Source organism: Balaenoptera musculus, chromosome X (assembly GCF_009873245.2).
Source record: "Balaenoptera musculus isolate JJ_BM4_2016_0621 chromosome X, mBalMus1.pri.v3, whole genome shotgun sequence".
Classification (NCBI taxonomy): domain Eukaryota; kingdom Metazoa; phylum Chordata; class Mammalia; order Artiodactyla; family Balaenopteridae; genus Balaenoptera; species Balaenoptera musculus.
Genome location: NC_045806.1, coordinates 58364022 through 58940737, shown reverse-complemented (window position 1 = coordinate 58940737; position 576716 = coordinate 58364022). Strand labels below are relative to the sequence as shown.

Genomic DNA, 576716 nt, shown 5'->3' with positions numbered 1-576716 from the left:
TTGTAAATACCGTACCTACCAAAGGATTTAACACGGGAAAAATTAAGGTAACCTTGGGAAATTCTAAACAGTCACTTTTCACTTCTGGGATGTAGGTCGTCAGGAGAAATTAAGGCCACTGTGCAAGTCATATACCAGATGCACAGATGGCACTGTATTTGTTGTGGACTCTGTTGATGTTGAAAGGATGGAAGAAGCCAAAACTGAACTTCATAAAATAACTAGGATATCAGAAAATCAAGGAGTCCCTGTGCTTATAGTTGCTAACAAACAAGACCTGAGGAACTCATTGTCTCTCTCAGAAATTGAGAAATTGTTAGCAATGAGTGAACTGAGCTCATCAACTCCCTGGCATTTGCAGCCCACCTGTGCAATCATAGGTGATGGACTGAAGGAAGGACTTGAGAAACTACATGATATGATAATTAAAAGAAGAAAAATGTTGCAGCAGCAGAAAAAGAAAAGATGAATGGTGATAACCTTTTAGGTCTGTGTGGAGTAGGTTTTCTGTGGTCTGATTTTGACAAATGGAAGAGTGTCTGCAGCCTGGTTTGCCTGCCTGCCCTCCTGGATGCTGTTAAAGCTTTGTTTTGTTGAACAATCAGATGTCCAACTCTGTTGCCTTGTGGAAGATGAGTAAATGCAGTGCTTCTTAAAATGGCCTCTTCTCCCTACCCCACAAATCTTTTGGTACTACCATTTTGGAAGCCAAGCAAAGATAGAAAATTGACCAGAAAACAGCTGTAGAAATTTGACCTGAAGTTAGTGAAATAAAACTTTGAAGAGTGTCTGCTAAAAAAAAAAAAAAAAAAAAAATTGGCAATGCACAGAAATCTCTTGCATTCCTATACACTAATGATGAAAAATCTGAAAGAGAAATTAAGGAAACACTCCCATATACCATTGCAACAAAGAGAATAAAATACCTAGGAATAAACCTACCTAAGGAGACAAAAGACCTGTATGCAGAAAACTAAGACACTGATGAAAGAAATTAAAGATGATACAAACAGATCAAGAGATATACCATATTCTTGGATTGGAAGAATCAACGTTGTGAAAATGACTATACTACACAAAGCAATCTATAGATTTAATGCAATCCCTATCAAACTACCACTGGCATTTTTCACAGAACTAGAACAAAAAATTTCACAATTTGTATGGAAACACAAAAGACCCCGAATAGCAAAAGCAATCTTGAGAAAGAAAAATGGAGCTGGAAGAATCAGGCTCCCTGACTTCAGACTATACTACAAAGCTACAGTAATCAAGACAGTATAGTACTGGCACAAAAACAGAAATATAGATCAATGGAACAGGATAGAAAGCCCAGAGATAAACCCACGCACATATGGTCACCTTATTTTTGATAAAGGAGGCCAGAGTATACAATGGAGAAAAGACAGCCTCTTCAATAAGTGGTGCTGGGAAAACTGGACCACTACATGTAGAAGAATGAAATTAGACCACTCCCTAACACCATACACAAAAATAAACTGAAAATGGGTTAAAGACCTAAATGTAAGGCCAGAAACTATAAAACTCTTAGAGGAAAACATAGGCAGAACACTCTATGACATAAATCACAGCAAGATCCTTTTTGACCCACCTCCTAGAGCAATGGAAATAAAAACAAAAATAAACAAATGGGACCTAATGAAACTTAAAACCTTTTGCACAGCAAAGGAAACCATAAACAAGAGGAAAAGACGACCCTCAGAATGGGATAAAATATTTGCAGATGAAGCAACTGACAAAGGATTAATCTCCAAAATTTATAAGCAGCTCATGCAGCTCAATATCAAAAAAACAAACAACCCAATCCAAAAATGGGCAGAAGACCTAAATAGACATTTCTCCAAAGAAGATATACAGATAGCCAACAAACACATGAAAGAATGCTCAACATCACTAATCATTAGAGAAATGCAAATCAAAACTACAGTGAGGTCTCACCTCACACCAATCATAATGGCCATCATCAAAAAATCTGTAAACAATAAATGCTGGAGAGGGTGTGGAGAAAAGGGAAACTTCTTGCACTGTTGGTGGAAATGTAAATTGATACAGCCACTGTGGAGAACAGTATGGAGGTTCCTTAAAAAACTAAAACTAGAACTACCATACGACCCAGCAATCCCACTACTGGGCATATACCCTGAGAAAACCATAATTCAAAAATAGTCATGTACCACAATGTTCACTGAAGCTCTTTTTACAATAGCCAGGACATGGAAACAACCTAAGTGTCCATCAACAGATGAATGGATAAAGAAGATGTGGCACATATATACAATGGAATATTACTCAGCCATAAAAGAAACGAAATTGAGTTATTTGTAGTGAGGTGGATGGACCTAGAGTCTGTCATACAGAGTGAAGTAAGTCAAAAAGAGAAAAACAAATACCATATGCTAGCACATATATATGGAATCTAAAAAAAAATGGTTCTGAAGAACCTAGGGGCAGGACAGGAATGAAGATACAGATGTAGAGAATGGACTTGAGGACATGGGGAGGGGGAAGGGTAAGCTGGGACGAAGTGAGAGAGTGGCATGGACTTATATATACTACCAAATGTAAAATAGGTAACTAGTGGGAAGCAGCTGCATAGCACAGGGAGATCAGCTCAGTGCTTTGTGACCACCTAGAGGGGTGGGATAGGGAGGGTGGGAGGGAGATACAAGAGGGAGGAGATATGGGGAAATATGTATATGTATAGCTGATTCTCTTTGTTGTAAAGCAGAAACTAACACACCATTGTAAAGCAATTATACTCCAATAAAGATGTTAAAAAAAATTGGCAAAGGATTTAAATAGACATTTCTCCAGAGAAAATTTACAAATGGCCAATGAGCACATGAAAAGATGCTCAACGCCATTAGTTATTAGGGAACTGCAAATAAAAACCTCAATGAGAAACCACTTTATACCTACTGGGATAACTATAATTTTTAAAATGAAAATAGCAGGTACTACTGGGGATGTGGAGGAATTGGAACTCTTGTAAATTGCCACTGGGAATGTAAAATGGCACAGCCACTGTGGATAATAGTTTGGTGGTTTCTCAAAAAGTTCAGTATAGAATTACCATATGACCCAGCAGTTACACTCCAAGTTATATACCCAAAAGAACTGAAAACAGGGACTTAAACAGATACTTGTATTCAGTGTTTACTGTAGCATTATTCACAATAGGCAAAAGGTGAAATAACTCAAATGTCCATCAGTAGGTGAATGGATAAACAAAATGTGGTATATCCACACAATGAAATACTATTTGGCCATAAAAAGAAATGATGTTCTGATATAAGCTACGACATGGATGAACCTTGAAAGCATTATGCCAAGTGAAATAATCCAGACACAAAAGGACAAATATTATATAGTTCCACTTACACAAAATATCTACAATAGGCAAATTCATATAGACAGAAAGTAGGTTAGAAGTTACCAGTAATTGGGGGAAGGGGGAATGGGGAGTTATTGCTTAATGGGTACAGAATTTCTATTTGGGGTGATAGAAAAGTTTTGGAAATAGATAGTGGTGATGATTGTACAGTATTGTGAATGTACTTAATACACTGAATATTATACTTAAAATGGTTGCAATGGCATATTTTATGTTTTATATACTTTATCACAATGATATTAAAATTTTAAACATAAAGATAGACCATATCATGGATCACAAAAGAAATCTCAGCAAATTTAAAAGAAGGAAATCAAACAGGATATATTTTCTGACCAAAACAGAATCAAACAAATTAATAAAAGATAGTAGGATAATCTCCAAGTATTTAGATACTTAAAGAACACACTTCTGAATAATCCATTTGTCAAAAAACAAATTTCATGGAGAATCAAAAATTACATTAAAATGATTTAAAATGAAAATACAACATATCAAAATTTGTGGGACACAGCTAAATCAGTGCTGAGAGGGGAATTTACAGCACCAAATCTTTAAAAAAAAAGGATAATCTCAAATCAATAATTTAAGCTGCCACCTTAACATACTAAGAAGAGCAAATTAAATGAAACTGAAAACAATAATAATATAGAAAATGAAACAGAAAGGTGGTTCTCTGAAAACGTCAGTAAAATTGACTAATCTTTAGCAGGACTGACAAATTTAAAAACGGAGAAGACATAAATTGCCAAAATCAAGAGTGAAGTGGGGTATCACCACAAACCCTACAGACATCAAAAGGGTAATAACAGAATACATCTAACAACTCTACACACATAAACTTGACAAGTTAAATAAAATGAACTGCTACCTCAAAAACCACATACTACTGCAACTCGCCAAATATGAAATTATTTGAATAACCTATAACTATTAAGGAAATTGAATTTGTATTTGAAAACTCCCAAAAAAGAACTCTCCAGGCCTAGATGGTTTCACTGGAGGATTCTACCAAATGTTTAAAGAAGAATTCAAACCAAATCTATACAATCTTTCCAGAAAATAGAAGAGGAAGAAACACTTCACAACTCATTTCATTAAACCAGTGTTATCCTGATACCAAAACCAGACAAAGACAGTACAAAAAAAGGAAAACTACAGACCAGTATCTCTGCTCTGTGCATTCCATAGCTGAAAGACATAGCAAGCAGCATCTGAGGAGCATACAAAACAAATAGGAAAAAATAAAACTGTCCCTATTTGCAAATGACATTATTGTCTACAATACAATCCCAAGGAATCTACAAAAACCTCCTAGAACTAATAAATGTTTTCAACAAGGTCTCAGGATACAAGATTGACATACAAAAATCAATTGTATTTCTATGTACTATCCATGAGCACATGGAAACCAAAATTTAAAATACAATGCAATTTATAATCAGCTTTTAAAAAATGAAATACTTAGGTGTAAATCTAACAAAATATATACCAGACTTGTATGTTAAAACTGAAAAACCCTGATGAAAGAAATCAAAGATCTAAGTTCATGCAGAGACATACCGTGTTCATGGATTAGAAGACTCCACATAGTAAAGACGTCAATTCTTTCCAGATTTATGTACAAGTTTAAAATAATTCCTATCAAAATTCCAGTATGTTTTTTGAAAATATAGGCAAGATTATTATAAAATTTATATGGAAAAACAAAGGAACTAGAATAGCTAAAACAATTTTATGAAAGAAGGATGAAGTGGGAGGAATCACTTTACCAATTTTAAGACTTAATATATAGGTACAGTAATCAAGACTGTGTGGTATTGGCAAAGGAATAAACACATCAAAGAACAGAATAGAGATCCCAGAAACAGACCCGCACAAATACAGCCAACTGATTTTTGACTAAGGTCCAAAAGCAATTCAATGGAGGAAAGACAGCCTTTTCAATAAATAGTGCTGGAGCAGTTGAACTTCCATCAGCAAATTGGTAAATTTAGTTTAAGAAAAAGTAGAAATCTATTTTACTGTTTTTGCAGCTTCTCTGTAGATTTGAAAATTTTCAAAATAAAAAAATTGGGGAAGAGACATATAAAATATAGTGCAATTATATTAATTTACAGTGGAAGATATACCTGTTGGGTAACCACAATAGTCTTATCTACTCCAAGGGCATTTCTTTCCCAGGATCAAGGGAGCTAGGAAACTGAATTAGTAAATCAGAAGGTTACTTGATGAGCATGGAATCAGAGTGAAGGAAGTGACTGTTTCATAATTGAGTCTTCATCCTTAGGGACCACAATATGTGTGTCTGTCATATACGTGGTCTACCCAGCTCCCTCTGCTCTCCAGCCACTGCACAAATGTACACACTTCCCTCTCCCATCCCTTCCTGTCCCTCTGCATAGTGAGGAGTGGGGGGTGCTGGACAAACAGTAACATATCTTCACTCTCTAATCCCTCTTTTTCAAATAACTCGTACACCACCTTTCTGTAGCACATTATTCTTCAGACAGTTTACAGTAAAACTGATTAGATTGCAGCTTTCTTCGAGTACATTCCAGTCTTGCAGATATGCCCTGATCACCTTGATTACACTTGGATATTTCCCAAGTCTCCATCAGCAACACATCTACAACCATGTCTTTGTGTTATTTCACTCTCAGAATCATTCTGAGCCTATCTCCGAATTCCTGGGTCACCTTACTGCAGCCTAGACTCTGACTACACTTATTTCTTTAGTTTGATTTATTTTGCCAAGGTCCCATCATAGACAGATTTTTTTTCAAGGTGTTGACAATATTACTGCTTCTTTTGGTGTCTTTGCTACTGCTCTACAAATGTATTTTTACAAACAGTATGAGCTAAAGAAGGTATAATAGATGAAATGATAAAATTCGATTATATATATCTATGAAAGTGCTTTGAAAGTTAAAAGCACTGAACAAGTGTAAGAGATGATTATTGCTATAATTTAATAGGTAAAGCCACTGGCTGCTTCAGGCCAGACCTCATAGGATACTCCAGCCGGTCTGCTCTGTAGTTTTTCCACCTCACATTTCTCTCCCGTTTTCAGTCACGTGATGAGTAAGTCTCTGGGGAGTGAATCATGCTGCCAAAGCCACAGAGACTGATTTATAAAGCAGACCTCAAGGTGGTCATTTATAATGAGCAGTATATTAGGCAAGACAAGACTTTCATCAACAGCATAAAGGCCCTCCTGGCTGGTGGGTCGTCCCAGTCAAGAAACCAGTTATACACCATAAAGCTGCTCAGCAAACACCTAATTAGAACAAAAGGAATTGGATAGTCTCCAGAGTTTTGTTCTTCTTTTAATCAAGCCTAGGTACCTGAGAAATTGCCCTTCTCCATACTAGGAATAGTTCTGTCTACAGAAGCAAAGACGCCATTGTCCAAAAATAGACAGTCCTCTCCATGGTCGTTCCTGGAGATGCACTGACAGATTTTCTCTTGTTCACCCATCTCACTTTGCCAGTCATCTAAGTACCTGTCTTTACAACATTACCTCGAGACAATCCTGTTACAATTTCTGACATTACAGTTTACCTTAACATTAGTAACATTTTAGGGTGGTCATTTCTTGACACCTTAATATCTCCGTTTCCCAATATACAACGGGTTACCATGGCAGGCAGGCCCCATTGTTTACCACTTCAAAATGTGCTCATCCAACAGTGCCACAAAGAAACTTATGCTTCACTTCTTAAACTTTTTCATCTTTTTCCCCATCTGCCAAATAGCCAAAGTGCACTCTAGTGCCTTTAGGATATTACCAAAAGCTAGTCTGCTGCTTTAGTGCAAAAGTGTGGGTGCTACCTGAAGGCAAAAAGGAATACCTGCAGGTCTGTACCCAGCACCAACTGTTTGGGAACCAGAAATCTAGTCTGCTAAAGTTCAAAGGGAATGGAGAAACCTGAAGCTTAGAAAAGGTAAATGATTCAGTAAAATAGTATATATGAAATTCCTAGCACAGGCCCTCAATAATAGTTAGGAAAAAGAAATGAGCAAATTGTCCAAGGTCTCCCAAATAGTGAGTGGTAGGGCCAAAACTCCTCACGTAGTTGTTTCCCCACTAACACAGTGCCTCAAAAGTCATCTTGAAAAATATTTTGCTTTCCATCCTACTTTTCAGAAGTATTTTGTGGGGAAGAGCAGAGAGAAGCATCTGCCTGTATTTCATTGTAGACTGGAACTTGTTGACCTCAGCGTCAGAGTAACTTTCTCTGAAGCCTTCCCTGCGCCCCTTCTTCTGAGCCCCAGCGCCCTTTGATTAAATTCTGCCTTTTATCATCACTTGCACTTCCTTCTCTCCTATTTCTGGCCTCCTGAATATAAACTCTTGAAGTGTCCACTCACTCATCTTTATACGCCTCACAGTGAGGCCCAGTGTAGAGTCTGGCACATAGTAAGTACTCAACAAATTTCTGGTAATTTGAATTGAGTTCCATTAGCTGCAGCTTCTGTGATTCTCCATGATTTTTTGCCTGAGCCCCCTGTCTCCTGTCTCGATTCCTTTTAATAGTTTATACTACGAGCTGGGTGAAACTAGTTATGCTATCCTCAAGATTCCATGGAACTCTTTTCAAAATCTTTTCCTCCATTTTTCTTCACAACTCCATTTTGGTGAACTCTGCTTCCATCACCCCTTTCATTCATTCATTCGCTCATTCACTCACTCACAAATGCACAGTGAAGTAGACAGAGGGGCCCTACCTTTTAGAACTTGTAATCTCCTGGGAGATCAGCAGTAAACAAATAATAAAATAATTACAGATTGTGATAAGTGCTAAGGAAATAAACAGACGATACCGAGATCAGGACTGACCTCTCTGAGGGGATCAAATCTAGGTCTGAAGTACCAAAGCCATGAAGAACCCAGCCAGACAAAGCTGCATTCCAGGGAACAGCATGTGAAAAGGTAGGAAAGAGCTGGATATGCTCAAGAAAAAGCAGAAAGGTTGTGCGACTGGGGTGTATTGAGTGAGGTGTGGGGGGTGGGATGAGGTCAGAGAGGCAGGCAGGAGCCACGTTATGTAGGAGACTTGTAGGCTGAGGTAAGGAGTGTAATCTGACTCTAACTGTAGTGGGGGTCAAAGAGTTTTTAAGCAGAGGAGTAACATAAGCGAATTGACATTTTTAGAAGATGGTGCTGACTGTTGTGTGGAGGCCACATAGTGTGGGGACAAGAGAGGGTGCAGAGACCACTGTCCAGGCTAATACACTGGTCCAGCTGAGGACTGCTGGGGCCTGGACTAGGGTGGTGGCAGTGAAGATGGTATGATTCAAGAGATATTTTTGAAGTAGAATTGAAGGATTCTGGATTTGCTGATAATTTGAATGGGGGACCTCTTTGTTTTACTGTTTAGGAAGGTAAGGCACAGGAAGACTAAGTTGATAGGGAATAATTTTTGTGCTGTAACTGAACCCTGATTTCGTGTTCTTTCTCTGCACTACTCTGCTTTTCATAATCTTCAGCAATTCTCACTACCTTTGTGTCTTCTCCCAAATGCAATCATTCACCAAATCCAGCCCCCTCCTTTTCTGTGCCCCCTGAATCTCCTGCCTGCACTTGCCATGCCCATTCTGCTCTGGGTTATAGTGACTGCCTTCTGGCTGGCTTTGCTGCCTCCTTCCAGCCTTGCAGTGCAGGTCATTTTTCATGGCTTCACTTCAACCGTGTCTCTAATAACTCTCCAGCAACTCCCTACTCATTCAAATGAAAATCCAGACTTTGGGCAGTGGCTTCACAGCACTTCCCCAGCTAGGTCCACCCAACCCTTCCTGTTTGCTCTCGTCTCCCATTATAACCCAGCCCACATCTTCAATTTTAGCCTTTTTGTGGCTACCCCTCCCAGCTCTGAGCTATTAGGCCAGCTGCTTTGTGTATGAAATTCCCCTCTTTTGCTCTTTCTTCTTGACTAGCAAGTCATAGATTTTTCCTGAATCATTTCAGTCATTCATTCTTTATTTCACCAAATAATAATTGAGTACCTCCTTTGGGCCGGACACTACTAGCTACTAGGCATGAAAAAATCAGTAGAGATGGTACCTGCCCTCAAGGAGCTTGCAGTCTGTTGGGGGAGGCAGATCTGTAATGAAATAATCACGATGTGTTGTATTAAGTGGCCCAGGGGCTATAGATACAGAATGCTGGAGCTACACACAAGAAGTAGCAACAAACCCTACTGAGGGAAACAAGAAAGGCTTCACAGAGAAGGTGGCATTTGAACTGAGTAGAAAGGTATACAAGTATTTTTGCAGGTGAAGAGAGAGAGTAAGGGCATTCCTGGAAGAAAGAATCCGTTGTTATTTGATAATCATAATAGCTAGCAGGTACTGCTTTTTCAGGTATATGTATACTTGTGATAGGGCGGAATATGCTGGGATTATAGTGAGAGGTTCAGTATGGCTGGAGTATGGGACACATAGAAAGGCATATTGGAAAATGAGAATAGGAGAGATTGGGACAAGATTCTACAAGCAGTAGGAGCCAGGAGAGATCTTTTTTTTTTTTAATTTACTTTTTGGCTGTGTTGGGTCTTCATTGCTGCGTGCAGGCTTTCTCTAGTTGCAGCGAGTGGGGGCTACTCTTTGCTGTGATGCACAGACTTCTCATTGTGGTGGCTCCTCTTGTTTCAGAGCACAGGCTCTAGGCACGCGGGCTTCAGTAGTTGTGGCTCACGGGCTCTAGAGCACAGGCTCAGTAGTTGTGGCACACGGGCTTAGTTGCTCTGCAGCATGTGGGATCTTCCCAGACCAGGGCTCGAACCCATGTCCCCTGCATTGGCAGGCAGATTCTTAACCACTGCACCACCAGGGAAGTCCCCAGGAGAGATATTTAAAAGAGGGAGTGTCATGATCAGTTTTGGAACTGTGGCAGCTACAGTTGGTACACAGGTTATAGAACCATGGAGGTGATTACAGAGGTCCCGTGAGAGATGAAGGCTTCAACCAAGGTGAAGGCAGAGGGAACAGAGAAGAGGACATATCTACACTAAGACTGACAGGGTTGGGAGTCTGATTGGACATAGTGGAGTGGGAAAAAGCAGAATCAGGAGATGACTCCAAGATTTCTAACAGGATACCATTAAGTGGGATAGAGAACAGAAGAGGAGGAAAGGGTTTAAGACAGAAGATCAGGAGTTTATTTCGAGCAATTTGAGTTTGAGTCACCAATCAACATACGAGTAGAAAAGTCCAGGAAGCAAATGGGTACAAAAGTTTGGTGCTCAGAAGAAAGCTCGCCACTCACAGCATCTAAAAATTCATCCATTCTCTAAGCGCTATATCTCTTCCTATGTATTCTGAGTGTTATGCTAATTGTACACTTGTCTACCCTAAAAATCAGGGGTCCTCCTCAGTATGAAGCTTATGTCCTTGCAGTAGCCTACAAGACCCAGCATGATCTGCCCTCTATCACCTCTCTGACCTCATTTCCTACTGCTCTGTCCTCCACCACACTGTCCTACTTGCTGTTCTTAGAAGGTATCAGGCACAAGGCACACTCCCACTTCAATATTTTGCACTGGATGTTTCCTCTGCTTAGAATGCTTTACTGTGGATGTTAACATGACTAACTCCTTCAAGTCTTTGCTCAGTTGCAACTTTTTCAATGAGACTTACCCTGACCACCATATTTAATACTATAGCTGCCCATCCCCCCTCCCTGACCACTCACACTTTTTTTTCACCAATAGCACTAATCATCTGCTAACATACAGTGTAATTTACTTATGTATTATGTTTATTGTTTATCAACTCTGTCTCTCCTCTAGAATGTAAACTTCTTGAGGGCAGAGATTTTTTTCTTTTATTCACTAATATATGTCAAGCACCTAAAACAGTGCTTGGAGCATGATAAACACTCAGTATATATTTATATTTGTTGAATAAATGAATGAGAGTATAGGTTCCTGCATCAGTCTCCCTTCTAAAATTTCTGTTTGCATGGGCCTTGTACCCTCAGGGCCAAATAGAAATATAGGAAGGGGAAATGAGTAGATATAAGAATAACAATGCCATTTGGCAGCCACACATTTCTGGTATATTAAAATAAAGCCTTTCTTAACTGGCCCCTTTCATAGTTTGTATGACTTATTGCTACTGTAGCAAATTACCACGAACTTAGTGGCTTAAAACAGCACAAATTTATTCTCATACAGTTCTGGAGGTTAAAAGTCTAAAATGGGTCACAGGACTACATTCCTTCTGGAGGTTCTAGGGCAGAATCTGTTTTGTTGCCTTTTCCAGCTTCTAGAGGTCTCCTGCATGCCATGGAGGTTCCTTCCTCCATCTTCAAAGTACATCACTCCAACCTCTGCTTCTGTCACCACATCACCTCTCTGTCTGTGTATTTCCTGCTTTCCTATTTCCCTTATGAAGATCCTTGTAATTACATTGAGTTCACCCATATAATCCAGGATAATCTCCCCATCTCAAGATCGTTAATCATGTCTGCAAAGTCCTTTTTGCCATGTAAGTTAGCATATTCACAGATTCTGGGTATTAGGACTTGGACATCTTCAGGGAGCAAGCATACAGACTAAGACACAGATTGACAAGGGTTTGTTCAAAGGTGTAACCTAGTTCTGAAGACACCACACACCCTGGAGACATGTGTAGATTCAAATGTTCTAGAGCAACACTACCCAATAAAACTTTCACAATGATGGAAATGTTCTATATCTGCACTGACCAATACGGTACCCACTAGCCACATGTGGTTACTGAGCACTTGAAATGTGGCTAGTGAGACGGAGGAACTACATTTTTCATTTTATTTTATTTTATTTTATTTTCACTAATTTACATTTAATAGCCACATGTGGCTAAGTGGTTACAGTATTGGACAACAGAGGCCTGCAGCTGGGGGGAAGGGACAGACAGTAAGGAAAATTTTTTGTCTAAGTTTTAACTTTGAGTAGAATTTAAAAAAAAAATACCTCCCTGAGATTTTATGACACCTGGTTTGGAGATTGAATATATATTATGTGAATGGCACAAAAAACCACAGGCCACGATTTTTAATTTAAAGTGGACCTAGGTTTGTGATGCCTCAAACACCAGGGAAAATCAAATTGAAAGCTTTCATGGGAGAATGCACTGTTACTCTCGGGCCACATGGAAATCCCACAGAGAGTTCTAACAAACTCCTTCACAATCAAAAGTCACAATTTACACAAGAAAACCAACTTCCAGGAGGAAGCAGTCAACAGGGGGGAAAAAAAAGGTAAAACATAACTAGACCCGCAGAGATTTTAGATATTTACATTATCATATACAGGATATTAAATAGATATGTTAAATACATTTAAGGAAATAAAAAAGTACAGAGCAAAGAGCAAGAGACTATCAAAAATGACCTGCTACCACATAGCACAGGGAGATCAGCTCGGTGCTTTGTGACCACCTAGAGGGGTGGGATAGGGAGGGTGGGAGGGAGGGAGACACAAGAGGGAAGAGATATGGGGATATATGTATATGTATAACTGATTCACTTTGTTATAAAGCAAAAACTAACACACCATTGTAAAGCAATTATACTATAATCCAATAAAGATTTTTTAAAAAATTGACCTGCTAGGTTTGAAAAAGAACTAAATAGAATACCTAGAAATGAAAAATATAATAATTGTTATTAAAAACCGTGATGAAGTTTTATGCATCAGTTGAAGAGAAATTAGGAAACTGGAAAATACATCTGAAAAAATCACACAAAATTCAGAAAAGAGGTACAAAGAGATGGAAAATATGAGTGCTTAAGAGATATGGAGGATAAAGCAAAAAGGCCCAATATTAATCTCTTTAGAATTCTACAAAGGAATAATAGAAAAGGGGGAGAACCATTCAGATAAATCATAGCTGGAAATTTTCCAGAATTTTGAAAAACAAAAATCTGCAGGTTCCGGAAAACTAAGAAATTCCAGGCAAGATAAATAAAAAGAAATTAATATCTACATGCATCACAGTCAACTGCAGAACACCAGAGACAAAGATAAGATCTTAAAACAAGCTAGAAGTAAAAGACTGATCACATACAAAAGAACAACAATTAGACCAATAGGTGACTTCTCAACAGCAACATTGGAAGCCATATTAGAATATAATGTTGAAAGTGCTTAGAGAAAATAATTTTCATCTTAAAATTATATATACTGTGGGGCTTCCCTGGTGGCGCAGTGGTTGAGAGTCTGCCTGCCAGTGCAGGGGACGCGGGTTCGGGCCCTGGTCTGGAAGGATCCCACATGCCGCAGAGCAGCTGGGCCCGTGAGCCACAACTACTGAGCCTGCGCATCTGGAGCCTGTGCTCTGCAACAAGAGAGGCCACGATAGTGAGAGGCCCGTGCACTGTGATGAAGAGTGGCCCCCACTTGCCACAACTAGAGAAAGCCCTCACACAGAAATGAAGACCCAACATAGCCAAAAATAAATAAATTAATTAAAAAAAAGAAAAAAAGAAAAAAAATTATATATACTGTGGCCCACTCACTGAGCCGCCACTGAGGACTCAGCAGCCTCCCCCTCGAGCCCCCTCGCTTCCCGACGCTCTGTCCCCCCCACCCGCCTTCTCCAGCCACCACCTTCTGCAGGCCACTTCCACCGAGGAAAAGGAATCGTATCGTATGTCCGCTATCCAGAACCTCCACTCTTTTGACCCCTTTGCTGATGCAAGTAAGGGTGATGATCTGCTTCCTGCTGGCACTGAGGATTATATCCATATAAGAATTCAACAGAGAAACGGCAGGAAGACCCTTACTACTGTCCAAGGGATCACTGATGATTACGATAAAAAGAAACTAGCGAAGGCGTTTAAGAAGAAATTTGCCTGCAATGGTACTGTACTTGAGCATCCAGAATATGGAGAAGTAATTCAGCTACAGGGTGACCAGTGCTAGAACATATGCCAGTTCCTCGTAGAGATTGGACTGGCTAAGGACGATCAGCTGAAGGTTCATGGGTTTTAAATGCTTCTGGCTCACTGAAGCTTAAGTGAGGATTTCCTTGCAATGAGCAGAATTTTCCTTCTGTCCCTTGTCACAAGTTTAAAAACCTCACAGCTTGTATAATGTAACCATTTGGGGTCTGCTTTTAACTTGGACTAGTGTAACTCCTTCATGCAATAAGCTGAAAAGAGCCAAAAAAAAATTATATATACTGTGAAACTGTCTTCAGAGAATAAAGGCAACATAAAGGTATTTTAATATAAAAAAATTTTAAAGCGTTTACCACCAACATTTGTCACTGAATAAGGAAAATTATCCAAAAAAGAAGTTCCAAGATGTACAAAAGAACTTTAAGTAGAAAACAAAAGTTAAACATGTGGGTAATATTAATAATTTATAATTTGTGGGATTAAAAGAAGACAAAAAACACAGAATTTAAAGGCTTCACAATAGCAACTCATGTTGTTGAGGATTAGAGTCAAGACATTCTAGGGGTCCCTTTGAGAAGAGGGTACATATGTTAATTAATTCTAGGTTTTATTGAATTAAGTAAGCATGTTAGAATTTCAAAGATAGCCACTAAAAGAAGAGAAAAAGAATGAATATCTTCCAAAGTAATAGAAGCGGAAAAGTGGAACAAGAAAAAATCAATTGATTCAAAAGAGGAAAAAACACAGCAAAACTGGAACGCATGGAATAAAATAAGACAATATAAATAAATCCAAATATATAGTTTTTTTCTTAAAATACAGTTTTAGAAATTTAAAAACAGTTTTAAATAACTCTTTGGGTCAAAGAAGAAATCTTAATGGAAATTAGAAAATATTTAGAAATGAGCTTGTATGTTGCACCTAAAGTGGTGGTTACAGGGCTGTTTATAGCCTTAGGAGAGTATATTAAAAAGGAAGAGGGAGTTCCCTGGTGGCCAGGCTTTCACTGCCATGGCCGAGGTTCGATCCCTGGTCGGGGAACTGAGATCCCACAAGATGTTCAGTGTGGCCAAAAAAAAGGAAGAAAGGCTGAAAGTTAATGAGCTAAGCATTCAACTTAAGAAGTTAGATAATAAACAATAGAATAAATCCAAAGAAAGCAGAAGGAAGGAAATAATAGACACAAAAGCAAAAATTATTAAAATATAAAACAAAGATAAGTAGAGAAGATCACCAAAGCCAAGAATAGCAAGAGTCTATGGCATTTGAGCCATGACTCACTCCCTTATCACAACTCCCCCCACCCCACCTCTGCTTTGCAGAATCTCTACCCCAAAGTCACTACTCTGGGCAGTTGCAGCCAAGAGGATGCAGGTTCCTTCCTGCTGCAGTACCCAGTCTGGGGTTATGATTTCACCAAGGGAAGGGCAGGCTGCTGGAATTTTTCATCTCTCCCAGCTCCATGTTGCAGAAGCTCAAGTCCAAGCAGACATGGTCAAGAAAACCAGATCTCTTTTCCTCCACCCAGCTCCCACTCTAACCTGGGCAAAACTTTTTGGCCAACCCAATATAAACCCTGAACTGTGATAGTAGCCTCCAAACCACAGAGATATCCAATGATAAAGGTTAAAAATCTAACTGATTTGGGAGGCTTAAGCACAACCTTGACAATAAATGGCTTGTGCCAACCCAGGAGTAACCCCTAGGTAGTCAAGCAAAGAAATTTAAAACAAGGGGAAAAAATCAGAGCAGGGACATCAAGCTTTACACTATAGGGAGGATAAACTTTATAATGTTCATTCAAGTTATCAAACAAATAACCAAGAAATTAAAAGCCACCAGCCTGGGGTGGGGTGGGGAATCAGTATCCCATAGTTCCTACCATATATTGTCTACAATGTCCAGATTTCAACAAAAAAATTATGAGAAAAGTAATTTTTTCCTGCCCCTCCTCCAAAAAACAGGAAAATATGACCCATACACAGAAGAAAAAAATAAGAAAAGAAAAGCAATAAAAATACTCTCTTTAAAGAGGCTCAAGTGGAGGATGTAGCAGACAGAGATTTCAAAACAATTGTTATAAGTATGCTCAAAGAACTAAAGGTAGCTATGCTTAAAAGAAGTAAAGGAATGTGTGATGGCAATGTCTCAATAAATATAAATTATCAATAAAGAAATGGAAATTAGGGATTCCCTGGTGGCACAGTGGTTAAGAATCTGCCTGCCAATGCAGGGGACATGGGTTCGAGCCCTGGTCCAGGAAGATCCCACATGCCGCGGAACAACTAAGTCCATGCACCACAACTACTGACCCTGAGCTCTAGAACCCACAAGCCACAACTACTGAAGCCTGTGCACCTAGAGCCTGTGCTCCACAACAAGAAAAGCCACCACAATGAGAAGCCCATGCACCACAACGAAGAGTGGCCCCTGCTCACCGCAGCTAGAGAAAGCCTGCACACAGTAACAAAGACCCAATGCAGCCAAAAATAAAATAAGTAAATTTATTAAAAAAAAAAAAAAGAAAGAAAGAAATGGAAATTATAAAAAAGAACCAAATGTATATTCTGGAGTTGAAAAGTATAGTAACAAATGAAAACATTGCTAGAGGGGGCTCTACAGTAGATTTGAGTTGGCAGAAGAAAGAATCAGTCCACTTGAGGATATAACAATAGATATTATGCAATCTGAAGAACAGAGAGAAAAACTGAAGATGAACAGAGCCTCAGCGAAATGTGGGATATAAATAAGTGCATCAATATATGCATAATCGGAGTACTAAAAAGAGAGGAAAGCATTAAAAGGACAGAAAAAGATATTCAAAAAAATTGCTGAAAACTTTTCAAATTTCTTATTTTCTCCTTTTTTTTTTCCCTTTTTTTTGGCCACACTGCCTGCACGGCTCACAGGATCTTAGTTCCCTGGCCAAGGATCAAACCTGGGCCCCAGCAGTGAAACCACAGAGTCCTAAACACTGGACCACAAGGGAATTCCAAAATTTCTCAAATTTGATAAAAATAAAACTTTACACACCCAAGAAACTCAATTAATTCTAAGTAAACCCAAAGAGATCATACCCAGTATCATCACAGTAAAATGTTGAAAAACAAAAAGAAAATCTTGAAAGCAGGAAGAGAAAAAAAACACATCACATACAGGGGAACCCCCATAAGATTAACAGCTGACTTCCCATCAGAAGCAATGGAGTCAAGAAGGATGATATAGTCAAACTACTGACAGTTTAAAAAAAAAAAACACCAAGAATCACGTATCTAGCAAAAATGAAGGTGAATTAAAGACATTCCCAGGTGAAAAAAAAACCCCAGAGAATTCATTGCTAGGATACCTTTCTTAAAAGGACTACTAAGTGAGGTTCTTCAGGCTGGAAACACGTGATGTCAGACAGTAATTTGAATGCACATGAAAAACAAGGAATGCTTGTGAAGGTAATTATGTGGGTAATTAGAAAAGACAGTATAATTGCATATTTCTTCCCCTTTCCCCTCTTGACTGATTTAAAAATCAATTACATAAAACAATATGAATATGAATGTATTGTTGGGGCTATAATATATAGAAACATAACATTTGACAATAACAACACAAAGGAAGGGAATGGGAAGAAAGCTGTATTGAAATAAGGAAATGACAATAATGGTAATTCCAATCCACAGAAAGAAATGGAAAGAACCAGAAGAGTAAGAATGTTAGTGAACACTAGAAATATATATTTACTCTCTTCTCTCAGTCTTTATTTATTTATTTATTTGTTTATTTATTTATTGTATTTTGGCTGCACTGTGCAGCATGAGGGATGGTTCCCTGACCAGGGATCAAATCTGGGCCTCCGCAGTGTAAGGGCCAAATCCTAACCACTAGGCCATCAGGGAACTCCTCTCAGCCTTTTTAAAAGACATAAAATTATATAAAGTAATAATTACAGCCATATATTGTTGGATTTATTACATATATAAATATATATGTATGTATGACAATAATATCAAAAAGGGGGAGGCAATGAAGCTCTATAAAATGTCTATATTTCACTAGAACTAAGTCAGTATAAATCTGAAGTAGATTCTAATAAGATGTGTATTATAAGCCCTAGAAAAACCACAATGAAAATAACTCAAAAATAAATAATTTTAAAAATCATGAAAGGAATTAACATGTTACATGAGAAAATATCCACCTAATACTAAGGAAGATAACAAATAAACAAAGACATGTGACATATAGAAAACAAAAACCAAAATGGCAATGTAAAGCCAAGCATATAAATAATAACAATAAATGTGACTGAATTAAACAATCCAATTGAAAGAAAGATATTATCAGACTGGATTTTAAAAAAAGACAAGGTCCAACAATATGCTGTCTACAGAAGGCACTCTTTTCATCCAAAGGCACAAATAGGTTGAAAGTAAAAGGATCAAAAATGATATTCCATGCAAACAACAACCCTAAAAAGCTGGAGTGGCTAAACTAATATCAAAATATAGACTTTATAGGGAATTCCCTGGCTGTCCAGTGGTTAGGACTCCATGCTTCCACTGCAGGGGGCATGGGTTCAATCCTGGTCAAGGAACTAAGATTCCGCATGCCACACGACGTGGCCAAAAAAAAAAAGGAAAAAAATATATAGACTTTATAACAAAAAAAAATTACTAGAGATGAATAAGGACATTTCATAATGATGGAAGGGTCAATCCATCAGGAAGATACAATTATAAATGTATATGTACCTAACAACAGAGCCCCAAAATACATGAAACAATAATTGACAGGCTGGACAGAATGGAAGCGAGAAATAGACAAACAATAATAGTTTGAGAATTCAATGCCCACTTTCCATAATGGATAGAACAACTAGGCAGAGGATCAAGGGAATAGAAGACGTAACCTAAACTAGACCTGACATAGATCTATGAAACACTCCACTGGAAAACAACAGGATAAACATTCTTCTCAAATGCACATGGAACAGTCTCCAGAATAGACCATAGGCTAGGCCATAGAGCATAGAAGGAGTGAAATCATACAAAGTATGTTTTCTGACCACAATGAGATGAAAGTAGAAATCAATAACAGGGAAATTTGGGAAATTCACAAATATGTGGAAATTAAAAAGCACACTCATAAAATGACCAGTGGATCATAGAAAAAAACACAAGGGAGGGACTTCCCTGGTGGCACAGTGGTTGAGAATCCATGTGCCAATGCAGGGGACACAGGTTCAATCCCTGGTCCAGGAAGATCCCACATGCTGCAGAGCAACTAAGCCTGTGCACCACAACTACTGAGCCTGCACTTTAGAGCCCGTGAGCCACAACTACTGAACCCACACACCACAACTACTGAAGCCCATGTGCCTAGAGCCTGTGCTCTGCAGCAAGAGAAGCCACCGCAGTGAGAAGCCCACGCACCGCATCAAAGAGTAGCCCCTGCTCGCCACAACTAGAGGAAGCCCACGCACAGCAACGAAGACCCAGTGCAGCCAAAAAAAAAAATTGTATATTAAAAAAAAAACACAAAGGAAAATAGAAAATAATTTGCGATGAAGGAAAATGAAGAAACAACATAGCAAAATGTATGAGATGTAGCTAAAGCAGTGCTCAGAGGGAAATTTGTGGCTATGAACACCTATGTTAAAAAGAAAGATTTCAACTCAATACCCAACCTTTCATCTTATGAAATCTGAGAAAGAAGAGCTAACTAAATCCAAAGCAAGGATAAGGAAGGAAATAACAAAGATTAGAGAGGGAATAAATGAAAAAGAAAAAATAGAAAATCAATGAAACCAAAACTTGTTCTTTGAAAATGTCAACAAACATTTAGCTAAAAGAGCTAAAATGACTAAGAAAAAAGAGGCAAGACTCAAATAACTAAAATCAGAAATGAAAGTGGAAGCATTACTACCAATTTTACAGAAATAAAAAGGATTATACTACAACTCAATAGCAAAAAAATAAAATCCAATTTAAAAATGAGCAGAGGATCTGAACAGATATTTTTTCAAAGAAGACATACAGATGGCCAACAGATACATGAAAAGTTGCCCAACATCACTAATCATCAGGGAAATGCAAATCAAAACCACAATGAGATATCACCTCACACCTGTTAGAATGGCTATTACCAAAAAAGACAAATGTTGGAGAAGATGTAGAGAAAAGGGAACATTTGTACACTGTTGGTTGAATTGTAAATTGGTGCAGCCATTATGGAAAGCCATTATGGAGATTCCTCAAGAAATTAAAAATAGAGCTACCATATGATCCAACAATTCCACTTCTGGGTATTTACCAAAAAAAAAAAAAGAAAACACTAATTCAGAAAGATATATACACCCCCATGTTCACTGCAGCATTTTTTACAATAGCCAAGATATAGAAACAACCCAAGTGTTCATCAGTGGATGAAGATGTGGTATATACAGTCATCCCTCAGTCTCCTTAGGGGATTGGTTCCAGGACACCCCACAGGTACAAAATTCCACGAATGCTCAAATCCCTTATATAAAAAGGCATAATATTTGCATATAACCTACGCACATCCTCCTGTATACTTTAAATCATTTTTAGATTACTTGTAATACCTAATACAGTGTCAATGCTATGTAAATAGTTGCCAGCATGCAGCAAATTCAAGTTTTGCTTTTTGGAACTTTATGGAATAAAAATATTTCTAATATTTTTGATCCATGATTGGTTGAATCTGTGGATGTGGAACCCAGTGATACAGAGGGCTGACTGTGTATACAATGGAGTACTATTCCACCATAAAGAGCAGGAAATCTTGCCATTTGTGACACCTTGGACGGGCCTGGAGGGCATTGTGCTAAGTGAAATAAGTCAGAGAAAGACAAATATCACATGATCTCATATGTGGAATCTAAAAAAACAAAAACAAACAAACAAAAAATAACCAAGCTCATAGATACAGAGAACAAATTGCTGCTTGCCAGAGGAGGGGGCTGGGGGATTGGCATAGATGAAATGGGTGAGGAGAGTGAAAAGGTACAAATTTCCAGTTATAAAATAAGTCATGAGGATGTAAAGTATAGCATGGTGACTATAATTAATAACACTGTATTGCATATTTGAAAGTTGCTAAGAAAGTAGGTCTTAAAAGTCCTCACTGCAGGAAAAAAAATTTTGTAACTATGTTAAAAAAGGGTTATAAGAGGAATACTATGAATAATTTTATGCCAGCAAATTATATAATGTAGATGAAATAGGAAAATTCCTAGAAAGGCACAAACTGCCAAAACTTAAGATTCAAGAAGAAATAGAAAATCTGCATAGACCTGTATCAATTAAACAGATTGGATTAGTAATCAAAAACTTCCCACCAAAGAGAGGTCCAGGACCAGATGGCTTCACTGGTAAGTTCTACCAAATGTTTAAAGAAGAATCAAAAGCAATCCTTCCAAACTCTTCCAAAAAATAGAAAATAAGGGAACATTTCCTAACAATTTTGTGAGGTCATAATTACTTCAGATTTCAAAACTTTTTACAAAGTGAAACTAATCAAAACAGTGTGGTATTGACATAAGGGTAGAGGTATAGATCAATGGAATAGAATTGAGAGTCCAGAAATAAACCTTCATATTTATGGTCAATTGATTTTTGGCAAGGGTGCCAAGACAATTCAGTGGGGGAAAGAATAGTCTTTTCAGAAATGGTTGTCTACATGCAAAAGAATGAAGTTGGGCCTCTACCTAACAATATGTATAAAAATTAACTTAAAACACATCAAAGACCTAAATTTAGTGCTGAAACTATAAAACTCATAGAAAACGTTGGTGTAAATCTTCATGACCTTGTATTAGGCAATGGTTCCTTAGGTACAACACCAAGAACATAAGCAACAAAAGGAAAAAAATAGATAAATTGGACTTCATCAAAATTAAATACATACATTGGAATTCATTGAAATTCCTTTCTGCTACAAGCGATATCTTCAAGTAAGTGGAAAGACAGCTCATAGAAGTAGAGAAAATATTTGCAAATCATATATCTGATATGGGACTTATATCTAGAATATATAAAGAACTCTTACAACTCAATAATAAAAGACAAATAACTCAATTTAAAAATAGGCAGAGGATCTGAATAAACATTTCTCCAAAGAAGATATACAAATAACCAACAAGGACGTGAAAAGATGTCCAACAATATTAGTCGTCATGGAAATGTAAATCAAAAACACAATGAGATAACAATTTCCCACTCACTAGGATGGCTAGAGTCAAAATGACAGATAACAATAAGTGGTGGCAAGATGTGGAGAAATGGAACCCTCACACACTACCTACTAGTGGGAATGTAAAATGGTACAGCTGTTTTGGAAAACAGGCTGGTAGTTCTTCAAAAGCTAAAACATAGAGTTACATTATGACTCAGCAATTCCACTCCTGTACACCCAATGAAAACATATGTCCACACAAAAACTTGTACACAAATGTTCATAGCATTGTTCATATTGGCCCAAAAAGTAGAGACAACCCAGATGTCCATCAACTGATCAATATATAAATAAAATGTTGTATATTCATACAATGGAATATTATTTGGCAATAAAGAGGAATGAAGTACCTGAAGACCACAAATTCTATGATTCCATTCATATGAAATGTCAAGAATAGGCAAATGTATAGAGACTAAAAGTAGATTAGTGGTTGCCTAGGGCAACATGAGGTGAGGGGATGGAGAATGACTGCTAATGAGTACTGGTTTCTTTTAGGGGGAACAAAAATATTATAAAAGTAGATTGTAGTGATGGTCACACCACTCATGAATATACTAAAATATATTGAATTATATACTATGAATAGTTAAATTGTATGGTATGTAGATTACATCTCAATAAAGCTGTTTCTTAAAGAGATAATGGTGGTTTGAACTAGTGTGGTATCAGTGTAGATCGTGTGAAGTGATAAGAATCTGTATATATTTTGAAGGTAGAGGAGGATTTTCTGACATATTGTGAGTGCTGTGAGAGAAAGCAAGGGCTCAAAGATTTTGCTCTGAGCAACTGGAATGAGGGAGTGAGCAACTGAGAGAGAGACTGTGGGAAGCTCAGTTTCGGGTAATAAGAGTTCAGTTTGGACATGTTGAGTTGGAGATGTCAAGCAGGAGGAAGGAATATATATATTCCTTCCTTACACACACACACACACACACACACACACACACACACACACACGTGAATGATAGCTCCAGAGAGCGAGTTGAACTAGCATTGCAAAATAGGGTGTTAGTAAGCATATGGATAGAATTTAAAACCATGAGAATGGATGTGATCACCAAGGGAGTATGGATAGCTAGAGAAGAGAAGAGGTCTAAGGACTGGCCCCTGGAACAGTCCAACATTAAAATGTTGGGGAAATGAGGAAGAACCAGCAAAGAACACTGAGAGGGAATAACCAGTGAGGTAAGAGGAAAATCAAAAGTGTGTGCTGTCCTGGAAGCCAAGGGAAGAAGTGTTTTGAGAAGGAGGGAGTGACCAACTATGTCATACGCTGCTGAGAAATCAAGTGAGATGAGGACTGAGATGTGACCATTGGACTTAGTAACTGTGTAGTCATGGGTGACCTTGCCAGGAACAATTTTGATGTAGCTAAGTGAAAAAGTCTGATTGGAATACATTTAAGAGAGAATATAAGGAGATAAGTCATTTCTATAAACCAACAACAAGAATCAAAAATGCAATTTTTAAAAAGATACTGTAGCAATAAAAATATAAGGTATCTATGTAGAAAATCTAACAAAAGATGTGTCAGAGATCCTCTATGGAGGAAATTATATAACTTTATTGAAATAGAGAGCCATGTTCTGTACAGGTAGGGCTACTCAATATTGTAAAGATATCCTTTTCCCTGAATCAATCATAGTCAGTATAATTCCAATCAAAATCCCAGTAGGGTTTTTCATGGAATGTGACAAGTTGGTTCTACAATTTATATGGGAGTGCAAAGAAAAGCCAAGGCATTCTTGAAGAACAAGGTAGAAAAACTTACTCTATCAGATATTAAGATTTATCATACAGCTATAGTACTTAAGAGAGTAATACTGGCACAGAGGTTTGACAAATAGGCCAATGGAACAGAATAAAAAACTCAAAAATAGACTTATACCTGTTTGAAAATTTGATGTATGACAGGTAGCATTGCAGATCAGTGGGGGAAATGATTAATTCTATAATAACTAGTGTTGGGAAAATTGGTTAGCCATAAAGAAATAATAAAATTAGATTCCCATCTCACATCAAACACAAAAATCAATTCTGGGTATACTAAATACTTTAAACTTTTAGAAGAAAATATAATTCAGAGGTTCTCAACTGGTAGTACCTCCACCCAGGGAACATTTGAAAATGTATGGGAGTGTTTGGGATTGTTATAATGACAGGAATAGTGCTAAAGGCATTTGGTACCCAGGGTCCAGGGATGCTAAAGTGTCCGGTAATATAAGAGCCAGCCCCACATAAAGAATAAGTGCCCTGCCCCAAATGCCAGTAAACTCTTGGTTACAAAGAAACATTATGATAGGAGAATTTCTCTGTGATATTGGGATAAGGGAGAATTTCTTTACAGAAATACAAAAAGCACCAACCATAAAGGGAGAAAGTAATAAAGTCAATGACATTAAAATGAAGTGCCTCTTTTCACCAAAAAACCCCAGAAAGTGAAAAGACAAGGCACAAAGTGGAACACCATATTTAGCGCTCATATAACTGACAATGTATTAGTATTTGAAATATACAAATTTCATATACCAATACATAAGAAATAAAATCTGGAAGAAAAATGAGCAAAAGATATAGACAAGCCTTTCACAGAAGAGGATATCTGAATGCCAAGAGACATGAAAAGGTGCTCAACCTCATTAGTAATCAGGGAAATGCAAAATAAAACCACAAGGAATTAACACAACATTGTAAGTCAACTATACTTCAATAAAAAAAAAAAAACAAGGAATGACCAAAAAAGAACAACATCACGAAATTCCATTTTAATCCACCAGATTGCAAAAAATGATGTAAGTTAAATAATCCTGAGTGTTAGTGAGGATGTGGAGCAGTTAGTGAGGATGTGGAACACTTACACTTCTGGTGGGAGTGTGTATTGAAAGACTGATTCGGGAAACGATTTGGCATTATCTAACAAATCTGAACATGTGTGTACTTTACAACTGACTGATTCCACTCCTAGAAACAGACCTTAGAGAAACTTGGGCAAGTGTACTGTAAAGAAAGTTTATAGCAATGTTTAGAATAGGAAAAAAAAAAAACAAAACTAGAAACAACAGATGTTCATCAACAGTAGCGTGTCTCTCTTGTAGTAGACTTAACAGTGAAATACTAGGCAGCAATGAAAAGGAATAAAACACCACTGCAGATAACCATGGGAGAGGTTCTCAGGCACGATGCTGAGTAAAAAGAAATTGCAAAAAAATTTAGCATGATACCAATATTTACAGTTTGAAACCAAGCAAAACTAAAGAGTTTGTTGCTTAAGGATACCCGTATATGTAGGAAGATGATGAAGAAATGCAAGGGAGTGACTTAAGTTCGTGATCGTGGGTACCTCTGGGAGAAAGGCAGGGTGGTGGGCTGCAGAGGAACCTGCAGGGAGCCGCAGTGGCGCTGGTAATGTTCTGTTAAGGCAGATGGTGGGCTCACAGGTGTTGATTCTATTATTATGCTTCATGACATATATTAAGTATATTTCAGGTAGAAATTACATACAAATATGATTTACATATATTAAGCATTTTGTGTATATATCAATTGCATCATTTCTTTAAATGAAGAATGGAGAAGGAGGGGATTCTCCCGCTCCTTCTGAAACTTTCAGGCTACAAGCTGCAGAAGAGAAAAAAACTCTTTTAAGCAGTTGCCTCTGTTCACAGCAGCAGTGTTGCCTTTGGGGGCACAGAGCTCCCTGGTCTCCTCGTCCTGCGGGCCTTGGAGCCAAAGGTAGGCTGCAAATGGTAGGATGGCCCTTTCCCAGCTGGGTCAGGAGTACAGGAATAAGCACTCCCTCTCTCATGATCAAGGCTGTGCTCAGTCACCGGGCCTGCCAACATTGTCATGGGATAGCAATTGAAACAGCCAGGAGGAAAACACACAGACTTTGCCAAGGCAGATACATTTGGGGGTCTCTGAAGGTGGGGGTAGGAGAGCGGACAGGAAACATGGAGCCAGTAGAGAGAGGTCAGGCTGCTTTCAATGGCTCGTGTGACCCTGGGCAATTCACTTCCCTTCTCCAGGCTCCAATTCCTCCCCAGTCTTCTTTGGGGTTTAACTGGAACATACTTTATAAAGTTGCTTCCAGCCCGAACACCCAAGGATTCCAATTCTAAGGCCACTTGAGGGGAAAACATTTGCACATTTACACTCCTAGTCTCCAGATTAGTGAATAATTAAGCTCCTCTCTATTGATCAGAGCTGCTGACAGTAGTGCTGAGTTGGCTCTCTGGTAGTGTGGAAAAACAAACCCACGTGCAGCTACAAATGGCCATTCTGAAGCAAGAAACCCCCATTTACACAATTAGCCTTGAGAATATAAATAGAAGTAGAAGCAAAACTGTCCCCAAGCCTGTGCAAGCCTGTCCTCCCTCCTCCAGACTGCCTTTGACAACAGAGGTTTCTGTCTCTTCGTTCACAGCCTTCCTTTGGCGTTCTTCCCCACATGCATGTTTTGAGGGGGAAAAAAACTCCCGTCTTTGTCAAGTTTTCCCCACTTAACCTCCCTTACCTCTACATTTTTCCTCGTTTTAAACCAACCACCATCTCTACCAGAAGAGACTTGTATGAGTAAAATGAGCTTTGTCATTTGGGGGTTGGACTAAGGGTTAAATTAAAGAGACAGCTGTCTATACAACTGGCTAGAATGAGGGGAGGGCTCAGCTGCATTTGTGCCAGCTGCCTCTTACTTTTATTCCTTCCTGCTGTTTGTCTCCCTTCCACCCCTCTGGCCAGGGCTGCTGAGCAGCAAGCCTCCCCGAGCTACTGGGAAGTTTCAAGTAGTGAGCTGGGGCTAAGGGGACCTAACGTCCTCCTGTCATAACTTCCCGTAGACAAAAGATGTTTAGGTCTCAAACTTGGAACTGGAAAGGAAATTGAAAATGTACAAGCCACTTTTCCATCCCTTGTAGATAATCACCTTCCCCTCCTTCAAAATCTTCTAGGCTTGTTTAAAGCCATCTTTTGCTCTTAGCGCTTTTTTCTTTCCCTTGCACTGTAGTTTTTTTGTTTTGTTTTTCTTAGCAGCACTTTTGAGGAACTGCTTTTCTAAAGGAAAGAGAGACTATGTGTTACTCTGGGTGAGTCACTGTTCTTTAGTCAATGCTGGTGAGAATCTCAAAGATTAACAAAGATTGCCAAGGGTGGCTGCAGTCCAGTACCCAAACGCTCACATAATTTGCCCCCCTTTCCATTTTAGGGTGAAAATAATCATGGACAAGAGGGGGAGGGGACTTATGTGAATAAATAAGATACTGTTTTACAGCCAAGGCAACATTTCAGATTCTCAGCTGGCAGAAGAATTCTTGAGGCTGATCTGTAGTGAAAGCATGAGCAAACTGCTAAATGGAATGCAAAGAGAACCCTGGGCTTAATCTCCGTTCCAGTCAGTCTACAGAGGAGTCTCAGAGCAGTACTATTCCTGGAAGGCGAAGTGCTTACCCACACACTGCCCCACCCCCAGCGTGAGAAATCCAGGGCCTCCAGGACTGTGCCAGCACCCTGGCTCTTATTTCTGCAGTCCAGTTGCTTTGGTGAAATAGGAGTGTACACTGCCTCTCCATGAAAGGACCACTCTGAAAGCGATTTATAAACTGTAAAGTACCAGGGGACGTCAGGTGGCCCTGTCACTCACCCATTCTGTTGTATACTGCACTCCTTCAGTTGTCTTTTCTCATTATTGGACAAAAACCACAGAATTTTGTGGTGAGAGGTCAGGCCCTGCATATAATCAATCATGCACAAGTCCCAAGGCACAGAAGCATAAATCGGCCTTAATTCTGGATTTCCCAGTCTACACATGGAGAGCATTTGCCAGCCAGCAACCTCACAAAGATGTCATAGAATGGTCAAGGAATGACCCTAAGAAAGCTTTTGGTGGGGAGATAGCTCTAAAGCTTCTTGAAGGAAAAACTCTCAATTTCAAAATGCTGTTATTACTCCTGCATTGAAGTAAAAGCCCTGGTGTTCATATAGCCTTTGATTCCAATGTCAAATATCTGATGACTCCTCACGACTTTGCTGTGAGGTGGAGAGAAGGCAGTCGTGCCGTGGTCGCTGTCTTCAGTGGGAGGCTCTGCCCACAGTGACCAGATGGTAAGATCAAAGAGCCAAGGCCCATCCACTTCATGGACTGGTGACTCCTTGGACTGTATTAAAGGACTTCCATCTCTGGCTAGAACCTCACCCAGACTCTATATTTAGTAAACAAATGAACTTGAAATTTGTAATAAAATTAAATAAAAAAACAAGAACTTCATCATTCCATTCACCCATCTGCCCATTGTTTATTTTGAGTGTGTACGTAACAGCACTTTCCAGAACAGAGTAATCCCTACGTAGAGACAAAGATGGCTCTAAAGCAGGGCAGTGGTGGTGGGGGGGGAGGAACGTTGCATTCCTTCCCTCCCCATCCTCCTTTTCCCAGAGCCCATCCAGCTGACAGGTGCCAGAAGGGAAGAAATGTTAGCAAATGTTAGTTTCCAGCCCCAAAGAAGCTGTCACAAAAAGGAGACAGAACAAGGCAGCCTATAAAATCCTTCAACTGAGGGATGTAGCGAGACCTATCTAATTACACAAGATTAGAAACGGTTTAACTTGTTGAGAATGTGCTACATGTGAAATGAAATAAAATGACACCTCTGGCACCCTGTAATGATACTGTGTTGGGAGGAAAGCACAAAGGGTTTGTTCACGCTATATCAGTAACACCAGTTTTTCTCATCCAACATTTTCGACACATCTGGTTTTAATATGGTGGTCTAAGTGAAGTAAGTTAACTTTTCACCCACTGTTCTGGCCCTCCTTTTCTTTCTTCACTGTACACTTCCATTTGTGTTGGCATTGTCCATCTCTCACCCATCCCTCCCCAAGCTAACAGACGTGGAAGAGGATTATGCTGAGAAACTTGGCTTATCTCTGGGCTTTTGATTATTTTACTGTTCAAACAGTGCTAACAATGATTTGAAAGCAAGACTGGTCTTTGTTCCAGCTAAATACAACAGAGTTTAGCTTTGGCCTTCTACTTAATATGTTCAACTACCAATGCTGAATAAGAACTCCCTAAGTAATCGATGAGTCACAAAACCTCCTGATTTTCAAAAATTAGGGAAAGGTGATCTCAATTTTTTTTTTTTTTTTTTTTGGCCATGCCACGTGGCATGCAGTATCTTAGTTCCCTGGCCAGGGATGGAACCCATGCGCCCTAACCACTGGACTGCCAGGGAAATCCCCTCAGTTGCTCTCAACTAGAATGCTCAGAAAATGTGGAGTTGGCCTAACTGATTTCTAGGTAACACAGGAGTGATTGACCATTTTGTGTCTGTATTGACCAAAAAATATATATATATAGTATTGATATTTGGTGATTATATACTAAATGTCTACAAGATAGGTGTATTTCCAATGAAAGTAGAATTTGCAAACTATAAAGTGAGTTTTCTTCTACACAACCATCATCAGAAACAGAAAAAGGGTTTTATTCCCCAACAACCAGAGAAAAATTAGTTGGATTTTGCAAATGGCTATGATTAAAAGCCAAAGTTTAGACTTTTTTAGTACTTTGATACAAAAAAGGTTAATAATGTTGACTCGGTTTTTGTAGTTTTTTACCTTCTTTAGATTTGTGCCTCACAGGACTTTGTAAACAGCAAAATTTGTAACTCTAAGCTGACAGGGATTGTCTACTGTGATTATAAGGTACAATTTAAGCTGTGTGAGATCTCGACTTTTTAAGGACCTTTTCCTGTGTTCTGAATTTTCTCTGGACTGCAGATTGTAGTTAGAAGGAGAGGGGCATGAATGATCTACAGGTCTTCTAAAAGGTGCAAAATCTTTCAGGTGGCTTCTGATGAATTTTTCCTCTGTCTGAAAGCAATCCAGCAGGGAACTTCTGTAGCAAATGCCTTAACCCCAAGAAGTAACTAATAATGGACCATTTCATGCCCTCTGGCAAGCCAGTGGGGGTGATGTTTTGGGGCATGTGTGCCATTCAGTGACTGGAACATCACAAGGATGTCTGTCTGTGAAGGGCTTGTGCCTGCTGTGTGGCGCCATAAAGGGGCTAGCAAGAATTGCTGTCTATAGCCTTGACCTAAGAGAAGCACCATTTGTACTACATTCAATGTCAGCAAACCTTCATTAAGCACATACTATGTGCAAAGCCTTGTTAGGTTTCTGTAACACTCTCTGTAATGTGTTACTAGATTTATTTTCCAAAGTGGTCAGGGAATTTCATCAACCATTTACTGACTACTATATGCAGGCATTGTGCTGGGGATACCAAGATGAATCAGAGGTGTTCCCTGACTTATGGAGCTCAGAGTACAGTGTGAGAAAGAAAAAATTACAATGGAGTATGAGAGTAGAAGTTCTATGCAAAGAGCTTTATGAGTGTAGAGAAAGGAATGATTCTCTCAGGAGGGCATCAGAAGGGCTCACAAAGGAGATGATATTTCAGCTGATATCCTGAAGGATGGGTAGGATTTCACCAGGCAGACAGGAGAGGAGGAAAGAGAATTCCAAGCAGAGGGAACAGCATGTGCAAAAGCTCGTTAAAGCACGTTAGACAGTTCTTTTTATCATCACTTGAGAGGGCAAATGTAAGTTGTACTAATGTTGAGCTTGGATTTTTTTCTCATGATTACATCGCCATTTTTAAATACAGGACATGATATTTTAAGGTAATGACAAGAAAAGACCTGATAGATTTGAAAGTTCTCCTTATTAAGCTGTGATGCTTATGTAGTATCTTGCACATAGCAGGCCCTCAATAAATGCTTACTGAATGATAAGTCCCATATCTCTTTCCATTTATAAATTACTACTCTATCAAGGATCAGCTTACAGAGCAAAACTTCTGCCTGTGACTTAGGAATGGATGTTCATAGTTCTGCTCTCTGTCATCTCAGCCTCTTCTACCCTTGAGAAGTATGTCTCTGCCACTGAACCTTAATTGTGTTGGTGAGCGGTAGGGAAAACTGCCCTTGCTTTGAAACCTCAGTAACACAGATTTCTACTTGGAGGGCCTCTATCTAATTGAAATCCCCCCAAAATGCCTTTTGAATGGGACAGTGCTCGTGTTGATGACATAGGGGATTGCTATCCTAGGAACAGTAGTGATAATAGCTAATATGGACAGGTACACCTCACATTTTAAATTTTATAATAGAACCTAAACATGGTTGATCAAACACTTTATATGGCAGTAATAAAGATGTGACTTGTCTGCACTGAACAGCCTTGACAGCGTAACGTGGTACTGTCTATTCTTTTTTGCTTAAGAAAGAGAAGATAAATTTTTATTATTTTTATAAATTATGCAATAATCTTTAGGATAGTAATAAATTTTTGCCTTGAAAATCACCAGGGAATAGATGACAGAGAATGTAGTTAGACATAAACCATTTGCAAATTATATGCAAGTACACTTGTAACCCTTTTATTGGGTGTCTGGATCCAGCCTTTGGGAGAATTCCCACCAGGGAATCTTGTTTCATTGTGAATCTAAAATGTATCAGAAAAATACTTCTTCAGTTCCAAGCCTTAGCAGCCATGTGACTGGCTCTTTCAGGCCTAATCTCTATAGCTACACCTTTCTAGAAGCCACAATACCAGGCCACAGAATGTACTCTCTTTCAGCCCCTCCATTGCACTAGGTAAATACTTTCCACAAATAGTCACTGAGTGCTTCCTAGAGCCAGGCACAGTGCTGGGTTCTAAGAATACAGAAGTAAATAAGACAACCACACCCCTGTCCCCATGGCACCCTAAGCCTAGTGAAATGGCTCATATTCTCTTTTGGGTCATAGTCCTTTTGAAAATCTGATTCCAACTGGCCTTACTACATTACTTAAATATTAAGGTGGCAGCTTCCTGTTTTCCCAAAGAAAAGCAAGAACTTTTGTCCCTGATGAATGGAGTCATGAAATCCAGTGTAGGAGGTTATTCTTTCTAGACGTTAACCTTTATCCTCTTTTGGAGCCTGTAGTATGGTAGAAAGAATGTGGGCTTTTGAGCCAGTTTGGGATTCTGATCCTCTAACTAGCAGTGGGACCTGGCTAATTTACTCAGTCTCTCAGAAGCTCAGTTTTCTCATACGCACTATGCAATGTGATTGTGAAGACTGAAGGAGTCCATGTGTATGAAGCACCTCACACAAGGTTGGTGCTCCAATCCATGTTAGTAAGTGAGAAAACTAGATTTTGAACCCAAGTTTTTCTGACTCAGAAACCTAGTCTCTCCGCTTCCTTACAAAGGGTCTGAAAATACTGGCTTATATTTAAGTCTCACCAAAACTCCATAAGGGAATGAAGAAACACCACAGCTGAAGAAGCAAATGGATAGACAGGGAGAAATATGCTAATTTGTTTAGAGACACTTAGGACATCTGTGACAAAGCTGACACTAATTCCAGAGTCTCAGTGTCCTTTTCTAGCTATGAATACTCAGCGTCTCTCCTTGTGCAGTTGTATCCTTCTATAAGGATCTTTTGACTACCACCATGTGCCCAACTTGGTTGTAGGTGCCTCTGGTGATTTAAAAGACATGATCTATGACTTGTAGGAAGTTATAGCCTAGTGGGGAGGCAGAAGCTATACCCGACAAACAATTAGAGAAAAATTGCTTAAGAAGGCATATAAATAAGGACCAGTACTATAGCCAAAATTAAGTGTATCAGTCAGCTTGGACTGCCATAACAAAATACCATAGACTGGGTAGCTTAAACAACAGAAATTTATTTTCTCACAGTCTAGAGGCTAGAAGTCCAAGATCAAGATGCCAGCATGGTAGGTTTCTGATGAGGGCTCTCTTCCTGGTTCATAGATGGCTGCCTTCTCTCTGTGTCCTCACGTGGAAGGGAGAGAGAGTAAGCTCGTTGGTGTCTCTTCTTATAAGGGCACTAATCCCATCAGGAGGGCTCCCCCTTCATGACCTCATATAAACCTAATTATCTGCCAAAGACTCCATCTCAGAGTACAGTCACACAAGGGGATTAGGACTTCAACATATGAATTTGGGAGGGACACGGTTCAGTCTATAGCACTAAGTAAGGGTCATAACCATGAGGGCATGACTTCTCTTTGTTTAATTAAAATTTTTACTAACACTACTAACATTTTAAAATGTTAATGCATAGTGTAGTCATTAAGGCTTCTTTTTAAACAAGGTGTATCCTAGTCACTGTAGTGTCGCTGCTATGGTTTGTACCCATATCAACTTCTGCCTGTACTATTGCAATAGTCTCATTCACTCATTCATTCATTCAACAAGTAGCATGCTTACTCTGTGCTACACACTCAGGAATCCAGTGCTTAGGAAGCTTGGCGTGAATCCTGCCTTTAGATGCTTACATTTCAGCCAGGGGGACAACATTTAAAACTCACTTACCAAATTAATTATTTAAATCCAACTGAGATGAGTGCTACCAAGTAGAAGTAGAGGAAGTTGAGAGCATATGACATGAAAAGGTTCTCTAATCTTGGGAAGCATCAGATTCGCTGCAATGAGATTAAAGCTGAGCTCCGAAGACCAAGTAGAGGCAACAAGGCAAGATCTTGGAAGAAGAGCTTTCCTGGCAGAGGAAACACCCTGTGTGAAGGCCCTAGGAGAGAATAGAGCAGTGCTTCTTTGAAGAACTGAATGAGAGACAGTAAGGCCAGAGCTGGGAAGTCCAGGGAGAGTAGCTGAAGTTGGAGAGATAGTCATGGAACTGGTTATTATAGGACCTTGTAGGCCATGGCAAAGACTTAAGACTTCAGAGCACCAAGTAATGGGCAGCTGTTGAAGTGTCTTAAGCAAGGGAAAACCAAGATGTGCACGTGTATGTATTAGTCTGCTCTGGCTGCTATAACAAAATCCCACAGACTGGGTACCTTAAACAATAGAAATTTATTTTCTCACAGTTCTGGAGGCTAGTTGTCCCAGATCAAAGCCCAGCAGGGTCAGTTCCTGGAAAGAACTTTCTTCCTGGCTTGCGGACAGCCACTTTCTTGCTGTGTCCACACATGGCCTTTCCTCACTACATGCACAAAGAGGGGAAAGGAACAGGGAGAGGGAGAAGGAAAGAGAGGAAAAGAGAGGGGGAATAGGGGAGGGAGAGAGAATGGGATCGAGCTCTGATGTCTCTTCTTATAAGGGCACTAATCCTATGGGATCAGGGCCTTACCCCTATAACCTTAATTATTTCCTTATTCTACATATTGTCACATTGAAGGGTAAGGATTCAAAACATGTTGAATTTAGCCTGTAGCAGTGTGTTATGTGTGTGTGTTTCATATCAGTTATTTTTTTTGAATTTTTGAATTTTATTTTCTTTATTTTTTTTATACAGCAGGTTCTTATTAGTTATCTATTTTATACATATTAGTGTATATATGTCAATCCTAATCTCCCAATTCATCCCACCACCACCACCACCCCCCTGCCACTTTCCCCCCTTGGTGACCACACGTTTGTTCTCTACGTCTGTGTCTCTATTTCTGCCCTGCAAACCGGTACATCTGTACTATTTTTCTAGGTTCCATATATATGCGTTAACATACGATATTTGTTTTTCTCTTTCTGACTTACTTCACTCTGTATGACAGTCTCTAGATCCATCCACGTCTCTACAAATGACCCGATTTCATTCCTTTTTATGGCTGAGTAATATTCCATTGTATATATGTACGACATCTTCTTTATCTATTCATCTGTCGATGAGCATTTAGGTTGCATCCATGACCTGGCTATTGTAAATAGTGCCACAGTGAACATTGGGGTGCATGTGTCTTTTTGAATTATGGTTTTCTCTGGGTATATGCCCAGTAGTGGGATTGCTGGGTCATATGGTAATTCTATTTTTAGTTTTTTAAGGAACCTACATACTGTTCCCTATAGTGGCTGTATCAATTTACATTCCCATCAACAGTGCAGGAGGGTTCCCTTTTCTCCACACCCTCTCCAGCATTTGTTGTTTGTAGATTTTCAGATGATTCCCATTCTAACTGGTGGGAGGTGATACCTCATTGTAGTTTTGATTTGCATTTCTCTAAGAATTAGTGACGTTGAGCAGCTTTTCATGTGCTTCTTGGCCGTCTGTATATCTTCTTTGGAGAAATGTCTATTTAGGTCTTCTGCCCATTTTTTGATTGGGGTGTTTGTTTCTTTAATATTGAACTGCATGAGCTGTTTATATATTTTGGAGATTAATCCTTTGTCCATTGATTCATTTGCAAATATTTTCTCCCATTCTGAGGGTTGTCCTTTCATCTTGTTTGTAGTTTCCTTTGCTTTGCAAAAGCTTTCAAGTTTCATTAGGCCCCATTTGTTTATTTTTGCTTTTATTTCAATTACTCTAGGAGGTGGATCAAGAAAGATCTTGCTGTGATTTACGTCAGAGTGTTCTTCCTATGTTTTCCTCTAAGAGTTTTATAGTGTCCAGTCTTACATTTAGCTCTCTAATCCATTTTGAGTTTATTTTTGTGTATGGTGTTAGGGAGTGTTCTAATTTCATTCTTTTACATGTAGCTGTCCAGTTTTCCCAGCACCACTTATTGAAGAGACTGTCTTTTCTCCATTTTATATCCTTGCCTCCTTTGTTATAGATTAGTTGACCATAGGTGTGGGTTTATCTCTGGGATTTCCATCCTGTTCCGCTGATCTATATTTCTGTTTTTGTGCCAGTACCATATTGTCTTGATTACTGTAGCTTTGTAGTATAGTCTGAAGTCAGGGAGTCTGATTCCTCCAGCTCCGTTTTTTTCCCTCAAGACTGCTTTGGCTATTTGGGGCCTTTTGTGTCTCCATACAAATTTTAAGATTTTTTTGTTCTAGTTCTGTAAAAAAATGCCACTGGTAATTTGATAGGGATTGCATTGAATCTGTAGATTGCTTTGGGTAGTATAGTCATTTTCACAATATCCATTCTTCCAATCCAAGAACATGGTATATCTCTCCATCTGTTGGTATCATCTTTAATTTCTTTCATCAGTGTCTTATAGTTTTCTGCATACAGGTCTTTTATCTCCCTAGGTAGGTTTATTCCTAGGTATTTTATTCTTTTTGTTGCAATGGTAAATGGGAGTGTTTCCTTAATTTCTCGTTCAGATTTTTCATCATTAGCGTATAGGAATGCCAGAGATTTCTGTGCATTAATTTTGTATCCTGCAACTTTACCAAATTCATTGATTAGCTCTAGTAGTTTTCTGGTGGCATCTTTAGGATTCTCTATGTATAGTATCATGTCATCTGCAAAGAGTGACAGTTTTACTTCTTCTTTTCCAATTTGTATTCCTTTTATTTCTTTTTCTTCTCTGATTGCCGTGGCTAGGACTTCCAAAACTATGTTGAATAATATTGGTGAGAGTGGACATCCTTGTCTTGTTCCTGATCTTAGAGGAAATGCTTTCAGTTTTTCTCCATTGAGAATGATGTTTCCTATGGGTTTGTCGTATATGGCCTTTATTATGTTGAGGTAGGTTCCCTCTGTGCCCACTTTCGGGAGAGTTTTTCTCATAAATGGGTGTTGAATTTTGTCAAAAGCTTTTTCTACATCTATTGAGATGATCATATGGTTTTTATTCTTCAGTTTGTTAATATGGTGTATCACATTGATTGATTTGCGTATATTGAAGAATCCTTGCTCCCTGGGATAAATCCCACTTGATCATGGTGTATGATCCTTTCAGTGTGCTGTTGAATTCTGTTTGCTAGTGTTTTGTTGAGGATTTTTGCATCTATATTCATCAGTGACATTGGTCTGTAATTTTCTTTTTTTGTAGTATCTTTGTCTGGTTTTGGTATCAGGGTAGTTGTGGCCTCATAGAATGAGTTTGGGAGTGTTCCTTCCTCTGAAATTTTTTGGAAGAGTTTGAGAAGGATGGGTGTTAGCTCTTCTCTAAATATTTGATAGAATTCACCTGTGAAGCCATCTGGTCCTGAACTTTTGTTTGTTGGAAGATTTTTACTCGCAGTTCCAATTTCATTACTTGTGATTGGTCTGTTCTTATTTTCTATTTCTTCCTGGTTCAGTCTTGGAAGGTTATACCTTTCTAAGACTCTGTCCATTTCTTCCAGGTTGTCTATTTTATTGGCATAGAGTTGCTTGTAGTAGTCTCTTATGATGCTTTGTATTTCTGTGGTGTCCATTGTAACTTCTCCTTTTTCATTTCTAATTTTATTGATTTGAGTCCTCTCCCTCTTTTTCTTGATGAGTCTGGCTAAAGATTTATCAATTTTGTTTATCTTCTCAAAGAACCAGCTTTTAGTTTTATTGATCTTTGCTATTGTTTTTTTCATTTCTTCTTCATAATTTCTTTCCTTCTACTAACTTTGGGTTTTGTTTGTTCTCTTTCTCTAGTTCCCTTAGGTGTAAAGTTAGATTGTTTATTTGAGATTTTTCTTGTTTCTTGAGGTAGGCTTGTATTGCTATAAACTTCCCTCTTAGAACTGCTTTTGCTGCATCCCATTGGTTTTGGATCGTCATGTTTTTGTTGTAATTTGTCTCTAGGTTTTTTTTTTTATTTCCTCTTTGATTTCTTCAGTGATCTCTTGGTTATTTAGTAAGGTATTGTTTAGCTTCCATGTGTTTGTGTTTTTTACATTTTTTTCCCTGTAATTGATTTCTAATCTCATAGCGTTGTGGTCAGAAAAGATGATTGATATGATTTCAGTTTTCTTAAATTTACCAAGGCTTGATTTGTGACCCAAGATGTGATGTATCCTGGAGAATGTTCCATGTGCACTTGAGAAGAAAGTGTAATCTGCTGTTTTTGGATGGAATGCCCTATAAATATCAATTAAATCTATCTGGTCTATTGTGTCATTTAAAACTTATGTTTCCTTATTAATTTTCTGTTTGGATGATCTGTCCATTGGTCTCAGTGAGGTGTTAAAGTCCCCCAATATTATTGTGTTGCTGTTGATTTCCTCTTTTATAGCTGTTAGCAGTTGCCTTATGTATTGAAGTGCTCCTATGTTGGGTGCATATATATTTATAATTGTTATATCTTCTTCTTGGATTGATCCCTTGATCATTATGTAGTGTCCTTCCTAGTCTCTTGTAACATTCTTTATTTTAAAGTCTATTTTATCTGATATGAGTAGTGCTACTCTGGCTTTCTTTTGATTTCCATTTGCATGGAATATCTTTTTCCATCCCCTCAGTTTTCCTTTCAGTCTGTATGCATCCCTAGGACTGAAGCGGGCCTGTTGTAGACAGCATATATATGGGTCTTGTTTTTGTATCCATTCAGCGAGCCTGTGTCTTTTGGTTGGAGCATTAAATCCATTCACGTTTAAGGTAATTATCGATATGTATGTTCCTATTACCATTTTCTTAATTGTTATGGGTTTGTTTTTGTAGGTCCTTTTCTTCTCTTGTGTTTCCCACTTAGAGAAGTTCCTGGCATTTGTTGTAGAGCTGGTTTGGTCGTACTGAATTCTCTTAGCTTTTGCTTGTCTGTAAAGCTTTTGATTTCTCCATTGAATCTGAATGAGATCCTTGCCGGGTAGAGTAATCTTGGTTGTAAGTTCTTCCCTTTCATCACTTTAAATATATCATGCCACTCCCTTCTGGCTTGTAGAGTTAGTTTCTGCTGAGAAATCAGCTGTTAACCTTATGGGAGATCTTTTGTATATTATTTGTCGTTTTCCCCTCGTTGCTTTCAATAATTTTTCTTTGTCTTTAATTTTTGTCAATTTGATTACTATGTGTCTCGGCATGTTTCTCCTTGGGTCTAGCCTGCCTGGGACTCTCTGCCCTTTCTGGACTTGGGTGGCTATTTCCCTTCCCATGTTAGGGAAGTTTTCGGCTATAATCTCTTCAAATATTTTCTCGGGTCCTTTCTCTCTCTCTTCTGCTTCTGGGACCCCTATAATGCGAATGTTGTTGCATTTAATGTTGTCCCAGAGGTCTCTTAGGCTGTCTTCATTTCTTTTCATTCTTTTTTCTTTATTCTGTTCCACAGCAGTGAATTCCACCCGTCTGTCTTCCAGGTCACTTATCCGTTCTTCTGCCTCAGTTATTCTGCTATTGAGTCCTTCTAGTGTAGTTTTCATTTCAGTTACTGTATTGGTCATTTCTCTTTGTTCTTTTATTCTTCTAGGTGTTTGTTCTTTAATTCTTCTAGGTCTTTGTGAGACATTTCTTGCATCTTCTCAATCTTTGCCTCCATTCTTTTTCCGAGGTCCTGGATCATCTTCACTATCACTATTCTGAATTCTTTTTCTGGAAGGTTGCCTATCTCCACTTCATTTAGTTGTTTTTCTGGGGTTTTATCTTGTTCCTTCATCTGGTACAAAGTCCTCTGCCTTTTCCTTTTGTCTATCTTTCTGTGAATGTGATTTTCCTTCCAGAGGCTGCAGAAGTGTAGTTCTTCTTGCTTCTGCTGTCTGCCCTCTGGTGGATGAGGCTATCTAAGAGCCTTGTGCAAGCTTCCTGATGGGAGGGACTGGTGGTGGGTAGAGCTCACTGTTGCTCTGGTGGGCAGAGCTCAGTAAAACTTTAATCTGCTTGTCTACTGATGGGTGGGGCTGGATTCCCTCCCTGTTGGTTGTTTGTCCTGAGGTGACCCAACACTGGAGCCTACCTGGCTCTTTGGTGGGGCTAATGGCGGATTCTGGGAGGGCTTGCACCAAGGAGTACTTCCCAGAACTTCTGCTGCCAGTGTCCTTGTCCCCATGGTGAACCACAGCCACCTCCCGCCTCTGCAGGAGACCCTCCAACACTAGCAGGTAGGTCTGGTTCAGTCTCCTATGGGGTCACTGCTCCTTCCCCTGGGTCCCGATGCTCACTCTACTTTGTGTGTGTCCTCCAAGAGTGGAGTCTCTGTTTCCCCCAGTCCTGTCAAAGTCCTGCAATCAAATCCCACTAGCCTTCAAAGTCTGATTCTCTAGGAATTCCTCCTCCCATTGCCGGACCCCCAGGTTGGGAAGCCTGATGTGGGGCTCAGAACCTTCACTCCAGTGGGTGGACTTCTGTGGTATAAGTGTTATCCAGTCTGTGAGTCACCCACCCAGCAGTTACGGGATTTGATTTTACTGTGAGTGCGCGCCTCCTACCATCTCATTGTGGCTTCTCCTTTGTCTTTGGATGTGGGGTATCTTTTTTGGTGAGTTCCAGTGTCTTCCTGTCGATGACTGTTCAACTGTTAGTTGTGATTCTGGTGCTCTCGCAAGAGGGAGTGAGTGCACGTCCTTCTACTCCACCATCTTGAACCAATCTCCCATATCAGTTATCTTTGAGCAATGCAACATTAATTATGTTATACCCCTGTTTCAAATACACACACACACACACACACACACACCCTCACCCTCCCAGAGCTTACAGGTCCAAAATTCCCCTTAGTAGAGTACACAGGATCCTTCTAGATTGGACCCTAATCTACTTTTCCCACTGCCCTGAACCATGGTTCCAGCCATGCCTTTGACCGAGATATTCCTATACCAGGAATGTCCCTCCTCCCACGTGACTGCCTGATAAAATCCTACTCTTCCTTCAAGCTCCAGCTCCCATGTCATTTGTCTGTGAAGTCCTCCCAGGCCACCCCTCCCCTCCATAGTCAATCACTTCTTTCTCTGGGATCCTATAGCACCTGACACATACTAACAGTCCCTGACTTACGATGGTTCAACTTACAATTTTTCAACTTTATGATGGTGTGAAGGTGATACACAATCAGTAGAAACCATACTTCAAATTTTGAATTTTGATCTTTTCCCAGGCTAGCAACATGCGGTGCAATAGTCTCTTGTGATGCTGGTCAGTGGCAGCGAGCCACAGCTCCCAGTCAGCCATGCGATCACAAGAGTAAACAACTGACGCACTTATAACCATTCTGTACCCATACACCCATTCTGTTTTTCAGTACAGTATTCAATAATTTACATGAGATATTTAACACTTTATTATAAAATATACTTTGTGTTAGATGATTTTGCCCAACTGTAGGTTAATGGAAGTGTTCTGAGCATGGTTAAGGTAGGCAAGGCTAAGCTATGTTCAGTAGGTGTATTAAATGCATTTTCGACTTAAGGTATTTTCAACTTACAATGGATTTATCAGGACGTAACCCCATTGTAAGTTGAGGAAGATCTGTAGTTATCTGAGACCTTATCATATTGCATTGTAATTCATTTACTCAGCTGTTTCCCCCAACTAAACTAAATACAAGGGCAAAAACTGTATCTTTTTCAAAAAGACATCAAAAACTGTGATGCTTCTCTCCATCCGCAATTCCTACCACAGTGCCTGGAAACAAGTAGGTACTCATATATAATGATGGTAATAATAATAGCAAACACTCATAGGGTGATTACTACGTGCTTGGCACTGTTCTAAGTGCTTTAGATGCATTCACACATCTGTAGTGTCAACAATTCTATTATAGCCCCATTTCACAGGTGGCTTGCCCAAGTTGGCAGAATGAATAAGTGGCAGATCCAGGATTCAGACCCAGGCAGGCTGGCTCTGGAGTCTAAGCTCTTCCCCACTGCACTGCACAGCCTCCCAGTGTTTTGGGTTGTTCACTGCTGCTCTTCAGACTCTCTTTCCAACAGGGCAGTCTTCATCTCCTCCCACTCCACTGTTTCCCTATCTGTTATTTAGTTGGAGCCTGGGAGCTGCTTCCCCTTACACCAGGAAGTAAGGGGATTTCTCTACTAAAACCAGAGGCTACAGCAGGAAGAGAGCTAGAGAAACACCCCCCCACCCCCTCCATCCTTCCCCTTTTTCCTACTACCCAACTGCTCAAGCACCAGATGGCTGCTTTCTTCTGCCGTAGGAAGAAACCAAAGGGTTTTCCTCTTTCCTCCCAGTCTCATTTTTCTACCCTACTTAGCTGCCATCTCCTCCCTGCCCAACATTTTGTAGTCTAGAAACTAGGCTTAGGTAACTCCTGTGGACTCTAGTTCACACACAGGCTCAAATTGAGTGTGTGCCCTGTAATGACCCCAACTGGCCTATCTCATTTTGCTCTGCCCAATATTTTGGTTATTTTAGTTTTGGTTTTGATTCCCCCGTGAGAAAGAGGTCCCTGCCTTTCTACTCTGAGCTAGTGCTAGAGTGGAGCCTTCACCACCACCCCCCAGACTGAGATAGCACATACAAACAGAAGGTGGCAGGCAAGGTAACAACGGCACAGTTGTGTTTATTCCCCCACTTTGCATTCCTTCAGCATTTAGGAACTTGATTTTGTGCTTTTTTTTTAGATTTTGAGAATTCTTAAAAGGGTAAAGGTGATAATAGGGTAAAAGCATGGTTCCTGGAGCCAGATATACCCACCACTTACTGTGTGACCTGAGGAAGTTATTTAATCTCTCTGTGCCTCAATTTCCTCATCTGTAAAATGGAGCTAATATAGTACCTACTTCATAGGGTGTTTGTAAGGATATCATAAACCAACCCATGTGAAACACTTAGAACTAAACCTGGTACATAGTAAGGGCTCAGTAAACATTAGCTAATATTATTTTTAAATACAGTATGGTAGCAGAGAAGAATATAACAAATGCACATATTCCCACCATTCAGAAATGAAATTGGTTAAGATTTTATCTTAGCTGTATGTCTTTTCTTAAAAATAATTACAGATAAGTTGAATATTCTGTGACCCTCATCCCAGTCCTATTCTACTTCCAACTCCCCAAAGACATCTATCATCATGAATTTGATGTGTATCTTTCCAGTCCATTTTCACAGTAATTAGAAATAAGATATGGTATCAGGGGAAGGGAGGGGTTGGTGAGTGGTATGTTTGGGTTTTTTTACACAAAAGGTACCATAACGTGCATATCATTTTGCAACCTGCTTTTTTCATTCAATGTTTTTTTGAGATCTATTCACATAGATCTAGTTCAGTCCATTTAACTGCTCTATAGTATCTCGTTGTATGGCTCTTCTGTTTTATTTATCCATTCACATCTGAATGGACATTTTGGATCAGTCCTGATTTCTTGCCACTGAATTCAGCCAATTGCAGTGACCATTCTTATACTTGTCTCCTTGGGCACATGGGCAAGTTTCTGGAGAGCACGGAACTGCAAATGGAATTGCTGGGTCATAGGATCTATCTATCTTCAATTTTTCTAGACACTGCAGACTCGCAGAGGCAATAGGATACAGTGAGTAAGAGCATGACCTGGGGTCCAATGGACCTAGGCTCAAATCCCAGCTCTATTACTTCCTAAGCTGTGTGACTCTGAATAGTTCTTTGTGCCTCGGTTTCCCTATTTGTAAAATGAGGAGAATAGTACATACCTCATAAGGTTGTTGTGTGCATTAAATTTAAGGTGCTTTAGTGACTAAAACATGGCAAGCTATTATTCTTTTTTACTATTTTTTATCACATATTTTCCCCTCAAATATAAGAATAGACCTTTTATAAAGTACAGATATGGGGCTTCCCTAGTGGCACAGTGGTTAAGAATCTGCCTGCCAATGCAGGGGACATGGGTTCGAGCCCTGGCCCGGGAAGATCCCACATGCTGTGGAGTAACTAAGCCCATGCGCCACAACTACTGAGCCTGCACTCTAGAGCTCGCGTGCCACAACTACTGAGCCCACGTGCCACAACTACTGAAGCCCACATGCCTAGAGCCCGTGCTCCACAACAAGAGAAGCCACTGCAATGAGAAGCCCGCGCACTGCAATGAAGAGTAGTCCTCTTATGCCGCAACCAGAGAAAGCCCGCACACAACAATGAAGACCCAACGCAGCCAAAAATAAAAATAAAAATAAATAAATAAAATTTTTAAAAAATAATAAAAAATAAAAAGTACAGATAGGTGAATAGAAAAAAAAATACTAGAGGACATTCATTAAAATAACTGGCATTAGAAATGTATGATTTTTTTTCCTGTGTGCTTTTTTATGTCTTCCAAGTTTTCTACAAATGAAAAGTAGTACCTTTGAGATTAGAAAACAAAATCACAGTAAATGCAATTTTTAATGAAAAAGAATATAAAGGAATTGAGATTTTTTTAAAAAAGAAGAAGGGACTTCCCTGGTGGTCCAGTGGTTAAGACTCCACGCTGCCAATGTAGGGGGCCCAGGTTTGATACCTGGTCAGGGAACTAGATCCCGCATACTGGCAACTAAAAAGATCCCACATCCTGCAACTAAAGATGCTGCATGCTGCAATGAAGATTCCTGCATGCCACAGCTAAAACCCGGCACAGCCAAATAAATAAATGTTTTTTTAATTTAAAAAAATTTTTTAAAAAGAAGAATTTCTCTTCTGGCGAGCAGGGCACTGCAAGAATAGTGAAGGAGTTCTCAAGGAGTAGCTTTGTAAAAATTTAGAAACAATCTAAATGCTTATCAATAGAGGCTTGGTCATTGTGAAATGAACTCCAAGATAATATGGTTAAATAAAAAGGACACATTCAGGCCAATGTATAAAGTATGCTACCATACTGTGTCAAAATTATATTTTTATGCTGACATATCAGTCTACTGTGTCAAAATTATATTTTTATGCTGACATATTCAGTCTATCTCTTGAAAGAGTCACAAAAACGCTGGTAAGGTAACTGGGTATCTAGGGCATGGCAAAGACTTATTCTTTTACTAAATACCCTTTCCTACCTTTGGAATTTTATACCGTATGCATCTATTACTTACTCAGATTTTTTTAAATAAAAAATTTTAAGTAACTTATGCTAGAATTTAATGGGCTTTTCACAATTGTCAATATGTCCTCAACTGCCTTTAATCTAGCTTCCAAAGTTAGGGGAAGAGGCTAGATCAGGGCCCTGACTTGCCTAGGCATCTGGCTTGAGAGCATGTACTCATAACAGCTATGCTGCCGCCCCACCCCCAATGCAAAAATGATTCCGTTATCCAGGCACCAAAGGATGGAAAGTGGTTCTTGGAGAGTATAACAGCCTGAGTAGAGGAGTGGGTGCCTGTGTGTGTCTCTCTATGTGCAACTACAAACAGCTATGTGAAAAATGTAGGGTGGAGAATGGTAGAAGATGTAGCTAGAGGCCAGGCTATGAAGCCAGTGTTTTATGAGTCATGCTAAGGAGCTTAGACCCTCCTATCATAGATGTGGTGTCACTAAAGGGTTTTCAGTAAGGGAATAGTAACAAGATCCAATTTTTGAGAGTTTACATGGGCTGCTGTACAAAGGATGACTTTGAGAGATAGGAAGAACAGCTGAGAAGCTAAAAGATGATGAAGGCCTGAATTAAAAGTGTGAGCTAACGGTGCTTTGTGACCACCTAGAGGGGTGGGATAGGGAGGGTGGGAGGGAGATGCAAGAGGGAGGAGATATGGGGATATATGTGTATGTATAGCTGATTCACTTTGTTATAAAGCAGAAACTAACACACCATTGTAAAGCAGTTATACTCCAATAAAGATGTTAAAAAAAAAAGTGTGAGCTAGGATTTGAACCCTGGCCTGCCTGGCTCCAAAGATCAACTGTTATTTCTCCATGTGACACACTGCCTGAAGAAATGAACAATTGAGTTCCTTTGTACCAGCTTTCCCCACACTAACACCAGAAGTATTACCAGCAGGTATATGTCTTCATTTACCTTGAAACAACAAGGAAAAGGCCACCTCTTAAGAAATTCTGTAGATTCAGAAATTTAAAAGCAATTCCTTTTAAAGGAGGAAACCTTGAAATACATGCTGTCACCTTTCTGGTTTGGCTATTTTCATTAAGTACTCTTGCTAACAACATCTTGGGGAAACAGGAAGTTTGCATCCTTCCTCGTTCTTTAAATATTTTGCTTTACTATTAGTATAAATTGCCCAGTATAATTTATACTTCAGATATTGAAACTTCTAAAGAAGGGTATCATCTGTGAATTCCCAATTTCCAAAAAAATTGGAATATGAATAACACTAACATTGCAATTAACATATTTTAATCTTTGATGATTCAAAAGGCAATTCATGAATCCAGGGTGTGTCACGGTCAGTGTTAAGAACATCATTATCGGGAATTCCCTGGCAGTCCAGCAGTTAGGACTCCGAGCTCTCACTGACGAGGGCCCAGGTTTGATCCCTGGTCAGGGAACTAAAATCCCACAAGCCGCATGGCGTGGCCAAAAAGTAAATAAATAAAAATAACATTATTATCATGAGCTCCTAATAGAAAGGGCAGGGTTTACTCATGCTCTATCTATCCTCAGTGCCTAGTACATAGCAGACTTTCAGTGGATGAATGGATGGACAGGTGGTTGGATGGATGAATGGTAGAGAACTGTGGCAGTAGAGTAGATAGACTCTTCTGATACTATAGCTTTCCTAGTGCCATCTTGCATGTCTTGCTTTTGCTTATTTCTCCTATAAGTAGAATACAGAATAGCAAGGCTAAGAAGATTGGTCTATAGGAGCTTGGGGGGCAGAAGAGGGAAGAAATCATTTAATGAGCCTTAAATTTGTTAAAAAACAGCTTTATCAAGGTATAGTTCTCATACCACAAAATTCACCCATTTAAAGTGTGAAACTCAGTGGTATTTAGTATATTCACAAAGTTGTGCAATCATTGCCACTATCTAATTCCAGAACATTTTTGTCCCCCCTAAAAGAAATCCCATACCCACTAGCAGTGAGTCTGCATTGCTCTCCTCACAACCCTAGCAACAATTAATCTACTTTCTGTCTCTATAGATTTGCCTATTCTGGACATTTCATATGAATGGAATTCTACAATATGTGGTCTTTTATCACTGGCTTCTTTCACTTAGCATAGTTTTCAAGGGTCATCACATTGCAGCATGTATCAGTACTTCCTTTCTTGTTTTTTTTTTTTTTTTTTTTTTTTTTTTTTTTTTTTTTACCATATAGGAGCTTTCTGAGCCAGTAATTTGTGGTTTAGGTTATCACAGCATTTCCTACATTTTGGACAACTAAAGGAATTCATCTGAAACTGAAGAGAAGCCAGCATGAATACAAGCCAGAATGAATGAGATTACGGCCATCCTCATCTTTGGCAGTGGCACAATTATGTTGAGCCAAAGATCTGTCTTAACAGGATGGCAGGCCAAAGTTATGTGTTGTGACCTCCCGTTGGCACTGGTCTAGTCTGGGAAGGGCTCATGGGTGCTGGTATAACGGGATGAGGCAAGTGCCTCATAGCTTGTGTTCCTGGCTTGGGCAGAGCTTGGGTGCAATTCCTCATCTTCAGACATCTGAGAAAAGTATGTCGGGGATCTCCTGGTTCCATTTGTTCTGTTTGCCAGTGGGCAGAGTACACTGCACTGTGCAGACAGGTTAGACAGTTTATTGTAGGCTGATGAAAGCAGATTAAAAAACCATCAGCTTGGTGGGAAACTAGCTCAGAATCCAATCCAAATGTCACATGAAATATTTACACAGCCAGGAGATAAACCAAGGGAAACAGTGTGCCCTTTGTGTGTGCCTCTGAGTGTGCAGGCACACACAGAGCTGCTGACCATTTGTCAACTTCCAAGATTTATTCTGCTGCTTCTGGCAAGGGACAGCCTAATGATTTAATAGTTTGTCAACACCTACACAGAGAAACAAGGACTGGCACTTCCTCTTTTCTTATTTTCTTTGCTTTAAATGGGAATTCCTATTCTAAGTCACTGGAACCTGGAAATCAGACTGTCAGGTTTCTCTTGAGTTGAGTGCACAGTTCCTGAATCTGAGCATGATGAATGTTATAACTTTCCTGTTGTACAAACACAGGGTTGCTACCCTTTCAGAAGAACCCATTGAGTTCATGTCCTAAAGCCTGAGTGTTTGCTTCAGACCGTTGCCGTGAGCCAATTTCAAATGGAGTGAAACTGTTTTGTTTCTGTCCCATGAACCTCTTGAGTTGAATGCCTGCTTGAGCAATCCAGTGCCTAGTTGCCACATTTACATTTGAGACGGAGAAGTTATTTAGAGGATTTAGTGTGGAAGGCTGGATTTCTTGTATTATTCTCCAGGCATCCTTTGGCAGTTGTAAGTTCCCTGAAAGCAGGAACCATATCCTCTTCAGCTCAGCAAATCCCACAGTGCCAAGTATAGCGTCTGACACACAGTCACCTTACGTGACTGATTTTCAGACAATTCAACCATGATCTATTGAATAGAATGACAAATGAACCAGAGAGTTACATTTTCTATTAGAATAATACCTTGGGTACACTGGGTTTTTAATCCCAAAGAAAGGTAGTATAGTGAATTAGAACTTTACTTCTCAAACTTCAGTATGCATGTGAATTACCTAGGTCTTGTTAAATGCAAATTCTGATTCAGTAAGTCCAGGGTGGAGCCTGAGATTGTGCCTTTCTTGCAAGCTCCCAGGTGATACAATGCTGCCTATCCAGGGGCCACACTTTGAGTAGCAAGGATCTAGAGCTATGTTGTCCAATATGGTAACCACTAGCACCTGGAACATGGCTAGTACAAATTGAGATGTGCTGTAAGTGTAAAATGCACATCAGGTTTCAAAGACTTAGTAAGAAAAAATGTAAAATATCTCACTAATAATTTTATATTGACTATATATTGAAGTAATATTTTGAATATATTGAGTTAAATAAAATATGTTCCTAAAATTAGTTTCACCTGTTTCTTTTTACTTTTTTAATGTGGCTACTCAAAAATTTTTAAATTACATATATTATGTATGTGGCTCACATTATATTTCTACTAACCAGCACTAGTCTAGAGCAGGGATCAGAAAACTTTCAGTAAAGGGCCAGATGGTAAATATTTTAGGCCTTTTAAGCCCTATGTTCTCTCTGTCCCACTATTCAACTCTACTGTTGTAAGCACAAAAGCAGCCATAGAGAATACATAAATGAATGAGCATGGTTGAGTTCCAATAAAACTTTATTTACTAAAACAGGTAGAGGTAGTAGCCTTGGAAACTGACTGCCCACAATCATGGTGAAAACCATCAGCCTAGCAGCCACCAGAGGGGGCTGAAAAGTGTTGGAGCTCCTTCAAAGCCTCATTCCCAGAGAATTATTATTTGACCTGTCTGGTGGTTCCCTGGAAGACCCCACTTGCAAGACTCTGTTTATTAGACCCGACTCAAGGGCTCATTCAGTGTGCAAAACTTTTTCTCTGGGGCATTTGTCAAAAACAATTAGAGGCAAATGATTGACTTCACAGCTGCCTGAGGCAGTGGATAACAGGTGGGGCAAACAGTAGGCTAACCAAAACACTCAAAAGGAAAAGCTAGGGAATGAGATGTCTATAGGGTCTTTGAAAAGCTTCAACATATTCCTGGGAATCTAGAGGGGCACATGCATGCACAGGGCTGTGTGCATGCCCAGAGCTATGTGCATGCTCAGAAGAGACCTGAGAAAGGCCTAAGCTCTCACCTCTGGCTGACCTTCAAGCTGTGCACAAGTGAAATGTAAAGAGTTATCAACTGCCTGGCTGAATGTTAATGATGTGCCCCCACCATGCACACAGAACCCCTTGGCAAAGACTGGGAGGCTTACTAGTTCTAGGCATTTAAGGACATCCCTGTCCAACCATTAGCTGATCACTAAGCTAACCAAGTAGAGGGAATTCCCTGGCGGTCCAGTGGTTAAGACTCTGCACTTCCACTGGAAGGGGCACAGGTTGGATCCCTGGTCAGGGAACTAAGATCCTGCATGCCACACAGCGTGGCAAAAAAAAAAAAAAAAGCTAACCAAGTAGAGACTACAGTGGCCACACTCGACAAGAATACAGACTTTACAAAATTATTTCAGAAAAGTCACTAAACAAACACTACCAGCATTAACAATAAACCCTGGGGAGGGAGAGAATCTGATTTCCAGAGATAACTCATTATATATTTTTTTTTAATTTTATTTTATATTGAGTAGAGTTGATTAGCAGTGTTGTGTTAGTTTCAGATGTACAGCAAAGTGATTCAGTTATACATATACATGTATCTATTCTTTTTCAAATTATTTTCCTATCATTATATAATTTTAAATGTCCACTTTTCAACAAAAATTATAAGACATGTAAAGAAATGAGAAAGTATGGTCAATATACTGGAAAACATTAGTCAATATAAACTGTCCCTGAGGACATCTAGACATTGGACTTACTCAACAAGGACTTAAAATCAGCTATTTTAAATATGCACAAGGAATTAAAGAAAATTATGAGAACAGTTTCTCACCAAATAAAGAATATCAATAAAGAGGCAAAATTTATAAAATAAAATAAAATAGCAAACACAAATTCTGGAGTCTAAAAGTAAAATAATTGAAATGAAAAATTCACTAGAGGAGCTCAACTGCAAATTTGAGTAGGCAGAAAAAAGAAGTAAATTTGAAAATGGTCAATTGATATCATCCAGTCTAAGGAGCAGAAAGTAAAAACAATGAAGAAAAATGAACAGAACTTCAGAGACCTATGTGACAATATCACACAGGTATACCACCTGTGTGTACCAACATACATATAATGGGAGTCCCAGAAGGAGAGAAGAGAGAGAAAGGAACAAAAAGAGTATTTGAAGAAATAATGGCCCAAAACTTACCAAATTTGATGAAAGACATTGATCTACACATCCAAGAAGCTCAACAAACTCAAAGTAGGATAAAACAAAAAGATCCACAGTGCGACACATCATAGACTGCCAAAAGACAAAGACAAAGAGAGAACTTGAAGGCAGCAAGAGAAAACTCATCACATACAAGGAATCCTCAATAATATTAACTGACTTTTGATCAGAAACCAGAAACCAGATATTCAAAGTGCTGAAAGAAAACAAAGTCAACCAAGAATTCTAAAACTGGCAAAACAATTCATCAGAAATGAAGGGGAGGGACTTCCCTGGTGGTGCAGTGGTTAAGAATCTGCCTGCCAATGCAGGGGACACAGGTTCAATCCCTGGTCTGGGAAGATCCCACATACCATGGAGCAACTAAGCCTGTGTGCCACAACTACTGAGCCTGCGCTCTAGAGCCCGCGAGCCACAACTACCAAGCCCACGTGCCACAACTACTGAAGCCTGCGTGCCTAGAGCCCATGCTCCACAACAAGAGAAGCCACCGCAGTGAGAAGCACACACACTGCAACAAAGAGTAACCCCCACTCACTGCAGCTAGAGAAAGCCTGTGCGCAGCAGCGAAGACACAATGCAGCCAAAAATAAATAAATAAAATAAATAAATTGGTTTTTAAAAAATGAAGGGGAAATTGAGACAGTCACAGATAAACACTGACAGAATTTAATGCTATAAGAAATACTAAAGATGGGGCTTCCCTGGTGGCGCAGTGGTTGAGAATCTGCCTGCCGGTGCAGGGGACACGGGTTTGAGCCCTGGTCTGGGGAGATCCCACATGCCGCGGAGCAACTGGGCCCGTGAGCCACAACTACTGAGCCTGCGCATCTGGAGCTTGTGCTCCGCAACAAGAGAGGCCGCAATGGTGAGAGGCCCACGCACCGCGATGAGGAGTGGCCCCCGCTTGCCGCAGCTGGAGAAAGCCCTCTCACGGAAACGAAGACCCAACACAGCCATAAATAAATTAATTAATTAATTAAAAAAAAAGAAATACTAAAGGGAATGCTTAAGGCTGAAATGAAAGGACACTGGACAATAATTTGAATCTATAAAAAGAAATAAAGACCACCAGTAAGAGTCACTACATAGGTACATATAAAAGTACAAGCGTATTTTTCTTTGTAACTTTTTTTCTCCTACATGATTTAAAACACACCTGCATAAAGTAATAATTATAAATCTTCGTTGGTAAGTGTGCTATATATAAAGATGTAATTTGTATGACAATAAAAGCATAAAGGAGGGGTGCAGGAATGGAGCTATATATCAATAATAGCAATGTATTTGCATAATGTTGAAGTTAAGTTGGTATTAATCCAAACTAGATTGTTAAAAGTTAAGATGTTAATTGTAATCTCCAGGTCAACCACTAAGGAAAAAAATACATGCATATATACACACATATATATTTATATGTAATACATTTAAATATATTTAAAGTAACAAGGGAATTTAAATGGTACACTAGAAGTTATCTATTTAGTTTTTAAAAGGTGGTAATGGAGAAATAGAAGAACAAAAATGTATAAGATGTAGAAAGCAAATAGCAATGTGGCATATGTAAACCATACTTCATCAGTAATTACATTAAATGTTAATCAATTAAACACTCCCATTGTCAGAAATTTGCAAAATAAATTAACAAAACATACTCCAACTATATGTTGTCCATAAAGAGAAATACTTTAAATTCAAAGTCACACATAGGTTGAAAAGTAAAAAGATGGCAAAAGATATATCATGCACACAGTAACCAAAAGAGAGCTGGGTGGCCATACTAATATTAAACAAAATAGACTATAAAACAAAAATTATTACTAGAGACAATGAAGGACATTTATGATGATAAAAGTGTCAGGCATCAGGAAAATATAACAATTATAAATATATATGCACCTAGCAACAGAGCCTCAAAGTACGTGAAATAAAAACTACAGAATTGAAGGGAGAAATAAACAATTCAACAGTAATAGTTGGAGACGTCAATAGCCCACTTCAATAATGGGTGAAACAACTAGACAGAAGATCAACAAGGAAATCAAAGACTTGAACAACACTATAAACCAGCTAGACCTGACAGACATCTGTAGAACATGCCTCCCAACAACAGTAGAATGCACATTAAGTGCACATAGAACATTTTCCAGAATAGAATATATGTTATACCATAAAACAAGTCTCAATAAATTTAAAAGGATTGAAATCATACAAGTACTTTGGAATGAAATTAGATGGAAAGGAATGAAATTAGAAATCAATAAAAGAAGGAAAATTGGGACGTTCACAAATACGTGGAAATTAAATAACCCACTCCTAAATGACCAAAAGGTTAAAGAAGATATCACAAAGAATGTTAGAAAAGACTTTGAGATGGATGAAAGCCAAATCAAAACATGCCAAAGCTTATTACATGTAGTGAAAGCAGTGCTTAGAGGGAAATTTGTAGCTTGCAAATGCCTATATTTAAAAAGAAGAAAGATCACAAATCAATAACCTAATGTTCCACCTTAAGAAACTAGAAAAGAAGAGCAAACTAAGCCCAAAACAATCAGAAGAAAAGAAACAATAAAAATTAGAGGAAAATAAGTGAAAAAGAGAATAGGAAAGCAATAGAGAAAAATCAATGAAACCAAAAGCTGATTCTTTTTTCTTTTTTTTTTTTTTAATAGATAGGAAAGATCATGGATCAGAATGGCCTCAGACTTCTTTTTTTTTTTTTAATGTATTTATTTATTTATTTTTGGCTGCTTTGGGTCTTCGTTGCGGTGCGCGGGCTTCTCATTGCGGTGGCTTCTCGTGTTGCTGAGCACGGACTCTAGGCGTGTGGGCTTCAGTAGCTTTGGCACGTGGGCTCAGTAGTTGTGGCTCATGGGCTTAGTTGCTCCATGGCACGTGGGATCTTCCCGGGCCAGGGATCGAACCCGTATCCCCTGGATTGGCAGGCGGATTCTTAACCACTGTGCCACCAGGAAAGCCCCAAAAGCTGATTCTTTGAAAAGATCGACAAGATTGACAAATGTTTAGGTAGACTGACCAAGCGGGAAAAAAAAAGGAGAAAAGATTCAAATTACTAAAAGCAGAAATGAGAGTGGGAACATTTCTACCAACCTTACAGAAATAAAAAGGAGCATAAGAGAGTACTATGAACAACTATATGTCAACAAATTGCATAACCTAGATGTAATGGACATATTCCTAGAAAGACACACACTACAAAAACTAACTCAAGAAAAAATAGAAAATCTGACTAGACCTATGACAAGTAAAAGAGATTTAATTAATAATTTTTTTAATCCCACAAAGGAAACCCCAGGCACATATGGGGTTTTACTGGTTAATTCTACCAAACATTTAAAGACTTAACACTAATCCTTTCGTTTTAAAAAATGGAAGAGGAGGTAACACTTCCCAATGCATTCTATGAGTCAATATTACCCTGATACCAAAACTAGCCAAAACATCACAAGAAAAGAAAACGACAGACCAGCATCTCTTATGAATATGGGCACAAGAAGTCCTCAACAAAATACTAGCAAACCAAATCCAGCAACACATAAAAAGAACCATACACCATGACCAAATAGGATTTATCTCATGAATGCAAAGTTGTTGTAACATCTGAAAATCAATTAATGAAATAAACCATATCAATAAAATAAAAACAAAAACATGATCATCTCAATAGACACAGAAAAATTATTTGACAAAATTCTATACCCTTTCATAGTAAATAACACTCAACAAATTAGGAACAGAAGGGAACTTCAACTTGATAAAGGGGGGGGGGTCTATGAAAACTACATCTAATATCATACTTAATGGTAAAAGACTGAAAGCTTTTCTCCTAAGATCAGGAACAAGACAAGGATGTCCACTCTTGCCACTTCTATCCAACATTGTGCTGGAAGCTCTAGCCAGGGCAACTGGAGAAAAAGAAATAAAAGGCATGCAGATAAGAAAAAAAAAAGTAAAGCTGCCACTATTTTCAGATGACATGATTTTGTATATAGAACTCCTAAGGTATCCATACAAAAATATTATTAGACTTAAAAAATGAGTTCACATGGTCAAAATCCAGAACACTGACAACATCAAATGCTGGCAAGGAATGGAGCAACAGGAATTCTCATTCATTGCTGGTGGGAATGCAAAATGGTACAGCCACTTTGGAAGACAGTTTGGTGGTTTCTTACAAAATTAAACATACTCTTACCACAGGATCCAGCAATTGCACTCCTTGGTATTTACCCAAAGGAGTCAAAAACTTACGTCAACATTAAAACCTGCACACGGATGTTGAGAGTAGCTTTACTCATTATTGCCAAAACTTGGAAGCAACCAAGATGTCCTTAAGTAGGTGAACAGATAAACAAACTGTGGTACATCCAGACAATGGAATATTATTCAGCACTAAAACAAAATGAGCTGTCAAACCATGAAAAACTTGGAGGAACCTTAAACACATATTACTAAGTGAAAGAAGGAGTCTGAAAAGGCTACATACCATATGATTCTAACTATATGACATTCTGGAAAAGGAAAATCTATGAAGACAATAAAAAGATCAGGGATCGAGGATGGATAGAGAGATGAATAGGTAGAGCATAGAGGATATTTAGGTCATTGAAAATACTCTGTGTGATACTATAATGATATGTCATTATATATTTGTCCAAACCTATGGAATGTCCATAGGGTAAGCTATGGACATTGGGTGATAGTAATGTGTCAGTGTAGGTTCATCAATTGTAACAAATGTACCACTCTAGTGGGGAATGACATTAATGAGGGAAGCTATGCATGTGTGAAAACAGGGGATATATGGGAAATCTCTGTATCTTCTCAATTTTGCCATGAGCCTAAAACTGCTCTAAAAAAATAAGTCTTTTCAAAAAATGAGTTCAGCAAGTTTGCTGGATACAAGATCAATATACAACAATCAACTGTATTTTAATACATTAGCAATGAGCAATCCAAAAATGTAATTAAGAAAAAAATCCTATTACAATAGCATCAAAAAGAGTGAAATGCGTATAAATAAATTTAAAAGAAGGAGTGCAAGAGTTGTACACTGAAAACTACTGGAAATTGTTGCGAGAAAGTAAAGACCTATATGTATGGAAATACATCTTGTGTTTATGGATTGGAAGATTTACTATTCTTAAAATGGCAATGCTCCCAACATTGATTTACCAATTCAACATAATTCCTATCAAAATCCCAGCTAGTTTTTCTTTTTTTTAAAGAAACTGACAAACTGATCCTAATATTCATATGGAAGTGCAAGGGACCCAGAATATCCAAAACAATCTTGAAAAAGAACCAAGTTGGAGAACTCACACTTCCTGATTTAAAATTTTACTATAGAGCTACAATAGTCAAGACAGTAGTACTGGCATACAGAGACCTATATAGATCAATGGACTAGAAATGAAAGTCCAGAAATACACCTATATATCTGTGGCCAATTGATTTTTGACATGAATGTCAATACTACTGAATGGGAAAAGAATGATCTTTTCAACAAATGCTACTAGGACAACTGGATATCCACATGTGAAAGATCATGAAGTTGGGCCCTTTTCTCACACCATATACAAAAATGAACTCAAAATGGATCAAAGACCTAAATGTAAGGGCTAAAACTATAATACCCTTAGAAGAAGAATACTTGTACACATAATTTCATAACAACATTATTCATAATAGCCAAAAAAGTAGAAACAACCCAAATGTTCATCAGCTGATGACTGGATAAACAAAATCTGGTATATATATACAAGGGAATATTATTCAGCCATAAAAAGGAATAAAGTACTGATACCTGCTACAACATGGATGAACCTTGAAAACATGCTAAGTGAAAAAAGCCAGATACTAAAGACTACATAGTATATGATTCTACTTATGTTAACTATCCAGAATAGGCAAATCCATAGAGACGGAAAGGAAATTAGTGGTTGCTAGGGGGCTGAAGGGTGGGGAAATTAATACTTAATGGGTATTGGGTTTTCTCTGGAGTGATGAAAATGTTCTGGAATAGACAGTGGTGATGGTTGCACAACCTTGTAAATGTACTACTTGTGAATATCTGAATTGTGTACTCTAAAAGGGTGAATTATATCCTCAAGGGAAAAAAATAGACAGAGGGACAAATTTGATCCATGGGCCATAGTTTGTCAATTCCTGGTCTAGAGCAGTGATTTTTAGAGTCACACAGACTAGAGATAGAATCCTAATTTTCAACTTATGAGCTCTGTGACCTAGAACAAGTTACTTAACAGCTTTAACCCTCACTTATCTTTATATAATGGTGATATGTACAGTAACTCTGAGGCACAGATAGTATAGATAACCTGCCCCAAATCACACGGCTAGGAAGTGATAGAGACAAAGTTAAAACCCAGGTGATCTGGTCCAGAGTCCATGCAATAAATGTTGAGTGTGAACATGATTATAATCATCATCGAGGGCTTCCCTGGTGGTGCAGTGGTTGGGAATCCACCTGCAAATGCAGGGGACATGGGTTTGAGCCCTGGTCGGGAGGATCCTACATGCCACGGAGCTACTAAGCCTGCGAGCCACAACTACTGAGCCCACGAGCCACAACTACTGAAGCCCGCATGTGCCTAGAGCTGGTGCTCCGCAACAAGAGAAGCCACCATAATGAGAAGCCCGCGCACTGCAACAAAGAGTAGCCCCTGCTCGCTGCAACTAGAGAAAGCCTGTGCACAGCAACGAAGACCCAACGCAGCCAAAAATAAAATAAATAAATAAAAATAAATAAATTTTAAAAAGTATAGGGGCTTCCCTGGTGGCACAGTGGTTGAGAGTCTGCCTGCCAATGCAGGGGACACGGGTTCGAGCCCTGGTCTGGGAGGATCCCACATGCCGCGGAGCGGCTAGGCCCGTGAGCCACAGTTACTGAGCCTGCGCGTTTGGAGACTGTGCTCCGCAACAAGAGAGGCCGTGATAGTGAAGGGCCCGCGCACCGCGATGAAGAGTGGCCCCCACTTGCCGCAACTAGTGGAAGCCCTCGCACAGAAACGAAGACCCAACACAACCATAAATTAATTAATTAATTAATTAAAAAATATACATATATATAGTTATAAAAAAATCATCATTGAGTTTAATACATATCCAAGTATACTGATCCCATTTCTCCCTTTGGTATCTGAGCACACATTAGCACCTCTGCTTCCCTAGCATTTGATTTAGGGTGAGGATGCTTCCCAAGTCTCCGATGTTCTGCTAGGGAGCATATTCATTCTTTCATCCGTCCATTCATTCGTGTATTCATTAAGCATGCATAGTATCCCTACTGTGTTCTAGGCCCTGTGCCATATAAATATAAAAAGACGGCATGGACATATATACACTATCAAACGTAAAATAGATAGCTAGTGGGAAGCAGCCACATAGCACAGGGAGATCAGCTCGGTGCTTTGTGACCACCTAGAGGGGTGGGATAGGGAGGGTGGGAGGGAGGGAGACGCAAGAGGGAAGAGATATGGGAACATATGTATATGTATAACTGATTCACTTTGTTATAAAGCAGAAACTAACACACCACTGTAAAGCAATTATACTCCAATGAAGATGTTAAAAAAAAAAAAAAAGACGGATTCTCTGTCCTCAAGGAGCACAAAGTCTAGTCGGGAAGAGAATCATAATCCAGATAGTAAGGGCTGTAGCAGAGATTCATTAAAGGATGCTGTGGAAGTGGAGAAGACCAAGGGAAGAGTGTGGAGGTCGGAGGAAGGAAGGACCTGTGAGAGCTTCCTGGAGGAAGTGCTACCTAGAGAGGAATGTGGGGTAATCAGGAGTAGGAGGGGACAATTAAGTCAAGAATGAGGTTAAAGTGTATACACAGGCCGAGAGGCCCAGGAGCCCTTGGCAAAACCCCCAGGCACAGGGTCCAACATGACCAAAAGCCAGGCTGCAGGGGGGACCTGGAAAAGCTCATAAGGGCCTAAGCGCCATGCAAGTTTGGCCTTGAGCAACTACTCAGCATTCCCTCTCCACCTTACCCGACATTATTTTCTTTGCCACACGTATCACCATCTGACATACATCCTTGCTGTTTATTTACTGTGCCTCTTCCCACTGGGATGTGAGCTCCCTGAGGACTGGGACTTGGTTTTGTTCACGTTTGTTCTCTGCTCCATCTCCTTTGCCTACCACAGGCACATGTTTGTATTGCCTGGCTATTGTAGGCACGCAATAAATATTCTCAAGGGAATGAGTGAAATAAAATGAAGAAACTCATGTCCTGGGGGCTCTAGGTAAGACAGAGAGCATTACGATACAGACTCAACATCTAGGAGCTTACAGACTAGAGGGGACCTAACAGGTGGTGGACATGAGCCCCTATTACACTCTGTCTCCTCTCTTCCTACACTTCCTGCCTTCTCTCCCAGAACTTTCAGACTGTCCCCTGACCATTCAAATTTCCTCTTCCCTCACACACATTTCTCCAACCCAGCCAGGACTTTGCACTCCCTGACGGTGGCCCATGCTCCAAACTACCCACCCTCCTGGCTCTGCCCATCCCAAATCCCAGTCCTGAGATCTGTCTGCATCTACTAGGTGTTGTTAGCAAGATCAAACTAATTTTCACTAATGTATGAATCACTGTCAGAGCAGTCTAGGGTATATGACTTTTTTAACTTTTTGTTATGGAAGCTTTCAAATATATACACAGCAGAGACAAGAGTATGATGAACCCGCATGTACCCATCACCCAGCTTCAACAATTATCAACGTTCTACCCTTCTTATTTCTTCTATTCCTCATTTTTTCTTGAAGTATTTGAAAGAAAATCCCAGGGACATACCATTCCACAGTTGCTGGACTATAAATATTTCAGTAAGTTTCTCCAACAGATAAGGACCTTTTCTTAAATAACCACAATACCATGATCAAAGCTGACAAATTAATAATTCCTTAATACCATCTAATACCAGTCACTGTTAAGTTTTACTCAGTTGTCTCAAAAATACCTTTCTGCATGTACTTGTTCAAACCAGGATCCAAACATGGTTTACACATTAGGCATATACTATTTAGGCTTAAGGCCACTTGGTAGAATTTCAGACCTCATGGGAAATCACCTCAAAGCACCTCTGAACATTCCAGATTCTCTAACCCTAGGAACTTCAGTGTGGCCTCTCCCTGGCTGGAGAAAGGAGCTAGCCATCCAAACCTCTCATCAGATCTTTTTTCTGTTTCCCAATAAGGGATGGAGGGATTGTTGCCTCAGGGTGGGATGGGAAGGGGAGAACCAGAGAAATGCCTTGCAACTAGATTTCTGCTCTGCCTCCTATCCAGAGCCCCCAGTCCCCACCCCCATCCTGGCAGACCTCAGAAATATTTGGTTCAGCCGTGTAAAAGTAATCGTAATTGCAGTCATTCCTGAGAGCTGCTTACCATTATGCCTAATTACAGTACAGCACAATAATCATTATGTTTATCATTAAAGATGTGTCAGATTGACTTTGCCATCAGTTTTATTTGATTTCAATACAAAACTGCTTCAGTATACACAGCCTTCAGAGCTTATTGCTCCTGGTCCCTATCAGGGAGCAGGGGACCAGCTGTTGGCAAGCCAGCAGCTGAGCATCCCTTCCCGTCCTGTCCTGTCCCTCCCATCCCATCGCATCCCATCCTGTCCCGTCCAGTCCCATCCACTTCCGTGTGCTCTGACTGCTGCAGCTTAGGCCGGAGGTGCCCGCCCGCCTGCCCTTCCTCTCTTCCTCTCCACGGGCTGCACATCTGGGCTCGAGGCAGAATGATTCACTTACAAACAGAAATATCGAAAACAACAGAACTCTGCAGGCTCTGCCAGCATCAACTGCTGCTTCCCCCGTCCACAGGGATCTCAGTCAGGCTTCTTATTGACTCAATCCATGCAACATCTTCATTATTCTGCCCACTGGGGGGAATGGAGAATGTGAGACGAGCCAATGTGTCCAAAGTCATCGAGTTCATCATTAGCAGAACCAGAAGGAGAACCGGAGGCTGTAGCTGCCGAGCCGGAGCTTCTGTGGGAGCCGAGGCTGGGTCAGGCTCTGTCCATTAGGCCTTCCTCTCTGGTAATAGATGCATTTTCAATTTTCAGATGTACGAGATGATGCTGTCTGTGCTGCTGGGCAACTTCTTGAGAAGCAGGCACCTGAGAGTTGAGTGGGGGGGGAGGGCAGCACTTTTCCAGCTCACGTTTGCAAGTTGTGGGAACCAAGCTAATAGCCAGGACCAGACCTTGCCTCATCGGTACATTGTCAGGCTGCCTCTGCCGGCAGATTTCTTGCTGCTTGCCAGCACCGAGGCAGTCACTAATCAGGTAAACCAGTGTGGAAGAAGCATATCTACCATATCAAATCATTGCCTAATGAGCCTTCCCTTTGGGTCCTCTGCAGACCTGATAAATGTGGCCGGCTCACGTATGCTCAAATGCTCATTCATTCAGCTGGCCTTGAGTGAGGCCCATCTTTGTCCCTGCTCTGTGCTAGGTAAAGCTACCATCTGGTTCTTGCTTCTGAGAGCTATGCTCCTGGCTGAATGGGGAAGAAGGGTGTGTAAACAAATGTGTCAGAGTGGGCCTTAGGGCTGTAAAAGACCTTGTGACGGCACAGACGAGGGAGCAAGGATCTCGCTTTTGGGGAGTCGGCAAAGACTTCAAAGAGGTTACATTGGAGCTGGGTCTTGAAAGATGAGTAAGAAGGGAGGGCCGGGCATTCTCTGCACAAGGAATGGTGAGTGGAAAGGCAGGGAGGTGTGACAGAGCATGAAGAAACCCAGGATCCTTTTGCAGATGTAAGCTATATAACTTTCCATTACGGTATCTCAAGGGCTTAATAATTTAAAGTTAGACTTCCGGGTAAACTATCACTCCAGTTTACTGATTTTCCATGGCCTTTGCTTCCCCACCCCACCACCACCCCCGCCTCTGCTTCTGTGCCAGCTTTTGGCCTTTCTGCAGTCCCTCTGCACTTAGCTCAAAAGCTGGTGCTGAAATATGCCATTTCAATTTGTTCATTCTAAATTTTGCACCAATCACATTGGCCCACTGAATGGCTTAGCTATATGTTCTAGGTTTCTCGGAGCAGCAAAAGGAGGCCGTTTTTCCCTAGAGTCAATCCCAAGGAAGCAGAGCCTGCCTGCCATGGGGAGGGATGGCACAAAATCTCTGGAGACACCTGGACTCCATGTGCTAGGCCTCTGCTGCCCCATGTCTATTCTCAACCAAATGGCCTGTTTGCTTAGCTGCTGACTGCTGTCTTCATTAGAAGGACATTAAAACACTTGGTTTGAACATAGCAAGGTAATGAATAGTTCTTGTGTGGACTCTTAAGTAAACTATTAGGGGACTTGCCCCGGTACACCTTTACTAATCTGCTGATGAGCATTAGCCACTCCTAGAACATTGAAAGGGCCCACGAGTTAGAGTTTTTGTAATGAAAGTGACCCCCCGCCGCCATTTCTGTAGCCTCTAGAGCTTTTCACAACACTTCTTCCACTGATCCTCATAAACAACCCTTTAAAGTTGGGAGGGTGGAGATCTGTGTCCCTATTTTACCAACCAGGAGATTGAACCTTGTGGGGTTAAATGATTCCAAGTGGTTCCAATGTTATTGGAATCGTCATGATCACGGTGCTGGGAGCTTTCCTACTACCAGGAGCTACCTGCTGCTGAGCCATCCTCCCCCCATGGTGGGGGGAGGCAGGGGGGGGGAATGTGGGCAGAGGCAGCGCCCCCACATTTACAGGACAGCTAGCTGCCATCATGCATGCAGTCTACACGCTCCCTGCACCGTTCGCTGCACACTCACCTTAAGAAGGACCTCCAGATGTTTGCCGTGTTAGCCCCAAGCTAGTACAGTAAAGACCGATAAAGAGCAGCCTCAGGAAGCAAATACCCCTCCAAGATGTAAGTCATTTACTCCCTTTTTACCAGCAGGATCAGGTTCAACCTGCATAAATCTATTTCGGCGTATTTTAATTGCTTGTAAACTGTTTCCTGGATATGCCACCGACCATGAATAATTAGAATCATTTCAATCACTGGGTTTTTGAAAGTGAACGGGAGAGCAGACAAGAAGGGGCTGCTCAGAAGGGAGAGTCATCAGTTAAAGTCTGAGTGGGAGCATTGTCTCCTCCGTCTCTTGTTTTTTTCATGATGTGACTAGAGCCGCCTGTTTTTCAGCTACTCTGGCTGCCCTTCATTTTTTTAGGTATCTCTCATGTTAAGTAATGCTAGCTGCTGACAATGACCAGACCCAAGTGGCCAGTGTCAGAGTCATTCATTCACTCAGCCAAGATGGATGGAGCACCTACCATATGCCAGGCCCGGACGAAATCTCAAGGATAAGGAAAAGAATAATGCCCAGTTCCCAACCTTGAGAAGAACATGGCCTGGTGGGGGAGATGGGCACATAGACAAACAATTACACTATGGTGTGATAAGTGCTAGAATAGAGACGTCAACAGCAAGCTGTGGGAACGCAGAGGAGGAACTTACTCCATCAGGGGGAGTTGGGGCCAGTGCAGCCGAGAAGCAACATTTAGCAGGGGCGCAAGGGAAGCAGAAGAGTTGACCAGATAAAGAGGAGTAGGAGAGACACTCCAGTGCAGTGTTGCTACAGTGTAGAGGCCAGAGCCTGGCCCATGGTGTGAGATAAGACTGGAGGAGTCAGTTGCGCCAGACTGAAGGCCTTTGTATGTCCTGCTTGGGAGTTTGGACTGGGTCCTACAGTACGTGGGGAGACAACCACGGTTTTTAAGCAGGGGGAATGACATGATCAGATCTGAATTTCGGACGGAAAACTCAGGGAGGGAGGGGAGACAGGGAAATCGGTTAGAGGCTGACTCAGAGAGCACAGCTTTGCTTTATCTTCCCTCTGGACTCCAGGAGCTCTTGCCTGCACGTCTATTACGGCACTTACCGCAGAGCGTTAGAACTGCTTGTTTGCACAGCTGCCTCCCCATCCAGTCCTTGGGGGCAGGGGCTGAGTCTCAGTCATCTCTTCGCACCCAGAGCCTGGTACACGGGAGTCCTTGGGAGACATTGGTATCAAGCGAATGAGGGAACAAATGAATCAATAGGATCTAAGCAAGTTCAACTCTGATTTGCTCCCAAGTAACCACTGTGATGGATATATCAAAGAGAAATCCTACTCTGATAGAATATCAAGCCCATCCATGACTTTTCCCTGCCTCTGCCAAGCCCATCAACCTATCATTGTCCATCACAAAGGAAGGATGTGCTATTCATTGAAGACAAGAAAGTTGCTTACAGAGCTGTGCTGGTGCTACTTATGACCCTGTACTCTGTTCTTTCTCATAAATTAATTTTTGATGACTTGTTTAGAATTTATCTTCATTGTCTTCATTCTGCTCCTTCTGCCTTTCTTACCTTCTCTCCCTTCCTATTTAAATCTCATTCATCCTTCTAGGCCAGTTCAGTTGCTTCCCATCATGCATCACCCAGCCCCACACTCAGAATTCCCACTTGAGTTCCCATAGCTCCAGAGAAATGACTCACCTGTAATGTTCGTCTCATCATAGTTCTTCCTGCACCTCTCTGCCTTCTCTACTAGACTGCAAGCTCCTCAAGGCCAGGGATTGTCTGCTTCATCATTGTCTCTCTAGCATCTCCCCACCCTGCATCCTGCCTCAGAAGACAACCAGTGAGTGTTTTCAAATAATACCCCAAGCATATTGCGTGCTGTCTGGCTGTCCCCTTAGAGATAATGCCAGTCTTGGGAGTACCCTATGCCTCTTTCTATCTTCTTGCACCCAGTGAGATATGTTTTTCTTCATCTGACAAATGGCAAGAAGAAAAATCATTGTTCATCAAACAATGGGAATATCTCCCAGAGACAGAGATCCCCTAACCTCTATCCCCTAATCCCATATCATTTGGGGTATTTTGAAAGCACAAAATCCAGTGCCTCTAAACAAAACATAAGCACACTGATCCATTCAGGGTCATAAATCCAAATCTTTTCTGAGTAGCTTATTGTATGATGGGTCTCACCTACGGTGCTGAGTCAACAAAAAGAGAAGATGAACATTCTCTTTGAAGGACGTATACTGAATTAGCTCAACTTAGAACACAGTAAGCATCAAGTACCAAGAATTCAAGTTTTCCAGGTAGAAATGTCCAGCGGACAATTATAAATTCAAGTCAGAGGCCAGGGATAAACACTGAACCCAGAAATTTAGGATCTCTGCATGGAAGTGATTTAAACCACAGCAGAGAGTGTAAACTCTTGCAGAGAGAGAGAAAAGAGCTGAGAGGACAACCTGAGGGCACCTACATTTAAGAGATAGGTAAAGGAAAATGATCCAGGGAAGGAGACTGACAAGGAACAGAGAGAGGAGTGGTGATGAGAGAGAAGACAGTGCCAAAGATGAGGCAGTAGTTGATGACAGGTGCTGCAGAGAGATCAAATAGGGTGAGCGATCACTGAAAAGAAGACATTAGATTGGGTAAGTAGGGGGTCACTCTTGGTCTCCTAAGGCAGGAATAGCAAATATAGGGCACGTATGACTACATCCCTCCAGCCCCCACCCTGCCTACCATGTATTCCCATGAATTACTTGGCAAACTGATTTGGGCACATTTTCCTGCTGAACCTAGACACAGTCTCAGAATCCTTCTCAACATAGTACCCCCAAGCAGCTACTACCAATCAATCAGAGTTGCCAACAAGCTAAAATCTCTTTGCCATCCTTCTAGAAAACAGTTCAGTGGAGGTGTGGGGGAAGAATTCAGACAGCAGCGTGTTGAAGTGTCTGAGAAATGAAGAGGTCAAGGTGCTGAAGAATAAAGAGATCTTAAGAAGTTTAGCAGTGAAGGAACAGAGAGGGCAGTTGCTTGAAGTAGTGTAAGGATCAGGCCAAGGCAGCACTTACAATCCTCTAGTAGAATCCATTTCTTTTTTTTTTTTTTTTTTTAAGGCCGCACCCCGCGGCATGCAGGACCTTAGCTCCCCGACCAGGGATCGAACCTGCGCCCCCTGCAGTGGAAGCGCGGAATCTTAACCGCTGGACCCCAGGGAAGTCCCAGAATCCATTTTCTTAAGGTCATCTTAGTACTTGTCCAGCAGCAAGCCAGGTAAAGCAATATCCCTGTACTCTTCCTTCTTCTATCCCCACCCTTGGCTAAAGGAAAAATTGATGTAAAAAAGCTTTGTGTGTAGGCTTGTTTCCAAAATATTCATTTGATCAACAGAGACATATGGTATAACCAGAGTTGGCCCTGAACATATTTATGAAGGAGGAATTCTCTCTAATAGTGGAAATTTGAGGATCAGCCGTAATGTGGGGAAGATATTAGTCTTGGCCAGGGCCCTTCCCCCAAACCCCTTGAAACCACACCCTGAAGGAAAGCCTTGGCCTGCAGGGAGTCCCCCTAGTGAAGTGGCAGCCACCCTGCCCTTGTGTTCTCTGCCACCTCCTCTGTGCCTCCTTCCCTTCCTTGCCAATTTACCCCATACACACGTTTTTATCTCCTCTCCTTTCTATCACCTCTGTCCCCCTGCCTCTTTCCTGCCACTTCCAAGTTCTCATTCCCTCCTCCTCTCTTCCATTTTTCTTTCTCTTTTTTTTTTTTTTTTTTTTTTGCTATTTGCTTTTTATTTTTTTTGGCTGTGCGGCATGTGGGATCTTAGTTCCCTGACCAGGGATCGAACCCACATCCCCTGCATTGGAAGCGTGGAGTCCACTGGACCACCAGAGAAGTCCTCTTCCATTTTTCCTAGTCTCATTCATTTGGATCCTTCTCTTCTTGTTCTCTCTACCCTCTTTCTGGCTTCAGAGTTTTGGAATACAGGGTAAGCTCTTCACAAGTTCGCCCTCATTCACTCTGAATGGACATTAGTAAAGAAATCCAGTTTTGCTACTGTCCATTATATGTAGAACTCCTGTTTCTTTGTACAGTTGATAAAGCACAATAAATAATAATAATAATATCTATCATTTAATAATAACATTTACTGAGCACTTACTATGCTCCAGGCACTGCTCTGTGTGCTTTACATGAATTAACTTACTGTCACAACAACTCTACAAGTACCTTCTGTTATTATCCCCATTTTACAAAGAAAACCAGGGCACAGAACAGTTAAGTAACTTGCCTAAGGTCACACAGCTAGTACATGGTGGAGCAAGGATTTAGGGCTCATCCCCTATGACTCCAGAAATCTCATTCTTTAACCACTATGCTTTTCCTTCGTGGTGTAATGGAAAGCCCACTGGACTGAAAGTCCTAAGCCATGGGTTCAAGTTCACATCTGTTACTTTAGCACTGTGATCTTCTACAAGTCACCTCACTTGTCCAGTGCCCCACACGTGTGAGGACAGTTTACTGTACTCTAGCCAGTACCACACAGTTAAGCTTAGATTTATTCCTCTGCCCTTCCTGTAATTATCTTTCTCATTGGGATTTTCATCTCCCCAAGAGCAGTCACCAGACCTTATTCTTTTTTTGTACTCAGCTTCCCCTCAAGGACCTAGAATAATGTTCAGCACCTAATAGAACATGTGCATGTACACACACACACACACACACACACACACACACACACACTACTGTGGGTTAACTAACATAGGAACCTTACTGAATACACAATACACTAAAGGGCTATATATGTGTGTGTGTTCATGAAGCCTCTAAGTACTTTAGCTAATGAGATAAGACTAGTTAATACTGGCCATATTCTTCGTTTAAATATATTCGGTGCTCAAATAAGCTAACAGTTCCCAGGTTTACCTGATTATTTTGCTTAATAAAATTTTTTATACCAATAGTTAAAATACCATTAAAACTTTTGGATAATGAAACTATTTCCATGCCTTATTCATTCATTCACTTATTCATTCAAACAGTTCTTGGCACTGGTGTATGAGCCTCACCATGAAGCACTTCTTAAGTAGGGACCCTGTTCAAGTTGTGAGATGAGCTCCACAGGTGGGATACAGACGCAGTCTAGATGGGGTGCTGGGTTTCCAACCTCGTGTCCACTCCACATGTAACATCTTGTCTCCAATAGCCCACATCTCCCTGACCTCTTGGTCATGCTCTGGACAATCCTAATTCCCCGTTCCCCTGCCTACAAGCAATCGCCTTTGATGTGCTGCTTCCTGCCAGTTCAGTCCAACGACTAACGGGATTATTATTTTTGTTTGTTTGTGTTGTAAAGCCATGGCAATAAAACTTACTCCCAATAATACCACTGCAATTTTGTGTCCTTAAAATGTACCATAAATGATATATATAGTAACTGAATTTCCTGTAAATAGAAATGTTTTTCTGGGGAAAAGAGGGCTTTTTTGTTTCCATCATGGTTGGGCCCAGGTTCTTTGATGGAGTAATTGGTGACATAAGAAAGGTTGAGAAGCATCTTACAAGACCATGTTATGGTTCAAAGTGCTGATGCTCTGTCACTCTTGTTGTGATGAGTTCTGTTCCCAGGGTGAGTCAAGACAAGAAATGCTCTTCCTGGCCAGGGCCCACATCACAATCACCAGAACGACCTCCCTAGCTGATAACAAGAGCAAAGCCTCAGTGGTCTGTAAGAGGGATTGGCATCAACCTTGGGCTTACCCTGATAGGATCAAGTCTAACTTCTAGGAAAAGGTAAACCTTGAGTTAGCAATAAAAATTTTGAGAGCTTTTTGGAGTATTATAAAAAGGGGGCTGGCTTTTTATACTGACTAGGAGGGAGGTATGTTAGTTTAGCCGCAGGAGTCTATTGCCAGTGTGGCAAGTGTATTCCTTTAGGCATCTTTCTCATGCTGAATGTCATCCCTAAGGCTCTAAGAGATTTTACTTTACCATTCTGTTTCTTCTTCTCTGGTTGCTCTTTTTCTGCCTAGTCACTGGCTCCTTTTATCCCCCTACTACATTAGTCCTCAGCCATGACCTCACTTCCACAAACCATCATCACATCTCCAGCTGCCTGCTAGACGTAGTGACCCACATATCCTACTGTCATCTCAAACCCACGAAACCCAAGCCCATCCCCTTCCCTGAGCCAGACTAGCTCTTCCTGCTACTTTAGCTCAGCTCTGTCAGTGGCATTGATTCTCCTACTTACCCCGACTCAAAACCTAGGAGTCAACTTTGACCTCCCCTGCTCTCTTTCCTCCACAGCCAACCACTTACCAAAGTCCTCGGAAGTCTACCTTCACAATGTCTCTTTCCCATCCTCTCCATCCCCACAATAATCACTCTTGTTCAAGCCCTTGCTATCTCCCCCTTGAACTATGGCAGTGGCCTCCACACTGGTCACCCAGCCTTTGTATACTGCTCCCAGGTGTCCTAAGGCACAGCTCTAGTCCTGATATGCCTGTCACATCAAGTCCTGTCTCCTCAACCTGGAGTTCAAGGCTTCCCTTGCTCTCCTTCTAGAACTTTAGCCAACTTCCCAGACTTGTCCTGCCTCCACTAACTACCCTCCAACCCCACCCCATCCCTGCCTATTTGCAATCGCCCATCCTTCAAGACCCTGATTCTCCCTACTGGATGTGCATGTCTTCAGAATTTCATTCCTTCAACAAACATGAATTGAGTACCTATTATTTTCCAAGTGCTATGCTAAGAGCTGTAGGTAATAGAAATATGAATACAACAGTATTCTTCCCTTGTGGCACTCTGGCTAAGGAGCTAGAAAGACAGATATAAACAACTCGAAATCCCTATCAGGCTGCCTCTGACTCCCATCCTGTGGGCTCTTCCCCTCAGCCTATAAATATACTTTTAAGACCCTCCCATCTTAAAATACCACCCTACTCCAGTCCCACCCCTGTACCAAACTCTTAAAAAAAGGAGAGTGTATGTGTGTATTCTTACCGTCATTCTTTTTTTTTTTAATTTTTATTTATTTATATATTTTTGGCCGCACCACATGGCATGAGAGATCCTAGTCCCCTCACCAGGGATCGAACCCACACCCACTGCATTAGAAGGGTGGAGTCTTAACCACTAGACCACCAGGGAAGTCCCCATCATTCTTACCTCCACTTCTTCCCATCAACTCTTCAGCCCCCTCCAGTCAGGCCTTGTCCACACCCTCCACTGACTTTGCTGCAGCAAAGATCTTCCCATGGACAAATCAGAAGACCACCCTCCTTTTATTTCACCTCTCTGCAACATCTCAAATCGTCACCAGAACTGTTTCCTCTCCCTCTGTCCACCTCTGAAGTGTTGGCTGTTCCCCATGATTCTTTCCTCGCCTCTCTTCTCTTCTCTTACTCTGTAGGAAGCCTCCCATGCCGGCCAAGGCAATTCCTTGGCAATTCTCATCCAATTCCTTTATGTCATTGATAACTCCCAAATCTATAACAAATATTCTGTATCTTAGGGCCAACCTCTCGCCTGAATTACAGGCCACTGTATCATCACGATTCTGACCCTAAACACGCTCCCCGTTGAACCCCCCTCACACATCTACACCCCACCACAAACCCTTGTCCTCTGCTTGTATTCCTCACCCTGTCACTGTACCTCCTACACAGTGGCAAATCCTTGACTCTCTCTTCTTCCTTACTTCCCACGTCCAACTCATTGTTTAGTCCTATTGATGCTATCTTTTAAGTTTTTCACTCTCTGTTCCTCCCACAACTGTTCTGGCTCAGGCCCTGTTACCACTCAACATGGCTCTAGCACCAACCTTGTCACTGGCCTTCCTATTTGCATTCCTTCCCTCAAATTCCATTCCATTCTCTACACTGTAGCCATTGAATCTTATCAAGTGCCCAGCTGGCCTGTTCATCCCCTCATTTCCAAGCTCCCCCAAGTTTCCATTCACTTATGCCACAAATAGTTACTTGCCACCTCCTAGGGACAAGCACTGTTTTGGGAACTGGCACTGACAGTGGGGAGCAAAAGAGTGTTCTGCCTTCGTGGACCTTCTAGTCTGGGATCAGGCCAAATGCCTTAGTGTGGGGAACATGCATCGCCTACCGTGAAACTCATCCTGCCTCCCCAGACTCGTGTCCTGATCCTCCTTATGCCCTACCCTCGAGCAACATCAAATTGTGCTAAATATGCTGTTCCATTCCACAGTCCCTGCTCTTGCCCAGGCTCTCTTGGGAATGCCTCCCTCCCACCCACCAGGCCCCCTTTGCAGACCCTGCCCTACACAGTCACTTCCTCTGGGGTAGTTTAGAGGCTCCTATGGGTAGTGCTGATCTCCAGAATGACCTGGGTTCAAATCTCACACCACACGTGCTAGCTGTTTGACCTCTGTCAAGTTATCTGACTATTCTGTGCTTCAGATTCTCATCTTAAAATGGAAGTAATTCTAGAACCTCCATATGAGTTGGTTGTGAGAATTGTCAGTCCATAAAAAGTGTGCAGACACTTTAAGTGCCTGACACATAAGAAGCCTTTAATCAATATTAACTGTTAACTGTTATTGACATAGAAAACAAACTTATGGTCACCAAAGGGGGAAGAGGGGGATAAATTAGGAGTTTGGAATTAACATATACACACTACTGTATATAAAATAGATAACCAACAAGGACCTACTGTATAGCACAGGGAACTATACTCAATATCTTGTAATAATCTATAAGGGAAAAGAATCTGAAAAAGAATATATATATACATATATACGTATAACTGAATCAGTTTGCTGTACATCAGAAACTAACACAACATTGTAAATCAACTATACTTCAATTTTTAAAAAGAGAAAAAACATTAACTGTCATTACTTGTGACTTTAGTATTATTGTTATACCTCTCATCATACTGTTCTCATCATACTGACCCCTCCTACTAAGCATATCTTACAATCTTTGCACCCCAGTGACTAACCTAATCAGGTTAGGTACTTAATAAAGTATCTATTAAGTACCTACTGACACCTAGTCAGTAGGTACTTAATAAATGTTGAAGGAAGGATTAAAGGATTGGCTGTGCCGGCTTTGTGGTTCGGTTTCCTGTGACCACATAGGATTAGGAAGGAATAACAACAACCTTAAGGCTTCTTCTGAATATCTTCTTGACCAAATATCTAAGCATATGCTGTTTGCATTGCATGAGCAAGAGCTGGAGGGGAGTGAGCAAGAAAGGCACATTGAGCTGGCCTGAACCGAGCAAGACTGAGCTATTTTCCTTTCTTTATTCATTGACTCTTGGGTCGAGAAGGGACCAGCTCCCCTCAAGTACTATTCCCTTCCACTCCCATGCTTCAGCCCCACCTCATCCTTTCCATTTGCCCCATTCCTGCTACCATGTTCCCCTCAAACACGCATAAAAGGAAACCCAGAAAGCAAAAGGAGCGCTGAGGAAAAAGGGGAAGGGGTGGAGAAGGGTTAGCACCTCCCTCCTTCCTTTGCTGAGATCAAAGCCAGCGTTTGCACTTGCCAGCCGGCTGGGCTCTTTCATACCCTGCTCCACCTGTCTGGGAATGGCATTGCCGCTTGCCTGTTTCCTTTCCTCTTCAACACTGGAGGGCAATTTCAGGGTGGGGCTTTGAGCTATATCTAGTGCTGGCCAAATCCCTCCATCCCAACATCTTTGTCTTATTGATCAGATTTCCTTTCCACCTCGCCAGTAAGTAACAAGTGGCAGAGCGCAGGGCAGGAAACTATGAGAGAAGTCAGTTTCTCCACCGGCTCTAGGCGGAGCTCATGGTTTAAACAAGCGGGAAGCCACTGGGGCTGCTGGGCTTTGTCTGGCAGGAGGAACAGGCTCTCCTTTCTGCATCGTGGGGGGCCCCCAGTGCTTGGCCCAACATCCCCCAGGGTCTGGGTGAGGCACTGGTTAGGCAATAGCTTCTTGCCTCAGAAGAAGGGAATTCACATGTACTGACATCCTACCCTGTGCTGGGCCCTGTGGTCGGCCCTTTAATGTATATTATCTCTGTGATTCCTAACAACCCAGCCAGGTCAGGACTTATCATTCCTCTGGTAGCAATGACTGAAAGAGATTAAGAAGCTCGCCTGAGGCACACAGCTCAATCCGGGTATGAAAATCCAGCTCTGCCTAACTCCAAGGCCGGGGCTCTTCCCGCCTCATCATGCTGCCTCAAGAGCCGAGAAAACTGTTCATGCCATAAATTGGCTCTTTGCATTATTCCACAGAATTAACTGAACGGCCAGCTAAACCTTTTGTGAATTAATGTAATTCAACATAATTTTAATGTAAAGGTTGAAGGAAATTCAACTCTACAGGCTCCGCAAAGAGAATGCGACAGAAGTTTCTGCCTTTGCAGAGTTCATGGTCCCGTAGAAAGGAGTTAACGAGTGCAGAACTAAAAGCATAATATAACACAGAAACAGAAATACCACGAGAGAGCCAGAGAGGGGAAGAGGGCACCGCACCACCTTTGCCTTAGATACAGCCTCTGCCTTCCCGGTGCCTGTCACTTCCCTCAGCTCCAAGCAGAGCCTCCCAAGGCTAGGACCAGTCAGCTGCCATGTGGAACTGGATCACAAAACAGGGACTCTCTTAAATCATCTGGGTCCCCTAGCCTAAGAATAGTGCGAATAAGCAGGACCTGAGAATAATATTTGATTGGCAAAGGTGGGGAGATGTTTAGGAACCCACGCTTACCTGCAGCCAGCCTGCTTCAGCAAAGAATGGGTTATTTATGGGTTAGTTAAAGCCAGGTGCTCATGCAGCCAGGACAGGAGCCTTGATCCCAGTCAAGCTGAGCTCTCACGTGGCAGTCAGTTCTGGCCCCAGCTGACCGTCTTGCAACCATGTGCTCTTGGCCCAAGAGGGGACTAAAGCCAGAGAACGCGGCTGAGCGTGCGGCAGGCCCTCACAATGAGGACACGTTGTTCCAGACGCTCAGCCCGAAACAGATAGCTCACAACATGCCTTGCTGACAGAGGATCAGCAGTGTTATCTTCGTAGATGGAGGCAGAACATTCCCTCCTCCTAGACCTCAGCGAGGCCCCTGACTCTGATTTTTATAGCACTTTGATGCTAGGGGTTTGGGTCCCCCAGAGTGGCTTCTTCGTTGCAGCTGCCTTTCTTCTATTGCTCTCCCTAAACCCGTCTTTCCATACCCGTGAAATGAGTGTACTACTTGACACCTTCTGGAGGAGGAGAGGCCATCCAAGGAGAGAGGGCCACACCTGTTTGAAGCCTTCTCTTCCAGAGCCAAGCCCACGAGGTTCTCGGGCTTGGACTGAGGGGCCCTCCTTGGCTAAAAATACAAACCTCTCAGGTTTCTTTGATCAGAATGGGGGAGTTAGTTTCTGGATGTGTCCCCCAGGTAACCCCTCTTGTCCATTCCATATATGGATGTGGTAAAGATGATCTCTACTCAAGGCCCCTTCTATCTCCAGAATTCGGGGCTTCAGGCATCAGAAAGTAATAACCCCAGCAGGAAGGAACTAGACCCCTCTTTCCTTTTTAGTTCAGTCCAAAAAAAAAAAAAAGCATTATAAGCATTGGCACAGTCTTGGTCATTTTTCTTTTAATTAGATGTGTGGAATCTTCTGTCATGGATGTGCAAAAGCCATCTCCCCATCAAATTATTCCCATAGATTCCACAAAGACGCTGTTAGAATCCCTAGAGATTGTTCCACAACCTCTCCCATGGTGCCAGATGTATATCCAGACTCTTAACAAGGATAATTTGGTGGCAATGGCAATCACCCTGGATTATTTTTTTAGAGGCTCTTTGGATGACATCAAATTCATGACACATACCAAGATCCCTTTTGCTCATGCCCTCTGTACCATTTTTTTCCATGGAATTTGAATTTCCCTGGCTTACTTACCACCTAACAATATCACTATTGAAAGCACATAATGTTAAGGACCATATGCTCTCTCTCCAGAGAGCGTGCACAAATACTATTTCTGTTAAAAACTAAACAGAAATAGTAGCTTTGCATATTTCCCATTCAAAGGCTTATCCCAATTGAATGATTCCCTTTGTCATGGGGTGTTTTTCCCCAAGCGGGCCCTAATAGAGAAGCTGAATCAGATATTGTGACTTACCAAAGGTCACAAGGAATCATCTAGTGAACTAGAAATAGAATCCAAAAACCTTTATTTTGATTCCCTGAATTTAAAAACAAATAAACTCTACTACGGAGAAAGAAAAACTAGAGAAACCAGGCTCATTTGGCATTCCCAGGTCAGGGAATTCAAGGCAACCAAAACTAACAGGCAGCTGCCTTGGTCTGTGAGGACCAAGGAGGTGACTAAGGCACAGGTGCTGCCTGCCTTCAGGAAGTTGATAATCCAGTGCAGGGAGATGAGGTCGCTGTTGAAAAATCTCTACACACTGTAGAACGTGCTTGGGAACACCCAGAGGACCCCAGAGGAGGGTTTGTCCATCTTCACAGCCCCCGCAGCAGCTGGCACAGTGACCTGTATGTGACATGCCGGCAAGCACTGTCGATTTGTTGAACAGGGGCCATAAGAGATGTACCAACAGAACACTCTGGGGGTTGGTGGAGAATGAGGGACAGCTTTGTGAAGGAGGTGACATTTGAGCTGTGCCTAGAAGGATGGGGAGGTTTTTCACAGGCAGCAGGGGTTGGGGGAGGGCCTTTGCAGACCCCAGGAAAGAGCAATGGCAAAGATCCTCGGGGGTGGGGGCGGGGGGGGAACCAAGCCCGGTCTCATTTGGGAGAACCCGGAGCAGGCCAGTGTGGCTAGAGAACAGGGGGATAGAGTGGCTGGAGAGAAAAGTTGAGACGTGAGCAGAGAGGACCTTGAACACCAAGCCAAAGAATTTCACAGTGGACTGTCACGGGAGGTTTGAAAATGGGGAACGGTTTCCTGCTGCATCCTCCTGCCCTGCCCACCTGGGCCTCCCTTACCTTGTCAGTAGCGGTGGATTTCTCTTGATTGTTCTGTTTGTATGTGGTTTGGTTTGGAGGTTTTCTGTGGTTTAGTTTGTTTTTTGGCCTTTCCCTTTTCGTTACAGTTTTTCACAGCATATGGTCCTGATTATGTGCTGGAAATCACGCCAAGCTGCCGGCCAGACCGCAATGAGCCCCACCGAGTCCAGCAAATCCTCAACTACATCAAAGGTGAGCGCCACCCCTCGAGTCCTGCCCTCCTCATTCCACCCAGCTTGTGGTGACCCATCAGTGGGGGCTTCCCCCAATACCATTTGTCATTTGGTGGCTAATCTTTACACCGACTTGGAAGGGAAACCTCTTCTTGGCCTGAGAGCTTGTAGTTGGAATTCCGCACTGGTCACTCTGGCTGGGATTGTCATTTGGCCAGCTAATGTCACCTTCAGGGGAACAAAAGGTTCAACTTTAGGCACCTCCAGTGGAAAGCCAGTTCTAAAGTGTGACCTGGAACTCTCCCTTTGAAAAGGGCAACAGTAAAATCCTCTCTAAGATGAGGGAAAATCAAGTCAATTCAGACTTGGGGTTGGGAGTAGGGGTGAAGGGTGCTCACAAACATTCTGTTCCAATGTGTTTCCTTGGTCCAGTAGAGCCTCGAGTGACTGTGAGCCCACAATGAGTAGTCAGGGATTCTGAATCCCTGGGAGTGGGTTCCCCAGTCTCACTTAGAGCACTGGAGACGGGGCTGCTGCCCTATCCTTCCCTTCCCTAAGGCTGGCCTCCAATTACTGTGGCCTCTGGACAGAGGGAAAATGGCAGTCATCAGGTTATCGCCCTCTTGATCACATTGTCCACTAGCTGTTTGGGGACACTATTGGTAGAGCCCCCCTCCCAACCCCAGCTGCTGCTCCTCAACTCAACTCACTTCATCTACCATTTTTTAAAAGTTGTTTTGGCACCCACATTCCTGTTTAATTGAATGTGTGTACGTGTGCATATTTTTTTGGATCCTAATTATTTGCAAAGTTAAGAGGCCAAAGGTATCACATTGCCTATCCTGGAGAGTGAAATTCCCATGTTTATTCATCTAACAACCAAGATAGCACCAGTTCTCCTAACTTTGACTCCCTCATTGGAATAGAATCTAGCATGAAAGGGAGGCCTATTCTGGTTCAGAGTTAGTCTGAGGGAACACGTTGTATCCTGGGGGTCTTTGCCGAGGGTGATATTAAGGCCCCGTCCTCTAGTACAGCCAAGTCTGTGACAACAGCTGAGTCCATACGCAGGGACTCCACATCCCAGGCTCCTTTGACCAGAGAAAAGTTTCTAAGCTCAAGAGTCATAGACTTGGGCTTCCCTGGTGGCGCAGTGGTTGAGAGTCTGCCTGCCAATGCAGGGGACACGGGTTCGAGCCCTGGTCTGGGAAGATCCCACATGCCGCAGAGCAGCTGGGCCCGTGAGCCACAGTTACTGAGCCTGCGCGTCTGGAGCCTATGGTCCGCAACAAGTGAGGCCACGATAGTGAGAGGCCCGCGCACCGCGATGAAGAGTGGCCCCCACTTGCCGCAACTAGAGGAAGCCCTCGCACAGAAACGAAGACCCAACACAGCCATAAATAAATAAATTAAATTAATTTAAAAAAAAAAGAGTCATAGACTCATAAGGTTGTGCTCATAGCAGTGCTTATTGCCCCTCTCAGGTGTCCCACATCCCTCAGCCTTTCCCTGACCCTGTAGTTTCAAGCCACCTCCCTCTGGCCTCACAATGGCTACCAGCCTCAGAAGTCCTCACTTCCTAACCAAACCCTCCTCCCTCCTCCAACCTTTTTAAGGACTTTAAAATCCTTCTTTTCCTGGCCCTTCTTCAGCCCTTCTCACTGCGCTGCAGCCCCGATTAACACTCGTGCTCCCACCCTAGTTTCCTACTGCTCTTCTCAGATCCTGGACCAACTTCTCTTACCCCTTTTCCTTCTACCTTGCCATTTTCCCCTCATCCAGTCTCTAAATCCTGGTAAAGCACAGACAAAGCAATAGAAACAGAGAAACTAAACAAGGCTCTGCAGCTACTTGCTCACACCTAGGTATGTGCAGATATCTGTATGCCCTCATGCTTTCCTGCACACATACCCAGGCACTTATCTCCAGAGACTGGTGACACCTTGCTACTGAGGAAATGGAAATGACAAGTGAGAGAAGATGTAAGGAAGGTAATTCAAAGGGAAGAGAACTAGGAAAGGTAAGAAACCCAAAAGAGGAATAAATTTTGAAAAGACTTGAGATAAAAGATTAGTTTGAGGGTTGGTTAAAAAATAGTAATAATAATAATAGAAAATCTTAGAGGATATGTAAGTTACATGGAAGTCAAGATTTTTTAAAAGATCCTAATAGGTTAAAGCAATATTCTGGCTGCAACACCATGAAATTAAACTGGGAGAAAATATATGGACTAGGAATTGGGTCCTCAAAAGCAACTGGACACACACAAGATGGGAAACATGGCTTTGCAGCATTTTGTCTGCAAGAGAGTTAGGGAGTTTCGTCAGTGTGAGTCACCAGGGCAAGGTAGCCTCCAGAGATGCTAATGCAGTATCGACCTCACTTTAAAAGAACTGGAGACAAATAGGAGCATATGCTCCAGGAGGTCAGTTAGGATGGGGAGAGGACTGGAGCCCAGGCTCCAAGAGGTCTGGTTGGAGGAGCTGGGCTTTTGGAGAAAAGAAGACCGAGGGGGATGTGGTCCTATATCTCTGAGAGGCTGTCACAGAGCAGAGGGCATAGACAGAGTCTATGTGGTCACAGGGCACAGATCTAGGATCCATGTGTAGGTATTATTAAAAGGCAGATTTTCATTCAAGAGAAAGAAGAATTTTCTAACGATTAGAGCTGTCCAAAGTGGAACAGACTGCCCAGGAAGGAATGAGGTCTCTATTGCTGGAGACATACAAATAGAGACAAGACAGTCACTTGACTGTCATATCGTAGACAGACTCCTGCATTTGGAGGAGGTGATTATACTAGGTTATTGTCAAGGTTCCTTCCAATCCTAAGATTCTAGGATGCTGTACATTAAAATGAGAAGATAGAAAAACAATAAAAAGAAGATGATGAGAGTGCAGGGGTTGGTAGATGAGTCACAGTTGGGGGGGGGGCGCGGGGGAGGTAATGCTGTGTATAGGAAAGAATTGATGAGGAGAAGAAAAGAAACTAGGTGGCTGAGAGTGGGTGGGGAGCCAGGACAGCAAGTAGAATGGCTATAGAATACTAGGAATCTTCAGATTTTTCCATTTAGCCATCCCTTTCATATTGACAAAGTCTTGTGTTCTAGCCATGCAAATGAGCAGAGCACATAAGTCCAGAACCTAAAAGAAATTCAGTTGAACCTAGAAGAAATGAGGCTAGAAAGAAGTCCAAATGTTGCTAAAAATGGCCAGGCTAACCTGCTATACTGAGACCGTGCCCCTCCAGCCTGGTGACGCATGCTGCCATCAGATAGTGTGTTGCCATGACAATGGTCAGTGTGGAAAGGCTGCTGAATTTTCTGCATTCTGAAAGATTTTCCTGAACCTGCCTACAAGACTATCATTTGTTCTTGCATATAAAGCCCCTGTGAGGCTGGCCATTTCTCTCAGTGCCTCCCTCCCCCCACTCATTCCCACCCCCCATTAAAAACAAAGGTAGTGGGGCAGAGGCAAGGATTATTTGGGGGAGGTGGATGGCAATGAGGGAGTGGATAGATTAAGCTCCACTCTATGGGAAGGAGTTTCACCAGCATATCTGGTTGAATTTGTTTAACCTTTGAGCTTGGGTTTTCTCTCTTTCTCACATCCCTTAGAAGAACAAAAGGTGGGATTTTTAACCTATTGGAGATGAAACCTGAGGAAGTTCATTGTATAGAGATGCATTCCATATGCCACAGGATGACTGGAGGCACAGGCAGATTTGGACCTCACCTTATCCCATCTTTACTGCCCATTAGACTTTCTAAGAGAGAAAAATGACAAAAATACAACTATGGAGAGTCCATTCAAGCTGTTAGCTTTATACAGAGAAAAGCTATGTGTTGCTCCCACAAATCGTTCTTCTCGTGCCAATGAATCTTGAAGATATGTGTCATTGTTCACAAGGAAGTGTGGGTTACAGAGTGGATCGCTCAGCCTAGCTCATGACCACTACTGTAAAATCACCCTCGCACCATCTTCATGTGCTCAAACTTGTTTGTCTTTCCTCTCTGGTTGACGTACTCCAGAGGAGTTGGCTCACAGTGAACCTTCCAGAGTTGGAACAGTGCTGATGTGATCAATCCCCAGAGGCAGCTAGCTCCCTGAGCCTGCCTAGCTCTGCATGGGGAAACAGGGGTAGAGGTTTTCTAATCCCTGGTACTGATGACATTTGAATCAAGTAAAAGTCCCTAGGGGGCCAAAAGCTTCATGTTGCAGCCCAGGCCCGACCTGGTGGGGGAGGGGGAGGGGGAGGTGAGTTGTGTATATGTGAGTATGTGTTGCAGTTGTAACTGGAGGTTTCTACACTTGCTCTGTGTTCCCAGATTCTACCCCAAGTTTGCCTAAGTTAGAAAAGTAAACAAATGGGACCAGGAGGAAAGGAGCAGGAGGAGAGGAGGAGGTGGGGGGAGGACACAAGAGGAAAGAGCAGACCTTGTGCCCATCTGCCCTTTCTGACCCTTAATGAAGGAGGCTTAGTATGGCAGCCTCTATGGTTCAGGGTTGGGGAGATGGGCCAGCAAACTGATATGGGTGTGGGGAGAGACACCACAGGAGAAACAATAAGAATAATAGCTACTATTTATCTTACAGATGAGGAATTCAGAGAGTCTCAGAGAGCATAAATGACTTGGCCAAGGTCATCTTTATTCAGTCATTCAGCAAGGAATTACTAAGCACCTACTCTGTGCCACACACTGTGCTAATAGGTAGTGGAGCAGACATTTGAACCCGGGTCTGTCTGAATTGAGACTTTGGAGTCAGGCTGTTTGGCCTTTCCAGTGCCCCTCCTCTCTTTGCAGTGTTGCCCTATCAAGCCTACTCATCATCTGCTTTTTCCAGTCGCCCCTGGTAAACCCCTCCCACCTTGTACTACACACCCGGCTCCTTCCTTGTGGCTGATCCAAAGCACCTGAAATCTGATGTCTCTCTGGAAATGGGAGGAAATCAGCCATGGACAACATTTGAAATTCTGGTCCCTGACCTAGGTCTTTTAGCCATGCCCCCCTCACCCCACCATACTGTAATTGAAACTTCCACTCCATTTTGAGATGAGTAGAGAAGTAAAAGAGAAGAACAGAAGGTGGAAGACGCCAACCCACGTGACTCCTGCTGCCTGAAGTGTGCTGTGGTCACCAGGCCCAGTCTATTTACAGTTCCACAGCCCCAAGCGCAGACCCTTTGCACATCTACCGGTAATATTCTTGGGAGAACCACTGTGCTGAATGTAAGCAGCACCTCCTCTAGCAGCCTGAAGTCTGGGATTGACATTCTTCTAGGGACTAGCAATTGGGTCATCAGGTCTGGGCATATCCAAGGCCTGCTGGAGCCCCCAGCTTGAAGCAGTGCTCCTGCCCTGTGGGACTCTACACCATGGAAACTCGGCTTACTTCCACACCTTCTCTTGCTTCCTGAGAAGCCATGAGAGTAAATTGAAACTCAGGGTTGGTCCCAAGACAGACTGACCATTTGCTTTAGGGCTTCTTGGAAGGACTTTGGAGCAGGATTGTGGGGGCTACTCTGAGCCAATTTGCATGACTTCAGGTGAGGATCTCTGTGATGTCCATCCCTTATCTCCCTTTGCCATCCCCTATCCTTTCTTTATCCCTCTTCAGCCCACTGTGGTCTCTTCCAGGAGCCTCGCTTGCTTCACTAAAGTGTGTAAGAATTGGAAAGGTTGGTTATTGTTGTTGTTACTGTCATTGTTAAACAAAAAAGTTGTAAATATATCATGCTGAAAATTTTAGAAATTCTAAAATGAAAATGAAGGCTGCTCCCCAAAGTTCTAGTAACTTTGACGGTGGCTTTTAACAAATGATGAAAACCCTTGGCAGGTTACTTTTGATGACTTGAAATACCTACCTAAATCCACGAGGTGGGAACTCCCATTATTGAAAGCCTACTGTGCATCACCATGCTGGATTCTTTACATACTTGATCTCATTTCATCCTCACTATTACCTCATGAGGTAGGAAACTGGTGCCCGCAGAGCTAATGTAACATGCCCACAGTCACGTAACAGGTAAGTGGTGAGATCAGGATTTGAATCTAGGCCTGGTGCCCCTCCTCTTCTTGGCACTATTGCTCTGTCAAGTCTACTCATCATCCCTGTCTGCTCTTTCCAATCGCCCCTAGTAAACCCTTCCCACCTTGCAATGTCTCCCAAACTGAGGTTCTGAATGAGGTCGATTTTAAGAAGTATCATTGTGTCTCCACTTTAAAGCCCAGCTAAATCAATCAATCAATATTTTTTGGAACTTCCCATGTGCTTGGTGTCATGGGAGATATAAGAGAAGTTTAAGACATGAACCCTGCTTCTAAAAAACAGCTGAGAAGTCTAGGTGAGGAGACAAAACTAACCCCCTTAGACAGATCAGGACACAATAAGGGCTGATGCAAGGTAGAAGAAGAGAAGGAAGACTTTAAGGAGAGTGCTTTCAGAAGGCTGGGGTGTTTTGAATAAATAGAATAGGGAAGTGCTCATAAGCAACGGAAACTTGGATAGGTGGGAGCCAGGGGCAGATGGCAGGTTTCCTTGAATTTCAGGCTGAATTGTCCATATCAGATACAGTAAAGTGGGAGCCATTCTAGGTTCTGGAATTAGGACATGACATGATGCAGTGGTGTTTGGATGGATCATGGTGGTATTCCAAGGGTGAGCCTGCAAAGACCTGGACCAGAACAGTGGTGGTAGGCTACTCCCTATCCTATTCCTCCCGAATGGCTGAGAGCTGTTAGGAAGAGAGTATCAACAGCACTTGGAGGTATGTCATTTATAGGGGATCAAGGAGAAAGGAAGGAGTAAAGATGACTCTGAGGTTTCCAGCCTGGATACCAACTGGGATGGGGAGCCATTGGGGGTGGGGGATAGTTTTACAAAAACATATACTTGATGTGTTCTCTTTCAATACATTGAGTTTGAGGTATGATACAATATCAGTATAACTACATGGAAGAATTTGTTGCAACCAATTAAAAAGAAATTTTTAAAGATAATTTGATGACAAGAGAATAATGCTCATGGTAACAATCTTAAGTGAAAAAAAAAGATATGAAATGATTTAATACCATATAGTCTCAATTTTGTAAATATACATAATGTGTGTGTGAGTGTGTGGATATGCATAGAAAAACACTAGAAGGAAATATACCAAAAGTGCTAACAGTAGTTATCTTCTTTTTTAAAATTTATTTATTTAATTTATTTATTTTTGGCTGCGTTGGGTCTTCCTTGCTGCGTGCGTGCTTTCTCCAGTTGCGGTGAGCGGGGGCTACTCTTCGTTGCGGTGCGTGGGCTTCTCATTGCGGTGGCTTCTCTTGTTGTGGAGCACGGGCTCTAGGCACGCGGGCTTCAGTAGTTGGGGCACGAGGACTCAGTAGTTGTGGCTTTTGGGCTCTAGAGCGCAGGCTCAGTAGTTGTGGCTCACGGGCTTCATTGCTCCGCGGCATGTGGGAACTTCCCAGGCCAGGGCTTGAACCCTTGTCCCCTGCACTGGGAGGCGGATTCTTAACCACTGTGCCACCAGGGAAGCCCTATCAGTAGTTATCTTTGATGGTAGGATTGAAATTATGGGTAATTTTTACTTGTTCTGTATTCTTTTTCTGTATTTTTCAAAATTTCTCCCATGAACATGTATTGCTTTTATAGTCAGAAAAAAAGAAATACATGTTGGAGCTTTTTAAGACAATAATCTTTTATCAGACCTTATGTCCCAGTTTTTGGCTTACAAAATCTGGTCTCTGTACCTGCACACAGCTGGAAAAATAAGGGACTGGAGATGGACTATTTTACATGTTTGAGGTACTGATTCCTTTCTTAGGTACCTCTAGTAATTCTAGGGTGCTTCCATTTGTCTTGAAAAGCATGTCATGATGTAAAGCCTCTTCAATCTAGTAGAAGGGCTGAAAATCCAGATAGCTCCTAGGACCACCTCCCTTTCCAAAACTGTCATTCACTCCAAGGCAACTGTCTCAGTCTTTTTTCTGGGTTTTCTCTTCTGTGCCATTGATCTATGTACCTATTCCTGTCCTGATTACTGTAGTAGCTATATAATAAATCAGGTAGAGTGATTCCCCTTTCTTTTTCAAAGTTGTTTTAGCTATACTAGTTTCTTTGCCTTTCCATATAACCTTTAGAATAACCTTGTCTATATCTTTTTTAAAAAAAAAAAAAAACCTTGTTGTGATTTTGTTAGGAATTGTGTTTAACCTGTATATCAATTTAGAGAGAATTCCAATCCATGAACATGGTATGTCTCTCTGTTTATTTAGATCTTCTTTGATTTCCTTCATTAGCATTTTGTCATTTCCAGCATACACATCCTTAACAGGTTTTATACCTAAGTTTTTCTTTTATTGATTTATTATGTTTTTCATTTTGGTTTCCATGTGTTCATTGCTAGTATATAGAAATACAATTTTTATATATTGTTCTTGTATCCTGTGACCTTCCTGAACTCATTTATTATTTCTGGCTGTTTTCTTATAGACTCCTTAAGATTCTCTACATAGATCACCATCTGCAAATAGAGACAGTTTTATTTCTAGCTGTCTGATCTATATGCTTTTTGTTTCCTTTTCTTGCCTTATTACACTGGATTAGACTTCCAGTATTATGTTGAGTAAGAGTGGTGAGGACAGACATCCTTGCCTTGTTCCAGAACTTAGAGGGAAAACATTGTCTTTTACCATTAAGTATGATGTTAGCTATAGGTTTTGTAGATTTTCCTTAAAAGTTGAGGCAGTACCCTGCTATATTCCTAGTTTTCTGAGAATTTATGTCATGAATGGATGCTGAATTTTATTTAATGCTGTTTCTGCATCAGTTGACACTAATACCAGTATATATGTAATTTTTCTTTTTAGCCTTTTAATATGGTAGGTTACATTGATTGATTTTCAAATACTGAACCAGCTTTGTATACCTGGGATAAACCCCACTTGTTCATGGTGTAAAAAAAAAAATATATATATATATATATATATACATATATTTGCTAATTCTAGGAACTGTTTGCTAATTCTAAGAATTAATTGCTAAGAATTCTATTTGCTAATATTTTGTTGAGGACCTTACATCTATATTCATAAGGGATATTAGTCTGTAGTTTTCTTTTTTGTGACACCATCATTTGCTTTCAGTATCAGGGTAATACTAGCCCTATAAAAATGAGTTCAGAAGTGTTACCTCCTCTTCTGTTTTCTGCAAGAGAGAGTATAGAATTGATGTTAATTCTCCTTTTTAGTAGAATTCTCCAATGAGACCATCTGGACCTGAAGGTTTTTTTTCAGGAGGTTTTTTTTTTATTTCTACTTTGATACCACTGTGGTCAGAAAACATGTTCTGTATAATTTCAAATATTTTAAATTTGTTGAGACTTGTTTTATGACCCAGTATATGGTCTATCTTGGCATAGACCATATGCCTTGGTATGTTCTGTGAGTGCTTGAAAAGAATGTAATATATTCTGCTGCTGTTTGGTGGATTATTTGATCAATGTCACTTAGATCCTGTTGGTTGGTAGCATTGTTGAGTTATTCTATATCCTTGCTCATTTTCTGTCTAGTTATTCTATTATCAATTGCTAAGAGAGTGATGTTGAATTCTCCAATTCTAATTGTGGATCTATCTATTTTTCCTTATAGCTGTATCAGGTTTTGCTTCAGGTACTCTAAAGCTCTGTTGTTTGGCGCATGCACATTTAGGATTGCTGTATCTTCTTGGTAGATTGACCCTTTTACCACTATGTAATGTCCTTCTTTGTCCATGGTAATTTTTTTGTTGTTCTGAGGTCTACTTTATCTAATATCAATATAGCCACTCCTCCTTTGTTTACTAATGTTTCATGGCATATATTATTCTATCCTTTCACTCTCAACCTACTTATATTTGAAGTGAGTTTCTTGTAGACAGCATATAGTTGGATCATTTTTTTAGCCACTCTGCCAATCTTTGTCTTTTAATTGGTATATTTAGATCATTTATATTCAATGCAATTTTGATATTATGGATTAAATCTGCCATTTTATTTTGTGTTTTCTCTTTGTTCCCTCTGTTCTTTGTTTCTCTGTTTTCTTTACCTTTACTGTTGGTGACTTATACCTTTGTTCTAATTCCATTTTGATTTATCTGCAGTAATTTTGACTGTATATGTTTGTATAGGCTTTTGACCGGTTGTTCTGGGTATATATTATACATATGCAGCATATCACAGTCTACTGGTGTTGCCATTTTACCAGTTTGAGTGAAGTGTAGAAACCTTACCTACTTTTAAGTCCCTTTCCCCTCCCCCATTTGTAATCTAATTGTGTTATTATATAATCTAATGATATTTCCTCTATATATACTCAGAACTACATCAGAGAACGTTATAATTTTTCCTTCAATCATCAAACATAATTTAGAAAACTCAAGAGGAGAAGAAAAATCTATGATATTTACCCATATTTTTACCCTTTGCATTGTTCCTTCTTCCTTCCTTCAAGATTTCTTTTTTTTTTAATTTTATGTGTTTATTTATTGATTTTTGGCTGCGTTGGGTCTTCGTTGCTGTGCGCGGGCTTTCTCTAGTTGTGGCGAGTGGGGGCTACTCTTCATTGCGGTAAGCGGGCTTCTCATTATGGTGGCTTCTCTTGTTGCAGAGCACGGGCTCTAGGCTCGTGGGCTTCAGTAGTTGTGGCTCACAGGCTCAGTAGTTGTGGCTCGCAGGCTCTAGAGCACAGGCTCAGTAGTTGCGGCACACGCGTTTAGTTGCTCCGCAGCATGTGGGATCTTCCCGGAGCAGGGATCGAACCCGTGTCCCCTGCATTGGCAGGCAGCTTCTTAACCACTGCGCCACCTGGGAAGTCCCAATATTTCTTCTTTCATCATTTCCTTTCCATGCCAAAAACTTCCTTTAGCTAGTCATTTAGGGTGGGTCTAGTAGCAACAAATTCTCTTAGTTTGCCTTCCTCTGAGAATATTTTCATTTCCCCTTCATTCCTGAAGGACATTTTCACTGGATGTAGAATTCTGGGTTGACATTTATTTTCTTTCAGCACCTGAAAAATGCTGAACCACCTCCTTCTGGCCTCCATGGTTTTTGATGAGAAAACCACTGTCATTTGAATTATGTTTCCCTTATAGGTAAGCCTTTGTTTTTGTTTTTCAGCTTTCCAGATTTTCTCTTTTTCTTTAGTTTTCAGGGATTTGATTATGATAGATCTTGGTTTGGATCTCTGAGTTTAGGCAGTTTGGAATTTAGTTAGCTTCTTTAATCTGTAGGGTTTTATCTTTTGCCAAATTTGGGAAATCTTTAGCCATTATTTCTTCAAATACTTTTGCAGTCCCACCTTCTTTCTCCTCTTCCTCTGGGACCTTGGTGACATGACTGTTAGATCTTTTATCATAGTCCCATGTGACCCCTGAGGTTCTGCTCATTTTTTTGACTATTTTTTGTCTTTTGTTCAAATTAGGTAATTTCTATTGTTCTGTATATTCCAGTTTACTGATTCTTCCTCTGCCCTCTCTGTTCTGCTGTTGAGCCCATCTGTTGAGTTTTTTTTTATTTCACTTATTGAATTTTTCAGTTCTAAAATCTCCATTTAGTTTTTCTTTATTTCTTCTATTTCCTTGCTGAGACATTTTTTTTCATTTGTTTCAAACATGTTTATAATTGCCTGTTGAAGTATTTTTATGATGCCTCCTTTAAACTACTTGTCGGATATTTCCAACATTGCTGTCATTCTATGTTGGCCTCTCTTGTTTGCCTTTTTCTCATTCAAGTTAAGAGTTTTCGTTTGTTGGTATGAGTGATTTTCTATTATATCCTGGACACTTTAGATATTTTTGTAAAATCCTGCACCTTATTTAAATCTTTTTTCAGCAGGCTTCCTCTGACACCATGCTGGCAGGGAAGGGAAGCACCACCCCATTACCTCCAGGTGGGGGTAAAAGTCTAGGTTCCCCACTCAGCTGTCATTGACAGTCTGGGGGGAGGAGGGGCACTTCATTACTACTGGGCAGGGGTGGAAATTCAGGCTCCCCACTCGACCTCAAGGTACCACCCTGGCCAGGAATGGCAGTGGCACCTTGTTACTGCTCCCCATGTGGCCTCCACTGACACAGTGGTGGGTGGGCCTCCTTGCCATTGAGCAGGGATGAAAGTCCTGGTTTTTCGCTCTTCCTTTTCTGACACCACCCTCGTGGGGTGAAAGGGGAGCCTGGTTACCACTAGGCTGATTTTTTATTTTTATGTTTCATTCATTCAACAAACATGTAATTGGTATTAATATGTGCTAGGCACTATTCTACATGATAGAGATGTAAAGAGGACAGGTGAAGGCCTTGCCCATCATGGAGCTTATGTTCTAATGGGGAAGATAGACAGTGAGCAAATAAATAAATACTTAGTGGTTGGTTACTGATAAATTTGGAAAGAGTGCTATTTTAGATAGGATAGCCAGTAAAGGCCTCCCTGAGGAGGTGACATTTGGGAATAGAGTTTAATGCAATAAGGGGAGGAGTTTTGCAAAAATTGGGATGAAGAACATTCTAGATGAAGGGGAGAGCAGGATCAAAGCTTCTTAAGCAGGAATGAATTTGGTGTATTTCATGTATGTATGTTTTAACGTGTATTAAAAAGAAATATCAATATAACTACCACATCAAACACTTTGATTTCACAGACACCTTGCTTAGGATGAATTTAAGTTTTTTTCTTTTTAAGAGTGTAAGAGAGGTTTCCACATAAGTGATATGTGAACATGGTGAAATTCTTAACAGTACTGAAGTTTAGGAAACAAACCTATCCCTGAAGTAGATAAAATTATTAGCCCCATTTAACATAGGAAAGGACTTAGGGAGGTTGATTAGCTTGTACAAGGTCGCACAGCAAGTAAGGGAGGGAGCTGGGATTCCACATGGGAAACTGAAGATCATACCCAAAGTTCAGAAGAAGAAATACAAAATTTTCTTTCTGCCAGGTAGAGCTGATGGTTGTTGTATGCAACAAACCAAAAACTTTTGAAGAATAGTTGGAGGCCTCTAATGTGTTTAATTAAGCTTTTTTTTTTCCTGTTTGTCCAAAGTTCATGCCTAAGGCAATTATATCACTTTAGTCCTCTCCAGCCTTTAGCTCTAAAATAATCGAGGGGCAAAAGGGGTGTTGGAACTTATTAGAGAAAATAAGGTAAACCACTCAGTGTTCTGGAATGACTAACTGTTGACAATTGTCTCCATCTACCCGGAGGCACTTTAACCAACTGAGATTCAGGTGCTGTCTTTAGCACTGCCGCCAAATCCAGCAGTGCTGAGGGGCGGTTTACGCCAGAGTAAGCAGGCCCAACCTCCCTGGCCTTGCTGCCAAGGGACAGCCTTTGCAAGATTCTCACCACAAAATTCCAGAGGAAACTCTACAGACATCCCATCCCATGGACTGCTCTGCTGTACCTGGACAGGGACATCCCCAAGCTACAGTCAGGTCACCAAAGAGCTCTCAGTGTTTGAGAAAAGGAAAGCATCTTTATAGGCTCCTGGTTTACCCACATCCTTCTCCCTCTTTGAAACTCCAAGCATATTTTGGAGGGAGATTTCATAAAGATTTCTAAATTGAGTTAGAATTTCAAGTCTATTGTGACATGCAAATTAGTCCTGCTTGCCCGTTGGCAGCAATGCAGCTGAAGTGCCTAGAGACGGGCCATAAAATGAAAACATCAAAGTGATTAAATGTGCCCAAAGAGCATAATTGAGTGCATGAATAAGAGAAAATAAAACAAATTGATTTTCTCCAGTGCCAGAAAAACAGAATAATTGAGAACAAAATAATAGACTTTGAAGTAATCAAAGTGAGGAATGCACCATAGTGACATAGAAACAGCCAGTTGTGGGAGAGATTTATTATGTTTCTGTTATCATTTTTACAACTTTAATTTCATTAGCTAATAAATACAAATCAATTGGAAAATCAGTCAACCAGAGAGGAGGCGGTCCCCAGCCAAGATTTTTATTCACATCTCTAAAACAGGCTGAGGCAGTGATCCTTTATTTTCATAAGTGCACATATCCCCCATGAGCTGGAAAACAAGTTCTGGGAGGCCTCTCTGCTTTGGAGGTGATAATGTTCTGCTCTGCCTGTCACTTTCCACATATAGGTTTACCGATTCAACTTTCCAAAGGATCGCTTTTATACCCCGCCAAGGTTTCCAACAGACAGAATTGCATGAGTACAGCATCTTGATTTACCAAGATGACATTTTCATGGCACTAACCGGCACCTATGGTCTTGCACTGGGTCATTCTGAATTCACATAGTGGTGGCGGTAGTGGCAGCTACGGCAGCCACAGCACCTGCCACTCTCGCAATACTGCTAAGCATCTGTGGGTCACTGCTTCTATCATCATGTTCCACCCCCACTCCGCGCGCACCACCACCACCGTCACCACACACACACACACACACACACACACACACACACACAAGTGACACTGAAATTTAACCAAGAAGGCCAAGCAAGAGTATGCCACCCCTTTGGTGTCCTGCCCGGCAGCCACAATGCTGGGGAGGAGCAGGGGAAGGAAGCCAGGCTGGGAGACTTCTTATGCTGGCAGTAGCAATAGAGCGTTGGGGACACCAAGCTATGCTGAGACCAGGTGCTTGAATATCACAGAGCCAACATGAGACCACTGCAGAACTATTTTTATGGCTCCTCCAAGGAAGGAATCCCTCCACCCCACTCCTTGGCTGTTCACGGGCGGGCTCAGTGGCCCTTCACTGCAGGATCCACAATGATGGCTGATACAGTGGTGTTTTTTCCTTTCACGGGACCTTGAGCTACCGTGGCAGCCGTTGGCACTTCCAGATGTTCATGACACACCCTACCTTCGGGGCTCCACAGTTAGAGGCTATGCCTTTGGCTCCAGTAAAGGTCTTCGGGACCATAGGGACTGTAAGCCAGGGTGTGCAGAAGAAGTTGGCAGTGCTGGGACTGGCACTACTTGCTAGCTCCATCAGCATGGCATGGTTCATAGATTGTGCCTGCCAGGCAAATTTGTCCTGGAGAATTTCTCTTCCAGGAAGCACCTAGAAGCTGAAAGGAATCTCTCTGACCTTCTGGTGGCATCCAAGGCCCAATCAGGATGTACTTTGAGGGGAACAAGGAATGTTAGCACTTTGCTCTTTTGTGTAAGAGAGCGAGAGTTTGTCTCCAGTGCAGGCCTAAAATCCCAGCTTCTATTTCCCACTGGTGTTTGGGTGGAGGAAAATGGAGCAAATGGCTTTCACAACTCTAAATCATTATACAGATGTAAGGCTGTATTATTCTTCCTGCTGCTGCTATTCCCATTATCCTGGATTTCCCGGCCCAGAATTTTTGTCTGAAAAAGAAATGTGGAGAAAGCTCATGGACCAAAGAACCTGGAGCTGTGACTCCAAAGCGGCTGGGAGGCATCGCCCAGACCGGCAGATAGACCGCTCGAGGCTGAGCTCCACAAGCTGGCTGGCTGCAGGCACGCAGCACACTCCTGTGATGTCACCTCTCCAGTTACTTGTGCCTATCCTTCCACATGGAGCCAGCAGATTTAGGCACAGGAGGGGAGAAAAAATGAATCATAGTCTATTTTAGAAATCGCTTCGATTCCGTTGGAGACTGCAGTAGTCCCTTGCAAGTTAAGACCAGAGCACCCGAAACATCAGGCTAACATCCTTTAAGTGCTGATATCCTATAAATGCCAGAAGCCTGGGGGATTAATTCACAGCCTCAGGTTCTAATTCAGGTCAGAGGCAGGAAAGTGGTAATTGGTGGTTATACTTAATTGTCATTGAAAGGCTTTCTGATAACAGGGGGGGATCTATATTCCAAGACAAACAATATAGTTGACAATTAAGAGCTAAAAACTAAAATCAGCGATCCATTTCAGCACATGCCCAAGGCTTCATAGAAATCCTTTGTTCTGCCATTGTTCCCAGGTAAAGAGTGAGACCCTCAAGCCCGGTGTGATGGGGCAGCAGCTGGGGAACTTGCTCTAGCCTTAGATCACACTAGATGGGCCTCCTCCCCATCTTAAAATTGTTCAGAGGCTCCCCATGGCCTCTAGGATAAGACCATGGTCTTCTAGGCCCTTGATAATCTGGCCTCTGACCATCTCTGCAGCTTCATTGCACACCTCCCACCCCTGTCCCTGACCCTCATCCTGTGCTCTGGCCACAAAAACTTTGCAGGTGCCTTTATACATCCTGCTCTGTTCCTGCTGCCTGGAACATTCTCTCTCCCTTTGCCCTTCAAGATGCCACCTCCTCCGTGAAGCCTTCCATGCCCTCTCTTTGTATGCCCTCAGCACTCTGTACAGACTGGTATTATATGGGCTTGTTGCTATGGACTATGATGTGTTTGTCTCCATATATGCCTTCCTTGCTAGACTGAGCGCTCCTTGAGGGCAAGAATTGTGTCTTGTTCTCCTCTGTGGCCCCAGCACCCAGCATAGGGCCTAGCCCACTGTAGACATGGGGAGGGGGTGCCACATCCAAGATTCGCAGATACTAAAGGCTCGTGGCAGCAAAGCAGCCCAAGCACCAGCTGTCCAAAAGTGATCACTTCGATAATTTTTCCCAAAATGTGCCTCATATACCTCTGCGTGAGAGACAATTTGAGGTGACACAAAGACATTTTTCATTTAATAGTCATATTTATTTTAATGTATGTTTTAAAATCTACTAAGCACAACATTATTATTGTTATCGTTATTATTATCATTACTTAGGATAAATGAGGCCAAAATAAGTATTAAAATGTTTAAAGTAAGTTGATATAAAGAAAAAGAGTTACTATTAATACAGATGTTAAGTCAATATGACAACAACATTCCTGAAAGGGGTACTCCTATAATGAAAGTTGGAACACTTTTCAGCAGTTCTAAATTCACATCTCTGTTCCTCTGTGGTGCCACTCAGCCCCCAAGGGTTCTGGGGTCGCCCCCAACATTCCTCCAAACTGCTATGATGCTGACGGTCTTCAGAACTTATTTGCCACTTAGCCTGGTGGCGTTGAGGCTCTTTTTGTAAGCATATGTCAGCTCACCTCAACCATGTTTCTAAGGGCTTTAAGAGCAATGGCCAAGCTTTAAGGATCTGTGGCCTGAATGGGATAGTGCTTTATCAGCTGCCCTGTAGCTCTAGAGATGTTCATTCCTTCAGTGAATATTGATTGATCAATTCCTGAGCGCTGTTGAGGGGGCTAACTGTAGTGATGAGCAAGACAGACACGTCCCTGCCCGCACGGAGATTGTGAGGGGAGACAGACAAGTTAGCAAATAAGCACGCAGGATATGTTCGGTGTGCTAAGGATACTGAAGAAAATAGAGCAGGATGATGTGACAGAAAATGAGTGACTGGGGGTGGCCACTTAGACTGGGTAGTCATCAGGCCCCTCAGAGGTGACTTTTGGATTGAGACCTGAGTGATGAGAAGAGTCAGGAATGACAATATCCAGAAACAGAGCATGCCAGGTGGAAGGAACACGTGCAAAGAAGGGGGAGCCCTAAGAGGGAAAAATGATTCGTGTGTTCCAGCAACATAAAGAAGCCCCGTGTGGCCAGGACAGAGTGAGCAAAGAGGGTGGTGGCAGACAGGAGACCAGAGACAGGGTCAGACCCTGCAGAGCTTGGTGGCTAAGTAGTTCGGATTTTATTCTAGGTATGATTGGAAGCCATAGAGGGTTTTGAGCATATGAGTAACGTGGTCTGACCTAAGTTTTAACAAAATACTCAGGCTGCTACATAGAGAAAAAGTTGTAGGCAACAAGGATGAAAGCTAGGAGACCAATGTTGAGGCTATTAGAGTTGTCCATGCAAGGGGTGACAGTGGCTTGGAGTAAAGTTATAGCAGTGAAGGTTGAAGGGAAGTGGGTGGATTTGGAAAATATTGTGGAGGTAGATTTGACAGGACTTGCTAATGGATTGATAGGGAGGTTGTAAATGAAAGAGCAAATAAGAATGACCCCAGTCAATGTCATGAAGAAAGAAAACAAACAAAAGGGAACTGTTCTATATCTGTACTGTCCAATATGGTCACCACTGGCAACATGTGACCATTTAAATTTAAGTTATTAAAATTAAATTTAAAATTCAGTTCCTCACTTGCACTAGTCACATTTCAGGTACTCAATAGCCACAGGTAACTAGTGGCTACCATATTGGGCAGCATAGATATAGAACATTTCTATCATTCCAGAAAGTTCTATTGGACAATGCCACTCTACATTAAAAAGACTAAAGATTACAAGAATAAAAAGACAAGCCACAGACTGGGAGAAATTCTTGCAAAACACATATCCAGTAAAGGACTGTTAGCCAAAATATACAAAGAACTCTTAAAACTCAACAATAAGAAAACAACCCAATCAAAAAAATGGGCCAATGATCTTAACACACACCTCACCAAAGAAGCTGTACAGGTGGCAATTAAGTGTTTGAAAATATGCTCACTATCATTCACTAAGGAATTGCAAATTAAAACAATGAGTTCCACTACATACCTATGAAGAGCTAAAACCAAAACACTGACACCACCAAATGTTGACAAGGATGTTGGAGCAACAGGAACTCTCATTCATTGCTGTTGGGAATGCAAAATAGTACGGCCACTTTGGAAGACAGTTTGGCAGTTTCTTCCAAAACTAAACATAGTTTTAACATACAGTCCAGCAATTATGCTCCTTGCTATTTATTCAAATAAGATGAAAACTCATGTCCACACAAAAACCTGCACATGAATGTTTATAGCAGCTTTATTCATAATTGACAAAACTTGGAAGCAACCAAGATGTCCTTCAGTAGGTGAATGGATAAACAAACTATGGTACATCCAGACAATGGAATATTTTTCACTGCTAAAAAGAAATGAGCTATTAAGTGACAAGATGTAGAAGAACGTTAAATGTGTATTGCTAAGTGAAGGAAGCCAGTCTGAAAAGGCTACATGCTGTATGATTTTAACCATATGACATTCTGGAAAAGGCAAAACTATAGAGACAGTAAAAAGATCAGTGGCTGCCAAGACTTTGGGGAAAGGGAGGGAGGGATGAATAGGTGAAGAACAGGATTTTTAGGGCAGTGAAACTATTCCTTATGATACTGTAGTGGTGGATATGTAACATTATACACTTTTCAAAACTCATAGACCTGTATAACACCAAGAGTGAACCCTAATGTAAACTATGGACTGTACTTAATAATAATGTATAAATATTCATTCATCAGCTGTAACAAATGTACATACTAATGAAAGATGTTAATGATAGGGGAAATTGCCTCCGAGGAGAGGAGGGGGACAGGGGGGTATGAGAGCTCTCTGTACTTTCTGCTCAGTTTTTCTGTAAACCTAAAACTGCTCCAAAAATAAAGTCTATTAATTAGCAACAGGGACTTCCCTGGTGATCCAGTGGGTAAGACTGTGGGCTCCCAATGCAGGGGGCCCAGGTTTGATCCCTGGTCAGGGAACTAGATCCCACATGCATGCCGCAACTAAAGAGTTCACATGCTGCAACTAAGAGTTCACGTGCTGCAACTAAGAGTCCACGTGCCGCAACTAAAAGATCCCTCATGCCGCAACTAAGACCCGGTGCAGCCAAAATAAATAAATAAATTTAAGAAAAAAAAATAGCAACAACAACAAAAAAAAAAGACTAGAGGGAATTCCCTGGTGGTGTAGTGGTTAAGAATCCACCTGCCAATGCAGGGGACACAGGTTCGAGCCCTGGCCCGGGAAGATCCCACATGCCGCGGAGCAACTAAGCCCGTGTGCCACAGCTACTGAGCCTGCGCTCTAGAGCCCGCGAGCCACAACTACTGAAGCCCGCGTGCCTAGAGCCCGTGCTCTGCAACAAGAGAAGCCACCGCAATGAGAAGCCCGCGCACCACAACGAAGAGTAGCCCCTGCTCGCCGCAACTAGAGAAAGCCCATGCACAGCAACGAAGACCCAGTGCAGCCAAAAATAAATAAATAAATGTATTAAAAAAAAAAAAAAGACTAGAGTGCTCACCAGCACCTAGTACTGGCAAAGAATAGACTCTCCATAAGTGTTGATTGAATAAGTGGATGAATAAATGAGTCAGTCAGTCAATGAATCAATAGAACCCAAGCCTCCTGAGTCCCAATCCAGTACTCCTTCTTATACATCAGAGATAGGGTGATGATATAATTTATTGTCGAAACCAAGATACTTGAGAATGAAATGGGGTGCCATGGGTGTAAAGCAGAGCTGTCCCAGAGATTACAAACTGGGAGCCCGTGACCACATCTTGCTTCCAAAATTGTTTTGTTTAGCTTCACATATTGACGTGCCACATGATACTCTTTAAAAATTTAAAGTAGTTGTCTACAATGAGGTATCACCTCCCACCGGTCAGAATGGCCATCATCAAAAAATCTACAAACAATAAATGCTGGAGAGGGTGTGGAGAAAAGGGAACCCTCTTGCACTGTTGGTGGGAATGTAAATTGATACAGCCACTATGGAGAACAGTATGGAGGTTCCTTAAAAGACTAAAAACTAGAAATACTATACGACCCAGCAATCCCACTTCTGGGCATATACCCTGAGAAAACCATAATTCAAAAAGAGACATGTACCACAATGTTCATTGCAGCACTATTTATAATAGCCAGGACATGGAAGCAACCTAAGTGTCCGTTGACAGATGAATGGATAAAGAAGATGCGGCACATATATACAATGGAATATTACTCAGCCATAACAAGAAATGAAATGGAGTTATTTGTAGTGAGGTGGGTGGACCTAAGTCTGTCATACAGAGTGAAGTAAGTCAGAAAGAGAAAAACAATTACCGTATGCTAACACATATATATGGAATCTAAAAAAAAAAAATGGTGCTGAAGAACCTAGGGGCAGAACAGGGATAAAGACACGGACGTAGAGAATGGACTTGAGGACACGGGGGAGGGGGAAGGGTAAGCTGGGACGAAGTGAGAGAGTGGCATGGACTTATATACACTACCAAATGTAAAATAGATAACTAGTGGGAAGCAGCCGCATAGCACAGGGAGATCAGCTCGGTGCTTTGTGACCACCTAGAGGGATGGGATAGGGAGGGTGGGAGGGAGACGCAAGAGGGGGAATATGGGGATATATGTATAGGCATAGATGATTCACTTTGTTATACAGCAGAAACACCATTGTAAAGCAATTATACTCCAATAAAGATGTTAAAAAAAATTTTAAGTAGTTGTCCACATTTCACACTGTGAAAACTTTGCATAAAAATGTGAATTTCTGACTTCTCTTGGAAAATGGAAAGATCTGGTCACACTGGGCCCACATTCCTGCACACTAGTGAATGGCTGGAGCTGAGTAGCAGCTGCCCCCTTTGTGAGCAGGTACCTTCCTGTTTGCCACAGATCCCACCTTTCCCTGTTGTACCTCCTACTCTAGGCTAAGTGTGAGTTTCCATTTCTCATCTCACTGACACCACTTTGGTTTTGTTTTCTTTTGTAATAGAGTTAAGAAAAAAGGAAATGATTTCTTATACTCATTATGCAAAGTAGGAAAAAGAAAAAAGGGTCCAGAGTGCTCCGTATGTCTTGCCCCCAGTCTGTTCTACTGACATCTAGTACATTCTTGGCCTCTGTAGGCATTTGAGTTTGCCCCCTCTGGTCTGTACTCTGTGTCTCCCCAGGCCCCAGACCATGCTAGCTTTTAGAATTTTCTCAGGCTGCCACCCACTGCTGGAAAAGCTAGATGTGAAGGGAGAACAATGGGCATTATTTAAGCTTACATTTTCATTGTTACCCAAACTCAGTATTGCTCATCATCAACTTCTGGTGGAAATTATTTCTGTTGTTTTTCTTAATTGCCTCCAAATGTAACTGGAGAGTGAGACAGAAGAGCAGAGAACACAGCACCCACCTTTCCTTTCTGTGAACATGTGTTGTTGGGACACTCGGACCCAGGATTTTTTTCATCCGTGCAATCATTCATTCATCAAGCTCTGGCTGTACTTACAGATGGAAGGACCCTCACTTCAGCACCAGGATCCCCTGTAGGTTCTCCATAGAAGAGGCAACAACACAAAGGCCCACATGGAGATGGGAAAGTATGGATGGGGCCCATGTAAGCTAAGGTGTTAAACTTCATTCATAGGTGGTCGGGAGCTGCTAAAGTTATTTCAGAGCAGAGGAGGCATGTGGTCACCGCTAGAATTGTGCAGGGGACAGCTCCAGAGGTGCGAGCACCAGTTCAGAGGCTGTTGCAGTAACCTGAGTGATGAGAACTGTTAATAAGGTGGAGACAGGGGAACAGAAAGGAGAGGACAGATTTGGGAGACATCTTGAGGTTAGGCTTGGCAACTCATAAGATGTGGAGGGAGTTTGAACTAAGAGATGAAGAATCAAAGATTATCCAGAGATTGTGAGCTTAAGGGTTGAAAACACCCAAACCATGATCCAAAAAATTAACTTTTGCTTTGCAAGAGTTAGAAGAATGAAAAGACAGGGAATTCCCTGGTGGTCCAGTGGTTAGGACTCTGTGCTTTCACTGCCAAGGGCCCGGGTTCAATCCCTGGTCAGGGAACTAAGATCCTGCAAACCACACGGTTTGCAGCCAAAAAAAAAAGAAGAATGAAAAGACAAGTTATATACTGAGATAGAATATTTGCAAATCATATATGCAACAGCAGATTTGTATCTAGAATATATAAAGAACTCTCCAAACTCAACTGTAAAAAAAAGTCCAATTAACAAACGACATGAAGAGGATATACAGACAGCAAATAAGTGCATGAAAGGACATTCAACATTATTGACCATTAGGAACATGCAAATTGAGACCACAATAAGAGATCCTTACACACCTATCAGAATGGCTAAAATAAAACCTAGTGACACCACTAAATGCTGACAAGAATGCTGAGAAACTAGATCCTTCATACATTGCTGGTGGGAATGTAAAATGGTATGGCCACTCTGGAAAACAGTTTGGCAGTTCCTTATAAAATTAAACATGCAACTACCATAGGACCCAGCAATTGCACTCTTGGGCATTTATCCCAGAGAAATGAAAACTGTGTTTACACAAAAACTTGTACGTGAATGTTCATAGCAGCTTTTTGTGTAATAGCCAAAAACTGGAAACAGCCCAGATGTCCTTCAGCGGGTGAGTGGTTAAACAAACTGTGCCATGTCCATACCATGGAACAATACTCAGCAACAAAAAGGAAGGAACGTAATGCACCCAATAACCTGGATGGATCTTTAAGGGCAGTGTGCTGAGTGAGAGAAAAAACCCATCTCAAAATGTTATATACTGTATGACTCCATTTAGATAACATTCTTGAAATGACAAAATTATGGACCTCGGGACCAGATTAATGGTTGTCAGGCTTACAAATAGGGGGTGGAGGGGAGTTAACAAGGTAGCATTGAGATCTTTGTGGTGATGGAATAGTTCTGTATCTTCTTGTGGTGGGGGTTACACGAACCTATACATGTGGTAAAATTTCATAGAATATACTCTTACACACAAACACTCATACACACACACACACACAAATGAGTGCATATAAAACTGGTGAAACCTAAATATGGTCTGTGAATTATACCAGTGTCAATTTCCTGGTTTTGATATTAAATAATAATTATGTAAGATGTTGCCACTTGGAGAAACTTGGTGAAGGGTACCAAAAAAGGAATGAACTATTGATACACTGAAAAATTTGCATGAACCTAAAAATTTGCATGAAACTCAAAGGCATTATGCTGCTTGAAAGAAGCCAGTCTTAAAAGGTCACATACTGTTTGATTCCATTTATATGACATTCTGGAAAAGACAACACTTACAGTGATGGAGAATAGGTCAGTGGTTGCCAGGTGGTAAGAGGGGGAGGGGAGGATGTGACTGCAAAAAGTTAGCACAGGGGATTTTGGTGGCTAATGAGACCAATCTGTTTCATGAACCTTTACGTGTGTTAAAAATCACAGAACTGCACATACCAGAAACAGTCAATTTCACTGTATGTCAATTTAAAATTAAAAATTAAACCAGATAGGCAAGTGGGTGCTGATTTGTTTTTCTTTCCTTCCTTTCTTCCATTCATCCATTTATTCATCCATTTATTGAGCACCTACTATGTGTGAGACACTGGGCTAGACTTTGGAGATCAACCAAAAGTAAGGCAGCCCATGTCCCTGCCCTCATGGAACATCCTTCCTGTTTTAGAGGAGAAGTGGTCAGTAGGGTTTGGAGCCCAGTATTTCTGCTTGGGGAAGTGGGACAAGGAGAAGACTGTGGAGGGACCAAGGGAGCAAACTCTTCATTCCTAGAGCCCAGTCCTGTAGGATTTCAAGTGATTGCGTTTCCCTCTAAGATTCTTAGACCTGAAGGCAGGGGGAAATCCCCAATTCGCATTTCACAGGTACTCACGAGAGAAAATGAAAATGCTAGGAGGGTTGTGCCTTGCTAAGCGGGGGGGGGGGGGGGGGGGGGGGGGGGGCGGGTGGAGAAAGGTTGGGGGCAAGGTAAGATCTGGTGCAGTTAGTGAGATGCGAACTCTGAAAAGTGTTGGAATATGTGTGTGTGTGTGTGTGTGTGTCTTAAAACAATCAGGGCTGGGTTCAGCTGAGTGGTTCTTCTGCTAGTTTTGGCTGGGTTCGCCCAGCACTGCAGTCAGCCAGCTGTCAAAGGCCTCACTCACATGTCTGGTGGGTGGCTGGTGGTTGCTGGCGTAACTGGACCAGATATCTCTCACCATCCAGCAGCCTAGCCTGAGCTTGTTCATATGTTGGGGGTCTCAGGGTTCCCAAGGGCAGCAAAAGAACTAGCCCCAAAATGAAAGCGCCCTTTTTTAGCAGCTTTATTGAGGTATAATTCACATATGTTACCTGAATTTCATTTTTGTTTTCTCTCCTGTTTGTAGGGAATCTGAAGCATGTGGTCTAGTTGACAAAAAGAGATCAGGTTTCCAGAGCTGAGGAGCAGTGCCTGTAATGAAGACAGCGTGTTTATGCGAGCAGTGTGTGGAATTTGTGACTGCAGGGGAAATTTGGAAGAATTTTACTTCCTGAAAATTTCCAAGGGGCACCAAGTGGCAGCTGGCCTCCTGGGTTGAGGCAGGCAGGCACCCCAGAGGCCTCAACTAGACCTAGGGGAAGACGAAGATTTCCAACACTTAAAGTGTTTATTTTTTAAAAACACACAGATGCCGTTTTTAATCTTTGAAAATTATTTTTAAGCAAGTTGGGGAGGGGGTATTTTTATTTTCTTAAAGGAGACAGATCAGAAGCTGGAGGAAAGCATGGAGATGATTTGGTTGACAGTTCGTGGGGCAGGGGGGAGCTGACAGGCAGGGTTTGGGTCTCAGGACCATCCAGGTGGAGCCTCGGGGGGAGGGGGCTGGTCAGCAGACTGGGAGGTGGGGAGAAATCCAGCCGTGTTGTTTTCAGGATTGCGGATCTATTTTGTTTTTTAATAAAATCTTTGAAAACCTACCTCTCTGTCCCATTGTCCTCATTGTAAAGTACCACTGACAGCACACACAGTTCTGAACATTTCCTCTCACTGAAGTATCAAGAATAACCCTGCTGCTTCCCTGTTCTGCTCTGGCCCAGCCTGGGAGGCTGACTCTGAGTACTGGATCCTGCTGAGGAACTAGCGTGTCTCCACTAAGTCCTGGGGACAGTAAGCCAAGCTCTGACCTGTGCTGGGGCCTGTCCAGGGCTCACGGGAATACAGGTGCTGCAACCATGGAGAGGGTCTTGCTGGCACCCCATGGAGGAGCAGGTGGCATGTCAGAGACAAGAGGGACATCTTGATGAATAGAAGCTACTTCCCTTCAAGGGTAGGCAATCAGCACACTTGATGAAAATGGGATACAGTTGTGATGCACTGGTGTTACTATAACCTCAAAGGCGAAGGAAAGATGGCAAAATGCAGATGGGGGGGCGGTGGGTCACGAGAGAGATGAGGAAGCAGAAGGGGCGGCCAAACGTCACAATTTTGGAATTTGATTCGCCAAGTATTTACGCAGCTCCTACAGCTACTGGGACTTGGATGGGAGACAAGGACACGGCCCCATCCTGGCCATCTAGGAACTCCCAGACAAGGCAAAGTAGGAGGGAAAGAACCAGATTCCAACATGCTTCGTGCTCTGTAGCCAACATGAATCCCGAGCTGTGGGAGCACTGGGGAGATAGCAATTCGCCCGGCGGGGGCGGCATCCCAGAGCGTTTCAAAGGGGATGATATTTGAGCTGGGCCTTGTAGGGTGAGTTGTATTTCTCCCGGCTACTGAGGGGGGAAGGGCATTCGGCAGAAGAGAGTGGAAAAAGCCTTGAACGTGTCCTGGGCTGGGAATAGCCAAGCTTTTATTAAACAGCATCGGGGCGCCTGGTCGGCTAGGAATACCAGTCACTTCAAATGCCCACTATCCTAATTATACACTCTCGGCTTAAGGACACTTTTACTTATGCCAAAATGAAGGGGGATTTTAAAAAATAGAAGACGGAGGAGGCGCTGAATGGGGCAGGTGGGGTGTGGGGAGGCCAAGGAAGGCAAATGAGAACTCTGAATTCCCAGCCTGCAAGGGACCACCCGCCAAGATTTGTGGTCTCAAAGGCTTGCTGAGTCCGGTATCCCAATCCTTTCTAAGGGACCCACCCCCCAAAATCATCACCCGAATTCCTGTGAAGGACTCAGCCCTAAGACGCAACCACCTGGTAAAGTGGTGAAGGCTACTGCTCCATTTTCCTTTCCCACATGGACAGCCAGGGCCGCCTTCTCACCAGCACCGGCCCTCATGGCTGAGCCCCAGAGTGAGCTGTTGAACCGAGGCCAGGCGTGTTCCTGAGAGACGGCATCCCCTCAGTGGCCTTCAGGATTCCTTTTCATTTGATTCTTGTTGAAAAACATTAGGCTAAAAAAAAAAAAAAAATCCCATAGATGGAAGTAGGAATCATTTTCCATTTTTTGCAATTAAAATTGAAATACCAAACAAAGGTAGTATTCCCAAAACAAGCAAGAGAGATTAAGAGTTGCTCTGCTCGGTCTAAACTCATCCAATTGTACACCTTAAATATGTGCAGCTTTTGGTCTATCAATTACACCCTCAGTAAAGCTGTAAAAAAAAAAAAAAAGAAAGAAAAGAAATACACCAAGATACTAACTGAGGTGGGCTTCTGTGGAGGAAGAAGGTATAAAGATGGTTTAATTTTGGTTCTTTCTACTTTTCAATATTTTCCCAATTTTCTCTAGTAAGCAGGGTCTAGTTTTGTAATTGGAAAAATAAATACATAAACTTTTTATTAAAAGAATTGATCTGCAGATAAAGTTACAGATCAAAGTAAATTCAATACACCCACTGAGGAAGAGTTTGTGCTCAGGCCCTGGGGCTGTTCTAATAACCACCCAGGAGGTTCTGAGCTGGCAAGGAAGACCGATCCGGCTGGAGGGTTCCTGATTTACAATTCACTCAGCTGGAGAGGGTCTTTTTAGATAAGGTGGCTTGAGGGCGGGGCAACTTTGTACCCAGTGTGAGCCTGCCTTCCCTTCAGGAAACAGCCGCCTTTGTGCCCACAAGGACCAGCCATCATAACCATAATAATAATGCAAAGCAAGCATTGGAATATGCCCCATTTTACAAATCGCTTTTATTTACAGTATGTCACTATCCACCCCGCTGGGTGGGTATTATCGTCTCTACTTTATAGCTTAGCAAACTGAGGCCACAAACTGTGAAGTAACTTGCCCAGTTGTCAGTGGCAGAGCCAGGAAGCCAACCCACCTGGAACTACAAGTTCCCTTACTTTTCCCCCTGCCCACACCGCGTGCCGCTAAAATATTTTTAAACTGTGACTTTGGAGTAAACAACTTTCTTTTTGCTTCCAAAGTCCAAGCTGGACCAAGCCTCATGCTGCTCTCCGGCCCTCCCCACACGACGACAACAGTATGTAGTTGTGTGCTTTTCAGCAAGTTACTCGACCTTCCTGGGTCTGTTACCTTATCCCCGTAAAGTGGGGCACATACCTAAAAAGAAACGAAATTGAGTTATTTGTAGTGAGGTAGATGGACCTAGAGTCTGTCACACAGAGTGAAGTAAGTCAGAAGGAGGAAAACAAAAACCGTATGCTAACACACATGTATGGAATCTAAAAAAGAAAAAAAATGGTTCTGACTGGAAACTAGGAGCAGGACAGGAATAAAGATGCAGACGTAGAGAATGGACTTGAGGACACGGGGAGGGGGAAGGGTAAGCTGGGACGAAGTGAGAGAGTGGCATGGACTTATATACACTACCAAATGTAAAATAGCCAGTGAGGAGCAGCTGCATAGCACAGGGAGATCAGCTCGGTGCTCTGTGACCACCTAGAGGGGTGGGATAGGGAGGGTGGGAGGGAGACGCAAGAGCGAAGAAATATGGGGACATACGTATATGTATAACTGATTCACTTTATTATAAAGCAGAAACTAACACACCATTTTAAAGCAATTACACTCCAATAAAGATGTTTTAAAAAAACAAAACAAAAAAAAAACAAAAAGAATGTATATATTGGACATGCCTATATTTGCATAAAACACCTTTGGAAAGATACACAAGAAACTGGGACACCTCAGTTCCCTCCGAGCAGGGGAACCAGGTGGCAGGTGGCAGGGGAGCACGGAAGACTTGCACTGTGTTCCTTTTTGTACCTTTTGAGTTTGTGACTGTATTACCTGATCAAAAAAAGTAAATAAATATATTTTTTGAAAGCCAATGGAAAAATCCCAAGCCAGTTTCCCTTTGGGGAGGTGGATCTGCCTCGGTGGCCTTCAGTGTGAGTTGTCACAGAAAGAGGGGTATATTTCCAATTCTGTATTTAAAAGACTCTTTCTAAGGCAGAAAAACTTCTTTATAAGAAAATCAACTATTGTCATTCAACAAAAAAGGAAGAAGGAGGAAGAGGAGGAAGAAAAGCAAGCAGCCATCAGGCCGAGCAGGTTTTGACATCTCTAAGCCCCTGCACGGCAAGCTCCAGCAGCTCCTCCTCCCCTGCCTTTGCCAAGGACGAGTCTCCAAACCTGCTCAGTGCTGGGCCCCAAGCTGACCAGCAGCACTGATGCACTTCGGCCTCAGACTGCCTGGGTCTGACTCCCCTCCCCTCATAGCTATTATCAGATTCTCAACACTCAAAGGGGTTTTCATGATTCCCCCAAAGGATGAGAGCTACAAATGTAGAGGTAAAGACAGACATATATAGAGCCTTCGAGGATGGGGGCCTTCTAAGACCCTCACCTTTTAGGGTCTCTGCACAGGCTAGTACTTCCACCTGGAATGCTCAGATCTTCCCCAGACTGGCTCCTTCTAGCCATGCCATCTAAAGTAGCCACCTTGGGCTTCCCTGGTGGCGCAGTGGTTGGGAATCCGCCTGCCAATGCAGGGGACACGGGTTCGAGCCCTGGTCTGGGAAGATCCCACATGCCGCGGAGCAACTAAGTCCGTGCGCCACAACTACTAAGCCTGCGCTCTAGAGCCCGCGAGCCACAACTACTGAGCCCGTGAGCCACAGCTACTGAGCCCGCGTGCCGCAACTACTGAAGCCTGCGCGCCTAGAGCCCATGCTTCGCAACAGAGAGAAGCCACCGCAATGAGAAGCCCGCACATCACAACGAAGAGTAGCCCTCGCTTGTCGCAACTAGAGAAAAGCCCGTGCGCAGCAACAAAGACCCAACACAGCCAAAAATAAACAAAATAAAAATAATAAAAAAAATAAAAAATAAAAAAAATAAAGTAGCCACCTTGCTCTCTTTATTCCAAAACACCATTTATTTTTATACCATTCATCATTATCTTATTCATTTTTATTCCTACACACATACACACACACACAACCCCTAGGAGGGTGGGAATTTGGGCAGTTTCATTGTTGTACCCCAGTGCCTGGCATGGTACCTGGCACCTGTAATTCTCCATACATACCTATGGAATGGTGGAACTACACACTCAGACAAAGCAACGCCTCACGTTCTGGGTATTATGGGACACAGAAGTGGGACAGGCAATCTAGACTGGGGGCAGACATTCCTGGCAAAGGCACATGAAATTTAGGGAAGTGACAAGCAGTTTGGTGTTGCTGGAACACAGACTATTAGACAGTATTCAAGCAAACCAGCTATAAAAAGATATTTTTCAGACAATAGGACAAATTTGGACAGGGACTAGGTGATGTTAAGAAATTACTGATAATTTTGTTAAGTATGATAACAGCATGGTAGTTATATATTTATCTAAGTCCTCAGTTGTTAAAGATACAAAGTGAAGTATTTACAGGTGAAATAATATATCTGGGGTTTATTTTAAACTACTCCAGAGGGGGAAAGTGTATGGGGGAAGTGGCAGTGGGTGGTGGGTGGAGACAACTGAAACAAAATTTGAAAAATGTTGATCATTGTTGAAGCTGGTTTGACGGACAAATGGAGGTTGAATGTACTATTCTCTCTACTTTTGTGTGCTTTTAAATGTCCATAAGAAAAAGCTGTGATATATATTAGTGAATTACAGGAAGAACAACAGCAGGGGCCAGATCACAAAGGGCTTCCTGTGCCAGGTAGAGGAGGCTAGACTTGATCCTGCAGGTAAGGAGCCATCAAAGACTTTTTAGCCAAAGAGTGGCTTGATCAGATTTGCATTTTAAAAACATTGCTGTAGCCGCTGGGACAACAGAAATGAGCCTGCTGAGGCCCAGCTCCAAAGTGGCTGAGAAGCCTCTGCTTACTCCTGATGGAATGAGTCCTAGTGCCTTCCTCTCTCAGCCTGCCCACAGTGCCTTTCTTACTTGGTGAGAGGGGGGGATGGGGGGAGTGTAATGGAAAGACTTTTTTTTTTTTTTTTTGCAACAGATGCTTGAAGTAAAAACATTCAAACGATAAGATAATGGTTCCCGCATAACCCCATACCTCAGCAATCACCACAGTTAGCAGTTTGGTGTTTATATCTCCAGACTTTTTTCATTTATTTCATAAATTTTTACTGAGCACCTACTATGTACCATGCAGCATGCCAGGCACTGGGGTTATATCTGTGGACAAAACAGACAACAATCCCTGACCCCAGGGAGCTGGCATTATGCATACATGACCATTTGACTTTTTTTTTTTACATGAATGAAATCATCCTTTCTGGTAACCTGATTTTTCTCACTTTGTTATATGCCATGGACAGCTTTCCATATCAGTCCACAAAGAACTACCATATTATCTTTTATGACATATTTCAGACATACCAAAAAATCTGGATACCATAAAGTGGTCACATTATATGGATGCTCCAAAATTTGTTTAACTTGTCCCCTAATGCTGAACATTCAGAATGCTCTCATTTTTCCTTACAGATAAAAACACTGCACAACAAAAAAACTACTAGAGCTAATAAACAAATTCAGCAAAGTTGCAGGGTACAAGGTAAACAAGCAAAAATCAGTGTGTTTCTATATCCATGAACAACCTGAAAAGGAAATTAAGAAAATTCTATTTACAATAGCATCCAAAAGAATAAAATAGTTAGAAATAAACCTAGCCAAAGAGGTGAAAGACTTGTATATCGAAAACTACAAAATGTTACTGAAAGAAAATGACACAAGTAAATGAAAGACATATGTGCTCATATTGGAAGACTTAATTTTGCTACAGTGTCGCTACTACCTAGAGTTATCCACAGATTCAATGTAATCCCAATGACTTTTTTGCAGAAATAGAAAAATCCATCCTGAAATTTATATGGAATCTCAAGCGACGACAAATAGCCAAAACAATCTTGAAAAAGAAGAACAAAGTTGGGGCGTCCCTGGTGGCACAGTGGTTAAGAATCCGTCTGCCAATGCAGGGGACACGGGTTCGAGCCCTGGTCCGGGAAGATCCCACATGCCGCAGAGCAACTAAGCCCATGCGCCACAACTACCGAGCCCGCGTACCACAACTACTGAAGCCCTCGCGCCTAGAGCCCGTGTTCCACAACAAGAGAAGCCACCATCGCAGTGGTTGGGAATCTGCCTGCCAATGCAGGGCACATGGGTTCGAGACCTGGTCTGGGAAGATCCCACATGCCACAGAGCAGCTAGGCCCGTGAGCCACAACTGCTGAGCCTGCGCGTCTGGAGCCTGTGCTCCGCAACAGGGGAGGCCACGATAGTGAGAGGCCCGCGCACCGCGATGAAGAGTGGCCCCCGCTCACCGCAACTAGAGAAAGCCCTCGCACAGAAACGAAGACCCAACACAGCCAAAATAAATAAATAAATAAATAGTGTTCCCTTTAAAAAAAAAAAAAGAGTAAACAAACATTTAAAAAAAAAAAAAAAGAGAAGCCACCGCAATGAGAAGCCAGTGCACCACAACGAAGAGTAGCCCCCGCTTACCACAACTAGAGAAAGCCCACGCACAGCAGCAAACACCCAACGCAGCCAAAGATAAAAATAAATAAATTAATTAATTAATAAAAAAAAGAACAGGACTCATTGTTCCTGATTTGAAAGCTTACTACAAAGCTACAGTAATCAAAACAGTACGTTAATGGCACAAGTATAGACATACAGACCAATGGAACAGAATTGAGAGTAGAGAAATAAACCCACACATTTATGGCCAACTGATTTTGGACAAAGGTGCCAAATCTATTCAATGGGAAAAGAATAGTCTCTTCAACAAAGGGTACTGCAAAAAATAAAAAAAATTAAAAAATAAACCACAAAGTTAGATCTCTACCTCACACCATAAATAAAGATCAACTCCAAGTGGATCATAGGGGACTTCCCTGGTCGTGCAGTGGTTGGGAATCCGCCTGCCAATTCAGGGGACACGGGTTCGATCCCTGGTCCGGGAGGATCCCACATGCCACGGAGCAACTAAGCCCGTGCACCACAACTACTTAGCCTGTGCTCTAGAGCCCGCGAGCCACAACTGCTGAAGCCTGTACGCCTGGAGCCCGTGCTCTGCAACAAGAGAGGCCACCGCAGTGAGAAGTCCGCACACCACAATGAAGAGTAGCCCCCGCTCGCAGCAACTAGAGAAAACCCACGAGCAGTGACGAAGACCCAACACAGCCATAAAAAAATAAATAAATTTATTTTTTTAAAAAGAGTGGATCATAGACCTAAATGTAAGAGCTAAAACCATGAAACTCTTCGAAGAAAACATAGGGGTAAGTCTTCATGACCTTGGGTTTGGCAATGGATTCTTAGCTATGACACCAAATGCAGAAGCAGCAAGAGGAAAAATAGATAAATTGGACTTCCTCGAAATTAAATACTTTTGCTGCCGCAAAGGACATTATCAAGAAAGTGAGAAGACAACCCACAGAATGGGTTAAGATATTTGCAAATCATATATCTGATAAAGATCTAGTATCCAGAATGTATAAAAAACTCAGCAGCAAAAAGACACACAACCCAGTTTAAAAATGGGCAAATAACTTGTTTAACCATTTCTCCAAAGAAGACACAAAAATGGACAATGAGCAGATGAAAAGATGTTCAACATCATTAATCATTAGGGAAATGCAAATCGAAACCACAATGAGTTGCCAGTTTATTCCTATTTGGATGGTTATAATAAAAATAAAACAGAAAATAAAAAGAGTCTATGAAGATATGGAGAAATTGGAACCCTCATATATTGCTATGGGAATGCAAAATGGTGCAGCCACTGTGGAAAACTGTTTGGCAGTCCCTCAACAAGTTAAACATAGAATTACCATATGACCCACCAATTCTAGTCCTAGGTATATGCCCCAAAAGAATTGAAAATGGATGTTCAAATACTTGTACACGAATATTCATAGCAGCACTCTTCATAATAGCCAAAAGGTGGAAACGACTAAAGTGTCCATCAATGGATGAATGAAGGAAAAAATTGTGGCATATGCATACAGTGGAATATTATTCAGCTGTAAAAAAGGAATGAAGCACAGATACATGTTACGGTACTCGAAAACATCATGCTAAGTGAAAGAAGCCAGACACCAAAAGTTGCATAGTGTTATGATTCCATTTATATGAAACATCCAGAATAAGCAAAAGCATAAAGACAGAAAGCAGACTGGTTGTTGTCTGGGCAGAGGGGGAAATGGGGAGTAACTGTTTAATGGGCATGGATTTTACTTTGAGGTAATAAAAGTGTTTTGAAACTAGGCAGAGGTGGTGATTGCACAACATTGTGAATATACCAAATGCCATTGATTTATTGACTTTAAAATGGCTAATTTTATGTTATGTGAATTTTGCCTCAAAGAAAAATTATTGCAATGAAGATCGTCTCACTTACACCCTTGCACATTTGTTGTATTATTTCCTTATGATATCTTTGTTGAAATGGAACTGCTGGATCAAAGGGCGTGGACATTAAAAACAAACAAACAAAAGAGATGATGGATTTTGATCCCCAGAAGTGTTCATTGTTTGAATTTTGGTTGCTGTGATTTTATTGGTGAGATTGGACAAGTTTTTATATGCTTAGCAGTAAGTTAGTAACTATCTGTCTCTTCCATTACACTCAAGACCTTTCCCACCTGTTCATGTCAGCACTCCTGACTGGCACATAGTAGGACTTTAGTCGTAGTGGTGAGGAGCTGAAGGGAAAGCAGTGACTGTCAGCTCTTCCTGGTTCCCCCAGGGGCCAAGGCTAGCTCTCGACGTCCAGTGCAGTTCTAACACACATTCCCCCAGAAGTCACCTAAACGCTGTTGGGATTCACACTGTGAGTGGCATGGAGGGCATGGGTTTGTATTAGTTGGAAATGGAGATAAAGATAGAATAAGGGTGAGAATGAGGGTTAAACTGGGAGGTGGGAATAATGTTTACACGTGTCTGTGAATGGAGACAAACAGAAGAGAAACCACGAAATCACAGCTATATACTGGGGGCGGGGGGTGGGTGTGGTGGTGGAGAGGGACAACTTCTCCAGTCTTCCCTGGCTGGCTTCTCTGCCAGGCTTGTGGATGCTGCCCTGAAGCTTTCCTGCCAGACTGGACTTCCTCCTCTGAAGGCACCTGTCATCTCCAGGGCGTGGTCCTGGGTTACCATCCTAGAAGGCGGGAGAGAGAGAGGGGCAAATGCCATCCTTCCAACCCTATCCACTCTGTCCCTGAGTTACTGGGCTCTCCTCTACCAGCCTTCATCTGATTTTCACTCATATTTTTTTCTCCTTTGAGGAGTATTCTGCAGAATCTGTTTCATATTCCACTCCTGAGCCCACTTGGCTAATCTCTGCCCCATCTCACTTCTGACTCTCCTGCAACTTCTCTCTCCCACACCCAGAAGCCGGACTCTCCGGCTCAGCCATTCCTTCATTCAACAGATATTTATTGATAGCCTGCTATGTGCCAGGCAGTATACTAGTCATCAGAGATACAGAAGTGAACAAAACACAAAAATCCCTACCCTTGTGGAATGTGCATTGTAGCTGGACAGACAGAACAAATATAATATGGCAAGTGGTGATGAGTCCTATGGAGAAAAATAAAGCAAGGTAAGAGTTGAGAGTGACAGGATTACTGTTTTAGATAGGGTGCCCAGGGAAGGCCCATTTGAAGAGGTGACATTGAGCCAAGACCTGGATGCAGTGAGGTGACAAACCATGTGGCTCCCCTGTAAAGTGTTCCAGGCAGAGGGAACAGCAAATGCAAAGTGCCTGAGACAGGAACCACCTTGTCACATGTGAAAAACATCAAGGCTGGTGTTCTGGAAGCGAAGGGAATCGGGGTGGGGGAGGAAAGAGTGCAGAGAAGTAGGAGGGCCCAGGTCCTACAGGCGCTGTAAGGACCTCGACGTTTGCCCTGGGGGAGACGGAGCGCTGTTGGAGGCTCCTGAGTAGAGAAGGACAGGATCCCTCTGGCTGCTGCGTGGAGAACAGACTGGAGGGCATGGGGGAGCAAAGAGACCAGTCAGGAAGCTGCAGCAGTGATCTAGGTAAGAGATGACAGTGGCTATATATGTATAACTGAATCACTTTGCTGTACACTTGAAATTAACACAGCACTGTAAATTAACTATACTTCAATTTTTTTTAATTAAAAAAGAGAGGCAGAGAGAGAGATGACAGTGGCTTGGACCAGAGTGGTGGCTGTGGAAGTGGTGAGAAGTGGTTTGGCTCCTGGATGTACTTTAAAGAGACAGCTGACAATCTGCTTATCAGTTGAACATAGGGTGAGAGAGAAAGACAAGGTTTGGGGCCTGAGAAACTGAGTGAACAGAGGTGCCATTTACTGAGCTTGGGAAGCTGGTGTGGGTGGGGGGTGGGACGGGCGAGGGGGGATCAAGTGCCTTATTGGCCTGAGTTCAGGAGAAAGGACTGGGATCTCTCCCGGAAGCTTAGGGCTCAGCTCGATTGCTTGCTGGTGGGGGTGGAGGGTGGATGGTGAAAGTGGAGGCAATGCACATGGTTTACTGAGTAAAACTGTACCAGGCTCCACGTATGATCTGCCCACGCCACCTTCAGTGAGCACATCAAGGCTGAATTTCTTAACGTGGCATCCTTACCGACCCCATCCTGTGCTGCTCTCCTAGTTCCCATTAATGCCTTTGCACATGCTGTCCCCAACACCTGGTGAAGGCTGGCCCTCTGCTCAGATGTCATCTCTTCTTATCTCCCGCTTGATTTGATCTGTCTGCTTTTCTATCTCCCCCACTGTATTGGGAACTCCTTGAGGGCCAAATTGGCACCATGGTCCCCTCTGAGGCCTTGGTGACCAAAACAGGGACGAGCAGGGGCTCAGCTCATGTCTGTGGCCCGAAGGAACAGCTATGTAGGAATAACAGTCAGCCCTGAGCCCACCCCAATGGGTCGGGAGGCTCGACTTCCCACACAGGCATATGTGACAATGAGGAAAACAGGGCCAAGGAGGTGAAGTCAAGCTTGGAACTGGACTTGGATTGGAAGTCTGACTCCATCCCCCAAGCAGCAGGGAACAGGGGTCAGAGAAGAGTAATTACTCACATGTGTACAGCACTTGAGAGTTTATAGCCACAGACATTATCTCATTCAACCCTGGCACAGCCTCATGAGGTAGGTATTCTTATTTTTCCCACTTTACATGGAAGGAAACTGAGGCCCAACGAGCTAAAGTCACTTGCCCAAGGTCACACAGCTAGGAAGTGGCAGCCTCAGTTCTTGAACAAAGGTCAATCTGATGGCAGAGCCCCGGGCTCTGGACCTAAGACTAGGTCAGGCCTTGAGCTGGCTGGGAAGGGGACCAGTCGGGTCTGGACAGCCGTTTCCCCCTCCCTACCTGTCCCTCCTTTGTACCAAGCTGGTGGCAGTATGAATTGGCATTTACCCATCCCCTCAGACCAGGCGAGGCCAGGGCCAGGCAGCCTGGGATTCAAATGCAGCAGGGATCATCCAGAGTCGAGACTCCAAAGGTATCACTTGGTAGAAGTTTGAAGAAAATGCAAAGAGGCTATGGGAACCTTCCTTCCTCTTCCCAAGGAAGGCTTTAGGGGTGAGCCCCATCAGGCTGGCTGAGAGTCTGTCCCAGCCCAAAGCCCCTTCTTTCTGGTTGGGCGCGGGGCCCAGAGAGTTCTTGGCTGGCAGCAGCTGGGCCCTTGCACCTGTGGGTCTGGCTCCCCTGCTTCACAAACACACGCCCCCACCAAGCTCGGTGCTGCTTCCAGATGGCCGGTCACTTATGCCTTCACCCCACTTTGGGCCTTTCTCTTTCCCATTTGATTTCTTTTCCTTGCCTTGTTTTCTTCCCAGGCATTCACCCTCTTGCTCTTTTGCTCTCTCCTTCTCTCTCCGCTGAATACATTTCTTTCTGCTCAGTCTGTCTGCCTCTTTTCCTCTGACTCTAACCAAGTAGCGATGCAGTGCTAGCTTCCTCCTCTGTAACAGTGTGAGGTTCAGATGAGGTCATCTTTCCAGGCCCCACTGGCTCTGACATTCAGTTTTGAGGAATGGCAAGAACCTTGGGGTGGGGGGTAGCTAGAGAGCAAAAAAGGGAGATAGAAGCAGGCAGAACTGGGTTCAAATCCCAGCATCCTCATTTGCTAGCTGTGTGACCTCAGCAAGGTTGCCTCACCTCTCTGAGCCTCCTTCTGTAAAATGGGATTGATAATAATAGCGACGACCTCAGTGGGGTAGAAGGGGCTGTGAATTGACCCTGCTCACGGGTGGGAAAGTCCTTTAGGAACTATAAGGGGCAGGTCCCAGCAGACATTACGTTACTTAGAAGGCAGTGAGGCCCACTGGTCGCTAGCAGAGGCTCTGGGGCCTGGTTTGAATCCTCAGCCCAAAAACTAACAGGGTGTAGGACATAGGCAAGCTGCCTAACATCTCTGTGCCTCAGTTTTCCTATCAGAAAAATAGAGATGAGGTAACAATAGTAGTCGCCCAGCACCTCAGGTTGTTGTGGGGATTCGAGGAGAGAATAAATATGGAACACTAAGAACAGTGAGGGTCTGTCGCCTAGTAAGTGCCCAAGAAACGTTACCATTGATGTTTCTCATCAGAGCTGGGAGGGGTAAAACTCTCCTGAGGTGGCAATCTTAGGGGTGCTATGCCACTGCAGGAACATCAGCCATGCGCTCATCCAGGCTCATCTCTTTGCAGGGCCTCCGAATATGTTTGTTCAGATCATACGCCACACAGGGACCCCTGAAATTCAGCTTGTGTTCCTCCTGCAAAGCCGCGTGCCCTGGGGTGAGGGTTATGTAAATCCCAGAGGGAGCAGCACCTGTTTCTAATTGGTCCTCCCAGAGGAGGTGACTTTTTGTGATTGGCACAAGGAGCCTGGATGTGCTGGCTGAGGGCATTGTCTCAGTGTGGAGCCAGCAGAGGGACCTTGGGTCACTGGGCCTGTGGTCCTCTCCTCGTGGCTGGCAGCAGAGTCTGCACCCTGACCCCCTGAGCTACCTTAGGTCCTCCATCTGTCTCCAGCTCTGACTGCTGATCCCCAAAAGGATAAGCATCTGTGGCTGTGGGGCTCCAGGGAAATCTTTCCAGTCCCCCAGGTTGTACATGTGAGATGCACCCTAACCACATTCACACAGCCATGTTTGTCTGAGCCAACCCCAGAGGCAATCAGGGCAACTGATCCAAGCTGGGAGACTTCTCCATGCCAGCAGGGCTCTGACTAGAGGAAAAGTGGGGCCCGTGATGGATCATGAGTGGAAGTCTGAGCTCTCAGATGCGATTGGATGTTGGGAGGCTGGGAGGGCAGGACCTCAGAGCCCAAGAGAGACAAGGGCAGGGTAGTACTCCCAGCATAGACATGAGATTGGGGGCCAAGGGGCTGCCACATCACTTCAGGGCTCAGGTGAGGCAAGCAGTTTCAGCCTGATGCTGCAGGAATCAAGGCCAGACTAAAATGGCCTCACCTTCTGAAGGATGAAGTCAGCTGTGCTGACCTAAAAGTGGCGGGTGGCAGAAAAGAGAGAGTATACAAGACCCCAAAGACTTGTGTTCTAGAAGCTGAAGTGAAACGAGGGAAGGCCTGGTATGTTGAGGCCCAGCCAAAATGTATTTAGCAAAGTAAGATGAGGCCCCTGTCACTCCGTGGCATGGGGAAATTTACGGACTGAGATCCCTTCACAGCGCCCTTTAGGGATTTGAAGCATGTAGCACGACTGTGCTGGGCTCCAGGCGCTGCGGCGAGCAGAGGAAAGGAGAGCTGCAGTGAAGCACCGGTGTCCTGCGCCTGAGGAGAAAGCCCCTCTCTGTGCTTGCGGAGAGACGCAGGGGAACGTTCCCCCCAGTTTGGCCCAAAGTCATCCTGCCGATTGCTCTTTCTGACACAACCTCACACTTTCTTTCCAGTCCTATATTCCTGGCTGTGTGCAAGCTATTTCCACTTGGATGTTCTGCCAACAGCTTAAACTAAACATGCTTAAAGCAGAGTTTCTCTTCCCCCACGAAAACCTCACACCTTCCCAAGGCCTCCAGCTTCACTGCTGTCACCCAAACAGCCCAGGGCCTGGCTGGCCCAGCTGTGTCTCTTTCTCCCCGACACCAGCACCTTTCTCCCTCCCTGCCTTTGAACCTTGTGCTTTTCCCTAGATAATATTTTTCAGAGTCGTCTTTGCCGTCCTCGGGCTGCAGCCCTCTCCCACCCCGCACCTCGTCCCTGGAGACTCCTGCCGCAGACCCTAACTGGGCTCCCCGCTCAAGGGTCTCTCCCTCAAACTGGGCCACGAATACCCTCTGCCCCACACACATTGACCACCAACTGCAGTGGGAAAGGCCGAGCATCCGTTCTAGAAGCAAGAAGAGCATCGACACCGATAACAGAGGAGCAGGGAGCCTAGAGGGAGAGTTTGGCCTTAGGGGTGCGTCCCACCCTGTTGTGCATCCCAGCTCCGCTGCTTACTAGCTTTGCAATCTTGGGCCTGTTATTTCACATCTCTGGGCTCTGTGCCTTTGTCTCTAAAATGGGGTGATAGTGCTGACTTCCTAGGCCTCTTGTGAAGTTAAATGCCGGGAGGGAGCACAGAGAAGGGGCATATACTGGAACGACATCCCCAAAGCCTGAAGTGGGCGGAGCCATGAAGGATGTGAGAGGCTGGGTGGCCGAAGCTGTTTGCATATATTTGAGGTTTTCCCATTATGTAGAAATAACAGGAAATCAAGTACGGAATCAATTCGACTGGCCCCAGTTGTTGGCCCTTTCCAAACTTCCCCCACCCCCCTGTGTAAACAAGAAACCAAGGCTGCAATCGCTGAAGCTGACTGGAGTGCCCAAGGATGCCCTGTTATCTCCCTGCTCTCTTCTCAGTTTTCTGTTTCTCAAGGCCCTTTCCCCAGGGCTAATCTTGTTCCCTGTTCCCCTCGATCCTCCTCCTTTTTTTTTTTTTTTTTTTTTTTTTTTAACACAGGAGCAGAAGCGAATGCCGGTCCAAGCCCGCTGGCCTGGGGCAGAGGAATGCGACCGCTCCCTCGGCGCGGGGCAGCCAGGCCCAGGCGCTCACTCAGGCTGGCAGCGGCAGGCGAGGCGCTGGGGAGGCTCCGGCACCTTGCTCCGAGGGGCTGGAAAGCGCTACAGACGTTAGCTCATCACTCCCTGGCAGAGGCCAACCGGTCTGCTATTCTCACTAGCATCTTCCAGATGGGGAAATGGAGGCACAACCGCACTCGGTGTGGTTGCAGACTTGCAGGATCCCAAGGGGGCTTCTGGGCAGGGTCTCCAGATGAAATAAGGGGAGAAAGGCCACCCCGACTTCCCAAATGGACTTGTAGTCCTTGAGATCCTACAGGAGAAGGAAGAATACAGGAAAGAACTGTGATCCAGACTGCAGTATCTGGAGGGGGCACGAAGGAAGGATAGGAGGGGGTGGCTAGGACTCACCATCTCCTGAGCCCCTCACACATGAAGGGGTCCCCAAACAGCTGCAGCTTCACTCACTAGCCCATTAGGAATGACTCACCACTCTTACTGCATGTACGGTGTTTGCCCCACCCATTACCTCTGGAGTAAGAGACAGCAGGGATAAAGTCTGCATGACCAGACACCAAAGGGTTAACTATGATGCCGGTGGGTTATGATGTTTCCCTCCTGGTGCTTTTCTGTTATTTCCAATTTCTGTGCAGGGAACAATTATGACATTTATCGCCAGACAAAATGTTAATTTTTTAAAATTGTTATAAAGAAGCAGCAACTGGGATGTGGTGCCCCAAGTCAAGCCCACTGTCTCACTTCCCAGCTGTGTGACGGGTGGGGCAAGTGACTTCACCTCTTCAAACCTCCGGTTTTCTACAAAATGGAGATAATCAACCCCACAGGGTTGGCATAAGATTGTAAGATAATGGGTGTGAAAATGCTTTTTAAAAAGTATTTATGGAACTTTTCAAACATAATCACAAGTAAACATTATAATGAAGGCCCATGTACCCCTCTTCAACAATTATCATCTTATTTTTTTCTATATCCCCATCCACTTTTCTCCCATCCCCACTGGAATATTTTAAAGCAAATCCCAGACATGCCCTTTTTTCCCATAAATACTTCAGTATTGAATTCTTTTTTACATTTTTCATAATTAAAAGATAATACATGATAGCTGTAAAAAATTTGGAAAACGAAGAAATCGTGTATAAAAGAAAAGAGTACAGCTGAAACTAACACAACATTGTAAATCAACTATACTCCAATAAAATTTTTTTTAAAAAGAGAGAAAACAAAAATCACCCATAACCCCACCACCCAGAGACAACCACATTTTGGAGTAGTCTATTATTTATTCTATGCACACCCACATATATATATACATTTTTAACAAAAGTGGGATCCTACTGTATATGCCATTTGTAAGTATTCATTTTATTTTAATTATAAAAGTAATAAAATCATATTAAAGAAAAATCATAATCCTTTACCACTTAATATAAAAACTTAATATTTTAATATATTTCCTTCCCATTTTTTTTCAATTTACAGCCATACTTTTAACACCAGTGGGATTGTACTGATTATGCACTTTTCAAATTATGAACCTGTTTTAATTGTAAGAAAATAATATAATCTTATAGCAGAAAAATAAAGGAAAAGAAAAATATCATGCATAATCCCACCACTCAATTATAATCATTGTTAACATTTTGGTGTTTTGTTTGTTTGTTTGTTTCTAGGTTTTGTTTTTTTTTCTTAAGATACTTTTTTTTTGGGGGGGGGCACACCCCACGGCATGTGGGATCTTAGTTCCCCAACCAGGGATCAAACCTGTGCCCCCTGCATTGGAAGCGCAGAGTCTTAACCACTGGACCACCAGGGAAGTCCCTATTTTGGTGTATATTCTTTCAATATTTTTTCTATGCACAAATAATTTTAACAATAGTAGAAGCATACTGTTTATGCAGTCCATTAACTATAAACTTATAGTTAATTATAAGAATAATATAATCATGTTGCATAACATAGAGAAAAGAGAAAAAAAAAATACCTCACGATCCTACCACCCACCTGACAGTGTTGTTGTTTTCCTGACCATTGCTTCATTACCCATATTCATACATGGTTGGAAACAGTGAGTACTTAATTTTCTGTTCTTTGTGCCCTTTGCAACTTGGCATCATATTTATGCAACTTTGTACCCTGTGTCTTTTTTTTAGTTAATATTTTGTTGTGAACATTTTCCCATGAATAAAAGAGTTTTTGAAATCAGGATTTAAAAACATTTTTTTTTAGTATCAAGGTACCAAGGGACGCTCCTTCACCATGGACATTTAAATTGCTTTCCATTTTTCACTATTACAAACAATTCTGCTCCAAACATTCTTAAACAAAGACCTGTGCTTTTATGGGAGTTCCCTGGTGGCCTAGTGGTTAGGATTCCAGCCTTTCACTGCTGTGGTCCGGGGTTTGATCCCTGGTCGGGGTTTGAACTGAGATCCTGCAAGCCACGTGGCAATGTGTGCTTTTTAACTTTTCTACACACTTATTATATATGTTTCTAGAGACCACTCTGTATGCGTACAGGCTGTCCTGTAAAAAGTCATGGTCTTTTATTGCTCCCTAATTTACTCCCGTCATAAGGCTCAGACAGCCCTTGGCTCTGGAAGGTGGGATTTTGAGAACAAACCTGCATTTTCCTCTTTCTCCCCTTCCTGAGTTTATAGACCTGCTTCATCCTCTCACAGCCTGGTTTTTAAATTAGTCAGTCAGCAAGTATTATTGAACCTGAAGTGTGTAAGCTGAGGCAGGACTAGGAGGCAAAAGGAAAAGAATCAGAAGGCACAGCATTTGTGGACCACTTACTACACAGCAGGCATCAACCCAAGCTTTTCCTTTGATCCCTGCAACAAACCCACGGAGTTGCTCCCATTATAATCCCCATTTAACAGATGGGAAAACTGAGGCCTAAAGAATGAAGCCATTTGGCTTAAGATCACAGAGCTAGTAAATGGCAGAGTAGGGATTTAAACCCAGGAGGACTGACCCTTGAACCTGTACTCTTGGCCACAGTTTAGATGCCCCCTTACCCTCCCAGGCAGCAAGGTGCAGGGGTGAGGGTGAGGACTCTACAGTCAGCCTAACCTGGATTCAAACACCGGACCTCCTGGCTGTGTGAACTTGGGCAAATCTCTGGGACTCCTTTTCACCTTTGGTAAACCCTACCTCACAGGGCGTGGGAATTAAATGAGATGATGGATGGGAACATGCCAGGTCCAATGCTGGAGCACAGAAGGTTCTTGCTGGGTTATCATCCCTGTCCTCTCCTTGGTTTGCGAGCTCGCAGTCTAGTTGCCAAGTTAGAGATAAGAGTTCAGCGGAGAGCTCTGAGCTCGGCTGGAACCGACTGGGAAGTCAGTGATCCAGGGCATATTTGCAGAGAAATGCAAATGTCTCCTTTGCTCTCTCCCTGCCTCTGAGACTAACCTCCCCTTCCATCTGCCCCCCCAAAGGAAAAGAGTGGCTTTTGTGCTCTAAAGCTGAGTGCTCGTAGCCCCTCTCTTTCCTGCTCCCAAGGAGGTGGACAGTGGAGATGACAGGAAGTTACCGGTGGGGACACCCTTTCTGGCATGTAGGCAAAGAGAAATGTGGCGGAGGGCGCTCCTTTTTCTGCCCTTCAATGGTCCGGATGGGGGAGGGGGCTGGCTGTTGAGCAACTGCTCCGGAGACACTCCAGAAGCCGAGATGAACATATGCCTCTTTCTAACAATTGGCCTGGGAGCCATCCAATAGATGGAGGGCGGATCCGCCACCTCCCGGATCCGGAGCCTTCCGCAGAGACGCTGTCGCGGTTTCCAGACCCTCTCCCGAGCGGGGGCTGAGGGGGAGGGTAGGTCGGAGGTCCAAATTAGCAAAACACAATTCGAAAGCCCGGGGTCGCTCACGTCAGGCAAACACCAAGATGGCTTGAGGGTGTATTTCACAAGCAAGCTTCGTAGGGTTTTAGGGTCCCGACAGATCCCTCCTTTTATCAGAAGGAAACTGGGCACGACCTACGATCTTTGTGCAAAGTGAGAAAGTGCAAGGATGGTGTGTAGGATGTGATTGTTACTGGGGTTTGTGTTGAGGCAGGGTGAGGGGAAGGAAGGGAGACAGGCAAGGTAGCTTTGGGGGCTGGGCAATGGGTTTACCTGGCGTCCAGAGCACTGGCCCCAGCTTCCTCCAGGCGTCAAGGAAGGGCCTTGATCTGTCCCTCTGTTTGCTCCCCATCTTTACGTCAGTAAGCCGGTCAGTCCATCAACAAACAGAACTTTGTTCAAAGAGCAAATGCAGGGCACTTTGGGGTACTAAAGAAAAAAGAATAAGAAAGAAAGAAAAGAAGAGAAAAAGTGGGAAAGAAAGAAGAAAAGGAAAAGACCTTTAGGTCTTCAAATCCAATTAAGAAGACAGAACACATACACAGTGAAAATGACTTCATGACTTTCCCTCCCCCGCTTTTTTCTTAACATCAGGACTTTTAAAAAAGAGCATGTTTTATAAACACTGTAAACTGAGTAGTTATTGCTGAAAGGGGCCAAAAAAAGAGAGTTTGGTAGAAAGGTAGTCCTGGTGGCCTTCCTGTAAGAGGCGAGATGGGAGCTTGTTGGCCAGGAGGAGCATGACTGAAATGAAGGAGAAGACCCGGGCCTCTTTTCCGAAGAGATTTGTAAGATAACATCCTAACCCGAGGAAGATGTGTTCCTAATGCAAAATATTATTCTTATTACCTGGGAATGATTATATAATGATAATAAAATAACCTGGCATACTGGGAACGCAGGAGGAGTCCCCGCGAGCCCCGGGGCAAGTTCTTCATACCCTGCTGCCTGTTCTTGGCCTTTCGGCTGTGCCTCATGAGCTGCACCTGGCCCCACTGTCCGTGACATATCTCCCCGTCGCAACCCGCCAGCCTCTTTCAGCCCTGGATAACCACAAGAGAGAATCCCTCGAACCCAATCCCAGCTCAGGTCTTCGAGGGAAGCCACCGCTGCGGGACGGTTAGGCCCTCCAAGAAGCTCTTCCTGGAATCTGGCGACTTTAAGGGGAAAGGGACCCCCAGCCTCGGCCCTTCAACCAGGGAGGTGGTGCAGCCCAAAGGGAGCAGACAGACTCCGAGAAAGCCCTGTAGAAAACCCAAATCGTGCCCCCTGGGCCCCGTCCCTTGTTCTTCCTCCTCCCCTAGGTCATTTCCTGAGCCCATAGCTCTCCCCCCAACCCCCTGAAGCCCGCTCTGACCACCCTCTAGATTTAGGTCAGAAAACAGATACTAACAGCTCTCCCTCGCCTCAGCGAAATTACTAAGTGGAATTTATTGGGCAAGTCCATGCAGGGCGGTGGGGAGAGACTGTGCCCGGGGCCCGGGCCCCCGCCCGCTTTAGAAGCGCAGGCGTCGGCCGGGGGCTCGGGGCTCGGGGCGACCACGGCCTGGGCCCGCCAGCCGCACCCCGGGAGCCGTGGCCGGTCCCCGGCGCCGCCGGACCCGCGGAGCCGCTCGGACTCCGTTCCCCAGCCGGCCCTTCGCTTTCACACGATCCGCGGTGACTGCACCAGCTCGAGCGCCTTTAAAGGGCCACACACGCCAGCCGCCGCTATAAAATGTTCCCAGCGGCACAGCTGCAGAAGGGGCACCGCTGAGCTGCCGAGAAGAGGCTCGCTCCGCCCGGCTGCCCGCCCACAGCCCGCCGGAGAAGGGTCGTTCCTGGCGAGGAGGAAGAGGGCTGAGGAAGGCGCAGCACCCGCTCTGGCCCTCGGTGAGTATCCAGTTCAGATTTTGCCACCAACTCGCCCACGAGCCAGGACATGTGCTAATAATGCCCTAAGCCGGTTATAAAGACGTGGAAATTGGTGGGGGGGGGAGAGAAAAAGGGGGAAAAGGGTCTGTCCTTCCTGGGATTCCTAGCCGAGGCCAGCCTGCTCCCGTGTGCGTGTGCGTCAGGGCTCTCCGGGCGGCAATGGGGGCTTGAGACCCGGTTCCCCCGCGCCGGGAAGGGAGCGCGGTGGCCGCTACCGCCACCGCCACCGCCACCGCCCCGGAGTCAGGCGCCGAAGCTGCGGGCGGGCGGGCGGGCACGGGCGCGGGCCGGGGCTGCTTGGCGCGGCACGGTGAGGTGCGGCGGCGGCGCGGCGCGGTGGTGCGGGCTTTTCCCAGGCGCCCCGGGGTCGGGTGGCACTGAGCGCGACCGGCTCGCGGCGGCGGTGGCGGCGTGCGTGCCAGGGGCTGGGGGCTCCGCCGCTGTGCCCGCGGCTCACCGGGCTCCGCGCTTCCCTCTCTCCAGGGCAGGCGGCTTCGCGGAGGTAAGCCGGGCCGCCCGGTAGGGCGGTGGGCTGGGCGGCGGGGCCGGGGACTCCAGCGGAGCGGGCGCAGGGAGCGGGCGGGGGCCAGGCGGGCCGGGGGTCTTTGGGGGACTTGTTTTCTGTTTGAAAGCTGCTCTGCTGGGGGGCGGAGGGGCCGTCGGCCGCCCGCCCGCCAGCCAGCGAACCGGTTCGCTCGCCAGCGCGCCCGCCTGCCGGCCAGCCGGGCCGAGCGCCCGCTTCTCCTGGGGAGACAGCAGCACCTTTTCTCCCCGTGCCCGCGCTTTCTCCAGCTTGGCTTCCACCGACTTTGCTAATCGCCCGGACCGCATCTGGACGCTCCGGCTCTGGGGCTGCACAAAGCTCAGGTTTCCTTCGGGGGCTGAAGGCGAGAGGGGCTTTTCGGGCCGAGTTCAGAGGAATTGAGGGATGGAAGTTAGAGAATTCGGGCAACTTGCCTCTACTGCCTGGTCGACCTCTGCTCTCCCCCACACTCACGCCCCCCCCCACGCACACCCACGCACACACCCCTCTGCCTATAAACGCCGGCGGCAGGGCCGGGCCGCGCACGGAGTCCCTGCCTCGCCAAGCGCCGGACTTGGAGGCAGACAGACCTGGCTGCGAATCCCGGCTCCGCCACTTTCTAGCGCTGTGACCTTGGGCAAGTTACCGAACCTCTCCGAGCCTCTCACTCTTCTCGTAGCGGAGTGATAGCACTGACCACAGGCGACTTGGCTAGGGGGTAGGCTCAGCCCGCGGCCGCGTCGGGTGCTCTGCGGGCGCTCAGTAAGTGTTGATGAGGCGCGGGAGTGGCCGCAGCCGGTGCCGGAGTGCGCCCCCGCGCGCGGCAGCACCGCGGGGCCCCAAACTCGCCGCGGAGGCCGAGACCCCGGGCCCCTCCCCGCCTGTCTATCCTGTCTCCACGATCGGTTCCTGATACGGCACTCGCGGGATCGGACGCTCGGGGCCCTGGCGGCCTGGGTGCTCGCGCTCCACCGTGCAGGGATGCTCCCGGCCGCCCCCAGCTCCGGCGGCTCCACCTGGGATGTGGCGAGGAGGGCGGCCGAGCTGTCCGCAAACAACGGGCCTTTAGTTTTCAGGTGGCGAAACTGACTGGTCTGGTTAGAGCGCATCCAAGCCAAGCCGCAGTACTGTTTGGATTTTTAAATTTCTCCTGAGTGAGAAAATAGCAATCGAGATGGAGCCATCCGGTTGGTGCCATTTTAACTTTTGGTCCCCCAACAGGTCAAAGACGCGGCCTCCCTACCTGCCTCTCCCTTCTCTCTTCTTCCTCTCCCTTTCCCACCCTCATCTAGGCGGGAGGGGGCTGCCGGCCCACGGGACGGTCTGTGAAGGAGGGCGGGCGGCGGGACCGGGAACTGGTGGCCCGGGCCCGCGAGGCACCGGCAGGCGAGGAGGCACTTGTTGCTCTGGGTTGCCCAGCCGTCTCTCGCAGCTGTTTCGCAGTGGTCGGCTTGAGGCTTGGAGAGAGAGCTGGGACGTTTCCGCGCTGCCAAGTTTTGCCTTTGAATGGGCTGGGTGGCAGAGGGGAGACAGAAAATCGGGGAAGCAGGGGCAAGGATTCCGATCGAGATGCGGTTGCCTCTTCAGACGGATACAACAACACTTACTGAGCGCCTATGGAGCACAGACCCAGGCCGGGGGTCGGGGCTGGTGGAGGGGGAGGCGGCGATGGGAGGCGACAGATCTGAATGGAAACAGGGTCCTGCCTAGGGGAGCTCACAGCCTGAAGGGGGAGACGTGGTAAAATGGTCTTCCCCAGGAACTGGTATCAGAACAGAGATACTTTTTTCTCTTGCGCTCTCTCTCTCTTTTTTTCCTTTTTCTTTTTTTCCTCCTCTTTCTGTTTCTTTTTGTTGTTGCTGCTGCTGTTATTATTATTTTTTTTTCTTATGTACATTCGGGTACTTGGTAGCATAAAGAAAAAAGAAAGGCTGGATAGGAACAGGAAAAGATGGACATCCACCCCCCCCCCGACATTTTTCTTAGGACATGAAAATTGCTTGATACTGAAGGTGCTGGGCTCTTGAAGACGACATGGATTAGATTCCTTGTCTTGTAATCACTGGCTTGAAATATTCTCTGGTTGCCTCAGAGAAGAAACAGGGCTTCAATCAAGCAGTGGTGGCGGACCCAGCAACCGATTGTTTTCTCGTGTTTTCTCCCCCCCCCTTCCTTTTTCTATTTTTCTTGCCTCCCTCCCCTACAAGTAAGCGGTGCAGAGATGATAAAGAGGGGTAGTAAGTGCCCACTTTCTAGAAGGGTCTGAGCAGATTCTTAATGACCACTGGGGGGAGGGAGGTGTCACAGAATTCTAGCCTTGTTGGAAAGATTAGAGACTTTTGAAGATGCTGAAGATTCTTTGGGCCAAGAGGTATTTATAAATATGAAATTCTACATCTCTAATTCATCATGAAGGCTAGAATATATGGGGCTTTTTAAAAAAAGCTTCTGGGAAAATAACTTTAGAGTTTTCAGAGATTGTTTATTATTATTATTTTCTGGTTTGGGGAGATTCTTTTCCCTTCATCCCCTTATCTTATCCCTTTGGCATTTGACCTAGGGGATCATTTCTTCAGGAGCCATTTGAATCATTCTAGGTATGATGATTTGGCCAGCGGTCAGATGAGGCATGTGGGCACAGGAGTGCTGGCTCCTGCTCCCAGAGCCACTGCCACCTGATGGGAAAGCTGTTGAACCTCTGTACCTCAGTTTCCCTCTGGGAAGAATTATGCCCACCTGTCACTACAGATGAGTGTGTCTGGGCTCAGAGCAGGTGTCCTGGGAAAACCAAGTGCTGCCAGGTCTGTCTTGGAGGGGGCTTGCAGTGTGGAGGAAATTGAGACATCCCTAGCTGCTCTCTGGCTACTGCAGAGCCCCCAGACTACCCTGATCAGCCCAGCTTCTCTCACACAAAACCATGGCTGAGGCAGGACTTTGGAGCCCCATGACATTTGCTTTGGGGACCTCTTCCTTCTCTGGGTGGCAGCCCCCAGCTTTCTAGGTCTTCCTTGCCCTGACTCCTTCCTACTTTCTCCCAGTTCTGGTGGAGGCCTAAGCGCCTCCAATCTGAATGCCAGTGGCCCTTTGAGACAGTGTGCTACTTACTCAGGGACGTTGCTGTCCTGAGAATCGGGAAGAGTGCACCCCTCTTGGGGCTCTGACATCACTGGCATGAGGAAACAGTCACATGTGTCCCCTCTTGGTGATGTGGGTAGCTGGCTGTCTGGGCAGCACCTTGCCAGATCTAGCACCTTTCCTGCCTCAGGCAAAAGTTCCAACTGGATCTCCTCCCTCTGCTCAGGTGGACTCTGGTCTTGGGTCTAACCCGTCACCATCCTTGCCTTGTAGCTGTGTGGAGTGGCCCAGCTTTGGGCTTTGCTAGTACCTGCTTGGTCAATAAAGCCTTTGCCCTTATTACCTCTTCTCCCTCACATACAGCACAACAGCTCCAGCTGGCAGCATCACCTCCCACCAATTTATCCAACTTCTGCCAAAGCTCTGAAATGCCAACTATGTCGAGGCCCGCACTTGATGTCAAGGGTGGCACCTCACCTATGAAGGAGGTAACTTTTGCCATTTTACAGACGGAGACACTGGAGCCGGAAAGAACGGGGCCGGGGCCGGGGCCGTGTGGTAGGCCCTCCTGGCTGGGGTATCTGGTGTCCTTTAGCAGACTGGAGACAGCAGGGCTTTCTTGGGAGAGAATGAAAATAGCTTCTACCTAAACATGGTCACTTCGAACCCACTAGGGGTATTGAAAGATGGCAGAGAAGGGAGCAGAGAAGCAGAATTGGAAAAGACCGCTCCATTGTCTCAATGGATTAAAGTGAGGCTGAGAAGAGGGACAAGGAGATCCCATTTGTAGAATGGAGAGCTGGAGGCAGAGTCGGGGGACGGAGATGAAAGCAGTGAACTCATTTAGGATGGCGGGCGCCCAGCATGAGGACTTAGGCCTAAGCACAGTGCTCGGAGCCACGGTGGCAGAAGGATACTTGAGCCTGACTCGAGCTAGGAAAGGAGCCTACCTTTCCAGGGGGCCTTCTTGCTACTTCCCCACCACTAGCCCCTGAGGAAGCACTTTTGGGGCCTGATGAATGGTGAGGAACAAAGCCTGGAGCAGGGGTACCATGCTCTGCCTTTCTCTGTCTTCCAGGATGCCAACCCAGAGATGAGCTCTCTGGCCTACTCTAACCTGGCGGTGAAAGATCGCAAAGCAGTGGCCATCCTGCACTACCCCGGGGTAACCTCGAATGGAACCAAGGCCAATGGGGCTCCCGCTAGTTCCTCGGGATCTCCATCTCCAATAAGCTCTCCTACTGCCGCCCCTCCCACTAAACCCCCACCCTTCAACCTGCACCCCGCCCCTCACCTACTGGCCAGTATGCAGCTGCAGAAACTTAATAGCCAGTATCATGGGATGGCCGCCGCCACTCCAGGCCAACCTGGGGAGGCAGGGCCCCTGCCAAACTGGGGCTTCGGGGCTCAGGCGGGAGGGGCGGGGTCACTCTCTCCTTCTGCTGGTGCCCAGAGCCCTGCCATCATCGATTCAGACCCGGTGGATGAGGAGGTGCTGATGTCACTGGTGGTGGAACTGGGACTGGACCGAGCCAATGAGCTGCCGGAGCTGTGGCTGGGGCAGAATGAGTTTGACTTCACTGCAGACTTTCCATCTGGCTGCTGATGCCAACTGTTCCTAAAGATGGAGGAATAAAGCCACCAATTCTGTTGTAAATAAAAATAAAAGTGACTTACAAGAGATGGGCCAACTGGAGGTGCTCTTCATTGAGGTCTAATGGGGTGTGGCATGGTCTGACATTCTTTTAGCAATCCTGAGACCCATGGTGGGGTTGCTGGTGGATAGCTGGGAGGGAGCTGGGCTGGATGGGAGGAATGGGGAAGACCGAGGTGGGGCCGGGGGTGGGGAGGGGAGGCTCCTCACTGAATTCCTGCTGCCACTGCCATCACCACTGCCATTATATCTCCAGGAGTCCAAGTACCTAGCCTCACTGCCCTAAGACCCCAGGAACACTGTCCTATTCGAGGTTGATGACAGGGGCTGGTTGGGAGCATTCTTGGAAGAAAGACTGATCCAGACCCTTCTACAGCATCCTGGCCACTTGTGCATCCAAGTCTAAAGGGTTGCCCTAGCCACGTGGCACACACTTCACCAACTCTAAAAGGCACCCCCACCCCATCTCTGGCCCCAATCCAGATGATGCAGTAAGGCCACTCCTTGCCTTTTTGCCCTTGGGCAATTAGTATGACCCAAGAAGGATCCTATGACCTGGGAGCTCAGATTTCTCTGGAAAATTGCAAAAGCTACAGACTGTTAAACTGAGATTTTAGGTGCCTTCAAGTCCTTCAGACAGTTGCTCAAGCCCCACCTCCATGCCTGGGACATGTGTCCCCTAACTCTGGCCCACACTGTATGGGGACAGCCCACTTCTCTGGGCTGGCCTCCATTTTAGAGACACAGATCAGAGCTGGGCTCGACAAGGTCAACATTTGGGGATATATCTGTTGCCCTTAGATTAACCGCTGAGGAGGCAGTTGCTTTAGAAGCATGCCAAGTGACAGGACGGTAGCATTGAACTGGATCCCAGCCTTGAGGTGGAAGGGGGCAGGTGGGGGCATGGGGCTGGTGTGGAATCCAGCCCTGTCCTCATATTGACACAACCGAAGAGCCTAGAGACTCCTCTACCCACATTTCAGACTCCCAGAGACATTCTTCCTTGGACACTGAAAACTAATCAGCTTTTCAGGACTAGCATGGGGCCTGTCCCCTAGAAAGTGCTTTCGAAGGAGCCCACCAAAAGAGGCAAGGCATTGGATTGAGCATTCCCTGAGCATCTGCTCTGGGCCAGGCACTCTGCTAAGTATCAGGAGCGTAAATTAAAGTTTGTACCTTTGAGGGGGTCCCCCATCTAGAAGGAGAAAGGCATCAACAAATTACAATAAAACAGTATTTCCTATAACACAGGGGGAAGGTCCTATTCGATCCCAGAAAAGGAAACAGCTCCATCTGCCTGGGAAGTCTGGGGAAAGCTTCCTCGTATTGAACTGGTTCATTTGTTTGTTTTTATATCTCACAAGTAATAAATACATGACCCAATCTTTTTGTGAAAAGTAGAAACTCTACAGATAAAGCGAAAGTACCCTTTGACCAGCTCTCTCCCTCAATCCTGATCGCCTCTTGCCCTCCACCGAGGTAGCAACCGTTTATCTGTTTGTGGTGCATCCTCGCTGGCCTTGCTCTGTGCCTTTACACAAAGACTTATCTATCCACAGAAACAATTGGGTTTAAAAACAAGACCAGAGTCAGCCAAGGAAAGAATGAGTGAGGGGTAAAGCTGTTATGTAAGTGCATGTTCATGAAAGGGGCTGTACTAGCTACAAAACTGGAGTTTAGCAAGCAGGGTCGTAGGGCCGGGACGGGGTGTGAGAGGAGGGGACTAGAAAGAAGTTTGCAAGAGGCTGGGCTCAAAGGGCCTTCTAGGCCAAGCTGGGAGCGCGCCTTTATCCTTGGTACCACCATCCCTGTGGCTTGTGGAGCCTCTCTGGAAATTTGTAGGAAAGCAAAGAATTAACCAACTTTGATTTTTAGAATGATCCTGCTGAAGGTGGATGGTTAGATTCGTCTAAGGCTGTGAACAGGGAGACATGGGGTCCTAAGGGATCTGGGGAGGCAGGGTGAGGGTGTAGGGTGGTAATCGTTTATTACTGGAGAAGGGGCATGATGTGGGGGGAGGGTGGACATCCCAGAGTACAGCTGGGGGAAGGCAGGGAAGCCTCCGCCCCTACCCCACCATTTCATGTTCAGTCCTCTCACATCAAGACCAGGCACGTTCATTAGGTCTCCAGGAAATTCCTGAGCCAACTCCAAGCCTCACCCTGGGCCAGGTCCTAGGGGCTAGGAAACAAGGTTCCCAGATACACACAGGTAAGGAATGTTGCCTACCCACAAGGAGCTTGTAGCCTGGGAGCAGGTGAGGATGTGTAAGCAAGAGTGCCTCCTAGAAGCCAGGAGCTGTGCTGCTCCCTGGGGACAAATGTGGGGGACCCTGTTCCTGTTCTCAAGGAACTCACAGTCCAGTGGCAGAGACAGCCATGGTCTCGAAGGATACATTGTATTTCCATAAGGCAGCAATTGTGGTAGGGGACTGAGGGGAGGGCATGGCCTTCAGGCACAGGGAACAGCTGGAGCACAAATTAAAAGATAAATCAGGACATGGTGTAAACCAGCACCAACCGTTAGGAAGCACATGGCTTTTTCAAGGAAGGGCAGAAAGTCCAGCAGCTTGACTTCCTTGAAGGGCAGAAGGCTGATAGAAGGTAAGCTGGAATCAGATCTTGCAGTTGCTTCTACTTTATTCCACAAGGGGAGTATCATTCCACAAACATGGACTGAGCACCTACTATATACCAGGCACACACAAAGCATCTGGGCATAGGCAACGAGCACATTGCCCCTGCTCTCATGAAGCTTGAACTTTAGCAAGGAGATCGACAACAGTCAAATAATCATGCAGATCATTAAAACCATAAATCATGAGAAGTGACAGGAAGAAAAGGTATAGGTGCTATGGAAGAGTGCAATGGGGGATTTAATTTCTTTTTAAAAAAATTTTATTGAAATATAGTTGATTTACAATGTGTTAATTTCAGTTGTGCAGCAAAGTGATTCAGTTACATATATGTGTGTGTGTGTGTGTGTGTGTGTGTGTGTGTGTGTGTAACTTTTTCAGATTCTTTTCCCCTTTAGGTTATTACAAGATACTGAGTATAGTTCCCTGTGCTATACAGTAGGTCCTTGTTGGTTACCCATTTTATACATAGTACTGTGTATATGTTAATCCCAAACTCCTAATTTATCCCTCCCACCCCTTTCCCCTTTGTTAACCTTAAGTTTGTTTTCTATGTCTGTGGGTCTGTTTCTGTTTTGTATATACATTCATTTGTATCATATTTTTTTAGAATCTACATATAAGCGATATCATATATTTGTCTTTCCTTGTCTGACTTACTTCACTTAGTATAATAATCTCTAGATCCATCCATGTTGCTGCAAATGGGGGACTTAATTTCAACTGCAGTATCCAAGAGGGCTTCTGAAGGTTTTGAATAAAGGAGTGTTGTGGTCAGAGCTTGCATGAGGAAAATGAATCAGGCTACAGTGTGCATGAAAGATTGGAATTATGGTGATGCTAGAAAGCTGTTAACAATGGTCCAGGCAAAAAATAACAAAGACAGGAAATTAGTCTATGATGAAAAAGTAGCATTTCAATGGGGAGTTGTTGTTCAATGACTATAGAGCTTCACTTTTGATTTTTTTTTTTGGCTGTGTTGGGTCTTCGTTGCTGCGCAAGGGCTTTCTCTAGTTGTGGCGAGCGGGGGCTACTCTTCATTGCGGCGCATGGGCTTCTCATTGCAGTGGCTTCTCTCGTTGAGGAGCACGGGCTCTAGGCGTACGGGCCCAGTAGTTGTGGCGCACGGCTCAGTTGCTCCGTGCCATGTGGGACCTTCCCGGGCCAGGGCTCAAACCCGTGTCCCACTGCACCATCAGGGAAGTCCCTAGAGGTTCACTTTTGTAAGATAAAAAAGTTCTAGAACTCTGTTGCACCACAATGTGATAACACTACTGAACTACACACTTAACAATGGTTAAGATGGGAATTCCCTGGCGGGGTCCAGTGGTTAAGACTTGGCACTTTCATTGCCGTAGGCCCGGGTTTGATCCCCGGTCGGGGAACTAAGATCCTGCAAGCTGCGCAGTGCAGCCAAAAAAAAAAAAAAAAAAAAGGTTAAGATGGTCAATCCTTTATGTGTTGTTTTACAATTTTCAAGTTAGCATTTCAAAGTAGAGAGGAAATGAGGAACTATTCAATAAATGCTTTGGGACAACTGGATACACTAGCTCATACTTGACACCAAAATTATTTCCAGATGGACCAAAGATTTAAAAATAAAAAATGAGGGACTTCCCTGGTGGTCCAGTGGCTAAGACTCCACGCTCCCAATGCAGGGGGGCCCGGGCTCGATCCCTGGTCAGGGAACTAGATCCCACATGCCGCAGTTAAGAGTTTACATGCCAGCCACTAAAGACCTTGCATGCCACAACTAAAGATTCCGGTTGCTGCAACTAAAAGATCCTGCATGCCGCAACTAAAAAAATGATCTTGCATGCCACAAGGAAGACCCCACACACGGCAATGAAGATCCTGCGTGCTGCAACTAAGACCCGGCATGGCCAAATAAATAAATAAATATTTTTTAAAAAAAATGAAACCATAAAAGTACTAGAAGAAAATATGAGGGGATTTAAAAAGAAAATCTTGATATGAGAAGACCTTTCCAAGAATGACACAAAACCCTACATCGAAAAAAAAAGTTTATGGCAAAAAAAAAAAAAAAAAAAAACAAAAAAAAAATAAAATCAAAAGATAAGCGATAGGCTTGAGTAAATATCTACAACTCATAATGAATATGAAAACAACTCTTACAAATCAAGACATCAAAGACCTTCAACCCAATATAAAAATTAGCAAATAATATCAAAATGAAATACAGAAAAAGAAATTAAAATGACTTTAAAACTTACCAAAAGATGCTCAAATTCACTCATACTAAAAGAAATGTATTTTAAAACTACACTAGGGCACTTCTGGTTCCAGAGCAAGATGATGTAGACTCACTTTTCTCTGTTCCTCTTCTTCAAATAGAACTGTACATGCTAGAAATTATTCAACAGACAATGACAAAAAGGCTCTGAAAGCAGGAAAGCAGGCTAGGAACTTCAGGACTTGAGGAATGACAACATGGTGCGTTTCCTCGGTTGTTTTTTCAATCTTCCACATACTGGGTGCCAAAGAGGCCTGCAATGGCAAACCACCAACAGCAACCCCCCCCTACAAAAACACACACACACACAGGAATTGGGAAAGGAAAAGCCCAACAGAGACCTAGTTGGGGGACCTAAGCTCTGCTCCACAACCAGAGCTCCAGGCGGTGGTCTGATCTGCTTGCAGCAGCAAAGCTTTGGACTGTCTCAGTCCCCACTCCAGAACTGGGAAACCAGCAGGAAGTCTGATTTGCCTTCAGTGGTAGCAGTAGCCCTGTATCTTCCTACCCTCCACTGAATCAGTGGCATAAGGAGACGCAGGTACAGTGGCTTCAGCAACTTCCTCTTCCCTCAGAAGATCACCCAGCAAAAACAAGCAGCTCAGGGAAGTGCCTTCTACCACTGCAGACAGCACCAGCAAGGATGGAGCAGGAGCCCCACAGACAACAGAAGAATGAAGCAGACAAAAATAGCATTGCAAGGGCTTGGAAAACTAAACTGTCACTTGAACTACAACCCACAGAAGTAGACTAAAACATACATACTAAACCTAAACAGGGTAACTGCCTACTAAAATAGAAGATTGAAATGGGATCAAGAGTCTCCTAACATAACCAAAATGTTCAGGATACAATAGAAAATCACTCGTCATAGCAAAAGCCAGGAAAACCACAATTTGAATGAGAAAAGACAATCAACTGACACCAGTACCAAGATGAATCAGATGTTGGCATTACCTGACAAGGGTTTTAAAGCAGGCATCATAAAAACTCCCTGGATAGACTCAATAATGGAGTGGAAGTAACAGATGATAGAATCAGTGACCTTGAAGACAGATCAATAGAACTTTGTCAATCTGAACCCACTAAAACAGCAGTAAGCTATGATAAGTTATGTGTGTTTATGATACTACCTAGAGCAAGTACTAAGAAAACTATACAAAGCACTATACATATTCAGAATCATTATAAGTAAATCCAAATAGAACTCTAAAATATGTTCAAGTAACTCACAGGAATGCAAGCAAAAATAAACAAAAGATATTGTAAGTCAACTACAATTTAATAAATAAATTACTTGAATAAACAAAAGAATGAGACACTTAAAACAAAACGTCTGACTTAAGCCCTGACATACCAATAATCACTTAAGTGTAAGTAGACTAAATATACCAATTAAGAGGAAGAGAAAAGTAGAGTGGAAAACCACACAACCCCACAACCCAACTATATGCTGTCTAGAAGAAACATAGCAACATATGTAGGTTGAAAGTTAAAGGATGAAAAACAAGATATATCATGCAAACATTAATTTTTTTTTGGCTGCATGGCTTGTGGGATCTTAGTTCCCCACCCAGGGATTGAACCAGGGCCCTCGGCAGTGAGAACATGAAGTCCTAACCACTGGACTGCCAGGGAATTCCCAACATTAATTTTTTAAAAAGCAGAAGTGGCTATATTAATATCATATAAAGTAGACTTCAGGGCAAAGAAAATTACTAGGGACAAAAAGAGACACTACATTATGTTAAATGGATCAATCCACCAAGAAGACATAGCAATCCTAAATGTGTATGCACTGACAACAAAGCTTCAAAATACATGAAGCAAAAACTGAGAGCTCTGCAATGCAAGAGACAGATCTGCAACTAGAGTTGCAGAGTTTAACACACTCTCTCACAACTGATAGAACAACTAGGCAAATTCAGCAAAGATATAGAAGAACTTGACAACACCATCGACCAAGAGAATCTAATTGACATTTATAGAACACCACCCAACAGCAGAAGAATACATATTCTTTTCAAGTACTCATAGAACATTGACCAAGATAGGCCATATCCTGGGTCATAAAACAAATCTTAATAAATGTGAAAGAATCAAAATCATACAGAGTATGTTCTCCAGCTATAATGGAATCAATCTAGAAATCAATAACAAAGATAACAGAAAATCTCCAAACACATGGAAACTAAACAACGTACTTCTAAATAATCTATGGGTCAAAAAGGAAGTCTCAAAGGAAAATTTTAAAAGACATATTGAGCTGAATGAAAATGAGAATATGACATATCAAAATTTGTGGAGGGACTTCCCTGGTGGTGCAGCGGTTAAGAATCCACCTGCCAATGCCAGGGACATGGGTTCGAGCCCTGGTCCGGGAAGATCCCACATGCCGCGGAGCAACTGAGCCTGTGCGCCGCAACTACTGAGCCTGCGTGCCACAACTACTGAAGCCCGTGCACCTAGAGCCCATGCTCCACAACAAGAGAAGCCACCACAATGAGAAGCCCACGTACCACAACAAAGAGTAGCCCCCGCTTGCCGCAACTAGAGAAAGCCTGTGTGCAGCAATGAAGACCCAACACAGCCAAAAATAAATAAATAAATTTATATAAAAAAATAAAAATTTGTGGAGTGTAGCTAAAGCCAAGAGGGAAATTTATAACACTAAATGCTTGCATTAGAAAAAGAGGGAAGGTTTCAAACCAATAGTCTAAATTCTTACCTCAAGAACCAAGAAAAAGTAGAGCAAAATAAACCCAAACCAAGCAAAACAAGGAAATAATAAAGATAAGAGAAGAAATCAATGAAATTGAAAATGGAAAAACAATGGAGAAAATCAATGAAACAAAAAGCTAGTTCTTCAGAAAAAAAATCAATAAAATTGACAAACCTCTAGCAAGACTGACACAAATAAAAAGAGAGAAAACATAAATTACCAATATCAGGAATGAAACAGGGGCTATCACTACTGATTCTGAAGCTATTAAAGGGATAATAAGGGAATACTATGAACAAATTCATGCTCATGAATTCAATGTAGAAGAAAAGGACTAATTCCTCAAAACCCAAAGCTACCAAAACTTGACCAAGATTAAATAGAAAATCTTAATAGTCCTATAACCACTAAAGAGATTGCATTTGATTAATTAAAGAGCTCCTGGAAAAGAAATCTCTAGACCCAGATTTTTTTCACTGGACAACTTTTTGAAATATTCAAAGAAGAATTAACACCAATTTTACACAATGTCTTCCAAAAAATAAGAGGAGGAAATGCCTCCCAAGTACTACCATGATCCCAAAACCAGACAAGGACAACACACACAAGAAGAAAACTGCAGACCAATGTCTCTCCTGAACTTAGATGCAAAATTTCTAAACAAAAATTTAACAAATCCAATCCAATAATATATAAAAAATATAATACACCATTAACAAGTGAGACTTACTCCAGGTAAGCAAGGTTGGTTCATCATTCAAAACTCAATCATTGTAATTTACCATATCAGCAGACTAAAGAAGAAAAAACATATGACCATATCAGTTAATGCAGAAAAAGCATTTGACAAAATCCAACGCCAAATCATGATTTAAAAAGAGAAGGGCTTCCCTGGTGGTGCAGTGGTTGAGAATCTGCCTGCTAATGCAGGGGACACGGGTTCGAGCCCTGGTCTGGGAAGATCCCACATGCCACGGAGCAACTAGGCCCGTGAGCCACAACTACTGAGCCTGCGCGTCTGGAGCCTGTGCTCCGCAACAAGAGAGGCCACGATAGTAAGAGGCCCGCGCACCGCGATGAAGAGTGGCCCCCGGGCTTCCCTGGTGGCGCAGTGGTTGAGAATCTGCCTGCTAATGCAGGGGACACGGGTTCGAGCCCTGGTCTGGGAAGATCCCACATGCCACGGAGCGGCTGGGCCCGTGAGCCACAACTACTGAGCCTGCGCATCTGGAGCCTGTGCCCCGCAACGGGAGGGGCCGCGATAGTGAAAGGCCCGCGCACCGCGATGAAGAGCGGTCCCCGCACCGCGATGAAGAGTGGCCCCCACTTGCCGCAACTAGAGAAAGCCCTCGCACGAACCGAAGACCCAGCACAACCAAAAATAAATAAATAAATAAAAATAAAAGTAGCTAAAAGGAGGAGGAAATTATTTAAATATAGGCTTTGAGAAAAAAAAAGAATACAGAGGTTCTTCCCTATTAAAAAAAAAAAAAAAAAAAAAAAGAGTGGCCCCCGCTTGCCACAACTAGAGAAAGCCCTCCCACAGAAACGAAGACCCAACACAACCATAAATAAATAAATAAATAAATAAATAGAATACCATGGCCAAAAATTAGTAAAAATAAAAAAAAAACAAAAAGAGAAAATTACCTCTCAGTACACTAGGAATAGAGTGGAATTTTGTCAACCTCATAAAGAGCATCTCAAAAAAACAAAAACAAAAACAAAAACCCTACAGCTAGCATTATACTTAACGGAGAAAAACTAAATGCTTTCTCTCTAAGATCAGGAACAAGACAAGGATATACATTCATCGTTCTTATTCAACATAACACTGGAAGTAAGGCAAGTGCAGTTAAGCAAGAAAAAGAAATAAAAAGTATACAGATAGAAAGAAGAAAAGAAAGAAAAGAGAAAGGAAGAAAGAAAGAAAGAAAAAATTCCCCTATTTGCAAATGGCATGATTGGCTATGTAGAAAATCCCAAGCAATCTACAAAAACACTCCTAGAAAGAATAAGTGATTTCAGCAAGCTCAAAAGATACAATATCAACACAAAAAAAAGGCAATTGCATTTTTATATACTAGTGATGAACACATGGAAACTGAAATTTAGGGCGTGACAGTACCATTTACAATTACTAAATATATATCTACTATGTATGAAACCTGGTCAGGATCTGTATGCTGAAAATTACAATATATTGGTGAAAGAAATCAAAGAAGACTTAAATAGGTTTACAAATTTCATGCAATTTCTATCAAAATCTCAGCAAGTTTTTTTTTTGTAGACGTAATCATACTTATTCCAAAATTTATAAAGGCAAAGGAACTAGAGTGGCTAAAACAATTTTGTTAAAGAAGAATAAAGTGGGGAATTCCCTGGCAGTCCAGTGGTTGGGACTCTACCCTTTCACTGCCGAGGGCCCGGGTTCTATCCCTGGTTGGGGAGCTAGGATCCCACAAGCCGTGCGGTGTGGCCAAAAGAATAATAGCAATAATAATAATAATTAAAGAAGAATAAAGTGGGAAGAATCACTTTAATCAATGTTAAGGCTTACTATATAGCTACAGTAATTAAGACAGTGTGATACTGGTGGAAAGAGAGACACATAGAAAGATCAATAGAACAGAATAGAGAACCCAGAAATAGACTCACACAAATATAACCAAATGATTTTTGACAAAGGTGCAAAAGCAGTTGAAAGGAGGAGGGATAGCCTTTTCAAAGAATGCTGCTGGAGCAATTGGATATCATATACAAAAATTAACTCAAGTTGGTAACTGATTAGATTGAAAAACAAACTGCACAATTTTAGGGAAAAAAACATAGAAGATAATCCTCAAAACCTAAGGTTAGGTGAAGAATTCTTACTTGACACCAAAAGCACAATCCATAAAAGGAAAAACTGATAATTTCAACCTTGCCCAAAGTAAAAACTTTTGCTCTGTGAAACCTATGTGAAGAGGATGAAAAGACAAGCTATAGACTGGGAGAAAATACCTCTAAACCACTTTTGACAAATGACTAGCATCTAGACTACATAAAGCACTCTTAAAATTAGCATATGTAAAGAATCCCCCAAATTTGACAATAAAAAAACAAACAATCCAATTAGAAAATGGGCAAAAGACTTGCACAGATATTTCACTGAAGAGGATATACAGATGGCAAATAAGCACACGAAAAGATGTTCAGTATCAGCCATTAAGGAAATGTAAATTAAAACTACAGAAATATAGATCAATGGAACAGCATAGAAAGCCCAGAGGTAAATCCACACACATATGGTCACTTTATCTTTTTTTTTTTTTTACATTTTTTAAAGATTTATTTATTGATTGATTGATTGATTACTATGTTGGGTCTTCGTTTCTGTGCTAGGGCTTTCTCTAGTTGCGGCAAGCGGGGGCCACTCTTCATCGCGGTGCGCGGGCCTCTCACTATTGTGGCCTCTCTTGTTGCGGAGCACAGGCTCCAGACGCGCAGGCTCAGTAGTTGTGGCTCATGGGCCTAGTTGCTCCACGGCATGTGGGATCTTCCCAGACCAGGGCTCGAACCCGTGTCCCCTGCATTAGCAGGCAGATTCTCAACCACTGCGCCACCAGGGAAGCCCTGGTCACTTTATCTTTGATAAAGGAGGCAAGAATATGCAATGGAGAAAAGACAGCCTCTTCAATAAGTGGTGCTGGGAAAACTGGACAGCTACATGTAAAAGAATGAAATTAGAACACTTCCAAACACCATACACAAAAATAAACTCAAAATGGATTAAAGACCTAAATGTAAGGCCAGAAAGTATAAAACTCTTAGAGGAAAACACAGGCAGAACACTCTATGACATAAATCACAACAAGATCCTTTTTGACCCACCTCCTAGAATAAGGGAAATAAAAACAAAAATAAACAAATGGGACCTAATGAAACATAAAAGCTTTTGCACAGCAAAGGAAACCATAAACAAGACGAAAAAACGACCCTCAGAATGGGAGAGGATATTTGCAAATGAATCAACGGGCAAAGGATTAATCTCCAAAATATACAAGCAGCTCATGTAGCTCAATATCAAAAAACCAGGGCTTCCCTGGTGGTGCAGTGGTTGGGAGTCCGCCTGCCAATGCAGGGGACGCGGGTTCGACCCCTGGTCTGGGGGGATCCCACATGCCGCGGAGCAGCTGGGCCCGTGAGCCACAACTACTGAGCCTGTGCGTCTGGAGCCTGTGCTCCGCAACGGGAGAGGCCGTGATAGTGAGAGGCCCGCGCACCGCGATGAAGAGTGGCCCCCACTTGCTGCAACTGGAGAAAAAAGCCCTCACATGGAAACGAAGACCCAACACAGCCATAAATAAATTAAATTAAAAAAAAAAAAAAAAAAAAAACCAAACAACCCAATCCAGAAATGGGCAGAAGACCTAAACAGACATTTCTCCAAAGAAGATATACAGATTGCCAACAAACACAACAAAACAAAAACAAACAAAACAAACAAGGATGCTCAACATCACTAATCATTAGAGAAATACAAATCAAAACTACAATGAGGTATCACCTTACACTGGTCAGAATGGCCATCATCAAAAAATCTACAAACAATAAATGCTGGAGAGGGTGTGGACAAAAGGGAACCCTCTTGCACTGCTGGTCTGAATGTAAATTGATACAGCCACTATGGAGAACAGTATGGAGGTTCCTTAAAAAACTAAAAATAGAACTACCATATGACCCAGCAATCCCACTACTGGGCATATACCCTGAAAAAACTGTAATTCAAAAAGAGACATGCACCACAATACTCATTGCAACACTATTTACAATAGCCAGGACATGGAAGCAACCTAAGTGTCCATCGACAGATGAATGGATAAAGAAGATGTGGCACATATATACAATGGAATATTACTCAGCCGTTAAAAGAAATGAAATTGAGTTACTTGTAGTGAGGTGGATGGACCTAGAGTCTGTCATACAGAGTGAAGTAGGTCAGAAAGAGAAAAACAAATACCGTATGCTAACACACATATGTGGAATCTAAAAAAGAAAAATAATGGTTCTCACGAACCTAGGAGCAGGACAGGAATAAAGACGTAGACGTAGAGAATGGACTTGAGGATATGGGGAGGGGGAAGGGTAAACTGGGACGAAGTGAGAGAGTGGCATTGACATATATATACACTACCAAATGTAAAATAGATAGCCAGTGGGAAGCAGCCGCATAGCACAGGGAGATCAGCTTGGTGCTTTGTGACCACCTAGAGGGGTGGGATAGGGAGAGTGGGAGGGAGACACAAGCGGGAGGGGATATGGGGATATATGTATACGTATAGCTGACTCACTTTGTTATACAGCAGAAACTAACACACCATTATAAAGCAGTTATACTCCAATAAAGATGTTTAAAAAAAAACTACAATGAGATATTACTACTCACCTGTCAGAATGGTTAAAATAAAAATTAGTGGGCTTCCCTGGTGGCGCAGTGCTTAAGAGTCCACCTGCCAATGCAGGGGACACGGGTTCGAGCCCTGGTCCGGGAAGATCCCACATGCCGCAGAGCAGCTAAGCCTGTGCGCCACAACTACTGAAGGCCATGCACCTAGAGCTGGTGCTCTGCAACAAGAGAAGCCACAGCAGTGAGAAGCCCGCGCACCGCAATGAAGAGTAGCCCCCGCTCACCACAACTAGAGAAAGCCCGCGCACAGCAACAAAGACCCAACACAGCCAAAAATAAAATAAATAAAATAAATAAATTTATTAAAAAAATAAAAATTAGTGACAATCCCAGATGCTGAAAAGGATGCAGAGAAACTGGATCACTCACACATTGTTGGTGGGAATGTTAACTGGTACAACCACTGTAACATAGAATATGGCAGTTTTGTTTTGTTTTTTAATTTATTTATTTATTTTTGGCTGCGTTGGGTCTTCGTTGCTGTGCATGGGCTTTCTCTAGTTGCAGTGAGTGGGGGCTACTCTTCGTTGCAGTGCACGGGCTTCTCATTGTGATGGCTTTTCTTGTTGAGGAGCACAGGCTCTAGGCGCCCAGGCTTCAGTAGTTGTGGCACGTGGGCTCAGTAGTTGTGGCTTGCAGGCTCTAGAGCACAGGCTCAGTAGTTGTGGCGCACGGGCTTAGTTATCGGACCAGGGCTCGAACTCGTGTCCCCTGCATTGGCAGGCGGATTCTTAACCACTGCGCCAACAGTAAAGTCCCGAATATGGCCGTTTTAATCAAAGTAAACATGCACTTACCATACAACGCAGCAATTGCAGTCTTGGACATTTGTCTCAGAGATATGAAAACTTATGTCCACACAAAAACCTGTACACAAATGTTTGTAGCAGCTTTATTCCTAAAAGCCCCAAACTGGCAACCACTCAGATATGCTTCCCTGGGTTAAACAAACAGTGGTACATCCATACCATGGAACACTATTCAGCAATAAAAGGGAATGAGCAACTTGGATGAACATCAAGGAAATTATGCTGAATGAAATACAGCCAATCTCTAAAGGATACATACTGCATGATTCCATGTATATAACATCTATGAAATAACATAATTATAGAAATGGAAATGGAAAACAGATTCCGGGAGGCTAAACAAGAGCACAAACACTGGAATTAGACTGGCTTCTAAATCCAGCTCCACCGTGAGCTAGTGGAAGTTTGGGTGAGTTACTTAATCTCTTTGAGTCTTGATTTCCACGTTCATAAAATGGTTTGGGTTTTTTTGTTGTTGTTGTTAGGCCCAAACACTTAATAAGTATTTGTTTCCTAAAAAAATTAGTAGCTGTTTTGTTAAATACACACAAAAAAGTCATATATAAACTTTTTTTTGGCCGTGCAGCGCGGCGTGCAGGATCTTGGTTCCCTGACCAAGGATGAACCCAGGTCCCCTGCAATGGAAACGTAGAAGCTTAATCACTGGACTGCCAGGGAAGTCCCCATAAAATTGTTTTCATTCATTTACCCAGTCAGTCAGTCAACAAATGCTTAGTTCCAGGTGTTGAGGAAAGCAGTGAACAAGACAGACAAAACTCTTTGCCCTCATAGAGGTGACACTAGTGGAGAGAGAGAGGCAATAAACAAACATACTAATTAATACATATCAGCAGAGAGGGTACTATCAGGAAAACTAAAGCAAAGTGAGGTGGAGAGAAAGCATATGGAGTGCTTAGCAGAATGCTAGAACATATTAAATATTCAATAAATATTAGTTGTCACACACTGTTATTAAGAATCAGTAAAAATGCTATTTTTAAAGTTTTACATGTTAGTAAGGGTGAAGGGAAATGAATACTCTCATACACTGCTGATGGGCATGCAATTCATACAGCCTCTTTGGAGGCCAATTTGGCAGGTCTTTAAAAATACCCATGCCCTATGACCCAGCAAACTGAACTCTGGAACCAAACTATCTGAGTTCAAATCCTGGCCCTGTTATTGACCAGCTGTGTGACCTTTGGTAAATTGTTTAACCTCTCTGTGCCTTGGTTTCCTAATCTGTAAAACAAGGATAAAAACATGGGCTTGTTGTGAGGATTAACTGAATTCATATATGTAAAGCATTTAGAAGAGAACTTAGCATATAGTAAGTGTTATATATGTATTTGTTGCATAAATTCCCCTTCTCGATATCTACCTAGGGAAACACACATGTGCGCCAAAAGCAGGTTCAGGGATGCTCATCTACAGCATTGTTTGTAGCAGTAGAAAAAAATGAAAACTACCTAAATATTCATCAATAAGGCGATGGTGAAACAAAGGAACGTATAGTGGTACTATGGAATCCTATGAAACAGCTTAAAAAAATGAAGTAAATCGCTATGTTCTAACATGGAAGGATCTGTGACAAGTGTTTTTATGTACCAAAAAGCTAAATTCAGAATGATACATATAGGATGATCCTATCTAAACTAAACATACAATACTGCATATATATATGCACCTATACATATACTTATACAGAAATTTATCTCCATACATAGAAAACAACCTGGAAGGATACACTTCAAATTGATGTCATTAGAGCTGTTACCTGGTGGGGAGTGTTGGAGGAAGCCTGATTGGATATAAAAGTAGTCAAAAATGATTTTATATTTTACAAGGAGAATATATTCATCTGTGACTTCTGTGATGTTTTACGTAAGGTGGATAGCTGGTGGGAAGCAGCCGCATAGCACAGGGAGATCAGCTCGGTGCTTTGTGACCACCTGGAGGGGTGGGATAGGGAGGGTGGGAGGGAGGGAGATGCAAAAGGGAAGACATATGGGGACGTATGTATATGTATAACTGATTCACTTTGTTATAAGGCAGAAACTAACACGCCATTGTGGGGCAATTATACTCCAATAAAGATGTTAAAAAAAAAAAGAAAGAACTGTTTTAAAGTTTAATGAAGAAGTAACCAAAAATAACCAAAGGGAATTATCTTTTCAACAAATAGTTCTGGAACAACTGGATATCCATAAGTATAAAATGAACCTCTATCCATATCTTGTTTCATATTAAAAAGTTAACACAAAATGGATCATAGACCTAAATATAAAAACTAAAACTATTAAATTTCTAGAAGAACTCATAATCTGTATGACCTAAGGTTAGACAAATATTTCTTAGATACAATACCAAAAGCACAGTCCATAAAAGAAAAAAAAATGATAAATTGGACTTCATCATAATTAAATACTTCTGCTTTTCAAAAGGCATTGTTAAAATACAAAAGACAAACCACAGATGTGGAAAAAAATTTTCAAATCACATATCATATCTGATAAAAGATTTACATCCAGAATATATAAAGAACCCTTAAATAATAAGAAAAAACAGCCCAATTTTTTTAAATGGGCAAATCATTGGAACAGATAGTTCACCAAAGAAGATATATGGATGGCAAAAAAGCACATGAAAAGATATTGAGCATCATTAGCTTTCAGGGAAATGCAGAATAAAGCCATAATGATATATAAATACACACCTATTAGAATGGCCCAAATTAAAAGGGCTGACCTTCACAGGCAACAAAAGAAAGAATATATATATTACACTTCATCAAAATTAAAAACATTTGTGCATCAAAGAACTCCAGACAGTGAAAAACAACCCACAGAATGGGAGAAAATATTTGCAAATCATATATCTGATAAGGAATTAGTATCCAGAATGTTTAAAGAACTCCTACAACTCAACAATTTTAAAAAACAGACAACCCAATTCAGAAATAGGCAAAGGACTTGAATAGATATTTCTCCAAGAAGATATACAAATGGCTAATAAGCACATGAAAAGATGCTCAACATCACTAATCATTACGGAAATGCAAATCAAAATCACAATGAGGTATAATTTCTCATCCATTAAGGTGGCTATTATTTTTTTTAATGGAAAATAACAAGTGTTGGTGAAGACGTGGAGAAATCTGGAACTCTTGTGCATTGCTGATGGGAGTGTAAATGCCATTATGGAAAACAATTTGGCAGTTCCTCAAAAACTTAAACATAGAATTACCATATGATCCAGCAATTCTGCTTCTAGGTATAGATCCAAAAGAAATGAGAGAAGCAACTCAGATACTTGTACACCAATGTTCATTGCAGCAGTATTCATAATATCTAAAAGGTGGAAACAACCTGTGTCCATCAACAGAGAATGGACAAACTGCAGTGCATACAAGCAATGGAATATTATTCAGACTTAAAAAGCAGTGAAATTCTGAAACACGCTACAATACGGATGAACCTTGAAAACTTTATGCTAAGTGAAATAAGCCAGATACAAAAGGACAAATATTGTATGATTCCACTTATATAAGATACTTAGAATAGGCAGATTCACATAGAGAAAGTAGAATAGAGGTTACAAGGAGTTTAGGAGAAGGGGGGATAGGGGAACTACTGCTTAAGGGGTACAGAGTTTCTGTTTGGAAAGATGAAAAGGTTCTGAAAATGAATAATGGTGATGATTCACAACATGGTGAATGTATTTTTTTTAAAAATAAACAGTTACATAAAATAGAAAATGTCTTGTAAAATAGATACATATAGTAACAAGGACCTACTGTACAGCATAGGGAACTCTACTCAGTATTCTGTAATAACCTATATGGAAAAAGAATCTGAAAAAGAATGGATATATGTATATGTATAACTGAATCACTGTCCCGTACACCTGAAACTAACACAACATTGTAAATTAACTATACTCCAATATAAAATAAAAATTAAATTACAAAATAATTTTTATATTCTTATTTTTTTAAACATCTTTATTGGAGTATAATTGCTTTACAATGGCGTGTTACTTTCTGCTTTATAAGAAAGTGAATCAGTTATACATATACATATGTCCCCATATCTCTTCCCTCTTACATCTCCCTCCCTCCCACCCTCCCTATCCCACCCCTCTAAGTGGTCACAAAGCCCCGAGCTGGGGCTTCCCTGGTGGCACAGTGGTTGAGAATCTGCCTGCCACTGCAGGGAACACGGGTTCGGGCCCTGGTCTGGGAGGATCCCACATGCCGCGGAGCAACTGGGCCCGTGAGCCACAACTACTGAGCCTAACGTGCGTCTGGAGCCTGTGCTCTGCAACAAGAGAGTCCGCGATAGTGAGAGGCCCACGCACCGCGATGAAGAGTCGCCCCCGCTTGCCGCAACTAGAGAAAGCCCTCGCACAGAAACGAAGACCCAACACAGCCAAAAATAAATAAATAAATTAATTAATTAAAATAAAAAATACCCTAGGTAGTAAGTACTTAGTCCTCTGTGTATTAAAAAAAAAAAAACTATTCAAGTATAGTTGATTTACAATGTTGTGTTAGTTTCTTGTGTACAGTAAAGTGATTCAGTTATATATGCATATATATATATATATATTCCTTTTCATATTCTTTTCCATTATATGTTATTACAAGATTTTGAATATATTTCCCTGTGCTATACAATAGGACCTTGTCGTATATCTATTTTATATATAGTAGTTTGTATCTGCTAATCCCAAACTCCTAATTTATCCCTCCTCCCACTTTTCCCCTTTGGTAACCATAAGTTTCTTTTTTATGTCTCTGAGTCTGTTTCTGTTTCAGAAATAAGTTCATTTGTATCATATTTTATATTCCACATATAAGTGATATGATATGATAGTTGACTTTCTCTGTCTGACTTACCTCACTTAGTATGATAATCTCTATCTAGGTCCATCCATGTTGCTGCAAATGCTATTATTTCATACTTTTTTTTATAGGTGAGTAATATTACATTGTGTATATGTACCACATCTTCTTTATCCATTCATCTGTTGGTGGACATTTAGGTTGCTTCCATGTCTTGGCTATTGTAAACAGTGCTGCTATGAACATTGGGGTGCATGTATCTTTTCGATGTGAATGTACTTAATACCACTTAAATGTACATTTTATTTTTGTCTGTTTGTTTTTATGTTTTCGCCGCACCGAGCAGCATGCGGGATCTTAGTTCCCTGACCAGAGATCAAATCCATGCCCTGCAGTGGAAGCATGGAGTCTTAACCACTAGACCACCAGGGAAGTCCCCTAAAAGTACATTTTAAAATGGTCAAGGTGGTAAATCTTATGTATAGTTTACCCCAATAAAAAAAATAAGTTAAAGACTGATCTTAACATATGTTGGTGAGGATATGGAGCAACTGAAACACTGTTAATGGGAATGTAAAATAATACAACCTCTTTGGAAAACAGTTTGGCAATTTTTTCAAAAAGTTAAACATACATCTACCATATGACCTAGCCATTCCACCTGTAGGTATTCACCAAGAGAAATAAAAGCATTTGTTCATAAAAAGACTTGTATAGAAATGTTCATAGCAGCTTTATCTGTAATTGCCCAAAACTGGAAACAACCCAAATGTCTATCCAAAGGTGAATGGATAAATTAATTGTGGTATACATACATATATCCGTGTGTATATGTATATATACATACATGTGCTATATGATATATACAATGAGGTACTATTCAGCAATAAAAAGAATAAACTACTGATACATGCAACAACATGGATGAATTTCAAAATAATTATGCTGAGTGAAAGATGCTAGACAAAAAAAAATAGAGTACAGACTGGAAGATTTCCATTTATGCAAAATTCTAGAAAATGCAAATTAATCAATAGTGACAGAAAGCAGATCAACAGTTGCCTGGGAGTGCAGGGGGAGGAGCTGGAGTGAGGGGTTACAGTGAGACATGAGGAAACTTGGGGCTGATGGAATTTCACTATCTTAGTTGTGATGATGGTTGCATCGGGTGTATATGCACATCAAAATTTGTCAAACTGTATACTTTAAATATGTGCCATTTATTGTATGTCAATTATTCCTGAATAAAGCTGTTGAAAAAAAAAAATAAGTTTCAGAAGGAAGTAGCCAGACTGGTCAGGAGGGAATTGGAGCACTAATTCATTGACTGAGTCACTATGTTCTATGCATTTGATACATCATCTCTGATTCTTACAACAAACTGAGAGGTAAGTATGGTTATCCCTATTTTCCAGATAAGGCATCTGTGGTTCAGAGAGATGAAGCCATTTGCTCAAGGGCACACAGAGATAGATTTAAACTGTGCTCTTTCCATTCTGCCTCACTGTCTCCCAGCAATGTGAGAAAGTGAGGAGAAGGCTGTGCTGGTTCATCGATTGCTGACAATAAGTTGATCAGGGAATCTGAGGCATGAAAGGTTACTCTTTAAGATGGAGAGTGAGGGGCTTGGACTGCTCCACTCTTGGTGTGACTTATGAACATGAACCACTCATACACATAACTTCCCTCTGGCAATCTGGGACAGGATGCTGGGGATGTACATCTCAGTTCCCTACTCACCATGCGCTACATGATTTCATTTATGAAATGCTAAAGCAGTTCTTACAAAACAACAGAGAAAACAAAGATCATTCAATATATTGCAGTGAGAAAATTGATTAGGCATTTGGGGAAAAAATAGATTTTTTTCAGTTTATCTTTTATTCTATTTATCTTTATCAACCTCAAGTTGATAAAGAATTAAATACATGTTATTAAATAGAATTGAGTATTTAGCAGATCTTTGAACTGAAGGTAACCTTCTAAGCTTTGAAATGACGAGAAGAAATTACAAGAGAAAAGATCAACAGATCCGGCTATATAAAATTTTGAAACTTTGTACATAGAAAAATATAACCAAAAGGAAAGTAACTAATTGGTAAAAATATCTGCCTCAAATATGACAAAAGATGAACTTCTGCGAACTATAAAGCACTCATATGCAAATTGATCAGAAAAACACATCCCTCAGGGACTTCCCTGGTGGTCCAGTAGTTAAGACTCCGCGCTCCCAATGCAGGGGGCCTGGGTTCCATCCCACATGCCGCAACTAAGACACAGTGCGGCCAAATAAATACATAAATATTTTTAAAAAACACATCCCCCAAAGATTAATGGGCAGAGATACTTCACACAAGGGGAAATGGAACGAGTAAACAAGCGTATGGCAAAATGTTTAACCTCACTAGTGATTTTTTGAAGTGCAAATTCAAACAATTACGTTAGTAAAAGTTAAAAATAAGTGATTACCAGGCTGACACGAGTATAGTAAAATTGCAAGGATGCTCCGAGGAAGGTTGTTGGCAATACACATACACCACTATCAAAGTGTTCAGACTCTTAACACAGTGCTCCCTTTCCAACAGCTACTGCCAACCACTCCCATGGACTAAGCACGGATGTACCAGTTCTCCCAAATGGGAGTCTCCAGCCCAGACCATATACCTGAGCTCAGATTTGTGTCTATAAAACATCTCCAGCTGGTGCCCCCTCCCCCTCAGCCCCACATCACACACCAAGCATGCCTCCTCCTAGTTCCCAGTGAATGTACCACTGAGTCACCAAGCCAGAAACCTGGGAATCATCCTAATTACCTCTTTGTCCCTCACCCCTGCACATACGTCATTTCCCAGTCAGATCCTGCCAATACTTCATCTGCAATGTCTTTTGAATCTCCCCCCTCCTCCTCCGCCCCACAATCACAGACCTGGGTCCCACCCTTCTGTTTCTTGCTTGTGTTGTTGAAACAGCCCTGGCCCATCTCCTCCAAGCCACTCACACTTCCTTCAAACCATTCTACAAGGAGCAGTCGGAGTTATCTTTCTAAAGCACAAAGCTGATCCCGTACTCTTTAAAATCTTTCAGCGGCTCCCCATTGTCTACCTACAGGTTAAAGTCCAAATTCTTAAGATTTAACAGCCCTTCGTGTTCCAAACTGCCTCGCCACCATCTTTCCTCTGAAGATCTTCTCCTGGCTTTTCGTCCCCTCCTCCCAGCCTGCCTCTCCCATTGTAATGTGAATTCCTTGAGAGCAGGAACTAGATTTTAATCATCTCTATTTCCCTGGCTCATAATACAGAGCTTGACACAGAGTAGGCACTCAGTAAACGTTGGGTGAAGGAATGGTTTTATTCTAAGGTAATCATTCCACTGAAGGAAAAAGCCGTATAAAGGAAACTGTTCTCTGTAGCAACATTCATAATAAAGAAAGGGTACAAAAAACTAAATGTTCAACAATAAAGAACTTTTATTAATTATGGGATATCCATTTAATGGAATATGATGCAGCTGTTAAAATACTCATTATGAAGATTATGTAGCAACTCAGAAAGTTTTTATAATATAATAAAAGCAGAATACAAAATAGTCTGTACGCTAGGCCTAAAATTATGTAAAAGTATGCATGCACACAAACCGATCAGAATGAGAACAGGAACAGGAACAAATGAATACAGATGATGTGTTTAGGGTGTTTGGGGAGGTACTGTTTTGTGATTTTCTTAGCTCTTTCCCAATTCCCTTTATTGTTGTTAGAATGTCATTTGTCCATAAATACAAATTGACAGAGGAAAAAATATACTGAAAATGCTTTGATTCCGTCAAGTCCTTTGACAAGCTGTGGTACAAAAACAAACCAACCACTGACCTGGGAGGCAAGAGACCAGCCTCCCTACCCCATCCCCCACTCCCAACTAGCTGCGTGATCTTAAGTAAGATCTGCAGCTCTAACCAGCCATTTTTCCTATCCTCTCAAGCTGGAAGTCCCATGGTCTTTCCTCACTCCCAAGTGAACCCCCATCATAGCTGTTGGTTGCACCACCATCTTCCCAATGCCCTCAGACTGAATACCTCAAAATGCACCTTCTATTGTCTCATCATCTTCTCTCTCTCTAATCCCCACCTCCAATCAATTGCCCCTTCTTGCTAATAATGATCTATAGTATGCTTTACTATGGACCTAGTTTTAGACAAAGAGGAGTCCCTGCCCTCTTAGTGAATACTGCCTGATTGAAAAGAGCCAACCATTTTTTTTTCTCTCTTGCTCCTCTGCAGACTGCTGGGGGATGAAGTGGAGGGCAGAGACAGAGACATGTAAAATGGAACCTCCTCGGTTAGGAGCTTGACCCATGGTGGGAGGAGGTCAGGCAGAGGCTGGATGCTCTCAGGGATAGTACAGTGAGACTCGGCACAATGAGGGGGATGTTGACTCAGTTTGTTCATTCAACAAGTATTTACCAAGTGCTGGACATAGCGCTAAGCTCTCTGTTAGGTGGCAAATGTGAATTAGGGCAGGCTCTTTCATGGAGATACTCACAGTCTAGTGGAGGACAGATGAGGAAACTAGTCATTACAACCCAATCTGCTACTGTGTTGTCATCGAGTTTGAACCGAGGGCTCTGGGACAGAAGAATGTGGGATTAACCCTGCCTGAGGGGACCCGGGGCTCACAGAGCCAGAGGGACCTGAGCTGTATGCATCTCCAAGGCTGACAAGTGGGATTAGGTGCCCAGGAAGGGGGTTGGGCTATTCATGGCAGTTCCAAGCTGAGGGATCATCAGGTCCACAGGCAGGAGGCTTGAAAGAGGCGGCTTTGTCAGAGCAGTAATACCTTGGAGTGGCTTAAGCTTTGAGGTTTGGGATAGGGTAAGGGAGCAATGGGTGTCTGGGTGCAGGAGGCCGGAAGTGACGGGCAGAGGGACCTGAGGGGCTAGGCAGGAGGCCCAAGGGCAGTTTCAAAGTAGGGAAATCACATGATCGGATCTAAATTTTAGTTAGATAACTGGATGGTCTCTAATGTTCCCTCTCGTCCCTGAGACTTTATGGTAAGTGCTAAATGCGTTGTACAGAAATCGAGGGGCAGAGTTCAAGCAGAGATCCTACCCTCTCACGCCTTACCCTCCACCCCCTCGGTAATCTGCAGAGAAGGGAGAGAAAAAAATATTAATTCTTCCCAATTTACAGTATGGGCAGGTTGACTGGCTTGAAGGAACTTGGAAGAAGAAGCAGACAAAATATGTTTAAGAAATAATATTAGATATTCATTTCAATGTATTCTTTTTTTAATTTTATTTATTTATTTGAATTATAGTAGATTTACAAAATTGTGTTAGTTTCGGGAGTACAGCAAAGTGATTCAGATATATATATACGCATATATATGTATATGTGTATATATATATATTCCTTTTCAGATTCTTTTCCATTACAGTTTGTTACAAGATATTGAACTTAGCTCCCTGTGCTATACAGTAGGACCTTACTCATGTCAATGTATTCTATTGATTATATGATCATGTATATGTGGGACTTAAAGTAGCCTCACTTTGCCCTCTCCTCAAAGACAGGGAGCTTGTCTAGCTCATCTTTGTTTGTCCAGCACCTCACACAGAATCAGGCGCCCCAGAGGCGCTCGGTAAACACTGGAGGGGGGAGGGCGGAAAGGGGGGGAGGAACTCGCCCTTGGGAGACACCTCTTTTTCAGCAGCGGTTCCGAAGCCCCGGACCTCTGACCTCCCACCAGCAGGTGGCAAGATAGCGTCCCCGTGCGCCGCGAAAGGGCGGAGCTGGGCGGAGCATCCAAAGCCCCGGCGCGCGCAACCATGCACCCTTTTTTCTCTGCGCTCCGGAAATAGGTGGGCCTCTTTCCGTGCCTAGCACAGCCATGGTAAGGAAGCTTCCTTGCGAGCTCTTGGGACCCATCAGCCTCCATCCCCCAAGGGCTGGGGCTACCCGGGGCTGCGGGGCTCCCGCAGGGGGTGATCGGGTGGAGGCAAAGGGAGAGCGGCTGGTGGGGTGAGCCCAGGCGGGCTCAAGGGCTAGGGCGAACACCAGCTGTCGGCGGTGCGCTGTTGGGGGATGATCGGTTCGGCTGGCGGGAAGGCCTGGGTCTCCCGGCCGGGCACACCCGGTCACCGCATCATGCGGCCCTGGGAGGAGCGTCTTGCTTCCCAGGCCGGAGCCCCGGGTGGGCCCAGAGGACAGACATCGGGCCCGGGGCGGGTGGAGAAACTGTTTTTCCGTCGTGTTTTTGGCACGGCCTGACTTTACGTAGTGTGGCCAGTAAGCCTCTGTATACGACATTAAAAAGGTTTCCGCATTTTAAGGTGAAAAGTGATCTCACATTTAGAGTTTGAGTAAGCCACTGTTTGCACGTGGTTGTGCTGAGGTCAGATTAAATCTCGCATCTAACACTTTAAAACCTGACATATTTCGAGAAATTTTCTTGTTTGATAAGTAGAAGCACAGATTCTGGTCCGTTTCTGTTGCTGGCTGGCTGTGTGCCAGGAGGTCCAACCCCTGTCTATCACCAGCATAATGTCCTAGTAAAAACAGCCTCTAGAAGCATACGCACTTTTAAGTGGTAGTGTATAAACATATAAATAATTAGTAAACAAGAAACAGTGTTGTGAAAGACAGTTAACATTCTCTGTACAAGGAAAAGGGTGGTTGCGGTTTGTGAAACCTATAGTGTTTTGCTGTATACTATGTAGCATTTGCTTCTCTGCCTTTAATCACGGCCCTGTGCTTTTTACATTGTACACATTTTGCTGAAGAGGAAACAGATGCTGTTCTTTAGAGAATAGTTGTAGCTGTGTAAACTGTTCTTGAAAAGACCTGAAACTGTTTAACAGTATTAAAATCGAAAACTCCTTCAGGCTCGTGGTCCCAAGAAGCACCTGAAGCGTGTAGCAGCTCCAAAGCATTGGATGCTGGATAAACTGACTGGTGTGTTTGTAAGTATCATTTTATTGTAAGCATGTTTTTTATGTTGTAAGTATCTTAAGGGATGTGTTTTCTCTTTTACAGTTTTATCGAGATATGATTGATGTATTTAAGGGACACACTTTATACTGCTCCTTTATGTGTCAGGTATCCCTGATTACTGTATCCTGAGTTACTCTCTTAAGGGCCCTGTGCTATCTGGCTGTGCCCCACCTCTTACCTAATAATTCTGTGCCTCATTTCTTCCACATACCACATGGATGCAGGACCTCAAATGTTCTTAACAGGCCTGGTCCTCTGAAAGGAAAATGCTGTAAAATTTTAAAGGTCTGGAATAGTTTTGCACACTTTGAATACCCCTTGTTTACCCCCAATGGGGGGGGGCGGGTGACAGTCTGGTGAATCTCAGGATTTGAGAGGTAGTTTGAGTGAATCCCACCAATAGTTTAAGATAACTTTTAAAATCATTTTACAGGCTCCTCGTCCATCTACCGGTCCCCACAAGCTGAGGGAATGCCTCCCTCTAATTATTTTCCTAAGGAACAGACTTAAATATGCCCTAACAGGAGATGAAGTAAAGAAGATCTGCATGCAACGTTTCATTAAGATTGATAGCAAGGTCCGCACTGATATAACTTACCCTGCTGGTTTTATGGGTGAGTGGTTAGTGGGGGGCACTTGGTGGTGCTCCTTGATTTTTTTTTATCTCCCTCTCTAAAGTGGTGGGCTTTTTCAGTCTCTCAGAAATAAAGCATGACTTTCCCTCTCAAGAGTTTTACTTCCATATTGTAGGGCTGCAAATCATAAATTATTTCTCAAAACCAAATTTCAATTCACTTAAGATTTTACGGGTCATAAAAACAGGATTTTGAAACATTAAAGATTAGCTAGCTGTCATTGATCTTAGGAATCCTTGTTAATATTAGAAATGGGAAGCATACGGGGTTTTTTTCCCGTATAGTGTGGTTATTGTTCAGCATGGGGGTACTGGGGGTCACTATAGTAACCTTAGTTATTACCATTTGATATCAGATGTCATCAGCATTGACAAGACTGGAGAGAATTTTCGTCTGATCTATGACACCAAGGGTCGCTTTGCTGTTCATCGTATTACACCTGAGGAGGCCAAGGTGAGTGTTGCAAGCAGGCTGGGCCTTCGTTTAGTAAAAGTACTTGATTGTAACTTACAGCCTGAATTAAGTACATGGGCTGATCCACTGTGGTGAGGTAGGTAGATTAGAATTACTCATAATCTTATACCTGGAAACAGCCAGTCAAGTTAACATCCTCAACAGAGTGCTTTTCATGGCAGAAATGAATTCTAGCTGAGCAGTGACTTCTGGTTGCCTTTTTTTGCGGCAAGGAGTGATTCCTAGGAACGTTTGAGTATCTGAAGTATGGGTCCTTTAAGGATAAAGGGCCAGAAAACCAATATCTAGTTCAATCCTACTGGCCCTTTGTCTAGCTTTACTCTGGGGAGGGGAAAGGTATTAGTGGAGGGGACCGGTAACCCTTGGGGCACTAGTTTGAGATAACTCAAAAAAGGTTACAGCCATTGATTATTTAATCCAGTTTGTTGTGATGGTTTTATGCAAAAGTTCATGGCTTCTTGAATTATTGGCTGTAAGTGAAGGTTAATTCAATTGGATGATTCAGCTCCTAATTTCCTTAGCTACCTTGTTACCAGCAGGCTGGAGGGCACATCCATTGGCATCAAGGTGATTTGATTTACTTAAAGGATGTCTTGGGGAGTGAAATGCTTTGTGAAATTGTTGATTAGATGAACTGGTAATACAATTGCAGTTTGTGAGACAAAACTCAATTGTGATGTAGAGGGAGCCATTAAGAGGCACTTGTTAGCTGTCTGGGTGAGTTGGAGGGAAGAATTCAGCCGCCCCTTGAGACTTAAACGACCTGGGAAAGGGGAGGTGATTTGCATTGGAGCGGGGAGGAAATGGTGGTGATCATCCCTCCACCTGGGAGTTTGAGGTTGTGAGGCCTTCAGTGCTTTGAACTTTTAACCTTGGGGGTGATGCAGTACTACAGAGGAAATACATAATAAGAAATAGGAAGGCTAGCCTAGAAGGGGGCAGTGTGCAAGATGAATTTATGGGGGCGTGGGAAGAAAAGTCAGGGACCCCATTATTCAGCTGCAGCTCAGGAAACAGGCTGTTCTGTGTGGGGGCTGGTACCTTCAGCTGCTGGTTGCACCTTTAAGCTGGTGATCTTGAACAAACTGTTTCTTGTACTCTGGAGCATAGTGCATGTGAGCTAGACTAATGTGGCTAACCCTTGTGTGTTTCAGTATAAGTTATGCAAAGTGAGAAAGATCTTTGTGGGGACAAAAGGAATCCCTCATCTGGTGACCCATGATGCTCGCACCATCCGCTACCCTGATCCCCTCATCAAGGTGAATGACACCATTCAGATTGATTTGGAGACTGGCAAGATTACTGATTTCATCAAATTTGACACTGGTAAGCAGGCTCTGCTACATAGGCATTCTCTTTAAAGGCCAGGCATAAGAGCTGTTCTTTACTTTTATTTTTAAGTTAATTTAATCAAGCCCTATGACTTGCACAGGGCCTGGGTACAGGGTTTTGTTTGGCGTTTTGGGGGCTCGAGGTGATTCTGATGTGCGCCTAGTTAGCAACCAAAGCTAGATGTCTTTTGTTGATGTAGTAACAGATTGGGAAGGAGGTAACTCTTAGTTTTAAGAAATGTTCAGAGAATCTGTAAAGCCTTATGGTGTCTCATTTCGGCATGGCTTTGTGGTGGCAATGAGGGTTAGAGAGAGGAATATGTTGTGAATTGCGGGGAGGGAAGTCAGCTAAGAATGTTTTCAATGGGGAGGTGTGAGAAGCTGTGAACGGGTAACTGCTCCAATGCCCAGGTGTATGGTATTTTTACCTCAGGGATCCAAGTGCTTAGAATATTCTGTGTGGCAGAGGTGAGGTCTTGTATAACACGTTCTCAGGCCTGCTCCAGATCTCAAAAGCCTCTTCATCCATGGAAATGGCTTGAGGGCTGGGCAGGGAAGTCTAACAAAAAAGCGAACAAACTTAATTGAGATAACAGCCCTTTGTAATGCTGTCATCATCCCCCAAATCTGTTTGCAACAGTAGCAGAGAATTGTGCCTTGGAGGAACAGCAGTAGTCCAGGCAAGACATGGTAAGGACCTAGTGAGGTGGGTGCAGTGGAGTTTATTACATTTATTAGCTGTGCAGGAAGGATAGGGCAAATCTTAAAAGAGGGCCCTGAGAGTTCTAGCTTGGGTAACAGATCCATAGAAGTGAATTCAACTGGGGAAAAAAAATTAACTTTGTTGCAGACCTGTCTAACTTTGTTGCAAACCTGTCTCTGTCATTCACTACACAGGGCAGGGTTCCTTGCTCTGAGCAGATTGTCTGTTCCTTCCTGCCTAGGTAACCTGTGCATGGTGACTGGAGGTGCTAACCTGGGAAGAATTGGTGTGATCACTAACCGGGAGAGACATCCTGGTTCTTTTGATGTAGTTCATGTGAAAGATGCCAACGGCAATAGCTTTGCCACCCGGCTCTCCAACATTTTCGTTATTGGCAAAGTAAGTCTGGGTCTCTCTGTCTTCTCTCTAGTCCAGAGAAACCTGTACAATGCAGGTACTGCTGGGATTGCAGTGCCTGGCTCCTGCTGGCTCTGCTGAACCTAGTGTAGAGCCTCCTCTGGGATAGGGCTCACAACAGGGCTGAGGCAGATCTGTGTGTTTTCAGTGTCAGAGAATCAGCAGCGGACCAGTTCACACCTGGGTTGGTGGAAAGTGCCAGTAATGGGATGAATATACCTTATAGTTAGGTTCTTTAATTTGTGCCTGTGTTGAGGCGGGGTGGGGGTGCTTTTTGAAACTAATGCTTGGCCTTGGGCACTATTTCAGTACTTCTGAGACTAATTATGAAGGGTATTGTAGTTTGCATCTACAGATACGGGCAACAAGTTTAAAGTGGTTATTTCTGATAAACCAGCATCAAAGTGTCTTAAGACTGCCTGACTGTTGCTGAGTGTTTTCACAGACAGGCTTCTCTGTTCCTCTAGATGAGAAGACAAATGTAGCATGTGCCATCCTGTTGATGGTGTGTAGCAGGTTTTGATTCTCCTTGTTTTCTCCTCCAGGGCAACAAACCATGGATCTCTCTTCCTCGTGGAAAGGGTATCCGCCTTACCATTGCTGAGGAGAGAGACAAGAGACTGGCAGCCAAACAGAGCAGTGGATAAAATGATCTCTAAGTGACGTGACTGGGAGAGTCTTTTTACTTACGGATAATACTACATAATGAAAAGCCTCTTTAGTGTTTGTTGTGGTTTGTGTTTGTTTGTTTGCTTTGATTTACATTTTCCTTTCTACTTTATAACATGAAAAGTAGATTGAATTTTCAGGCAGGCTTGGGCATTCTGGGATGTGAATCTGTGTCTCCTATAGGCTGGACCTGGGTGGTGGTGGAAGAACACATCAAACTTGGCAAAGAAGGAGCAGCAAGTAACCAAAGAATGGAGAGAGCCAGGGAAGCCCATAAGGCCAAGCTCCCTTACTTGGCTGGGACCTCATTTACGCTGTTCTCTTAGCCTTTTTTTTAAGAAATGATTGCCCTCTTTGGTCTTCATTGCACTACCCATACACAAGCCTGGCTCATCTGTTTTTCCCATGTCTGTGTCCAGCTTTGGATACAGGTCATTATAAAGTTATGGGCTCTTGATGTTGTGAAGCAGTGCACTTGCTTGGACTTAGTCCTCTATCATTCTCCAGCTGCCACAGCATTCAGTCCTCAGGACTGCAAAAACATGTTTGCTTGCCAGTCTCAAGAAGAGGTGCCCCTGCTGCAAGGGGCCAGCTGTTTAGATCTGTTCCTCATTTTAAGCCCTGGGTCTGTTACAAGAGTGTCAATTACCCTGCAGTGTGATAACAACCAGCTCTCCTTCCTGTTACCCTACAATGTGCATCTTCCTGCTGAGAACCAAAACCACCTTGGCTGCCTATAGCAGGGCTTTTCAATCTTCATACTATTGGGCCAGATAACTTGTGGGTGGCTGTCCTGTGTATTGTGGGATGTTGAGCAGCATCTCTGGCTTCTACCCGCCAGATGTTAACATGCCCTTCTGTTCTTCCCTGTTGTGATAACCAGAAACTGACTTGAGCCGTAGCCAGATCCCCCATGGGAGCAAAATTGCCCTGTGTTAAGAACCACTGCCCTCTAGATCTCACCATCACCTTCATTTAACATCTTATTGCAGACCACTTAATCTCCCTTGCCCCTCATGGCAGGATTTGGAGTCAAAAACAGTTGTTTTGGACGTCTTCCTCCATCTGAGGCATGATGAACCTGTGAAATCATTGCATATTTAACTGGGCATGTCTAATGATCATCTCTGGTGCCCAGGCCTGTGGTCCAGTAGATGAGGAAGCCTGCTGAGGAGCTGTGGCTTGGGACAGCGTCTCCACTCCTGGCTGCGTCCTGGGCTTGGAGTCAAGCAGTAGAATACTGACTGGTCTTGCCAAAGAACTGAGCAACATACAAACTAGTCAGCGAAAGTAGGAGGCACGCCCAGGTGTCTCCCAAGCCCAGGTTTGACCCCACAGGGCATCTCTGCCTTCCATATTGCGGACTAAAGCACAATTGGCTGGGGCCACAGGACTGCTGCTTAAGCAGAAGAAAGGGAATTTCTGCAGAACTGGGTCCAGCCAAATCCAGTGGGAGACGGGTGTGGAAGTGGGCTTGCCAGACAAGTTATTTCAGCCTAATTCTCTTGCCAGGAGTGGAGCTTATCCAGAAAGGTAGTTACGATGAGGGGCCAGATCAGAAGTAATCTTTATGGTGCCCCTTGAGAAACAGGCAGGGAAGACTGAAAGGCTAGAGGGCAGGGGTCTCTTGAGTGCTGGTGGATTCTCTTGTACTTTCTTTCTAGGTTTGTCCTGAGTCTCAGCAGACGATGGAAATGATTTGAATTTTAGCTAAGGAACCAAAGCAAATATGGGGGATGAAAGGCCTCCAAGTTGGTTCTTTCCACAAGTGCAGTGGTTTCCTAGATGCTGACTGGCCAGCCATCTTTTCCAAATGCGGAATTGGTGTTATTTGGCTGCATTCTATTCACATCACCAGAATTTTTAAACATTTTAAGTTTATTTTGGTTATTTGTTAAACTAGCACGGGGATTTTTTTTTTTAAGCAACTAGTCCCAATGTGGGGAAGATTTCCATCCTCATACCAAGTTGTATCGGTGGACTTAGCGAAAGCAGCCTGTATCATTAGAATGAGCTACAGTTTCCAAATATATGGCTTGAATCTTTGTAGGCTTAAGAAGGCTTCCAATTTGATTCATAAAATCTTAGAGCTGGAGGGAATCTTAGAGATCATCTCAGCAGAAAGGCAGACAAATGGTCCCAAGATAAAACTGACTGAAGCAAGCAGAACTTTATTGGGTTTGGTTTACTTCCCTTGTGCCTTTAGCAGACTGGGCCTCATGCTCCACTCAGGGCAGCACAGCACAGATTTGAATGAGAACGAGAATACAAACAGCTAGGACTTGTGTAGAACCTTATAGTTCTACAAGAGCCCTCTTGATTCTTTGAGATCCAAATCCTGTGTTGTTTCTAAACCAGATGTTAAAGAAGGGCCATAGCCACCCCTCTGCCCCCTGACCCATGCCAATCAGCTCTATACAAAGTCTTTCCCATTTCACGGCAAATGCCGTCTTACCAGTTACTCAAGTCAAACATTTTGGACTTGTCCTTGATTCTACTCCTTTTCTTATGTTCCACACATAATTTTATTAGAAAATTCTGTTGGTTCTACCTGCAAAGTATATCCAGAGTCCACATTGGGTGATATTTAGGAATTATTGGTCATTTTTTACATGATAATCATAAAGAGTCCTTATCTTTCCGTGACACATAATGAAAGGTTTGCAGAAGAAATGACAAGCAATCTGGAATTTGCTTTAAAATAATCTAGTGGGTGAGGAATATCAATGAAACAGGATTGACCATGTACTGATAATGTTGAAGCTGGGTTATGAGTACATGGGGTTCATTACACCAGTCACAACACTTCTGTATGTTTCTTTTTGGCTGCATTGGATCTTCATTGCTGTGCATGGGCTTTCTCTGGTTGCAGAAAGCAGGATCTACTCTTCATTGTGGAGCACAGGCTTCTCATTGCGGTGGCTTCTCTTGTTGCGGAGCACGGGCTTCAGTAGTTGCAGCACATGGGCTCAGTAGTTCTGGAGCACGGGCTTCAGTAGTTGCAGCACGTGGGCTCAGTAGCTGTGGGGCACGGGCTTAGTTGCTCCACAGCATGTGGGATCTTCCCGGACCAGGGATTTATCTTTGGCTGTGTTGGGTCTTCGTTGCTGCGTGCAGGCTTTCTCTAGTTGCGGTGAGTGGGGGCTACTCTTCGTTGCGGTGCGCAGGCTTCTCATTGCGGTGGCTTCTCTTGTTGCAGAGCATGGGCTCTAGGCACACGGGCTTCAGTAGTTGTGGCTCACAGGCTCAGTAGTTGCAGCGCACACATTTAGTTGCTCCGCAGCATGTGGGATCTTCCCGGACCAGGGCTCAAACCCGTTTCCCCTGCATTGGCAGGCAGATTCTTAACCACTGCACCAACAGGGCAGTCCCCTCTGTATATGTTTGACATTTTTCACAATAAACTTATAAAGGGACAAAAAAATGGTAAGGTGTCTGCCCTCCCCCGGCCCCCAAACAATATCAGACCACTTCTCATCACCTGCATTGCTACTACCCTGGTCTGAGCCACCAACAACTCTGGCCTACATTATAGATTATAACATTAACCCCTGACTGGCTTCCTGGCTTCCATCCTTACCCCCTACAGTCTCAACCCAGCAGCCAGAGGAACCCTGTTTAAAGTGTGTAAGTTAGGTCACTCCTCTGCTCAGAGGCCCCAGTGGCTCCCATCTCACTCAGACTAAAATCCACCGTCATCACAAGGCCCCATGAGGCCCCCTACAATCTGGCCTCTGACTTCATCTCCTACTACTCTCCCCCTGGATCAATCTGTGCCAGCCACACTGGCCTCCTGCTGTTTATTTTTTGTTTGTTTCGTTTTTGTCTTGTTTTTTTTAGTGTTTTGTTTCTCCTGCTGTTTCTTGAACAAGAGAGGTACTCTCCTGTCTTAGCACCTTGCATGGACTCTATACAGCTAGTTTATATTATGAACTTTCAAATATATAGGAAAAGCCAAAAGAGTAGTACAGTGATCACCTGTATAGACACTAGCTAGATTCAATAATAGTTAACGTTTTGTCATATTTGCTTTATTTCTCTGTGTAGACATGTACACACACACACACACACACACCTATTTTTTGAACCCTTTGAAAGTCAGTTGAAGACATCATGACCTTGAGTTCCTGGTGCCAAGAAATGTCAAGTGCTGGCTCTCGGGGGCTCCACTCAAGGTGTTAATTTCCACGTTACCTTGGGTAACTGGACACCCAAGAGAGATGCTGTCTTTTCAGGGAGGACTTATCCATCCTAAATCAGGGAAATCCACTCATCTGCCCCAGGTTGTTGGGCCTGGAAAATTCCCCAAACCCAAAGATCAATCCTAAAGGCCAAAGAGAGAATGAAAAATGAAAAGGTTTGATTTGCTCAGGCAGGAGTTTGTGGGCCAATTTTTTTTCTCTACCATTTTGACTTCTGAGGATGTGGTACTGTTTGGACAATAAATAATAATAATAAAGAATGTTCCCAAGAGACAACAAATAGCCTTTATTAATAATAGTAATAATAACAACAACAACAGAAAGAAGAAACTTCTCAAGAGCCAACAGCTTTTCAGTTTATTCCAGGGACTTTCGTAGGGATATGCTCATGTATTTTTCTTAGCTTTTCTAGCAATGGTGAACGTGTATAATTAGTGGTGTGCTGGTACATCTTAAACATCTAGCTCTCTGGAAAAAATGTGTGTGTGTGTGTGTGTGTGTGCGTGCGTATCTACATAGGTTTATTGTACATTTTACTGGTATAAAGGATGTATAGGGCTTCCCTGGTGGCGCAGTGGTTAAGAATCCGTCTGCCAATACAGGGGACACAGGTTCGAGCCCTGGTCCGGGAAGATCCCACATGCCACAGAGCAACTAAGCCCGTGTGCCACAACTACCGAGCCTGCGCTCTAGAGCCCGCGAGCCACAACTACTAAGCCCGCATGCCACAACTACTGAAGCCCGCATGCATAGAGCCCATGCTCCGCAACAAGAGAAGCCACCGCAATGAGAAGCCCACACACCGCAATGAAGAGTAGCCCCTGCTCACCACAACTAGAGAAATGCCGCGCGCAGCAACGAAGACCCAACACAGCCAAAAATAAATTTTAAAAAATAAATAAATAAAAGGATGTATAACACAATTTGCAAATAATAAATTAGGCAAGACTCTTTACTGTGAATTCCATATAGCCAGTTGATTCTCACAGAATGTTTTCATTGATTTTTGCCAAACTCTTGTATCCATATCAACCTATCATCATGGTAGCAATTGACAAAGAAATGTAGTTCTGACAAGTGTTGGTATTTTTGTTTGCATTAACAAATAAGACAAAAGTGAAACAACCAAGACATATGTTAGAACTTCACTCATTTGTCAATGACATGAACAACTTATTTGCTGAATCAGATAATACTTTTCAAATACTGAGAGAATGTTTCCGTATTTTTTTTGTACAATTTACAATGTAATGGCTACAAGACACAACACATTTCTAAGTTTTATCAGCATTTTAACATTTTTCTCCATCAGTTCCTTAACTCTAGACAATCAACAAAACAGTAATCAAGTCCTGATTTGTAGTGTTTACCAATTTCCAAGGCCAATTTCAAGCTACCACCATGAACAGGCAGCTGGGAAGAAGTTAGCAGTAGCACACCATTATATAGCATTCCTACCGTGAGGATACAGCAGGCGCAAATAACCTCAAGATTATAGATAATAGTAAAATGTAGTAAAATAATTAGGAAGTGATGGGTTTTTAGTAGTTATTTATTACCTCTGTATTGAATATAAGTTACTTAATTGTAAGTTTATATATTAACATTTAGAATTTTTTCTAATTGATTATTTTTTTATTGGAGTATAATTGCTTTACAATGTTGTGTTAGTTTCTGCTGTACAATGAAGTGAATCAGCTATATGTATACATATATCCCCTCCCTCTTGGACCTCCCTACACTGCCCCCATCCCACCCATCTAGGTCATCACAGAGCACCGAGCTGAGATCCCTGTGCTACACAGCAGGTTCCCACTAGCTACCTATTTTACACATGGTAGTGTATACTTCTGTCACACCTAATCTCCCGATTCAGCCCACGCTCCCCTTCACCCCCTGTGCCCATATGTCCGTTTTCTATGTCTGTGTCTCTATTCCTGCCCTGCAAATAGGTTCATCTGTACCATTTTTCTAGATTCCACATATATGCGTTAATATGCAATATTCTTCTCTTTCTGACTTCATTCTGTATGACAGACTCTAGGTCCATCCATCCACATCTCTACAGATGACCCAATTTCCTTCCTTTTTATGGCTGAGTAATATTCCATTATATATATGTACCACATCTTCTTTATCCATTCATCAGTTGATGGGCATTTACGTTGCTTCCATGTCCTGGCTATTGTAAATAGTGCTGCAATGAACATTTTGGTACATGACTCTTTTTGAATTATGGTTTTCTCAGGGTATATGTCCAATAGTGGGGTTGCTGGGTCATATGGTAGTTCTATTTTTAGTTTTTTAAGGAACCTCCATACTGTTCTCCATAGTGGCTGTATCAATTTACATTCAGACCAGCAGTGCAAGAGGGTTCCCTTTTCTCCACACCCTCTCCAGCATTTATTGTATGTAGATTTTTTGAATTGTGTCACTTCCTCTTCAAAGCTTCTTGTTCAAACACTGCCTGTAGAATCAGGTCCAAATGCCTAGGCTACCCTTGCAAGCCCTCCCCAGTGTGGTCCTAAGCTATTTTCTCAATAGGGGAAAACACACTAGCTCCCGATTCCCAGGTTTCTATTCCCTGCAACTTCTTTCTTGGAGTCAGACCCACATAGTCACCTGCCACCCAGAGTCTCCTCTTGGACGTCTCCTCAGCATGTCCCAAGTAGAATGCATCCTTTTCCTCTCCCTCCCGCCCCCACAGTGCTGCTATTCCTATAGTCAATGATTTTCTTTTTGGCCCTCAAATTTACCCTGTTCTTGTCTCTCTTCATATTATTTGGACACTTTTTTCTTCCAGGAACATTTTGTTTTTCGCTCCATTCTCCTGCATGCCCCTCCCCTATCTGTTTTTTCTGGCGGACTCTCACCCATCCTTCCAGTCTCAGCTGAGATGTTGCTTCCTCTGGAAAACCTCTGGGAAGAGTAGGGGCCCACAGCCCACCATTTCCCTGTTCTTCTCATCATGGAATTTACCACACTGTATTATAATTGTCTATTCAATTGTCTGTCTTTTCCAGGAGACTGCGAGGTCCTAAAGGCTAATCTTGCTCACCACTGTATCCCCAGTATCTAGCCCAGTAACTGGCACATTGTGAGTGCTGAATGAATGAGAGGTATATCTTGCAGTTCCCCTACAAGCCCTTCCCTCCATCTGTCTTGTATCCTTACTGCACACCTTGTACTTTTACATTTAAAAAAAAAAGCCACAGTTTTTGCTTGTGCTTAAGGGGACAAGGTCAGAAAATGTCACTTTCTCAAATCGGAACTAATACAATCAACAATGAATAGATGAGATCAGCCATCTGCAAAATAATCCACTTTAAGGGTTGGTTTGTAAATGTGGTACCAATGAGACAAGGGTGCTTCTCAGGTCTCTATGGTGACCAGCATGTTGCCACAGGCTGGGAATGTGCCAAATATAAAGAAAGCAATAATGTCAATCAATTGTAACCTGATTGCTGGAGATAATGCTGTATAAGCAGGAGGGCCCTTGTCTACAGGAGGTCTTGAAAAGAGTTGAGCCAAAGAGTGACCCATTTTCTGTGTTTGATCGTCATCAAGTGCTACATGCAGTACTTTGCAGTTTACAAAGCACCTCTGTGTGTTACCTCAGTGAATCTCCATGATGACCCTGCCAAGTGGGCCTTATTCATCATTTTACAGATGACAAAAATAAAGTTCAGGGAGGTGAGTCAACTTGCCCTAAATCACTCCCTACCACTAACATCCACACCTTTACTAAGCCCACAGGGAGTGAGAGGTTTATGAACCCAAAGACAGAAATACCTCTAGGGCAGAGATAGAAAGTTCTTGCCGTGACCAGGTGGTCAACCCACCCACTTGGGTTCAGTCTGATTCTGTGCTCAGTTAACAGCTGTTGGCTTTGAAGAGGTTTGACTCAGGGCCTTGGGAGGTGGGTAGGAGTGGTGTGGGGGAGGATTGCTGCCAGGCCAGTCTTTTGTTCATTCAGCAAACATTTACTGGACAACTACTATGTGCACAACAGTGCTAAGAGATTGGAATATAGTGGTGAATGAGACACAGAACTCCTCCCCAAACTGACGGCCTAATTCCAGGAGCCTGACAAGTAAATGTTTATAAATATGGTGTGATGGACGCTTTGAGAAGGGAAACACAGGGCGCTCTGGGGACCCATAGAAAAGCCATCTACAGTGGTCTGGGGGAGGGTCTAGGAAGGCTTCCCAGGGGAATCGATGCCTGAGCTGACAACGGAAGGGACTTAGCAATAGAAAAAGGGGCTGGAGGAACCAGAGGATGGGAAGAACTTTCCAGGGTTAGATAATCAACAAGGACCTACTGTATACCACAGGGAACTAAACTCGATGTTACGTAATAACGTATAATGGAAAAGATTCTGAAAAAGAATATATATATATATATATTTATATATATAACTGAATCGCTATGCTGTACACCTGAAACTTACACAATATTGTAAATCAACTATACTTCAACACAATTAAAAAAAAAAAACTTTCCAGGGAGAGAGTGAAAAAGCTGGGGGGGCGGGGGGTGGCGAGAGTTTGTGGCAATGAAAAGAAGGGAAAAGATGTTGTGGGGGGGGGGGTTGTGAGATGTGAGCCTGGAGAGAGAATCATAAAATCCAAAGTAATATAATAATAACCTCATAATAATAATGTCTAATACAATATAAGAAGATCCACGATGTTATTAATCGTAATTATTAATCATTAGTTGATTCAATCAATAATAGTTTATATGACTGATACTGCTAAGTTTATAATCATAAGATCTCACTTGCAGTGAATGACTAAAGCACATCTTCTCAGGGCACGGAGCTCAGTGCGTTCCACACACTACCTTCTGTCAGTCTCACAACAAGTCTACCAGGTAGGTGCTGCTATTGTCCTACTTTACAAATGAGAAAACTGCAGGTCAGAGAGTTTAAGAAGTGTACTGAAAGTCACATTCGCTATTAGGTGGCTGGTCTGACATCAGGATCGAGGTTTAATATCGACTCCAGAAGGCATAAATTATGAATTTGGGATTAACATATACACACTACTATATATAAAATAGATAAACAACAAGGATCTACTGTATCGCACAGAGAACTATATCCGATATATTTTTTTAATTTTATTTATTTATTTATTTTTGGCTGCGTTGGGTCTTCATTTCTGTGCGAGGGCTTCCTCTAGTTGTGGCAAGCGGGGGCCACTCTTCATCGCGGCCGATATTTTATAATAACCTATAAGGGAAAAGAATCTGAAAAAGAATATATAATTATATGTGTATATATATATATATATGCATATATATATACATATATATATATATCACTGTACTGTCTACCTGAAACTAACACAACATTGTAAATCAACTGTACTTCAATTAAAAACATGTATATAGACTCCAGAACCTATCCTGGAAAATGGCTTGCTTAATAGCACAGTGCCTCATCACACGTGTATAGGAATTTGGACTTAATCTTTCAATTAATTACTTAATTAATTAATTTATTTATTTATTTATTATTTTTGGCTGCATCGGGTCTTCGTTGCTGTGCGCGGGCTTTCTCTATTTGCAGCGAGCGGGGGCTACTCTTCTTGAGGTGCAGTGGCTTCTCATTGTGGTGGCTTCTTTTGTTGCGGAGCATGGGTTCTAGGCGCGCGGGTTTCAGTAATTGTGACACGTGGGCTTAGTAGTTGTGGCTTACAAGCTCTAGAGCGCAGGCTCAGTAGTTGTGGCACACGGGCTTAGTTGCTCCGCGGCATGTGGGATCTTCCCGGACCAGGGCTCAAATCCGTGTCCCCTGCGTTGGCAGGCGGATTCTTAACCACTGTGCCACCAGGGAAATCCTGGACTTAATCTTAAGAGAAAGTCATAGAAGAGTTTTGGGCAGAGAAGAGACACCCAGACTTTGTTTTCAAAAGCTCACCCTGGCTGCGGGGTGGAAGATGGACTGGAAGGGAGGTAATAGAGGCAGAGAGGGCAGGGGAAGGCTTTGCTTTCTACTCCCTCTCTCAAATGGTGATGGCTTGGACTGGGGAGGTGGTGGTAGGGATGGAGAGAAGGCAGTGGATTCATGAAATATGTAGGAGGTAACATTGACAGGCCCTGGTGCCTGATGGGATGTGGGGAGTGAGGGCAAGGAAAACTTTGAGGATGCCTCCTGGGGCTCTGGCTTAAGCAAATGGATAAATGGAGGAGCCATTCCTCGAGAAGAGGAGCACGAGAGGAGGAAGAGGTTTCAGGGAAGAAGACACCCATGCAGTTCACACTGCAGGGAGAGCACCAAGTGATCCAAGAGGCAGCTGGAGAGATGGTTCTGGAGCCCAGAGAAGAGGTGTGGATCAGGCATCAGGAAAAAGAAGGCATCAGCCATGGAGGGATGAGGTCTCCCAGGTGCACACAGTGAGCAAGGCAAGGGCAGATGTACCCAACCCGTTTGTAGAAGAACCAAGGGTAAAGGGGCTGCAGGGAACAGCGAAGAGTTGGCTTGCTTCTCTGGGAGGAGACAGCGGGCAGACCTGAGGTAGATTAGAGACTTCAACTTCTTGAACTGAAAGGACCTTTGGAAGGTATTTAGTTCAAACCTCTCTCTCAATTATAGATGCCTCCACAAAGAGGGACACTGGGCAGCCCCATTGCCAATTTGAGCACTCATGTATTTTGTAGCAAGGATGAGGGCTGGGGGGCTGGGTCTTCAGCTATGGGGAGGGCTACTGAGAGCCAATCCCACTCCCTCAACCCATCCCAGTCTGCCTTGGGATACAAGGCTCTCACCTGTGTGACAAGGGTTTGATCCAACTGTTTGAAGAGACAGTATAGCATAGTGGTTTAGCATATGGCCTTTTTTAAAAAAATAGCTCAGTCTCTCTCTTTTTTGTTTTTTAAATTAATTAATTAATTTATTTATTTTTGGCTGCGTTGGGTCTTCGTTGCTGCGTGCAGTCTTTTTCTAGTTGTGGCGAGCAGGGGCTACTCTTCATTGCGGTGCGCGGGCTTCTCATTGCGGTGGCTTCTCTTGTTGCAGAACACGGGCTCTAGGTGCGCAGGCTTCAGTAGTTGTGGCACGCGGGCTCAGTAGTTGTGGCTTGCAGGCTCTAGAGCACAGGCTCAGTAGTTGTGGCACACGGGCTTAGTTGCTCCACGGCATGTGGGATCTTCCTGGACAAGAGCTCGAACCCATGTCACCTGCACTGGCAGGCGGATTCTTAACCACTGTGCCACCAGGGAAGTCCCAGTCTCTCTTTTTTAAAATTTATTTTTATTATATTTTAAATCTTTAATTGAAGTATAGTTGATTTACAGTGTTGTGTTAGTTTCTGGTGTACAGCAAAGTGATTCAGTTATACATATATACATATTTTTTCATATTCTTTTCCATTATGGTTTATTACAGGATATTGAATATAATTCCCTGTGCTATACAGTAGGACCTTGTTTTTAAGCATATGGCCTTTACAGCAAGACTGCCTGCGTTCAAAACCTCCACCAACATTCACTAGCTGTGTGACGTTGGGCAAGTCAATTTACCCCCTAACGCGATTCTCAGCCTTCCCATCTGTAAAAAGGGATAATAATTGTACCAACCTCATAGCGTTTGTTGTGAGGATAAAATGAACTAGAACAGGGACTTCCTTGGTGGCACAGTGGTTAAGAATCTGCCTGCCAATGCAGGGGACATTGGTTCGAGCCCTGGTCCAGGAAGATCTCACATGCCATGGAGCAACTAAGCCCATGAGCCACAACTACTGAGCCCGTGCGCCACAACTACTGAGCCTGCGCACCACAGCTACTGAAGCCCATGTGCCTATGGCCCGTGCTCCACAACAAGAGAAGCCACCGCAATGAGAAGCCTGCGCACCACAACAAAGAGTAGCGCCCACTCACCACAACTAGAGAAAGCCCATGCGCAGCAACGAAGACCCAACACAACCAAAAATAAATAAATAAATAAATTTATTTTTAAAAAAATGAACTAGAACATTCCCTGGCAGGTAGTAAACTCTATTGAATGTTAGCTGATCCTGGCCAACAAGAATGTATCTGACCCATTACAGTTTCCAAATCCAAATTCTCCAGGGCCCAATTGCTCAATAAAAATGCTTAGGGCAGGACTTCCCTGGTGGTGCAGTGGTTAAGAATCCGCCTGCCAATGCAAGGGACACGGGTTCGAACCCTGGTCCAGGAAGATCCCACATGCCACGGAGCAACTAAGCCCGTGCGCCACAACTACTGAGCCTGCGCTCTAGAGCCTGCAAGCCACAATTACTGAAGCCCGCGTGCCTAGATCCCATGCTCTGCAACAAGAGAAGCCACCGCAATGAGAAGCCCACGCACCGCAGTGAAGAGGGTAGCCCCCCGCTCTTCGCAACTAGAGAAAGCCGGTGCGCGGCAACGAAGACCCAACGCAGCCAAAAATAAATTAATTTTTTAAAGTGTTTAAAAAAATGCTTAGGGCATTCGTATAGCAGGAACAACAACAAAAGTGTTTAAGGAAAGAATATGATAGCTGATATTTCAAGAGACTCCATCAAAGGAGTCATCACAGGAAAAAACCGAACTTGGTTGGACTTTCCCTTTTTACATTCTGTGGTAAGTTCTACTCTGAATCACCTACTGATAGCAGTAGTATTGAGTGTAGATTTGGTGGGGGGGGGTGGTTTACAGGTAGAATCTACATCTTTTCAGTAGTTAGAGCCTCTGGATCATAGTCTCATATAATCCCATTTGAGCCTCTCCTCAAGCCTGCGAGGGAGGTGTCATTTATATCTTTCTTTGTAGAGGTAGAAAATAAGGCTCAGAGAGGTCGAGAATCTTGGCCCAAGTTCACACAATGAATAGGGATGGGGCTGGATGGAAACCCAGGCAGTCTGTTGCCTGAGCCTCCCATGAAGTGGAGGGTTGGTGTTTGTGGTTCTGGAGGGGCGTTCCTCGGCATGGGCCTATTGGTCCCATGTAAGGGGAATTCATGTTTTCATGCAAGGAGTAAGGGAGTAAGGAGGCCCTGGTGGTAGGCCCCAGGCCAGGGTGATTCAGGCAGAAGGCAAAGATGGCTCTTTTGGAAAGCCCCCTCCTTGGGGGCCATATGTTCACAATCAGTATGTGTACCACTGGGGTGGGAGGGGCGGGCTGTCCTGGTCAGTGGCCAAGCCAGATGTTTGTCATGTGACTCCCCACAGCGCAGAGCTCGCTACCCCTCACCATATGGGAATTTATGTGCCATAGCTCCAACCAGCTTCATCCCTTAATTCAGAAGGTTTCAAAGATCCTCTGGGCTGAGGCTGGCCCAAGGCAGAGCCAGGGAGGAAGAAGGTTGGCCTCCCATCCTCTCACAACTCCCTGTTGGGGCCCGTTTCCTCGCACATGACTTTCTTTCCCTCACAGTCTTTCTATGCCCACATGCTCCCTGTCCTCCTGCAGCTTTCCCCACCGTAGGACGTCCACTAAGGCCTGCCTGGCCATTGGCTCCATGTCACCCTGCCTGTTGTGAAGGATGAATCCCTTTGCCCCTCTTTTCCTCCTAACAAAGCCCCACTCATCCTTACAGTCCCCTCCAATGTTGATTGGCCCTCCTATGAAGCTTCTTCAGCTTCCCCAGAAAGGGAAGGGCAGAGGGGCAAGTGCTCAGGGAGTACATACTCTGTGCCAGCTGTAGCCCTGGGGGTTTTACATACCTCACCTCATTCAATCTTCACAGCAGCCCTGTGAGGTTCTACAGGTAAAGGAACCCGGGTTCGGTGATGGAAAGCAACCTGCGCAAGGTCTCACAGCCAAGAAGGGCAGGGATCTAGCACAATTTAACTCCCAAGTCCCTATGAACTTGAACTCTCTCCGGATTATACCGCACTGCCTGTCCCAGGACATGTTCCTCCTTGATCACCTTCAACTCCTTTCTTTTTATCCTACCACATGTCCAATCCATCAGCAAACCCCATTGGCTCTACCTTCAAAGTATATCCAGAATCTACCACTTCACCATCTCCACAGGCACCACCCTGGTCTAAGCTCCCATCATCTTTCACCTGGATTACTACAGTGGTACCCTAACTGCTCCTTTGCCCAGCCCCCACCATGCTCCTAACTGCTTCACCCTTGCCCCTCACCACCCTCCGCCTCAACACACACACAGTCTATTTATCACACAGAAGCTAGAGGGAGCCCATTAAAACACAAGTCAAATCATGTGTCTTCAACTCAAAATCCTGCCCTGGCTCTTGTTTCACTTACAGTGTCCGTCCTTATGTTGGCCTACATGGCCTGTGTGCTCTGTTTCTGCCTCTCTCCTAACCCTCTCTCCCTTGCTCACTCTGCTCTGGCTATTCTGGACTCACTGCTGCTCCTCTGGATACACCAGACATGCTCTTGTTTCAGGGCCTTTGTACATACTGTTTCTTCTGCCTGGAACATTCTTGGAAATCTGCACAGCTTGCTGCCTCACTTCTTTCAAGTCTTCATTCAAATGATACCTTCTCAGTGAGACTTTCACCATCACCCTGTTTAAAATTTTCCACCCCTGCCCTACCAACGCTTCCTGTTCCTACTTGCCTGTTTTATTTTTCTCCCTTGTTTGCACTTATCACCAACTGTGATGGCTCATTTTATGTGTCAACTTGACTGGGCCATGGGGTGCCCAGATATTTAGCTAAACATTATCTCTGGGTGTGTCTGTGAGGGTGTTTCTGTATGAGATTAACGTTTGAAACCGGTAGACCTGAGAAAAGCAGATTGCCCTCTCCAATGTGAATGGGCCTCACCCAATCCATTGAAAGCCTGAATATGATAAAAGGTTGAGGAAGAAAGAAATCCTTTCTCTCTGTGTGAGGGATATCAGTTCCCTCTTGCCTTTGGACTTGGACTTGGACTGGAACTATCGATACCATTGGCTCTCCTGGGGCTCCAGCTTGCCCACTGCACGTCTTGGACTTCTCAAGCCTCCAAAATTGCGTGAGCCAATTCCTTATAGTAAATCTCTTTATGTATGTATACACATCCTATTGGTTCTGTTTCTCTGGAGAACCCAGACAAATACACCAACCAACAGTATACTTTCATTATTTAAGAAAAAAATTGTTGATCTCCCTCCATGCCAACGTAAACTTCATGAAGGCAGGGATTTTTGTCCGTTTTGTTCACTGCTGTATCCTCAGCACAATGCCTGGTTGTTAATAAATATATGTTGAATGAATAATGGCCCTTATAATTGTACCTTGTTTGTGTGTCTTGTGTATGTGTGTGGGTGTGTGTGTGTGTCTCCCAGGAGTCTGTGACATACTGCACCACAGAATGGCCTTTGCAGCCCTAATGCCAGGCAAAGTGCCCACCACCAAAAGTGCCCAGTACATATTGAATGAAATGCCTTGATATGATCCATCCAGAATGTTGAGCTTCCAGAACCAAACAGGTGCGGACAAAGAATGTTGCCTGCCATTCCAGTAAACATCAAATGTTGCCGCCATCAAGCCATAAGCCACTGCAGCCTCCCCCCACATGCATCCCTTCAAGGTGCACCCTGAGGGGAATTCAGATGGAGAAAACTAGAAAACATTCCTTTGCTTTGGATACTGACTGGCCTTAGATAGTTAAGATGCATATCTAAGGAAGAATTTCAATGACCCCAGACTCTTGCAACTACTCATACGTAGAAAAAGCACTAAAATAATTAACTGAGATAGCTGATCCTCATGACTAGCAGTAACTTTTCCCAAGATGTATGCTTGACATTATGTATTTCCCAGGCCAAAAAAAAAAAAAAAATTCCTGTGTATCCTGGCCCCTCCCCTACCTCTTTAGGAGCAGCTCCTGAGAGCCATGTGAGAGGCTGACTCCCGGGCTACAGTCCTCAGTAAGGTCCCCCTCCCCCCCCCCACCCCCACCCCCACCCCCATCCCCCCAAACTTAACTTGAAACTGTTAGGTTGTGTGTTTTTCTTCAATGGGCGCAGGACAGAGCCCTCCTCAGTACCCTCCTCAGTACCGAGTGCAGGAAGACTCCCTCTCTGTTTCCCCCACCCCGCCCCAAACCCCAACCTCTGCTCAGCCACTTCCGCCCGGCCTCCCTCCCTCCCTCCCTTGCCTCTTCCCTCCCTTCCCCCAGCCAAGCCCTCCGCGCCCGCCCGGGTACAGGCGATTATCTGGGGGTGGTAATTATTGCGAGTAAATTGGAAGTTGTTTTGCCCAGGGCTGTGTCTCACGCAGGTCGATTTGTATGCTTCCTGGGCACTTGTGACAATCCAGAAATGCCATAGCAACGGCCCCGGCGCCACCGGGCTCCGGGCGGCCGGCAGGGCCGGGGGCACAGCCGCACTCCCAGGCCGGCCTCCCGGAGCCTCGTTTTCCCCGTTGCTACCACCGGATGTTATACTAACCCGCACGCGGGCTGTCGTGGGGCAGAAACAAGATAATGGCTGGAACAGTTTGTACAACTGTAAATCGAGGGCCGGTTATGAGAACAATGATTATTCTTCTCTGTGGGATTGTCTCCTTTCCCATTTATTTCTCCCCGCCTTTCTGCGGCTCCCCCTGCCGCCTCGCCCCCGCCCGGAGCCAGCGCCTGCCAGATTCCCCCGCCGCCGCAGGAGCGAGGGCCCTGCTGGCCCGCCTTTGTTCAGTGCAAAAATCACGGCCCCTGAACACCTTTTGGCGATGAGGCCCACAGAGATACTGCCAGCTCATCCCGCGGGGGCCAAGCCACTGATTAAATTGTATTCACTCTGCCTTTCGGTCATTCAGATGGGCTGGGACGAGGCCAGCTGGAATTAGTGACAAATTTGAAGCAGAGAATATTGACAAAGAAAGGACGTTTTATTGCCTGCAATGACACGCGATAATTCAAAGGAGGCTCCCTGAGTGTTTCCAAAGAGAGATTTAGTCAGGGAATAGATAAGACTTTTGCTAATTATTTGGATAGACGCAGACCTTAAAGTCCTTAAAATCAGTTTTGTTCCTTCCAAGGAGATGAAAAACAACCCTTCCTTCTCCAATCGCCTCCTCTGTATCTAAATCTGAGATCCTGACCAAGAGAAGGCTTTGAAAACAAGAAAGCACTGTTGAACTATTCATTCATTCCAAACATTTTTTAAGCACCTACTATGTGCCAGAACTATTGCGGGTATTGGACATCCAGATATGGAGCTAATGTTCTAGAGGAGGAACAGACAGTATGGAAGTAAACAGAAAGGAGATAAGTTTAAATAGTAGTAAGGGCTCTAAAGGATATAAACAGGAAGGTCTCGAGGGAGAGGTGGCTGAGATTTAAATGATAAGGAGCCAGCCATACTAAGATTTTAGGGGAAGGTGTTCCTGGCAGAGGGAATAGCAAATGTAAAGACCCTCTGTGGAAATGGGCTTGGTAGTTCCAAGAAGAGAAAGCCAATGTGGTTGAGGTGAAATGAACAAACAAGATGAGATTCGGACAGGCCAGGTCACTAGGGATTTGCAGGCCACAGTAAGGAGTTTGGATGGTATTTTCAGTGCATTGTGAACTCACTGAAAGGTCTTAAGCAAAGGCGTGATGTGATCTGGTTTATATTTTTAAAAAAGATTATTGGCTGCTGTTTGAAGAACGGATTAGATTTTCCTAATAAGAAAAATGGACTGGGAGACAGGAATAGGAGTACAGGGGCTGGTTAGGAAGCCATTGGTAAATGCCAGGTGGCTTAGGCTTGGGTGCTTGCAGTTGGGTGGGGAGAGGTGGAGAGCTTCAGGATGTATTTTGAAGACAGAGCCCACTGGGCTTGGTGATGGATTGGATGAGGGACAGAGAAGAGACAACGTTTCTAGTTTCTGGGTTTGGGACTTGAGCAAGTGAGTGGATGGTGGTGTCATATATAGAGATGGGGAAGACTGGAGCAGATCAGGTTTGAGGGTTGGGAATCGATACTTCTCTTTTGGATGTTTTCAGTGTGAGGTCTCAGGGACGCCTTGGTACAGGAGTCTGGGGCTCAAGTGAGAGGTTTGGACCCAAGAAAGACATTTGGGAGTCCTTAATATTTAGCTAAGAGTTCTGAGAATTCTTGGTGACTTGTTCAAAGCTAACAATAGGCTAGAACAGAAACGGGGGATGGGGGTGGGGATAAATGCCTCCCTCCCTGCCTCCAAAACAAATACCCTTGCCCTCCACTTGAATGCCCTTGACCTGTCTCAGTGAAGACTTACTCTCGGGGGAGATGCAAAATAAAACTATCAGGTATGCCTTTTTAATAGTTAGAAAGGTGAAGATCAAAAGGTTGGAAAACACTGTTAGCAAAGATGTGGGGAAACAGCACCCTCATATATTGTTCATGCGAATGTAAGTTTGCCCATCCCTGATGGAGGGCAATTTAGCAGGTTCTATCAAAATGAGAAAGACACAAACACTTTGACCCAACAATTCCACTTTTAGGAAATTATCCTACAGATATACTCACACATATTCACAGAAATGCATGTACCAGGATATTTATTGCCGCAATGTTTGTGATAGCAAAAGATTGGAAAAAATATCCATCAACGAGACTGTTCAAATAAATTAAAATGCACTCTTACAATGGCATATATGCAGCCATTAAAACAAAGGAAGCTCTTGATGTTTTTATTTACTATTTTTTAATTGAGATGAAATTCACATAACATTAACTTCACTATTTTAACCATTTTAAAGTGTAAAATGCAGTGTCTTTATGTTTCTTTTTTTTCACATTTTTATTGGAGTATAATTGCTTTACAATGGTGTCTTAGTTTCTGATTTATAACAAAGTGAATCAGTTATACATACACATATGTCCCCATATCTCTTCCCTCTTGCCTCTCCCTCCCTCCCACCCTCCCTATCCCACCCCTCTAGGTGGTCACAAAGCACCGAGCTGATCTCCCCATGCGATGCAGCTGCTTTCCGCTAGCTATCTATTTTACATTTGGTAGTGTATATGTGTCAATGCTACTCTCTCACTTCGTCCCAGCTTACCCTTCTCCCTCCCCGTGTCCTCAAGTCCATTCTCTATGTCTGCGTCTTTATTCCTGTCCTGCCCCTAGGTTCATCAGAACCTTTTTTTTTTTTTTTTAGATTCCATATATATGTGTTAGCATACGGTATTTGTTTTTCTCTTTCTGACTTACTTCACTCCGTATGACAGACTCTAGGTCCATCACCTCACTACAAATAACTCAGTTTCATTTCTTTTTATGGCTGAGTAATATTCCATTGTATATATGTGCCACATCTTCTTTATCCATTCAGCTGTCGATGGACACTCAGGTTGCTTCCATATCCTGGCTATTGTAAATAGTGCTGCAGTGAACATTGTGGTACATGACTCTTTTTGAATTGTGGTTTTCTCAGGGTGTCTTTATGTTTTTATGTGAAACACTGTCCAAGATATATTGGTAAGTGCCTACCCTCACTCACCTTCGGTTCCCACTTCTGCTGGTGATAGTGGGAGGGACTTTTTCCAATGGGTATCTTTGAAAAGCCTCCATGACCCAGGACGCTGAGAGGGTTTGTTGCTAGGGAAAGGTGGCGGTAATATATTAATCAGTGGTTCTCAGACTGCTGCACATTAGTGTCACCTGGGGAGATTTTTAAAATGCCCTTGCCCAGGCCCCACCTCTAGAGATTTTTGATTTAATTAGTCAGGAGTGGGGCCTGGGCATGATTTTTTCAATTGAGGTGTAATTAGCACATGGTAAACTGCATAGGTCTTTTTTTAAAATTTATTTTAATTTATTTATTTTTGGCTGTGTTGGGTCTTCTTTGCTGCGTGCAGGCTTTCTCTAGTTGCGGCGAGCGGGGGCTACTCTTCGTTGTGGTGTGCCGGCTTCTCATTGCGGTGGCTTCTCTTGATGTGGAGCACGGGCTCTAGGCGCAAGGGCTTCAGTAGTTGCAGCATGCAGGCTCAGTAGTTGCGGCACACGGGCTCTAGGGCACGTGGGCTTCAGTAGTTGTGACGTGTGGGCTCAGTAGTTGTGGCTCGCAGGCTCTAGAGTGCAGGCTCAGTAGTTGTGGTGCATGGGCTTAGTTGCTCCGTGGCATGTGGGATCTTCCTGGACCAGGGATCGAACCCGTGTCCCCTGCATTGGCAGGCGGATTCTTAACCACTGCGCCACCAGGGAAGTCCCCAATCATTTTCTTGTTGATTTGTAGGAACTCTGTATATATTCTGGATACTAATCCTTTGTCAGATACATGTATTGCAAATATAATCACTGTTTAAAAGATCCCCAGTGATTCTAACATGAATCTAGGGTTGAGAACTCCTGGTACACTAAAGATCAGCCCCAGAGGCTCCCTACTTTTATGGGTCTCCAAATCTGCCCCCTGGCAACTACGCCTGAGGACTGGTTCTTCAATCTATGTGAACGTCCAGGTCTGTGAGGATTTTAGGAGTGAGGGGTGCCTTGTCAATCTTCCTCCTGTGGATCTGTCTGGCTTCTTGGACAGGTCTATTCATCTGAATTGTTCTCTTATCCTCTGATATGAGACCTTGGGTAAGTGTTTTCTTGTCTCCACCCTAAAATTTTCCTCATGTGAAACTTGACCTTATTGCTTGACCCATTCTTACCACCTTGAGATGGTGTGTGTCAAAGGGACAAAGATAAGTTTTCTCCTGAATGGAGCAAGCTATATCCCAGGCACAGAAGGAGTGTGAATTTCTGTATCTCCTCTCAGCCATCATCCTCAGTCTGCCTACCTGCTCACTGATAGGGAGACTCACTTTCTAGTAGCCTCGGCAACCATTCACCAAGGGGCTGAGAGTTGATAGCCTGGTCCTGGTCTCTTTGAATCTGCTGTGTACTTGCTTCATGACCTTGCGTAATGCAATTAACCTCCCTGAGTTTTGATATCCGTGGCTGGTGAAGGAGAACTGTCATTTCTTGCTTGTTGTAGGGGAAATGGCTGGCATAAAGTAGGTGCTCACAGAGCCATTAGTTCCCTCAGAAGGGGAGCTGGGAAAGCTTGGCTCTAGGAGCAGTGCAGCTGGGCTGTGAGAGGAGCTCTCTGCTTGGGGATTTGCCATGCCCTCAACATGCCCTGGTGTCATGTATCTGCCCCTTCCCTCCACACCTTCAGAGGCCTAGACTGGCCAAGGTCCCTCCTGCTGTGTTGTCCTCGCCCTGCCCTTCTTGGCTAATTTGAACAAAGCATCCCACGAGGGCCCCTAGGCTCTTTAAGCTCAGAGCAGATGGCTGGGAAGCCAGTTCTTTGGGACATACAGTTCCTGACTCAGATCTGGGCAGGGGGCCAAGGCCTTCGAAGGGCTGGAGAAAAACGTAACCCTCATCCCCCACACGAGAGCTTGTAGTTTTTACTGTCTGTCTCTTTTAGTGCCAAAGAAGAAAGAAAAAGGACCACAGAGGTTAAGATTAAGTCCCCCCAACCCGACACCTCCAGGAATCCCTTCTTGGGCTTCCAGGGTGGAGCCTTGATTCCAGCTTTTGGGAGAGGCACCCATCCGTGTAGGGAGGGTTTCTCTGCTGCTTCAGGGGGTTGAGGAAGCTGAAAAGGAACTCACAGGGAGCTCCCAGAAATGCCCTTGACCTGGGGAACAAGTGGGTACAGGACATCCAGAGACTCTACAACTCTTGGACCTGGCTAGAGCCCATCCATCTCACAGCCAAGCATGCATGACTTTGTCCCTGCCCAAGATTTGGGAAAGGAATAGAAAAGAAAAGTCTTGTTCCTGGGTGTAACTCAGATTCCTTTACGCTATTTCCAGGCCCCTCTTGAAGCAGGTTCAAGAGGGAAACAGGGCAATGACGGCAAGAGGAGTGGTTGGGATGGGCATGCTTGGACCTCCCCTCTTCCCTGGTTCCTGGTCCCTATTATTGTTTTGGATATATCAATCCCACCCACAGCCTCATTCAAGCTCACTAACATGGTGCCCATTGCTCTCCTTTAGGATTAGTGAATTGACAATTCATCCATCCATCCCTCCAACAAATATTTACTTATCAGCTACTACGTGTAGGTACTTGCTAAGCTCTGTGAAGCTGTAACTGTGCAAAAGACAGATCTGTCCTTCACACAGCTCACATGAACATGGGGGAGCAAGAGAGGTAATCAGGCAGCCACATTCCATGGACTAAATCTAAAGATAAAGGCAAGGTGTGTCACATTGCATCACAGAGGACCACTGCTGAGAAGGATCATGGAAGGTCTCTGGAAGGAGGGAGACCTGAGAGCCAAGGAGTGGATTAGGGGATAGTGAGACAAAAAGGAAAGTCCAGACAGAGGAAACAGCACGTGAGAGGGCCTAGAGGCAAGATTTGAGTAAGTGGAGGTGGTTCAGTTTGAGACGATCATGGGGTGTGTGTGTGTGTGTGTGTGTGTGTGTGTGTGTGTGTGTGTGTGTGTGTGTGTAGGGGCCGTGAAGAAGTGAGACATAAGGTGGGAGAAGCAGTCAGGTGCCAGATCAGGGAGGCTTTGTAAGCCATGGTGAGAAGGCAGGATTTGATTTTGAGGGCAAAGAGGTGGCTTTGAAGGGTTTAGACTGGCCCATGACATGATCAGATTGGTGTTTTTGCAAGATCACTCTGGTTTCTGGTGCGGAGACAATGAGGCACAGGCACAAATATAAAAGCTGGAAGAAAGTCAGGAGGCTATTGCAGTGAGCCAGGCTAGAGATAATGGTGGCATAGACCAGAATGGTGGCAGTGGAGATTGGCAGTGGCAGTTGGATTTGAGATATATTTTGGAGGTAGAGGCAACAGGACTTATTGGTAGATTGGAAAGATGCCTCCCAGTTTCTGACTTGAACAATTGGGGGATTGGTAGTGCTGTTCATGGAGACAGGGAATATTGAGGGAACAGGTGTAGGGGAAGGTAGGAAATGAAGTCAGTGTCATGTTGAGTTCGAGCTTCCAGGAAGACATGGCCTGTAGCCATCTGGCCATATAGGTCTGAAACTCAGGAGAGAGGATGAGGTTACAGACAGAATTGTTTTGTTTTTTTTTTTTAATATATTTATTTATTTATTTATTTTTGGCTGTGTTGGGTCTTCGTTGCGGTGCGTGGGCTTCTCATTGCGGTGGCTTCTCTTGTTGCGGAGCACAGGCTCTAGGCACATGGGCTTCAGTAGTTGCAGCACGCAGGCTCAGTAGTTGTGTCTCATGGGCTCTAGAGCACAGGCTCCGTAGTTGTGGCACGTGGGCTTAGTTGCTCAATGGCATGTGGGATCTTCCCGGACCAGGGCTCGAACCCGTGTCCCCTGCATTGACAGGCGGATTCTTAACCACTGCGCCACCAGGGAAGTCCGACAGAATTGTTATGTGTTGGGAGTGGATGAGGTAGCCCAAGGAGAGTGGAGGATGCCATGTTTTCTACAGCAGCACTGTCCTTCCTGTCAAAGGATTCCCTCCCCTTTGGTGCCTGCTTCAGCCCAAACCCTAGGAGACAGTTTAGAAGGCACTCATCAGACTTTGCAATTTAGTGCAAAGACCCTGTGGATAATCCTAACTCCTGGCTCCCTCTTTCCTCTCAGTTCCTGTCATTTCCACAGCATCTCAGGCTGACTTGTTTCCAATAAGAATTTATCCAGCCCCGAGGCTTCCCTGGTGGCACAGTGGTTAAGAATCCACCTGCCAATGCAGGGGGCACGGGTTCAAACCCTGGTCCAGGAAGATCCCACATGCCGTGGAGCAACTAAGCCTGTGTGCCACAACTACTGAGCCCGTGTGCCACAACTACTGAAGCCTGCGCGCCTAGAGCCCGTGCTCCGCAACAAGAGAAGCCACTGCAATGAGAAGCCCGCGCACCGCAAAGAAGAGTAGACCCCACTCGCCACAGCTAGAGAATGCCCGCGTGCAGCAGTGAAGACCCAATGCAGCCAAAAATAAAATAAATAAAATATATAAATTTTTTTTATAGAGGAGCTTGTTAACCCAGTGAATTTCTTTTTTTTTTAAGCAGATATTCATTTTTAGTTATTTATTTATTTATTTTTGGCTGTGTTGAGTCTTCGTTTCTGTGCGGGGGCTTTCTCCAGTTGCGGCAAGCGGGGGCCACTCTTCATCGCGGTGCGCGGGCCTCTCACTATCGTGGCCTCTCTTGTTGCGGAGCACAGGCTCCAGACGCACAGGCTCAGTAGTTGTGGCTCACGGGCCTAGTTGCTCCGCGGCATGTGGGATCTTCCCAGACCAGGGCTCGAACCCGTGTACCCTCCATCGGCAGGCAGATTCTCAACCACTGCGCCACCAGGGAAGCCCCCAAAATATGTAAATTTAATTTAAAAAAAGAAAAGAATTTATCCAGCCCTGGGGCCAGGCCAGCTGCCATTCTTAGGAAATTTGGTTTCCGGCTCCCCCTGCTGGCGGAGCTGGAGATGACTCACCTCCTCCGAGCACCTTCCCTCCTGCTTCCCCTGGAACAGACGCCTCTCACCCTCAAAAGAGGGAATTAAGACCTCAGTCTCAGTCCCCTTCTCCACCTGCCAACAAAACCTCCATCCACTTTAGAACCTTAGCTAGAAATAGGGGAGGAAAGCCTAATTAGGTATCTGGGAATCACAAATTAAATTCTTTCTGTTTCCAAATCACTTTCTTCTTTTTTATGCCCCCAACCCACTCTTGGTCTCCTTGCCCATGAAGACTTCATCTGGTTATTTTTACCTATCTATCTCTAAAAATACTCTCTCCCATTCTCAGTCCCCAAGAGCAGCATTTTGCTGACACCAAGTTGGCTTCCCTCCTCCTCAAATGCAGGGAAGCCGAGGTCTGTACTGGAAAGAGCACTTGGCTGGGAGTCAAGGAACTTAGGTCTGAATCCCATTTCTGCCACTGATTCAGGGTGTAACCTCAGACAAGCCACATCCTTCTTTCCCAGTGGCAGTTCCCTCACCTGTGACATTGCACTGGACTCCAGAAAACGGTTCCAACTTTAGCATTCTAGGCTTTGCTCCAATCACCTTATCCTTTTCAATTCTTCCCATGCATCAAGCTTTCTCCTGTCACAGGGTTTTTAGTAATGCTCTTCCCTCTTCCTGAAATGCTCTTCCCTTCCCTTTTTATTTATTTTTTGTTTAATTAACTCCTCTTTATCCTTCAGCTCTCAGCTCAAATACTACTTTCTCAGAGAAACCTTTCCCAGCCCTTCCAGACTGGGTCAGGTACCTCATCAGATGCTCTCAGAACTCCCTGGAGTTTTCCTGCTTACAAACCTCACCGTGGTCTGTAATTTTCCACATGCTTGCGTGATCATTGTTTCAAGTGTACCCAACCCCCAGCCCCCAATCAAAATTTAAACTCCTTGATAGCAAGAATCTGTCTGTCTGCTTTGCTCACCACTGTTCCCCAGCACCCATATCCTTGCCTGGCCAACTTGTAAAGGCTTAACATATATTTATTAAATAAATGAATAATAGAAGAATGAATCCTTCTTTTCACCTATCAGCTGCTTTCTATATCTAACTAGCATTGTATTTAAGAGCAAAAAGTCAAAAGCCAGGCTGCTTGTGTTTGAAACTCAGCGTTACCACTCACAAGCTGTGTAAACTTGTAAAACTTATTCAGTCTTTCTTGTGCCTCAGTTTCCTTATCTATAAAGGGATTTTAATAATGGTATACACTACCTAACAAGGTTGTCGTGAGGATTAAAAGAGTTAATATATGTAAAGCGCATACAACAAGGCCTGGCACTCAAGTGCTCTATTAGTAATAGTTATTGTTCTTTTTTATTTTTTTTAATTTATTTATTTAATTTATTTATTTTTTGGCTGCGTTGGGTCTTTGTTGCTGTGTGCAGGCTTTCTCTAGTTGCAGCGAGTGGGGGCTACTCTTTGTTGTGGTGCGTGGGCTTCTCATTGCGGTGGCTTCTCGTTGCGGAGCACAGGCTTCAGTAGTTGTGGCACGTGGGTCCAGTAGTTGTGGCGCACGGGCTTAGTTGCTCCGCGGCATGTGGGATCTTCCCGGACCAGGGCTCGAACCCGTGTCCCCTGCATTGGCAGGCAGATTCTCAACCACTGCGCCACCAGGGAAGCCCTATTTCATTTTTTTTTAAAGCTTGATGGTATTCACATTGCTTAATTTGTGTCATGCTTTATTTATTTATTTTATTTCTTTATTTATGGCTGTGTTGGGTCTTCGTTTCTGCACGAGGGCTTTCTCTAGCTGTGGCAAGCGGGGGCCACTCTTCATCGCGGTGCGTGGGCCTCTCACTATCATGGCCTCTCTTGTTGCAGAGCACAGGCTCCAGACGCACAGGCTCAGTAATCGTGGCTCATGGGCCCAGCTGCTCTGCAGCATGTGGGATCTTCCCAGACCAGGGCTCGAACCTGTGTGCCCTGCATTGGCAGGCAGATTCTCAACCACTGCGCCACCAGGGAAGCCCCTATTTTTAGTTTTTTAAGGAACTGCCATACTGTTCTCCATAGTGGCTGCATCAATTTACATTCCCACCAACAGTGCAAGAGGGTTCCCTTTTCTCCATGTCCTCTCTAGCATTTGTTGTTTGTAGATTTTCTGATGATGCCCATTCTAACTGGTGTGAGGTGATACCTCATTGTAATTTTGATTTGCATTTCTCTAATAATTAGTGATGTTGAGCAGCTTTTCATGTGCTTCTTGGCCATCTGTATGTCTTCTTTGGAGAAGTGTCTATTTAGGTCTTCTGCCCATTTTTTGATTGGGTTGTTTGTTTTTTTAATATTGAGCTGCATGAGCTGTTTATATATTTTGGAGATTAATCCTTTGTCCGTTGATTCATTTGCAAAATTTTCTTCCATTCTGAGGGTTGTCTTTTCATCTTTTTTGTAGTTTCCTTTGCTTTGCAAAAGCTTTTAAGTTTCATTAGGTCCCATTTGTTTATTTTTGTTTTTATTTCCATTACTCTAGGAGGTGGATCAAAAAAGATTTTGCTGTGATTTATGTCAAAGAGTGTTCTTCCTATGTTTTTCTCTAAGAGTTTTATAGTGTCCAGTCTTACATTTAGCTCTCTAATCCTTTTTTTTTTAAATTATTTATTTATTTATTTATTTATTTTTGGCTGTGTTGGGTCTTCGTTTCTGTGCGTGGGCTTTCTCAAGTTGTGGCAAGCGGGGGCCACTCTTCATCGTGGTGTGCGGGCCTCTCACTGCCGTGGCCTCCTTGTTGAGGAGCACAAGCTCCAGACGCGCGGGCTCAGTAGTTGTGGCTCACAGGCCCAGTTGCTCCGCAGCATGTGGGATCTTCCCAGACCAGGGCTCGAACCCGTGTCCCCTGCATTGGCAGGCAGACTCTCAACCACTGCACCACCAGGGAAGCCCTCTAATCCTTTTTGAGTTTATTTTTGTGTATGCTGTTAGGGAGTGTTCTAATTTCATTCTTTTAATGTAGCTGTCCAGTTTTCCCAGCACCACTTATTGAAGAGACTGTCTTTTCTCCACTGTATATCCTTGCCTCGTTTGTCATAGATTAGTTGACCATAGGTGCGTGGGTTTATCTCTGGGCTTTCTATCCTGTTCCATTGATCTATATCTCTGTTTTTGTGCCAGTACCATATTGTCTTTTTTTTCTTTAATTAATTAATTTATTTTATTTATTTAGTTTTGGCTGTGTTGGGTCTTCTTCATTGCTGCGCGTGGGCTTTCTCTAGTTGCGGCGAGTTGGGGCTACTCTTCGTTGTGGTGCGCAGGCTTCTCATTGCGGTGGCTTCTCTTGTTGCAGAGCATGGGCTCTAGGTGCACGGGCTTCCATAGTTGTGGCTCACGGGATCAGTAGTTGTGGCTCGCAGGCTCTAGAGCACAGGCTCAGTAGTTGCGGTGCATGCGTTTAGTTGCTCCACAGCATGCGGGATATTCCCGGACCAGGGCTCAAACCCGTGTCCCCTGCATTGGCAGGTGGATTCTTAACCACTGCGCCACCAAGGAAGCCCTACCATATTGTCTTGATTACTGTACCTTTGTAGTATAGTCTGAAGTCAGGGAGTCTGATTCCTCCAGCTCCGTTTTGTTCCCTCAAGGCTACTTTGGCTATTCGGGGTCTTTTGTGTCTCCATATAAATTTTAAGATTTTTTTGTTCTAGTTCTGTAAAAAATGCCACTGGTAATTTGATAGGGATTGCACTGAATCTGTAGATTGCTTTGGGTAGTATAGTCATTTTCACAATATTGATTCTTCCAATGCAAGAACATGGTATATCTCTCCATCTGTTTGTGTTATCTTTGATTTCTTTCATCAGTGTCTTATAGTTTTCTGAGTACAGGTCTTTTACCTCCTTAGGTAGGTTTATTCCTAGGTACTTTATTCTTTTTGTTGCAATGGTGAATGGGATTGTTTCCTTAATTTCTCTTTCTGATCTTTCATTGTTAGTGTATAGGAATGCCAGAGATTTCTGTGCATTAATTTTGAATCCTGCAACTTTACCAAATTCATTGTTTAGCTCTAGTAGTTTTCTGGTGGCATCTTTAGGATTCTCTATGTATAGTTTCATATCATCTGCAAACAGTGACAGTTTTACTTCTTCTTTTCCAATTTGTATTCCTTTTATTTCTTTTCCTTCTCTGATTGCCGTGGCTAGGACTTCCAAAACTATGTTGAATAATAGTGGCGAGAGTGGACATCCTTGTCTCATTCCTGATCTTAGAGGAAATGCTTTCAGTTTTTCACCATTGAGAATGATGTTTGCTGTGGGTTTGTTGCATATGGCCTTTATTATGTTGAGGTAGGTTCCCTCTATGCCCACTTTCTGGAGAGTTTTTTATCATAAATGGGTGTTGAATTTTATCAAAAGCTTTTTCTGCATCTATTGAGATGATCATATGGTTTTTATTCTTCAGTATGAGTGGTAACTCTTATTTTGATCTTCTTTTCATTCTCTCCATTTATCCACTCTAAATCCTCCCCAACCTCTCTCTTATTTTCAGCCTGTGAATGTGTGTGACCATTTACAGAGGAGGACTAGGAGTCCTGCGTGGCAAGTTTCCTAGGTCATTGGCACCCTGTGGTGGGAGCTGGCACTCCAGAAGGCACTGAGAAGGGCCCAAAGGAAGCAGCTACTGCAGGACTGAGGGGGAGGGAAGGAGAGCTGGAGGACTTTGTGTTTACAGAGGGGGAGTCCTGTGGCTGTGTGAAAATGGCACTGAGAAAAATCCAGTAGCCTAAGGGCAGGCAAGCAGGAGAGTTGGTCCTTTTATCTAATGATCAGGGTCTTTGGAGATCACTGTCCCAGGGTAACAGACCGGGAGTAGCATGGCTCCTGAGGGCATTCCTTTTAGCTTTTCTCCAAAGCCAAGATAGCGGCAGCGGCCTAAGGCAGCAATCAGGGTTCTGCTTTGCTTCATCCTGGGTTCTCAACAATTCCAAGGGTATGAGTGATGATGGCAGACACTGAGCCAAAGCACAACTAGAGATGGCCTTCCTCAGACTCAAGATAAAGATTTTTGTGCTCCTATCTCTCTTTTCTTTTCAATGGAATTCTCTCCACCAGCCCTTTTTCTCACCACACTCATCCTTTGGGTACCCAGGGCACCTATACACTTGACTCCCTACCCCCCATCCCCAATTCAAACTTGCCTCCAGGAGAAGAAGTGATTCAAACACTTCAGCAGGGTAAACAAGCTCCTTCACAAACTGGCTTCCAACTACCCCTGAAACCTCATTTCCCACCACTCCCCTCTTCTATGCAGCAATAGGCAGTGTGACACTGTGAATGAGCACAGATTTGTGTTCACATAGACTTGGTATGGAATTCTGGCCCTACCATTTCCCAGCTTTGGAACCTTAGGCCAAGTCACTTTATTTCTCTGAGCCTCAATTTTCACATCTGAAAAATGGGGATAGTAGTGGTATACTAAAAACCCTCTTAACAGAGGGCCTAAAGTCACATGAACATATGACTTAAAGTCATATAAACCAGGAAAGTAGACCACCTTCTTTAAGTTCCCTTTTTTTTTTTTTAAAGTATTTGGTTATTTATTTATTTATTTATTTATGGCTGTGTTGGGTCTTCGTTTCTGTGAGAGGGCTTTCTCTAGTTGTGGCAAGCGGGGGCCACTCTTCATCGCGGTGCGCGGGCCTCTCACTATCGTGGCCTCTCTTGTTGCAGAGCACAGGCTCCAGACGCTCAGGCTCAGTAGTTGGGGCTCACGGGCCCAGTTGCTCCGCGGCATGTGGGATCTTCCCAGACCAGGGCTCGAACCCGTGTCCCCTGCATTGGCAGGCAGATTCTCAACCACTGTGCCACCAGGGAAGCCCTAAGTTCCCTTTTTAACTCTGGTTGCTGGTAGCTTGTCAGCTCCATATTCCTTACCAGGACCTCCTGTTTTAAGATAACTCACACAAGTGGTTACTATGGTGCCTGGCCAGGGCGGGTGGTTTCAGTCGGTGTTTCCCTTAACACTAACGTTCTACGAAATTTACAAAAAGCTTAAAATCTTCTGGATATGTGGTAGGCATATGACTGGGTCAATAGGTGAGTTTTCAAATACTGAATGTTAATTAGTGCCTCGAGAAATCATAATGTCCATGTTCTTGCCAGTATGTGAAAAAGGACAATTTTTGTTGGCTCACAAACCTATTTAGCATTGCCCAAGGAAGCCACTTAAACTCAGTCACCACATTACCTGAAGCCCTGAGCTCTGCCTTTGAAAATATGACTGCATCTCATTTGGAGCTTCTGAAGAAATGGTGGTGACCATACACAACAGCACTATTTATTTCGCAAATGAGACTTTTGGCTTAATTTTTTTTTAACATCTTTATTGGAGTAGAATTACTTTACAATGGTGTGTTAGTTTCTGCTTTATAACAAAGTGAATCAGTTATACATATACACATGTTCCCATCCATATCTCTTCCCTCTTGCATCTCCCTCCCTCCCTATCCCACCCCTCTAGGTGGTCACAATGAAGACTCTTCTTTACTGTGAGTTTAAATCACGAGGACTATGCCTCCTAGGGTGTATGAATTCAAAGCACGCTCGGTACCAGACGTTGGCGAGCAGGGAAGGGAGGATATTTGGGGATCCAGGCTGTGGAGGAAGTTTCTAAGGGCCACTAAAACGACTGAGATCATATCAGGCGGTCTACTCCACTCACAAGGATATCACACGCACACAAAAATTCGCCGCAGCGTGGTTTGGACTAGAGTGAAAACGCAACAGGCGACAAGAGGACAGAACCCACCCCCCGCCACGGGGTCAGCCACCGCCTCTACACCCCCCTAGCGCGCGTAGGCGCATGCGCGCGACCTTCGTGGGCGGGGCTCAGGCGGCGGCGCCGGAGCGCGGTGCAGGGGATTGGCCGGCCGCTACACTGTCCGTTGGCCCTGCCCCGCCTCCACGCGCAAGGCTCATGCGCAGGGCGGGAGCGAGGGAAGTTCAATCCGCGGTCGAGATACACGGAGCCCAATCTGAGGGTCATGGAGGCGTCCCGAGGGTTTGCGGAAGCTGGGGCCTTAAGCCCAGAGCAGGCTGCCCGTTACCTGAGGTACATTTGGGTCGCTGGGCGGGTCTAGTTCACAGGCCCTGGCCGGGAGTGGGTGTGGGGGTGGGGTCCCTTGGACCCTCCCAGGGGCCCAACGGTTGAGGTGGAGCCGTATGAGATGCGCGCCCGTGTTCTGGGAGGAGGCGTGGGAATCTCCCCAGATTTCTAAAGCCTGGGGAGCCCCCGATGCCCCGGGTCAAATAACTCTCCAGTATGAACTCCTTAAGAGCCAGAACTTCAATCGATCCAGGCTTTTTCGGGTCTACAGCTTTCAAAATCACCATTTAGTTTTAACCATCTTTATTGGAGTATAATTGCTTTACAATGGAGTGTTAGTTTCTGCTTTATAACAAAGTGAAGCAGCTATATATACATATATCCCCATATCTCCTCCCTCTTGCGTCTGCCTCCCACCCTCCCTATCCCACCCCTCTAGGTGGACACAAAGCACCTAGCTTATCTACCTGTGCTATGTGGCTGCTTCCTACTAGCTATCTGTTTTACGTTTGGTAGTGTATATATGTCCATGCCATTCTCTCACTTCATCCCAGCTTACCCTTCCCCCTCCCCATGTCCTCAAGTCCATTCTCTACATCTGGGTCTTTATTCCTGCCCTGCCCCTAGGTTCTTCAGAATCTTTTTTTTTTTAAGATTCCATATATATGTGTTAGCATACGGAATTTGTTTTTCTTTTTCTGACTTACTTCACTCTGTATGACAGACTCTAGGACCATCCACCTCACTACAAATAACTCAATTTCGTTTCTTTTTATGGCTGAGTAATATTCCATTGTATATATGTGCCACATCTTCTTTATCCATTCATCTGTCGATGGACACTTAGGTTGCTTCCATGTCCTGGCTATTGTAAATAGAGCTGCAGTGAACACTGTGGTACATGACTCTTTTTGAATTATGGTTTTCTCAGGGTATATGCCCAGTAGTGGGATTGCTGGGTCATATGGTAGTTCTATTTTTAGTTTTTTAAGGAACCTCCATACTGTTCTCCATAGTGGCTGTATCACAAAATCACCATTTTGAAATCCATTTTCTTTTAATAAATAAAGATTGGTAATGCCTTATGATATTATTCTTACTAAATTTAAATATTTTCTATTCTATTTTACGTTTATAATTTAATGTATACATTTTCAGTCAAGGTTCAACACTCATCTTTCTCTTTGGAACTAGCTTTTTAAAATTATTTAAATATATATTAATATATTAAAGATTTAAAATTCTTGTTATATATGGTAAAATATTTTCCTTTTGTAGTTTTTCAATGATTTTTGTGTATGCTGTGCTTTAATATACAAAAATAAGCATTAATTTTAAGATACCCCCCCTACAAAAGCCTTTCGTGGGTTTTTCCAGTCTACCAAGCCCCAGGCCTAGGGGATACAGAGAGGAGTGAAACACTGTCCTTGCCCCCAAATTGCTTATAATCTAGTCGTGGAAAGGGATAGGTAGACCATAAGTGCTATATTGTTTGATAAGTGCTGTAAGAGGTACAATGTGCAAGGCATACTACAGGAGGGAATGGCCAACTACAAGGATCAGTGAGTAAGGGAAGGGCTCACAAGAGGAGACATTGGTGTTGAGAAACGAATAAACATTCACCAGATGGCTAAGGGTGGAGGACATGGTGATGTGGGAATGAGCATTTAAAATTTTCTTTAAATTATTATAAAATACAACGTAAAATTTACCATCTTAATCATTATTTTTTTAAAATTTATTTTTTATTGAAGTGTTTTTATTTACAATGTTGTGTTAGTTTCTGGTATATAGCAAAGTGATTCATTTTTACTTATATATATTCTTTAAAATTAAAAAAATCTTTTTAAATTGAAGTATAGTTGATTTACAGTATCGTGTTAGTTTCAGGTATACTTTTTCATATTCTTTTTCATTATGGTTTATTACAGGATATTGAGTATAGTTCCCTGTGCTATACAGTAGGACCTTGTTGTTTATCCATTCTATATATAATAGTTCGCATCTGCTAATTCCAAACTCCAAAAATACGGAATGCTTCACGAATTTGCGTGTCATCCTTGCACAGAGGCCATGCTAATCTTCTCTGTATTGTTCCAATTTTAGTATATGTGCTGCCAAAGTGAGCACCCATTTTAACTATTCTTAAGTGTACAGTTCAGTGGTATTAAATACATTAACATTGTTGTTCAACCATTACCATCATCCATCTCCAGAACTCTTTTCATCTTGCAAAACTAAAACTCTATACCTATTAGACAACAATTCCTCATTCCTCTCTCCCCCAGCCCCTGGCAACCACCATTCTACTTCTCTGTGAATTTGACTTCTCTAGGGATCTTATATATAAGTACAATCATACAGTATTTGTCTTTTTGTGACTGGTTTATTTTTTTAATTTTTAAAATAAATTTATTTTTATTTTTGGCTGTGTTGGGTCTTTGTTGCTGTGCACAGGCTTTCTCTAGTTGTGGCGAGCAGGGGCTACTCTTTGTTGCGGTGATCGGGCTTCTCATTGTTGTGCCTTCTCTTGTTGCGGAGCACTGGCTCTAGGTGCGTGGGCTTCAGTAGTTGTGGCATGTGGGTCCAGTAGTTGTGGCTCATGGGCTGTAGAGCGCAGGCTCAGTAGTTGTGGCGCATGGGCTTAGTTTCTCCAAGGCATGGGGGATCTTCCCGGGCCAGGGATCGAACCCATGTCCCCTGCATTGGCAGGTGGATTCTTAACCACTGCGCCACCAGGGAAGCCCATGACTGGTTTATTTTATGTAGCATAATGTCCTCAAGACTCATCCATGTTGTGTCATGTGACAGGATTTCCTTCCTTTTTAAGACTGAATAATGTTCCATTGTATGCATAATGTCACATTTTGTTTATTCATTTATCCGTTGATGGATATTTGGGTTGCTTCCCTCTCTTGACTATTGTGAATAGTGCTGCTGTGAATGTGGGTGTACAGATATCTCTTTGAGATCCTGCTTTCAATTCTTTTGGGTATATATCCAGAAGTGGGATTGCTGGATCTTATGGTAATTCTACTTTTAATTTTTTGAGGAACTGCCATACTGTCTTCTATAGCAGCAGCACCCTTTTACACTCCCACCAACAGTGCCCAAGGGTTCCAGTGTCTTCACATTCTCTCCAACACTTATTTTGTTGTTGTTGTTACTAGCCATCCTAACGATATTGAAGTGGTATTTCATTGGGGTTTTGATTTGCACTTCCCTAATGGTTAGTGATGTTGAGCATCTTTTCATGTGCTTATTGACCATTTGTATATTTTCTTTGGAGAAATATCTATTCAAGTCCTTTGCCCATTTTTTAATTGGGTTGTTTGTTTTGTTGTTGTTGAGTTGTAATTCCTTATATACTCTGTATATTAACTTCTTACCAGATGTATGATTTGCAAATATTTTCTCCCATTCTGTAAGTTGCCTTTTCACTCTGTTGATTGTGTCCTTTGATGCACAGAAGTTTTAAATTTTGTTGTAGTACAAAGAAATCAATTGGAGCAGTGGAATAGTTCCCTCTCCCTTTCCAAAAAAAGAATGTTTTAAGGCTGTTAGAAGACAAAAGGTCTCCTTACAGAGGAGTGAAACACATCTTTGGACTGAGTTACATGACTTCCTTAAAGAAGACTTGGGGAAAACAGAGGGAGGCAGTGTGTGGGGGGTAGAGTGCTGGCTTCAGAGTTGGGCCATTTGGGGTTCAAATTATGACTCTGGCACTTGTTAGCTGGGAGGCCTCAAGTAAGTCCCCTGACTTCTGAGCCTCAATTTTCTCATCTGGAAAATGGGGATAAGGCTTAAGACCTTTAGTCCCCCACCCCGTCCTTTCCCTGAGCAAGCAGCTTGTGCTGATTCCCCAGTGTTGCCGAAAACCTGGCCTCTGTTCACTGCTGCCTAATAGAAACGTGGGAGACAGAGCTTTGGAGGAGTAGCTTTATTACTTCGCCAGGCAAAGGGGGACACAGCAGGCTCCTGCCTCGAAAAACTATGTGTCCTCACCGCCCCCCCAGGAGGATTTGATGAGTTTTATAACAATACTTCCCAAGGTGGGGTTGCTGACAAGATTAGGGTGTGTGTAGGGTCTCCTAATCTTGATGAGCTTCTCTGGTCCTTTTAATCTTGCCTCAGGTGGTTTCTTGGCTGTTTCCCCCCATTGATTAGCAAATGTTTGAATCTGCCCTTTGGAACTCAGGGAAGGTCATGGCGGCTGGAGTCTTGCCTACAAGAAACAGGGGACAAAAAGGCCTCCGTGTCCAGGAGCCTCACGGGCCCTGCTTGGTTTCACGTCCCCCTTTTCTTTGATACTCCTCAGTCTTGAGGAGAACAGATGTTGGATGAGAAAAGGGAACAATCGTTTTGGATAAAGATGTTAATCATGAACTCGGCAGGGGACTCAGTTTTAATCCCCATTTCGGTTTTATGTTTCCCCAGATCTTTTAGGGAACGGGTCAACAACCACTCTGACTACTTCTGCTGAGATGGGGCATAGTCCTGCCTAAATTTTGGGGAATAGATACCAAATTAGAAATATTTGAGTTCCAAGTCCTGGATCTGAGTCTTATATGATTAAGATCTCAATCCCTTGTTCTGCCATTTTGATACAACAGACCAGGTTAGAGGTAAGAGGAGTGATAACTAGAACTTTAGTAGACAGAATACATCTCATTTCCTTAGGAATTCAGGAGAGTATGTCTGAAGCCAGTTGTTTCCAAACCATTCCCTGTAAGGGAGGAAACCCACCAAGGCAATTCCGAAGACCTGGAAATAGGAAACTGACCACATATCTAGCAGTTAGAATTATCGAAAGAGTCAGCATATGAATCTGTAGTTTTGTAGGTAAAAGGTATGAGAAAGGATAAGAAAACAGAACTTTCATCTGGTTGTTGGAACAAATACTTAAGATTTCCCAAAGGGCGAGACATCGACTTCCTGCAGATCTGTTCCTCTGCTGTGGCAGGCTGGGGGCAGGCTGGGTTCATCGGTTTCAGATAATCTTTTTACTCTAGTGTGATATATTCATGGTTTAATTCCATCCAGTTTTAAGGAGGTGTGAATAGTAAGGAGGACATCTTGTATGGCCCCTTCCATTTTTCCTCCTGCTGCCACTCGGGTCCTTGTTTTTCCAAACCTTCAGCAGCACCTGGTCTCCCAGGGATGCTTTGAAGGGATGTAAGGGAACTGCCAGGCAAGGGGGAGACCTGTGGAACATAAACTTATGCATAGCAGTTAACAATTGACCAACCTGTTGTACATACTGTTTAATTTTTTTCTTCCTACATTAGAAATGTTTCTCTTCTTTTTACTCTTAGGAGCTAAGAATGGTTTCCTGTATATAATTTCATAAGGGCTCAATCCTAGCCAGCTTCTTGGGGCCACCAGTATACAGAGGAGAGCAATTGGCAAGGCCTTGTCCCATTTTAGATGAGTTTCCTGTGATTCATCTTCTTAGCTTTTCCTGTAGATTGGGGTGTCCATGCTGAGTGAAGTTTCCATTTTATACCTAAAGCTTTATTTGCTGTTTGTGTTATTTCTGCGACAAAAGCAGATCCATTGCTACTCTGAATAGTAGAGGAAAGGCAGTACGTAGGAATAATGTCCTTAAGAAGTGTTTTTGTCACTTCCAGATGCTTTTCCTATTCTGGCTGGAAAGGCCTCTACTCCACCTTGATACAGGTGTAATCCTCTTAAATCTTTAACCAAAATCTCGTTGAAGAGGGTGGGGGAATTTTTAAATCCTTGTGGCATCCCAGAGTCTGATATAGCTCAGAAAATTCAAGTTCGAAACAATACAGGAATAAATGCATCTGGAATCACATCCACAGTGGTCACCTAGTTTTACCATAGTTACTCTATTTTGACTTTCAAATGCATTCCCCTCTTCAATGTTAAAGGAGATGTACAATGCATGTCCGAAAGGCCACAAAACAGGTCGCTTTTTAAAGTTAAACCATGTATAGGCCAGAGTGACTTCCTCATACTTCAATAAGTGCAGATTTTTTTTTTCTTTCATTTCTCCTTTTGATTGCAAGTCTTTCAATAGAAGACATTGATGATCAAAATATCTATCCCTCGGTGCCAGAGTGATTCAGCTCTTCACCCCAGGTATAGATCATGTCCCTAGGTGCTAGGCCTCCTTTATATTTGCCTAGTTAATCCTCACTGGGGGAAAGCTGATCAGAGCAAAACTGAAGAAGCTCAGAGGTATGTTGAGGAAAGGCTTTATAGGCCATACATTTTATCATTTATGCCCAATTGTCACATAAGCATTGTACATGTGCTTTTAGCAGTAGACCTAAAGCAAACAGTGATACATCATGAATAATTACAGTCTGATAACTTTACTAGGTAATTTTCCTCTTCTCCTAAACATCAGGGCAAAAGTGTGACTAACACAATAACTTCCATAAATACAGACTTTAATTAACAGATCTAGAATTTTATATCTATTGAAACATAATCTTTTTCCCTAAAATCACCCTCATCTCCATTGAACACAGCCAAACCAAGACATTTGCTTTCAAAGTAAGTCTGTAATGTTAAGTAACCAGTGATATTCCAGACCAAAAAAAAGAAAAAACAAAAAACATTATAACCATATTCACCAGTTCACTCAGTAACCAATCCTTTTGTTAACTTTTTATGAAGCCATCAGATTCTCCATTAAGATTTTCTTTTTCTTATCTAGCTCAGCAGTATGATGTGAAATTTATCAGAGACCTGTATTTGTCAAAAGGGGTCCTTCACATAAATCTTCTTGAAGATGAAGCACTTTGCAAAAGCAGAGTACAATAATAACTGTCTATAAATGACAGAAAGACTTTTAAAAAAAAGGGCATGGGCTTCCCTGGTGGCGCAGTGGTTGAGAATCTGCCTGCCAATGCAGGCGACACGGGTTCGAGCCCTGGTCTGGGAAGATCCCACATGCCGCGGAGCGACTAGGCCCGTGAGCCACAATTACTGAGCCTGCGCGTCTGGAGCCTGTGCTCCGCAGCAAGAGAGGCCGCGATAGCAAGAGGCCCGCGCACCGCGATGAAGAGTGGCCCCCGCTTGCCACAACTAGAGAAAGCCCTCGCACAGAAACGAAGATCCAACACAGCCATAAATATATAAATAAAAATTAAAAAAAAAAAAAAAAAAAAAAAAAAAAAAAAAAAAAAAAAAAAAAAAAAAAAAAGGGCATAGTTAAACATCTGATTGCAATGTAATCGGTAAAGAAACTTGGTTACAATAACCGGGATTACATTTAATTTAACTGATTACATCTGATTTAACATACCAAATAATTCTAGTTAAATCTTTCTCTCTGAGATGACTCAGGGGGCCCTCTGAAGCATCTCAAAGTTAGCTGGAGGTCAAAAGAACTTTTAGAAACTGTCAAACAATACTTATTTACTTAACCAAAGTGAAAAGATTTCAACGGCAAATACAGATCACTTAAAGGCAAAGGAACTCACAAGCTGTTATCAAAAGCAGTATTCCAAGAAAACGTTGAAGGGAGAAACCAAATCTGGTCTTGCCTTAGCCCACTCCCAACAAAATCCATTTATCCAACTAGATTTAATCCAATCTTAGAAAATCCTGATCATGCACAACTCTAAAAACATGTGCTTTCTTATGGAGAGTATCTCAGGGTGGCACCAAACACCTTTAGTTTCTCTCTCTGCCAAGGTAAGCCAATATTCACTAACTAATGTTTCAGTATCTTATTTTATTTGTAAATGGCCTACTTATTCAATAAACTTCCATCATTTAACTTAACTCTAAATTTTTAAGCTACAAAGTAGCTGAAGAGATTATTCTTAAGTACACATTCCTGAAACAATTGTTTCTAAAGAGTTTACCCCAAAGCTGTTATCTCACTTGAATTATTTAACCTTGATGACTCTAAAGACATGTCTATATTAATCAAACCAACAAGCTTAAGCCACCTTCAGTAGCAGATATCAATTCAGTACTGAATATTTCCTAGATCATGTGGTCCTAAAATTTATCTTGGCCAATTTTCTAGACATTTAGATTTAGTTTGTAAGAGCTGACTTTCAAGTCAATTAAACAGAGCTCATTTACAAGTTAACTTTTACATAAAGACCGAACCAGAGACCTCAGTTTTCCCCCTTCCACAAAAAAGGCCTTCTTTCCCTGCCTTTTTCTTGAGTCTCAGGAACTAGAGATGGTCTAGATAAGTGTTCCGGAGGGCCCGGGCACAGGGGGAGAGAAATAACAATTCCTTTTCATGGGGGCATAGCTGAAGATCTCCTAGTTTTGTAAAAATACCCTGGGGGGGCCGTTACAAGATTGAATAGAACTCTGGTCATCCATAACAATGAAACAGGAGGGAAGTGGGCAGGGAACAACCTTTGAAAGAATGACATAGTCCAAGGACATGACATAAACTGATTAGAACCAAATGGGTCCAAGATGGCAGGACAAGTGGACTTCCACTAGACCTTAAGCCTCAGTATACGCACATTGTAACACATCAGCAAGTTAAATGACACACCCACAGGCGCCATGACAGTTCCAAGGCCAACCATAAAGATCAAAAAGTGGGCTGTGGCCCAATTCCTGGAAATCCCCACCCTTTCCCCAAAAAGCTGGAATACTCCTCCCACTCATTAGCCTATGAAATTACCCACCCCTATAAAAACTGACAATCCCATACCCTGGTGCCTTTCTCACCTTCTGACATGGCCCACACTCTGTCTGTGGAGTGTGTTTCTCTCTAAATAAATCCACTTCTTACCTATCATTTTGTCTCTCACTGAATTCTTTCTGCGATGGGACATCAAGAACCTGAGCTTCTGATCAGCTCGGTGCTTTGTGTCCACCTAGAGGAGTGGGATAGGGAGGGTGGGAGGGAGACACAAGAGGGAGGAGATATGGGGATATATGTATATGTACAGCTGATTCACTTTGTTATAAAGCAGAAACTAACACACCATTTTAAAGCAATCATACTCCAATAAAGATGTTAAAAAAATAAAATAAAGTAAAGTAAATCCATTACTTCTAAAAAAAAAAAAAAAAGACCTGAGCTTCATTAAGTCCTGAAGCCAGGTATGTGATCTCAGTTGGAAGACCGTGGGTTTTGCCCAGGTTCAAGTCCCAGCCGTGTGGGTTCGAGTCCCAATCTGAGTTTTGGCTGGGTTTGAGTCCCAGCCATGTGAGTTTGAGTCCTAATCTGAGTTTTGGCCGGGTTTGAGTCCTGGCTGCGTGGTTTCAAATCCCAGTCTGGGTTTTGGCTGGGTTTGAGTCCCGGCACGTGGGTTCAAGTCCCAATCTGAGGTGCATGGTTTCAACAAGGCTAGTCCAAAAGGGAAAATCCCAACCAACATTCTGCCACAGGCAAAGCCCGATGCGATAGGGTACCCTGGTGTTGTCACATGTGAGCCCTGTTATTCGTCTCAACCAGTCAATGCAAGTACTGAGAAACATACATACAGACAACAAACATGGTCCCACAAACAAAAGATCAGACAAGATGTAGCCCATTTCCACTCCCAAACAGAGGACTCAAAATGGCTCGCAATGATCCGGTAGAATTTTCCCACCCTACACAAGCGAGAGTGGCTCACCCCAAAACAATACACACAAAAACACAAACGACAGATAGGCTATGGCCACACAGACAGAAACTCAGAGGAGGTATAGTTTAAAAATTCCACTTCCACTCCCGGACAAAGGCTTCCAAACAGATTGGCTCAGTTTTTGAAAGAGAACAAACCCAGATTTGGCTCTCAGGGGGCCCAGAGTGGCTCAATTGCTGCAAGGGAGTGAGGCCAAAGTGGCTAGCCCAGATGGAGTGGAGAGAATTCCCAGCCTTTCCATTCCTGTGACAAAACAATTCTAGCTGAAGAATAGTATAATAATTTAGGCCACCATACAAAGGCCACACCTCTCCTCACTTTTAAGAATATACATTGGCTAAACAGAATTAAAATAGATTCATAGCTATAGGTCGACCAATCTGCCAAAATCTTCCCTAGGGGACTGTCAGATGGAGAGGAAGAGGAAGCGCTTCCCATATTGAGTCGAATTAAACAGCTATGTGCACAAAACTGAAAGCAAAACCAGAATTCTCGCCAGCCAAAAGGAAGCCACACACACACACAAAACAAACAGCCCAAGGTTCAAACCGGGTTCTAAGTCCCACTAAGCTGGTGGCCTTGGTCCAAGTTGCGCCTCACAAATGGGATCTTCCTAATGGAAAATCCCCAAACGGGAACCAGAGTTCCCCCAAACGGACCAGGTCAAGCGGCCTCGGTGTGCATGCCGGGGGACTTACCAAAAATGCTGGCAGAGGTGTTGTGACGTACCTAATCCTACTTTTCTCCTTCTCCGAAATGCTTTCTCAGAACAGGAAGTCCGGGCTGATGTGGATAGAAGAGGGGGTGTTCTCAAGGCAAAGGTGGCCTTGGCAGTTGCTAGGGCAGCCTCTCTCCCGTTCTCCACCTCCATCTCGGAGTTCCGACTACTGAGATGGCAATCCGGGTATTATCGGGGTACAGCCCTATGGCAGGGTATCCCTAGTGATCTGGCCTCAGAGAAGTCCTCCAAACCTCTGCTCTCCTGAAGGAGGCTGGCGTGCAGAGAAACCTCCGAGCGTCTGATTAAGCCGAGGGGCCCCACGGGGCTGCCGGCCCACGAGTCAGATACCAGGCGAGCCCCCCAAATTTTGTTGCCGAAAAGCCGGCCTCTGTTCACCAGTGCCGAATAGAAATGTGGAGACAGAGCTTTGGAGGAGTAGAAAGGGAGTAGCTTTATTACCTTGTCAGGCAAAGGGGGACACAGCGGGCAGCGGGCTCCTGCCTCAAAAAACTATGTGTCCACCCCCCCCCACCCGGAGGATTTGATGAGTTTTATAACAATACTTCCCGAGGTGGGGTTGCTGACAAGATTAGGGTGTGTGTAGGGTCTCAGGTGGTCTGTCTCCTAATCTTGATGAGCTTCTCTGGTCCTTTTAATCTTGCCTCAGGTGGTTTCTTGGCTGTTTCCCCCCATTGATTAGCAACTGTTTGAATCTGCCCTTTGGAACTCAGGGAAGGTCATGGTGGCTGGAGTCTTGTCTACAAGAAACAGGGGACAAAAAGGCCTCCGTGTCCAGGAGCCCCACAGGGCCCCGCTTGGTTTCAACAACACTGCCTGTCACGCTGGCACCTGTCTCACTCACTCCACATGCTCTCTTGTGAGCATGCTCAAATGGTCTCTTTCCCACCCCCCTCAACAAGCACCCCCTTCTCTCGCAATCATCTTATACTCTCACAATCCCCACCTTTCTCACATTTCTCTGTCTCTTCTGACATTCCATCTCTCATGAGCCCTCAACTCCCCCACTCCCTCTTTTACTTCTCCTAATCTGTCTCAATCTCTCTCATCCTCTTCCAAATCCCCCCAAACCAAAACCCCCTCACACAAAGCATCGCCTTCTCTACATTCTCTCCCTTCTCTCTTGCTCATAATTCTACTCCTTGGCACAATCCTTCTCTCACAGTTTCTCTGTCTCTCTTTCTTCCTCCCTCTCTCCTCTCACTTTTTTGTCCCTCTCCCTCCCTGTTTCTTTGCCTCTCCTGTCCAAGAGATGAAAGTGAACTGAGACTTGCTGTCATACACTCTCTGCACGTTTTCCTTTTGCCACACCTTCATCTTCTGTCGCATACAATGACTCTGTCACACACTCTCTGTGGCAGTCATGCTCTCCCTTGGTGATGCCCGCCCACGAGCTCCTCTCTTGCCTACCGCCCCCTTGTGCTCTCTGTACCCCCTGCTTGCTTCCACTCTGTGTTGTCCCTCTCCCCCTGTTGCCCCCTCTTTCTCTTTTTCTGGCATTCCCTCCCTCCCTCTCTCCCTCCCCTGCCTGTGTCTCTTTCTGTTGTCCATTATCTCTTTCTCTGTGTCACCCACCTCTGTCACCTGCTTTACCTCTCTGGCACTCATAATTCTCTCTCTCTCTCGTTCTCTCCCTCTCTCCCATTATCTCTCTGTCACCTACCACCCCTCCTCTCTGTCACCCACCTGTTCACACTCTCAACTACCTGCTCACACTGTCATCCATTCGTTCTCACCCACTTACTCTTTGTCTCTCTGTCAGCCTCCCCACTCTGTACCTCTGTACCCCCTTTCTCTGTCACCCACCATCTCTGTCATCTACTCTCTACCTCTATTACCCATTCTCTTTCTGTTACCCACTCTTTCCCTGTTACCCACTTTCTTTCTCTGTTACCCACTCCCTTATTCAGTCACCCATCCTCTTTTTTTCTCTGTCACTGTATCATTCTGGGTCCAATCAGGAGGTAGAAACCATACAGCATATTAAAACAGGAATTTTAAAGTAAGAGTTATTAAACTGATAAATGAGTAGCTATAAGAAATAGGGAAACTCCATATGGCGCCCTAGGACTAAGGGAGAGTACCCAAGGAAGGACAAACTTGGAAGGAGGCCCTCTCCCCAAGGCTGAAGTTCAGACCTCCTTGGAGAAGGTATAGTTCAGCCCACTGGATAGCAGAGAATTGTGCTGGCTTGCCCAGGCTGGAGCTGGTCTGCACTCCCTGGGCTCATAGGAAGCAACCTTCTGGAGTGCAGGTGGGGAGCAGGCTATCAGCAACCCATGGTGTAGGAGTGCAGAAGGGGTGGGACCTGGGGCACAGGCAGCTGCTGGGGTGGCTGGTTCCCATGTAGAGAGGGCTGCAAGAAGGTTATCGCCAGGCCAGGTGGAGACTTCAAGGTCGTTGAAAGACTGTGTGTTCTGGGTGGGTGACTGTGTGTCACTTGGTTGACCCCCTGTGCAGCGGCAGCTGGCAACTTCAGGAGAGCCCCCTCCTCCAGTAGTGTCCCTCAGGCGTCCTCTACTGAGAAAGCTTAACATCATGCTGGCTGTAGAGGAGAGATGCTTAAAGGAATTCTGTCATTATCACAGAGCAGGTATTGAGGGGTGAATTTGGAACTGAGAGGCAATAAATGATGACTGGCAGAGTTATCTGACCTCCATTTATCTGTCATCCAACCTCTCTCCCATGTCACTCACTGTGTCACCCTCTCTGTTACTCACTTGCTTTTACTCTGTGTTGTCAGCTCTCTCTTGCTGTCACCCATCTGCTTTCTATTCTCTATGTCACCCACTTTCTTCTATCATTCTACTCCAACTGCTTTTGTCAAGGTCGACTTTCATAAATCTAATGGTGAGTTCATAATCTTCCTCTTCCTTGACCCACCAGTAGTACTTGACAGAATTGATCACTTCTCCACAAAATGCTAGATTCATTTGGCCACCAGGACCCCTCACTCTCCTGACTTTCTTCCTACCTCACTGGTTGCTGCTTCTTAGATTCTGCTGATTTCTTCTCATATCCCCAGTTGCTTTTGCTTTTTCTTCTAATGTACTTTATTTAAAAAAATTTTTTTTGAAAGTCTAGTTTTATTTATTTATTTATTTTAAAGTTTATTTATTTATTTATTTTTGGCTGCATTGGGTCTTCGTTGCTGTGTGTGGGCTTTCTTTAGTTGCGGCGAGTGGGGGCTACTTTTTGTTGTGTTGCGCGGGTTTCTCATTGCGGTGGCTTCTCTTGTGGAGCACGGGCTCTAGGTGCACGGGCTTCAGTAGTTGTGGTGCGTGGGCTCAGTAGTTGGGGCACACGGGCTTAGTTGCTCTGTGGCATGTGGGATCTTCCTGGACCAGGGCTCGAACCTGTGTCCCCCGCACTGGCAGGCTGATTCTTTTTTTTTTTTAAAGGCACTGCTTAAACATTTTTTTTTTTATAATTTAGTCTTGCTTGATTTCCCTTTGCTCACTTTTTTTAAAATTTTACTTATTTATTTATTTTTATTTATGGCTGTGTTGGGTCTTCGTTTCTGTGCAAGGGCTTCCTCTAGTTGCGGCAAGTGGGGACCACTGTTCATTGCAGTGCGCGGGCCTCTCATTATCGCGGCCTCTCTTGTTGTGGAGCACAGGCTCCAGATGCGCAGGCTCAGTAATTGTGGCTCACGGGCCCAGCCGCTCTGCAGCATGCGGGATCTTCCCAGACCAGGGCTAGAACCCGCGTCCCCTGCATTGGCAGGCAGACTCTCAACCACTGCGCCACCAGGGAAGCCCAACATTTTTTTAAAAATTTATTTTATTTATTTATTTTTGGCTATGTTGGGTCTTTGCTGCTGCGCATGGGCTTTCTCTAGTTGTGGCGAGCGGAGGCTACTCTTTGTTGCGGTGCATGGGCTTCTCATTGTGGTGGCTTCTCTTGTTGCGGAGCACGGGCTCTAGGTGTGTGGGTTTCAGTAGTTGTGGCTCATGGGCTCAGTAGTTGTGGCTTGTAGGCTCAGTAGTTGTGGCTCTTGGGCTCTAGAGCGCAGGCTCAGTAGTTGTGGTGCACGGGCTTAGTTGCTCTGCAGCATGTGGGATCTTCCCGCACCAGGGCTTGAACCTGTGTCCCCTGCATTGGCAGGTGGATTCTTAACCACGGTGCCACCAGGGAAGCCCCAGGCTGATTCTTAACCACTGTGCCACCAGGGAAGTCCCTTTTTAATTTTTAGAAAATATTTTATTTATTTATTTGTCTATGCCAGGTCTTAGTTGCAGTGTGTGGGATTGCGGGAACTTTGTTGCGGCGTGTGGGATCTTTAGTTGCGGCATGCAGGTCTTAGTTGCGGCATGTGGGATCTAGTTCCCTGACCAGAGATCAAACCCAGGCCCCCTGCATTGGGAGCTCGGAGTCTTAACCACTGGACCACCAGGGAAGTCCCTAATGTACTTTATTTTTACTTATTTATATTTTAGATTTAATTAAATTTATTTTTTTGTTTTTGTTTTTTTTGGTTTTTGGGTTTTTTTTGGCTGCGTTGGGTCTTTGCTGCTGCGCGCGGGCTCTCCCCAGTTGCGGCGAGTGGGGGCCACTCCTCATTGAGGTGCACGGACCTCTCCTTGCGGTGGCCTCTCGTTGCGGAGCACGGGCCCCAGGTGTGTGGGCTTCAGTAGTTGCGGCATGCGGGCTCAGTAGCTGTGGCTCACAGTCTCCAGAGTGCAGGCTCAGCAGCTGTGGTGCATGGGCCCAGTTGCTCTGTGGCATGTGGGATCCTCCCGGACCAGGGATCGAACCTGTGTCCCCTGCATTGGCAGGTGGATTCCCAACCACTGCGCCACCAGTGAAGTCCTATATTTTAATTTTTTAAAAAATATTTATTTATTTTTGGCTGCATTGGGTCTTAGTTGCAGCACATGGGCTCTCTAGTTGTGGTGTGCGGGCTCAGTAGTTGTGGTGTGCGGGCTCAATAGTTGTGGTGTGCGGGCTTAGTTGCCCCGTGGCATGTGGGATCTTAGTTCCCCGACCAGGGATTGAACCCGTGTCCCCTGCATTGGAGGGCGGATTCTTAACCACTCGACCAGCAGGGAAGTCCCTACTGTACTTTAAAGTAAATTCTCAGGCATCATAGTATTTCATCCTTAAATATTTCAGTATGTGTCTCTAAAAAAGAACATATTCTTACAAAACCACTGTACCATATCATGCTTAACAAAATAAATTAATTCTTTGATATCAGCTAATACACAGTTCATATTTGCATTTTTCAAATGGTCTTAAGTCTTTTAATAATTGGTTTGTTTGAATCAGGATCCAAAGAAGTTCCACAAGCTGCATTTGGTTATATTTCGTAAGCCTCTTTTTTTTTTTTTAAGATAACACTTTATTTTAAAAAAAAATTTTTATTGGCGTATAGTTGATTTACAATGTGTTAGTTTCAGGTGTACAGCAAAGTGAATCAGTTATACATATATCCACTCTCTTTTGTTTTTTACAAATTATTTATTCATTTATTTGGCTGCTCCAGGTCTTAGTTGTGGCACTCGGGATCTTCATTGTGGCATGCGGGATCTTTAGTTGCAGCACGCAGGATCTAGTTCCCTGACCAAGGATCGAACCGGGCCCCCTGCACTGGGAGTGTGGAGTCTTTTTTTTTTAAATTAATTAATTTATTTGGCTGCATCAGGTCTTAGTTGTGGCACGCGGTATCTTCATTGCGGCATGTGGGATCTTTCGTTGCAGCGTGCGGGCTCACTAGTTGTGGCACATGAGCTCTAGAGCACGTGGGCTCAGTAGTTGCATCGTGCAGGCTTAGTTGCCCTGCGGCATGTGGGATCTTACTTCCCCGACCAGGGATTGAACCCACGTCCCCTGCATTGGAAGGCGGATTCTTAACCACTCGACCACCAGGGAAGTCCCAGGAGCATGGAGTCTTAACCACTGGACCATCAGGGAAGTCCCTCCAGTCTTTTTTAGATTCTTTTCTTAAGCATCTTTTAATCTAGAAAAGTCCCTCCCCACATTTATTTCTATGCCAATGATTTGGATTAGTCTGTAGTGTCATTAGTTTGTTCTTCTATCTCCTGTAATTTAAATTTAAAGGCCTGATAAATGAATGGATAAAGAAAATGTGACACACACACATACACACAGACACACACACACACAGGAATATTATTCAGCCATAAAAAAGAGTGAATTCTTGCCATTTGCGACAATATAGATGGACCTTGGGGGCATTATGCTAAGTGAAATAAGTCAGACAGAGAAAGACGAATACTGTATGATCTCACTTATATGTGGGATCTAAAACAAAAACAAAACCAAGTTCATAGATAACAGAGAACAGATTGGTGGTTCCTGGAGTTGAGGGGTGGGCGAAATGGATGCAGGGGGTCAAAAGGTACAAACTTCCAGTTATAAAATAAATAAATCCTGGGATATAATGTACAGTGTGGTGACTATAGTTAATAATACTGTATTGCATATTTGAAAGTTGCTAAGAGAGTAAATCTTAACAATTCTCATCACAAGAAAAAAATCTGTAATTATGTATGGTGACAGATGGTAACTAGACTTATTGTGGTGATCATTTTACAGTATATACAAATATCGAGTCATTATGTTGTACACCTGAAACTAATATAATGCTGTATGTCGATTATACCTCAATAAAAAATTTTTTTAAAAACTATTCTAGAGCCAAAACAAAAATATTTAAGGTTCAATATTTTTGACATGAATACTTCATAGGTGAGGTCATGTACTGCCTATTGCATCATATCAGGAAGCATATAATGTCTGATTTTCCTACTTTTAGTAATTTTATGATTGATCAATGGGTTCAGGTACTCATAGGCTGATCACTCCTTTGCAAAGTTGCATTTCCCCCCTTGTGATGAATAAATAATATGTCGGGGATACTTTAGCATCCTGTGGATACCCAGTTCCCCAGCAACCTTTCATCCATTGAAAATCATTGCCCAAATCAGTTATTTCATTAGGGATTACAAGTGATGGTTTTCTAATTTCACCATTCTTTCTGTATTCATTAGCTGGAATTCATCTGTTAATGTTGGAGTGTTGGAATGCCATGTCATTTTTTTTTTTAAATTATACTCCTTCCTTTGGTGATCTTATTCAGGTTCTTGGTTTTAAATCCCGTCTTTATGTTGAGAATGTTCACATTTTTGTCTTTTGTCCTGACCTCTTCTGAACTCCAGACTCCTGTATCTAGCTGCTTACTTGACATCTCTACTTGATAATAGACATATCAAACTTAACTCATCCAAAAGCAGAGGGCAAAAACCATGTGTTCTCAATAGGTACAGAAAAAGCATTTGACTAAATCTAGCATCCTGTAATAATAAAAACACTCAACAAGCTAGGAATACAACATAACTTCCACAACCTGATCAAGGGTATCTACAGAAACCTACAGCTAACATTATGCGTAATGGTGAAAGACTGAAAGCTTTCCCCCCTTATATCAGGAACAAGATAAGGATGTCTGCTCTCGCCAGTTCTTTTTTTTTTTAAATTGAAGTATAGTTAAATTACAATATTGTGTTAGTTTCAGGTGTATAGCATAGTGATTCAATATTTTTGCAGATTATACTCCATTATAGGTTATCACAAGATAATGGGTATAATTCCCTTTGCTATACAGTTTATATCCTTGTTGCTTATCTATTTTATATATAGTAGTTTATATCTGTTAATCCCATACCCCTAATTTTTCCCTCCCCAGTTCCCTATCCCCTTTGGTAAACACAAATTTGTTTTCTGTATCTGAGTCTGTTTCTGTTTTGTATATACATTGATTTGTATTATTTTTTTAGATTCCACATATAAGTGATATCATACAGTATTTGTCTTTCTCTGTCTTATTTCACTAAGCATAATATTCTCTATGTCCATCCACGTTGCTGCAAATGGCAGCATTTCATTCTTTTTTATGGTTAATAGTCCTGTGTGTGTGTATACACACGTATATATGTGTGTATATACATATATATGTATATACACATACATACACACATACCATATCTTCTTAATCCAATAGTCTGTTGATGGGCAGTTGGGTTACTTCTGTGTCTTGGCTATTGTAAATAGTGCTGCTATGAGCATTGGGTTGTGTGTCTCTTTTTTTGAATTTTTAAATTTTATTTTATTTATTTTTTTATACAGCAGGTTCTTATTAGTCATCAATTTTATACACATCACTGTATACATGTCAATCCCAGTCGCCCAATTCATTAAAACCCCACTCCCAACCCCCGCGGGTTTCCCCCCTTGGTGTCCATACGTTTGTTCTCTACATCTGTCTCAATTTCTGCCCTGCAAACCGGTTCATCTGTACCATTTTTCTAGGTTCCACATATATGCATTAATATACGAAATTTGTTTTTCTCTTTCTGACTTACTTAACTCTGTATGACACTCTCTAGATCCATCCATGTCTCAACAAAGGACCCAATTTCGTTCCTTTTTATGGCTGAGTAATATTGCATTGTATATATGTACCACATCTTCTTTATCCATTCGTCTGTCGATGGGCATTTACATTGCTTCCATGACCTGGCTATTATAAATAGTGCCGCAGTGAACATTGGGGTGCATGTGTCTTTTTGAATTATGGTTTTCTCTGGATATATGCCCAGTAGTGGGATTGCTGGGTCATATGGTAATTCTATTTTTAGTTTTTTAAGGAACCTCCATACTGTTCTCCGTAGTGGCTGTAACAATTTACATTCCCACCAACAGTGCAAGAGGGTTCCCATTTCTCTACACCCTCTCCAGCATTTGTTGTTTGTAGATTTTCCGATGATGCCCATTCTAACTGGTGTGAGGTGATACCTCATTGTAGTTTTGATTTGCATTTCTCTAATAATTAGTGATGCTGAGCAGCTTTTCATGTGCTTCTTGGCCATCTGTATGTCTTCTTTGGAGAAATGTCTATTTAGGTCTTCTGCCCATTTTTGGATTGGGTTGTTTGTTTTTTTAATATTGAGCTGCATGAGCTGTTTATATATTTTGGAGATTAATCCTTTGTCCGTTGATTCGTTTGCAAATATTTTCTCCCATTCTGAGGGTTGTCTTTTCGTCTTGTTTATGGTTTCCTTTGCTGTGAAAAAGCTTTTTTTAAGTTTTATTAGGTCCCATTTGTTTATTTTTGTTTTTATTTCCATTACTCTAGGAGTTGGATCAAAAAAGATCTTGCTGTGATTTATGTCAAAGAGTGTTCTTCCTATGTTTTCCTCTAAGAGTTTTATAGTGTCCAGTCTTACATTTAGCTCTCTAATCCATTTTGAATTTATTTTTGTGTATGGTGTTAGAGAGTGTTCTAATTTCATTCTTTTACATGTAGCTGTCCAGTTTTCCCAGCACCACTTATTGAAGAGACTGTCTTTTCTCCACTGTATATCCTTGCCTCCTTTGTCATACATTAGTTGACCATAGGTGCGTGGGTTTATCTCTGGGCTTTCTATCTTGTTCCATTGGTCTGTGTTTCTGTTTTTGTGTCACTACCATATTGTCTTGATTACTGTAGCTTTGTAGTATAGTCTGAAGTCAGGGAATCTGATTCCTCCAGCTCCATTTTTCTTTCTCAAGATTGCTTTGGGTATTCGGGGTCTTTTGTATCTCCATACAAATTTTAAGATTTTTTGTTCTAGTTCTGTAAAAAATGCCATTGGTAATTTGATAAGGATTTCATTGAATCTGTAGATTGCTTTGGTTAGTATAGTCATTTTCACAGTATTGATTCTTCCAATCCAAGAACATGGTATATCTCTCCATCTGTTAGTATCATCTTTAATTTCTTTCATCAGTGTCTTATAGTTTTCTGCATACAGGTCTTTTGTCTCCCAAGGTAGGTTTATTCCTAGGTATTTTATTCTTTTTGTTGCAATGGTAAATGGGAGTGTTTCCTTAATTTCTCTTTCAGATTTTTCATCATTAGTGTATAGGAATGCAAGAGATTTCTGTGCATTCATTTTGTATCCTGCAGCTTTACCAAATTCATTGATTAGCTCTAGTAGTTTTCTGGTGGCATCTTTAGGATTCTCTATGTATAGTATCATGCCATCTGCAAACAGTGACAGTTTTACTTCTTCTTTTCCAATTTGTATTCCTTTTATTTATTTTTCTTCTCTGATTGCCGTGGCTAGGACTTCCAAAACTGTAGAATAATAGTGGTGAGAGTGGACATCCTTGTCTTGTTCCTGATCTTAGAGGAAATGCTTTCAGTTTTTCACCATTGAGAATGATGTTTGCTGTGGGTTTGTCATATATGGCCTTTATTATGTTGAGGTTGGTTCCCTCTATGCCCACTTTCTGGAGAGTTTTTATCATAAATGGGTGTTGAATTTTGTCAAAAGCTTTTTCTGCATCTATTGAGATGATCATATGGTTTTTATTCTTCAATTTGTTAATATGGTGTATCACACTGATTGATTTGCATATATTGAAGAATCCTTGCATACCTGGGATAAATCCCACTTGATCATGGTGTATGATCCTTTTAATGTGTTGTTGGATTCTGTTTGCTAGTATTTTGTTGAGGATTTTTGCATCTATATTCATGAGTGATTTTGGTCTGTAATTTTCTTTTTTTGTAGTATTTTTGTCTGGTTTTGGTATCAGGGTGATGGTGGCCTCATAGAATGAGTTTGGGAGTGTTCCTTCCTACGCAATTTTTTGGAAGAGTTTGAGAAGGATGAGTGTTAGCTCTTCTCTAAATGTTTGATAGAATTCACCTGTGAAGCCATCTGGTCCTGGACTTTTGTTTGTTGGAAGATTTTTAATCACAGTTTCAATCTTACTACTTGTGATTGGTCTGTTCATATTTTCTATTTCTTCCTGGTTCAGTCTTGGAAGGTTGTACCTTTCTAAGAATTTGTCCATTTCTTCCAGGTTGTCCTTTTTTTTGGCATAGAGTTTTTGGCATAGTAGTTTTTGGCATAGTAGTCTGTTAGGATGCTTTGTATTTCTGCAGTGTCTGTTGTAACTTCTCCTTTTTCATTTCTAATGTTATTGATTTGAGTCCTCTCCCTCTTTTTCTTGATGAGTCTGGCTAATGCTTTATCAATTTTGTTTATCTTCTCAAAGAACCAGCTTTTAGTTTTATTGATCTTTGCTATTGATTTCTTTGTTTCTATTTCATTTATTTCTGCTCTGTTCTTTATGATTTCCTTCCTTCTGCTAACTTTGGGTTCTGTTTGTTCTTCTTTCTCTAGTTCCTTTAGGTGTAAGGTTAGATTATTTATTTCAGATTTTTCTTGTTTCTTGAGGTAGGCTTTTATAGCTGTAAAGTTCCCTCTTACAACTGCTTTAGCTGCATCCCATAGGTTTTGGATCGTCGTGTTTTCATTGTCATTTGTCTCTAGGTATTTTTTGATTTCCTCTTTGATTTCTTCAGTGATCTCTTGGTTACTTAGTAACGTATTGTTTAGCCTCCATGTGTTTGTGTTTTTTACGTTTTATTCCCTGTAATTCATTTCTAATCTCATAGCATTGTGGTCACAGAAGATGCTGGATATGATTTCAATTTTCTTAAATTTACTGAGGCTTGATTTGTGACCCAAGATATGATCTATCCTGGAGAATGTTCAGTGCACACTTGAGAAGAAAGTGTAATCTGTTTTTGGATGGAATGTCCTATAAATATCAATTAAATCTATCTGGTCTATTGTGTCATTTAAAGCTTCTGTTTCCTTATTTATTTTCATTTTGGATGATCTGTGCATTGGTGTAATTGAGGTGTTAAAGTTCCCCACTACTATTGTGTTACTGTCGATTTCCTCTTTTATAGCTGTTAGCAGTTGCCTTATGTATTGAGGTGCTCCTATGTTGGGTGCATATATATTTATAATTGTTATATCTTCTTCTTGGATTGATCCCCTGATCATTATGTAGTGTCCTTCCTTGTCTCTTGTAACATTCTTTATTTTAAAGTCTATTTTATCTGATATTAGTATTGCTACTCCAGCTTTCTTTTGATTTCCATTTGCATGGAATATCTTTTTCCATCCCCTCCCTTTCAGTCTGTATGTGTCCCTAGGTCTGAAGTGGGTCTCTTGTAGACAGCATATATATGGGTCTTGTTTTTGTATCCATTCAGCAAGCCTGTGTCTTTTGGTTGGAGCATTTAATCCATTTACGTTTAAGGTAATTATTGATATGTATGTTCCTATGACCATTTTCTTAATTGTTTTGGGTTTGTTTTTGTAGGTTCTTTTCTTCTCTTGTGTTTCCCACTTAGAGAAGTTCCTTTAGCATTTGTTGTAGAGCTGTTTTGGTGGTGCTGAATTCTCTTCGCTTTTGCTTGTCTGTAAAGCTTTTGATTTCTCCATCAAATCTGAATGAGATCCTTGCCGGGTGGAGTAATCTTGGTTGTAGTTTCTTCCCTTTCATCACTTTAAGTATATCATGCCACTCCCTTCTGGCTTGTAGAGTTTCTGCTGAGAAATCAGCTCTTAACCTTATGGGAGTTCCCTTGTATGTTATTTGTCGTTTTTCCCTTGTTGCTTTCAATAATTTTTCTTTGTCTTTAATTTTTGCCAATCTGATTACTATGTGTCTTCACGTGTTTCTCCTTGGGTTTATCCTGTATGGGACTCTCTGCGCTTCCTGGACTTGGGTGGCTATTTCCTTTCCCATATTAGGGAAGTTTTTGACTATAGTCTCTTCAAATGTTTTCTCGGGTCCTTTCTCTCTCTCTTCTCCTTCTGGGACCCCTATAATGCGAATGTTGTTGTGTTTAATGTTGTCCCAGAGGTCTCTTAGGCTGTCTTCATTTCTTTTCATTCTTTTTTCTTTATTTTGTTCTGCAGCAGTGAATTCCATCTTTCTGTCTTCCAGGTCACTTATTGGTTCTTCTGGCTCAGTTATTCTGCTATTGATTCCTTCTAGTGTAGTTTTTATTTCAGTAATTGTATTGTTCATCTCTGTTTGTTTGTTCTTTAATTTTTCTAGGTTTTTGTTAAACATTTCTTGCATCTTCTCGATCTTTGCCTCCATTCTTTTTCCGAGGTCCTGGATCATCTTCACTATCATTATTCTGAATTCTTTTTCTGGAAGGCTGCCTATCTCCACTTCATTTAGTTGTGTTTCTGGGGTTTTATCTTGTTCCTTCACCTGGTACAAAGTCCTCTGCCTTTTCATTTTGTCTGTCTTTCTGTGTACGTGGTTTTCGTTCCACAGGCTGCAGGATTGTAGTTTTTCTTGCTTCTGCTGTCTGCCCTCTGGTGGATGAGGCTATCTAAGAGGCTTTTGCAAGTTTCCTGATGGGAGGGACTGGTGGTGGGTAGAGCTGACTGTTGCTCTGGTGGGCAGAGCTCAGTAAAACTTTAATCTGCTTGACTGTTGTTGGGTGGGGCTGGGTTCCCTCCCTGTTGGTTGGTTGGCCTGAGGCAACCCAACACTGGAGCCTACCTGGGCTCTTTGGTGGGGCTAATGGCAGACTCTGGGAGGGCTCACGCCAAGGAGTACTTCCCAGAACTTTTGCTGCCAGTGTCCTTGTCCCCACGTTCAGCCTCAGCCACCCCCTGCCTCTGCATGAGACCCTCCAACACTAGCAGGTAGGTCTGGTTCAGTCTCCCCTGGGGTCACTGCTCCTTCCCCTGGGTCCCGATGCACACACTACTTGGTGTGTGCCTTCCAAGAGGGCACAAACAGAGTCTCTGTTTCCCCCAGTCCTGTCAAAGTACTGCAATCAAATCCTGCTAGCCTTCAAAGTCTGATTGTCTAGGAATTCCTCCTCCCATTTCCGGACCCCCAGGTTGGGAAGACTGACATGGGGCTCAGAACCTTCACTCCAGTGGGTGGACTTCTGTGGTATAAGTGTTCTCCAGTCTGTGAGTCACCCACCCCGCAGTTATGGGATTTGATTTTCCTGTGATTGCGCCCCTCCTGCCATCTCATTGTGGCATCGCCTTTGTCTTTGGATGTGGGGTATCTTTTTTGGTGAGTTCCAGTGTCTTCCCGGCAATGATTGTCCAGCAGCTAGTTGTGATTCTGGTGTTCTCACAAGAGGGAGTGAGAGCACGTCTTTCTACTCTGCCATCTTGGTTCAGGGCCCTTGCGTGTATTTTTTTGAATTAGTGTTTCCGTTTTTTCCAGATACCCAGGAGTGGAATTGCTGGATCATATGGTATTTCTATTTTTAGTTTTGTAAGGAACCTCCATACTGTTTCTCACAGTGGCTGCACCAATTTACATCCCCACCAACAGTGTACAAGGGTTCCCTTTTCTCCACATTCTCTCCAACATTTGTTATTTGTAGACTTTTTGAAGATAGCCATTCTAACAGGTGTGATGTGATACCTTATTGTGGTTTTGCATTTCTCTAATAATTAGCGATGTTGAGCATCTTTTCATATGCCTGTTAGCCATCTCTTTGTCTTCTTTGGAAAAATATCTATTCAGGTCTTCTGCCCATTTTTTGATTGGGTGCTCTCACCACTTCTATTCAACATTATAATTTGTTATGATTCAACACTATAATAGAGGTTCAAGCCAGGGCAATTAGGCAAGAAGAAGAAATAAAAGGCATGCAGATTGGAAAGAATGAAGTCAAACGATCTGTATTTGCAGATGACATGATCTTTTATATAGAAAACCCTAATGAATCTACAAAAAAAAACTGTAGAGCTAATAAATGAGTTCAGTAAAGTTGCAGTATGCAAAGATCAGTATTCAAAATTCAGTTGTATTTATCTACACAGCAATGAAAGAAATTAAGAAAACAATCCATTTACAATAGCACCACAAAGAATAAAATGTTTAGGAATAAATTTAATCAAGGACGTGCAAGAGTTGTATACTGAAAACTACATTGTTGCAAGAGGTTCAAGAAAGCCTAATTAAATGGAACGATAGCCAGTGTTCATGGGTTGGAAAACTTAATATTGTTATGATGGCAGTACTCCTCAAAGTGATAGACAAATTCCAATGCAATATCAAGCAAAATCCTAGCTGTTTTTTTCCCCCAGAAACTGACAAGCTATTATAAAAGCCGTGTGTAAATGCAGAGGACCCAGAATATCCAAAACAATCTTGAAAAATAACAAAGTTGGAGGACTCACTGTACCTGATATCAAAGCTTACTACAACTATAGTAGTCAGGACACTGTGGTACTTATATAAATATATAAGTATAGGCATAGAGATCAATGGAATTGAACTGAGAGTCCAGATTCTTCTTTCTTGTAACAACATAAAGCACCCATACTTCAGGCATTTGCTAGGTGTAGGTGATTATGGTTGCTATTGTGTTTTGTTGTCTTGGTTTTTTGTCTGCTCAGCAAGCTTTCACATCCACCTTCTTCTAGTGGTAGAGCTTATCCTTTGGCCACTAGGGTGGGCAAGTAACATTCTTTAACATTTTGTTCTGAAAATAAGACATATATAGGAAAATGTATAAAATGTAAATATTCAATTTAATGAATTATTATTGTAACCACTACCTAGGTCATGGTTTGTTTTTAGATTTATGTTCTTGTCTTAATGGAAAGTCTTATCTACTTCCCCACTGAGGTGGCCTGAAGGTGAACTGAAGGCAAACTTGAGGGTTCAGGACTTTTTTCCAGACAACCCTAGGTTTATTCAGATTCTGGATTAATTGCTTGCTTGAAGCCCCATAGTTTTTCACTCCAATGCAGTGGTTAACCAGATAACCTTGGGCTGGAAGATTGGGGGCTGGAGGCACCAAAGTTCTTTTCTACCATAAAAGGACTTTAAAAAAAAATCTATCTATTTATTTATTTTTTTATTTGGCTGCACCAGGTCTTAGTTGCAGCTTGCTGGCTCCTTAGTTGCAGCACGTGGTCTCCTTAGTTGCAGCAGGCAGGCTCCTTAGTGTGGCATGCAAACTCTTAGTTGTAGCCTGCATGTAGGATCTAGTTCCCTGACCAGGGATCAAACCCGGGCCCCCTGCATTGGGAGTGTGGCGTCTTATCCACTGAGCCACCAGGGAAGTCCCCATAAAAGAACTTAATATTGTTCCTGGAGAATTTTTCATTTTTAGGTAGACTTTATCTCAAAGGGCCAGTCAGGATGTTAGCCACCAAATGCTCCCCCAAATAATGAAAATATTTTTCCTGATGAGGAGCATTAGCTGGTATGATCCATCTGGATGCCAAAGCACATCCTCTGTGCCAGAATAAAAGATAATTTTGGTTTTGGCATAATTATTAATTAGCTGCTTTTTCTGGAGTAATTAGGAGCAGGTTCAGCTGCTTTCTAAGGGCATGTTAACATGTAAGATGATGCTATCTTCCTATTTATTCTGGTAGGAGAGTATTTGCCCAATTCAACCAAAATTTTCAGGTCTTAAATTACAAAGGAGGTAGACTAGATCCCTGTCTGCCTTTACTCACTTCAAAATAGGCCTTGCTCTTCCTGCCTGTTTATATTCTCTTTGTGACAGGATACAAAGGACCTGAAAGCACTAGGAACCTTGGATCTCTTTTGGGCCATATGGTTTGGTCCAGATAGTTCTTGTCTGGAATCCCAAGCCAGTGACACAGATAATAAATGCTACAGAAAGCCTTACACTGTTTTAAGTGATAGGGGAAACAGAGTACATATATGGACAGTGTTAAGACCCAAATCAAACCTTATGGTAGGGTTCTATCCTGAGAGCCCTAGGCTTACCATTTTTGGGGTGGGGGCAGGCGAAAGCATTTGGAGAAGGGATACAACCAAAGTTGATGGTACTTTTTCTTTCTGAGATAAACCAGAAGTCACGAACTGGCAGCCCATGAGCCATGTTCACAGATAAGTTTTATTTGTCCTGCCCAGTGTTTTAAAAATGTATGCACTAGTTACCATTTAAAAATCAGGAGAATTCACGTAAAAATCAGAATTTCCAACTGTATTTCAACCATCAGAAGATATTGGCAATTCTGGGTTCTTATTTCTGTGCTGCAATTACCATCTGGAGATGAATAGCAGCGTGCCCCCTTTACATGGGGCACATGCCCCAGTGTTGCTTTTCATACAGCAGCTTCACTTGTTTCTGTTACTTGCCTTGTCCCTGTAAGTCTTTGCTTTATGACCTCTATACTTTGGGTGTATCTGGCAAGGACCAAACCTGAAGAGTTAAAATAGAATTCTGTAAGATTTGAGGCCCACTGCTCTTCATCCCTGAGTTCCCCTCTTGTATGCTCTAATAGCCCTCTATACTTTTCCTTCATAGCCATTACTACAGTTTGTAGCTAGTTATTTATGTGATTCTTTGGTAAATGTCAGTCCTCCTGTACTATGAGCTGCACAAAGGCAGAGACCTGTTTTGCCCTTAGGTATATCTCCAGCATTTAGCACAATGCTTGACATGTGGTAAATGCTTAATACGTATCTGATGAACAACTGAATGTTTCTTAGCTTATTTTGGTTGGTCAAATGTCCTCCAACCACAGTGGTTACAATTTCACCAGTGGAGAACCTATAAACATTGGGTGATTATCACAGGAGAATATTCTGAGCGAGAGCTTACTGGAGCATTACTGGGGATTGGTGCCTTCATGCTACCTGTGATTAGAGCTAATTGAGGAGCAGTTATGTCTCAGGATCTAAGCTTCTGCTGGGCCTTATGGCTAAGCTCAAGTTCCTCCATTAAGATCTCTAGTAGCCTGAGGTTTCGGCTACCAGAACAAGGCTGTTTTTAAATAAGGCTGCTTATAAAAGCACTTAAATTATATTAATGTTGAAGTGACTTTCTCTGAATTCTGCTTCATATGTTGTTTCGAAGGCAGTGATTTTCAAACCACACTCCAGGTCTTAGATGGTCAGGCAGATTATAGTCTGCTAATGTATGGTTAGTGGAAGAAGGTTTCGGAGAGTTGCAAACTCCTGGAAAGACAAAAGACTGCCCATTGTATCTGAAAGATGCTTGCTTTCTCTTAACTTTCTGAGTATCTATCCTGATCTCACCATTCCATGCCTTCAGCGAACATTTACCAAATGCCTCCTGTGGACCACACTGCTGGTTGCTGAGGATGCAATGATGAAGAAGACACATGTCCTTATAGTCTAGTGTGGAAGAAAGCAAACGGAAAAATTTTTTTTTAAATTTTATTTATTTATTATTTAATTTTATTTATTTATTTATTTATTTATTTATGGCTGTGTTGGGTCTTCGTTTCTGTGCGAGGGCTTTCTCTAGTTGCGGCAAGTGGGGGCCACTCTTCATTGCGGTGCGCGGGCCTCTCACTATCGCGGCCTCTCTTGTTGCGGAGCACAGGCTCCAGACGCGTAGGCTCAGTAGTTGTGGCTCACAGGCTCCAGACGCGCAGGCTCAGCAATTGTGGCTCACGGGCCTAGTCGCTCTGCGGCATGTGGGATCTTCCCAGACCAGGGCTCGAACCCGTGTCCCCGTATTGGCAGGCAGATTCTCAACCACTGCGCCACCAGGGAAGCCCGCAAATGGAAAATTTCATGATAGATATAAATACAGAGGATGTGTCCCTAATCCAGACTTCGTGTGTGTGTGTGTGTGTGAGAGAGAGAGAGAGAGAGAGAGAGAAGGGGAGAGTTGTCAGAGAAGGCTTGTTAGAAAAAAATACTGACTTTTAAAGGATGAGCGGGGGGCTTCCCTGGTGTTGGATTAGGGCCCACCCTCATCCAGTATGACTTCATCTTAACTTGATTACATCTGCAAAATACTCTATTTTCCCAAATAAGGTCACATTCACATGTTCCAGGTCAACATGAAATTTGGGGGGATACTATTCAACCCAGTAGGAAGCCACTGCTGTGGATAAAATCTTCTGGGGGAAAGTACATAGAGTCAGAAGGACAGAAGGGCAATGACAACAAAAAGATCCTTGGAAATATCAATGTTTATATGGGGACAGTCAGAGGGGGAGGAATTCAAGATGCAGACTGAGAAGGAATGGTTAGAGAGGTAGGAAGAAATCTAGGAGAGAGTGTTGTGTGCCACTGTACCCAAGGAGGAGGGAAAAGTTAACGAGGGGGATGATGGTTAGTGGGTTTTTTTGGCCACGCATTACTGGCATGCAGGATGTTACTTCCCCGACTAGGGATCAAACCCGCACCCCCTGCAGTGGAAGCGTGGAGTCTTAACCACTGGACCACCAGGGAAGTCCCATGGTGGTTTGGTTTTATTTATTTATTTTTTATTTCAAAACATATTTATTTATTTGGCTGTGCCAGGTCTTAGTTGTGGCACGTGGGATCTTCGTTGCGGCATGCGGGATCTTTAGTTGCAGCATGTGGGATCTAGTTCCCTGACCAGGGATTGAACCCGGGCCCCCTGTATTCGGAGCACGGAGCCTTAGCCACTGGACCACCAGGGAAGTCCCTCAGTGCTTTTAAATGCAGCAGAAAGGTCAAGAAAGACCAAGAAGTAGCCATTGAGTTTGGTAATATGGAGGTCATTGGTGCCTTTGGTGAAAACAGTTGCATTAGGGTGCTTGGGTAAGAAGCCAAATTGCAGTGTGTTGAGTTATGACTCCCAGTTATGTGTGCCTTTAAACTGAGAGGCAGCAGTCTATGGGCAAAGCAGGCCCCCGTTTTTTTTTTTGACCCACCACTCAGATTCTATTATTAACATTTCACTATATTTGTTTTTATCACATATCTACTGTACCAATCCATCTTATTTTTTGGATGCATTTCAAAGTAAGTTGCAGACATCAGGATATTTCCTCCCGCTTCAGCATACTTACCATTAATTAGATTTCAATATTTTAGGTTTTTTTTTCTTTTGAAGTAAAATTTACATACCAAGAAATGGACACACCTTAAGTGTACATTTATTGAGTTTTGACAAATGCATACACCTGTGTAACCCAAACCCTTGTCAAGGTATAGAACATTATCATCACCCCAGAAAGTTCCCTTATGCCCCTTCCCAGGCAATCCCCACTCCCACCTTCTACCTCCAGAGGCAACCACTGCTCTGATGTTTTCTACCACAGATTAGTTTTGCCTATTACAGAACTTCACATAAGTAAAAAAATCACACTGCTTCTACTTTTATACCTGGCTTCTTTGGCTCAGCATAATGTTTTTGAGATTCATACATGTATGAATTCATGCATGCTTTCATACATATGGTAGTTCATTCTTTTCTGTTATCGAGTAGTATTCTATTATTTGAATATACCACAGATCGATAATTCAAGCTGATGGACAGTTGGGTTGTTTCCATTTTTTGGCTATTAAGAGTAAAGCAGGGCTTCCCTGGTGGCGCAGTGGTTGAGAATCTGCCTGCCAATGCAGGGGACACGGGTTCGAGCCCTGGTCTGGGAGGATCCCACATGCCATGGAGCAACTAGGCCCGTGAGCCACAACTACTGAGCCTGCGCGTCTGGAGCCTGTGCTCCGCAACAGGAGAGGCCGCGATAGTGAGAGGCCCGCGCACCGCGATGAAGAGTGGCCCCCACTTGCCGCAACTAGAGAAAGCTCTCGCACAGAAATGAAGACCCAACACAGCCAAAAATAAATAAATTAATTAATTTAAAAAAAAAAGAAAGAGTAAAGCAAGGGGACTTCCTGGCAGTCCAGTGGTTAAATCTTCGCCTTCCAATGTAGGGGGTGTGGGTTCAGTCCCTGGTCAGGGAGCTAAGATCCCACATGCCTTGGGGCCAAAAAAACCAAAACATGAAGCAGAAGCAATATTTTAACAAATTCAATAAAGACTTTAAAAATGGTCCACAATCAAAAAAAATTAAAAAAAAAAAAAAGAGGGCTTCCCTGGTGGCGCAGTGGTTAAGAATCTGCCTGCCAATGCAGGGGACATGGGTTCGATCCCTGGTCCGGGAAGATCCCACGTGCTGTGGAGCAACTAAGCCCGTGGGCCACAACTACTGAGCCTGTGTTCTAGAGCCCATGAGCCACAACTACTGGGCCCACGTGCCACAACTACTGAAGCCCGTGGTCCTAGAGCCCATATGCCGCAAGAAGAGAAGCCACCACAATGAGAAGCCCATGTACTGCAACGAAGAGTTGGCGGCAACGAAGACCCAATGCAGCCAAAAATAAATAAATAAATAAATTTTTAAAAAGGTTTTTTTTAAAAAAAGAATAAAGCAATGTAGGGGGGTTTTGTTTGTTTGTTTTTTATTCTTAGATGTCCATCTCACAAATGGGGCTAAGCAGGGGAAAGCTAACTATTAAATAATTAGTAATACTTGCTATTTGACTGAAATGTGGACCATATTCTCTTCTAATTTATCCCAGAGGTTGCTATTTAATAATAAGTTTGTATTTATAAGTTATTATTATAAATTATTTTCCACTTTGGTTAAAATGATCACCCCTGGAAGTAAGGCCAAAAGGCGGCCATCTTCCCAGGCTAGTTATATGATCCGTGTGTGTGTGTGTGTGTGTGTGTGTGTGTTTTGGTTGCATTGGGTCTTCATTGTTGCACGTGGGCTTTCTCTAGTTGTGGCAAGTGGGGGCTACTCTTCGTTGTGGTGCACTGGCTTCTCATTGCGGTGGCTTCTCTTGTTGCAGAGCATGGGTTCTAGGCGCGTGGGCTTCAGTAGTTGCAGCACGTAGGCTCAGTAGTTGCGGCATGCAGGCTCTAGAGCGCAGGCTCAGTAGTTGTAGTGCACAGGCTTAGGTTGCTCTGTGGCATGTGGGATCTTCCCGGACCAGGGCTCGAACCCGTGTCCCCTGCATTGGCAGGCAGATTCTTAACCACTCTACCACCAGGGAAGTCCCAGTGATCCAGGTTTTGATGGACCAGTTTCCAATACTGGCATTCAGGTCATCTGCAGTTTTTTTTAAAAAAATATTTATTTATTTATTTATTTGTTTGTGCCAGGTCTTAGTTGTGGCAGGCGGGCTCCTTAGTTGTGGCTCACGGGCTCCTTAGTTGTGGCTCGCCGGCTCCTTAGTTGCAGCATGTGGGCTCCTTAGTTGAGGTAGGTGGGTTCCTTAGTTGTGGCTCGCAGGCTCCTTAGCTGCGACTCACTGGCTCCTTAGTCACGGAATGCAGGCTCCTTAGTTGTGGCATGTGAACTCTTAGTTATGGCATGCATGTGGGATGTAGTTCCCTGACCAGGGAACGAACCCGAGCCCCCTGCATTGGAAGTGCAGAGTCTTAACCACTGCGCCACCAGGGAAGTCCCCATCTGTAGTTTTTATGTCAGCCTCACATGTTTTATTGATTCTGATTGAGAATCAAAAGACTTAACAATTGTGTATGATGTATCCACATGCATCTTGAGAAGGGGACTGGATACATAGAGATGTGTCAGGGAGCTCCTTATGAGGGGGCTGGATCAGGATAGGGGAACTGAGTTCTTTTTAAAAAATTTTTGTTGAAATATAGTTGATTTACAATGTTGTGTTAGTTTCAGGTGTACAGCAAAGTGATTCAGATATATATGTGAATTAGATTCTTTTAGATTCTTTTTTAGATTCTTTTCCATTATAGGTTATGGGGAACTGAGTTCTTGTGGGAAGGACAGCGATAACTCTACTCACATGGACTGAGATTAGCAAGGCCAGGCTCCTATACCACTACCAGAGGCCCTGTGGCTGGTGGTCAGGTTAGAAAAGAGCAACTTCTGGTTGCTTTGCACGTGAAGCTGATAAAGTTTTATTGGGTTGGGGTCTTTGCATTTAGTTCCCTGTCTTGTCACATTCCAGAAGAACATCATAGGGAATGTTCCAAAGGGCCCTCCAGATTAAGGAAAACCTAGTGCTTGGCTCTGCAGTTTAAGCTTGTGTCTTTTCAGCTGCTGATTTGCAAACACTGCTGTGTTTAGCAGGGCTTAGCTTTTTGGCATATAGGTATAGCATGGCTAATTGGTTTCTCCTGGTAGGAAAACTTTGCAGCATCTAAGCCTGGTATTCCCTCCGTGGAGAGGAAATGGTTCACAAGGTATCAGGCAAGGAATGGAAAGGTGGAAGATGGGATGGGATTGTTGAGATGTTAGTTGGCTGTGGTTGAGGAAGATTTTTGCATCCAGGGAAACAGAAAGTGCTTTTGGGCAGAGATGGTTTTAAGTGGCCACTTGGGCAGGATTTCTTAAGGCAGAGGTCTTTAGGATGGGTTAGGACTCAGGGAATTAGCAGCTGGGCAGTTCTGCCAGTGAAAGGGTAGCTTTGCAGGTACAGGACTTGTAGCCCATGTTTAATGGTTGTGTCTTTTTCCTCCAGGAGTTGTTTGTATACAGTCTTTCCATATGTCCTTTAAAGCGTTCCTTAAAGGGAACCATATTCTAGGCATGTAATTTAGGGTACAATCATTAAAATGTAAAAATTTTTGTTTTGTTGTCCCTTGCTATGTAATTAAAACTCTCTTTTGGGTTGACAGTTTTGCATCTTAATAGTTCTTTAACATGTAAGCATCTTTTAAAAACTATTAAATTTTGGAAAAAATATTTGAGTCCATGAAGTATTAGCTGAGTTCTCCATATCATTAGGGATCCTGTGCATTATAGATGGACACATGATTGCAGTGGTAGTAAAAATGACATGTTTTCCTTCCAAGCCCAAGATTAAAGGTTAAGTGGCTAAATCAAACTGTATTACAGAGAGCATTGTAGTCTTGTAAATAACAAGATATCCAGAGCAGTGCTAAAAAAACAGATTTCATTTTTTTCTTCCGATTCCATTATAGGGAAAGAATACCATCCTAGGTCCAACTTTGTTGTTGGAGCAGACAGGGTGGAGGGGAAGAGCTGAGATGCAGTATTAGATCTGCTAACTAGAGTGTTCCAGGGACTGGGAAGGTAGTTTGGCTGACAGCAGGGGGGTTTGACCCAGCCAGAAAGTGGTTGTGTCCAACGAATACTGAAAATTCCAGTTGTGGTTCAGGCAGAAGGTTGACAAATGTGGGAGTTCCAGAGGATGGGTAGAAAGAACCCAGCAGTATGAGTCTTGGGCTGGTGGTAAGAAGTCTAGGCAGGCAGTCGCCATTTTAGAGGTTGGTGCATGATTATGGGGACTCTGGCCAAAAGCTAGGGTTCAGGGGCAGCACTTTTCTCTCTGGGGAGGAGGCCTGGCTGGAGTTAGAAGCCCAGGCTTCATAGGGGTTCAGGATACTGGGTAGATGACCGGTTCAGGAACTTGGAGACAATCTAATAGTAATAAAAAATGACATAGACCAAGGCAGAAGACCAGTTATCCAGATGAAGACAACCTGGGGGTGAGAAGGGCCAGGACGAAAGGGAGAACACTGAATGGGTTCAGGGTCTGGCTCTCAGGTAGAGGAGCCTAGTGGTCACCACTATGGCATCATGTTCGAGATCAGAGTAACAGGGAATGTAACTTAATTCTAAAGCCCACCAGAGTAGGGGCGGTGGGCAGCTAACCTGCCAGGGTAGGAATGGCAGAGTTTTGTAGCCAGTGGGCTCTTTTCTTCGTTTCTTCATCTTTTTATTCACCTGACTTTAATGAGTGTCTGCTCTAAGACCTGATCCCTATCCCTGTTATCAAGGAGTTCACAGGCAGATACACAAGCAGGCAGACACACAAATGGATAATTTTTTTAAACAAACTTTTAATTTTAGAGTAGTTTTAGATTTACAGGAATATCACAAAAATAGTACAGAGAGTTCCCATATACCCCACACCTAGTTTCCCCTATTGTTAACATCTTACATTCATTTGGTACATTAATTACAGTTAATAAACCAATACTGATACATTATTATTAACTAAATCTATACTTTATTTGGATTTCCTTAGTTTTTACCTAATGTCCTTTTTCTGTTCCAGCATCCTATCTAAGACACCACATTACGTTTAGTCATCTGTCTCTTTAGGTTCTTCTTGCCTGTGACAGTTTCTTAGACTTGCCGTGTTTTTGACGACCTTGACCATTTTGAAGAGTACTGATCAGGCAGTTTGTAGACTGTTCCCCCGGCTGGGATTTGTCAATGTATTTTCTCATGATTAGACTGGGGTTTTTGGTTTGGGGCGGGGTTGGGGGGAAGACTACAGAGGTAAAGTACCCTTCTCATTAAATCGTATCAAGGGTACGTACTACCCACATGACATATCACTGTTGATGTTGACTGTAATCACCTGGCTGAGGTACTGTTTGCCAGGTTTCTTCACTTTATTTTTTTTGTTTTGTTTTGGTTTTTGGTGTTTTTTTTTTGGCTGCACTGCACGGCTTGTGGGATCAAACCGTGCCCCCTGCAGTGGAAGCTGGAATCCTAACCACTGGACCACCAGGGAATTCCCAGTTTCTTCACTTTAAAGTTACTCTTTCCCCCACTGCACCTTTCCATACTGTACTCTTTGGAAGGATGTTACTACATGCACTCCACAGCTAAGGAGCAGGAATTATGCTCCGTCTTCTTGAGGGTGGACTATCTACATAAATTATTTGAAATTCTCCTGTATGGGAGGTTTGTCTTATCTCCTATATGTATTTATTCACTCATTTATATTAGTATGGACTCATAGATATTTATTTTATACTTTGGGTTATAATCCAGTACTACTTTATTTTTTTGCTCAAATTGTTCCAGCTATGACCATTGGGAGCTCTTTCATTTGGCTCCTGTATCTCTTTGACATACTCCCATCATTGTGGTGTGTTGTTTGTTTTTTGTTTGCTTGTTTTGAGTACTTCCTTACTTTCTGACAGTACAAGATGCTCCAGACTCATCTTATAGATTTTTTTTTGAATTTTATTTTACTTTTTATACAGCAGGTTCTTATTAGTTATCTATTTTATACATATTAGTGTATATATGTCAATCCTAATCTCCCAATTCATCCCACCACCACCACACCCCACCCCCGCCACTTCCCCCCACCTTGGTGTCCATATGTTTGTTCTCTACATCTGTGTCTCTCTTTCTGCCCTGCAAACCAGTTCATCTGTACCATTTTTCTAGGTTCCACATATATGCATTAATATACAATATTTGTTTTTCTCTTTCTGACTTACTTAACTCTGTATGACAGTCTCTAGATCCATCCACGTCTCTACAAATGACCCAGTTTCATTCTTTTTTATGGCTGAGTAATATTCCATTGTATATATGTACCACATCTTCTTTATCCATTCATCTGTCAATGGGCATTTAGGTTGCTTCCATGACCTGGCTATTGTAAATAGTGCTGCAATGAGAATTGGGGTGCATGTATCTTTTTGAATTATGGTTTTCTCTGGGTATATGCCCAGTAGTGGGATTGCTGGGTCATATGGTAATTCTATTTTTAGTTTTTTAAGGAACCTCCATACTGTTCTCCATAGTGGCTGTATCAATTTACATTCCCACCAATAGCGCAAGAGGGTTCCCTTTTCTCCACGCCCTCTCCAGCATTTGTTGTTTGTAGGTTTTCTGATGATGCCCAGTCTAACTGGTGTGAGGTGATACCTCATTGTAATTTTGATTTGCATTTCTCTAATAATTAGTGATGTTGAGCAGCTTTTCATGTGATTCTTGGCCATCTGTATGTCTTCTTTGGAGAAATGTCTATTTAGGTCTTCTGCCCATTTTTTGATTGGGTTGTTTGTTTTTTTAATATTGAGCTGCATGAGCTGTTTATATATTTTGGAGATTAATCCTTTGTCCGTTGATTCGTTTGCAAATATTTTCTCCCATTCTGAGGGTTGTCTTTTCATCTTTTTTGTATGTAGTTTCCTTTGCTTTGCAAAAGCTTTTAAGTTTCATTAGGTCCCATGTGTTTATTTTTGTTTTTATTTCCATTACTCTAGGAGGTGAATAAAAAAAGATTTTGCTGTGATTTATGTCAAAGAGTGTTCTTCCTATGTTTTCCTCTAAGAGTTTTATAGTGTCCGGTCTTACATTTAGGTCTCGAATCCATTTTGAGTTTATTTTTGTGTATGGTGTTAGGGAGTCTTCTAATTTCATTCTTTTCCATGTAGCTGTCCAGTTTTCCCAGCACCGCTTATTGAAGAGGCTGCCTTTTCTCTATTGTATATTCTTGCCTCCTTTATCGAAGATAAGGTGACCATATGTGTGTGGGTTTATCTCTGGGCTTTCTATCCTGTTCCATTGACCTATATTTCTGTTTTTGTGCCAGTACCATATTGTCTTGATTACTTTAGCTTTGTAGTATAGTCTGAAGTCAGGGAGTCTGATTTCTCCAGCTCCGTTTTTTTTCCCTCAAGACTGCTTTGGCTATTTGGGGTCTTTTGTGTCTCCATACAAATTTTAAGATTTTTTTGTTCTAGTTCTGTAAAAAATGCCACTGGTATTTTGATAGGGATTGCATTGAATCCGTAGATTGCTTTGGGTAGTATAGTCATTTTCACAATATTGATTCTTCCAATCCAAGAACATGGTATATCTCTCCATCTGTTGCTATCATCTTTAATTTCTTTCATCAGTGTCTTATAGTTTTCTGAGTACAGGTCTTTTGTCTCCCTAGGTAGGTTTATTCCTTGGTATTTTATTCTTTTTGTTGCAATGGTGAATGGGATTGTTTCCTTAATTTTTCCTTCTGATCGTTCATTGTTAGTGTATAGGAATGCGAGATATTTCTGTGCATCTTATAGATTTCTTGCCACAGCCCTAGAATCAGCCATTTTTCCAAGGAGGCCCAGTTCTTTTTATTGGCAAATGGTATTAGAAACCAAGATATGGGTGCTACCTGGAGGGGTGGGATAGGGAGGGTGGGAGGGAGATGCAAGAGGGAGGGGATATGGGGATATATGTATACGTATAGCTGACTCACTTTGTTATACAGCAGAAACCACTGTAAATCAATTATACTCCAATAAAGATGTTTAAAAAAAGATATGGGTGCTAAGTGTACTTGTTGCTGCTGGGGTTTCTTTGCTTCTAGGCCCTCTTAGCTGACAGAGCAAGGAAATATGTGTATATACTAACCCATGTGTATACACAGGTCTGTAAATATTTCTAGGTGTAACTATCTGTATTTATGTTGACCGTGGGTTTGTACTGATGTCTCCAACTCTGATCCATTACCACATGGATCATTCTAACCTCCTCTTGCCAATCTGTAAAATCCCACTCCAACAGTCAGAAACCTGGCTCCCACTCTCTGCCATCCATTTACTTAATTCTTCAACTCTAGTATACATGCACTGCAGTATCAGAATTGTTAGCTTATAACCCCCATGGGAAACAACTTTATCCACTAGAGTACATGCTTATGTTGTTTCTTTTGGTTTTAGTCTTACAGACTTCATTCATTTCCTAGGTTACTTAGGTCAGCACCTTTTCCCTCCACCCCCTTCAATGAGGTTTTTTCATACATTTGTAATACAGCTAGATTGTTTTGTAATGATTTTAATACAATATGTTAAATGTACTGATAGAGATGAACACATAGAGGGGTACTGAGGTGAAACAACTGATCCAGATGGGGGATAGGGTAGGGATGAAAGGCATCCTAGAGGAACTGCAGGTGAGGCCTGATTTTAAAGCAGCTCTTAAAGTGTGGTCTCTGGACCAGAAGCATTAGCATTACATGGGAACTGTATAGAACTACAAATTCTTGGGCCTCACTACAGAATCAGAAAATCTGGTGTTGGGGTCCAGCAATCTGTGTTTTAACAAGCCCTCCAGGAGATTCTACAGAACATTGAGAATCACTGTCTTAAAGAATGAGTTCAGGACTTCCCTGGTGGCGCAGTGGTTAAGAATCTGCCTGCCAATGCAGGAGACACGGGTTTGAGCCCTGGTCCGGGAAGATCCCACATGCCGCAGAGCAACTAAGCCTGTGTGCCACAACTACTGAGCCTGTGCTCTAGAACCTGTGAGCCACAACTACTGAGCCCGTGCACCGCAACGAAGAGGAACCCCTGGCTTGCCGCAACTAGAGAAAGCCTGCGCTCAGCAATGAAGACCCAATGCAGCCATAAATAAATAAATAAATAAATAAATTAATTAATTAATTAATTAATTAATTAAAAAAAAAAGAATGAGTTCATTGAGGTAAGCTTGGTGAAAGGAGAGGAGTGTACTCCAGAAAAGGAAGGTGGTGTGAGCTTAAGCTTTACAGGCCATAACACAGTATGATGGGCATAAGGGGTTAAAATAAAATGTTTGAGGCAGGAGGTGGCAGAAGTTAAGGCAGAGAGGTCAGCAGTTCCTGGCTGTATCAGTCAGGGCTTGGAATGCCAAGCTAAGGAGCTTAAACTTCATTCTGTAGGCCATAGGAAGCCACTGAAGATTTTTTTTTTTTTTGGCTGCTTTGGGTCTTGCTGCACATGGGCTTTCTCTAGTTGCGGCGAGCGGTGGCTACTTTTCGTTGCGGTGCTCGGGCTTCTCATAGCGGTGGCTTCTCTTGTTGCGGAGCACAGGCCCTAGAGCACACAGGCTTCAGCAGTTGTGGTGCGTAGGCTCAGTAGTTGTGGCTCGTGGGTTGTGGAGCGCAGGCTCAGTAGTTGTGGCACACGGGGTTAGTTGCTCCGCGGCATGTGGGATCTTCCTGGACCAGGTATCGAACCCGTGTCCCCTGCATTGGCAGGCGGATTCTTAACCACTGCACCACCAGGGAAGTCCCAAGATTTTTGTTTTGTTTTGTTTTGTTAACAGCTTCGTTGAGGTATCATTCTCATACCATACATTTCACCGATTTAAAATGTACAATTTAATAATTTTTAGTATGTTCACAGAGTTGTGCACCCATCACCACAATTAGTTTTAGAACATTTTCATCACCCCAAAAGAAATTCCTTACCCTTTAGCCATCATACGTACCACCCCCAAGTCCATGAATCCCCCAGCCCCCCAGCCCCTGGCAACCACTAATCTACTTTTTCTGTGAATTTGCCTGTTCTGGACATTTCATATAAATGGAATCATAAAATGCGTGGCCTTTTGTGACTGGCTTTTTTTTTGTATGTATAGTTGATATACAGTATTATGTAAATTACAGATGTACAATATAGTGATTCACAATTTTCAAAGGTTATACTCCATTTATAGTTATTATAAAATATTGGCTATATTCCCTGTGTTGTACAATATATCATTGCAGCTTATTTTATACCTAATAGTTTGTACCTCTTAATCCCCTACCCCTATATTGTCCCTCCCCCATCCCTCTCCCCACTGGTAACCACTAGTTTGTTCTCTGCATCTGTGAGTGACTGGCTTATTATTTCATGCAGCAAAATGTTTCCACGACTCATTCATGCTGTAGCATGAATCAGTATTTCATTCCTTTTTATGGCTGCATAATATTCCATTGTGTGGATATACCACATTTTTATCTGTTCATCAGTTGATGGACATTTGTGTTACTTCCCCTTTTGGCTTTGTGAATAATATAATACTGCTATGAACATTTATGTACAAGATTTTCTGTGATCAAATGTTTTCATTTCTCTTGAGTATGTACCTGGGAGTAGAATTCCTAAATCACATGGTAACTCTATGTGTAACTTTTTGAGGAACTGACAGAGTAATTTCCAAAGCAGCTGCACCATTTTACATTCCTACCAACAGTGTTATAGAGTTCCAATTTTTCCACGTTGCTGCCAACACTTGGTATTTTCTCTCTTTTTGATTCTAGCCATCCTAATGGGCATGAAGTGGTATCATTGTGGTTTTGGTTTGCATTTCCCCTGATGACTAATGATGTTGAGCATCTTTTCATGTGGTTATTGGCTATTTGTATATCTTCTTTGGAGAAATGTCTAGTTAGATCCTTTGACCACCTTAATTGGGTTGTCTTTTTTTTTTTTTTTTTTTTGGCCACGCTGCGCGGCTTGTGGGATCCTAGTTCCCTGACCAGGGATCAAACACGGGGCCACAGCACTGAAAGCGCTGAGTCCTGACCACTGGACCGCCAGGGAAGTCCCTATTTGTCTTTTAATTATTGAGTTGTTAGAGTTCTTTATATATTCTAGGTAAAAATCCTTTATCCAGGTACAAGATTTGCAAGTATTTTCTCTCATTCCTTTGGTTGTCTTTTCACTTTCTTCATGGTATCCTTTGAAGCACAAAAGCTTTTAGCTGTTTTTTTAAAAAATATTTTATTTATTTATTTATTTGGCTGTACCAGGTCTTAGTTGTGGCATGCAGGCTCTTCAGTTGCGGCATGCATGTGGGATCTAGTTCCCTGACCAGGGATCAACCCGGGTCCCCTGCATTGGGAGTGTGGAGTCCTATCCTCTGGACCACCAGGGAAGTCCCCAAGTTTTTAGCTTTTATGAAGCCCAATTTATTTTTCCCTTTGGTTGCTTGTGTGTTTGGCATCATATCTAAGAAACCATTGCCAAATCCAAAGTCATGGAGATTTATACTTATATTTTCTTCTAAGAGTTTTGTAGTTTTAGCACTTATATTTAGGTCTTTGATTCATTTTGAATTAATTTTTGTGTATGGTGTGAGGTCGGGGACCACTTTCATTCTTTTGCACATGGATATTTAGTTGAAAAGACTATCCTTTCCTCAGTGAATTGTTATGGCATCCTTTCAAAATCTTACCAACTGTAAACCACTGAAGAATTTTAAGCAGAAGAGTGACTATTTCTTTTATGTTTTAAGACAATATCACTGGCTGCTATGTAGAGAATGTATTAGAGGGGCCAAGAGTGGATGTAGGGAGACCAGTGAGTAGGAAGTTGCAGTTATCCAATCCAGAGATGATGGTGACTTGGACCACAGTAGTAGTAGAGATGGGAGAGAAAGACACAGGTTATATTTGTTTTTGTTTGTTTGTTTGTTTTTTAACATCCTTATTGGAGTATAATTGCTTTGCACTGGTGTGTTAGTTTCTGCTGTATAACAAAGTAAATCAGCTATACATATACATACATCCCCATATCTCCTCCCTCTTGCATCTCCCTCCCACCCTCCCTATCCCACCCCTCTAGGTGGACACAGAGCACCGAGCTGATCTCCCTTTGCGATGCGGCTGCTTCCCACTAGCTATCTATTTCACATTTGGTAGTGTATATATGTTCATGCCACTCTCTCACTTCGTCCCAGCTTACCCTTCCCCCTCCCCATGTCCTCAAGTCCATTCTCTATGTCTGCGTCTTTATTCCTGTCCTGCCTCTAGGTTCTTCAGAACCATTTTTTTTCTTTTTTAGATTCCATATATATGTGTTAGCATACGGTATTTATTTTTCTCTTTCTGACTTACTTCACTCTGTATGACAGTCTCTAGGTCCATCCACCTTGCTACAAATAACTCAATTTCGTTTCTTTTATGGCTGAGTAATATTCCATTGTATATGTGTGCCACATCTTCTTTATCCATTCATCTGTTGATGAACATTTAGGTTGTTTCCATGTCCTGGCTATTGTAAATAGAGCTGCAATGAACATTGTGGTACATGACTCTTTTTTTTCAATTTTTAGGACCTTTATATAATTTTTTTCTGGAATATTTACATTAATGACACTTACCCATACAGTATAACCTAAGAATGTTTATCACCATTCATCTGACAATGTAATTTAACATACCAAGCAATCCTAATTAGTTTCATAGCTCTTTCTGAGATGGCTCAGGGGCCCTTTGGAAAACTCCAAGCTAGCTAGAGAAAGAAACTTACAATCTGTGGTCAAGAGCAGCTCAGTATTGCAGGAAACTTTGTTCTCTTAACAGAGGGCAAATCAAACTTCAGTCTTGCACCAGCTTACTTTTAACCATAAAGTTCACTTAATTAAATTCACTCTACTCTTAGCCAATCCTGATCACACACAAAACTCTCTTTTCCAAGGTTCCTTTTCCATGCACCTTCTACAAGTTTTATCTGTATTAGTTTAGAAATATAAAGCTTCAAGACATGATCATCCTCTTTCACACTTTCCTGGGTTCTGTGAGTCATTCTAGTGAATTATCGAAGCTGAAGGTGTCACAGGAACGCCTGAATTTGTAGCCAGTCAATCAGAAGTGTGGTGGCTTGCGGAACCCCTGAGACTTGCAGCTGGCGTCTGAAGTGGGGGCAGCCTTGGAGTCTGACACTAACCCCAGGTGTTTAGAGTCAAGACTAAATCGCAGTACACTCAGCTGAGTTTCCACCAGATTAATGGCTGAATGACTCTTTTTGAATTATGGTTTTTTCAGGGTATATGCCCAGTAGCAGGATTGCTGGGTCATATGGTAGTTCTATTTTTAGTTTTTTAAGGAACCTCCATACTGTTCTCCATAGTGGCTGTATCAATTTACATTCCCACCAACAGTGCAAGAGCGTTCCCTTTTCTCTGCACCCTCTCCAGCATTTATTGTTTGTAGATTTTTTGATGATGGCCATTCTGACTGGTGTGAGGTAATACCTCACTGTAGTTTTGATTTGCATTTCTCTAATGATTAGTGATGTTGAGCATCCTTTCATGTGTTTGTTGGCAATCTGTATATCTTCTTTGGAGAAATGTCTATTTAGGTCTTCTGCCCATTTTTGGATTGGGTTGCTTGTTTGTTTTTTTAAAAAATATGTTTCTATTTGTTTTTTTTTGTTTGTTTTTTGTTTTAATTAATTTATTTATCTTTGGCTGTGTTGGGTCTTCGTTTCTGTGCGAGGGCTTTCTCTAGTTGTGGCAAGCGGGGGCCACTCTTCATCGCGGTGCATGGGCCTCTCACTATCGCGGCCTCTCTTGTTGGGAGCACAGGCTCCAGATGCGTAGGCTCAGTAGTTGTGGCTCACGGGCCTAGTTGCTCCGTGGCATGTGGGATCCTCCCAGACCAGGGCTCGAACCCGTGTCCCCTGCATTGGCAGGCAGATTCTCAACCACTGCGCCACCGGGGAAGCCCTGTTTTTTTTGATATTGAGCTGCATGAGCTGCTTGTATATTTTGGAGATTAATCCTCTGTCAGTTGCTTCGTTTGCAAATATTTTCTCCCATTCTGAGGGTTTTCTTTTCATCTTGTTTATGGTTTCCTTTGCTGTGCAAAAGCTTTTAAGTTTCATTAGGTCCCATTTGTTTATTTTTGTTTTTATTTCCATTGCTGTAGGAGGTGGGTCAAAAAGGATATTGCTGTGATTTACGTCATAGAGTGTTCTGCCTATGCTTTCCTCTAAGAGTTTTATAGTGTCTGGCCTTACATTTAGGTCTTTAATCCATTTTGAGTTTATTTTTGTGTATGGTGTTAGGGAGTGTTCTAATTTCATTCTTTTACATGTAGCTGTCCAGTTTTCCCAGTACCACTTATTGAAGAGGCTGTCTTTTCTCCATTGTGTATTCTTGCCTCCTTTATCAAAGATAAGGTGACCATATGTGTGTGGGTTTATCTCTGGGCTTTCTATACTGTTCCATTGATCTATATTTCTGTTTTGACACAGGTTATATTTGGAAAATAAAGTTAGTAGGGCTTGGGGGACTGTTGGCTAAGGGGTGAGGTGGTTAAAAAGAGGGAGAAGTCAAGGATGACCTTGGAGGTCAAGGATTATCTTTAGATTTCTAGCTTGTATGGCTAAGTGGATGGTAGTGTCATTTATTACCACACAAATGGGGAAGCACGTTTATTTATTTATGCATTCATGCATGCGGCACCAGGTCCCAGTTGTGGCACACGGGATCTTAGTTGTGGCATGCGGGCTTCTTGGTTGCAGCATGCGGACTCTTAGTTGTGGCATGCATGTGGGATCTAGTTCCCTGACCAGGGATCGAACCTGGACCCCCTGCATTGGGAGCACAGAGTCTTAGCCACTGGACCACCAGGGAAGTGCCGAGAAGCACATTTTAAGAGGGGAAATAATAAGTTTAATTTGGGATTAATTGAATTGGAGGTGCACGTGAAACTTTCAAGTGGAGATGTCCAGAAGGTAGTTGGAATATGGGTCTAGACTAGAGCTTGAGGGCAAGCCCTGAGTTGGAGAAAGTGCTTTGGGAGTTATGAGCACATAGGTGGGAGTGGAAGCTCTGGGAGATGATAAGGAGAGAGTAAAAGGAGTGAGAAGAGGGCCCAGGACTGAGCCCTTGCAGAGGAAGAATAGGAGCCTAAGAAGGACACAGAGAAGAAAGGGCCAGCGATGGGGGAGGAAACCAGGAGGAATCTATAGGAATCCGGTGGAAGGAGGGAATTGTAAGGAGAGAGTAATCAATAGTGTGAACAGAGGTCCAGAAAAATAAGGTCTGAGAAGTGCCCATGTATCTTCCTGTTTCCATGCTCCCACAATATAGGTTGGTTGGTTTGTTACTGTATGTGCAATAACCTTTGCACATACATTTCCTACAACTAGTGCCTGAAGTTGTTGCTGGCAGTGCCTGGTGGATATTTGTGTCTTCTTAAGTGGTGCCAGCTTTCATTGGCATCTTCTGTGCTAATCTTTCCCATCCTGAATTGAGGATATTGAAAGCTCAACTGTGGTTTGGATTCCAAAATGGACTCTAAAGTGTTCTTAGACTGAATGTTCAATCTGTTTCCTTTCTTTCTAATCTTCTACCTGTCAATCTCTCTCTATGTATATATATCTTTTTTTAAACTTTTGTTTTTTACAGATACGTGAAAGAGGCCAAAGAAGCAACTAAGAATGGAGATCTGGAAGAAGCACTTAAACTTTTCAATTTGGCAAAGGACATTTTTCCCAATGAAAAGGTGATGAGCAGAATCCAAAAAATACAGGAAGCCTTGGAGGAGTTGGCAGAACATGGAGATGATGAATTCACGGATGTGTGCAACTCTGGCCTGCTGCTCTATCGAGAACTGCACAACCAACTATTTGAGTACCAGAAGGAAGGTGTAGCTTTCCTCTATAGCCTGTATAGGGATGGAAGGAGAGGTGGTATTCTGGCAGATGATATGGGATTAGGAAAGACTGTTCAAATCATCGCTTTCCTTTCTGGTATGTTTGATGCTTCACTTGTGAACCATGTGCTACTGATCATGCCAACCAGTCTCATCAGCACGTGGCTAAAAGAATTTGTCAAGTGGACCCCAGGAATGAGAGTCAAAACCTTTCACGGTCCTAGCAAGGATGAACGTACCAGAAACCTCAGTCGGATTCAGCAAAGGAATGGTGTCATTATCACCACATACCAAATGTTAATCAATAATTGGCAGCAACTTTCCAGCTTGAATGGCCAAGAGTTTGTGTGGGACTATGTCATCCTTGATGAAGCACATAAAATAAAAACCTCATCTACCAAGTCAGCAATATGTGCTCGTGCAATCCCTGCCAGTAATCGCATCCTCCTCACAGGAACCCCGATCCAGAATAATTTACAAGAACTGTGGTCCCTGTTTGATTTTGCTTGTCAAGGGTCCCTGCTAGGAACATTAAAAACTTTTAAAATGGAGTACGAAAATCCTATTACTAGAGCAAGAGAGAAGGATGCTACCCCAGGGGAAAAAGCCTTAGGATTTAAAATATCTGAAAACTTAATGGCAATCATAAAGCCCTATTTTCTTAGGAGGACTAAAGAAGAGGTACAGAAGAAAAAGTCAAGCAACCCAGAGGTCCAGCTTAGTGAAAAGAGTCCAGATGTTGGTGCCATATGTGAAATGCCTTCCCTTTCCAGAAAAAATGATTTAATTATTTGGATACGTCTTGTACCTTTACAGGAAGAAATATACAGGAAATTCGTGTCTCTAGATCATATCAAGGAGTTGTTAATGGAGACACGCTCACCTTTGGCTGAGCTAGGTGTCTTAAAGAAGCTCTGTGATCATCCTAGGCTGCTATCTGCACGGGCTTGTGGTTTGCTGAATCTAGGAGCTGTCAAATTATCTGTTCAAGATGAAATTGAAGGGGAAGATTCCTCAGATGTGGACCATATTGATCAAATAAGTGATGATGCACTGATGGAAGAATCTGGAAAAATGATATTTCTAATGGGCCTGCTTAAGAGACTGCGAGATGAAGGGCATCAAACTCTGGTGTTTTGCCAGTCAAGACGAATTCTAAACATCATCGAACGCCTGTTAAAGAATAGGCACTTTAAGATATTGAGAATCGATGGAACAGTTACTCATCTTGTGGAACGAGAAAAAAGAATTAGCTTATTCCAGCAAAATAAAGATTACTCTGTTTTTCTGCTTACCACTCAAGTAGGTGGTGTTGGCTTAACACTAACCGCAGCAAGTAGAGTGGTCATCTTTGACCCTAGCTGGAATCCTGCAACTGATGCTCAAGCTGTGGATAGAGTTTACCGAATTGGACAAAAAGAAAATGTTGTAGTTTATAGGCTAATCACTTGTGGAACTGTAGAGGAAAAAATATACAGAAGACAGGTTTTCAAGGACTCATTAATAAGACAAACTACTGGTGATAAAAAGAACCCTTTCCGATATTTTAGTAAACAAGAATTGAGAGAGCTCTTTACAATTGAGGATTTTCAGAACTCTGCAACCCAGATGCAGCTTCAGTCTTTGCATGCTGCTCAGAGGAGATCTGATAAGAAACTAGATGAACATATTGCCTTCCTGCACTCTTTGAGGATAGCTGGAATCTCAGACCATGATTTGATGTACACGCATGACCTATCTGTTAAAGAAGAGCTTGATGTGATCGAAGACTCTCACTATATTCAACAAAGGGTTCAGAAAGCTCAATTCCTTGTTGAATTCGAGTCTCAAAATACAGAGTTCTTAATGGAAAGACAAAAAGCTGGAAATGAGGGGATATGGCTGAGAGAACCTGTATTTCCTTCTCAAACAAAGAAGAAATGCCATGAATTAAATAAACCACAGCCTCGGCCTTCACCTCTTCTACCAACTCACCACACCCAGGAAGAAGAAATCAGTCCCCAAATGGCAAGTGTAATCATTGAGGATCTGCCCCAAGAGGGTGAAAAACAAGATCTCGCCAGGAGAAAGATGAACGTTACCACCCCACAAGATGGTAGGCACCCGTGTGCAAGTACATTTGATGCTGATTTTGTAGCTACTTTACCCAAGGGGTGTGAAGATGTAGAAGAAATTTGGACTGACTCTTTATCAGGAATGGCTCTCCAAAAAGAGGCATCGCAAGAGGGGCCTATGCAGGAGGCACAGCAAGAGAGCCCTCAGGGAAGTTTCAATTTTTTACCTAGCAAGTCAGTCAGAGCTGATCTTGGGCCAAATCTAGATCAACTAGAGGAGGATGAGATTTTACATCACTGCAATCCCTGGCCTGCTAATCCCGAAACAAAGGAATATCAAAGGCCAGAATCGAATGTATCTGTTATTAAAATAGCTGATGATGACTTAGCAGCAGCCCACAGTGCACTACAGGATGCTCAAGTGAATGAGGCCAAGTTGGAAGAGGAACCTTTAGCATCTTCAGCACAGTATGCATGTGACTTCAATCTTTTCTTGGAAGACTCTGCAGACAATGGAAAAAAATTTTCCAGTCAGTCTTTGGAGCATGTGGAGAAAGAAAATATCTTGTGTGGCTCTGCAGCTAATTCCAGAGCAGAGTCCGTGCATAGCAAAGCATGTCTCAGTGTGGATCTTTCTGAGAAAGATGATGAGCCAGAAGAAGTAGTAGTTAATGTGAAAGTCAGAAGAAAAGCTAGACGTATCGATTCAGACGATGAAGTTGAACATGATACTTTTATTACAGATACTTCAGGCACAAACCCATTCAACACATCTCCCTTCCCGTTTTTATCTGTAAAACAGTTTGATGCCTCAACTCCCAAAAATGACGTCAGTCCACCTGGAAGGTTCTTTTCACCTAAAATATCTGATAGTTTAAATAAGTCTATAAACTCTAGAAGATCCCTGGCTTCTAGGAGGTCTCTTATTAATGTGGTTTTAGACCATGTGGAGGATATGGAGGAAAGACTTGACAATAGCAGTGAAGCAAAAGTTGCTGAAGATTACCTGGAGGAAGGAGCGGAGGAAAGCAGTGGTGAAGCCCCAGAGCATACAGAAGAAGATCCTTCCAGAGAAACACTGTCTTCAGAAAATAAGTCTAGCCGGTTAAGTACACCTAAGCCTGGTGCTCTGGCTCAGGAGACCTTTCCTGGTGACCCTGAGCCTTTGTCTGGTGGACAGTTGGTTGACTCTCCCCAGGATGAGGCACTGGAGGCTGCAGACGACTATGAGACTCTTGTCTTGCGTGGAAAAGAACTGAAAGAGTGTGGAAAAATACAGGAAGCCTTAGACTGCTTAGTTAAAGCACTTGACATAAAAAGCTCAGATTCTGAAGTCATGCTCATGACTTTAAGTTTGTATAAGCAACTTAATAAAACTTGAGAATATAACCTGTTTATTGTATTTTAAAACGAAACTGAGTATAAGGTAATTTGTTCCCATAATTGGATTCTTTGGGAGCATGAAGCATTCAGGCTTAAGGTGAGAGAAGTCAAAAAGGGAGTTTTTGTTTCCAACTTTTTTTTGTAAATTTTGCCTTTACCACCTGCTTCTGCTTTCTTCTATACATATATTCTGGTATTCTGAGCACTAGGTTAATATTTCTTTACTCAAATATTCTTATATTTTTCTTTTAGGCATACTCTGTAAACGTAATAGAACTGTGTTATTTCTAGAGAAATTTTTGTAACATTACTCTGGCCATTTTAAATTTTATTCTGAAAATGATCAATTTTGTATATCACAGTTCAGATAATATTAAAGTTACTTTTCATTTACTTTCAGTGAGATGATTGATATTGGCAAATGCATATAAAAATTCATTTTGGCAGAAGTTTGTCATTAGTATTCCAGATCTAAGACCCACTTAACATGCTATTGTAGGCTCTCGGTTCACTATAGCCGAAGACTGGGATAAGCTACCTGGTGCTGGGCTTCTTTATCACCGGCACCCTACCCTGGAGTCCCTTTGCCGACCATTTGGCCGTCCTTCACTCACCACCAGCTGCATTCTGACACATGCTAGCACATTATATCTTCAGGTTGTAGACTGAAAAGGAGTTTGGTTCCCTCCCAGAAACATAAAGTGCAGCACAGCACTCTGTGCTCTGTCACTGGAGAATTTATCAAGTACTGACTATGTATTAGGTACTCTACATAGGTTTCTTGTTTAATCCTTTGAGGTCAAGGGTAGCATTTCCATTTTTTAGTTGAGGAAATGGCTCAGTGAAGCTGTGACCTGCCCAAGATCACGCAGTAAGGGGTGAAATGGATTGTTAACCATGTGTTACCTAGTGAAAAGCCACTATAATAACTGACCTGCTTTTTTTTTTTTTTAGTGCTTTAGTTTTTCATTATTTATTTATTTATTTATTTTGGCTGCACTGGATCTTTGTTGCTGTGTGCATGCTTTCTCTCGTTGCGGCGAGCGGTGGCTTCTCTTGTTGCGGAGAATGGGCTCTAGGCATGCGGGCTTCAGTAGTTGTGTGCATGGGCTTAGTTGCTCCGAAGCATGTGGCATCTTCCCGGACCAGGGCTGGAACCTGTGTCCCCTGCATTGGCAGGCGGATTTTTTTTTTTTTTTTTTTTTTTTTTATGGCTGTATTGGGTCTTCGTTTCTGTGCGAGGGCTTTCTCTAGTTGCGGCAAGTGGGGGCCACTCTTCATCGCTGTGCACGGGCCTCTCATTATCGCGGCCTCTCTTGTTGCGGAGCACAGGCTCCAGATGCGCAGGCTCAGTAATTGTGGCTCACGGGCCTAGTTGCTCCGCGGCATGTGGGATCTTCCCAGACCAGGGCTCGAACCCGTGTCCCCTGCATTGGCAGGCGGATTCTCAACCACTGCGCCACCAGGGAAGCCGGCAGGCGGATTCTTAACCACTGTGCCACCAGGGAAGCCCCTAGGTTATTTATTGATAGTACAAAATTTTGCTCTTACCGAAAGAAATAATTACAGTTGCCCCTCAGTATCGAAGGGGGATTGCTTCCAGGACTCCCTGCGGATACCAAACTCCGCAGATGCTCAAGTCCCTCATATAAAATGGTGTAGTATTTACATATAGCCTACACACATTCTCACATGTACTTTAAAATCATCTCTAGATTACTTATAATTACTTATAATACTTATAATACATATAATACTTATAATATTACTTATAATACAACATAAATATAAATTGCGAATAGTTTGTAGATACAATATAAGTGTTATGTGAATAGTTAGGCCTGTGCATGGCAAACTCAAGTTTTGCTTTTTGGAAGTTTCTGGAATTTTTTAATTAATTAATTAATTTTTGGCTGCGTTGGGTCTTCGTTGCTGCCCATGGGCTTTCTCTAGTTGCAGCAAGTGGGGGCTACCCTTCGTTGCGGTGTGTGGGCTTCTCATTGTGGTGGCTTCTCGTTGCGGAGCATGGGCTCTAGGCGCATGGGCTTCAGTAGTTGTGGTTCATGGGCTGTAGAGCGCAGGCTCAGTAGTTGTGGCGCACGGGCTTAGTTGCTCCGCGGCATGTGGGATCCTCCTGGACCAGGGCTGGAACCCGTGTCCCCTGCATTGGCAGGCGGATTCTTAACCACTGTGCCACCAGGAAAGTCCAGCCCTGTATTTTTTTTTTAATTTTTATTTATTTATTTTTATTTTTGGCTGTGTTGGGTCTTCGTTTCTGTGCGAGGGCTTTCTCTAGTTGCGGCAAGCAGGCCACTCTTCATCGCGGTGCGTGGGCCTCTCACTGTCGCGGCCTCTCTTGTTGCGGGGCACAGGCTTCAGACGCGCAGGCTCAGTAGTTGTGGCTCACGGGCCTAGTTGCTCCGCGGCATGTGGGATCTTCCCAGACTAGGGCTCGAACCCGTGTCCCCTGCATTGGCAGGCAGATTCTCAAACACTGCGCCACCAGGGAAGCCCCAGCCCTGTAATTTTTTCTTTTTTTAATGATATTCTTGTCTGCTTACATTCTTCTTTTTATGTATGTATGTATGTATGTATGTATGGCTGTGTTGGGTCTTCGTTTCTGTGCGAGGGCTTTCTCTAGTTGCGGCAAGCGGGGGCCACTCTTCATCGCGGTGTGCGGGCCTCTCACTATCGCGGCCTCTCGTTGCCGAACACAGGCTCCAGACGCACAGGCTCAGTGATTGTGACTCACGGGCCGAGTTGCTCCGCGGCATGTGGGATCTTCCCAGACCAGGGCTCGAACCCGCGTCCCCTGCATTGGCAGGCAGATTCTCAACCACTGCGCCACCAGGGAAGCCCCCAGCCCTGTAATTTTTTTAAAAATATTTTTGATCTGCAGTTGGTTGAATCTGTGAATGCAGAACCGTGGATACAGACGACTGACTATTATTTTAGGGAGGGTGATATTATAGAATATATGTCATTATTGAAAAAAGTCCCAGTGATAACACTGTGTGATTCAGCAATTCATAGTCTGCATCTAACTCCAGCTCACCGTTTCCCTACATGGACTGAATGGCTGTGGCGCACAGGCTTAGTTGCTCCACGTCATGTGGGATCTTCCCGGGCCAGGGCTCGAACCCGTGTCCCCTGCATTGGCAGGTGGATTCTTAACCACTGCACCACCATGGAAGCCCCTAGAGATGGTTTCTAAATTAACTTATGGGATATACTGAGAATCAGATAAAGCAGTTCTCGGAGGGAAGGGACTAACAGGTTAAAAGGAGTCTGCTTGACTTATCTTAAAGAACCACTGACTGAATACCTACTGCCATGCACACCAACATTTACCCACCTGATTCTGCACCCACAAACCCATGATGACAGAGTTCATAAAATACAAGGATTATTCAACACCTTTTAAAGAAATAAACAATGTATAAAACACATGTAGTCTTTCATACAATTTTATTTTCTCCCTTCAACCATTATAATATGATACCCGAATTTTGTCTTAACTGGAGGGTCTGTAAACACAGGCTTATCCAGCACACTTATAGGCAAGGCGAATGCTGCTTCTTGAAATGGTCCCACCATGGACCCTCTGGTCATCCAACCCAAGTCGCCCTGAAAAACCCAAAAGATTTGTGATGTCAAGTGGCCCTGAAGAGGGCACAGGTCTACTGTAGCTTGAGAATTTCCCAACACGAATGCTAAGGTTCCTAGGTTTATTCATCTGGGCTGGAGAGAAGTAGGCCCGACAAGGACAAACAGGGCTGAACCCTGGGCTGAACATACAAACACTCACAATGTTGCTGGGTGTCTGTTAGTTGTGCAAGTTTGGTTATGCCTAGGTTTAGACAAAGGTGACCCGTATTCAACTGTTCACAAGTTGGACATTTCTGCTTTTTTAAGATCTTTAAACTAAGATATGGCTAAAATTAATGGCGAAACAGAAATAATCCCTACTGCTGTGTGTCCTCCATGGGGGACATTTTAAATGATGAGTGCACCATACCCCTTGCCTGGCTTTATCTTCACTGTATTGTGTGGCCACTTCATTGAATTTCATTCCAGACTTTAACTTTTCCATGGCTTCCAAGATTTTTCCATGTTTTTCACACAGAATGTGTCTGACCTACAAGGAAAAAGTATGTTCACGTAATACATGGAGACCCAAATGATTCCTTTCCTCACAGTACAGCAGTCATGTCAGGACTACCCCCCACTAGTGAAAAAAACACATTCGCTCATGGCAATGGAAAATCCTGGAAGTCTGCCCAGTTGGGCGATGGCCACAAACCCATTTCCCATATCAAGACAATATCTCAGAACCCAGATTTAGATGGAAAATGGGCACTTGGCTGTGGGAAGCTCCCAGCCTTTACCATGTACCTCAATGGTAACAGGAGGAGGAAACATGATAATGGTTGAGAGCTTAGGTCCTGGAGTCAAATCCCCACTCTCCTGTATGATCTTAAGCATTTTTTTTTTTAGGCTGTACCTCGCAGCATGCAGGATCTTAGTTCCCCAGCCAGGGATTAACCGCTGAACCGCCAGGGATTAACTGCTGAACCACCAGGGAAGTCCCTTAGGCATGTTTTTAAACCTCTGAATGTTTCCCCATTTGTGCACTGAGATAACAGTACCTATATGTTCTCATAGGGTTGTGAAGATTGAGATGATGCAGCTAGCACTCAATAAAGGTTAGCTATTATTTCATCAAAGTGGGGATGATATGAAAAAAACCCACCAGGAAATACTTTTCACCAAAAGAGGCCCAATGTATAAAGCCTCCCCACAATTTAACACTTTGAAAATGAATCATATGTTGAAGATTAAGAATACTCAACCCGGGGACTTCCCTGGTGGTGCAATGGTTAAGAATCTGCCTGCCGGGCTTCCCTGGTGGCGCAGTGGTTGAGAATCTGCCTGCCAATGCAGGGGACATGGGCTCGAGCCCTGGTCTGGGAAGATCCCACATGCCGCAGAGCGACTGGGCCCATGAGCCACAACTACTGAGCCTGCGCGTCTGGAGCCTGTGCTCCGCAACAAAAGAGGCAGCGATAGTGAGAGGCCTGCGCACCGCGATGAAGAGTGGCCCCCGCTTGCTGCAACTGGGGAAAGCCCTCGTATAGAAAAACGAAGACCCAACACAGCCAAAAATAAATAAATTAATTAAAAAAAAAAAAAGAATCCGCCTGCCAATGCAGGGGACACTGGTTTGACCCCTGGTCAGGGAACTAAGATCCCACATGCCGCAGGGTAACTAAGCCTGTGTGCCACAACTACTGAGATTGCCTGCCTCAAGTAGAGCCCGTGTGCTGCAAAAACTACAGAGCGCATGCGCTCTGGAACCCATGCACCACAACTACAGAGCCCACGCACCCTGGAGCTTGCTCGCCACAACTAGAGAAGAGAAAACCCACACGCCACAACTAGAGAGAAGCCCACGAGCCGCAAGGAAAGATCCCGCGTGTTGCAACTAAGCCCCCACACAGCCAAAAATAAAATAAATAAATAAATAATAAATCTTAAAAAAAGAAAGAATACTCAACCCTAGAGAAGTATTCAAATGTAACCTATGTTTACATAAAGCCATGTTTTAAAAAAAATCACTGTATCCTTAAAAATGATTTTGTCAAGATATCTGTTTTGTAGGATTTCCCATTTCTCGTTCAAATAGAATCCGTTATTCATTTCTTACTGTCGTGTACTAGGGTGGGGGCTAAAGGTGTCTCCCTATAGAGACAGACAAACCATGGCTGTCCTCAGGATTCAATTACTGAAACGGGGGGTGAGAGGATCCCTGACTGGAGGAGCGACACAGGAGATACAGACACAGCAAAGGAAAGAATGTATCGAAAAGTAGGGCTCAGGGAGGCAAACTTCTATAGAATGTGTCCAGCACTGTCCAGGGGAGACAGGGACAAACAACCTGGACACTAGAGAGAGACATGTTGGGGGACGAGGATGGTTTCTCAGACCTCATCTTGGCCTGGCTAAAACACCTTCTCGACTGCCTCCGTCTTTCTGATTCCACATTCACAAAGCAACCTTCTGGTTCAACGATTGGGAAAGTGCACAAAGCATTCATGATCACAGAAAGGGGATCCCATCCACCACTTTATAAATGAATAAACAAGTATTCTGCTTTAGACAGTTTGATGGGTTAGACATAATGAGTCTGTAGTACCTGTGGAGTTTGCAAGTGTGACCGGCCAACTGGCAACTGTATGAGACTGGTGTCTTAGGAGAGACCAAGCTCCAGAGAGAATGTGGGAGTGATGAGCATGGAGGTAGTAGCTGACGCTATGGGAGGTGACGGATCACCCAGGGAGGCTACACAGACTGAGAAGAGGAGGAAAGCAGACTCAAGACATCCGTGGAGAATATCAATGTGTAAGCAATAAGCAAAGAAAGAAGCTCAACAAGCATGATAAAAACGAAGGGCCAGACAGGTAGAGAGAAAGGTGTGTTAAAAGAAACCAAGGCAAGAGAAAGTTTCAAGGAGGAAATGGTCAACAGGGTTAAATGCTTCAGAGTGATCAGGTTAGGAGTACAATCAATTTAGCAATGATTGACTGAGGACCTTAGCAAAAGCTGTTTCAGAAGAGTAGTAAGTGCACAAGCCAGGCTGCAGCAAGTGACTGAGGAAGTAACAGGAAGCAGGACAGTAATGCAGGTGGGTTTTCCCCAACTAACCGAGTTAGAAAAGAAGGAGAAAGGGCTCTAGTCAAAGGGAAAGGGTCACAGTCACGGATATATTTTAAAGATCCCTGGCTGTATTTTCAGAATGAAGGGAAAGATGCAGTAAAGAGGGAAAGGTTGAAGACAGAGCAAAGAAAGAGGGTGGAGATAAATGAAGGAGCAAGGCTGGGCATTCAGAGCACTGCTGGAAAAATCAGTTAGCCTTAAAGGAAGAGAGGTGAGAAGAGAGATGAGGGAGGTGTGGGTGAAGATAACTTTGTTGGTAGGGGGCTGGGAAGCCATGAGTTCGTGACTAAAGTTCTAGTTTCTATTTTCTTGTGACAGTTATTTCAGTTATCGAGTACTTAATACTCGCTAGGCACTGTGCTAAGTGCTTTACATGTGTGATCTCACGAAGTCCTCACACCAACCCCATGAGACTGGATCAGTGTTTCTCAACCCTGGCAAATGTCAGAATCACACCAAGAGCTTCAAAAAAATATATCAAGGTCCAGTCCCCACCCGCCAGAGATTCTGAGGCAGCTGGTCTGGGGTGGGCCCCTAGGCATTGAGACTTTTAGAAGCTCTTCAGGTGAATCTGATGTACACAGGGGTTGAGAACCCTGGATGAAGTTGTCTGCTGACTGACTGGAGGAGGGTGGTGGATGGCTTGAGGCAAGTGGCAAAGGATCGCTGTGCAGTACTGAGGGCCCAGCTCAGGTTAGAGACCAGGAATCAGTGGCCCCAACCCCTGAGGCTGTGTAACTCTCCAGTGGGGCCCAGCAGTTCTGGGTCTGAGTGTAAAGAAAGTAGATAATTGGATTGATCCTGAGTTGTAGTCTGGCAGGTGGATGCAGTGGATGACCAAAAGGAAAAGAAGGTGGGGCTCCTTGATCCAGTGGTCAAACCCTTCCATCTAATTTCCAGCCTACAAGACATACAGGATTTGGAGAACAGACATGAGGCCTGAGAGACGGTGAGGCGAACAGGGCAGGCCTGAGGGCCTGCCTGGAAGTCTGTGCGTGGAGAGGAACAGAACAGGATTGGGGGAGGTGGGAAGTGAGGGGAAGCAAGGAAGTTGTGGTCGGCAGGTGGGCTTCAGAATCTGGGCAGCTCTAGTGACACAGGGCAGGGGTGGGTTCCGGAGTGGGGTCTGAAGCAGAATAGCAGGATGTGGAAGGAGCCTAGACCCTAAAAGGCTGGAGGGTTTGGGGTCCCTCCCCTGCTGGGGCCTTCACAAACACTGGAGACAACCCAGCTGTACTCTAGCAGGTGAACAGTTCAACACACTACGGCACTTCCATTCCACGGAACACTACTCAGTAATACAAAGGAACAGACTATGGATACACACAACTAGGATGAAATCTGCAGAGAATTATGCTGAGCAGAAAAAAAGCCAATCCCGAAAGGTTACACACTGTATCATTTCACTCATATGGAAATCATAAAATTACAGAAATGGAGAAGAGATTAGTCGCTGCTATGGGGTCAAGGAGGAGGCAGGGGTAGGGGTGGGAGGGAAGTGGGTATCACTATAAAAGGGCAACAGGAGGAATCCCTGGGGTGATGGAAATATTCTGGATCTTGACTGTAGCAATGACAATCTCCTGGTTGTGCTAATGTACTAGGGTTTTGTAAGATGTTACCATTGGGGAAACAGGGTAAAAAGTACATGTACATGTATAAAAGGTACATCTACCTTACAATTGAATGTGAGTCTAAAATTATCTCAAAAGGAAAAGCTTAACAAAAGAGTTTAATCCTAATTGACTTTCCTAGCTAATTACATGCCACTCCTTTCCATATACCTCAGGTATAGCCACACTGAACTTATTTTTTTCCAGAAAGGACAAGATGCCTCTTTAAAGCCATATGCAGTGGAGCAGTCTCTTAGGTTAGGTGCTTGTGAAAGTCAGCACATAACAGTCAAAATTACCCTACAACAACCCTTACGAATATGGTGTACTTGAAACCAACATGTCAGCCCTCAGTAAGCCCAACACAGCCTGTCTCCCCCACCTGTGTTGTAACAATGACCACTTCTTCAGCTGGACTCCAGGACGAAGTAGCTGGCTTGTATTCAGGCACCATGTTTTATGAAAATTATCTTTGGATACCAGAATCCCACTTTACATGGTTGGATGTTCATACGCGAATGGAGGTCGACTATGGAAAAGCAAATTCATGTCTCCCATCTCTCTCTCTCTCTCTCTCTGGGTTCACTGAGTAGAAAAGTGGGCAGAATGGCCCACACTATTTACATTCGCTCTCCTTTTTTTTGGCTGCATGTGTATGGGTGCATTTATATGATACAACTCCACTACAGCTCTTCTCATATAGCAATGAAATTTCTTTCTTTACCTAACTGCTCCCAACTAGACTGTGATAACAGGGACCATCTCTTATCTGTCTTTTTGTTTTTTGAAATACCCAGAATTTAATACACTGCTTGGCACAGGGCAGATGTCACTAAATCTTTAATGAATGAATGAATCAAAGTATGGAACCCCATATCCTGACTGAAACGTGGAAACTGCCTTGTTACGTAGCACTAAGCAGTATAATTCTGTTTGCAGATTATATTTTCCCAGGGCAGACACCCCTCTGGCACTAGGTCAAGTACTTCAAGTAATTATTTGCAACTGTGTCCCCTCATTTTCATGGTCAGGGCTCTGGCTTGTAGCTCACGAGCGGGGGAGCTATCTAATGAGACCCGTGCCTTTGCCTGTTCATCTCAGTTCTTCGTTTTGTCAAATATTATTTCGTCCTGAGAAATAATTCATTCACTTACTTGGGAAGACCTAACTTAATACATTTTAAGGAAAAATACTAGAGTATGAAGAAATTCTGGATGTCTGAGAAAACATTTGAGAAAATATTTTAAATGAATTACTTTTCATAAGCGAGAGTGATCTATTATTTTCCACTTTTGTGTTATCTTACATCAGTATTAGGCTAGCCTTAGAATGAGTTAAGCATACTGTCTTTTCCTTTTATGTGAACCAAAATAACAGATGTATGTTATTTATATTTAACATGAAAAAAAGAAACAAGTAACTCACCTTTACTGCACTGCCACCACCTTTGGGACCCTGAGCCTTCTTGTCAGAACTCTCACTCCCAGAGGCTGCTTTTCCTTTAGAGAAGAGATGACAGGTGCTCATTTAAACTGCACCTTCACCTTGTTATTTACAGAAAAGTTCAACACAATAGGAGTTGATACTTCCATCATAGCACCAAGCTTCAAAAGGGAACTCTGTAGACACTTTACTACATCAAGCTAAATTAACCCGTGACTCACCTCTTAAAACAGGAAATTTGTGCCCTACATAAACCCTTCAAGGAAAATGGATACACAAGTGAGTGTGCTAATAGTTGAATGGGAGAGCCAAAAGCCTGGCCCAGATTCTCTGGACCCAATTTGAAATCCTGCCTTCTAAGGGCAAACCCCTGAGCTCTTGTGAGATTTCTAATAAGCACTGCAACTATGTATCTGAATACTCACAATTCCAGTAAGTAAAATCTCCAAGAATATATTTTAAATAAAGATCAAATTTCCCACCACCCATATCTGGCTAAAGAACACATTGATGTCCAAACTCCTGGAGTCGACTACATTGCCTATTGATACCTTCCTAAGAAAAGCTATCGTTATTCTGATTAAGAACCACTGGCAGCATCCTACATTTTACTATTGTGTCATTTTGCTACTATGCCAACTTCTGTGTTGATAGCAGCATACTTACTGTTAGAGGCTGATATTCCTAAGAACTATTGTTGGATTAAGTGTTCAGTTCAATAAACATTTCCTAAATAACTAAGTTCCAGGCACTGGGGATACAAAGATGAACAAGCCATGGTACCTTCCTTCAGGGAGCTCATATACTACTGGGGAAGATGGTTATGTAAAGTTATGTAAAATAGATCTTTTCAGGAGAATGAGCTATGCTCTACAGACAGGGGGCTGTGGAAGCACAAAGGGACATTTTAGCCAGTCAGGGAAGCTTTCCTGGATGAGTAGGAGCTGACCAGGCAAAGAAAGGACATAGGTGAGGAGACATTCCAGGGTGAGGGAACAGTGTAGTATGTGCAGGAAACTATGGGTGAAGCCAAATCTGAGGTGGGAGTGCTGTGAGATGAGCCCAGGGGAGGTGGTTGAGGATTAGGGCATGAGGGCCTGTGGGCCCCATTAAGGAACTTGGAATTTATCCTAGAAGTAATAGGGAGCCATTGAAAAATTTTATTCAGGAGACTCCATCTTACTTGTCTTAGGATCTCCAAAGCCTAGCACACAACAGTTGTTCAATAAATGCTCAACCAAACTGAAAATCCAAAATGCTGACCACCAAATGCCTAAGAAAATGTTACTGCCAAAGGAGTTTTATTACACCAAACTCTTCAAGGGGTTTGCTGTATATTCACTCTAGAACAATGATACCTTCCAATTATTCCATCCTCTCCCCCACTGGATGCTGTCATCTTCTGACCGCCACCTCACTCCCTGATTGACTGACGACTCTGGCAGCAACTTTAGGCTTCCTTTCCACCCTCATCACTGCCATCATCTTGGATGACCTCACCATCTATGCAGAGGAATCATCCAACAGTCTAATCTCACACTTCTGGACCTCCTTCCCAAATGCCCATGCCTTTTACTCCAGGCCACCTGTTGCCAGGGGCACACGATGGAACTGTGCCACTCAGAACTAGTAGTTCAGTCTCTGGCTACAACTCTCTGTTCTTCCAGCTTTCTCATGCCTCATTCCCACAACACGGGCTCTTTAATTTCACAGAGCCGCCCCCCCCCCATTCAGTCCCTTTATCCTGCTATGTCCCTCTAACTATCAGACTTCTCATTCCCTTCCCAGTCTGGATCCCATGCTTGATCATCTGAACTGCGTCCCCACTGGCACCCTTAATTCCCTTGTGTTGCTTTCCTTCTATTATCATTGTCCAACAAAACCTCAACCTTGGCTCAAGGCTACACCTAGCTCTTTTCAGTTCTGTATTGTGCCACTTATATGGTACTAGGTAAATCATGACTAAGCAGATCGTGTCCTCTACAAATTCATGGCCTTCAATCTTAGGCTCTCAGCCCTGAGAGAAATCCTTTTATAAGTGTTTTATCCCCTTTCTCATCACCCCAACGACTATTCCAAACCTTTACCACTCTCAAGACCCCTACCCAGTCCCTGCCCCGCAGTCTTAAAAACTACCCTTGCCTTCCACTTTATTAAAAAATTCAGGCCACTAAGCCAGATCTCCTAAAAACTGCCCCCCCTCTGGCCCCAATTTTTACCACCACATCCATCCTCGTCTCTTGGTGACGTCAAACATAAGGTGTCCCTTCTTCTATTCAAAGGTCAACTGCTCCACCTCTTTTCTCCCAAATCACACTCGTCTGTACCTTTACCTCTCTAGCTCTACTGGATCCTTCATTTCAGCCTCCCAAGTTTTGCTCATTCGGAAAAAACTAACAAAATCAAGTTTTCTCGTAATCCTTTGGCCTCGTCTATCCACCATCTCATCCCCATGCTTTTTAATCAAAACTTTCCAGAGAAGTCCACACCGACTGTCTCCAACTTATCACTTCCTGGTCAGTCTTCTAGTAACTGGCCACCCGCTGCCTCCGCCCCGGACCCCGGGGACCACCGGTCTGCTCCCTCCCACCCGCTCCTCACCCAACCCCATTCTCCTTGGTTGCTCTGGCTGCTGTACCTTTCCCCCCTTTCCCAGAACCGCTTTTTCCTTTCGGCGGCATCTCCGAAATTCGCCGTCGACCTCTCAACTGCTTCGGTTACCGAACAAAGCCCCTTCGGGCCCCACCGGTATGTCCTAAACATATGCCTGAAAGTGACATCGCAATTGGCCATCCTTACTGTGACTCCGGAAGCAGGCATATCTTGGGGCAGGCCCGGTCCTTTGGCTCTAGGGCGAATGGGGGCTGAAGAGTCTGACCAATAAGGAGCTCGGGCCGGGTAGAGGGGCGGAGCCAAAGGTTGGGCCGGGGCGGTAAACCCAGCCTCTGCGCTTTTTGAACTTCTTTCACATGCCCTTATTTGCCCCCAGCTCCCCCGCTTCCCTACCCACCTCCTCCATGCGTGCGTAGTGAAAGCCGCGGACCTCTGCAGTCTCTCCGCGCTGGCTCTAGCCAATCCCGCGGGGCCGCCAGACAAAGGCAAAGCAGGAAGAACAGTGGCGGCCGCCTTTCCCTCCTGCGCCTTCCTACACACGGGCCTACACTCCCTCGCGGGTTTTCGTTTTTAAAGTTTATTTTGCAGCCTGTAGTTGACTGGGTTCAAAAGGTACTTTTTTTTTAAAACATCTTTATTGGCGTATAATTGCTTTACAATGGTGTGTTAGTTTCTGTTGTATAACAAAGTGAATCAGCCATACGTATACATATATCCCCAAATCCACTCCCTCTTGCATCTCCCTCCCACCCTCCCTCTTTTAAAAGAAGACTATCGCCCGTCTGCCTCTTGCAGAACTCTGTCATGAAGAAAAATTGGAAGCAGTCTAAATTCCCCTTAATAGGGTATTGTTTAAATAAATGATGTTTCAACCACACAATAAGATATGCTCCACTTAAAATAACTAGTGTAAAGCTCTCGGTAGAGACACGAGAAATGGCTTTAAGGAAGGTTACAGACCAAGCTATAGAATATGATTTTTTTAAAAAAAAGGCATCTCGTGTACTATATAATATTTGCTTATAGAGGACAGGAAGACTATCCAGCAAAACGTGACCAGTGGTGCCAGTGCAGTGTATGTTTCTGCACAGTTTCCAAAATTTCTGTAATGGTGCAGCGTAATATAGTTAAAAGCATGGATTCTGGACCGCCTGGCTTCAAATCGCATCTCCATGAGATAGCTGTCCTAGCTTGCCCCTGCCAGCCAGAATGTATAGGTCCTCCAGCTCAGAGTTTAGTTTTTGGATACAGTCTTGTGGGACTTGGGATGCTTCATGCCCAGACTGGGGGATCAAGTATTTCTGAGACTGTGCCACCTCCAACTCATACATTACAAGCAGCCCCCTCATGTTGTACTGCTGTCATTTCTGAACACGTTACAGCTTAGGCACTCCTTGTGTTGGATTGGGAGTGATCAACTGTGGGGAGCACATCCAGCGCTGAGGAGATCATTGCTCCCCCACTTCTGAGGTGGATCCCACCTGTGTATTGACTTTAAAAGTTCAGCTGGGAGATGGGGCGGGTTGACAATGACAGTATGGCCTCATGTTCATCAGTTCATCCACAGCCAAGAGGCTGAGGGGGCACCTTTACTTCTGGTTTTTCTTAGGGGACAGCCTTTCCTGCAACCACTGGCTATGGCAGTCTTGCAGTGGGAATGAAGCAAAGTTCAGACCCCAATGAAGAGCCAGCATTAAATGGCTGATGTACCTGGCAAATGCTTGGTGCCTGGAACGTTGTGAGAGTTCTGTGCGTTCCAGCAGATAACAACAACAACAGTAATAAACAAGCCTGTGTAAGTGGCTGAATGTGCCCAAAGCAGTGCCTAAAGGCCAGTAGTTCAAAGGAGAAAACGATGGGCATAGGTCCAGGGGTTTTGAGGTCAAAAGCACTTTAAGACTGATAAAATCATGTACGATCTCAACTATGCAGTATGCATCACAAACATCTTAAGTGTTAGCTTTGGGATGTGAGTTTATGGCTAACTTTCATTTTTTTTCTGTTTAAATTATATTCTGTTTATATGAATTGGCATATATATATATTTTATTATTCAAGAAAAAAGATAATGCTATTTGTAAAACAAACAACAAAAAAGCTAGCCTCTATACAGGGTTAAGTCTGCACCAGTCTGTGGAGGCCAGCTGTGGAGGAGCCTGTGGGAGCAGAGTGATGAATGAACAGCAGGGCGGGCAGGGAGGCAGAGAGGAGAAAACTTCAGCCTCGAAACCATGGTAACGACTGCAGGAGTGTGCACAGTGAGTCAGAGCCAGGGATGGCTGCCAGTCGTATTTTCTATTAATTATCTCCTCAGACTGATTCTTCCACACATTTCTTAAATGAGGAAAATCAGGAAGGGAAGCTGGCAGCCCTCTTCCCAGGACACAGTTTCACAAACCTTGACCCAAACTCACTGTCCTGCCCCACCTGCTCCACAACCAAAGGGCTGCAGTTTCTTCCCCATTTGAGATGCCAGCAGAGCTTATTCTGAAAGGGGGCCTTGATGCAACAAAACACAGAGCTCTAGTTGATCCCATTCAGAGGAGGTCAGTGTATGGGGAGCTCTGGGCCCCAGACTCTAGGGACAAAGGTAGGAAAAGGTCACCTTTGGAAACTGAAACCGGGAAAATTCAGTACATGGTAGATGAGAATAGCCACCTGCAAAAGTAGCCACCCATCAAGGCAAATGGATGGAGGGATATTGCTGATGGGATGGATGTGTCTCCTGAGCACAGTCAGTGGGCGGAAAACTTTCTGTCCCTCTTCATGCTGTTGTAACATGTCTGACATGAGATAAGCTTTGAACAACTGTTTTTTAAAAATTTTTACTTATTATTTATTTGGTTGTGCCATGTCTTAGTTGTGGGCTCCTTAGATGCAGCTCGCAGGCTCCTTAGTTGCAGCTCGAGGGCTTCTTAGTTGTGGCATGTGAACTCTTAGTTGCAGCATGCATGTGGGATCTAGTTCCCTGACCAGGGATTGAACCTGGGCCCCCTGCATTAGGAGCGCAGAGTCTTAACCACTGTGCCACCAGGGAAGTCCCAACAACTTTTTTTTTTGTTTTAATTTATTTATTTTTGGCTGCGTTGGGTCTTCGTTGCTGGGCGCAGGCTTTTTCTGGTTGCGGCGAGTGGGGGCTACTCTTCATTGCGGTGCACGGGCTTCTCATTGCGGTGGCTTCTCTTGTTGCGGAGCACGGGCTCTAGGCGCGTGGGCTTCAATAGTTGTGGCACGCGAGCTCAGTAGTTGTGGCTCACGGGCTCTAGAGCACAGGCTCAGTAGTTGTGGCACACAGGCTTAGTTGGTCCGCGGCACGTGGGATCTTCCCAGACCAGGGCTCGAACCCGTGTCCCCTGCATTGGCAAGTAGATTCTTAACCAGTGCGCCACCAGGGAAGTCCAACAACTGTTTTTTTAAAAAGGGTGTCAGAGAAGAATATTCCATCTAGGTTTGTCCAGCATTGTCTAAGCAAAAGAGCTGCAGTTTCTGGAGAACATTAATATTCCAGTATCTAGTGAGGAGGATTTTTTTTGGAGGCAGTGTTCATTTGAGGCAATGGTGACACAAATGGCACATGTGGCATGAGAGATCTTCATGATCTCTCTTAGTTTCCACAACAGTCTTATTGGCCGAGAATCATCACTGCCATTTCAGAGCTGAAGACACAGGCTCAGAGAAGTTAAGTAATGTGTTCAAGTTTTCACAGCTAAGGACTGTGGCACTGTTGGGCTCAGAACTTAGGGCTGTGTGACTTCCAAGCTGGTACCCTCTGCATGATGACACTACTCCAGGCTTTGCCATTCTGTAAATGAAATTCAAGAACATCCAGTTCCCTTTGTTCTGAGTGCCTGTTCTCCAAGTCAGCTTCCCAGGGACCTCTCTGCCCAAGAGGTGCCAGGGCCAAGTTATGGCCCCACCATGAGACAGAAATAAACTCACCTCTGGTTTATGTGTCAGTGTATTGGTTCAGAGTAATCTAGAAGGTGATTGCCTCTGCCTATAGTGCTGTACCTCCCAAGCCCAGAAGCACAGAGGCGAGGAGAAGGAACACGGTGTGGGTGGGGGCCAGTGGGCAGAGCGAGGTAGCCGAGGCAGAGGCGGGATGGTTAGAAAGAGGTCTTCTGTGTCCTTGGGAACTGGTCTCCATGTCCAGTGGATTCTGCCTCCTAAACAGCTCTTTCTCCACACCCTTCATCATTTTATAGTGAACAATGCACACTTCGCTAGGATTCAGCAGTCATCTCTTGTACTGGCTCCTGCCCTCTTCCCTGCTGCTGCAGCCTTTTGCATGTTCTCTCGACCATTGGAACAGCCTCCACATTGGTGTCTCAGCCACCAGTCTCACCACCTCCTCCAAACTACCCTCCCCAGCAACTGATAGAGAGCTCTCAGAAACACAGATCTGACCCTCCCCCAATGAAGACCCTTCAGTGGCTCCCCACTATTTGAGAGGCTCCTTAGCCTGGAGGGCCAAGGGCCTTTCTGCTGACATCTGCAGTCTCAGCTCGTGCTGGTCCCCACTGGGCTCCAACCATGTCGAGTTACCATCTACAGGCCCTCAAGTATACAGTGCTCTCTTAAGACTCCATGCCTTTGCACATGCTGTTCTCTCTACCTGGAATACTCCTTCCCCATTTTTGATCTAGCTAACCCTTATTTACCTTTTAAGAGCAAGATCAGGTGTTACTTCTTCCTGGAAGCCTGCCCTGACCCTCTTCTCCACCTTCTTCCAGGCTGGGCTAGGCACTCCTCTGTGCTTCCAAAGCACCCTGTGCTTATGTCTGCCATTTGTATGATTTGGAGTAGCAGTCCGTGACATAGATGGACCATAGTTCATTTATTCACTCATTGAAAAACATCTGGGTTGTTTTCAGTTTGAGGCTATTACAAATCAAGTGGCTATAAACATTTGTGTATAAGTTTTTGTGTGAATACAAGTTTTCATTTCTCTAGGATGATTTCCAAGAGTATAATTACTGAGTTGTATGGTAATTGCATTTTAGTTTTGTAAGAAACTGCCAGAGTGTCTGTACCATTTCACATTTCCTACCAGCCATGAATGGGTGATCCAGCTTCTCTACCTACTTGCCAGCATTTTGTATCATTACAATTTTTTATTTTAGTCATTTGGATAGATGTGTACTGATATCTCATTGTGGTTATTTTTAAAAATTTTTTTTATTTTGGGCTGTGTTGGGTCCTCACCACTGCGCGTGGGATCCCTCCAGCCACGGCAAGCAGGGGCCACTTTTTGCTGCAGTGTGTGGGCCTCTTACTGCGGTGGCCTCTCTCGTTGTGGAGCACAGGCTCTAGGTGCGTGGGCTTCAGTAGTTGTGGCACGCAGGCTCAGTAATTGTGGCTCACGGGCTTAGTTGCTCCACAGCATGTGGGATCCTCCCGGACGAGGGCTCGAACCCATGTCCCCTGCATCAGCAGGCAGACTCCCAACCACTGCGCCACCAGGGAATTCCCTCATTGTGGTTTTAATGTGCATTTCTCTAATGGCTAATGATGTTGAACATCTTTTCATGTGTTAATTTGATGTCTGTAATTCCTCTTCAGTGAAGTAAATGTCATGTCTTTTACCCAGTTTCTGATTGGATTTTTTTTGTTATTGAGTGTCAAGAGCTCTTTATATATCCTAAATATGAGTACTTTGTCAGATATGTGGTTTGCAAATATTTTCTCCCAGTCTCTAAGCTTGTCTTTTCATCCTCTTAAGAGGGTTTTTAGCAGGGCAAAAGTCCTTAATTTTTTTTCTTTTATGGATTTTTCTTTTTTTTTAAATAAATTTATTTATTTATTTATTTTTGGCTGTGTTGGGTCTTTGTTTCTGTGCGAGGGCTTTCTCTGGTTGCGGCGAGCGGGGGCCACTCTTCATTGCGGTGCGCGGGCCTCTCACTGTTGCGGCCTCTCTTGTTGCAGAGCACAGGCTCCAGACGCGCAGGCTCAGTAGTTGTAGCTCACGGGCCCAGTTGCTCCGCGGCATGTGGGATCTTCCCAGACCAGGGCTCAAACCTCTGTCCCCTGCATTGGCAGGCAGATTCTCAACCACTGCGCCACCAGGGAAGCCCCGGATTTTGCTTTTATAGTGTCATGTCTAAGAACTGTTTATCAAGCTGTAGGTCTCAAAGATTTTCTCCTATATTTTCTTCTAAAAGTTTTATAGCTTTATGTTTTACACTTAAATCTGTGATACATTTGAGTTAATTTTTGTGGAAGGTGTGAGGTTTAGATTGAAGTCCTTTTTTTTCTTTTGGCATATAGATGTCCAATTACTCCAGCAACATTTGTTGAAAAAGCTGTTCTTCATTAAACTGCTTTTGTACTTTTGTTAAAAATCAGTTGACTGTACTTGTGTGAATCTGTTCTGGATTCTCTATTCTGTTCCATTGATCTATGTGTCTGTCCCTCCATCAGTATCACATAATGTCATGCAGCCTTCATTAGTGTTGCTACATACTAAGTCTTAAAATTGGGTAGAGCAATTTCTCCCACTTTATTCTTCTTTTTCAAAGTATTTTTAGCTATTCTAGTTCTTTTTACCTTTCCATGTACATTTTAGAATAATCTTGTCTGTATCTACAAAAAATGTTGCTGAGATTTTGATAGGAATGGTGTTAAACCTGTAAAACATTTTGGGGAGAATTGACATCCTTACTCTGTTGAGTCCTCTAATTCATGAACACAGTATAACTCTCCATGTAGTTAGATCTTCTTTGAGTTCTTTCATCAATGTTTTGTAGTTTCAGCACACAAGTTCTGTACATGTTTTCTTAGATTTATACCTTTGCATTTCCTTTGAGTGATTTGTGCATGATATTGTAATTTTAATTTTGGCTTTCACATGTTCATTGCTGATATTTAGAAGTACAATTGAGTTTTGTATGTTGATCTTGTATCCTGTGTACTTGCTAAACTCATTTATTCATTCTAGAAGGTTGGGTATTATGTTTGTTTGTTTTTGTAGATTTCTTGTGATTTTCTATAGAGACCATCATGTCATCTCCAAATAGGGATAGTTTTTTTCTTACTTTCCAATCTGTACGCCTTTTGTTTCATTTTCTTGTCTGGCTAGGACTTCCAGTACTATGTTGAATAAGAGTGGTAAGAGTAGACATCCTTGCCTTGCTCCCAATCTTAGGGGAGAAAAGATTTGATATTTCACCATTAAATATGTATAATGTTAGTTGCAGGGTTTTTATTTATTTATTTATTTTTTATTTATTTTGGCTGCACTGGGTCTTCATCGTGGCATGTGGGGTCTTCATTGCGGTGCACGTGCTTCTCTAGTTGCGGCGCACAGGCTCTAGAGCGTGCAGGCTCAGTAGTTGCAGTGCACCAGCTTAGTTGCGGTATGTGGGATCTTAGTTCCCTGACCAGGGATTGAACCCAGGCCCCCTGCACTGGGAGCGCTGAGTCTTAACCACTGGACCACCAGGGAAGTCCCCAGTTGTAGGGTTTTTATAGATGTTCTTTACCAACTTGAGGAAGTTCCCCTCTCTTCCTAGTTTTCTAAGGGTTTTAAAAATGAATGTGTGATTAATTTTGTCAAATGCCTTTTTTGCATAAGTTGATATAATCATGTGATTTTTTTCTTCTTTAGCCTGTTAACATGGTGGATGACACTGATTGATTTTCAGATATTGATTTTCAAATATTGAACCAGCCTTGCATCCTTGGAATAAACCCTACTTGATTATGCTGTATAATTCTTTTTATATATTGCTGAATTCTATTTGCTAATATTTTGTTGTGGATTTTTACATCTATATTCATGGAGGATATTGATCTGTAGTTTAATTTTTGTACTGTCTTTGGTTATTGTATCAGGGCCTGGCCTGACAAAATGAGTTGGGAAGTGTTCCCTCTTATTTTCTGGAAGAGATTATATAGAATTGGTATTAATTCTTCTTTAGATATTTGGTAGATCTGTCCAGTGGAACCACCAGACCTGAATATTTCTCTTTCTTAAAATATTTATTTATTTATTTGGCTGCGTGGGGTCTTAGTTGCAGCACGTGGGATCTTTGTTGCAGCATGCGGGATCTTTCATTGTGGTGAGCGGGCTCTTTGTTGCAGTGTGCTCCCTAGTGTGGCGCACAGGCTCAGTAGTTGCTGCACACGGGCTTAGTTGCCCCACGGCATGTGGGATCTTAGTTCCCCGACCAGGGATTGAACTCGTGTCCCCTGCATTGGAAGGCGGATTCTTAACTACTGGACCACCAGGGAAGTCCGCAGACCTGAATATTTCTTTTGGACAAGTTTTTTAATTACATACGCAATTTTCTTCAGAGGAATTGGTCCATTTCATCAAAATGTCAAAATTTATCTGTGTAGAGATATCCATAGGGTTTGCCCGTTTCTTTTCTATTATTGATAATTTGTATCTTCTCTCTTTTTTCTAGTCTTGTTAGAAGTGTGCCAATTTTATTCATCTTTTCAAAGAACAAGATTTTTGTTTCATTGATTTCCTCTATTGTCTGTTTTCAATTTCACTGATTTTTGTTCCTATTTTTATTATTTCCTTCTTTTTGTTTGCTCTCCTTCTGGAACTCCCATAATATGTCTGTTAGCCTGCTTGCTTACCTTTTTGTGGGGTCCCTGAAGTCTTTGCTCCTTTAGCTTGTGTTCAGCTAGTATTGGACATAAGTTTCCTTGAACATCAGGAACTAAAACAAGCAAACAAACAGCTTCTCTCCCAGTATTTGTGGTTTGGCTCTGTGCTGGGTCACCCTTTCAACAGCCTGATCATTTACAGCTCTGCCTTAGCCTTCACTTACAGCTTACTATGAGCTTAGAGATCAGCCAGAGGTGAAAGCTTAGGATCTTTTCAGATCTTTTCTGAGCATGCATTCTGTCCTGGGCATGCATTTGGCTTTCTAAGCTCTCCAGTATACACAGGTGCTTTCAAATGCCCTAATTTCCCAAAGAAACTCTACCCTAGGCCTTAAGTGGTCTATTGTATGTCTCAACGATAATCTTTTGCCCTGGAAAGATGCAGGTTTTCAAGCAATGCCTGCTACCTTTTCACTCTGAGCAAGTTCCAAGTTCAGTCCTTCAGGTAGCCCCCAGACAGTTTAGAAGAGACAAACAATTTGCAAGCAAGGTCTTCTCTATTCCCTCTGGAAACAGGGATGATGTCTGCATGGTGGGAACATAGGTTGTCATCTTCAAGACCACTACCCAGTCAGGGAAGAAGTGAGGAGAGGGCAAAGCCATGAAGCTTTTCTACTTACCATTTTAAAGTTACCTTTTTCTTGATTCAGCATTTGCTTGGTTGCTATAAACCTTTGACTATTTTCCAGGGTCCTGACAAAGTTGGTTCTGATCGTTTCTGCTTGTTTTTCAAGGTTTCTGTGGAGGGATAGGCATTTGGATTTGCCTACTCTGCCATTTTGCTCCCATCACTCCTCCAACCCTTTTATCATTATGTAATTTCCCTCTTTGTCCTCGGTAATTTTCTTTGCTCTAAAGTTTACTTATCTGCTCTCAAGTTCATTAATCTTTTCTTCTGCAGTATTTAATTTTCTATTAATTTCATCTAGAATATTTTTCCTCTCAGTTATTTATAAGAATTTTAATCTGGGTCTTTTAAAATATCATTTCTTTCTCTTCTTATTGTGCTTATTCTTTCCTCTGTCTTCTTGAATATATGGAAGATAGTTATAATCACAGTTTTAACATCCTTGTCTACTAAATAGATCATCTGATTCTGTTTCTGTTGATTGATTTTTCTTTTTTATGGGTTGTATTTTCTTGCATCTTTACATATTGTTTATATTAGTCTTTTTTTTTCTGGCTGCGTTGTGTCTTCATTGCTGCGTGTGGGCTATCTCTAGTTGTGGTGAGCGGGGGGTACTCTTTGTTGTGGTGCGTGGGCTTCTCATTGCAGTGGCTTCTCTTGTTGCAGAGCACGGGCTCTAGGCACACGGCCTTCAGTAGTTGCGGCACATGGACCCTAGAGCACACGGGCTTCAGTAGTTGCGGTACGTGGGCTTAGTAGTTGTGGTGCACGGGCTCTAGGGCACACGGGCTTCAGTAGTTGTGAAACGTGGGCTCAGTAGTTTTAGTGCACAGGCTTAGTTGCTCCGTGGCATGTGGGATCTTCCCGCACCAGGGCTCGAACCCGTGTCCCCTGCATTGGCAGGCAGATTCTTAACCACCGCACCACCAGGAAAGTCCGTATATTAGTCTTTTTTTAAAAATCACAAATTACTACAAACTTAGTGCTTTAAAATTTTTTTTAAAATTTTTATTCTTTGGCTGCACCACGCGGCATGCAGGAAATTAGTTCCCTGACCAGGGATTGAACTTGTGCCCACTGCAGTGGAAGCACAGAGTCTTACCCACTGGACCACCAGGGAAATCCCAAACTTAGTGCTTTAAAACAACAATACCTATTTATTATCTGACAGTTATGTAGGTCAGAAGTTGGGTGGGCTTGGCTGGATTCTCTAGTTAGGGTTTCACAAACTGAAAATCAAGATGTCAGCTGATCTGGGCTCTTATCTGGAGCCTCTGGCTAAGAATCTGCTTCCAAACTTATTCAGGTGACTGAAGGTCATTTCCTTGCACCTGTACGGCTATGGTCTCTGTTTTCTTGCTGGCTGACAGCCTTGGGCCACTCTCTGTTTCTTGAGCTACTTGTATTCCCTAACACTTGGCCCTCTCCATCTTCAAGTTAATGATGGTGTGTTGAATCCTTCTCACATTTAGAATCTCTCTCAGGTCCTCCTCTACTACCAGCCAGAGAAAACACTCTGCTTTTAAGATCTCAATGTGATTAGACTGGGCCAACCAGGATAATCTCCCTTTTGATTAACTCAAAGTCAGTTAATTAGGGACCTTAATTACATCCCCCAAATCACTTTTGCCATGAAGCTTAGCATAATCATGGGTGTATGATCATATTTATAGTTCTTGGGATTAGGGCAAGAAGTCTTGGGGAGCCATTTTGGAATTCTGCTTTACACGATGTTAATATTTGATTGGATGCCAGACATTGAATTTTATGTTGTGTGTGCTAGATTTCTGTATTCCTTTAAAGATTCTTGAGCTAGGTTCTGGGATGCAGTTAAGTTACTTGGAAACAGTTTGATTCCTTTGAGGCTTATTTTTAAGTCTTGTTAAACGGAGCCCAGAATAGGCTTCAGTCTAGATCTAATTTGACCCCACTACTGAGGCAATAGCCTTCTGAGGACTCTAATCAATTCCCCATGAGTCAGGAGTTTTGCAGCTCTTCTTGGTGGGAACATGAACTATTTATAGTCCTATGTGAGTGCCAGCAATTTCTGCTCCTACTCCTTTCAGGCAGTTTCCTCCAAACTGATCAGTACTCATCTGAATACTTGAGGAATACCCTCTGCAGATCTCTGAGGTTCTTTCTTTCTATGTGGTGTCCTCTTCTCTGGACTACTGTCCTGCGAACTCTAGCTGCCTTGGTCTTCTTGGACTCTCAGCTCCATTTACCCAACTCAGAAAGTCCACTGGATTCTAACTGGGTTCCCCCTCCCTGCACCAGAGCCTGGAAACTCTCACAAAGTAGTAGCTGGGGCAACTGTAGGGCTTACCTACTTTGTTCTCTGTCTCTCAGGGATCACTGTCCTTCATTTTCTGATGTTCAGTGTCTTAAAAACCATAATTCATAGTTTCATATATTCTATTATTTTTTTTTATTTTGGACAGAAGGATAAATCTGGTCACTGTTACTCCATCTTGTCCAGAAAGGGAAGTTCTGAACTTCATATAAATGGAACCGTATAGTAGGTATTCCTCTGTATCTGGCTTTTTTGGGTGAGTAGCAGCAGTTCGTTCTTTTTATTTATTTATTTTAAAATTTATTTTATATTGGAGTCTAGTTGATTTACAATGTTGTGTTAGTTTCAGATGTACAGCAAAGTGATTTAGTTATACATATACATATATCTATTCTTTTTCAGATTCTTTTCCCATATAGGTTATTAAAGAGTACTGAGTAGAATTCCCTGTGCTATACAGTAGGTCCGTGTTGATTATCTATTTTATATGTACTGTGTTTATGTTAATACCAACCTCCTAATTTGTCCCCCCCACAACCTTTCCCCTTTGGTAACCATAAATTTGTTTTCTAAGTTTGTTGAGTCTGTTTCTGTTTTTCAAAGAAGTTCATTTGTATCATTTTTTAGATTCCACATAGAAGTGATATCATATATTTGTCTTTCTCTGTCTGACTTACTTCACTTAGTATGATAATCTCTCAGTCTATCCATGGTGCTGCAAGTGGCATTATTTCATTCTTTTTTTATGGCTGAGTAATATTCCACTGTATATATGTACCATGCCTTCTTTATCCATTCCTCTGTCAATGGATATTTAGGTTGCTTCTGTGTCTTGGCTCTTGTAAATAGTGCTGAAATGAACGTTAGGGTGCATGTATATTTTTGAATTATGGTTTTCTCCAGATATATGCCCAGTAGTGGGATTGCTGGATCATATGGTAGCTCTATTTTTAGTTTTTTAAGGAACCTCAGTACTGTTCTCCCTAGTGGCTGTACCAATTTACATTCCCACCAACAGTGTACGAGGGTCCCCTTTTCTCCACACCCTCTCCAGCATTTACTGTTTGCAGATTTTTTTGCTGATGGCCATTCTGACTGGTGTGAAGTGATACCTCATTGTAGTTTTGATTTGCATTTCTCTAATAATTAGTGATGTTGAGCATCTTTTCATGTGCTTTTTGGCCAACTGTATGTCTTCTTTGGAGAAATGTCTATTTAGATCTTCTGCCCATTTTTTTGATTGTGTTCTTTTTAAAATTACTGGTAATATTCCATTGTATGGACATTTTCTCTTTTTTTAATGGCTGCATAGAGTTCCATTGTATGGATGTATCATAATTTATCTAACTGGTTTCCTATTGATTTGCATTTAGAGATTATTTCTGGTCTCTTGTTATGACAAACAGTGCTGCAATGAACATCTTCTTTTAAAAATTTTATTGAAGTATAGTTAATTTACAATGTTGTGTCAAAGTGATTCATTTATACATATATATATGTATATATGTTCCTTTTCATATTCTTTTCCATTATGGTTTATCATAGGATATTGAATATAGTTCCCTGTGCTATGCATTAGGACCTTGTTGTATCCATCCTATATATAATAGTTTGCATCTGCTAATCCCAAACTCCCAATCCTTCCCTCCTCCACCACCTCCCCGCTTGGCAACCACAAGTCTGTTGTCTATATCTGTGAGTCTGTTTCTGTTTTGTAGATATGTTCATTTGTGTCATATTTTAGATTCCACATATAAGTGATATCATATGGTATTTGTCTTTCTCTTTCTGACTTACTTCGCTTAGTATGATAATCTCTAGGTCCATCCATGTTCCTGCAAATGGCATTATTTGCAATGAACATCTTGAATGTAGATTTTGCACAGATGTGAGATGTCTTTAGGATAGATTCCCGCATATGGGGCAAAGGATGTGTGCATTTTGAACTTAGGTAGTAATTGTCAAATTTCCCTCCAAAGAGAGAAGACCAGCCAACATTCCCACTGACCATGTGTAAGGGCACCTATTTCTCTACTAACCTTTTATTCTTAAAAGCGCTGCCTTGATTACTTAATTAGCTAACAGTTTAACAAGATCATCCTAGAAAACATTTTCCTCTGTATTCAGGCCATAGTACTGCCTCAGGAAGGGAAGTCACCATCTAGCAAGGGTCTCTGATTACTTCAGAAATAAACCCCCTTTGGATCCCATCCAAGGCCTCTGGCCTAATACTAAATTGGTTTTATAGGGAACAGTGCCATGGCAAGGTTCCAACGTGCTAGTCTTTGCTCTGCTGAAATATTTCTTAAGCAAAGTAAATTAATTACAGGCCTTTGCGGGGTTTAGCTCCTTTGGGACTAGGATTACATCTAAAACATTTCAAGATAGTAATTGTTTTTTAGCGAAGTTAGGCATGTTACTCTTTTGTAACCTCAACAAAATGCTTTTGTTTAAAAAGAATATGAAGTTCACATGTTCTAATGGGACATTTTGGTGTCTCAAAGTTTTGCCACTTCTAACTCCATGATATGAAAGTATGCTAGGTCTGCTATAAGAGCTTAGTATGAATCAGGTGGTAGTCAATGTTAATTGACTTACATCCTACAACACTTTTTGTATTGTTTTATCTGTATATGGGAGTAGGTTTACAGTGAGTATAGTGAGGGTGGCACCTGTCTGGGTATGAATCCTAATTTTGTCACCTACCAGCTGTAACAGCACAGGTAAGTTACTTAATATTTCTGGCCTCGTCTGCAAAGCGGAGTAATACTAGTATCTTCCTCATAGGGCATTAAGAGGATTACAAGAATTAATTTGAATAAAGCATTTAGAGTGATGCTTAACACATGGTACGCTCTCAACAAACATAAACAATTACTATGTTTGCATGAGCCAGTATTTTTTCTGTTTTGGCAAAATGTATTAATTAACATAATCAAAGCTCCGTGAGATGATGTCCTGGTAGATGGTAGGGTGTTTTACAGTGTAAGGTGCCTTCTCCTAGCAAAACCAATCAATACCCTTAGGAGCTATTCCAAAACCAAAGAGAAGCAAGTCACACATACAGAGACACATTTAACAGCAATGAACAGTTGTCCGTAAAAGAGATTTCATGCAGGGACTCAGAAAATCACCTCTGTGGTAGAAACTCCACTGTAACCTTTTATTCCAGATATTTGCCAGTGGAGTTTATTTACCCTCATTAGATATATGAATGGGCTATTTGGAGGGGCAGGGCTAGGGCCACAGCTGGAAGCTGGAGGGAATTGACTTGAAGCAGGAAAGTGTAAATAAACAGGGGTCAAAATTCAGGGATAGACTGAATAAGAGGGGCTAGAGGGGAAGTAGATTATTTTTAAATTTTATTTATTTATTTTATTTTTGGCTGTATTGGGTCTTTGTTGCTGTGCACGGGCTTTCTCTAGTTGCAGCGAGTGGGGGCTACTCTTCGTTGCGGTGCGTGGGCTTCTCATTGCAGCGGCTTCTCTTGTTGCAGAGCACGAGCTCTAGGCACCCAGGCTTCAGTAGTTGTGGCTCGTGGGCTCTAGAGCGCAGGCTCAGTAGTCGTGGCGCACGGGCTTAGTTGTTCCGTGGCATGTGGGATCTTCCCGGACCAGGGCTCGAACCCATGTCCCCTGCCTTGGCAGGAGGATTCTTAACCATGGTGCCACCAGGGAAACCCGGGAAGTAGATTTTGAGTAAGGTTTACACATCTATCTCCCTTTAGACTGTGAGCAAGGTGAGGGCAGGGGCCCCATGTATTAATCATCTCTCTAGGCTGAAGATGATTCAGTAAATATTTATTGACGGCACTGAATGGAATTAAAATTAAACAGGTGTCAAGGATTCCAAAGTGAGCAGGAGAGAATAGGCAGATTCCTAGAGTGTCTGGGAACAGTGGCCCTGAATGCAGCAGAGACAGATGGATGCATGGAATTGGCAAAGCACCGTTAGAAAAAAATAGGCAATAAATCATTGCAGAAAATTTGAAAAAACTATTTCTAATCATATCTCACTACTAACAACTACTGTCATTTTTGTTTATCCCCTTGTAGTGGTTGTGATACCATATGTATATTACTTTTCATTCTTAATTCAGTCAACAAATGTTTACTGAGCACACGCGCAGGTGTGTTCTGTACATGGTTGTACATGGGTGTGATCATAATTTGCACATCATTTTGTAGCCCGCCTCTCCACTTACAGTAGCATAAGCCAGCATTTCCCTCATGTGTTTTGCTGAGCACAAGCCGCCCCGTGACAAAAAGCTTCCATGATCAAGAAGGCTTGGGCACACTGCAATCTAGAGCTCTTCTCTTGACAGTTCACAGCTCAGTTTCCTTTCTTGCTTGTTGCTTCTCTACCAGGTACCTAAACACTGGACAGCCCCAGGGCTCATCCTGGGTCCTCTTGTTTATTTACTTTTGCTCCCTAGGTGAACTCATCCAGTCTCAAGGCTTTAAACCATCGATGTTCTAAGGACTCCCAAATTTCTCTCCAGCCCTGACCACTGCCCTGAACTGCTCATCTGTATATCCAGCTGTCCACTGGCATTACCCTTTGAATGTCTAATAGGCAACTCAGATTCAGTATATATAAAACATAACCATTCATTCCTCTGACCTTCCCAAATCTGCTCTTTCTCAAATCTTCACCATCCTAATAAATGGCACCACCATCCATGCAGCTGCTGAAACCCCAAACCTAGGAGTCATTCTTTTTTCTAATAATCATTTTTTAAAAAATTGAAGTATAGGGCTTCCCTGGTGGCGCAGTGGTTGAGAATCTGCCTGCCAATGCAGGGGACACGGGTTCGAGCCCTGGTCTGGGAAGATCCCACATGCTGCGGAGCAACTAGGCCCATGAGCCACAATTACTGAGCCTGCGCGTCTGGAGCCTGTTCTCCGCAACAAGAGAGGCCGCGATAGTGAGAGGCCCACGCACCGCGATGAAGAGTGGCCCCCGCTTGCCGCAGCTAGAGAAAGCCCTCGCACAGAAACGAAGACCCAACACAGCCATAACTAACTAAATAAATAAATAAATAAAAATTAAAAAAAATGAAGTATAGTTAATTTATAATGTTGTGTTAGCTTCAGGTGTACAGCAAAGTGATTCAGTTTTATATATATAAATTATATATTTTATATATATATATATAATTTATATATAATGTATATTATATATATAAATTATATATATATTATATATATAATATATATATATTCTCTTTCAGATTCTTTTCCATTATAGGTTGTTACAACACATTGAATATAGTTCCCTGTGCTACAGTAGGACCTTGTAGTTTATCTATTTTATACATAATAGTGTGTATATGTTAATTCCAAGCTAGGAGTCATTCTTGATTCCTCCCTTTCACTTGTCATCCACTTCCAAGTCACCAGACAGTCTGGTTGGTCCGGTATTCAAAACATAACCAAAATCCTTCCACTTCTCTCCATCTCCGTGGTTGCCGCCCTGGCCCAAGCCGCTGTCCTCTCTGCCTGGCTTGAAGCAGTAGTCTCCTTACTGGTCTTCTGCCTTCATTCTTGCTTCACTCCACTCTGTTCTCCACAGAGCAGCCAGAATAGTTTTGAAAAAAAAAAAAAAAACAAATCATGTCAGCAACCCTCCTAAAATCCTCCAAGGGCTTTCCTTTGTTCTTGGAATAGAATCCCAACTCCTTAGCTTGGTCACTCTGCTTCACTCACTCTCTCCCAGTCATGTCGGCTTCTTTCTATTCCTGTAAAACAACAAACTCTCTCCCTCATCCGGGTCTTTGCGTTTGCTGTTCCCCTGCCCAGAAGACTCTCCCTTCAGGCTCCTTGATGTCACCCAGAGGAACCTTCTGTGATCAACCCATCTAGAGTAGCCCTTCCCTCTCAATTCCCATCTCCCATATCACCCTGTCAATTCCCTGCACAGCACTTGCTGCAATCTGAAGTAATTTGGCATATTTATTTGTATTTTGCCTCTTCTGATTGGAATATAAGCTTCATGAGGTCAGGGATCTTGTGTCACTGTTCACTGCTGTATCCCCAACACCTAAGTGTCTGATATACCCAATAAATATTTGTCAAATGAATAAATGTATAATAAAGGCTCTGAGAAGTCCAGTTATTACTAAAGAAACCTTTTAAATCTGTATTAAAAAGACCTATTAGTAATGTCTTATGTGTTTTGGGAAAAAAATACTTCAAGAAATGCTAGCAGAAGTATTTGTTTTCATGTTGCAGTGTAATGGAGTGAAAGTAACAGAGGTTTCATATTCAGACATAGTACTCAAATCTTGGTTCTACCTCTCACTAGCTGTGTAATCTTTGGCAAGTTAATTTGCTTCTCTGAGCTTCAGTTTCTCCATATTTATTTATTTTTAAAAAAATATTTATTTATTTATTTGCCTGTACTGGGTCTTAGTTGCGGCAGCGGGATCTTTAGTTGTGGCATGCGGGATCTAGTTCCCTGACCAGGGATCAAACCTGGGCCCCCTGCATTGGGAGCGTGGAGTCCTAACCGCTGGACCACCAGGGAAGTCCCAGTTTCTCTATATTTAAATGAAAGTAACAGTAAAAGACTTTGGAGGTGGCCGCATTAAACTAGATAAAGTAATGTACTTAGTATAGTATACGTGTTAAGAAGTATCACTAAATAAATCTTAGTTTCCTTCCTTCCCATTATCATAATTATGATTTTTACTTAGTGGTGCTTAGCAAAGTTTATTCAATGGTTTCCCTGTTGAGGGATACTTGAGTCACTTCCAGACTCGTTCATATAACATTTTCCTTCCTTTGCATAATTTTCCTAGCATAGATTCCCAGAAGTAGGATTACTGAATAAGAAGGTATGAGCATTTACAATTTCCTGATGCAATTGCCAGATTTTATTTTAAAGGGATCATGTTTATTCATAGCATCAGCAGCCAGTAACTCCAGACATCAATTTGGTACTCTTTCCAGCCTGACATATTGTGATTTCTTCCGCCTCCCCTCAATTTTTGCTACTATAATAGGCAAAAAAATTGCCATTCAGTTTTCAAAATTTTGTATGTCTTCTCTCATTAAGGAAGAGTAGACATTTCCCCATATGTTTGCCTCCTAATAGTATTCCCGTCTGTTTGTGCCTTCGCTCATTTTCCTCTCGTGCAAGCGTATTCCTATCATGGTTGCAAAGACCCAGGCTGGTGGCTCTCAGACCTGCTCTGATGCATCCTGTGGAGCAGGGGTAAATAAGGGTTGGTGCTGTGGTCCACTTCCTTTGGAAATTTGTCAGCTTCTTCTCTCCTGGGTTGCCGCCTGGCCGTCTCTTTCCTAGACTCCTTTTCCTGCAGCCCTTCCCTTAAATTTGGTGCAACTCAGAATTGTATCCCAGGTCTTTAAAAAATGTTCTTGTTGTAAAATATAATACACAGACATGCATACAGAAAAGTATGCATACAGAAAAGTAAAACAAATGTACAGTTTGTACACTTGTAAAAATTGTTACAAGTGAACACCAGTATGACCACTACCCAGGTCCAAAACTAGAACTTTGTCAGCACCCTAGAAGCCTCCCCTGTGTCCTCACCAATTACAATTTACTCTTCGTCTTACAAGGAGCCACTCTTAACTTTTATGATAGCAATTTCCTTGCTTTTTCACAAATAGTTTTATCATCTATCTGTGCATTCCTAAACAAGAATGTAGTTTTGTTTATTTTTGCACTTTATATAAATGGAATCATACTGTATGTGTTCCTTTGTGCCTTGCTTCTTTTGCTCAACTTTATATCTGTATGCTTCATACACGTTGTTGCATGTGGCTGTAGTTTAATTGTCATTGCTGTATAATATTCCACAGTTTATTTATTCTCCTCTTGATGGACTGTTGGGTGGTTTCCAGTTTGGGCTGTTATGTGCAATGCTGCTATGTATCTTCTGTATATCTTTTGGGAAAGATAAGTGCACATTTCTCTAGGATATATAGCTAGGAGTGGAATTGCTGGGTCTTGGGGGATGTGTACCTTCAACTTGAATAGATAAACTGTTTTAACCGAAGTGGTTGAACCAATTCAGACCCCACCAGCAGTGTATCAGAGTTTCTATTCCTACACATCTTCCTCAACACTAGTTATTGTCAGACTTAAAAATATTTTGCCATAAAATTAAAAAAAAACTATTGTATATAGAATGGATAAACAACAAGGTCCTGCTGTATAGCACAGGAAACTATATTCAATATCCTGTGATAAACCATAATGAAAAAGAATATATATGTATAACTGAGTCACTTTGCTGTACAGGAGAAATGAACACAACATTGTAAATCAACTATACTTCAATAAAATTTAAAAAAATATTTTTCCAGTCTGGTGGATGTGAAATGCTATGTCATTGTGTGTGTGTGTGTGTGTGTGTGTGTGTGTATTTTACAGCTATATTGAGGTATAATTGATGTACACCAAACTGCACGTATTTAAAGTGACAATTTGATGAGTAAACATCTGTGAACAGAACCACAATCAATATAATGATCATACCCATCACCTCCAAAAGTTCCCCTGCCCCTTGGTAATTCATCCTCCCTCTTCCCTCGTTCTTCATTTCTCTGATAGATGAGGTTAAGCACCTTTTCATGCTTATTGGATATTTGGAGTTCTTCTTTTATCATGAGCCCATACAAGTCCCTTGCCCATTTTTCTACTGAGTTTTGTTTTTATTACTAATTTGTAGTTCTTTGTGTATTCTGAATACCAGCCTTTTGTTGGTTATATGTGTTGCAAATATCTCTTCTACTGTGGCTCACCTTTTCACTCTTTAAATAGTTTCCTAGTTTTAAAGTAGTTGAATTTTATCAATTTTCCTTTATGGTTAGTGGTTTTATATCTTATTTAAGAAATCTTTCTCGACTCTGAGGTCATGAAGATATTTTCATTCATTATCTTCCAAAAGCTTTATATTCTTGCTGTTCATATTTAGGTTTTTGTCTACTTGGAACCCGATTTCTTAGTATGGTATGAGGCTTATTTTTTATCATGTGAAATAAATGAAATAGAATGATAGGCTTCTCAATATTTATTGAGCCCCTATGGCAACAAATAAAATGAAGAATAAAGACATATGAGAGATATTTAGGTGGTAGAATCTGCAAAGCTTATTGGATGTAGGAGATAAGAAGAGACATCTAGGAAGGTGCCCAGGCCCCTGGCTCATGCAAATGAGTGGATGGTGACACAATTCACTGAGGGAAGAACCACAAGGAGAGGGGCAGTAGGTGTGACTGAGACAGCCCAGGGAAAGCTTGTAAAGGAGAAGGAGGAGAAAGCCTGGAATACAAGCCTGAGGACTCCAACTTAAAATAAGAGTGGAGGGAGAGGGACTTCCCTGGTGGTCCAGTGGCTAAGACTCCACGCTCCCAATGCAGGGGGCCCAGGTTCGATCCCTGGTCAGGGAACTAGATCCCACATGCTGCAACTAAAAAAAAAAGAGGATCCTGCATGCCACAACGAAGATCCCACATGCCACAACGAAGACCCGGCACAGCCAAATAAATAAATAAATATTTAAAAAAAAAAGAGCAGAGGGAGAAGCAAAGGAAATTGTGAAGGAGCGGTCAGATAAGTGAGTGGGGAAACCAGGAGAGTGCAATGTCAAGGGGGCCAAAAGAAGAAGCTTTTTGAGAAGAAAAAAAGCTCAACAGTACCAAGTGCTTCAGAGGTATAAGACAGGACTGAAAGCATTGCTGGATTTAAAAAATTTTTTTGGCTGCATTGGGTCTTCGTTGCTGCGTGCGGGCTTTTCTCTAGTTGCGGCAAGCGGGGGCTACTCTTTGTTGTGGTGCACGGGCTTCTCATTGTGATGGCTTCTCTTGTTGCGGAGCACGGCCTCTAGGTGCGTGGGCTTCAGTAGTTGTGGCACGTGGGCTCAGCAGTTGTGGCTCGCGGGCTCTAGAGCACAGGCTCAGTAGTTGTGGCGCACGGGCTTAGTTGCTCCGCAGCATGTGGGATCTTCCCGGACCAGGGCTTGAACCTGTGTCCTCTGCACTGGCAGGCGGACGCTCAACCACTGTGCCACCAGGGAAGTCCCGATTATTATTATTATTATTATTATTTTTTTTTTGACATGGAGGTCCTTAGTGGTCCTCAGGATGGCGTGTGTACGTGGTGGAGGGAACTCAGATCAGAGAGAGTTGTGAGCGTGTGGCACATGAAGGACAGAGCTGGACAGTGCTGACAATTCTTTCATGATGTTAATTTTTTTTCTTGTTCAATACCTACTGGTTTTATATTTGTTATTTTGATATTGAGCACAACCAGAGAATAGATAACTTTCCTTACGAGAATTTGACTGAGGTATTATAATTTTAAAATATGTAAAAAAGTGACTTCTCATAAGTTGCAAATATTCACAAAATATTATTTTACACAGCAGTGCACAGTTGAGACTTTCGCTCATGAGGGATCAAAAATCCAAATTTGTTTTCATTATCAACCCTTGAAAGAAATAAATTAGTCATAAATGTAGTTAATATTAAAGATTTTCCTATCCTAACTGATTTTTTAAAAAATCAAAGTATAGTTGATTTACAATGTTGTGTTAGTTTCAGGTGTACAGCACAGTGATTCAGTTATGCATACATACATATATAGATTCTTTTTCAGATTTGTTTCCATTATAGGTTATCACAAGGTATTGAATGCAGTTCCCTGTGCTATACAGTAGGACCTTGTTGTTTTATCTATTTTACATATAGTAGTGTGTATCTGCTAATCCCAAACTCCTAATTTATCCCCTCTCCCCCTTTCCCCTTTGGTAGCCATAAATTTGTATGTCTGAGTCTGCTTCTGTTTTGTAAATAAGTTCATTTGTATCATGATGTTAATTTTAATGAAAGGAGATGAGGCACAGGATGGTAGCTGGAAAGTGATGTGATGTCCAGGAAGAGTTATTTTTAGGATAGAGAGATGTGGCTGTTTCTGTTCCAAACAGAAAGAGTTAGGAGAAAGGAATCCCAGGTCACCGTATGACCTCCACATTGCCTTGTTATTTCCAGAGAGAGTGACCCCTCCCCTCAAAAGGCCACACCATCTCAGCTGATGGCTGTGCTTCCTATTTCACTGAGAAATTTGAAGCAGCCAGAAATGAACTTCCTCAGGCTCCTATATCCACACCAGTCCATGCAACCCGTGGCTGTGCCCAAATACTCTGCCTTCTATCCTGTTACTATGGAAGAACTGTCCTCACTCCTATAAAAAGTCAACCAACCCTTCCTCCTGTGTTCAGGGTATTATTCACTCTCACCTTTTCTTTCTTTTTTAAAAATTTAATTGGCATATAGTTGATTTACAATGTAGTGTTAGTTTCAGCTGTACAGCAAAGTGATTCAGTTATACATGCGTTCTTTTTTAGATTCTTTTCCATTATAGATTATTACAAGATTTAAAAAATTTTTTATTGGAGTATAGTTGCTTTTCAATATTGTGTTAGTTTATACTGCACAGCAAAGTGAATCAGCTATACGTATACATAGATCCCCTCTTTTTTGGATTTCCTTCCCTTTTAGGTCACCACAGAGCACTGAGTAGAGTTCCCTGTGCTCTACAGTAGGTTCTCATTAGTTATCTATTTTATACATAGTATCAATAGTGTATATATGTCAATCCCAATCTCCCAATTCATCCCACCCCCCCTTTTCTCCCTTGGTATCCATACATTTGTTCTCTACGTCTGTGTCTCTATTTCTGCTTTGTAAATGAGACCGTCTATACCAGTGATTCCACATATATGCATTAATATACGATATTGGTTTTTCTCTTTCTGACTTACTTCACTCTGTATGACGGTCTCTAGGCCCATCCACGTCTTTACAAATGACCCAATTTCATTCCGCTTTAAGGCCAAGTAGGGCTTCCCTGGTGGCACAATGCTTAAGAATCCGCCTGCCAATGCAGGGGACACGGGTTCGAACCCTGGTCCAGGAAGATCCCACATGCCTCAGAGCAACTAAGCCCGTGCGCCACAACTACTGAGCCCGTGAACCACAACAACTGAAGCCCACGCACCTAGAGCCTGTACTCTGCAACAACAGAAGCCACTGCAACGAGAAGCCTGCACACTGCAATGAAGAGTAGCCCCTGCTTACCACAGCTAAAGAAAGCCCATGTGCAGCAACGAGGACCCAATGCAGCCAAAAATAAATAAGTAAATAAATAAATAAATAAGCCTGAGTAATCCATTGTATATATGTACCACATCTTCTTTATCCATTTCTCTGTTGATGGACATTTAGGTTGTTTCCATGTCCTGGCTATTGTAAATAGAGCTGCAATGAACATTGTGGTACATGACACTTTCTGAATTATGGTTTTCTCAGGGTATATGCCCAGTAGTGGGATTGCTGGGTCACATGGTAGTTCTATTTTTAGTTTTTTAAGGAACCTCCATACTGTTCTCCATAGTGGCTGTATCACTTTACATTCCAGCCAACAGTGTAAGAGGTTCCCTTTTCTCCACACCTTCTCCAGCATTTATTGTTTATAGATTTTCTGATGATGGCTACTCTGACAGGTGTGAGGTGATATCTCATTGTAGTTTTCATTTGCATTTCTCTAATAATTAGTGATGTTGAGCATTTTTTCCTGTGTTTGTTGGCCATCTGTATGTCTTCTTTGGAGAAATGTCTGTTTAGGTCTTCTGCCCATTTTTGGATTCAGTTGTCTTTTTTTTTTTGATATTGAGCTGCATGAGCCATTTGTGTATTTTGGAGATTAATCCTTTGTCTGTTGCTTCGTTTGCAAATATTTTCTCCCATTCTGAGTGTTGTCTTTTTGTGTTGTTTATGGTTTCCTTTGCTATGCAAAAGCTTTTAAATTTAATTAGGTCCCATTTGTTTATTTTTATTCTCATTACAATAGGAGGTGGGTCAAAAAAGATCTTGCTGTGATTTATGTCAAAGAGTGTTCTGCCTATGTTTTCCTCCAAGAGTTTTATAGTGTCAGGCCTTACATTTAGGTCTTTAATCCATTTTGAGTTTATCTTTGTGTATGGTGTTAGGGAGTGTTCTAATTTCATTCTTTTACATGTAGCTGTCCAGTTTTCCCAGCACCACTTATTGAAGAGGCTGTCTTTGCACCCCTGTATATTCTGGCCTCCTTTGTCATAGATTAGGTGACCATAGCTGTGTGAGTTTATCTCTGGGATCTCTATCCTATTCCACTAATCTATATTTCTGTTTTTGTGCCAGTACCTTACTGTCTTTTTTTTAAACCTTTTTATTTTATATTGGAGAATAGCCAATTAACAATGTTGTAATAGTTTCAGGTGCACAGCAAAGTGACTCAGCCATACATATACATGTATCCATTCTCCCCCAGACTCCCCTCCCATCCAGGCTGCCACATAACGTTGAGCAGAGTTCCCTGTGCTATACAGTAGGTTCTTGTTGGTTATCTTTTTACATACTGTCTTGATTACTGTAGCCCTGTAGTATAGTCTGAAGTCAGGGAGCCTGATTCCTCCAGCTCCCTTTTTTTTTCCCCACAGGATTGCTTTTACTATTCGAGGTCTTTTGTGTTTCCATACAAATTGTAAAATTTTTTGTACTAGTTCTGTGAAAAAGGCCATTGGTAATTTGATCGGGATTGCATTGAATCTGTATATTGCTTTGGGTGGTATAGTCATTTTCACAGTGTTGATTCTTCCAATCCAAGAACATGGTATATCTCTCCATCTGTTTGTGTCATCTTTTATTTCTTTCATCAGTGTCTTATAGTTTTCTGTGTACAGGTCTTTTGCCTTCTTAGGTAGGTTTATTCCTAGGTATTTTATTCTTTTTGTTGCAATGGTAAATGGGATTGTTTCCCATTTACCACTGAAAGATCAGAAATCTCTTTCTGATCTTTTGTTGTTAGTGTATAGGAAGGCAAGAGATTTCTGTGTATTAATTTTGCATCCTGCGACTTTACTAAATTCATTGATTAGCTCTAGTAGCTTTCTGGTGGCATCTTTAGGATTTTCTATGTATAGTATGTCATCTGCAAACAGTGACAGTTTTACTTCTTCTTTGCCAATTTGGATTCTTTTATTTATTTTTCTTCTCTGATTGCCATGGCTAGGACTTCCAAAACTATATTGAATAATAGTGGTGAGAGTAGGCACCCTTGTCTTGTTCCTGATTTTAGAGGAAATGTTTTCAGTTTTTCACCATTGAGAATAATGTTTGCTATGGGTTTGTCATATATGGCCTTTATTATGTTGAGGTAGGTACCCTCTATGCCCACTTTCTGGAGAGTTTTTATCATAAATGGGTGTTGAATTTTGTCAAAAGCTTTTTCTGCATCTATTGAGATGATCATATGGTTTTTATTCTTCAGCTTGTTAATGTGGTGTATCACATTGACTGATTTGTGTATACTGAAGAATCCTTGCATCCCTGGGATAAATCCCACTTGATCATGGTGTATGATCCTTTTAATGTGTTGTTGGATTCAGTTTGCTAGAATTTTGTTGAGAATTTTTGCATCTATGTTCATCAGTGATATTGACCTGTAATTTTCTTTTTTTGTGATATCTTGGTCTGGTTTTGGTATCAGGGTAATGGTGGCCTCATAAAATGAGTTTGGGGGTGTTCCTCCCTCTGCAATTTTTTAGAAGAGTTTGAGAAGGACAGGTGTTAGCTCTTCTCTAAATGTTCGATAGAATTCGCCTGTGAAGCCATTTGGTGCTGGACTTTTGTTTGTTGGAAGATTTTTAATCACAGTTTCAGTTTCAGTGCTTGTGATTGGCCTGTTCATATTTTCTGTTTCTTCCTGGTTCAGTCTTAGAAGGTTGTACCTTTCTAAGAATTTGTCCATTTCTTCCAGGTTGTCCATTTTATTGGCATATAGTTGCTTGTAGTAATCTCTTATGATTCTTTGTATCTCTGCAGTATCAGTTGTAACTTCTCCTTTTTCGTTTCTAATTTTATTGATTTGAGTCCTCTCCCTTTTTTTCTTGATGAATCTGGCTAAAAGTTTATCAATTTTGTTTATCTTCTCAAAGAACCAGCTTTTAGTTTTATTGATCTTTGCTATTGTTTTTTTAATTTCTACTTCATTATTTCTGCTCTGATCTTTATGATTTCTTTCCTTCTACTGACTTTGGGTTTTCTTTGTTCTTCTTTCTCTAGTTGCTTTAGGTGTAAGGTTAGGTTGTTTATCTGAGGTTTTTCTTGTTTCTTGAGGTAGGATTGTATTACTATAAACTTCCCTCTCAGAACTGCTTTTGCTGCAACCCATAGGTTTTGGGTCGTCGTGTTTTCATTGTCATTTGTTTCTAGGTATTGTTTGATTTCCTCTTTGATTTCTTCAGTGATCTCTTGGTAGCATATTGTTTAGCCTCCATGTGTTTGTGTTTTTTACAGTTTTTTTTTTCCTGTAATTGATTTCTATTCTCATAGCATTGTGGTCAGAAAAGATGCTGGATATGGTTTTAATTTTCTTAAATTTACCAAGGCTTGATTTGTGACCCAAGATATGATCTATCCTGGAGAATGTTCCGTGTGCATTTAAGAAGAAAGTGCATTCTGCTGCTTTCAGATGGAATGGCCTGTAAGTATTGATTAAGTCAATCTGGTCTGATGTGTCATTTAAGGCTTCTGTTTCCTTATTAATTTTCTTTCTGGATGATCTGTCCATTGGTGTAAGTGGAGTATTAAAGTCCCCCACTATTATTGTGTTACTGTTATCTTCCCCTTTCATGGCTGTTTGAATTTGCCTTATGTATTGAGGTGCTCCTTTGTTGGGTGCATAAATATTTACAATTGTTATATCTTCTTCTTGGTTTGATGTCTTTTTTAATAGATATAAATTTATTTATTTATTTTTGGCTGTGTTGCTGTGCGAGCGCTTTCTCTAGTTACGTCGAGTGGGGGCTTATTTATTTTTTGCTGCGTTGCTGTGTGTGGGCTTTCTCTAGTTGCGGCGAACGGGGCTACTCTTCGTTGCAGTATGTGGGCTTCTCATTGAGGTGGCTTCTCTTGTTGCGGAGCACAGGCTCTAGAGTACAGGCTCAGTAGTTGTGGCGCATGGGCTTAGTTGCTCCGTGGCACGTGGGATCTTCCCGGATCAGGGCTCGAACCTGTGTCCCCTGCATTGGCAGGCAGATTCTTAACCACTGTGCTACCAGGGAAGTCCCTTGGCTTGATCTCTTGATCATTTTTTTTTAATTTTATTTATTTATTTATTTATTTTTGGCTGTGTTGGGTCTTCGTTTCTGTGCGAGGGCTTTCTCTAGTTGCGGCAAGTGGGGGCCACTCTTCATCGGGTGTGCGGGCCTCTCACTATCACGGCCTCTCTTGTTGTGGAGCACAGGCTCCAGATGCGCAGGCTCAGTAGTTGTGGCTCACGGGCCTAGTTGCTCCGCGGCATGTGGGATCTTCCCAGACCAGGGCTCGAACCCGTGTCCCCTGCATTAGCAGGCAGATTCTCAACCCCTGTGCCACCAGGGAAGCCCTCTTGATCATTTTGTAGTGTCCTTCCTTGTCTCTTATGACAGTCTTTATTTTAAAGTCTGTTTTGTCTGATATGAGTATTGCTACTCCAACTTTCTTTTGATTTCCATTTGCATGGAATATCTTTTTCCATCCCCTCACTTTCAGTCTGTATGTGCCCCTAGGTCTGAAGTGGGTGTCTTGTAGACAACATATATATGGGTCTTGTTTTTGTATCCATTTAGCCAGTCTGTGTCTTTTGGTTGGAGCACTTAATCTTTTTACATTTAAGGTAATTATCGATATGTACGTTCCTATTACCATTTTCTTAATTGTTTTGGGTTTGTTTTTGTAGGTCTTTTTCTTCTCTTGTGTTTCCTGCCTAGAGAAGTTCTTTTAGCATTTGTTGCAAAGCTGGTCTGGTGGTGCTGAATTCTCTTAGCTTTGGCTTGTCTGTAAGGCTTTTGATTTCTCCATCAAATGTGAATGAGAGCCTTGCTGGGTAGAGTAATATTGGTTGTAGGTTCTTCCCTTTCATCACTTTAAATATATCCTGCCACTCCCTTCTGGCCTGTAGAGTTTTTGCTGAAAGATCAGCTGATAACCTTATGGGGATTCCCTTTTATGTTATTTGTTGTTTTCCCTTGCTACTTTTAATATTTTTTCTTTATACTTAACTTTTTATGGTTTGATTAATATGTGTCTCAGCATGTTTTTCCTTGGGTTTATCCTGTATGGGACTCTCTATGCTTCCTGGACTTGATTGACTGTTTCCTTTCCCATGTTGGGAAGTTTTTGACTATAATCTCTTCAAATATTTTCTCAGGCCCTTTTTCTTTCTCTTCTTCTTCTGGGACCCCTATAATTTAAATGCTGGGGCATTTAATGTTGTCCCAGGGTCTCTGAGACTATCCTCATTTCTTTTTTTTTTTTCTATCCTCATTTCTTTTCATTCTTTTTTCTTTATTCTTCTCCTCGGCAGTTATTTCCACCATTCTATCTTCCAGCTCATTTATTTGTTCTTCTGCTTCAGTTATTCTGCTATTGATTCCTTCAGGTGTATTTTTAAAAAATATTTATTTATTTATTTTGGCTCTGCCCGTTCTTAGTTGCTGCATGCAGGATCTTCATTGCAGCATGTGAGATCTTTTGGTTGTGGCATGTGGGCTTCTTAGTTGTGGCATGTGGGCTCTTAGTTGAGGCATGCATGCAGGATCTAGTTCCCCGACCAGGGATTGAACCCATGCCCCCTGCATTGGGAGTGCAGAGTGTTACCCACTGGACCACCAGGGAAGTTCCCCTTCTAGTGTATTTTTAATTTCAGTTATTGTGTTGTTCATCATTGTTTGTTTGTTCTTTTGTTCTTCTAGGTCCTTGTTAAACGTTTCTTGTATTTTCTCCATTCTATTTCCGATATTTGGGATCATCTTTACTATCATTACTCTGAATTCTTTTTCAGGTAGATTGCCTATTTCCTCTTTATTTATTTGGTCTTGTGGGTTTTTACCTTGCTCCTTGGTCTGCAACATGTTTCTCTGTATTTTCATTTTGTCTGACTTACTGTGTTTGAGGTCTCCTTTCTGCAGGCTGCAGGGTCATAGTTCCTCTTGCTTCTGGTGTCTGCCCCCAGTGGGTGAGGTTGGTTCAGTGGCTTGTGTAGGCTTCCTGGTGGGAGAGACTGGTGCCTGCATTCTGGTGGGTGGAGCTGGATCTTTTCCCTCTGATGGGCAGGGCCGCATCAGGTGGTGTGTTTTGGGGTGTCTGTGGGCTTAGTATGACTTTAGGCATCCTGTCTACTGATGGGTGGGTTTGTGTTCCTGTCTTGCTTGTTTTTTGGCATGGGGCATTCAGCACTGGAGCCTGCACGCAGTTGGGTGGAGCTGGGTCTTGGAATTGAGATGGAGACCTCCAGGAGAGCTCAGGAATTCTCTGGCGTTCCAGCATCCTGGACTCAGAGCTCCCACCCCAGAGGCTCAGGCCCAACTCCTGGCCTGGAAACCAAGACCCTGCAAGCCACATGGCTCAGGAAAAAAGGGGAAAAGAAAGAACGAAGAAAAAAGGGCAGGAAGAAAACAAATGAAAACAAACAGACATACAAAACCCAAGACAAATAGCAAAGGCAAAAACAAGCAAACAGCAACAGCAACAATTAAAAACAAACAAGCAAACAAATGGACAAACAAAACCCCAGACAAATGGTAAAAGCAAAACCAAACAAACAAAAATAAAACAAAACCCAAAGAAACACACACATAGAAAATAAGAAACAAAAACATAAAACAGAGAAAACAAAAAAAATAAGAGAACAACCAAAGAAAAGAATCCCAAAATGAAATCAAAGAATTAAAAACAAAACTAACAAAAACAAAAGATAAAAAACAAAACAAAAGCAGAATTCAAACTGAAGGAAAAAGCAAAGAAAACAAACACACAAAAATGATTAAAAAAAAAGATAAGAACAAATAGAACAGAGGAAAAAAGATAAAAACAAAATAAAACAAAGGAAAGAAAAAAAGGAAAATCACAGAAGAAAAAAGTAACGTAGAAATAGAAATATAAAAAAATTTAAATACATTAAAAAATTTAAAAACTAAATAAAAACGTAATAATAAAAAATAACAGAACAAAACAAAACATTAAAAAATAGTAATAATTATATTTTCTGGGGTCTCAGCTGTCAGTGTCCTTGCCCCTACTGTGAGTCACAGCCAACCTCCGCCTCCCCAGGAGGCCCTCTGAAACCTCTAAGTAGGTCTCTGGTCCCGCTGTTGGCACTGTGTGAGCAGCTTAGACTCTGACCTGGCCCAACTTCTGCATGTAGTAGTCCCCAAAGTCCACAGCTCCTAGAGCTAGACCGCTTTCAGTTTTGGGAACACTTGTCCATTCAAAGTCCACAGCTCCTAGAGCTAGACCGATTTCAGTTTTGGGAACACTCGTCCATTCAGATACTCCATAGATGCAGGGTTTACCAAGCAGATTGCGGGGATTTAATCTGTGGTTTGTGCAGCTGCATGGAAAGATTTTTTACCTCTTCCTTAGTTGCCCCACCCTTGGGGCTCAGCTGTGGTTTTAGCCCCATCTCTGGTGTGGGCCACCCACAGGAGGCTGCCCTAGAGCACTCAGGTCTGTCCCTGTGAAGACAGGGCATGGAGGCGGCACGACTGCCTGGGTCGTGAGGGCCCCGGCGATGAAAGGTGTGCGGGAAAGACAGAGGCCACCAGTGCGAGAGGTCCAGCCCTAGTAGGTGCCTTTCTGAGCACTTGGTGGCTCACGTGCAAAGGTCAGCCCTGGTGGGGGCTTTTCCTAGTACCTGGTGGCAGTTGCGAAAAGGCCAGCCCTGGTGGGGGCTTTTCCTAGCACCTGGCAGGTCAGGGGGCCGGCATGTGGGGAGAGAGAGGCTGCAATTGTGGCTCCCCCCCATGCGTGACTCAGCAGTGGAGCCTTGCTTCTATGGCAGTCTGGGTTTCCTCCACAAGCATTCCTGTATGCGGATTTCCTCCCTCCCATCCCCTCAGGCTGTCTCCTCACAGCCAACAGTAGTCCTCCCACTGGGTTTGCTCTCAAATCCCCACGTTCCAGCTCTCAGCCTCCGTGTGCACCGGCGGGCACATGTCCCGGTCTGGGGTGTGCAGGGCTGTGGCACAGACCGTCTGTGTAGGTCTCACTCTCTCCTGTCTGCCACAGACTGGCCATTTCACCCTCCTCTGACAGCCTCAGATGCTCCCCTTCTGTCCCAACGGATTTCCCCATCAGTGAGGGGGCTACCCCAGATGTGGGAGCCTCTCCTTTGCTTCAGCTCTCCCCCAGGGGTGCAGATCCCATCCCACTTCCTCTCCTCTTCTTTTTCCCTTCTTTCTTTCGGCCTACCCGGTTATGCGGGGATCATTCTTGTCCTTTCCGGTGTCCAAGGTCTTCTGCTAGTGTTCAGGCAGTGTTCTGTGAGAATTGTTCCATCTGTAGATGTATTTTTTTTTAACATCTTTATTGGAGTATAATTGTTTTACAGTGGTGTGTTCATTTCTGCTTTATAACAAAATGAATCAGTTATACATATACATATGTTCCCATATCTCTTCCCTCTTGCGTCTCCCTCCCGCCCACCCTCCTTATCCCACCCCTCTAGGTGGTCACAAAGCACGAGCTAATCTCCCTGTGCTATGCGGCTGCTTCCCACTAGCTATCTATTTTACATTTGGTAGTATATATAAGTCCATGCCACTCTCTCACTTTGTCCCAGCTTACCTTTCCCCTCCCTATGTCCTCAAGTCCATTCTCTAGTAGGTCTGCGTCTTTATTCCCGTCTTGCCCCTAGGTTCTTCATGACCATTTTTTTTCTTAGATTCCATATATATGTGTTAGCATACGGTATTTGTTTTTCTCTTTCTGACTTACTTCACTCTCTATGACAGACTCTAAGTCCATCCACCTCACTACAAATAACTCAATTTCGTTTCTTTTTATGACTGAGTAATATTCCATTGTATATATGTGCCACATCTTCTTTATCCATTCATCTGTTGATGGACACTTAGGTTGCTTCCATGTCCTGGCTATTGTAAATAGAGCTGCAATGAACATTGTGGTACATGACACTTTCTGAATTATGGTTTTCTCAGGGTATATGCCCAGTAGTGGGATTGCTGGGTCATATGGTAGTTCTATTTTTAGTTTTTTAAGGAACCTCCATACTGTTCTCCATAGTGGCTGTATCAATTTACATTCCCACCAACAGTGCAAGAGGTTGATGATATCTCATTGTAGTTTTGATTTGCATTTCTCTAACGATTAATGATGTTGAGCATTCTTTCATGTGTTTGTTGGCAATCTGTATATCATCTTTGGAGAAATGTCTATTTAGGTCTTCTGCCCATTTTTGAATTGGGTTGTTTGTTTTTTTGATATTGAGCTACATGAGCTGCTTGTAAATTTTGGAGATTAATCCTTTGTCAGTTGCTTCATTTGCAAATATTTTCTCCCATTCTGAGGGTTATCTTTTGGTCTTGTTTATGGTTTCCTTTGCTGTGCAAAAGCTTTTAAGTTTCATTAGGTATCATTTGTTTATTTTTGTTTTTATTTCCATTTCTCTAGGGGCTGGGTCAAAAAGGATCTTGCTGTGATTTATGTCATAGAGTGTTCTGCCTATGCTTTCCTCTAAGAGTTTGATAGTGTCTGGCCTTACATTTAGGTCTTTAATCCATTTTGAGTTTATTTTTGTGTATGGTGTCAGGGAGTGTTCTAATTTCATACTTTTACATGTACCTGTCCAGTTTTCCCAGCACCACTTATTGAAGAGACTGTCTTTTCTCCACTGTATATTCTTGCCTCCTTTATCAAAGATAAGGTGACCATATGTGTGTGGGTTTATCTCTGGGCTTCCTATCCTGTTCCATTGATCTGTATTTCTGTTTTTGTGCCAGTACCATACTGTCTTGATGACTGTAGCTTTGTAGTATAGTCTGAAGTCAGGGAGCCTGATTCCTCCAGCTCTGTTTTTCTTTCTCAAGATTGCTTTGGCTATTCGGGGTCTTTTGTGTTTCCATACAAATTGTGAGATTTTTTTGTTCTAGTTCTGTGAAAAATGGCACTGGTAGTTTGATAGGGATTGCATTGAATCTGTAGATTGCTTTGGGCAGTAGAGTCATTTTCACAATGCTGGTTCTTCCAATCCAAGAACATGGTATATCTCTCCATCTATTTGTATCATCTTTAATTTCTTTCATCAGTGTCTTATAATTTTCTGCATACAGGTCTTTTGTCTCCTTAGGTAGGTTTATTCCTTGATATTTTATTCTTTTTGTTGCAATGGTAAATGGGAGTGTTTTCTTAATTTCACTTTCAGATTTTTCATCATTAGTGTATAGGAATGCACAGATTTCTGTGCATTAATTTTGTATCCTGCTACTTTACCAAATTCATTGATTAGCTCTAGTAGTTTTCTGGTAGCATCTTTAGGATTCTCTATGTATAGTATCATGTCATCTGCAAACAGTGACAGCTTTGCTTCTTCTTTTCCGATTTGGATTCCTTTTATTTCATTTTCTTCTCTGATTGCTATGGCTAAAACTTCCGAAACTATGTTGAATAATAGTGGTGAGAGTGGGCAACCTTGTCTTGTTGCTGATCTTAGTGGAAATGGTTTCAGTTTTTCACCATTGAGGACGATGTTGGCTGCGGGTTTGTCATATATGGCCTTTATTATGTTGAGGTAAGTTCCTTCTAGGCCTACTTTCTGGAGGGTTTTTTTTATCATAAATGGGTGTTAAATTTTGTCAAAAGCATTCTCTGCATCTATTGAGTTGATCATATGGTTTTTCTCCTTCAATTTGTTAATATGGTGTATCACATTGATTGATTTGCGTATATTGAAGAATCCTTGCATTCCTGGGATAAACCCCACTTGATCATGGTGTATGATCCTTTTAATGTGCTGTTGGATTCTGTTTGCTAGTATTTTGTTGAGGATTTTTGCATCTTTTTCATCAGTGATATTGGCCTGTAGTTTTCTTTCTTTGTGACATCTTTGTCTGGTTTTTGTATCAGGGTGATGGTGGCCTCGTAGAATGGGTTTGGGAGTGTTCCTCCCTCTGCAATATTTTGGAAGAGTTTGAGAAGGATAGGTGTTAGCTCTTCTCTAAACGTTTGATAGGATTCGCCTGTGAAGCCATCTGGTCCTGGGCTTTTGTTTGTTGGAAGATTTTTAATCACAGTTTCCATTTCAGTGCTTGTGATTGGTCTGTTCATATTTTCTATTTCTTCCTGGTTCAGTCACGGAAGGTTGTGCATTTCTAAGAATTTGTCCATTTCTTCCAGGTTATCCATTTTATTGGCATATAGTTGCTTGTAGTAATCTCTCATGATCCTTTTTATTTCTGCAGTGTCAGTTGTTGCTTCTCCTTTTTCATTTGTAATTCTATTGATTTGAGTCTTCTCCCTTTTTTTCTTGATGAGTCTGGCTAATGGTTTATCAATTTTGTTTATCTTCTCAAAGAACCAGCTTTTAGTTTTATTGATCTTTGCTATAGTTTCCTTCATTTCTTTGTCATTTATTTCTGATCTGATCTTTATGATTTCTTTCCTTCTGCTAACTTTGGGGGTTTTTTGTTCTTCTTTCTCTAATTGCTTTAGGTGTAAGGTTCGGTTGTTCATTTGAGATGTTTCTTGTTTCTTAAGGTAGGATTGTATTGCTATAAACTTCCCTCTTAGAACTGCTTTTGCTGCATCCCATAGGTTTTGGGTCGTCGTATTTTCATTGTCATTTGTTTCTAGGTATTTTTTGATATCCTCTATGATTTCTTCAGTGATCTCTTGGTTATTACGTAGTGTATTGTTTTGCCTCCATGTGTTTGTATTTTTTACAGAGTTTTTCCTGCAATTGATATGTAGTCTCATAGCGTTGTGGTCGGGAAAGATACTTGATACGATTTCAATTTTCTTAAATTTACCAAGGCTTGATTTGTGACCCAAGATATGATCTGTCCTGAAAAATGTTCCACGTGCACTTGAAAAGAAAGTGTATTCTGTTGTTTTTGGATGGAATGCCCTATAAATATCGATTAAGTCCATCTTGTTTAATGTATCATTTAAAGCTTGTGTTTCCTTATTTATTTTCTTTTTGGATGATCTGTCCATTGGTGAAAGTGGGGTGTTAAAGTCCCCTACTATGTTTGTGTTACTGTGAATTTTCCCTTTCATGGCTGTTAGTATTTGCCTTATGTATTGAGGTGCTCCTATGTTGGGTGCATAAATATTTACAATTATTATATCTTCTTCTTGGATTGACCCCTTGATCATTATGTAGTGTCCTTCTTTGTCTCTTGTAATAGTGTTTGTTTTAAAGTCTATTTTGTCTGATATGAGAATTGCTTCTCCAGCTTTCTTTTGATTTCCATTTGCATGGAATATCTTTTTCCATCCCCTCACTTTCAGTCTGTATGTGTCTCTAGGTCTGAAGTGGGTCTCTTGTGGACAGCATATAGATGGGTCTTGTTTTTGTATCCATTCAGCCAGTCTGTGTCTTTTGGTTGGAGCATTTAATCCATTTACATTTAAGGTAATTATCGATATGTATGTTCCTATTACCATTTTCTTAATTGTTTTGGGTTTGTTATTGTAGGTCTTTTCCTTCTCTTCTGTTTCCTATCTAGAGAAGTTCCTTTAGCATTTGTTGTAAAGATGGTTTGGTGGTTCTGAATTCTCTTAGCTTTTCTTGTCTGTAAAGATTTTAATTTCTTCGTCAAATCTGAATGAGATCCTTGCTGGGTAGAGTAATCTTGGTTGTAGGTTTTTCTCCTTCATCACTTTAAATATGTCCTGCCACTCCCTTCTGGCTTGGAGAGTTTCTGCTGAAAGATCAGCTGTTAACCTTATGGGGATTCCCTTGTGTGTTATTTGTTGTTTTTCCCTTGCTGCTTTTAATATGTTTTCTTTGTATTTAATTTTTGATAGTTTGATTAATATGTGTCTTGGAATGTTTCTCCTTGGATTTATCCTGTATGGGACTCTCTGCACTTTCTGGACTTGACTATTTCCTTTCCCATATTAGGGAAGTTTTCAGCTATAATCTCTTCAAATATTTTCTCTGTCCCTTTCTTTTTCTCTTCTTCTTCTGGGACCCCTATAATTTGAATGTTGTTGCGTTTAATGATGTCCCAGAGGTCTCTGAGACTGTCCTCAGTTCTTTTCATTCGTTTTTGTTTATTTCTCTGCAGTAGTTATTTCCACTATTTTATCTTCCAGGTCACTTACCCTTTCTTCTGCCTCAGTTATTCTTCTATTGATCCCTTCTAGAGATTTTTTAATTTCATTTATTGTGTTGTTCACCTCTTTGTTTGCTCTTTATTTCTTCTAGGTCCTTGTTAAACGTTTCTTGTATTTTCTCCATTCTATTTCCAAGATTTTGGATCATCTTTACTATCATTATTCTGAATTCTTTTTCAGGTAGACTGCCTATTTCCTCTTCATTTGTTAGGTCTGGTGGGATTTTACCTTGCTCCTCATCTGCTGTGTGTTTCTCTGTCTTCTCATTTTGCTTAACTTACTGTAATTGGGGTCTCCTTTTCTCACGCTGCAGGTTCATAGTTCCTGTTGTTTTTGGTGTCTGCCCCCAGTGGCTAAGGTTGGTTCAGTGGGTTGTGTAGGCTTCCGGATGGAGGGGACTAGTGCCTGTGTTCTGCTGGATGAGGCTGGATCTTGTCTTTCTGTTGGGCAGGTCCACGTCTGGTGGTGTGTTTTGGGGTGTCTGTGGCCTTATTATGATTTTAGGCTGCCTCTCTGCTCTTGGGTGGGGTTGTGATCCTGTCTTGCTAGTTGTTTGGCATAGGGTGTCCAGCACTGGAGCTTGCTGGTCGTTGAGTGGAGCTGCGTCTTGGCATTGAGATGGAGATCTCTGGGAGATTTTCGCCATTTGATATTACGTGGAGCTGGGAAGTCTCTTGTGGACCAATGTCCTGAACTTGGCTCTCCCACCTCAGAGGCACAGCCCTGACGCCTGGATGGAGTACCAAGAGCCTGTCATCCACACGGCTCAGAATAAAAGTGAGGAAAAAGAAAGAAAGAAAGAAAGAAGAAGATAAAATTAAATTAAATTAAATTAAAAAGTTTTCAAAATAAAAAATAATTATTAAAAAAAATTTTTTAAGTAATAAAAAAAGAAAGAAAGAAGAGAGCATCCAAACCAAAAAACAAATCCACCAATGATAACAAGAGCTAAAAACTGTACTAAAAAAACCAACCACACAAACAAAAACGGAGAGACAGAACCGTAGGACAAATGGTAAAAGCAAAGCTATACAGACAAAATCACACACAGAAGCATACACATACACACTCACAAAAAAAGAAAGAGGGAAAAAACTATATATATCGTTGCTCCCAAAGTCCACCTCCTCAATTTGGGATGATTCATTGTCTATTCAGGTATTCCACAGATGCAGGTACATCAAGTTGTTTGTGGAGATTTAATCCCCTGCTCCTGAGGCTGCTGGGAGAGATTTCCCTTTCTCTTCTTTGTTCGCACAGCTCCTGGGGTTCACCTTTGGATTTGGCCCTGCCTCTGCGTGTAGGTCGCCTGAGGGCTTCTGTTCTTCGCTCAGACAGGGCAGCGTTAAAGGAGCAGCTGATTCGGGGGCTCTGGCTCACTCAGGCCAGGGAGAGGGAGTGGTATGGAATGCGGGGTGAGCCTGCGGCGGCAGAGGCCAGGGTGACGTTGCACCTGCCTGAGGCGCGCCGTGTGTTCTCCTGGGGAAGTTGTCCCTGGATCACGGGACCCTGGCAGTGGCGGGCTGCACAGGCTCCTGGGAGGGGAGGTGTGGAGAGTGACCTGTGCTTGCACACAGGGTTTTTGGTGGCTGCAGCAGCAGCCTTAGCATCTCATGCCCGTCTCTGGGGTCCGCGCTGATAGCCGCGGCTCACACCTGGCTAAGAAAAAGTCTCTTGTCTCTTCAGCAGCTCCAGACCTTTTCCCGGGCTCCCTCCTGGCTAGCTGTGGCACACTAGCCCCTTCAAGCTGTGTTCACGCAGCCAACCCCAGTCCTCTCCCTGGGATCTGACCTCCGAAGCCTGAGCCTCAGCTCCCAGCCCCCACCCGCCCCGGTGGGTGAGCAGACAAGCCTCTCGGGCTGGTGAGTGCTCGTTGGCACCGATCCTCTGTGCGGGAATCTCTCCGCTTTGCCCTCCGCATCCCTGTTGCTGCGCTCTCCTCCATGGCCTCGAAGCTTCCCCCCTCCGCCACCCGCAGTCTCCGCCAGTGAAGGGGCTTCCTAGTGTGTGGAAACTTTTCCTCCTTCACAGCTCCCTCCCACTGGTGCAGGTCCCGTCCCTATTCTTTTGTCTCTGTTTTTTTCTTTTTTCTTTTGCCCTACCCAGGTACGTGGGGGAGTTTCTTGACTTTTGGGAAGTCTGAGTTCTTCTGCCAGCATTCAGTAGGTGTTCTGTAGGGGTTGTTCCACATGTAGATGTATTTCTGATGTATTTGTGGGGAGGAAGGTGATCTCCACGTCTTACTCCTCCGCCATCTTGAAGCTCCTCCTGTAGATGTATTCTTGATGCATTTGTGGAGAGAGATGAACTCCACGTCCTCCTACTCCTCCACCGTCTTGGTTTTTCCCTATTACAAGATACTGAATATAGTTCCCTGTGCTATACAGTAGGTCCTTGTTGACATCTATTTTATATATAGTAGTATGTATCTGTTAATCCCAAACTCTTAATTTATCCCTCCTCCCTTTCCCCTTTGGTAACCATAAGTTTGTTTTCTATGTCTATGAGTCTATTTCTGTTTTGTATCATATTACTTGATCTCTCAGCAGCACTCGACGCAGTTGGTCATTCCTTACTTCTTGTAAAACCTTCCTTTATGGCTTTCATGACACCACATTCTCTGGGTTTTCTCCTTCTGCTGCTCTGTCTCAATTTTCTTTGCTGATCTTCTTCTTCCACTCAGTTTCTAAGTATTCGAGGCTCCCCACAGCTCTGTCTTGATTCTCTCCTCTATCTACATTCTCTCCCTATGTCAGCTCATTCAGTACCATGGCACCAAATACACCTATATGTTCATGACTCCAAATTTATATCTCTTGCCCTGACTTCTCTCCTAAGCTCCAGCTTCACATAACCTGCTCTCTACTTGGTATTTCCACTTGTATAACTAATAAGGATCTCAAACTTCATGTGTTTAAAACACAAATTGTTCCCTTCAGCTCAAACATCACCTCCTGACAAATGCCTTCCCTGACCACCTTATCCAAAATAGTTCTTCCCTATTACTTTCTATCATAACATCCTATTGTATTACCTTAATAATCTAAAATCATCTTGCTTGTTTGTTTACCAGTGTGTTGTCTGTTCCCTCACACTAGAATGTAAGCTCCTTAAAGACAGGAACCTTGACTGTTTTGCTTACCGTTATAGTCCCAGCTGCTAGACGAGTGCCTCTCATATAGTAGGTGCTCAGTTAATATTTGTTGATAAAATGTTCATTGAAAAGGAGATGTTGGAGATACAGGATAGAGAGGGGACAAGGAAGTGAGTGCACACAGGTGGGATTGTGGACTTGATGTTAGGAAGGTAGAGGACTTCCTCTCTGATGGCTTCTAATTCCTCTGAGAAGCAGGTGGCAACATCATCTGCTGGAGAGGTAGAAGGGAGGGGAGACTAGTGGAGGGTTTTGACTCTGAGGAAAGTGGATGTTTGAAGTTGTGATGAATAGGAGAGCTGATTATGGAATGAGAGAGATAGATTTTTTTTTTTGAGTAGAGCCAAAGGCCCCTTTTCAGTAAGAGAACACCAGTTTGCATGACTGTGCGTGGTCTTCTCCAGCAGCCTGGGTGTGAGAACAGAGAATGTGGACAGTTGGATTGATCCAGGTGGGGTTGTACCTGGTGGGTGGGAGGAAGGACAATGGAACTAAGGTAGTCGAGGATATTTGCAAGAGGGTGGTCAAAATGATAGACCTGAACTAACTGGGGAAGAAGTTAAAAGAGAGGGAAGGGCTGTAATATAAAGGAAAAGTACACTGAGCTCCATGAGAGCAGGGATGATGTTTGTCATATTCAAAGCTGTATCTCCAGTACTTAATACAGTGTCTGGTGTGTTAGATGCCTACTAAATATTGGATGAATGAATGTGTTAAGTTATTGAAGGTCTCAATGAACTTGAACAGTGTCATGGAGCAATTGAATGAGAGAGTTGGAAAGCTAGGAGGTTGTGGAAGACTAAAGTTAAGATTTCAGTGATATAGCAATTCTGGAGGATGACAAGGTTCATTTGTGACCTTGAGAGTGGGTGACTGGAGCAGGAGAGGAGGCCATAAGAGGAGATCAGGAAAGGAAGAAGAAGCCAGGGATTTGCAATGGGTCTTCCACAGGAAGGTTGAAGTGACCCCAGATTTTGGCAAGTCTAGGGGTGGAGAGGAAGACTGAATGAAGGGGAGTGACTGAGAGGTTCAGCAATCATGGTCTAGAAGGTACAGTGGGGAGTAAGGAAGGGACCCACTCCACCTCCTAATGCAGAAGTATTTGGGGAGGAAAAGAATCTCTGGGGAGAGGCCTATAGGAGAAGTGGAGTTCTCAGGGGAGAGTGAGAATTTAAGGAATGCGTAGGGATGCTTTATGTTGGGGCTGTAGGGGTAATTATTAATCCCTAGAATTGAGGTTCCAGTGGGCACAGTTGAAAATGATGGGAGGGAGGGGGGCAATGGAAGGTTGGGTAGGAGAGTGGAAGCTTAGAGTACAGTGAAATCAGTACTGAGAGAAAAGGGATGACCAGGGGAGTTCATATCCAGGGTGGTGACTCCCAGATAACAGGAACGTGTGGCCCATTGGTCCTGGTCCCCAGGGCTGCAGACTGAACTAGTCTCAGCAGTGGCCCCACTCGCCTGTAAGCTCCATGAGGGATGGGCATGGTGTCTGTGTCCGTCACTACTCTACCCTCAGCATCTAGCACCCTGCCAGGGAGGTAGAAGGAGCTTGTTACATTTTTGCTGACTGGATGAATAAAAGAAGTGGCTGGAGGAGCACGAAATGCCTGGCCCACTGCAGGTGCTTGATAGATGCTGGCACCATTTTATTCTTGGTATCTTATGATGGCTCTACTTATCCATTTGCATCTGTGACATGCCCTTGGAGAAGGTTTGTTAATGGGCATGAATGAGACTTGTGAAACACCAAAGGCCAATTAAGGCTACTGGCATATATCCCGACATGGTGACTACAATTTGAGGAAGGTATGAACCTCATCAAACAAACTGTTATCTTTCTGAGGTAAGGAATAGGAACCAGAAAATAAGAATTTGTAAGTGTTTAACCTGCGCTGTGCTTGGGAGAAAGACACCTGTAATGGACACAAAACTGTGTTGCCCAGATCCCCCTTCAAGGGCAGATATTGCCCCAGCTGCTGGGAGTGCTGTCAGCCGAGAACCGTCTTTAGCTGTCAACTCCTTCGGAGATTGCCTCTGCTGGAGAGAGCCACCTCACCCAAGGTCAGGCCCTTGGTGGGGTGGCCCACAGCCAGGGACTGACTGAAGCAGGGGTGTGAAAGCCTGCCTTTGGCCCATGCGGGACAACTCTGATGGGTCACGTTAGTGCCTGAGCTCTCTGTTGAGTCAGCTGAGGCTTTGTGGCACCTGCGTTGCTGCCTTTTCCTCCTTCAGCCTAAGCTTATTTCCTTCCCTTCTCTCCCACAGATGTCAATCCCTCAGACATTTCCTAATAAACATCTCGTGCACCAAACTCCATCCCTGAGTCTGCTTCCCAAGGAACCCAACCCGCAACAAGGCTCAAATGCCTTCAGGAGCCTGGCATGCGATATAAATGAATGAAGCTTGTTGGACTTCATATAACAGGGACTGGTGGGGAACTAGGTGAAGTGGAGAGTTTGTGCCCCATCTACATTTTGAAAAATTAAAAACCAACATTGTGTACTCCTGGCAATGTATAAGAACTCAATTCAGTTTGCAGGCCTCCTGTTTAGGACCTGTGCTTTAAAGGTGTACTCTCTCTTTGGTTAATATACCGGCCCCTGGCTTTGACATGTCTTTTGTGAGTTTGGTCAGTGTGGGTCAATCCCTCAAAGCTCCCCCAGCTCATGGTGGGGGGGCGCAAGCAGGCCCAGACCCTGCCGGGGTCAACACCAGCCCCTGAACCACAGGGTCTCACTGAGGTACTTCTTGCTGTGAGGCTCACCTCGAGCCAGTCTCCTTCTCTGGTCTTGGTCTTAAGTCTTGACACCTGCTATCGTCTGAGAGTAGCCCTGGCCCCTCTCCCTTCCCTTGTAAGCTTTCTAGGTTGTTTCAAGCTCTGTGGTGTCTTTTTGAAAGATCAGCCCAGTGGTGTCAGGGGACGTGAGCTAGCATGGGGCCTGGGGAGACAAGGATACTGGCTGCAAGGGCCTCAGCCTTAGAGGCCTGAGCCAATTGGCACCAGAGAACAAAGCTCCTTTTGGATGGGACTTGACCCTTGAATATAGTTGTCACCACCTGCATGGTGGGGACCATACCCTTCTTGAGGGATGGAAGTGATCTGGGCCACATCTGGTCTGTGTTTTTTGCTCCCAGCCCTGACTCACTCTGGTCTTCCCTGCTGGGTGGCTTCATTGAGCCAGAGAACAAAGAGGGAGTGCATGCCCGGAGCACAGTTGCTATGGCAACCTCCTCCCCTTAGGAGCCTGGTGACCAGTGCCTACTTCACCAGTTGCGCCTGTCTGAGGCCCCTTGTTGCTTCTAGGAGCAGTTGAACTAGAATTCCTGAGACAAAGTCCTCAAAGACATATTCCCTGCCCCTATAACTTAGGTTCACAGCTCGGTGGGCCAGGTTTCTGCAAGACACTGTGTCCCGCTTATCTGTTTTGGGCTCTCAGGGGTTTGTGAGAATCAAAGCTCATGTTTGTGGGTCCCACACTTGTGTGGTCTGGAAAACACACTCACAAACTGGGCTTAGTGTCTGGATAAAGTCATCATTGCTACAATGATAATCAGAGGGTGAAACAGAAAATGATTTTAACAGAAAAAGTTTATTTTAAGAAGACACAAACAGCTCTAGCTATATAAAGAATACAGTTCAATTGCTGGTAGCAAGCCAGTAAGGAATGCTTTTTCTTTTAAAGAAAAAAAAGAAAAAGAAAGAAAGACAAGAAAAACCCTTTGTAATATCACCCCACAGAGGGCTCCCTTCCATTTTGTGTTGGAATTCTAAAAAGACCGGATGACAATCTCTCTCAGTTTATGCTGCTTCTTGATATTTTTATCCAGGGACACATTCTTATCACTTGGGGGAATCGCCTTATCTCTTCCTTCCAGTTTAGGATCTCGGTCTGCAAATTCCTGTCTCCCTTATTTTTCTTGAGTGCACCATTGGCATTCAGTAAGCATTGAATGGTGAGCGCTAACATAACAAAAGTCCTTCTCCTGACTATGCAGAGTAGGACTAGCCAATCCTCCTTCCTCATTTTGTTTTTGGCAAGTGTGGTACTTTTGCTGCTTTAGAGTCCAAGGTACAAGCCTGGTTTCCTTCTTAAGGCTGGAAATCCTAAACAAAAGGCAGAAAGAAACTGTTTCATGGATGCTTTCAAATAAGGAAATCCTAAAGTTACTCGTGTCTTGAGTTTTTAAAATCTAGATTTCAGTAAGTGGGTAAATCCCTGGGCTCAAATGACAGAAAGCAAACTAAAGGTCACAAGAAGCAATGTTCTTAGATTTAAAAAAATCCTGCAGCCTGAGAGGTATGTCTAAGTGACAGAGTTCATATGGAATTAAAGTCCTAGCTCTTTGTATGTTGGCCTGTCCAGAATTGCCCCAGAGGAGTTTCTTCAAATGGCTTCCTGGGAGAAGCCAGCACAAGCCAGTGGAAAGAAGGTTTCAAGAGACAAGAAAAGGGAAATGCCTCAGGAGCCCCACCATCCCTCCTCATTGACCAGCCCCATCAGACCTGGAACTGGACCAGAGAACTGATGACAGAACTGGATGGTGTGTGTGTGTGTGTGTGTGTGTGTGTGTGTGTGTGTGTGTGTGTGTGTGTGTGTGTGTGTGTGTGTGTGTGTGTGTGTGTGTGTGTGTGTGTGTGAGATACACCAGTAAATGGGACCTTCATAGTCCAGGTGGAGAAACCACGCATACACACACAGGCACACACCTTGTCATTCACCCGTATCCCCCAATATTTATACGAGCAAATGTGAAAATGTGAAACTGAGCTTTACACCCCCAAGTAGCATGAAAGGTAGAGATGGGAGTGAGATGAGAGAGATGTGAAGAAGCTTTAAGGAACCCTCTTAGGGGTTCAGAAAACAGGAGATGATGGTGTGCTGAATGACCGCTGGCTGTGGTGCTGCATGGGGCATCCCAAGGAGCCCATCCCCAAGGCTGGGGGTCTAGGAGGCAGGGGGTTAAGGCGGGGAGAAACTGTGGGCACAAAACACCTTCCATACCTCATTGGTTTCATTGCTGGGGCTGAGTCTAGAACAGGTCCAAATCACATTAAAATGGGCACATGGACATTTTGGGTTTTAAAACCAGCCATTGGAACCAAGAGAGCTAGTGATTCCCCTAGGAAACAGTAGACTGAACTGGAATTTCATGGCCTGGGCCACCAGAGTTTCCAGAGATGGCCCTGAACACGTGATGGCAGTATTGGGCAGAGTGGGACAGATGATCCAGGGCAGGGGTCCCCGACCACAGTTTGGGACAAACGAAATAAGAAACCTCAGAAATCCATTCTTTCCTGCCAGCTCACCCCACACTCGAGGAAGCAGAGGCACATTGGATAACCAGTACAGGAGATCTAGAGAAAAGAATGAGGGTTTCTACACCGAGGTAGTTAGAGAGTGAGACAGAGAGACAGAGACAGAGACAGATGAGCGAGTCCATCTGTCGGAGAGTACTAGTTGGCAAGTGCAGCCCCTTTCCACTCCCCTCTGCACAGGCCGGCCTGATAGCTCGGGAGATGGGAGGGCAGTGAGCCACATCACCCAGCACACAACCCAGTCATCACGTGGGTCACAGAAATGCCCGTCCCAGGGGTCAGCAAACTATGATAAGCAGGCCAAATCCAATCTGCAGCTTCATATGGCCCAGGAGCTAAGAATAGTATTTACATTTTTGAAGTGTTGTCAAGCAAGCAAACAAGCAAACAAACAGTAACAAAGAAGAAGACCATGATACAGAGACCATCTGTGGCCCACAAAGCCTAAAAGAGTTACTATCTGGTCCTTTATAGAAAAAGTTTGTCAAACCTTGGTCTAGATGATGAGGAAAATCCCACCAATCTCTGAGTGTTCCTGAAAAGGGAAACCAGAGGAGGTCCAGGAGAAGGACTGGAACAATGGGATAACTGGAAACACCACTCCATCTAACGAGCACTGCCTGCAACTCTACTAAACCAGACTAATGAGGTACACAGGAGCTGTGGAAGGAAGCCTGAGAATAGCTAAAGAGAGAGTCATACTAAGGAGCATTAGGCAAAGAATGTTCTGGAAACGAAACTGCATGCAGAGCTCAGTACTGATTAGGAAATTTGGTTATCGTTTGATAAGATTGAGATAGAGTTTGAGCCCAGGGATTGATAAAATATCAAGAAGTTTCTAGAATACAACTAAGTATCTCACGAACACCTAACAGTCTGAAACTATCTTGTAAAGTTTAAGAAGGGGAGGATAAAGTAGATTCTAGGAAAGCCTACATTGGTTTGCCCTACTTTAAATAAATGCCACTTACAAAAGTTCACACTGAAAAAAAAAAAAAGTAGAGGCATTAGGGGACATTGACAAGAGGATTTTTCATTTTTCAGAAGAAGTCACCAGAAGACTCCCTTCCATAGGAAGCTTCTCTACTAAAAAATGAAATTTAATCTATAAAAATTCATTTTTCAAATAACTTTTAGGGAAAGCATCCACTGTGTAGAGTAGGGCACATACATTGAAATTGGGGGGAAATGAAAATTTCTAAACTGAAAATCAGATTTGTCTTTGGATTCACGAGCTAAAGAACTCGAACATTTTCCTTAAAGCATATATATTGCTCGCTGAAATACCTGGGAAATTCATGTGTCATAAAAGTAGAAGCCGGCTGTGGCTCTTCCATAAATGCAGTGCTTTGGATGAAAAAACACTGGGCCCAGAGGCAGGAGAACTGGGATTGAGGCTGGGCCCTGCCACTGCGTGACCTTGTGTAAGTTATTTGACTTTCTGGGCCTCAGTTTCCTCCTCTGTAAAAGGAGAGGTTGGTCCCTTTCAGCTCTAACATTCCATGACTACAGATAAATATAGAAATAAGATCAATACAGCAATCTAGAAATAAGAAATAGTCCCCAAAGTAAGCTCTGGAGTCAGTAGAAAAAAGTAGCAATGAAATATAATAAAAAGAATAAAATTTTAACTACTAGCCAGAGTAAATATATCTCATTTAAAAATTAATGAAAAGATTTGTAATTTACAATTGATTCAGGAGAGGTAAGAACATACATGTTGCTGTTTCTTCACCATCACACATATGGAGGAGGAGATGAGTGTCAGGTGACTTGTACAATGAGCACGATGCTGCGTTTGCATGCAGAACATTTTATAAAATTGAACATTAAAAAGAGCTCAACACCACATAAGGAATACATTTCCATAAAGCTTGGAATTAAAGAGAGAGGAGTTAACTGGTTGTTCCAGTTCAGAATTTGTTTACAGATTTGTTGATATCAAATTCCACAAATATGCAAAATCTTAAAATCAAATCTATTTCTGCCAGAGCCCTCCTAGAGAACAGCCACCACAGGAAAGACAGACATTTAAGGGTTGGCAGTACCAAATGAATGTAACACATTTTCCTCTTTCCTATTTGTGAATTACAAAATTGATTTTAAACCAAAAACTGGCCAGATGTGCTGGCTAAGTCAAATCAAAGGTTTTGCAGGTTGAGCAAGTAGTTGATTCAATCTGATAATTTCTTAACAGCAAATAAAAATGTATCCGAGCAACATGACAATATAAATCACATGGCCAGAGACTGATCACATAATGTAACGACAGCAGAAAAGATGGGAAAGGCTGGAATCGTTTGGAGAGTCATGGCTACAGTGACTCAGGGGCTTGAAGAAGTAACGTCACTGGAACACAAACACACACACACACACACACACACACACACACACACACACACACTATAGGGATGCTGCTGCTGGTCCTGGGACCACGCTTTGAGAACCACTGGCCTAGATTTTGGGCATTACTGAGCAAAAGTAGATACCTATTTCACATAACCCATTACTTATGCAAATTTCTTGTTTTGTTAAACTTATTAAAAGTGCCTTAAATGTGTGCCTATAACCATTTCCTACTGTATTCCTCTACAAATATTTCAGAGTATTCAAAAATTTATTTCATATCCTTGTTAAAATCCTTATCATTTTTGCTGCCCTTTGACAAATGTAGCTCTTTGTACCTCTTTCCCACTCATCCTTTTAAATCCCAAATAGTTTAGTCAAGTACAGCTGAAATACACGCAAAGGCTTTGGAGGGACTGGGTGCTCTGGAATAGATCTGGTCTCATTCTCACACCAAGGGGAAGTAGTAGCACAAAACACAGATAAGCGTTGGGGGGCAGCCGAGGCTGCGTGCAGTAAATTTGCGCCTCGAGGAAGTTTAATAATCTGGTACCAGAGATACCAGACGGCTGACATTGATCTGACACTGATTGGACAGTTTCACCTTTCATAAACAGGACACATTTTCACAAACTCTTTAAATCCTTGTGTTCTTTACTCAAATAATAAGTAGTATTAATTCCATTTGTGTAAAAATGTTAAGGTACAATAAGAATTATCTGGGCCTTCTCAGTGGCTTTAGTAGCCATTTCTGAGAATCCCTTGGTAGTAACCATACTGAACAGCACTGGGAATCAGGAGAATTTAATCGACCATCAGCAATTTACTTAGTTCCAGGAGATTAAGGTTTTTTCTATATTCGGGAGTTAGTCAACAGGGAATTTGACCTTTCCATGGTGAAAAATACACTTCTGCAACTGACTGAGGCCTAAAATTCTACAAGTAGAACGTCATTCCTTTGGCTTAAGGCTTTTTCCCTGTTAAAATGCAAGTGACCCTCCAAAGAGGTATCATTAAGCCTTATAATCTCAAAGTAAAGGAATTTATCCCTTTCCTGAGAGCATGCTTTCCTTAGCAAGGAGGAGGACAAACGAGGACGCACTCAGGAGAGTTGGTGCCAAGAAGCAAGGTCTGGGGGGAATGGAGCAGAGAGAGGAGACGGAGGATCCCAATGACAGACCTCCAACTCATTCACTATTTTGCTGAAGGGCTGTCCCTGTCCGCATCCCTATTGAAATGGGTGCTAACTTGCCACTTGGAGCAGGTTACTTAGAAATCGGCCATGTTTTCTGATAATATTGAAGAGTCTTTGATGTGTAGGCATACAAAGGTTTAGAGCAATGGAAAAATAGATGGCAATAAAACATTTGGTGTGACAACAGATAGGGAGTTACCCCCCCAAATCGGAAGAACCATACATGTCCATAGAAAGAAGATAAACCAATATTACTTTATAGAGTGCAAATCGCAAGGCCGGGACGAGGGTAAGGCACTAACATGGCCCTGAGAGTGGGTGCCTCCTTAAATTTTGCACCCCAGGCACCTCACTCACCCCACTCTAGTCCTGGCCCTGGCAAATCATATTAAAGTGAAGCCTGGCCATTGTGTTACAGACTTGATGATAATGGAAGGTTCTCTGGAGGAACAGAGCACTGACTGTGAACTTGTTTTTTTAATAAGTAGTTTGTTGATGAGGAAGAGAGCGGGTGGCGTGGACATATCTGCTCAGACTGATGGGTCCAGCGGGATCACAATCCGACCCACGTCGTCGGAGAGTTAAAATGGGTGTCCGGTGACGTGCTTGTTGTGAGAGCCTTTCAGACTCTCCTCTGTCTTTGCACATTCAAGGTAATGATTCCAGATCAACTGGTCGATCTGTGGTCAGTAAGCTAACGCAAGCTATTTTGCTGCCTGCGGTCTTGCGTCCTTAAAGGGTGAGCTGTCGGCTAGGGATGCAGTTCACAGAAATAGGGACTGAGGGGCAAGTTGGGGCCATGTGGGAGGCCCAGGTGAGAGACTGAGACAGGCAAAGGACAGGAGACAGCAGCGAAGCTTCCTGTTGTGCTGAGAACGACTTGCTCCCTACCCTCAATGTTTGAACCACAAATACATAATGAATACCCACCAAGGGCAAAGTGCTCTTAGCTACCGATTAACCTCCTCCCCTGGGGACGACTGCATCTACTCCTGCCTAGGCAGAAGTCAGTCCAGTAGAGCCACCTGCTGCTATTGGTTGGAATCAGAGGAAACAAAGGGACAGAAACAACTTGAATTGGAACCTGACTTCCTGGGGCCAACTTCATTTCACCTGTATCCCTTCTGTATTCCACCTTCAAAAATTGTTATCACTCTTCACACTAGTAATAGTGGCAACAGTCGCTTCTCTGAAAGGCTTCCTGGAAGGGGCTTTCAGCCTCTCTTCTCCAGCCTTGGCAGAGTAGGTGCATGAGGCAGCAGACACTGTGGCTTGTGCCTGGGTGGAAGACAGAGTTGGTGCTATGATACCCAAGGGGAGGCGAGACGTTGAGTGTGAGGACTAGGAGAGCTGTCTGGTATTATGTTCATCAGAGATTGGTAGAAATTCTACAATTTGGTTATTTGTTTGGGACTAGGTCCACCTGTTGCAAAATATTAAATGAATATTACCAGTCCTCAATGTTACCTCTGACCACACCATCTCTGCCCCGAATCCTCTTATGCTAATGGCAACACCACTGGGCATTGGAGGGCCATAGTGAAGATGTAGAAGACCTTCTAAAAAATTCCAGGCATACGGAGTATTGCAGGGGAAAGCAAGACTCAAGGTAATTGAAAAACGTCAAGGTGTCTGGATATTCAGCTTTAGAATCTTTCGGGAAAACCACCAGAGGTGGCAAGGTGAGGGGAGAGGCAAAACCCACTAGAAGTACCAAACAAGAAGCTTCCAGAAAAGTTAGCGGAAGTAACAAGTCCTATACTGTGTGAGTCTCATACTCTGCTTTAGAGCTCATAATGGTTCTGGAGTAGAGGGCCCCGGCAGCCTTTCACTTTTGTTAGGCAAAAGCACAAACACTCCTTCATTTCCCCACAGAGGAAAATGTTTCCATCCTTTGGGATTCTGAGTCCGGGGCAGACAAGTGTGTGGCATTCGTATATAAATTAAGGCCAGGAATGAATCTTATTTTATTTCAGGCAAAACCTCTGAAATTTGGTCAGGACCCTTGAACTAAATAGTTGGAACGCTTTCAAAAGCAACTGGGCTTTCAAGAACTGTCTATTATTTGAGGTGGCTTCTGTCTAAATCAGGGGGAGGTGCTGGGCCTGGCCTGTACTCAGAAGTCTAGAATTCAGAACTGTACCAACCAAGGGCCCAGGCCTAGGGCTTCTATGTGAGAGGCCCAAGTCCCCTCAGCACTCAGTGTGGTTTTCCAGCTGCTCTTCCGCTGTGTGGGCAGTTGGGCTAAAGAGCTTGCTTCTTATTGAGACCTGTCAAAATCAAGATCTGATTGTCTCTGGGAGCAGTTTCCACATCCTCCAAGAGGTTGACCAATGAATCTGTTGGGTGGGTGGTGAAGGAGGAAGAGGTCAGGGGACTCTCTTTGTGAAGCAGGCTACAATTTCATTTGACTTTCCTTTTTCCCTCTTGGGAATGGTGGACAATTAATCCTCCATTATCGGTCAGCCAGTTTTCTTTGTTCAGTGCTGTCTATTTCTCCCTCCAACCTCCCAGAAACCAGACATATGAAAATCAAATGAATCACGGCTCTTGCTTTGCTTAGAAAATTGAACTGACAAGAAAAGTTAATGTCTATAAGCTTTGGCAGGGGGTGGGGAGAAGGGGTCACAGTGACTGTCCTGGGACTCTGTCAGCATCCAGTATCCCATTTACCCCAGTCCTTACATTCTCCCCCAGCAGGTTAATTGAATATTGGTCAAACAGCAGAAAGTAAATGGCAAAAAGTAGCCCTTTTTTTTGGGTTATGGGCCATAGCAAGTTGCAAGGCTGCCTTTTAGATTTTGGATCTATCCTTTTAGTCTATACGTTCTTGGTTTGGAAACAGAGGAAGATTTCCTTTAAACAAAATCAAACCAACCACAAACCACAATCTGAAGTGAATGGTGGTGGGCAAGTTACACTTACTTTCTCTCCTCCTTGAGACTTTGAGGATGCTGTTCCTTCAGCTAAAGACTTCCTGTAATGAATACTATATGCAAATGAAGCGAGAGTTCTTCGAATGCAGCATGAGCTGGGCACATACGCTAGCTACCGTTGTTGGCAGACATTTGAAGGATCTCAAGGCGCACATGTGAGTTACCTTGGATAGATTTGAGTGAACAAACGGCTGCCTTGTTTGTTGGCCGAGCTTGGTTCATCCAAAGCAACCCAGTCCTGACCTTTTCTAGCAAAGGGGGGTGGGGAGGGGGGAGGGGGGAGGGGGGGTCTATATGTTTACTGAAACTCATCACCCTGATCTCCGTGTAGACAATCAAACTGAAAAAGGTGTGAAGTTCAGGACAGAGTCACATTCATATTTTGCATGACAAAAGCCATCCAATCAACCTCATGCTGAAACAAGTGCACACCTGCAAACCTCTCGCGGCGGAGAATTATACTGTGGCTGAAGAGGCATCAGGGTCCTTCTGCTTCTCCATGCAGGGCCATCAGGGCCTCGCTGGGAAAGTGAATAATCAGCAATGGCACCCTATGTCCCCTGGGTTTGGCAGCCCCCAATCTGCTCTCTCACTGTGCCCCTCAGTGATAGGAGCCAGGGATGGAGCAGCCTGGTCATTGATTTAGAAGATGGCATATGTGCCCTTGCATCTGAGAATTTCCTCTGAGTGCATACCACTTGGGGGAAATAAGGAGAAAATCGGTAGTTAGTAATGGCAAGATTGTAAGTATGAGAACATAAAATGTCTGAAGATGATTAAAGTGCCTGATGATTTTAGTTCTGGATGTGGCCTCTCTCCTGCTGTCCAGAGTGTGAGTTAATGTAAAAGAAATGCAGGCTCTTTTGTTATTTCCATGGTTCCTTTTTAAAACCCTTTTTCTCTTCCCCCTTTTCTACTCAAGCTTAGTAACTCAACCTTGCTTGCTGAACCCAGGGCTTAGGTACTGGGGTTATCAGGGGTTTCGTAGTCTTTTGAAAATTGTGCAATAATTCGCCGAGCCAGTGGGTTAGTGGTCTTCAGCAGTTCTGCTGCTGAGGGGCGGGACCTTGGAGTTGCCTTGCTTCCCTTCTTCTGTAGCAAGGCCTTGAAATCATCATTTCTGCCAGCATCTAGGCTGGCACTGCCACTTGACCCTGCAGAGGCAGCCAACTCACTGATGGGAGACTCAGCCGTGTTCCTTATTGGTGAGTGGGAGGTTGGTCTGATGCCACCAGCAAAGGCCTCACCAGGCTCCTTCCAGCCAAGCAGCTTTCTTTTGGACCTAAATGAGAGAAAGTTTGCTTTGAGTGAATTCGTGCGGCAGACATTTCCTAATGCTTCATGTAACTTCACGAATGCCAGTGATACAATCTGGGAACTTCTATGCAACAGCCTTGTGAGCAGTCGTACTTACCAGCTTTCTCTCTCTCCACTAAGTCCTCAGAGTCCCTTGTCTGGCCCCCTGTCCCTACACTCCTTTCAATGCCCACAGCTAGAGTCACTTGGCCTGTGCCTGCAGGCTCAGTCCTGCCCAGGTTCTGGTACCAAGGAAGAATTTAAGGAGTCAAAGCTAGTAGCTCAATGACTCTGAATCAAGACAGCCCACGAGCTGATCCTGTTCTGAACTGGTGCTCCAACTCCGATAACTGGACTCTTTCCCGTTTCCTCATCATGGAGCCCGTGCTTTGTGCTTCTGTCCAATAACTGAGTCCCCGTCTGGTCCCCCTTTGCCTAAGCTCCTGCTCTGATGCTCGGCCTGGTGCCCCACTTCACTTCTTGATGAGATTTTTTGGTACAAGGAATTCTGTGAAGGGTTAAATGTCTCTGACTCTAGGCAGAGCTGTGAGAAAGCAGATGGAGCCACAATAGGCCGTGGGGTTGCTAGGAGACGAGGGGCCTCTCACTCTGCACCTGGTCCTCCCTTCCCCACCCGCCTCTCTTCCACTTCACCCAAAGATGTCAGTGAATTGGAGGTGGTAAGGCCCTGGACTGGGTTCACTACGTGGGTATCTGAACTTAGTCTCCAGTTTCCATTCTAAGCATTCTGCTTAGAGGTAGCAGTTTTTCTTCTGGTATAAGAAGGAAAGGCAATTATAATAGGAATTTAGGAAATTGGTCCAGACCTGTGGATCACAGTAAATAAATCTTCAGTTGTTCGTGAAGCCACAAACACATCATCATCATCTTCCGCAATCCATTCGGCTGTTTTATCACTGATTACACTTTTTTCTTCGGTGCTTGGTTCCATCGAGCTCCCTGGGCATAAGAACCAGAAGGAATGACTTTGACCACAATTGTTAGGACAAAGCACATTCTCATATGTATTTCATGTGATGTTCAAAGCAACTCTGGGAGGGCAGCAGGGCAGAGACTTGCTGTCTCCATTTTGCAGAGGAACAAAATGTTCCTAAGGTTAGTGATTTGGCCAACAAAACGTGGAGAGAGTGATGAAGATCAGCCTGGGTCCCTGTTCTCTCGTGCCTTTTCCATTACAACAGGTTGCCTGAGCATTCTCTCGTTTTAAATGCATCATTTTTAAAGCTCAAGGAGCTGAGAGCAATCTAAAGCAATGACTCAACCAGTGGGTGGGAGTGGGACCTATCTGAATCTCAGAGGCAGCCTGTGGAGTTTGAGGAAGCAGATTCTAAAATTACCTGTGGCTTTGATTTGTTTGCTTGTTTTAGTCACAATGATTTAACTTGCGTTGAAAGTCCAAATCAGCTTAAGGAAGGCCATAAGATTTTGATGTTTGGTGTTAAGGGTTTCAAAAAGGATGAGAAACATGGATGAACCTAGAGGACATTATGCTAAGTGAAATAAGCCAGTCACCAAAAGACAAATACTGTATGATTCCACTTATATGAGGTCCCTAGAGGAGTCAAATTCATAGAGACAGAAAGTAGAAGAGTGGTTGCCAGGGGCTGGGGGGAGAGGGTGACGGGGAGTTATTGTTGACTGGGTACAGACTTCAGTTTTGCAAGATGAAGAGAGTTCTGGAGATGGATGGTGGTGATAGTTGCACAACATTGTGAATGTGCTTAACACCTACTGAACTGTACACTTAAAAATGGTTAAGGGCTTCCCTGGTGGCGCAGTGGTTAAGAATCCGCCTGCCAGTGCAGGGGACACGGGTTCAAGCCCTGGGCCGGGAAGATCCCACATGCCGCGGAGCAACTAAGCCCGTGTGCCACAACTACTGAGCCTGCGCTCTAGAGCCTGCGAGCCACAACTACTGAAGCCCGTGTGCCACAAATACTGAGCCCGCGCGCCTAGAGCCCATGCTCCGCAACAAGAGAAGCCACCACAATAAGCCCGTGCACCGCAAAGAAGAGTAGCCCCCGCTCACCACAACTAGAGAAAGCCCACGAGCAGCAACAAAGACCCAACACAGCCAAAATAAATAAATAAATAAATAGATTTTTTTAAAAAATGGTTAAGATGGTAAATTTTACGTTATATGTATTTTACCACAATTAAAACAAAGAGAGACAAGAAAAACCCCCAAAAGGATGAGAAACATTTTCTAGCCTGGTCTTACGGTTCCAGGAAGAGCAAGGCTCAAACCATCCAAGAAAATTAGCCCCCTTTCCTCTAGAAAACACTAAGAGAAGCTGCTGCTGGTAACATATTCCACTGCTTGAAGCCTTCCAGCCTGCCATGGCGCTTGAACTCAGGCTGGGAGGGTACTGAGTCCCACGCATGAAACTAAATTCAGTGTGGCTGGTGAAAAGTGCTATACGGTGACGTGGAGAGACAGTGCCTAGGGCAGGAGATGCCTGCCTGAGGAGGAAGATAAGCTCCTAAGGTCCTAGGGTGCTAAGACCTAGTTTGATTTCATTAGCTCAGCACTGGCGGTTTCAGAGTAGTCTGGCCCAAACTGGGCCTTGGAGATCCGCCCCGGGTCGGTCCCGATCCCAAGGGCAGTGAGACGGATTTAGAGTAACTCAAACCCTCAAGAGGTGTACCCTACTGATTTGGTCGCCCTGGGATCAGGATCATTATCTGGGGGCATTTGCTTCTGCCTCTGTCACTCTGTCCTCACCCTCACCTCTCCTGGGATTGAAAGGAAAAGCCAGCAGACACTTTACTAACCCAGAGGGCTTGCCTCCCTTTCACTGTCAGCCTGTGGCGTGGAGGTTGTCCTTGTACCAGTCGATGGCAGGTGGTCGCTGGTTGGGAGACACTTGGCATCTTCCTCCAGGGTGATGATGGGGCTGAGAGGCAGCCTTGGTTCAGCCGTGTAGGCCTCCATTTGAGTTGTAGGTGAGGTGAGAGGCAGGTACAGCACGCTGGGCTTTTTTGGTACAGGAGGTGGAATCTTGCCTTTCTTTTTCTCAGCTTCTTCTTGGCTCTGGAGGCTAATTCTTTCAGGTAGGGCTCTCCCCTTGGGGCCCTCATCCTCCGTACTTCCCTGGGGAGGTTGCTGTGTTCCTGAGAAGAAAGCACCAGAGGAACTGGAAAAAGGCGTGAAAACAAGAGATGAGGGTGCTGTTGACTCCCCCAGGGTTCTGCCCTCAGGGAAGCTGGAGGACTTTGGTTTCCGCACCACCGTGTATATATCTTGAGGGAGTAGCCTCATATGTTGAATTGAGGTCTTGGGGGTCATAGCCAAGGTAGGCGAAGTTAGTGGGTACTCCTCGGGGACAGACGGTGGCTTGTGGACCAAGCTTGGAGGCCTTCGGGCCAGTGGGGGCTTCTCGGCTATGGGAGGTTTTGCCTTTCTCTCTGGCAAGGTGAAGACTTCGGCTCCTGACTCCTCAGCATAGTCAGGGCTCTCAATGTCATCTTCCGGTTCAGACTTGCTGACTGACCTCAGGCGAACAGAACGTAAGTCAGACTGAGTAACCATGGGCATGATTGGCTGGTTGGGGCTAGTTTTCTGGGCCAGCTTGGCCCCAAAATTTGTATCCGAGTGATGCCGGCTCACCTTGGTTTTGTTTCGGATGGAGATACTCATCCCAGACAGATCCAGGTTGGTTGAAGAGGTCAACGGTAGGTCAAACGATAGCCGTGACTTGGACATTTTCTCCACTGGTGATGTTGGGGGTAGTGATGACTTCCTCTCAGGTACCACTGGACGCACCCGGACACTGCTGCTTGGAGGGGGCAAGTGGCCCAGGGTCAAGGACATGGAGACAGTGGGTGTTGGTGTCTCTGACTGGCTGGAGTATCCACTGGAGGGTGACATCAGCCCAGTGGGCCTTCCTGGGGAGGATACCTCCCTGGCCTCCACCTCGATGGAAAGCTGGGAAGGCGTTGTGGCTCTGGAGGTGGAAGGGGAGGTGAGAGACTCTGAGCTGCCCTGAACTTGGGTGCACTCGATGACTGTGGTGCCAGTGGCAGTGCTGGAGCTGGACAAGGACTGGTAGGTGTCACCAGACTTCCAGTCAGTAAGATACCAGTGGTGGGCGAATTGTGTACCTTCTGGGTCTTTGAAGGTTGGCACAGCTGGGTGACCCTGAGTATCTGGGTGGGATGAGTGATGTCCTTGGTGTTCCAAGGAGAGGCAAAGGCTCCTGGGCCTCTGGTCCTTGGGTAGCGCTGACCCACCTTCTGGCAAGAGGACTGGTTCATCTTTGACCAGCGAGACACTGCGAGTCGGAGGGGAAGGCTTCTTCTTGGCCTTCTTGAGTGAGATGCTCTTGGACCTCTGCCTTCTTTGCTGGGCCTCCTGTTGGGCGCTAAGGGAGGCAATGTTGTCGGCACTGTTACTGCCCTCAGAACTTGTACTGGCATAAGGCAGGGCACAGGCTTCACTGGCCTTCTGCTCCTCGTCGTAGTCCACATCCGTGGTGCCTGTGTCTGTGGGTACAGACAGTGACCGCTCCCGGAACCTGCCGGCCCCACCTGGGCCTGTCTCCAGCCTTGAGGTATCACCAGTCAGGAGGCCAATCTTGGAGGGTCGTTCTGATACGTGCCTTCGTTGAGTAGAATGCTCAGAGTAGCCAGCGGACCCACTGCATCCTGCTGGGGTATCACGAGTGACAAAGAAGGTGGCAGCCTCCTTAGGAACCAGAGGTGGCAATGTGTGCAGAGAGATCCAAGAATTCCCAGAGGAAGGACTTTTTCCATTTTCATTGTCTTGACTGCTCTGAGCAGTGGCACTTGGAGTCACATAGGTAAAAGCATCTCCCTTCCAGGAAGGGGAGAACGTTGATTCTGTTGGTCCATTGCAAGAACTGGGGACGCTGTACACCATCCCCATGCTCTCCATGCCAGGGACTTTTGTACCACCACGTGCCTGGAGAGGTTCTTCCGGATCACTAGAAGGATTTCTCAGTACTGGCGAGGTGAGATTTGATAACTGAGCTTCCTGACCAATGGCAACTCTTCCATGAACACCTCCTGGAACTGAATGGCTGGGCTTGATGTCTGAGGTGGTAGAGCGGGCCACACTGCCCGTGGGACTGTTGCTGTGACCTGGGGGAGGTAAACACAGAATGTTAGTGGTGCAGCCAGGGATCCCCCAGCAGCAGCTGTCACTAAAGAGGCGGGAGCACCAAATTTTTGCCAAGAAGCATTTGCCAACAGCTTGGTCAGAATTCCTTGGTTCTTCCTTTCCATAGATGAGGATACTGGGGGCGTTGGGTCCTTGCCCATCACCACACAGTGAGTCACAGGGTGCCCTTGAATTGTCCAGATGGCTGCCAAAGACTTTCCAGCTTTGAATATGCCTTTCAGAGCTGAAGTGGCACGTGGGACTACCATGGGTTTTTTCCAGGCTTTCACCCCAGGCTCATGAAACCACCACAGACCTCAGCGTTCACCTCCTCTGAGATGAGAGCAGAGGCTTTCGAACTGATAAAAGACAGCAGTGTGAACTTCAGCTCCAGCAGTGCATTGGGAGTATGCCACAGCTGGAAAGTTCAGAGTCTGGTTGCATTTTTGACACCTGTCACTTTTTAACTTGGCAATACGAAAAAGTGAGAATAACCTACAGATGTGAGGAAACCATTCAGATGTTGAAAATCCCCAAAGATTTTCTCATATACACAACAGTTATTATATCATGATGATGTTATATCATGATGATGATGATGATGACAACGATGATGACTACTCTTACGATAATTTATAATAACAGCCACCATTTGCTGAACACATACTATGTACCAGGCACATGGTAGGAAAATTACATACAATAACTCTGATCCTCAGGAACATTCCACCGGGTTGGAATCATCATCCCCAATTTACAGATGAAGAAGCTGAGGCTCAGAGAGGTTAGGGAACTTGGCTAAGGCCTCACAGTTAGTAAGTGGAGAAGCCAGAATTTGTATCCATATCTCTCTGGTCTGTGCTCTTTGGATGGCCTTCATTTAATGGCAGTCATGGTTTTGTGAAGATGGCACTTTTAGCGATGATTCCCCCTCTTTATCTATCTGCCTAAATTCGAGATACATAGTTATATTCCACTTATAATGGGAAACAATAACATAACGAATTTATTAGCCTGGGAGACCTGCTCTCCATATTCGGTTGCTGCCCTTGACAAAAGGTCCTTGGTTATCCTTAATTACTATATTGGCTTTTTCAGGACATCCAAAGTCCCTCCTCCCCCCCAATCATTCCTGTTCCCTGTCACAGCAATACCACTTGGGTTGCAGAAATGGTGAGAGTGAGCAAGGGGAAGGGTTTGGGGGATCAGCTATGGTGGGGTCACCTTGGTCTCGCTGGGAATAGTTAGAGAATCCAATAATGGTCCGCCTCCGCCTCAGGGTGGACTTGGGGTTCACGGCTGTCTCTGTGTTAAACAACGAGTGTCGCAAACTTGCATGTTTATCAAACTGCTGCCCTGTAGCCAAAATAAAGACACTTGGGTGCATCCTGGTTTCTGTTTACAGTATGGTAGAAACTGGCCTGAGGTTGAGAGATGGGATGATGGCAGTAGCGATGAGCATGAATAGCATCCAGGCAGGCGACCCTTCTTCCCCATCCCTCCCAACTTGGCCCCGGGCACCCGCAGCTCCAAAGCACGCATGCTGGCTTTCAGAGGTCCACCCGGGGTCACCTGTGAGTCTTAGGTGGCCGAGAGCCATGGTTTTCAACCCTGGCTACATATCGAAATAAACTGGGCAGCTTTTCAAACTCTAATAACTAGACCCCACCTCAGAACACTTAATACTCTGGGAATAGGGCCCAAGTAGAAGCATTTTCTCAAACTCCCCAGGTGATTGATTGTTCAGATGTACAGCCCGGGGTGAGAACCACTGGAGTGGAGAGACATGTTGAGACTAGATATTGCTTGATTGCAATCTTTTCTCAGAGAAAAGCCTTTATTCAGGCCGATGAAGACAGTGTCTCCAAGAAGCTGCGCCATCCCTCCCCACCATCCAGGAAGCAGTCTGATAGTCTGCCCTCCAGCCACCTGATCACATTTGATCAAAGTTCGCCCCTGCGTGGTGATTGAGATCTATTTTTCTCAAAGCACCCGCTCAGTCTTTGCTCCTATGGAATTGCTAGGGCAGGGGCAGGGCGGGGGCAGTGGGGTGAGGTTTGCTGCTCCCCTGCACTGTCTCTCATTCAGCGGCTGGCTAACCAAACCCTCCCCTCTCAGCCCCATGGCCACATAGGTACCCCCCTCCACAGAAGGTGGCTCTGTGGGCAAAACACAGGGCCAGCCTCATTGAGAGTAAGGTAGAAGTTCAAAAACAAAGCACCCACCATCACTTTGGGAGTTTCTCCTCTCAGCCCTCACACCTCTTAGTACACCTCCCTAGGCTCTGGGCTCTATTTCCTGTCTCTGATTTCCTGAGATGACACCAGTGGCACTGGATGACCCCATATCCAGGGAGTGTCACCGCCTGTGGCCAGAGCTGTCCTCATCATCTTCATCAACTTTTTCCAGCACACCACGGGCTGGCACTGGCTCACAGGGTGCCTCTGGTCCCCTTGGGTTAGGAGGTCTTGATTTCGTCAGGCCGTTGGCCCTATCTCCTTCTGAAATGGCTGACCCTCTTCCTCTCCCACTTACAGCCGGTGAAGTGTGGAGAATGAATTAATAATGGGCATGGTACAGGGTGCCACATGTCCCCAGAGACACAGCCAGCTGAGCTGCGTACATTATTTTCCCCATCTCAAGGTAGTACTGGATCCCTCTTTGGTCTCACACAAGTGGAAGAGGCCCACCTCACTAGGAGACTGAGTGATGACTCAAAGTGCCACAGGGCCCTTGGTCTGTACTCTGGGTCTGATCCTCCCGTTTACTGCCAGCACTCTGAACCCCACACTTCCCCTGCAACTCCTATCTGTGTGCTCCAAACCCGGTTTCTGGCACAAGAAGTCTTCTTTCCCCAAACCAAACATAACTCATACACTCTAAGTTTCCACAGATGCTCCAAAGAGCACATGAATTCATAAGGTTTTAGAGTTTTCTGTTAAGAGAGTTTCCTTTGCCATCAAATGGTCTCAGTTAGTGTGGCAGGGCCAGTAGAGAGTGAAGAAAGAGCATGCCTCCGTTCCCGGGCGAGAGCCACGACCTTGACAGTGCAGAGTGAGCCAGTAGCAAAGAAAGTCTCGCTCCCTCCCCCAGCACCCAGTGCATTTGGAGAGGATGATCTGTAGTTGGCATGGAGGGAAGCGAACAGAGGCGATGCTAAACAACTCTACCGGAGACATTGATGGGCACGATGTCAGAGTGCGTGGGACAAGGCTGAAGCCATCGCTTCTCCTCTAGGACGGGCAGAGGGAAGGGGCTATTCCAGGCAGCTTGCTTGTCGGTTGTGGTAGGCAGGTTCAGGGAGGCCTCAGGGGCCCTCACACCCTGCGTGGTAGTCTCATCCTCGCTCAGCTGCCGTTTTGTGGGCTGTTGGGAAAGAAGGTGATGGGAAGGGTGTGCTCCCGGCTGGAGACGAGCCGTGCCCACAGAATGGCTGTCTAGGCAGGGTGGTTGGAGGCTTCATCTGGGAGGCAGGAAAGTGTGGACAGGCTGCCAGGCCGGACGCCTGCCGTGCAGGTCCCATCTCGGCAGGGCCTCAGGATGGCTCTGCTGCTGAGCAGAGATGAGCAGCAGCTTCCAGTGGGTAAAGTAAGCAGTTCCAGGTCCCCCGTCAATGGGTGCGGGGCGAGCTCTGCATGCTGGCTCTCCCAGGTGGGGGAGGAGGCAACTCACCATCAGTACAAACTCCAGACGCCTGGCAGACTGGGGCCTTGGGCTGGGAGTGGGCTCAGGGGCCTCATCAGCAGAGCGGAAGGTCTGCCCCAGAAGTCTGGCCTCCGAGTACTGTTCCTCATATTCTTCTGAAAAACAGCACAGTGGATACACACTCTAGGGAGCCATGGCCAAGCGGTGGGCCAGGGAAGGACCATGAGCTGGGGGCTCCTGCTCTAGCTGCCAGGTCTGACTCTCATTGTTTCTTTAGGATAGTTCCCGGCGTCTGAGCCATTTGGGAATGGAAAAATGCCTACTTCCTATGAGGAGAAAAGAGAGTCAATGGATTTGAGTTGTGCTGGTTCGGGGACCAGGCCTTTGTCTCCATGGCCCCCACCTTAAGTGCTCAACTCAAGGAAGAGGCTCAGGATGCAGACGCCTTTTGCTACTCGCTGCTGCAAGATTCTCTCTTTGAAGCCCTGCAGCTCTTCAGGTTTTCTGCAACCCTACCAGGGACATGACCTGTGTGAAGCACAAAGAAATTTGCATTGGGAAGTCCAACGTGGAATGCTCCCTTGGATGCTGAGAACTCTTACCTGAGCCTCTGAGGGCTCGGTTCCCTGCACCTTAGTCCCACTGTGGGGGGGATATCAGGTCCAGGGGGGCTAAGGGGAAGGAGAGGGAAGGTGGAGGTAGTGGCGGAGGAGGAAGGAGAAGTTCGGGGGCATCGTTGGGGAATAAGAAGGATGCAGAAGATTTGAATGGGTTTCATTTAAGTGATGAATTCAACGAGTGAAGGAAGTGAGACTAAAGAACAGTCAGGACTCTGCACATTTGAACAGAGATTTGAAGAATCATAGAAACTTGGGGTCAGGAGGGGCCTTGAGGGTTCTCTGGTCCAACATCCCATTCTGGGCTCCGGCTTCCTCAGCATCCCTTCCAGGTGTTTCTTCAGCCTCCACACACACCTGCCTGCAGAGAAGGGGAGAAGCCTTCCTCCCAAGGTGGCTCATTCCATCCAAGGACAGTTGGGGCTTTCAGGCATGTCAGGAAAGTTCTTCCTTATCTTGAGGTGAAATTGGCCTCCCCCTAGGTTTCCACCCACATGTCCTCATTCTGCCCATGGTGGCAACACAGAGCACACTGACTCTTTCTTTCTGCATAGCAGCTCCTCTCTTATCTGAACACAACGCTCGTGGTGTCCCTTAGAATCTTGCTTCTCTAAGCTTGCCACTGCCCTGCCAGGGAGGTGGGGTCATGGCCGTTGTTCGGTTGGGTGGCCCCGCTGCAGTTTTCTATTCTCCGTAAAAGTTACCCTTTGTTGGTATGGATAAATGACAGCTAATAAGACCTCTTTTCACTTTTAATGTTCACTCAGCAAATGTCCTCTTGGGGATCCAGCCCTGTGCCAGGTGCTTCTGGAAACCGGAGAGTAGTAAGAGACGTGATCCTTTACATTCAGAAGCCCAGTCTGGTTAGGTGGACAAAATATACACCTGGGACTAGTAGATGAATGAGTAAATGAATGAACAAATGAAAGAAAAATCAGTTTGGAACTCTACAAGTCCTCTTGAGCTGGATGGTACAAAGGGCCTCGTGTGAGTGCTTAGGGAGGGAATGATGCAAAGTGCAGAACCAGTGTTAAAGGTCTTTTCGGATGCGGCAAGAATAGAACTTGGACGAAAGTGTAAGGATTGGAGTGGGGAAGAGGGAGTAAGGGCTTTTAGGCTTGGAAAAGAGGCCCGAATGGGACAGTGAGTGCCTGGAGGGTGTAAGGAGCTTGTGACTAGCACTGGGGTTTTATTTGTATTATTTTCTCGAGATCTAACTTACCTACAGTAAAGTGCACAAATCTTAAGTGTGCAGCTCAGTGAATTCTGACATATGCATGCTCCTTGTAACTGCCATCCAGATATTTGTAGCACCCCAGTAGTCTCTCTCATAGCACTGAGTTTTAATCCTATTGCCACTTACACTGGATAAATCCCTCTGGTCAATGTGTATGTTCTTCACATTGTAAGGTCCTATCGGGGACCACAATTGTTTTTTTCTTTTACATTAATTTTAATATTGTGTCTAGATCAGCCTATGTTCCAAAGGACACAGACCGGGAGTTGATGTTGTATCTTATCTGGGTCTCTCCAGCTGCAAGATACCCTTGCTAATCAGTTTATGGACACCCTATTTTTAGTTCTCACAAAATCATGCCATGTGGGGTAGTGGAATCCCCATTTTAAAGATGACTGACTAATCTGAAGCTCAGAGAGGCTGGGTAATCTGCATAATGTCACACAGCTAGTTAGGTGTGGGATTCAAATTAGATTCTGGCTCTGTCTGATTTCAAAGTCTCGGTTTTCTCATTCTGCCTGGTGCGGGCAATCTGACTGCTCAGGCATTATGGCTGGGCTGTTTCTCTGGGTTGTGTGGACCCAGCTTTGTGTACAAGGTGCTCATCAGTATACTTCAGAGACACGGGGTTGGGAATTGGGGATGAGGTGAGCTCTGAGTGCTGTGTATTGGGCTTAATTTGGTGAGGCAGGAGCGACCCAGGAGATACGTGGACAAGGTTATTGCAAGAGCAGAGTGAGTGAAGCCCAGAGTGGGAGACCCTGCAGATGCCTCCTTTGTCTTTGGGCGCCGGGATTCCAAAGACTTGGGTGATGTGGCAAGAGAAGGCCTGAGGGTATGTGGGCCCACATTGCGGGAGTCTCTCATCCAGCGCTCTTTGTAAATGACTTGACCCATGGCCCTGCCTTGGCCTCTGTCCCTTTTCCCCCAGAGACTACTGAACTGAAAAAAACGAGGGAGGGGGGCCAGAGGGTGTAAACAGCCGTAGAATTAGGGCTTTTGGAGTCAGTAGTCTGGAAGGTGAAAGATGTAAAGTGTGTGTTTTGTTTCTCAGTAGGTTTTCTACTATTCTCTCTCTTTCTCTCGCGAGTCCCTGTCCTCTTTCTTCGTCGCCTCCCTCCAGACGCTATGCATCTGGCCCGTGGGCTCCGGCCGCAGCCCCCCTCCCTCTCAGTACCTTGCAACAGGCTCTGGAGATTGAGCTGCGCCTCGCGAAGCAGCTCCTCTACACTCGGGGGCCTGCCCGAGGAGAGGAACACGTTCACTGGCTGTCGCCATGACGACCTCGAGTGGGCAGTCGCTGTCGCATTTTCCCGACCCGAGTTAGCTGCAGCTAGGGAAGGAGAGAGGCAGTGAGAGGCGCCGCCGGCGAGGGGGGGGCCGGGGGCGGCGCGCGGCGGCCAGTGGGCGCCCGCGGTTCCCCAAGACCCGCCCCGGCCCGGGGTAGGGGGGGGTGGCGCGGGCCACGCTTAAAAGGCGGGGACGCGCCAGACGCAAGATTTTTCCTCGACAGATCGTGCCGCAGTCCGTTCTCTCCCTCGCCACCAGCCTCCGCCCGCCAGATCTTCGCCTCGCTGCCTCGCCGCCCGCCTCCTCCGCCCGGCGCCTCCCGGCTCCCGCTGCCGCCCGCCCTTTGCGCTCCCCGGGACGAGGTAACGCGCCCTGGGCCGAGCCGCCGGGCCCTCGCCCCGGTGGGTGTGGCTCGGCCTCCCGCGCGCCCCGCCGCCGCCCCCGGCTCCTCTAGCGGCCCCCAGCTCCCCATCCCACCCCCCGCCCGCAGCCCCAGGCCCCCAGGCTAGTCCTGATGTCCGAGGCGGCCGGGAATCTCAATAGCCTCCGCATGGCGAACGTGGCCCTGCGAGAAGAATTAAATGCCCTTCGCGGGGAGAATGCCAATCTGGGCCTTCAGCTCGGCAGAGCCCTGGCCGAGGTCAATTCCTTGCGGGGCAATGTCTCGAGCTACATGCGCTGGCCGGTGCCCGTGGTGCCCGTCCTTTCCGAGGAGAACTTTGAGTTCCCGCTCAGTGAGATCGACGCTGTTCCTGAGGGAGAACTGCCCTTCCTGTGCTGGCCTCCCCCGCGCGCCGAGCCCGAGTACGCCCCAGACGAACTGTTGATTAGCGTGATCCAGGATTGCGGCACCTCCGGCGGGCCCGTCGACCCACCCCCGCTGCCCAGCCCGCCCCCGCCGGCGCTGCCCCCGCCCTCGGCCAAGGAGCTGCCCCCGCAGCCTCCTCTGCCGCCGCTGGAGCGGCCCGAGATAGAACCCTTCTCGGGCGACCCAGTCTACCTGGCTGAATTCCTGATGCAGCTAGAGACTTTCATAGCCGACCATGAGGATCATTTCCCCGGGGGCGCTGAGCGGGTGTCCTTTCTGATCTCCTTTTTCGCTGGTGAAGCCAAGGACTGGGCCGTCTCAGTCACCCAGGAAGGAAGCCCCCTGCATGCCAACTTCCCGCGCTTCCTGGATGAAATCCGTAAGGAATTCTGTGGCCCCATCCCCCCAAGCGTGGCAAAAAAAGCCATCCGCAAGCTCAAGCAGGGAGACTGTACCCTGGGCAGCTATGCAGATGCTTTTCAGTTCCTGGCTCAATTCTTGTCTTGGGATGACTGCCGCCTTCAAAACCAATTCCTCAAAGGCCTGTCAGAATTCTTCCGCAAGGAGCTCTTATGGTCAACTGAAATGGCCGACCTGGATGAGCTGATTCTCGAGTGCGTGGAGATAGAAAGAAAAGTGCGTGTCCCCAAGCCAATCCCACTCCCTGGGGTTCGCAATATCTTCTTCCCTTTTGCAGCAGACCGTAATCTCGAAGGTGAAGAGGGAGAAGAGTGCCACAGTGGGGATGAAGATGAAGAGGCATGCAGGCGCAGGCTCCAGGACAAGGACCAGGGGAGGCGCGTGAGAGCTATTCAGCAAGAGACCAGGGGGGAGGAGGGGGAGAAGAGGGGGAAGAGGGAGGAAGAGATGAGGAAGAAGGAGCTGAAACAAACAGGGGAGGAGGACGAGGAGGAGGAAGAAGAAGAGGAGGAGGAAGAAGAGGAGGAGGAAGCAGAGGAGGAAGAGGAGGAGGGGATGAGGAAGAAGAGGAAGAAGGAGGAGGAAGATCAGAGTAAGGATGAGAAAGACGATGAACATGAGGGTGGCCGCCAGGAACCGGAGCAGGAGCTCGAGCAGGAGCCAGAACAGGAGCAAGAGACAGAGGATGAGACCCAAGATGATGACCTGGATGAGCTGATGGAGATAGAGCCCACCTACGCCAATGCTTCATCCCAGACTTCTGGCTACTATCATGAAAATTTCCTAGATGTGTCACCTCCCATCATACAGCCCAGCAGACGGAGGAACCAGAATCGAGTCCCACTTCTGGAGGGCCTTCCAGGTACCAATTCACCATTCTACAGTTCGCCGCCACTGATTCGCCGGGCAGGTCGCCTGGGGCAACGCCAAATACGACGCCGTCCCCCGGTGCTATTCCGCCTCACTCCGAGGCAGGGGGGCCACCGGGCTGCGCGGGGCCGCATTCGCGTGTGAGAGCTGGGGCGAGCTGCCCACCCCCCACCAGAACACACCCTTCCACTGCGTCCCCTGCCCCTGCTTTTGCTGCCACACCTGCCCCATTGACCGACCAGTACTTAAGGGAGTTCCAAACCTGCAGAACCCGAAGAAGACCTGGAGAACTCCAGACCATCCTGCGACCGTGACCGGGGAGTGACACCCGGGAAAGGAGGGCTCAGCAGTAGCTGCCCTCTCGGTGTGCACTCTGCTCAGTCCTGCCGCGAGCTAGAGAGCAGGTGTCTGGGCCTGTTCCTGTAAATGAACTGGTCACCCTCTTGTATTTCCCCTCTAGTTGTTCCCAGCCCTCACCTCTCCTGCGTCTATTCACGCTGTGTTCTATGGTTTAATCCTCTGACTAGCTAACCAGGACTTCACCCAATGCCTCACTGCTCTGCCCCAGTGAGTGAAAGGACAGGCTCCACTGAACTCTTAAAGCCACTGAGGCCACTTACTAGGTATAATCAGTGGAGAGCAAATGCTATCAAGAAACGTGCCTGGAAGCCTACACTCGCTTCAGGTCACCCCTCCAGCAGGAGGGCCCCAAAGAACCCCCTCCATCTAGCCCAGTGAGAGTATGCAAAACCACGTGTCCAATGGACCACCCAGCTGAGACCTGACCTTGACTGACTGAGCAAGCTGGTTCCACCTTCCCACAGACTACAGGCTCAGGGCCTCAGGGCTCTCCAGATCTGGGATCCTCTCCTCTTACTACATTACCCTCCTGGGCATCCCCAGTGGACAGAGCCCAATGTTCCATGCCCTACCCTTTTCCTTGACGTTGCCTAGAGGGTAGGCAGTTGGGTGGGGGAGCAGGAGGAGGAGAAAGCAGCAGCAAAAACTCAGTTTGACCTTGTAAGGAGTGACTCTTTCCTTAGGGACGGTGGTCTCCTCCCCTGGCCAGGCCTTGGACTGCAGTCTCCAGCCAAAGGTCTTGGCAGAAGATTTGCCATCCTTGGGGTTCCAGAGGTGACCTAATTGGCCTTTCCTTCCCAGACTGCCAGAGAGAGAGGCCCAAGGCCTGCTCTTCAACTCCAACTTAAAGGACTCCTTATTTCTGAGAGTAGAGAGGAAGGTCCTCTCTACAGAGACTTCACCCACTGCAGCCTTGCAGTCGGGATGACCTTGTGTCTCTCACATTCGGGGCAAGCCATGGCGTGGCGCTGGGCATCGAGTAGGCGGTGAGGCCTGAGCGGTTGACTGCCTCCTAGTAACTCCTGGGGCTTCTGGGTCCTAACCTAGGGGCCCTCATAGAGACCTGCTGCTTGCCTTGGGTCCAGAAAACACTGCTTCTGCAGTGAAACATACACACTATGTCACTCTGGCCACAGAATGCCAGTCAGATCCACTGCTGGCCTGAACTGCCCTCCACACTGGGCTTCCTGCACAGGGCCTGGCAGCCGGGCAAGTGCAGCCAAAATGTCTGTGGCCAAAGGGAGGAAAACATAGTAAATTAAGCCTCTGTTCCTCACCGGAGTCTGATAGATAACCTCAGCCCAGCCTTAGGATTTTGAGCCCAGAGGCAAGAGGAAGGAGCTGGAGGAAGAGGAGTCATGGAGAAGCCCAGTCCTCCGGCTGGTGTCTGGTGAGGTCTCTCTGTTCATCAGTGGGAGGTAAGAAGCCCTTTTGTTGCTCACACATTTCTCAGCCTGGGGATCGCTGGAGCCAAGGTCCTGTAACCTGTTGCTATCTTTTAAAAAGGCTACCCCCCTCCTCCAAAGAGAAAAGTAATACATAATCATTAGAGAAAAATCGGCAAATAGAGAAAACGCTAAGGACCCAAAAGCCCCAAACATTCAGAATCCCACCACACAGACGCAAGCACTGTTAACACTTTCTAGTGTGTTCTCACTGCGTCTTTTCAAAGCCAAGATCATCCTGCGAGCTCTCGATCAGCAGGATTTAAAATGGCTGCCACCTATGCAGTCACACAGACTGAATCATTTATTTAAGCATTCTCCTAATGTGTTGGACATGTCAATTGCCTGGTTTCCCCCATCCCCACCAGGGCAGGAGTAAATAACCCTATAAAGAAAAGTTTGTCTGTTTTTCAGCTATTTCCTCAGGAGAGAGTTCCAGAAGGGGAACCGCTGTTCTTCAAGGCCGTGGACCCTGTTTGCTGATGGTCGACACGCTAGCCCTGCTGCCCACGTGCCTGCCGGAGAAGTGCAAAGGACAGGTGCCTTGCACCCCCATCTCCAGGGAGCCCTCAGCACAGGCCCTGCCTGTTCCCATGGTGCTTCTCATCCTGAGCCCGTGTAGCCTCAGCCGGGGAAAGAGCAGATGAGCAGTGAGCTGGTTTCTGGCCCTCTGGTGGCAAGGGGGCTTGGGCTCCCTTTGACCCGCTTCCCCCCTTTTCCCAGATCTTCAATATTGTGATGTAACAGCCACAAGGGCTGTAAGAGGAACTATGGGCTTTGGGCGCTTTCTTGGGTTGAAAGAGGGGTGGGTGGGGATGGGGGGATGCATGCAGGGGTATGAAGGCAGCCCACGGATTCCCAGAGACCCGGGAAGAAATCGTTTGAAACCAATGTGTTATTGTATATTGTTGCATTACTGTGTTGTGAGGATGAGAAATTGTTCTGTATGCTAAAGCTTTCTCCTCAATAAAAAAGATATAGGGTGTGTAAAGACTGTGTCTCTCTGGGTTACTGAGCAAGCACAGAAGCCCACCTAGGAGGCATTAGGTACTTACCAGGCACTTCGCCTGGATCAACCCTAGCCTGAAGCCTTGAAGTCCTTCAATGAGGAAACTAAGGGCCCTAGCCTACCGAGTTTGTGGATGGCAGAAGTTGTCAGGAGGGAAGTGGAGGCACTAGGTATCTTGAAAAACAGCATTAATTCTCCACTAATATAAAGATATAAAGGTATGAGTGGTCTAGCCCTACCCTACCATCCTATAACAGTGCAGCCCCCCTGGCCCCCAAACACACCCCCCCCACACACACACCCACACACAGGACTTTGGAGGGAGGGAGGGGGCCCACGTTGGGGAAGGGGGAGGGCCCTTCCACTTCTTGGCACTAGATGGTGCTATGGGACACCAGTGAGAAAGCTGGTGAAGATTTTTAAATACATCCCTAGAGCAGTCCATGCAGACACCCTCCAGCAAGATTTCACTGCTCCTCACAGATTGTGGGGGCAGAAGAAACTGAATCCCATTCTGGGATTTGCTCAAGTTTCCCAGCCATAAGTTGAAATTTCTTCCCCTGGGACAGTGGGTGAGAACGTTTATGGAGCCCCCTACCAGGTATAAGTGCCGTTCCAGGCACTACACATCCGTTATCTCATTTCATCTCACCCCCATCTTACAGATGAGGAAACTGAGGCCTAGAGAGAAGTCACTGGCCCAAAGTTTACAGCTGCTAAGTGGCTCTATCACAGCACCGCAGCTGCCCATTCGTCAGCTCCAGGGATGCTTCGCCCCTCTCTGCCTCCCCTCCAGTGGCCCTCCTGTTTCCCGGGTCTGCCCTGTCCTGCCCACCTGTCCTCTTGCCCTGCCACCGTACAGGCGTGCGGTGAGAAACAAAGCCAGGCATCAGAGTTGCACTTGCTTTGCCTCTTTATGGGGGAGGAAGGGAGGGAGGGAGGGAGGGAGGGAGGAAACCAGCTTGTTTCTGACTGTGTGCCAGACACTTTCACCACATTTCATTCCCATACTCAGTGAGGCAGGTAATGGTGTCTTCTTTTAGAGCTGAGGGACCTGAATTTCAGAGATACTAGGTTGCATGGGGGACTTGGGTTTTTGTGACTCCCAGACCTGTACTCTCTCAACTCTGATACCCCATGCCCTTTCCCAGGAAAGCCCCCTGACGAGCTCAAGCCTCAACCTGACTGGATTCTGGGTCTTTGCCAAAGCAACCAGGTATGCATCCGGTGCCCTCTCTCTGGAGGCTCCAGAACCAGTCAGTTCTGCCCTGCAGGGACGGGCCCGCAGAGCAAGCCAGGCCAGTGGCAGCGCTGAGTTTACGGCGATGAGTATGCATGAGTGTGTGGCTGACTGCCCCTTCTGGGGAGGGACAGGGCTGTGGGGCCGTGAGCAGCATCAGTGAGCACTAGGGTTCCCCTTTCTGCTTCAGGGGGTCAGATAAAGTCTCCAGCACCCCCTGGAGTCTCCCACGCCATTGCAGGTAGGGATAGCTGATCCCAGATTGCATGTGCAATGGCCCATCAGAGCAGGCGGGGGAAAGTAGGAGCAAGGTCAGCCTTGCCCACCCCCGCAGTGGGGAGCCCTACGAGTATAGGGAAAAAAGCCCTGGATTCCAGTCCAGCCCCACCACTGACTGGATGTGGGACCCTATGTGAGTCCCATTCCTGCTCAGGACACAGTTTCCTCATCCACCTAGTCCCTGGGGCCCAGCACATGGCTGGATACACAGTAGGATTGCAACCCCAGTTTGGTACATAAACTAAGAAGTGAGTGAATAAATGGGCCGCTGGATGGAGACCTAGAGGTAGCTTGCCGAGGGCATCTGCAGATGGCATGAAGCTTGGAAGACTAGAGGATCCCCTCCAAAATGGAATCAGGAGCACCCCCGCAATCTCTCTAACTTGGAAGGATGTGCTGAAATGACCTTTACTAGGTGCACTTGTGAGATCTTGCAGTTAAGTTCCGAAAACCATCTGCAGAAGCCTGAGTGGGGAAGATGTGGATGAGAAGAAACTTGTGAAAAAAAATCTGAAAACCTGAGTTGATGGGGGCTCACGATGAATCAGCAGACTGCCGTGGCTGCAGAAATGCTAATACCTTCTGGGGCTGCTGCAACAGAGTGAGTGCGAGACCCAGGAGATGGGCAGGGCCCACCTGGGATCCTGGCTGCCCAATGCAAGGTGACCAGGTTGCACTTCACAGAAGCCCTTTTGCATGCCCAAAATAAGAAACTAGAGCAAAAGCCAGGAAGAAGGAAAGAAGGAAAGAGTGGGGGCAGTAGAAGGGTGACAAGGATGGCAAGAGTCATAAAAACTCTGTTCCCAAGGTATGGAGGAAGGCAGAGAAAAGCTTGCTGCCTGTGAAGCAGGCTTCACTGTTCCTCTCATTCATTTTGTGAGGAAACTGGCAGCTCAAGGTCACTTGCTCCATTTGCAGAGTGTGACTGTGAACTCCAGCGGTTAGACCTCCATAACTCTTAACCTCCACCCTCCACTCACAACCCACGCTGGTAGAATCAGAATGTCCAGGAATTTCTATTTCTAAAAAGCTCCCTAGGCAATTCTAATGACCAGCTCAGCCCAGTGCAGAAAAGAGCATTGGAGGCCAACTAGCCCGGGTGATATTTAGCAGCCAGTTTGGTCCTGAGACTTCCCATAGAGCTCTCTGGAGCAGGAACCAGCCTGGAGATCCTGCACTAGCACATAGTAAGTGATCAAGAAATATTTGTGGGGGCTTCCCTGGTGGCGCAGTGGTTGAGAGTCTGCCTGCCAATGCAGGGGACACGGGTTCGAGCCCTGGTCTGGGAGGATCCCACATGCCGCGGAGCAACTAGGCCCGTGAGCCACAGTTACTGAGCCTGCGCGTCTGGAGCCTGTGCTCCGCAACAAGAGAGGCCGCGATAATGAAAGGCCCGCGCACCGCGATGAAGAGCGGCCCCCACTTGCCGCAACTAGAGAAAGCCCATGCACAGAAACGAAGACCCAACACAGCCATAAATAAAGAAATAAATAAAAATTAAAAAAAAAAAAGGAAATATTTGTGCAATGATCCCGCAGCAGGTACCATGGTCTGGTGTGAGCCCGCCCCTCCAGGACACCTGCTCAGATTGCACCTCCTGAGAGAGGTGTGCCATAGGATCAGTGCAGAAATCTGACTTTAAGAAACCAGGTCCTAAGCCTTAACCCTTGACCGCCAGAACTGACTCCCCTGGGGCCTTGGCCCCTCCCAGGGGATGAGGACAGGCATTAACAAGGCAAGAGATTACCACCAAATGGGGATGGGGGCTCTACCTCCGGCTAGCACTTCCTGCATCCTGCCCAGACTAGGGAAAGCTCTGCAGACCACTTCTCCCCAGGGACTCCACAGACACAGATACACAAAGCCCAGGGTTCTCGGTTGCCCTGGTAACAGCGGGACCTACTTGGAAGAAAACAGTCTCTGAAAGGCTTAGGAGGGTGGATATTTCCTTTGACAGAGGGCAGGCTCTGACCTGTTCTTCATGGCCCCTGTGCCCTTCCTGCCTGCCACACAGAGGGGTACAGCTGGGGCCCCTCACCTCAGCTACTCTCCCAGGAGGGCAGGGCCAGAAAGTAGGGCCCTGGCTTTTTATTCTGCTCTTTCTGTGTACTGTTAATACGAGAAAGAGGCTAAAATGGAAGGTGTTAGCCTGTGAATTCACGGCGACTGTCCTCCGGCCCAAGGAAGCCTTTCCGTCCACAACCAAACTTAGGAGGGCAAGTGCCCCCAGCAATTGCGGGTTTGGTCCTACCTCCTCCTCACCACTTAGTGCAGACACGTGAGCCAGAGGGAGTGTCACAAGTTCCAGACTCCTCCCCACCCAGTTTGGCAACCCCCCACCTCTCCCCTGGACTGCTGAAGTAGCCTCCCTGCTGGTCTAACCCGCCTCCAGTCTCTACCCCTTCTAATCAATCCACCTTCCACAGGCCTGCTTGTGGTGTGGGTGGGCATGGTCCTTTGAACACACAAATCTGCTCCTGTTGCTCCTGTACAAAAACCCTTCAATGGCTCTCCTTCCTCTATTGGAAGACTTGTGGACTTGGTTCTGGCCTTCCTCACTATCTGGTTATAAATGAACTACCTATGCCGTCTCCTCTGCCCATGCCAACCTCTTCCCTCTTCCATTCAGTCCAAATCCCAGACATCCTGAATTACTTTCTTCTTTCCTTACATCCCGGGCCCTTTTATGCCTCTGGCCCTTTGTGCACTCTATTCCCTCTGCCTTAAAAATTCATAAGCACTCCTGGCCCCACTCCAACTGGCAATCTCCTCCGCTCCAAGACCACTTCCTCCACGATGCTGCCTTCACTCCCCAGACAAGCTCCTGCCTTTCTGAGTCCCCAATCACTCCCCTGCCCCTGACCCCAATGCTCCATAAGGCTCGAGCAGAGGCTGGTTTATGACCCCAAATGAGCTTGGTGCTCATTTGTCCCCTTTGCACATGGGGGCTGCACTGGCAGTAGCCTTTGGGAGGAGGACTGGTTTCCTGAGATCTGGCTGAGGGCTGACGGTATGCAAGTGGAACTGGGAGCACCACCCCACCCGCCATCAAGTTGGAGGTGTGGACAGTAGGAATAAGTTGGGAAGAGAAAGCAGGAGGGTGCAGAGCTTGTTGTTCATTCCCAACTAAGCCCCCTGTTGATGGTCCCTGTCTCTATGGGGGGCCATCACTCCCAATCTGTGACGTGGTGGAGAGTGACATCCGCTGGGCTTTGAGAGTCCCACAGACCTGGCTTTGAACTCTGGCTCTGCCATTTCCTTGTGTGTACCCTTGGGTCAGTCATTTCACCTCTCTAAGCCCCCGTTTTCCTTTTTCTAAAAATGGAGGTAATAATAGCAGATATTAGTGAGATAATTGATATGAAATGACAACAACAATAAAAATAGCTAATACTTACAAGCACTTACTATTGGTTGGGCACTAAGCGCTTTACACTGATTAACTCATTGAATCATCACTACAACCCTATAAAAGTAGGTAGTGTTATTATTCCCCATTTTGCAGGTTAAGAAACAGCAGGGAAATTTTAACTTGCCCAATGTCACAGCACTAGCATGCTAGTGCTTTCGAGCCCTCCAGTAAGACAGGGAATGCTCTGTGGAGCAGAAATGAGGCCAGTGGAGCAGGAGAGTGCCAAGATCCAGGGCTGGGGTCTCAATCACTTTTAGATCATGGGTCCCTCTAGCAGTTTGGTGAAACCTCTGGACTCCTTCTCAGAATAATGTTTTCAGATGCATAAAATATAATGCATAGAATTAAAAAGGAAATGAATCATATTGAAATAGTTATAAAATACTTTTAAGAAATTATGATCTAGTTATGTTACTACTTTAATAATGCATTAAGTTACAAGATTGAGTGGCAAGTCTATAGATTAGAAGTTTGGAAGTGATGATGAGCATAAGTAACTTTCTTGAGATACAATAACTGTAATCTGATATGAAAATATTTGTGATTTCTATTGGGGATAAAGTCACAGATAGTGTTAATACTACTATGGCTGGCTGCCTACATTCCTAATTCAAGGAAATGCTAAATTTCTGTTAGAGGTAGTGGAAAAGGATCAAAAAATTTTCCCATCCGAGTTCACAGGCCCCCTAAATTCTTTCCACCCCTTGGAGGTCCATAGAGCTCAAGTTGAGAAGCCCTGCCCTCGGGTGTCAGAAAAAAAGACAATAGCTGAACTGTAAGCTCCCGGGAGAAGCTGGGGGCTGGCAGAAAGACAAGTGTGTGGTTTCTCTTTCAAGAACTGTTTACAGAAATCATGAAGTCTGGCAGCTCCCTCTTCCTCTCGGTCCTGAGTCAGCAGCCCAGGGTGGGGCTGAGGCTGTCACACTTGGTTTGAGTTTCAAGCTCACCACACACTCCTCCCTAAGAGTTGATTTGTTGCCACTTCCTTACCAGTGAAATCTTGGTGGGTTTTGCTCCATTTTAAAATTTGGACTTGCTTGCACACACAGATTTCCCATTAGTCTGGAAATAATCTTTAAGCAAACATTTTATTGGCTCGAAGACATTTTCTGAGCTAATGGATGCTTCTGCCCTAGCACCCCAGCCAGGCTTAAGTCTTGCAGAGAGAAGGGGAAAGATCACCAACTGTGCCATGCACCCCAGAACACCAGTCAAAATCGGCAATTTCCCAGAATACCAAATGCTTTTTCCTGACTTCCTGACTTTGCCACCTGTCAGCTGAATCCCTGCCAAGCAGGGCAGCACAGTCTGGGCGCCATGGCCAAGGAGACAAATGGTCAGAACAGCAGTAGGCCTCTGCTCTTCTAACTTGCTTCTGCTCCCATTCAAGACCCAAAGAGCACTCTTCATCAAGACCAGGCCCCAGGCCTACTCACAATGCCTTGCTTGGGGGTCCCAGCTGGCCAGGGTCCGCTGCCTTCTGCTCTTCCCCAGGCCCCCATATTTACTCAGAAATGAGCAATACTTGGCTGATGGCTAATGTGCTAAAAGGGCTGCAGCTTAATTTTCAAAGTGAGAGGATGAGATTGTGATAGCTTTATGAGCTATAGCCAGGGGCTAATAAAGAGTCTGGTTCGCAATGAATCTGCCTCAGTTAGTCGAGGGAACAGAATAGTATGCTTTGGGGGTTCAGATTGAGAGCTCCACATGCTGGAGTGTGAATAAGACCTATTTTCTTGACTATAAAATAAATATATGTATGTTCTTAGGTTGGCCAATGCTCCCAAACATAGGCAGAAGGAGACCGAGGACCAAATGAGAATTCAAAAGAACTTTGATTAGCTAGATTGACCAAGAATAAAAGAGAGAAGACCCCAATTACTTAAATCAGAAATTTAAAAGGGGATGTTACAATTAACCTTACAGAAATAAAAAAAGATTATAAAGGAATACTATGAACAATTGTATGACAATAAGGTATACAACTTAGATAAAATGCATAGTCTTAGAAAGACACAAACTATTGAAAAGACACAAAGAAGAAACAAAAACTCCAAATAAATCTAAGTAAAGAGATTGAATTAGTAATCAAAACTACCCATGAAGAAAAGCCCAGACACAGATGGCTTCTTTGATGAATTCTATCAAATAATTAAAGAAGAATTAATGTCAGTTCTTCACAAACTCTTTCAAAATATAGAAGAAGAGGTAACACTTTTCAACTCATTCTATGAGGCCCGTATTACCCTGATACCAAAACTAGACAAAAAACATCACAAGAAAAGAAAACTACAGATTGATATCTCTTATGATTATGGACACAAAAATCCTCAACAAGATACGAGCAAACCAAATCCAGCAACATATAAAAAGGATCATATACCATGGCCAAGTAGGATTTATCCCAGGAATGCACAGTTGTTTTAACATCTGAAAATCAATTTATGAAATAGAGTATATCAATAGAATGAAAAACAAAAACATAATTATCTCAATAGACACAGAAAAAGGATTTAACAAAATCCAACACCCTTTCATGATAAAAAAAAAAAAACTCTCAACAAACTAGAAATAGAAAGGAACTTCCTCAACCTAACAAAGGGCATCTGTGAAAAACCCACAAGAACATGAGAATAGCGAAACGCTAGAAGCTTTCCCTCTAAGATCAGGAATGGACAAGGGTGTCCCCTCTCGCCACTTCTATTCAACATTGTACTGGAGGTTCTAGCCATTGGTAAGAAAAAGAAATAAAAGGCACTGGAAAGATTGGAAAGGAAGAAGTAAACTATATTTACAGATGACATGATCTTGTATTATATATAGAAATCCTAAGGAATCTGCAAAAAAAACTATTTAAATTAATAGATGATTTCAACAAAGTTGTAGGATATGAAATCAATATAAAAATTGTATTGTAATACACTTGTAATGAACAGTCTGAAATAAAATTAAGAAAATAATTCCATTTACAATATCATCAAAAGAATAAAACACTTAGAATAAATTAAACAAAAGTGGTGCCAGACTTGTACATTGAAAACTTACAAGATATGTTGAAAGAAATTAAAGAAGATTGAAACAAATGGAAAGACATCCTATGTTCATGGATCAAAATACTTAATATTGTTAAGATGGCAATACTCTCCAAAATGATCTATAGATTCAAAGCAATCCCGATAAGAAGCCCTGCTGGATTCTTTGTATTGATAGAAATTGACAAGCTGATCCTAAAATTCATATGGAAATTCCAGGGACCCAGAATGGCCAAATCAAACTTAAAAAAGAACAAAATTGGAGGACTCACACTTCCCACCAATTTCAAAAGTTTATACAAAGCTACAGTAATTAAAATAATGTGTTGGGACTTACCTGGTGGCGCAGTGGTTAAGAATCCGCCTGCCAATGCAGGGGACATGGGTTCAAGCCCTGGTCCGTGAAGATCCCACATGCTGCAGCGCAGCTAAGCCCATGCACCACAACTACTGAAGCCCGCGTGCCTAGAGCAGGTGCTTCGCAACAAAAGAAGCCACCACAATGAGAAGCCTGCCCACTGCAACAAAGAGTAGCCCCCGCTCGCTGCAACTAGAGAAAGCCCACGTGCAGCAACCAAGACCCAACACAGCCAATAAATAAAAAAAAAATTTATATTAAAAAATAATGTGCTGATAGCATAAGGATAGACATATAGATCAATGGAACAGAACTGAGAATCCAGAAATAAACTCATACTCAAGGCCAGTTGATTTTTGACAAGAGTGCCAAATTCATTCAATGTGGAAAGAACAGTCTTTTCAACAAGTGGTTCTAGGACAACTGGATTTCCATATGTCGAAGAACGAAGTTGGAATTCATTCTCACACTCATACAGAATTAAACTCAAATTGGATCAAAGACTTACACATAACAGCTAAAATTATAACACTGAGAAGGAAACATAGGTGTAAATCTTTGAGACCTTGGATTATGCAATAGTTGCTTAGATGTGACACTAATTGCACAAACAACAAAAGAAAAAATAGATAAACTGGAATTCATCAAAATTAAAAAATTTGTGTTACAAATAACACCATCAAGAAAGTAAAAAGCCTACAGAATGCCAGAAAATATTTGCAAATCATATGTCTAATAAGAGACTTGTATCCAGAATATATAAACATCTCTTACAAATCAATAATAAAAGACAAATAAACCAATTCAAAAATGGGCAAAAGGTCTGAATAGACATTTCTCCAAGGAAGATATACAAATGGGCAATGAGCACATAAAAAGATGCTCAACATCATTATTCATTAGGGGAATGCAGATAAAAAACACAATGAGATCCCACTCCACACCTACTAGGATGGCTAGAATCAAAAAGTCAGACAAATGTTGATGAGGATGTGGAGAAACTGGTACTCTCACACATTGCTGGTGGGAACGTAACATGGTGCAGCTGCTTTGGAAAATGGTAAGTTCCTCAAAATGTTAAATATGGAGTTGTCATACAACCCAGCCCTTCCACTACTAGGCATACACCCAAGAGAAATGAAAACACACGTCCACACAAAAATTTGTACATGAATATTCATAGCCACATTATTTACAATAGCCCAAAGTGGAAGCAACCCGTGTGCATCAACTGGTGAATGGATAAATAAATAAACAAAATGTGGTATAGCCATGCAATGGAATGTTATTCAGCCATAAGAAGGAATGAAGTAATGAGACATACTACAACATCATTGAACCTTGAAAACATTATGCCACGTGAAAGAAGCCAGACACAATAGGCCACATAGTGAATGATTCCATTTATATGACATGTCCAGAATAGGCAAATCCATAGAGACAGAAAGTAGATTAGTGTTTGCCTAGGGCTGGGGAGGGGGTTCAGGGTTTCTTTCAGGGGCGCTGAAAATGTTCTAAGATTGTGGTGATGGCTGCACAACTCTTTGAATATACTAAAACCCATGGAATTGTACATTTTAAAATGGGTGAGCTATATGGTGTATGCATGCATTACGTCTCAATAAAGCTGTTGTACACATGAAAAAGAACCTTGGTAAGTCAGAAATGTACCACAATATCATACTCAAGTATTAAAACAAAGGCCACAAGATGAGATCAGGGTAGTTTATGTGATAAACTGCAGAAATTCTAGTACGTCTTAGTAGATTCCATAGTCACCAGGTATCAACAGATATGCTACCATTTAAAAGTAAACAGGTTACCGAGGTACAAAGAAATACTCTGTAGAAACAAGCACTATACTCAGATCTTAGTAAACTCTAACTGGAGTGTCCTTGTTCTAGGTACCAAAGTTTAAAAGAGGAAAGTGGAGCTGAGAGTAGCATACATGTTTGAAGTTTCAAGCTTACTACACACCTACCCCAATAATTTGACCTAGATCTTAATCTTGAAGTCAGCTATCCTGGCCCTATGCCAGGACTTTACAGCCCAATCAAGAGTCCCCTGGTACCTAGATATATGTAGGTGACAAGATGGAGATATAGACCCGCCAGCCAGCTGGACTTATTCCTTTAGAGATAGAGATTTAATTGAAGCTCTCACCAAATATTCAGACTTTTACACAGCAATCATCAAGGTCTTAGAGCTCCCAAGGCCATGCTGACTCTCAGCTGGAATCTTTCTCCCTTCCTGAGGATGAATTCATTGCCCAGCCCTCATGCCCACCTCCCAGCCATCCTTCATGCTATTATTGAGATTCCTTAGTTGGACCAGACTCTGGCTCACATCTCTTCCCTTTTAACCTTGAGGGACCTTGTGTTTTGCTCTGATGTGACCTGATGAGCCCAGAACTGCTGTCCTGTCCCTGAGTGGAGACAGGGACCCACATATGGCAGCCCTATATCTTGAGTGTTCTGGAGTAGTCTTCAACTCTGCCCATTGGTTATCTATGATCCAATACATTTTTCTCATCTAGTCGAATGTAGTTAATATTTTGATTCCAAAGGTATATTACATTTAACCACATGCAAACATTTGTGATTAGAAAAAGAAATCACCCATAATTTTACCTTGTTCATGTGCATACACATTTTTACATAAGTACAATCACGGTAAAGAGACAATTTTGTACCATATGGTTTTACTTATCAAATCATAGGAATTTCACGATCCTGTTTTTTACTTAGAGTCACTGTCATGCTGGAGGAGCAGACAGAAGCCCTAGGCTCCATTATTTGCAACAATAACAGCAGTTGTTAGCATTTATAAATACAGCCCCTTACCACGTCCCAGACATTGCTCTAGGCACTTTGCAAACTTAATCTTCACAATAACTCTATAAGGCAGGTACTGTTATAGCCCCCATTTTACAGATGAAGAAACTGAGACACTGAGAGGTTAGATGCTTTGTCCAAAGTCATATACTAGTAACCCAGGCTGCCTGGTGCCAGAGTTTGTGCTCATAACTCATCCAGTGAGTCTCGAACTTTAGTGAGAATCAGAATGCCATGGAGGGCCTCTTAAAACACAGACTGCTGGGCCCCGCTCCCAGACTTTCTAATCGAGTAGGTCTGGGGTAGAGTCCAAGATTCTGCATTTCTCGCAAGTTCCCAAGGGATGCTGATCCTGCTGGTGCGAGGATCACATTTGAGAACCACTGCCTCCCGACAGCAGCACGCAGCTTAGAGATACCTGAATCCCCAAACCAGTTCTTACGGTGGTCAGGGAGGGGGCATCACTTGTCATCTGCCTCCTCTTCTCCTTCCCTCATCCTTCCCTCTGCAGGACACCCACTGAGGAGCAACACATCACAAGGGGGTTGCCTGAAGAGAGGGCTTATTCATGCCAGTCTCAGACTCAATTAGCTAAATGCAATCCCATCCATTAAAAAGACTGATAAATCGGCCCCTGGCTGTCAGGCTGCCCCGGCCACTGCTGAATTAATGCCTGTGCTGTCACTTGTCTGGTGCCTGCAGCCAATTGATCTCACAGGTTAATAAGATTAACTCAAGATCAACTCAGCCAGACTGCCTGAAGCCTCTCATGTCCCCCCCAAACTGGGGAGGCTCAGGCTTGTCCTTGGTGCAAGAAAGCTCTGCTCCCCTCCAAAGAGAGCAGCTTTCCAGAAGAGGAAGGGCCATCTTGTGTTGCATCCACTAAGTCAAATTTCACTTTGTGATTTGCAGGATTGAGATGGGCTCATCTGGGAATTGATTGGTAGGTGTGGGGAACAAACTGGTTTAGCATTAATGAGGAGGAAGAGATTTGTCCATTCGATCACAAAACAAATCACTTGAAATTTTGGGCAGCTGTGTCACCAGGGAAAGGGGGTGGGACCTGGGGCTGGACAGAGCTGGCTCTGAGCCTACCTCATCACCACCTAGCTGTGTCTCCTCTCTGAACCCAGGATTCCTCACTAATAAAATGCACCCATAATATTTCCACCCTGTCTGTATTCCAAAGCCATGAAAGGATCCTAGGAGACAAAGTCTGGAGCAATGTTTTGGATCCTGGGAAGTACCTAAACTAAAGGCTGGCCCATCAGTGGCCCTCAAAGGTCACTGCCCGAGGAGACGAATCAGGAATAGAGATCAGAGCTCAGAATGATAGAGCAGCCAGGCATCTGAGTTCAAAAATGAGGTTTTCCTCTTTGAAACCGCCCCCTAATATCTGCCTATGGCCTTGCCCTTCATGAAGGTCACCTGCAAGGCAGTCCTCTTATAGCGGACACTGTGATGTGCTGCCCAGATCTCACCTCAGGGACAAAAAACTTAGTCTCCTAAGTGTCAGCAGAGCTGCCATAGGTAGCGTTGCACTGCCAGCCCTCTTTGGGGATCGCTTGTCAAATGTCTCACCTTCATCCCAAGTCAGGCCAACTCTGAGGGGCCGGCTCAGAGACAGAACCTCCCGCTTAGATTGACCGAGTGAGGCTGTTGTCAGGACTGCGGTGCAGTTTACTTTATCCCCTCTGCACGATCCTGCTTCCTTACCCACTTTCCACAGCTGTCGATCACAAGATCCTCCCTACTAAACTTCCTGCATGCTCATCTCCCTCTCAGAGTCCACTTTCTGGGACACCCAACCTCGCTTGGCAGAGAGAGCACCCTGCATTTTGAAAGGTGCGTAGAGGCGTGCTCCTACCGGCCCTGAAGGAGACTAGCTTTCCCTCTCCCTTTTCCTGTTAATGATGTCTAGGCAATCTCTCTCTTCAAAAAAAAATTGTCAAATTTAGTTTCTTTCTCTTATGCCTTTCTTTTCCCCCTTTTTACGAAAGCAAAACGTGTTTGTCACAGTGAAAAATCAGAACATACAAACAAACTGAAAGAGGAAAAGAGTACACATCATCCTACACACTGCTGATACCTTGGGTGTATCTTTCCTGAAATTTTCCTATGCCAAACAAATTAAGGGATCATACTGTAAATATTGCTTTGTGGTTTGTTTGCTTAAACTCTCTCTCTCACTCCCACAATAAATCTTTTCTGCCAGCCTCATTCAGCTACCCTGTGAGACTGGGGAGGTGAAGACCCAGAAGCCTGTGGGCAGCCAGAGACCCAAGTCCAGCCCCTCACATAATAGAGATGTGGAAACTGGGGCCCAGAAAGAGGAAAGGTGTCTTCTCAGGTCTCACATTGCGTTAGTGTGACAGGGGCTCCTCCCCACCACCCAAGGCCATCCATATCACTTCCTGAGCCTGTTTTCCAGATGTCTGAGTTGCCCAACCAGGTTCAAACCAGGAGAGGAGCAGGAAACAGGATTTGCATAAAAGAAAGGCAAGAAAACAAGGACAGCATATCAGTGTTTGTGCCCGGGTCTGGGCCACTTTGCAGGCTTCAGAGCCCAGCCCTCAATCAGGAGGCCAAGGTTCTGCTCAGTACTCTGAGCAGAGTACTCAGAGCACCCCTCATGGCCACTGTCGTCCTGCTTCTGCTCAGTACTCTGCAGCCCTGCCTCCCATCTTTTCCCAGCATGATGGCCAGAAGAGTCATTCTCAAAGTCAAGGGATAAGGAGATGGATTCTTAGATATGACACCAAAAGCACAAGCAACAGAAGAAAAAAATAAGATAAATTGGGCTTCATTAAAATTAAAAATTTTTGTGCTTCAAAGAAAGTGAAAAGACAACTCACAAAACTTGAGAAAATATTTGCCAATCATCTACCTAAGGAACTTGTATCTAGAATATATAAAGAACTCTTACAACTCAATAATAAAATGACAGATAGTACTGTAATGCAAAAATGGGTAGACATTTCTCCAAAGAACATATACAAATGGCCAGTAAGCACATGAAAAGATGCTTGACATCTTTAGTCATCAGAGAAATGCAAACCGAAACCACAATGAGATCCCACTTCACACTCACTAAGATGGCTAGAATCAGATAATCACAAGTGTTGGCAAGGATGTGGAGGAGTTGGCCCCAAATACACTGCTGGTGGGAATGTAAAACTGTGTAGCCACTATGGAAAACAGGCTGCAGTTTCTCAAATGATTAAACATAGAGTTACTACATGACCCAGCCATTCCATTTGTAGTTATCACCCGAGAAAATTGAAAACATATGTTCACACAAAATCTTGTACATGAATGCTTGTAGCAATACTATGCATAATAGCCAAAAGGTGGAAACAAACCAAATGTCCATCAACGGATGAATGGATAAACAAAATGTGGTATATCCACACAATGGAACATTATTTGGCAATAAAAAGGAATGAAGCTCTGGTACATGCTATAACATGGATGAACCCTGTCAACATTATGCTAAGTGAAATAAGCTAGTCACAAAAGGTCACACATTGTATGATTCCATTCATATGACATGTCCAGACTAGGCAAATCCAAGAGACAGAAAGTAGATTAGTGACTACCAGTGGTCGGGGGTGGGTGTTGGTGGAAGTGGGAGGTGATTGCTAATGGGTAAAGGGTTGCAAACGTTCTGGAATTAGACAGTGGTAATGGTTGCACATATATGGGAATATACTAAGAACCATTGAATTGTATGCTTTAAATGGGTGAATTGCAAAAAGATACATGTACCCCAGTGTTCACAATAGCCAAGACGTGGAAGTAACTTAAATGTCCATTGACAGATGAATGGATAAAGAAGATGTGGTATATATACATACAATGGAATATTAGCCATAAAAAAGAATGAAATAATACCATTTGCAGCAACATGGATGAACGTAGATAGAGATGATCATACTAAGTGAAGCAAGTCAGACAGAGAAAGACAAATGTCATATGATACCACTTATATGTGCAATCTAAAAAATGATACAAATGAACTTATTTACAAAACAGAAATAGACTCACGGACATAGAAAACAGACTTATGGTTACCAAAGGGGAAAGGGTGGGGGAGGGATAAATTAGGAGTTTGGAATTAACAGATACAAACTACTATGTGTAAAATAGATAAACAACAAAGACCTACTGTATAGCACAGGGAACTATATTCAATGCCTTGTAATAAACTATAATGGAAAAGAATATATATATATATATATATATATATATGTATATATATAACTGAATCACTTTGCTGTATACTTGAAACTAACACAACATTGTAAATCAACTATACTTCAATTTAAATAAACAAGTACATAAATAAATAAATAAATGAGTGAATTATATGGCATGTGAATTATATCTCAATAAACCTGCTACTAAAGAAAAATGTACATTATATTCTATTGTTCCTCAGCACACCCTCCCATTGCTTCTCATCCCATTAGATGAAAATGCAAAGTCCTTACCATGATCTGGTCTCTGGCCCCCTCTCTGGCCTCACTGCTTACCACTCTCCTTGCTTGCTCTTTTTTGGTCACTGCTGCCTTCTTGCTGCTTCTCAAACATGCCAGGCCCATTCCCACTTCAAGGCCTTGGCACTGGCTGCTCCCTTGCCTGGAACACTCTTCTACCAGATAGTCGGATGGTTTGCTTCCTTCTTTCATTTGGGTCTTTGCTCAAATATCACCTCCTCAGGCAGACCTTCTCTGATCCTGCAATCCTATGGTACCCAGATCCTAGTCTCCCTGGCCACATCTCTGCTTGCTTTCCTTCATAGTGCTTCCACCATTTGAAACTTTTCTGGTTTATTGATTTCATTGTTTCCTGTCTATTTGCCTTTCACTGGATGGTAAACTCCCTGAGGCCAGGGACTTTGTGTGTCTTGGTCACCAGCCTATCCACAGTGCCTGGCACATAGTAGGTGCTGGGTAAATGCATGTTGAATGAATAAACGAGTGACTCTCACTCCAGCCAACTGTCCTTGCAAATATCTTCTCCTGATGCTGAGGGGGACTGAGTGTGAGTGTGCAGAGGATCAGTGCAGCCCTGCCTCACTGCTAACATGCTACCTTGGAACTGCTACTGCTGCTGTAACTTTTTTTTTTTTTTGCCGCACAGCGCAGCTAGTGGGATCTTAGTTCCCAGACCAGGGATCGAACCCGCACTCTCGACAGTGGAAGCACGTAGTCCTAACCACTGGACCGCCACGGAAATCCCTGTGATTCTTTAATTTAGCTTTCGATGGCGCTTACCACCTGCTGTCAGCTGCTACCCAATCCTAGTCCCAGCACCTGGCAGCAGTCCTGGCTGCTGTGGACTGTGGTTGCCTGGTGACCTCTGTCTTTTCCATTGGTTGGGAGCTCCTTGAAGAGATGTACCGTGGGCGTCATTCCTGGAACATCACCTGTACCTTAGAACTATCTGGGGAACTTAAAAATACTAATCCCTGGGCTCCACCCTCAGGGATTTTGATTTACTTGGTCTGGAGTAAGTCTCCAACATGGACTGTTTTAAAAAACTCTCCAGATGATTCACTTTTTTTTTTTAACTCCTTTATTTATTTATTTTTGGCTGTGTTGGGTCTTCGTTTCTGTGCGAGGGCTTTCTGTAGTTGCGGCAAGTGGGGGCCACTCTTCATCGCGGTGCGCGGGCCTCTCACTATCGCGGCCTCTCTTGTTGCGGAGCACGGGCCCCAGACGCGCAGGCTCAGTAGTTGTGGCACACGGGCTTAGTTGCTCCGCGGCATGTGGGATCTTCCCAGACCAGGGCTCGAACCCGTGTCCCCTGCATTGGCAGGCAGATTCTCAACCACTGCGCCACCAGGGAAGCCCCAATTCACTTTTTTTAAACCCTTTATTCAGTTCCTATTGTATGTCAGGCATTAGGTAAGCCCCGTACATATATTATCTCTAATTCCTACAGCAAGCTTTCATTCAAAAAGTGAGATTGAGAGGCTCTGTAAATCACCCAGCCAGTAAAGAGTAGCCCTACACTTAAATTCAGGTCTCTCTGACAGTTAATTTTCCAACCCAGCTTGCAGAAATAGATATGATTTCTTAATCATATATATCCCCAGTGATTCCAGTGGGCAGTGGCTTTGCTAACACTGAGCTGAATGTAAATAGTGCTTGGGGCTGCTGAGGCAGTTGACAGAGTCATAATGCAGTTTTCTGGGGGGTTCTTCTAGCCCTGGAAGCAGTGAGGGATGAGAACTCTGTGGTTCTTAATCCCAGCTCTGTGACTTCCCAGCTGTGTGACCATGGGCATGTCACTAGCCCTCTGAGAGCTTCCATTTTACCTTTTATAAAATGGGAAAAATAGCATCTACCTTACAGTGAGGATTAAATGGGAATGGGGATGTTTAATTTCTGGCAAATTTTATTCCCCTACTCAAAACTGCATAAGACCTGGTGTGTGTGTGTGTGTGTGTGTGTGTGTGCGCGCGCACGCGCGCGTGTGTGTGTGTGTGTGCGCACCTGCATGTGAGGGCCCTCGCTGGGTCTCTGGAGTGCAGATGGACCCCCTTTGTGCTCCCTGCTGAGCACTGACTGTGGTGTGCTGGGGTGAGGGTGTGCCTGCTTGGCCCTGGGTTGGTGATCCTCCAGGCAGGCTCTGAAGGCTTTGTCTTGGGCTGGGTGAGGGGCTCTTTCTTAGGCCCTTGTTATTCAGCCAGGCCCCAGCCCATGCTGACGGCTACATAACACCAAGCAAACCAGCATACAACAGGCTGGTGATAATCTCACAACAGTAGCCTATTCAAGGCCAGAAAGAAAAGAGGGCAAAGGGCCTCAGCACTATTCATTTAATACTAACTGGCAATTTCAAAAGCAGCAACAGATTTTGCTATGTATTAAGAAAAGCCTTGGTGCACAATGACTCAGCTTAGCGGGATGGAGCCTGCTTTTTCTAGTGGGCACAGGACACCTCACAGCAGCCTCCTAACCTCCTCCACTGCCAAGGTTCACAGTGCATTGCCCAGCTTTGTAGGGAAGGAAGCAGAAAACTTGACCGAGGCTGGGCTCTCTGATTGGCCTCCTTTCCTGACCCTTGGAGTCTCAGGTGCTCCCACCCCTCTCCTTGTTGGCTTGAGACCCTCAACCTCTCTTCTTCCCATCCCAAAGGCCAGTGTTTCCTGAGTCTGAGGAGCCCTTTGGAATATCTGAAAGGGAGAGGGAATCAAGAAGCGAGAGCAGGGACCCTCTGAGGAGGGACCGATTTGCCATTCCTTCTGTGCAGGGCCCTCTGGCTCCCCCCGCCCCCCGCTGCCCAGCATCTTGCCTGGGGCTCCCTGTATTGGTACCCAACTTACTGCAATGTTTCCCCCCAACACGTCTTTGGACTCCTTGAAGGCAAAAAGCAAATGTAATATGGCTATGCTCTTCTCAGGGCCTGACACAGAGTAGGTGCTCCATAAATTATTTTTAACTGAATGAATGAGTGAATGAATGAATGAGGGCATAAGATAATACCTGGTTTCATGTTTCAGCTGATTAGTCCCTTGACTTTGCAGCAGAGGCCACAAGCAGTGACTAAGATTCCAATCCCAGCTCTGCACTTACTGTGTGACTTTTGACAAGTCACTCCACAAACCTAAGACTCAGTCTCCTTATTTGCAAAACTGAGGTAATAATAATGCCTGGCAGGGTTGTTGTGAGGATTGAATGTGAGAGTGTCAAGGAATTAGCTCAGTGCCCAGCACATAGTTAGGACCCAATCAGGAGTAGCTACTGTGATTTTTCTTCAGTTCTCCTGCCTTCCCCTTATTCCAGGAAGTTGTGGCGTTCCTCTGGCAGCAGAGTGGAGGGCTCGCTTGCACATGCAGTGCTGGACCTCTGGTCAGGACATCCTCTTCCCGGGTAGCTTCCTTTCCCACGTATCCTTTATGACCTCAGCCTGCATCACCACAGGCGGGTCCCCCGAGAGCAGCCCCCAGTCCTCCTGCACAAGCCTACCCAGGTGGGATGGCTTGATCCTCAACTGGCCCTCCTCCTCTTCTAGGCAGAACCAGGGGATGAGGAGATGAGCTCACAAATTGTTTTCCACTCTTCTGAAAACTCTCAGTCCCAAAACATTGCACATAACCTCCTCGGCCAAGTTACTTTCCTAATCCCAGTTGCCATAACAACGTGACTTAATGAAGGAGCAATTTTTTTCTTAAAATAATTTGACCCGTTTCCATATCAACTGAGATTTATTTTGGTTGCACGCTCAGCAAGGGCTTGGTAGCCAGCACCTGGCAGCACCTTCTGCACCCTGGAAGGGACCTGGATTTCCAGGGGGGGAATTTGAGAAGTGGCATGGGGATGGCGGTGGTCACTTGTGCTGAGGAGGCCAGGCTCTCAGTGAAGAGAGCAAAAATCAGAGTGTGGGCACCTCAGAAGTTCCTCCTTGGGGGGCTTCCCTGGTGGCACAGTGGTTGAGAATCTGCCTGCCAATGCAGGGACATGGGTTCGAGCCCTGGTCTGGGAAGATCCCACTTGCCACAGAAGATCCCACATGCCACGGAGCAACTAAGCCCGTGCACCACAACTACAGAGCCTGTGCTCTAGAGCCCATGAGCCACAACTACTGAGCCCATGTGCCACAACTACGGAAGCCCACGCGCCTACAGCCCATGCTCCACAACGACAGAAGTCACTGCAATGAGAAGCCCGCACACTGCAACGAAGAGTAGCCCCTGCTCTCTGCAACTAGAGAAAGCCCGCGCACTGCAACGAACACCCAACACAGCCAAAAATAAATAAATAAAATAAATAAATTAAAAAAAAAAAAAAGAGGTTCCTCCTTGGGGTTTTCGGGGTAGGAGGATGGAGGGAGCAAGCCTATTCAGCGTCCTGTCCAAAGTCTAAGGCCTATAGAGACAAATTCCCTGTTGTTGGGCCTCCCTCACGGGACCATAGGCTAGGAAGGAGCCCCAGGACTGGGCCTCTGCCTTGGGCAGCTTGCAGGAGTGGGTGACAGGGGCAGGCAGGGCTGCACAATGTGCCTGGTACATGATTCTATCTGTGCCTAAGCTGGCTGTATGTGGCTAGATTTCTTCAGCAATATACTCATTCAACACACATTACTAAGTACCCGCTAGGTGCCTGGCACTGTGCAAGGAACCTGGGGACACAACAAGACACAGCCCTGCCCTCAGGGAGCTCCCATCTGGTGAGGAGCTAGGTCACTCTCAGAGGCTGCCCCTAGGTCTGTGCTTCTCAAACTCTTCATGCATATGAATCCCATGAAGATGCCGTTAAAATGAAGGTTTGAATCATTAGGTGGGAAGGGGGTATGTGCCGAGGTGCTGTGTTCCTAACTAGGTCCCAGGTGCCGCTATTGCTGCTGGTCCTCATATCACACTCTGATTAAGAAGAAGTTGGTAGAGAAAATACACCTGGGCCAGAGGGACGCATTTCGCCCCTCTGTTCCTGCATCCTCCAGGGGATGTTCAGTCCTGTGAGTTTCAGCTGCATCTCTCACTGGGGTGAGATGACTTTCTCACTGAGTGGAAATTCTGCTTTGCACTCTGAGGGGCAAATCTAACTTCTCTAAATCTGTGGGGTTTTTAATAAACAAGAAAAAAAAATGGGACAACCTCAACCTTCTCAGTCGAGATCCTGTTTGAATGCACACTTTGGAGCAATGTGTTGTAGGGGAACCGGCATCAGTCAGGAGTCAGATCCCAGCTCTGTCTCTTCCTAAGCCCCATGGCCTTGGGCAAGTCTCTCCACCTCTCCATGCCTCATTTTCCTCATCTACAAAATGAGGATCATAAGCATACCTGGCTTATCCTCATGGGGATGTTTTAAAGATGAAATGAATTAATATTTGCAAAGTACCAGACACAAAGTAGGTGCCAAAAAAATAGTTCATTCATTCAACAAATACATTGGGTCCTTCCTGTGTACTGGGCACACAGGCATTGGGGGATACAGTGATGACCAGAATGGGCACAGTCCCTGTCCTCTTGGGCTTTGCTTTGAAGCAAAGGATGGTTTGAGGAGACCGTCCTTATGGCTAAGGTCAGGATGTGCCAGGGTGTCCGGAGGGACGCTAGGGAGCTCTTCAGGGAGCTGTATGCCTTGTGGAAAGACAGTCCATTGGCTGTCTTTGGCTTTGAGGTTGGAGTGCATTAACAGATGGGCAAGTGCCGAACAAAGGGCACCCGCTACTGTGGCCGCCAGCAGAGCTCAGCAATGCGCCATGGTGTGCAAGTTCCCACCCACTTTGAGGAATCAAGAGGACCTGTTAGTCTGACCTCCTAAATCCATCTTGAATCCCTTCCTTCCTCTACTCACTGGCACCTCCCCAAATCAAAGCCCTATTACTTGTCACCTAAACAGTGGCAAGAACCTCCTGCCTGCCCTGCCTGCCTGGGCTCTTGCCCTCCACGGGGCCACCAGAGTCATCTTCTAGTCGCACAAGTCAGATCACCTCATGCCTCTGCCTCAAAACGTCTGGGATAAAATGCCAGTTCCTCAACCCGGCTGGCAAGGCCTCCTCCACCCCTCTCCACTACACACGTGCCACTTCCTTTAGAAGTGCCATGCTCCGGCATTCCTTTGTGCTGACACGCCTCTTTCCCCCACTCCTGCTCTCTTTTCCACCCAGTAGAAGTCTATCCATCCTCCTAGAATCTCTGTTAAGTTTTCCCAACTTCTCTTGACCACATTTGTGGCTCCTTCTCCAAGGCCCTGTCTGTTGGTACACAACGAGTCTGCAATGTCTAGGTCGGTGGGTCCAAGTCCCACCCTAGGTAGTGAGCGGAAGAGAGCAGAGACAGCCCTGTGAGCAAGAGCCATAACACCATCCAGCATTGCAACCCCAGCATCCATCTCTTCTGGGTCTAGTGTTCATGAACGCGAACGCTGACATGACAGGGCCCCTGCTGAGGAGAGCAGCAGGCTTGAATGGGGTCTGAGGTGAACTGGGGAGGGGGGACCCACGCCCACCCACAAGGGGGCAGCACTTAGTTCTAGCTGACAGGTCCATTGTGGTCAGATCTTACAATTTTTTAAAAAGTGAATTGGTCCCTGGGGTCTCCAGAACCTTTTTTTTTTTTCCCTTAGATTCCATGAAGAACCTAGGGGCGGGACAGGAATAAAGATGCAGACCTACTAGAGAATGGACTTGAGGACACAGGGAGGGGGAAGGGTAAGCTGGGACAAAGTGAGAGAGTGGCATGGACATATATACACTACCAAACGTAAAATAGATAGCTAGTGGGAAGCAGCCGCATAGCACAGGGAGATCAGCTGGGTGCTTTGTGACCACCTAGAGGGGTGGGATAGGGAGGGTGGGAGGAAGACGCAAGAGGGAGGAGATAAGGGGACATATGTATATGTATAGCTGATTCACTTTGTTATACAGCAGAAACTAACACACCACTGTAAAGCAATTATACTCCAGTAAAGATGTTAAAATAAAAAGTGAATTGGCAACTAACAAATTATTTTTTAAAACTATGTACAACAACAATGTTGTTGAGCTGGTCTTCAGCCACATTTGGTCTGTCAGCCTATCATTTTGCAAACTCAGAACCTGTTATTTTTTTGTGGAATGAATGAATGAATGAATGAACGAATCAATTTTTCTGGATTTTAAAGTTTGGGGAGAGTTTGTGCCTAATCAGTTTGGTTGCTATTTGGTTTGCTTTTCTGGTCTTAGGACATAAATGTCAAAATCAAAAGTCATGTTTGTACATTTGTCGTTTTCAAAATGAAGCCCAACCTCCTTTTACTTGGCAGCTCTAACAGTATCATTTCCTGGACAGACTGCAGGCCTTGTGAGCAGGGCTCTAACCTCAATTGTGGTGACATCCCCTCTTTGAGATGTGGGTCGCCCCAGAAGGAAGGGAGGGACACAGAGGCCACAGAACCTGTTTCTGCCGTGGTGGGTTTGCTTAGTTTGGTAACCTCTTAAAAACAAACTGCAGAGGATAGCAACGGCTCAGCTCTCTCCAACTTTCCCCCAGCTTAGCCCCAAATGGGAGAGGTTGGAGGAGATACTGAGGACCCTGAATTATAGGCACCAAGGACTCAAATTCCTTTTAGGCCCTGCCTCACTGTCCCTGGGACTCCTACAACTGGCTGTGGACTGCAGAGTGGGACTTGCTCAGAGGCCTGCGCAGGGTTGGGGGGTAGCCACTTGCACTTTCCCCATGGCTGGGAGAACAGACTTTGAGCTTCCCCTCTTCCCCCATTTAGGACCAAGGCACTCAATCCCCCAGCTGCCGGAGATGTTGGCTGATGGCTCACAGTTGAGTCCCTATCCAAGGTAGTGCTCCTTCCCTGGGGGGAAGGCAGCCTACGTCCAAAGACTAGTCAATAGATGGGGGGCAAGGGTGGTGGGGGGAGAGAGGCACAGCCGCCAGCCTCAGTTGGGACCCTCTGAAGGGACCATCCCAGCTCAGAGCTCCTCATCGAATCAGCTAAGGTCTCCAGTGTGACTGTGTTTTGCAGTTCAACTCCTGCCTTTGACCAATCCTGCTTCCCTTACTTCTTCACAGGTGCTGTTCTAGAAGCCAGTCCCATAAACCTGAACACAAATCTCTGTCTCAGAATCTGTTTCCCAGAGAAGCCAACCTATGACAGCCCCTTGCCTTGGCCTCTTTTCTCCCACTGACCTTTTTCCACTGATGACTGCAATTATTCCAAATGCTTCCATGACCATCTTGAAGGATGACCCCCCTCAAATCTTTCCTGTTGCCATGGCCACTCTCCCAGTCTGCCCACTTGAATTACCCAGAGCTGGGTGGACAACTTCACCTGGATGTCCATTTTTTTAGTCCCAAATTTAATATGTTTAAAACAAAACCCTCTCCCACTACCCCGATCAAACTTTCCTCCTGACTTCTCTATTTCTGTTAATGCTACCACCATCTCTGGAATCCCAGGCTGGAAACCTCAGCATCATCTTGTGCAGTCTCCTGCTTAGAAACCTTTAGCATCCTCTTGGTGCCTACAGAGCACAAGCCCGTGCTGCCTCTTCTGGCATCCAGGCCTTCCCTGTTGACCCCTATCAGCCTGATTTCCTGCCAACTCTAGAACCCAGGAGTTCTTAACACATTTATGGCTTGGACCGTTTTGGGAGTCTGATGACACCTATGGACCCCTTCTTGAAATGTTTCTATAAGCATAAAATAAGATACATAGGATTACAAGGGAAGCCAATCATATTTAAAGACGGTTATAAATATACATGTTTTAAAATTTGTGATATAGTAATAGACATTTCATTATTAGCACATTGAGTAACATGATCTAGTGGCAGGTCCAGTAACTACCACACTTTTGAAGTAGCCATGAGTGTAATGTTATTTCAAGATACCTGCAGCAACGGTAATGGGATAGAAAAATCTCTGCAGTTCTAACTGGAGACAAAGTCGCAGGTAGTGCTAATATGACTTCAGTGTGCTGCTGCATTCATAAGGGAAGGAAAGGTGAAATTTCAATCAGAGGTTAGTGAAGACAAAGTTGTAATTTTTTTCCCCATCCAAGTACATGGACTCCTGGTCAGGCACCTCTGTGCTCTGGGAGTCGATGCTGTAGCTCAAGTTGGAGATTCATCACACTTCCCTGAACAAATTTCACGCAGCCCATCCTGCTTGATGCTGGGAAACTAGCACTTGGGCCGTGGGTCGAGTTGGCCTCACTCCCCATGTGGACTCTCTGGCACAGGCTGGCCAGGGCTTGGGGCCCTGAGCAGAGTGGTTCACTGCCTGCCAGGGGTACACACTCCATTTGGGCAGCTCCTGGGGGATGTCTTCCCTGGCTTTTCTCCCCTGAGGTCCCAGGCCGGGCCTGAGTGATTTTACATGTCTCCACTGGCCCAGCCAAGATTACCCAGGCACTAGGATCATGGGGTAGCTCACGGCCATCAGGCCAACACACAGTTGTGGAGCGTCTAGTTAAAAAAGTCACCTTCAAGGTGCCATTCAGAACGGTGGAGAGGCTACCACTCTGCTGGGGCCCTTCTCCTGAGCCTCGGTGGCTGGGACTCACCCGGTTCTTAGGCTTACAATGTGCCCCCTATCCTTTTCTTGGTGTCAGATGCTACTTGTCCTGCAATGCACAGGACAGTCTTATACAATGAATTGTCTTAACCAAAATGACAATCATGCCCTCAGTGGGAAACACTGAGTAGGCACTCTATAAATGTCTGCTTAGTGCCCCCGTGGTCCTCATCAGCCTGGGGCACCAGCATCTGAGGCATGGCCAGTCAATGGGCATTTCTCTTGACTCCTCCCATCCCCCTCACACCTGAAATCCCTGTGACTTTTACAGCTAGAGCTGGGATTGGGTAGCAGATATGTAGGATGGTGAGAGGGCTTTCCCTACTGTGGTCACCATAGCTGTCAGTTCCAAATTGAAGCTTTCTCAGGCCTGGATCTTTGCTGGATCAAGAGGAGCTGGGCTTGACGGCTGTCACTAGGCAGAGAAAAGCTGGCAGGCAGCTGCTTTCAGTTTCTTCCAAGTGCCTGGTGGCCTGGGACCCCTGTGGCTCTGCCCCTGGGAAGGAAGGCCTGTCCTAGGCCATCTCTGCCTTGGAACTTGACCTAGGGAGTGGGCACTCTCACCCAGGTCAGGAGAAGGTGCCAACTCCTACTGTGCTCTTGTGGGTAAATCATTTCCAGGCAGGAGCTGCCACGAGTCACCCTGTTCCCAGGTCAAACTACTGCAGGAAATGCCTGCAGCCATGATTGGTGGAGAAGTGGCTGCTTCTATTAGTTTGACCTGTATTCTGATGAAAGGGATAAAACACTTTATATATTATGTTGAACCGTACAAAATTGCTGGTGTTCAACTGTTCTGGGGCTCAACCTAATACATTTTCTCATTTATTCCTTACCATAATCCCAGATAGGTATTTTTAGCTCCATTTTACAGAGCAGAGTCCTAAGTCTTGGAGAGGCGAAAAGACTTTTGACTAAGGTTACATAGATAGGAAGAAGCAGGCTTGAGACTTGAACCCAACCCCCATGCTCTTGATTCTCAAAGTAGGATGATTCACCCCAGAAGACCCTACAAACAATAATGTGAGGAGAGGGCTTCCCTGGTGGCGCAGTGGTTGAGAATCTGCCTGCCAATGCAGGGGACACGGGTTCGAGCCCTGGTCTGGGAAGATCCCACATGCCGCGGAGCAACTAGGCCCATGAGCCACAATTACTGAGCCTGCGCGTCTGGAGCCTGTGCTCCGCAACAGGAGAGGCCGCGATAGTGAGAGGCCCGCGCACCGCGATGAGGAGTGGCCCCCGCTTGCCGCAACTAGAGAAAGCCCTCGCACAGAAACGAAGACCCAACACAGCCATAAATAAATAAATACAATAAAAATAAATAAATAAATGGCCCACTTCCCAGCTCTTTAAAAAATAATAATAATAATAATGTGAGGAGAGACAAGGTTGTGAGACCATTCTCCAAGCCTACCCTCAGGAATCCTTGGGCTGGTTGTACTCAGGAATTTTTCTCAGTTACTGGAGATTAGTGGGAGCCTAGGTGCCTGGAGTAGAAGGCACTAAAGTGATGATGTGAGAGATTTTAGTTTGAGGGCTTTGGGAGCAAGTGGTACAGCAAAGACAAAATCTAGAGCATGTTCATCCATCCATCCATCCATCCATGGGAACTCTACTGGTTAGCTCCCATGTATGTGCCAGGCTCTGCATTAGGTGCTGAGCTACTGACATTCAGGGATGAGTCTTAATCAGCAGGGTTCCACCCTTTGGCCAGCTGGGGGAGGGAGCTGGCACAGTGGAACTGGGGTGAGGCCACCATGTGCATATGGGACTTTGATTTGTTGTGAAGCTGCTCTGTCTTCCTAGTCCTTTTCCTCTGGCCCAGGCTCGACTTGTTGGGAGGCTCCAGCTTCGGTGACCAGGCAGAAAGCAGCTGGGTTTTGCTGGTGTTTCAGGAGTCTGATCCCACTGAGAGTTTCTAGGCTGCAGGGCTGGAGGAGGCAGCAGCAGGAGTAAAAGAGGAATGCTGGGCCTCCGCCCCTTGCAAGGCAGCCGCAGGCAAACTGGGGGTGAGACAGGTGAAGAAGAGCTCCCTCCCAGCTGCCACAGGACAACATTCCTTTCTCCTGCTCCAGAGTCCACTGTGAGACCTTGGCCCAGCCCGCCACCATGGGTTGGTTCTTGTGGCTGGCCAGGAGGGGAAGGGTAGGCTGGGGCAGGGCTGATTTGGAAATCAGTCAGGCAGTGGGCATGGGGCCACCACCTTTGCCCAGGGGCAGCATGCTGCCCTGCAGGGGATAATCACATTTCTCAGCTTCCTGCCAACCCGGGGGCAAGCTCTCAAGCCTGCTGGGAAGTCCAAATGCTTCCCAAACCTGGCCTGGCTCAGGCCAGGCCAAAGCTGGCTTCCCCATCCTCAGGGCCCTCCAGCCACCTGCCTCATCCCGCACTGCCAGCACCCATCCAGGCGCCAACCCCCAACCTCAAACCCCACTGAAAATCCCCTCACAGTATGCAATCGTGTTCATGCTCACCGTTCCAGGTGCTAGGCTGGGCTGCCATGGCCGTCACCACTGACACCAAGGACCACAGCAGCTCTGGGGGCCACTGGGTTAAGATCTCACAGTTGAGTAAGCCACAGTGTGGGTTCCTCACACCACACCCTCCCTGACCTCAGTGCCAGGGCTTTCCTCAGAGCCCCATTGCCACACCACTCTGTTTTTGAAAAAAGGAAATGGAGCATTGGGTACAATGCTCATTAAGTACAATGAGAAGCTGTGAACAGAGGTACCTCTGGAAGCAAAGAAAGGGGAACCTGTGACAGGCCCCAGATAATCACTTCCTGAGCACTCGAGGTCCTTTCCTTATCTCTGTGGCCAGCAGAGCTAGAGCCCATGAGGCATAAGGAGCTGGGCTTTTTGTACTTGGGTTGGCTGTTCTGCCCTGCACCAGGCCAGCATGCAGCGAGTTTATGGGGGTCCACACACAAAGGACCCGAGAAGCCCCAGGAGTTGTCCCAAGTGGTGACGCTGAGGTTTTCGTTCTCAGCTTCTGCCCTTCTAATCCATTCCTACCCACCACAGAGGCACACAGGTGACATTTTGGCCTCTGCCTGCTAGACCTCCACTCTCCAGTACCACAGCCACCAGCCATGTGTGGCTCTTGAGCACTTGAAATTGGCTAGTCTGAATTGCAATGTACTATAAGTGTAAAATTCACACTGGATTTTAAAACTTAGTATGAAAATAAGAGTGTTAAATGTCTTATTAATGATTTTTTTAATTGGAATTTTTTTTATATTGAGTTGTGTGAGTTTTTTATATATTTTGGATATTAATCCCTTATTATATACATGATTTGCAAATATTTTCTCCCATTCTGAAAGTTGCCTTTTCATTCTGTTGATGGTTTCCTTTACCAAGAAAAGTGTTTTAGTTTGATATAGTCCAATATGTTTATTTTTGCTTTCGTAGTCTTTTTTTTTTAATTTTTGAACATTATTTTATTTACTTTTTTATACAGCAGGTTCTTATTAGTTATCCATTTTATACATATTAGTGTATATATGTCAATCCCAATCTCCCAATTCATCACACCACCACCCCCCCGCCACTTTCTCCCCTTGGTGTCACTACGTTTGTTCTCTACATCTGTGTCTCTATTTCTGCCCTGCAAACTGGTTCATCTGTACCATTTTTCTAGGTTCCACATATATGCATTAATATACAATATTTGTTTTCCTCTTTCTGACTTACTTCACTCTGTATGACAGTCTCTAGATCCATCCACGTCTCTACAAATGAGCCAATTTTGTTCCTTTTTATGGCTGAGTAATATTCCACTGTATATACGTACCACATCTTCTTTATCCATTCATCTGTCGATGGGCATTTAGGTTGCTTCCATGACCTGGCTATTGTAAATAGTGCCACAATTAACATTGGGGTATATGTGTCTTTTTTTTTTTAAATAAATTTATTTATTTATTTATTTATGGCTGCGTTGGGTCTTCATTGTGGTGAGCAGGCTTCTCATTGTGGTGGCTTCTCTTCTTGCAGAGCGTGGGCTCTAGGCGCGTGGGCTTCAGTAGTTGTGTCATGCGGGCTCAGTAGTTGTGGCTCGCTGGCTCTAGAGCACAGGCTCAGTAGTTGTGGTGCACGGCTTAGTTGCTCCGTGGCATGTGGGATCTTCCAGGACTAGGGATCGAACCCATGTCCCCTGCATTGGCAGGCGGATTCTCAACCACTGCACCACCAGGGAAGCCCACATGTGTCTTTTTGAATTAAGGTTTTCTCTGGGTATATGCCCGGTAGTGGGATTGCTGGGTTATATGGTAATTCTATTTTTAGTTTTTTAAGGAACCTCCATACTGTTCTCCATAATGGCAGTATCAATTTACATTCCCACCAACAGTGCAAGAGGGTTCACTTTTCTCCAGCATTTGTTGTTTGTAGATTTTCTGATGATGCCCATTCTAACTGGTGTAAGGTGATACTTCATTGTAGTTTTGATTTGCATTTCTCTAATAATTAGTGATGTTGAGAAGCTTTTCATGTGCTTCTTGGCCATCTGTATGTCTTCTTTGGAGAAATGTCTATTTCGGCCTTCTGCCCATTTTTTGATTGGGTTGTTTGTTTTTTAATATTGAGCTGCATGTGCTGTTTATATATTTTGGAGATTAATCCTTTGCCCGTTGATTTGTTTGCAAATATTTTCTCCCATTCTGAGGGTTGTCTTTTCGTCTTGTTTGTAGTTTCCTTTGCTTTGCAAAAGCTTTGAAGTTTCATTAGGTCCCATTTGTTTATTTTTTTTTTATTTCCATTACTCTAGGAGGTGGATCAAAAAAGATCTTGCTGTGATTTATGTCAAAGAGTGTTCTTCCTATGTTCTCCTCTAAGAGTTTTATAGTGTCCGGACTTACGCTTAGGTCTCTAACCCATTTTGAGTTTATTCTAGTGTATGGTGTTAGGGAGTGCTCTAATTTCATTTTTTTACATGTAGCTGTCCAGTTTTCCCAGCATCACTTATTGAAGAGACTGTCTTTTCTCCATTGTATATCCTTGCCTCCTTTGTTGTAGATTAGTTGACCATAGGTGTGTGGGTTTATCTCTGGGCTTTCTATCCTGTTCCACTGATCTACATTTCTGTTTTTGTGCCAGTACCATACTGTCATGATTACTGTAGCTTTGTAGTATAGTCTGAAGTCTGGGAACCTGATTCCTCCAGGTCCGTTTTTCTTTCTCAAGATTGCTTTGGCTATTTGGGGTTTTTGTGTTTCCATACAAATTGTGAAATTTGTGGTTCTAGTTCTGTGAAAAATGCCATTGGTAGTTTGATGGGGATTGCATTGAATCTGTAGATTGCTTTGGGTAGTATAGTCATTTTCACAATGTTGATTCATCCAATCCAAGAACATGGTATATCTCTCCATCTGTTTGTATCCTCTTTAATTTCTTTCATCAGTGTCTTATAGTTTTCTGCATACAGGTCTTTTTTCTCCCTAGGTAGGTTTATTCCTAGGTATTTTATTCTTTTTGTTGCAATGGTAAATGGGAGTGTTTCCTTAATTTCTCTTTCAGATTTTTGATCATTAGTGTAAAGGAATGCAAGAGATTTCTGTGCATTCATTTTGTATCCTGCAACTTTACCAAATTCATTGATTAGCTCTAGTAGTTTTCTGGTAGCATCTTTAGGATTCTCTATGTATAGTATCGTGTCATCTGCAAACAGTGGCAGTTTTACTTCTTCTTTTCCCATTTGTATTCCTTTTATTTCTTTTTCTTCTCTGATTGCCGTGGCTAGGACTTCCAAAACTATGTTGAATAATAGTGGTGAGAGTGGACATCCTTGTCTTGTTCCTAATCTTAGAGGAAATGCTTTCAGTTTTTCACCATTCAGAATGAGGGTTGCTGTGGATTTGTCGTATATGGCCTTTATTATGTTGAGGTAGGTTCCCTCTATGCCCACTTTCTGGAGAGTTTTTTTAATCATAAATGGGTGTTGAATTTTGTCAAAAGCTTTTTCTGCATCTATTGAGATGATCATATGGTTTTTATTCTTCAATTTGTTAATATGGTGTATCACATTGATTGATTTGCATATGTTGAAGAATCCTTGCACCCCCGGGATAAATCCCACTTGATCATGGTGTATGATGCTTTTAATGTGTTGTTGGATTCTGTTTGGTAGTCTTTTGTTGAGGATTTTTGCATCTATATTCATCAGGGATATTGGTCTGTAATTTTCTTTTTTTGTAGTATCTTTGTCTGGTTTTGGTATCAGGGTGATGGTGGCCTCATAGAATGAGTTTGGGAGTGTTCCTTCCTCTGCAATTTTTTGGAAGAGTTTGAGAAGGATGGGTGTTAGCTCTTCTCTAAACGTTTGACAAAATTCACCTGTGAAGCCATCTGGTCCTGGGCTTTTGTTTGTTGGAAGATTTTTAATCACAGTTTCAATTTCAGTGCTTGTGATTGGTCTGCTCATATTTTCTCTTTCTTCCTGGTTCAGTCTTGGAAGGTCATACCTTTCTAAGAATTTGTCCATTTCTTCCAGGTTGTCCATTTTATTGGCATAGAGTTGCTTGTAGTAGTCTCTCAGGATGCTTTCTATTTCTGCAGTGTCTGTTGTAACTTCTCCTTTTTCATTTCTAATTTTCTTGATTTGAGTCCTCTCCCTCTTTTTCTTGATGAGTCTGGCTAAATGTTTACCATTTTGTTTATCTTCTCAAAGAACCAGCTTTTAGTTGTATTGATCTTTGCTATTGTTTTCTTTGTTTCTATTTCATTTATTTCTGCTCTGATCTTTATGATTTCTTTCCTTCTATTAACTTTGGGTTTTGTTCGTTCTTCTTTCTCTGGTTCTTTTAGGTGTAAGTTTAGATTGTTTATTTGAGATTTTTCTTGTTTCTTGAGGTAGGATTGTATTGCTATAATCTTCCCTCTTAGAAGTGCTTTAGCTGCATCCCATAGGTTTTGGATCATCGTGTTTTCATTGTAATTTGTCTCTAGGTAGTTTTTGATTTCTTCAGTGATCTCTTGGTTATTTAGTAACGTATTGTTTAGCCTCCATGTGTTTGTGTTTTTTATGTTTTTTTTTCCTGTAATTGATTTCTAATCTCATAGCGTTATGGTCACAGAAGATGCTGGATATGATTTCAATTTTCTTAAATTTACTGAGGCTTGATTTGTGACCCAAGATGTGATCTATCCTGGAGAATGTTCCATGTGCACTTGAGAAGAAAGTGTAATCTGCCGTTTTGGGATGGAATGTCCTATAAATATCAATTAAATCTATCTGGTCTATTGTGTCATTTAAAGCTTGTGTTTCCTTATTAATTTTCATTTTGGATGATCTGTCCATTGGTGTATGTGAGGTGTTAAAGTCCCCCACTATTATTGTGTTACTGTCAATTTCCTCTTCTATAGCTGTTAGCAGTTGCCTTATGTATTGAGGTGCTCCTATGTTGGGTGCATATATATTTATAATTGTTATATCTTCTTCTTGGATTGATTCCTTGATCATTGTGTAGTGTCCTTCCTTGTCTCTTGTAACATTCTTTATTTTAAAGTCTATTTTATCTGATATGAGTATAGCTACTCCAGCTTTCTTTTGATTTCCATCTGCATGGAATATCTTTTGCCATCCCCTCACTTTCAGTCTGTATGTGTCCCTAGGTCTGAAGAGGGTCTCTTGTAGACAGCATATATACGGGTCTTGTTTTTGTATCCATTCAGCCAGTCTGTGTCTTTTGGTTGGAGCATTTAATCCATTCACGTTTAAGGTAGTTATTGATTTGTATGTTCCTATGACCATTTTCTTAATTGTTATGGGTTTGTTTTGTAGGTCCTTTTCTTCTCTTGTGTTTCCCACTTAGAGAAGTTCCTTTAGTATTTGTTGTAGAGCTGGTTTGGTGGTGCTGAATTCTCTTAGCTTTTGCTTGCCTGTAAAGCTTTTGATTTCTCCATTCAATCTGAATGAGATCCTTGCCAGGTAGAGTAATCTTGGTTGTAGGTTCTTCCCTTTCATCACTTTAAATATATCATGCCACTCCCTCCTGGCTTGTAGAGTTTCTGCTGAGAAATCAGCTGTTATCCTTATGGGAATTCCCTTGTATGTTATTTGTCGTTTTTCCCTTGTTGCTTTCAATAATTTTTCTTTGTCTTTAATTTTTGTCAATTTGGTTTCTATGTGTCTCGGTGTGTTTCTCTTTGGGTTTATCCTGTATGGGACTCGCTGCGATTCCTGGACTTGGGTGGCTATTTCCTTTCCCATGTTAGGGAAGTTTTTGACTATAATCTCTTCAAATATTTTCTCTGGGCCTTTCTCTCTCTCTTCTCCTTCTGGGACCCCTATAATGCGAATGTTGTTGTGTTTAATGTTGTCCCAGAGGTCTCTTAGGCTCTCTTCATTTCTTTCCATTATTTTTTCTTTATTCTGTTCCACAGCAATGAATTCCACCATTCTGTCTTCCAGGTCATTTATCCGTTCTTCTACCTCAGTTATTCTGCTATTGATTCCTTCTAGTGTATTCTTCATTTCAGTTACTGTATTGTTCATCTCTGTTTGTTTGTTCTTTAATTCTTCTAGGTCTTTGTTCTTTAATTCTTCTAGGTCTTTGTGAAACATTTCTTGCATCTTCTCAATCTTTGCCTCCATTCTTTTTCCGAGGTCCTGGATCATCTTCACTATCTTTATTCTGAATTCTTTTTCTGGAAGGTTGCCTATCTCCACTTCATTTAGTTGTTTTTCTGGGGTTTCATCTTGTTCCTTCATCTGGTGCAAAGTCCTCTGCCTTTTCATTTTTTCTATCTTTCTGTGAACGTGGTTTTCCTACCACAGGCTGCAGAATTGTAGTTCTTCTTGCTTCTGCTGTCTGCCCTCTGGTGGATCTGTCTTATTAATAATTTTTAATATTGATTTCATGTTGAAAAATATTTTTGATAATTGGAGTCAATGAAGTATATTCTCAAGATTAATTTCATCTCTTTCTTTTTCTTTTCTTTTTTAGTATGGAAACGAGTTGAAACAAGATATATAATGGAAAAAACCGACTATGCCAAAAGTCGTTTCTAGAATCTCTTTTTTTTCTTTTTACTTTTTAAATGTGGCTACTGGAAATGGGGGATACTGGTGTAGAAACTGGCAAATTGGTGAATGAAATAAAATAGTCCAAGACAGGTTCATGTGTATATGAGTGTTTAGAGTATCATAAAAGTGGCATCTCAAATCAGTAGGGAGAAAATGTGGTTACTACTAGAAAAGTCAAAATTCCATAGGTGGCTTGCATTTGTGGTTCACATTCGACTTCTATTGGATGGTGCTGTGCTGGGCTTCCTATTTTACTTAAATGTCCATCAACAGGGTTCCACACACCACAGGGTGTCCATACAATGGGATGCCATGCAGCCATTGAGAAGAATGAAGTAGATCTCTATGAGTAGAAATGGGAAAACTTCAAACATTGTAAATGAACTATACTTCAATGAAAATAAATCAGTAAGAAGATGTGGTACATATATACAATGGAATACTACTCAGCCATTAAAAAGAATGAAATAATGACATTTGCAGCAACATGGATAGACCTAGAGATTATCATACTAAGTGAAGTAAGTCAGACAGAGAAAGACAAATATCATATGATATCACTTATATGTGGAGTATAAAAAAATGATATAAATGAACTTATTTACAAAACAGAAATAGACTCACAGACATAGAAAACAGACTTATGGTTACAAAAGGGGAAGGGAGGGGGAGGGATAAATTAGGAGTTTGGGATTAGCAGATACAAACTACTATATATAAAATAGATAAACAACAAGGTCCTACTGTATAGCACAGGGAACTATATTCAGTATCTTGCAATAAACTATAATGGAAAAAAGATGAAAAAGAATATATATGTGAATAACTGAATCACTTTACTGTACACCAGAAACTAACACAACATTGGAAATGAACTATACTTCAATTAAAAAAAAAACTTTGTTTTAAAACTACCAAAAAATTAAACTAAAAAAAGAAATGGGAAAATTTCAGAGAGTTATTGTTAATTTTAAGGGAAAAAGGATAAGGAATGGGCCAGCATGTATAATATGATCTCATTTGTGCATCTAGAAAGCACACATAAATTTGTATATGAACGATACAATATATTGTATTGTATTGCATATTGTATAATATACAATATATAATTGTATATTGTAGAATATATTGTATTGTAAACAAGTCTGCCAAGGACACACAAGGATTGTTACTGTCAACGGCCTCTTGGGGGTGTGAGGAGGGCTTTGAGAGGGAGGGAGAAGGACTCTGACCCGGATTTTTCACTTTAAACCCTTCAGTGCTATTTGAAGTTTTAACAATAAATGTGATAGTTTTACAGTAATGAACCCATTACATATATTTAAATTTTACATGTTGGAAAATAATTTATTATAATAGTTTATATAATAGTATAAAAGTATTAACATTTTTCAACCCCCAAATCAGAGGTTCTATTATTCTTTTCATAGCTTTATTTCTACTTGCAAACACCCCTCTTGCCTTACTCTTTCTTGTTCCTCCTTTTCTGCCCTTTTCTTTCCTCACCTTCTCTTTCCTTTCACCTTCAAAACCCTGTGCATGGGGAGCCATTCCACTTCTGTTGGCTCCTTGCTCAGCTTGAACCTGAGGCCCCCTCTGTCTTCCATAGAAAAGGAAGGCACCATGCTGGATAAAGCTCAACTACCCACAGCATTATCAAAGATGGCCAGGGGACTTCCCCTGTGGTCCAGTGGTAAAGAATCCACCTTACAATGCAGGGGACACGGGTTCGATCCCTGGTCAGGGAACTAAGATCCCACATGCCACGGAGCAACTAAGCCTGCGCACCACAACTACTGAGCTCGTGCGCCTCAACTAGAGGCCGCATGCCACAAACTATAGAGCCCACGTGCTCTGGAACCTGTGCGCCACAACTAGAGAAGAGAAAGTCCGCACGCCACAACTAGAGAGAAGCCCGTGTGCCACAACGAAGAGCCCACGTGCCGCAACTACGACCCGATGCAGCCAAAAATAAATAAAATTTAAAAATAAATAAATAATAAATAAGTCTTAAAAAAAAACCCAAAAAAGACAAAGACCGCCAGGTCAGCCCCATCCACTGTGGAGAGAAAAACCTAACCAGTGGAGATACACCCTACCATTTCTCCCTAGGAGTTTGCCACATTCATGTTAAGATGAGACTGCTTAGAAAAGAGAAAAATAACAACTTAGGAAAATGTGTGTGTGGTTTTTTCTTTCCTAGTTCAGGGATGGGTGGAGGCAGGGTAAAAGCAGTGGGCTTTGGAGAGGCTTGGTCCAAGTTTGGGAAACCAATTTCATGTGCCATCTGCAGTTAAAAATCACTAAGAGGTTCAAGTGTTTTGAAAAGAGAACTATAGAAGTTGGAGAAAGGAAAAAAGCTCTCCAGCTACAGGGAAACAGGTATAACAAAAGATTTGTTTGCTCCAGGGCAGATGGAACTCAGTCCTTAGTGTTTAATTGAGAGAGGAAAAAAGACAAGAGGTCTCAGCAGACTGTCAAGCAGATAATAGCTTCTGAAGGGTGGGCCTGCAAGGATTGAGAAATAAAAGCCCTGTTGATGTGTAGAGGGGACAATTGGTGTGGGAAAATACCAAATTTTCTTTTAACAATCATTCTCAGTGCAAATGAAATAAATTGCTTCAATAAAGAAGGGCCTTGAATGTCTATTGGAACTTTTTGTTTTCCATGGAGAGACCTGCCCCTCCCCCACCCCTCCCCCACCCCCCAAAGTTAAGGACCTGGCAGTGCTGTAAGTAGCAAAAGCACTGGACTGGGAGTCAGGACATAGCTCTGGTCCTGAATTTGCAAAATATGACAACAAGTAATTGGTGTGAAATTCCTCTGAAAACTATAAAGTGTGGTTCACTATTGTTATGAAACTCAAACTTGTCTTTGGCCCTTCCTGTCTCTCCCTCCCCTTTCAGGCCTCTTCTCTCCCAGCCTCTTGGAACAAAAAATGCTGAGCCAGAGGTTTGAAAGGAATCCAGTTTAAAGAACATATGCTGGCCCCTGAGGAGATCACCTAGACTGAAGAATTTTTTCAGCATCCTAAATGAATGGAAACTATGTTGTTTTTAAAGTAACATTCCATTTGAAATTTGGAAGCAAAGGATTTCCCTTTAAGGGGAAATCTGCATTCATTGTAAAGCTGGAATGCAGTATATTTGCCTTTATTATCTACCTCAAAGCAAAATTTTAAATACTAAACGATTAAGATCAAGTCTAGCAAACTGATTTGACTGGTATTGCACCGTTCTACAGAAGGGAGAAGAGAAGAAACGCAACCTCCACATGGAATCCCTCAGCAGCCTTGGGACTGACTCTGGCTCCAGTGGCTCCAGTCCTTGGGACACAGCTAGCTAAGATAACTCCTTGCCTCTTCCCCACTCCCAAATGTCACTCCATCATCCAGTTCTGTTGCTTCTACCTTCAAAATAGATCCGGAATCTGACCCTTTCTCACCGTCACTGCCACCACCCTAGTCCACGCTACCACGGCTGGCAGAAGCCTCCTAAGTGGCCTCCAGCCCCTTCTCTCGCCCTCTCACTCTACAAAGCAGCCAGAGCCAGCATTTAGAAAGAACAGCTCTACCTCTGTGTGAACTTTGGATGGGTAATTCTTTGGCTACTGTCTGCCATCTGCCTTGGGCTGAAAGCTCCATGCTAGAAGGGACCTTGTCTGTTTTGCTCATGTCTGTATCCCCAGGACTGGCTTCGTGCCTGGCATGTAGTGGACACTTACTGGTTGAATGTAGGGATAAATTTTAACAACTAACACTTGTACAAGCTTTAAAGGTAAACATCTCATTTGATAACCCTGTATCGTAGATATTATTGTTCTCACTTTACAGATGAGGCAATTGGGGCTCAGAGCATTGCCCAAGCTGACAGAGTTAATGCAGAGAATATTGAAACCCAGGCCTGTGGGGGTCAAAACCTATGCCTTTCTGGCTACACGCCCCCTAGAGAGCTACAGTGGTGTGGAGGGCAAGGAGTCTAGAGGCACTTTGATGTTTCTTGGCAGTATAAGAGGCCACCTTGCTCAGGCCTTTAGTGCCCAGGGGCAGGCACTGTGGGGATTCCCTGCCGCCCAGTGGGGCAGAGTGAATTCTAATGAGCTTTTCCTGGCTGACTTAGAGAGCTACTATAACTACAGTGACCTTATTTTCTGAATCTCAAATCAGGATCCTTGGTCTGACAAACAGAACCCAATACTTGAAACTGGGACTCTTCTGGAAAATCTAGGGCACAGAGATGCTATACTTGAAACGCATGACAGCTGCATAATGGGCACTTCTCAGCTAATTCTGAGCCAGCCATCTCGGTCCATCACATCTCAAGAAGACTCCTTAAAAGTACCTGTTTTCTGGGCCTCGTGTTTCTATACACCAAATTCTTTCCACCCACTCTTTGTGTTTGTTTAATTACTTCCCTACTCTCTCTTATCTTTTCTGTTAACCACTTTCTCCCTGGTCTGCCTCAAAGAGCTTCTAGGTCCTGCTTGCTGATGGATGCCGTGAATGGCTGAAAGAAACAATAAGCAAAAGTGCTTGGGGACTATGGCAACAGGGGCCATGGCAACAGGGCCAAGCACTGAGGACTGCCCTTCCTACCCCTCCTAGTTTCTGTTTTAGACCAAGTGCTGCTGATAAGGCCTGATGGTTCCATTGTGTCACCCGATCAGGGCAATGCTGCTTGCAGGAGGCATTGTGGCAAAATTTCAGTTCTGGGAAGAGCTTTGCAATACTCTTGCTTCCCTGCACCCATGCTGCAATGATGGGCTCATGGTAAAGGCTCTTGCCAAATCAGGACTGGATCTAATATTTGCCCTAAGCATTCGTCACACTTGGTTTGAGTACACACAGAATCCTTAGATGGGCGGGCAGGCAGACTCCACCATTTGGATGACAATAGCAAAAATTAGGTGGCCATCCTCTTGGACCGGGAAGCCAAGAATCATGATGTTATTACCCAAGCAGTCAACGCCAAGGATTTATACTGGAGTCTGGGACAGAAGGGGGTTCTCAGTGAATCAGGGTGCGAGGTCCCTTCCCGTAGAGGATATTGGTCTCTCTGATGTACTGGGCGCCCCTGAACAAAAGGGTGGGCTCCAGAGAGGCTGTGAACCTGTCTGAGCCTCAGTTTCCTCATCTGCAAAAAAGGAGCAGAGGGAATCTTTGCTCTGCTTCTATTTTCTTCTTTTTTGAAGATGATGAACTATTTTAAGCATACAGAAAAGTATTAGGAACAAACACATTTCCTAGTATTTACCCCAGAACATTTTCCTTAAAGAAATAAAATATTACAGGTTCAGTTGAAGCCTCTTGCGTCCTTCGCCAGTCGGACATTCCTCCCCCCAGAGGCAGCCATCCTCCTGAATGGACAGCCTATGATTCACATGCATGTTTTAAAATATACTCTGCATATGCTCGTAAACAGTATACAATATACAGTATTGTTTTGCATGTCCTTAAACTTTGTACAAATTATATTGAACCGTATATATCTTTCTGCAATTTGCTTTCTTTGCTCAACATTAGATTTGTGAGAAATAGCACGTTGATGTTGGTTCAGACATTTTTATGCTGTGTAGTATTCCACTGTTTCAATTTACAGTGATTTTATTTATCTGTCCTCCTCTTGTTTCTCAAGTTTTTGCTCTTTTAAACAACGCTGTCATGAACATTCATGGTATATGTGTCAGTGTCCACCTGCGTGAGAGCTTCTCTAGGATATACACCTAGGCGTGCAATAATTGAGGTAAAGGGTGGAAGTGTAAATTTTTAAGCCTTCTATGAGGGCAATATTCTTTTTTTTTATTTTAAAAAAATTTTTGGCTGCATTGGGGCTGTGCTCGGGCTTTCTCTAGTTGTGGTGAGTTGGGGCTACTCTTGCTGCAGAGCACGGGCTCTAGGCACGTGGGCTTCAGTAGTTGCGGCACGCAGGCTCAGTAGTTGTGGCTCGTGGGCTCAGTAGTTGTGGCTCGCAGGCTTAGTTGCTCTGCGGCATGTGGGATCCTCCTGGACCAGGGATCGAACCCATGTCCCCTGCACTGGCAGGCAGATTCCTAACCACTGTGCTGCCAGGGAAGTCCCTGACAGGCGGATTCTTTTTTTTACTTTTTATTTTTGTTTTTTTTTATTTATTTACTTTTAACATTTTTATTGAAGTATAATTGCTCTACAATGGTGTGTTAGCCTCTGCTCTACAACAAAGTGAATCAGCTATACGTATACATATATCCCCATATCTCCTCCCTCTTGTGCCTCCCTCCCACCCGCCCTATCCCACCCCTCTAGGTGGTCACAAAGCACAGAGCTGATCTCCCTGTGCTATGCGGCTGCTTCCCACTAGCTATCTATTTTACATTTGGTAGTGTATATATGTCCATGCCACTCTCTCACTTCGTCTCAGCTTACCCTTTCCCCTCCCCGTGTCCTCAAGTCCATTCTCTACGTCTGCGTCTTTATTCCCGTCCTGCCCATAGGTTCTTCAGAACCTTTTTTTTTTAAGATTCCATATATATGTGTTAGCATACGGTATTTGTTTTTCTCTTTCTGACTTACTTCACTCTGTGTGACAGACTCTAGGTCCATCCACCTCACTACAAATAACTCAATTTCGTTTCTTTTTATGGCTGAGTAATATTCCATGTATATATGTGCCACATCTTCTTTATCCATTCATCTGTCGATGGACACTTAGGTTGCTTCCATGTCCTGGCTATTGTAAATAGAGCTGGCAGGCAGATTCTTAACCACTGTGCCACCAGGGAAGTCCCAAGGGCAATATTCTGATATTTATCCAAACTAACTATTCATACTCTATTTGATCCAGTAACTGCACTTTCATAAAGCTAGACTAGGGAAATATTCATACATGTACACACAGATTTATGTACAAGAACACTCATTGCCCCGTTATCAGCAATTGGGTGAAACTGGAAACATTCTCAACATCCATCAGTGCAGAGCGGGGCAGATGAACAACTTATGGAACCCCCACCATAGAGAATGCCTGGACTCTGGAAGAAAGCAGTGTTAAGCAGTCCCTTTCTCACCTACTGCCTTGACTCTTGGACTGAAGAAATAATGTTGCTCACAGCACAGGGCCAGGTACCCGGGAGGTGACTTGTAACTGCTGGTGTATTAGATAGAGATACCCTCACTCCTGCCATGTGGAGACCTGGCCAGAGTCCCATGTCTGCAGGGAAGGTGCCTTTCCTGGCAATCAATTTCAATAAAAATAGGGAAATCGTCCAAGGAATAAATTAGAACTCAGGTTGTGGAACTATCAGAGGGAGACAGAATTCATAAGTGTTTGAAAGGAACATTTGTAAATTGATGAGGTGGCTTGCTTAGTCTCAAAGCTAAATGGCCAGCAGAAAGAAAAGGAAGAAAAGGCTTTTTCCTTTGGTAATGAACATCAATAAGAGGAAATGTTTGTGGTGCCTGGCGGTATTTGACTTGAGACATTCAAGCATATCTCTAGAACTGCAAGCACACTCTCATTTACTGGGAGCTTAATAGATAAAGCCAGAAGGTTTAACATTTAAAAATGACTTTAATAATCACAATAGATAATACCTCTTGAACACCTTTAACTACCAGGCACTGCATTCTTTGTCTAGACTAGTTTTCCTAATGACACAAAAAGATAGATATATTATGAGATATATATATATATATAATATAATATAATATATATATATATATATATATTACCATTTTATTGGTAAGGACAGGGAGAGGTCAAGGAACCTGCCCAAAGCTGCAGCGTTAGTGATAGTCAGGATTTGAACTCAGGTCTGTCTGGTGACAAAGCCTGCATTCTTCTCCTTATAACATGCTGCACCTTTACATTGGAGACAGAAGTATATCAGAAATCCAGGTAATTCATTTGCTAAGTGTGGCCTTAGAGAGGGCTCCCACAATGCTTTGCGTGCCTGCCTCACCCATAGCCCCTTCTGAACAAAGTGTACAGAAGTGATTCCTTGATTCTGGATTATTATTTACTCATTCAATAAATATTTTGTTGAGTGGCTACTCTGTGCCAGGCACTGTTCTTTTGGTCATGACTGAATGAACTGGGGGACCTGTGCCTGAGTCAAGGGTAGCCACCTGCCAGCTGGCTCCGAGGGCGCCCAGTGGCCTGTGAGTGTTCTGCAGTGAGGACCCAGACAGACAGGTGTTCCAGAATGCAGAATGACCAACTGACCCGATGAGACTCCTTCCCTAGGTAGTGTGATGTGAGACATACAGACAGAAGAGCACATGCAGTGGGGGAGGCCCAGAAGCCAGGAGATGCCCACAGAGACAGCAGTAAGCAGAAGCCATGGGAAGTGGGTAAAGCAAGACCACAGGGAGCAGCAGGAGAAGAAATGGCAGAGAGCAGCTGAGTGGGAGAAATGGTAGGCACTTTGCTTTCTTGTAAAGCACTGCTGAGGCATCAGTTGTGAAGAGTAGTGGCTGCCGGAGACGACTTCCTGTCCTTCGCTTACACATGAATCCTTACACTCACGCCCTGCCACCCAGGAAACCAAGACACACCCTTGTTCTTGCAACCAACTAACCTGAAGTGTCTGGGAACCCAGACTGCACATGAGCTGTGCTTCCCAAGGCCCGGGCTTGCATTTCTGAACCTGGGTCTTGAGTTCTATATTCAGTCCTTTTGGTGTGTGTGTGTGTGTATGTGTGTGTGTGTGTGTGTGTGTGTGTGTGTGTGTGTGTGTGTGAATTTGGGAACAGTGGGTGAAAATACGTTTTGCTGGAGGCCCCGCTCTCCAGCAGAATGCCATCCAGGCTTCCTGGTCCTGGCTGGTGATGCACATAAGCAGGTCCAGAAGAGGTTCTGTGTGAAGCTGGAAGAGGGTGGCAAGAACCAAAAGGATCTCTTTGGGCAGTCCAGGACCTGCACCACATGGGTTTGTGGATCATGGGTAATTCCTGGGTGCCACTAGATACCTAAGGTCTTGGGGACACAATTTGGTGGATTAAATGCACCATCGGGCTGTTATGAGAGTCTCAACCATACCCATGGGGAACAAGTGGGCCATCTCTGCCTTCCCTGACTACACTCCCATCCCACCACTTCAGGTTTTCATCCTCTTCCTCTGGCACAGATGAAAAAATTTTGTTACCCACTGTGATGGGGAGAGAGGGTATGGAGGGACAGGACTCTCATGGCTAGTGGGAGGGTCAACTGGAACAACTTCTTTGGAGGACAGTTTGGCATTATCTGTCAAAAGTGTAAAATGCACATTCCTTTTATCCAACAATGCCACTTCTAGGAATTTACACTAGATACAAAGTACACACGAAGATACATGAACAAAGATATACATTGTAGTACTATGTGCAATAGCAAACTACTGGCAATAACCCCGTCAGTAGAAGATAGGCTAAACAGTGGTTCAGCCACACGATGGAATACTCTGCAGCCATTAAGAAGAATCATGTAGCTGAAATATGTGCTGATATGGAATGTTGTCTCTTCCTCTGCCCCATCCCTCCCTCCTTCCCCCCCACCCCCACACACAGACACACAGACACACACACACATACTCTCACACATAGAAGTGACCTATGTATACCCGTAGATCACTTCTGGAAGGACACACAAGCAACTGGTCTCTGTGGTTGCCTCTTGAGAGGGGAGCTATTAAAGTGGGGGCGGGGGTTAAGGGTAGGCAGGAGAATTACTTTTTCGCTAAATACTCCTTTTTACTGTTGAATTTCTTTTGCCACATGCATATATTACTGCATATATTACTTCAAAGACATGAAAGTAAAAAAAAAAGCAAAATTAATTGCAGAATTCTTTATCAGTAGGGTGTTGGTTAAATAAGTTGCAGCATATTCTTACTAAGGAATGCTACATAGCCATTCAGAAGAAGAGATTCTGCCATAGAAAAATGTCCACAGACAGATTAGGTTAAAAACATCAAGGCTCTGTACAAGATGTATAAGAGAATCTCACTTATGTAAAAAGATATGTATACACATACACGGACATATTCATAGGAAAAGATCTGGAATGAGTCACAACATGCAAATAACAGATGTAGTCTCTGAAAGTGACTGGGATTGACTAGGGGGAGGGGGAGGAGAGGTTAGAGGGGAACTTTTATTGTTTTCTCTAAATGCTTGTTGATTTACTTGTGATTTTTTTGGCATAATGACTCTGTATTTTATCTCATAATAAAAATATATAAATGGTAAATAAATGATGAGGAAAACAAGAAGTCCGATCTTAGAGGAATCTGCATTCTAAAGCTTGGTTTCCTCACATGCTCCTCTGTTCAAAAGCTGCCCAGCGACCTCACAGCAGGATGGTCCAGCACCTCAGTCTGGCACTGGAGGCCTCCAGGTCTGGATCACCTCCCCTTTTCTTCCACTGCCCCTTCACACTTTCCTCTGTGCAGCCCAATTGGCCTCCTCACTCCTCACCAGGCCCAAGCAGGTGTCCATCTTTCTTCCCTATTCAATTTGCTTCCCTCATGCTCCACAGCTGGCTCTGCTGCCCTTCCCCACCCCCACTCCTTATTGACCTTCTGCTCATGCTTCATGGCCCATCTCAAGCAAGTCTTCTGGAGCCCTTCTGCCCATTAGTAATTGAGCACCACAGGGACTCATTTGGAGCTTGGGAAACTGCCTTGTGACATTATTTGGCCATCTTGTATTGTTATGGAAGCTTTATGGAAACATTTAACTAAAATATGGGTATCATGTTCTTGTTTACAAAGCACTTACATGACTATCACTTCATCGGAGCTTCCCGTCCATTCTATGAAGGAGGCAAGGCAGGTATTATGATTATTATTCTCATTTTATTGATGAGGAAACTGAGGGGCAGGGAGGCTTCTTCTTCAAGGTAACATACATAGAAAGCGGCCAAGAGGGAGCTAGGTCTGCCGGACTCACCAAGAACACCTGCTTTTGTTTTCCCAGCCAGAGTATATAAGTCCCTGGAGGTACATTTTCAACATTTCTGTGCACACTAAAGGGACAGAGGGAAAGCCAGCAGTGTTCTTATGAGAAGCTTACCAAACGAGACTGACAGTCAACCAAAGGGCATGTGGTGGGGACCTGCCAAGGGCTTAGGCCAGTGCTGCATGCTGAGGGACACCAGAACCATAGTACCTGTCCTCAAGGAGCTTACCATCTTCAACTGAGGCCAAACACGCTGAACAATTAGAATACAACCAAGTATGAAATAAATGTGATTTGAGGTGGTACACTGATGAAATTTTTTCTTTACATAGCCTAGCAAACCCGCAGCTTTGGGCAAGTAAAATCTTTTAAAAGAGAGTCAATTTTTTAAAAATTAGAAAATAGTACAGATAGCAAACAAAATTTGTGACAGAGGTACATGGATGACTGAAATTTGGGAAACTGTCATAAGCCCATTAGGATAAGAGATGGGCCAGGGACATAAAGTGGGAGCTCTGCCTGAGTGAAGCTCAGAAACTCAGCAAGGAGTTGGGAGAAGCCAACCTGGCTGGGACTGAGGGCACTGAGACTTGAAAGCTCCTTTTCAAATTTTGAGCCAGGCTGGATTCCAGAGGCTTCTGCTAACCAGTCTGGGAAGTGTGGGCTAGATCAGGAGTCATTTCAGTTCTGTGTGTGGGAGGAACAGTGAAAGTGGTGTTTTGAAAGACCAGTCTGGTGGATTCATACTGGATTTAGTATGGACTGAAGTGAGCCTGACAAGTGGCCCAGGTCTGTACTTGCTGGGTGCCCCTCAGAAGATGCCACCAAGATGTTAATGCCATGAGAGTCAGGCCTTGAAGCTAAAGTTAAGTTTCTTTCATGGAGACCAATATGGGAGTTGTGATTTGTCATGTATTATTTGAGGTGTTAAGAAAAATTATCTGCAGCTTGACACAGGGCAAAAAATATTACTGAGTGCCCTTTCAAGAACATAGGAGAGTACCATCTATGTGGTTGTTTGACTATTTGCTATTTAAAAAAATTTTTTTTAATTGAAGTATAGTTGGTTTACAATGTTGTGTTAGTTTCAGGTGTACAGCAAAGTGATTTGGTTATACATATATATCTGTATATATATATATATATCTATAGTCTTTTTTCCCCATTCTTTTCCATTATAGGTTATTACAAGGTATTGAATATAATTCCCTGTGCTGTACAGTAAACCCTTGTTGTTTGACTATTCACTATTAATTAAGGCCCACTCTGTAAAATTAAACGTTAGCTTGTAGAAGATTGATTAGTTGCAAATGATTTTTGCCTGGTAGAAATGAAAATTATTTCTGTCTAGTAGGAAAGATAGCCCCAAGAGTTAAAGTTTTATTATCCTGTATAACTAACCAGTTTTGTATCCAGCTTTTTGAACTTATTCCAGTCTTCTTTTGAAGTCCCTCAAATCTTTTGGTCTCTCACACTTTTTTTTTTTTTTTTTACTATTTTTTTAATGTGGTAAAATATATATAACACAAAATTTGCCATTTAAATCACTTTAAGTATATAGTTCAGTGGCACTAATTATATTCACGATGTTGTACAACCATCACCACTATCCATTTCCAAAATTTTTCATCACCCCAAACAGAAACGTTAAGCAGTAATTTCTCTTCCCCCTCTTCCCAACCCCTGGTAACTTCCAGCCTACTTTCTGTCCCTATGAATTTGCCTATTCTAGATATTTCATATAAATGGAATCATACAATATTTCTTTTGTGTTTGGCTTCTTTCACGTAGCGTAATGTCTTCAAGGTTCATCCATACTGTGGTATGGATTAGAACTTCACTCCCTTTTATGGATGGATAATATTCCACTGTATGGATATACCATATTTTGTTTATTCATTCATCCATTGGTGGACATTTGGGTTGTGAATAATGGACATTTTGGCTATTGTGAATAATGCTGCTATGAACATTAACATACAAGTATCTGTTCAAGTCCCTATTTTCAATTCTTTTGGTCATATACCTAGAAGTGGAATTGCTGGCTCATATGGTAATTCTATATTTAACTTTGAGGAACTGCCAAACTCTCATATCTTTTTAAAAACCAGCTTTACCACAATGTTGGTTCCTTCATCAATGAGTTCAATACATTTTTGATACGTGATCACTATATATTTCAATGAGAGTCATGTTTTTAGTTCTTTGAAAGTTACACTTTGATAAGGGCAATTTATCTACCTTGCTAATCTTTAAAGCATAAAATTGACTCCTGCACTCCATTTCGGCCCCTATTGCCTATTGCAAGCTCCCTACAAGGAAGTCAAGGAAATGAGTAGAAATGAGGGCTTCCTTGCCATGAGGCCAGCATGGTGTTTTGGTAGTTATAACAAGAGGGGAAATTTTAATTATGCTCCCATAATAGTGATGGCAAATGAAATCACGCAGGGCTAGGCATGGACACAGAGCGTGTACATCTTTATTTTCACTGGGAACATATGGAGACTTTTCTCCTTCAGAACATAGAGCAACTGTTGGTCCTCTACAGTGTGACAGCTTCTGCTAGGAAAACGCTAGAGAAAAGTTTTGCTTTAGGTGAGCTCTGGGACCAGAGAGGCCACAGAAATGAATCCATTGGGAGAGATGCTAGTATTCTTTGGGGGCAGCTTCAAACTTTGCCCTCATCAACATTTGACAGAAAATCTTTAAGGCAGGGAATGAAGAGGAGAAAGAAACTCAGCCTGCAGTTTGAGGAGGAGGGTGGGCACAAAGGTAGGGAGAGGGCACAGACTTGGGTGGGTCGGGGAGCAAGGGACAGCAACCCTGCCCAAGACACAGCTTCTCAATGGGGATTTTTAGTTGCTCCTGAGCGGTCTTTTATTCAAACTATACAATTTCCCCCATAGAACATCTCTCCTGGAGTATTAATCGCACATAGAATCAGAGGTATTCTTGGTTTCATACATTTTTAATGTTTCAAACCAAGAAAATTTTGCCTTTTTGAGTAAGGCTGAAATTAAAAAAAAAAACAAAACACATATTTTTCCCCCTCACAGCTCAAAAGGAACGAATTGGATTTTGATCACAATTTTCTCACTTTTGAGACAAGATATGGAAGAACAGATGAGTGTAATGGAAGAATTTCACAGGTGGTTAAGAATGTGTAGGAAAAAGAAAACCAGAATAAAAAGGAATGTCACTGTTATAAATATGATCAGAATATATCTATATCTGAAAGCATACCAGGCAAGTTAAGAAAATAAAGGTAAAAATCTACTTTCCTCTGACACCCTTATTTTACTCCCTCACAGGGCTGTGACAAGATGGAACATACGTAATAAGCACTTTGCAAAGGACTGCACGTGGCTTGGAGAGGGGCTGGGTGGTTTAGGCCCACCCACTAGGGGGATCTAAGCGGCAGTGGGTTCTAGAGAAAACCCCTGGATCTCAATTTTCGCATGTGAAGAGTGAAGACAAGAATTCATGCCTTAGAGGGTTGTCAGAAGGGTGGTAAGATAAGGCTTCCAAGAGAAGCAAGAACGAGATGCTGTGGCAGCATGGTCTGTGGGACACATTGTAGCCCCTACACACATTGTTCTGGAATCGTTTTTTTCCATATCTGTCACCCCAATTATACCAGAAGTTCCCTGTGACTTGTTTGCCTCTGTGTCCTCCTTGCCTCTAAGCACGTTGCCTTGAACCTCATACTCAGCCATTCATTTTTTAACAAACATTTACTAGGCTCTTCCAGCCACCAACTCTTGACAGCTACATTCTGCCCTTCAAACCACTGCTCTATTCTCCCTGCCCTCCCAGCACTGAAGTCCCAGGGGGCAAGACAAGGCTCCTGTCGTGGACACAGCGATGTCCCCACCCAGACTCCCTCAGGACTGAGCACTGTCGGCTGACAGTCCTCTTCGAGGATTGCCCAGCTGCCTCCTCAGACCAGTGCTGCCTGGCCCAAGACCGTGCTCTTTCCCTGGGACCAGCCTGCATCTAATAACTGGTCCATATGGGCTGGTGTCAACGCCTGGGCCCCTCACCCTTACTCAGAACAACTCTGAAGGGCCAACCCAGTTCCAGAGCTCCTCACAGGGTCAGCTGAGGCTGTTATGAGCTGTCCCAGCCCAACCTTCTCCCTCGAACCAATCCTGCCTCCTTCTGTTAGATCCCAGGTGTTGATCCCAAAGGCACCCAGTAAACTTCTTACATGCAGCCTGCAACCGTGCCCCAGAGGCAGCTCCCGGGCCAGCTTTGTGGCCTGTGTAGGCTCTGGCTCAGCATCTGGGAAGTCTCAATTCCAAGTGATCCCAGGAGCTGTAACAGTCCCCAAGGCCCAGTCACTGTGCCCAGGCCTTACTCACAGTTACATTTTTATTCCTTTCTCTCTCTCTCTCTTTCTTATAAAATGCATTTGGAACCAATAGGGTGGAAGATATCAGCCTGGAAGCACATAATTATAGCCATGGGAGAGACTGTAATAGAGAAATAAATGAACCTAGTGCTTAGCTGAAGGAAAGCTCCCTAGAGGAGGTACCATTTAAACTGAGTCTTGAAGGCTGAGTTAGGGTTTGATGGGTGGACAAGGGATGTGGGAGAGGCACTCCAGACACAGGGTACAGCATGTGCAAAGGCTGGCAGGCGTGAAAGGGTGTAGGGTGTGGGAGGGAAAGGAGTAAGGAACAACAAATTCTGGGACACTAGCGGGTGTAGACTGTGCAGGGCGCTATGGGTCACACTGAGGAACTTGGTGCTGAACGAATGCCACCTTCCAGTGTTGCCCAAGCTTCAGCTGTTTAGGACCCACTTTGACAAGTTTTGCCATATCTGCGCACTGCTGGTTCTATTTACTCTTCACTTCATCTTTTTCTCGACATGAATTTTTTTTTGCTTGAAGAAATATATATTAAAAAAATTTTATATGGCACCCAAGAACCAGAACAAAAAAGAGGATCTTTTGCCAGAAATAGAAAGTAACTGTAAAAATAAATACAATGGGAACAGAACAGAGTAATTAAATTCTATGTAGATATCATTGCCTGTCTTTGTCTTTGAGCCTGAGGCCTGCTCTAGCTCTGTTCCGAAGGAAGATTAGCAAGCATTACACAGGGTGAAGAATAGCATCACACTGAGACTTCCTCCTTGATGTAATCAGAAAGCTGGAAAGAGAAGGAAGCGAGAATCATTTTCTCACCATGTAATTTAATGTTTTTTAAAGATGCACCGTGTACCATTAAGATCACCTTGGCATCCCCCCCCCCTAGCGCTCGGCTGGCTATGAGAACAGTTGGTAAACAATAAAGTGCCCTACAAATGTGGTTGTTATTACCACTTGATTGCTTTGTCCATTGGCTCCGGGGCAGTCATTCTGATGTAGCTGCCCTTTCATTGGCTTAGTGAAGGTTTCCAAACCAGTGCCTGTGGCGACCATCATTCTCCATATTGTGCGAGAGAAAGCAGAAAGTGTGGGGCTGGGAGAGGGGCAGGACCCCGGGCATCCCAGGTTCTTAGAACTGTCAGGGCCTTTACAGAGCACCCTATCTTTCCACTTTACAGGTGGGGAAACTGGGACCAGAGGAGGGACACAATTTGTCTAAGGCCACAGAGGGTGTTAGTGTTAGTGGTCTAGTGGGCAGACATGGAAGAAAGAATCGTATAGCCTATTGTTTGAGACTTCTGGTCCTAGTAGCTGCTATATGTGAGGCAGAAGAGAACAGAATGTGGAAGCAGAGATAGGGGGAAGTCAGCCCATCACATCTGAGAGCACGGGGGCACCATCAAAAGACCTCCTGGGCTGGGCTCCACAGCTAGGGGCAGAGGTTGAGGTGGGCCTGGGGCCTGCGTAGTGGGCAGTGTGGACAGAGCCTGCAAGGGGCTCAAGCATTTGCAAAAGATACCCAAGGAAATGAGGGAGAACTGCCCCAAAGGGCAGTACCGACACAGCCAGAGGTGTCCCGGGACTGGGCAAAGCCACCGGGCTTTCTTTTTTTTGAATTTTTGAATTTTATTTTATTTATTTTTTTATACAGCAGGTTCTTATTAGTTATCTATTTTATACATATTAGTGTATATATGTCAATCCAAATCTCCCAATTCATCCCACCACCAGCCCCCCTGCCACTTTCCCCCCCTGGTGTCCATATGTTTGTTCTCTACATCTGTGTCTATTTCTGCCCTGCAAACTGGTTCATCTGTACCATTTTTCTAGGTTCCACATATATGCGTTAATATATGATATTTGTTCTTCTCTTTCTGACTTACTTCACTCTGCATGACAGCCTCTAGATCCATCCACGTCTCTACAAATGACCCAATTTCGTTCCTTTTTATGGCTGAGTAATACTGCATTGTATATATATATACCACATCTTCTTTATCCATTCGTCTGTCAACGGGCATTTAGGTTGCTTCCTTCCATGACCTGGCTATTGTAAATAGTGCCGCAATGAACATTGGGGTGCATGTGTCTTTTTGAATTATGGTTTTCTCTGGGTATATGCCCAGTAGTGGGATTGCTGTGTCATATGGTAATTCTATTTTTAGTTTTTTAAGGAACCTCCATACTGTTCACCACTGGGCTTTGGAGTTTGACAGGCCTGGGCTCAATCCTGGTTCTGTCACTTTCTAGCTGTGTCTGACTTTGGGTAAAGTCACTGAACTGCTCTGAGCCCATCTCCTCTCTGGAGATGATGCGGGTACTATTAGTACCTACCTCCTAGGAATGCTGTGAGGATCGCACAAGGCAACGTATGCAAAGTATCATATACAGGGTCCAGCACATTACTCAGCATTACTCCCTTCCCCCCTTCTATGGCCACAACCAGACCCCTGACAAGACATTTTCTTCTCTCCTGGCTCCCTCCCCTAGCCCAGCCGACCCCTTGCAGCCCGTCCTCTGATCTATTCTTGTGCTCACCTGCTGTCCCACTTATTGGGCTATGGGGTTCATAAGCAGTCTTTCAGGTATTTGCAGATAAGAAAGCTGAGGGGGCACACTACAGGGGGTGGGACGGGGACCTCTCTCACCGAGAGACAGAGGGGATGGTGGGTGCTCTGGGGCAAGTGGCCTGCACCCGCTGGAGGGAAAGGCTGGCTGTGGCTTCGCAGAGAACAAAGAAAAGGCGCTAGTCTCCTGTGGCGGCGTTAGAAGGCAGCGCCTTAAGCAAGTCCCTCCATTATAAACTACAAGGCGGAAGGTTAAATATAGCCCTTTCCAGCTGTCTAGGACATAGATTTATGAAATGTCAGAGTTGCGTTAGAGTGAGAAACGATCTTATCTCTGCTCTGTTTTTAGAGAGTAGAAAGGAGGCAATAGAGAAGAGAAATAAATCTGGACTTGCACCAGTGGGCGGTGGGCGGCCACTGGAAGATTTTTAGCAGCCGGGGCTGTTTTATAAGGTCTCACTCTGGTTGCTGAGTGGAGAATGGGTTGGAGAGGGACAAGAGTGGAAGCAGGGAGCCCAGCAGCAGGGAGGGAGATGGGAGTGCTGGACCAGAGGAATGGGAGGAGAGAACCCAGTGCAGGATGGGGCCGGCCCTGCAGGCCAGGTGCCCCTGGTGCCTCCCTCCCTCCACCCCTCCCTCCTTGGAAGAAGACCAGCTCTCACTTGCCCTTGTCTTCTCTAGGGCTCGCTCTGTTACTTCCCAAAGACACCCAGACTCCTTACTCCTTCGTAAGGCAGCCCATGGAGAGTCTGTTAGAGAGTTCCTCCTTGTCCACAGGTCACACAGCTCTGCCTCCTGAGCCCCCCTCAGCCCACATCTATTCCCTTTACCCTGTGACAGACCCTCAAAGACCTGAAGACCAAAGACCACTTTCCCCTGCTTCTTCTCCATGCCAAACAGCACGTAGTCCTCACAGTATTCAGTTCTCAGTGCCATCACTCTGCTTTTCAAACTCCTTTAGCTCATAAACTCCTTTTGAGCCTACCACCGAGGACCAACCCTTGTTCCTGCCAGCTACCTCTGTGGCCGTAACTAGAGCTTCCAGTACATTGTCAAGGGCAGGCAACATCCTCTTCACACAAACCAAAGAGGGGCCCCCTGGTGTGGCTCAGGACCCTGAACTTGATTCCAGCCTACTGCCAGGAGGTCTGGCTTGAACTGCGCTTAGAAAGCACTTGGTCCCTTGGCAGTAACCTGTGTTGACAGATGACCAGTGATAGGCACCCCTTTCCTGCCCCCTCCCGTCTGCATGCTTTGGTAGTGCAAAAAAATCAGCATTTTAGCAGGAGTCCAGGAGGTGGGTAAAGCCCCGAGATTGACTGAAAAGGCATTTTCCACCATGCAAGGGACAAGGCTTCAGAGAGCATGTTAAGTCGATTTATAGAAAATGAGAGATAGTATTGCTGACACATACACATAATTCTTCAGTCACTTTTCTTCTCCCTCTAGAATCCCAGATTATCAGGGTTGGGATGTGATCACATCCACCCTCTCCTCCTCCAGAGCCACCCAATTTTGAATTCCTTTTATAGCCCCTCTGCCAAGCGGTTATCCTGCCCCTCCTCGCATGCCTCTAGCACTAAAGGAACCCATCTTCCCCCCAAGAGGCCCAGGCTGCCTCGGGACAGCTCTGAGTGCACGACCCTCCCCCTCAGCGAGCCCCGATTCCTCCCCACGCCCCCTCTGCTGAGCATGCGACCCTGCTCCTCCTCCGACTCACCTCCCCGGCTCCAGAAGAGGGTGATAGCCTCGGCTCTCTCCATCCTAGCGGTGTGGACGACCAAGACTCCACATCCAGCAACTCCTCATGCAAGGGAGAAGCGTGTGGTGAGCCCACACTGAGGGCAGGGAGCCGAGGGGCTCCACGCTGTTCTGAATCCCGTCCCCAGGCTCCTCAGCGGACACCCAGGGACTCTTCCTGAACCCCGTTTCCCAGCACCCTGGCTGGGTCAGTTTGGCCCTATCGGTCACATGCTCTGTTGCCCGTAAAGTTGTTCCCAGGCTGCCCAGCCCAGGGAAGGCGAAGCAGGATTCAAAGAGTGAGTTCCCTCTCTCTCCTTTTTCACTCCCCGCTGCCCCCACTTGCCTGCCCCCACTTGCCTGCCCACAGCCACAGTGGTCCAGTCCGTCCCGTCACAGCGAGACCTGTCTGTGAGTTGGTGCTGTCTTTCTCTAGGAAAGGTTCTCGGCCAAAGGCCCGAATCAGAGCCACACGGAGGGCTGACCTCCCGCTCGGCTGCTGTCCTACAGTGAGGGGAAATGAGCAGGAACTGGCTGTCTGAGTCAGCGCCCCTGGTCTATTGTCACCGCGCGGGCCCCTTCCTTCCCAGAGGAGAGACGTGCGGAGAGATAGGCCTTGTTTTTTGCAAGCCTCTCTTGAACACACACACTTTCTCTCTTGGCCTGGAACAAGGCTGTGCACTATGGCCGAACACAATTCAATTCAGTTTCCCCAACTCCTAGCGAGTGCCTACTCTGGCAGAGGATCACGCCTCCAGCACATAACGGTCGTGTCCCAGCATCCTCGCCACAGACAGAGGAGCTAATGATTACGAGCCCCAGTAACTGGGGAAGAAACTGGGGCTCCAAGAGGGAAAGGGGCTTTCACAAGGTCCAACAGCCAGAGAATGGTGAGACTCAGAGTCCAACTTTGCTCTCCATAGCATCAAGTGGAGGATCCTGCTGCCCTTCCTCATTGCTTCTCCCACCTCCACCCTGCCAGCATCCTAGAATCAGCGTTGCAAATTCTAGCAAAGCCTATTTCCCAGGACACAAAGCAGGAGAGAATTGCTGGCTTTAAAACATACCTTGTTCAAATTTGTTTCTGTGTGTTTAGAAAAACAAGGTCCTGGGAAATAAGCCATGTGCGCCAGAAGCTCATTGCAGAGGGACTCCATGACCATACCTGGCAAAAGGAGCACAGGCGGACGGACGGCGCCCTGTCCCAGTAACCGGCTTTTAACTGGAAGAGAGGCATCGTGGGTTCTTTCTCACAGAGTGAAGACCTAGCCAGAGCTTTGTTCTCTTTTCCATTTTTGCCAGAGATGCAAAGAGACAGGGAAGCAGCTTGAGGGAGGGAGTTGGGGGTCTCCACTGGAGGAACCACCTTGTTGCCTCAAGTACAAGGATGCTGAGCCCCTCTTGTGCTGACAAGACTCTCAACTCCTCGAGGGCAGGGCTGTGGGTCTCTGGAGGCCCCACCCTCAGAACATATTTGTGTGGCTTGGGACAAAAACCCATCTAAAAAGACTGACGTGAAATTTCCAGGTAAGGACAATGGGTTGTGCCCCCAAGGTTGGTAGAAGGTTAGCTTCTAGGAGCAAGGACCTATTGACATCATCAATCGCATTCAAGAATTTAAGTAGGCTGAGGATCAAGCAGTGAATATGCACTGTTGCAACATCGAAAGGGTAGCTTGGCAAGGCCAGCTTCCAGAGGCCAGATGACAACAGGTTAAGGAGGGAAACGGCAGGGAAGGGGAGACACCTCAGGGAGTCTGGCTGTGGTTAGAGACGAAAGAGAGCCATAGTTAGAGGGAGAGGCAGAGCTATGGCTGGGAGTTAGATGTTTGTCAAGATGGGAGAGATGCTGTGTGTGTGTGTGTGTGTGTGTGTGTGTGTTTTATATATAGATATATATGTTTGTTTATTATTTTTGTGTCAAGATTGCTGGGTTTTTAAAATAAATTTATTTATTTTTATTTTATTTATTTTTGGCTGCATTCGGTCCTCATTGTTGCATGTGGGCTTTCTCTAGTTGTGGCGAGGGGGGCTACTCTTCGTTGTGGTGCGTGGGCTTCTCATTGCAGTGGCTTCTCTTATTGTGGAGCATGGGCTCCAGGTGCGTGGGCTTCAGTAGTTGTGGCACGTGGGCTCAGTAGTTGTGGCTCACGGGCTCTAGAGCGCAGGCTAAGTAGTTGTGGCGCATGGGCTTAGCTGCTCCGTGGCATGTGGGATCTTCCCGGACCAGGGCTCGAACCCATGTCCCCTGCATTGGCAGCCGGATTCTTAACCACTGCGCCACCAGGGAAGCCCATGCTGTGTGTTTTTAAGTCGAGGAGCTTCCATCAAAATTGCCTCTCGGGCTTCCCTGGTGGCGCAGTGGTTGAGAATCTGCCTGCCAATGCAGGGGACACGGGTTCAAGCCCTGGTCTGGGAAGATCCCACATGCCACGGAGTAACTAAGCCCGTGAGCCACAACTACTGAGCCTGCGCGTCTGGAGCCTGTGATCCGCAAAAAGAGAGGCCGCGATAGTGAGAGGCCCGCACACCGCGATGAAGAGTGGCCCCCACTTGCCGCAACTAGAGAAAGCCCTCGCACAGAAACAAAGACCCAACACAGCCAAAAATAAATATAAAAATAAATAAATAAATAAATAAAATAAAAAACTATATGTTCCCTCTTTAAAAAAAAAAAAATTGCCTCTCATCCTACCCTCCACACACCCTGCAGGCTGGACTTCATCTCAGACCAATTAAACCAGAATTTCTCAGGGGTGGTGCCCAGGAGTTGATAGTGTTTTAAATCTCCCCAGGCTGAGAATCATCACCCTAGTTCTTGGTAGAGACTGAAGTCCAGTCTTAGCCCAGCTAGTGGGTAGAGGGGAAAGTGGCCTGACTCTCTTAGCTCCCCTATGTTGGCAGCGTAGCAGAGTGGTTAAGAAGACAGATTTGGGAGCCCTACTGCCTGGACTTGAATCCCAGTCTCACTTGTGCGCCCTTGGACAAGTTTCTTACCCTCTCTGAGCCTCAGTTTCTAATCTATAGATTAGTTATATAAACTACAGTTTCTAAACTATACATCCCTTTAAAAGATAATAAAAGTACCTATACCATCAGGTTGTTGTGTGGATCAAATGAGTTAATATCTGCAAAGTGCTCAGGATGCTGCCTAGTTTGATAGAAGCTATGCTGGGGCTGGCCCGTGTCTTCTACTATCTCTCCTGCACGTCCACCTACGGCTCAGGAGAGCCTCCCTTCAAAAATGTTGGTGGTCCTGCCCTCGGCTTTGTCTCCCATCAGCTATCATCCCTGGCCTGCCTTGCACAGGCTGGATTCTGTCATCCCCCTTGGCAGCTGCTTCTCACCTGGGCTCCTCTAGGCTGGGGCTGGCTGCTGTTGCTGTGATAGGAACCACCACCACGCATGAGCAGAGCCACATTGTTTGGAGTGGGAAGACTCCACAATTAGAGTCTCTCGGCCGATATCTGCCTTTTGTTTCTCAACTCAGGTTTTTGAGTTCTTCTGGCTGGAGTCAGGGCAAACTATTGTCCCTGGGTGGAGAAATGATTGGTGTGTGTCAGTTTCCACAACACAGACTTCATTTTTGGGGGGTTGGAGGCCTGATGATGGTGGGGGAAGGGGCTGTCTTCATCCTCAGAACCAGCAGTGTGACCTTGGGCTCTCTGGATCAGGACTCTGGCTTGGGTGGCCACTGAAAGAGATCTCAAACTTTCCCCTTTTGCCCTTTCCCTTGAGTAGACATCTCCTGTCCCCCAAGCCAGGCCCTGAAGCACCCAAAGAATAGGAAAGAGCTGGTGACAGAACCAAAGGTTGGGGTAGATGTCCAGGAAGACAGCCATGGAACAGGGGCAGGGGTAGTCAAGAGTCTGGAAAAGGAGACGGGGTAAGCATCGTGTTCCACAACAAAAGTAAGGGCAGAAGTGTGAGGAGCTAAGCCACGAAAGTCAGAAATCCCAGAAGCCAGGCCCCCAAAGCCAGGTCCCCAAAGCAAGAGCAAGGTTTCAGGCTGCTGGGTGGGTGAGAATATTTCAAAGGAGCAGTATGCTAGACATGGTATGTGCCTTTTATCTCCTGTGTGGCACAGGAGAGGGGCACATCTTCTCCAAGGCAAGCCTAAAGGGGCTAACCAGCAAACCGTGCCCCCCTGCCCCATCCCCCAACCTCCAGGTCTACAAATTCCACAAAAGGAGTTCACAGAGGTGGCTCTGTGCCACTTTCCCCGATGCCAGAAACGAGAGGCAGAGAGCACACTGCACTTGGATGGCAGGGAGCAATTGGGAGCCTCAACCTGCTTCTGGGACCCCACAGCCCTCCAAGTGCACTCTTGGAGAATTTGACAGGAGATTGTTAAATAGAAAATCTGCTGTTGGGAGAGATGAAGGTTTCATCAAAGACCATTTACTCGACAGGGATGCAGATGGCACTTGGGAGGCCATGTCAGCCCAGATTGTTTGGAAGTACTGCCCAGGGGTGATGCAGAGCTGACCTGTCAGCATGCAAGACTCCCTTCCAGGGACATCCTTCCTTGTCATCTCAAGCATCGTTTTTGCCTCTTCTCCATGTCAGAGCCTTGTCTGTTTTCTCCCAGTTTGGTCACATGGCCAATGTGGCACAGTGTGTCTCCACCAGAGTGATGAGGAAATCCCAGAGGTCACGAGGACATCTCTTGGGCACTGGTAACAGCGGTGGGTGGGGGGAGCGGGGGTGGAGAGCAGCTGGATTGTGACCCACATCAATCGCATCTCTGTAGCTAGGTAACTGTGGGCACATCACCGCGCTTGTGTGGGTCTATAAAATGAAAGGTTTGTGGGAGATAAGTGGTTTCCAAAAGCATATCTCACCTTTTAAAATACCTGGGTCCCACCATGATAGACAAAATGTCTACTTTTCCCATGGAAGACTTTTTAACGTTGACATGCAAAAATCATAATATATACACACTGTGCTCCCCCAGGACTCCCTCCACACCCCTCTTGGCACCTGTTGAGAAGCTCAGAATCAGGTGATCCCTAGAGACCCCTCCTACTCTGACAGTTTTAGGCAGTAATGATGGCAGCACACTCATGCTCCTTGCTTACCATGTGCCAGGGGCTTTGCACGCAGCACCTGGTTTCATCCTCACAACCACCTTATGAGGTAGACACTATGAATCCTACCAGACCAAGGAGGCAGTGGAGACTCCGAGAGCTTAGGTCACTTGCCTAAAGGCCTACAGCTAGTACGTGGCCAAGTCTGGCTGAGAATCCAAGCAGCTGTGGAACTCTTCGCCATGTTCTGTATCAATGATTCTAATCTCTCCATGAATTTTAAGCATTTTAGAGGAGAAAAACCTACAACATTGCCCCAGTTATTCCCCAACCATAGCTAAAACCAGAAAGCTTCACTTGCTTCATCAAATTTCAATGGCATCCTGCAATCAGAGAAGATACCTGAAACTACCCAGCAGCACAGGCCCAGCCTGGCTTTGCTGTCAACTGAGGTGGGACAGCGGCAAACAGTACCTATTACTTTTGTTTCCAAGTCTTTGTATCTCTACCATGATGAGGCTTTACACTGTGCGGCATTTTTACACCTCACACAAAAAGCCCTTTAAAACATGCTGTGCCATTTGCTCCTCACCACAGCCCTGTAAAGTGGTGGTGGTGATTATCATTATCCTCTCATGACAGATGAAGAAACTGAGGCTACAGGAGTAAAATAACTTCCTCCAAAGACCCTAAGCAAAGGTCAGAGCTTGGATTCGAACCTGAGGTTTCCCACACTAAATCCGCACATTTCCACGTTCCCTGTGGCTGCTTCTCTCCATAAAAAGAGATGCCGACTTTTGCATTTATGTCTTTCAAGTATATTTGCTGGCTCAGGGACGTGATATGATTTGGTCTCTCAGCTTGACAGAATGATTTGCCAGGGTAATTGTTCTATATGTTAATGGTTTTTATTTTTCTTTGCACAAACATTATAACAACATTAACGGAAGTCTAAGGGAAAAGAAAAATTCACCAATAAGCCTGCCACCCACAATAAATCAAGTTTTGCTTTTTCCACAAATTCCCTTCCAGCCCTCGCTCGTGTGTAGACATGCTTTTTTGCAGGGTTTGTAAAGCTCGGCCTAGATAAAATTTGGTATCGTGCCTTTTGTATGTTATACTTTACTAAGAGCATTGCCCGTGTTGCTCAACTATCTTCATAATTAGCTCTTTGGCGGCTCCACCTCACTTCAGTGAGGTTGGCGGCACCAGGTTCACTTAGCCATTCCCCTATTATTTGACAGTAGGGTGGTCACTGTACTTTTTTTATACCCGCTTTTTGCTTCCTTCTAGTTCTGGCCCAAGGAATGTGGGAGTATCACGATTGGCCTCAAGCCCTGGGTCCATGCCTCTACCGTCAACATGTCTCTCAGCTGTGGGAGGTGAGGAGCACCAGGAAATATTTTGTTTGGTGGCCTAGGGTTTCAACTTCCTCCATACCTTCCAATGGGCTCATTAAGTTGGGTTAGGAATTATGCCTTTGGGAAGACGGTCCCCAGGGGGATAGACACCATTTGACTCCCTTATAAGTCTCTGCCCCTTCAGCATCCATCATACTGAAATCAAGGATTGTGAGAGTTCCATAAGCTTGTGACTATGAAAGGGCCAGGGCAACTATGAAAATACCTGGCAAACGCAATGAGATGATTTCTTCATTGTGTTTAGGTACAGAGGAGAGAATGGTGGACTCATTTCCATTTTGAAGCACAGATCACCTTGCTTACAGTGCCGGCGTGGCTGCTTGTTGAGGTGGAGAGGGGTTGGAAAGAAGCATGATACCAGTTGTCTCTGCATCGGAAGCCCCTCTTAACACCTGGTTTGGGCTTAAATTCAAGAATCCCCCACTTTCTCACTATCTCAGGAATCCTCAGCTCTAGCTTCTGGACCCAACATGGAGCCTCAAATGAGTTCAATTATTCCAACAACACAAACGTGTCATCAGACACACATATGGTGGGACTTCTACAAGGCTGGGAATTGCAGTCCTTGTTGCTATAGAGATCTGCTAGCCTTACCAGCACAGAACCACAGAACCCTCCTTTCACCATAACCGATCCCCAGGGTTACTAACTCCTGTCACAGATGCAAAGATGCTGAAAAGCACATGGCATGGCACAATGGGCACAAGCTTGATAGTCAGAAAGACTTGGCCTCAAATCCTGGCTCTGCAACTTCCTTGTTATCAGACCATGAAGGAGCTCACCCCCTGAGTCTCAGTTTTCTCCTCTGTAAAATGGCATCAACAGTCCCTGCCTGACCAGCAGAGACAAGACTACCCATGAGCAGAGGTTACCCCCAGCAAGTACAGGTCAGAGGCATTCTGGGAGAGAAGGGGAGAAGGGGGCAGATGGGAAGTGAGGGGTACATAGAGAAGGAGGGAAGTGGGGGTGGTGGGGGGAAGGGAGCAGTGAAAGTTGGTGTGGATCATTTACCAGGAGAGATTCATCAAGTCCAAGACTGTGACTTGGTCATCTCACCTCCAGGCAAACCATTTTTGAAAACTGTTTCACAGAACAAATAGGAGCTATACTAATGGGAAGTTGAATGCAATATGTGCTAATTATTAAAATAAATAAAACGTTTCTCTATCGTTTTGCAAAAAACAATCCCCCCCCCCCCCAAAAAAAAAACCACTCCCTGCCTGGAGGTTGTTCTGAGGGTTAAGTAAAGTTGTGGATGAAATGTGCTGGCATTTATATACAGGATGGATAAACAACAAGGTCCTACTGTATAGCACAGAGAACTATATTCAGTATCTTATGATAAACCATAATGGAAAAGATATAAAAAAAGAACGTATATATATGTATAACTGAATCACTTTGCTGTACAGCAGTAATTAACACAACATTGTAAATCAACTATACTTCAATTTTAAAAAGTGCTGGCATACAGTAGATGTGTGATATTGGTTCCATGTCTCTTCTCTGTGGGATACTGGTTCACACAGATGGCTCATATGTGCACAGGTATGCACATGCTGTGTAGTTAGGGTGGCACTAGCATGTATCTTCCCTCACCCCATACAGATTCACAGGGCAACAGGGCTACACTTACTCAAGAGGTGAAAGGAGGTGTGAAAGTTGAGGGGAAATCAATTCCAACTCACGAGCCTGGTAGACAAGTCTTTCCAGGGTCAAAGCAACCTATGCTCTAAGGTCATGTTGGGCTTCCACACGCTGTGACTACCCTGCCCCCACCCCCCATCTCCACCTGCTTTGTAGCTGCACTGGCTGCTCCCCACGGTCCCCCACACATGCCAAGCTCACTTCTGCTTCCATTCTCAGGGCAAGACCCATGGTGTTCCCCCATCTGCAATCATAATCCCTTGTATCATTTGAAAAGCAATCCCAACTTTCTAAAAGCTTCCTAGCATCTCACACCACATCTTCCCAAGCCCCCTTGGCAGGGGTGGGGTGGTGTGTGTGTGTGCTAAGGATCACCTTTAAGGATTTATAGCTTTTATAGCTGAAGGATGGAGGTAACAGAGGTGAATGACTTGCCTAAGATCACCCTGCTGGTTCACAGGCAAGAGAAATGAGAACCCAAGCCTTCCAAGGCCTGGTCAACAGCTTTTCTCCACCCTCTGGTAAACAAATTTTAGCCCTTGCCTTAGAAAAGCTCACATTTTACTAGGGTAGATAAGCATGTAATAACAACCATAAAAATGACAATGCCTGAAGGAAACCAATCTGAAAAGGCTACATACTGCATGATTCCAACTATATGACATTCTGGAAAAGTCAAAGCTATGTTAATATTATAATGATCAGTGGTTGCTAGAATGATTGGCGGTGGTGGTGGTGGAGGGGAGATGGAGGTGGAGCACAGAGGATTTTTAAGGCAGTGAAAATACTCTGTATGATACCATAACGATGGATACATGTCATTATACATTTGTCCAAACCCATAGAATGTACAACACCAAGAGTGAACCGTAATGTAAACTATGGACTTTGGGTGATTATGATGTGTCAGTGTAGGTTCATCAATTATAACAAATGTACCACTCTGGTGGGGGATGTTGATCATGCAGGAGACTATGCATGTGCGGGGGTAGGGGGGATATGGGAAATCTCTATACCTTCTCTTTAATTTTTCTGTGAACCTAAAACTGCTCTTAAAAATAAAAGGCTTTATTTTTAAAAAGACAGATGAAAAGCACATTGAAAAAAAAAAGACAATGCCAGCAATGATAAAATTATGTACAAGTTCCCAAATTAGTACAGAGGAGGGAAGGATGAACTCTGTTAATTAATTTTGTATGGAGGAAGGAGGTCGGTCAGGTAAGGCTTTAAAGAAGAGGTGACACCCAATCAGGGTTTTGAAGGATGACTAGAAAATTGCCAAGAGAAGATAGGTGGTTAGAGGCAGGGGTCCAGGCAGAGAAAAGTGCACTTGTGAAAGCATGGACGTGTTGAATGGGCATGGTGTATTTGGGAAACCACAAGTTATTCAAGATGGCTGGATCATCAAGTTCAACAGGAAGTGACAGGAGGTAAGGCCAGAGAAGTAGGTGGAGTCCAATCATGGGAGGTCTCTAAGTTGTGCTAAGGAACATAGAATTTACCCTAGAAACTGGTGCTTCCCAAACCTTAGGCAATCCTGTTTTACATTCTCAAATATTTCAGTGCACCTATACTACTATTTACTTAGCCATTTTATTAAAAAAGATTCACTTTAAAAACACTTAATCGTGCCCTAATAAAAAATATATGAGAAACCACAGGTTGGATTTGCTAGTTATATTTTTTCCTAATACACATTAAAATATATCCAGAACTCTGAAAGGTGAAAAAGGTTTTATCTATACCACCTGCAAATGATTCTCTGGGCCACTTGGGACATGTTGGGAGCAATCCTGATCTCCCTTCTGTAAATTAGCAAGGCTTGGCTTCATAGCAGGGGAGTGCAGGGGCAGATCATTCTGGGGGCTGTGCTATGCATGGCCAGGAGAAGGGCAAATATGGAGGCAGGGAGCCTAGTTCTGGAACGGGCCAGAGATAACAAAGGCCTGGACTCAGACATTGACAGTGGGATAAGAGGAGGGGCTGCCAGGTCTCAGAGGAAGACTCAACAATAAAGATTTGTTGAGTGAACGGATGGATGGGTGGGTGGATGAGTGAAAATTGTTAAGTGTGAGGTGAGGGAGAAAGAGGAGATGACTCCCAGTTTTCTAGTTTGGGTTCCTGGAGAGATGGTGGTGTCACCAAGAGAAAATGGAAAAGAGAAAGGAGGGCTTCTCTGCAGGGGCAGAGGGCGGTACAAGAAGATGTGCTCAGCTGAGTGTGAGGCCCTCGTGTGATATTCAGGTGGAGATGGAGCAGTTGACTATGTTAGTTTGAGCTGGAGGTAGAGATTTGGAGGCCAAGCCTCTGGAGGTGGTCTCTGGGTGTGGCCTTGACCACCAGGGGAGAGGGTGCAGAGTAGGAGGAGACATAGGCTGAGACAGCGCTCTGAGGAAAGGAATTTGCAGTAAGGGTGGGCAATGGAAGAGGTACTTTCTTTCTCCACAAAGCCTTTCCTCATGACCTCAGGACAAACTGCCTCCCATGGCCAGGGCCTCGCTTCCTCCCTTAGGCCACTAGCCAGCTTTTTCCTGTGTTTCCCTCCTCTCCTTGACCAGTCTGTGGGCAGCCTGGGGCTAGGAGGCTAACCAGGCTTTCTCTAGTTAGCCCAGTGGGCATGAATGTTCAACCAAGGCTCCTGGGACTGCCTAGGGATGCTGAGGGTGAAGGTACAGTGCTGGGGGAAGGCAAGGGCCAGGAGGCGAAGTGGGGCAGGAGGTGCAGTGAGGGGTGGGGGGAGAAGTGGTCATGAGACCACCTCCTCAGGCAGCCAGAAGCTGCTCCCGTAGCTACTGCCTCCAGGATGATCCTGGATTGGAGCTGCCATTGAAGATGCGGAGCAATTTTTAAGAGATGAAATGGCAGCCAGTAACCGTCCCAAGCTGTAGCACCAGCAGTTATGTGGAAAGTTATCCTCAAGCTCCTGTACTGGCCTGTACAAGTCATCTCCATTTAATACCAGCAGGTCCTGAGCCTCCAGCTCTGTGGCAAAGAAGCAGGAGGTGGTGGTTGGGCCATTCACTTAGTGGTGTCCTTAGAAGAGTGTGTCCCCAGAAGATTCCAAAGAAACTTCAATGCCCAGAACCTTTGCCGTTGGCTCATTCCACCACAGGGTCCCCAGTTCAGCCCATCCAGGAGGCCAAACCAGGACCTGCTCTGACAGGTGGGCCCCCGTGGCAGTCACCCTGCCTGGCAGCACATCCCAAGTCACTTGTTTTGTAGCTTCCCTCCCCACTACACCCTGCAAGACTCCCGTTTTAGGGCTGCCCCTAGGACTGGCTGGCCCTGGACCACTCCCCTCAACCAGACGGCCAGCTGAGTCCCCAGGAAAAGGCAGAGGCAACCCTCTGGTCCTGAGCATGGCAGATTTTCAGCAAGACACCTATCTATTTGTTGCTTTCTTATGGTAAACTTGAATTAAACTTAGCGAAAACTTTTTCTTCCTTCCTGCTGGCCTGAATGGTAGTTGAGGGCCTCCCCAACGGGTACAGATGAAAACCACGGGCTTCTCTGTGAGGAGGGATACTGAGGAGGGAGAGGAGGGGGCACCATCACGACAGAGGGAGGAGGGCAGGGAAGGTACCCCTGGCCCTAGTGCATGTGGCCTGATCTGAAGCAGCAGTGGAAGGTGCTTCCCAGTGACCAAGGGAAAAGCAGGAGGGAAAAGAGTTGGTGGGGGGTGAACGGGACAAGAGAAGTTGCGTCCACGTTGCTCTTGCACTGCCTGGGATGGCGGGCTAAGAAAAGTTGCCTCCAGATCCTGTGTCCCTGACTTCCACACTGTTAGCATCCAGGAAGGGGTTGTCGGGGGGAGCTACGCCAGCACCCTTGTGTCCTTGTTTGGAGAGGGCCCAGGGGCGAAGCAGGGCACGCCCAGGGTAGGAAGGCAACAAGCTCAAAGCTGGCATAGTCTCCTCTGGCCCTTGTGGTGAGGAGAGCTCCCTGCCGGGGCTGGGGCAGAAGGTGGGGGCAGGGCATTACACAGCAAGAAACAGATTCATCTGGATCATTCCGTGCATGCAGCATAGGAGGTAGAGCCAGGAGAGGTGTAGGTGTACAGTGCGGGGGTGGGGGCCGCTGGGGGAGATGAAGGTTTGAATAACAAAGGAGGCCCATAAAGGATAAGCCATGCATGGTTCCAGGTCTCTGCCTACTGATGCAGACAGAAAGCACAGTCCTAGCAATAAACTTCAGTCCACAGCACGTTGCTCACTTCCCTGACGCTCCAGCTACCCTCCAGAGGCTACATGGGGTTGCTGGCGAAGAGGCCGGCCCCTACCAGCTCGGGGAGCTCTGACTTATGCAATTCAGGCTGGCGCGGGAGCAGGGGAGCTGGGAGTTCACCGGCATCTCCCTCGGGCTCTCTCGCCACCCCCTGCCAGCCCCTGAAAGTCACGCCAAGGGTCAGGGGCCCCCGCGCGGCTGCAGCTGGGGAGGCCCTGGTTGGAGGGGCCCCGGAAAAAGGAGGGAAGGGAAGAGAGTACCTGTTGCTGAATGCATCCTGCTTTGGCTCTTACTCCTCGGTTGCTTGTGGTGAGAGTTGCCCATCATTCTGTTCTGGACTGGCAGCCGCCCCGTGGCTGCCGCCGCCGCCTCCTCCTCCTCCTCCTCCTCCTCCTCCTTTTCCTCCTCCTCCCCCTCCTCCCCCCTCCTCCTCCTCCTCTGCCTGTGCTCCTCCCCAGGTGCTTACATCACCTCAGCTTTGCTTCTCACACACATGGCTCATCAAAATCCCACTTGTGCCCCTGGCACACAATTGTCCAGACCTGACCCTCTCACTTGGACTGGAGCCTGCTAGGAGCTTCTCCCAGCCTCTCTCTATCTCTCTCCCTCTCTCTCCCTCCCTCTCTCCCTCCCTTCCTCTCTCTCTCTCCCCCTCCCTCCCCCCTCCCCCTTGCTTGGTGCTCCACTCAGGTTGAGCAGCCCAGGTTCCAGAAGAACCCTAGTGAGCCCCGAGTTTGGCCCCCGCCACATCTGCCTCTGCAGAAGGGGCCAGCACGGGAGCCCTCGGGGACCCGTCTCGTCAGCCCTCACCGTCCCTGGCTGCCTCTGTTCCCAGTGCTGTCATTTCTGCTGCCGCTAGCTTGCGGCTCTGTCTGCAGAAGCTTGCAGGAGCGAGGGGCCAATAACAGAGCCTAATCTGGGAGTGTGACAGGGACCAGTGAAGGAATGTGCTACCCAGGAATTCTAAGTGACACAGCTCCCTGCTCCGCTGGGGGACGGATCCAGTTCTGTAAGTGACAGCTGCCAATGGACTCCGGGCTCCAGTCTTGGCTGAGGAAATCTGGGCAGAGCACGAGGCTGCCAGGCTGCAGACTGGGAATGAACACAGCCAGATGCCTCTCGCATGCCCAATGTGGCCACTAGGTGTACCTGCCTCCTTGTCAGACACACCTGAAGTCTCACTCCACTCTCCCCTCCTTCGCCTGCCTTGCCTTCCCTTCCCAGGGGAGGGTAGCGCTGGCAGCCCAGAGATTCACAGACTGGAGCTGGGACCCTTGGCAGCCAATGAGAAGGCTCCTTCCATGAGTCCCACTGTAAATCCTCTCCCTCTCTTTCCCTCTCTCCCTCTCTCTCTCTCTCTCTCTCTCTCTCTCTCTCTCTCTCTCTCACACACACACACACACACACACACACACACACACGAAGCTGCTCACTGCAAGTGTTGCAGCCCTGTGGGATAAATGACATGGGACAGGTTGTGCTGGCTCAGCAGCTCATTCCAGCCCCAATAGCCTGGCAGCGAGGAAGGGCCATGACTCCTGGAATCAACTCTGCCAGAGCCAGACAGCCTTGAGTGACTTCACTTACTTAGCAGAGTTGTCGTACTGCCCAACGCTGATGTCATCAGACTCATGCTCACAGAGACAGGGAGCCTGTCTGTCACAATCATGGCCACAGAGCACTGTGGATGCAGCTCCAACTACAGCCTCAGCCTGGCAGACTTGGGGCTCTGTGCCACCCAGAAAGCAGAGCTTTCTGACTTTGGGGCAAGAGGTCTAAAGTGGGATCCATCTGTCCGTCCATCCATCCACCCACTCACTCTCCCATTCAGTCATTTAGTCATTCTTTCAACAGTTCCCAGGGATCTGCTCTAGCCAGGCAGGCCTTGTGCTAAGTGTTGGGGACACAGTGGTGTAAGTCACCATCTAGGAGGGGTGACTGACATATCCACAGACCATGACAGTACAGTGTGATCACTGCTATACCAGGGAAAGGATCACATGCTGGGGGAACACCAAAGAGAAACTTCTTTGGTCTGGAAAGGTTGGAGATACCTTCCCAGAGGAGGTAACTCTTGGAGTGGGTCGAGAAGGATGAAGAAGAATTGGCCAGACCCAGAAAGGGAAAGGGTAGACTGTTAAATATTTGGAATAGTACCTGTGCTAGGAACATCTCCTGCCAGGCCCCCTGATGTCAAGGGTCTGTTCAGGTTTCTTCAATAATTCCACACACATCCCTTCAGCTCCACCTCTGTGCCAGAACAAGGCTACAGAGGGAGGCAGACACTGACTTCGGGGCTGGGGAGATAGATAATTATACTGAGAAGTCACAGGATGGTGTGATCCTTGCTTGGGCTTTGCAGCTCACTGTTGAATGTGTCAGGAGGCCTCCAAGGGGACCTACTGGAGGTCAGAAAAGAGGTCTTGGGAAATAGAGGTCCCAGAGCAAGTGTGAAGGACCAAGGGTGAAGCATCTTGGGAAAGTAGATTTATGAGAAAAACCTTAAAGATTTATGAACATAGGAAAAACCTTGAAGGTGAGGTTTGGGGACAGTTTGGTCCCTGCCCTCCTGTCCACTTGTGGTGCGTCCCAGATATGAGTCTTGGTAGGTCCAAGCTTGTAAACATGGACTGAAAAAAGCTTAGAGAGGCTGGAAGAGACAGAACCCTGATGTCTTGAGATAGTCCTAAAATGCACAGGAACACCCTGAGAGTCAAAGCAGAATCGAACTCAACTGGGCTGTGCACTTGGGCCACCAGATGATATTCCCAGGGGCCAGGTGAGGAAGCTTGAATAGGAACAGGCATGTTTTGGAAGTGTTTGGAGACTAAGGGGATGGAGGGGGCTGCTTGTGTACTCACTACCCAGGTCAACAAGCTGAGCCTGACCGGGACTGCAAAAGCCCTCCTCCGAGCAGTTTTTAAACCATCATTGCAGATCTCCTCACAATAGCCCTGTCAGGTAGATATCAGTTCAACCCACTTTACAGATACCTAAACGGAGGCTAAGTGAGGGGAGGGAGCTTGACTGAGGTCTCCATTGGCCTCTTCCACTGGGCCTATACACCTGCTCAAGTTGCCCCCAGAGGAGAAAAGCCAACAGAACAGAACAACAGACACAGAACCCCTCCTTTCTCCTTGTGTCCCTTGACCTTATCATTTCTCTCCCTCCTTTTCTTGTCTGAGCTTCTCATAAGGGGAGTCTACAGCCCGTGTCCCATGTCCTCACCTCCTCCCCTCTGCAGCCCTGGCCCTTTCTCATCCCTCACCCAGTCACCAATGTCCCCATGGCCACATCCAGGATGCTTCAGCATCTTTTATCATTGGGTCTCCCTGCTCTGTTTGCCACTGGGAGTCACATGCTCCTTCTTGACTAAATGAACCCAACTAGTACACGGGGCAGCCAGTATTTGAACCCCTGTCTGGCTATCTCCAAATTCAGCACCTTCTCCACCATATCCCTCTTTATCATCTAACGGGGATGGGAAATGCCTTTAGACATGTTTACCACTTTCCTCTTCTTCCCCGATCCATTTACTGAATCCTGTAAGCTATTCCTTGGAACTGTCTCATATCCAAGCACTTCTCAGTGTCACCTCCACTTCTCTCACCCTGGCCCCAGCCACCATTATCCCTCTCCCCCAGAACACTGCAGTGAACATCCTCTTCACTGGGTTCCCTGCTTCCATCCCTGCATCTTCTAATCTATTCTGCACACAACAGCCAGAATGAGCTTTTACAAACATAAACCAAATCATATCAGTCCATTGCTTGGAGCCTTCCAGTGATCTGTTGTCTAAAGTGTCAAGTCCATGCTCTCTAGCCAACACTCAGAACCCGCCCAGCTGACCTCTTCAACTTCTCTCTCTTTGTTCCCTGAAACAAACCCCTCTGCCCATGCAACCTGTGGGCTACTCGTTATATTCTTTACCTTGTCCTTGTGATTTATCACTCCATGGTGCAGCAACCCGGGAAAGGTTTTGTAGTCAGAGAAATCTGGATTCATATCCCCACTCTGCCATTTCTACCTGTGTGATCTTGCAAAGTTACTTAACCTCCCTGCCCTCGATTTCCCGTATCTGTATAATGGAGGAGGAAAACATCTAACTTGCAGGCTATTGAGAGATTTCTGTTAGCTAACGGGCATCAGGCACCTAGTAGGTGCTTACTAAAAAGTGCTTCTCATCCCTTTCTCTCTGTCTTTCCTTACTGTTCCCAAATACTACAGCCCCTCAAGCTTCAGCTCAATCCCCACCATCCCATGAAAGCCCTCTCCCCACCCACACTCAGTCTACAGGGCTCACTCCCTCCTCAGTACCTTCAGCCCCGGCTGTATGAGCCACTCACTTGTCCCTAAACATAGATGTCCTGAAATTGTTAGAAATCTTGCATGTGCTCATGAACCTTCTCTGCCCAGGCAGCTTGTGAGTTCCTTGAGGGATGAGTTGGAATTTGCATCTTCGAGTATGCCCTGCACAGGGCCTGGCACAGAGGATGTCTCAGTGTTTGCCAGTGAATCAGCACAGACCAAGTTACCCTGACCACGCAGACCTTCCTTCCTCCTCTTCCTCCACATCTTCTTTGCTCCCTGACAATCCCTCCAAAAGCTCCACATGTTTGGTCCTCGTGTCCCTACCAACCCAAGAGTCTTCTGAAAATGTTCTCATCCCTTCCTACTTATCAGGGTGGATCTCCAGGCTGTGTGTGGTGCTAGTGGCAGCTGTTCTGATGGGTCCACTGATATGAGATCACTGCTCGTAGAATGGTGCCAGGAAGATCAGCTACCCATTGTGCCAAGTAGCGTGCTGGGGGTGGGATGCAGTGGTTTTAGGAAGGGGTTAGACCCGTTATGGTATTTTCATGTGGAGTTTTAGAGGCGAAAGGGCTTCTTTCCAGCACACACATAAGCCAAGCCAGGCCAGGAGCAGCCGTGTCTATGGAGGAAGGGCCAGGTCCTCACCCGACTTGGAGTCTTAGAGACACCAGGAGAGGCGACAGAGAAGTCTGAGGCTTGAAATAAGCAAGTCTGGGGTCCATTTCCCCAGAGTGAAAGCGTTTAAGGCTCATTGGTGCCACCTCATCAGCCACATCCAGCTGTACTCGGGGCTGGGGGAAGAGTGGACGGGGCAGTACTATCTCCAGACTGTCCCCGGGAGCCCAGGAGCTGGGACTAGAGCCAGTATATGGCTTCAGTCATGCTCTCACTCACTCCTCACAACCCCGCTGTGACCTGTGCATTATTAGGCCCGGTTCTGCAGATGAGGAAGTGGAGATTGGGGAGGGAGGCGGAGCTGCTAAGTGGCATAGTCAGAACTAAAAGCCAAGTTAGACCAACTCCAAACCCGGTCCTTCCCTCCTCTGGCCTGGCTGCCACGACCCTCACAAACACTATCCTGCTGTGGGCAAACCTCCAGGTGCAAGTTCCGCAAGGAGAAGTGGATTCCAATACCCGGCTCCAACTCTGGCTCTGGCAAGCCGTAGCCGTGACGAGAAGCTGGCCCCTGGCAGTTCACTCAGTGCCCCATCCCGGGGACACTTTCCCACTGCACATCAGTCACAGCCCCTCAAGCCTGAAGCACTAACTTCTCTTCCAGCCCCAAATAAGAGCTGTGTGTTTTCTACTTCTTCTGCCGGGAATGCTTTTCCTTCCACTTCCAACTCTGCTTGTGAAAAGTCATACTCATCTCTCAAGGCCCAGCCTCCTCCTCCATGAAGCTTACTTTCAGCCTTGCAGCCAGAAGCAAACTCACCTCTGCGTGGCCATATCCTCTTTATTTATTTTTTATTAAAAATTTTTTCCCCAAACTCATCAAGTTGTATACATTAACTATGTACAGTTTTTGTATGTCAATCATACCTCAATAAAGTGGTTAAGAAAAAATATCCTCTTCACAAATGTCAGGCCCATAGCACATGCCTCCTCGTCCTGCTTCAAGCCTTTCCTGATCTTCCCAAATGTAAACTGCCTCTTCCTTGTGTTTACAATGTTACGATACAATGTTCCCCAAAGTGTGGTATACATTTTGCTGTGGCAAATGCTAGTGAGGGAATGGTACGAGAGAGGGAATTTTCAGTATATGTGAAGGATCTTTTTACAGTTTAATAGTCATGTATTCATTCTAATGCATATTAAATTCTAATAATATTCAGAGGAAAACTCTAGTGCAGAAAATGTGGAATTTCCTGAGTACTCAAGACTGAATTAAGTGAGTTGGTTTAAAGAAAAATAATTCAGTATCTTTAAAGTATATTGAATTACTTACACCTTCCTCCCAGGGCTGCTGTGAGAAGATCTGCAGTGATGGCCAAAAACTGCTTTGAGGAGGGCTTCTTTAGTCCTGGTCAGGCTCAACTTCTTGACCTGGGTAGTGGGTACATTGTTGTGTTCACTTTGTCATCATTCATCAATGTGAGCACTTTTTGATGTGTACTTTTGATGTGTGCATTTTTTGGTGTGTATGTTAATTACCCATAAAATTTATTTTTGGAAAAAGCAGCTGACACATTTTTAAAAACAGGCCCTTGCTCAAGAGGAGCTGAACACTTTGTATTTGGGGCCCAAGTGACTAGAAAGGTGGTGATGCCATTAACATCCAAGGAAGGGAGGGCACGGCTGTATAGAAAGTAGGTTTAGGGAAAGCAGGAGGCTGTGGATTTGTGATTTGGGGCATGTTTTCTTCTTTGTTCCCTGTCCCAGTAAGAAAGCCAGAGCACCTTCTGAGAGCTGGTGCTGATGAGTTGCAGGCCAAGGGGGTGGAACCAGCCTGGATCATAAACGAGCATACATCCCAGAGGCTGAGCAAAGAGGCCGGCACAGGGGACAGAGTGTTGGCTGGAAGCTTCATAACCTTGGGTGGGTTCTGGGCCTCTCTACACCCCATTTAGTTCCCACTTGGGCAGTGAAATATATGGACCTAATTGCTCCCTGAGGGTCCTGTCAGCTCAGACATTCAGAAAGGTGTTGTCCTATGCACTGAAATTTGTCAACGAATGCGTTCTTGAATCATCTGAGCACTCATTCTGTTCTAGGCAACGTTCTGGTCATAGGGGATGCAAGATTGAGAGGCCCCAGCTGCTGCCCTCAGGGGGCTCCCAGGCCTCGGTTTTTCCAATATACTTGCTCCTGGGGATAGACCAGCATCAAGTTCCAGAGTAGGAGGGTCTCTAGAGACTTGCAAGGGAAACCCTAGCTGGGGTTGGAAATGCACGAGGCCGGGAAGGGCAGAGAAATGTGTGAAGTATGCTGGGGGAAGCAATAGGGGGTGGTGGAGAGCTGGAGTGTGCATGCTGCCCATCCCTGACTCTGGCCCCTAAGCATTCAACCTCCAATCTGGGAAACCTCTATGCTAGCCCAGCCCAACCTATCTGTGGTCCACAGGCTGCCAACAGCTTGCCAGTGTGCTTCCCACCAGCTGTGGTCTCCCAGTCCTCTTGAGCCCATACCCCAACATCTGTATATTGACGTATAAATGATATTCATGTAATACTGTGCTAATCGATCTTATAAATTACAAAACATAGACAAATATGGAAATTCAGATGTGATTAAAATGAATGTTAATAGGAATGTTAATATTCTCTTCCTGCACGCCGATGGATTATGCACCCACTTTGGAAGCCACAGGTCTAGTGAACCACCATCTGCCTTACAGCCAGGTGATGGAAGAAGGCAAAAGGAGGGGATAAGCATGTGTGTGCTCTACTATCTTTCAGGCTTTGTTCTCAGTGCTCTGCATGCCTTAGTCATTCATTCATTCAATAGATTTCATTGAGCCTATTATACCTAGGCCCTGTGCTGGGCACTGGGGGACAGAGAGATGGACAGGACACACACAAGGAGTTTACAATCCGGTCAGAGGAGACAGACAATAATCAAAGACACAAATAACCAAGGTAGGGCTAGCTTGTGAAAAGTGCTATGAAGAAATCAACATGGCAATATGACGGTGAGTGATGGGGGTGGGGTGGGGAGCTAGTTTGGATAAGTCATCAGGGAAGGTCCCTCTGAGCTAAGAAATGAGGATGACCAGGAGCCAGCAGAGGAAACAGAAAGTGCCAAGTCCATGAGGTGAAAAGGATCTTAATGTTTTTGAGAAATGGAAAGGAGGCCAGCACATCTAGAGTGGAGGAGGTGGTGGGGAGAGCTGTGGATTTTATTTTAAGTACAATGGGAAACCGTTAGAGTTTTAAACAAGGGTGTGACAAGATCTGATTTAAAAATTTAAAAGCCCACCATGTCTGCTATGTGGACTATGGACTGAAAGGGGGCTCAAGTAGAAATGGGGAAGCGAGGAGGCTACCATACTGGTCCAGGCAAGAGACGATGGACCAGGATCAGGGCAATGGAAACAGCGAGAAGCAGGCAAGCATAAGATATATTTAAACCTTGTGACAACCTTACAATAATGCCCTTGAAAGGCCAGTATTATCATCCCCACTGCACATATGAGGGAACTGAGGCCAAGAGAAGTTAACTTGTCCAAGATCACACGGCTTGTAAGTGATAAAAGCAGGATTCACCCAGGTCTGCCTGGTTACATTTCCATCCTACTCAGAATTCTAATTATGTTTCCTGCTCCAGGGACTCATTCACCAAGACAATACAGGGTCTTCCTGATTCAATCCTGAAAATTACTGGGCATCCTGAACGAAGAAAAGGGGATTGAAGACTATTTGACCCAGCACTCAGCCAAGGTTATATAAGTGATTAAAACAGTCCATTTGTCCCATTTTCTTAAACATGCTGAGTTCACCAGAGCTCAAAGTAAGGGAAAACCCACTCTTTCTTTTGGGGGGGGGGGAGTGGACAGAAGGAGGGTGGTGATGGTGTATTTGGAAAGAGAAAAATAAAAAGCTGCCAATTTGTGCCTTCAAGGAAAGCCCAGGGGCGCAGGCCAAGCCAGGGGAAGTGACTTGCCAAATCCCTCAAGGCCCCCAAAGTTATCCGTGTGAAAAAGAAGGCGGAATTGTTCCTGCCAAAGACATGAAGTCCTTTACAGAGCACTTTGTTAGCAAAGCCTAGCATCCCTGTCACTATGCAAAGCACGCTGGAATGTTGCCATGGCAACAGGCAGCTGGGTGCCTGAATCAGCTCAAGGGCTGCCTCAACTGAGAGGCCCAAGCCCCGTGGGGGTATCTCCCAGAGGCAGGGGGCGGAGAGGCGCGAGTCGGTTTTGTGTATGTTGATGAAGATCCCTGAGCTCACTTCCAGGTTACCAGGGTCCAAAGCCTGTGTCTTGGGGAAATACTTCTGGTTGGCAGATTTGCCTAACTTCCCTAAAACACAGCACCCCAGGTTGTCATGACCTGACCCTTTTCCCTGGCTCTCTCCTGGCGGTGGGGTGGAGAGAAGAACAGACAGCCGCAGTGACATGGGAATAGAATGGGTGGTGCCATTCTCCAAGTTAGGTGGCTCTGAAAGAGGGGCAGGTGCAGGGAAGGGGGAGAGAGCTCAGTTTGGCCACTGGGCATGCGCAGTGCCTCTGGGCGCAGCTGTCCGGGAGGCGGTGGAGCTCGGAGGAGGTCAGGGGTATATGGAGCAGTCACTACCTCCCAGGGGTATATGAAGCCAAAGATAGATGAGCCGGTCCAGTTTGAGTGGGGAGAATGGGAAGAGAAGGGAGCACTGACGTTTACGTTTTGTGTCCTGACTTTTTGTGTCTCTCCCTGGCTCTGCACTAGTCCAACTTTTAGGGAAACCCCTGCAGTGCAGACCAATGCCCTCCTGCAACTGGGCAGACAAAGATGACACGGGCTCGCGTGCATAGGGCCTTAGCAATCCAGGCAGGCAGCTGGCACCCTTGACATGAGGATTTTCTGGAAGAGGGACTTGATAATCCCAACAGGTCATGAAGAATTAAGGGGCAGGAAGAGAAAGCCTTTAAGTATTGAGAAGCTGTCAAGCCCGTGGTGGCAGAAACAAATTTTCCAAGATTCTGATTTTCACTTGAAAGTTCAAATTTTATCTTTGGTAACAGGCACTGTCACCTGTTTTCCTTGAAGTGACAGGCTCACTCCATTCATTTTTGAGAAAATGTCTGCCAAGTACCCAAGTCTGAATAACCATAGTTTGTCTGTCAGTCGTCCTTTCAAGTAAAAATGATGTTCCATGAAAAAAGAGGCCTGTTGAGCTCACACCTCAAACAATTGCACAAGTGCTTTTCCTTGAGAGAAACATCGTCCTTCAGCATCAGCACAAGTGCTCTGTGTGTTCTTCCTGTTCTGTCACACAGAATATTAAAAAGATCTAAACACGGGCTTCCCTGGTGGCTCAGTGGTTGAGAGTCTGCCTGCCAATGCAGGGGACACGGGTTCGAGCCCTGGTCTGGGAGGATCCCGCATGCCGCGGAGCAACTAGGCCCGTGAGCCACAACTACTGAGCCTGCGCGTCTGGAGCCTGTGCTCCGCAACAAGAGAGGCCGCGATAGTGAGAGGCCCGCGCACCGCGATGAAGAGTGGCCCCCGCTTGCCACAACTAGAGAAAGCCCTCGCACAGAAACGAAGACCCAACACAGCCAAAAATAAATAAATAAATAAATAAAATTTTAAAAAAAAGATCTGAACTCAAGGGTCAAGACTTAATCAAATTAACAATTTTTACTGCTTTATCAAAGCCATTCTTCAGTAAGACAGACTTTAAAAAAAAAGAAAAAACTGAGAGTGTGTGGTGGTGAAGTATTCAATGACCGCTAGTACAGTTTGGTGCCACTGCCTTGATTCACACTAAGGTGCCAACAGTTTTGCCTTTGGTGCAAACGTCAGCCTCGTGAAAAAGGCAAATAACATCTTAGTACAATATTATCTTGAAAATAGCTCTGATCTTGCACACCTCCTGAAAGGGCCCTGGTAACTCCTAGGGGTCTGTGGACCACACTTTAAGAACTGCTGGTTTCGAGAAATTCTTGCCCAGGTCCATGGGGGCAACTTAAGAAAGGTTTATTGCAGTACTATTTGTGGTCATAACAGGTTGGCAGGACCAAGACGTCCAATCTTAGAGGAACAGAGAAGTAAAATGTGACAGATGTAATAAACTAGATGCGCACATAGCAGCATAGGGAGACTTCAAAAACTGAGTGTTGAGGGAAAAAAGAATATGATCTATGGATCAACACCACTTATGTAAATTAAAAGCACATATATACATAAAACACTATTTTTCAAAGACATCCATACAGGTATACCTCATTTTATTGCACTTCTCTTTATTGTGCTTCGCAGATGGCGTGTTTTTTTTTTACAAACTGAAGGTTTGTGGCAACCCTGCATTGTCAGATAATGGTTAGCATTTTTAAGTCATAAAGTATTTTTAAATTAAGGTATGTACATCTTTTTTTTTTTAAATGAATTGTTTTTTTTTTAAATTAATTAATTAATTTATTATTTATTTTTGGCTGTGCTGGGTCTTCGTTTCTGTGCGAGGGCTCTCTCCAGTTGCGGCAAGCGGGGGCCACTCTTCATCGCGGTGCGCGGGCCTCTCACTGTCACGGCCTCTCCCGTTGCGGAGCACAGGCTCCAGACGCGCAGGCTCAGTAGTTGTGGCTCACGGGCCTAGCCGCTCCGCGGCATGTGGGATCTTCCCGGACCGGGGCACGAACCCGTGTCCCCTGCATTGGCAGGCGGATTCTTAACCACTGTGCCACCAGGGAAGCCCAAGGTATGTACATCTTGTTTTTAGACACAATGCTATTGCACACTTAATAGACTACAGTATAGTGTAAACAGCTTTTGTATGCACTGGGAAACTGAAAAAAAATTTGTGTGACTCGCTTCATAGTGATATTCGCTTGATTGCAGTGGTCTGGAACTGGACCCACAACATCTACGAGGTATGCGTGTATTTCCAAGAACACATACCAACCAACTAGAGAGGGGATGGGAGTGGGGATTAGAGGTGAAAGGGAAAAATAAAATAAGACTGCACAAAAATTTAAAGGACCTTGCATGGATAGGTAATAGTATGCAGAGCAATATATTAAACTGTGCCCTTGAGTGCAAATAAGGACAGAACGAATGGGAGGCAGAAAACAGTCTACTCTTTTAAGAGCTCTGATGGTGAAAAGCAGGGGGGATTGCTGGAGAGAGGTCCCGAGAAAGAAGTGGATTGGATATCTGCATTTTGCCTTCTATCAATCTACCCAACATGCACTAGCTTGGGTTACCACTGGCCTCCTGGTTTCTAAAGTTCACAGAATAAGGCCAGAATAAGATAGGGGAGGGCATGGAAGGAGCTTCCACTTGCTGGCTCCTATTTTCTCTGGGAAGTAGGAGATAAGATCATTGCTAGGAGATGGTATGTAGTTGGAGCTTGAAGAGCCAGGGAAGGGACTTTCCTGGTGGTCCAGTGGTTAAGAATCTGCCTTCCAATGCAGGGGACACGGGTTCGATCCCTGGTCGGGGAACTAAGATCCCACATGCCGCGGGGCAACTAAGCCCATGCGCCACAACTAGAGACCCCACGTGCCGCAATGAAAGATCCCACATGCTGCAACGAAAGATCCTACATGCTGCAACAAGGATTCCCCATGTGCCGCAACTAAGACCCGACGCAGCCAAATAAAAAATAAAATAAAATAAATAAAACAAAACAAAATAAAATAAAATAACAAGAGCCATGGAAGATGTGAAGCAGCTGCCATAGAGACTAGAGAGAAATAAAAGTATGTCCAGGCAGCATCGAAGGCCCAGCTGGAGACTGAGGAACCTCTGAGATAGATGGGAGGAAAACTGCCTTGATTTTTCATTCATTTACTTAGTCAGTCAATTAGTTAACAAATATTTATTGAATGTCTGTTACGTGCCAAGAAGATTGCAAAGTACTTGGGATACCATAAGGAGTAAAATAGGCATAGTCCCTATCCTCATGGACCTGCCAGCCTAGGGGTGTATGTGTGTGTGTGTGTGAGGTGGGGGGAGGTGGGTGTTAAGTGAGCACATAAATACAAATATAATTAAACCATGATAACTGCAAGGAAGGAAGAAGGTACAGGATGTTGCGAGTGTATACTGGTGAGGCTGGATGCAGTCCGGGAGACCTGCTGATAAATAGAGATCTCCATCCTCATTTTCAACAGCTTCACAGTACCTCACTGTAGGGCCACGCCATAACTGACTTAGCCAGTCCCCTATTTAGGGCATTTAGAATTTTTTCCTTTTCTCTCCACATCATAACCAACATTTTGATGTACATCTTTGTATTTCCTTAGCATGCATTTCTAAAAGTAGAATTGCCAGGCCAAAGGGTATACACATTTTAAGGCTTTTGAAACATACTGCCTAAGTGCCCTGCAGAAAGGTTGTACCGACTTATGTGGGAAAAAGTCTCTTTCAAAAAATAAAAGATTAACAGTAGTCAGATCTAAGTGGTAAAAATTCTGTAAATATTGTTTTATTTTCTACATTTATATTTCTCCTCATTTCTCCACCTTCTAACCACTCTTGTGTGTATGTGTATTACTCATTTTAGAATGTTTTTTGAATAGTTAATGCATATGCACTGCATAAATATTAAGAGAGTACAAAAGTGAATTCAGAGAAAAGTGAGTCTCCTTGAGCCCTAGCCCAGTTTCTTGGATATCCTGCCAGAGATGTTCTGTGCATATACAAGAAATTAGATGGTAGCATCATATTACACACATTTTTGGCACCTTACACTTTTCATTTAACACAAAGAGCCACCTCATTTTTTAAGGCTGCATAGCATTCCATGGTTATTCAGGCCATTTCTACTCTTTTCCCATTACATTTTTTTTTTTTTGCTTATTTAACAACGATAATAACAAAGGTGGAAAAGGAAGAAATAAGACCATCTACTGAGGTTAGAATATGTCTCCATTTGTTCAAGTTACATGCTGGGTGACAGGAATAAAAACATAAGAACTTTTTGTTAGAGTTTCCAGAAAAAAAAAGCAGATTGTTTTTTAGTCTCAAGGTTTGGAACACTTGTGCTTTCACTAAGCAATTGATTTGCTTTTACCTGTGAATCTTATAACTGATCATGCCTCCCCTTTCTGTTATCTGCCATGAAAGCTTAAAGCCAAATTTCGAGATTCATGTTTACCAAGAAGGGACTTCTTCACTGGTTACCCTTGTTTTCCCCTTGCCTCATCTTCCTCTCGTACATCTGATTTAGGCTCTTTCCAAGTACTGGGTGTATCTTCATAAGCCACCTTAAATCCTTTTTGGAATAAGTCAAGGTATAAATCAGTTTTTACAAAAATTGAGCTAATGCTTGGGTCTCTCTCCAACGCAGTCCTCAAGAGGGATGGGCAAGACGCGAGCAGAAGATGCTTCAAGAAAACAACAAAAACCTAATGTAAGGTCAATCGATTTCTGGGCTACATGCGTCAAAGCTGAGGTCTTCAGCTTCCAAACACACAAAGCAATTTAGAGCTCGAGTTCCCATGGCAACTGTGTCGGAGAAGATGCAGGAGCCTGGCCTGGCGGTTGCTGGGGGAGCTCTGGCTGCTGGCCACATGACTTCACTCAGGCCCGAGTGTTTAGATGCTCAGGGACCGTCCATTAACGGGGAGCACTAGATTTGAACCTAATTGAAAATGTAGTTACTGAGAAGAGGTGAAAAGCATACACTGGAGATGGGGTTACAGCAAGGTAGCCCTCCAACACTTGAAGTTAGTTCTCACTTTTCTTTTCCTCCGTCTCCCCACTGAGAAGGAGGTTAGGAAGCAGGAGATAGAAAGTTGGTGGGAGGGATCCACACCACGCTGTCCTTTGTCAAAGGGGCTGAAAGAGTGACTGGGGTATAGACCTCATTAGCATATTTAAAGCCTCAGCCTAATTGATTGCTTTGGCCTCCATTGAAGAAAGGTTGTGTTCACCGCAGGGGGAGGGGCTGCTTGGAGGCTGGAAGAGGGAAGCCCAGAAGAAGTAGAATGGGGCAAGGTCGGTGAACGTTCCCCTCACCACTAGAGGAGAATATAGATGAGTATTCATCTGATCTGGGAAGAGGGAAGACTTTCTAAGCGTAAAAATCACAAAAGAAAATGGCCACACATTTGACAGCATCATTTAAAAAAAAATGTTAGCACATCCCAAAGCACAATAAATCAAAAATCAAAGTAGCAAAGTGGGAAATAAAAAGATATTTGCAGCACAGGGCAAAAAAAGGTTAATATCTATACTATGTAAAGAGATTTAAGTAATAACTTCTTTGCCAATAAGTAAAACATTTTACTTTTATAATCAGGAAAATCAACTCTATTTAAGACAAGGTTGGGGGGTGGGACCAGAAGAACATGTCATTCTCTGAAAGGGAAGCTATTAAGATCTCAGAACATGGATCAGCTCAGACAACTGCAAAAGTGGCCCAGGGAAGAGAGAGTTTGAAAATGTCCTGCTTATTGCACAGGGGAGGTGGGAGTGGGGGTCTCCTAAAGCTTACTGAACCCATCTAAAAGCAGCCAATTTAGAACAACCTACCAAATGGTACTAGAACTTGTCATTGACATGTGCAAGTAGGATAATTCTGCTTCCTATACAGAGTACAGAGGGGAGTATGGCAGAGAACGGGTTACGTAGTCTCCTTGGAAAGAGGGCTACGCTGTATCCCCAGCACCCAGAGCAGACCTGGCCCAGAGTGAGAAGGTGCTCAGTGAGGCCTTGCTGAAGATTCTGTAAGGCTCTCTTCATGATGACCAAGTCCTTAGATGGAGTCCCTTCCCCCAAGCCACCTTCAAGGGACTCACCCAGGGGAAGCAGACATATTCTGTGTTTCTCTAGATGGTAAGACTGTTCATTTCTCCCACAAACATTGCTTGACACCTATTATGTGCTGGGCATGAGATGGGAGTGAAGGAGTGGACCCCCAGATGAGAAGCTTATTACAAAAAATTCCCAGTTTGGGGAAGATAATATGCAACTTGTGAAAGAAGCAGCTTTTGAGATGGGCTTTGAAGGTAGGGTAGGAGTTCAGGAGGCAGATGTAGTCAGGGAGAGCATGAGAATTGAAGTGAAGGCAAAGACATGTGAGTGGGCGAGATGATCTCTCAGGCCCTTTTCAGCTCTGCCAGTCTGTGGTTCTGAACTTCAGCCTCATCCTAAGCAATAATATCTCTATGACACCATGGATTTGATATGCTGCTTATACTTTTCTCTAGTGTATAGAAAAATAAATACATAAGCATTCAAATAAAAGGAAAAGTTCATCTGTACCTCTGGAAGGCATTTCAATTCATGAAAGTGGAGGAGATTCCAAGTTTTGGGAAATTGTACCAAAGGTAATAAAGAGTCACTGAAGGCTCTATCTCGAGCGTTGAGAAGATTGGATGGGGGAAGAATGAAGGCAGGCAAACTAGTAGTCAGGAGGCTCTTGCAAGAATCTAGTGAGAGAGGGTGCGGCCCTCAACTCCGAAGAAATGGCCCAGAAGCCTGGGGTCGGCGGGGAGAAGTGACCGACTAAAGAACAGTTCCGAATTCACGGTTCGCTGCACTCAATTCCTAATGAGGCAGGGCTCACATTCAATTCTGGCCATTATGTTCTTCCCAACATGGAGGAGTATTGTTTTTCATTTCCCTTCCCCAATTTGGGACACATTGTTATGGCTGTTTAAACAAAGTGCCAATCGGACTGGGCAATGGCAGGAAATGTTTCCCCACAGGAAAGGTTCACATCAGATCCCTGCTGCCTTTTGCAAGTAGAAATCAAGCCGCCTCCTACAGAGGCCAAGAGGACCAGACCACAGCGGCACCTTCAACAGGTGTTAGTAAGAGAGAAAATTCTCCTTTTCAGTTAGCAACCCGGGAATGGGGTGTCTGCAGAGGGGCTGTGGGGGGCAAGGCAGTGACATGTCCCCAGCTCTGCTGCCTGAGCAGCGTGGAGGGAAAGCCCAGAGAGATGGGTGGTTCCAGGGAGGCCACCAAGTGCCTTTTCCATTTGCAACCTGGAGGGGGGCTTTCACTCCTCACACACAGGAAAATGTCAAGCTTGGAAACCACCAGGGCACCAGCCCAAGTTGGAGAGGCAGGTGAGAGTGTCCTGTGCCCCTGGAGGAATGGGAGAGGGACACAGGGGAAGGTGGAGTGGAGAGGCAGAGTGGGGAGGACCAGAGAGTAGTCAGGTCCCTGCCCCATCCCCTCCTGCGCCTCCAAGCACACCTCCTTCAGTCGAGACTCCTAGCTTTGTTCCAGAAGTTGTGTGGCCTCCCAGACAACCCCCAGGATGGTTGGCTTGGAGGCCTCCTGGCACCTCTGTGATCTAACTGAGGACTCCTTCTCTCCCCTCCAGTCTCCAAGCCTTTCAGTGCCTGACCTTGCACACAAGCAAGCTCACTCTCATCCCTCCTTGGCGCCAGGCACTGGGGACATACACTGGGAACTGGGCATCCAGTCAGGCATGCCTCAGAGGCCTGAGGGCCCAGCTTTCTCAGAGGATGACAGGCAAGCATGTTGCTCCTTGTCCCATCACACTGGGAGCCCCAGGAGGGCAGGGGCCCGGTTGGGCTCAGCCACCAGTCAGTACCTGGCCCGGATGTAGTGGGCATGCGATTCATATTTGTTTAATTTCTTTTTTTTTTTTTAAACATCTTTATTGGAGTATATTTGCTTTACAATGGTGTGTTAGTTTCTGCTTTATAACAAAGTGAATCAGTTATTTGTTTAATTTCTTGAAGAAATTCTAAGCAACAAGGGAAAATGAGTCCACGCTGGCCAAACTTACTTTCCAAGCAAGAGTCAAGAGGCTTTATGTCTGATTTTTTTCAAGCTGCTGGGATAAATACTGTATTAAGTGCAGTGGGAACCAAGAGGGGGCTTTGCCTAGAGGTATCTGGGATGGCTTCCAGAGAAGGTGCCATTGAGGCAAGCTTTGAGGAATAAATGAGGTTTTCATAGGTGGAAATGAACACTGTGGTTAGGTGTAGGGAACAGTAGCATGATCAAAGGTGTGTAGATAACAGATTGGGATGCATGGTTGGAGGCCTGCAATTAGAAGACTTTGCTGGAAGCAAGTGGTAGGAGATGATATTGGAAAGGTTGCCTGGACCCATCCTGTGGAGGGTCTTAAATTCCAGCTGGAGGAATGGATCAGGAACGCATTGTGGAGAAGGAAATCTTAACTAAGATTGACCTGGCAGTGACGTGGGAGAAGCAAGAGAGAGGTGGGTCAGGTAGGAGGTGATCCTGCGGCATGACATTATCTGGGATGTGCAGTCACTGTGGGAAATGCTGATGTCGACCCAGAGGAGGAGGTTCTCTCATATATTACTGCTGGAACTGCAAATTGGCACAGCCATCTTAGAGAGCAGGTTTGTAATATCTAGACATACCCCTCAACCCAGCAATCTGACTTCTAGGTACATACAGTTGAATTTCTACATGTGCGTGGGGAAATATGCACAAGAACATTCACTGCAGCGTAGTTCGCAGTGGTAAAAAATAGAAACAACCTAAGTTTCTATCATCGGGGATTAGAGAAATAGATTTTATTATTCATACGATGGTACACCATGTAGCAGTTACCATGAACAACCTACATCTATATGTGTAAAAAGAACAGAGACCAAAAATATAGTGCTGAGTGAGAAAAGCAAATTTTAGAGAGCTATTTCATAAAGAATATCACTCATGACAAATTTTAAAGTACAAAAACTAACACTACATACCATATATGGACACATAAACATGGCCTGGATACGTAACGTTATCATGGTTAAGGCAATGAAGGATGGGACTGAGAGGACAGCACAGGGACTTGAGTGGGATCTGTAATGTGTCATCTCGCTAGAAAAAAATCTCAGGCAAACATGATGCAAATGTTAACATTTGTTCATTTTGGGTGGAAGGTACATGAGCATTTGCTACATTATCCTCTGACTTTTTGAAATATTCTTTAAGTAAAAGAGAAAAAAGGAAAGGAGGGGAGGGATGAAAGAGACAGAGCTGGCCACTACCACATCCAACCAACTAGAAGCCCACAGACCCGTACTGAAGAACAACACAGCCATGATCAGGAAAAATAACAGGAAAAATGATCCCACAGTTCCTAATAAAAGCCAAATCACAGAGCCTGGGTTCAGTGCCACCCTTGCCCGTACCCAGCTTCACTGGCTTTCAGTCAAAAAAACAATAAATAAATATTAAACGAAAGTGACCCAAGGTGGAGAACAATGATTTGGAACTTACTGCCAGGCCCGGATGCAAAGGCACTTGGAGAGCAAAATTTACACATATGTTCCTCACATGAGAATCAGCTCCTCCCTGCAGGATGTCTGAGCTCCACAGCCAAGATGGCAGGTCCAGCCTTTGCAGGGGCCAGGAGGGGGCCTTCCGGAGGGGAAGGAGAAGAGGAGAGCTTTCAGGTCATCAGACCCAGAGAAGGATGGTGAAATCAAAGGGAATGTGATCTCGCTAGAACTAGAACGTAAGCTCCAGCAGGATTTACTCGTGTTCACTGCTGCGTCCCCAGTGCCTAGAAGAGTGCCTGGAACAGAGTAGATGCTCACTGACTATCTGCTGAGTGAGTGAAAAGGAGTGCTGAGTGGCACAGGGTGGAAGGGAGAAGCCTTGAGTGTCCCCAGCTCTGCATCATTTTGATTGCTCAAATGACCGGATTTCAGATGTGCCAAAGCAGGTGCTCACAGTGTTTCTAGGGAATGCATACTGCTGCCTGAGGTAGGAGCTGGGGACTGGGTTTGAGGCGTTGGCAGAAGGAAAGGTGATAGAGCTACAGAGAAGTGAGGCTCCAGGAAGAGGAAAAAGCCAGGAGGCTCAGGCAGGAAATGTCCTTTAAAAATGTATGGGGAGGGGGCTCTTTGAAGCAAAATGGACACCAGAGAGAATAAGGAAGGGAGGAGGGTCTTACTCCCATTGGGCACTGCTAGCTCATAAGGGCACCTTTGCACAAATTTGAGAAAGGTGTCTCCTCCTGCTGGACACACAATTTGGAGAGCAGCGATGCCTCGGGGAGGATTAGGGTAAATGGCCCCCAGATGCAGAGCTTGGCTATTGAAGCTTGGGCTGGATTTCAGTCCCAACTTGCTTGGGGGCCCTTGCACAGGGCACAACTTGCAGAACCATATGCAGCGGTCCTGATCCCCGTACCAGCCCTCTGGACAACCAGGTTGTTTCTGGTCTCCCATCATTCTGCAACCTACTGCCACCTGCTGAGGGCACTGTCACCACCCTGGCTGCTATCCCTGTTTCACAGCTCCTGCCAGGCCACCTTGCCCAGGAACACAGCAGTTTCTTCCCTGGCAGGAAGGTAGGTGGAGCCAACGGACGAAAATCAGTTCTTGGGTGAATTTTGAATATTATTCTACAAGCAAGGACTCTGTGTTCTATTATCAGCAACATCTCAACTGCCTCATTTAGGGAGGTACATGCTTCTCTACCCTCCCAACAGAGGTCGAGTAAAGTCCAAGAAGCCAGAGGCTACATACAAGCTGCTGCACCCCCTGGTGTTGCCTAAAGGCAATGATGATGACATTTCTCCTGTCACTCTGAAGGAGAAATAAAAGGCTCCCCCACTGGCATCCGCATGTGAGTTTTTGAGTCTGCTGGAACATCTGCATTGGAAACAATGGGGATAGAGCATCAGCACTCTCCCCAAGATCGCAGTGGGATCATGTCACCCCTTTTCAAGCAAGAGAATACATACTCGTAATTCTGAGAAAGTGGTAGCCATCAGATGGGAACTCTGTCACTCTGCCCCTCCCACCAACAAAGTTATCTGCATCTGCTTTTCGTGAGTTCCTTTCTCCCCTGAAGGATGATAGGTCCTTCATCTTTTCTCAAGTCTGCCCCTGCCCACCTCTATTCTGGATCACATCCCATCCTATTAACTACCTTTCCTTTAACACAAGTGGTGGAAAGTGACTTAATCTGTGTGCCTCCACTTCCTCATCTGTATTATGGGAAGAAAATAGTATCTACCCTATGGAGTTGTTGTGAGGATTGAGGGAGTTAATCCACATAAAGTGTTTAGCTTAGTGCCTGCCATATAGTAGGGACTCGATAAGTGTTGCTTATTATTATTATTATCATTATCGCTATCATCATCTTGAGTGGGAAGGGCACAGTGAAAGACGAGGAAGTGTCAATGGCACTGAACCAGTCTGGACAAGTCTGGGTTGGATAGCTCAGGGTTTGTTTCAGGATGGAAGCCCTACAAAAGAAGGCTCCTGTTCACTGCCAGGCTGGATCCCAGAGCCCTCAGGGTGCATTCTTCTGCATGGCGGAGTTGGCAATCCTCTCCTCCTGACACTCTTGGCTTCCCAACTTGCCTCCTCTTCACCCTATTTCGACTTGCTCTCCTGATCCGAAATGACTGGGCAACCCCAAGGGCTGCTAGCACTCGGGGCTGGCCTCAGGTGCCATGTTGCATCCAGGCACCAGGCACACCTTCTCTGTGCCCAGCCCAGCACACTGGGCCTCACAATGGTTGGGAGAAATCTACTAATGGTTCTCATCCTGAGACACTTGGGGCTCCCTGGAACCTGATTTGGTGAGACAACTAATGAACTAAAAAACTTACAGTCAGGGCCAGGCTCAATATAGGCAGAGAGGATTTGGAGAGCAAGAGAAAAGCCCAGAAGTGCCTCCTCTGTCATTCAGTGGCTGTTGCCATTAGAAAGCTTCATTCCATGGCCAAAGCCATTGTTCCCAGTGAGAATGCAAAGCCTGAGAATGGGAACACAGTGAATCAGTCTCGAATGTTGATGGCTTTAGTAGAACAGTTTACTGAGCAAAGTCTCTGCAAAACTGAGAAACACAATGGGTGCCAGCTGCCTTCTCCCCATGCTCGGTCTGCCAACACCTACTGAGAAATAAATACTCAAATACAAGTAAGGGAAGCATAATGGGGGAGACCCCTTGGGGGAAGCATGAGGGCAACTAGGCTCCTGGATACGGTTTCAGGATGGTGGGCAAAAAGGATGATGAAGTGAGGTGTGTGTGTGTAAGAGGGAGGGACCTAAGGGGGCAGCCATGTTTCAACTTCACCACCTTCAGGGTGAACAACAGCTGTAGTGCATGCACATGACATTACATTTTGAATTAAACAAACCTGGGATTTTAATACCAGCTCTGCCACTTAATAGCTGTGTGACTTTGGAGAAGTCACTTAACCTCTCTGAACCTCTGTTTTCCCATCTGTACAACCCTGATAATAATAACAACAATAACAATACTAAATTGGTAATGTTGCTTGGGGGCTTAAATGTGTATAAGAGAAACTAGCTGAGTGCCAGGTACAGAAGAAGTCATTTATTTGTTACATCTAAATTTTGTTCTGAGCCAGCATTAGGGGCTTTGCCAGCAACATAAAGACACTGAGAAGCAGAAACACAGGGCAAAGGTGACCCCTGAATCCCCCGTCTCTGTAGTGTCTGTCCTTGAAATGTCCCCAGAGAAGAGAGCATAATCCTCAGCCCAGGATTTGGGAGCCAGAATCCAGGTGGCATGGCCCATTTATCAGTGCCACCAGACTCTCAGCTTTAATAAGATTTCTGCATTCATAACCACAGGAAGAGGAGGAAATGGGCCAGATTCCTTAGCGATCATGAGTACTGCCAGCTCACTTTTATATTGGCAAAGTGCATCGAGATCACTCTGATTAGTTCATTCTCACATCAGCCCTCAGGAGGCACGGGAGTATTTTTCTTTTTGTTTAAAGATGTGGGAATTGGGAAGCACAAGATTTCTGCCATTTCCAACACCTGGCCTGATCAAAGCCCTCTTCTGGGTATGCGGAGTTGCCTTATTGCTGTTAGAATTTTAGGGATGGCTTTTTAGGGTCTTGAGCCATTCGATACTTTTCCAGGAAGATAGGCTGCCTGGTGTTGTCTAAGCGACTCTTACCTATCAGATGGGGCTGTGGGGAGGCCTAGGAGCAAAGAAACTCCAGACCTTAAAAGGTTAGGAATGCAGGGCCCAGGGAGATAGGGGGAACGGACCAATGAAAGCACTCAGCAACATCCAAGGACCAATGGAGGGTGAGACCCTCTGTTTCCATGAGGCAGCCTTGATTTTCATTGGCTGTAATCAAGAAACTGTCTTCCTGAACTGGGGACAGGGGAGGAGGGGTCTGCAGCTCTGTTTAGGTACTTATACCTGTCCATGGAGGAGGCTTAAGAAAGCTGGGGGCGCTCCCACTCAGGCCTTTGGCATCCGTAAGTTCTCAGTCATATTAAAAAAAAACCCAAAAAAACCTACGGCAGTTTTTAGCAGACTTTTGCTTTTGCCAGGTCTGCACAAATGCAAATTGTGCAGGCCATAGGCATGCGGTCTGTACATGATATAAAAAGGCACACATGGTCATCTTAAACCCCTGAGTGAAGGAAAAGCTATTTATATGTCAGTCCCTGCCTGCCCCAAGCCTGTCTCAGTCAGCAAGGATGATCAAAGACTTTCTGCCCGCTCACCTTGGCCCAGCTCTGGAATCAATGTGGGCCCAGCTCTGGAATCAATGTGAACCCAGCCTGACAGGGCGCTAGGGGGTTCCCTCCTCAGCAAGCGGTATGAGGGGACACTGCAAATAGCATGTGCTGCCCTGGGCGCTGCATCTGAGGCTGGGAGTGAGCTAAGCCCCAGAGGCCATGGGGGTCTCCCACCTCCCACTGCCCCTGAACCCCCACCTTGAAGGGCTGGTTTTCCTGACCAGCCATTGTGCCTGGGGCCACTGTCCTTGATCTCTCCGTCAGCCTCACCTCCCAGGGGACCTGGCATCCAGTCCTGAGCCTCAGCTGGCTGCTGGGGAGCCAATTGGCAGGTTTGGTTCCTGCCAGTCCCTCCCTTTCCTCAATGTTAAAACTGGACTTAGACCCCATACCTTGTGTGGGCTTGTGGGATGGGTGACTAGATTCCCACCGAACGCCAAGGCCTGCTATTGCACCCTGCTCCCCACACTCCCTAGATATTGCACTCTGTATCACATCTGCCTTGAGTTCCCCCACATCCTTTAGACATTATACTCAGACTGCTTCTCATGCCCTGGCTGGGCTATTCCTTAATTTTAGCACCTACCGTGTGCTAGAAGCTGGGAAGGTTGCTGGGTTCTAGCTGTCCCCGGCCCCTCTGTCCAGAGCCAGCTTGGACCCTGATGGCCCCATACGCCCATGTGGGAGTTTCTAGCCTGCTGTACAGCCAGGGCCACCCCAGTTAGGAAGTTTCCATGAGCCATTGATTTAGGCTCTTATCTTTATTATTTCCTTCATTCTTCTTACTTTGGGTCTATTTTTTTCTTCTATGTTCTTGGAATAAGAACTTAGATTATGGATCTGGGGCCTTTCCCCTTTTCTAAGGTAAGCATTTAGTGCCACAAATTTCCCTCTAAGCACTGCTTTAGATGCATCCTACAAATTTTGATATGTTGTATTTTACTTTTCATTCAGTTCAATGTTCTGTGGGGGCACAAGCCACGCTGAGGTAGGGGGTGGGAGGGGCACACTGACAAGGATACTGGTTGATGCTCACACTAAAGAGGGCTTGAGTCCTTGTTTAGGTAGCAGCACCTTCCCTTCCACTCAATGGGGGGAAGAGTTCCAAAACTAGGAGGAACCGCGATTCAGTCTGCTGTCCTAAATCCTGGTCTCTAGCTGTGTCGGATGGGCCCCAAGCATGTGAGAATCCAAAGAGCCACAACGTCCTCCACTGCTACCATGTTGGCCCCAGATATCTGTTTCTGGTTCTTCTTTGGATTCCTGGTTGGCTCTCGTGTCAATGCTGGCTCTCTGTGCCAGTCTACCTTAAGTGCCAGTCTGCCGGGCCTAAGATTGACCTGTGTCCCCTCAGCTCCAGCCTTTTGTCTTCCATGACCACAGCACTGGTGATGCCCATCTGGAACTGGCTCTCCACAAACCTCCCAATTAGCCTGGGAGGCCCTTAAGGATGGGGTCTGGGCCTCATTCATCTCTGTATCTCCATCACCACCCACAGAGTGTGTGACACAAAGGAGGGCCTGTAAGTGTTGGCAGAACAAATACCTGCACTCGGCTTGGAGTGTAGGACTAAACTGGCTTCCTCATGGCTTGGTCAGCTTATTTTGTCCTTGCAGAATCTCCACTCCTTTCGAAGAAAGATCTGACCTAAAACTTGGATTTCCACTTGTGATTACGAAGTGAATTTTTACTCACGCTGAGTTGACTGGGGAAGGACAAGGGCTTAGGAACACAGGCCCCAGATGAGATGGAGAGTAAATATTTGCCAACATAATCAACTGTGCGTGGTCCAAGAGGGACAGGGACCACGTTGGTCAAAAGGAAGCCTCAGGGAGTCTTAATGCACAGCAGCCGCTGAGGAAAGGGGCCACCGAGTAAAGAGTGCTGAAATGTGCACAGGGGCTCTAAGGAAGTCGTTTCTGAGGGAGCAAGGTGTAACAGAGAGCATACAGGTTTGAGGCCAGAGTGCCTAGGATCAAATCCCAGCTTTGCCATCTACTGGGTGACTTTGGCAATTTCATAAGGAAACTTCATTGCCTATTTCCTCGTGCGTAAAATGGGGATAGTAACATTATCTGCTTCAAGTTAGCACAAAGGTTACAAATAATACATAGAAACTATCTTGTAACCTGGAACATTCTCAATAAATGGCATATATTAGTAATATGATTAATAATGTTTGGTACATGATTGATCCTGACACACAAAGTTGAACCTGGTTGAATTTGCAGAGACTTCAGGCAGGGTCTTCAGGGTGGAATTATGTGTGTAGGCAGGTTATATCTTCTAGGAAATTCATTTTAGGATAGTAAATGAGGTGACAGTGAACTGGCTATTTATTAGGTCTGATGGGGATTAGGTCTGATGAGGCAGAGAACACTGGAGTAGGGACCTGCACCTTGCAGTTGCATGTGTGCATGCTCACCTCCCCCAAGCCAACTGTGGGCACCCTAGTGGCAGCACCGAGCCCAACCCTCCTCTCTCTGTCCCACCACCCTGCGTACCTAGCCCAGGCCTGGCACAGAGCAGATGCATGAGGGGAGAGGGCAACCAGAGAATTCTGGACAGAAGCTACCTGACTTGGGTCTGTGAGAGCCCTGAATTACATGTCTTCGCCTGGTTCGTTCATCCATCCATTTGAGACAGGAAGGGGACAGGGCACAATGTGTAAAAGAATGACATAGCCCGAGGACATGACATAAACTGATTAGAACCAAATAGGTCCAAGGTGGCGGATGAGTCGACTTCCACTAGACCTTGAGCCTCAGTATACGCTCATTGTAACACATCGGCAAGCTAAATGACACACCCACAGGCGCCAGGACAGTTGAAGGCCAACCAGAAAGGTCAAAAAGTGGGCAGTGGCCCAATTCCTGGAAATCCCCACCCCTTCCCCAAAATAGCTGGAATACTCCTCCCACTCATTAGCCTATGAAATTACCCACCCCTATAAAAACTGACAACCCCATACCCTCTTGTCTCTCTCAGCTTCCAAGATGGCCCACACTCTGTCTATGGAGTATGTTTCAAACCTTCTTTCACTTTACTATGGCTTGCTCTTGAATTCTTTTCTGCATGAGGCCAAGAACCCACACTTGGCGGCCGTCCCAGGGACTCGCCTGAGACCTGGGACGTGACCATCCTCTCCGGCCCCAGCTCTCTTTCCTGCAACACATTCACTTATTCAATAAAGCACCTACCATGCACGAGGCACATAGTAGGTCCACACCAACCCAGGCCTAAGGCTCCCTGTTCACTCTACAAAGTCCTTGCAGCTCCCTCTTTGGGTTCAGGAACTGTCTTCTTCACCGGACATTCTGCTCAGCTTTGATTTTCAGCTTCTTCACAAGATTCTGCTTCTTAAATCCTACCGCTTGGCTCCTCCCATTACGGCCTACAAATAGGTGTGGTGTATAGCTCCTAACCCCCCTCTAGCTCCAGGACACCCCACCCTGGCCTGGCCCTAACACCCCAGGCCTGAAAAGGGGGTCGGGATTGAGGACCAACTCAAAAACAAAGAGAACAGAGCAACTGAGCTCTGCTCTCAGGGAGGACATGGATGGGGGTGGAGTAGAGCAGAGAAACAGTGAGGCCAGGAAGTCAGCTGGGGACAGTCCTCTCCTAGACCCCTACTGGGGGTGAACTGGGACAGCCAATCTCTCACAGAGGCAGCACACTGGGCCGGCTGCCCTGCCGCATCCCTACAGGAGGTTCTAGCCCAATGAGTGGAGTTTTAGGCTTTTGTTTCAAACACTAGCTCACTCCACCTGACCCTGTGGGCTGAAAACATCCTAGATGTTTTTCTGTTGAAATCACAGGGACTAGGGATCAGACAGACTGGGAGGGGAGAGTAGAACACCCAGGGGCAAGGCCCGAGGGGGTGGCTTCATCCATGATGCCTGCAAGGCCTTTGTCCCCAAGCAAGGCCTCCAGTCTCCACCCCAGGCCAGTCTACCTGCTCTTACCCGAAAGAAAGCTCTTAGGCTCTGTGGCAGCTGTTTCTGTCAGGGCTGGCAAGTCTCAAAGAGGAGCCCAGAACTGAGGCGTGAAGGGGAAAGAGAAGGCAAGCAGCATCCTTCGTGGGCAGCTTCTGAGAGAAGCCCTCACCATGCCCTTCTTGAACTCCTTTTGTTTTCCATCCCACCCCTACCCCTAGCCTGCTGAGAATCACTAGCTGAAGGCCAGGATCAGATGAGAAAATAAGCCAGACACTAAATGTTTCCACCCAGAAAGGGAAAGAGGGAAGTGACATGAAACCCTCCTCCCATTTTTTTCTTCTCCAACTTCTTGGATATTATTTTGTGCTGTCTCCTGTTTGAAAGCCAATTTTCAAAGTCAGGTGGATGTACTTCCGCATCACTCAGGAGTACGGCTACTTGCAGAGGGGAAGGGTAGGGCATCTGGCCCTAGTGTTTCTTCCCTGCTCCCTCTGCTCTCCATGTTATAGTCATATCAGAGGCCGTAAAGGAGTGGCCAGTAGACATGTTTTTTTTTTTTCCATCCAGCTATTCCTTTATTTTATTTCTTTAAACATCTTTATTGGAGTATAACTGCTTTACAATGGTGTGTTAGCTTCTGCTGTATCACAATGTGAATCAGCTATACGTATACATATATCCCCATATCCCCTCCCTCTTGCTTCTCCCTCCCACCCTCCCTAACCCACCCCTCTAGGTGGTCACAAAGCACCGAGCTGATCTGCCTGTGCTATGCGGCTGCTTCCCACTAGCTATCTATTTTACATTTGGTAGTGTATATATGTCAATGCTGCTCTCTCACTTCATCCCAGCTTCCCCCTCCCCTTCCCCGTGTCCTCAAGTCCATTCTCTACATTTGCATCTTTATTACTGCAGTAGACATGTTTTGATGGTGTAGCTTACACATTTGAAATCATTGTCAATGTTGAAAAGTGACAATATTTTACAGTAAAAAATATTAATTTCTGGCATCTTGAAAAACTGGAAAATGTGGCAGCACTGGGCCAGTAATTCCAGATGACAACGAGTAGCAGAGCTTAGAAGCAGCAGTCCCCTTGGGGCACAGACTGTCCAGTTTCCCACATTCCCCACACTTCCCTCTGGTGCTCCAGGCATGGAGGGCCACTTACTATGTTCATGCTAGTCTTTGTACATGACCTGCTTCACTCACTTATATTAACTTCCTCGGCCCTCTCAGCACTTCAGTTGAGATCTCTGATTTACTTTCAGCTACTTATTATTTCCAAAACACACCTCCATGTTTGCCTTTATTCTACCCTTGGCGTGGAATGCCACCCCATAGCCTACCTAAAAAATGTCTACCCATCCTTTACAACCCAACTGAAGCCTCATCTCCCCTGTGAAGCCTTCCCTAACTCATGCAAGCAGAACTGGGGATTTCGTCGTCTGGATTCTTGCATCGAGGCCAATGCTCCACCATTATCATTTACCCATTGGATGATAATTATGCATTTATATGTCTGTTTCTGCTACTAAACTGTGTGCTACTAAACTAGGTCTTCCTTATCTTTGAATCGCCATCTCCTAGCAAGGGGCCTGGCACACAGGAGACACTCAAATGCTTGTTGAATAAATGATGGAATGACTGACTGAAGGGATGAAAAGGGAGTTGTAAAGTGCTCACTCGATATAGATAGTGACTGTCCCTTGATGGGGACTAGAGGCCAGTTGGGTGGTACCAGAGCAATTCTAGTTTCCCTGAAGTCAATCTCATTAGGCACCAAGTGCTTGGCACAGAGCCTGTCACACTCTAAGTGCTCATGGATTAAAAGAATGGAGCTCATCTGACCAAGGAGAGTGATATTTAAACTTTAGTTTGGAGTTGGAGTGCTCCAGGGGCCACCTCACATCACTCTGGTTTAGAATCCTGCCTCCAGCACATCCTAGCTCTGGGACCCTAGACAAATGACTTAACCTCTCTGAGGTTCAACATCCAAACCAGAAAAAAAAGAGAAAACAATAATAATACTTCATCACAGAGTAGGTATGACGTATAAACAAGGTATCTCTAGGTCAAGTGACATGTTGCAGACAGTTAATAAGTGTTGGGCCCTTTGTTGGTCTAGGTTAGTAAGGAGTATGTGTGTGTGTGAGAGTGAGTGGATATGTTAAATTACATGTGGAACTGTACAGATGTGATCTGTTTTGCTATCCAGCTCTCATTCCTTGGGATACTTCAAGGGAAGATTAGGACACATCCTCTAAAAGGAAGAATCCTATTACAGGATGGTTAACAAGACCTCCAAAGAGAGAGCTAAGTCCAGTTCCTCCATCAAAGGCTGCTCAAAGGCACAGCAGAGCTCTGCCCCACCCCAATCCCCATCCCCTAGTGCCCACAACATCCAATAGGTGCTGCACTCACTTAACCCATTTTGGCTGCCATTTTGGATGTTTCCTCATCTCTATAATGAAAATGATAACAATTGCTTGGAGGGCTGGGTGGGACCATTAATGAGACTGGACATCTGAAGCACTTAACTTGGTGTTAGTGTACAGAGCAGATGCTCAATAAACCTTGGGCTCTTTCCCTTCCATGGGGCCACAAGACTGCAGGCTAACAAATAAATAATGGCAGAGGGAGGGACACTGAGGACATGTCATGTTGTGTACTGAAGGGGGTGTACATGAAAGTGACAGGACAGGAGGAATTTTAATAGGGCCACGATGAGATGAGGCCAAGGGATTGAGAATGAGTGAAAAAGATGCATGTGTGTGTCCTGAATACCCACAACAACTCCACACAGGACCCAGACCACTGATATAACCAGCTCCTACCCAACTAAAATGGGCCAGATTGTGGTTAACGGACCTTTCTGAGATTTCCCACAGATACTACATGGGGATTACTGATTGGAAGTGTACCTGCCACTGAACTTGACTAAACTCAAAGTTGGAGACTTTTTTTGAAAGCTTCAAAAGGCATTTCATAGTGGCAGTATTTGTAAACACTGAAACATGAGAAGAAATCTAAATGTCTAACAACTGGAGAATGGATAAATAAATTGTGGTACAGCCATTATATGGAATAGTATACAGCAATAAAAATGAATAAATTGTAACTCTTGTATCAGCATGGATAAATCTCAAAAGCATAATGTTTTTAAAAAAAGAAAGTTGCAGAAGAATATGCATGAACAGTATGATGCTATTTATACAAAGTTTAAAAACATGCAAAAAAACAATATATATATTTTTATGGATGCATATGTATGTGGTGGAAGCATGCATGGGAATTAGAAAGAGCCAATTTGGGATACTGGCTTCCTCCAGGCCAGGATGGGGTGGGGCTCACAGCTGTATCTGTAATGAGCTGTTTCTTAGAAAAGATCTCAAGCAAATGTGGCAAAATGTTAAGATTTGACATTTTCCTGTCTACTTTGCTGTATGTTTGAAAGAGTTTATAATTTTGAAAATATGGAGCAAAAAAGTGTTTTGGGCTGCCCCTGCCTCATCCTTTTACACACGCTTCTTTGTTGAGGGCCTGCTACAGACCACAGATCATTTAAACCTTCACACAACCTTCACCTCATTTTACAAAGGAGGCACTTAAGGCTCAGACAGGTGAAATGACTTGTCCAAAGACAAGAAGTATGATTAGGTCTTAGGCTCCCAGACCTCATTCTCATACCCTGCATCTGGAAGTATAAGTCCTATGCTGCCAAAGCAAACTGGGATTCTTTGAGCTTTCTGGTGGTTTGGATTCTTAAACGGGATTGATTAGCATTTCTCAACCCTCCACATTGTGGCAGAAGGCAACCCAGGTCCAGCATCTCCCAGCCGTCCACCCAGTGACAGAAGGTAGCCTAGATAAGCCTTTCTTTCCCTGATGGCACTAGTAGAGATTGAGTGGGAACCCTGTTGGCACTGGGCTGCCCAGAGAGTTGGTTGGGTGAGGCACTCTCTGCTTTGCAATCTGGTATCTCTCACTGCTTATCAAGAAGAACTTGGTAAGAGGCCTGGGGAAGCACCTTCTGCCACCACTGGGGGCACCAGTAGGGATCAAGTGGGAGGTCCACAGACATCTGGCCTGGTGAAGAGCTTTCTTCCTTCACAGGCCTGGTGTCTCCCACCCTCACATAACAGTATCAGTCCTGGAGAAGTGCATTCTACTCCCACGTGAAGCATTCTACTCCCATGTAAAGAAGTGCATTCTACTCCCATTCTACTGTTCACCAGTAGGGTGAACAAAAAGACCAGAATAGTAGTGCAAGGGCTCTAAAAACTAAATTGTTATTGGAAGCACAGCCCACAGAATTAGGCCAGGACCTGCCCGTTAAACCTAAACAGAATTACTTCCTGTTAAAATACAAGATTGAAATAGGATCTAGAGTCTCCTAACATAATATCCAGAATGTCCGGGACACATTAAAAAAAAAATCACTCATCATACCAAGAACCGGGAAAAATCACAACATGAATGAGAAAAGACAATCAGCACATGCTAACACCAAGATGAATCAGATGTTGGCATTATTAAGCAAGGATTTTAAAGCAGCCATCATAAAGTGCTTCAACAAATACTACTGAAAAAATTTTAAAAATAGAAAATTTCAACCAAAGTAATAGAAGATACAAAAAGAAACCAACGTAAATTATAGAACTTAAAAATACAATAACAAAATCTCACTGGCTAGGCTCAGTAGAAGAAATAATATGACAGAGGAAAGGATCCGTGAACTTGGAGATAGAACAACAGAAATTATACAATCTGAACAGCAGAGAGAAAACAGACTAAAAAATATGAGCAGAACATCAGAGACCTGTGGGACAATAACAAAAGATCTAAGATTAATATCATCAGAGCCCCAGAAGGAGAGTAGAAATAAAGGGTGAAAACTCCCCAAATTTGGTCAAAGACATAACGCCTACAGATTCAAGAAGGTGAGCAAACCCAGATGGGATAAACCCAAAGAAATTCACACCAAGACAAGCCATAAATAAAATTCTGTAAACTAAATATAGAGAAAAAAATCTTGAAAGCAGTCAGAGAAAAACAATCTATTACCCATAGTGCAAAAACAATGCAACTGACAGTAGAGTTTTCATCAGAAACCATGGAGTTCAGAAAAAAGTAGAACATTTTTCAAGTGCTGAAAGAAAAGAGCTGTCAACCTAGAATCATATATCCAATGAAAATATCTTTCAGGAATGGAGGGGAAATCAAGACATTCTCAGAGAAAGGAAAACTAAGAGAATTTGTCATCAGGAGAACTACCCTGAAAGAATAGCTAAAGGAAATTCTTTAAATATAAAGGAAATTATTAAAGAAGGAATTTTGGAACATCAGGAAGGAAGGAAGCACAGAATAAGCAAAAATATGGGTAAATACAATAGATTTAAGATTCTCTTAAATTTTCTAAATCACGGTATATGGTTGAAGCAAAAATTATAATATTGTCTGACGTAGTTCCAAATGTATCTAGAGGAAATATTTAAGACAATTATAAATGGATGCTAAAAATGACATAAAGGGAGGTAAGGTTTCTACATTTCAATTGAACTGGTAAAATGACAACATTAGCAACTGTGATAAGATCTATATCTACATCTATATCTATCTTATGAGATATCTATCTATATCTATTTATCTATTTACCTATCTATAAATACCTTCAGCAATGTTACACAAAGAGATACACTCAAAGACATTTAGATACATCAGAGTGGAATTCTAAAAAATGTTCAAGGAACTCATATGAAGACAGGAAAAGGAAAATAGAAAACAAAAGATAAAGTGGCAGACTTAAGCTCTAACATATTAATAATTACATTAAATGTAAATGGTCTACATACTAAAACTAAAAGATAGAGATTAGCAGAGTGGACTAAAAGGCACTACCCAACTATATGTTGTCCACAAGAAACTTGCTTCAAACATAACAATATAGGTAGGTTGAAAGTAAGAAGATGGAAAAAGATATGTCATGCAAACATTAATTTAAAAAGCAAGAGAGACTATATTGATATCAGATAAAGTAGACTTGAAAGCAAAGAAAATTACTTTCTTTGCTTTCAAGTCTACATAGGGAAAAAGAAAGACATTACATAATGATGAAAGGATCAACTCATTAGGAAGTCAGCAATCCTAAATATGGATGCATCAAGCAACAGAGCTGCAAAATACAAGAATCAAAAACTAAAAGAGGTGAAAGGAGAAATAGATGAATCCACAATTATAGTTGGGGACTTAAACACTCCACTTGCAATAATTGATAGACCTACTAGACATAAAATCAGAAGAACTCAACAATACAATCAATCCATAGGATTAATTGACATACATGAAAAACTCCACCCAACAGGAGTAGAATACATATTTTTTCCAAGCATTCATGGAACATTCACTAAGGTAAACCATATCCTAGACTATGTATAAACAGACCTCAGTAAGTTAAAAATATTTGAAATCATATTGAGTGTATTCTATGACTGTAATGGAATCAAACTACAAGTCAATAAAAAAAAAGACAACAAGAAAATCTCCAAACACTTGGAAGTTAAACAACACACTTCTAAAAAATCTATGGGTCAAAGAGGACGTCTCAAAAGAAATTAACAAATACATTGAACTGGACTTCCCTGGTGGCGCAGTGGTTAAGAATCCGCCTGCCAATGCAGGAGACACGGGTTTGAGCTCTGGTCTGGGAAGATCCCACATGCCATGGAGCAACTAAGCCCATGAACCACAACTACTGAGCCTGCGCTCTAGAGCCCACGAGCCACAACTCCTGAAGCCTGCACGCCTAGAGCCTGTGCTCCGCAACAAGAGAAGCCACCGCAATGAGAAGCCCACACACTGCAACGAAGAGTAGCCCCTGCTCTCCACAACTAGAGAAAGCCCGTGGGCAGCAGTAAAGACCCAATGCATCCAAAAATAAATAAATAAGTAAATAAATAAATACATTTATAAAAAAATACATTGAACTGAATGAAAAGTAAAATACAACATATCAAAATTTGTAGGATACATCTAAAGCAGTGCTTAGAGGGAAATTTGTGGCACTAAATGCTTACCTTAGAAAAGGGGAAAGGCTCCAGATCCATAATCTAAGTTCTTACTCCAAGAACATAGAAGAAAAAAATAGACCCAAAGTAAGAAGAATGAAGGAAAAAATAAAGATAAGAGCATAAATCAATGAAATTGAAAAATGAGATAGCAATTGATCAAAATCAATGAAACAAAAAGCTGGTTCTTAAAAAAAAGTCAGTAAAATTGATAAACCTCTAGGAAGAATAACAAAGGTAAAAAAGAGAAGGCACAAATTACCAATATCAGGAATGAAACAGTGATATTGGTACAGATCTTGAAACCATTAGAAGAATAATAAACAAATATTATAAAACAACTTTACACTCATAAACTCAACAACTTAGAAGAAATGGATCAATACCTCAAAACCACAAACTACCAAAGCTCAATCAAGAAATGGATCATCTGAATAGTCCTATAATGATTTAAAATATTGAATTCAAAATTTACAAAGTTTCCAAAAAAGAAATCTCCAGGCCCAGGTGGTTTCACTGGAGAATTCAACCAAACATTTAAAGAAAATTTAACACCAATTTTACACAATCTCTTATAGAAAACAGAAAAGGAGGGAACACTCCTGTAAATCATTTATGAGTTCAGTATTACCCCAATACCAAACTAGACAAAGACAGTATGAAAATGAAACCTACAGACCAATATTGTTCATGAATTGACACATGACACAAAAATGCTTAACAAAATATTAGCAATAGAAATCAGCAATACAGAAAAATAATTAAATGCCATGACAAAGTGGATATTTTATTCCAATGGGGGTTTACTCCAGGAATGCAAGAGTTGTTCAATATTTCAAAAATCAGTGTAATCTACCATATCAACAGGCTAAAGAAGAAGTATCATATGATCGGATCAACTGAAGCAAAATCATTTGGCAAAATCCAACACCCATTCATGATAGAAATGCTCAGAAAACCAGGAAGAGAGGTGGAAGTTCCTCAACTTAGTAAAGAACACCTCCAAAAAAAATCTGCAGCTAACATTAAACTTAATGGTGAAAGACTGACTGTTTTCCCCTGGACATCAGGAACAAGGCAAGGATGTCTACTCTTACCACTCTTACTCAACACAGAAAAGACAATTGCATTTCTATATACTAGCATTGACCATGTGGGAACCAAATTAAAAACACATAATATCATTTACAATTGTTCCAAAGAAAAAGAAATACTTATGTATTAAACTTGTACAGGATCTCTATGCTAAAAATTACTAAATCAATCAGGAAAGAAATTAAAGACCTAAATAAATGGAGAGACAATATTGTATCATGGATTGGAAGACTCAACATAGTAAAGATATCAATTCTTCCCAGACTGAAGGTATAGGTTTGATGCAATTCCTATCAAAATCCCACAGATTCTTTTGTAGATATAGACAAACTTATTCTAAAATTTATGTAGAAAGGCACTAGGCCCTAGAATAGCTAAAAATATCTTGAAAGAGAAGAGTGAAGTGGGAGGACTCACTCTACTCATACTATATAGCTACATTAATCAAGACTGAGTGGTATTGGTGGAGGGATAGATATACAGATCAATGAAATGGAATAGAGAACCCAGAAATAGACCCACAAAATATGCCCAACTGATTTTTGACAAAAGTGAAAAAGCAATTCAATGGAGGAAGAATAACCTTTTCAAAAAATGGTACTGAAGGAATTGACCTCCCCAGGGGGGGGAAAAAGAATCTCTAAATGGATGATGAGTTAAATGTAAATATAAACTATAAAACTTTCAGAGAATAAAAGAGAAAATCTTTGGTATCAAGGGCTAGGTAAAGAGTTCTTGGATTTGACATCTCAAGGACAAGCCATAAAAGGAAAACTTGATAAATTGAATCTTGTCAAAATTAAAATGTATGCTCTGCAAAAGCCCATGTGAAAAGGACAAAAAGACAAGCTCCAGAGTGGGAGAAAGTATTCGCAAACCACATATCCAAGAAACCACATATCTAGATGCTAGAATACATAAAGCAGTCTCAAAACTCAACAGTAAAAAAAGAACAATCCAATTAGAAAACAGACAGAAGCCATGAACAGACATTTCACTGAAGAGTATATATAGATGGCAAGTAAACTATGAGAAGGATGTTCAACATCATTAGCCATTAGTGAAATGTAAGTTAAGATCACAGTGAGATATCACACCTATCAGAGTGGCTTAAAAAAAAAATGACCACACCAAATCCTGGTACAGCCACTAGGCGGAACACTCTTTGACATAAATCGTAGCAGTATTTTTTTGGATCTATCTCCTAAAGTAAAGAAAATAAAAGCAAAAGCAAACAAATGGGGGCTAATTAAACTTAAAAGCTTTTGCACAGCAAAGGAAACGACTGACAAAACAAAAAGACAACTTACTGAATGGGAGAAAATATTTGCAAATGATATGGCCGATAAGGGGTTAATATCCAAAATATATAAACAGCTCATACAACTCAATATCAAAAAACCAAACAACCTGATTAAAAAATGTGAAGACCTGAATAGACATTTTCCCAAGAAGACATACAGATGGCCAGCAGGCACTTAAAAAAGATGCTCAACATTGTTAATCATCAGAGAAATGCAAACGAGATATCACCTCACACCTGTCAGAATGTTTATCATCAAAAAGAACACAAATAACAAATGTTGGTGAGGATGTGGAGAAAAGGGAACCCTCACACACTGTTGGTGGGAATGTAAATTGGTGCAGCCATTAAAGAAAACAGTATGGAGGTTTCTCAAAAGTCTAAACATGTAATTACCATATGACCCAGCAATTCCACTCTTAGCTATTTATCCAAAAAAAAAGGGAAAACACTAATTTGAAAAGTACATGTACCCCAATGTTCATAGCAGCATTATTTACAATAGCCAAGATATGGAAGCAACCTAAGTGTCCATCAACAGATGAACGGATAAAGAAGATGTTGTGTATACACAGACACACACAGACACACAGACACACACACACACACAATGGAATAGTACTCAGCCACAAAAAAGAATGAGATTTTGCCATTTGCAACAACATGGATGGACTTGGAGGGCATTATGCTAAGTGAAATAAATCAGACAGAGAAAGACAAATACTGTATGATATCACTTATATGTAGAATCTAAAAAAAAACTATTGAATATAACAAAACAGAAACAGATAACAAAAAAGAAACAGACTCACAGATATAGAGAACAAAGTAGTGCTTACTAGTGGGGAAAGGGAAGTGGAGAGGGACAGGATAGGGGATTAAGAGGTACAAACTACTACATATAAAATAAATAACCTACAAGGATATATAGCACAACACAGGGAATATAGCCAATAATAATTATAAATGGAATGCAATCTTTAAAAATTGTGAATCACTATATTGTACACCTGAAACTTATATAATATTGTACATCAACTATACCTCAATTAAAAAAATCTTCATGGAAAAAAACTTAAGCATGCAATTACTATACAACTCGGCAACTGCACTCTTGGGCATTTATCCCAGAGAAATGAAAACTTATGTTCACAGATAAACTTGTTACATGAATGCTCATAGCAGTTTTATTCATACAGCCCCAAACTGGAAACAATACCGATGTCTTTCAACAGGTGAATGGTTAAATGAACTGGTACATTCATACCATGGAATACTACTCAGCAATAAAAAGGAGCGAACTATTGATAGATGCAACAACTTGCAAGGATCTCAAGAAAGTGATGCTGAATGAAATAAGCCAGTCTCAAAATATGAGACTTTGAAAATAACAAAACCATATAGATGGAGAATAGCGTCTTGGTCGCCAGGGGTTAGCGATGGGGGGAGTGCGGAGTGGGTGGGTGTGAATATCAAGAGGTAGCACCAGGGAGATCTTTGTGGTGACCGAACAGTTCTGCACCTCGATTGTGGGGATGGTTACACACATGATAAAATTGCATAGACACACAATACGTACACACACTCACAGAGTGCATGTAAAACGTGAAATCTGAATAAGCTCTGTGGATTGCACCAATATCAATTTTGACATTGTACTATAGTCATGTAAGATGTCAACATCAGGGAAAACTCGATGAAGGGTCACAGGACCCCCTGTACATTTTTTTTTGCAATTTGCTGTGAATTTATAATTATTTCCAAATAAAAATTTTGAAAGGGGGGGGTTGGTATATTTACTTGGTGTATTATTTCCTAAGATATCAGAGCTGGGTTTTTTTGGGAGAGGTTCATACTCAGTTTATCAGAAAGCAGGTAAGGGATGGAAACCAGCATTTGCTGGGAACATGCTCTGGGCCAGACAACTCACCTACATGATTGTAGTTAAATCTCAAGACAACCCTGGCAAGGTTGGTATTTTTTTCTCATTTCACAGATGAAGAAAATAAGTCTTAAAGAGACTCAGGGCTTATCCAAGTTAGTGGCTAATAATTCCTAATTGAAGCTAATAATTATTAAGTGCTTTGTGTGCTAAGTGCTATAATGAATTATTTCATTTAAGAACTCAAAATAATTATGTAAGGTAGGTACTACTATTACTCCCATTTAACAGATGAGGGACCTGAAGCTCAGCAAGGTTAAATGATCTACTCAAGATCATACAGTATGGAAAAGGTAGAATCAGGATCCAAGACAGGCATGTATGATGCTCTTTTCCTCAATCCCAAGGCACTTCCCAAAGTAAAGTGGGGTAAGAAATTCAGATTCCAAGGCAGAGATGAGCCTTCCTCGGTGCCCTCAATAAGTCCCATGAGTCTCTTACCCCAGTCCCTAGAACGCTTTATTGCATACGTACCTCCACATGTCTGCCTCTCCCTCCAGGTGCTAAATTATGGAAGCTCCTTGAGAGACAGAACCATGGTTTCCTCATGTTCGTGACTCTAGAATAGAGGCACAACTGATGTCTGGTGCATGGATGAAAGGAGTTAGAGGTCACTTTAAATCCTGTGACCAATTATCTCTTAACTAAGGGGGCTGCACCTGGGAGTATCTGAGAGACCACCTTCACCTATCCCAGGTGGGCTGGGTAGATGTGTGGACCCAGTTCTCTTTGAGCCCACATCACAGCCACTGGTGTGCTGGAGCCAGTTTGCCGTGGCTCACCATAGCCGATTGTTAAAGTTTCGGAATTTTGCAAACCAATTGTTAAACTGTTCATAGCTTGAAATCAGCCATGGCGGGAATATCTATGCCACAAAAATTGGCAAATGCTACAAAGCAGGGCACCCCCCACAAACACCAGAACTGGTTGTTAAACATTTACCAGCACGCTGCTGATCCAAGACATTTGGCTGCAGCACTTAGGTGCATGTAAATAAAGAACTCCCAGGTGGAATGGGCAAAAATGAGCCTTCTGGGGTGCTGCGAATGTTCTTTATCTTGATTTGGCTTATGGTTACACACAGATGTATACATAGGTAAAAATCCATTGAGCTGCACATTTACAACTAGCGAACTGTATGCAATTTACTGTATGTATGTTTTACTCAATAAAAAGGAACTCCCAGACTATGCAAAGAGCTGTGGATTGATCCTGAGTGCCCCCCTGCAGAGACCCCACTAATCAAGATGCACTGACGCTCCCCAGCCATACTGATCTGCATGCGTCACGGATGATGAGGCAGCCCAGTTCAGTGCATTATCTATTGCGCAGGACGGGGCAAAGGTGGTCCAAACAGCTGCTGGCATCAGGAATCCGAGTCCCGTCACGTCTTTTCTTCATCACGGCTGCTGTCATCTCTCACCTACGTTATTCCTGGCTCTGTGGCTAGGGATGGTGCTGTTTGCTGACGGGCAGCATGACTCACTACCCAGCAGATCATTTTTCTAATTAAGTGGAGAGAGATGGACGGATATTTTCCCATACTTGGGCAGAAGCCTCATTTGCTTGGATCATTTTACTGGAATTACTTAGCTTTACATTGAAGGGGTGATTTTCTCCACTTTAAAAAAATAGTTCACAAAACCTGCTCCCCTCAGACAATCAATTTGTGGAGAAAATGGAGAGGAAACGAAGTGCTTCTCCAAAATGCACCCTCAGAGAGAAAACAACGTTTACTGAACTTCTTCCATGAAGTTGCCCTGATGGGAAGGCCCAGCTCCCTATTTTATCTTTAGGATGCTGGCTGGCATTTAACCTTCCTGACACAATTCCTGTCCTCCTCCGCTTTCCCTGCCCCTCTCCCCTCAGCCACCCAGCTGAACAACTTGCTTGCGGCAGCAGCTTTATTCTGTGAAAGAATGACAGGAGCTTGCAGGCAGAGCCCGGGGTCCAGGAAGTGGGCACAGCATGTGAGAGGGCAGGGGGCCTACCTGTGGGAACAGGTGGTGTAGCTCGGTGACAGCCCTTCATGGGGAGGCAGGAGCAACCACGGTGGGATTTGAAGGGTGGACGAGGATAAATTTGCAGAGCGTCACCATCATAGCCTCAAGAAATCACACAGTCTAGTCCCCATCTCCCTTCTAGGCTCAGAAATAGCCCCTCAGATAAGCCCAGCTCAAGCCCAAGTGCCCAGAGTGCATTGTAGACAGATATTGCTTTGAAGGGTTGTTTTTAAGTGGAGTAGTGGTAGCTCCTGGAAGTCCCACTCAGCCCGCTCAGCTGAAGTCATGGAACTCACCAGTCCACTCAGCCCCTCCAGCAGGGTGAGCAGGCCCAGGCACTGGTTGCACTGCTCTTTCACTGTATTCACGGGGCCCTTGTGCAACCTGCCAGTTATGAGTCCAGTCCTGAATCCCAAGCCTACTTGGAAAGGGTTGCACTTCCTGCCTGGCTTTTGCCAGGCTCTTTCTCCTAGGGACTACTTCCTATAACACACACACACACACACACACACACACGTGCACACAAGCCTGTCTCTGCCATGCCTGAGCCTTCCACACCCAAAGACCACCCAAGAACCAGTATTCCCAACCCCACCCCTTCCTCAACAGCCTAGTGGCTGAGAACCCAGCATGCCTCCTGCCCAAATTATGACAACTTGCTTAAGTCACAGAGAACAAAGTCCTCAGATGCTCTTGGAAAATCCAACCGATCCTTGGCCCACGTATGATGCTGAGGCCCAACCAGGGGCCCAGCTTTACCACTAATGTCCAGAGAAGGGCCAGACCACCCCTTCTGTCTGGGAGGGGTTAGGCTGAACTTCTGTGTCCCTGCTGGTTCCTGACCTTCAAAGTCCTACCCAGTGGTTGAGGTCATGTTTGGGGCCCAGCCCCAAGTTTCTTTCAAGAGGGACTGCTGTCAGGTGAGATATACCCACTCTAGTGCCAATAATGTCAGCACTTATCATGCCCTCATCAGGTCACCTGAGTGCACTAGAAGCTGGTGCCTGTTTCCCTCTCAAAGGGGCTGGGAGTTGGGTGAGGGAAGGGAGGCGGAGAGACGTAGAGAAGGAGTTCAGGTGGGAGGCTCAGCTGCCATGTTGGGTTGCTGGTTCCCGCAACACCAGCAGTGGCCGATAGTCATTTAACAGATGTTTGCTGAATAAACCCATAAGTAAATGCATGGATGAATCCTAAAATATAGGAGAAAAGCATTCTTAAGCTCACAGAAATCTCAGGCTCTCTTTGAATCTCTATCACTGGCCCAGTTTGCCTTCCCTACCTCTTTCTTTGCGTTTTCCCCCTTTCAGTTAAGTAGCATTAAGTCCTTTTCTCTGAAGTGTAAACTGAAGTCTTTAAAAACTAAGAGCCTTGCTTGTAGTCATCCACAAAGTGGGAAACAAGCCCGAGAAGAACTTGCATGGCTCCTGGCCACCACGGCCACCACACGTGCAACTTGAGCCGACCGAATGCCATTTGCATCATGGGAGAGGTTATATACCAGCATGTCATGGACAGACAGACTGATGGCTGGGGCTGGAAATGTTCCCATCTGCCTTCCTCATGGGGTTCCTGGCACCCCTCTGGCCTCAATTCCTCCAGCAGCAGCAGCACACTCAACACTTCACGTTCCCAAGCTGCCACTCATCGGGATTTGGGTAGGCAACTCAGGAGGGTGCTGGTGGGCCAGCCTGCGTGGACCGGGCCTCTGTCTGAGCTTACAGACTCCCGAACATAGAGCCCCTGGTGGAGTCAACCAGAGGGCTGTGGTCAAAGCCCACGCATCTTCTTCCTGCCTCAGTTACGAAGGTTCTTGGAGGTCCTGGGGGGGGTCCCCCTCCCACCTCCCACCAGGTCCGTGTCAGACACTCCCGGACCTCAGCGACAGGGCAAAGGTTAAAATGTCCAAACTACATACCTAGTCATTCCAGCAACTTGCCCGGTAGTCCTCCAGATCGTGTGCTTGGGAGCTGGAGGAGGGACAAGATGAGAGGACAAGGCTGCTGGGGAAAGCCCTGGGCTCCGTAACCTCCTGGCCATATGAACTGAATTTCCAGACTAAAGCTGGAGGAGGGACAAGCAAAGGCGAGAAAGGAAAAGAGGCAGGACCAAAGCTAACCCCTTCTTTTTTCCTCCTAAACTCAATCCAGATTTGCCTTCTGAAGGCTGCTTGAAACTGATCCCTGTGGCTCTGACTCGGCCTTTCTTAAAGACATAGTCTCCACTATGGTGGGGGGGGGCGGCGGTGGGAATCTCACCTGGCCCAAATATGTCCCAGGACAAAAGATAGGGGGAAGGCAACACAAGTGCAAAACCCCAAATGCCCCGCACCTCCACTCTTGATCCAGACCCACAGCTGGAGATTCCCTCAGAGCAGCCAACTCAAGACCTCTGCTGGGTGACTCAAGAGACTCTGCTAGAGCCACTGGGCTGGTCTGCTGAAGTCTGCAGGTGGGTGTGGGGAAAAGAGCACTGGAGCAGGAGTCCCACCTCTCACTACTTCCTGTGTCACCATGAGCAAGTCACTCTCCTCCTCTGGGCCATGGTTTCCTTTCGTGACACGTGAAAAGCTACTAGTGGCAGCCCTGCCATGCTCCCAACTTGCTGCTGTCTCCTGTTACAGCGGAAGGCAGCACCCTTAGGGTCCTGGCGTCTGACTCCCAGCAGGCTGTGCTGTTCCAGCTGCCAGATATTTACAAGGATCAGAGTTGGGACTTTCTGCTGGGTTGGGTGGGGGTGGAATCCGGGTGCGAGCTAGTGAGTGGGTAGACGGGGAGCCATTTTGTGTGTGTGCCAGGGGAGGAGGAGGAGGAACAGCCTGTCTCCCGTGTTCTTTACAAGGTGTTAACAACCTGTCAGGATCTGCCATTCGAGGGCACAGAAAGAGGCTGTGAGCACATTCCCCTTGTCCCCATATTTACCATTTCCTCCGCAGGAAAACCACCTAGGCCATCAGCCTGGCAGGGCCTGCTGGCTCTTTCTTACTGCAGGCGCCAGCTCCCCTTCTTCCCACCTCTTCTCCGCCCCTGGGCTTCTGTTCCTTTTCATCCTGTCTGCAGAGCGGGGCACCGTCTCCAAGCTCCCTCCTCCTTTCTCACCCGAAAGAGCAGCACACAGCCTCATTTCCTTTTGAGGCCATGGTTCTCAGCTGTCTCCACATAAGAATCTCCTGAGGAGCTTTGGAAAAAAAGGCTGCTACTCAAGCCTCACCCCTGGACTCAGATTCCGTTAGTCTAGGGCGCCCTGGGCACCACCGGTGTAAAAGCTCTAGAGGTGATTTTAATGTGCTGTCAGAGGTGCGAGCCATGGGTTTGAGGGTTCCTGCTGCTTAATACATCAGGGAATCAGAGGAAGGGTGACCAGACAACAGGTATGGGGAAAGAGAAAGGGTTGGCATCTCCCAAAGTTCTTCCAGAAGCAGTTCTTCCCTCCACGCATATCACTCTCTCAGGAGAAAATAATGCCAACGGCTCACACCATCATGCCAGACACAGTGTCAAAGGCTTTGTTACCTCACTGAATCCTCATGACCACTGTAGGCGGTATCATTGTTATCCTTATTTTGCAGTTGAAGAAACTGAGGCATTGAGAGGTGAAGCAATTGGTCCAAGAGTGGGATTTGAACTCAGGCATGCAGCTGTCAGCCATTATGCCACGTCCCCCTGGCTGCCAACCATCAAATCTGGTACTGCTCTCAAGACACTCCCCTCCTCCCTGGAAGGGCCTTCATCCCATACCTTAGGTCTGGAGATGCACTGGGGCTGAAAAAATGGTGTCACCTCGTATGCATTCAGCTGTCCTTTGTCCTAGGGAGGTCATTTGTATTTGAGGAAACTGCATTTGAGGTCTGGCACTCACCTTCCAGGAAGACAGACAGCTGTAGTGGTTACAAAATAAACTCTGGTCAGACAGACCTGGACGCACAGCCCAGCCTGGCCACTTACTTGATGGTGACTGTACATGAGGCTCTCCTCCTCGCTAGCCCTGGTCTCCTCGTGTGTCAAGTGGGATAATCACACCGAGTTCCTGGGTCACGGGACTGCAATGAAAGTACATGGGCGAAGTGCCTGGCACAGAGGGGTGCCTGGTGTGCACGCTTCCCAACTCTCCAGCCTGCCCTATATCAGAGGAGCCTTCTAGGGCATGCAGCAAAGCCTTTTGGCAGTCTATGGACCCTTTCTCAGAAAAAAAAAATGCCTTTAAATACATTAAATAAACTACTTAGGATTACAAAGGAAACTGATTGCTGAAATGCAATTTACAATCTGGTCATATGTGCTTCTTGATGAACAGATTCAGTGTAACAATATCTAGCAGTAGGTCTAATACAAAATTTTGAGGCAGTAATAAGGAGAAATGGTTTTTTGAGATACCTGCAACAACTGTGATGTGATATGAAAAAAAGCTGTGACTCTACCGGTGACAGTCCCAGATGCTGCTAATACCACTGTGGTTTACTGCACTGGAGACAGGTCTGCTCACTCCTCTACTCAATAGCTATGTGATCTGGGCCAACCTACTTAGCCTCTCTGTGCCTGTCTCCTCATCTGTAAAACAGGGTTGCTGTGAGGATGCAATGAGTGGATGAGTACATGTAAAGTGCTTAGATCCAGGCCTAGGACGCAGCAGGTGCTCTTTAAGTGTTAGCTCTTATTGTTATCTACAAATGGGCTTCCATAGATCAGGGTGCAGAGTTCATTAACCCAAACCCCAGGGCAAAGCCCTACCTCCAGCTAAGCTCCCCTACTATGCAAAGATGACTCCAACACCACGCAAAATGCTGTGCCATTTGTATTCTTCTGGGACCTGGGATCTTTAAATATCCCCTTTAAAACACTGCCAAGGCCAGGTCTTCTGAGGCCAAGAAAAAAGCCCCTTTTCAGGGACTGCCTGCCCTTGGGCTTTGCCTCAGGACAGCCTCCAAGGCCTATCCCCGTAGCCCCACTTGCCCTCCAACACCTCCCCCCCCCCGCCCCCGTACCTCCACTGCCCAAGGCGCTGCAGTTACAGGCTCTGCCATGGCTTCAGGTTTCCCACTTAAGAGTCTAGAATTCGCCTCCAAACCTCTAACAAGCTAAAGGGTAATTTGGAAACCAGAAGCACTCCCTAACTTATTGCAGTCGTCATGGGTTAGGGAGGGGGTCTGTGTAGATCAAAGCCATCCCTTCAGTGTACAGATGTGGCAACTGAGACCCAGAAAGAAGCAAAGACTTGCTGAAGGCCACGTGGCAGTTTGCTGGCAGTGCTGGGCCTGTGACCCAAGATTCCTCTTATTCCGTCCTCCTGGATTGGAGCAAAATCTCCATCGTCTTTGACCTCTCCCTTCTTCTTTCTCTCCATCATCTGATCAGTTGACACTTCCTGTCAGTTCCATTTCCTCCTAAATATGGTACTAATCCATTAGCCCCTCTTCATGCCCCAGTACCTGCCCTGGGTCAGGCCCTCTCTCCCTCTACTCCTCACCTGCCTCCCCAACTCTAGTCCACTCTGCTGCTTGAGCCTTCTTACTCTGTGCTTCTCCTCCCGTCGCATGCCACGGATGTCAAGAGCTCGGAGGAAGCTTATGGTTCACGAGCCCAACTCCTCACACACCACCCCACTCCACATCCTGCCATGTCAGAGAGGAAGACGCCGAGGCCACAGGGGAATGGGGCCTGCCAAGGTCTGACAGCAAGCAAGAGGGAGAGCTGGCACCCAAACCCAGGTCAAAGGGTCGTGGAATCTGAGTTCTAGAAAGAATTGACTTTAGTGCTATTCCCATGACATCACCCACCTCTCAGAATTACACCCCAAATCCTATTGTTTCAGGTAACAACTGGAAACGTTGTTTTGGTCAGGACCATAATTGCTACTTCCCCTTCTGCGTGCTAATGTAGACAATACTCCATCTCTTTCTTCCACTTCTCCCAAGAGCCCCTAAGGTAGGCCTCCAGCATCCACCAGCCCAAATTGCCTCCTGATCTGTCCCAAGCATGGTTAGGCCCTGCCTGTTCACCAACCATTTTCACAAATATTTCTACTGGCCTGGGCTCAAAATCAGTTTGCCAGTCTCACGTTTGTGGACTTCCCTGTTGCCCTGAATCTCCTAGAATATACTAGACTTTGTCTGCCTCTCCTCTGCTGCCCCAGCACCTGGTACCAGGCCTAGCATAGAATGGAGATTCAATCTCTGAGAAATGAATGAATGAATGAATGAATGAAGATGCTGATACTGCAAGGGGGAAAGAGAGGAATAAGACACAGACAACCCTGCCCTCCAGGAGCTTAGAGTTTACTTATGGACACAAGATATAGAAAGTAATAGAAATATGTGAATAGAGAACCAGGTTGCCATGTTTGACTTTCCCTGTAGGCCAAGCAGGAGCCTGGGGCACTGCAATGAGGCTGCAATGCAAAAGCAGTTGGGTGTGAGGGCGCAGCAGGGCAGGTCACGGAGGCAGCACCTTGGATCCAAGTGAACATCAAGTTAAGCAGCAGGCTGTAACAGGGCTGGGGGGAGTGGGGAAAACCAGGTAAGGTTTCCAGGAACCAGACACACCGTGGTAGTAAAAGCATGTTCAGAGTGGAGAAGAGAGATTCTGGAAATATTTTTTCAAGGCCTAGTGTGCAGCTGCAGAGGATTATTGGTAAACTGGAGGGGAGTGGGACCAGAGACAGGAGGAAGCCTGGGGATAGATGAGAAGTGTCTGAATGAGAATAGAAGCAGTGAGAAGGGAAAGACAAAGCCAGGCAAAAATGGCTAAGGAGGGACTTCCCTGGTGGCGCAGTGGTTAAGAACGCCTGCCAATGCAGGGACACGGGTTTGAGCCCTGGTCCGGGAAGGTCCCACATGCCGCGGAGCAACTAAGCCTGTGCTCCACAACTACTGAGCCTGCGCTCTAAAGCCCGCGAGCCACAACTACTGAGCCCGCGTGCCACAGCTGCTGAAGCTCGCACACCTAGAGCCCGTGTTCCACAACAAGAGAAGCCACCGCAATGAGAAGCCTGCGCACCACAACGAAGAGTAGCCCCCGCCCACTGCAACTGGAGAAAGCCTGCATGCAGCAACAAAGACCCAACGCAGTCAAAAATAAATAAATTAATTTTTTTAAAATGTGAATTTTAAAACAAATAAAAATAAAAATAAATTTTAAAAAATTGGCTAAGGAACCAATTCCATCTGGTGACTGAAGCTGATGCTATCGCCACTGAAATGGGCAACACATTGAGGGGTGGGAGGGGTGCAAGTGTACCTTGAAGTCTCTCATCCTTAAACTTCATGCATTCACTCATCAAACATTTACTCAACACCCAGGACATAGCTCTTGACTCCGTGTGTGTGTGTGTGTTCGTGTGTGTGTGTTCGTGTGTGTGTGTTTGTGTGTGTCTACATATTCTAACCTCTAGGGAATGCTGGAGGCCTCTCCTAACCCTTCACCTTCAGGGAGGACAAGGGAAGGCAAAAGAGACTTCTAGATCTTTGCTACTCAAAGTGTGGTCCGTGGACCAGCTGCATCACTATTACTTGGGAACTTGTTAGAAAATGAAGAATTTCAGGTTCCACCCCAGACATTCTGAAATAGAATCTGCACTTTACTTCTTAAACTTTAATATACAAACCATCTCCTAGAGAGCTTGTTGTCTATGCCACTGGCCCATGGATCCCACATTGAATAGAAAGGAACTATGACACAATAAGGGGTCAGTGTGCTGGGGATGAAGCTTTTAATGGGAGGGACCAAGGGAAACTGAGTAAGCCAGGGTTATGGATTTAGTTGTGGGGCCCCTTTCAGGCAGGTAGGGAAGTAAGTTCCCAAGCAGCCCCTCCCCAGGGCCCCCAGAAAGCTGCTCAGCGCTGTCTCTGGTCTGGATCAAAGGAGGCCTGGTGGCCCCCATGTAATCTAGCCCAACTCTAGCCCACCTCCAGGTAGGGTGAGAAGGCCCCACAGTGGTTCAGGTCCAAAGCCCTGCCTCAGAAAGAAAAGTTCTCTGAACAGTATGGTCTTTGAGGACTTAACATGATGGTCTACACCTGGCTAAAGAATCGGAGTTTTGGGGTCCCAGCCAACATCTCTTCCCATCAGAGACACAACTAATGGAGCGTAAGCGAGAACTGCCTCCAGCTCATGCTTTCACTGGGAACGTAAGGCTCACATGACAGTCATCTGTGACGGTGTGTTGTATGAGCTCAGGTGTGTGTATTATAATGAAGGCATAACAAATCTTCAAGGAACTACGTCAGGTAGGTGAAGGATGGGTGGTTTTTATTTTCTTCTGTATACGTTTCTGTTTTGCCCACAATTAACTGTGTTAGTTTAATAATATGAAATTAACAAAGGCTTTATTTCAAAAACCAATTGAATACAAAGAAAAATCGTGGTGATACACAAATAAGTGCTGGTTTTTGTGGCGTAGATAACTCATTGTATGAGGATTCGAGGGAGATTTCCAAGGTTTAAGACAGAGCAAGGGCGGTGCTTTGTGACCACCTCGAGGGGTGAGATAGGGAGGGTGGGAGGGAGGGAGACGCAAGAGGGAAGAGATATGGGGACATATGTATATGTATAACTGATTCACTTTGTTATAAAGCAGAAACTAACACACCATTGTAAAGCAATTCTACGCCAATAAAGATGTTAAAAAAACAAAACAAAACAAACAAACAAACAAAAGACAGAGCAAGGGGATGGGAAAGGGGTGCCTAAGATCGCCAAGTCTTTATTCTGAAGATTGGCCCACTCAAAAGTCAAAACCTGAATGTCTTGAACTGCAAAGCTGTCCAGGCCCTAACCTGGGTAACTGGATTCATTTTTAGAATCAGAGAATCTCAGAACCTGAAGAATCTGAGAGGTTAGAGGGCCAACTCTATCCTTTTTCTTTTTTTTCTTACAGGAACGAATTGAGGCACAGATTGGTGAGGACACCGTGGGCTCTGTACCTTGGCACAGGTTCTTCTCTGCCTGTATCGCCCTCCCCTCTGGCCCTGGGTGCCTAGCTAACACCCACTCTTCCTCAAGACTTGGTTCAAACATCACTTACTCTTGTGGGTTAGGTGTTCTCTGTGCTCACAAAATGCTTAATGTATTCCTTTATCATTTATCTGACAAACTACTGAGCACCTACTGTGTGTCATGCACTGTTCTAGGCACCTGGGACGCATCAGTGACCCAAAATTCCCTGCGCTTGTGTGTAGTGATTAAGACGTAGCATTCATTTATTCAGCAAATATTTATGGGTCACCTATGTGTGGGGTCCTGTGTGAGGCATAAGCTGTTTTAAGGTTGGGATAATTGTTCACAGCTTTGGCCTCCTCCCTTCCCGCCATGGTCAGTGCCTTGTGGACACAATGAATGTTTTCTGAATGAATGAATAATGAAATGGCCGAGGTCACACTCGAGATGGAGCTGGTACTGAAACCCTGGTCCCCTGATAGCTAGAGCTCTTCCCCACCCCACCCCCCGCCCTCTGCTGCGTCAGCCCAAATCTTTGAAACCATCACCTCGGGTGGGAAAGGTCAAGAAAGGACAAGATTAAGGGCTGGGTCACCTAGGCAGATATATTTTGGAAAAGGGGGACCCACCCTATCAGGGACCCTCTCTGGGGAGAGTGGGGAAGTCACCAGCTTCTCACATCCCTGCTCAAAAGCTTGGGGCAAGCAAGAAGAGGCCCTCTCCAGTATGGCCCTGTTGGCACCATCGCTCTGTACAGGGACTGATCTTTTTTTTTTTTTAACATCTTTATTGGAGTATAATTGTTTTATATTGTTGTGTTAGTTTCTGCTGTGTAACAAAGTGAATCAGCTATACGTATACATATATCCCCATATCCCCTCCCTCTTGCGTCTCCCTCCCACCCTCCTTATCCCACCCCTCTAGGTGGTCACAAAGCACCGAGCTGATCTCCCTGTGCTATGCAGCTGCTTCCCACTAGCTATCTATTCTACATTTGGTAGTGTATATATGTCCACGCCACTCTCTCACTTTGTCCCAGCTTACCCTTCCCCCCCCCGTGTCCTCAAGTCCACTCTCTACGTCTGCGTCTTTATTCCTGTCCTGCCCCTAAGTTCTTCATAACCATTTTTTTTTCTTTTTTAGATTCCATATCTATGTGTTAGCATATGGTATTTGTTTTTCTCTTTCTGACTTACTTCACTCTGTGTGACAGACTCTAGGTCCATCCACCTCACTACAAATAACTCAATTTCGTTTCTTTTTATGGCTGAGTAATATTCCATTGTATATATGTGCCACATCTTCTTTATCCATTCGTCTGTCGATGGACACTTAGGTTGTTTCCATGTCCTGGCTATTGTAAATAGTGCTGCAATGAACACTGTGGTGCATGTGTCTTTTTGAATTATGGTTTTCTCAGGGTATATGCCCAGTAGTGGGATTGCTGGGTGTATGGTAATTCTATTTTTAGTTTTTTAAGGAACCTCCATACTGTTCTCCATAGTGGCTGTATCAATTTACATTCCCACCAACAGTGCAAGAGGGTAGGGACTGATAATTTTGAGGTACATTTCACTTCTGTGTTAAAAACAAAGCCACCACTGGGGCTGCAGAGACCTTCCCCCCCGCCTCCGGGGCCGGGATCTTTCCCTCTGAGCCAGACGCGGTGCCTGCCTTTGGCAGCTGGAGCGGCTGCATTGCAGCGCCCTCTGCCTGACGCGGGGCGGCTCTGCCGCTCAGCCGGGCGGGGGAGGAAGGCCGGCGGGGGCCGGGCCGCTTTCGAGGAGCCTCATGTTCCGGAGGAGCTGAGGGATCGTGACTCATCCCGCTGGCTGCGCCCGCACAGGCCGCCCCCGCAGGCTCGCCGCTTCTGCCAGCGCCTGGTGACGCACCAAGACGCGCGGAGGTGCTCTGCGCACGAAAAGCAGCCCCGGGCGGCCCCCCGACGGTGGCACCTGCTCCGCCGGCCCGGGCCCCGCCCTGCCTGAGCCCCCAACTTGGGGAAGCTTCCGGCCCTGGAAGCCCCACTCACCTCCACTCTCACTGAGTCTTCATCGCTACCCTCGAATAGGGGTTGTTTTGTTACATGGCCTTAACAGAATGGGAAACTGAGGGCGACAGAAACATGAAGTGAGGGCCAGGATCATGCAGCAGCTAAGACGCAGAGGAGAGACTAGATGAACCAGTTATCTCTGACCCCAAAGTTCAAGGTGCGCTTTACACAGCATCAAGCTGCATTGTCCTCCTAACTGCCCCCAACCCCACTTACAGACATACACAGGAAGGGAAGGTTGGGACGCATCATAAGGACTTTGAAAGTCAAGCACTATAGTAAACATTTGCCATTTTGGAAATAAAGGAAAAGCTGTAAATGGCATTTAAGAAGAAAGTCAGGTGGACGTTGGGCTTGATTCTGTCAAGATGTTTTATTAGGGAGCAGAGGACGTGATTAGAGCTTTGAGTTCGGAAGATGCACCAGAGGAAAACAGATCAGAGAAGTGGCCCCTGAGGTAGTCCAGTAGTGCTCAGTAGGGCCTAAATCAGAGTCATGAAAGTGGGAAAAAAAGGTACAGATCCAAAAGACATTGGGGTGGGAAAAGGCTTAATGATAGATTGGATTTTCAAAAGTGAGGTTAGTAAACTCCACATAGCACTTTGTACCTCTCCTAAGGTATTTACTGCACTTGATTTTGCCTTCTTTACTAGAGTGATGTTTTGTCGGCCTTGTTAGATGTTAAGATTCAGAGAGTGGTGCTGGTAGCTCAGGCCCCACCCCTGCCTTGGAGAACATGACCTTGTGGGGGAGAATAAAGATGTCTGGGGGCAGTGTCCATCCTGTCAGCTGAATGGAACATAGGTGAGGGCAGAGCTGCTTGCCCAGACGGCATCTGCACATGGCAAAGAACCCCTAAACCAGCCCCTACTTCCTCCTTAGGAAAAGTTTGGAGGGCTCCAGCTAAACTCCAAGGCTGCCTCATACTACTAAATATCCTTCTTGGGCTCACAGTTTGCTGAAACACCTGAGCAGGTAGGTTGAGCTGCTCTAGCAGCCCCACCCAAAGCCAGGCATCAAGATCTGTGCAACTGGCTGTGAGTACCTGCTACCAGATAGCAACACTGAAGGGGCACACCTCTGGGCAGGCAGCATGGCCCTTTTGTGATAGAATACACCATTCTTATACAAGGGTAAACTATCCAGGCATCAGAACACCCACCAAGACAGAAACCCCATGGGACTTGGGAGTGTTTTATGGGAGTGAGCCCAAAGGTAGCCAGATCTGCTTCCAAACCCACACTATGGTCTATCCAGAACATCAGGCCCAATAGGCCCAGATGCCAGCCCAGCCCGTCTTCCAATATATACTGTATATAGATGGACACAGTGAATAAGAGCACCTTGCTGGGAACAGGTGGTTCCCTAGTTCCTCAGGACCCCACCCCATAGACACCAGCATGGAAGAGGGGGCCACTCCTAATTCCTGGTACTTTCCATCCTTCACCATTCATACTTGCCATTATCCTGAGCTCTCCTGGATAAAAAATCATGACCCCACTGTCTCCTAATGTTACCATGTGCTGCTTGTCTCCTTCATCTACTCCCCACTTCCTTCCTTGAAGTCCAACAAAGTATGTTATCAAGCCAGAGTTTGGGGGGGTTGTTTCTTTTTGATCAGGAAAAGGAGTTGCCCCCACTTTGGGAGTACCAATGAACAACAGCCCTAGTGCCCAGAGCCCATGTTTCCAATAGATATTTACCCTTGGAGCCTAAGCGCAGGCTTTCACAAATACACAGAAACAAGTGGGGTGTGTGTGTGTGTGTGTGTGTGTGTGTTTGTGTAGAAGGGGCTTATGTGTGCTCTTTAGCCCCTAGGCATTTTTCATGTGGGCTCCAATGTTCTTCATGAAGGAGGAAAAGTTGTGTGGGGAAAAGGAGAAAACATGTCAATTCTCCCTAAATTAATCTATAAACTAATTGCCGTTCCAATCAAATCTCCATAGGAATTTTTCATAAAACTTGACAAATTGATTTTAACATCCATATGTAAGAGAATATGTACAAGAAGAGCTAAAACAGTTTTGGAGGAAAAAGGACAATGAAGGATGATTCATTATATAAGGTATCAAATCTATAATAATTAATAGGGTGTGGCATTGGCACAGAAATAGACAAGTAAATGAATAAAAGAGAACAGAGAGCTCCCTAGCCAACTCCTGTAATAAGATATTAAATAAATAATATGTGTCATTTATAAGTCTGTGGTGAAAGGATGAACTATTCAATAGAACAACTGGTTTTCCATGTGAAAAAAACTAAATTAGATTCCTGCCTCATAGTACATGCCTGCACACAGGCACACAGGCACACAGACACACAGACATTCCAGATAGCTCAAACAACTAAATATGAAAAAATAAAACATACCTATAACCACAACGAGAAGCATGTAGGCATATATATTTGTGACTCTGGTGTAGAGAAATCCTTTTTAAACAACACACATACACAACACAAAAGCCATGAAGGAATGCTTGATAAATTTAAATCTACATAAGAACATTTCTTAGATGAAAGACACCATCAATAAAGTTAAAAGACAAATGATAAACTGGGGAAAATATTATTTGCTATGTATATTATATAAAAATTAATCTCTATATATAATTTCCATAAATCAATAAAAAAGGCAGACAACTCAAAAGATATATAGCAAAGTATATGGTCGGTCAATTCGAAAGGAGAGTTACAAATGGCTAATAGACATTTGGGAAAATTCACAACCTCTAGTAATCAAGGAAAGGCAAATGAAAAGAACCATCAGATACCATCTTTCACCCATTACACTGATAACTAAAAGTTTGATTCTGTCAAATGTTGGCATGGAGCTGAGCAAAACTGATACTCTCATACACTGCTGGGTGGAGGACAGGCATCACAGGTAGGAATTTGGTAATACCTATTAGTATGTAAAATGCACATCCCCTATTACCCAGCAACTCTACTTCTTCGCATCTATCCCAAAAAAGCTCTTGCACATGTACACAAATGTTTATTGAATGGATGCTTATTGAAATATCAGCTGTCAAAATTTAGAAACAACCTGAGTTCATCAAATGGGTAAACAGTTAAATAAACTCTTATAAATGTCATACTCTGCAAAATTGTGTAACATTTTAAAAGAATAAGTTAGGACTTCTGCTTCTGGGAAGATGGAGTAGATAAACTTTTTTCCCCGATTCCCCCACTAAGTAAAACTAAAAACTAAGTACAACTGAAACTCTTGAACATTATAAATAAAAGAGACACAAGAAGACTCTGAAAGGTGAAGAGAAGGGACATCAGAGAGACCTCAGGACCCAAGGAATGACACAGTGGTAAGTTCCCTGGATTTGTTTTGCCTCATGTATCTCAGAGTTGGAGCTTAAAAAGCTTGCAACATGGAAACACCAATGGGTGCAGACAAAAAACAAAAACAAAAAAGCCTATCTCTCTAACCAAAGGACCAGAAAAGGTGGTGTACCAGCCAGATAGAAAATTTTAGACACTAACTGCTCTATTCCAGCCAAACATCACAGGAAAAGAAAAACGTGGCCCCAACCCTCAACCCCACCTGCAAAGAAAGGGTTGAAAACACAGACTTTCACCCTTGCTGAACTAACCAGGTATAACCTCCCTACTGGGGTGATGTCGAAGAAGGCTGAGTGGAGAGCTGGGATGGACCTACTAGACAGAAAATCAGCAAGGATACAGAACTCAACAACATCCTCAACCAACGGTTTCTAATTTAACATTTATAGAACACTCCATTCAACAAAGAAGACTACACATTCTTTTCAAGTGCCCATGGAACAAGCTATGTTACACCATATCCTGTGCCACAAAACAAGCCTTAACAAATTTAAAAAAACAAATGAAATAAAATGAAATGTATTTTGTGACCACAATGGAATCAAACTAGAAATCAATAATAACAGAAAGATAACAGGAAATATCTAAACACTTGAAAACCAAACAGCACACTTCTAAATAATCCACGGGTCAAAGATGAAATCTCAAGAGGAATTTTAAAAAATACATTAAACAGAATAAAAATGAAAATACAACATAGAAAAATTTGTGGGATGCAACTAAAGCAGTGTGTAAAGGGAAATTTATAGAAAAGAGAAAAAGTGTCAAATCAATAATCTATGTTTCTACCTCAAGAAACTAGAAAAAAAGTGCAAGATAAAGCCAGAAGAAAGGAAATTAAGAGCAGAAATCAATAAAATTGAAAACAGGAAAACAATTAGAGAAAATCAATGAAACAAAGATCAGCAAAACTGACAAACTCCAGTAAGACCTACAGAGAGAGGAAAAAAAGAGAAAACACAAGTTATTAATATCAGGAACGAAATGAATATCACTGCAGACCCTTCAGACATCAAAAGGATAATAAAGGAATAAACACTAAGAACAACTCTATACACTTAGAGAATTTTGATGAAACTGACCAATTCCTTGAAAAACACAAATGCCCAAAACTCACTCAGTAGGAAATAGATGATTTGAATAGCCCTATCACTATTAAGAAAATTGAATTCATAATTTTAAAACTCCCAAAAAAGAAATACCCAGGCCCCATGGTTTCACTGGAGAATTCTACCAAATGTTTAAAGAATTAACACCAATTCTACACAATCTCTTCCAGAAAATAGAAGAGGAGAAAATGCTTCCCAAATAATTTTATGAAGCTAGTATTATCTTGATGCCAAAACCAGATGACAGTTGCACACAAAAACGAAAACTACAGACAAATATCCCTCATGAAAATAGAAGTAAAACTCCTCAACACAACATTAGTATTTAGAATTCAGTAAGAATTATACACCATTATCAAGTGGAGTCTATTCCAGAGATGCAAGACAGTTTCAATATCTGAAAATAAATCAATGCAATCCACCATATTAATAGACTAAAGAAGAACAATCACACAATTATATCAATCAATGCAGAAAAAGCACTTAACAAAATCCAACACCAATTATGATAAAAAGAAAAAAAAAACCCTCTCAGAAATAGGAAAAGAAAGGAATTTCCTCAACTTGAAAAAGAGCATCTACAAAACACTTACAGCTAACACTAAACTTAATGGTGAAAGATAATGCTTTCTTCCTCAGATTGGGAACAAGGCAAGAATGTCTGCCCTCACCACTCAAATTCAACATAATGCTGGAAGTTCTAGCCAGTACAATCGGGCAAGAAAAGGAAATAAAAGGCATACAGATTGAAAAGGAAGAAATAAAACTGTCCCTATTTGGAAATAATCTGACGGTATATGTAGAAAATCCCAAGGAACTACAAAACAGTTCCTAGAAGTAATACGTGAGTTTGGCAAGGTTGCAGGATACAAGATACGCATACAGAAATAAATCATATTTCTACATACCAGCAATGAACAAATGGATGCCAAAATTTAAAAATACAATACCATTTACAGTTTCTCAAAATAAAATGTTTAAGTGTAAATATAACAAGACACGTATAGGACTTGTATGCTCAAAACTACAAAATGCTGATGAAAGAATTCAAAGAGACCTAAATAAATTGAGAAATATACTGTGTTCATGGATTAGAAGACTCAACATAGTAAAGCTGTCAATTCTCCCCAAATTTATATACAGGTTTGGTGCAATTCCTATCAAAATTCCCAAAAAATCAACTTAAAATGCGTCACAAACTAACCTTATTTTGGTAATCATTTTGAAACATATATATGTGCACCAAATCATGTTGTACACCTTAAACTTACACAATATTATATGTCAATTATATTTCAATAAAGCTGAAAAAATGCATCACGAACTTAAATGTAAAATGTAAAACTATAAAATTTTTACAGAAAGGAAAATATTTGAAATCTAGAGCTAGGCATACAGGCTAGCTTTTATACATGACAATCAACAATGACATGAACAGATAATTCATTGAAAAGGATATATGAATGGCAAATAAGCACATGAAAAGATGTTCTATCACTTGCTATTAGGGACATGCAAATTAAAACCACAATAAGATACACTACGTACCTATCAGAATGGCTAAAAATTTTTTAAAATGACGGCACCAAATGTTGGAGAAGACGCCAAGAAACTGAATCCCTCATACATTGCTGATGGGAATGTAAAATGGTATGGCTATTCTGGAAAACAGTTTGGCAAGTTACTTTAAAAGCTAAACTTGCAACTACCATATGACCCAGCAATTGCACTCTTGGACATGTATCCCAGAGAAATGAAAACTTCTGTTCACATAAAAACCTGTTACATGATTGTTCATAGCAGCTTTATTTATAAGAGCCAAAAACTGGAAATAATCCATATGTCCTTCAACAGGCGAATGGATAAACTATTTGTGGTACATCCAAGCCATGGGAAACTACTCAGCAATTAAAAGAAACAGACCCCTGATACACACAACAACCTGGATGAATCTCCAGATAATTATATTGACTTAAAACCGAACAATCCCTAAAGGTTACATACTGGATGATTTTATTTACATAACATTATCAAAATGACCTAATTTTAGAAATGGAGAACAGATTAGCGGTTGCCAGGGGGTAAGGAGGAGGTGGGGGGTGGGGAGAAAACTGGGTGTAGCTATGAAAGGGCAACTTGAAGGATCCTTGTGGTGATGAAAATTTTCTGTATCTTGACTGTATCAGTGTTACTATCTTGCTGGTGATATTGTCCTATAGTTTTGCAAGAGGTTGCCATTGAGGAAAACTGGGTGAAGGGTATATGGGATCTATTATTTCTTAAACTGCGTGTGAATCTTTAATTACCTCAAAATGAAAAGTTTGATTGAAAAAGAATGAGTTAGATCCATGTGTCCTGACATGGTAAGGTTTCCAAGATACATTGTTAACTGAAAGAAAGCAAGTTACAGATCAGTATATACAGTGTAATACCATTTATTTTTAAATACCCACATACGACCAAACTATGTATACATAGAAAGAGATTGGGAAGAGAGCACTCTTTGCTGATAACAGTGGTTGTTACCTCTGGGGAGCAGACCAGGGGAGGGAAGAGGATTTTAACTGTAGCTGGACTGTTTGATTTTTTTCACAATGAGAATATCTTCATATACCACTTGTATAGTAAAAACATTATCCTGGACACAGCTACAGTATACTAGGAATTCAAACCTGTTTTGCTTGTCCTGATCTGACCTATCCCTGTTTCACCACCACTGTGGCCAGAGGGCCCAGCTCACATCCCCCTGCCCTTGAGCCTCAAGGAAGTGCCTCCTGGGCCCACCTTACTTGGAAACAGGCCCATTAGCACTACTATTGAGGTATGGAAGTACCACCTGGAAGGGCCAATGTCCCCATGACTGTGAATCTACCCACTGCTGCTGATTTAAAAACACACAAAGCTCAGCCCATGCTAATCAATGCAACAGCAGTTTCCATAAGGTTCGAGTTGACAAACTGTCATGCAAGTTTCAATGCTGAGGGCACCAAAGGCCTCCCCACCCTCTGACTTGAAATACGGCAGCAGCAGTCAAGCCTCTTTGGAGGAAACTGAGAGCAGCAGGCATGAATAGCAATTGAACACCTACCCCCAGCTGTGCCTGGCTGAGAGCAGACTCACCGTAGGGGGCCCTCTGAGAGTGCTTCATTCATTGACCAGATATTTATTGAGCACCTACTGTATACTATTCTAGGCAGTGATAACAGCAGTGAATCAAAGTCCCTGCCCTCATGGAACTCCCATTCTAGTGGGGGAGCAGATGATAGGCAAGATAAATAAATTATATGTTATGTGGTATTAAGTGCTATACGAAAACATAGCATGAAAGGATGTAAGGTGTTGGGTGCTGGGGGCTGAAATTTTAGAAATGGTGGCCAGAGAAGGCTTCACTGAGAAGGTAACATTTCAGTGGAGGGCTGGAGGAAGTGAGGGAGCCAGCTACAAAGCTATGCAGAGGTTGTGCACATTTTCCATTTGCCCCTCCAGATCTTGTCCACCCTTTTCCACCCAGCTTCGTGCCCTGGTAGGCTGACCTGTATAGACTGCATCGACAGGTTCCCTCGCCCTCTGGCTTCGGGTTAGGTTTGACCAATGGGAGGCACCTGCAAGGAGATCAGAAGGAAAGAGAAAGTGAGATTTTTTTCATCAGCTCTCGCTGTGCAGGTTCATCACGGGTTGGCTGCATCCCTCCACCAAAGACCACAATTCCTGTCAGGTGGCCTTCTCCATACAACAACCTTCCCCCAGTTCCCATAACCACTCTCTCCCAGGATCCTGACTGACACACTGGGGTAAAGCATTCCAGGCAGAAGGAAAAGCAGGCACAAAGCACGAATGTGCCTGGAAAGCTTAAAGAATGATCAGGAGACGAGTGTGGCTGGGATGAAGGAGGTGACGGAAGGATTTGTAGGAGATAATGTCAGGGAGGTAAGGGGGGTGGCAGATTCTGAGGGCCTCGCAGGCTACCCTAAAGACTTTTAATATGAATGAGATGGGGAACAATTAGAGGATGTTGAGCAAAAGACTGACATAGACTATGTTTTAACAGCATCATTTTAGGAGACTAGTGACAGGCAAGAGAGGATGATGGCTTGGACTAGGTGGTAGCAATGGAGGTGGTGAGACATGGTCGGATTTGAAATAGATCTTGAAGGTGATGCCGAAAAATCCTGTTCACTAAAATGACCAGAGCAAAAGCCCAAACCCAAGATCAGAGACTTGTCACCTCTTAACACTGCATATCACTGAAAATTCTGTTATTCCACAAGATTTCAGAAGGCCCTGCATGCAGCTCGATAATCCTAATCCATTACCACTTGTGCAGGACACACAACTCTAGGCCAAAGGCCCAGCCCCAAAGGTTCCCAGAGTGTACCTGACTCCAGAACAATTCCATAAAACTATCATCACAGGGCTTCCCTGGTGGTGCAGTGGTTGGGAGTCTGCCTGCCGGTGCAGGGGACACGGGTTCGAGCCCTGGTCTGGGGGTGTCCCACATGCCCCGGAGCGGCTGGGCCCGTGGGCTGCAACTGCTGGGCCTGCGCATCTGGAGCCTGTGCTCCGCAACGGGAGGGGCCGCGGAAGTGAGGGGCCCGCGCACCGCGATGGAGAGTGGCCCCCGCTCGCCGCGGCTAGGGAGAGCCCTCGTATGGAGGCGAAGACCCAACACAGCCAAAAAACAAAAACAAACAAAAAAAACTATCATCACAGACTTTCTAGCCAACCTACCCCACCCTAAAGCCACAACTCTATGGGGGCTGTGCTGCGTGCCATTTTGCCCCCGATTGGGTCCAGCCTCTGCCTCCACTGGCTCCTCCGTGAGTTGGCCTAACCATGTCACATCAGAATTCTGGGAAACACTGTCCACACCTGCCCTGTTCCTACCTCCTGTCCCCTGCTCACCATCACTCACAGGCTGGCAGCAGACGGATGGCATCCAGCAACCACTGAGCAGACAGGGATGGGTCCCAGAGATAGTCAGAACACAATGTGGGCAACATCTCAAAGGTACCATGATTTTGATAAGGATTTTAAATTTTGCCTGGCAGCCATCAACCAGATCACTGGCAGATCATCGGGAAGGAAGAGAAAATAGAAAACTCGGCTCCACAGGCTAAAAGCTCCCAGCCTGAAGTATCTTCTGGGAAGAAAAGCACCCTGGCATTTTTTGAGTGCACACTGTTGATGCTCAGGACAAGGCCTATTGCTTCATATTCGTGAACACCCAGCAAAGGCACCCAGCTGCAAACTGGAAAACAGCACATGATTCTGAGGACTCATTCCAGAGCCAGGAAAAACTGATGGTATTTTGTTTATGTTCAGAGAAATCAATCCAGAGATCAGCCCCACAGCCAAAGTCAGCAAGACCGGGGAGAAAATTGCTGCCAATCAGAGAGGGGATGAACTGCACTGGAATCCTGGATCCAGGACTTTGAAGCTATGTGCCCTTGGGTAAGATTCTTAACCCTCCAAGGACCTCAATTTTCTAACCTGTAAAATAGAGACGATACCTACCTCACAGAGTTGCATTAAGGATCAAAAGAGCTTGTGTGCGTAAAATGCGTCTGGTGTGGCCTCTGGGATACTAGCTGCTCACTACATGTTGTTTTTTTTCTCGTGTCCCCTTATCTTTGGCAAGAGCCAGGCCAGTGGTATGGTGCAACTATGGAGTTCCAGTGGCCCCTGGTGCCCTTAGGAAGATCTCTCTGAGGAATTCTCTGGCTCTTTTATGCCAATGCTGTTTTTTGCTCTTTACTAAATGGGCATCCTGGGCAGCTGGCATTTGATCCCAGCAGGACGTGATTCCATGCACAGCTGGTCACTGAAGGGCACTAATGCCTATTAATTAACTGTACATTCAGCTGACCTGCCTAGGCAGCTGCTTTCATTTCCAGAGTCCCAAATCTTTTCTTTCTTTTTTTTTTTTAAGAAGATGTCTTTTTAAAAAAAATTTATTTATTTATTTATTTATTTTTGGCTGTGTTGGGTCTTCGTTTCTGTGCGAGGGCTCTCTCTAGTTGTGGCAAGTGGGGGCCACTCTTCATCGCGGTGCGCAGGCCTCTCACTATCGCGGCGTCTCTTGTTGCGGAGCACAGGCTCCAGACGCGCAGGCTCAGTAGTTGTGGCTCACGGGCCTAGTTGCTCCGCGGCATGTGGGATCTTCCCAGACCAGGGCTCGAACCCGTGTCCCCTGCATTGGCAGGCAGACTCTCAACCACTGAGCCACCAGGGAAGCCTCCCAAATCTTTTCTTATTCCATTCCAGGTTATTTGAATTCCTATGTATGGAAGCTGTTGATGCAGACCCTGGCTCTCTCCTCTCCTCTTTCATCCTCTCAGCCTCTCCTCTCTTCTCCATTCAGCTCCTTCTGCCCGCCCACACCTTGGCTCTCCATCTTTCTCCTTCTCTCCCTTAGCTCTTTCACTAACCCTCATCCGAAGACAGTGCTTATGGAGAGAGCAGTTAAAAGTGGCTCAAGTGGATGCATGGTCAGGCTTGGGGGAAACCATTGTACTTTCTCTTTGCCCTGTCCTACCAGCCCATCCCCAAGCCCACTTTCCCGTCCCTTCACACTAGGCTGGGTAATGGGATGACAAAGCAAAACATGGCTGCTGCCCTCAGGGAACTCTCCGTCTAGTGGGAGAGACAGAAGCCCCACAGCTGGAGAGGGAGGTACAGAGATGGGAAAGTGTGCTTGCCTCTGAGGGGTGGGGGAAAGCTTTACAAAAGAGCGGAGGCTTGAACTCAGCCTTGAAGCCTGAATTTATTTTTCCAAATGGAGAGAGGGTCAAAGGGTATCCCAGGGGAGGAGGTGGCATCGATGAAAGAAGGACAGTGTGTGTTTGGCGCTCTGTGTGGCCAGATGGTAAGGTCTAGGAGATGAGCACCAACAATCCTTGAAGGAGAATCTGGAGCCAGCTTGCTGGGCAGCGTGACTGCAGGGGGTTAGGGTGTGAGGCTGGACCTGGTGAATGTTGGGAAGGGACGTGATGAAAGCCAGGTTTTAAGAAGATAATTCTGGAAGGCAGAGAGACCAGAAGAAAAACGGAGGCCAGTTAGGAGGCTGCTGCAATGGTCGTGGCATGAGCAGAGGCCCTGAACTAGGGTGCTGACCTTGGGAATGGAAACGAAGGGGCAGAGGTGCCCCCAGGGCCTACTTCTCTAGCTTCAGCCTCTGTTCTGAACTCATTCTTCACCTTTTCCCCGATACCTTCTCCCTTGATGATCTTAATGGATGCTGGGTCTCAACCCTAACTCCCACTTCAAAGTGGATTTATCCCAAATCTATATCTTGAGGTTGACTTCTAATGTACACATGGGATCAAATAGTGGCTGTTTTCTGAACATTCTCAAAATACCATCTCATCATCTCATCATGTTCAAAACTGCCATCAGGTTGCCTGCAGCTCAGCCCTAAGCCAGCCCGAGGGAACTGTGGACCTAGGCTACCTTACAGGCTTCTGGGGCCTGACTCAGCCATTGAAGGATTATTTTACACCTTTCTGCGACAAATTTGATTTCCCAGTTCTAAACCACCAATTCCATGTGGATTTGGAGGACTCAACACGTTCATACCTTGGGGATGGCCTTCCTTCCCTCATGTCCTGTCAAGTCCCTCAGCAGTGGCCCTCAGCCAGGGGTGGGTCCTCCCAGCCCCTGGAAGTATTTGGAAATGTGTAGAGGCATTTCTCGCTGTCACAATGACTCCAGGGTGCTAAGTGGGCCAGAAGTCAGGATGTTGAACATCCTGCAGTGCACAGGACCATCCCACACTGCAAAGAATCGTCTCACCCCAAGTGCCAATAGTACTCTCACTGAGAAACACTATGACCACAAGCTCAGTTGAGGGCAGGAATTCTGTCTATTTTGTTCTCTACTGTGTTCAGCAGAGTGCACAGCACATGAGGGTGTGCAATGAGTGTTTGTTAAATTAATAAATTGACTCATCCCTTCATATAAGCAACACCTACTGAGCATTGCCCTGGTGCTGGGGATAGAAAAACAAACAAGACTTGGGCACTGCCTTCGTCCCTTAGCCAGCCTTAGCTGGGAAGGGTAAAGATGATCCTGAGATGGAGGCTAAAAGTCAAGAACACGTCACCTTCGAGAATTACCACGGGGTCCCTTCCTAGCGAGCGGAACGTACTGCCAGTTAAATGATGAATTGAAATTCATTCATTCATTCAGTCAGCACTTGAATAGCACGTGAACTTTTCGAAGTACCTTCTCACACATGATCTTGCTGGAGTTGGCCTGGGAGGAGGGGAGGGTTGGGGCGGGGGCTGGAAACAGAGTGGAGGCCTGAGAGGTTCCTGCCCAGCTCGGGCTGGAACAGACAGGCCCAATCAGACAGTCTCCTGGGACTGGGGTGGGGGGGGTCTGGTGTAAATGGAAATGTGTGCCACATGGCCTGAATTGCAGAGGCCGGCCTCAGGCTCCCACAGCCCCCAAACACTTCCAGATGGATTTATTTATAACTCCCAAAGCAGAGGCAGCACTCCGTTCCTTTTCCTCACTCTCCTCCCCACTCCTGGAGCAAGGCTTGGCCGCCCCTTTCCACTCCGGAAACCAGCAGGAGATGGGAATGTGCTGTACTGCTCAGCCAGAGTTCATGGTCACTGCCTGTCCCCTAGGTGGCAACAGCAGCTCACTGTGTGGGTGCCGGCTAAGCTGGCCATACTCCTGCCCCCCCCACCCCCACCCCCCCCCACCTCCCGGCCTCTGTGGGCTCTCTGCTAAATGGGTGGTGTGAACCGGGCACGTTCACTCTGCTAAGTTTCTACTCCAGACTTGCCTCCAGTTTGTAAAGCCAGTCACACCCATTTCTTCTCATTCTCTGTCTCTGGTAGATTCTGAGCTCCCTCCCCTCCACCTTCTCCCATAGGATACTGCTTCTCACTGTACAGGCTGCCAGAGGCTTTGGACTCAGATGTTTTCCAAATCAGGAAACTGAAGCTCAGAGAGGTTGAGTGACTTGCCCAAGGTCACACAGCATGTTAACTAGCAGAGCCAGACATCTAAAGCCCTAAGCTCTGTCTCTGATGCTAGTGCCTCCTGGACCTCAAGTTTCCTCATGTGTGAAGTGGAACAAATGCGTGGCAGGTGGTCTGGTTGGAAGTGTGGGCTCTGGAACTGCTGTGTATCGAGTGTGTGCTGGTTCTGTCATTTACTGGCTGGATGACCTTCGATGAGTCATTCTTCCTCTCTGTAACTCAATTTCTTTATCTTTGAAAGATTAAAGAGAGAATGGACTGAAATGGTTTAGCACAGTGTCTGGCCCATAGTAAGCCCACAATAAATAATAACCAATATGATAGCTTATTGCTCAGTTGCATCATTAGAAAGCTCACAGCTCCCATCTCTTAAAATATGGACCAGGCCCCATATAAACATCGCCTCGTGACTCCTCACACTATACAGAAAGAAGTAAACTTGGGTTTGGAGAGATTAATGACTTGCCTAAGGCCACCCTTGTAGGAATAGAGGAGGGGCTTGAACCCGGTTCTAGGTGAGTCCAAGGTTACGGATTCCATGTTTCTTTTAGTCCTACAAACTCCTATAGAGTCTGAAGGATAAAAGCCCCCATATGAATCCTTTTCCCTGCCTCTCCCACCCGACCCCTGCCCTATCTTGCCTCCTTTAGGACTGGCCCGGGAGCTCCTTCTGTCTGAGCATTTCGGTGACCCTAAGCAGGGCCTGTGAGCACATTAGACCTAGAGGAACCTGGCGCTGAAGCCTTCCCACTTCCCCCCTCTCCTAGCCACAGCTGGAACTGGCGGTGGCTGGAGGGGGCAGGGTGGCAAAGAAGGCAGATGAAGCCTCCAGGGTCAAGCTTCTAGATGCACCCTGTTTCCTGTACAACCTCTTTGCCCTCAAAGTTACTCAGAACCAAAGTCTGGTGAACCCACCTCTCTGCCTCCAAGGGTCCAGACAAATTTTCCTGCAGCTGTTTAGCAACACATGACACCAGATTTCTGCCCCAGCGGGAGTCTACGGTATTCTCACATTCCTTTCTGCTTGCTGCTGCGCAATGAAACATGCATCATTTCTGCATGTTTTCCCATCCCACACCACACATCAGTGCCACCAGTGATGTCATGAAGGAACAGCACAATCTCTGTGCACATATGGGCAAGGAAATAAGCAGATGCTTCTCTCAGCTGAACGTGACTCACCAAAGGGGCTCCAAATGCCACGAACAATTAGGTTCAATCTAGCTGTATGTCCCTCAGCTTTTCAGTGAGCTGCCCAGGAAGCTCAGAATTCCTGATAGCCCAAGAATAAGTGCAGAGTTACTTCATAAATGCCCAGCACAGAAAGGACAGTTAATAACTGCTTAATCTCTATCCAAACAAAGTAACTCTCAAAGTTTGTGGACAAACATTACCAGAGAGTCCCAGGGGCAGCTCCTCTCTGCTTGCAGCATTGACGTTTAGGAAAGATTCCTCATCAAGCACAGGCATTGGCCCTTACCCCAGAAACTACCAGATCTCCAGCCCCAGCCCTATTACATAGGCTCTCTGAGCCTCGGTTTCCTCCTCTGTTGTTCTGAGGCATCTAGCATGTCAGGTACATGATACTTTCTCAACAGACAGTACATGTATAAAGCTTTACCTTGTAGTAAACATAAAGTTTTACACATTCTAGAGTCATCTGGAGGATGATTCAGGAAATTCTTTATTCTCTCAATACTTATTGAGCATCTACTAGGTACAGAGATGCATGGGAGAAACAAAATAAATTCAAAATAAAGTTTCTTTCCCCCAAGAGACTCTAATACAGCTGGACATTTAGGTAAGTGTGGAATATTTCAGAATTTCTGAATGCCTTGAGGAGCCAGGCAAGTACTATAAATGAGTGAAGGAGGCTGGAGTAATATAATAATAATAATAATAATAATAATAATAATAATAATAATAATAATAATAATAATAGGGAGTGGTGGGAACTGTGGCGAACTGGAGAGCAAGAGCTCCATCTAACAGGGAAGCCACCACCCCAATCCAGCTAACTACTAACCTGTGAGAATGCAGAGCCAGTATTACTAGACTTCTCTGTTTTTCAAAGAAGCCAGAAATCCAGATTGAATGGAAAGATTACTAATTGTGACTTGTTAACAAATAATTTAGAAAAGAAACAAACCACATGCAGACTAAACCAAACATATCTGTGGGCATTATTCGGCCCACCAGCCACCGGTTTATGACCTGTCCATTATGGTAGATGATACACTGTCAAAATAAGTGTTACTGACAATAAGTTCTGGAGGTGCTCAGAGGAGGACATGAGTCCCTTGGGCTGGTATAATCTGGAAAACTTTCCTCAAGGTGGTCAGATTCAGACCAGGCCCCAAAGTGTGGGTATGAATCTGATAGGCAGAAGGAAAGGGCACAAGGCTTTTGGCAAGGATAGATGGGGGAACCAAGAAGGCTGTAGTCAGAGCTCAGAGGTAGTGAAGGGGTGCATCTGGCTGTTATGAAGGCTTCCTGGGGGAACGGCAACCTCTGGCCTTTGGTTGGTCTCAGTGGATGAGGTTTCTTGTGACCAGAATCAGGAATCTCAGAGTGGATGAAACAAGGGAAGATGGGGAACTACTACTTAGAGGGTCTGATTCTGAAGAGCCAGTCAGAGAGTAATATTAACCACAGACAGACAGATGCCTCATCAGCAGGCATGGGGAAAGGCCATTTTAGTAAGTCCAAGGCCTTTTCTAGAATACAGCAATGTAAAAACCTGTGAGAAGCACAAATATATAATGCAGGATCCTGGCTGGTGACTAGAAACAGGTCCAGAAGGTGGGAATGGATAAACCACAGTACAATGAGACCTACCATGTAGGAAAGGGGGCTCTGGCCCCATACAAACACTGGAGAAAGGAAAAAATGAACAGGAGCTTTGAAAAAGCCAGCAATCCACAAAAATCCTGGAAACTATTTTAAAAACACTTTAGTAAGAGCCAAGGTAAAATATATGTCCAGGATTAAAAGCCCCAGGGATTAGAAACCATTCTCCCACAGGGCTCTCTGGCAGCTGGGATAGTAACTGAAGGAAAGAAGGCACTTTACCCCAAAGTGGAGGGCATGGAGACGTGTGGCATGCAGGTGTCAGGGAGAATAATATCGGCCTTCTATCAGATTATGTAACCACTAAAACAAGAGGCAAGGTGGTTAAGGGTCATAGAAAAAGCACAAGTGCGGCAGGCAAAATTATGGCCCCCCCAAAGATGTCCGTGTCCTAAATCACCAGAACCTGTGAATATGTTAGGTTAAGTAGCAAAGTTTGGAAATAAGGTTTGCAGATGGAATTAAGGTTGCTAATCAGCTGACCTCAAGATGGGGAGACTCTCTTGAATGTAGTAGGTGGGCATAATATAATCACAAAGTCCTTATAAAGTGAAAGAGGGGGGCAGGTGAGGCAGAGTTAGAGAAGGAGATGTGACAACAGAAGCAAGGTCAGAGAGATGGGATATGAGAAAGACTCAACCGGCCGTTACTGGTTTTGAAGATGGAGGAAGGGGACAAAAACCAAGGAATGCAGGCAGTGTCTAGAAGCTGGAAAAGGCAAGTAAACAGATCCTCCCCTAGAAGCGCCAGAGGGAATGCAGCCCTGCCAACACCTTGATTTTAGTCCAGTGAGACCCATTTCAGACGTCTAACCTCCAGAACTGTAAGACAATATATTTCTGTTGCTTTAAGCCACTAAATTTGTGGTAATTTGTTACAGGAGCAATAGGAAACTAATACAACTAGCTTTGAACTCAGATGTAGGGTTTAATCCTGACTCCACTATACAGCAATTACTTGACCTTGGTCCAGTCATTTAACCTCTCTGAGCCCTAATATCCTCATCTCATCCTCAGAAATGATGTCCATAATACTTACACTTCACAGAGTTGAGGTGAAGAGCAACTGAGATGATGAACATAAAAAAGCTAGCACAGCTTGGCAGAGAGAAGGTGCCCGGCAATGTTCTTTTCTTTCCATCAATGCATTTGATGAAATAGTAATTGATACCTAGGATGAATGGTGTTCTGGTAAATGTTTAACCACTGGCTTTTTAAAAAATGCGTGCATGTATATACATATATATATATATTTACTTATTATGTAAGAAGTAAAACACACAATTTATGAATAACAATGAAATAATACTCTATTGCAAATTCCATATAGCCAGTTGATTTTCATATAATGAGTTCATTAATTTTGCTGAACTCTTACATCCATAGCCATCCTACAGCTGAAAAAGAAGAGTGAGTGTAGTTCCTACATGAATGGTGGTTGATACTTTCATTTATGCTAATGAGTAAGAAGAAAGTGAAATGGTGAAGAAGTGTTGGAACTTGACAGATTCATCAATGATTCAAACAACTCCTTTGCTGAATCAGATAGTAGTTTCCATATACTGGAAGCATATTTCTTCAATTTTTGGGGTGTTATTCATGAAGATGGACATCATTTCTGAGAATGAGATGAGGATATCAGGGCTATAAATATGAAACGCTTTTAAGTTTAATGTACATTATTAACATTTTCTCCATCACTTTCTCAAGGCTAGAGTACAATGAACAAAACAAGAATCTTTCCCCTTATGTTGACATCTTACATCATTATAAAACGTGTCAAAACTGAGAAATTAACATTAATAACTAAAGTATAAAGCTTATTTGGATTTCACCGATTTTTCCACAAAAGTCTTCTCTCTGTTCTAGGATCCAATCCAGGATCCCATATTGCATTTATTCGGTCATTTATTTGGTAGAATATCCCTCATCTTGGCTTGTTTTCTGTTTTCTCTTATAATTTAATTTTTAACGATGCCTGTGTTTAATAATCGGCTCACAGATTTCCTAAATATTGAACAATTGGCTCTCATGAGCCACAAGCCCAAGCCAGCTCTAGCACACCACTACCTAGGAAGCTCTAAGCAAAACCGACAAACAATTCATTTGTTTTTTCCATCAATTCCACTAATATTTATTGAGCGCCCTCTAGGGGCTAGTGCTGGGGGTGTGGAGATAACGGAAACGTGCAGTCCTTGCCACTGAGAAAATTACAGGTTAGGGGGCGTGGCTGAGCAGTAGCAGATAGCACCCCTAGAGAAAGCAGGGCTATGATGGGAGGAAATAGGATGTGCTGGAGCACTCAGAGGTGGGAGGGACCAACCCTGCCTGGGGAGGTCAAGGAAAGCTTCACAAAAGAAGTAAAGGATGAGCAAGAGCTCCCCAGGTGGGATGCAAGGAGATAAGACGACTGTGTGAGCTGAGTCTTTTTTTTTTTAATACATTTATTTATTTTCGGCTGCGTTGGGTCTTTGTTGGTGCAAGCAGGCTTTCTCTAGTTGCAGTGAGCCGGGGCTGCTCTTCGTTGCGGCGTGCGGGCTTCTCATTGCAGTGGCTTCTCTCGCTGCAGAGAACGGGCTCTAGGCGCGTGGGCTTCAGTAGTTGTGGCACGCGGGCTCAGTAGTTGTGGCTCACGGGCTTAGTTGCTCCGTAGCATATGGGATCTTCCCGGACCTCGGCTCGAACCGCACTGGCAGGCAGATTCTTTTTTTTTTTTTTTTTTTTTTTTAAATTTTATAGCTACTTTTATTTTTATTTATTTATTTATTTTTGGCTGTGCTGGGTCTTCGGTTCGTGCGAGGGCTTTCTCCAGTTGCGGCAAGCGGGGGCCACTCTTCATCGCGGTGCACGGGCCTTTCACCATCGCGGCCCCTCCCGTTGCGGGGCACAGGCTCCAGACGCGCAGGCTCAGCAGCTGTGGCTCACGGGCCCAGCCGCTCCACGGCATGTGGGATCTTCCCAGACCAGGGCTCGAACCCGTGTCCCCTGCATTAGCAGGCAGATTCTCAACCACTGCGCCACCAGGGAAGCCCGGCAGGCAGATTCTTAACCACTGTGCCACCAGGGAAGTCTGTGAGCTGAGTCTTGATGTGTGAGTGAGAATGAGCCAGTCATTTGAGGAAGCAGAAGGAAAGCAGTCACCATTTATTCTTTCATTCTATAAGCATTTATTAGGCATCAATTCTGTACCAGACTCTGGAGATGCCCAAACATGTAATGAATAAGGGCATTCAAGTGTGACAAGGGTTGTGATGGTGGAGACGGTGCCTGGGCTGTCTTGAAGATGAGGTGGTGTGTGCACATGTGAAGGTGGTACCATGAAGGAGCATGGACATAAGGGCACTGGCCAGACATCTCCTCCTCGGGAGTGCAGAAGAACCTAAGAGGAAGCTCTCAGGCTTCTACCATCACTTCACCTAATGCAACCAACAGCTTTTGCCAGAGGATGACTAATGCCAGAACCTTTCAATGCAGGTACAATATGTTCACAGCCCCCTCTTTCCAGCCCCTCACACCCAGAGCCCCGTGTACAGGCCTCTGGGAGCTACACTTAGCAACTGACTCCTGACTTGGGCAGATGGCATATAAATGGTCTTGGGATGAGGTAGTGTTGACCAACTCAAGGCAAGGGCTCTTGACCTGAGATCAAGAACCCCCAGAAGAGCTCCTATGTCCCTTTCTCAACCCCCCTAGAGATATCCCTCAGCCACTCTCTACATCATTATACTGCTTTATTTTCTTCATAGCATTTATTACTATCTGAAATTAAGTCTTGCTTTGGCCTGTCTCCTCCCGCTAGAATCTCAGCTCCTCAAACATAGAATCCTTGTCTGTCTTGTCATCAATATATCCCCAGCTCACAGCTCAGGGTCTGGCGCATGGCGGGTATTCATGAAATATTTGTGGAATGGACAAGTGAACGAATGAATGGGTGGATGGATGCTATTATTCAGATTTGAGGGTTGCATTCCTAATCCTCTGTGGCCCAAACTATTTCCCTCAATTTAAAATCCGTTGCCTGTCTTTGGTGCTGTGAACTAAAATGTTGCCTGGACGTTGCAGCCATCAAGCCACCACATTACAGCTGCCCCTAAGGAAACTCAGGATAGAAACAGGATGCCCGCCGTCTAGCAGTCAACTGCTGCAGCCACCCCCGACGGTGTACCCTGAGGAGACTCAGGATGAGAAAGCACAGGATACTGGCCCCAGATAACTGAGGTGCATATCAAAGGAATGATTTCAGTGAGCCCAGACTCTTGCATCTTCCCATACATAGAAAAGCGCTAAATTCCTTAACTTGAGATATCTGGTTTTCTTTTATTAACAGTAATCTTTTGATGTTCCGACTACCTGGTCTTCTGTTGCAAAAACTCCTGTATATCCTGGCTCACCCCCTTGGCTCTTAGGAACAGTTTCTCAGCGTTATCTGAGATGCTGTGCCCCAGGCTAGAAGTCCTCAGAATGTCTGCCGAATAAAACATAACCCTCAACTTTTAGGTTGTGTATTTTTTTCCAGTCAACAGTGCCTTGACTCTGAACTTGAACCTTACATGGAGGAAGAAAACTGACATGCATGAAATTCAGAATGCTGCTCTTGGAATTGTTGTGAGAATGTGAAAGATAATGACAACTAATATTTGTTGTGTTTACTAAGTGCCAGTTCCCATTCCAAGCACTTCATATGTATTCAATAAATATTTGTTGAGTTTCTACCAGGCGCCAGGCACTGTTTAGGCCTTAGGGATATAGCAGTGAATAAAAGACAAAATAATCTCTGCTTTTAGGGACCTTAACCATTAGCTCATTTAATCTGAAAACAACCTTGAGATGCAGACCTTGTGATCAGTCCCATTTTAAAGATGAGGAAACTGAGGCACAAGGTTAGATCACACAGCAGAGCCAGGCAGTCTGGGCCCTGAGCCTGTGTTCTTAACCAATAGGCTCCCCTCCCTCCTGAAGAGCTATTATATGGGGAAGTGCTTGGCAAACTTTGAATGACTTTGACAAATTTGAGTTCCTATTATTCTTGGTGGGAGCATGGTGTGGGGAGGAGGCAGGAAAGAGACTGGGCCAGGGAGCTCAGAGGATGCATGGAGAGCAGTGGTCCCGGAGGTGCCTTTGGTACTACTTAGGCCAGGAGAGCACTAGCTGTGTCTCTGGAGTCCCCACTGGCCTCTTGCGGGGGCTGTCAGACTTAGCAGACTCACATGGAGTAAGGCTGCATGAAAGAGGCTGCAAGGCCTCCTCACCAGCATGTACTTAGCTCTTTGTGGATTTTTTTTTTTTTTTTGGCTAGAGTCCTGTCCTGGTTCCCCTTCTACTGATTTGTTGCCCTTATGGGGGCCCTGCCCCACCCCCCTTGCATAGTCCTCCCATTCAGCCTCTCAGCCCAAGAAGACAAAGGAAAGTTTGGCCAACCCCCACTGGGCTTTTCTGGTTTTCTGTTTCCATTGGAACAAAGAACTGCTCACCAAGTGCTCTCTGATCTTTGGAATGAGAAAGGAAAATAGTTTATCACATGGAGTACCCCACACACACCACCCCCATCACTCACTGGTCTCAGCCTCTCAGGACACCCAGATTCCTGGCAAGGCTAGGCAGGGAAGGCGCCTCCCTTCTGCTCAGCCTTCAGGGAGCCGGCAGGAGAGTGATGACTTCCATCTGGGCTGGCCTGCTTTCCACTCCTTGGGCTCCACCTGTGTCCTAGATGGAGCAGAAGGAAGAAGGAAGCATCCTCCCTCCTGCCTCTCCCACAGCTCCAACCACACAGATGAGCCTCCTAGACCTTGATCAACAGATTTCCAAGTGATTCCTGCAGAAGGATGAGAGGTTGCTTGGGACCTTGGGCAAATTCCTTAATCCCTCCAAGACTCAGTGTTCTCCACTGAAAAATGGGTCGAAGAATGCCTGCTTCATAATGTTATTGCAAGGATTAAAATTTTAAGTGAGAAATGTTTGAAAAATGCTAGGCCCCAACTAGACTAGGTAGAAGAATTTAGTTTGGTCTAGGAGAGGAGGTGGCATTGCTCCAGAGATGGGCCCACCTGAGTGGTAGGTGTGGTAGAAACTTTTGCTCTGGAAAGTGGAGTAGGACGTCCTCCCAACTGCTGGGCTCTGCCAGACTTCTCCCTTGCACCAGGCCTTTGGGTCAGAGCCAGGTACCCTTTGCGGAGCACTGCTTGTGTCCATGGGGCCTGAGTTGCAAACCCAGATGGCCAGGCCCTCACTTTACCCCTTAGAGATGATCACAGATCGCTCACTTTATCAAAGAGCAAACTGAAGATCATAGAGCAGAAGGGACTTGCCCAAGGTCACCCTGGCTAGACCTGCTAACTTCTGTGGGCCAGTGGGCTCTCTGCTTCCCCTATACAACCTGCTCCTGTGAATCCCAGGTCACATGGTCCAGAGATGGCCCAGAGCAGCCTCACTGATCCCCTCAGTCTACCTGTTTATTCAGTAAGTCCTCATTGAGTGCCTACTATGCACCAGGCACCTAGATTAGAAGGCAATGTCTGATTTGGGGGAAAATGAAACAATGAAGGGACTTGGGGGGCCAGCAGAGTTGGGGATGCTGCTTTATAAGAGGCTGGTCAAAGAAGGATTTATTGAGAAGGTGACATTTGAGCAGAGATCTGAAAGAAGTGAGGGAGTGAGCCCCGCAGATATCTGGAGGAAAAGAATTCCAGGCAGAGGGACTTCCCTGGTGGCGCAGTGGTTAAGAGTCTGCCTGCGAATGCAGGGGACAAGGGTTTGAGCCCTGGTCTGGGAAGATCCCACATGCCACGGAGCAACTAAGCCCGTGTGCCACAACTACTGAGCCTGTGCTCTAGAGCCTGTGAGCCACAACTACTGAGCCTGCGTGCCACAACTACTGAAGCCTGTGCTCCTCAACAGGAGAAGCCACCGCAATGAGAAGCCCACGCATCGCAACGAAGAGTAGCCCCTGCTCACCATAACTAGACCCACGTGCAGCAACGAAGACCCAATGTGGCCATAAATAAATAAATTAATTAATTTTTAAAAAATGAAAAAACAAAAAAAAGAATGCCAGGCAGAGAGAACAGCAAATGCAAAGACGCTGAAGCTGTCTGGGAACAGCAAGGAGGCCAGAGTGGCTGCAGCAGAGTGAGTGAGGGAGATAGTGGTAAGACACGAGGTCAGACAGGTCGTGGGGGGACAGATCACTCAGGACCTTGTGGGCCATTGTAAGAACTTAGGCTTTTAGTCTGAAATAGAGACCCATTAGAGGGTTTTGAGCAGAGGCAGGACATGACCTGACTTATGTTTCATCAGGATCACTCTGGCTGCTGTGTCAAGAGTCGACGTAGAGGATCCAATAACTTTATCTAACAGGCAGACCTGGTAGGAAGCTGTTGCTAATATCTAGGCGACAGATGATGGTGGCACAGACCATGATAGTGGTAACACGTGGTTCAATTCTGGATACTACAAAGGTGGAAATAACATGATATGCTAATAGAGTGGAGATGGGAAAGGAGAGAAAGAGAGAAGAATGACTTTGGGGTTTGGGTCCTGAGCAATTGGAAAGTTGGGGATGCCATTAGCGGAGATGGGCAAAACTGTAGGAGCAGCAGGTTTGCGGGGAACAGTCTGGACTTTGGCTTTGAACGTGGTAAGTTTGAGATGCCTATGTGACACCCATGTGGATGCCTGTGAAAGTCAGACCAGGAGCAGCGTGTCTTCCCTCCCTCCCTCACTCGTACACTCGCTAGTTCAGCAAGGATGAGGCGAGCAAGCCCAGGCACGGGGGATGCAGCTCCCCGGCTGGCTTCCCTGTCATCAGTCTCTTCCCCCTCCTGTCCACAGGACACATGCAGGCTCCAGTGGGGGCCTTCCAGAGCCATAACTCCAAGGGTCTGCCCCGGGCTAGGAGAGGCCTGCCCCCTCCTCAGCTTGCCTTACTTGATTTCTTCCTCCAGGACCTGGCCAAGCCGCCTCCTCTCACCTGAAGCCTGCCTTTCTCAGCTTTTACACACACAGACGGAGCCTCCCCCAGGGAGCCCTGAGCCTTTACACATTTGAGAGTCGCTGTTTGCTCTCCTGTCTCTCCCCTCACTGTGCGAGTTGCTCCTCGAGGGCAGGGATTATTTATTTATTCATCTCTGTAACCCCAGGATAGCCCTTGCCAAGGTACCCAATAAAGTTTTATTGAATGAATGAATGGTCTAATATGCGACAATAGAGAGGCTAAGGGATCAGAGAGAGAATTCATTTGGCTGAAGGAGGGAGGTCAGAGAAAGTGTCACAGAGATGCTAGTTAAGCTGGGTTTGGAAGATCAGGAAAGATTTAGCCAGGCCAAAAGAATTCTCAGTGATGTGCAACTAAATTTCGCTTCTCACAATGGTCACAAACTGGCAGCCAGGAGGCTGAATATGGCTTGCAGATGCTTTTAGTCTGGTCATTTTTTTTTTTTTTTTACCATGTGAGGAGACAGGCATTATGTTTGGTCACACCACAACTCTCAGCCCTGTAACTGCCAAGGGTGGCATGGTGTGTGCGGCCCTGCATGCATATGAGTTTGCCTCCCTGGCTCAGGGAACCCCCAAAATGCTCACTGTTCAAAATTCCTACTGCTAAGGGGAGGACAAACTTGGCTCATTCAGACTAAGCCCCAAGCCATGGAAGCCACGTGGCCATGCCAGTTAGTAGCCATGGGGATGAAGACCCAAATGCTCGCCAACCACCAGACCATCGTCTCTACCTCAAACCCCCCTAGGTGTGTGAGAGCTCTCCTCACAATGGTAGGAGAGGATGCAGGGCTTGGGCAGTGTGTAGGAAGCAGCTGCAGAGCCCAGGCCAGGGCTTGGCTTACCCTGACCCCCAATTACTCGAAAGGTAGAGAAAAGCAACCACAGAGTCCCCTCAGTGGCTCCCATCTCAGAAGGAGATGGCATTTCAGCAAGAAGCCTCACTGTGTGATGATGACAAGGCTGAACACGAGGCGCGGGTATGGGTCTGCAACCAAGACCCCAGCCTTATCTCCTTTACCCGCTAGTCAGAGAGACCTGGGTTTCTAGGGCACCCAGGGTAGCTGAGTGTGCCAACAATGGCACAACTGTGCTGCCAGACACAGGCCCAGTGGGCCATGCGGAAATTAAGGTGAGAGCAGTTGGCTCCACGCCCATCTAGCTGACAATGGGGCTCTCCAGCCTTTCCTGTGTTTGCTCCTGTCGCTGCCAGAACACCCTGGTCTCAACCTGCAAGCCACAAATCCACACACAACAGCTATAGCCAGGTTTCCCAGTCATGTCAGAAACATGTACATAACACACAGTACAGCCACAGTCATACCACCCACCACATCACATCTCCCCATGTGCATGGTCTTTGGCCCGGGCTGCAGCCGAGCCCCACCTAGCCGCCTCTCCCGCCCTTCAGCGCCTGTGATGTCTTACACTTCCCCAAGCAGGTGTGCCCACCTCTCCTTGCACACGCAACGGTCTTACGTGTCTCACCCAACGCCTTGCTGACATGAGTTGGGTGCAGTCATGCAAAGGAAACCAACAATACTAAAAAAATAATTTAAAACTGTTTCTCTAGGGCTTTACATGTGTTCCATAAAGTTTCTTTGGTAGAAGATGCAAACTATTATATATAGAATGGATAAACAACAAGGTCCTACTGTACAGCACAGGGAACTATCTTCAATATCCTGTGATAAACCATCATGGAAAAGAATAAGAAAAAGAATAGATATATATACGTATAACTGAATCACACTGCTGATTTCCAGTTTCACTAGAAACTAACACAACATTGTAAATCAACTATACTTCAATAAAATAAATTTTTAAAAAAGTTTCTTTGGAAAGTTTACTTTCTCCATTCTATTTGCCTTTGAAAAACAGTACTAGGGATTCACCTCCCTGAGTTCAGAAGCCGCCAAGCAGGAAAGGGCAGAAACAGGGAAGCAAAACCACACAGTCAATCCCTTTCACTCCAGGAAGCTCCCTAGAGTTATCCCAGACACATGAAACAGCTTAGTCAGAAGCACTGTCTGTCTTCTCCCCTCTGCCTCTCTCATCCTCCCTGTCCTCATCCGAAATGCCTATAACTGCTACATACAGGGTGACTTCACCATGTGTGTCCCCTAACTGAAGAGCCCCAAGTCAGCACAGCCATTTAGTGCCACGGGCCATCAGAGGTTCCACTTTGACTCAGTGACTGTGCCCAGTGAGGGACACATATACCTGCACCAGCCCTTTGCCCAGCTCCCAGTACCTTTCACCCAGATGCTGCCCAAACGTGTGGGGCTCAGCTGCTGTCTGGGCTGCGCGAGTGTCTTCCAGCAGCCGCTCTGCTGGTCTGGCATCCCCCCGGTGAGCCGAGCCTTGCCAGCCTGTGGCCAGGCAGGTTTGCAGCTATGTGGCCCTAGGGACCGGCTAATGCAAAGGAGCCCAGTGGTGAGAATGCTGTCCCTGACCTTCCTTGCCCACCCTGCACTTCTCTGTGGAGTCTCAATGTGGACCGAGAGCCAGGCGGAGATCGAGAGCCTGGCTTGCTAGCACACACTCCGCATTCAGCACTTTGTCCTGGAAAGGATCCTGCCAGGCAACTTAAGCTAAATTCATACTTTGTGCCTGCAACCGATGCCCCCTGTGTATGCATGCCCAGCTGGCTGCCAATGGGCTTGCTGTGCTTGGTCCTTTCTAGATTGTAAACGGGCCCCACTTGTGCTGGGTTATGTGAAGACAATCACTTTCAATGGAATAACATCTCCCCCTGCAGCTGACTGCCAAAATCAGAATACTAAGGGCACACACCACTGTTCTTTGGTGGCCTGTTTTGGGAGGGCAGAGCCAGTCAGGCCTGGCTGCTGTGTACGAGATGACATTGGAAACCACTTAAGCAAAGCACTTGCAATTTTTGTTTCAAAGCAGGTCAAGCAGAGTCCTGGCCTTGCCAGAGTTGAAAGGTGCATAAACACCACCTCATCCAAGGGTCACAAATGTAAACGCCTTTAGGCACCAAGCAGCTAATGAAAGTGAGAGAGGAGGGGAGGTGTAAGAAAATGAGAGAGGAGGTGCAGAACTGGAGCCCAGTTGCCTTACAAAAAGGCATTTAAATTCATTTTAATGTGCCAACCAGCAAAGCAGGCCTGCAGGCCCTTAGGGCCAAAGACCTGTAAGTTTGGGAGTGCTGCTGGAGACAGGAAGCCCAGAGAGGGGAAAGGACTTATTCAAGCTCATGCAACTAGTCAGTGACAGAGGTCCCTGAACAGCTATTTGGCAAAATGAGTCTTTATCACGTTCATTCCTTCAGCAAACAAGTCCTGATCCCCACGAGGTCCTAGGCATCCTCCTGTGCCGTCAGGGTCCCAGAAGTGAACCACACATGCTCTCTATCTTCAAGACAGTCTCAGTCCAGTAGGGAAGTGTCAAGAACTAAGCCTGGAAATTGAGATTGACAGCAGAGAGCATGGGACCTTGAATGTCAAGCCGAGGCATTTGGATTTTATGCTGGAGCCAGCAGAGAAGCCTTGGGAAAGTCTGAGCAGGTCTCAGAAAGCTGTTCTATAGGAAGATTCATCCATCAATGGTAACAAGATGGACTGGGGCCAGGCCAGTGGGGTGGGAGGTGTAATTGGAGACACACAGAGTGGCTGAAGAAACCAAGAGTCTATGTCTAAGGTAATGAGGTTGAGGGTCACTAAGAAGAGAGGGGAAAGGGTGAATGTGTAAGACACTGCAAATCAACAGGGTGGGGCTTCCAGAGGCGTGAGAGTGTGTGTGTGTGGTGGGGGGAGGGCCTGGGGTGAAGGAGATGGGTTGGCAAAAGGCGAGAATAGGGTAGAATCAAGATGACTCCAAGATGGGGTGGATTGCTGGAATGCCAACAGACAGGAAGAAACTCGGGAATCGGGTAGGGGGAGAGTGGGTGGGTGGGGATGCCCAAATGTTTCTCTATGACAGCAGCCTCAAGACCAATAGGAAGAATCTGGGATTATCTGTTTTACATTATTGGAGCCTCTCCTTCCTCAGTATGGAAAATTGAGCCAGGGCCTCTTGACCTCTCGACTCTTCCATGTGCCCGGAAGTGACCCCTGGGGAAATCCCACTCGGTGCTTCTGGGTGAAATGGTCCAACGATTTAACAAATACTAATCAAATAAATAACTAAAATACATTCTCCACCCCCGGCCTCTTTCTGTCCCCCACTCCAAAACAGCTCTGTGGGAAAGTCAATTTGGGAATTTCCCACATGTGTCTATGACCGCAACGCCAGAGCAGTGGTCTAAGTCAGCTACAACCTTCAAAATTCTGTATTTGCTTCTCATATCAAAGGCAGCCTGCTGGCTGGGAGAGCCCTGATGATGTTGTAAAATAATTCCCCATGTCACCTCAGGGGCTACCTGGGACTTCTGTGCTAGCTTGCAAAGGTGGGGGCTACCAGGTCGAGAGAGGCCTGCCAGGCATGTGACTGAACCATATGACCCACTCACCCCACTCCCCCCACAGGGATGTTCATTCGCCTTCCGTTCCCTCTCAAGTTGCCCTTTCCTTTTCCCTCTGGAAGAGGGTGCAGCATCGGTGAACAAGCCAGAACCACTGTGGGGTTCCAAAAATAGATGAAGAATTCCAGTCCAAGTTTTGGCTACAGAAAGGGGACTTGAAAAGCTGCAGATGAAACTGAAGCTGAAGGATGCATGGGGGTTTGGAAAGAGTAGGGGCTTTGGAGTCCAACTTTGGTTCAAATCTCAGCTTGGCCTCATTCCAGACGCATGGTCTGGTCAGTTTTTTTCACGCGTAAAATTGTTATTATGATACCTCCCTTTCAGGGTTACTGTGAGGATTAAATGTGATGATGCATGCACAGTTCCTGGTACATAGTAAATGCTCAATACAAATTAATTTCATCTTTCATATATTCTGCTTTTGAAGACAAGGTCTTTAAAAAATAAGGACCAGGTGTTATACCAAAATACCACCTAGTGAGAGTGGTCGGTGGAGAGGAGAGCTGAGGAGAAGGGAAAGGGTGCCAATATCTCATCTTACCAAGTGGAGATTCAAAAGGTGAAGATGATAATTGATGGAACAAAAACATAAAAGTGTTAGTATATTGCATAAATTACTAGATTAACCAATAAAGGAATAAAAATGGTGATATAGCCATATAATGGTGATAAATCCTCAACTAGCTTAGCAGGAAGTCAACAGATAATCTCCCAAAATTGGTAAATGAAGGAATAAAAGAAGTGCTTTATTTAGAGAAATGAGGGTAAATACAGGAAGAAAAGAACAAAAGTTGGTTGCCTTCCAGAAAGGGGACTGGGTGGGGTTCCTGCAGGGATCTGTTGTTTCTTTCCATGGGCATGTTCCACTTTGATTCCAAAAACCCAACCAGGAATAAGATGGAAAGTCTGGACCAGCACCTATGCCCACCACCTTAAAGGATGGCCCACAGCACCACAGCTGCCATATACTCCACCTTTAGCCCCCTTCCCTGCATGTTGTGCATGTCCCTCATTTGAGGTAGACCAAAGCCTTAAAAGGGGGCAGAAACTTGATTAGGCCAGTTGCTCAAAGAAGCTCCCTTGCAAGAGAGCAGAGATGGCAGTCAGAGTGGCATGGGGCACAGGCCAACTTGAGAAGTCCTTTACAGAACACATTCTCCACTGCGAAGCGTCTACCTGTCCCGCCCCTGGATCCCCAATTTGATGATCAGTTCACACTAGCTGACCATAGATAGCATCCTGAAGTGCCAGGATATGGCACATATGGCTACGCGAGCAACTCTACCCTCCCATAGCCCTGCTTGCAAGGAGAAAGATCTATGCCAACTTCCAGCCCAGAAGGAGCCCACCACTCTCCATCCCACTGCCTGAAACTTCTGCCTGGAAGCTGCCTTGAGGCTCTTTTCTTAAAAATTCATTCATCCAGAATTGACTGATGCCCAACAGGAATGCAAAGACCACTTCAAGGGAGAGTAAATTAAACCTTTTTCACTTTCAGGCAGAAGGAGAATTAGAAAAGTGTTGAGGGAAAATTTTGCCTATGTGACAGTTTTGCCTGGGGCCAGTCCAGGACCAGAATACCCTGAAACACGCATATGAGCACATGCACACACACACAGCCAGGGAATACACAATCACACAGAAACACCTCCTATGATCTCTGATAAACCCTTTTCCCTTTATCAAGTCTGCCATGGTGGCTCTGGGTAGTTTGTTTCTTCTTCCATTTTTTTCTTTAACAGTTTTATTGAGATACAATTCATATACCATGCAATTCAAACAATTAAAGTAGACAATTCAATGGCTTTTAGTATATTCACAGAGTTGTGTATCCATCACTACAGTCAACTTTAGATCATTTTCATCACCCCCTGAAAGAAACCCCATACCCATTAATTCCCTATTCCCCCTTCCCCACAGTCCCTAGCAAACAATCTATTTTCTGTCTCTATAGGATTTGCCTACATAACCATACAATATGTAGGATTTTGTATCTTGCTTCTTTCACTCAGAATACTGTTTGCAAGGTTCATCCATGTTGTAGCATGTATAAATCTTCGTTCCTTTTGATGGCTGAATAATATTCCATCTTATGGATCTGGATATACTACATTTGTTTATTCACTCACACACTGAAGAACACTGAGTTGTTTCCATCTGTTGGCTATTATGAATAATGCTCCCATGAACTTTGTACAAGCTTTTGTGTGGACATGTGTTTCCATTTCTCTTGGGTATAAACCTAGAAGTGGAATTGCTGGGTCATATGGTAACCTGGGTAATATATTTAACCTACTGAGGAACTGCCAGACTGTTTCCCAAAGTGGCTGTGCCATTTTACATTCCACTAGTAGTGCATGAGGGTTCCAGTTGCTCCACATCCCTACAAACACTTGTTATTTTCCATATTTTTGATTATAGCCATCCTATTAGGTGTGAAGTGGCATCTTGTGGTTTCAATTTGCATTTCCCTCATGACTAATAACGTTGAGTATCTTTTCATATGCTTGTTGGCCATTTGTATATCTTCTTTGGAAAGCTGTCTATTCAGATCCTTTGTCTATTTTTAAATTGGGTTACTTGTCCTTTTGAAATTGAGTTAATAATTCTTTATATATTCTGTATACAAGTCCCTTATCAGATATATGATTTACAAAAATTTTCTCTCATTCTGTGGGTTGTCTCTTCACTTTCTTGATGGTGTCCTTTGAAATGAAAAAGTTTTTCACTTTCAATTAAGTTTAATTTATCTATTTTTTTCTTTTGTCACTTGTGCCTTTGGTGTCATATCTAAGAAACCACTGCTTAATCCAAGGTCATGAAGATTTACACCTATACTTTCTTCTAAGAGTTTTAGAGTTTTAGCTCTTACATTTAGATCTTTGATCCATTTTGAGTTAATTTTTGTATATGGTGTGACGTTAGGGGTCCAACTTCACTTGCTTTTGCATGAGGACTCTCGTTCCTTTTTATTTCCAAGGGCAGCGCCTTAACTGAGAACTGGGTCTAGGCAAAATCATGACTCCTCATAATAATTACCAATGTCACTGATTAGGTCTCTACTAGATACTCACATATGCTACCCCTTATTTTTACAGCAACTCTTCAATGTAGACCTTTGTACTATTCTCATCTTACATTTGATCAAAGTGAGAGAGATGAACTTGTCCCTCTTTCCACAATTGGCAAGAGGCAGGGCCAGGATGTGCATCAGGCCTGTCTGTCTCCAAAGCCTAGACTCAAAGTGCTGCACCAGGCTGCAGAAGTAAGCATGGTAATAGTGCTTGAGATACGCTGGTTGAATGACTCGATAAGGACAGGTTGTTGACAACAGCTGATGTTGCACAGGAAGTGATCCCGGGGTAGGCTAAACGATGCCAGGACCAGGAGCAACTTAGCAGAAAAATGAGCAGTAACTTCGGCATTAAGTACTGAGTGCACCAAAAGCTTCTGGTCTGATGTAGGAGTGCCATTTCACTCTTCCATGACTGAGTAAAATCTCTAGCTTGGAATCTCTTTCTTCTAGTCCCATGCAGAGTGAGGTTAAAGACCTATAGTAGTTTGTTGGGCCTGGAAATACATGAGCATTACCTGAGAAGCTGTTCTGAGCAAAGTCCTGGCACCAAATGAGGGCCTCATAGATGGGATTGAGTATAAAGTACCCAAGGGAAGGGGCTGGCAGGGCTAAGGGAGGGATCTGACCAAGATTCCCATGTAAGGGAGAGCACTGTAATCAGGGCCTGAGAATGCATGGACACCTGAGAATTGGCTAGTAAGGGAAAACCTAAAAGAAAAGTTTAAGAAATGTCTAATGACTTCTTAGTTTATTTTCTAATAGTAATAATAATAATAGCAGCTTAAATTAGGGCTTCTTATGTGCCAGGTACCGTGCTAACCACTTTACATGTATTAACTCATCTAATCCACATGAGAACCTAATAATGGAGATACTGTCATTATGTCCATTTTACACACGAGAAAACTGAGGCAAAAAGAGGTTAGGTAACTTGCCCATGGTCACGCAGAGTAAGTAGCAAAGGTGGAATCTGAATTTAGGCCACCTGGCTCCAGAGTCTGTGCAGTTATGCTATTAGGCTGTATAAGTACAAGTGGAATGTAAATAAGGGAGGTGGGAGAAAAAAGCACAGTCACCTCCTTCTAGAAAGTTATATTATGATTTCAGAAATTTTCCACTGTCCTCCTAGTGAGGTGTCTGGAGCACTTTGAAAAGTTTTTAAAGGTTTACCAATAAAAAATGGTGCCACGATTAGGACTGTGGTTTTACCTCATTGGAAAAGGTCAAGAAAGAGAGATCAATTAATCCAAAAGTTTCCAATGTCACCTAGTATGGGACACATATTCTGGGAGGACAAACATTAGCTAAGGTTTATAAAAGAGCTTACTGTGTATAAGACAATGTTCTGAGAGCTTTCATGAACTTTTAAATTTAATAATCAAAATAATCCTTTGAAGTAGGTACTGTTATTGTCCCCCATTTTACAGATGAGAAGATGAGACACAGCTTTTTCAAGGTTACACAGATTATAAGTGGCAAAACTGAGATTTAAATCTGGGAAGTCCATCCTTCCATCCGGGGCACCTGTTATGCTAAACCAATCTTGCCAAAGTCTATAAGGGAGACTGCTACCAAAGGAGCCAGACTATAACATTATCCTGCTGTCCTCAATCCCTTTTTTGTTTTGCAACTTGTTTTAAGCCTACTTTTAAAAGTTCCTTGTGTTGACTCCAGCAGTTTAGAAGTTTTCATAAGAACCAACATATCCTGGCCCAAGCCACCCAGATACCACTGTCACACAGTTGTACTACTCTTTTCTATTGGTTTATCATAGAGAAAAAAACAATGCCCTATGATTTTCCAGAAGGAAAAGTGTATCTCAAGTGTCTCCCTTATCTTCCTGCCCCTGCTTCTATAATATAGTAGAAAGACAACAGGCTTTAGGGTGGACAGATCTGGATTCAAATCCTGCTTCCTCTGCTTCCAGGCTGGGAGGCCTTGGGCAGGTTGCTTTGCCTTGATCTGTTCCTCTATGATATAAGGATAATCATAACAGCTACTTCAGCCCCCAACCCCACCTTCCTCCTGCTCCAATGTCATACACATACTGAGTTCCTGCACTGTCCCAGGCACTTGGGGGCAGGGGAGAGAGGAAACGGAATAAGACAGGAAAGCATATTTAGGGCATGACAAGAAGTCCAATGTGACTGAAGTATTGTATAGAGAAGGTAAGGAGGACTGAGACCAGAGCAAGAGTCTTGAATGCCTCAGACAAATGGGTTAAACTATATTTGAGAGGCAATGGAGCCTTTGAAGGTCTCCATACAAGGGATGACGCAATCACGATGAACGTTTGTCAAATACTTATTCCAGGTTAGGTATGATTCTTCACTAAGTCCTCACAACAGGCCTATGAGTAGGTACTACTATTTTTCATATTTTGCAGATGTGGAAACAAAGACTCAGAAAGATGGACTCACTTGCCCAAGATCTCGCATGGCTTATAAATGGCAGACCTGGGACTAAATCTATACAGCTGGATCCCGGAGCCCTACGAGGCTCTGTTATTTTGAGGTAACTCAATCAAGCAGGGTTGTACACAGTAGACTGGAGGGAAGGGCAGAAAACAGAGACCATTTAGGAGGTCATTATAGTCATCCAAGAGAGGATATGAGTGAAATGGAGGCAGTAGCACAGACCCTGAAAATACAGTCTTCTAGAACTGGGCAAATGAGTTAATGTGGGAGGTGGGGGGGTTGGTTAATCTAGCCCAGAAATGGGAGGGGCAGGAGGAGGCTTGTCCCCCCATGTTCTTAAAAATTAAGAATAATTGTCAACAGCTTTAAACAGGACAGTTTAATATCTGGATTTCAGTCTTCTCTTAATGAACCAGAGAATTTGGCAGCACTGGGCTGGCACTCCCACAGGGCACCAGTGGCCTGGGGCCCAGCAGTAGCTTCCCTCTTGAGACAGAGAAGCATGCCCCAAGGCCCTATGGGCCCTGCTTCTCTACCTTACCTGGCTGGCCAACGGGGGCCCTGGAGCCCCTAAGCCCTGAATTTTGTTAGACTGCAAACCCAGATGCTGGGAGGAATGAATTTGGTGGGGAGGGGCTAGTTTAGGAGAGGAGAGAAACACTGTCTCTGTAAATAAAGAAAATTCAGTGCCAAGAGAAGGAGGAGATAAAGCAGCTAGGGGAAGGGGGGCAGGGAGTGGGCCTTGAGATGACAACTGGCATGACAAGAAGGGACAAAGGTCAAGGGGGGGTGAGGACATCATGGGGTCCAGGCTTTTTAAAGAAGCAATTGGAGGCATTTACTGATGGAGAGGGGGGAAGACAGAGAGAGAGAGAAAGAAAGGCAGGAGTGGGGGAGGCAATGTCTAAAATCCAAAGGTTCTGGCAAAAGCTTAGAGGCCATCCTGCAGATGTGCTGGGAAGCTGTGGGAGGAGGGAGGTCGTGTTCAGAACAGAGAATTAAAGAGTGAGATATCTTGATAAAAATAAAAATGCATCCATGAATGATGAAAAGAGTAAATTAGAGGAGTTCAGAAGGATAGGGAACGGAGAGGCCAGTGTACTGCCATGGCCATGGTCTCAAAGCAGTCAATTCCTCAGTGTGCCTGAACTTCCTTTGCAAAAGGCAAATGGAGGAGTGTCCCCAGGGAACAGATAGGTTTGTATCTACCCCTCCAGCCATGTGACACTGCATCCAGGGTTTGAGGTTGCCAGATTTGGGAACAAAGGAGCGGTGGCTGCCCAGAATCAAGATGCACACAGGCTGAACAAGGAGGAAGAGAAGTAAAAGCTGCTGTAGCTACCTCTTCTCTTCGGGGTCCTACACTTCTTTGAAACTCACCATTCCCTTGATAAAGTGGTTAGGATGAGTAGGCCAACAAGAGAAACAACTGGAGAGAGGGCGTCAATTTAGAAGAAGACATCTTTCCTAGTGGCACAGCCTTACTGCACTTTCCATTGAGGTAAGAGTTTCCCAGCCTGGCTGGTGTTCAGAATTCTATGCCTCAAAAGGAGAAAGCAAGGCAGAGAGAGAAGGGAAATGATCTTTCCCAAATGGTCGGTGTGGAAGGGGTCATGAAAGCAGTTAAAAGTCACAGCACTGTCACAATCTGCTTTTGTACATTTTTGGACCAAGCCTGTATGTTTCTAGAGACCAAATGACGGGCTATTTTGTGCTCTTGCCAACATTTAGCCAATATAGATCTTCCAGTAAAAAATTACAATGAAATTTCCAAACCATAGCTGTATCAGCAGCAGAGCAGGCCCTATATAACCATAAGTATTTCCCAGGGATGAGAATGCTTTACACATATACTGCTGTTTCCCCCTCTGATTAATGCCTGATTCTGTAGGACAGCTACTCTGCAAAACATCAGCACTTAGGTGATAAACCTCAAACTATTTATTGGGTTTATTTTTGAAATGTCTTACATTGTAACTCCATTTCACTTTTTGTGTGCTTTCTTTCCCCCTGAATAAAATCTTGGGTTTGAGCTAATTGAGTTCTACTGGAGAAGGAGCCCCCACCAATTTTTTTTCCACTGGAAAAATGTTAAGTAGGGATGTGGGACTTCCAGAATGGCTCTATGGGAAGCTGGTGTGACTCCCCTGTGAAACAACCATTTCACTGGTGAAAATTATTTTTAAAAACAACCATATAAAGTCTCTGGAGATTTTCCCTCAGGGCATACTGCAAGTAGAGAAACATTTATTCAAGAAAATTTACTAAATCTTGGTAAGAACAGTGAGAGTCTGTGGCATTTGAGTCATGACGTGTTCCAATTCCATACCCCACCCCCACCCCACCAGCTCCATCTTACAGAAGCACTGTTCTCGACAAGTGTGGCCAAGAAAACAGGGCTCCCTTTCCTCCCAGCTCCTAGTCTAGGGGCTATAGTTTCACCCCAAGAACATCTCTTGTCTCCCTTAGCTCAGTATTGCAAAAGCTCTATTCTGGATGGCCAAGAGGACTGCGCTGCCCTCTCCCACCCGGCCCCAACTCATAGGGTGGAAGAAGCTCTACCTCAGGCTCAGCAGTCCAAGAATATTGGGCCCTCAATCATCCCACCACAGCTTGCTCATAGGATGGAGGATCCACACTAGGAGAGGCAAGCTAAGACCAGGGGCTACCATCTCCTCCCCAGCACCAGTTCACAGAGCAGGGAGTATCACACCAGGGGAGGGGGGCACAGTCCCTACTCCCAGCCTCTGTGCAGTGGCCCAGAGTTTCTACCCAGGGTTGTAGGCAGACCATAAAGATGGAGAGCGCAACAGCACAGCTCTACCCTAAGGGGACTATTTAGAACAGAGCATGGAGGAGTTCATGCCTAAGGGCACTGTCAAAAACAATGGAAATTTTGGTGACAAAAAGTTAAGAGGGGGCTGGTAGCTTGATGAAATTAGTAGCAACAAGAAAAATGGCATGCCAGCCAAAAGGTTACCAGGGGAAAAGACAGCCAAGAAGATCCCCTCATGCAATCATACTCATCTTTATGGATCTGGAAGGCTGTACACATGCACTAGGCTGCACCTACTGCAGGAGCAATCAGAGAAGGACATGGGACAGACTTGAAAACACTCCCCAAGCCACACACAGATAAAGCAGCAAAGGGTAGAAGTCTTACTGGCTCAAGGAACTTATGTACAACCTCTGACCAGGCACTGACTGAGCAAGAAGTCAGACTTAAAATTAAATCACAACCACCCCTAGTGGTCTGGAAGACTGTGCCCTCTCAGGAATGACTGGAGAGAGAAATTTTAAGTTACTACTTCCTGGTTGAATGTGGGGCAAAACTGTAAACTCCCTGAACTGTCAAAGCAGTCTCCAAGCCATACATTCACATCCAACTATAAAGATAGATCAATAGAGATTTTGCTATATGAAAAACAACAAAAAGAATAAGGAGGACGGAGAGGGGAAGTAAGAGGAGGGGAAGAAGAAAAATGAACAGAGCCTCAGAGAAATGTAGGATACCATTAAGCGCACCACCATATATATAATGGGAGTACCAGAAGGAGAGGTGACAAAGAAAGGAACAGACAAAATATTCAAGGACATACTGGCTGAAAACAATCCAAATTTGATGAAAAATATTTATATACACATTCAGAGGCTCAGTGAACTCCAAGTGGGATAAAGACAAATAGATCCATAGCCAGACACATCATAGTTGTTGAAATGTTGAAAGACAGAGAAAATCTGGAATGCAGAAAGAGAAAACTATCAGACACAAGGAAACACCAATAAGGGTAACAGCTAACTTCTCATCAGAAACAATGGAGGGGGAGCAGTGGTTAAGAATCCGCCTGCCAATACAGAGGACAAGGGTTCGATCCCTGGTCCAGGAAGATCCCACATGCCATGAAACAACTAAGCCCGTGTGCCACAACTACTGAGCCCACATGCCACAACTACTGAAGCCCGTATGCCTAGAGCCCATGCTCCACAACAAGAGAAGCCCCACACCGCAATGAAGAGTAGACCCTGCTCAACACAGCTAGAGAAAGTCCACGTGCAGCAACGAAGACCCAAAGCAGCCAAAAAAAAAAAAAAAAAGAAACAATGGAGGCCAGAAAGAAGTGGGATGGCATATTCAAAGTGCTGAAACAGGGGGGACCTTCAAGATGGTGGAGGAGTAAGAAATGGACATCACCTTCCTCCCCACAAATACATCAAAAATACATCTACATGTGGAACAACTCCTACAGAACACGTACTGAACGCTGGCAGAAGAATTCAGACTTCCCAAAAGGCAAGTAACTCCCCACGTACCTGGGTAGGGCAAAAGAAAAAACAGAGACAAAAGAATACGGACAGGACCTGCACCTCTAGAAGGGAGCTGTGAAAGAGGAAAAGTTTCCACACACTAGGAAGCCCCTTCACCAGAGGAGACGAGGGGGGCGGTGAGAGGGGGGGGAAGCTTCAGAGCCACGGAGGAGAGTGCAGCAACAGGGGTGCAGAGGGCAAAGCGGAAAGATTCCCGCACAGAGGATTGGTGCAGACCAACACTCACCAGCCTGAGAGGCTTGTCTGCTTACCCATCAGGGTGGGTGGGGACTGGGAACTGAGGCTCAGGCTTTGGAGGTCAGATCCCAGGGAGAGGACTGGGGTTGGCTGCATAAACACAGCCTGAAGGGGGCTAGTGTTCCACAGCTAGCCGGGAGGGAGTCCAGGAAAGTCTGGAACTGCCTAAGAGGCAAGAGACCATTATTTCAGGGTGCATGAGGAGAGGGGATTCAGGGCACCGCCTAAATGAGCTTCAGAGATGGGCGCGAGCCGTGGCTATCAGCGTGGACACCAGAGACAGGCATGAAACACTAACTCTGCTGCTGCAGTTACCAAGAATCCTGTGTGCAAGCACAGGTCACTATCCACACCTCCCCTCCGGGGAGCCTGTGCGGCCCGCCACTGCCAGGGTCCTGTGATCCAGGGAAAACTTCCCTAGGAGAACACATGGTGCACCTCAGGCTATTGCAATGTCATGCCAGCCTCTGCCACCACAGGCTCGCCCCACATCCCGTACCCCTCCCTCCCCCCCCGCCTGAGTGAGCCAGAGCAACTGCATCAGCTGCTACTGTAACCCCGTCCTGTCTGGGTAGGGAACAGACGTCCTCAGGAGACCTACATGTAGAGGCGGGGCCAAAGCCAAAGCTGAACCCCAGAAGCTGCGTGAACAAAGAAAAGAAAGGGAAATCTCTCCATGCAGCCTCAGGAACAGTGGATTAAATCTCCACAATCAACTTGATGTACCCTGCATCTGTGGAATACCTGAATAGACAACGAATCATTCCAAATTGAGGCGGTGGACTTTGGGAGCAACTGTAGACTTGGGGTTTGCTTTCTGCATCTAATTTGTTTCTGGTTTTATGTTTATCTTAGTTTAGTATTTAGAGCTTATTATCATTGGTAGATTTGTTTACTGATTTCGTTGCTCTCTTCCTTTTTATGTGCATATATATATATACATATGTATGTTTTCCTTTTTCTCTTTTTGTGAGTGTATATGTGTATGTTTCTTTGTGTGATTTTCTCTGTATAGCTTTGTTTTTGCCATTTGTCCTAGGGTTCTGTCTGTCCTTTTTTTTTTTTTTTTTTTTAGTATAGTTTTTAGTGCTTGTTATCATTGATGGATTAGTTTTTTGGTTTGGCTGCTCTCTTCTTTCTTTCTTTCTTTTAATTACTTTTTAATTTTTTAAATTTTTAGTAATTTTTTAATTTTTAATTTTAATAACTTTTTATTTTATTTATTTACTTATTTATTTTTCTCCCTTTTCTTCTGAGCTGTGTGGGTGGCAGGGTCTTGGTGCTCCAGCTGGGTGTCAGACCTGAGCCTCTGAGGTAGGAGAGCCAAGTTCAGGACATTGGTCCACCAGACCTCCCAGCCCCACAAAATATTAAATGGCGAAAACTCTCCCAGAGATCTCCATCTCAATGCTAAGACCCAGCTACACTCAATGACCAGCAAGCTACGGTGCTGGACAACCTATGCCAAACAACTAGCAAGACAGGAACACAACCCCACCCATTAGCAGAGAGGCTGCCTAAAATCATAATAAGGTCATAGACACCCCAAAACACACCACTGGATGTGGTCCTGCCCACCAGAAAAACAAGACCCAGCCTCATCCACCAGAACACAGGCACCAGTCCCCTCCACCAGGAAACCTACACAACCCACTGAACCAAACTTACCCACTGGGGTCAGACACCAAAAACAACAGGAACTATGAACGTGCAGCCTGTGAAAAGGAGACCACAGACACAGTAAGTTAAGCAAAATGAGAAGACAGAGAAACACACAGCGGATGAAGGAGCAAGGTAAAAACCCACCTGACCAAAAAAATGAAGAAGAGATAGGAAGTCTACCTGAAAAAGACTTCAGAGCAATGAAAGTAAAGATGATCCAAAATCTTGGAAATAGAATGGAGAAAATACAAGAAACGTTTAACAAGGAACTAGAAGAACTAAAGAGCAAACAAACAATGATGAATAACACAATAAATGAAATTTAAAATTCTCTGGAAGGAATCAAGAGCAGAATAACTAAGGCAGAAGAATGGAAAAATGACCTAGAAGATAAAATAGTGGAAATAATTACTGCAGGGCAAAATAAAGAAAAAAGAATGAAAAGAATTGAGGACAGTCTCAGAGATGTCTGGGACAACATTAAACGCACCAACATTCGAAGTATAGGGGTCCCAGAAGAAGGAGAGAAAAAAAAAGGGACTGAGAAAATATTTGAAGAGATTATAGTTGAAAACTTCCCTAATATGGGAAAGGAAATAGTCAATCAAGTTCAGGAAGCACAGAGAGTCCCATACAGGAAAAATCCAAGGAGAAACATGCCAAGACACATATTGATCAAACTATCAAAAATCAAATACAAAGAAAAAATATTACAAGCAGCAAGGGAAAAACAAAAATAACATACAAAGGAATCTCCATAAGGTTAACAGCGGATCTTTCAGCAGAAACTCTGCAAGCCAGAAGGGAGTGGCAGGACATATTTAAAGTGACGAAAGGGAAAAACCTACAACCAAGATTACTGTACCCAGCAAGGATCACATTCAGATTCGACGGAGAAATTAAAACCTTTACAGACAAGCAAAAGCTAAGAGAATTCAGCACCAAAAAACCAGCTCTACAACAAATGCTAAAGGAAGTTCTCTAGGCAGGAAACACAAGAGAAGGAAAAGACCTACAATAAAAAACCCAAAACAATTAAGAAAATGGTAACAGGAACATACATATAGATAATTACCTTAAATGTAACTGGATTAAATGCTCCAACCAAAAGACATAGACTGGCTGAATGGATACAAAAACAAGACTCGTATATATGCTGTCTACAAGAGACCTACTTCAGATCTAGGGACACATACAGACTGAAAGTAAGAGGATGGAAAAAGATATTCCATGCAAATGGAAATCAAAAGAAAGCTGGAGTAGCAATTCTCATATCAGACAAAATAGACTTTAAAACACAGACTATTACAAGAGAAAAAGAAGGACACTACATAATGATCAAGGGATCAATCCAAGAAGATATAACAATTGTAAATATTTATGCACCCAACATAGGAGCACGTCAATACATAAGGCAAATGCTAACAGCCATAAAAGGGGAAATCGACAGTAACACAATAATAGTGGGGGAATTTAACACCCCACTTTCACCAATGGACAGATCATCCAAAATGAAAATAAATAAGGAAAGACAAGCTTTAAATGATACATTAAACGAAATAGCCTTGAGATTTATAGGACATTCCAACCAAAAACAACAGAATACACTTTCTTCTCAAGTGCTCATGGAACATTCTCCAGGATAGATCATATCTTGGGTCACAAATCAAGCCTTGGTAAACTTAAGAAAATTGAAATTGTATCAAGTATCTTTTCCAACCACAACGCTATGACACTAGATATCAATTACAGGAAAAAATCTGTAAAAAATACAAACACATGGAGGCTAAACAATACACAACTAAATAACCAAGAGAGCACTGAAGAAATCAAAGAGGAAATAAAAAAATACCTAGGAACAAATGACAATGAAAACACAATGACCCAAAACCTATGGGATGCAGCAAAGGCAGTTCTAAGAGGGAAGTTTAACGCAATACAATCCTACCTCAAGAAACAAGAAACATCTCAAATAAACAATCTAACCATACACCTAAAGCAGTTAGAGAAAGAAGAACCAAACACCCCCAAAGTTAGCAGAAAGAAAGAAATCATAAAGATCAGATCAGAAATAAATGAAAAAGAAATGAAGGAAGCGATAGCAAAGATCTATAAAACTAAAAGCTGGTTCTTTGAGAAGATAAACAAAATTGATAAACCATTAGCCAGACTCATCAAGAAAAAAAGGGAGAAGACTCAAATCAATAGAATTACAAATGAAAAAGAAGTAACAGCGACACTGCAGAAATACAAAGGATCATGAGAGATTACTACAAGCAACTCTATGCCAATAAAATGGACAACCTGGAAGAAATGGACAAATTCTAACAAAAGCACACTTTCCGAGACTGAACCAGGAAGAAATAGAAAATACAAACAGACCAATCACAAGCACTGAAATTGAGACTGTGATTAAAAATCTCCCAACAAACAAAAGCCCAGGACCAGATGGCTTCACAGGCGAATTCTATCAAACATTTAGAGAAGAGTTAACATCTATCCTTCTCACACGCTTCCAAAATACAGCAGAGGGAGGAACACTCCCAAACTCATTCTACGAGGCCACCATCACCCTGATACCAAAACCAGACAAAGATGTCACAAAAAAAGAAAACTACAGGCCAATGTCACTCACGAACATAGATGCAAAGATCCTCAAGAAAATACTAGCAAACAGAATCCAACAGCACATTAAAAGGATCATACACCATGATCAAGTGGGGCTTATCCCAGGAATGCAAGGATCCTTCAATATATGAAAATAAATCAATGTGATAAACCATATTAACAAATTGAAGGAGAAAAACCATATGATCATCTCAATAGATGCAGAAAAAGCTTTCGACAAAATTCAATACCAATTTATGATAAAAAACCCTCCAGAAAGTAGGCAGAGAGGGAACTTACCTCAACATAATAAAGGCCATATACGACAAACCCACAGCCAACATCATTCTCAATGGTGAAAAACTGAAACCATTTCCACTAAGATCAGGGACAAGACTAGGTTGCCCACTCTCACCACTATTATTCAACATAGTTTTGGAAGTTTTAGCAACAGCAATCAGAGAAGAAAAAGAAATTAAAGGAATCCAAATCAGAAAAGAAGAATTAAAACTGTCACTGTTTGCAGATGACATGATACTATACATAGAGAATCCTAAAGATGCCACCAGAAAACTACTAGAGTTAATCAATGAATTTGGTAAAGTTGCAGGATACAAAATTAATGCCCAGAAATCTCTTGCATTCCTATACACTAATGATGAAAAATCTGAAAGAGAAATTAAGGAAACACTCCCATTTACCACTGAAACAAAAAGAATAAAATACCTAGGAATAAACCTACCTAGGGAGATAAAAGACCTGTATGTAGAAAACTATAAGACACTGATGAAAGAAATTAAAGATGATACAAACAGATGGAGAGATATACCTTGTTCTTGGATTGGAGGAATCAACATTGTGAAAATGACTATATTACCCAAAGCAATCTACAGATTCAGTGCAATCCCTATCAAACTCCTAATGGCATTTTTCACAGAACTAGAACAAAAATTTTCACAATTTGTATGGAAACTTGAGAAAGAAAAATGGAGCTGGAGGAATCAGGCTCCCGGACTTCACACTATACTACAAAACTACAGTAATTAAGATAGTATAGTACTGGCACAAAAACAGAAATATAGATCAATGGAACAGGATAGAAACTCCAGAGATAAACCCATGCACATATGGTCACCTTATCTTTGATAAAGGAGGCAAGAATATACAATGGAGAAAAGACAGCTTCTTCAATAATTGGTGCTGGGAAAACTGGACAGCTACATGTAAAAGAATGAAATTAGAACACTCCCTAACACCATACACAAAAACAAAATCAAAATAGATTAAAGACCTAAATGTAAGGCCAGACACTATAAAATTCTTAGAGGAAAACATAGGCAGAACACTCTATGACATAAATCACAGCAAGATCCTTTTTGACCCACCTCCTAGAGAAATGGAAAAAAACCCAAGAATAAACAAATGGGACCTAATGAAACTTAAAAGCTTTTGCCCAGCAAAGGAAACCATAAACAAGACCAAAAGACAACCCTCAGAATGGGAGAAAATATTTGCAAATGAAACAACTGTCAAAGGATTAATCTCCAAAATATATAAGCAGCTCATGTAGCTCAATATCTAAAAACAAACTACCCAGTCCAAAAATGGGCAGAAGACCTAAACAGACATTTCTCCAAAGAAGATATACAGATTGCCAGCAAACACATGAAAGGATGCTCAACATCACTAATCATTAGAGAAATGCAAATCAAAACTACAATGAGGGATCACCTCACACCGAATGGCCATCATCAAAAAATCTACAAACAATAAATGCTGGAGAGGGTGTGCAGAAAAGGGCACCCTCTTGCACTGTTGGTGGGAATGTAAATTGATACAGCCACTATAGAGAACAGTATGGAGGTTCCTTAAAAAACTAAAAATCGAAATACCATATGACCCAGCAATCCCATTACTGGGCATATATCCTGAGAAAACCATAATTCAAAAAGAGTCATGTACCACAATGTTCATTGCAGCTCTATGTACAATAGCTAGGACACAGAAGCAAGCTAAGTGTCCATTGACAGATGAATGGATAAAGAGGATGTGGCAGATATATACAATGGAATGTTACTCAGCCATAAAAAAGAAACGAAATTGAGTTATTTGCAGTGAGGTGGATGGACTTGGAGTCTGTCATACAGAGTGAAGTAAGTCAGAAAGAAAGAGAAAAACAAATACCGTATGCTAACACATATATATGGAATCTAAAAAATAAAAATGGTTCTGAAGAACCTAGGGGCAGGACAGGAATAAAGACGCAGACATAGAGAATGGACTTGAGGACACCGGAGGGGGAAGGGTAAGCTGGGACGAAGTGAGAGAGTGCCATGGACTTATATACACTACCAAATGTAAAATAGATAGCTAGTGGAAAGCAGCCGCATAGCACAGGGAGATCAGCTCGGTGCTTTGTGTCCACCTAAGGGGGTGGGATAGGGAGGGTGGGAGGGAGATGCAAGAGGGAGGAGATATGGGGATATATATATACATATAGTTGATTCACTTAGTTATACAGCAGCAACTAATACAACATTGTAAAGCAATTATACTCCAATAAAGATGTTAAAAATAAATAAATAAATAAGAAATAAGGAAGGAAGGAATGGGGGGAGGGAGGGAGGGAAAGAATAAAGGAAACAAAAGAAAGAATGAAAGGGAGGAAGGAAAGGAAGAAAAAAAAAAGGAAAGAAATGAAAAGCATCCAGGTTGGAAAGGAAAAAGTGAAACTACCTGTATTTGCAGATTGCATGATTTCGTATGTAGAAAATCCTAAGGAAACCACTAAAAAGCTATTAGAACTAATAAATTCAACAAGGTTGTAGGATACAGGATCAAAACGTTTATCTTCTTTTTCAGATGCCCAATCTCACATCAGGGACAACCACCTTTTCTTGAGTATCTTCGAAAATTTCCAGGCATAGATAGAGAGACATATTGTATTGATATTTCTGTATCAGCACATATAGAAATACCTCATTCTTTTTTTTTCCTCCCTGGAGAATAGTCTACTATAATCATGTACCAAACTTTATTTATGGCACTTTCAATGAAAGACTTTTAGATAGCTTCCTAGTGTTTACTATTACAAACAGTATTGCAATGAATATTTTTAGGCATATGTGTATTTCTATACTGTGTATTACTAGAAATGGAATTGTTACCTCAAAGGTTATGTGCATTTGTAATTTTGATAGCTATTGCAAAATAGTCCTCCAAACAAAAGAGCTGTACCAATTTACATGCCTACTGACAGCACATTTGAGCACTGCTTCCCCTCCCCCCAATCTCTTCAACACAGAACTAACAAAGCTCTTGATGTTGGTTAATCTGATAAAACTTGATACTTTACTGTTTAACTTTGCCTGTGAGAAAAGTTAAGCATCTTTTCCGATGTTTCATTTTCTCTCTTTTTCTTTGAACTTTGCTCCCCTTTTCCTTTCTTGGCGTGTTGGCCTTTGATTTAGAAGAATTCTTAATGCACTAGGTAAATTAGCCTTTTGTTGTTATACATATTCTAGTCCACATTTGTTCACTTGTAAAAGCCCCTCCTTCCCTGCTTATTTTATCATTTATTTTTTTGACATTATGTGTGGTATATTTTGACTTGTAGAAAATGTTAAGTTATATGTTGTCAAATGATTACTATTTTTTTCTTGAAGTTTGATGGGCTTTATGTGTTTCCTAGAAAGGCTGCTTTCACACCAAGATTATAAAAGTAAATTCTCCCATGACTACTTCCAATTATTTTCATGTTCTTACTTTTTAACATTTCAATATTTGAACCATCTGGAATTTATTTTTGTGTAAATTGGGATTTAACTTTATTTTTTCAAATGGGTGACCAGTTGCTCCATCATAATTTATTAAATAACCATCCCATATGGCTCTGAAATGTCACTTACTTCACCTACTAAATCTCCTCATGGATTGGGGTCTGTCTTGGGACTCTTATTTTCCATTACTCTGAAGGTTCATTCATGTACCAGAACCAAATTGTTTTACAACAGATATCAATATCTGGTACTGCTACTAATACTTTATTTCAGAGAAAAAAGTCTGCTCTCAGCCTTGTACAACAGATATAAAATTGACCATGTGAACCATAAGGCAACCTATTCCGAAACAGAAAGGGCAGCCTGTTAATCACTTGGAACTTTCTGACAATCAGCCTGGCTCACATTTTTAACATTCACTTTACTGGATAAAATGTCCTCACTGAGGCACAAAAACTTGGACCTAGGAAGGCTAAAGAAGCCAGCAACTCTACCTTCTCCTCTGACAAATGTTCTCATTTCCAGAGAGGCTGTGACTTCTCTGAGTTCCCACATTGCCACAGTGACCCTCGGATCATGGGAGTACAGGCACAAGTCTGCCTCTGACCAGAAAGCAGGGCACAGGGGTACATACTGTGGTCTGATGAAACATTCAGATTGCTTAAAAATGTACCTGGCCAGTAATGGTTACTACCAGCTTTAGGAAGTGATGGAGTAAACCCATACCCAGGTTGTTGCTGCTAGAGGAGGAACTGGAATTGGCCAGTAGAGATAGCCCTGACCCAGTTGATAGAAGATCAATAAAGAGAAAAACAAATACCGTATGCTAACACATATATATGGAATCTAAAAAAAAAAAAAAAGGGTTCTGAAGAACCTAGGGGCAGGACAGGAATAAAGACACAGACGTAGAGAATGGACTTGAGGACACGGAGAGGGGGAAGGGTAAGCTGGGACGAAGTGAGAGAGTGGCATGGACATATATACACTACCAAATGTAAAACAGATAGCTAGCCGGAAGCAGTCGCATAGCACAGGGAGATCAGCTCGATGCTTTGTGTCCACCTAGAGGGGTGGGATAGGGAGGGTGGGAGGGAGATGCAAGAGGAAGGAGATATGGGGATATATGTATGTGTATAGCTGATTCACTTTGTTATAAAGCAGAAACTAACACACCATTGTAAAGCAATTATATTCCAATAAAGATGTTAAAAAAACAAACAAACAAAAGAACCCAAAAAGATACATGTACCCCTTGATAGCAGCACTGTTCACAGTAGCCAAAACATGCCAACAACCTAAATGTCCATCGACAGATGAATGGATAAAGATGTACATATATACAATGGAATACTACTCAGTCATAAAAAAGAACAAAATAAGGCCATTTGCAGCAACATGGATGCAACATGAGGTTATCATACTAAGTGAAGCAAGTCAGAAAGAGAAAGACAAATATCATATGATATCACTTATATATGGAACCTAAAACAAGGCACAAATGTACCTATCTACAAAACAGAAACAGACTCGTAGACATAGAGAACAGACTTGTGGTTGCCAAGGGGGAGAGGGGAGGGAGAGGGATGGACTGGGAGTTTGGGGTTGGTAGATGCAAACTATTACATTTAGAATGGATAAACTATAAGGTCCTAATGTATAGCACAGGGAACTATATTCAATAACCTGTGATAAACCATAATGGAAAAGAATATAAAAAAGAATGTGTATGTATGTATAACTGAGTCACTTTGCTGTACAGTAGAGATTGGCACAACATTGTAAATCAACTATACTTCAATGAAAAAATTTTTTTTAGTCTACTGTATACACTAGCATGAGCCATCTGAAAATGAAATTCAGAAAACACTTCCATTTACAAGTACATCAAAAAGAATAAAGTACTTGGGAATAACCTTAACAAAAGAAGTAAAAACATTCATACTCCGAAAACTACAAAACATTGTTAAAATAAATCAAAGAAGATATAAATAAATGGGAAGACAGCCCATGTTCATATATCAGAAGACTTAATATTGTTACATGGTAATACTCCCCAAATTAATCTGTAGAATCAATGCAATCTCGATGAAAATCACAGCTGTCTTTTCTTTCCTTTTTTTTTTTTTTTTTCATGAGTTGACAAGGTGATCCTACAATCCATACGGGAATGAAAAGGACCAAGAATAGTGAAAACTTTCTGGAAAAAGAGCAGCAAAGTTGAAGGACTCACAATTCCCAATATCAAAACCTACTACAAAGCTACAATAATCAAAACAGTGTGGTACCAGCACAAGAATAGACACATTGGTCAACCGAACAGAGCTAATAGATCATACATAAGCCCGGAATTCATTGTCAATTGATTTTGGACAAAAATGCCAAGATAATTCAATGGAGAAAGAGTGTTTTTTTCAACAACTGGTGCTAGGACAACTGGATAGCCACATGCAAAAAAAATGAAGTTGGACACCTATCTGATACCAGACACAGAAAATTAACTCAAAGATTATAAACTAAATGTAAAAGCTAAAAGTATAAAACTCTTAAAACACAGAAGTAGATCTTCAGGATATTGGGTTAATCTATTTTTTTCTTACATACAACACTAAAAACCACAAGTGAAAGAAGAGAAGAATGACAAGTTGAACTTCATCAAAATTGAAAACTTTTGTATTTCAAGGAACACCATCAAGAAAATGTAAAAATAACCTACATTACATAAATATTCATAGCAGCATTATTTATAGTATCCAAAAAGTGGGAAAAATCCAAGTGTCCATCAGCTGGTAAATGCATTAATGAAATGTTGTATATCTGTATAATAAAACATTACTTGGCAATAAAGCAAAATGAAGTGGCAGGCTCAACTTCAAGTGTGACAGTGTGAGGACCTCTGTGAACACACTCCCCAGCAAAATTGGTGAAAAAAATTTTTTTAAATCATTGATTTCTGGTTTCCAGTCTGGCATGTAACTCTATCTTAACTGCAAACAAAAAGATGAGCAAACTGAAAATCAACTCTTCTTTGATCCATCAGAGAACTGAGGTCACAGGGAAAACTTCTGCCCCCCAAATTAGAGACACAGACAAGCAGACACAGAGAATCAGAACTTATGGAAGCAGAAACCAGTACTGGGGTAGGAAAATCTGAACTGTACAGTAGTATCCCCAAGACCCCCAGTGGATGCCTGAAACCGAGGATAGTACCAAACCCTATACATACTATGTTTTCTCCTATACATACATATCCGTGATAAAGTTTAATTTATAATTAGGCACAGTAAGAGATTAATAACAATAACTAATAATAAAATATAACAATTACAACAATATGCTGTAATAAAAGTTATGAGAATGTGGTCTCTCTCTGTCTCTCAAAATATCTTATTGTACAAATTTAATGCCTTTTCCATCTTAACTAAGCACTCATCATGCACTGTAGCTGTAACTTTTGCAGTTTGAGGTACAACAGCAAAACTAGCACAGATTTCTTTATCCTTCATCACAATTTCATGGATAGGAGATTCATTCTTACTGTAGATCTTAGCAACCTCAGCATACGATTTTTTTTCTTTCCTTATTAAGTTGAGAAGAGAACTTCCATCTTTCCCTTAAAGGAAGCACTTTATGGCTCCTTTTTGGCATGTCCGAATTGCCAGCATCACTACTCTTGAACTTTGGGGCCACTATTAAGTAAAATAAGGGTTACTTGAACACAAACACTGCGATCTGCGATGGCTGATCTGATAACCAAGATGGCTACTAAGTGACTAATGGGCAGGATACACTGGACAAAGGGATGATTCACGTCCTGGGTGGGACTGAGCAGGCCATCGTGAGATTTCATCATGCTACTCAGAATGGTGCGCAATTTAAAACTTATGAATTGTTTATTTCTGGAATTTTCCACTTAATATTTTTATTTTACCGCAGTTTACTGTGGGTAAATGAAATCACAGAAAGTGAAACTGCAGATGCGGGGGACGAATTGTTGGAGGTTCAGTGTGGACAAGTCTGCAAGTTAAGAATTCCAGGGGAAACCAGTCATATGGAGGGCCTCACACTTTTGTGAGTTTTACCTCCAGGAGCTCTACCACATTCTCACAGTGAAGATCAGAGAAAAATCCCCTAATGCTTTCAGCAGGGGGAGGAGAAATGGAAACATTTTGAAATATGCTAAACCATTCTATTCTTCTTAATAAGGTCTTCCCTCAGGAGAAGCTATTTTACTAGAGTCTAACCTGCTGGGATTTTATTAGAGCCTAATGGACCTAGGGGAAGGGAAATACCCAACTCCAGCTCCATAATGATTAAGGGTTCAATTCTCCAAGAAGTTCACAGTCCAGGGGCACAAGCTCACTAAAAAAACTGATACTTAATCATAGGACTACATAACACTTCCCCTCCCCCCACACCTTACCACTACTTTACTAAAGACCTATTTACCACAGTTCCTTTGACCTAGTACATCATGTCCACCTTACAACAAAAAATTGCAGGACATACTAAAAGGTGAAAAACACTGAATGAAGAGAAAAAGCAAGCATCAGAACCAGATTCAGATATGGCAGGGATGTTGGAATTATCAGACTGTGAATTTAAAAAGACTATGATTAGTATGCTAAAAAGTTCTAATGGAAAAATTAGACAACATGCAAAACAGATAGGTAATGTAAGCAGAGAGTTGAATTCTAAGAAAGAACCAAACAGAAATGCTAGAGTCCCAAAACACTGTAACAAAAATGAAGAATTCTTTTGATAAGCTCATTAGTAGACTGGACAGGGCAAGGAAAGAATCTCTGAGCTTGAAGATATATCAACAGAAACTTCCAAAACTGAAAAGCAAAGAGAAAAAAGACTGAAAAAAATCAGAACAGAATATCCAAGGGTTGTGGGACAACCACAAAAGGTGTAACATACATGTAATGGGAATACCAGAAGGAGAAGAAAGATAGAAAGGAACAGAAGCAATATTTGAAGCAATAATGTCTGAGAGTTTCTCCCAAATAAATGTCAGACACCAAACCACAGATCCAGGAAGCTAAGCAAATACCAAGCAGGATAAATTCTCCCCCAAACCTTCAACTAGGTATATCATATTCAAATTTCAGGAAATCAAAGATAAAATAATCTTGACCTCCCAGTTTGTCAAATAATGGGATAATTCCCCTTTATTCCTGGAAGGGACATTAGATTGGAAGGAAAAAACAAAAGAACTGGAAAATGGCATTAAAAGCTAATACCAAGCAGGCTTATGGGAGTAAGATCTGGATTCCCTCTTAACTGCATTTGGAGGAGTTTGTCTGTTGTATTGTGAGGTGGTTCTTATTTGGTTTCCTGCTGATCTTCAGGCTGGAAGAAATTTTGTTGAATTAGGGGGAAGAAATTCAAATGACAACCATGGAAAAATTAGTCCCAGTAGGAACCGTACTCCATTAGCATGGGTTTGACAAGTGCCTCATATTGAACGTGAAGATAAACCACAGTTCACTGTTCTAACACTGTCTTAAATGTGAATGCTTTCATATGAACAATGATGTTTACCACATAATCATATATATTTATGTATCCATAATATATAAATATATATGTATATTTGAAATAAAATATGGAATAGTGAAAAAAAAAGAAAATAATCTTGAAAAAAGTCAGAGGGGAAAATAACACCTTACCTTTAGAGGAGCAAAGATAAGAATTACACCTGACTTCTCAGAAACCATGCAAGGAAGAAAGGAGTGGAGTGAAATATTTTAAATGTTGGGAGAAAAAAACTACTGAACTAGAATTCTGTATCTGTGAAATTATCATTCAAAATGGAGAAAGAAAGACTCCTCAGAAAAACAAAACTTGAGGGAATTTGTTGCCAGTAGACCTGCCTTGCAAGAAGTTCTTTAGGAAGAAGGAAAATGATATAGGTCAAAAACTTAGATTTACTTAAAGAAAGAAGAGCATCATAGAATAAATAAGTGAAGGTAAAATAAAAACATATTTTTCTTATTCTTGATGGATCTAACAGATATCAGTTTGTTCAAAATAACAATGGCCACAATGTATTCAATTATGTATACATACTCATGTATAAATGAAATGAATAACAGAAATGAGACAGGGACAGAAGAGGAGAATTAGAATTTTGTTATTATAAGGTACTTGCATGAAGTAGTATAGTGTTATTTGAAAGTGGACTTGGATCAGTTGTTAATGTCTATTACAAACTCTAGAACAAACACTAAAAAGTAAAAAATAAAAAAGTTTGATATTCTATGATATGCTAAGAAAGGAGAGAAAATGGAATCACATAAAATGCACAACTGAAACCACAAAAGGCTGGAAAAGAGTAGAAGCTAAAAATAGAAACAAGGAACAAGGGCAGCAAATAGAAAACAGTAACAAATATATTAGCTATTTCTCCAGCTATATCGATGATAACTTTTAACATCACTAATTAAAAGATAGAGATTGTCAGAATGGATGAAAACCAAGACTCAAATATATGTGAGGCAAAAACTGACAGAATAACAAGGGAAAATAGATGAATCCACCTTATGGTTAGGGACTTCAACATCCCTCTATTAGAAAAGGACAGATCCAGCAGCCAGAAAATAAGTAAGGACATAGTTGAACTCAACAGCACCATCAATCAACTGGATAAAATTGAAATCTATAGACTACAGATTACTTCACCCAATTACAGCAGATTACACAGTCTTCTCAAGTTCACATGGAACATTTGCCAAGAGAGACTGCACTCTGGGCCATAAAACACATGTTAAGTTTAAAAGAGTAAAAATCATATAATGTCTGCTCTCAGACCACAATGAAACTATTACAGAAATCAATAACAGAAAGATTGCTGGAAAATCCCAAAATACGTGGAGATTAAACAACACACTTCTAAATAACACAAAGGTCAAAGAAGAAATCTCAAGACAAATTTTAAAATATCTGGAGTTAAACGAAAGTGAATACACAACATATCAAATGTGTGGAATGCAGCAAAAGCAGTGCTTAGAGGGAAGTTGATAGCATTGAATGCCTATATTAGAAGAGAGATTTAAAATCAATAATCTAAGCTTCCACCTTAGGAAACTAGAAAAAGAAGAGCAAATTAAATCCAAAGCAGAAGAAAATAAATAATAAAAAAAATTAGAGCAGAAATCAATGAAACTGAAAATGAGAAATCAATGGAGAAAATTAGCAAAACCAAAAGTGGCTCTTTGAAAATATCAGTAAAATCGATAAGCCTCTAGCCAAGCTAACTAAGAAAAAAAAAAAAAAAGAATGAAGACACAAATTACTAATATCAGAAAGGAAAGGTGACATCACTACAGATCTCATGGGCATCAAAAAGATAATAAATGAATGCCATTGACAACTCTATGCCCACAAATTTGATAACGTAGATGAAACAGACCAATTTCTTGAAAGACACGTCTGCCAAAACTCACACAAGAAGAAATAGATAATCTAAATAGGCCTATACCTATTAAAGAAATTGAATCAATAATTAATAGTCTTCCAAAACAGAAAGCATCAGGCCTAGATGGATTCACTGGTGAGTTCTATCAAACATTTAAGGAAAAAATTATACCAATTCTCTACAATCTCTTCCAGAAGATAGAAGGAGAGGAAATACTTCTTAACTAATTCTATGAAGCCAGCACTACCCTAATACCAAAACCAGACAAAGATATTATAAAAAAAGAAAGCTACAGACCAATAGCTCTCATGAACATAGATGTAAAAATTCTCAACAAAATATTAGCTAATTGAATACAACAATGTATAAAAAGAATTATATATTACAACCAACTGGATTTATCTCAGTTATGCAAGGCTGGTACAACATTTAAAAATCAAGTATAACTGATTCACTTTGTTATAAAGCAGAAACTAACACACCATTGTAAAGCAATTATACTCCAATAAAGATGTTAAAAAAAACTAAAAAATAAAATAAAATACTTTTAAATACCTTAAAAAATCTTTTAAAAAATCAATTAATGTAATCCATCACATGAATAGGTCAAAGAAAAACTATATGATCATGTCAACAGATGCAGAAAAGCATTTGACAAGATCCATCACCCATTCATGATAAACACTCTCATCAAATTAGGTATACAGGGGAACATCCTCAGCATGATAAAGAACACCTACAAAAAGCTAACATCATACTTAATGGTGAGAAATTCAAAATTTTCACAGTAAGATCAGGAACAAGGCAAAGATGAACCCTCTCACCAATACTTTTCAACACCGTACTAGAAGTTTTAGTTAATGCAATAAGACAAGAAAAGGAAATAAAAGGTATACAGATTGGGTGGGAAATAAATTAAATAATATAAATAAATTAAATTAATATTTAAATCTCTTTGTACACAAATGGACATGATTTTGTCTATGTAGAAAATCTGAAAGACTCAATAACAACAACACCAAAACACTCCTGGAATTAATAAACAATTATAGCAAGGTTGCAGAATACAAGCTTAACATACAAAGGTCAATTGCTGTCCTATATAGTAAAAAATGAGCAAGTGAAATTTGAAATTAAAAACACAATACCTTTTACATTAATACCCCTCAAAATGAAATAATTAGGTATAAATCTAACAACAGATGTACAATACCTTTATGAGGAAAAACTACAAAACTCTGATGAATGAAATAAAATAACTAAATAAATGGAGAGATATTCTATGTTCATAGAGAGGAAGGCTCAATATGTCAAGATGTTAGTTCTTCCCAATTTGATGTATAGATTCAATGCAATCCCAATCAAAATCCCAGCAACTTAATTTGCAGATATCAACAAACTGATTCTTAGTCTACACAGAGAGGCAAAAGATTCAGAATAGCCATTACAACATCGAAGGGAAAGAACAAAGTTGAAGGACTGACATTACCCTATTCGAAGACTAACTATAAAGCTATTGTAATCAAGACAGTGGTATTGGTGAGAGAACAGACAAGTAGATCAATGGAACAGATTAGAGAGCCCAGAAATAGACCCACATAAATATAGTTAACTGATCTTTGGCAAAGGAGCAAAGGCAATAAAATGGAGCAAAGACAGTCTTTTTGACAAATGCTGCTGGAACAACTGGACATGAACATGCATAAAAATGAATCTAGATACAGACCTTACACCTTCACAAAAATTAACTCAAAATGGATCATAGACCTAAATGTAAAACACAAAATTATCAAACTGCTAGCAAGTAACATAGGAGAAAATCTAGATGACCTTGGGTATGGCGATGACGTGTAGATAAAACACCAAAGGCACAGTTCACAAAAGAAATCATTGATAAGCTGGATTTCATTAAAATTTAAAATTTCTGCTCTGCAAAAGACAATGTAAATAGAATGGGGAGACAAGCCATTGACTGGGAGAAAATAGTTGCAAAAGGACTGTTATCAAAAATATACAAAGAATTCTTAAAACTCAACAAGAAAACAAACAAATTGATTAAAAAATGGGTCAAAGACCTGAAGAGATACCTCACCAAAGAAGATATACAGATGGCAAATAAGCATATGAACAGATGCTCCACCTCATATGTCATAAGGGAAATGCAAGTTAAAACAACGAGATACCACTACACACCCATGAGAATGGTCAAAATCCAGAACACGGACAACACCAAATGTTGACGAGGACATGGAGCAACAGGAACTCTCATTCACTGATGGTGGAAATGCAACATCATACAACCACCTTTGAAAGACAGTTTGGTGGTTTCTTACAAAATTAAACATGCTCTTACCATATAACCCAACAATCACACTTCCTGGTATTTACCCAAAGAGGTCAAAAACTTATGTTCACACACAAACCTGCATATGGATGTTTATAGTGGCTTTATTCATAACTGCCAAAATTGGAAACAACCAAGATGTCCTTCAACAGGTGAATGGATAAGTACACCGAGGTACAACTGGACAAGGAAATATTCAGCACTACAAAGAAATGAACTACTAAGCCTTAAAAATACATGAAGGAGGGGGCAAGATGGTGGAAGAGTAAGACGCGGAGATCACCTTCCTTCCCACAGATACATTAGAAATACATCTACACGTGGAACTGCTCCTACAGAACACCCACTGAACACTGGCAGAAGACGTCAGACCTCCCAAAAGTTTTTCTCCCTTTTACTCTGAGCCGTGTGGATGAAAGGCTCTTGGTGCTCCAGCCAGGCATCAGGGCTCTGCCTCCGAGGTGGGAGAGCCAACTTCAGGACAATGGTCCACAAGAGACCTCCCAGCTCCATGTAACACCAAACGGTGAAAATCTCTCAGAGATCTCCATCTCAACATCAAGACCCAGCTTCACTCAACGACCAGCAAGCTACAGTGCTGGACACCCTATGCCAAACAACTAGCAAGATAGGAACACAGCCCCATCCATTAGCAGAGAGGCTGCCTAAAATCATAATAAGGCCACAGACACCCCAAAACACACCACCAGACGTGGACGTGCCCACCAGAAAGACAAGATTCAGCCTCATCCACCAGAACACAGGCACTAGTCCCCTCCACCAGGAAGCCTACACAACCCACTGAACCAACCTTAGCCACTGGGGACAGATACCAAAAACAACAGGAACTACGAACCTGCAGCCTGTGAAAAGGAGACCCCAAACACAGTAAGATAAGCAAAATGAGAAGACAAAAAAACACACAGCAGATGAAGGAGCAGGGTCAAAACACACCAGACCTAACAAATGAAGAGGAAATAGGCAGTCTACCTGAAAAAGAATTCAGAATAATGATAGTAAGGATGATCCAAAATCTGGGAAACAGAATAGACAAAATGCAAGAAACATTTAACAAGGACATAGAAGAACTAAAGAGGAACCAAGCAACGATGAAAAACACAATAAATGAAATTAAAAATACTCTAGACGGGATCAATAGCAGAATAACTGAGGCAGAAGAACGGAGAAGTGACCTGGAAGATAAAATAGTGGAAATAACTACTGCAGAGCAGAATAAAGAAAAAAGAATGAAAAGAACTGAGGACAGTCTCAGAGACATCTGGGACAATATTAAACGCAGCAACATTCGAATTATAGGGGTCCCAGAAGAAGAAGAGAAAAAGAAAGGGACTGAGAAAATATTTGAAGGGATTATAGTTGAAAACTTCCCTAATATGGGAAAGGAAATAGTTAATCAAGTCCTGGAAGCACAGAGAGTCCCATACAGGATAAATCCAAGGAGAAACACGCCAAGACACATATTAATCAAACTATCAAAAATTAAATATAAAGAAAACATATTAAAAGCAGCAAGGGAAAAACAACAAATAACACACAAGGGAATCCCCATAAGGTTAACAGCTGATCTTTCAGCAGAAACCCTGCAAGGCAGAAGGGAGTGGCAGGATATACTTAAAGTCATGAAGGAGAAAAACCTACAACCAAGGTTACTCTACCCAGCAAGGATCTCATTCAGATTTGATGGAGAAATTAAAACGTTTACAGACAAGCAAAAGCTGAGAGAGTTCAGCACCACCAAACCAGCTTTACAACAAATGCTAAAGGAACTTCTCTAGGCAAGAAACACAAGAGAAGGAAAACACCTACAATAACAAACCCAAAACATTTAAGAAAATGGGAATAGGAACATACATATCGATAATTACCTTAAATGTAAATGGATTAAATGCTCCCACCAAAAGACATAGACTGGCTGAATGGATACAAAAACAAGACCCATATATATGCTGTCTACAAGAGACCCACTTCAGACCTAGAGACACATACAGATTGAAAGTGAGGGGATGGAAAAAGATATTCCATGCAAATGGAAATCAAAGGAAAGCTGGAGTAGCAATTCTCATATCAGACAAAATAGACTTTAAGATAAAGACTATTACAAGAGACAAAGAAGGACACTATATAATGATCAAGGGATCGATCCAAGAGGGAGGTATAACAACTGTAAATATTTATGCACCCAACATAGGAGCATAGGAGCACCCAACCTCAATACATAGGCAAATACTAACAGCCATAAAAGGGGAAATCGACAGCAACACAATCATAGTAGGGGACTTTAACACCCCACTTTCACCAATGGACAGATCATCCAAAATGAAAATAAATAAGGAAACACAAGCTTTAAATGATACATTAAACAAGATGGACTTAATTGATATTTATAGGACATTCCACCCCAAAACAACAGAATACACATTTTTCTCAAGTGCTCATGGAACATTCTCCAGGATAGATCATATCTTGGGTCACAAATCAAGCCTTGGTAAATTTAAGAAAATTGAAATCGTATCAAGTATCTTTTCCAACCACAACGCTATGAGACTATATATCAATTACAGGAAAAGATCTGTAAAAAATACAAACACATGGAGGCTACACAATACACTACTTAATAACGAAGTGATCACTGAAGAAATCAAAGGGGAAATCAAAAAATACCTAGAAACAAATGACAATGGAGACACGACGACCCAAAACCTATGGGATGCAGCAAAAGCAGTGCTAAGAGGGAAGTTTATAGCAATACAAGCCTACCTCAAGAAACAGGAAACATCTCGAATAAACAACCTAAACTTGCACCTAAAGCAATTAGAGAAAGAAGAACAAAAATACATGAAGGAACTTTAAATGCATATTACAAAGTGAAAGAAGCCAATCTGAAAAGGCTACATATTGTATAATTCCAACTATATGACATTCTGGAGAAGGCAAAACTATGGAGACAGTAAAAAGATCAGTGGTCACCAAGGGGTTGGGGTAGGGGGTTAGAGAGAGGATGAATAGGTAGAGAACAGGATTTTTAGGCCAGTGAAAATACTCTGTATGATGCTACAGTGATGGATTCATGTCATTATACATTTGTCCAAACCCATAGAATATACAGCAAGAGTGAATCTTAAAGTAAACTATGGATTGGGTGATTATGATGTGTCAATATAGGTTCATCAATTGTAACAAATGTATAACTCTGGTGGGGGCTGTTGATAATGGGGGAGGCTATGCATGTGTGGGTGCAGAGGGTATATGGGAAACCTCTGTATCTTACTCTCAATTTTGCCATGACCTTAAAACTGCTCTAAAAATAAAGTCTACTAAAAAAAATTTAAAGTCGCCAGACGTGGTCTTCAAGGTGTACAGCAAATGAAAAATATTTATTCAAGAAAATCTGCTCAATTTCTATAAGAAGAGTGAGACCCTGGGGTACTTCAAACAAGATTCACTCACTCCTCCCTCCCAGCGCATCAAGATAGAAACTCCACTCCATAGTGTTGCAGCCAGGGACACAGGGCTCCCTCTTCCTCAGCTCCTGGTTGAAGGGCTATCTTCCCGGGCAGAGCAAGACATCCACATTTCTTAATTATGAGCCCAGCTACCTGTTGGTGAGGCTAATTTCCAGGTCAGTGAGTCTGAGAGGTGGGGCCTCCCTTCTTCCACTTACGGGATAGAGGCTCTAAGTAGGGTGCAGCACCACTGAGAATACTAGGGTCGTGATCATTCTTTGACCTGGCTTGTGGGACAGGGGTACCACGTCAAGAGAGGTGAGCCAAGGAGATCTGGAACGCTGCCTTTCCCTCCACTGAGCACTTGGCTCCTAAAGTGGGGGTGTCATTCAGAAGTGTGCCATTGTCTCTGACTGCAGCACTAGTGCTGTGGCTCGAAGACTGCCCTGGGGGAGAATCAGGCCACAGAACAGAGACCTCTGAATCCCTCCCCAAAGGAATGAACTTTATTTGCAACAGAGTGTGGAGAAGTTCAAGCCTAAGTGCACTCTCAAAAAGAGTGGAGGTTGTGGTAAAGGGCAATTGTTAGGAGAATGATAGATTCATTAGAGATATAGGCTAAGCCTAGCTAGCTAGACAGGCTAGCTTACTAGAGAGAAACGAGGAAAAAAACAGCTGGGAAAAGCCCTCCCGGATCATAACAAATCACAAACTGTGTTCTAGGAAACTATCCCTTCAAAGGAGCCCAAGATTTGATTGGATCAATTTGTGGAACAATTTATGCCATACGGAATTGTTGAAAACAACAGAACAATCAGCTGACAATTAATGGAACTTAACAGCTGGGAGTGGTCAGTAGAAGAGACAAAAAGAGCCCTGCCAAAACCCAGAATGTCTGTGGGCATCCTAGGGCTATGCCTTCTGGGGAAAATCATAGGCTTCATACTAGGAGTGTAGGGGCAGTAGCCTTCACTAAAATAATCCCGTCAGTGACTAAACGATTAAACAAGCAAATAACTTAAATAAGCCCTGGGGCGGGGGTGGGGAGACCAGTACACAGAATTGCTACAACATGCTATCTAAAATATCCAGTTTACAGCAAAAAGTATGAGACATGTAAGGAAACAGGAAAGAATGATCCACACACCAGAAAAAAAATCAAGCAACAGAAACTACCTGTGACAGTAAGCAGATGTCAGATTTAATAGGCAAAGACTTCAAAGGAGCCATTATATATATGTTCAAAGAAAACAAAATTATGAATGAAGAAGCAAAAAAAAATCTGACAACAATGTCATATTAATAAAGAGTATCTGTAAAGAGATAGAAATTATTGAAAATAACCAAATGGAAATTTTGGAGTTGAAAAGTACAATAACTCAAATAAAAATAAAAGAGAGAGAGATCTAGTTTGCTATATCAAAGTACTGAAACCAAGCAGGACCCTGTGGGGCTTCTGGGCACAGAATCCTTTCTGTCCCCCATTTCTTGTTTGTAGGGGACAGACTCCAGCCTCCATGACCTTTCCTGAGTTCCAAAGGGCAGATTCGAACAGTTGCTAATCAAGGGAGGAACAGCCAAGAAACCACCTCTGGCAGGGAACCAGAGAAGCTCATCAAGAAGATCACCAGAGACCAGATTAGAGGACTGCAGGCCCTGCACACACCCTAATCTTGTCAGCAACACCACTCTTGAACTATTACTATAAAACTCCTCATCAAATCCTCTTGGGTTGGGACATATAGTTTTTTGGGGCAGAAGCCCGCTGTGTCCTCCTTTGCCTGGCAAAACAATAAAACTATTCTTTTCTATTTCACCCAAAACTCTGTCTCTGAGATTTGATTCAGCACTGGTGAACAGAGGCTGAGCTTTCAGCATCAGTACCATAAACTGGATGGCTTAAAAAAAAACAAATTTATTGTCTCACATTTCTGTAGGCTAGAAGTCTGAAATCAAGGTATTGGCAGGGCCAGGCTCCCCCTGAAGCCTCCAGGCTTCCTTGCCTTTTCCAGTTTCTGGTAGTTCTAGGCATTCCTTGGCATGTGGCAGCATTACTCCAATCTCTGCCTCCATTTTCACATGGCTGTGTTCCCTCTTTGTATCTGTGTCCAAACTTCTCTCTTCTGATAAGGATACTGATGCTGAAAGCTCAGCCTCTGTGCACCGGTGCTGAATCGAATCTCAGAGACAGAGTTTTGGGTGAAGTAGAAAAGAATAGTTTTATTGCTTTGTCAGACAAAGGGGGACACAGATGGCTCCTGCCCCCCAAAACTATATAGCCCAACCTGGGAGGCTTTGATGAGGAGTTTTATAGCAGTGGTACAAGGTGGGGTTGTTGATAAGGATTAGAATGTGTGCATGGCCTTTAATCTGGCCTCAGGTGGTCTCTTGATGAGCTTCTTGAGGTTATCTTCTGTGATCTCTGGAATGAAGAATGCTAAGATCTTGCTTTGTTGGGGGTTTTAGTTCTGTAAAGAGCTCAAGGCTATTGTTACATGTATCCCTTGAGGTGGAGCCAGGCTGCACTATTGTTTCTTGGCTGCTTCTCCCTTGTCTTTGCATCCCCTCCTTTCCCTGATTAGCAACTGTCTGAAAGGCTTCCATGCCCAGGAGCCCCACAGGGTCCGGCTTGGTTTCAATGCCAGTTATATTGGATGAATGGTCCACCTTTCTTCAGTATGACTGCATGTTAACTAATTATATCTGTAATAACTCCACCCCAAATAACTCACATTTTGAGATACTGGGGATTAGGACTCCAACATATCTTTTTACAGGACATAATTCAACACATAACAACTGGTAACTGTAATTATGCAATTATAAAAGACAGTAAAAATGCTCGTTTCTTCTCCTTTCTTAACTGATTTAAAAATCAATTATATAAAACAATATGTATATAATGTATTGTTGTGGATGTAACATATAGACAAGTAATATATTTACCGATAAGACCAGAGAGGAAGTGGGTGGAGTCAAGGCTATATTAGACTAAGGAAAAGACTCAAGATAGAAACTCTAATCCACAGGAACAGAAGAAGAAAATCAGAAATGTATTAATTTTAAGGTTACAAATAAATTTTAGCAAGTAGACAAATTGTAAATATGGAATCCATGAATAAGAATCAACTGTATATAGGAGTAACATTTATAATAGGAGTAACATTTCTACATGTCACTGGAACTAAGTTAGTATAAATCTGAAGCTGATTCTGATAAATTAATCTATGTATGGTAAGCCTGAGAGCAACAACTAATAACTCAAAATAGTAGTGTAAAAATCATCTAAAAATTAAAATGCTACATTCGAAAATATTCACTTAATATGAAAGAACACAGTAAAGGAGGAATGGAGGATAAAGACATGAAACAAAAAAACCAAAAATTAAAATGGCAAATGTAAACAAAACTATATTGATAATAATATTAAATGTAGGGAGACCGCCAAGATAGCGGAGGAGTAAGATGTGCAGATCACCTTCCTCTCCACAAATACATCAGAAATACATCTACATGTGGAACAACTACTACAGAACACGTACTGAATGCTGGCAGAAGACCTCAGATTCCCCAAAAGGCAAGAAACTCCCCAGGCACCTGGCCGTGTGGCTGACAGGGTCTCTGTGCTCTGGCCGGGTGTCAGGCCTGTGCCTCTCAGGTGGGAGAGCCAAGTTCAGGACATTGGTCCACCAGAGACCTCCTGGTCCCACGTAATATCAAACGGCAAAACCCCTCCAACAGATCTCCATCTCAACACTAAGACCCAGATCCACTCAACAACCAGCAAGCTACAGTGCTGGACACCCTATGCCAAACAATTAGCAGGACAGGAACACAACCTCACCCACTAGCAGAGAGGCTGCCTAAAATCAAAATAAGGTCAAAGACACACCAAAACACACCAACAGACGCGGTCCTGCCCACCAGAAAGACAAGATCCAGCCTCATCCACCAGAACACAGGCACTAGTCCCCTCCACCAGGAAGCCTACACAACAAACTGAATCAACCTTAGCCACTGGGGGCAGACACCAAAAACAACGGGAACTACGAACTTGCAGCCTGCGAAAAGGAGACCCCAAACACAGTAAGTTAAGCAAAATGAGAAGACAGAGAAACACACAGCAGATGAAGGAGCAAGGTAAAAACCCACCAGACCAAAAAAATAAAGAGGAAATAGGCAGTCTACCTGAAGAAGAATTCAGAGTAATGATAGTAAAGATGATCCAAAATCTTGGAAATAGAATGGAGAAAATACAAGAAATGTTCAATAAGGACCTAGAAGAACTAAAGAGCAAACAAACAATGATGAACTACACATAAATGGAATTAAAAATTCTCTAGAAGGAATCAATAGCAGAATAATGGAGGCAGAAGAACGCATAAGTGACCTGGAAGATAAAATAGTGGAAATAGCTACTGCAGAGCAGAATAAAGAAAAGGGAATGAAAAGAACTGAGGACAGTCTCAGAGACCTCTGGGACAACATTAAACACACCAACATTTGAATTATAGGGGTCCCAGAAGAAGAAGAGAAAAAGAAAGGGACTGAGAAAATATTTGAAGAGATTATAGTTGAAAACTTCCCTAATATGGGAAAGGAAATAATTAATCAAGTCCTGGAAGCACAGAGAGTCCCATACAGGATAAATCCAAGGAGAAACACGCCAAGACACATATTAATCAAACTATCAAAAATTAAATAACAAGAAAACATTGCACAGCAAAGGAAACCATAAACAAGACCAAAAGACAACCATCAGAATGGGAGAAAATATTTGCAAATGAAGCAACTGACAAAGGATTAATCTCCAAGATTTACAAGCAGCTCATGCAGCTCAATAACAAAAAAACGAACAACCCAATCCAAAAATGGGCAGAAGACCTAAATAGACATTTCTCCAAAGAAGATATACAGATGGCCTACAGACACATGAAAGAATGCTCAACATCATTAATCATTAGAGAAATGCAAATCAAAACTACAATGAGATATCATCTCACACCGGTCAGAATGGCCATCATCAAAAAATCTAGAAACAATAAATGCTGGAGAGGGTGTGGAGGAAAGGGAACACTCTTGCACTGTTGGTGGGAATGTAAATTGATACAGCCACTATGGAGAACAGTATGGAGGTTCCTTAAAAAACTACAAATAGAACTACCATACGACCCAGCAATCCCACTACTGGGTATATACCCTGAGAAAACCATAGGTCAAAAAGTGTCATGTACCACAATGTTCATTGCAGCTCTATTTACAATAGCCAGGACCTGGAAGCAACCTAAATGTCCATCGACAGATGAATGGATAAAGAAGATGTGGCACATATATACAATGGAATATTACTCAGCCATAAAAAGAAATGAAATGGAGGTATTTGTAATGAGGTGGATGGAGTTAGAATCTGTCATACAGAGTGAAGTAAGTCAGAAAGAGAAAAACAAATACAGTATGCTAACACATATATATGGATTCTAAGGAAAAAAAAAAAAAAAAAAGGCCATGAAGAACCTAGTGGCAAGACGGGAATAAAGACACAGACCTACTAGAGAATGGACTTGAGGATATGGGGAGGGGGTGGGGTGAGATGGGACAGGGTAAGAGAGTGTCATGGACATATATACACTACCAAATGTAAAATAGATAGCTAGTGGGAAGCAGCCGCATAGCACAGGGAGATCAGCTCGGTGCTTTGTGACCACCTAGAGGGGTGGGATGGGGAGGGTGGGAGGGAGGGAGATGCAAGAGGGAAGAGTAATGGGAACCTATTGTATATGTATAACTGATTCACTTTGTTATAAAGCAGAAGCTAACACACTATTGTAAGGCAATTATACTTCAATAAAGATGTTTAAAGAAAAAAAAAATTAAATAACAAGAAAACATATTAAAAGCAGCAAGGGAAAAACAACAAATAACATACAATGGAATCCCCATAAGGTTAACAGCTGATCTTTCAGCAGAAACTCTGCAAGCCAGAAGGGAGTGGCAAGACATATTTAAAGTGTTGAAAGGGAAAAACCTACAACCAATAATACTCCATGCAGTAAGGATCTCATTCAGATGCGACAGAGAAATTAAAACCTTTATAGACAAGAGAAAGCTAAGAGAATTCAGCACACCAAACCAGCTTTACAACAAATGCTAAAGGAACTTCTCTATGTAGGAAACACAAGAGAAGGAAAAGACCTACAATAACAAACCCAAAACAATTAAGAAAATGGTAATAGGAACATACATATTGATAACTATCTTAAATGTAAATGGATTAAATGCTCCAACCAAAAGACATAGACTGGCTGAATGGATACAAAAACAAGACTCGTATATATGCTGTCTACAAGAGACCCACTTCAGACCTAGGGACACATACAGACTGAAATTGAGGGGTTGTAAAAAGATATTCCATGCAAATGGAAATCAAAAGAAAGCTGGAGTAGCAATTCTCATATCAGACAAAATAGACTCTAAAATAAAGACTATTACAAGAGACAAAGAAGGACACTACATGATGATCAAGGGATCAATCCAAGAAGATATAACAATTGTAAATATTTATGCACCCAACAAAGGAGCACCTCAATACATAAGGCAAATGCTAACAGCCATAAAAGGGGAAATCGACAGTAACACAAAAATAGTAGGGGACTTTAACACCCCACTTTCACCAATGGACAGATCATACAAAATGAAAGTAAATAAGGAAACACAAGCTTTAAATGATACATTAAACAAGATGGACTTGATTGATATTTACAGGACATTCCATCCAAAAACAACAGAATACACTTTCTTCTCAAGTGCTCACGGAACATTCTCCAGGGTAGATCATACCTTGGGTGACAAATCAAGCCTTGGTAAACTTAAGAAAACTGAAATTGTATCAAATATCTTCTCCGACCACAATGCTATGAGACTAGATATCAATTACAGGGAAAAAAATCTGTAAAAAATACAAACACATGGAGGCTAAACAGTACACAACTAAATAACCAAGAGAGCGCTGAAGAAATCAAAGGGGAAATTAAAAAATACCTAGAAACAAATGACAATGAAAACACGACAACCCAAAACCTACAGGATGCAGCAAAGGCAGTTCTAAGAGAGAAGTTTAAAGCAATACAATCCTACCTCAAGAAACAAAAACATCTCAAATAAACAACCTATCTTACACCTAACACAGTTAGAGAAAGAAGAACAAAAAACCCCCAAAGTTAACAGAAGGAAAGAAATCATAAAGATCAGATCAGAAATAAATGAAAAAGAAATGAAGGAAACGATAGCAAAGATCAATAAAACTAAAAGCTGGTTCTTTGAGAAGACAAACAAAATTGATAAACCATTAGCCAGACTCATCAAGAAAAAAAGGGAGAAGACTCAAATCAATAGAATTACAAATGAAAAAGGAGAAGTAACAATTGACACTGCAGAAATACAAAGGATCATGAGAGATTACTACAAACAACTCTATGCCAATAAAATGGACAACCTGGAAGAAATGCACAAATTCTTACAAAAGCACAACCTTCCGAGACTGAACCAGAAAGAAACAGAAAATACAAACAGACCAATCACAAGCACTGAAATTGAGACTGTGATTAAAAATCTCCCAACAAACAAAAGCCCAGGACCAGATGGCTTCACAGGTGAATTTTATCAAACATTTAGAGACGAGCTAATACCTATCCTTCTCAAACTTTTCCAAAATACAGCACAGGGAGGAACACTCCCAAACTCATTCTACGAGGCCACCATCACCCTGATACCAAAACCAGACAAAGATGTTACAAAGAAAGAAAACTATAGGCCAATATCACTCACGAACATAGATGCCAAAATCCTCAACAAAATACTATCAAACAGAAACCAGCAGCACATTCAAAGGATCATACACCATGATCAAGTGGGGTTTATCCCAGGAATGCAAGGATTCTTCAAGATACGCAAATCAATCAATGTGATAAATCATATTAACAAATTGAAGGAGAAAAACCATATGATCATCATCTCAATAGAGGCAGAAAAAGCTTTCGACAAAATTCAACACCGATTTATGATAAAAACCCTCCAGAAAGTAGGCATAGAGGGAACTTATCTCAACATAATAAAGGCCATATATAACAGACACACAGCCAACACTGTTCTCAATGGTGAAAAACTGAAAACATTTCCTCTAAGATCAGGAACAAGACAAGGTTGTCCAGTCTCATGACTATTATTCAACATAGTTTTGGAAGTTTTAGCAACAGCAATCAGAGGAGAAAAAGAAATAAAAGGAATCCAAATTGGAAAAGAAGAAGTAAAGCTGTCACTTTTTGCAGATGACATGACACTCTGCATAAAGAATCCTAAAGATGCTACCAGAAAACTTGTAGAGCTAATCAATGAATCTGGTAAGGTAGCAGGATACAAAATTATTGGACAGAAATCTCTTGCATTCCTATACACTAATGATGAAAAATCTGAAGGAGAAATTAAGGAAACACTCCCATTTACCACTGCAACCAAAAGAGTAAAATACCTAGGAATAAACCTACCTAAGGAGACAAAAGACCTGTATGCAGATAACTATAGGACACTGATGAAAGAAATTAAAGATGATACAAACAGATGGAGAGATATACCATGTTCTTGGATTGGAAGACTCAACATTGTGAAAATGACTCTACTACCCAAAGCAATCTACAGATTCAGTGCAATCCCTATCAAACTCCCAATGGCATTTTTCACAGAACTAGAACAAAAAATTTCACAATTTGTATGAAAACACAAAAGACCCCAAATAGCCAAAGCAATCTTGAGAAAGAAAAACGGAGTTGGAGGAATCAGGCTCCCAGACTTCAGACTATACTACAAAGCTACAGTAATAAAGACAGTATGTTACTGGCACAAAAACAGAAATATAGATCAATGGAACAGGACAGAAAGCCCAGAGATAAACCCATGCACATATGGTCACCTTATTATTGATAAAGGAGGCAAGCATATACAATGGAGAAAAGACAGCCTCTTCAATAAGTGGTGCTGGGAAAACTGGACAGCTACCTGTAAAAGAATGAAATTAGAACACTCCCTAACACCATACACAAAAATAAACTCAAAATGGATTAAAGACCTAAATGTAAGGCCAGACACTATAAAACTCTTAGAGGAAAACATAGGCAGAACACTCTAAGATCTATGACATAAATCACAGCAAGATCCTTTTTGACCCACCTCCTAGAGAAATGGAAAAAAAAACAAAAATAAACAAATGGGACCTAATGAAACTTAAAAGCTTTTGCACAGCAAAGGAAACCATAAACAAGACAAAATGACAACCCTCAGAATGGGAGAAAATATTTGCCAATGAAGCAACTGACAAAGGATTAATCTCCAAAATTTACAAGCAGCTCATGCAGCTCAATATGAAAACAACAAACAACCCGATCCAAAATTGGGCAGAAGACGTAAACAGACATTTCTCCAAAGAAGATATACAGATTGCCAACAAACACATGAAAGGATGCTCAACATCACTAATCATTAGAGAAATGCAACTCAAAACTACAATGAGGTATCACCTCACACCGAATGGCCATCATCAAAAAATCTACAAATAATAAGTGCTGGAGAGGGTGTGGAGAAAAGGGAACCCTCTTGCACTGTTGGTGGGAATGTAAATTGATACAGCCACTATGGAGAACAGTATGGAGGTTCCTTAAAAAACTAAAAATAGAACTACCATACGACCCAGCAATCCCACTTTTGGGCATATACCCTGAGAAAACCATAATTGAAAAAGAGTCATGTACCACAATGTTCATTGCAGCTCTATGTACAATAGCCAGGCCATGGAAGCAACCTAAGTGTCCATCGACAGATGAATGGATAAAGAAGATGTGGCACATATATACAATGGAATATTACTCAGCCATAAAAAGAAATGAAATTGAGTTATTTGTAGTGAGGTGGATGGACCTAGAGTCTGTCATACAGAGTGAAGTAAGTCAGAAAGAGAAAAAGAAATACCGTATGCTAACACATATATATGGAATCTTAAAAAAAAAATAAAAAGGTTCTGAAGAACCTAGGGTCAGGACAGGAATAAAGACGCAGACGTAGAGAATGGACTTGAGGACACGGGAAAGGGGAAGGGTAAGCTGGGATGAAGTGAGAGAGTGGCATGGAAATATATACACTACCAAATGAAAAACAGATAGCTAGTGGGAAGCAGCTGCATAGCACAGGGAGATCAGCTCGGTGCTTTGTGACTACCTAGAGGGGTGGAATAGGGAGGGTGGAGGGAGAACCAAGAGTGAGGAGATATGGTGATATATGTATATGTATAGTTGATTCAGTTTGTTATAAAGCAGAAACTAACACACCATTGTAAATCAGTTATACTCCAATAAAGATGTTAAGAAAATATTAAATGTAACTGAATTAAACAATCCAGTCAAAATGTAGAAATTGTAACACTGGATATAAAAACCAGTATAACAGTGTAACCATATGCTATGACATTTTAAATTCAAAGATACAAATAGATTAAAAGTGAAAGGAGCAACAAAAATACAAGAAGCAAAAACTGACAAATCATGGAGGGAGAATAGACAATTCAACAATAACATTGGAGACTTCAATTCTCCACTTTTAATAATGGATAGAACTAGGCAGAATATCAACTTTGCACCCTAAGCAATAGAAAAATAAGAGGAAACTAAACCCAAAACTAGCAGTAGGAAGGAAAAGTAAAGGTAAGAGCAGAGAAAAATGAAGTAGACAATAGAAAAATAATAGAATTAATTGTGTCAAAAGCTGGTTCTTTGAAAAGATCAAGAAAATTGACAAACTTTAGCTAGACTGACCAAGAGAAAACAGAGAAGACTCAAATTACTAAAATCAGATATGAAAGTGGGGACATTACCACCAAACTTATAGAAATAAAATGGATTATAAGAGAATACTATGAACAGTTGTACATAGTATTCTTTTGCACAGTTGTTACAAATTAGATAATCTAGATATAATGGACAAATTCCTAGAAACAGACAAACTACCAAAACTGACTCAGGAAGAAATAGAAAATCTGAATGGACTTATAACAAGTAAAGACATTGAATCAATAATCAAAAATCTCCCAGTAAAGAAAAGTCCAGACCAGATTGTTAGACTGGTGAATTCCACTAAACATCTAAGGAAGAATTAACACCAATCCTTCTCAAACTCATCAAAAAATTAAAAAGGAGAGGACTTCCTAACTCATTCTACAAGGCCAGCATTAGCCTGAGTCCAAAGCTAAACACATCACAAGAAAAGAAAACTACAGACCAAAATCTCTTATATAAATGCAAAAATCCTCAAGAAAATACTAGCAAACCAAATCCAGCAGCATACTGAAAGGATTATATACCATGACCAAGTGGGATTTATCCCAGGAACGTGACGGTGGCTCTGCATATGAAAATCCCTATCATCATAAAACACCCCATTAATAGAATGAAGGAAAGAGGCCACATGATCATCTCAAAAAATGCAGAAAAAAATTGACAAAATTCAACACATTTTCGTGATAAAAACACTCAACAAATGAAGAATAAGAGGGAACTTTCAAAACACGATAAGGGGCATATATGAAAAACTCAGAGTTAACATAATACTCAGTGGTGAAAGACAAGGAAGTTCTCTCTTGCCACTTCTATTCAAAGTCGTACTGGCAGTTCTTGCTGGAGCATTCAGGCAAAAAAAAAAAAAAAGAAAAGAAAAGAAAAGAAAAGAAAAATTCATTGAAATAGAAAAGGAAGAAGTAAAACTATTTTTATTCTCAGATAACATGATTTTATACATGCAAACTGCTAAAAAAAACCCAAAAAACTATTAGAGCTAACAAGTGAATTCAGCAAAGTTGCAGCGTACAAGGCCAACATACCCAAATCAGTTTAATTTCTATACATTGGCAATGAACAATCCAAAAATAAAATTAAGAAAACAATTTCATTTATCAAAATGAATAGCATCAAAAAGAATAAAATACTTTGGAATAAATTTAACCAAGGACATGCAAGATTTGTACACTGAAAATTACAAAACACTGATGAAAGAAATCATAGAAGCACAAATAAATGGAAATACATTCTGTGTTCATGGACTGAAAGATTTAATATTAAGATATCAATACTACCCAATGTGATCTACAAATTCAACACAATCCCTATTAAAATCTCAATAGCCTTTTCTGCATAAATGGAAGAGCTAATTCTAAAACTTATAAGGACTTCCAGGGGACCCCAAATAGCCAAATCGCTCTTGACAAAGAACAGCAAAGTTGGAGGGCTCATTTCTGGATTTCTAATCATACTAGAAAGCTACACTAATCAACACCATATTATACTGGCATGAAGATAGACATATAGTCAAGTGGAATACAATTGAGAGTCCAATAATAAACCCAAACATCTATGGACAACTGATTTCAACAAGGGTGTCAACACCACTCAATGGGATAAGAATAGTCCTTTCCACAAATGGTTCTGGAACAACTGTATAGCCACAAGCAAAAGAATAAAGTTGGACTCCTACCTCACACCATGTACAAAAATTAACTCAAAATGTATTAAAGACCAAAATATAAGAGCTAAAATTATAAAGTTAATACAAGAAAACATAGAGGTAAATCTCCCTGATCATGGATTTGGCACTGGATTCTTAGATATGACACCAAAAGCATAAGCAACAAAAGAAATAATCAATAAACTGGACTTGATAAAAAAAATTTTGTGCATCAAAAGTCACTATCAAGAGAGTGAAAGGACAACTCACAGAATGGGGGAAAATATTTGCAAATCATATATCTGATAAGGGTCTAGTATCCAGAATACATAAAGAACAATTACAACTCAGCAATAAAAAGACAAATCACCCAATTTTAAATGAGCAAAGGATTTGAATATATATTTCTCCAAAGAAAATATACAAATGGCCGACAAACACAAGAAAAGATGCTTAACATCTTGACTCATTAGGGATATGCAAATCAAAAGTACAGTGCTCACTGGGATGGTTATAATCAAAACAACACTCAGTAACATGTATTGATAAGGATGTGGAGAAATGGTTCAGCCACTTTGGAAAACAGTTTGGCAGTTCCTTGAAAGATTAAACACAGAGTTACCACATGACCCAGAAATTCCACTCCTAGGTTTGAAGAGAATTGACAACATATATCCACACAAAAGCTTGCCAATTCAAAGGTCTGTCAACTGAAGAATGGATAAGCAAAATATGGTATATCCATAAAATTGAATATCTTTCGGCAAAAATAAAGGAATGAAATACTAATACATCCTACTACGTGGATGAATCTCAAAAATCTTATGCTAAGTGAAAGAAGCCATTTACAAAAGAAGACATATTGTATAATATCATTTATTTGAAATGTCCAGAACAGGCAAATCCATACAGGCAGAAAGCAGAGTAGTCACTGCCTAGTACTGGGGAGTGGAGGAGTAGGGGAGGGCAAAGGATTGGCAGTGATGGCTAAAAAGGTACAATATTTGTTTTGAGGGTGATGAAAGTATTCTAAAATTGGTTGTGGTAATGGTTGCACAACTCTTTAAATATAGTAAGAACCTTTGAATTGTACACTTTAAATGGGAGAACTTTATGGTATATAAATTACATCTCAATAAAACTGTTAAAAATAATTAAAACCAGGCTACATTTTTGGTATAAATATATTCCAGAAATATACTAGCCCTGACTCTTATACTTGTACAAGCAACAAATATTTGTGGATTAAAATTGCTTAGGGTAAGTGGCTCCTCTCTGGGGGCTACCCTTGGCCAACTTCCCAGTCTTAAAGAGGTGAACAGAGCTGTGGCTGCATAGCTGTAGAATAGTGGGCAGGTGAGAGCCCAGATGGGCAGGGGCTCCATTTCCACGCTCTTCCTGATCCTTTGGCGCCTTCTAGACTCCTCCATTCTGGAATGGAAGCCCCCTGTTTTCTTTTCCATCCTTGATCAACTTATTCCCCAAGGAGGCACACTCTGGTCTGGTGCTTGCCTAACTCTTGCATTTCCCCTTTCGTTTCCTTTGTACAGTCCCTGCATTTGATATTTGTAATTAATTTATGACTCCCAGCCTTCAGACTCTGCAGCTGAGAGAAGTTAGGAGACCTGGGCTCAAATTTCACCTTCCTAGCCATGTGCCCTTGGCAGTCACTTAAACTCAGTTTCCGCAAAGTGAAAACAACAACTCCTACTTTATAAAGTTGTTTTGAAGACTCAATGAGATACTATATTTGAAAGCATCTGCTGAATTGAATCCAACATCCTGTCCCATGTCAAGTGAAACCATTCAGTTTACCACTTAATAGCAACTAGCTTCCTTTAGACAGAAATTAGGAAACAGAGAAAGAGGCAGAGGGCAGAGAGCAGAGAAAGAGCTGGATTATATTCCCAGGCACATGCCTATGGATAGCACAAGCAGGAATGTTGCTATCTAACTCCTCGCTCTGTAGTTTGGGGACAGCCCAATGCCCAATCTCATAAAAAATAATGGGCCCTCCCCCTGCCTCCAGTCGGCCCGATTGCTGCCCAGCAATGGCCCATCTCAGCCACATGAATGATGGATGAAGTGAGCCAGCAACCATCATTCCCTGTGTGGCCTTCTCCCAGCCCAGGACCTTTATTGTTTCTAGCAATGTGATGAGCTGGGAAGGAAGACTTTTGTGAGGAAACTATTACCAGGCCATCAGGATTGGCCACTACTTCCGGCTTGGGCTAGCCAAGGGTCCAGCTAAATCTATTTGGCTACTTGGGGGCTCAGATCAAGGTGTGATGGGAAGGGGGTGTTCAACTTCTCAGTTACACTGAGACTCTGGGATTAGCAGTGATTTGCAGTTCTCTGAGCTCTCTGGGGATATCCTCAGGGAGCTTTCTGGCCCTAAGCCTGCTGCTGGGGCCTAGAATGCAGCCTACCCTCACTCCCCACCCCCAGCACATAAACATTCATGATCCACTATAGAAACCCTAGTGCCTGTTCAAGATCAGCTCGAATGTCACCTCAAGCAGGAAGTTTTCTCTGGAGCCCCTTCCCCCGCCACTGCCAGATGTGAGCCTCCCACCTCTCCATCTCTTCATTGTTCCTCTCCTAAGGCATTTATCACATTCTGTCGTGTGTAATGGTTATTTATGTGTTTGTCTTATCCCTCCTTCTCTACTATAGTCAGGGATTGGGGACAGTTCATCTCTGTACCCCCCACAGTGCCTGCCATGGAGTAAGAGTTCATTCATTCAGTCAACAAATATTTACCAACCACCTACTCTGGGTACTTGCTGAGTACTCAGGAAGTAGACACCCTGGGCCTATTGGAACACTGCTACCACCTCCAGTTCCCCTTAGCTGAGACTTGTCTCCAAGGCACTCCTTTCCCACCTCACCCTGGGGTGCAGCAGGCAGGGGGTTCTCTCAAAAGAGGGGAAGTAACCGGCCCTCCTCCCTTCCTCCAGGGAGCTACAAAAGATGCAGCTGTTGGGAGCATGTGCTTGCTCCGAAATGACTGTGTGTGGCTCAGCCCAGTGCTCCTCAACCCCAGCCCATACCAGGACCCCTTGGAGGGTTGTACCGTGGGGCGACCAAAGAGGTATAGAGTGCCAAATAGAGCTCCCTCCTAATCCCAAGATTTCCACCCTTTCCCACCAGCCCCATGCTTCCCCCTCCAGGGGTTATTGAACATTTGCCCCGCACATGGTCTGGGGAGACTGCATACAATGAATTACACGCCAAGAGAGTTTCTGCTTTCTGGAAACCTCCAGGCTAAGAAACTGTAAGGCTTCTATGGCCTCATCTGGTGATTTAGGAGGGCAGGGGAGCCCATTCTTTTGCCCCCTTATCCCCATCAGAGGCCTGCAGAGGTGAGCTATGGCTGGCTTTCAGATTGAGCCAGGAGGAAAGCAGGACTATCTGCTGGGTGCAAAGACCCTAACTCACCTCAGCAACATGGAAAGAATTTTCTTTGAATTTTATTTATTTACTGTGTTATACAGCAGGTTCTTATCAGTTATCTATTTTATACATATTAGTGTATATATCTCAATCCCAATCTCTCAGTTCATCACACCACCACCACCCCCCGCCACTTTCCCCCCTTGGTGTCCATATGCTTGTTCTCTACATCTGTGTCTCTATTTCTGCCTTGCAAACTGGTTCATCTGTACCATTTTTCTAGGTTCCACATACATGCATTAATATACGATATTTGTTTTTCTCTTTTTGACTTACTTCACTCTGTATGACAGTCTCTAGGTCCATCCATGTCTCTACAAATGACCCAATTTCGTTTCTTTTGATGGCTAAGTAATATTCCATTGTATATATATATACCACATCTTCTTTATCCATTCGTCTGTCGATGGGCACTTAGGTTGCTTCCATGACCTGGCTATTGTAAATAGTGCTGCAATGAACATCGGGGTGCATATGTCTTTTTTTTTTTTTTTTTTTTGGCTGTGTTGGGTCTTCGTTGCTGTGCACGGGTTTTCTCTAGTTGCAGCGAGCAGGGGCTGCTCTTCCTCGCGGTGCACGGGCTTCTCATTGTGGTGGCTTCTCCTGTTGCGGAGCACGGGCTCTAGAGGGCAGGCTCAGTACTTGTGGTGCATGGGTTTAGTTGCTCCACGGCATGTGGGATCTTCCCAGGCCAGGGATCGAACCCATGTGCCCTGCATTGGCAGGTGGATTCTTAACCACTGCGCCACCAGGGAAGCCCCATGTGTCTCTTTGAATTATGGTTTCCTCTGGGTATGTGCCCAGTAGTGGGATTGCTGGGTCATATGGTAATTCTATTTTTAGTTTTTTTTTTTTAACATCTTTATTGGAGTATAATTGCTTTACAATGGTGTGTTAGTTTCTGCTTTATAACAAAGTGAATCAGTTATACATATACATATGTCCGCATATCTCTTCCCTCTTGCATCTCCCGCCCTCCCACCCTCCCCATCCCACCCCTCTAGGTGGTCACAAAGCACCGAGCTGATCTCCCCATGCCATGCAGCTGCTTCCCACTAGCTATCTATTTTACATTTGGTAGTGTATATATGTCCATGTCACTCTCTTACTCCATCCCAGCTTACCCTTCTCCCTCCCCGTGTCCTCAAGTCCATTCTCTACATCTGCGTCTTTATTCCTGTCCTGTTCTCCATAGTAGCTGTATCAATTTACATTCCCACCAACAGTGCAAGAGGATTCCCTTTTCTCCACACTCCCTCCAGCATTTGCAACATGGAAAGAATTAAGCCTTTATTCTTGGGAATATTATCTTTGAATGGAATGTAGGGCAGTACCCAGTGCACCAGATTAGGAGTCAGGACTGGATTCACATCCCAGCTTAACTATTTATTAACTATGAGCAGATTATCTCTCCTTTCTGAGCTTCAGTTTCCTCATCTGTAAAATGGGGTTAATAACCCACTCAGAATCCTGCAGCACTCCAGTCATCAGCCAGGACCCTGCTAGAATGTAATTTAGGGCATGAGAAAACAAAGAAGAGAGATTGTACTTCTTTTATACTGTTCTTTAAAAAAAATTGCTATTTAGAAAAGATTGTCATAGAAATGTCCTGTAATGACAGGAACCTTAAGAGATCTTCTTGTCCAACCATCTCATTATATTGACGGAAAAACTGAGGCCCAGAGAGAGTAAGGTCTGCCTCAGGTCACCCAAACAATACAGCGCCAGAGGAATATCCCTTTAACAAGCACCACAAAAGTTGGCTTTCGTGAAGAACGGACTTCCGAGGGTCTGCCGGCCCCAGTACCTAAAAGCCAAAGCCACCGCTCCTGAGAGTTTTCTAATCCAAGAAGAGCTCATCACCAATAGACTTATGTTCATTCCCTCAGTTTAGGTTGTGAAGAAAGATTAAAGGTGGCCAACAAGAAGAAATTTGGGGGACAATGGAAATGTTCATTATCTTGATCTTGGTGATGAGTTTATGGGTGCATACATATGTCAAAACTCATCAACGTTTAAATATGTGTAATTTATTGGCAGTCATATGTACCTCAGTAACACTGTAAAAAAGAGTGGAGGGACCCAAATGTTGAGCTGAGGAAGAGCTTAGCAGGGCCTGAGTATTGCTAACATGGCCTCAAAGTAGCTTTGTTGTTCAAGACCAGCATTCCTTCCACTCCATTTCATGGAGGCACCACAGGCAGCTTTCTTGGAAGCTGTCATATCTGGGCCTCCTGGAGCCCTGAGGCTCCTTACTGCTGCTCGGCTGCTTCAGAACATGGGACCCACCAGGCATGGTTCTCAGACTGTGTCCTGCTCTTTGGCTTACCCCGGGGTGACATGGCAACCAGTCAGGGATAGGCACAGAACTAACTTTTCTGACTTCTTTCTCCCTAAAGATTCACGGGGAACTTGCAGCTGGAATTGAACGAAAATTCAAAAAGTTCAGGAGTTGATGAAACTGGTTAAGTTATTCGAAAGATTTCTATCACTCCCTCTATAGCCATCTCACTTCCACCCCCTGTCATCTTCCCTCACCTCACAGCTCCCTGAGAGGACACATATGTGGTACCTAAGATTAGCTTTCAAGCTGCAGAATTGGCTTTTTCTTTCTTTGTTTCCCCAGTTCGACAAAGGCTTTTTGAGAATTTATCAATACTATGTGCAAGGCTGGGCCCTGTGGGAAACAAAGATGCCTAAGCCATTCCTCTGCCCTCCACATAAACTCTCAGCCTGGGACACAGTGGGCAAAACATGATGCATGCTGTGAAGGCTGTGCAAGGGCTGGAGCATTGCAAAAAGAGAGGGTGCTCGCTTTTACCCAGGGCCCTGGGGGAGCTTTCATGGGGTGGTACCACAGAGCTGAGCCCTAAAGGATGGGTCATTGCCCATATGAAATGGCATTTGAATGGTGTTTTACATTTTACAAAGTGCTTTTCATATAATTCTGTCTCATCATCACAACCATTTAAAAAGGTAGGTGGGCTGTAGCATTAGGCCCATTTTAGAGACAAGGAAACTGAAGCTCACAGGGGATGAGCCTGGGAGGTATGGCATTCAACCCAGGGCTACAGATCTCACCCTTCTTACTACTCCATGAAGCTGCTTAATAGGCAGAGGCGGGAGGAGCAAGGAAGCCAGAAAGCCAGGAGTCTTTGGGCCATGATGGGTATTTTGGTCAATAGGAAAATTAGGATTGTGTAAGGAAGTGGTGGATCACAAGACTGGAAATGATGCTTGGGACCCACTTGTTGGTAGCTTTTAGTGCCAGGCTAAGGGTCTGTGTATTTATCACCTATGTTTTATAAGAATAAGGGTAGATGTTAACTAGGTTTATTGTGGTGATCATTTTGCAAAATATACAAATACTGAATCATTATGTTGTACATCTAAAATCAATACAATGTTATATGTCAATTATATCTCAATTAAAAAAAGAATAGGAGAATATGAAAACAATGTATATATAACTGAATCACTTTGCTGTGTAGTAGAAATTAACAAAACATTGTAAATCAACTATACTTCAATAAAATAAAATAAAAAGAATAGGGTTAGAATTAGTACTTGGAAGGGAGGTGGGGACCAAACCAGTGATGTATGTAAGGAGCTTCCTTTGCTTTGCTTCTAGGCCCCCAACAAAATAAACAAACAACATTAGGGTGACCCCAGTCCCTCTCCTTCAGCCATGAGTAAATTTCCAGAGAAGGTACAAGGAGACACTCATCCAGGTTAAATAACAAAAGCCATTTCCTTCAGAGCAGCTTGCTTTCAAGCTCCCATGGAGGGGGCAGTAAGGTCAGGGAGCAGAAGGCAATGAGAGAGGGTAGGAAGATAAAGGGAGGGCCAGGAAGGGAAGTCAGGCTCCAGGCCACATCCTGACAGCCAGCCGGGCCCAGCCTGAGGCTCTCCAGAGATGCTCTGGCCAGCTTCCCACTAGGACAAATTCAACTTTAATCAATCTGTTTTCCCCTCCCGCTCATTGTTGTTGCAGGCAAAAGAGAAAGCCCTTGTGTTGAGACCTTTTGCTAGTTATCCCAGCAGCAGAGGCAGCAGCATGCACCGGGCAGGAAAGGGCAGGCCCCCGCGGAGGCAGTGCAAAGCTCATGTGAGTCAGGGAACCTGGGGCGAATTACTGAGCTTCTCTGAGCCTCAGTTTCCTCAAGTATCAAAGGATACCTGTTGAGCTGGCAGGAGAATTCAAAGAGCTCAATCAGATGGAAGCCCAATGCAGTGCCTGGCTCCCAGGAGGGACTCAATAGATGCTAGCTTCCTCAGTTCCTTCCCACTGCGCCTAGAACGGCTGCCAGGGGATGCCCGCGACACAACGAAGCAAGATGCCATCTCACGAGCAGAAGCGTCCAAGCCTAGTGTAGATTTCTCTAGGCCAAACAATGTTTAAGAATGCGTCCCATGTCATGTTTCAGGAGGATAAGCGCTGGGATCTGCATATTAAGAAAGGAAAAGATTTGAAAAATCCTCTTTCCGGAGGGTCCAGGCAGGGGTTGGGAGGGAAACTATTAAGTGGAAGAGATTCGACCAAAGCAGAGTAATCTGAGGTTTAGTCACCAGCACTTCTGCCCTGAATTTCAGCAAGGAAAGCATTAGAGGAAGCTAATGAGGAAACAAAATATAGTCAATGGTCTAGTTCTCCGTGCTCATGGAGGAGAATATTAGTAGATCTAATAGATCTAATGGATTAGTAAATCTATTCTAGGTTTGTCTCACTGTCACCAGAGATGCAGAAACAGAAAGGTCTCCAGAACCAAATGCTGGTAAATCCTGTCATACAGCCCTCCTGGCAACTGTCTGCATATAAGGCTCTTTTTAGAGAGGCAGGTCACTCTAAGGCAGTGTGTCCCAATCTCCAGTCACCTGTAGGCCACCTTCCCAATTTTTATCACAGCCACAAACCACCTGAACTATTACTTAACTCATATTTTCCTTTAAAGTTCTCACTCTTTCACTTAAAGAAACTGTGTATCGCTCATGTAAATGGAAAACCACTACCATGTGCCCTAAATTAAAGGAAACCATGAAAACAAATGCATTGCTATTAAAATAAAAATACTTATTCCTGTCCCATCTAAAAGCCTGAGCTGTACCCCCACTCCCAGGGCAACATGGGCCCACTTTGGGAAGTTGACTCTAAAGAACAAGATCGCTGCCTTGAGGATGAAGCCTACTCCAAGACAGACCTGGCGGCCAAGCTCCTGCCCCAACAGAACACCAGGCTGGAGTGGGAAGGCTCCGATGAACAGCTGGTTTGGAACATGGTGTCTTCGGGTCTTGCCCTGGAATCTCCTCTCAGATTATGGTAAGTCAAATGGTACTTACCACCTAGGGACAGGCAGAGAGCTGGGCCAGAAGGCAGGCAGGTGAGGGAGCAGCCGCAGTGCCCTGGCTCTTGCTGGTTCAGACTGCATCCCTTTCGGATCCAAAACTTGCACTCAGGAAACTTGTCGATTTAATATGTTGCTAATTGAACGAAGATCCCGCGTGCCACAACTAAGACGTGGCGCAGCCAAATAAATAAATAAATATTTTTAAAATGTTGCCAACTGTATTTTTTTGGCAATGATTTCCTCCTTGCTCTCCTGTATTATTTTATAAATTTCCTGTTGAGAATACCAGATGTCTCAGGAGCTCAAAGAGAAGGATGCGGGTCTGGTCCTCAGGTGGGCTAACAACCAGCATGCCCGAGGCCACGTGGGGTAGTGTGGACAGTGGAGTCAGTGAGAGGATTCCAGGAGGAAGATGAAACTGAAGAAATGCATCCCTTCTCCGCCTGGAAACCCTCCTACTACAGTTCTTCCCTGCTAAGAACTTGGAGGGGCTTCCTTTTTGTTCTCACTTTTGTTTTTCATGAGGGTCACCAGCTCTTTACGTTCATTCAGAGATCAAACAGCAAAGGAAGCTCCTGGACAACATCTTTAGTGACAATTTTGGGCATTTTGATGGCTACCCTCTCATAGATCTATTTTCTATTCCTCATCTTATCCTAATGGACAACAGGCAGGTTTCAAAGAAGGCACAGAACTGCTTGATAGACAAATAAAAACAAGCTTTTTGCATGGAGAGAGGGGCAGATTTATCTACTCTTTTGACCAGAAAATGGGTTCAAAGAAATTTGCCACCTCCTGCCTTTTCCCTTCTTCTCCATTCCCTGAGTCTTTTCCTCTCCAGGATGGCTGGCTGGCTGTCACGGTAGGGTGGGACTATATGGGCCAGAGATGATAGAAAACAGAGAATCAGAGATGTCTAGAGTTGGGGAAGGCCAGGTCTACAACCATGGGCAGAGAGGAGAGGAAGACCGCAGGACTGGCTGGCTGCGGGCTTGCAGCCTTCAAAGTGTGTGGAGAGACCAGAGGTAACTGATTGTACACCAAAGACTTCTTTAAGTCAAGGCAATCTTAACATACAAAACAATGGGCATGTCCAACTTCCTAGTGTGCCTGGAAATCAAAGCTAAATGCACAGCCTCATATGCAAGCCAAAAACTTATCTGTCCAGCACATGAAAAGATGCTCAGTATGGGGCTTCCCTGGTGGCGCAGTGGTTGAGAATCTGCCTGCCAATGCAGGGGACACGGGTTCGAGCCCTGGTCTGGGAGGATCCCACATGCCGCGGAGCAACTGAGCCCGTGAGCCACAATTGTTGAGCCTGCGCGTCTGGAGCCTGTGCTCCGCAACAGGAGAGGCCGCGATAGTGAGAGGCCCGCGCACCGCGATGAAGAGTGGCCCCCGCTTGCCACAACTGGAGAAAGCCCTCGCGCAGAGACGAAGACCCAACACAGCCAAAAATAAATAAATAAATAAATAAATAAAAACTAGTAAATTGGCCACATAAGATTTGAAAGAAAAAGCAACACAGATTAAAAAAAAAAAAAAAGATGCTCAGTATGAGTAGCCATTAGGGAAATGGAATTCCAAATCACAATGAGGTACCACTTTGCACCCATTAGGGTGACTATCATTTTTTTAAAAGGTAAAAAATAGCAAGTGTTGGTGAAGATGTGGAGAAACGGGAACCTTTGTGGTACATCACTAGTGGCAATGTAAGGTGATGCAGCCACTGTTTAAAACCGTATGGGGGGCCCTCAAAAATACCCCAAAGAATTGAAAGCAGGGACTCAAATAGATATTTGTACACTCGTGTTCAAAGCAGCATTATTCACAATAGCCAAGAGGTGGAAGCAACTCAAGTATCCAGCAATGGATAAACACAATGTGGTATACACATTCAGTGGAATGTTATTCAGCCCTTAAAAGGAAGGAAATTCTGACACATGCTACGACACGGATGAACCCTGAAGATATTATGCTACCTGAAATAAGTCAGACGCAAAAGGACAAATGTTATATGGTTCCACTTATATGAGGTACATAGAAGAATCAAATTCATAGAGTCAGACAGTAGAATAGTGGTTTATAAGGGATTGGGGGAGGAGGAAATGGGGTGCTACTGTTTAATGGGTACAGAGTTTCAGTTCTGGAAGATAAAAATGTTCTGGAGACAGATGCACAACAATGTGAATGTACTTAACGCCACTGAACTGTACACTTAAAAATGCTTAAAATGGTACATTTTATGTTATGTATGTTTTATCGCATGCACAAAAAGAACGTGCCTGCCTAGTACTGAAGGCAAATGAAGAGAAGGGACATGGAGTGATCCCAGCCCCTTAAGGCTCTCACCCCTGCTAATAACCCACCGAGGGGGTGGGGGATGTACCACTCCAGGTGCTCACTGGAAAGGGGACCTGAAGCAAGGATGAAAGCGAGGGGCCCCTCTGCATGTCTGCAGGAGGCAGGCAGTATTGCAGTAGACAGGGAAGGGGGTAAGATAAGGAGAAACAAGGAAATATGGAGCCAGGAGGACTGTGCACGGGGAGGGGAGGGGAAGAGCTGCTGGGCAGCAGGAGGCCATGGTGGGTGCTACCTACAGACAAGTATTTATTCTCCCCAGTGGGAAACTCTGGGGCTTCCAGCAGCTCCCCTTAATCCAAGCAAACCCCAACAAGAAGGGAAGCCAACCACCCCCTTCGCCTATTCCGTGAGTGGCGGTTTAAGTGCAGGCTCTATGCTAAGGGCTGGTGGTGTCAAGAAGGAAACAGAGATGAAACGTGCTCTCAGGAAACTCACAGACTTGTAATAAGGAAAACAGGCAAATACACTACTAACTAGAACCCAAGGGAAAAGGTCCCAGAGGCCCTAGAACAAATCCGAGCAAACGTTGTGGAACGGATAGAAGGGAGAAATGCTGTCCGGCTGAACAGGCTGAGGGGACCTCGTGAAGGAGGTGGCCTTTAAGTTGGGCATTGAGAGCTGGGCAGATGGGGTCTGTGATTTTTGCTTTGTTTATTTGTTCTTCTTGAGAAATAAGCTCTATGATCATCATTTATAATATCCCAGATTGACTTTCCTCAACCTTTTTCTTACACAGCAGAGCTTTATGTCAGCTTTATATCTAAAATCTTTGAACAAATTAGTTTACATAGGCTCTCAGTGCAGGTAAGACTTGGACATGTGACCACAAAGGTACCGATTACTATATCAAATATTGATCATCCAAATATATTTAGACACACAGAGTTGGAAATTGGCAATTTGCAAATGGAATTTGACACCACACCAGTGTCTGTGAGATGTCAAATACACAAATAAAACTGAAAACATTGTATCCACTATCTATATATTTTTTCAACATGATGCCAGGTGTACAGTCATTTGGAGATTTTATATATATATATATATATATATATATATATATATATATATATATATAAACATATTCAGTCTGGGGGGCAAATATGTGGCATTGGAATGTTGAACATTGTAAAAGATGAATTGTTGAAGTCTTTGAATACCAAGCTCAGGAGTTTGGACTCAACTCGAATGCCACCATCAAAATGAGCATTAACCCCTCTCCCCATCACACTACAGGCTGCGCTCAATATCAGGATATGCCAGAAATCAGTAGGATGTGGCTGATGCCAACCCTGCAGAAATGGCCACATGGCTTAGTGTGGGAATGACAAACAGAGCTGTGCAAGTCAGGTCACAGGGATGGGGAGAGCTTAAAAGCCACAAGAAGGACCCACCATGTCACAGGTAGGAGCAGAGCCGTGGCACAGATGCTCACCCAGGCCCTTAGGAAGCTGTAAGGCATGTGCCACTGCTGGGCATTTATAGTGGCAGGAATCCCTGGGGGCAGAAGGACACAAGGACTTCTCCCTATAGCAGCCATCGGCTGCTGATGCAAACTCCAGCTGGAACTGGGGCAAAAAGTCCAGCTCTCCTCCAGTTTTTAACCCCCTCCCCCAGTCCTCCACCCTCAGGCTCACTAACTCCTCTGTTTTTTTTTTCAGTTCCACTGCACCAGCAGGCAAAATACCATGGCAACCTGCCATGAACAGGGAGCTGGGAATGCTCTGTACTGCTGGCCAGGTTGGGTCCAGCTGGGCATTGGGACCAGCCGCTGCTGCAGCTCCTTAGTCTCGCATTCTTGCCTGCCCCTGCGGGCTTCCTCTTCCTCTGGAAGCTAGCCTTTGCCTCTCGCCTAGGCCAGCTGGGCAGCCAGCAGATACCTGGCATACATCCCTGGCTGGACAAACTAGTGGCTACACCTACTGGCCAAAGGATTCCAGGTGGAAAAAAATACTCTGATGGATGGAGCAGAGGTCTGCAGAAATCCAAGAAATAGATAATCCAGATCCACCACTTGCAATGCAAAAGCACATGCTCAGGTGGCCGCACTCTCTACCCCTGCGGACGGCCTGGCCCTCCCGGCCGCCTGGGGCCTCCTGCTGCTGGCCTGCAGGCACTGGTGTGATCTGGAGAGGCCAGAAATCACACAGCAGGCCCCGGGGAAGTGTGCTACCCCCTCCCCACCCCCAGGCCTGCTATGTGGCATCCTAGGGAAAAAAACCAGTCCCCCACCCCTGGTCTCTGCTTCCTGGTCTCCGCTCCCTGTGTGTGGCTTGGTGTGTGGAAGGGGCAGGGGGGATTTTGACTTTCTGATGAGCTTGCGTGTTCAGGCTGTGGGATCTTGGCCTTTCCGCTTGCAGGCAGGGCTGAGTGACTCCTGCTTTACCCAAGTGGCAGATGGGGTGGAAAGTAGGCCAAGTCAGAAGGCAAGTTGGAGGTTTGATGTGTGGCAGTGATTGTCTGAGCAGACGGCAAGGAGCAGCCACTTCTGGGTTGGGGTGGGGGAGCTCAGTTATTGCCTGGTGAAGTGGCCTGGAGTTTTTCATCCCTATCTGTGAGCCAAGCAAATCTGGGACAAAGCAACTCACTCCTCCACCGCGATATCTCCAGCCAGGGAAGTTCAGAGGTGCTAAGCTACTGGGTGGTGCCCAGACTGTGCAGGTCCCTAGAGCCTGTTTGGGTTCATCCTGGCCCAAATCCCCGGCCTGTGTCTTTCCCACACTTCATCACCTAACGTATTCCTCTCCGTCCTTCCTAACTCTTCTCAGACCTCCTCTCCTCTAGGAAACCTACCCCAAAGTCCTTCTCAGCCAAGCCCAGCCCAGGGTCCTCTCTCTCAGCACCCTGAATGACCTCTGTCACGGGGGCTCTGACAGAGGTGTACTAACATTATATTTGATCATGTGAAGGCATTTTAAAAACTGCTATTCAGTATAATCAAGATTTCATAAATAAGAGGATGTTTTAACCTCAAAAAGTTGGAATGACAATTTCAGAATTTAAAACCCTGAACACATTTGGCTTTATGAAAAATTACAGCGTCATTTTTCACCTTTTTAGCTCAGAAGAGTGAAAACCTTATGAAGGATGAGCACCAGGTTGCGTTTGGGAGCTACAGGCCTAGACACCAAGTAGATAAATAAAAGCCTGTCTTGGAGGACATGTGAGCACTTCCCCCACATTTGGATGGCGCTCTGAAGTTTACCAAGCCACCTGTACATGCTCACTACCCCCTGCCTTGGAGGTATCATTTCCATTTTACACATGAGGAAAACTGAGGCTCAGAAAAATGAAATCACTTGCCCAAAGCCACACAGGTAAGGAAGACCCCAAATCCATAATCTCCTAGGCCTCAACACAGTGGTATCTGCAATTCAACTTAACAAGCATTCATTGAGAACAGACTCCTAACAAGTACAGTATTGTTCTGTCAGATGCAAAATTGAAGACGGCACGTCCCACGTCCTCACAGAGCTCACAGGGAAGCAGGGACACTACAGATAACTGGGATTACATCACCACCTCTCAAGGTTGTTGTGACAAGGAATGACATGACTTATGAAAGCCCCTAGCATGAGGCCAGGCATCTAGTAGGCATTCAATAAATATTAGTTTCCTCACTTCCTTTCCTTCTTCAAAGCATCAGGGAGGGATGTGGAAAACAGCCCTGCTGCCAACAAGTGCCCATGCCCCCCAGCCCCAGTGCAGTCTGCTTTGGAGCACAGGAAAAGTGCTGGGGAATTGTGTCCCTTAACATTTAGTACAGTTCATCCCAGTCTTTGTGGTCTGTTTCTGGGAGCTAAGGATAAGTGCATCTGAGGGATGAGGTTAGGAAAGGAGGCCCATGGCCCAAGAAAGCTTCTTAGTGGGTCAAGAGTCAAGGACCAGCTTGAGTGAGAAGAGGGAGAGGTCCGGTGGGTGGCGAGGGGCAGGAATCCTTCACTCCTGGCGTGTGAGAGGCTGAGCATGGGGCGGGAGAGAGCAGATGAAGGCGCCATTGTTTAATTTTGCCAGAATGGAAGGGAAGGAGGGGCCAGAGCAGAAAACAAGGGGAGTAAGGGAGGTTGGGTGCCCAGGTAAAGGGTCTGAGGCTGAGGATGGAGGTTTGCCAAGTCCTCGAGTCTCCAGTGAGCATTCCTGTCGAGACCAGCTACCACATGGGAAAATCCTTGGCAGCCTCTCCACTGACAATGCAAATAGAAAAGAAAGGCCGATGGTGAGTCAGGCCCTGTGCTGGGCCCTTGATCACACGTGCAATTTCTATGGAGTCTCACAACTCTGGAGCAGGAGGTGGTACTAGCCCCATTTTACCAATGAAGAAACTGAGGCTCAGAGAGGAAACTTGCCCAAGCTCACACAGTTAGCAAGTGATAGAATGGGAGTGAATGCTTTAAAATCCACACTCTTCTACAAAATCCACACTCTGCTCCAATCAAATTATTTTACTTACCCAGTTATCCAGTTAGCAGAAAAGCTATCAGTGACTTTTGAGAAAGACCTGAGAAATGGAAATATGCTGTGAAGATTATTTGAAGAGTCCAGATGTGAAACAATATGGGCTTCAACCAAGGCAACAGTAATAGAGCTGGAAAGGACAAGACAGATGTGAATGTGAAGCCAGATGATGGCTCCTTTTCAGTCTCTTTGGCGAGCTCATCGTTTTCTACCTACCTCTCGCCATTCACCAAGGCTTGCTCCTAGTGTCCACACTCTGTACTGCCTCCCTCTATGATCCTGTTCACAACCAGAGCTGGGCACCTCTATATGTGGTCTTCAACCGCCAGTGTTCTGGTAAACCAGTTGGGACAGGAGTGGGGGAGGGGACACCAATATGTAGCATTTGCCAACTTCCTTCCTTGCTATAAACACTTTCATCATAACCAATTAGAAGTAAGCAATGGTTTGATAACCAGCTTGCAAAATTCCTCAATATTTAAACAACAGTTCTTGCAGCTCCAGAACACCACTGAATCCACCCAGCCCTCTCCTATAAACTCTAGGTCCACATAGCTGAATAGCCTGCTGCTTACTTGACCCCTACTCTTGGATGTTTCAATGGCACCTAAAAATTAACATGCCCGAAACTGAATGCATGATCATTCCCCACAAAACCCCATCTTCTTCTGGGTTCTCCAGAATATAACCATCTATCTACCTGGATGTGCAAGACAGAATGCTAGGAGCCTTTCCGGACATCTCTTTCTCTATCTCTTTAATCCTCACACTCAATCTGTCACCAGATTCTATTGATTTTCCTTCCTCAATAGCTCTGGAATCCTTCCGTGGCCCCAAGGTTACCACCCAAGTCCAAGCCACCACTCCAGATCTCTCTCCCAGACTATGGCAGTTGTCCCTTGACTGGTCTCCTCCAAAGCAATCTCCACACTGAAGCCAGAGTTGCCAGAGGGATCGGTTCATAATGCAGATGTGAACAGGTCATCTCCTGCTTGGAAACGTTCAAGGGCAAGACTGAAAGAGGCCTGCAGGCCTTGCCTGTGTGAGGGCTTCAGGCCTCCCTCACACGTGCGCCTCTCACTCCGCCAGCCACTTGAATACGCTATGTTCCCTCCCACCACAGGGTCTTTGCACGAGTTCTTTCTTCTGTTTGGAATGCTGTTCCTTCCCTTATTTGCCTAATTAACTCCTATTCATCCTTCATATTTCATCTCATCTCCCTCAGAGAAGCTTTCTCTGACTTGCCTGACTTGGTCAAATCCCCTCTAATATAGGCTCCCCTAGTATGTGTACATTTGTCTATGTGATTATTTGGCTGTTATCTGCCTCCTCCACGGGACCGTGAACTCCATGAGGGCAGAGACTGGGTCTGGTTTTGTGGATCATTCTACCTCGAGTTCCTAGCACAAATTATATCCTCAGTAATTCCCGAGAAAAGTACTGAATGCGTGAATGAATAAGCGAATGAATGACTCCACAGAAGAGTCAGCAGAAAACCCCAGAGTGAGGCTACCTGAGTTTGGATCCCAGCTCTGCCACTTACCAGCTGCGCGGCCCTGGTCAAGTTACTTATCTCTCCTGTGCCTCAGTTTCCGCCTCTGGAAAACTGAGATGATAAAAGCAGTCGTTATGAGAATTAAATAAGCAAATATTTGTAAAGCACTTAAACAGTGCTGGGCACATGATAAGGTATATAAGTGTATAAAGTGTTCACTTAAATAAATAAACAAACAAGTTCTCCTGTCTCATTGGCTCAATGGCAAGCAAGAACGCATTTGTTTTCCAGAGAGTTCCAAGACTCCAGACCTCAAGTTTGGCTGTAGGAAGCTCTCAACTTCAGCCTCTGTGGGCAGAGAAGAAAAGCTGAGGTCTGTGGAGCCCAACTGACCTGACTTGACTCCTCCCTCCCTCTCCTCCTACCTCGAATCCATCAGGAAGCGCTGTCAGCTCCACCTGAGACACAAACCCCAAATCTGTCTTCCTTGGTTCTGTCACCCTGAGCTGAGTCACCACTGTGATATCCCCACTTCCACTCTTGTTCCCTTAGAAGCCATTCTCCACACAGTGGCCAGGTTGAGCCAAAGAGAACACCAATCAGACCTCATCACTCTCCGGCTCAAAGCCCTCCGCAGGCTCCTCATCACTCCTAGAGTGAAATCCAAACTCCTCCCCACAGCTCCCAGGGCACTCCACCACACAGTCCTGCCTACCTCCTCAGTCTCATCTCTCAGCCTGCTCCAGCCGTAGTCAGCCATGCTCAATGGTTTCTCAAAGCACTACGCTCTCTGTTGATTCTGGCCATTTGCAATGCTATGCCTTCTAGTTGGATCACTTTTTTCCTACCATAGCTTTCACTCGGCTGACTCCTGCTCCTCCTCTGGATCCAGCCCAGGCATCACTTCCTCTGGAAAGCCTTTGCTGCCTCCCCACCTCCTGCCCATGGCTGTAAGTGCCACCCTGTTCTATCCCTGCCTGCTTATTGTCTGTAACACACACCCCCACGGCTGCTGAAGTTGCTTAAGGCAGCGACCTGCTCTTGTTCACAGCTGCATGTCCAGCATCCAGCACAGGGCTTGTCAGAGAGCAGGCGGTTCAATACATTTTTGTTGAGCAAATCCTGACTTCACCATTCCCTAGGTAAGTGACCTTGGGTAAATTCTCTCTGAGCCTGTTTCCCCAACTGTAAAATGGGAGGATCGTACTTTGCCAAGCTGTCATGAGGATTAAATGAGATAACATACGTGAAGCACACAACACAGAGTAAGCACTCAATAAATGGTAGTTATTGTTGGATAACAACTGGTCAGGAGAAAGAAAAACAAGGCTCTCCTCCCTGCTATCCCATATCCACACCCATCCTGCTTCCACCCCCCACCCCCACCCCACCCCCACCCCGTCCTGTCTTCAGTCTCTTGAATAAAGCTAGAAAACCTGACCCAGCAAAAATAATCCCTTTCAGTAAACTCTTGGGAGAGAACTATCTTCTGTATCAACAACACACCCTTGGCTCAGTCTCCAGTGGACCAGCCCCAGGTTGGAGGTCTGGCATTGCTTTTCACCCCATCCAGATTATTTACAGTGTAAACCTTGGATGATGGGGAGGGGCACACACACTGTGCCAAGAAACCTCAGGAAGGAACTCACACTGGGTCTCCACACAGTAATGCACACTGTTCTGGAATGGGAATGGGACATGAAAATGCTTTGTCGGCTGTGAGATAGAAGAAAGGGATCTTCTCTTCAGTGAGGTGGACATTCAGAGGCTGTGTAGCTCTCTCCCAGCTCTGACTGTAGTCTGCTCTATCTAGCAGAGAAAAGACCCAAGTTCTAGTTCAAACTCCATCTTAACTTTTCTGTCTTTATGGTGAAAGAAGGGAATAGTCTTGGATGCCCCATCTCCCACTTCTAAACTGCAGCTGAACTGGAACCTCCAGTTGGTGACCCCCAACTGTCTCAGTGTTGACATTCAATTCCAATAAATATGTATTGGTTACCTAATGCCTCTTTGACTCAAACTCAGAAAGTTGTCTTCTGATACATGTACATTTTATACAATCAATATGTACCTACTACTTTGCTCTTTTTCACTTAGCATTAATCTGTACAAATATTTTCTCGTAACAGCAGAGTTCAGAAAGTATCAGATTTGGTGACCATATCATAGCCAAATGTACTAAAACGAAAACTCACAGTCTGCTTAGCCAAATCCCTATAATTGGCTGTTTGGGTTGTTTCTATTTGTTGCTATAATAAATAGCACTTTGTACAATTTACTTTTGGAAATTTCCTCTTCTGGAGTTTTTTCTCTGGATGTGAATTCACTTTCAGAACTACTTCAGAAAACATACATGAAAATCAAAGATCCAAAGGCAGGAATGATTTCTTCCATGGAGAAGCAGGCCTACCCATTCACTCCCCCCTCAGGCCTTGAAGTAGAGCCACAGGTAGAAACGACTCACGTGGCAGTAACAGAATGGGACAGTACCACACTCCACCAGACTCTTCCTTTAAGCTGAGGGAAGCCGAGCTGAGAGAGCCTACATAATCAGTCTGACCTTCCAATTGAGAGTCGAGGACACTTAGGTGCAATCGTGTGAGCACAGAGAAGATGACTCTTTCTGGAAACCTCTTGGTCTCAGGCCTTCCACATCTCAGAACCTAACTCAAACTCGGAGCAGGCTACTTATTTCTCTAAACTAGTCTTTATTGAGTTCTTTGGTAGGTACTGCTAGGTGCCTATCTAACAGCCATTCCCTCCACCTTCATGCTTGCTAACAGAACTTCAATTTGTTCACGTAGCTGGTACAGATCCTTTCCCTGATACGAAAGGATCTTTGCCAGTTCCAGTCCCAGGTTTGAATTATAAGTATTCTAAACCAGTTATTGGTCTAAGAGCAAGCACACGACACAGTTCTGGCTAATGAGATGTAAGGGGTAGTCTCCTGGGAAAGTCTCCTCATCCCAAATAACACGACAAAATCCCCTGAGGAGAAGCGCTTTGCTCTTACTCCTTCTTCCTGATAGAATGCAAATGTGATGCTCAGAGATGCAGCAGTCATTTTGTGACCATGAGGCAACAAGTATGAGGGTGAAAGCCAATTCACCATGGATGGTGGAGCAGACAAACACTTGCCTCTAAATGTTTTGTTATGTGGAAAAAATAAACCTCTATTTGTTTAAGCCACTACAGGTTGGGTTTTCTGTAACCTGCATCCCAAAGCATACCCAACTGTACCTACCATGCACCTAGCACTTTGCTAAGCACCAATGAGGTTACAAAAGAAATGGAAAACACACTTCTTTACCTCAGAAAGTTGAGTCTACTTAGGGAAACACACACATACACACACCCCACAAATAGCACTATATGAAATATAAGCAAGTGACCAAATGGAAAAGACTGAGGAAACTGTTTTAGTCAAGGTATATAGGAAAGAGCCAGAGCTAGAAATAAGCACAGTATATCTGAGGAACAGTAAAGACCTACATGGGTCCTAGAAGGGAAGTGGGAGATATGGGCAGATCTTAGGCTGAGGCTATATTCCAAGGACTGAGAACTGTTCATTCAGGAGTTTGGCCATGTTCTGATACTCACTGCAGAACCAATCTGGCAGAAATTCATGGCAAAAGTTTTCCTGGAGGAAGATTCACTGGATGGTGAGGTGTAGGCTGAGGCTGTGACACTCAGATGGGTGATGACAGCTGAAAGGGACACAGTGCAAGAGATACTCTGAAGGGAGAATTAACAGGACTTGGTCAGTGATTGAGCGTGAAAAGGGGAGAGACAGAGAGACAGAGAGAAAGAGAGAGAACATGAGAGTTCTCAACAGAGACCAGGAAGTTAAAGAAAGGAGATGAGGCTTTTGACTTTGATCTGTCGAGATGACAGCTGATTAGGCAGATTAATATGTCTATTAGACAATTACCAAAGCAGAAGCCCCAAATTGGGGTGTGGGAGCAGAAGAGGCAGCAGAAAAAGCAACATGATTTGGTCAAGACCAGTGTTCCCCCAACTTCAGTCTTCTGTATACTACTTTTATGACTTCTGCCACATGCTTAACACCTATACTGCTATCTTAATATTTTTCTTTAAATAAACTTCCTTTTTTTAAAAAATCATTATTTATTTATTTATTTATTTTTGGCTGTGTTGGGTCTTCGTTTCTGTGCGAGGGCTTTCTCCAGTTGCGGCAAGCGGGGGCCACTCTTCATCGCGGTGCGCGGGCCTCTCACTATCGTGGCCTCTCCTGTTGCGGAGCACAGGCTCCAGACGCGCAGGCTCAGTAGTTGTGGCTCACGGGCCTAGTTGCTCCGCGGCATGTGGGATCTTCCCAGACCAGGGCTCAAACCCATGTCCCCTGCATCGGCAGGCAGATTCTCAACCACTGCGCCACCAGGGAAGCCCTAAACTTCCTTTTTTAAAACTTCGGCATGGTTCTAAGCAATAATACCCTTGAAAGCACTGATTTTTCTGTGGAAATTATATTTTTCTAAAACACATTAAAAGAAATATGTTAAAAAATGTTCAGCCATATACCACCTGAAATTATTTCATACACCACCAGTGGCCTACCCACCATCCTTGGGAAAACACTAGCTCAGACACAAGTCATCAGGGACCTGTTTCATGAGGGTGGGGCATTTCTAAGGGCCTAATCTCTGTGCAGTGGGCCTCTTGAATCCATCCCTTTCCCCCACGTCAGCAATTTGCATTCTTTTCTCAGAAAAAAATCTCTATCCATCTGGGTCAAGCTGTAGGGGAGAGAAAGATGGAGAGGCGAGGTCCTGACTGCCAGGGTACCTGGAGAGATGCTGCTTACACACCAGGCATCTCGGGCTGACCAGGTGAAGGCTCTCCTCTATAGCAGTCTGGTCACAGAGGGGCCTCAAATCCCCTCATCAGGGCTCTAAGGAAAGATTCCTATAACTTGAGCTAACCAACAAACTCAGAAAGAGGCTAAGTTGCTGCCTTCCTCCTCCCTTTCTTCCCCTCACTCCACCCCCACTCCCCTAGCCCCCTTCCAAATCTGAGCTGGGCTTAGCATAAGAGGAGCATGACTCATAGAAACCAAGGACTGAGCTGGAGAGGTCAGGCTGCCAGGATTCCTCCCCAGCTGACGATGAGCAGACCTAGCAGCTCGGTCCTCAGCTCACGGCAGACTCAGGAGTCTGAAGGCTTTGGGCCTTTAGAAACCACAGGGTGACAAACATTCCCGGAGGGAAGGTCAGAAGACCCGAAAATGGCAAAGAGCTGGGATGAAGGAAAGCAGACTGTGTTCATTCAACTGCGGTGGGGTTCAAATCCTGCCTCCCCTAATGTCTTGTCCAAAACTCTATTAGGCCCTAAGTGCCTGCCTTCATAGTAAAAGAAGAAGAAGAAATGTTTATAGGGAAATAACTATGTGCCACGTACTGTGCTGAATGCTTTTCATGTATTATTTCATTTTCACAAAGACCTTATGAGGCAAGCACTCTTATAGAACTCATTTAAGAAATAAGGAAACTGGAATCAGAGAGGTGAAATAAATTGCCCAAGATCTCCCAGTAAGTGCGACAGCCTGGATTTAAGCCTAGGCATCTGGTTCCAGAGCCCAAATTCTTAACCATTCTGCTTGTCTTACCCACAACACCTTCTGAAGAATGTTGACATTAGATACCATTGGCTGGACCAGACATAGGTCTCCAAATCAGGGCAGAAAACCCATAGGTTGGCCAGCAGCCTAGACGGTGGCCTGAACTATCTGCCAAACATGGAAGATAGTGACTAATAGAATCACTCAGATCGTCTCTCCTGTGGAATCTGGACATGAGACATGGAGAGAAGGTTCCTCAGTCAGTAATGGGGGCAGAAGCAGACAGAGAGACAGAGAGATAGAGACAGAGTTAGAGAGAGACAGAGAGACAGAGAGATATGAGGCAGAAGTCATGAGGCAGTGTAAGAGCCTTGAGTGAAGCAGAAGCTATGAAATAGAGTGAAAATAGAGGGAAATTATTGGTGGCAGCAAGAACAGGAGCTTCTTGGGCTTCCCTGGTGGCGCAGTGGTTGAGAATCTGTCTGCTAATGCAGGGGACTCGGGTTCGAGCCCTGGTCTGGGAAGGTCCCACATGCCGCGGAGCAACTAAGCCTGTGAGCCACAACTACTGCGCCTGTGCGTCTGGAGCCTGCGCTCCGCAACAAGAGAGGCCGCAACAGTGAGAGGCCCGCGCACCGTGATGAAGAGTGGCCCCCGCTTGCCGCAACTAGAGAAAGCCCTCGCACAGAAACGAAGACCCAACACAGCCAAAAATAAATAAATAAAAAATAATTAATTAATAAAACACCTGTTAAAAAAAATAAAGAACAGGAGCTTCTTAATCGAAGAGCAGGGGAATTACAAGTCAGTCATTTTAACTTCTCTTTTGCCAATATCCTCACCTTTCTGACACCATTGTCCATCCATCATATCCATCTTGCAAATCCACAAGCCTCAAAGCAATTCAATTATCTACCTTCTCTGCTCCTACCCCAGGACCACTAAGCGCTGCTTGGAGAAAACACCCCAACCTTGCAGATGGGAAGCATCATAAATTCATGGTCTCGACCTCCACTGGGTACTCAGTATGTCTGGGCAACCTTTCTTGGAGCCCCTGTTGGGTTCTCTCTTCCTTCCATTCTCTCCAGTGGCTCTCTGAGCACCATGGCCTCCACTTGCATCCACAAACCTCTAGTCCTGCCACATCCCACTCACCCAACTTCACAGAAAAAGAGAAGCCACAGGCAGTAATGTTCCATAAGGAAATCTGCAGGCTCATTCACCATATCCATGCTTTCCTCCTTCCCTCTCTGACTCCTCCTGCCTGAGACTGACCTTCTCACCTGTGCTCTGCATTCCATCTCCTCCCACCATCTCAGGGACCTCAATCCTCAATCACTCCTTTTCCCACCTGTATCTCCCATCATTCCCTCTCTACTATCGGTCTCCTCCCCCTCAGCACTGAAGTATACCCTCCCTTCCCCCATAGCCCTCAGTTATCTGCTAGCACTTCCTTTTCACAGATAAACTTCTGGAAAGAGCTGTCTACACTTGCTATCTCCATTTCCTCACTCGCACTCTTCAACTCAATGTTGTCTGACATCCAGTCCTACTGCTCCACTGAAACTTGTCACCAACCACCTTCTCGCAGCGAAATCCCATTGTGGTTTCTCAGATCTTCTCTAATATCGTCCTCTCCAAAGTATTGCCACCACTGGCCACAGCCACCATCTTGAAACATTCTCTTATCTTGGCTTCTGTGATGCTGTGCCCTGCCCTGGCTTTTCTCCTGCTTCTCTGGCTGCTGCTCAGCCTCTTCATTGGTCTCTTTTACCTCTGTCCATCCCACAAATGTTGAGGGTGCTCAGGGCTCACTGCTAAGCCTTCTTTTCCTCCCTACGAATTCTCCCTGCACATTCTCCCAAGGTTTCAATGAGCTGATGGCTCTCAAATATATATATATTTCTAGCCCGATATTTCTAGAAATATATATTTATAGCTCCTGAGCCTCAGACTCATATAGCCAATTTCCACTTGAGTGTCTCACAGGCAATCTAGAGTTGGCACGCTCAGAACTCATCATCATTCCTATGAAGCCTATTCCTCCTCCCTGTTGCCTGTAATAATAGTTAATATTTGCTGAACATTTTTCGTGCTCCAGACATACTTCAAAGCACTTTATGTACTGTTTCACTTAATCATTATAAGGAAGGTAATATTAATATCCTCATTTTACAGGTAAGGAAACTGAAGGACAGAGAGGTTAAGGAACTTGTCCAAGGTCACACAGTTAATCGGTGGCAGAGCCACTGCTCTTAACCATCACACTATACTCTTATCACTGCTATCCAGTTATCCTGACTTCCCTTTACTGTCCATATCTGTTTATTCAGATAATCTGCCTACCTTCTAAATGTGCCTCAGATCCATCCATCTCTCTCCAGTTCCATTACAACTATCTTAACCAGGTCACTATGATTTCTCACCTGGACTCCCAGCTTCCAGTATCACCTCTTCCCAATCCATCTTCCATGCTGGTTCCACAGTAATGTTTCTGAAAGGCAAGTCTGACCCAAATGGCAAACCGCTCCATAGCTCCCCACTGCCCTCGGGATAATAGCCAAGACACTCCACATGGCATCCATGGTCCTTCATGATCTAGCCTCTGCCTGTGTCTCTAAGCTTGGATCTTCCCGCTCCCTTCTACCTCCTAACTTCCTTCCTTCCACGTGCCTTCACCTGGCTCACACCTACTTATCCTTCAGTTCTCTGTTTAGCTGAGGGACTGCTCCTCTAGGAAGCTCACCTTGACTCCCGAAGTCTAGCTCAGGTGCCATTCCTTTATTACCTTGTACTCATCCTTGTCAGAGCACTTCTAGTGCCCTAATTATTTTCTTCTCCTACTAGACTGTAAATTCTGTGAGACCAGGACATTGTCTTGCTCACTTCTGTACCCCACCTAAGCTTAGCACAGTTTGGTGAATGCCATGCATGTATAAGCCATGCCAAATCTCTCTCTTCCCTCTCCTTTCTCCAGGCCACACTCAGTGGTGTGCAGAATCACCCTTAGGAGGCTGAGACCTGGGGCCAGCTGCCTGACATAGATCCTGTGCTCAAAGGCCAAAGACGTGTTTCCTGGGCTATCCGGCCAGATCTTCCCTCCCAGAAGTAGGGCCAAGAGCCAGTGTCCTCCCTTCACTCCATTTCCTGGACTTGCTTTGCATTATGAATTTCATTTATCCTTTGGCTTTTAGAACTAGAGTCTAGCTATGTCTTAGTTACTGACTCTTTTAATAGCCTTGTGAGATCGATGGGAATGCAACGGAAATAACAATGATGACTCACGCAGCCTCTGTCTCCTCCTTGCCCCACTCTGCACAAAATCCAGTCCCACCACTGGCAACTCATGTCACTCCAGAGGAGGCAGCTGCAGTGCCTTGATTATCTGAGGAATCATGCATCGGAGGAGAAGAGACCTCATGTGAGATGCCAGTCAGACTTTACGGTCAAAAGCCCTGTTAGGCTTTGAGCCCATGGAACACAGACAGAAGGAAACGGGTAGAAAAGAATGGGAACTTCCAAGGAGAAAGGTGCTCTGGCTGGGAAATGGTGCAGAATGGAGCAGGTTGCCTTAACAGTATCATCTAAAAGGAAACAGGGATAGCTGAAACTCAGGTGGGCTTCCTTAAGCCTGCTCATGCAATCCCTTTCTTCCAGAACTTTCTCAGATAGAAGCAAGTCATGTCATGTTATATCACATTGGGCAAGTGGGCTGTGATGGTCACTAGTGCTATTCTCCAAATATTCCCAGCCCTTTGCCTTTGGGGTACAAGGTAAGATAGCACTTTTAGCCCATTATGGTCTGATAGGTCCCTATGATGAGTTCTGCCCAATGGCACAGAAGTAAAATATGTCACTTCCAGGCTGAAACATTTCATCATAGATGTGTAGCAAGAGCACGGAATTGGCCTCTGTTGTTAGGAGCCACTAAGATCCTGCGTTGTCTGTTACTGCAGCACAACCTAGCTCATCCTGACTGATACATAACCTAAATCTTCCCTTTGGGGTTTGTCATTATCAGGGAAGGGAAACCACAACCACAGGACTGAAAAGAAAGACAATTATTTATCAAAATGACCACAAAAAATACTTAGCATATTGGTAATATGTTATTAGCAATGTTCTAAATCATTATTTGAGCGGTGGGTTCTTGCATGTTTGTTATATTATTAAACTGATAAATTGAGGGTAAAATACCTTACCACAAGTGTGATGATCATGGAATACAACCAGCGATTCCAAAATACATAGCATAGTCCAAGAGTCTAAACTGATCCAGTTAAGGACACAGATCCTAAGAGGTTCCAAATCCTCAGGTCCAGGCCCAAGTCCAGGCCCTTCCTAGCCTAGCTCTGACTCTCCAGCCCCGCGGAATTGCTGATTTCTCTTCCCCTGGTTCTCCATCCCTGGCTGCAACCCCCTCTCTCAAGTCCCTTAATCACTAAGAACATGAGTTCTGCTTCCTGGTTCTCCATAGGCACTTCCAGGCCTCTGCCTGCTGCCAAGGGAAGGTGCTGGGTGTCCTGGTACCCATCCATCTGTAACTCCTTGACCCTTTCCTAGGGAGGGAGCCCCTAACAGGACAGGGTGTGGGGTTTGAGGTTAAAAAAAAGCTGGGTTTGAATCCCAGCAACATAGTTTACTTGCTATGTGATCTTGGATAAGTCTTTTAGTCTCTCTGAGTTTCAGTGTCTTCATCTTCAAAATAGGAACAATAAAACTTAGAACTCAAGGAGTTGCTATAAGCATTCTATAGGGAGGCTGCAAGCAGACAAACGCTGGGACACGGTAGGCACTCAACAGCTGTTACTTCCCTTTCATTTCTCTAATTTCTCCTTTTTTCTTTTTTTAAATTTTATTGAAGTATATTTGATTTACAATGTTGTGTTATTCTCTGCTGTACAACAAAGTGACTTAGTTATACATACATATTCTTCTTTTTTCGAAATGGCAACTGACTTGTACTAAAGCTCTAATCTCATTTTATTCCTCGTTTTTAATTTTCCTTTTTCTCCTTCTGCTCCAAACCACCCCCACCCCCTCCACCACCACACACACACACACACACACACACGCACACACCATCATCACTACTCTCACTACCAGTGGATACTGTCATTCAAACTTGTCTCTCATTCACTGTCTAGTTCAGGGGCTTTAAAATTTTTTATTTTGCTTATTTTTGTCTGTTTGTTTTTAGGAACAGTGCCTTTTTTGCAAACAAAATCACCTGTAGCTCTCCAACATATAAGACGGGATCAGGACTGCTCATGGCAGCCCCTGAGTTTGAGGGACTCTCGAAGGCTCAATGGATCACACATTGAAAACTATTGGGCTCTTCACCACTCCCAGGTCTATAGAATGTCAGGGCTGGCAAGTCCCTTAGAGGTCATCTGCTAATCCACTGCCTAAGTTTCTGGATGGGACACAGGTCCAGGGATTTAGAGAGTTGTTGGTTCCCAGGGCTGGAGAGAACCCTGAAGGTCACCAAAGCCCCAGGCTGACTGATGGTCAGTGCAGAGCAGGGAGGGAGCCAGGCCTCCTACTCCCATCTCTAGGCTTTGGGAGCACAGCCAGCCTCTCACCATGCCCAGGAATAAGCATCGTGTAATCAAGAGCTGGGAAACCCGGATTCAAAGCCCAGCTCAGCCACTTGGTAGCTATGTGGCCGCAGGCAAATCACTTCCTCTCTCTGTATTTTTTCCCTCTCTCTGTTTTTCAGGAAACTCTGTAAAATGGGGTAATGATGCCTACCTGGTAGAAGCTATATGTGACCACAGTGCCTTTACTAGGGTAAAGCACTCACAGCGACACTTGGCTTTCAGAATTTCCAGGAGGGACACAGACAATGGTGGTGGGAAGGAAGTGAGGCACCTCACACATTTTCCACTCTCCCAGGCAGAAGGGAGACTCACTCCCCTCCACAGAACCCTGGTTCCTACTTATGAGAAGCCTCTGGCCTCTCACAAATGCCCTAGGCTTTTCCTAGCAAAGAGGCTGCTTCCCAGCGGGGCTGTAAGGCTAAGGCTCACTCCTCCCTGCCTCAGGCCGTCCTTTTGGTTCACTGCCCCTCAAGCACACGGGCTGAACAATTGCCCTGTTGGTCTTTCCGAGAAAAATGTGGGCAATCAGCATCTGCATTGAGTCCATTAGTACCCATTTGCAACACTGATGCAAACTCCCACCCTCAGGCCCTGGAAACACTGAGCTGTAAAGTGATCCTCAGTCAGAACCGACTCTGCCCGGAACCAACTGGTCAGTGGCCAAGACTCATTCTTTTTATTTCCAGTTTTCCACCCCTCCCTCCCCCTCTAATGAGCTACCCAGGTGACAGGCTGTGCACTTAGTTAGCAATTATCCTTAGCCACAGATTGCTACTTTGGACTACGAACATTTGGTTTAATAAATGTGCAACCAGTACAGTTTTTCACATTTCCCAAGGCTGGAAACCACTTTGACAGGGTAAAAGGTCCTTCCAACCACTAAGGTCACTCATTGCTGCTGACCTCCTCCAAGAAGCAAAACAGGAGGAGGCCCCGAGAGGGTGCTGCTATTGTTTTTGTTTTCTAATTAAAAACCATTAGCAAAACGTTCATTCCTATCAGAAAAAAAAATATTGGCAAGGACATGTTAGAGACCCTGAAGGACCCCCAGGACTACTGATGTAGGAGGTCCAGAAAGAGATGCCGCAGTGGTGTACGTGGTTAGGATGTGTATGTGTTTGTGAATATGTGGGTGTGCATGTGTGTGTAGGCATGTGTGTCCATTATCAAAGAGCTCTCCTGAAAAACAAAAAAGGTCCTGCCAGTTAAATCTTTACAAAACAGCTGGAGGTGCACCCTAAAAGAACTCCAAGTTGAGGCTCCTCTCAGTTATCATGAGGTATGTCTTGACAAACTCAAGGATTCTGAGGTTCAATGTCAGTTAAGAATGGACACCATCTATCTACCCACATGTTCAAGCCAAAAACCTAGCAGTCATCCTTGACTCTCTTATACTCCTTACTTTCCACATCCAATCCATCAGAAAATCTTGTCTGCTTTACTCCAAAATATACCCCAAATCCCTCCACTTCTCCCAACCTTTACTTCCATCAGTGTGGGTCAAGTCACCATCACCTCTGACCCAGACCAAGCCTCCTCAATGGTCTATCTGTTTCCACCCTTGCTGCCTCACGGTCCATTCTCTACACAGCACTTAGGGGAAACTTCTAAAAACATAAATCACATCATATGCCCTTTTTTCCTGTCACAGCAATTATGGAGGCACGTGTTCAAAATGGAACTTCCAGATAATTCCCTGGCGGTCCAGTAGTTAGAACTCTGTGCTTTCACTGCCAAGGGCACAGGTTCAATACCTGGTTGGGGAACTAAGATCCCGCAAGCCGTGCGGCGTGGCCAAAATAAACAAAAAGCCAGAATGGAACCTCCACCAGCCTGGATCACTGTGACTATGATGAACAGAGCCCTCTCCCCTGGATCCACCTTGCACAGTTCCCATAAGTGAGGATTTTATACTGTCTGTTACTTCATCATAACTGAGCCTATCCTGACTGATACATTGAAGTCATGTATATTTCTGGGGAAAGCATTATGGCTTCAGCTGATTTCTAAAGAAATCTGGGACCCCAAAGGATTCTCTCAATAATTGTCCTCGAAGGACAGGGGAGCTGGCTGAGTGGGCACAATGCTCAGAGGGTACCATGAACAGACTTGGTTACATATACCTCAGGCAGGGACATCACATGGATGAAGTAAGTCAAGCAGGCAGACTGCTCAGCAGTCAGGCAATCTGTACCTAGACCAGGATAGAGGACAGGACCTTGGTCCAGTTGGGGTGGGCTGGTGGGCCAGGACTGAAGTACAAAGCAGGGTGACTGTGCAGAATTTGGGAGTAGGAATCAACATGGTAGGGGTGGCAGGGTTGGGGGAAGGAGAGGAGGGGAAGAGGAAACAATTTAGAGGCAACATGGATCTCCAAGGGTCACTCTTGGAGGTACCCGAACTTACAACAAATTGGCAGCAAGAATGCCCAAGGACCAATGCAGGACCCCAGCTGTTGTTACAGGCTCTCCAGCTCCTGGGTCTGCTGAAGCTGATGGGATATTCCTTGCATCACCCAGGACTGGCTCAGGGGCTGGTATGGTGAATCAAGTTGGCCACAGTGAACCTGCCTGGGAGCAGCTGGGGGAAGCAGAGGCGGGAGAAATGAGGAAAGGCTTGTACCATCAAAATAACAGCTGACAGTCATCTAGTGCTTTTCACATGCCAGGCACTGCGGCAAGTACATCACAGGCATGCTCTCTCCATAATCCTTACACAAACCCCATAAAGTTAGGACTATTTTATCTCCACTTAGAGACATTAAGTAACTTGCCTACAATCATGCAGCTAGTAAATGTCAGAGCCCTGATTTGAAACTAGGATGTCTCCTCCACAACCTATGCCTTTAACCGCTTTATTCTGTCTTCCTCCTACTCCTTGAATTTATGTACGTATTTATTTTCCTTTCTCCTAGTTTCTCATTCCACCCCAATTCCTGCCACTTGTTCAATTCCTTCTTCTCACACTCCTCTACTTGACATGACAAAAAAATTGAGTACACCTTGACTTGTCATCATTGCTAATTTTCCGGTCATTTACTTTCTGGCTCAATGTCTCAGCATTTCAGCTTTCCATATATTGACAACTGACAGAGGACCCTTATCTACAACCACAGAGTCCACTGGACACCTCTGGGACCAGTATAAGACAGCAGAGAAGCAGGAAGTCTTCTGGACAGGGTGACTGTCACTGGGAAAGGAGGCAGTGCAGCTCTCTGTACATGGACAGCAAATCTGAGTCAAGGAATCAGGGACTTGGGAGTTCTAAACACTCCTGGAGGGGGCTTGGTAGCAATGCTGTGGAGATGAAAGTTTGTAGAAAGGAGGCCAAGGATTCCTTGGGAGTGTAGGCTTTGAGGTTTGGGAAACACTGGGTGTGGTGGTGGGGGGGGCGGCGGGGGGAGAAGTCGTAGCATTGATTTTCTCTGATTATTTGAAAATATTTGGGACGGACCTTTCTACTGAGTCAGCTCTGATGTCAGAGAAAAGAAAGAGCACCGGGTTGTTCTTAGAGTAATGGGATTCTGATCTGGCTTTGCCAATTACTGGCTGCCCAGCATCGGGCAAGCCATGATAACTTCCCTGGTACTCAGTTTCCTCATCTGCAAAATGAGGACAAGAGTTTTATACCTTCCTCATAAGGATGATTTAGAGTGAGGATCAAATAACAACGATGTCTGCAAGGGACCTCAAACTCAATAACACTGATCCCCCCTTCCCTGAAGCTGCCCACGCTCCAGTGTTCTTTGTCTTGATGCAGACCACCCCTCCCAACACTGTCACCTAGGCCAGAAATCCTGTTGCCTCCCTAACCGAATGCTGTCTCTAAAACCTCATTTACTTTTTTTTAAAAATTTTATTTATTTATTTATTTATTTTTGGCTGTGTTGGGTCTTTGTTTCTGTGCGAGGGCTTTCTCTAGTTGCAGCAAGTGGGGGCCACACTTCATCGCGGTGCGCGGGCCTCTCACTATCGCGGCCTCTCTTGTTGCGGAGCACAGGCTCCAGACGCGCAGGCTCAGTAGCTGTGGCTCACGGGCCTAGTTGCTCCGCGGCATGTGGGATCCTCCCAGACCAGGGCTCGAACCCGTGTCCCCTGCATTGGCAGGCAGATTCTCAACCACTGCGCCACCAGGGAAGCCCTCCTCATTTACTTTTGCACGTGTGAATCTGTCCACTTCCTCTCCAGAGTCACCATCGCCACCCTCGGCAAAACCCCGTCACTTTTCTCTCCGACTACAGTAATACCCCCCTCACTGGCTCTGCTCTTTGCCCAACCCCCTCCAGTCCGTCCTCTGCACAGCATCCAGAGGGAGCATTTGGAAATCAAAACCAGATCATGTTACTTCTCTGCTTCAGTGGCTTCATGTTGTTCTCAGGATAAAATCTTAGGACTTCTTCCAAACAGCCCACAAGATCCCGTGGGACTGGTCATCTTCATGCAGCTCTCCCTCATCTAATGCTGCTCTTTCTCTTATTCCCTTGTGCCTCAGCATCCTCACTTCCTTACAGTTCCTTGAACGCACCATGCTCCCTCCTGCCACAGAGCCTTCAGACATGGTGTTCTTGCTGCCTGGAAAACTCTTCCCAAACCCCCTCCAGCTCCAGGCACCTTCCCAATCATTTATTTCTCCAGGAAAGATTTCCTTGCTCTCCCGATACTAGGTCAATTCTTTCTGTTAGTCACGTTCAATTTATTTTGGTGATTATTTGATTAATGTATGCCTCTTCCACTAGATCCTTAGGGCCCTGAAGGCAAGGGCTATGGCTGTCTTTGCTCACCATGGTGTCCCCAAGCACCTGACATGGTGCCTCGCATGTGGCAGGTGCTCAGTCAATATTTGTTGAAGGAGTAAATGAATGTGGATATCCTTGACAAATAATAAAGAGCTGTGCAAAAATTAATCATTCTTGCAGAAATGGACCAACTGATCTTAAAATTAATGTGGAAATCCAAGGGACCCAGAAGAGCCAAAACAATCTTGAAAATGAAAAACAAAGCTGGAGGAATAACACTTCCCAATTTCAAAATTTACTATAAAGATATAGTAATCAAAAGTGTGTTACTGGCATAAGGACACACACATAGATCAATGGAATAGAATTTAGAGTCCAGAAATAAACCCGTATATCTACGGTCAATTGGTTTTTGACAAGAGTGCCAATGCCATTCAATGGGGAAAGAATAGTCTCTTCAACAAAAGATCCTTGGACAACTGGATATCCACGTGCAAAAGAATGGAATTGGACAATTACCTCCTCACACCATATACAAAAACTAACTCAAAATGGATCAAAGACCTAAATGTAAGAGCCCATCTATAAAACTCTTAGAAGGAAATATAAATGTAAATCTGAATACCTTTGGATTAGACAATGATTTCTTATATGTGACATCAAAAGGATGAGCAACTAAAGAAAAAACAGATAAACTGCATGTCACCAAAATTTTAAAACAATTTTGCATCAAAAGACACTATCAAGAAAATTAAAAAGGCAATGCACAGAATGGGAGAAAATATTTATAAATCATATGTCAGATAAGGGATTAATACCCAGAAGAGATAAAGAACTACAACTCCAAAACAAAATAACAAACAACCCAATTCAAAAATGGGCAAAAGCCTTGAATAGACATTTCTCCAAAAAGTTATACAATAGCCACTAAGCACATGAAAAGATGCTCAACATCATTAGTCATTAGGGAAATGCAAATCAAAACCATGATGAGATATCAATCACACCCACTAGGATGGCTAGCTACAATAAAAAATAACCATGGAAAATAACAAGGATGTGGACAAATTGGATGTAGGGAAATAGCAAGGATGTGCAGAAATTAGAACCCTGGTACATTGCTGGTGGAAATGTAAAATGGTGTATCCTTTGTGAAAAACAGTATGGCAGGTCCTTCAAAGGCTAAACATAGAGTTACCACAAGACCCAGCAATTCCACTCCTAGGTTCATACCCAAAAGAAATGAAAGTACGTGTTTATGCAAAATTTTGAACATGAATATTCACAGCAGCATTATTCACGATAGCCAAAAGGTAGAAACAACCCAAATGTCCTTCAACCTGAGTATATAAACAAACTGTGGTATAGCCATACAATAGCCATACAATGCATTATTCTGCCATAAAAAGGCATGAAGCATGGATACATGCTATGACACAGATGAGCCTTGAAAACATCAAGCTAAGTGAAAGAAGCCAGACACAAAAGGCCACATGTTGTATGATTCCATTTATATGAAATGTCCAGAATAGATAAGTCTATAAAAACAGAAAGTAGATTAGTGGTTACCAGGGGCTGGAGGGGGGCGGGGATAGAGAATTGGGAGGTGACAGCTAAGGGAAGCATGGTTTCTTTGGGGGGTAATGAAAATGTTCTAAAATTGATTGTGGTGGTGGTTGTACAACTCCGTGAATATACTGAAGGTCACTGAATTGTACACTTTAAATGCGGGAATCATATGGTATGTGAATTATATCTCAATAAAGCTGTTATTCAACAAAAGGTGTTAACAGGGAAGGTGAGTTCTAAAGGTCAAAACATGAGCCAGTCACACTAAGACTTGCAGGATGAGTGCTCCAGCCAGAAGGAACAGCAAGCGCAAGGATCCTGAGCCATGAATGAGTTCGGTGAGGAACAGTAATGAGGCCAGTGCAGCTGGCCAGGGTGGCCAGGGTGAAAGTGGTGCGAGCCGAGGTCAGAGAGGATGGCAGGACAGATAGCCTTGCAGCTCATGGTAAGGAATGTGGAATCTATTCCGAGCATGATGAAGAGCCACAAGAGGTTTTGGAGCCAGAGAGTGACATATTTCACTGGCCCAAGCTAGTCACATGGCCACACGTAACCAGAAGGGGCTGAGAAGGAGAGCCAGAACTACCTGGAGAGTAGCACTAATGACAACCACCCACTTATGTGTTCACATACACATGCAATCTTGAATGTAGTTTCCAGATGGTCAAGTCTCTCCTCCAAGTCAATTCCTAGAGCAGGATTAAGACCCCACACTGGGTTGGTTCTCCAGCATCCGCTTTGCCTCAGGGCATGGATTCGTAACCTGGGGTCCACAGACCCCCAAGAGTTACATGAAGAGAGTTCAGGAGGTCTGTGAAAAAATTACTTCTTTATTTCCACTACCCTCTAATTGAAATGATGAGTGTAGACAACATACCACAGAAGTGTGAGCAGTATCCGTGACTTTATCAGTAGTAGAAATCACAGAGCTTTGCATATCATGCTACAGTTGCTGTAGGAATCTCGAAATTTCACTTACACTCATTCAAAATTACAGTAATTATTAGACCTGCTGCTAGATCTTGTCATTTAAAATGTGTTCAGGGCTTCCCTGGTGGCGCAGCGGTTGGGAGTCTGCCTGCCAATGTAGGGGACACGGGTTCGAGCCCTGGTCTGGGAGGATCCCACATGCCGCGGAGCAACTAGGCCCGTGAGCCACAACTACTGAGCCTGCGCGTCTGGAGCCTGTGCTCCGCAAGAAGAGAGGCCGCGACAGTGAGAGGCCCGCGCACCGCGATGAAGAGTGGCCCCCGCTCGCCGCAACTGGAGAAAGCCCTCGCACGGAAACGAAGACCCAACACAGCAAAAATAAATAAATAAATAAATAAATTTATAAAATGTGTTCAAAGAAGCACATATATTACCATATCACAATTTTTAAAAATATTTTGATAACTGTATTTCAGTACAATTGTTTTCCTTTGTAAGTCTATCTATTTTATCTAATGCATTTAAAAATAATATTCTGAAAAAGATTAAGAACTGCAACGAGTCCTAGAGGGTGACTCTCATATTAGGTCCCTGCCCTGTTTTCCTCTCAACTTGCCCTGTGTTGCCTCCTTGGTAGGTCTGCCAAGCCTCACGTTCAAGTCTTAATCTATGACAGTACAGGAAATTAAATGAAGCAGAAAACTTGAAAGCAAGTTCTTTTTTTTTGGTAATAGCGTGAATTTCTTTGTTTTTTTAAAAAATTTTTTTAATCGAAGTATAGTTGATTTACAATGTTTCAGGTGTACAACAAAGTGATTCAGAGATATATATATATATATTCTTTTTCAGATTCTTTTCCATTATAGGTTATTACAAGATATTGAATATAGTTCCCTGTGCTATGCAGTACGTTCTTGTTGTTTATTTTATATACAGTAGTGTGTATCTGTTAAACCCAAATTCCCAGTGGAAGCAAGTTGTGAAAACAACTTCTGGGTACTAGAGGAGTAGACTTGGGTGCTACTGAATGATGTCTCCAGTAAACAGCCCAGGCATGGTTATACATCATTGCATGGCAGAAATATCAGCCTGACAAAGCCAAGCACAGTTTGCTGCTGGCTTGCTGCAGCTGATCCTTTTACCTTTCTGGCCCTCAGTTTCCCCATCTGGCTATGAAAGGTTTGGACTGGATGGTCTTCTTATGGCCTGTCCCTGTGACAGCCTGAGTTTACATGCTTCTGCACTGTCTGCTTCCATGACATCCCCAGAAGGAAGCCCAGTAGTACTAGGCACCCCCTGACCTTGGCACTGAGTTTGAGGGGCTTCCCACGGATTCCCTACAATGTGGTAGAGGAGAAAAGGTGCCTTCCCCAGCCCCCCCAAATGCCATCCATAGCCTTACCTCCTTGCCTTTGCTCATACAGCTCCCTCTGTCCCTCCTTGTGCCTGCCAAGGACCCAATCCAAAGCCAGGCATCATGACAAAGCTGTCACTGGCTACTCTCTGAAGTCCCTTGGCACCAGGCATGATGCACCTTTTATGGTTATCTTCTTATACATATGTCTGCTGTCCCCAACTACAGTGTAAACTCTTCTAGGCAGGACCAGGTTTTCATTCCTTTCAGCATCCCCCGGGCCCAGCTTTTATCAGTGGGCATCAAGACGGAGATAAAGGCTTGTGTCATTACTCAGTATAGTCCTGTGGTTGAGTGGGTGCTAAGGAATCAATTCCCCTGGTGTCATATCCTGGCTCTGTGACTTACTAACTAGGTCATTTTTTTTACAAGTAACAACATCTTTGTGCCTTGGTTTCTTCATCTATAAGATTGGGGAAATAGTGCCTACTTCATGCAAAGTAAAGATTAGGGAGCAAATACAAGTAGGGTGCTGGACACTTACTCCAAATCATTCTTTATAATGTTTGTGTAAAAGTATTTACTATGTGCCAAGCTTGTAATCTTCATGACAGGCCTATGAAGTAGGTATTATTATAAGGATCCCCAGTCTACAGCTTGGGAAACTAATGCAAAGAGATGTCAGGCTACTTACCTAGGGTCATAAAGAAAGCAAATGGCAGAGTGAGGGCTCAGACCCAGGAGGGTGGTCTCAGGGTCCCTGCACTTAACAACTATGCTAACTATGTTGCCTCTCAACAGCTAGCATTATCATCTTTCTTCTGCCAGCGCAGACCAATTATAGTTGCAAAGAGATCTAGGCCAACTGGTAGGCTGCCTTCCTCTAGCTCACTTTCTGCTGTCCCTGGATGCTTTTGATCTGCAAGGCACACATTTTTGTTTCTTCTTCCCTCTGGTTGACTTTCACAGTCAGACGCCATTGAGTCCACCCCTCTGATCCTGCCCTTTTATGCCCATCTGTGTTGCCCAGTTTTATATAGCTATGTATATATACACATGTAATTGAATACATACACATACGTAACATATATATGTAATATATATATATATATATATACACACACACACATATGTAACTGAATCACTGTGCTGTACACCTGAAACTAACACACTATTGTAAATCAACTATACCTCAATAATAAAATAAAATAAAATAAAAATGTCTGGACATGACCGCTGAGGTTCTAATTTAATTCACCCCAGAGGTGAGGTCCAGACATTGGTATATATATTTTTAAGTTCCCAAGGTGATTCTAATGAGAAGCCAAGGTTGAGACTGCTCTGAACCAGTGCTTCTCATGCTTGACTGCACACAAAAACCCTCTGGAGCAAGTTTAAAACACTCATACACACACATGCACACACATCCGATGCCTGGGCTTCAACTCCCAGAGATTCTGATTTAATTGGTCTGGAGTGGGGCCCAGGCATCAGTGTTTTTTTCAAAATGTGCCAGATGATTCTAAAGCACAGCCGAGGGACTTCCCTGGTGGTCCAGTGGTTAAGACTTTGCCTTCCAATGCAGGGGGTACGGGTTTGATCCCCGGCCAGGAAGCTAAGACCCCACATGCCTCGGGGACAAAAAACCAAAACATAAAACAGAAGCAATATTGTAACAAATTCAATAAAGACTTTAAAAAAAATGGTCCACTTCAAAAAAAATTCTTAAAAAAAAAATAAAGCACAGGTTTGGGTTTTCAACCCAAACCAATATCTATTACTTGACAGAGGATAATTGAAAAGAAATAAATCATAGTTTATCTACCTTGTAAGCTCCATGAGGACAAAGAATTTTGTCTGTCTTGTTCACTGCTGTATCTCTAGCACCAAAAACAGTGCCTGATACATAGTAGATGCTCAATTAATGTTTACTGAATGAATGAATGGTTTACTGGTCTTCATAACCTTCCCACTTGCCCCCATGGGCAAGTCTGTTATAATGTCTCTGGATCTATTTTTTTTCATTTCTTAAATAGGAGTAATAACTCACAGGGCTGTCATGAGGGCTGTATGAGACAACATATGTAAAAGTGCTTCATAAAATAATAAGAAATACAAAAATGCTAGCTAACTTCACAGAAAAAAATTCAATATTCTGTTTTCTCTTCCTGTCTCACTCCCCAAATTTTAATTCTCTTTTTAGTCCTACCAAATATAGTTCTGCTGAATCTCCTGGGTCCCACTAGAAAGTCCCCCAACTGATCTTACCCCAACCTAGGCTCCTCCCTGATGGTGGTAGAAATACTTTCCTTCCCTACTCCTCACTTTCAGTACAGCTCACTCCCCATTCACTGTGACTGAGAACATCCATAAGGGTTCCAATTCTGGATTCTCAACTTACTCCACAACTCTTAATCAAATTATTTCCTCTTCTCTGAGCCTGTTTCTTCATCCAGAAAATGGGGATAATAATGGTAACTATCATGGAATCGTTGTGAGGAATAAATGAGTTGATGATTCACATATTGCCAGGCACATAGTAAGCTCTTAACAATAATAATAAAGGCCATGGCTTTTTTTGTCCAAAGGTTCTTTAATTTTAAAAAAGACGGGATCACCTCAGTGCAAAAGTAAGGTGGGGTAATCTAGCTGTGACATCTGTCACTTTCTGATATCTGGGGCTGATCTGATTAGCCAAATAGAAATGCAAAAACATGCTACTAGCTCTCCCTGTTTGTCAGCCAGCAAAGATGTATATAGCACTTACTGGATACCAAGGCACTGGGGGAACACAACCCCCACCCTTGAGGAGTCTGGTGGGAGACCTAAACCCTTCAGAAAAAGATCATAGCCTAGGCACCACTGTCGATTTGGCAGCGGTGCATCCTGATTGCAGGCTTCACAGTGTTGGTAATGGCAGAAATTACAAAACAGGTAAGGGTAAGCATTAATACAGCAGATTTATTAGATAATATGGAAAGGTTTAAAGAAATGCAAACAGGTTTTGGTTTCTTTGATGAGTTATGGGGAGTTCTTTATATATTCTGGATGTTAACCCCTTAGCAGATATATGATTTACATGATATAAACATTCTTAAATGATACACTAATTTGAAAAGGGCTATAAAAGGATGGATGCATTACAATAACTTCTTCTTACAAAACAAAAATGAAACATTCATAAGGAAAAATATTAGAAGAATATACATCAGAATGTAGCCAATTATTTTATCTTGTTGATACCAAGAAGGATTTTTGTTTTATTGTTTTTTTCTTTGTGCTTTCTATACTTCCAAGTTTTCTGCATCAAATATGTATTATTTTTATAATTAGGGAAATTATCATTAAAGTTATTATTATTATTGGTATTAAAGGTAGAGTCCTAGAAAAAAAAAAAAAGAAATACAAACACCTATCTCCTACTAGGCCACTTAGTCATTCAACAAACATTTGCAGTGTGCCTACTTCCAAACTAGATGCTGGGGAAAAAGGGATGAGTCAGCCACTGTCTTTGTTCTCAAGGATGACAATATATAACATTTTGGGGGGTGGTTTTTTGTTTACAAAGTCTTTTCCATATAGGATTTCATTTGATCCTCCTGACAAAGAGAAAAAAGGCTCAACACTGAAATTACCCCATTAGCAAATACTGAAATTGGGCATTATCCCTTGGCAAAATGAGCAAAATTAGCCAGGTTCATAACCAGGGCTTCTTTCTACCTCTAAAGGCCTGTCACTAGCCCACAGCCACCTAATATAACTCTGATGTCCCTTGGGATGGAGGAAACAGTTCAAACTCATCTGAACTTATCAGGATCTGAAGGCCACAGTAGTTCTACCTTATTTCCAAAGCCCCACAACCTTTAAAACAGGCTTTCACTCTTCTCAGGAGAGAATGCTATCTTCTAGCTTACAGTTCATCTTGAGGCCAGGAATGGCCAGGCTGTTCTTCCAAGTTTCACAGAAGAGGGTCGTGTTACTTTCAAGAGGTGGTAAAAGAAAGGAAATAAAAATGAACTCAAGAAGGTTCAGTACATAGTTGGCAGTCTCTGCCTCAACGATCTTCTCCCAAGCTGGGCCACATGGAGGAACCAAGGGTCTCAAAAGTGAACAAAGCACAGCAGGAGTATAGCAGAGAGAGTTGGAGGAGGCTGTAAAGATGAGGGAATGTCTGGATGGATGGATGAATAGCAGTTTTCAGGAAGACAAGAGAGAAAAAGGCTATGGAAGCTTTCCTTGCCTCTGTGCTCTATGCTTTTCACCTAAGACCCAGCAGCCTGCAGTGAGGTTATCTCCCTCCACACTGTCCTCCCAACTAAATATCAAGACTCAAGGGCAAAAGGTAGGTCTTATGAATTCAGTGTCGCCAATACCTGGCACAGGGCCTGGCACAATCTTAATACAATGAGCTAGGTAGGAATTAGCCCTTGAAGCCAGCTCTAAATCACCAGATTAAGAGATAAACTGCTTTCCTTTATTAAAGAATATGAAAATTAAAGGCAAAAAATAGCTCAGTTCTGCCTAAACTCACCATTTCAAAGCACATTTAAACAGAACACAACCAAGATTTAAAACAGATATTGAAGAAATGCTGTCTATATTTTCCCATCTAGAACCTAGAAGCAACAAGCCCTCACAACGAACAATTAGCCCTAGTTGTTCATCATAGATAGTAGACATTTAGCCTGGAGCCTCAGGCAGAAGCAGCACAGCCCCCGCTAACAGCAGACAGCAGCCCGTGCATCTGGAGGGTAGACGTTTTGTCACCATAAAGAGAAGCTCTGCCAGGCAGAATGCAGCATGGGTGGAGCTGGCAGCAGATGGGGTGAGTTAAAGAGGATGGGGGTTAGGAAGGGGAGTCTATACATTTCTCAAGAACAAGGTCTAGCTCTTATATACATCTGTATGCCTGGTGCCTGGCCTGGCCCCGGGCACCATAGGACCACCTGTACTCTTGTGCAAGTTGTATTCCTACAAGGGCACCCTGCCAAGGGGTCTCAAGTTGGGGACAAAATTCAACCAAGCCCAATGCCCTGTCTGACTGCACGTGGACTTTAATTATTAATTATTATTTCAAAATTGGTCCACCCAGAGGATGCTCTATTTTTAAATAGTTATGACCAAAACAAGTGACTGTTTCTAATTGCTATGCTCAAAGAATGTGCCTTTGTCTAACGGTTCCACCAAAAGGAGTGGGTTTTCCTCATTGGTCTATCCAGAGGAGGTACCTTTTTTGCCATCCCTCTTCCTCGAGGGGACACCTATTTGCCATATATACTACCAGCTCCCACTGGCATCTGCTAACTGGAATGAAAGGAGTCTTCACCTGCACTGGATCTTCCTCCCCCCACCCCCTCCCCACATGCAGCAGATAGTTTTGAAACTACAGGCACAAAATGTAAAGCCTCTGTGCGAGTCACTAACATTTGTTTCCTAAATCTACCATTTTCATTACTTTGGAATTATGGGGGAAAAGATTTCACTGTGCTATTTCACAATGGGGAGTAAACTTATGTAACGCGTTATTCCAAGAGGTAAAACAGGTTAGAAATTGGAATACAGTGAGACTTAGCTATCCAGAAACCTCAAGACATGAGTCTCTCCTAAGAGCAAAGTTTCCTGGGAGCTGGACTCTTCCCAAACTTTTTCATAAACTTTTTGTTTAATTCGCACCATTCTGAGTGCAACTCTTCCTCAAAACACACTTCTCAGCCTTCTGAACCAGATTCCTCTGAAGATGCTGCTGCCTCTTCTTGATGCCTTGTTTGTTATCCTCAGCATCATCTGTTGCTGGGGACACAAACTGGAAGGGTTGCCTTTAGTATCTCTTCCCTCTGATCACAGCAGGGAGAGGGGATACTAAAAGTGGCCTCCCAAAGTTTTCCCCTCTCCCTTGTCACCCTTGTCCCAGCATTTCTCAGGGGCTGATGATAGGGTCACCTAAGTGGATGCCTCAGGACCCCAAAATAGCCACAGGAGAGGTTCTGTACTCGAAGTCAGTGCAACCACCGACCCTGGAGACGCTTTTAGACCAGTCCTCTTCCTTTCTCTGGGCAGCTGCTGGCCTAGATTCACATTCTAAAACTCTATTTCTATTGGGATCGTGGAGGGGATAAAAAGAGAAATACTTTTTCTTCTAAACTGCATTTGTTGAAGTATAACAGATATGGGTTTAAAAATACTGAACACAACAATCTATACAGTTGTTCTCACTATTATGCACTGTCATTAACGTAATAATCTACCTGCATGAAATGGTGTGCCACGTAAGAGAACTGAGGAAAGCACTAAGTCCAATCTAGATGTTGATTCAGAGGCAACCATTTCAACTTCTATTTATGATTTCTGGCATAGCCCAATTTGGAACACTAAATATTACAAAGTGGAAGTTTCCTTCCTCTTCCCTGTACTCCAACAACCCTGTGCATAGTGGAATCTTAATATTCTTTTGCAAAGACAGGTAAGTTGAGGTTGACTTCATGTAGGGATCCAACCCAGTAACATCAAGAGTGATATTAAATAACTACAACATAAGAAAACAAAAGTATTGTTCTCGCCTAAAATGTCAGTGGTTGTTGATGACGTGTTATAACCAAAAAATGTAAAATAAAAGATGCTTAACTTTACCTTAACATATAGTTATTCTTTTTATTAATAAAATTAAATGGCTTCGTCTTTCTAATTTCCTCTGTTCTCTTATAAAATTTAAAAAGTGTATTATCCAGTTTTAAAAAAATAAAATAATTTATCATACAGAAGACCAGTTGGCCTACAAGGCCATGCCCTAGAATGGTGCTGTCCAATATGGAAGCCACTGTCCACATAGCGTTATGGAGCATCTGAAAGGTAGCCAGACCAAACTGAGATGTGCTCTAAGTGTAAAATCACATTGAATTTTGAAGACCTAGTACAAAAGATAAAATAATGTAAAATACCTCATTAATCATTTTAATATCGATTGCATGCTGAAATGATACTATTTTGGATATACTGGGTTAAATAAAATACATTATTAAAAATTTTTTAAAGTGTATTATCTAACTTGGTATTATTACTGCTTATGAGTTCATCCATGAGGTCATATTTTGTCACTTACTTTAATCTAAGCCTGTATTATAGTTCATGCTCATTATCCACAAATACATTATAGTTTTTCAAACTCTGGACGGTCTCTTCCAGCTTTAACAGTCTATACCACAACAGTGGTTCTCACCCATGCCTGCACATTAGAATCACCTGGGGGTCTTTTAAAAATCCTGGTTCCTGGGCCTCATCCCCCAGAAATTCTGGTTTTATTGGTATGGGGTGGGGCCACAGCATTAGTAACATTTTTAAGCTCTCCAAGTAATTCAGATTTGCAGCCAGGGTCTATATTTTTTACTCTAATTTTAAAAATAAAAAATGCAACCGGACAAGCAGTGTGAAGGATTCTACTCAGGGAGATGACTGAATTGCTTGGTGGTCTGGGCATGCTGTAGACACTACCAAGGTGTGCCCATGACCTTGAGGCTGCCTGGTTGTAAGATTAGGGCTTACTGGCTCCAAATCCATGCTGGTGAGAGGCAGACCCTCAGGCAAGCTGCCAAATACGTCACTGAAGCATCCTGAGGCCCCAGAAGTTTTGTGAGAAGGTGTGTCTTCACCCATAAACCAAGCTGGTTCTGTAAAACTGGGGAGCCAAGCCAGAAGCCATGAAGCCATCCCGAGGGAAGAGGTGACCAGAGAGCCAGCAGGACATTTGGATGAGGGCTCTGCCCCAAGGCAGGGGATGCTGCCTAGCTGTGCGACCTGCGTCTATCCTCTGCTGCTTCATTAAAGCCCCTCCTTGGCGTCCCAACCTGGCAGGTCCTCGTGGTCAGCCAGCACTACATATTCTGTGACAATAAACATCTCAGATCTACCAGAACTCTCGGTGGTGCCTCGGCTTCAGTTCCAAAGAATTTGCCCCCTTGGTTGGTGAGGCAGTGAACAGATGTCAGTGGGGGAGAATGAAGGGAGGAGTCAAAGGAAAGGAAAATCCTCAGATTGGGAGAGACGAGCCGACAGCCCTGGCTCCTCCGTGAGCACACAGGCAGGCATTCTTTACATATTCTGCAAAAGGGAAGAATGGCTGCAATTCGGAGCTGTTTAGGAAACATTATAACTTCATCTTGACAGTATCCCCATCCAGGGATTTCAAAAGGTTTTGTGGAATTTCATCTTCTTAGTATTTAGTGATCATAAGCAGGATTGTGGCATATGGGCCCGGCATTTTCCATACATTATTCTGGATCCTCACGACAACCTTCTGAACTGGGGAGCATTAACCCCCTTTTAAAGATGAGGGAGTGTGGTTCTGAGACACCCAAATCAGCTTATAAGTGTCGGGCAAGTCAGAATTAAACCCACAGGTGCTGCTGCCAAATCCCAAGATCCTTTTCCTTAATATGTCATTCATTGTTTGGTTTTTCTGTTTATTAAAAGTAATACATGTTCATTTAGGAAATTTTGAAAAATACACAAAGCTACAAGAAAAGAAAAAACACCGGCTCCCATAATCTCATAAAGATAACCACTGCTATCTTTGTTATCGTTTGCTATCATTGTTATCACCTTGAGATAACAACGATTGTTAACATTTTGGCACATACCCCTCCAGCTTCTTTTTTATGTGTGTGCTTTATTTTGGATAATATCATACATGCAATTTAATACCCTGATTTTTCACTTAGCATTATTTCACACATTTCCACATATCCTCATATATTTATTTCGAGCACGATTTTTCTTAGTTGCCTAGATTTGTACCACACATAGACCTGTCAACATTTATAGAACCACACCCATATTACTGAATAAGTTGTTTTCATTTTGGGGTTAGTATAAATAACCAAAAGATGCAGTGAGGATCCGCGAACATTTTCCCCACAATATCTGATCATTTCTTTAGCATAAGGTCTTGGAAATGGAATTACTGGGTCAAGGGGGGATAAGAGCATATAACAACACCGCTAGAATTGCTGACAGCTGTGATGCATGGCCTCCAGCGAGAGCCGAGAGCGCCCAAGGCTTTCTGGTAAAGTAGACCTCACTCCCCTCAGGGCCTGCTGGTTCGGGAGAACAATATGAGTTTGACTACTTCGCAGATACTGGGAATCAGACTATAAATTGCCAGGCAGTTAATTACACTGTTCTCAGAAGCAAATGATTCCACTTAAAAACAGCTGAATCATTTTTAAAACTCATCTCCTCTTTGAGTCCATTTTCCAAGGGAAAAAAATATTTTTCTGATTTTCCCCTAGATGAATTGCAGACCATTCTGAAGAATCTATGCTATTTAGAAAGAAAAAATAAAATAAAATAAAACATACAGTCAAACCTCAAATGTCCCCACTCACAAAAAAGCAGGCGCATGAATAATATATTTTGCTCTGGAATGCAACTGGATCCACACAGCCGGGGACACACCAGGCAGGTAGATTCTTGCTTTCTCTCCCTCTCTCTGTCTCACTGTGGCGTGGAGTGCCTCCTGGCCTGGACATCTTAGGGGGACCTAGGACTTGGCTCTGCAAAGCAGGGAGGAGCCAAGGTCGCCCAAGTCTCATCTGCCCAAGGATAATGAAAACTTGAACGTAGATCAAGAAAATCTGCAGTTCCTATTACAGCTTCATTTGGACCTTCCTAAGGCTCTCCAGTATCCAGCTCCTTGGTCAGCAAACAGGATGTTACAGCCCCCCCACCCGAGCCCTGAGGGCTCACTCTGAGTCAGGAGGTGCCTTGCACCCTCTCCTCCTGAATCACTTGAGTTAGTTCCTCCCCCACACTAGCCCTCTCACATATCCAGGGCTTAGCACAGGCTACCTTCTGAGCCGGGAATTCCCTCCCCCTCCTTCTTCAATTGGCCAGCTCCAGATCATCCTTCAGAACTCAGACACCACATCCTCCCCGAAGCTTTTCCAAGCCTCTGAGCTGAATTAGGTGAGCTTCCTCTGCCTTCCGATGACCCCCAAGCTTGCCTCCACGGCAGTACGATGATTCCAGGCTCTCCCCGCTGGACCATGGGGCTGCATTCTAGCTTGGCTCTATATCCTCAGAGGCTAGCACAGGGCCAGGCCCAGAGTCAGGTGCTCAATAAATGTGTGGTGGTTAGAAAGAAGGGAGGAATTGAACTTAATAGGTATTTATTAAGTGCCAAGCACTATTTTAGGGACTGGAGATATGGCAGTAAAAAAAGATAAAATCTCTGCCCTAAAGATGTTTACTTTCTATTGAGGAGCTTACATTTTAGAAAGAGAGAGAGGGAGGGATGGCAGGAAGGGAGGAGGGATGGACAGAGATTGCTCAAACCTCCCAAGGTAAAGGACTGAGCCTAATGGTTTGTACACAATCAGACCCACTGCCTCACATACAAAGCACCTTGGTGCAAGCCTACTTGTGCAAACACAATCCACACATCTCCTGTTTGTGGCATTATTAACGTAGCCTTGTCCATTAAGTTTTTGCCATCCTATGGAGGTTCCTCAAAACATTAAAAATAGAACTACCATACGATCTAGCAATTCCACTTCTGTGTATTTCTCCAAAGAAAATGAAAACGCTAATTAGAAAAGATACATGCACCTCTATGTTCACTGCAGCACTATTCACAATAGCCAAGATATAGAAGCAACCTAAGTGCCATCAACAGATGAATGGATAAAGAAGATGTGGTGTATAGATACAATGGAATATTACTCAGCCATAAAAAAGAATGAAATCTTGCCATATGTGACACCGATGGACCTAGAGAGTTTTATGCTTAGTAAAATAAGTCATACAGAGGAAGACAAATACCATATGATTATACTTATATGTGGAATCTAAAAAACAAAACAAATGAACAAACATAACAAAACAGAAACAGCATCATAGATGTAGAGAAAAAACAGGTGGTTGCCAGAGGGGAGGGGGTGGGAGGGATGAGTGAAATAGGTGAGGGAGATTAAGAGGTACAAACTTCCAGTTACAAAATAAAGGAGTATTGTGCGGATAAAGTGTAGAGTGTGGGAAATATGGTCAATAATAATGTAATATCTTTGTGTGGTGACAGATGGTAACTAGACTTATCATGGTGCTCAATTTGTAAGGTATAGAAATATGGAATCACTATATTGTGCACCAGGAACTAACATAGTGCTGTAGGTCAATTATACTTCAAAAAACATACAAATAAACTCACAGAAAAAGAGATCAGATTTGTGGTTACCAGAGAGGTTGGGGCGAGGGGAGGGGGAATTGGATGAAGGTGGTCAAAAGGTACAAACTTCCAATTACATGATAAGTACTAGAGTTGTAACGTACAACATGATAAATATAATGAACACTGCTGTGTGTTATTTATGAAAGTTGTTGAGAGTACATCCTAAGAGCTCTCATCGCAAGGAAAAATATTTTTTTCTTTTTCTTTAATGTTGTATCTATACGAGATGATGGATGTTCACTAAACTTATTGTGCTAATCATTACATGATGTATGTAAGTCAAATCATCATCCTGTACACTTAAATTTATGCAGTGCTGTATGTCAATTATATTTCAATAAAACTGAAAGAAAGTAAATAAATAAAGTGAGGAAAAGACATTGCCATCCTGTGTACTCTAACTTGAAAACTTCAGTGAGAGCTTATCTGAGTGAAATCATGGAATTCTTTGGAGCAGGGAAGAGCTGAAAGCTTGAACCAGGAAGGTTAAGCCAGTGCTTCCCAACAGAGGGTAGAAGACTCTAGAAGGCCATCTAGATAACTCTGGAGGAGTTATCACAAGACGTCCATGAGTCTGCAGATCCACCAAGCATTGTTCATCTACTGAATAAGCACTATTTTGCCTATGTGTGAAGACAAGGTCATCAATTTTAAACCTACAAATTCATGTAAAAGCATTGCTGAATTCACAGTAGCACTCTATCACTGTTTGGGTTTTTTGGTTTTTTGTTTTTTGTTTTTTTACCATAGGGAATTCTAAAAGTCCAAATTCCATCCTTGGACCCCGAACCAGACTGAATGGAAAATCCTATGGGGTGTGAACTGGGGTCCAGATTCTGGTTATCTTCTTTCCCTCACCTAGAGAAGAAGACCGGATGCCCAGGCACCCTGTGCTGATGTGCTGGGAAACAAGATGGCATCAACCCCTGCAGACTGGGAGCTCTTCGAATGAACAGACTGGGTCTTATTTACCTGTGGGTCTCTAAAACCCAGCACAAGGGTTGGGGGCAGGGAGGAGACAGGACCCAAAGTTGTGCCCTTTCTTCAAAGTTAGAAAGTAATGATCTGAGGAAAAGGTGATCTGAGTCCCTCAGAAAGGGCATATAGAGCAGCAAAGCTAGTAAGCCTGTTAAGCTACTTAAGCTTTGAAGAATAATAAATCCATACTTTGGAAACACGTATGTTAAACACATTTTTGGTAATAATTTTACTTTCTCATTCCCCTTGGCTTTTAATAAAAGTGCCTTTGGAAATGCCAACCAAGCTCTGCTGTAATAACAGAAAATAGTCAGGATGTGGGTGTGTGATAAGAAGTGTCCACAGTTGGATTAAAAGCTATTAGGGAGAATAGCAAGCATAAAGATGACAGAAGGATTGTGAGGGAAAGATCCAATGGAAAGGTGACCTTCAGAAGACTGTCAGGGTCACTAGCCCAGCCACCCCTTCCCAACTAAAGATTATTTTTCCAAGGCTATTTCCTACTGAAAGCTTAAAGGAGACTGTTTTAACAAGGGAGTCTCTTGCCTTACATCTATTCTCTACATGATGCAAGGTTGACCTTCCTTCCTCCCCTCCACCTCCATCTCACCCCCCAAGTCCCAACTGAAGAAACCCCAGGAGGCCTGTTCTCTAGAGAATCCCTCAGTTCCCAAAGGTAGCAGTAGTTACTCCTTATCCTGAACAAGTTCCAGCTAGAAAAAACGCCACGGCAGTGACTCTCAATGAACAACTGACTTTGAACTTAGCATCCCTGAAGAGGGCAGAGCACTGGCTTGGATGGCAGAAGCCCTGGCTTCTAGATCAAGGCCTCATGCCACTGACCTGCTGTGTGACTTAGCCAGTGCCACATTCCCCAAGGGGCAGATTAAGTCCACGCTTAGGGCACCAACAACAGGAGTACAAAAGAGAGAGAGAATGAAAGAATCTAATAAAAAGCCATTTTAATTTCAACATACAGGTGGAACTTCGAGTAATCTTTTAAAATAAAATTTTATTTGGGGCTTCCCTGGTGGCGCAGTGGTTGAGAATCTGCCTGCCAATGCAGGGGACACGGGTTCGAGCCCTGGTCTGGGAAGATCCCACATGCCGCGGAGCAACTAGGCCCGTGAGCCACAATTACTGAGCCTGCGCGTCTGGAGCCTGTGCTCTGCAACAAGAGAGGCCGCGATAATGAGAGGCCCGCGCACCGCGATGAAGAGTGGCCCCCACTTGCCGCAACTAGAGTAAGCCCTCGCATAGAAACGAAGACCCAACACAGCCATAACTAACTAAATAAATAAATAAAATTTAAAAAAAAAATTTTATTTGAAGGTTTAATATTGTTTCATTTGGAATTAGGTATGGAGAGGCACTATAATCTTTCCAGCACTTAGGGCTACTAAAGGTCTTGATCCAGTTGGGTGCCTTTGGACAAGTCCCTTCCTTTTTCTGGGCCTCAGTAGTCAAGTATTATGGTGCACATAATGGTTAATGACCGAATTTTTGGTGTCACAAAGTATAAACTGACTCCACCCAAGCCAGAGAAGTACAGGGACAAATGATGCAAATTCACCACCCTCCTCCTGACACCTAATCAACTCCATAAAGATCAAAATTGAGCCCAAGAGCTATAATTTAAATCCTCTCCTGTTACTCTACTATTGCCGTCATCCTGATGCTTTTATCGCTTTAGCTGTTGATGTATCTAAAAAACGGAGAAGATTAAATTTCTTGTTTCTAAAGCAGAGGAAATTCTAGTGGACATTTCGGTGTCCAAATTTCCAGGGAAGATGTTTTCAACACATGGAAATACCATGAAGCAGACCAGGAATTTCATGGTATTTAAAAGAAAATGGGCTTGCTCCCCCTCCCCACTCTGTCAAGCCAACTGTCCCAACAGTTTCTGGGGCTGACATGTAGGACAGAGACAAAACTGAGCCCTGGTAGAGTGCCACAAAACTGAGCCCTGGTAGAGTGCCTGTTCCAAGTCCCCCAAGTTCCTCCTGCTCCATCCAGCTCAAGCAGGCCCCTCCTCAGTAGCCATGACAGTCAGGTTCAGGGTCTACCATACCTCATCTAATGGTAAACTGGCTGCAGTCTAGAGGCGCAGTTTCCATTCTTCATCTCCATATAGACTTACAACAGTCTCCCCTCACACTGGAATTATGATTTAAACATACATAAACCAGCTGTCCTTTATGATTTGGAGCCAGAGTTGCCACAAAGTTGGAAAATCAAGAGGCAGGAATTTTACATAAAGATGAAGAGGGAGTTTCCACCATCTACCCAACTGGCTATATTCAAGCCAAAATCATTGCAAGAAGGAACAGAGCATCTTTCCCACAGCAAGTTCCTGGGCTAGTGTAACATGATAGCTCCCCAGTGTTATTAAACATACCTAGCAGTTGTCTAGTGCTTCAGTGACTTCCTTGCTTGCACAGGAGATATTATACCCCCAGGCCAATGGCCTGATTGCTTTTGTAATTATCATTTAAGCACCTACAAACATTAAATAGATGTCTGAGGGAGAAATTGGAAAGCTTGGATTGACTCAGCATATGGTGGCAGGAATGGAGCTATTTCCCACTGGCTTTGACCATGCCATTCTTGAGATGAAGAGTACAGAATCCAGGACACGAAAGCAATAAAGCGGGTCACATTCAAAGCCAGATGCGAGGAAAAATGCAAGTTATAGGCAGGGTTATGCCAAGGATGCGGCAACAGCCACAGATCCACAACCAGAGGAGCCTGGTGCAGTCCTGTAACACACCCTCTCCTCTTTCCAACCCCCATCCCCCACCCCAGACCAGTTACAAGAGCTTCTGGGGCAGTCTCAAAGGGGTTCAAGTTACCGAAGAACAGCCTTCAGTGGAGAAGAGGGTGTTGCCAGGCAACCAGCCCAGCCCAGTCCCACCCTTGTAACCTTGAAGATGGTGGGGACACGACCCCTGATTGTGGAGAGAAACACCTTGGACTCCTTTAGCATCAACTTTCTCCTCCTCTGTCTTTCTCCCTCTCCTCTCCCTGTCCTCCCCCTGCTGCCCCCCTGCCTGGCCCAGCCTGCAGTCTGGTCTCCGCAAGCCTGAAGGCTATGGGCCAGTCTGACTTGTCATTACTCAGTCCAGAGGTGGCAGCCAAGCTGTCCCCACAGGAGGCTACAAACTGCTGGCCTGTCAGGTGTCATTCACTCTGCCCATGTTGCTTCCAAACCTTCCTTCCCAGTTCTTTCCTGCCCTCATGACCAAAGAAACAGCTAGAGCAAGAATCTGGGGGAAATCCAGCCAGATAGAGGATATACAGGGTAAAATGCTGACTGGGAGTGCCCACCACCAGCAAAATGGTCAGTAATGGAGTAGGAGCTAGGAGGAAAAGACACGGGGAAGAAAAGAGCAAGCCTTGACATTGGTGGGGAAAAAAAAGCATTTTTAATTGGGGTCAAAATATAATATGCAACCTGCTTGAACACCTTGTTGAAGCTTATGCCTGAGCGACAAAGGGGTGGCCAGGTGGTGCACTGATTATGCGCCCCAGCTCCCTTTGCATTTGGCACTTGTGCTCAGATCATTGCTGAGAAGGCCTAATTTAAGTGCTACGCAATCAAAATTCCTGAAGAGAAAAGTGTGCAGTGGGAACCTCAAGGGGAGTCTAGGGTAGGGCATTAGACCAGAAAATGGAAAACCAGACCTTCTTGCCAAATTAAGGTAGCCTGTGTTCCATTTATGCAGCAGGCCCCTCAGTACCTGAGCCTGCAGATAGGTGCACTCTCAAAGGCAAGCAGCCACACCAAAGATGAGAGATAGCCACTCTCCCAGCTCTTGCAAATTTCAAAGAAGCCAACCCAATGCAATTTATCTGAAGAATTGCTCCCTTCCTTTAAAAGCTCTCCATTGCATGAAGCCATCTCTTTCCCAAGGCAACTTGGTGAAGCCATTCCTTCCCTCACATGGAAAGGACAGAAAGGCACAAATTGGAAAAGTAGAGCCTCCTCACTGTCCTTAACTTACCCTGCAGCACTCAGTAGGTGGCTCTCTGCAAGCTGTGTGGGGATTCTGAAAATAACTCCGCAAGCTGACTTATAAAATTTCTCCTAGGCTAATCCTGGTAGTCAGTGGGACCCCAGAAAAAAAAATCAACAATGACCTTCCTACCCTCTCTGTTAACTGAGAACTAACCAGACCTAAGGCCCCAGCTTTCCTGCTCCCCTGCCATGCAGAGATTTCTGGTCCCATGTCTACATTCCATGTGGCAGTCAACTGTGTCTTCCACCTTCCTTTCCCCACTGGACCCAGTTCATTTTCTCTACAAGTGACCTCCACCATCAACATCAGAGGTCAGAGAGTTTTGGGAAGAGGGGTGCCAGGGCCTATGACACCTATTCTATGGAAGGCGTGGGAGGGAGGTGAGGTCTGCGATGGAGAGGGGCTGACTCAGACACTTCTTTCCCAAGGCAGCTGGAGGCTTGCAATCACAAGTCAGTCAGTAGCCATATTCTGCCTCCATCTGAAACTTCCTGTCCACACTGCTCCTTCTCTCCCCTAACTTCCTGGTGGCACCAATTGGCCCTGGTACCTGGCATGCCCCAGCTGCGGTCAACATTTCCAGCACATTCAATCCCCTTGCTTTCTCCAAAAGTCCCACACTCTAAAGGATCACAGCATTTCCATGGAGAGAGGATTCCCCATGCAAAGTGTTGGGGTCCAAAGTAGTAAAGCACAAGGGCTCGCGTTGCCCTCCTGCCTCTCACGAGTCCTGCGTGCTCAGCCAGGGCACCACTGGGTTTCTCAGGCATGGCTGATTTCTAAAGGAATCACAGAACTGATGACAGTTGCTTTAAACGGTTCTCCCAAGCAAGTCTGTGCAGCCGGACTCTAGGGGTAAGGGGTCAGAGAAGCCGGCTGGGAGGGGGAGAGTCTCTCCTCCCCACCACACCCTCCTGGAGCACCAGCTCCGACCTCGCGGGGAGAAGCGGGCGGGTGGGCTCTCAGACACTTCTTCGAGCGAGAGCCGCGATCACACTCCAGCGCGAAGTTGCACAGGCTTAAAGTCGGTAGGCGCCGCCGCCAGGGCTCCTGCCGCCGCGTAGGTGGCCGGCGGCTCCGGCGCGCTTTCCGAAGTGCCCGAGCTCCTAGACTGGAGCAAAGACGCCAGCGGCGCGGCCATTTGGTTCCCGACTCCGCGAAGGCTAGGACGCCTCGGGCCTGGGGGCGGCGCCGAAGCGGTCCGGACCCAGCAGCTCCCGGGGACCCCCGCAGGTCCCCCCGCCTTCTTCCCCAAGATCCCCAGAAGGCGGCCGCCAACCCCAAGGCCGGGAACCCCGAGGGCATATGGCCACTCGGGACGGCGTGACCGGATCCAGGAGCAGGAAGTTCCAGCTGGAGTGCGGCGGGCGTGGAGTCTGGGAAACGGGATCCCCTCGTTCCCCGAGGGGAAGGGAGGGGAGGGCCGAGGAGGGGCTGGGAGGGCGGGGGAGGGGTGGGCGCAGAGCGGGCGCGGGCTGGCGCCCCCAGAGGCGAGGTGCACGCGGGGCCGCGGACCGCCCGGGCGCAGCTTACCTAGTTCTTCCTCGTCGTCCTCCGGACCGAGCAGGCGGCAGGGAAGGCGGCGGCGGAGGTGCACGGTGCGGCGGAACAGGCTGTCGGTGCGGCGCCCCAGGGCCAGCAGGTGCCCCTCGAGGTCCTCGAGCAGAGCCAGCGAGTGGCCGCAGAGGTCGGCGAGCTGCCGGAGCAGGCTGAGCGCGGCCAGGTGGCTCACGTCGCGGAGCTCGGTCAGCGGCTGTGGCGGGTTGCGCGGGCACAGGCGCTGGGGCACCACTGTGCGCCTGTAGAACGGCATCCCGGGCGCGGGCGCGGGGAACCAGCCTGGCGGCGCGGCCGGCTCGCCCCGAGCGGCGCCTCTGGCCCGAGCGCCCCTGAGCGGCGGCCCCAGCTCCGGGTGTAGCAGGCCCCTGGGCGCGGGCCGGCGAGCGGGCGGGCGCCAAAGACGCCGGGCGGGTGGGCGGGCTGACGTGTTCCCAGCCTGGAGCGCCGGCTCCCCCCGGGGCTGCACACTCGCCGGAGCCACCAGTCCCTCTGACTCTGGTTCGCTGGGCTCCTCCTCCTCCCCGCCTTTCTCCACCTCCTCCTCCCTCGCTCTGCTACTTCGGGATCCCCCCACCCACCTTTTTTTTTTTTCTTTTGCGGTCAGAGATTCACAGATTAACGCTTGATCCGGGAGAGGAGGCAAAGGGAAGTAGGAGTAAAAAGATCGAGCTGGAGCGTGAAAGAAGGAATGTCTGCGTGAGTGGGGTGTATGTGTGTGATGTTCGTTCGGTACAGTATGCGTGCCCGCGTCCTCCTGTGCAGCTCCAGTCCCAGTACTGATGGTTAAAGTTTTCCGCTTTGGTGTGTGTTTTGTTTTGTTTTTTCCTTGTTGTTGTTGTTGTTTTCATTTAAACTCTTTTTTCGTTAATAATAGAAATTCAAGGGCACCCGTGCCCACACCAACTAGTAACCAGCGGAGACCTGTCGAATAGTCTGACCTCATTCATCTAGATTCCCTTTCCCAAACATGTACTCAGTGCCACGCACGGGCTAGACGACTAGACTGTGAGTACAGCCTTCTAGCGCCCAGGAACTTGGAAATGAGGGGGAAAGAACCAAATATCTTACTCGACTGCTCAGGAGGGCAGTGTCTCTGGGGAGTCCTGGACTACTGTAAAGGATCTGGAATGAATGAATGAATGAAAACAAACCCATTCTCTGGAACAAGATTCAGTTCAGATAGAGGGCCACCGGTCTGTATTTTAAGCCAAAAGGGAGCCCAGGGCCCTCTCCTCTTGGCAAGGCCTCCTGGCTGAGATGGACTCTGTCTCTGGCCATAATGGACTCCTGGGATGTCCACTGAAGTACAGGAGCTGGGGTGCGCTTTCAGTACTGGCAACACTGTGGTCAAGTCCTGATTTCTCTTCATTGTAGAAGGTAGAAGAGAGGGGGATACTGGCATCCTCAGAAAAGCAGAGTGCCCGAGTGTGCATATGTCCCTGTGCCCTTGGGGAGTTTCCACTCAGAACACTTATTTTCGACACACCGAGTTCCCATCTGATTCTCCTTTCACTTCTTTGACTTTGGTGTGGTTCCACTTCTTCCTTCTGGTGATTCTCTCCTCATCTTTCCTCCTAAAAATGTTCCCATCCTTATAATCCCTTATGGTCTTTTAGTAAAACACCTTGAACAGAATATGTGTGTCTGCACTAATGATCCTGAGCACAGACTGTTTTGATTCAATTCATTCCTTCAGAGAATTGTCTCTTAAACAGTTCAAGGTGCTACAACTAGTTAAGAGTAATCTTAGATTTCCCCAGCAGTCCAGTGGTTAAGACTACGTGCTTCCACTGAAGAGGGCACGGGTTGGATCCCTGGTCGGGGAGCTAAGATCCTGCATGCTGCGCTGCCAAAAACAAATAAAGAGTAATCTGATTACCCTTTTCAGTAAATAGCTATCCCTGGTTCAGTAATTTGGAACACGAATACTAGAAAAGTTGGGTTCTAATTCAAAGAAGAATAAACAAATGGGCAAAAGACAGCCCCTTTTCTGAACTGTAAAATCAAGTTGTGGAATGAGGACCTGAAATTCTCTATTTGGCAAACTCAAACCTGAGCCAAGAGAGTGACTGACTGGCAGGAAGTAGGGACTTGGCTGGACTCTCCAGGGATAGTTTTCCTTGACCTATGGGCTGTTTAGACTGATCTCCGTTCCGGAGAAAAAGAAATGAGGTACCAGCAGATTGAAGGAGACTGTGTGGGCAGAGCTTCACTGCCAGAGGGTGACAGGCCTGGCTCAGGCCTGGTGTCTGAGCCGCCCTCACTACTCTGATTCCTGAAGCTGATGAATCTTTCAGGGCTCTCTAATAACAAGCTCAACTCCAAGCAAATCAGCTTTAGCCCCACACCCTTCCCCCAGCTGAGTCTGCTCACTCCAGCCTCTTCAGTGCGCTGGCCCTGGCTTTCATCAAGGAAACATCAAGGACTTGCAAAGGGGCCACCTCAGAACAGAGCCCCTCCTCCCTTCCCAGGGCCAGACCCGCACTGCACGTCCCATGGAAGAAGTCAAGGGAATACGTATAAATTTCCACATTCCTTCATATCTCCAGTCTCTTCCCAACAGGAAAGGTGAGACCTCGAGGTGGGCCTGGATGTAGAGAGCCTCTGAGGAAGGAGCACAGGGGCCTGGCTCCAGTCTGTGGAGGGAGGGTTGGGGTTCTAGAAGTGCCACACTTCGGCCAAGCTGTCCGGGGCAGGCAAGCAGCTAAGGTGAAGGGTTCTGCCCCATGCTCCCACATCACCCCCCAGCACAGCATTCTCACAGTCATCCTTGCTTAACAGTAATGATATTTATTTTGTCATGATATTGTCTCTCCCTCTAGACTGTTAGCTCCATGAGGGCAGGAACCATGTCTGTCTTGCTCACTGCTGTGCTCCCAGTGCCAAGCCTAACAACTGGCACCCAGGTGGTACTCAGAAAATATATGTTGATGATGAATAAATGAAGCTGAACTAGAAGCAGAGCCTGGTATGAAGAGCCTTACTAAAGGATTTAACTTGGCCCAACAGGCAATAGAGAATCATTGTGGATTCTGGAGCAAAACGCTGCCTGATGCAGGAAAAGGGCAGGGATGCTACACCCCACCTTCGCCCACGTCTCCAGGGCCAAGTAGCCAGAAAGTACTCCTTGAATGAAACATTTGCTTTGATTTGTCTAAAATCTTGGCACTGCACATTCTGAGAGGCCCCTAACAACCAAGCCAGATCTGAAAATGCTGGGTGCTTTCTACCCACCCACCAGCTCCCAGACTCCAGGCCTGTAGTAGTTCACCTGTCACTGCTCCAAGTTGCAATCTGAGCCCAAGCAAGGCCCACCTGTGGAATTGGATCTAGGTCTGGTCTAGAAGCAGAGACTAAGAAAGAGTGGCCAGACAGGTAGGAGGGAAATGGGAGAGCTGACCACTCATGACCAGCAAGGCCTTCCCACCTTCCGTCCTGCCTAACTACCTGCTGCTAAGAACCTAGAATTTCAATCAAAACTGAATCTGAAAGAATAAATAACATAGGATATGCCATTTTCTCTTCCTCCAAGCTGACAGATTCCACAGCTGCAAAATGAAAATTTATGAGCAAACTTCAACCTACCCAGCTTCCCAGTGCAGCCCTCCGTCTAATTTCACCATGAGGAACAAGAAAGCTGTGCCCCCTGTTGCTACCTCTCAAATATACCCAAATAGTAACATCTTGGTGGCTAAGCAGAGATGCCAGTTTTCTCCTTGACATTCCTCTATAGTCAGTCGTTTCATCTACACTGTAAGAATATGCATTCCACCCCACACCCTCTTGCCAGGAGACTCCGTGAAGATGCTTTCCTTACGAATGAAAAAAATATTAGCCAGTAAGGGGACAAAAAGGCTGCTCCTCAATCCCAACTCTAACATTCTGTTGTTCCCTGGTTCTAAGTATCTGTACCAAGAGAAATTAACGAGAATTGGCAAATACTAGATTGACTCTTTTTAAATGTCTATTACCCTTTTTGGTATTAAGGCTTGGCTCTGCAGTTAAGAACACCAGTAAAAACTCTCTCTCCTCACATAGGCCCAAACAAAGTAGCCCAAAGAAAGCAAACTGGCAGCTTTTGGCTTTTCAATCAGAATAGAGCCCACATTCAATCAACAAGCCAGACAAAACCCATGCTAATTAACGCCACACTTTGAAAAGAGGGGGAGTGGAGCAGTGCTACAAGATTTGAGAGGAGAGAGGACACTTGTGCCCTTGAGGCAGCCTGGGCTGCGGAGAGGGGAGGGGTGTACCCTAGAGCTGGGCCTCCAGGGGTGGACTGGAAACTTACACATCCATCAATCACCTCCTAGGGCAATAGGCGTGTAAGCCTAAGACGGCTCAAGGTCCTCAAATAAATTCCTTTCAGCCCAGACTCAATGCTTCACACACACGATGCAGGGCAGACCCTTCAAGAATTCCATGAGGAAATAAACCTTTATTTCAAAAATAAACTTTGATGTTGCTTGAACTTTGGCCCTGACTCTGAGCCCAGGCTGAAACTGCGAGAAAAGACTTGCAGACTTGAGGTATTTTGAAAGAAACTGAAGGAGATTTCAGCAGAATGTGACCAGATTCTTTTTCAGTCCCTCACCCTCATATCATATGTGGATCCCCCCCTTCACCACCAGTCCTCCACCCCCGACCCCACCATCATGTTTTTCCTCCCTCCCTACTTTGTTAGGACACGACTGTAATTAGGAACATTCAAATGTTGCATTCAATGGGTAATTTTATATTAACATGCCTGCTTTACTCAGGAGAAAACATATTAGGCCACTCCCTTGCTATCCTACTTTTGACCTAACGACCACCCTTCCCCTGCAAACTCCTATCTCCCCACAAAATCCTAAAGCAGTAAGTAAAAGTCCTTCATTTCCCCAGGATGGGCTATGTCTGCCACATGATTACTTGTCTTCTATGCGTTTAATATTAAGGCTAGATTTAGGTAATGACCATGTCCATCTCTACAACATTAAATTGGAAGTTGTTATACAGGTCAGCGCTTTGGATTAATGAGGGGAAAATACTGAACCTGAATAACTAACGTTTCAGCTTTATCAAGCATCCAAATATAGTTAGACATGTGGTCAGCCTTCCCTCTGTAGTGGGAAGTTATGCAGCACAGCACAGAGGTAACAGCCAAATGCAAGCTTTGGAGATCCACTGATCTGAGGTCAAATCCCCGGCTCCATTGCCGGCTGTGTCTTGGGCAGATTACTTAAATTCTCTGTGCCTCGGTTTTCTCATCCATAAAATGAGCAAGGCCAATATCCAATTGATGTTCATGAGTATGACTGTGCTGATCATCTGCAGGTGTCCATTCTGATCAGGGCCTACCCCATACTGGTTGTTAAATGTTTTGACTACCACCCCTAAAAATGGGGTGATCTTGGTACTTAGCTTGTGGGATCAGATTACATGAAATAATGTACATAAAGTACTTAGCACTGTGCTTGGTGCATAGGAGACATTCAAATGTTACTAGCAGTATAGACAGTAGTTTCCTGATTATAAATAGGAAGGGAGGGGTTTCCCTGGTGGCGCAGTGGTTGAGAATCTGCCTGCCAATGCAGGGGACACGGGTTCGAGCCCTGGTCTGGGAAGATCCCACATGCCGCGGAGCAACTAGGCCCGTGAGCCACAATTACTGAGCCTGCGCGTCTGGAGCCTGTGCTCCACAACAAGAGAGGCCGCCACAGTGAGAGGCCCGCGCACCGCGATGAAGAGTGGCCCCCGCTTGCCGCAACTGGAGAAAGCCCTCGCACAGAAACGAAGACCCAACACAGCCATAAATAAATAAATAAATTAAAAAAAAAAAAAGCAACAGTCTTAAAAAAAAAAAAAAGGGACAGCCTAAAAATATAATACAGGGGTTTTTTTCAACAACAATGCCTTTAATTTCTAAGTAAATTCAATTTCAAATAACATTTCCAGTATACAGAAACATGAAATTTCAACCCAGATATAACATGGAAAGGCAAAGAATCAGACAAGTTTCTCTGGTTTACTATTGATGGAGTTTATGGGATGGTCACATGTTTCACAGACTTACCTCTATGACTACCTGTTTATACCTTTTCTGCCTGAGCTCAGCCACAACCCAGTGGAAGCAGTATCAAGCTTGTAGTTTTTTGTGGTGCTGTTTCTCTCAGAAACAGCTTTAACAGCCACTTCGAAATCCTCCATGGGCTAAACCTATACCTTCTATTGATATATATGTCTCCTCAATTGAGATCAAGAATCCATTAGCCCATGGAATATCCAGCTGCTTTAAATCTAGAAAATGCATTGTCATATTAAAAAAAAAAGGAAGAGACTTTTTTTCTCCCTTCTCCATCCTGGGTCAACATAGCCTCACATCCTTGCTTCAAAGTTTCTATAGTTATAAATATTATTATAATCAGGAATAGTCTAAATCTTGTCTCTTACCAAATTGCCTTTTAATTTATCAAAGGCTTCCTGACATTCAGGTGTCTCACGTTCATTATCAAGCCTTTACTCAGCCCATAAATGAGTAAGGGATTTATTGGATTAAACTGGATTACAAACTTATGGCAATAACCAGTGCCAGCCCTCATCTGCTTCTTTTTGTATGGTTTGCTCCACTTCCCAATCATCTCAGCTGGATCTTAAGTAAGTAGGAATCTGTTGTTGCTAACTCTCTAACCCAGAGTCATCGCCTCAAGCAATCAAAAGGAACATTTGCTCACCTTCTTAGTATGCCCAGTTCCTGGAGTTACCTAAGAGAACAGTCTCCAGACATCCCAGATAAGTTTCCATATTTACATTAAAAATGGCTGTCTCATCACTATATGCAATTGCAAGATCATTCATTCAGACAATAAAGTATTGTCCACCACTGAAATACAGTTAAAGCATTACTTATGCCAACGGGAAATAAAGTCCATTTTTAGTCACTATCAAAGCACATCAACTGAATATTGGTCTCATCCATTTTATGGATAAGGAAACTGAGGCACAGAGAGTTTAAATAACCTGTCCAAGAGACACTAGCAAAGTTGGTCTTGGCCTTGTGCATCCTAGGTTGTTTTGGCTGAAAGCAATAAGAACCCTAACTCAAAATCACTTAAACAATAAGGACATTTATCATCTCATAAAACAAGAAATCCAGATAAAGGGCAGGCACTAAGTTGGGTTAATTCAGATGCTTGATGACATCATCCAAGAGCCAGGTTTTCTCCATCTCTCTGCTCTGCTATCCTCAGCATGTTGGCTTTATCCCCAGGCTAGATGCCATTTAGGGGCAATATGCGTCTTTATTTACATCCAGAGGAAAAGAATAGGGAAAGCACTCTCCCAACCATGGAATTCAGTCTTTCCCTTCATTTTCATTGGACCTGTGAAACATGTCCCCACCTCCAAACAATTATCTGTCACCAGAGTTATGTACTTACCTGCATTTTCCAATTGGCACACCTCTGGAGTTAGGTGTTGTGTGAATACCAGTACAAAAGCAAGGTTCTGTTAGGAAGGAGGAAGGGTCAATGACGGAGTGCAGCAGGGACACTAAGGCAAGTCTCTCCCTGGGAGACACGGGACTCCTGGGATGGGCAACTTTAGCCTAAGTTTTCCCCAACAGCTCAGGAATTCCTGAGAATCATGGACCAATGATCCTCCCAGCTGCCTCCAGTTCCCTCCACATATTGTCTCACAGGTATTTTCCCTAATCAATTTCTCACACATCTAATCCTGTCTTGGTATCTGCTTCTCAGAGGACTTGGGCTAAAACCATCACCAGTCAACCAATTCAATAACCTCATCTCCATCTTCATCATACTCCACCTCTCAGCAGCATTTGACACTGATGACCACACTCACCTTCTTGAAACTCCATTCTACCTTGACTTTCACAGTGCTACATATCCTGATTCTTCCCTGGCTTCACCTCCCAATCCAAGTTTCTGTTCTAGTCTTATAGGGAGACAAATTCCATGGTTCTCTCATGTTTCTGCATGTCTTGCAAGCAGAGGAACTGACTGCCTTTATTCCAAACTATCTTTTAAAGAGTATTTGTATAGTGAACGGCCTTGGAGGATACAGAAAGTATCCAGATCAAGTGTGCTTATAGTCCAGTATAATAATGTCTCTCTCTGGAATAAAGGGCAACCATGCTTACTGTCTATTATAAAAGATTCAGATTCCCTAAGCTTAGGGTTCCTCTCCTGTAATGCTACCCACTGCATATTCAGGTGACACCTGGACATCTTTGCATTGCTCCATGGGAATTGGGGCTCCAAGAATCAGCATAAGAAAATGCTGATGCTCTGGCTACTGCTGTTACTGTCATAAAGTCTTTTTTAAAAAATTTTTATTTATTTATTTATTTATTTATTTATTTATGTATTTATGGCTGTGTTGGGTCTTCGTTTCTGTGCGAGGGCTTTCTCTAGTGGTGGCAAGCGGGGGCCACTCTTCATCGTGGTGCATGGGCCTCTCACTATCGTGGCCTCTCTTGTTGCGGAGCACAGGCTCCAGACGCACAGGCTCAGTAATTGTGGCTCACGGGCTTAGTTGCTCCGTGGCATGTGGGATCTTCCCAGACCAGGGCTCGAACCCGTGTCCCCTGCATTAGCAGGCAGATTCTCAACCACTGCGCCACCAGGGAAACCCCTGTCATTAAGTCTTTTGTCTCTGACCCAGGAGTCTCATGTCTTCTGCTGGCATACATGAAACTATGGCAGGCTAACATGTTAGTGTGCAAGGAAGGTAAACTCTCAGACCCTTCACAGTTTTTTTAACACCTCATCTCACACTACACTCTACTTAATCAACTCATCATTCACAGAGGTCAAGAGTAAAATGATTCCTCCTCCAGACTCCATATTACTATAGGCAGGAGTGAAGAGAGGATTCCAGAATTCTTCAAGTTCCTAGTAAGAAACCTATGACTGTGTATTGGAGAAAGGGAAATAATCAGACTCTGAGGGCACTAGCTCTGAACTGACACTAATTCCTGGTGACCCAAAACATCACTATGGCCCATCAGTGATGGTAAACTAGGGGTCATACTAGGGGCTGATGGAGGTCAGGTGATTGATGGAGTTTTTAGATCAAGTTCATCTCACAGTGGGCCCACTGGGTTCCCAAACCCACTCCATTTTCAGAATGCATTCTTAGAATCAAAATATTCCACAGCTGGCAGAATCTCTACGCTAGTTCCCTGGTGTTTGGAATGAGGACTGTTATGGTAGAAAAGGCTGACTGGAAGCCAGTATAAATGTCTCTATCTACAAAAACAGTAAACCAAAAGCAATACTGCATTCCTGGGAGGATGGCAGAGATTAATGCCACCATTAAGAATGTGAAAGATTCAGGGGTGGTGATTCCCACCACATCCCAATTCAACTCACCTATTTGGCCTGTGCAAAAGACAATTAGATCTTAGAGAATGATGGTGAAATTAATCAGATGGTAACCCCAATTGCAGCTGGTTTTCCAAATGTGGTTTTGTTGCTTGAACAAATTAACACTTCCCCTGGTATCTGGTATGCAGCTATTGATCTGGTAAATATTTTTTTCCTCTATGCCTGTTAGTACTAGACCACCAGAAACAGTTTGCTTTCAGCTGTCAAGGCTGAAAATACACCTTCACTGTCCTACCTTAGGGGTAAATCAACTCTCCAGTCCTACCTCCACAGGAGACTTTATTGCCTTTCCCTTCCAGAGGATATCTTGCTGGTCTCTAACATTGATGATACTGTGCTGACTAGACCTGGTGAGCAGGAAGTAGCAACTACTCTAAAGAAATTGGTAAGACATTTGGGTAGTGGAGGATGGGAAACAAATCCCACAAACATTCAGAGGCCTTCCACCTCAGTGAAATTTCTAAGGGCCCAGTAGTTGGGGGATGTCAAGACATCCCTTTTAAGGTAAAGGCTAGGTTACTGTATCTGGCCCATACTACAACCAAAAGAGGCACAAAATCCTAGTGGATTTTGGAAGCAACATATACCTCATTTGGGTGTGCTACTCTAGCTCATTTATCAAGTGGCCCCCAAAACTGCTAGTTTTGAGTGACACCCAGAACAAGAGATGGCTCTGCAACAGGTCCAGGCTGCGATGCAAGCTGCTCTGCCACTTGGTCCATAGGATCCAGCAGATCTGATGGTGTGTCAAATGTCAGTGGCAGAAAAAGATGTTGTTTGGAATTTTTGGCAGGCTCCTGTAGATGAATCACAGTGCAGATCCTTAGGATTTGGGACCAAAGTCTTACCATCCTCTGAAGATAACTACCCTCAATTTTTTTTTAAAGGAAGTGATTTTTTTTTAAGATCAAATTTATAGAGAGAATGTTTTGCTTATCTCTTTTAAATTTTATTTATTTATTTATTTATGGCTGTGTTGGGTCTTCGTTTCTGTGCGAGGGCTTTCTCCAGTTGTGGCAAGTGGGGGCCACTCCTCATCGCAGTGCGTGGGCCTCTCACCATCACGGCCTCTCTTGTTGCGGAGCACAGGCTCCAGACGCGCAGGCTCAGTAATTGTGGCTCACGGGCCCAGCTGCTCCGCGGCATGTGGGATCTTCCGGGACCAGGGCTCGAACCCGTGTGCCCTGCATTGGCAGGCAGATTCTTAA

General features: G+C 43.9%; 8 protein-coding genes, 1 long non-coding RNA gene, 3 other non-coding genes and 1 pseudogene across 23 annotated transcripts in view; 8 read left to right on the top strand and 5 right to left on the bottom strand.

Annotated features, from left to right (window-relative positions):
- Positions 1 to 699, top strand: part of LOC118889013 (ADP-ribosylation factor-like protein 4A) — a 952-nt gene extending 253 nt beyond the window's left edge. Inside the window, 2 exon segments of the mRNA XM_036840556.1 lie at positions 1 to 66; positions 69 to 699. The exon segment at positions 1 to 66 is cut by the window's left edge and continues 253 nt beyond it. Coding sequence (XP_036696451.1) covers positions 1 to 66; positions 69 to 469 — 467 coding nt within the window. The 3' untranslated portion in view covers positions 470 to 699.
- The window catches only part of HDAC8 (histone deacetylase 8), a 238562-nt gene extending 137049 nt beyond the window's left edge, over positions 1 to 101513 (top strand). Inside the window, exons 10-11 of the mRNA XM_036840554.1 lie at positions 75952 to 76057; positions 100943 to 101513. Of these exons, the coding sequence (XP_036696449.1) occupies positions 75952 to 76057; positions 100943 to 100965 (129 nt within the window). The 3' untranslated portion in view covers positions 100966 to 101513. The remainder of the gene's footprint in view (positions 1 to 75951; positions 76058 to 100942) is intronic.
- LOC118889016 lies at positions 3882 to 20067 on the bottom strand. Its single transcript, XR_005018399.1, has 3 exons — positions 20056 to 20067; positions 7802 to 7803; positions 3882 to 3967 (listed from the first exon to the last, which is right to left on the bottom strand). It is a non-coding gene; the product is annotated as an uncharacterized LOC118889016 (long non-coding RNA).
- On the top strand, positions 13943 to 14562 carry LOC118889015 (annotated as a pseudogene).
- Positions 44543 to 44615, top strand: TRNAG-GCC. Its single transcript has one exon. It is a non-coding gene; the product is annotated as a tRNA-Gly (tRNA).
- Positions 101514 to 122203: 20690 nt separating the features above from the next.
- On the top strand, positions 122204 to 127984 carry CITED1 (Cbp/p300 interacting transactivator with Glu/Asp rich carboxy-terminal domain 1). Of its 9 annotated transcripts, XM_036839980.1 has the most exons (6): positions 122773 to 122832; positions 123182 to 123200; positions 123491 to 123565; positions 124291 to 124408; positions 126660 to 126784; positions 127375 to 127975. In XM_036839980.1, exons 4-6 carry the CDS (start codon positions 124396 to 124398, stop codon positions 127900 to 127902), a joined length of 666 nt encoding a protein of 221 aa, XP_036695875.1. In that variant the 5' UTR covers positions 122773 to 122832; positions 123182 to 123200; positions 123491 to 123565; positions 124291 to 124395; the 3' UTR covers positions 127903 to 127975. The 9 variants fall into 9 exon arrangements, with proteins under 9 accessions (XP_036695873.1, XP_036695875.1, XP_036695880.1 ...); XM_036839981.1 differs by lacking the exon at positions 123491 to 123565 and having other exon boundaries at positions 122793 to 122832; XM_036839985.1 differs by lacking the exons at positions 123491 to 123565; positions 124291 to 124408 and having other exon boundaries at positions 122778 to 122832; positions 127375 to 127972.
- A 24476-nt stretch (positions 127985 to 152460) lies between these two features.
- RPS4X (ribosomal protein S4 X-linked) lies at positions 152461 to 157935 on the top strand. Its single transcript, XM_036840612.1, has 7 exons — positions 152461 to 152549; positions 153541 to 153618; positions 154083 to 154263; positions 154640 to 154737; positions 155913 to 156084; positions 157034 to 157191; positions 157755 to 157935. The coding sequence occupies exons 1-7, from the start codon at positions 152547 to 152549 to the stop codon at positions 157854 to 157856; spliced, it is 792 nt and encodes a 263-aa protein (XP_036696507.1). The 5' UTR covers positions 152461 to 152546; the 3' UTR covers positions 157857 to 157935.
- A 7470-nt stretch (positions 157936 to 165405) lies between these two features.
- PIN4 (peptidylprolyl cis/trans isomerase, NIMA-interacting 4) lies at positions 165406 to 251297 on the bottom strand. Of its 2 annotated transcripts, none has more exons than XM_036840998.1 (4): positions 251172 to 251241; positions 248516 to 248589; positions 242780 to 242898; positions 165406 to 165496 (listed from the first exon to the last, which is right to left on the bottom strand). In XM_036840998.1, the coding sequence occupies exons 1-4, from the start codon at positions 251212 to 251214 to the stop codon at positions 165406 to 165408; spliced, it is 327 nt and encodes a 108-aa protein (XP_036696893.1). In that variant the 5' UTR covers positions 251215 to 251241. The 2 variants fall into 2 exon arrangements, with proteins under 2 accessions (XP_036696893.1, XP_036696892.1); XM_036840997.1 differs by lacking the exon at positions 165406 to 165496 and adding an exon at positions 242212 to 242387 and having other exon boundaries at positions 242779 to 242898; positions 251172 to 251297.
- On the top strand, positions 189333 to 239148 carry ERCC6L (ERCC excision repair 6 like, spindle assembly checkpoint helicase). The gene is made up of 2 exons (XM_036840995.1): positions 189333 to 189450; positions 235077 to 239148. Exons 1-2 carry the CDS (start codon positions 189383 to 189385, stop codon positions 238756 to 238758), a joined length of 3750 nt encoding a protein of 1249 aa, XP_036696890.1. The 5' UTR covers positions 189333 to 189382; the 3' UTR covers positions 238759 to 239148.
- LOC118889364 lies at positions 191468 to 191574 on the bottom strand. Its single transcript, XR_005018500.1, has one exon. It is a non-coding gene; the product is annotated as a U6 spliceosomal RNA (small nuclear RNA).
- Positions 251298 to 254110: 2813 nt separating the features above from the next.
- On the bottom strand, positions 254111 to 254183 carry TRNAR-CCU. The gene has a single exon. It is a non-coding gene; the product is annotated as a tRNA-Arg (tRNA).
- A 40454-nt stretch (positions 254184 to 294637) lies between these two features.
- On the bottom strand, positions 294638 to 566384 carry NHSL2 (NHS like 2). 3 transcript variants are annotated; one of them, XM_036839724.1, is made up of 9 exons: positions 374759 to 374815; positions 315949 to 316104; positions 312945 to 313072; positions 312443 to 312638; positions 310497 to 310628; positions 306926 to 309253; positions 304957 to 305089; positions 304009 to 304115; positions 294638 to 295144 (listed from the first exon to the last, which is right to left on the bottom strand). In XM_036839724.1, the coding sequence occupies exons 1-9, from the start codon at positions 374799 to 374801 to the stop codon at positions 295098 to 295100; spliced, it is 3270 nt and encodes a 1089-aa protein (XP_036695619.1). In that variant the 5' UTR covers positions 374802 to 374815; the 3' UTR covers positions 294638 to 295097. The 3 variants fall into 3 exon arrangements, with proteins under 3 accessions (XP_036695619.1, XP_036695620.1, XP_036695621.1); XM_036839725.1 differs by lacking the exons at positions 310497 to 310628; positions 312443 to 312638; positions 312945 to 313072; positions 315949 to 316104; positions 374759 to 374815 and adding exons at positions 446808 to 446876; positions 566093 to 566384; XM_036839726.1 differs by lacking the exons at positions 310497 to 310628; positions 312443 to 312638; positions 312945 to 313072; positions 315949 to 316104; positions 374759 to 374815 and adding an exon at positions 566093 to 566384.
- RTL5 (retrotransposon Gag like 5) lies at positions 316197 to 320766 on the top strand. The gene is made up of 2 exons (XM_036839727.1): positions 316197 to 319937; positions 320379 to 320766. Exon 1 carries the CDS (start codon positions 316576 to 316578, stop codon positions 318301 to 318303), a length of 1728 nt encoding a protein of 575 aa, XP_036695622.1. The 5' UTR covers positions 316197 to 316575; the 3' UTR covers positions 318304 to 319937; positions 320379 to 320766.
- Positions 566385 to 576716: the final 10332 nt, after the last annotated feature.

Coding starts and splice junctions, on each gene's coding strand:
- NHSL2 (XM_036839724.1), bottom strand. CDS start 374,801: ATGGAGAGAGCCGAGGCTATCACCCTCTTCTGGAGCCGGGGAG. Junction 309,254..310,496: donor CTATTCCCAGCGAGACCAAG/GTGACCCCACCA, acceptor TACCTCCCCCAG/GTCACAGCAACAGTCCCACG. Junction 305,090..306,925: donor AAGGGAGGCAAGCCCTCTGG/GTTAGTAAAGTG, acceptor TCTTATGCCCAG/GGAGCTCGATGGAACCAAGC.
- RTL5 (XM_036839727.1), top strand. CDS start 316,576: ATGTCCGAGGCGGCCGGGAATCTCAATAGCCTCCGCATGGCGAACGTG.
- ERCC6L (XM_036840995.1), top strand. CDS start 189,383: ATGGAGGCGTCCCGAGGGTTTGCGGAAGCTGGGGCCTTAAGCCCAGAG. Junction 189,451..235,076: donor CAGGCTGCCCGTTACCTGAG/GTACATTTGGGT, acceptor TGTTTTTTACAG/ATACGTGAAAGAGGCCAAAG.
- PIN4 (XM_036840997.1), bottom strand. CDS start 251,214: ATGCCGCCGAAAGGAAAAAGCGGTTCTGGGAAAGGGGGGAAAG. Junction 242,899..248,515: donor GTGGTGGCAGTGCAGTAAAG/GTGAGTTACTTG, acceptor TTTTCCTTGTAG/GTCAGACACATTCTGTGTGA. Junction 242,388..242,778: donor AAGATAAAGCCAGGCAAGGG/GTATGGTGCACT, acceptor TGGGTTTTTCAG/GGCGACTTGGGTTGGATGAC.
- RPS4X (XM_036840612.1), top strand. Junction 153,619..154,082: donor ATAAACTGACTGGTGTGTTT/GTAAGTATCATT, acceptor ATCATTTTACAG/GCTCCTCGTCCATCTACCGG. Junction 154,264..154,639: donor TTACCCTGCTGGTTTTATGG/GTGAGTGGTTAG, acceptor ATTTGATATCAG/ATGTCATCAGCATTGACAAG.
- CITED1 (XM_036839978.1), top strand. CDS start 122,230: ATGCAGGGCGGTGGGGAGAGACTGTGCCCGGGGCCCGGGCCCCCGCCC. Junction 122,657..126,659: donor AGCACCCGCTCTGGCCCTCG/GTGAGTATCCAG, acceptor CCTCACATACAG/CACAACAGCTCCAGCTGGCA. Junction 126,785..127,374: donor GCACCTCACCTATGAAGGAG/GTAACTTTTGCC, acceptor TCTGTCTTCCAG/GATGCCAACCCAGAGATGAG.